At 47.2% G+C, this 443,535-nt stretch overlaps 10 protein-coding genes across 28 annotated transcripts; 6 read left to right on the top strand and 4 right to left on the bottom strand.

The window, feature by feature from the left end:
- Positions 1–6,001: 6,001 nt before the first annotated feature.
- MYO1F (myosin IF) lies at positions 6,002–54,440 on the top strand. The gene is made up of 29 exons (XM_030540097.1): positions 6,002–6,155; positions 6,278–6,423; positions 16,568–16,705; positions 25,848–25,937; positions 26,892–26,986; positions 30,507–30,594; positions 31,203–31,292; positions 32,357–32,488; positions 32,948–33,082; positions 35,339–35,471; positions 35,999–36,195; positions 37,039–37,119; positions 37,775–37,861; positions 38,354–38,440; positions 39,037–39,204; positions 40,106–40,191; positions 41,064–41,145; positions 41,234–41,340; positions 42,293–42,391; positions 42,574–42,718; positions 43,940–44,054; positions 45,304–45,473; positions 46,057–46,202; positions 46,706–46,852; positions 48,015–48,163; positions 48,983–49,066; positions 50,101–50,302; positions 50,943–51,109; positions 52,972–54,440. The coding sequence occupies exons 2-29, from the start codon at positions 6,421–6,423 to the stop codon at positions 53,046–53,048; spliced, it is 3,300 nt and encodes a 1,099-aa protein (XP_030395957.1). The 5' UTR covers positions 6,002–6,155; positions 6,278–6,420; the 3' UTR covers positions 53,049–54,440.
- Positions 54,441–65,870: 11,430 nt separating this feature from the next.
- ZNF414 (zinc finger protein 414) lies at positions 65,871–89,688 on the top strand. 4 transcript variants are annotated; one of them, XM_030540099.1, is made up of 9 exons: positions 65,875–66,048; positions 79,625–79,778; positions 81,300–81,410; positions 82,334–82,441; positions 84,375–84,480; positions 85,185–85,723; positions 86,768–86,818; positions 88,166–88,324; positions 89,202–89,688. In XM_030540099.1, exons 1-9 carry the CDS (start codon positions 66,046–66,048, stop codon positions 89,276–89,278), a joined length of 1,308 nt encoding a protein of 435 aa, XP_030395959.1. In that variant the 5' UTR covers positions 65,875–66,045; the 3' UTR covers positions 89,279–89,688. The 4 variants fall into 4 exon arrangements, 2 of the variants coding, with proteins under 2 accessions (XP_030395959.1, XP_030395960.1); XM_030540100.1 differs by lacking the exon at positions 86,768–86,818 and having other exon boundaries at positions 65,876–66,048; XR_003997472.1 differs by lacking the exon at positions 89,202–89,688 and having other exon boundaries at positions 65,871–66,048; positions 81,303–81,410; positions 85,185–86,818; positions 88,166–88,213.
- Positions 89,689–96,543: 6,855 nt separating this feature from the next.
- On the bottom strand, positions 96,544–110,603 carry LOC115638637 (acidic leucine-rich nuclear phosphoprotein 32 family member B). Of its 2 annotated transcripts, none has more exons than XM_030540485.1 (7): positions 110,491–110,603; positions 103,789–103,938; positions 101,829–101,951; positions 101,121–101,322; positions 100,615–100,736; positions 100,049–100,094; positions 96,544–98,505 (listed from the first exon to the last, which is right to left on the bottom strand). In XM_030540485.1, exons 1-7 carry the CDS (start codon positions 110,542–110,544, stop codon positions 98,417–98,419), a joined length of 786 nt encoding a protein of 261 aa, XP_030396345.1. In that variant the 5' UTR covers positions 110,545–110,603; the 3' UTR covers positions 96,544–98,416. The 2 variants fall into 2 exon arrangements, with proteins under 2 accessions (XP_030396345.1, XP_030396346.1); XM_030540486.1 differs by having other exon boundaries at positions 100,615–100,733.
- Positions 110,604–132,820: 22,217 nt separating this feature from the next.
- Positions 132,821–159,966, top strand: ACER1 (alkaline ceramidase 1). The gene is made up of 6 exons (XM_030540688.1): positions 132,821–132,928; positions 146,025–146,139; positions 146,923–147,061; positions 153,047–153,184; positions 157,304–157,441; positions 159,798–159,966. Exons 1-6 carry the CDS (start codon positions 132,836–132,838, stop codon positions 159,964–159,966), a joined length of 792 nt encoding a protein of 263 aa, XP_030396548.1. The 5' UTR covers positions 132,821–132,835.
- A 26,947-nt stretch (positions 159,967–186,913) lies between these two features.
- Positions 186,914–238,656, top strand: MLLT1 (MLLT1 super elongation complex subunit). 5 transcript variants are annotated; one of them, XM_030540460.1, is made up of 13 exons: positions 186,914–187,024; positions 193,073–193,253; positions 196,910–196,992; positions 210,902–211,045; positions 213,011–213,136; positions 215,395–215,940; positions 224,883–224,970; positions 226,546–226,657; positions 229,122–229,221; positions 231,871–231,942; positions 232,748–232,810; positions 234,586–234,657; positions 235,199–238,656. In XM_030540460.1, the coding sequence occupies exons 1-13, from the start codon at positions 187,013–187,015 to the stop codon at positions 235,325–235,327; spliced, it is 1,728 nt and encodes a 575-aa protein (XP_030396320.1). In that variant the 5' UTR covers positions 186,914–187,012; the 3' UTR covers positions 235,328–238,656. The 5 variants fall into 5 exon arrangements, with proteins under 5 accessions (XP_030396320.1, XP_030396319.1, XP_030396322.1 ...); XM_030540459.1 differs by having other exon boundaries at positions 224,874–224,970; XM_030540462.1 differs by lacking the exon at positions 232,748–232,810.
- Positions 238,657–244,810: 6,154 nt separating this feature from the next.
- On the bottom strand, positions 244,811–281,762 carry ACSBG2 (acyl-CoA synthetase bubblegum family member 2). Of its 3 annotated transcripts, none has more exons than XM_030540543.1 (15): positions 281,568–281,762; positions 269,294–269,411; positions 264,201–264,280; positions 263,409–263,647; positions 261,818–261,906; positions 260,807–260,927; positions 259,881–259,961; positions 258,910–259,059; positions 254,911–255,087; positions 253,833–254,014; positions 253,387–253,620; positions 251,394–251,611; positions 249,344–249,483; positions 248,004–248,250; positions 244,811–246,785 (listed from the first exon to the last, which is right to left on the bottom strand). In XM_030540543.1, exons 2-15 carry the CDS (start codon positions 269,404–269,406, stop codon positions 246,676–246,678), a joined length of 2,181 nt encoding a protein of 726 aa, XP_030396403.1. In that variant the 5' UTR covers positions 269,407–269,411; positions 281,568–281,762; the 3' UTR covers positions 244,811–246,675. The 3 variants fall into 3 exon arrangements, with proteins under 3 accessions (XP_030396403.1, XP_030396402.1, XP_030396404.1); XM_030540542.1 differs by lacking the exon at positions 281,568–281,762 and adding an exon at positions 269,763–269,816; XM_030540544.1 differs by lacking the exon at positions 281,568–281,762 and adding an exon at positions 269,669–269,757.
- Positions 281,763–307,237: 25,475 nt separating this feature from the next.
- Positions 307,238–406,959, top strand: RFX2 (regulatory factor X2). 8 transcript variants are annotated; one of them, XM_030540584.1, is made up of 18 exons: positions 307,238–307,353; positions 352,980–353,089; positions 356,953–357,042; positions 357,777–357,856; positions 359,319–359,583; positions 369,225–369,299; positions 375,074–375,255; positions 379,761–379,880; positions 382,606–382,721; positions 384,618–384,736; positions 385,026–385,138; positions 388,761–388,912; positions 391,381–391,478; positions 392,559–392,708; positions 393,912–394,120; positions 394,614–394,767; positions 402,498–402,540; positions 402,808–406,959. In XM_030540584.1, the coding sequence occupies exons 2-18, from the start codon at positions 352,985–352,987 to the stop codon at positions 402,915–402,917; spliced, it is 2,181 nt and encodes a 726-aa protein (XP_030396444.1). In that variant the 5' UTR covers positions 307,238–307,353; positions 352,980–352,984; the 3' UTR covers positions 402,918–406,959. The 8 variants fall into 8 exon arrangements, with proteins under 8 accessions (XP_030396444.1, XP_030396451.1, XP_030396448.1 ...); XM_030540591.1 differs by having other exon boundaries at positions 352,977–353,089; positions 359,319–359,409; XM_030540588.1 differs by having other exon boundaries at positions 352,977–353,089; positions 384,660–384,736.
- Positions 406,960–409,831: 2,872 nt separating this feature from the next.
- On the bottom strand, positions 409,832–415,209 carry LOC115638774 (CD209 antigen-like protein E). 2 transcript variants are annotated; one of them, XM_030540755.1, is made up of 6 exons: positions 415,117–415,209; positions 414,396–414,500; positions 413,369–413,533; positions 412,865–413,016; positions 411,535–411,644; positions 409,832–410,607 (listed from the first exon to the last, which is right to left on the bottom strand). In XM_030540755.1, the coding sequence occupies exons 1-6, from the start codon at positions 415,193–415,195 to the stop codon at positions 410,412–410,414; spliced, it is 807 nt and encodes a 268-aa protein (XP_030396615.1). In that variant the 5' UTR covers positions 415,196–415,209; the 3' UTR covers positions 409,832–410,411. The 2 variants fall into 2 exon arrangements, with proteins under 2 accessions (XP_030396615.1, XP_030396616.1); XM_030540756.1 differs by lacking the exon at positions 409,832–410,607 and adding an exon at positions 410,792–410,907.
- A 52-nt stretch (positions 415,210–415,261) lies between these two features.
- LOC115638773 (la-related protein 6-like) lies at positions 415,262–429,231 on the top strand. Its single transcript, XM_030540754.1, has 4 exons — positions 415,262–415,314; positions 422,351–422,527; positions 424,733–424,943; positions 428,170–429,231. Exons 2-4 carry the CDS (start codon positions 422,361–422,363, stop codon positions 429,229–429,231), a joined length of 1,440 nt encoding a protein of 479 aa, XP_030396614.1. The 5' UTR covers positions 415,262–415,314; positions 422,351–422,360.
- A 2,583-nt stretch (positions 429,232–431,814) lies between these two features.
- PRR22 (proline rich 22) lies at positions 431,815–438,746 on the bottom strand. The gene is made up of 3 exons (XM_030540423.1): positions 437,278–438,746; positions 436,980–437,042; positions 431,815–435,212 (listed from the first exon to the last, which is right to left on the bottom strand). Exons 1-3 carry the CDS (start codon positions 437,486–437,488, stop codon positions 434,062–434,064), a joined length of 1,425 nt encoding a protein of 474 aa, XP_030396283.1. The 5' UTR covers positions 437,489–438,746; the 3' UTR covers positions 431,815–434,061.
- Positions 438,747–443,535: the final 4,789 nt, after the last annotated feature.

Genomic DNA, 443,535 nt, shown 5'->3' with positions numbered 1-443,535 from the left:
TTTGGATTGACACAGGACTGCGCACCTTTGCCATCCCTGTCCTCCCTGACCCAACCAGCATTGGTGGGGTTCCCCCATAACTCCTAGGCAAGAGAGGATTTAAAAGCGTTTACTGTCATGGTGGGGAAGTAGACTGAAAAAATTCCTCCCCGTGGTCTATGGAGCAGCCTGGGACAAGGCGAGCTCTGGATCCCTAGAGATGCAGAGGAGGATGGATGATTGCTAAGCCTGCGGGGACTGTGGGCAGGACGTGTTGCATTTACGCCTGCTTTGCCTCCTTCATTCTGCCACGTGACTCGCCCACTCTTCCCTTCCCCTCCTGCCTTGTCATTGGACCCCAGCCGGCTGCTCCTCGCAGGATTGTCTCAAGGCCTCAGCCCATAGGAGCTTCTCACTCATCTCTGGAGCAGACGACTCCGATCCCTGCACCATACACACATGCCACGACCCTGAAGGATGGGCCAGGATACCACGGTGAGTGGCAGGTAGGGAGTATTTTACCTAGATTCTGCCTGGCTGGAATGAGAAGAAGGGCTGAATGCAGCCAGTCTTGCAATCAGGCAGGAGCACGCTGCCAAAGGAAAGACATTGAGTCTGTGAGAAAGTTGCCAGCTCAGCTCAGCATCCTGAGGCTCCCAAAGATGTTATATGGCCGACTCCATGCGCTCAAAAATCAGGAATCAGGCCCTCCAAAATCACAAGATTCTTTTAACTAGTAAAGGGGTGGGGCTTTTAATTTGCATTCCCATTTCTGAGCCTTTCAGGTGCACTCACCTCACGTTTCCCATCGCTGTTACCATGAGGGCTGGAACCTTTTCTTTTGAAACCAACGTAGGGATTCTGACAAACTAGCATGATTCCAGGAGCTGGGGCTTTAAACAAAACCCCAGATATCACCAGCGCTGGCAACACTACTTGCCTCTGCCTAGCAGCAAGGATCAAACCTGAGGTGCTTCAGGAACTGGCCTGGCTGATTCAATAACTCTCACTGTTGTCCTACTTTAGATGTAGCCAGATCATCTCAGGGAGACGTGCCTGTAGGAACCTGCAGTGCGGTGCAGTTATCTGCCACTAGATGTCCCTCCACATCAAAGCACAACACTCCTCCAAGCCTGAACCAGTTCAGAGGCAGGAAATTCTGCTTTCCTCTTGTTCCATATGAGAGAAACAAAAAATCAAACCATCCCTCGCTGTGGCCAGAAGGCTGGGTTTTTTAGTGCCATTTTATAATGTTTCCCATTCTTTCAAATGTAACAGCAAAATCTGAGAGTCTAAATGACCCTTAACTGCAGTGGTGGAGCTAAGGACTTCCGTTCGTTTGATCACCTCTAGTTCCAGCTTCCCCACTGGCCAGATTTATGGCTTCTTGGGTTTTATGGGTGTTACCCCAGGTCCCCTTGAAAAGCATCGAAATTCCCCATCCCACCACCTTCCAGTGTTTCAGTGACCCCCCTCACTGTGTTGTAGAAAAGGTCCCTGCACAGCATGATCACCCTGTGTGCAAAATGAGATCTTGAACCTCTAAGGGCCTGTCTGTACTGGGGATGTATGTACTGATGTAGGCACAGCTCTGCAACATCCTTCCTCCCACCCCCTAATGCAGACATCCTGCACTGATGCACTACGGGGCTGACCCCGTCTGGCTTACTCTGGTTTGCCGCTGCGGTGTTGAACTGCAGGGAAGCAAATATCCCCAGCATAGGCAGGCCCTGAAATCCTGGTTGCATGCTAAAGAATTGCAGGTGCGGTGGCTCCCCCAGTAGCGTTTAGGGGCTGGCGTTATAACCCTGTTCTTACCCACAGGCAGGGATTTGTCAGCGGGCAGGCGGAAGTTAGGAGACTTATTCCAAAATATGGTCCTGTGTGTGGAGCAAGCGACACTGATCTAATCAGTAGCAGGAGGGTGTCCTGTCCCAGTTCACCAGCATCACGCTGCAAAGACACAGAAGAACAACGCCCTTGTTCCGTGGGTCTTGCTGTAGTTTTCAGAGCTTGGTAGTTCAGTTAACCCCGGCTGCTTGTTTATTCTGGGTTCCTCCCTGCCCGGGGAGGGCGTGTCACAGAATCACCCCTTCGCTTGCAGAGATATAAGATGCTCCTGAGATAAGCTCTTTGCACCTGCTGAGCAAGGACGACAGCAGTGCATGTGCCTTTCCAAGCGATCACATGTACAATCCAGCTCCTTCCACGGGTGTTTCTTCTCTTCGCCAAATGCTGATAATTATCCCGAATGAGTGATGGCCCCCAGCTGTGAAAAGGGGCTAGTCAGGGCAAACGCAAGCCAAAATGTTCAACCCTGAGGGCCCACAGTTGGACCCCTAAATCCATAGGTGCCCTTCCCCCGCTGGCTTTCCACCGGGCCTTGTTTCCTTAAAGAGCTTTTCAAAGCCCAGTCTGAAATAAGCAGCCTGATTCCCACCCCCAGCTCCGGCTGGGTTGTGCACGTTCAGTGCCTTGCAAATCAGGCTGCCTCTCCATTCGGGTGGCTGCGTCCAGCTGGAGGGGGCTCGCCCCCAGCAGCCAAGTTTGGACGTTTTTGACGACAGCCCGTTTGAACGACAAGTTCCGCTGCAGGACTTGAGTCTGGTAAATGAGCAAAACTCCAGCGAACCAACAAAGCAACTGGGACATTTTTGCCTGCCTGTCTGTCTACTCGGAGGTCACTAATTCCATCTGGGTCAGATTTGACAATATCGGTTCCTGAGCATCCAGCTGCACAAGGCTATGACAATAGCTCAGTTACAGGAGCTCTCGTCTGGTTCGAGACGCTGCGGCCTGCACCCGAAGTGGTGATGGGCCACGTTTCAATCTGTGCTAACGCCCATGGGGGCTGAGCGGGTTTGTAGCTTCTGCTTGGTTATGCTGCAACGGGTGCCTCTGATCATCACAGAGGGATTTGAGACTAGACACAATAGGCGTTTCTAAAGGCCCATCTCTGTCTGGCTATTTATAGTGCTCCGCACATGGGTGCACCTCAATGCCGGCCATTTCCTGTGATTGTGAGTGGTTCTTGGTTGATCATTTCCCATTGTTTCTGCCCAGAAAAGGTTAGCTGGCATGCAGCTCTCCTGCTGCCTTAGGCGTGGTCAGTTGGCTGGGATTTGGTTTCACAATCTCCTGTTCATCATAGACACCCGCAGAACTGACCAGCATGATATAACCCTTTAATGTGCCACCATTGGTGCAATGAGGCACACATCAGCGCAAGGCACAGCTAACCCATGCCCCAAAAGCCAGCCCTGTCCAGCCCCCTCTCTCCTGCAGGTTGAGAAAAAGGAAGAGAAAGTTCAGGCCGGTCTTATTCACTGGGCCCATGAGCGAAACCGCTCAGGCGCTGCACAGAGGACAGCTCCAAAGGACAAGACAAGTCTCTCCCCAGCACAACCCAGCGTCAGTGTCCTCCTCCAGTGGAGACAGCAAAGCTGGTCGTTATCCGCCAGTCCTTTCCTTGTTGATTTTGCCAGCAAGATCAGGAGCAGCCTTTTGGGGTTTTACAAGAATGTGGAGCCAAAGAAAGGCTCGCAAGCCCCGAACTGCCTTGTTTCACCCCAGCCCCAGCCCTGCCTCATTTACATTTGACTCAGCTACTTTGCCTGCCTGCCCTGGGCATGAGTGTCTCTAGGTGGGAGAGGGGAGGCCCGACTCCACAGCCCAGTGCTGGACCTCTCTCGTGAGGCTGCCGACAAGGGGGACAAGTGTGGGTCTCCCCTAGAAACTGCAGCGAGTTCACCCACACTTTGCACAGGCCGCCCAGAGCTGCGCTACAGTAACAGCTTTTAAACACTACTGCTCGGGGGTCAGGTTGGCACTGGCTGGAAAATAGACACACACACACACACGTGTGTATGTGCACACATCACATACATGCCACATATATACACGTGGGCACACGTACACGCACACACTTTGCAGGTCACCTTTAAAGTGCAAGTTCGCAGACTCTTGTAGACTGCAACAAACAACATGGGACACTGGCCCAAGGCCCAGGAGACCTGCTGTGATTTGACGCTGATGCTTTTCCCTTGCTCCTCCCTGAGGCCAAGCATCATATTGCCCCACGAGCATGTGATGAGCTGAATGACCTGCATTGCTACCTGTGAACCTGAGTCTCACAAGGGTTACCGGGGTGTCCTCGCCACAGACAATGGACCAGCTTTTATGAGCATGGAATTCAAAGACTTTCTGAACAAAAATGGGCTTAAACCTATTCAAACTTCCCCATCTCATCCAGCCTGCAGGGGCCTCGCAGCGAGAGCTGAGAGGATCTTTAAAGAGGAGGTGAAGATGTGATTTGTGGCAGCTCGGGGATGAAGCTAGCTCGATTTCTTTGGAAATAAAGAACCAGTCCTCCAAGTGCGCTGGGTGTGAGCCCACCTAGCTATCAATGGGCAGGAAGATAAGAGCTCGTGTGGATCTAAATCCATCCCAGCCTGGGGAGGGAAATGCTAAGGCAACAAGATTTCCGAAAACAGCCCCGTGCTTTTTACGCTAAAGACAAAGAGCTGGGCCCAAAGGACGTGGGCTTTACCAACGTTTCAATGCAGCGTCAATTCCAGGTACCATCCTAGATCAAATTGGCCCCTTGTCTTTTCAAGTCCAGTGAAGTGACGGTTGGATTGTAAGACTCCCTCAGGAGCAGAATGACACGCAAGGACCACAGCCTCTGCCCTTGGCTGGCGACCACCTGGAGGAGCCGAGGCCAGGAACAGACGCAGTTTTTCTGGGGATGCCCGAGATGGGGGTATCTACAGAACTGGTGGACCAGGAGCCTGGGGCAATTGGACGACTACTCCCCACGGCCACAGAGAGGCGCTCGCTGTGCATGAGAAGAGCCCCTGGTTATTTGTATGGCTACATCCAGGCTGTAAATTAAGAGGGAAGGGATGCAGTAAAGTGGGCACCAGAGTATTATGGGCTGGAGCCAGGCTCCACCCCTCCCTGACTTGCTGGTTAGTTAGCAGGTGACTTCCCTCACTGTCTGTCTGCATTTGAATCGGGGAGGGGGGCGGCACTGGCCCAGCCAGCAGCGCAGACGGTAACATGTGCTGCCCATGCAGGGTGCAGCCCCTTTGCAAAGCGAGAGGAACCCCGGGGAGCTCCCTGGCTGGGCCCTTATGAAAACCTGCCCCATAGTCTCCGCAGCAGGCAACACCTCATGGGGCTGGGCGGGGACAGTAGGTTGTGATGTGACAAGTGGGCGGGGCTTCACTAGGGGCTGCTTTAACAAGTAAATTAGCAACTCCTGACTGAGCATGCTCAGAAGGGCTGTGGCTTTATCAGCGATGGCCCTGTGGCTCGCACCCAGGATCTGAGCAGCCCTAAACATCAGGGGGCTCAGCCTAAAGCCGGGATCCCTGCTTCGGTGCCCGTGGTGTATTACTGCAATGAACTGGCTAGTGTGTGTGCACATACATGGACCACTGTCCTTGAGCAGATGGATTAGAATGATTCAGCTGTGTGGCATAGGCCCCATACTGCTTAAAGGAGATTCACCTGTAGCAGATGAGGCCAGGCCTGTACTTTTGGAGCTGGGGCAGGTGAGTTCTGCCCCGGCTCGGCTGCAGCGTGACACACGGCAAGGCTTAGGAAGTGCTAGGCGACCATGGATTTGTTCCAGGTTTAGCCACGCTGTTTTATGAAGCGTGGTCCCAGCCACAAGCCGAGCTCCTGGCCTAGGGCTCTGTGCAGGCGAGTGTCAGAGCGCAGCCGGCTTGGAGTTATCTCTGCAGCACACAGGAAGGGGAGGGCAAGAGGTGGGGGCTCAGCCAGTCAAAAATGATCCGGGAGATTCTGCTTCAACTTTGCACAAGCCAGACAGTCGGTAACGAAGCCATAGTCTGCTTGGGTCAGAGACCCACCCACCCCCCCCCCCGAGGCTCATTTCAGCCCCGAATCCATGGGAGTGGGAAAACAGCTGCTTACAGAGGAAATTGTTTTGTAATCTCAACTTCCAGCCGGCACTGCCCAGAGCCCCTCCAAAGCCATATGCTCGCCCAGCAGCCCGCCGCCAGCTGCCTCCCGAATGCCAGGCTGTTTGAGGACGCTTATGGGGAACTATTCCTGCTCCACAGCCCAGCGATGGGTCCCTTCTGCCCCCCCACCCAGGCATGGGTGCCCAGTGGGTGCTTCCCCATCCCCAGTGTCAGTTCCCACAGGTAGACAGCACTTGCCCCCCCCCATCCCTTCACCACTCAGCTTCAAATGAGGAAGCGAGGGGAGGAGGGGTGACAAAGGAAATCAGTCCTAGTTTTAGTTGCACTTTTGTCTCTTGCTGCAGAAAAGCCCAGTGAGGAGAGTCAGTGTCAGGTCGTGACCATGTTCCCTGATCCCCAGTGACAGGAGCCCAGAGCACCACCCCCACCCCACCCACCTCTCGGGGCTGCAGCAGGAAGAGCAGGACCCCCAGGCTGCAGGGACACCATGGTAAGTAGAAAAGATTGGATCCATGCTGCAAAGGCCAGGGCACTGCCCCTTGCTTTGCCGCTGTGGGCATCACTGCACCCACTGGGGTCACTGCACCCTTCCCTGCCCCTGCATCCACCGGGGTCACTGCACCCTTCCCTGCCCCTGCACCCACTGGGGTCAGTGCACCCTTCCCTGCCCCTGCACCCACTGGGGTCACTGCACCTTGCCCTGCTCTGCACTCACTGGGATCACTGCATCTTTCCCTGCCCCTGCACCCACTGGGGTCAGTGCACCCTTCCCTGCCCCTGCACCCACTGGGGTCACTGCACCTTGCCCTGCTCTGCACCTACTGGAGTCATTGCTCCTGCCCCCCCCTGAAATCTACCAAGGTTTCACTGCCTGCTGCACCCCGCCCCCCACCACTGTATCTCTAGCCCCTGCTTAGCACCTGCCATGCATCCCTGCCCCCTTGCCCTGAACCCACCCACTCAAACGTCTCTGCCCTGAGTTCCAGGGAGCACCGGGTCCTCAAGGGCCTGAAGTAACCTGGGTTCACGGCTGTGTGGGGAAGAGGGAGTTGGAAAGACTCCCAGAGGCCAGGAAAGCTGCAACCTCCCCATCCCGCACACAGGAAGGTTGGGGCTGCACAAACCCTTCCCTCTCCCCAGTAACGCCCTGGGGCTGCCAGGTGAGCCTCTATGAGGCTGGGGCTGAATGAAAATTAACGTCCCTGCATTGTCCAGGGCGCAGGGGAGGGACAGGGAGCAGGGGGTGCTGGGGAGACCAGCGGGCTGGATGCTGACACCGGGGGTGGGGGGGGATGTGCTGCTTCCAGGCCTCACCCTGGCCGTTGTTCAGCTGGATTCTCACCCGCTGCTGCCCAGGGTGGGGCCCGGCTGTTGGGGGCTGTTTGCATTGGGGGTGAGGGTCGGCGCTGCACCTGGGGGCTGATGGCGATGGAGGGGTTCGGGCAATGTGGGGAGGTTATGGAAGGTGCTATGGATTTCCCTGCCCCTGCCCACCAGGGCCCATGAACTACCTAGGGGGCTGGAGGGCCCCTGACATGCTGCCCTGCTTCCTGCTGCTTCGGCTTTTCAGCAGCACAGACATCTCCACGCAGGTAGAGGCAAGGCAGAGACCACAGCCAGCCCAGCTCGTGCTCTTCCAGCCCCACAGATGTGAACTGTGGCAGTGCTGCAATGGGGGACTGGTGTCAGGAGGTGCCACCTCTGGGAGCTACTAGTTGCCCAGCTATTGGGCATCACAACACGCCCGAGAGGGAGTTCAGTGTCGCCCTCCGGTGATACAGATGGGAAGGCCAAGGCAGGGAACGCTGAACGTCCTGGCTCAGAAAAAGACGTGGAGGCGTAAGAGAGAGAATCAGCGAGACACAACATGGATGTGATCCTTGGATGCATAAACCAGGGAGTCCGGAGTGGTAGGCAGGAGGTTATTGTACCTCTGTATTTGGCACTGGTGCAACCGTTGCTGGAACAGGCCATCCAGTTCTGGTGCCCACAATTCAAGAAGGCTGTGGAGAAATTGGAGAGGGTCAGAGAAGAGCAGAGAGAATGGCTGAAGGATTAGACACATGCCTTATAGTGACAGATGCCAGGAGCTCAATCTATTCAGCTAGCAAAGAGAAAGTCCCCGTTTGATTGGTTTTGATTTCCTGGCTGGTAATGCACTAGCCCCTTCTCGGTCTTTTGAATAGGTCAGGGGATATTAGGGCTCCAGTTGCCCCTCTTTTGGCAGTGAAACTTTGCCCCGGTTGGCACTGTCTTTGTTTTTCCTTCTTGCTTTCCTGACTGAAACTACACTTTGAAGCAAGGCTGAGATCGTGTGTATGGGCCCTGGGGATGTGTCAGATCTTTATCTGTACAAAATATCCGAGCCCTTGCGAGGTGGGTAGGCAGTTAGCAAATATACATGCCGGTGACACCCAGTGATGAAGCCTCACTTGTCAGCCTAGGGCACAAACAAGAGGGGCTGGAATCCCCGCTGCCCTGCGTATCATGACGGCATTGATGCCATGGATTTAGCAGTATTTTACACCCTCTGTGTCCTGTTGTGAACGGCTGGCTGCACAAGCTGCAGCGTAATGGGGAATCAGGCCTCAGGTTTCGTTATTAGTGTTCACCCACCGCAGCTAACTGATGAGTAACAGCCACTAGACTCACACCTAAGGCCCACTCCTCTACGAGCCTCTTGGATAAATGGCTGGAGTTAAAGCCAGGCAAACTCACATGAGAAATAAGGCAGAGAAACAAGCGAGGGTGATTAGCCAGTGGGACGCGCTCCCAAGGGAAGTGGTGGATTCTCCGTCTCTTCAGATCCAGACTGGCTGCTTTGCTAAGAGTTGTGTGTTAGTCAAACCCGCGTGACTGGGCTCGGGGCAGGGGTAATCAGGTGAAATGGAACGGCCTACGTTATACAGATGCTTAGAGAAGATGATTTAATGATCCCTTCTGGCCTTACGAAATCGGTAAATCTGGTCTAGACTCATTGGGCTGGGTGAATGCAGGAAGGCACCTGCAGTCGGGCTGGGATGACACTAAACCTACAAACTGTATCGCAGTTAAATGAAGTGGTTTCAGAGAGAAATAGCAGCAGAAGAGAGAGAAATTAAGAAGCTAAATTCCATCGCCTGGCACCTCGTGTTGTCATTTGCACCAGTGCAAGGTGGGCTTGAAACACAACCTCTCCCAATCACTGGAACGTCAAATCACACCCGCTGGCTTCAAGCCAAGGGTCCTCGACTCAGGCCCTCAGAGGTACTTAGTTTGCTCACTTCCATTGCAATCAGCAGCAGATCGGGGCCCTAGTAATTACAGATACCAATGGGAGGCCAGGCCAGCCCCTGGGAGCCTTACAGGAAGTGGAACCTTTTCTAATTAGGGTGATGATCACAGTTATCAATACTTATGTATTTGTATTGCAGTCATGTCTTGGCACCCCAGGCATGGACCAGGTCCCTGTGGTGCCAGGTGCTGTACACCGAACTAAAAGACAGTCCCTGCCCCAAAGAGCTTGGTCTCTGAGTCACGTCCAGGGATCTGAAAGGCCCCCATTGTTGAGAATGTAGAGGAAAAGGACCCTGGTCGGGCATTTTCTGACCCCTGGCAGTGAGGGCTGAACCCCACTCCTCCTGGGGGTGGGGGCTGCATGTATGTGACCTTCTCACTGAAATCATCTGAAATGCTGCAGGCAACACGTTCAAGCCCTAGTCCTTGAGTTCTGGGATTTTACAAGAAGCTGGGCCTGAGGTTTGTGCCGAGACCACAGGGTGCTACTGAGGAAGGAAAAGGGGAACTGGGGGCTAACAGTTGTGAAAGCAAATTCACTTATTGCCCTCTTCTTGGCTGATAGTTACTTAAGTTTGCCAGTAAGGAGGCTGGGGCTAGAGCCTGGGTCTCCGGACACCTAGCCCTATGATTTAAGCCCTAGACCAGAACTTCCTTCTGGCCAGGCAGAGAGCGCGCTATCCTCCAGCCGTGCGCATGTGAGTTCCCTCAGCAGGCCTAGCTAGAGTGGAAGGGCCTCCCTTCACTCTGTGGCTTTATTGTGAAGAATGAGTCAGACACACAAACGTGCGTTCACAGTTTGCATTGGCAGGGGTCAGTGTGTGACAGGGTGGGCATGCAGCTAGTGGTCAGTGCTGCAGCCTGCGCATCACACGTTCTAGACTCTGCCACTGATGCACTGCGACACCTTGGGTGCGTGACTTTCAGTGTGACCTCTCTGTGCCTCGGTTCCCCCGCCTGTAAAAGGGGGGTACCCTGCCTCCCAGAGTACGGTGAGGCCTAATTCACACATATCTGTAGAGGACATTGAGCTCTTCTAATGGAAGGTGCTGGAGAAGTGCTGTCATGGGGACAATTTCTGCTCCCGCTGAAGTCAGTGACAAAACTCTTGTTGAACCTAACGGGACCAGGATTGTCCCATTGCGGCTGTATATTGAGGCACATTAACGCCATAAAGTTTGATCAAGAAACAGTAGGTTGTCTATATCTAAGGTGAGAACCAGCCATCTGTCTGGAGTCCCACAGTGCCAAGTGCATGGCTGAAATGGCTTATTAGAGCATCAGGGTGTATTATTGATCAAAAGCCTGTTCGTGATACAGGAAATTAAACTATTTGCCTTAACCCTTTAATGCAGCAAACTCAGGATGCCCACACCAGATAACACCATTGGCCTGACAAGTCTGACCAGTATCCTGGCTCTGGTAATGGCCAATCCCAGAGATCTGAGAGGAAGGCCATACAGGCCCATAATGCGTCTGGCCCTTTGCGAATTGCTGTGCATGGAAGAACAATCCCTTCCTGACCTTTGTCAGGACCAGCTGACCATGCCCTGAAGCATGAGGCTCGATTAGCCCCTTGCTTTGCTTGCACAGTTATAAATGCTACGAATAGTCATACAACAGTCTGGCTAATAATAGCATGCCAGGAAACCAGCATGATTAATCTGAACTATGATCCCATTTTCACTGGGTTTCTTTTATAACGTCTTACTAGGAAGAAAGAGAGTGGGTGATGGAGGAACTCAAACAAGGAACTAGAGAAAGAGGGAAGAAGAGGCTGAGTTCTCTAAGGGTCTCTCAAAATCCTGTGTACACAGAGTCCTGCCTGCTAAGGATCCCTGCTGCCTAGCAGCAATCCTGTGACAGTTCCGTCTAGAAAGAGTTTTGTGCCCCGGGTACCCGGAGGGAGGTGGAGTTGAGTTTCTATGGAATAACAGCATTTTTTGTCATCATACTTCCCATTGTATGACTCAGCTTCACGCCTGGTATTACAGCCCAACTTGGCCCATGAGCGACGAACCCCTGTGTTCCCTTGGGACCTTGCTCTCCTAGTCTATTCTGGCTAGGTTCTTACTCCGCGCTCACCCCTGTGTCCAAGCACCTTCCAGTCGTGTATTGAGCAATTAAACACGGTTCCAAAAAGAACTAGATGCATTCATGGAGGACAGGTCCATCAATGGCTATTAGCCAGGATGGTGTCTCTAGCCTCTGTTTGACAGAAGCCGGGAATGGGCAACAGGGGATGGATCACTTGATGATTCCCTGTTCATTCCCTGTGGGGCACTTGGCTTTGGCCACTGTCAGAAGAGAGGATACTGGGCTAGATGGACAATTGGTCTGACCCAGCCTGGCCATTCTTATGTTCTGATGACCAGCATCTGCCAGATGTTGGTTGGTCTCTCGTCCTCTCCCCAAAAGGTGCACGTGCAGTGGAGTGTCTTATTTTTTAGGTAGGGTTTAGTGGTGTTGTTGTTTATAACTCTACACGGGGCTATGTGGTTATGTTGAAGAAGGCAAGGGCAAAGAAAGACCCCCTTGCACTTGGAACGGGCGGTGGGGAGGTTTGCGATGGGCCTTGATTTCTGGGGAAATTCATTCCACAGTCTCAGGCCAGCCCCCGAGAAAGTTTTGTCTGCTGCACGAATCAGCTGTGTCCTTGTTGTAGAACGTCCGATTGGGCTGGAGGGGTGCATGGTACCACCATTGTCAACTCTAAGCCTTCATCCTGCAGCTTTAGGCACTTTCAGATTGCCTGGGCCCAAGCTGTGACGTGCTCTGAAGACAAGCGTTGAGACCTTCAATTTGATTTAAAATTCAGCGAGGAGCCAATGCAGAGAGCAGAGGACAGGTGTGATGAGTTGAGAGTAGCCTGTGTTGGTGCAGCCTTCTATACAAGCTGGAGCTTCCTACATACCGAAGGCTTCATGTCCATGGCTGCTGCAGCCGAGTAGCATCTGCTGGCCTACGCGGCAGATGACACAGTGGAGAAGGTGCAGGAATGACAGGGCCAGGAAATGGGCTGATCTGCACAAGTGGATGCGACCTCATCAGAGAATGCCTTCCACCTGCTGGTTGGCGAGGTCCAGCTGCACAGGAGCTGTACATGTGACAGAGGAGGGTACAAAGGGAGCAGGTGTTTTCCTGCGTGAATCCGGTGGGAGAGGCTGGATGCTTGGGCCAGAGTTATATTAGTACGTGGCACAATCTGAAACCATGAGTCCAAAATCAGCTCTGTGGATCCAGGAGAGAGAGGAAAACAAAGCAAAAGAGGAAGAGAAGAAAAAGGAGAAGCACAAGAAACAACTGGCTGACGGGAGAAGTGAAAGCTGGTGCTGCTGCACGTCAAGTGAAAAAAGGAAACGCTGGAGCAGCAGCAGCAGCAGCAAGATGCAGAAGATTCACTGAGCTAGGGACTGCCGGATGGAGTCTGTGAAACAGAGCGAGATTCACTAGAGCAATGAACTAGGCTGGAAAGGAAGAGACAGGCTAGGAGTGACCAAAGCAGGGTCAGCCTTGAGATAAATAAATGATTGTACTTTCTACAGCTCCGCCCACATACTAAACTCCTCCCACATGCCCAGCACCACCACCATGTGATACCAAAACAAGATGCTATTCACAGTGGGTTGAGCAGCCCATCACACCGTAATAACCTGGATTCTTTCTTGTCTGCTTTGACCAGGTTCTAAGCGATGAACAGAGTTGATATTTACATTGTTGTTATTAAGTTTCAGAGTTAACACTCTATTAAGATAACCTCTCAGAGCTGTTGTTTCAGGCTGCCTGCAGACACAAGCAGTCATCACTGCATTAGTTTACACCTGGGTCACCCTCTGGAAGGTTTTCTTTGCTGGCTTAAGTATTAGATACTTTTTTTAATGAAAGTTTAGCACAAAATGGCAGCCACCAAGGGAAACTAACTTGGCACAACCCAGCTCATTCTGATCCCCTTTGAAAGTCCTAAACGCCAGGCCACAGCTTCCCTCCCAACCAGCTGCCATGGGAGTACAAAGATAGACAACCTCAGAAGACTTCCTCCATGATGCACTGAAAAACAGAAACAAGAAATTCCTGCTCATCTCTCACAGAGAGGAAATGATGAATTATACATATTAATGTATCTGTACTGGAGGGGCACCTAGAAGCCAGGGCCTCAACGTACTGAGCACTGTACCAACAGCTAACACAAAACCCCAAAGCACTTCCAAGCTGAGACACAGATGCAGAACGGTGTTTAGGCTCCTAACTTCTAGTTCTGTGATTCTGTGACGTCGGTGGGAGTTACGAGGCTCAAAACCTTTGTGAAGCTGGGCCCAAGTGTCACGGGGAGACTGGTTCCTTTAAGAGGGAACAGGTCCGGTTCACCTGCGATTCATTGGCTGCCTCCCATTGGGGCCTGGTAGGGGGCACCTGGCCGCTATAATGAACCATGCGGCCGTTCAGGGAGAGTCACAGAACTATAGAGCAGTCGGGCTGGACAGAACCTCGGGAGATCATTTAGTCCAGCCCCTTGCACTGAGGCAGGGCCAAGCAAACCAAGACCATCCCCTCACAGGGGTTTATCCCACCTGTTCTTAAAGATCTCTGGTGATGGGGATTCCACAACCTCCCTTGGGAGCCTGTTCCAGAGCTTCACTCTCTAGAGTTAGATAGTTTCTCCTGTCGTCTAACCTAAGTCTCCCTTGCTGCAGATGGAGCCCATTGCTTCTTGTCCGGGCTTCCATGGCCATGGAGAACAATTGATCACTGTCCTCTTTCCCCCTTAGCATGTTTGAAAACTTATCAGGTCCCCTCTCGGTCTTCTTTTCTCAGGACTAAACACTCCCAGTTTTCTGTAACCTATCCTCATATGCCAGGTTTCCTGAAACAGGACAGAGGGTGGGCAAAACTGGGCATTTGTCCCATTTGCTCTTGCCATCTGATCACCAGTTGGCAAGAGCAAACTGAACAAATACACAGTTTTGCCACCTCACGGGCACGGGGGAGAGGGAGGTCTCAGAGCCTGGAAGGGGCAGTCGGCAGGTGGACTCGGGCCACCTTGTGCACAATGGGGAGAGGAGGGCCTCAGGGTGGCCCAGCAGGGACAGGAAGCAGGGAAGCCCAGGCTAGTCCTGCGTGCTGGGGTAGAGAAGGACCTCAGGTGAGCCCCAACCGGGCAGGAGGCCGGGAGGACTCAGGACAGCCTGCATGCGGGGGGCACTTCGGGCCAGCCCCATAGGGGTGTCCTGTTTTCCCTTTGGGAAAATATGGTCTCCCTAGTGGTGGGGTGGGTCCCTGAAGAGAGTGGCAGGGACCTGGGAGAGCAGGAGCTGGAAGCCGCTGGGAGGGAAGAGGAGCTGGTGTGACAGACCTGGGGAACCCCACTAGGTGGAAGAGTTCTGCAGGGGACCCTGGGTAAAGGGAAAGAACCGACTCGGCACGAGGGTGACCCCGCAGGGGGATCTGCCGGTGGAGGGGCCACGGGCGTGGAACTCTGTTGGAAGCCTGCTCAGAGGAGCCCTGAGGTGAGGGTTGAAGGGGAACAGTCATAAGCAGTGTGGTCAAAGACCAGTGGTGCGGAAGCCCCAGAACAGGAGCGTGAGAACTGTGAGGCAGGGTTTGTTCACTCTTGGGTGGAAGGCCGTGAGAATGGGACCAGGAAGAATGACGGAGGAACTGGGTGTGACGTAGCTGGACAAGGCTTTGGGGTTAGGGTGACCAGACAGCAAGTGTGAAAAATCAGGCTGGGGATGGGGAGAGGGTAACAGGCGCCTGTATCAGACAAAGCCCCGAATATCAGGACTGTCCCTATAAAACCCCTGTTTGGGACTGATGAACTATCTTGCTCTGAGAGAGCTGCTGAAGCTTGCAATTATAAACTATGCCTAAGAGTGGGCCTTTCATAGAATCATAGAATCTCAGGGTTGGAAGGGACCTCAGGAGGTATCTAGTCCAACCCCCTGCTCAAAGCAGGACCAACCCCAATTAAATCACTGGACTTGGAGGAGGACATATTTCCTTTCCCAACCAGGTGAGATGGCTGGTGATTGGGTCCATAGGGAGAGGTGGGCAACTCAGCCAGCCCCAGTGACAAGGAGAAACTGAGGCAGGGCTCATCCTTTGCACTGTGGCTGGCTGCCAGGGGTGCCCTGGTGCGGGGTGAGATCACCATGTTGGAGTCAAGAGATAACTGGTGGAGACAGACCGATATAGGATGTGGGGGAGCACAGGACACTGGTGCTGCACAGAGAAGCATTCTTGTTTGTGAGTGTTTGATAGCGTAGTGGGGTGAGGTTTGTGTGCAGCCCAGCAGGATGGAAGCGGGCTAACGCCAAGGTTGCCGCCTGGCCAGGGTTTCCCAGATTGTCCAGTTTTTGAGGTATTGTCCCAGGAAATCTGTCAGGGCGCTCAGAACGCGCTGCCTGCTGTCCAGTTTGATGGGCCCTGGCTCATCCCAATCTCATAGATTCATAGATTCTAGGACTGGAAGGGACCTCGAGGTCATCGAGTCCAGTCCCCTGCCCTCATGGCAGGACCAAATACTGTCCTGGTGTTTTGTACCTCAGAGGTGGTAACGCCAGCGAAAGCGTAAACTGCAGTTGCTTCCTCCTGACTTTGGACTGCTATGGCGGCCAAAACAAGGCGACTTTGTGAGGCTGGGCCTCCCCAGCTTGTGATTCGCAGGAGGGGAAGGAGGCTCTGGTACTGGAACGTCCTGGGAGTTCAGATTCTGCAGAACATGGCAAAGCCTGCACCCAAAACAGGCCTCTGCTTTTTCCTTCTCCCCCACACCTTCCCAGCCCTCATTCATTTCCCCAGAGGAGCCTTTTGAGCTTTTCTGACGATGTTTCGCAGCAGGCCCCAAAAGTGATGTGTCCAACAAGTGCTGCTTGCATAATACGGGCTAGTGCCAAAGGTCAGGCCAATCTTTGCAAGCCCATGCAGGTGGGAGTGGAGGAGTGTGTGTGAGGGAGATAACGGTACTTGATTTAAATTCAGGGGCAAAGTCTCTGCTCTTGCAAATTAGTATGGCTCCGTTGACTTTGCTGCAGCTGTGCTCTGTTCTACTAGCAGAGACTTTCACTTTTAATATCTTCGAAATGAGGTAGAGCCATAAACAATAGTGACACTTTGCTCTTATGTAATTCCTGGGATCTGAAAGCACCTTATAAAGGGACCAGAACATTATTATTCACAAGTTACAGATGGGGAAACTGAGGTACAGAGGTCACATGGTGAGTCAGTGGCTGAGCAAGGAGCAGACACACACACAGGTCCTGGCTCACAGACCCAAGTCCTAACCATTGGACCACGCTGCTTTCTCGAAAGCATTCCCTTTGCATCGCTGTATGCCGTAATTCTCTCCCGTCTCTCCACAGGGCAGCAAGGAGCGGTTTCACTGGCAAAGCCACAATGTCAAGCAGAGCGGAGTGGATGACATGGTCCTTCTCTCCAAAATCTCTGAGGATGCTATTGTGGAAAATCTTAAAAAGCGCTTCCTGGATGATTACATCTTTGTATCCTTTCCAGGGGCCGTGCTGGGCATGAGGCATCTCATAGAAACCAAAACAGGCTACTCCTGGGGCAGTAAGGCAGTGGAATAGTTCTGGGGTCTGTCCTGGCAATTCTAGGTTTGCCCTTTATGGGCAGGTCTGGCGGTGTCCCTGTAAAGGGGGTGAGCCCCGGCTCTTTCATCAGCAATGTCCTTCCAGGGTTGGAGATACAGGAGGAAAATAGTCCCCGGTTGTCTTGTTGTGGTCGAGGTGTAGGGACATCTCCTGTGAGTCTCTGAACAATACTCAGCAATGGATGCAGGCACTCTCAGACGCAGCCACAAAACCAGCTGCTGGTCTCAATCCGTGTATGGAAGCTCCTGCTTTTCGCATAGGAAGGCTCGAGAAGCAATGACACCTGAAAGGCTGAATGGACCAGTGCGCACTTTCTCTGGGCCACTGGGGCAAAATTTCCCGGCGCTCAAAATCAGGGCCAGAATTTCAAACGAAGCAGCTCCCATTTACGCACCAAAACAAGCGCCTGGATTTTCAAAAGAGCTTTGCCCACAGGGTGCTGAGCTCACTTGAAAATGTGCTGGGGAGTGTCTCAGTGGGTGTTGCTGGGTGCGAAGCGCTTCTGAAATTCCAGCCCTGAGGGCTTTTGATATTTTGGCCTTCAGGGTTAGCAATCGGGCCAGGTGCCCTTGGAAAGCTCACTTCCCCCAGATCTGCAGGACGGGTTCAGTCGGACCCATGGCCTCCATGCCATGATGATCTGGCCATTCATAACTCACCGCTTTCTCCTATGGGCCCCTTGGCTTGTGGGAAATACAGTGCTGAGAACGATCACTGGCAAGCAGAGCAGTAACAACAGTTCTTTTAAAATACACCACTGTCCCTCTTGCCCCATCCTTATTCCCCCGGGGGGCTCCTGTACATGGGGGAAGGAAAACCACATATGAAAAGTAGAACTGGTCAGAAAATGGGGGTTAGGGCAGGCAGTGCACTGAAAAAATATGAAACTTTGGTGAAATATTTTGGCCAAAAACCAAAATATTCCAGTTGAAATGGAGGCAGCAGTGCCTCATGGGAGTTATAGTTCTGGTTACTTATGCTCCCATTCTCCTCTTTGGATCAGTTGGGCTTTCGGGCCAGACTACATCTCCTATGATGCATCACAGCCAGGATCTCCTTCCCTTCACCAATAAGGTAGAAAGCACTGCATCATAGGAGATGTCATCCAGCCAAAAAGCCTGGCTGGCCATAAGAGGAATACAAGGAACCTCAATATATCTCCCATGGTGCACCACTTTCTACCCTGTTGGTGAAGGGAGATGGTGAATAGGAGTCTCTGGCTGTGATGCATCGTGGAAGATGTAGTCTAGCCAGAAAGCCTGGCCTATAGAAATGAATGGGAACATACGCCACTGAACTGCACCCTTCCCATGAGACGTTTTTAATTGAAATTTTTTGGTTTTTTATGAATTATCTAAATTTTCTGCAGAAGCTGAACGCTTTTCACACATAAAAATTCTTTGGTTGAAAACCCAATTTTCCATCAAAAAACAGTTCCGGCCAGTCCTAGCGAGAGCATGCGGAACAATCTCTTATATTTGTGACCAGCCCAGTGCAGCGTCTGTATGAATTCCCCAGTGCAGAGGGCTGGCTGGATGACACAAGGTACCAGGGTGTGGGATAACTAGGCTGACTGGAGCCAGTCTGCCAGAGGAAGCATTATAGAAGGATGTCTATTTACACAGCAGCACCAGGGCAATGGTCATGGAAAAACACACCGGCACCTCAGTTACGCCTCTGCAGTTTTGGAGCTGGCTGGAACAGCTGAGTTTGGCATGGACAGTACTGAAGCCTCCAAAGAACGCACGGCTGAGTGACAGGAGAATCCAGGACCTTCATCAAGCGGAAAGTTTGCACACAAAGATGCATCACCGTAAGAGTTGAATGTATCCCTGATGGGAGCCAGCAGCCAGTTCCGATGAGCTCCAGCCTTCAGACAGACAGCAGGAGCGCACCGGCTGCAACAGGGCACGGGAGAGAGGCATCCTCTGAAACATCTGGGCCTACACCATTCAGGTACCTGGCATGGCTCCCTGATATGAACGGACAGCCAGTGCGGAGTATGGAGCATAACGGAACATGCGCCCACTGCCCTGCCCCGCACAGAAATCTGTTCACCTATCGTTTACGCTGCTTATTGACTTGGTGCCTTTCAATCTGCTCAGATGCAGAAACCACACCAGTCTGTTTCACTTCCTGGCTCTCATCCCTCGGACAGCACTTTGGGGTTTTGGTTCCCAGCACTGCAGCAGGACAAGTTATCAAACAACACCGATCATGAAATAACGTTTCCATTTAGTATCTGTTTGGAGTCAGGCCAGTGTCTCTCTGCGGGCCTGGTTCTGTGCTGCCCTGTGACTTGTGCCACTGTGCTAAGGGGTGCGAAATGTTCCCTGAGTGGAAGGGTTGTGTTTTGCACTCCCATCACAATGAGTGCACAAGAGGCAGGATGATGGAGAATCGAGCCCTTGCTGTAGTTAGCGGGGAAGGCTTTATCTTTACAAAATCTAAATGTTGGGCCTCCGATGGAGTGACAGCTGCTGAAGGATTCATGTCAGTTCCTTGTCCTCTTATCTCCGGAGGACTGGCTCACGTGGCAAGATCCACACCCCCACTAGGTCTGGGCACTGGGGCACTATTCCTTGCCTCCATGCACCACCTGGCAAATTTTGCAGTCAGTCCCTACGTTCAGGAGACTGTTCTGTTCCTTCATCTGTGTTACAGGGAAGGTGCACGGAGCTGGGAGCCAGGAGACCCAGTCTCGTCTCTTTCGCCCACTGCTGGTTCTTCGCAAGCTTTACAATTGAGCAAGGCTTCGTAGCACTCTCTATGAGACAAGCAAGTGCTGGTCTCTTCATTTCACAGGCCAGGTAACCTCTGACTGAGCTGAGAACAGAACCCAGTTCTCTGGCACAGCACCCCCAAGGCTCAGCCACACTGTGTTTCAGAAAGAATCTGCCCCGTCTACGTGCTTGGCTATTCTCTGTGCCACCACCAAGGCCACGCTCTTCTCCCAGAGCCAAGAACAGAAGCCAGGAAGCGTGAGCCCTGCTGTTTTTCTTTCTGCTGTCTCGCAAATAGCTCTGCAACCCAGGATGGCTAATATTTTCCTCAAAAAAAAAAAAAGCAGCAATCTCAGCTAGCCACCCTGAGCTAAGCTGCACAATCCCTCTCAAATCCTGCCCCAAGGCCATTATGCACCACACCAGAGCTGCTGCCAGACAGGTCCTGGGATGGAACCCCCCATGAGGACTAAAAGGGAGGAAGCCGGGTTATTATTTCTTTCCATGTGGTGTCCTCCTACCTTGCACCCCAGCCGAAGGACTTAGGCTTTGGGGCCAGCACTGGAATCCTTCCCAGATCCCAGTGCCAACACCATTAGCCCCCAGCCCAAAGTTTCTTTGCAGATGGAGCTTGCCCTGGGCTCGGCCAGCCTCACCCATGTGCTCCGCATCACCAGCAGACAGCCCTCACTGGCCCAGTTCCAGGCCCTGGCCCGCTGACACAGCTGTGTTTCCTGTCAGCCCCTCACCTTGGTGGTGTGGCTGTGCTCCCCCATGGCACTGTGACCCAGCGGCTGACTTAGTGGGTTACGCTAAGGCCTCTCGAGCGGCCCATAGCTGCTTCTCTGGCATCGGCCATTCTAAAGCACGACGCTTTGCTCTGCTCCAGCCCGAGGATATTTCTAAAACGGGGACCTTTGCTGAATGCTGGGTCTGCCCCTGTGGACACAGCATGCTCGGCTGCTCTGGGAGTCTCACTGATTGCACGTGTCCCTGTCATTGGATGCCAGCAAAGAGAGCAGATCCAGCTGAGCAGACTCAAGAAGCGAACCCGGGCTTCTCCGGAGCGATGCTTTCGTGGACTGGGAGCACTCTATGGCAATGTTGGGTCGGGGAGGGGAAATTCCTGGATTTAAGGAATAGGCGAATGGACTCCGAAAGGAGCTGCAGCTGTGCCTCTCTTCATCTGGCATACAAGGGTGGCAGCTGGCTCAGCAGGGCTGAGGGGGTGGAGTGTGAAACAGGAGAAGATGGAGTGGAGGATTTTGCAAGGTTATGGGCAACCTGACTGCAGCTATGCTGGTGCATCTCAGTCTCTGCCCTTTAGCACCCCTGCTTTTCCAGTCCTAGCCTGCCACACAGCTCTGCCCATGCACTCCAGCCCTGCCTTCAGCACCTCTTACACTATAACAGGATCCAAAAAAGAACTAGATAAGTTCATGGAGGACAGGTCCATCAATGGCTATTAGCCAGTACGGGCAGGAATGGTGTCCCTAGCCTCTGTTTTCCAGAAACTGGGAATGGGTGACAGGGGATAGATCACTTGATGATTCCCTGTTCTGTTCATTCCCTCTGGGGCACCTGGCATTGGCCACTGTTGGAAGACAGGATACTGGGCTAGATGGACCTTTGGTCTGACCCAGTCTGGTCGTTCCTATGTTCTTACTCATAGAATCATAGAATCTCAGGGTTGGAAGGGACCTCAGAACGTCATCTAGTCCAACCCCTTGCTCAAAGCAGGACCAACCCCAACTAAAACATCCCAGCCAGGGCTTTGTCAAGCTGGGCCTTAAAAACCTCTAAGGATGGAGATTCCACCCCCTCCCTAGAAACCCATTCCAGTGCTTCACCACCCTCCTAGTGAAATAGTGTTTCCTAATATCCAACCTAAACCTCCCCCACTGCAACTTGAGAACATTGCTCCTTGTTCTGTCATCTGCCACCACTGAGAACAGTCTAGATCCATCCTCTTTGGAACCCCCTTTTAGGTAGTTGAAAGCAGCTATCAAATCCCCCCTCATTCTTCTCTTCTGCAGGCTAAATAACCCCCGTTCCCTAAGCCTCTCCTCATAAGTCATGTGCTCCAGCCCCTTAATCATTTTTGTTGTCCTCCGGTGGACTCTTTCCAATTTTTCCACATCCTTTGTAGTGTGGGGCCCAAAACTGGACACAGTACTCCAGATGAGGCCTCGTCAGTGCCGAATAGAGGGGAATGATCACGTCCCTCGATCTGCTGGCAATGCCCCTACTTATACAGCCCAAAATGCCATTAGCCTTCTTGGCAACAAGGGCACACTGTTGACTCATATCCAGCTTCTCGTCCACTGTAACCCCAAGTCCTTTTCTGCAGAACTGCTTCTTAGCCACTCAGTCTCCAGCCTGTAGCAGTGCATGGGATTCTTCCGTCCTGTGTGCAGGACTCTGCACTTGTCTTTGTTGAACCTCATCAGGTTTCTTTTGGCCCAATCCTCTAATTTGTCTAGGTCCCTCACAAAATGAGGGACCTAGACAATTCACACAATGCACAGTCAACCTGTGGAACTCTTTGCCAGAGGATGTTGGGAAGACCAAGACCCCCTGCTGTCTCAGCCCTGATGCCCCACTGCACCTCACGCTGACCTGCCTCACCTCCATCCCTAGCCTAGTCGGTCTTTGAGGACTGTACGCAGCCAGATGCCAATTTGTAGGGTCCTAGTTCTGTAACTTAGCCTCATGCATTGGGATCTCAGTCTCCCGCAGGTCCCTGGCGCTCATCCACATGGGGCACCGCACCAGGGAAGGGAGAAGGTTTCTGTGGAGCCCCCCACTCCTGCTCGAGTCTCTGACGGCTGCCGCCGTGGGTGTTGATCCTGCCTATATCAGGGCTGTGGCATTAACGAGCTCGCTGCGATGGCGATCGGAGGAGACAGTCTGCACAACCCTGCAGCGTCACTCTTTGCTTGGCTGGTTCCTTGCTCACCAGACTGAGGACATAGACTCCCCCTGACCTTATATTTGATTATCATCTGACCCATAGAGGCATGAGACTGAGCCTGGCCCTGTGCCCAGACAAGGGCCTTTGCCGTCCCAGTGGCCCTCCAGAGCGCTCCTTTTGCTCCCGCGTCCCATCCCTGCTAGGAGGCGGCCAGCTGGCAGCAGGGAAATCTTCCTAGGCCTGGCTGAGCACCGAATTCCCCAGCTAGAGGGCTGGGAACAATGTTCCCCCACAGGGGAGATGGGAGCAGTGAGCTACGGCAGGGCTCAGGGAAGAGCAGCGCACCAGAGACAGTGCGCACTCCGCTCGAGTGGGCTGCGGTTTCCACCGAAGGCAAGGCTGTGTCCTTACAAGGCCGTGCTCTGCGACAGCTCAGGGCGGGTTTTCCTGCCTGTGACAGCAGCCCGGAAGGGCTGGAGTGGGCTCATTTGTTTGGTTTTTTTTAAGAAAAGAAAAGAAAAAAAAAACCAGAAACCTCCCCCTTCCTTTTTTTCTGCTGCTGTGTAAGGGCCCAGTGTTCAGCCATGAGTCAGTCCAGAGCACTTCTGCATTCCACAGGAAACACCAGCCCCTGCACCTCCTCTTCCTCCCCCTTTCCCGTTCTGTAAGAGACACGCTATTCCCCATGGTCACTCCATCTCCTGGGGGACAAGCCACCCCTGGCCTCTTGAACCCCGTGGGCATGAGAGGGACACGTCCTGCTTAAACAACTGCCGCAGGGAGTGAGGCTTCTCCTAGCTCTGTTTGGACCCACACCCTTCCCACTGTAACACCCACCCTCCTCTCCCGGACCCCTCCATTGTAACGGTCCCCGCTGCTCTGCTGTCCCCATAGCCCCTCACTGCAGTACCCTCCTGCTCACCACCTCATATCTCTCTGTCTTTGGGGTGTCCTGTGCATGGGCCTCCATCTTTGATCCACCTGGGGCAGCTATCATGGGGCAGGTCTACAGGAGGGACAGGCAGAAGGTGCAGCTGTAGAAGTCAGGACACCAGGGGTCTATTCCCCAACCCTGCCCCGGCTCACTAAGCAAGCTGTGAGATGTCTCTCTGCCTCAGTTTCCCCACCTGTAGAAGGAAGGTAATTGTACACCCTTTATAAAGGGCTTTGAGACCTATGAAGTGCTGAGTGTTGATCATAACAACTGGGCAAAGTGCACACAGGATGTTGTAAATGTCACTCATTGGACCCAGATCTTCAGCCCGCATGAATCCGTGTAGCTCAACCGACTTCAGTGGGGCCCGGATGAGTTACACGAGCTGAGGATCTAGCCCATAAAATTCTCTCCATTGCAGGGATCCCGGGGTTTGCTTTTGGCACATGCGAAGATGTTTATAGGCCTTTTGTGCAGACAGGCTGGCTGTATGTGGGGCTCACTAGAAAGGAAGGAACTCGGGCGATCAGGCAGGCTGCAGAAGGCGGCTAGGGTGAGCATCGCCGAGGTGGCCGGAAATAGTGGTAACCTGTGATGAGCAGCAGAGTGCTCCATCCTGATTGTGCTCCACACGGATCCTCCCCTGAGGCCCCGGCGAAGCCACAGTGACTGGGGACGCTGGAGCGTGCTACCGGCAAGAGCAGTGTGGCCCGTAAACCTCCCGGCTGGAATGACGAGGCTCTGCTCCTTGTGCGAAACCGGGCCTCCTGCTCCCTTCATGTGGCACAGCTGTTTCACCACATCAAAGCCATGCTGGGGAATGCCCTTCCAAAACAGGCTGCAATTTTCACCACTTGTTTTGCTTGCTACATACGCTCTGGGGAGGCCACAACTCAGAGTTGGTGGGCACGTACAAACAGGGTCATCACCTGGACCTGATTTTGCAGGGCGGCCCCTGTTTTCATAGGCTGTCCTGGGCTCTCATCCAGTCTGAGACTGCAGAAAGATCCTGTTGAGCTGGGGTAGGAAGTGAAAACTCTGCAAATGCATCATTAGGCGAGGTCTTAAGAAGAGAAGAGCCACCTTACACTGGATCGGACCCTTGGCCCATCTTCATCCAGTGCCCAACCTCCTGCTGCAGAGGACATGACCACTGGTTCATCTAGTGCAGTGTCCATTTTCCAATACAGGATCACACCCACGAACTATCTCAGCTGGCATTCTGCATTCATGTGGTGGCAACACAGCCTCACCACGGGGTGATGTCATGTGAGCACAGCCCATTTCAAGATTGCAGCAATAACACTTTGTTGTTCTGCAGGTCAAGGCTTTGGAGGGAGACCACCCACCAGGTGCTGCCGGGCAAGGATGGGCTTCGTGAAACCTCTTGGCCACTAGGGGCAGGGTTTTCACTAATGCGCCGCATTGGCACCCACAACTGGGGCCCGGTTTTCAAAAGCGCGCAGCTCCCCCTTAGGCACCTGACATAAGTGGCCAGCTTTCCAAAAGAGCTCAGTATGACAGCTGAAAATCCAGGCCTTTCTCGAGGTGCCTAAATGGGAGCTGAACCCCTGAAATTTAGCCCTTGGGTGTCACTGGCTCTGATTTTCCTTCTGCCTTTTGAACTGGTCCCAAAGAACAAACTCCTCCAACATCCCCCCTGGTGAAATTCCAGTGCCTCCTTCCTGCAGCCCCATGTCAGGAAGCTGCCAGGAGGGAGAGAGTTGTGCCATTAGCTCTCTGCAGCCTGGCTCTTCCCTCACCATCAGGAGGGGAGGCACATCATGTGTTTTACTTGCTGCCAATGCTGCTAGAAATAGGGGTGCTGCCGCATTTCCTGGCTTGAAGTAGGAATAACAGAGACCAACTCCATGATTCCCCTCATCAGCACCCCTGCTGGCTACTGCCCCTTAATTCTCCTGCTGATCAAGATGCCACATCGTGGCCCCTTCCCCAGGATGGCAATCAGTGTGACAGGTCCATGGCCCCAGGGTTAGAAGGAGCCAGAGAAGCCCGGAACAGTCCATCTGCCATCACTCTCCTTGGGCCTTAACTGCGCCATGGGGAACTGTCTGCAACAAGCCACCCAATAAGCTGCCAAGTTCCAGGGGTGGGGGAACCATGTGTGTAGTGGGCGGGGGGTGCTGAGAGCCATTGAACCAAACTGTAAACCCTGGATGTGATGGAAACCACTTCAAGCCAGGGGGTGCGGCAGCACCCCTAGTTCCCGCACCTCTGCCAAGTTCTGTTCCAAATTCCAAATCTCCCCAGGTTCCAGAGTTGGGGGCGGAGGGGGTCTGGACCCATCTCTTGTATCAAAATCCTCACCATGCACCTGAATCTACCGTGGTCCTTTTGGGTCTTGTTGGCTTTGGGTACAGTGACATGTCTGGGGCTTGGGGCTGGGTGGGAAAAGGAGGAACAAGAGGGGAGCTGACAGACCCTTAACAAATAGCTCAGACCTACATTGGCTCGGTGCTCATCTCAGTCAATCCCTTCAAGCAGATGCCTTACTTTACGGACCGGGAGGTTGAGCTGTACCAAGGAGCGGTGAGGAGGCCGGCTGGTCTTGGGGGGTAGAACTGGGGCGGGGCTGTCTGACATAACTCCTTGTTCAGGCTACTCTGTCTTGTGCCTTTGGATGACGTGCAAGGTGCAGACACGTTTCTAACTGATTGTATAAACGGGCCCCAGGCTGGGGCCTCGAACTGGGAGTCAGGCGGCCTGGTTCTGGTCCCACTCACTCTATGATCTGCTGGATGACCATGAGCAGCTCCCTGGTTGTCTGTTTCCAGCTCTGGGACTTATCGGGGTTACTGCAGTATATATTTCCAAACACAACCTGTGTTAAAGTTGAAAGTACATATCAGCAACTGAGGATAAAAAAATAACGGCAGCTGCCATTATTCCAAAAAACAGCTTTATAAGCCCAGGAACTTCAGAGTTAAGGTTACACTAAAAAGAAACCTAAAGGTATTAAGATACGGAAATCCACAGAGAACGCAGCCAAAAAACCTTAATTCTGGCCTGAAGGGGGAAAAATATGAAAAAAATCAAATGTGTCTTTAAAAATCAGTTTAAAATAATCTGGAGTCACAAACGTTACCATGCAACTGGCATACTTAATGGTTCTCAACCTGCGACCCACGGGCTGCTTACGGCCCAATCCGCAAACAGCTGCAGCCCATGTGACATCCTCAGGGCCATAAAGGTTGTGTATGTATTGTATGGATGCAGCCCGCATAACACAGAGTGCTGCATACGCCGCCCACAATGGTAAATAGGTTGAGAACCACTGGTCATACTTGTATAGTTACCACATGGCAGTGCTATAGGGCAGAGTTAAGGTTGTTTGAGTGCCTACCTGGAGAAGGGAGGTGGTGGATGTTTGTCTCTTATCCTGCCAGGGAAAGCGCTGCTCCCCAAGAGGGTTCTGGTTTATGCATTAGATTCTGCGTTGTAGTTAGTAACCATTATTCTCACCGTCCGTTTGTTGCCCTCTAGGCTCAGTATGAAAATCCGCCCCACATCTACGCTCTGACTGACAATATGTATCGGAACATGCTGATCGACGGAGAGAACCAGTGCGTCATTATCAGGTAGCAAGGATGCCGACTCCCAGATAAGAGAGACTTGGGTGGAGGAAGTGGGGGTTGGTCTCAGCTGCTGAGCAGGGTCAGGTCTGTTTCCAAGGACCCCATATGTGCATCACAGGGAGGACATTGGCGATTCATAGAATTATAGAATCTCAGGGTGGGAAGGGACCTCAGGAGGTATCTAGTCCCACCCCCGGCTCAAAGCAGGATTCAGTCCGTGACGGGCTCAGAGCCAGCACTGATCCAATGCCCCATTGCAGCGCTGTGGGGTGTGGTGCCGTTTTTGGGAGAAGTAAACCAGAAGAGTGGGGCTAGCGTCCTGCCCCCTTGGGGTCATTAGAGATTCCACGACACTTTTCATATGACCAGGCTGGTGTGCTGGCTGAATTCCAGTCCCACCTCCCTACTTTCCTCTTCCAGTTTTGACTGGATCCAGCATTCTTCACTTCCTCTCCTCCGTCGCTACGCGCCGGTAAGCCGCAGGTAGGCTGCTTTGCAAAGGCAGCTGCCCAGCAGTGGCGGGGTGTGGCAAGCCCCGGGGATGTGTGTCATCTGCAAAGTGCTCGGGGATGGAAAGCCCCATCGAAATGTGAGGGGTTGTTATCAAAGGAACTTGCAGCCGTCCTGGACTCGGCACTCCTAGCAGGGAGCGCGTTGGTACGGCGTCCAGGGAAACGCTGGGCTAGGAGAGGGTTCCACAAACCCACCAAGCGCCCACCTGGCCCCTCTCTCAGGCATACTCAGAATCAGTCCTCCCTTTCCCTGGCCCGCACGGCATAGTGAGCAGTCTGGGCACCGCAGTCACCAGCCATCATCACTAGGCTTGTACTGGTTAAAGTTCCCATCCACTTCAAGGAGAACGAGCCTAAGGGGAAAGTCAGAGCAGTACAAGCTAAGGCAGGGAAGGGCAAACCTTTTGGCCTGAGGGCCACATCGGGGTTCCAAAACTGTACGGAGGGCCGGGCAGGGAAGGCTGGGCCTCCCCAAACAGCCTGCCCCCACCCTCATCCAACCCCTGACTGCCCAGAACTGACTGCCTATCCACCCCCGACTGCTCAGAACCCCCAACCCATCCAACCCCCCCTGTGCCTTGTCCCATAACCGCCCCTCCCTGACCCCCCTCCCCTAACTGCCCCCCAGGACCCTACCCCCTATCCAACCCCTCCTGTTCCCCGTCCCCTGACTGCCCTGACCCCTATCCACATCCCCGCCCCTAACTGCCCCCCGAGACCCTACCCCCTATCCAACCCCTCCTGTTCTCCGTCCCCTAACCACCCCCCAGGATCCAACCCCCTATCTAACCTCCCCTGTTCCCCATCCCCTAACCGCCCCTCCCGGACCCCCCACCCTTAATTGCCCCCCCCTGGGACCTTACCCCCATCCAACTCCTCCTGTTCTCCATCCCCTAACTGCCCCCCTGGGACCCCACGCCCATCCAACTTCCCGTGCTCCTTGTCCCCTGACTGCCCGACCCCTATCCACACCCTTGCCCTTAACTACCCCCCAGGACCCCACCCCCTATCCAACCTCCCCTGTTCCCCATCCCCTAACCACCTCTCCCCAGATCCCCCACCCCTAAATGCCCCCCCCAGGATCCTATGCCCCATCCAACCCCTCCTGTTCCCCATCCCCTAACCACTCCCCTGGGACTCTACCCCCTATCCAAACCCCCCTGCTCCCTGTCCCCTGACTGCCCTGACCCGTATCTGCACCCCAGCCCCTGACCGCCCCCCGGCATGCCACCCTCTATCCAACCTCCCTGTTCCCCGTCCCCTGACCACACATCCCCTGAACCTCCGCCCCATCCAACCCGCCCCGGCTACCTGTCCCCTGACTGCCCCTTGGAACCCTCTGCCCCTTATCCAACCCCCCCCCCGGCCACTTACCATGCCGCTCAGAGCAGCAGAACTGGCAGCCGTGCCGCCACGCTGCCCGGCAGAAGCTCACAGCCCCACCATCCAGAGTGCTGGCAGCACAGCGAGGTGAGGCTGCAGCTGAGGGGGAACAGCAGGGGAAGGACCGGGGGCTGGCTAGCCTCCCCGGCCAGGGGCTCAAGGGCCAGGCAGGACAATCCTGCTGGCTGGATATGGCCCATAGGCCATAGTTTGCTGACCTCTGAGCTAAGGTGTGAATTTAAACTGCTATAGTTATACCTGTGTATCTGGTCACTGGTATAGCTATCACAGTTTTAACTATACTATGTAGTGGTATAACCGGCTAAACTTTCCCATGTAGACAAGCCCTAACGTATTTCCTCTCTCACATGGACCAACTGCACTGCCACTTTTCATGCTTCATTATTAAGCAAGATCATGGCTCGCCTGCATTGCGCTAGGAGCTGTATGAACATCTAGTAAAAGACAGTTCCTGCCCCCAAAGGCTTTCAGTCTAAGCAGACAAGTCAGCCAAAGGTTGGGAGGGGAAACTGAGGCACAATGAAGAGCCATGACTTGCCCAAGATCCTCCCCATGGGTCTGCAGCAGAGCCGGGAATAGAGCCCAGGTTTACTGAATCTGAGTGGAGTGCTCAGTCCCCTGGACCACATTGCTAAACGCAAATACGCCCAGCTGGGATGCAGAGGACGGCAGCTCAGCACAGGAAATGAACTTTACGCAAGTGGTTTGAATATTGCGAAGAAGCTGCCCGGATGTGGGGCAAGTCCAGAGACTTCCCTTCTAGGCACAAGGCACCAAAACAAATAACCGTTTCAGGCATCTGCCTCAGCCAGGAGCCAGAGTGTGTGGTGCTTGGAATCTCATCACCCACCTTCCACAGGGATGTGCAACCATGATACCACATCGCTACACACCTCCACTCCCCCTTCACTGCAGCACCAGGCACAGGGACCAGGAAGAACTATTCATCTCAAAACTGGACCACCCTCCTGTACCCAGCAGGAGCTCCCCTTCTGCAGACACGGAGAGAATACAGAAGAGTCTCCGAGTTATAAAATTATGTATCATTCGTATTGCACTAGGCAGAGGCCCCAAGGGAGATCTGGCCCCCTGTTGTGCTGGGCACTGCACAGAAAGAGCAAGAGACGGTCCCTGTCCCATAGCGTTTACCTAAATAGACAAAGGATGGACAGGAAAACAGGCCCAAAGAGGGAAGTTGAGTCACTGGTGGACGGTTGTCATTGTCTGGACTCCATTCTAGGGAAGGAAGGAATAATCTGTCTTTGGGCAAGGAGGTACAACTGCGGATTAGCCACTGAGCCAACGAGGCCTGTGCCCAGAGGCCCCGTCCAACTGGGGGGTGGGGCCTGGAAAAATGGACTCCCCCGCACATGGACCCCCTCCCTGGCAGAAGCACCGGAGGGCAGGGGGCAATGCAGGTGGAAGGGGTGGGGAGGGCCCCCACCCTTGCTCTGGTCCAGAGCCCCACAAAAGCGTAATCTGCCTCTGAGACCCACAGCAGGCTAAGGGGTCAGTGAAACCTCCATCGGGGCAGTGATTCTCTCTGGAAACGTAGACACTGGGCAGGTTATTTCACTTCCCCCTGTTTTGTTTGAATGTTTCTGCAGTGGGGAAAGCGGGGCTGGAAAAACGGTGGCAGCCAAATACATTATGGGCTACATTTCCAAAGTGTCCGGAGGTGGAGAGAAAGTGCAGGTACGGCTCCTCTGCAGCCCGGGCTCTCTCTGAGCCTCTCTCTACTCATCTTCTCATCACTCTTGTTCTCCATTTCGCCCACCTCGCTCCAGCCCTTCCTTCCCTCCCACCCACTTTCCTAGGTTTGAAGCGTTTTTCTCTCTGCCAGAGGGCAGCTCCTCCTTCCCCGTCTCCTGCAGCTCCTCAGCTCTCCGCTGCTGAGATCACACTAGGTTAACCCGGGAAAGGTGATGACATACCAGGCACCAGACCACACTTCTTCTAACCCCGCCCTGCATGCTCAGAGCTGGCAATGCCTGCCCTGCTCTAATCCAGGACTTGGCACTTCCAAACCAACCGCTCCCAGCCAAGATCCAGCAGTGCCCACACGCACACCAAGAAAGAGCTGGCAGTGCCCGCCATATGCCAGCCTGACATGGAGCAATGCCCTTCCATCCTACCAAACCTGCCCCAAGCCAAGAGCTGGCAATAGTCCCCCGCCCCTAACCTGTGCAGTGCCACATTGCCAGCTTTCTGGTAGCCCTTTGCCACTGCATCTCAACAAGCTGCGACTAGTCCCCCGTGAGCCAACGGGCCCGCCCCGATCTCTGACTTGCTGTAATCCTCAGCACGTGAAAGACATCATCCTGCAGTCCAACCCTCTGCTGGAAGCCTTTGGGAACGCCAAAACTGTCCGGAACAACAACTCCAGCCGATTTGTAAGTCTCCGGGGCCAGATTTCACTGCTGGTCGGTCCCAGGGAGGGGTGTGCAGAATGGGAGATGTGATCATCCCATGGGAGCCACTGGTATCCGCAAAAAGAACAGGAGTCCTTGTGGCACCTTAGAGACTAACAGATTTATTTGAACATAAGGTTTCATGGGCTAGAACCTACTTCATCAGATGTAGCCCACAAATCATATGCTCAAATACATTTCTTAGTCTGTCAGGTGCCACAAGGACACTTGTTCTTTTTGCAGATACAGACTAACACAGCTGCTACTCTGAAACTGGTGTCTGTCTCGTTCCTGCTGCCCTCCCATCCCCTGGGGATTTTGCAAGTCTGACAGGGACAGAGCTGGCCTGAAGCACAAGCAAAGCAAGTGGCTTCTCGGGGCCCTTCTCCAGGCTGCATGTGCCATCTTGGAATCCCGCAGTCTGGCTTATATCCCTCTCCACCACTGGGACTCATCGTCAGAGCCCCATACTCCCACCAGCATGGCTCAGTTCCCCCATTCCAGCAGCACGGGCTCTTGCTCGGGTCACTGGCCGTTGGCAGGCTGGTTCTGGATAGGGGAAGGGTGTGGGCAGTGGAGCCTGGAACGGGACAGTGTTTGTAGGAAGACCTAACTAGGCACTGCCGTTGTGGAGGGTCAGCACCTATCAGAGCTGGGCCCCAGATGAGGGGAAGGAAAGATAACGCTTCAGGGGACAGGAAGAGAGTCAGAGATGAGAGGACCCAAAAAGAAAGACCTTCCCTTGCATCCTGTAAGTTGCTATTATTTGTTTTACGGGAGCACCTAGAAGCCCCAATCAGGAGTGAAAAGCTTGGCGTAATGGTGCTGTACCTACATGTAATTAAAGACAGACCCTGCCCCAGAAAGCTGCCAGGGACAGGAGACAGCAGGTGTGAGGAAGTGAAACATGCTGAGGCCTGGGAGGAGGTGGGAGAGACTCCCATAGACAGGGTGGGAGTCCCTGAAATGAGACCGCCCAGCCTCTGGCTGATTCCCAGGGAACCACAGCCCTGCAGCCTCACGGCTGAAATGTCTTCGCTCGGCAGGGGAAATACTTTGAAATCCAGTTCAGCCGGGGCGGCGAGCCGGATGGAGGGAAGATCTCCAACTTCCTGCTGGAGAAATCCAGGGTAGTGAACCAGAATGAGAACGAGAGGAACTTTCACATCTACTACCAGGTACCCTGACAAACCCGGGCACCCGGGGGATCTGGTGCTGCGTGGGGCCCACGGCGGTCAAGTGGATGTGTGTGTGTGAACAGGAGTGTGAACACGGCTGAGTGTGAATGTGTGTATTTAGCATGGGAGTGCATGACTGACTAAGAATATGTGTGTGGGGGCGAGTATGTGAACATGCACATGCGTTCATGTGGGCATCGTCATGTGTGCAAATGGACATGCCTGTGTATTGGCATCCGTGCCTGGAAAGGAGGGAGCGTGCCCCTATGCTTTCATGCTGGTGCGTATGTCGCAGAATTGCGCCCTAGAGCGGCTGATAGGCCTGGGTTTCTGGCTGAGCAGGAGACGGCACTCCAAGGGGGGACAGACAGCCCCAGGCTGCAGAGCAGGGGAACCCCAAGGAGCCGGTTCATTTCCAGGAGCTGCCCCCAGCCCTGCATTCTTCCCCTTTGCCGGCAGCTCATTGAAGGGGCCTCCCAGGAGCAGCAGCAGAACCTGGGGATCATGACCCCCGATTATTACTACTACCTGAACCAGTCTGAAACCTACAAGGTGGACGGCACTGATGACCGAAACGACTTTCACGAGACCATGGTGAGTGGCCCGTGTGCGGAGGGTGCTCATAGTGGGACATGTGGGCATGTTAGAATGTGGCTCTTACCTGAGCTGTACGTTTTGGGCTGATCTGACCTGGCCCAGCTTGTGGATGAAAACGGGATTGAGCTCCAAGAAGGCAGCTCTTTGTGCCCCATCTTCTGCCGCTCCTGAGGCCCTCCGGCCCCATATCCCAGAGGAACTGGCTGGAGCGGAAAGAGAGGGCTGGACATCCAGGTGGGAACCGTGGCAACCTGCCTGCAGCCACATGCCAGATAACGGCTCCTCAGCTGGACAGGCTAGCGGGGCTGGCCCTCCCGCACGGTGCAGGGCATGTGCGGAGAGCCCGCAGACAGGTTGGGCTCCCCGAGTGCCCTCTCAGAGATGGGTGGGGATCTGGCCAGCTACCCAGTCTCTGAACCAGTGGTGCCGCCATCCTGTATTATTTTCCCAGCATTCCCATAGCACCCAAAAGCCGCCCTTAGGGCAGGGGTGGGCAAACTTTTTGGCCTGAGGGCCACATCTGGGTATGGAAATTGTATGGTGGCCATGAATGCTCACGAAATTGGGGGATCGGGGTGTGCGAGGGGGTGAGGGTTCTGGGCTGGGGGTGTGGGCTCTGGGGTGGGGCCAGAAATGAGGAGTTCAGGGTGTGGGAGGGGACTCCGGGCTGGGGCGGGGGAGTGCCAGAAGGGGTGCAGGCTCTGGCTGGGGGTGCGGGCTCTGGGGTGGGGTTGGGGATGAGGGGTTCGGGGTGCAGGAGGGTGCTCCGGGCTGGGACCAAGGGGTTTGGAGGGCAGGAGGGGGATCAGGGCTGGGGCAGGGGGTTGGGGCACAGGAGCGGGTCAGAGGTACAGGCTCTGGGCAACGCTTACCTCAAGCAGCTCCCAGAAGCAGCGGCATGTCCCTTCTCCGGCTCCTAGGTGGAGGCACAGCCAGACAGCTCTGTGCGCTGCATCTTCCAAAGGCGCTGCCCCTGCAGCTCCCATTGGCCGCAGTTCCTGACCAATGGGAACTGCGGGGCTGTGCTTGGGATGGGGGCAGTATGCGGAGTCCCTTGGCTGCCCCTTCACATAGGAGCCAGAGTAGGGACATGCCTCTGCTTCCAGAAGCTGTGTGGAGCCACAGCACATGTGGAGCAGGGAAAGCCCCCAACACCACTCCCCGGCGAGAGCTCGAGGGCCAGATTAAAACGTCTGAAGGGCCGGATGCGGCCCCTGGGTCATAGTTTGTCCCCCCCTTGCCTTAGCGGCAAAGCTGCCAAGGGCCTCCAAGGTCGACACAGCCACATATGTTTAGGAACACAAGATCGGAAGGGACCTCCTGGGTCACTGGTCCTGTCCTCTGCTGTCGTGGGCCACCTCGTCCCATTCATAAATGTATCAAGATCCATCTTAACACCAGCTAGGGTTTCTGTGTGAGGCAGATTCCCTGGATCCAAGGCTGTTTTCTACACGTGCTTGGTCCTGTCTGCTCTGCGTGTGCAGGGATGAGCCCCTGGCACTTTTTGGATGAGGAGTGTTCTCTGCCAATGTTAACCAACCATTACTGCACAGGGTGCTACCTGCCACCTTGTTGCTGTCTTCCCACCCCAGAGGTGGCTGCTTTTCAGTAGCGCTGTCTGTTTGGTGGTAGATTGATACAGCAGGGTTGTTCGTGTCCAGGTTTCACTATGTCCTGGAAGCGGATGTGGCTTTCTTTTAGGGCAGGGGTCAGCAACCTTTCAGAAGTGGTGTGCCGAGTCTTCATTTATTCACTCTAATTTAAGGTTTCGCGTGCCACTAATACATTTTAACCTTTTTAGAAGATCTCTTTCTATAAGTCTATAATATATAACGAAACTATTGTTGTATGTAAAGTAAATAAGGGTTTTTTAAATGTTTAGGAACTTCATTTAAAATTAAATTAAAATGCAGAGCCCCCCTGACCTGTGGCCAGGACCCGGGCAGTGTGAGTGCCACTGAAAATCAGCTCGCATGCCGCCTTTGGTTGCCATAGGTTGCCTACCCCTGTTCTAGGGCAACAGTTCTGAAAGTGCAGACGTGTCTAAAACCCTTGGAAGTTCTGCAGGACATTCCAAATGTTTTTGTTGTCAACAAAAATTCATTCTTTTTTTTGGCTGAATATTCCATTTCAGAAATGTTCATGGTGGATTTATTTTTGCTGGTGCTTTTAATTTTCCAAATCTTCCCAAAATAAGTTTACAGCCATAATACCAGGGACTCAGGCTGATGGGATGCTTTCTCTGCTCCCTAGAATGCCATGCAGGTGATAGGCATCGCCAGAGAGGACCAGCAGCTGGTGTTACAGATCGTGGCTGGAATCCTGCACCTGGGCAACATTAACTTCCGAGAACAGGGCAACTATGCCCAGGTGGAGAATCCTGACCGTGAGTACCATTACCTGAATCCATCCCCCCCCGGGAAAGGGCCAGCAGAGAAGACTAGGAGATGGCTGAATGGGCAGATTTTCACCCAGTGTCAGGGCAGATAAGCAGCTTACAATATTCAGGCTGGATTTAAAGCTGGCCTGTTTAGTTCATGAGATCAAGCGGAGGTGCTTCTAACAATACTTTGGAATTATTTGCAAATTCCTTACACAATAGGTCTCAAAGCACAATACAGACATGGCTGAGCATCACTGTCCCCGTTTTAGAGATGGGGCAATTGAGGCACAGAGAGAGGAAGTGAATTGGCTAGTGGTACTCAGCAAGACATTGGTAGAGCCAGGAATAGGACTCAGGAGTCCTGGCACACAGGTCCCCTGCTCTAACCACTAGACCACAGCCACCCCTTGTCCATGGGGGCATGGCTGAGCTGGGGAACAACAGCCCCTGTTCACTAACAGCAGAGGGAGGGAGTTGTATGGGCTGATGGGGTGTCTAGAGACACCCTGACTTTCACTCCCTGTGTGCAGTGCTGGCCTTCCCTGCCTACCTGCTGGGGATTGATAAGGACAGGCTCAATGACAAGATCACCAGCAGGAAGATGGACAGCAAGTGGGGCGGCCGGTCAGAGTCTATCAACGTGACCCTGAACGTGGAGCAGGCGTCCTACACCCGCGATGCCCTGGCCAAAGGGCTCTACTCGCGGGTTTTTGACTTCCTCGTGGAGGTGAGGGTCGTGCCCCAAGCTACTCAGGTTAACCAGAGCCTGTGGGTCCCTGGCTCTGTGTGAAATCTCTTCTGTGGCTGTTCCCAAGTCCTGGCTAGGAATCTGGGGGAGATCGGCCTCCAGGATAGGATGCTGCTTGGAGACTGGGTCTCATCTACCCAGGGGTGGTTACAGGCTTCCCATCTCACCAGCCTTGGGTCCAGCAGCAGCTGCCTGAAGAGACCCATGGCCGGGGTTCCCCAAAGTCTCCCACCCGCAAACTGCTCCAGCACTTGAGGGGAAGGCAGAGGATGTGATGGTCCTTCCTGTCTGAGTATGGGGCAGGGCTTCTGGCTGGCATTCAGACACCAAGGATATAGATAGATAGACGGATGGGTATATGAGGGAGGGTGGTGGGTAGATAGATAGATAGATGGATGGGGATGGGGATGGATAGGTAGATAGATGTGTATGGGGGTGGACAGATAGATAGATCCACCCTCCAACACACTTGGGATTAGCAGCTGCGAACGGTGTGTTGAATTGTGACGAAGAGGACGTGTCTGACTTAGATTTGACATTCTCCACTGGGTCTGATGTCCCTGGGGCCAGAGCAGCCGCTGTGACTGCCTCTCATTTTAGGTGCGATGTGAGTAAGGGACAGGGTTTGGCTTTAGCCAAAGTCCCTCTCCCTTCCTCCAGGGCCAGAGCCAGGGTCAGCCCATGCACAAGAGACATGCGGCCAGAAAGACACAGTGCAACATGTCGGAGAACTAGACCTCCTGGTGCTGAAGCTTCTCCCTGTGCCTCTCCCCCTTCTCTCTCTCTCTCGCTCACTGCCTCTCTCCGTTTCTTCCCCTGCAGTCCATTAACAGGGCCATGCAGAAGTCCAATGAGGAGTACAGTATCGGGGTGCTGGATATCTACGGCTTTGAAATATTCCAGGTACTTGTTACACTTGAACGCAGGTGCCGGCTCCCCCCACCCGTTGGGCACAGTCACGCTGTGCAGAACAGCTGAGAGGGAAAGGGGGGATTCCCCTAGATTGCCCAGAGGGGTTCCCCGATGCAGAACCCAAAGGTACCTCCCTTCCAGAGTCACTCTTTCCCCACTAAGCCTTTTTCCTCTCCCTCCACCTTCCACCCCACTCCCCCGGCTCCATCTTGGCACCCCTCAAAATCCTGGGCTCCTCCTTGGGGGTCCGCTGTTTTGGGGACTGATCTGTGTTGGCCTGTGAGTCTGCCCCAAAGCTGTATAAAACCCAGTTCTGCACGGACCAGCCTGCCAGCTGCCTCTCCTGGTGCCCATCCTCCCCACTGACCAGCCCTGGAGCCAGTGGCCATCGCCGTAGATCCCCATGCCAGCGTCTCCCCTTGCAGGCCAACTGGGGTGCTAACTACCTGGCCTTGCAGTGCCACTGGGACCCACCAGCCTGGAGAGGGAGAGCCCCAAGCTGGGACTGGCTGTTCTCACGGGGAGCCCCCTGCAGAATACCCCATAAGACCCAACAGGAGCAACCCAGGAGCAGCAGGGTGTGAGTGAGGGGAGCTGACCTCCCAGCTAGAATCTCACTGTTTCTCTCTCCTTTATAACTCTATAGAAAAACGGCTTTGAACAATTCTGCATTAACTTTGTGAATGAGAAGCTGCAGCAGATCTTTATAGAGCTGACCCTTAAAGCGGAGCAGGTATGGTGCACACTGGGGCAAAGCACTGTGGGGCAGGGGAGAGCGGAGACAGGCCTGTTAAGGCTGGAGGTTCTGAAATCAGGCAATTTTATGCAAATGAGCTAGTGCTCTGTTTGCATAATCGTGCATATGCATTACCTCATTTGCATGTGGCCTTTTCTTTTCCCCCTGGCAGAGTGTAGGGAAACAGAGGGGAGGGGGCTGTTAGGTGCTTGGCCTTTTTGCAAAGCAGGTGCTTCAGCACGGCTGTAGGAACTTCACCTGAGGCCCCCACTCCTGAAAATCTTGGCCCAAAGGTTCTGAATGCGTCTGCAGCAAGCCCAAGGCCCAGAGACAATTTTGCTCCTGTGCATAAAAGAGAGGCAGGCATTTTGCTCCCCAGGAAGGAAACTGCCCCCCCTCCCACATCAGCCTGTGCCCCAGCTGTGGGTTCCAAAGCTCCATCCTTGCCTTGCACAGCTGGATCAGCTGGGCCTCGCTTGTCTGTTCTAGGAAGAGTATGTGCAGGAGGGGATCAAGTGGACCCCGATCCAGTATTTCAATAACAAAGTGGTGTGTGACCTGATAGAGAACAAGCTGGTAAGAGAGGGGAGTTCTGCAGTCCTTCCTGGTGGCGGGCAGTGCGGGCTATGGGCTCCGTCCCTGAAGAAGGTGCTTGACCCACTGGGTGCTGAAGGGGACTGAAACCCCTGGGCAGTGTTCAGCTGCAGAATGGCAGCACTGCGCAGGGAAAGAGCCAGCGCTGGGGAGCGACTTTGTTCCCCGCCTGCTCTGCATAAGGGGTTAATTCGTTTGACCTGAGTGGAGAGTAACCCCATATCAGCGGGTGGCTGGGCTGAATGGGCCAAAGCCTGGCACTGAGATTGGCCCAGCAGGGCTGCTCAGAGGATTCAGGGGGCCTGGGGCAAAGCAATTTGGGGGGCCCCTTCCATAAAAAAAAAGTTGCAACATTATAGAATACTATATTCTCATGGGGGCCCTGCAGGATCCGGGGCCTGGGGCAAATTGCCCCACTTGCCCCCCCCCCCGGGTGGCCCTGTGGCCCAGCATTCAGACAGTCCCTGACACTGCGATACCTGCATTCCCTGCACCGCTCCTGGCAGTCACCCAGGTTTGCAGGTCAGTGATGCAGCGAACACCAGCCCCCTCATCCGCGTTCCTACCCTTTCTCCCAGAATCCTCCTGGGATCATGAGTGTCCTCGATGACGTCTGTGCCACCATGCACGCGACGGGGGAAGGGGCGGACCAGACCCTCTTGCAGAAGCTCCAGGCAGCGGTGGGAACTCACGAGCACTTTAACAGCTGGAACTCGGGCTTTGTAATCCACCACTATGCAGGCAAGGTATATTGCATGGATGCGGGGCCTAGCGCCATGGCACACGGGCACCCACACGAGCACCCGGCATGGATCCCTGTCCGCTCATGCTGCACGTAATCCTATGGGAGTACACACACATCACATGGACACAGCCGCATACCCCAGGGATCCCTGGGTGTATGCACGGAATGGGTAGGAAGGGCGGTCTAGCAGAGGAGCTCTTAGGGGCTGACCTTCTGTTCTGTGTTTGTTCAGCACCTAGTGCAGTGGGGTCCCGGTCCACGAGTGGGCTCCGAGGTGCTACGATAATACAACTAATAATACATAGGGCACTGGGCTAGGGCTAAGGACACCTGGGTTCAGTTGTGCCTCTGTCACAGGCCCCATGGGTGAATCCCTGGAACTACCCTGTACCTCTGTTCTCCATCTGTAAAATGGGAATAGCACCCCCCTAGGTCACAGGGGTCAGGTGTGATGCAGGTATGATGGTGCTGAGGACCAGGAAAGTGCCTAGAGAGAGACAATGATGCACACGGGTTGCGTGGATAATGTACAACTATCCCATTGATTCCCGTGTGGATAGGCACCATATGGACACATGCAGTTATTACTGCTCCGGATTCATAGGCTGCATTTAGTCAGGCACCTTGGCAGACATCTGGCATCAGAGGCACTTGTACCAGATCGTCCTGTCAGAGAGCACTCCCCACAAACAGCCCACAAACAAGCTGCAGACCCAGAATGACCCGAGGGAAACACGGGAGGGATAACTCGGAACAAATGCAAGACATATGCGACCTGCTCATGGGACGTTTGACGGCAAACGTGTGTTTCTTCCAAAGCGCCGGTCGTTGCAGCTCATGCAACCAGTTGATCTGGTCTGTAGAGGACCCTCCCCGGGCTGATTTCTGACTTTTCCTTCCAGGTCTCCTATGACGTGAATGGCTTTTGCGAACGGAACCGGGACGTGCTTTTCACCGACCTGATTGAGCTCATGCAGAGCAGCGAATAGTGAGTGCCGCGCTGGCCATGTAGCCAGGCCCATCACAGGTGTCTTCTCAAAGTTCCTGCCCTGAGTTCTGTCTAAGTGCAGCCTCCGAAAATGCCTGAGCGTAGGGTGACCAGGCGTCCTGACCAATCTTTGTCCCGATATTTCGCTCCGCTGGCAGCACTCGTCTTTTTTTTTGCTCCACCGTCAAACCCCCACACCCATGTGTCCCGATATTTTCTTCCTCTCATCTGGTCACCCTACCTGAGTGCAAACTGCTGAGATGAGCCGGAGAAACAACCCCAACTCCACCCGGCGAGCCCTGTCCCGACAGGGAGAAGGACAGGACAGGGCTATGACACCTCCCAACCCACAGGGTGGAGCCCAGCCTTCCCAGTGGCTTTCTCTCCCCACTGTCTCCCACGCAGCCCTTTCCCAGAGCTTAATTGAGCTTAACCCTTTGCTGGCCTCGGACAAAGTGGTGCTCCAGCCCCCTGGGTTGTACACTGGCCTGTTGCACAGCAACTCTCAGGGATCAGGGAAGCACGTCCCCTTTACATGCAGCATCGTACCAGTCCATTAAGGGAGCAGGGTGTGAGGGGCTCATCTTCCTGGGGTGCATCAGCTATTAGCTAGTGTAGAAAGCAGGACGCTGGACTGGATGGACCAGTGGTTTGGTCTGGTAGCACAGCTCGTATCTTCCTGCTGCTGGTCAGCCCTGTTGGGAAAATTCGGGGTAAAATTCAGCCCTGGTGTAAACAGGTGCGGCTCCCATGAACTTCAGCATCATCTGAGCCTGCCTGAGCCAGAGCTGAAATGAGTTCCTTAGCGGGGAGCTCAGAGCCTCAGTGAGTGCGCGGCGGTTTCACACTGCTGACTGTTTTCTGCCTTTTAGTGCTTTCATCCGGATGCTTTTCCCGGAAAAACTAGATGCCGACAAGAAGGGTCGACCGACCACAGCCAGCTCCAAGATCAAGGTACGGGAGGAGGTTACAGGAGAGCTTCTCGCTTCCCTCGGGGAGCCGGTGAGACTGTTAACACTGTCGACGTCGGTCTTTCCAACAGAAACAGGCCAATGACCTGGTGAACACCCTCATGAAGTGCACGCCACACTACATCCGCTGCATCAAACCCAACGAGACCAAGAGACCCAAGGACTGGGAGGAAAGCAGGTGAGAGAGGCCTTTGCTGTTCATTGCGTACATTACAAGTAGCGCCTAGTGGGCCCGTTGCGCATGGAGCTGCACATACACATCGTGAGAGAAAGTCCCTGCCCCAAAGAGCTGATGGTCTAAACAGAGGGTGGGAGGGGAGACACCTTCCCCAAGATCTCAGAGGAGCTCAACAGGAATGGCAGCTGGGTCTCCTGCGTCACATACCAGTGCCTCTACTCACTAGGCAAGACTGCTCCTCACTTCAAGTATGTGAGGAAGAAGCCAAAGATTCATTACCAGGCAGCGCCAGGGGACTGCCCGCAGATCCAGGCCATGGTTCAAGGCAGAAAAAACGTTTGTCTGCAAACAAGGTCCTGACCACTTTGATGGGGGTCGGGCATTTCATCTGTTCAGGCACTTTGGACAATCCCGCTATCCTCCTCTTTAGGAGCCTAATTACCTTTATAATCCTGGCCCCTGTGAGCCGAAATGTAATTGAAAATGAGTCATTTCTGAAAAAAGGCCTTGCACTCCTAAGTCCCTGAAGCCCTTTTGAAAATGTCACATGAGGTTTTTTTCCATCTCTCGTTTCTGTGATTCCAAACAGGGTTAATTAATAATAGTGAGTAATCATTATTGAATACTTAACTTTTATTCAGCGCTTGTCATCAGCAGATCTCAAAGCTTTTACAGAGGGGGAAACTGAGGCACACAGCTGCGACGTGACTTGCCCGCAGTCACCCAGCAGGCCAGGTTAAGTGTAACTCTCATGCAAATACTCACATATACTCCTCCACACATGCACACGCTCCCACTCCCACACCTTCATGTACATGCCCACCCACCTCACACATACATTGCCAGCAAGATTCAGCAAAATCCAGGTGGCCCCCCTCCAGTCCGAGAGTCCGTCCATAGGGCGCGTCAGTCACCTGTGTTGAGCGTCTCTCTTCTCCTCATTACTTTGCAGGGTGAAGCACCAAGTGGAATATCTGGGGCTGAAAGAGAACATCCGCGTACGCAGGGCAGGATTTGCCTATCGACGGGTCTTTCACAAGTTTCTGCAAAGGTAAGGCCATCTCTGTGAGTGCTGGAGGGACCCCCGAGCAGTGCACTCTGCCATTGCGCCAGGAATCAGCGCAGCTAGATCTTCACCTGGCCTGGGAGCTCCAGAGAGGACCTCTTGTTTCTGAAGGCATCTGAGCTGCGGTCACCGAAAGTCTGTCAGCTAACATGCCCCTTTCCCGGCAGGTACGCCATCCTGACGGCAGAGACGTGGCCGTGCTGGCGCGGGGACGAGCGCCAGGGCGTACAGCACTTGCTGCGGTCGGTTAACATGGACACCGACCAGTATCAGATGGGCCGGAGCAAGGTCTTTGTCAAGAACCCAGAATCAGTAAGTGGCCCTGCTCCTGACCATCTCCCCTAAGACCGGAACTGCCTGCTGCAATGTGGGTTCACCCATTGCCCCCAAGGATTATCAAGGATTCCAGGCAGGGCAATGGATGTGCTTAGCAGCCCCATAAAATCAGCCGGCTCCATCCAGCACAGATGCCAGAAGGGATAGCAGGTCACCGGGCATCACCACGAAATTGGGGCAAAGTAGGGTGACCAGATGTCCTGATTTTATAGGGACAGTCCCAATATTCAGGGCTTTTTCTTATATAGGGACCTATTATCCCCCACCCCGTCCCAATTTTTCACACATGCTATCTGGTCGCTGTAGGCAAAGGGCCTCCTGCCGGTTGTCTGTGACTCTGTGTTGCTCTCTCACAGGGCTGCCCTGCAGCTAATGAGCTGAACTTCAGCGGAGGGGATCTAGGGCAGGGGTAGGCAACCTATGGCCCGTGTGCCGAAGGCGGCACGGGAGCTGATTTTCAGTGGCACTCACACTGCCCAGGTCCTGGCCACCAGTCTGGGGGGCTCTGCATTTTAATTTAATTTTAAATGAAGCTTCTTAAACATTTTTAAAACCTACTTTACTTTCCATACAACAATAGTTTAGTTATATATTATAAACTTATAGAAAGAGACCTTCTAAAAACGTTAAAATGTGTTACTGGTTCGCGAAACCTTAAATCAGAGTGAATAAATGAAGACTTGGCACAGCACTTCTGAAAGTTTGCTGACCCCTAATCTAGGGAATGACAGCATTTCCAAGAGAGGCATGTTCAGCAGAGAGCTCCTGGGCTCATTAATTTGGGGGTAAACACCCAGCCTTAGAGGGTGTAAAAAAATGTAAACCGAATCAGTGTCAAATGTTTTCACCAATTTCCCCAGCCTTCGGCTCACGGGGGCTTGGCTGGTGGCTAGAAGGGAGGAGGCTTTGGGGAGCCTGCCCTTCTGATTCCCCACCCCCGTGGGGAATGAAGAAAACTGGGTGCAGCCCCCGAAAGTCAACTTGGTGTCCTCTCTCATCCAGTGCAACCTAGAGGGAGTTATAGCTCAGACCGAGAGAGGTTTAGATGAGATCGAAACCTGTCTGTCCGTCTTTCTCCTCAAACCATTTCTGCAGCCCCTAAGGAGAGCACAGGTTGGCTCTGTCTTGTGACCCCACCTCTGCATAGGTCTTGCTGGGTCTCACGTTCCCTGCGTGTTTGTGTTTTGCTGCCACCAGCTCTTTCTGCTGGAGGAGATGCGGGAGCGGAAGTTTGATGGCTTTGCCCGAGTTATCCAGAAGGCCTGGCGGAAGCACATCGCCATCCGGAAGTATGAACAGATGCGAGAGGAAGGTAAGAGAGCTGAGAGCTGCGCCAGCAGACCCAGGGCGGGAGATTCTGTGGAGACACTGAGCAGGGAGCTGATACAACCTGGGGTAAAGTGCATGTACCCCGGCTGGCATGCCATCTTCTCACCTGCTGGATTGCACAGGGCAGAGCAGCTGGGGAGCCGTTCGAGGGGGGCGGGGAAGCAGGCAGGGCACAAAGGTAGCTCTTGCCAACGTTTACAATGGCTTTTTCATAAACTTTAGTTTAAAAAGCAACATATCTAGCATTTGGGGGACTGGGACGCAGAACTCCTGGGTTCTATTCCTGGCTGTGGGTCTGAAATGAGAGAAGTGGGAAGCAGGACTCCTGGGTTCTATTCCCAGCTCTGGGAGAATGTGTAGGCCAGGGGTTAGAATAGCGGGGACTGGGTGGTAGGACACTTGGGTTCTATTCCCAGCTCTGGGAGAATGTGTGGCCCAGGAGTTAGAATAGCGGGGCCTGGGTGGTAGGACTCCTGGGTTCTATTCTGCCTCAGAGAGGTAGGGGATTTAGAGCAGTGGAATGTGGGAGGCAGGAATCCTCAGCTCTTTTACAAGCTTTCCGTGATTTCCTCTGTGTTTTCGGGCAAGCCACTTATTTCTCCATGCCACTGTTTCCCCTGGGGTGTCATGAAGCTTGATTAATTAATAAATGTTTGCAACATAATATGGAAGTGCAGGGTATTCCTATTTGTACTACTAATACCACTGCAAATGTTTACTAATACTCTCAAATTGTGCATGCCAAAAGCGAAAGGAGATATACAAGCACCTAAAATAATGGTGCAAAGAAGGCCAGGCATGCAGTCCCATTCACCCCATTCCACAACACAAGCATTAGAGGGCAGTGAGTGTCATTAAAAGTTTACAAACTTCAAACAGCTAAAAGAAAACACTTTATGTGATGTATAATTAACCTGTGGAATTTGCTGCTGTAGGACATTATTGAGACAAGCAGCTCAGTAAGATGGGACATTTATATGACCAAGAATAGCATTTTCAGTTAGAATAGCTGGGACAAAAATCTCATGAGCTATAAATGCTCAGGCTTCAGGGCGTACACTGGGGGTCAGGAAGATATGTCCACCCTCCTGGTATAGGGTTGCACAGTGAAGTACTCTGTGGAGTTTTAACGCCGTCCTCTGAAAGCCTCCAACATGGGGACGACATACCTGCCTGGACGGGCCGCTGACCCGCTCTGCGACTGACTCTTGTTGCTGTGTGTCCCTGCCCAGCTTCCCACATCCTGTACAATTTCAAGGAAAGGAGGAAGAACAGCATCAACCGGAATTTTGTGGGCGATTATCTGGGCATGGAGGACAGGCCTGAGCTGCGTCAATTCATGGGGAAGAGGGAGAGGATAGACTTCGCTGACTCGATCACCAAGTATGACCGGAGATTCAAGGTAAACGGACTCGTCTGGGGTGGGCAGGGATGGGGCGGGGAACGGGATTCCTCCTCCTCACCCAGGGGCAGGTGCTGAGAGATTCCTCTGGGAAAGGGAGAGGCAAATCCCAGACTGCGCTGTAGGGACGGGAGATCTCCTTCTTTATAGTCCTCTCAAGGGCCCTGCTGTCGATGAGATCCCATACTCATTCCTCCGGCAGGGCTGCGGTCAGTCAGGTCCCAGATGTGTCCATTGCTCCCTGCCTGGGAGCTGGCAGCCACTCGGTTTTTAAAGGCATCGCATGAAAATGGGATCTGCTTACCCCTGCCCAGACAGAAACACAGAGAGATTTTGGAGGGGCCTGGGAGCGGGGTGGGAATTCTCTCCTTCTGAAGTCTGCAGACTGTGACTGGTTTAACCACCCCTACCCCAGCGATGACCCCAAAGTGCTGACCTCCTCTCCCTAGCTTCGCCCGCTGTTGCCCTGGGGTCACCGGTGCTGCTCCCTGTGAGATGTGGTGATTGACTCCCCGGGGTCGGTCTGGGCTCCTCCCGCTGGCGCTCGCCTCCCCTCACACTGCTGCCCCATCTCTCCCCCCAGCCCATCAAGCGTGACTTCATCCTGACCCCCAAGTACTTCTACCTGATTGGCCGCGAGAAGGTCAAGAAGGGTCCCGAGAAAGGCCAGATCAAGGAGGTGCTGAAGAAGAAGGTGGAGATCCAGGCCATCTGCAGAGTCTCCCTCAGGTGACCCCAGCAGTTGGCAGGGCCCCCAGTAGCCTGGACCTCGCCCACCCCCCAGTCATCTGCAAGATCTTGGGACCACAAATGTGGGTCTGGTTGCATGTGGGCATAGTGACTTCTCCCCCAGGAGTCCTCAGCTTTACCCCCCACAACCAGGGAATGAACCCACTGCTATCGCCTCAGCCCTCTAGGCACCCAGCTCAACTACTCCTACCAATGCCCCGGGCCCTCAGCATGGCGTGCATTGGTGGGCTGGCTCTCCTGCTGTCCCCCAGTCTCTCTTCTTCCTGGTGGAGGTGAAGACGTCACAGACCGGGCTGGGGGTGCAAGGAAGCGGTTGCATGGGGAGGCCCCAGGCAAAGCATCACATTCCGTGGAGGGCTTTAGAAATCAGCAGCTCCCTGGCCCTTGTGATCTCCAGATGGGTCCAGGTGGCCTCCAGCCAGCCCTAGGGTTCTTCCCAGCTGGGCTCTGACGCTCTCTTCTCTGGTTCTTTGTCTGGCCAGCACGAGGCAGGACGACTTCTTCATCCTCCACGAGGAGGAAGCCGACAGCTTCCTGGAGTCCATCTTTAAGACAGAGCTCATCAGCCTGCTGTGCAAACGCTACGAGGAGCTGACCCAGCGCAAGCTGCAGCTCAGCTTCGCTGACACGTGAGCGGCGGTGGGGCTCCTGGGGGAGGGAAGGTGGGGGCAGCCGGGGCCGATCTGCCGCTCGGCTCCACCTATTGGAGAGCCCTGTGTTCCCAGCGCTGAGAGGAGCATGGGGGGTACTGGTTAGAGTAGGGGGGGATTGGGAGACAGGACTCCTGGGTTCTATGCCCAGCCGGGGCGGCTCTAGGCATTTCACCACCCCAAGCATGGCACAGGCAGGCTGTGTTCGGCGGCTTACCTGCAGGAGGTCCACCGAAACAGCAGGACCAGCGGGCCCTCCGCAGGCAAGCCGCCGAAGGCAACCTGCCTGCCGCCCTTGCGGTGCCGGCAGAGCGCCCCCCATGGCTTGCCGCCCCAAGCACGCACTTGGCGTGCTGGGGCCTGGAGCCGCCCCTGTCCCCAGCCCTGAGAGGGGAGTGGGGTCTAGTGGCTAGAGTGGGGGTGAGCTGGGGAGGCAGGACTCCTGGGTTCTATTATGAGCCCTAAGATGGGAGTGGGGTCTAGTGGCTAGAGTCGTGGTGGGCTGGGGAGGTAGGACTCCTGGGTTCTATTATCAGCCCTAAGAGGGGAGTAGGGTCTAGTGGCTAGAGTGGGGGGGGGGGCTGATTGGGAGGCAGGACTCCTGGGATCTATTATCAGCCCTGAGAGGGGAGTGGGGGCTAGTGGTTAGAGTGGGGGGTGATTGGGAGGCTGAATTCCTGGGTTCTATCCCCAGCCCTGAGAGGGGAGTGGGGGCTAGTGGTTAGAGTGGGGGTGGGATTGGAAGACAGGACTCCTGGGTTCTATCCCCAGCCCTGAGAGGGGAGTGGGGGCTAGTGATTAGAGTGGGGGTGGGATAGGAAGGCAGGACTCCTGGGTTCTATCCCCAGCCCTGAGAGGGGAGTAGAGGCTAGTGGTTAGAGTGGGGGTGGGATTGGAAGACAGGACTCCTGGGTTCTATCTCCAGCCCTGAGAGGGGCATGGGATTGTAGGCTGGCTGGTGGGGGAGGTCATTAGTTTAGTCTGGGGGCTCTGTTGAGAGTAGCGGGTAGTTAGGAGAAGACTGTGACCCTGATTTGTCAAGTTCAGTGGCACTAGGGCTTTTAAAGCAAAGATCCCCCACAGGTGGGGGGGGCCCTGGTTGGACCCTGAGCCCTGACAACCTTTCTCCCCACTTGCTCAGACTACAATTCCGGGTGAAGAAGGCAGGGTGGGGTGGAGGCGGCACACGCAGCATAACGTTCCTGAGGGGCCAGGGCGACGTGGCCGTCTTCAAAGCAGGAGGCAAGACCCTGACGGTCAGCATCGGGGACGGGCTCCCCAAGAACTCCAGTGAGTGTCGGCGGTGGGTCCTTTGCCCTCGGGGGGTGGGGAAGGGGGCTGTTCTGTCGAGGTTCACCCAGTGGATGGTGGCTCTTCTGCGCCCTGGTCTTTGTCGTACCGAGTGCGTGTACAGAACCAGGCCTGTTGCGCCCGGGATAAACACTGACTGCAAAATGAACAGGCCGTTCCAGCTGGGTGATGGCACCCCCCACTAACAGCAGCGCAGACCCACGCGGAAACCCGCTGTGAGCTGCATTAGCAGGGGCTCCGCTCAGCGCCTGGTGTCCTGCAATCTCCAGTCGTGGGGTCAGGAAGCATGTCGCACAATTTGGGCTTCGGGACTCTGTCCCACGTGCTTAGAGTGGTTGGGGGGCAGGGCGCCTGGGTTCTATCCCCAGCTCTGGGAGGGGAGTGATGTCTAGTGGTTAGAGTGGGTGGGCTTGGGAAGCAGGACACCTGGATTCTGTCCTCAGCTCTGGGAAAGGAGTGATGTCTAGTGGTTAGAGTAGTGGGGACAGGGAGGCAGGACACCTGGGTTCTATCCCCAGCTCTGGAAGGGGAGTGGGGTTGTAAAATGGCTGGTGAGGGGGTCATTATTTTAGTCTGGGGGCTGTGTGAAGAGTGGAGTGGATTTTCCCCTCTGCTGACTGTGAAAGGGGGACGTGCCGCCCAGGGGCAGCAGTGCAGCTTACTTGGTGAGTTAGGAGGTGGAGGAATGGCAGGTTTTACTGGCCCACCATGGTTTGCAGTGAGCCAAATATGGACCAACGACGCCCTAATGAGCCTGGGTCCAGCCCCCATCCACCCTGCTCTCTTTTGTCCCAACAGAGCCCACTAAGAAAGGAATCCAGAAGAGCAGAGGCCACCACAAGCAACCGGCGCCTTCCAGAAATGCCCCACAAGCCCCAAGAGGTGAGGTGGATAGAGCCAAAGGGGGGCCCTGCCTCAGGGGCCATGTGAGAGCCAAGCCGCACTCTGGGAAGCCTGCTGAGTCGAAGGCGACCCCAGAACCCCCAAGGAGACGGGGGGTCCTGTAGCCCAGCTGGAAGTTACCGTCCAGGGCTGTGAAGCTGTGTCCATTCCAGCTGGGACATCAGGGCTTGTGGCTTTATGCAAGGTCCCCTGCACCCTGAGAACCTGACCCCTCGGGGCTACCAGCCACCTGGGGGTGCTCAGGGGCCATCCCCTGGCAAACCTTCAGTGGGGGGTGGGCGCAGGAATGAATGGCTCCAGGGACTGAGACAGGGATAGAGAAGTTTTGCTTCTTGGCACCCAAAGTTGCCGCCATCTGACGGCTCTTCAGTGGCACGTGTGAAATGAGTGGCTAGTTCTCAGACCAGCCCCTGTTGAGCAGGTATCCCTGTCACAAAAAAAAACTGTCTCAGCTGGTTCTGGCTGGCAGGCCTGGTGCCAGTCTCCGTGGAGGGGCCAGGCTGTGGTTACGGACGCTGAGCTCCCATCTCCGCCCTACGGAGCCCAGGTCAGAGGTGGCAGTTTGCCTGGAATTGTTCCTCTTTGGTGGAGAACAAGAGGGCTGCCTCCAGTGATGTGGATTCAGCCCCAAAGTTCACATTAAAGGGTCCAGATTGGGCAAAGGCACGTCAGCAGAGCCCCCCACCCCCATTTCAGAAGTGCACTGGGTGTCCACGGAGGGGTTAATCCAAGTTCCAAGTCAAAGAATGGAATCAGAGAAGATTAGGGTTGGAAGAGACCTCAGGAGGTCATCTAGTCCTGGCTTTACCTTTTCAGATGGAAAAGGCAGCGGGCCCAATGGCCAGGAGCCCCTGGATTGGGAATCAGGACAACCGGAATCTAGTCCTGGCTTGGCCACTGACTCAGATTCCCTGCCTGGGAAATGGGCTACATAAGGCTGCAGATGACACCGGCTGAATGGGTGGATGTGAAGTATTACAGGGTAATTGATCCCCGTCCGGTGGTTCTTTCAGGGACCTGCAGGAACGGCACTGCCCAGTTCCCCCGTAATGACAACCGGCAGCGGGAGCAGTTGTACACCAGGACCCAGAAACAGGCACAGGGGCCTCCTGCTGCCATGCTGCCTAAGCAGGGCGTGAGCCGCAGGACCAGGGCGAGACCCCCCTCAGAGCAAAACTTGGAGTTCCTGAATGTGCCCGACCAAGGGGTGGCAGGGTAGGTGTTGCGAAAGTCGGGCCTTTCTGCGCCAGCCGGTTAGAGAGACTGCGTGCTGCCAATGCCACTCCCAGGGTTCTCCCTCACCTTGGAGTTGGGACATTTGCTCTCCTTTTTCTAATCAGTTCCCTCCTGCTGCATCCAGCCGGGACACAGCGCAGCCTGCCCATTCATCACAGTGGGGGAGATCAGCAGCACCGCTCCAGCACCGGGCTGTGTGACATTGCAGAGAGGAGCCAAGAGGAAGAGGCTGTTTAGACAGAGAGTTTCTGTCACATCCTTCTCCCCTGCAGCTCTACCCCCCGGGCGGTGACCCTACCAGCGCCCATGCAGCCCGGGAATGGGAGACCTGGGGGGAAAGTCCAGACAGTGGCACTAGGGAATAAACAAAGAGCGCTCTAACCTGTGTGTCCCTCTGGAAAGCCTCTGTCCCTGTTGGAATGCTCGGGGTCAGGTTTGGGGGGCCGGGGGGTCTGGGAAATCCACCCACAGGAGCTTGTGACCCTCCTGCCCTTGGAAGGGAAAGGGAGCCTGCTCTCCGTGCTGGGTCCCCACTGCCCTGTTCCCGTCGCGTTCTGCTGCTGCACGACCCCTGCACGGCTCGCGCTGAACAGGGGCCTTTTGTTCTTTGCTCCTCCAGCATGCAGAGGAAAAGAAGCATCAACCAGCGGCCCCCTCCGGCGAGACGTCCCAAGCCCCAGCCCAAGGTCACCGGCCCGCGCTGCCAAGCGCTGTATCAGTACATTGGGCAGGACGTGGATGAGCTCAGCTTCAACATCGGTGACGTCATTGACATCCTGCTGGAAGGTATGTATGAGGTACCTGCTGCGTTCCCCCTCCCCCCGCCCGTCATACACCTGAGCAGGGGCTGGCAGTGCAGCCTAGCAGGCGGAGGGGTGTAAGGAAAGGAGAGGAGTCTATGGACACAGCAGCCCTGCCTTGCTGTAGCCTCCTTCCGCCTCTGCAAGCTGGGCTGCCAGGGGGTCAGAAGGTGTCTCTGGGGCTGATTGGCCTCGTCCTCGTTTCTTCAGAGGTCACTCCTGCCCTGGGTCTGGGCTACACACAAGCCATCAGCAGGGACGTCCAAAGAGCGCGGGATCCTGCTCGGTGCTGTTTGCTCAACGCAGGTGGTCTTGGCATGAGGGACGTGGCTCTGTCGGCTAGCTGGGACACCCGCTTCCCTGTCCCGTGTGGCCTTTTCTCAGGGCGATGGGACATGACACCCTTTTTGGCTACCCGCTCTAGTGGCTTTGTATGGTTCTCAGACTCTCTGGGAGCCTTTTCCATGGCTTAGTTGCTTAAGAACCTCTCAATAAGCCCCTTAGGAACATTTCATCTCGATTGTCCTCTGCCATCAGGACTTCAGTGCCAGCCACTTGTGCTCTCATGAGCAACACGTTATTCGTTGTACCGTCCGGCTGGTTTATCCTCAGTATATCTGTGTGTGCCTGGCAGGTTAATGCAGCACCGGCACTTCGCCTTTCGCTGCACAGTCATAAAGCAGAAGAGACACCCACCACATGGCGTGGGTTGGATCCTTATGTTGGGCACGTTCCAAAGGCTTCCTCTCCTCCCACCAAAGCATTGGCCTGAGAATTAGCTGCTTCACCTCACAATCACGTGAGAGACTGCTGTCTAGGTAAAGGAACGTGGACACAGCAGCCAACAAAATATCGTTAAACTGGGTTACGGTGGAGGATATGGGTCACCTGCAGATGAGTGCCTCAGACGGACAAAAAGACTAAAGAACCAAAATGAAGAATCAAGACCGAAGAACTTCGCAGAAGCACGGAACCTGTTTGCAGAAGCTGAAAAATTTAATGGAGCCATCGGGTGCAGCCATCAGGGAGGATTTCCGTCTCAGGGTCCCCGCTGCCCTTCATACCAGCCATATTGAATGCCTATTCACTTGTTCAGGAGTGGGACCCTCAGAGGACAAGCAGAGCAACCCTGGCTTCCTGCCTCTGACCGAGGAAAATCCACCTGCTGAATTGTCATGTACAATCATCTTTCCCGTGTTGTGGTCGTGGAATTAACACACGATGTTGGGGAAGTGTGAACTACCAAGGACAATCTGACTTCCCCGGGGAGTCTGCTCATAGCCTCAGAGGCCTTTCTTTGCTCCCTGCGAGCCGCTGGGAGGCGTTGTTGATGATGTGTGCAGTTGTATTTCTGTACCTGGCTGGCAAGCGATCTGTTTGGAGATCATTTCACTCATCGATTTCTAAGGCCAGAAGGGATTGATACTACCCTGTCTTCTGACTTCCTGCATAACCCAGGCCAGAGCACTTCAATACAAGCCATAGGATTTTGTCATATGGTTTTGCCGGGGTGGTAATCTTGGCACTTAAGGTTAAATTGGACAAATAGTTTCTAACCCCTTCCTAAAAAGGGATGAGTAACAATCCTTAAAAAGACTGCTCTCAGCCAGGCAGCAACTGAGCTATGCTCTGGGTTTGGGCTGGACCTATGTAGGCTTGCTATGGCAAACCTTGGGTACGTGTACAATTCTGCCATAAAGCCTACCAACGAAACACACACCTGTACCCAGCTCCCTCTCTCTCGCACACCCCATCCAATAAGCCTGAGGTTGCAGGGCACAAATACCACGCCAGTGGCATTGCTCATACCCTGCACTGAATACTAATGATCCCGTCACTTTTTTCCAGATCCGTCTGGATGGTGGAAAGGTCGGCTTCATGGCAAAGAAGGGCTCTTCCCTGGGAATTACGTGAAGAAGATCTGAGTGAGCCTCGGTCCGCAGGCTGCCCGGACGGGTGGAGCAGAGATAGGCGTGAATGAATTCATCCAACCTCATCTTCTGATAAACAGAAACCAGGCCCTGCCCGGTGAGCACTGGCTCCCCTTGCCAACTGGGAGGGACAGCTGCAGGCCAGATGTGGAGCAGATGGACAGCTCTTCAACAGCCAAGCATGATGCAGAAACTATGACACAAGCGTTGTTTGGATTCCCAGACCCAGGCGTTGTCAATTACGCTTGTATTTAAAGTTGGGTGGGTGGGGGCGGAGTTAATGCCAGATGGCTGCTGGGCGGCTACGTGTTGTGCCATTCTGCTGAAGCTGCCACTTTACCAAGTGCTTCGACTCCCTTCCGGTTTCCTTTCCCTCGCTGCGTGACTCTGCTGCTCTGCTGCTGTCTGTGACCTGGAGCAACGTCGCATTGTCCGCAGAAGTCACCTGCACTGATTTCTGTCGCAAGTTAAGATTGTAAGCTCTTTGGAGCAGGGACCAGCTCTTTGTTACACATTTGTACAGCTCCTAGCACAGCAGGACAGGAAGAGTACAAGTAGTAAGTAAGAATAATGTTGTCCTCACTTATAGCAGCGGTGACTTTGACCGTGTGACTCAGCACATAGCACTCATATGTTGTTGCTATTGCACACTGAATCCTGACCCTGGAGCTGTGGGGAAAGCAGAAATGAGGGAGCCGAAATCCCCAGGAATTTCAGCCACGGTTAATCTCAGCCATGGTTAACGACTGATTTCCGCAGGGCCCCCCGCAGTGATATAGGAACTCTTGCCTCCAAGATGGTGGTTCCCACCTTAGTACAAACCCTGGGACCAACACCATGGGGATGCTCGTCTGAGACTGCACAGTTACCTCAAAGAAGACGATTCTGTATCTAGATTTTGCTGGAGGGTGTGGAGCAAGGAATCCAGCCGTTCCCGCATGATAGCTCAGGTACAGTCTCCTTTCGATACGTCTGAGCGGCTAAGCATTATGCTGAACTGCTCGGCCAAACCATGTGGGCCCCACAGGGGATTTGGATGTGTATTCAGCAGAGAATTCTAACAACGCTACCTCCAGAATAACACGGGTCTAGGCGAGAAAGTGACACCCTTGGGAACCCGGTGCCACAGAACCGTCTGCGTGTATTGCTGTTATCTGACTGCCTGGGGGAAAAGTCACGGGGAGTATTTCACTGAAGTGCTGAGAGCCAATTTTCCTTTGGGGAGGGGAGTTTATTTTCAGGCAAGTCAGGTCATATAGCCCTGCTTGACTGGGATGCTCCAAAATCACTGGCTCAACAGATGTGGGGATTTGTCATGACTAATACAGAGCTTGGACTGCCCCAAATTAGCAGATCAATAAAGGGAGAATTTTGCTTTCTTTTGTATGCTGGGTTGACTGTGAATGGATGTTCATCCTATATCGTCAGATGATTTTTGATGGGCCACATGTTTTGATTTATCTTCATGAGTCTCACCCCTAGTAAAGTAGGAGACACAGACTGAAGCTGGGAAAATAATTACTCCGAATTTGCATTGTTCTTCCCGTGCAAATGTCGCCTCCAGGATCTGGAAAATGGGCTTTGTTATTTTTCTCCGAATGGTTTGAAAACGTCTCAGCGCAGACCCCTCAGCCCTTCCGTTGATGAGTCGTTTTTGTGGAGAAACAAGGTGGCAAAACTCTCCTAGTGAGTTGGCTAAAACTTTTGCCTCGTTCCTGTTTTTCTGACCTGACATCCATGAAAACTGGGAGCGGGAGTCTCTGCGGGTGGTCGGTAGGAGCTGAGCCCACACAGGTAGTGTGAGAGATTCTGCTGCAGGTCGCCCACAAGTGCTCCGATTAAGTTGTTCCACTCTAACTAAATAACTGAATAACCCACTATTAATTGGGCCGGAGAAGCAGCAAGAATTGCTCTAGCCCAGTGCTAAGGGGCCTCACCTGAGAGGTAGCAGATCCCTTCTCCTCATCAGGCAGAGAGGAGACTTGAATTGGGGGAGGAGGAGGTGTGTCCCAGGTGAGTGCCCTAACCACTGAGCTAAAGGTTGTAAGGGAGGGCAAGCTGCCTTTGCCTCCTGGTTGCTGTTTTGTGTGGTGTTAGGCAGCCTCCGAGCATGTCTACTGCATATATATTAGGGGGCGTAAGGGCCGACTTTCTAATGTGCCAGGGGGTGCTCCCCAGGCCCCGCCCCCACTCCACCTCTTCCCCAAGGCCCCACCCCTGCCCCACCTCTTCCCGACCCCTCCTCTGAGCACACCCCCTCCTCCTCACTGCTTCCCCCAGTGCCTCCTGCCCCCTCCCACCCCAGTCAGCAGGGTGGGCTGGAGGCGCTGGGGGGAGAGGGAAGCCTGATAGGAGGCTGATGCCTGTCGTCCCCAGTTTGTGGATTGCAAGCCGCGATAGAGGGGACGGGGCTTGGGACATATCCCTCTCCTTGGCATCTCCCATGGGCTAGCTTCGGCGGCTGGCTTTTTTGGCTCGCATTCGCAGGCACCCATCTATCACACGGGGCCCCAAGGTGCCCAGCTCAGGCTTTGCAGAGCCCAGGGGTGTTCCTGTGAGTTTCTAGACAGATGTTTGCAGGCTCAGTGTCACAATGCCCAAGTATCTTTGTGGAGCAGGGCCTCACTGGCTGGGCTACTCCATGTGCGCTAAAGACCGGACTCTTTTTCGGCACTGATAAATTATGCTCTTTCCTTTTCTCGGGGTCTTATGCTGTTTGCAACAAGGTGGAAATCTAATAATTAGCTCACCTTCTCCATAGATCTCAAAGCCCTTTCAAAGGAGGTTAGTAGTGTTAGCTCCCTTGTACTGCTGGGGAAACTGAGGCACAGAGAGAGGCAGTGACTTACCTAAGGTCCCCCAGCAGACCTGTGGCGGAGCCAGGAATAGACGCCAGGTCTCCTGAGTCCAAGCACAGCACTCTGTCCACCAGCCTTGACCAAGAGGAACTGTTTCTATTTTTGCAAGGCCTCTCGTGATGTTTGCAGAAGTCTGAGAGCTGGGCTTGAATGCAGGAAGGCCTGACCAGAGGGGAGTGTGAATCTGGAGGAACTCCAACATAGCGATCTCTCCCTGACCCCCCGCCCATGCATGCTCCCATCCCTTCTCCCAGGACTTGCCTGCTCCACCTACCCACACACACCCCATGGTATCGCCTGCCGCCCTGTATCCCAGAGGCCTCCCATACTGCTGTGACCACCTGGGGTAGTAGGAAGAGGAGCAGTGATGTTTGGGGGAGACTGAGATGGGTTAGTTCAAAGAGGGGGAGCTGTGCTTGGGGCAGGAATCAGCCCCTCCAGGCCTTAGTCCTGGTGCTTCATCTTTCCCTGCTACCAGCTGATGCCTCCGTGCCCAGGAGATGGGACAGTTGTGTGTGTGTGCTCCAAGCGGCCGGTCCCATCTGCCCCACACACACCCCGGCCCCACTTCGTATGAGCTTTGGGTCTGTCTTCACTGTAGCATTAGCCCAGCCTCGCGCCCAGGTGTTGCCCCAACCCCGTCCTGTCCACACACAAATCCTTCTCTCCTGAGTGCTTGGGGGAAGGGGGCTTATACCCAGGCTGGCTGACCCTGGCTTAGAGCCCAGGTGCTGCTTTCACTGGCTGGGAACCCTCCTACTTTGCAGTGAGGACAAAAGTTAAATCACTCAAGTACTGACAGTCCTCCAATGCCGTCCAACAATTCCCTCCCCCCCCCCCGCCCTACAGAAGGGTAGGGCGCTTGGAGCTACGGTTAGGGTGCCTATGGGTAGAGCTTCCCGCCCTAGGGTTCGGGTTGCTAAGGGTAGGGCACTTGGAGCTAGGGTGAGGGTTCCTATGGGTAGGGCTTCCTGCCCTAGGGTTCGGGTTGCTAAAGGTAGGGCACTTGGAGCTAGGGTGAGGGTTCCTATGGGTAGGGCTTCCTGCCCTAATGTTAGGGTACCTAAGGGTAGGGCACTTAGAGCTAAAGTTAGGGTTCCTGTCGGTAGGGCGCTTGGAGCTTAGCTCAGGGTTCCTATGGCTAAGGCATCCTGTCTCAGGGTTAGGGTTCCTAAAGGTAGGGCACTTGGAGCTAGGGTTAGGGGTTCTATGGGTAGGGCACTTGGAGCTAGGGTTAGGGGTTCTATGGGTAGGGCACTTGGAGCTAGGGTTAGTGTTCCTAAGGTTAGGACTTTTGTAGCTAGGTTAGGGTTTCTATGGGTAGGGCTTCCCATCCTAAGTTGAGGGTTCCTATGGGTAGGGCACTTAGAGCTACTTTTAGGGTTCCTATGGGTAGGGCTTTCAGCCCTAGGGTTAGGGTTCCTAAGGGTAGGAAACTTGGAACTAGAGTTAGGGTTCCTATGGGAAAGGCTGCCCGCCCTATCGTTAGGGATCCTATGGGTAGGGCACTGGGAGCTAGGGTTAGGGTTCCTAAGGGTAGGGAACCCCCCCTAGGGTTAGGGTTCCTATGGGTAGGACATTTGGAACTAGGGTTAGGGATCCTGTGGGTAGGGCTTCCCGCCCTAGGGTTAGGGTTCCTATGGGTAGGGCACTTGGAGCTAGGGTTAGGGTTCCTATGGGTAGGGCACTTGGAGCTAAGGTTAGGGTTCCTATAGGTCGGGCACTTGGAGCTAGGGTCAGAGTTCCTATTGGTATGGCTTTCCGCCCTAGGATTAGTGTTCCTATGGGTAGGGCACTTGGAGCTTGGGTTAGGGTTCCTATGGGTAGGGAACTTGGAGCTAGGGTTAGGGATCCTATGAGTAGGGCTCTAGGAGCTAGGGTTAGGGTTCCTATGGGTAGGGCATTCTGCCCTATGGTTAGAGTTCTTAAGCGTAGGGCACTTGGAGCTAGGGTTAAGGTTCCTAAGAGTAGGTCACCTGCAGCTAGGGTTAGGTTTCCTATGGGTAGGGCACCCTGCCCTAAGCTTAGGTTTCCTATGGGTAGGGCACTTGGATCTAGGGTTAGGGATCCTAACCTTAGGGCCCTTGGAGCTAGGATTAGAGTTTCTATGGGTAGGGCATTTGCAACTAGGTTTACGGTTTCTATGGGTCGGGTTTCCCGACCGAGGGTTAGGGTTCCTAAGGGTAGAACACTTGGATCTGGGTTAGGGTTCCTATGGGTAGGGAATTTGGATCTAGGGTTAGGGTTCCCATGGTTAGGTATCTTGGAGCTAGTGTTAGGGTTCCTATGGGTAGGGCCGTTGGATCTAGGGTTAGGGTTCCTATGGGTAGTGTACTTGCAGCTAGCTTTAGGGTTCCTATGGGTAGGGCTTCCCGCCCTAGGTTTCGGGTTCCTAAGGGTAGGGCACTTGGTGCTACTTTTAGGGTTCCAGTGGGTAGGGCTTCCCGCACTTGGGTTAGGATTCCTAAGTGTAGGGCACTTGGAGCTAGGGTTAGGGTTCCTAAGTGTAGGGCACTTGGAGCTAAGGTTAGGGTTCCTAAGTGTAGGGCACTTGGAGCTAGGGTTAGGGTTCCTATAGGCAGGGCACTTGGAGCCAGGGTTAGGGTTCCGATGTGAAGAGAACTTGGGGTAAGGGTTAAGGTTCCTATGGGTAAGGCTTCCCTCCCCAGATTTAGGGTTCCTAAAGGTAGGGCACTTGAAGCTAGGATTAGTGTTCCTATGGGTAGGGCACTTGGAGCTAGGGTTAGGGTTCCTATGGGTAGGGCACTTAGAGTTAGGTTTAGTGTTCCTAAGTGTAGGGCACTTGGGGTTAGAGTTAGGGTTCCTATGGGTAGGGCACTTGGAGTTAGGTTTATTGTTCCTAAGTGTAGGGCACTTGGAGCTAGGGTTAGGGTTCTGATGTGAAGGGAACTTGGGGTTAGGGTTAGGGTTCCTATGGGTAGGGCACTTTGAGCTAGGTTTTGGGTTCCTATGGGTAGGTCTTCCCGCCCCAGATTTAGGGTTCCTAAGAGTAGGGCACTTGGAGCTAGGTGTAGGGTTCCTATGGGTAGGGCACTTTGAGCTAGGGTTAGGGTTCCTATGGGTATGGCTTCCCTCCCTAGGATTAGGGTTCCGTCAGACACACACCCCACCGTGTGCCCAGAAGGACAGATACATTCTCCCACAGTTCAGTGGGACAGAATCAGCGAGCGGCTCATCTCCCTGTGGCACGAGGGCCCATAGGCTGTATGCCCGGAAGTCCTGGTGACACATGGATGGGGAGTGCCACCCCGGTGAGGAGCCAGGAACTCAGGTAGGGCTTTGCAGTGTGTGTTTCTAAAATGCGGCCACCATAGCCACATGGGGCCACCAGTGGCCTTTCGTGCCGGGTGATTGCGGGGGGGGGCAAGCAGTGTTGACAAGCATCACTTTTCACAGAAAGCGACTTACGAGCTAGCAAGTCCTTTTTTTAAAAAAAAGCAACCAAAAGATGCAAAAGAAACCACAGCAAAAAGACCAGAACGTGCAAAGCACATTATTTGTTTCTATTCTGTTTAGGTCCCGTAACGAACAGAGAAAACTGTACAGTATTTTTATTATTGAGGCTGCAATAAAACAAAATTACGGTCTGGACATGGCTACGTGAAGATTTATTTATTTTTCCTGAAGTTGATTAAGTGTGTTAGGAAACATTGTCCAAGCAGCCACAAGCGAGAGTTGGTGGCCGCATTGTGAGGCCACCGAAAAGTTTCTTGTGAGACTCCATTGCCCAAGTTAACTCTGTAGTGAAATATTCCTGGTGTTGTGAAGCACTTCAGCAAGTCGGTCAATGGCTATTAGCCAGGATGGGCAGAGACACAGCCCCATACTCTGAGGGCCCCTAAACCCCTGACTGCCAGATCCTGGGACTGGGCGATGGGATGGAGCACTCGATACTGTTCTGTTCATTCCCTCTGCAGCACCTGGCACCGGCCACTGTTGGAAGACTGGATACTGGGCTAGCTGGACCATTACTCTGACCAGTCTGGCCATTCTTATGTTCTTATGATCTTATAACGTGCCCTCTACTGGCAGGACCTCTCTTGTAATCCTCCAGCTGCTGCCTGCCCGTTTGGTGTTTACGGTTGCTTTATCTACCCTGCGCCAGTGACCGCCGCTGGAATTCTGCCCTCTATGGATGCCCGCCCGTCAGCACCCCATTGGCCAAAGTACCTCTTCCACACACAGCAGGCTGGCCTCAGACTCCCCCAGCATCCAGCCTCCCCTTCCCAATGCTCCGTGGGAGAGTGGAGCAGAGAGCCTGCTGGTGCTGCCCAAGGAGAGGAGGGTATGTTTGGGGAGCAGGGGGTTTCTAAGGGCTGAAATAGCTGAGGGGGGACAGAGTAAAGACCATAGGGGCTGTGGGGTTTCACTTCTCACTGCAGCCTTCTTTCTGCCTTCTCTGTATCGTTATGCAAATATGTGTAAATTTGCAATCTGCTGGTTGTGCTTTGAGGTCTGCAAGCAGAAGGTGATGAAAAGGTCAGTTCTAACAGGCGTGGCACTCCACTGCCTGTCTGGCCAGCACAGGTGCTGGAACTAGGGGCACTGCTGCACCCCCTGGCTTGAAGTGGTTTCCATCATATGCAGGGTTTACTGCAGGGGTGGGCAACCTTTCAGAAGTGCTGTGCCGAGTCTTCATTTATTCACTCTGATTTAAGGTTTCGTGTGCCAGTAATAATTTTAATGTTTTTAGAAGGTCTCTTTCTATAACTCTATAATATATAACCAAACTATTGTTGTATGTAATGTAAATAAGATTTTTAAAATGTTTAAGCAGCTTCATTTAAAATTAAATTAAAATGCAGAGCCCCCCGGACCAGTGGCCAGGACCCGGACAGTGTGAGTGCTACTGAAAATCAGCTTGTGTACCGCCTTTGGCATGTGTGCCATAGGCTGCCTACCCCTGGTTTACTGTTTGGCTCAATGGCTCTCAGCCCCCCCACTGCACAAGCCGGCCAGATGGTGGACTAGTAACCCCTCCAGTCCCGCTTTCTCTGCCCCGCACAGTTCTGCTCCCCATCCCTGGGAGCACCCCCCTCACATTCAGCCACAAGCCTGCCAAGCAGGTGCTCCACCCCAGAAGTGATGGGATCAATGGCATTTTCTCTAGGGTAGGGCAGCCTCTCTGAGGTCATGAGGGGAGATGCAGGCACAGGGGCTGTGGGAGCTAGTTAGGGTGACAGGCACTAGGGGTACTAGGTGCCTGTATAAGACAAAGCCCCGAATAGCAGGGCTGTCCCTATACGATTGGGACATCTGGTCACCCTAGTGCTAGTTCTTTCTAGGGCGGGGTAGATCCTCTCTCTGAAGGGGCAGGGAGTGACAGGACACAGGCACAGGGATTGCTGGGAGATTAAGTCCCCCCCCCCCAGGATGCTGCAAAATTGACTCTGGTGACTTTGGAGAAGGGGAGGAAGGAGATGAAAGAGGGGGCAGGGGACAAGGGATGGGGGGGAGACCAAAGGAGGGGGGCAGGGGACAAGGGGAGGTTGCTGAATACTTGGGGGAGGGTGGCAATTTATAAAGCCAGACGGGACCATCTCTGACCTCCTGTATCACACAGGCCAGAGAACTGCCCCAAATAATTCCTACAGCCGATCTTTTAGGAAAACATCCCAGCTGGAGATGAGAAGAGGGTGGCTGAGTAAATGGCCAGCAGGGACCTGCAGTGGGGAGGGCTGAGTGAATATGCCCGTGGGTGCAGGGACAGAATACGTGGAGGGGAGAGATTGGTCCCCCGCACTCAACAAATCCCCCCAGGCCTCCACTGTGCACCCACTGCCACACCCCTTTCAGGATCTCCACTGTCTTAGTTCAGTGGACGAGGTCTGTGCGGTCTCTGCATGTGATGGGGCTGGGTTCAAAGCCTGTTGATAACCCGCAACGTAATATCGTTTACCCTAAATTACTGATCTCCCGTCTCAGCCTGATCTCCACCTCAGTGGAGCTTTTGTCAGAGAATTTCCTTGATAAGTTTAATTAAAAAGCATCCATGAACACTAAACAAGAAGACCAGAGAGGATATTACCCTGGGATATTTCTAATGGTATAGTACAGCAGTAACCTTTAATTCACTACAGTTAACACTAGATGGCACCATTCGCCCAGCCTGGACCCTCACCAGGCAGGAGGTGAAGCAGAAGCAAATTTTTAATCCCTGCTGCTATATTCAGATCAAACCTCTTAGGTCCCCTTGGGAGCTGGGATAGTGCCCCCCAGTTATGGTGATCAGGGGAGGAGGTGTCCCAAATCCTGCACAGACAGGGGAGTCTGGTCTGGGTGCTTTGCTGCACACAACTCCTGCACGGCTTTTTCAAGCAGCAGCATCTCCGTGCTAAAGAGCTGCTCAGACGTCAGCAGGAGTCAGGGGTGGCCTGCTCTGCCCCACCAGGCTGCAAAAACCCCTGGCAGGGGTGATTCTGCAGGGAGGGGATATGAGGCCAAGCATGTGGCTCTCCCCCATGCCGCACTCCAGGACCCCCAGATCTGAGAACTCTTCACGCACGGGCATGGTGGAGATCATCTAGTATTAGCAGCATCCGTTCCATTTTACAGATGGGAAAACTGAGGTACAGTGTGGCGATGGCCCAGCTCCTCAAAGACATATAGGTGCCTAACTCCCATAAGAATTAGGTGCCTAGATACCTGTGAGGAGCTGGGCCCTAGTAACTTGCCCCAAGGTTTCACACAAAGCCAATCAATGACAGAGGCAGATAGCACCAGGTCTCTTGGGTCCCTATGCTGTCACCCGTCAACTATGGTTCCTCCTAGTGAGGTCACTAATGCATCACTGCAGTAAATGCTGCTTAAACATCTGCATAGCTGAGTCCCCCGTCTCAGTGCAGCTGTTGGAGTCACACAACCCCTTGGGAGGGTGCACAGTAGGCTGTTGCTTCCAGTGATTTTTCATGTCTTCATTATTTATAAACTGACTGGCCTTGGACAAATCAGATTGGGAGGGGAACGGCTCGGGATGCCATGCTGAACCTCAAGCCATTACCTGAGGCAGAAGGAAAAGGTTAGTTTGAGTTACTACAGAGAATTCTTTCCTGGGTGTCTGGCTGGTGGGTCTCGCCCACATGCTCAGGGTCTAACTGATCACTATGTTTGGGGTCAGGAAGGAATTTTCCCCTTGGTCAGATTGGGAGAGACCCTGGGGGGATTTCACCATCCTCTGCAACGTGGGGCCTGGGTAACTTGCAGGTTTAAACTAATGTCAGTGGTGGATTCTCTGTACTTTGAAGTCTTTATACCGTAGAATCATAGAACATCAGGGTTAGAACTGACCTCAGGAGATCATCTAGTCCAACCCCCTGCTCAAAGCAGGACCAATCCCCAGACAGATTTTTGCCCCAGATCCCTAAACAGCCCCCTCAAGAATTGAGCTCACAATGCTGGGTTTAGCTTACAATGCTCAAACCACTGAGTTATCCCTCCTCCCCAGATCTGAGCACTTCAGTAACTCAGCCAGATGTTATGGGTCTGTTACCAGGGCCGGCTCTAACATTTTTGCCATCCCAAGCAAAAAAAAAGAGAGAGTGCCGCCCTGCCCCCGCCAGCATTGCGCCGCCCGAGTCCCTGCCCCCGAGCATCACGTCGCCCAAGTCCCCGCCCCCCCGAGCGTCACGTCACGCCGCCCAAGTCCCTGCCCCCCGAGCATCGCATCTCATCACGCCGCCCAAGCCCCGTTCCCCCCGCTCCAGCGCCGCAGGGCCGAACCAAAAAAAAACAAAAACAAACCCCAAGCGCTGCCCCATCCCAAGGTGCCGCCCCAAGCACATGCTTGGTAGGCTGGTGTTTGGAGCCAGCCCTGTCTGTTACAGGAGTGGGCGGGTGTGGTTCTGTGGCCTGCAGCCTGCAGGAGGTCAGCCTAGATGACCATGGGGTTCTCTTCTGGCCTTAAAGTCTCTGAGTCTATCTTGTTGCTTGGTAGCAAGCGCTGCCCTTGCCACCTAGAACCACGTCTGGTGACAGCAAAAACTACCCCAGAGAACTTCCTCAGAGATAAACACGCCCTTGGTCTGGGAATAACTGGAGAAACTTCGGCCCAAAGGGCAACTCCGAAAATGTACAAATGCCTGAGAAGAAGGACTTACTGTGCATTCATCATAGGCCTCTCCAAGAGACTGATGGCTGTAATAGTTAAACATCTTCTGTACATTAATGACCAACGGCTCCTCGCGGGAGGGAAGGACGGAAGGGGTGTTATCTCCATTGAGAAGCAGTGGCCTGTCCAAAGTCACGCCGCAGGTAGAGCCAGAAACTGATCCCAGGAATCCTTTTAACAATACTAACCCCTAGCTCATCACTAGTCCATTGCCGCAGCGGCTCTCAAGGCACTTTACCAGAGAGGTCAATATCATTATCCCCATTTTACAGATGGGAAAACTGAGGCACGGAGCAGGGAAGTGACTTAGCCAGGGTCACCCAACAGGCCAATGGGAGAGTTGGGAATAGAAGAGCCACCAGGATCTCACTTAAAGAAGCACAGCTACTAATCATGGGGCCTATTTTCCCTTCAGAAAGGTTTGTACAGCTCCCACTAAGGATAGCACAAAGGTAGCCTAGGACAGGATCTGGCCCAGAGGTTTCTTCTGTATCTAATAAACACATAAACATCAGTCTCAGCCATTCATCTCATTCCGGTGAGACCCATTACTGGCAGATATTGAAAACTAGACTGGACAAAGCAGTGGATGACCCAGGTCAGCGGGTCGCAGACTGGTATGAAGCCCCATGTGAACATTTTCTAAGGCCCCAAGGTACCAGGATTTTACTGTACAATTACAGCATTTACACAGCATTATACTCAGCTGCAGTGCTTGGGGGACATGGAGGGACGGGCTGCTGGTCCTTTTAATTTTGAGAAAAGACATCTTTGGCTTTGGCAAGTGTGAGAACCTAATATTCTCCTTTTCTGTCACCCAGTATCTGTGAAAGCCTTTTGGGGCAGAGGCTGTCTCGTGGTTCTCTTTTTGCCCAGTATCTAGCACAAAGGGGCCCTGAACAGGATTGGGGCCCATGGGGACTTCTGCAGTACAAATAGCCATGCCTTAGTCAAGCCAGGCAAGTTATTAAAGAACCTAAAATGTAATCACAGAGTGGGCTTTTCAAAAGTGCCTAAGGCAGTGGCTCTCAAACTTTTTACTGGAGACCCCGTTCACATAGCAAGCCTCTGAGTTCGACCCCCACCCTTATAAATTAAAAACACTTTTTTATATATTTAACCCACTATAAATGCTGGAGGCAAAGCGGGATTTGGGGTGGAGGTTGACAGCTTATGACCCCCCCCCCATGTAATAACCTCGCAACCCCTTGTTTGAGAACCCCTGGCCTAAGGCAGTGGAGGTGCCCAGTTACTGCTGAATGCTGATAGGAATGGGGGGCCTACTTCCCATAAACTCTTTGGCAAATCTTGCTGCTAGGCCCTGAAGCGGTAGAAGGCCAATCTGCATGGACCTCGTTGCCCTCTCAGGGCTGTTGTGAGACGGGTTCAGAGCCCGTGGCTGCTCTTAACGAACAGGCGTGGGGGTGTCTCTGGCCTTGCACAGAGCAACGCCTGCAAGCTAGCCGCAACCCCCACGCCCGCGACAAACACCCGAAAGGTCAGGATGCTGCAGCCATTTTCTGCAGCTGGGTGTGATGGGTCGGTGCACAAATGCCACGCCGTGCATTGCCCTAAACAAAGCCCGGACGGCCATGGGCCTGTGCAGATCTTTTTTATTGGCACCATCAGCTCTGGCCTGTTAAAAACAAAAAAAACAACTAAGGGGAAAAAAGGAAGCAAAGGAGAAGCAGGAGAGAAGCACATGAGAGACACAATCATGTGATAGGAGCGTGGAATCACCGCCTCTTGGGTTTGTACTGGAGTCCTGTCAACTGCTGGAGACCCCCCCCCCCCTTTGCTAAAGGAATCTAATCCCTCACTTCCCTTCTATAACAAATCCCTCCCCTTCCCCCCCCCCATCACCCTCGGTCTCGCGACAGCTGCTTAACATAAAATGGCTACAATGTAACATCTTTGCCTTTTGATGTCTCTCGCTGCTGCTCCGGGAGAATTGGGGATCTAAAGGCAGAACAAAAGCCCCTCCCCTGCGGGACCTGCCAGAGAAATGGTAGGTGGGCTCGGCTAACCCAGGAGCAGCCTTTCCTCTGTGTGTGTGTGTGTGTGTGTGTGTGTGTGTGTGTGTGTGTGTGTGTGTGTGTGTGTGTGTGTGTGTGTGTGTGTGTGTGTTGGGGGGAGGGCCCCCCTTCTCCCTCCCTGGTCCCGGCCAGGAGAGACACGAAATAAACAAGCCCGGTGCAGCCGAGGAAGCCTGACACTGACCAGAGGCAGCTGGGCTCTGCCTGGGAAATGAGCTAGAAGGGGCTGAAAGTAAGAGAGGACCTTGGAGGAGCTGGTTTAAGGAGGGGGGGGTCTCCCCCGCCTCACCCCCACAAAGAGAGAAGCAGGTCATGCTAAACAGGGGGGAGGTAGCGTTATATATTCCCCCCACCCCCTTTAAAAAACACCGCATTTGTGTTTTGCAAAGGGAGAAAATGTTACCTCGTGTTAGGGTGGAGCGGGGGAGTCAAGCTCCCTTGGGCGGTGGGGGAGAAGGGGTGTGGGCCGAGGGGGAGGGGGCCGTATGTCCTTTGGTTACCATGCCTGGTTCTGGGGGTTCCTGGATTTGGATCCAGGACCCTCTAAACTAGCCCACTGGCCAGCAGCTTCTGCACTCAGGAAAACTGAAACTGGCTTTCAGCTGAGCCAGGCAGCTGGCTCCTTGGGGGTGGGGGACGGGTGGCACCATTGTACAGGGGGCCCAGCCATTCTGCCCCCCTCCACCCCCTGCCTTAAGGATGATTATGAGCGAACATGGTATAAGAATTCACCCTGCCCATTGTGCCTTGCCCATATCTGTCACATGGACCTGGAGTGGCCCCTTTTTTCTTAACAGGAAGCTGCATATTTCATGTTGATTTTTCTTTCCCCTTTTTATAACTCGTCTTTGTTTGTAAAGACACCCCCCACCACCACCTCAGTTTCTCTCCCCCACCCCTACTCCCACCCCTGATTGACTGCACATGTTAGCTGGCTCCTTGTCCCAGAGCTGCCTGCGCTGGCTCTGTTGTTGTCCTAGGGTTGCTTGCAGATGCTCTAGGATGCTACAGGTATTCAGAGGGCTCAGGGCGGCCTGAACTGGAGGTGGCTGTCAGGCATTTCTTGCGCGGGCTGTGACAATGGGTGAGCTGCTAGATGCTGCACCGGTTTGGGGTGGTGCGGCTGTTCGTAGGGAAAACGGGGGTTTGAGCCTTTGTTGTGTTTTTTTTGGGGGGGGGTGGGAATTGTCCCCCTATTGCTGTAATGTCAGATGTGTGTGGTGAAGTACGGACATATAGGAAGGTCCAACAAGCTGAAATATGGGCCCTGCATGGAAGGAGGCTTCCTCTTCAGATCAGTGTACAGGTTAGCACATGGGGCAGTGGCAACAGATCACTGTCAGATGGGGGGTGGGGGGAGAGGAGAGAGAGGCTCTTGGGAGAAGGTTTCAAAGCAGCAGCCGTGTTAGTCTGTATCAGCAAAAATGAGGAGTCCTTGTGGCACCTTAGAGAGTCACACACATATTTGGGCATACAGATTTTATTTATTTATATTTTATAATAAATATTTTATTTAATAACTCATTTAGGCCCAAATGAATGTGTTAGTCTCTAAGGTACCAGCAGGACACACACCCCCCCTTTTTTTTATTTTTTTCCTTGAGAGGAAGTGGTTTTACTGATGATGGTAGATCATATCATCTATTCTGTTTCCTAATGACTGATTATTTGATTTCCATGACCAGGTGTGTGAATAGGCAGAGATTAGTGATGAAAGATTCCAAACTAAGGCCTGGTCTGCGCTTAAAAATTATGCACTATAGGTAGGTGGATCTAAGCCTGGTGTAGATACAGCGAGGGCAATGGCAGAACTCTTCTGCCGATCTAGCTACTGCCTCTTGGAGACGTGGGTTAACTACATCGAAGGAAAAACCCCTTCCATCCATGTAGGAAGCATCTATGCCATGGCGCCATAAGCTGTGCCACTGTAGCATAGACCTGGCCTAGGGGAGCTATGAGGAAGGATTTGAAAGAAGCAGCATTTGCAGAAGGACTGTTAAAAAGGTTGCTTAGGAAAAGTCACTTGACTAGGGGCCATTAAAAGCTGGCACAGAAATGGGGACAGCATCATAAATTTAGGCTTCTAACATGCAGCCCTCTCTGAAAATAACTAAGTGCAGGGGAAACGCTGTAATCCACCATCACGGCTGCGTTTATTCCTGTGAATAGATCTCGAAATTAACACCCAGGTGTGATCATGGCTTGGTGCAGAGGGGATTCAAAGCAACTCTGTGTGCTCCTCTCACTAGCACAGGTTAGATGCTTCATAAAGAAGAGCGATCTCCACCGAGAATGTATTTAATCACAAATGCAAAGTTCTTGTCTTTTCTCTTCATCGTTTTTATTTAAAAAAAAAAAAAGGAAGGAAGAAATCTACGTTTAAGGCTGAAATATTAATATTGCAAATAAGGAAAAACAAGTGTCGTCATCTGGATCCATTACCAACTGTAGATTATGGCGTTGAAGTTCATGGTCAGCCCCATGCGATAATACAAAACACACGTGTGGGAGGGGGGATGAGCGTGAGTCAAGGAGGCTTTGGAAGAGAGATCTGAATTATCTCACTTTCACGCAATTTGAGCTCAGTCGTAGTGTTCTTTTAACGCAGTTAATTTTATTTAACGTGTACGTAATTAACCCCGTGATCCCTGGTCTGCTTGTTTCCATCAAGAAAGGAAAAGGCTTAACTGAGGCAAATTTATGCTTTCCAGATTGAGCAGGAAACACTGAGCAAGCAGCCGCCAGAGCTGGGGGTTGAAAGCTCAGCAGAACGATCAGTGAAAAAGCCATTCTGCTGTCATAGCATTTATTTCCTGTATCTCTAGTCTCCCTTCTCTTTTATTATGTTTGCAGTGAGTGATCAGGAGTCCCTGGCTCCAAACCCTTTGTCTCTTATCTCTGCGTGTGACAATGTGTGTTTCAGAAATCGTATTAAACCTCTAGCTGCAGAGCATGGTATAGATTCTCAAATAGGATTATTTGTTCCATTTATCCCACTGCTGTGGATTCGTGAATGTCTTCTGTGTCAGCTGGTGTGAATGAGCCCTCGTGTTTGCACTGGGGGGCCGAGCCATGGCCGTTAACAGACGTGGCAATGGGGACTTCTCTCCTAGTTAGGACTGCGTGGTTGCTCTGAACAGCCTCCCCCAAGGAACGTTGGTTTTATTTTGTAACGGACCGTGTTTTGGCTGTAACTGCTCTAGTGAGCTCTTTCACTAGTGAAAGTCTCTTGGGGGAAATGGTGAATACTTGTAGAAAGTGGCTTTTAAATTAGCGCTCAGGGCTAGAATCCTGACTCTAACGGTGTGTCCGCACGGCAAGCCGAGGCAGGATTGCAGCATGGGTCGACACACGTTAGCTGCACTAGTACTGCTAAAAGGAGCAGTGAAGACGCAGTGGCACGGGCTACGTGCAGGCGGGCTAGCAACGCAAGTGTGTACCCAGGCTCCCGGCATGCTGGTACAGCCCATGCTGAAGCCTGTGCCACCACATCTATGTCGCTGTTTTTAACAGTGCTAGCTCAGGTATGTCTGCCTGTGCTGCTGTCCGCCTCTGTGCTGCAGACGCACCATAAGAGTTAAGATTTGGAGGACAGAAATACACCAAGGAGTTATGGCCCTGATGCCCATGGCCCCGCGCCTCTGGTGCAGTCACACCAGGGCAAGGTCACGATCTGATCTGGTGGTGGGCCAAGGACAGGGCCTGTAAAACACACCCATTCTGATCTGATCACGTGCTGCATCTGCTTTGCTCTGAGGGTGAATGGGTGCAACAAGGAGCAGGGATCTGGAGAACTGGCCTTGGGGAGTTTGCTGTTCTGTACCAGATGCTGAAATTGGGGCTAAACCGCAAGGGAGATCAGGCCTAAAATTCTCTCTCGCCTTTCTCTGGCTCTCAAAACACAGTGGCCATTTGGGGATGAGCTGAAGCAGTGTCCAAAGTGAGGAACTAGGATCTGAAAAATCTCCCTATTTCAAACACCCTGCTGCCATTTCCCTTTCTTAACTCGGAACATTTTGTGCCGAAAACTGGATTCTCCTTTTCCACACACACACACACACACACACACCCGCCCTTCCCACTACGCAGGTGCAGGCTCGCTGCTTCCTGTAGGGCTTTGAAGATGCTCATTCCTTGCCTGAGATCGAACCCCTGAAGAAAGGAGGCTGAATAGTTGTTGCCATAGCAATGAGCGGTGCTGCTCCCAATGGAGAAGCCTGACCTGGGGTGCTATAAATCAGCAGGGGAATCTGAGAAAATCTATGCCAAGTTATCCTCCCCTCCCCCCCGCACCCCACCCCAAATCAGCAGGGTTTTCTCCATCCTCTTACTCCAAATCCACAGGGATTTTCGGTGTTTCACTGGGTTTTCTCCACTCCTCTGCCTTGTCGATGGCGCTCGGGGCCATAAGGCTCGTAGAGAGCCGTTGAGAAATACCTCTGGCTTTCAAATGGAAGAAAAGTTGAGGCTTGCTGGTCCTCCCCCTGCAAACAGGCCTCGAGCTCCAGAACGGAGATCTAAGAACCTCGATGGCCGGGGTTCTCAACCTTTTCCTTTCTGAGGCCCCCTACCACCACCACCACCATATGCTATAAAAACTCCACAGCCCACCTGTGCCACAGTAGCTGATTTTCTGCAGATAAAAGCCAGGGCTGGTGTTAGGGGATAGCACGCAGGGCAGTTGCCTGGGGCTCCATGCCACAGGGCCCCCATGAAGCTACATTGCTCGGGCTCAGCTTCCGCCCCATGCAGCGAGGCTTTGGCTTTCTGCCCTGGGCCCCAGTGAGTCTAATGCTGGCCCTGCTTGGAGGCCCCCCTGAAACCTGCTTGAGGCCCCCAAGGGGGCCCTGGACCTGTGGTCGAGAACTACTGCTCTGTGCAACTTGCTTCTGTCCCTTCATCTCCAGCTCCTCCTGGGGCTGTCACTGGCATTGGGGTTGCAGCTGGATGCATGCAAGACTTGCCTCCAGCACCTGTGCAAAAGGTAACCGTTTGGTCAGTGCGGGCTACGTCATGTGACTGTGCCGCTTGTGCTTGGCACCTGGAGGTTTACGCTAGATGGGAAACCTTTTATCAGAACAGTTTTCCTTTGAAATCCAGACGGTTTTGTGGGATCTTGTTAATGTCAGTGTAATGTTTTGGATGGGGAGGGCAGGGGAAGGCAAAACTTTTCATTTTGACAAAGTTGCTTCAGTTTGCTGCTTTAGACTTTTTTTTTATATTACACAGTGTTTAATTTTAGGTATATTTAGTATATGCAGATTTTTAATACCAGTAAAAATGAATCAAATGATGCTAAAGAAACTCTTTGATGCTATTAGGGTGACCAAATGTCCCGATTTTATACGGACAGTCCCGATTTTGGGGCCTTTTTCTTATATAGGCACCTATTACCCCCTACCCCCGTCCCAATTTTTCACACTTGCTGTCTGTTCGCCCTAGATGCTATCGAAATGAAATATTTTGAGGGTCCTGAATCAATTTTTTTTTTAACTTTTTGTTTTGTCGGAAATTTTGAAACTTTAGTTTTTCGTTCCCAGTTGGAATAACTTTTTTTTCTAAATGTCTGAATTTCCCATAGGCCAGGAATTCTGGGTCCCAGTCAGCTCCAGTTTTTTCACTGGTGCGAAGGGCACACTTCAGGCCTGATCCAAGCCCAATGAAACTGATACAAAGACTCTCATTTGCTAAAGCAAGCTTTGGAGCAGGGGTTCAATGAACGAGGAGCCCTTGTCTCATTGCATGTGCAACTTGCATGGAGGTTGGGAGCACAAATCCTATTGACGTACAGTGGGACTTGTGCTCCAAAGTCAAATGGGTGCTTTTTAACATCCCAGTTTAGCCACTCCACCTTAATATTGTGCTTACCTTGACATATAACTTTAACTCTGTCCCTTTGTGTATATGTGTCATGACGCAGTCTTGTATCAGTCACATGCTGTTCCTAAATTTAATATTATGCAACTTACATCTTACTAGCATATAGGGGATAAACCTAGAACACCAAAGACTTTCAGTGTGTCTGGTTCATGCTACCCCAAGACTAGACATAAGATGTTTCAAGGACCGTGCCAGTATGTTGTCCTGTCCCCTCCCTCCTCTGTCCTGCTCCTTGTTTGTTCCACCTATCTGTTGTCTTCTCTCTTAAATTGTAAACTCTTTGGGGGCAAGGACTGGGACTTGTGGTCCATCCAGTGCCTAGCATGGTTGACTTTCAATGGGATTTAGATCAGAAGTGCTCTTGGAAAACTTAACCACATGCGCAAGTGGGGGCAGGGGCAGAGCTAAGATTGTATGTGCAGACTTCACTCTGGCAGTCAGGTGACTCAGCGATGCAGCCTTCGTAATCTCTCGATGTAGATCTCTGTGGAATTGTCTACATGCTTTTAGGTTACTTTTCGCTGGAGGTGATTGTTGGTCTTTGTTTCTTGCATGTCTGTGGGACTGAGCCAAACCAGCCTTTGGGAGAGTCCAGTGTGGACTGATCGGGTTGGGCTGAATGATTGACTTTCTCTAAGACTTGTCTGATATGCAGCATTTTTATTCTTTCTACCTCCGGGAGGTCATTTGAATGTTGGCACATAGGGATTTTTTTGACCTGGTAGTTCTCACTTCTGTTGTTTTAAAAAATTACCCCTGCAGAGATTGTGTGTGGGGGAATTTCCAACAGAAACTGACGATAGCAAATACACAGACCCACAAGCTGACCCTATTGCTAATGGTACTTTGTGTCTCTTTCCTCTACATTTCCAAGGGAGGAGATACGCCTAAAAGCTCACGGTGTGAAAAGCGAACATCTGCTGGGGCCTCAGACCCCTACTGGGGGTTGGGGCGAAAATTCTTCTGCCACCTGGGGAAAACCCCAGCCTAAGAGTGTAGAGAGCATAGAATTTCCAGCCCCTGTATGGGGTTTGGGAGGGGCAGGCAGGGGGCGGGGGGAAGATTTCTGATCCCTCGGAGGGCAGGGGATGGCAGAGGCACCCTCTGAGCTGCCTAAGTCCCAATTGCCCCACTGAAAGATTCCCACCTTGGCTTGTGTGTGGTGGTTGTAGCCTGCTCGGTTCCACTCGGGGTCAGTGGTTTGGTCCAGGGACCAGGCATCCTTGATAAATGCATAGCCCTGTGAGGTGCCCCATGTCTCACCATATGCCCTGTTTGTTCCCCTCCTTGGGATTTATGGAAATGCTTGGAATGTGTCAGGGTCCCTTCTGAGTAGTCCTCAGGCCCCTGCCTCCCAGCTACTGCCAGCCAAACTAGCCAATAAGAGGCCTTCCTTTTATCACTAGGAAGGTACGGGCATCCTACGGCTGCCACCGGTGTAACTGGAGTGCTGTGATCACTCACCTTTGTCCTTGGTACCACTTCTCAGGCAAGTGTTATAGGCACCTGACCTACTGGGCCCAAAGGCCTCTGCACCTGATGGGTCCCAAATATCCATCTACCGACTGACTGACTGCACACGCCCCCCGGCCTACTGCACCACTGGCTCCCTGGCTCTGTCCTTACTCCTCCCTGACTGTCCTCCCAGAACCTTCCTTTCCTGGCCTCTAAGGAGGAGAAGAAAACGAGCAGGAGCAGCAGCCTCATTGTGCTGACCTGTGACTGCTCCGATGTACTGGAAGCAGAATCCTCTAGACAAGCCCAGGGAGTTTCTGGCTTTAAAGGCACAGATTGGGCAGGTAGCATAAAACTGTTGCTGATGGCTGCAAAGAGGCCCCCAAACCAGAAAGCGAACAAGCTGAGCACCCTAACTCTATACGATTGGCATCTGGCCTAGGAGGAAGGCAAGGCAGCCTAGTGGATAGGCCACTGGAAGGAGATCCCAGTTCAGTTTCTGGCTCTGCCACTGGTTTGTCTGGTGTTCTGGAGCAAGTCACTTTGCCGTTCTATGCCTCAGTTTCCCCAACTGTAAAAGGAGGATAGCGATTTCTGTAAAGCACTTTGAGTTCTCTTCATGAATAGAGCTAGATAATAGCCAGATACAGGGGGTGGGGTGTTGGTTTTTGTTTTAAATACAAACCCCAAAGTTAAGCATCCAGCCTCAGATCAGTACATTTTTCAGCCCCAATCCTGCCAATGCTTAACTGCTTGTGGTGAACAGAAGGTGAGACGTCACCGAGCCATAACCTGGAAGTATTTTCCTGCACTATACCTGCAAATGGGAAGTTGCTGGGCATCGCAAGGATGTTCTTAGCCCGGGTTCTTCCTCTTTGTTGCTTTTACTTTTCCACTGAAAAATTCATGAGGGGAATACGGCTGACCAAGACAGGGAGTCAGAGTGGTGCCTGGGCGGTGGCTGGCCCACAAAGTTTAATAAACCTGCTACAGTGGTGGTGGTGGTAACTCAGGCAGTGAGGTGTGTGCTTTCCCAACCAGAAGTTCCAGGTTCAATCCCCACTGCTGACAACTCCCGTGCAGTGCAGCTGGGTTTGAAGCTACGTGTTAATTTGTTGGGGGCAAGGTCCTCCCTTCCATCCCTCACTGGCACGGTCTGCGATGGTTGTCGCTGCACTGGGACTGCATTCACTTGGGGAATCCCCACCCCTGACAGACTCTACTGCAGTGTGGCCAGGAGGAGAAACAGGCTCCTCTGTGCACCACAGAGCACACTTTTAAACCGTGCTGTCTCTGCACAAACCAGGACCGGGTTTCTGCCCGCCATCAGCCTTGCTGGTCAGAGGCACCTTAGGGGGGTCTGGTTCTGTGAGATACCAGCTGCCTCAACACTGAGCTGAATGTGGCAGGTGCCACACTCACCGGTGGTTTGCAAGCAGCCTGGGTGTTCCTGGCAGTGTGGGATCCATCTGTGGCCCTTCTGAGAGGAGTGGTTAGGGTGCTAGCCTGCCATTTGGGAGACGCAAGTTTAATTCTTCGCTCTGCCACAGGCTTTCTGCATGCCCATGGGCATGTCATCTGTCAAATGTCAAACCTCACTGGGTGCTGGGAGGAGAAACACATGAGATACTAGGGGGCTGTGGCGGGTATCCAGGGGATTTGGGCGGTAGGGAGCCTTGCACCTCTAGGTCGTGGGTTCAGATCCTGTCCAGGGCAATAATGATCGAAAATCATTCATCTACCTACTGGTTTGCATAAAAATGAGTTTAATGGTCACAGGCCAGTTCCTACTGGGACAAGTGTCCACAACTGGCAGGCCAGGATCGAGGAGACCATGGAGCGACCTCTGTGACCACCCCCTCTCCAGTGGTCAGGGATGAGGGGTACTTGCAGGAGCGGCGCCAGGGTTTTTGGTGCCCTAGGCGGGGGTCCTTCCGCACTCCCGGTCGTTGGTGGCAATTCTGCAGTGGGGAGGTCCTTCCATGCTCCCGGTCTTCAGGGCACTTCGGCGGCGGGTCCCGGAGTGAGTGAAGGACCCGCCGCAGAATTTCTCCCACTGACCCAGAGCGTGGAAGGACCCCCCGCCGCCGAATTGCCGCCAAGGGCGGCAAAATGCCACCCTCCCAAATCCTGGCAGCCTACTAAATGGAAGCCCTGGCCCTGGGTACTTGGCTGCATTCAGGCCTGGTACAGAGTAAACACCAGGATCTCCTGGAAACAAGTTAGTGAGTTGCTCCATGGTGCTGCCCTGCTCTTGATGTGCCAGTGTGAACTAGTTACACGCCCATGCCAAGGGGGGAAACAGCCTTGCTGGCCCAAGGACATCTGCCCAGGCAAACTAGGAATCCAGCTCCAGCATCCTGCACTGTAATGGTGGGCGCTTTGCCCAGAGTGGACTGGCCCAAGGGTCTCCAGCTGGATCTGCCCTGTAGTTAGCAGTGTCGGCATTTGATTTTCATCCCAGCATGAGAGTCTGAGCAAAAGGGGAGCTCGGGCACCTCCTTGTCCCCAAGCAGCTGGGCTGCCCTGTGCCCTCCATGGGGTGAAGTGGGGCATTGAGCCTACTGATGGGATGGCATGGGGTCCCCTACACACCCCTGTTCTCTAACTCCCACTGCTGCCTCCCTGTGCAGGTGGGGGAACAGCCCAGTTCCTGACATGAGAGAGGTGTTCACAGCCTTGAGTTTCCAAGGCTAATGCAGCCACTGGGCCGAGGCCGGACCGTCTGAGGCCGATGTGGCTCTGCAGGCGTGGTTGATCTCAGCACCGTCCTGAAGAGAGCTGTTCTGCTCCGACAGCTTTAGGGAAATATCATTTTGCAGCTTGGCCTTGTTTAGATGGTGAGTTTCTCGGGGCAAGGACTAGCTCCTCAGCTCTGCAAAGCACCCAGAGGTGGGTGGGTGGGGGTGCGTGTGTGTGCGTGCACGCGTGCGTGAGTGTGCGTGTGTGCATGTGCGCGCGTGTGCGTGTGAGAGAGAGAGAGAGAGATATGTTCCCTTCCTCAGCTCCCATCTGCCTGTCAGCTGCCGCTCCCCAGCGCTTCATCCTTGTTGCAGCTAGCGGAACTTAAAATGGCTTTTTCAAGATGGTCTGTTTCTAATAGGCTTAGGCTGGGACCCATGGAGGGAAGGCCTATTTCCCTGGCGGTGTGGGGGAGAGAAAGATAACGCAGGCTCCCACAATGCACTGCCCGTCATCAGCTGTCCTGGCGGGCAGATGACCAATCAAGCCAGTGACTCCCACATCTGACCCACTTTCCTTGCCATGGGGAGGTGGAGGGGACTTTTGCAGCCGATCTATGTACTCCTGGCAGGAACTTAGCTGCAGACGCTGAGCTCGCTGATGTCTTCAATGCTGCACTTGGGGAAGACTTTGCAAAAACTGGCTGCTGGTGGGTGCACGCCTCTGAGGCCAATACAATCTGTTGGCGCTTGCACTGTGGGTTTGGGTGCATGCTCTGGCTGGGAGGAGCAGGCTATCCTACAAATGCAGGGTATCTTAAAAATGCCCTGTTGGGGTACTCTGCAAAAGATCTGGATCCTGAGAAAATGCGTAGAAGCTCAAAGAACTAGAACATCTCTGAGGGATGCCCTTTTGCTTCCAGGCATACCCCACCTCTAACTGCCAGAGGCTGGGGAAAACATCCTCATTGGCATATTATTCCTGAACTGTCCCTTAGGGAGGTTCTTGCAACTTTGCAATGCCAGAGATGGGGATATGGGCTAGATGCATAGACTATGGGTAGGTCTATGCGACAAGGAAAAACCCACAGCTGGCCCATGCCAGCTGACTCAGGCTCGCAGGGCTGTTTCGTTGCTGTGTAGAATTTCGGGCTGGACCCCTTGCCAAACACACGGCGTTTCAACCCCAAGACCTTTACAATGTGCTCTTGAGGTCCAGCCACAGAACAATGTCCAATTTGTTTGTTTGACAAGACCTGTGGCTCAGTTTTGTGAGAGTCTCCAGGTTTTCAGGACTATCCTGGGCTCTGGCTAAGGCTGGCCAAGATCCTGGGTTTAGCTCGGCCGCCAGCATGCCTGGCCACCTAGAAAAGCAGGACTGGAAGAGAGGACCTTGAGAAATCAAATCCAGCCCCTGCACTGAGGCAGGACTGAGTAAACCTAGACCATCCATGACAGGGATTTGTCCAACCTGTTGTTAAAAACCTCCAGTGACCGGGATTCCACAACTTCCCTTGGAAGCCTGGTCCAGAGCTTAACTACCCTGAAAGTTGAAAAGTTTTTTCCCTAATATCTAACCTAAATCTTCCTGGCTGCAGGTTAAGCCCATTGCTTCTTGTCCTGCCTTCAGTGGACGTGGGGAACAACTGATCAACAGCCTCTTTTGTAACAGCCCTTAACGTGTTTGAAGACTTATCACGTCCCCCCTTCGGTCTTCTTTTCTCAGACTAAACATCTGAGTTTTTTTAACCTTTCCTCAGAGGTCAGGTTTTTTAAACCTTTTATTATTTTTGTTGTTCTCTTCTGGACTCTCCGATTTGTCCACCTCTTTCCTAAAGTGGGGCACCCGGAACTGGACACCATCCTCCTGCTAAGGCCTCACCAGTGCCTGGTAGGGTGGGACAGTTACCTCCTGTGTCTTACATACAACATCCCAGAATATTGGCCTTCTTCAAACCTGCATCTTATAGTTTTACTCCTATTAAATTTGTGATCCACTGTAACCTCCAGATCCTTTTCAGCAGTATGACCACCTAGCCAGCTATTCCCTACTTTGTACATAGAGTACTTTGCACTTGTCTTTACTGAATTTCATCTTGTTGAATTCAGACCAATGCTCCAGTTTGTCACGGTCATTTTGAATTCTAATCCTGCCCCCCAAAGTGCTGGCGACCCCTCCCAGCTTGTGACCTCTTCAGTTTTAATAAGCATCCTCTCCACTCTGTGATCCAAGTCACTGATAAAAACATTGAATGGTACCAGACCCAGATCTGACCCCTGTGGGACCCCACTACAAACACCCTCCCAGTTTGGCATTGATCACTACTCCTTGAGAGTGGTCTTTCAACCCCCCTTTTTATAGTAACTCCTAGTGTGCTTATGAGAGCCTCATGTGGGACAGCCTTACTAAAATCAAGAGATCCCTCATCTTCTGCTTCCCCTCTATCTGCCGCGCCCGGAACGCTGTCAAAGAAGGACATTCGGTTGGTTTGATGTGATTTGTTCCTGACTGATGCTGCCATCCCACACGCTGGCCTGAGGGAGCAGTATAGGGTGACCAGATGTCCCAATTTCTGGGGTCTTTTTCTCATATAGGCTCCTGTTACCCTCCCCACCCCGTCCCGATTTTTCACATTTGCTGTCTGGTCACCCTAGAGCTGTACAGCCTCCACCTTCACAGGCCCTGCCACCTGACCCAGCTTCGTCGGGGCAGGTCTTTCACCAGACCCTGCAGGAGCGGCAATTCCCCCCTGCCCTCCACCAGCTGTCCCCTCCAGCAACTCCCCCTTCCTTTTCTTCCCCAGCACCGCTCTCTCCTGTCCACCCCAAGGGCCTTCTGCCCAGCCACTGGCCCGCTCCAGCTCTGTTCCAGCCATGCTGGCCTCTCCTCGGTGGTGAGGGACGAGGAGCAGGGAAGAGTGAGCAGAGAGAGAGCAGAATGCTGGTGGGCCAGGACCATTCCCTAACATGTCTTCCCCTCTCTCACATATCTTCCCTCTGAGCTCTGCCCCTCCCCTCCCTGTTTGAGGGCCTCCTGTTTTTTCGCTGTGGAATTCTGATGCTCCCATGGGTCCTGAGGCCACAGGTAGTGGTAAAGCTACCTCCTTAGCACCCAGACACCCCAGTAGCTGAGTAGCAGATAGGTGGAGGGCAGGGGCGGAATTGGTCACTGCTGTCCCAGCAGCTTTTCCTGCGGAGGGTCAGGGCAGGGGAAACGAAAATGTTTTAAGGAGCAGCTGGTTTTGGAGGGCAGAAAGACCCTGCTTTTTGGGGGCGGCTGGTCTAGCTCCCAGCTCCGACAGGCCACGCTGCCATGTGCAGCTCTGTATCCCTCACCAGACTAATCAGCCCTGGTCTTTTCAGACTCTCCTCATACAGAACCTTTTCCCTGCCCATCTCTGAGCCTGGCCCTGCCTGCTCTCCCCTGCTTGAGTCCATCACATCTGGCAGGTGGGGAGGGGCGGTGTTGGTCTTGCACGTTCACGAGACCTTTCTGTGCATGGCTGACCTTGTCCCCTTGTGTCTGATTTAGCATCACCAGGAGAAGAGCCCCTCGCCAGTGTCTGGCATTACCCGCTCCGCCACGGCACTCGCTTACCACGAGCACTACGCCTCGCCTGGCCCCGTCAAGAGCAAAGCCCTGAAGACTGAGAAAGACGCGGCGTTGCCCTCCTTCTCCTTGGGCGGTAAATACGTTTCCGAGGGAGTAGAAGTGTCGGTGGGAGACGGGGAGGGTGGATGCAGGTTGCAAGGCAGTTGGCATGGGAGAGAAGAGGCACGGGCAGTGTGCGTGTGTGGAAAGCCCCCGCTCACAGTAACGCAAAACCTGAACCTGTTGTGTGGGTTTGCCCCATGAGGCTCTGGTCAGGGAGGTGTCAAATGTGGGACTCGTGCAGAATTCTCCTGCTGAAGCAGCTGAGCACACCTCTAGCACCTCTAGGTCTCGGCCGTCACCTCCCACCTGTGTTAAGACAGCATGTCCCTCTTCAAGTTCCACAGAGGAGCGCCAAGCTGTCTCCCTTCCAACCCCCTGTCTTCCCATTCTGAAATCTTTCAGGTTTGGTTGGGGCCGGGGGTGGGGGAAAGGTGACTTAATGGATCAGACTAAGATGATGGAAAGATCCCACCAGCTTCTCTGTTGGAATTATGGGAGAACAGGGAAATAAATGCTTTTCCCACTTGAAAAAATTTCCAACCCTGTTCAGACTTGCTGAATGTGGACCTACACCACCACCCTGCCCCCATCCCAAGTCTGGACTGTAGCATAGCCCTGGTGGTGGTGAAGATCTAGTGTATCCATTTGGGTCGACAAAAATTCTGCCTTCCAAAGTGCATCCTACATGTGCTCTGTAGGAGTCGTCCCTAGGCTAGAGATGCCCAAGTGTAGAAATGTTCGGGGCATGCCCTTCTTGGATCCAGGGGCTAACAAGCTTATTGCAAAGGATCAGTCTTTGCTCCAGAGCAAACGGAGCTTCAGAACTTCATGCACGAGCTGGACATTGGCTTTTAAATGGCCTTGAGGCCTTGGTTCCTGCTGGCCTCCAAAGGTGGGAAGTGGAAAAGCTGGTTCTTTGCCCCCAGATGCCCTGTGGAGGGGCCTGGCTGTGGCTCCCTCCCCGTGCGGCTCACAACCCTTTTTGAGGCGTTCAGGCTGGGAGCCTGCGTCAGGAAGCTAGGGGCGAGAGCTATGCCGGAATGACGTGCTCAGGGAGGAGGTCTGCACTGCGGCTGGCCTGTGCCAGCTGACTTGGGCTAAGGGGCTGTTTGATTGTAGTGTAGACCTTGCAGGGTCCTAGATCCTGGTCTCCTGAGGCCAAACATCTCCAACGCACTGAAACAGCCTCATAGCCCGAGCACCCCCATGCCCAAGTCGGCTGGCACGGGCCAGCCGCCGATTTTGAATTGCAAGGTAGACAAACCTAGAGGTTCCCATAAAAACCCAATACCCAGGTTGGACCTGAAAAGGGATCCAAACACTGAGACTCATGGAAGTGGCCCCCAGCAATGGCTTTGCTTGAAATACAGAACTCGGAGACCAGCACAACAGCTGAAATATCCCACTGTGCCTAACGCGCTCCTGATGGCCTCTGCCTGGTATTGGCAGTCGCTTTGCTATGCACTGGGCAATGTCGCAGCTCAGCCTCGCCAGGCTGCTGGGAGTTCGTCTCAGGTGGCCACGCTCCCGTCGTAATTCTGGATCTCTCCAGCAGGTTACAATGACTCCACTGTGTCGGGCAACCAGACGCACCCAACAGGAAGTGGAGGCAGTGGGGCGCAAGCTCAGGACCTGCGGCTCTCGAAACGCAGACCCCTCCCAGGTGAGCTCATGGGAGTAGCAGTGCACGGGGGGGCTGGAAAGGGTAGAACTGTGATCCCAGCAGGTCCACTCTCTTCCAGCAGAGGGCACCGCTCCAGGTATATTCAAGGGCACGACTGTTCATCCGTTTTCTTTAGGGAGACTAACTTGAACTTGTCCCTTAAATGTTAACCTGGGATTCTTGCTAGAGACGGGGGAGGAGTTTGGGTTCAGGCCAGGTTCCTTCACTGTATTCCTGAGCTAATCAGCTAAACTCTTCCTGTTCGCCCTGAGAACTGTCCCAGCGAGAAGATCCAGAGGGGCAGTGCCAGAGGAGGTGGCAAGGGAAAGCAGAGGCTACCTGGAGCAGGGGAGAGAGACCAGGCAGTGGCAGGAGAGAGGCAGAGGTGGGAAGGGCTGGGCGGGGAAAGGGATGTGATGGAATATTTCTAAAGGCGAACTGAAGCTTTGGACCCTTCGTCTCTGGTCTGAGCAGAGCCCAGGCTGATAGGGACTGGAAACTGTTGCCATCTGACCGCTAAGCAGCCTGTATGACATGACTTCGGTGGGGCTCATCAGACAAAAATCACCATTGCGTTCAGTGTGAATTGGCCCTGTTGGTTGCTCATCTCAGCAGAGCACCCCAGCCTGAATGAGCCATTGGGGATCCCACCAGGTCAGGGGTGAGGTATGCTGTGGGGGGAGCAAACGGCCATTGCCACCGGTATGTTTCACATCTGCAGGATCTCTGGCCCAGATCTCTGCTCGAGAGGCAGCCTGCCATGTTCTCACGGGTGGGTGATGTGCATCGTGCCCAAGCCAGCTAATTCTGATGCCAGCAGTGGAGGACTGGGTGCCCTCATTCTGGGGAGGAGGGAGGACATGAAGGCAGGGAAGCTATTGGGGCTTGGGAGAGAAATGACTCCAGTGGCTCTCTCCTTTCAGGGAAGCACTACCAGTGCTCCAGCTACGGCTGCAAGCTGGCCTTCCACAGCATGCAGGAGCTGATGGATCACATGAGAGTCCACTACAGACCCACCCAGTCCCTGGAGGGTAAGGCCTGGCTTGCATATCATCCCAGCGGGGTGCTGGGAGAAAGGGGCCTTGCTGCCAAGAGTTGGGGTGTCAGGACACCACATGCTAGGGCAGGCTGGATGCCTGAGATGAGGAGGCCTCGTTATCCCTTACCAGTGCTTCCTCTGGGGCCTCAGCCCGCTGGGCTACTTGTAAAGTGTCGGTTTACTGTTGATGACTGAGCAGCTGGTGAGGAGACTCCAGCCTGTGGGTTGCATGTGAGTGTTTGTTGGAGCGGTGACTGTCCACGGAAGTGGCATGGTATTGCTACCCGCTGATTGGCTGGCAGGGAGAGTGCAAACTCGTAGGGTGACACAGGCTGGGTTTACAGGTGCTGGACTCTCCCAGGCGCTCAGATCTCAGTTGCCCCAACAGGGAACAACGGGAGACGCTGAGTACTCTGGCCGTAACTTTTTATAGGAATACGTGGGAATGGGAGGTTGTAGCTCTAAAACTGTGTTGTGTTTCAAACGCCCCCTACCCCAGACAGTGTGAACCGGCACTCGCCCAGCCAAGTGTTCGCAAACAGCAGCTCCCTGATCCCAAACGCTCACCAATGTGCACTGTAATCAGATCAGAGCTAAATCAGATCTGCCCCTTGGCTGTCCGAGGACAAGCTAATTCACTAACTTTCCCACCCCCAGTTCTCTTCCGAACTCCCTTCCCACACCCCCTCATCTTATTAGCCACTCGCTGCCAAGCTGCTGCACTGGCAAACTGTCCAGTTAATCTGGGGGGGCTTATTTTAGGGGTGTGTTTTGGGGGGGGAGTTGAAATTTCCCTTGCTGTGATAACAAGATCCCCTGCCCTCCTTGGCAAGTGCAGTAACTCCTCACTTAACGTTGTAGTTATGTTCCTGAAAAAAATGCAACTTTAAGTGAAACTATGTTAAGCGAATCCAATTTCCCCATAAGAATTAATGCAAATGGGGGGGATTAGGTTCCAGGGAAATTTTTTTTCACCGGACAAGACTGTGTGTGTGTGTGTGTGTGTGTGTGTGTACACACAGTATAAGTTTTTTTTAAAGAGTTTTAATACTGTACCCAGCAATGATGACTGTGAAGCTTGGCTGAGGTGATGGAGTCAGAGGGAGGGCTATTTCCCAGGGAATTCCTTACTGCTAAATGATGAACTAGCACTGGGCTGAGCCCTCAAGGGTTAACAGGATGTTAATGTAGCTTCATACTCTACAAGGCAGCACGAATGGAGGGAGGGGAGACAGCATGGCAGACAGGGGCAGAGACACACACCCTGTGCCCCTTTAAGTACACTGACCCCACTCTAAGTACATTGCCTTTTTAAGTACATCAGGAAGCTCCCTCCGTCCTGAGCCCTGTCATGTCCCCCCTGCTCTATGGAGATGGGGTAAGCGGGGGGGGCAGGAGCAGGGGGGGGGACACCCTGACATTAGCCCCCCCCCCTTTCTCCCTCTCCACACAGCAAGCAGGAGGCTCTTGGGAGCAGCTCCAGAGCAGAGGGCAGGAGCAGCACATGGCAGTAGGGAGAGGGACAGCTGAACTGCTGGCAATTGATAGCCTGCTTGGGGGGGGGGGGGCTGCTGGTCCACCCTGGTTCCAAGCCCCCACCAGCTAGCTCCACCGGGCTGCTCTTTCTGCAAGCAGTGGACAAAGCAGGTGGCTGCCAAATGATGTTATAAGGGAGCATCACACAACTTTAAACGAGCATGTTCTCTGATCAGCAATGTAACAGTGTTAACCGGGACGATTTTAAGTGAGGAATTCCTGTGGACGTTCTGAGTGTGTGTTTACAGAGCTGAGCAGTGTGCGTGTCAAAGGGGCTGGGCTCCCGAACCATTGCATAGCTGGTTCTAAAGAATCCCTCGCTATAAGCTGAGAACGTTGTGGACCTGACTGTGGGTGTCTCACTGACCCCTCTGCCCCTCTTCTGCCAGGTAAAATATTCCACTGCCCCACGCAGGGCTGCACGGAAACTTTCCCCAGCATGCAGGACCTGGTGGCTCACATGAAGGTGCACTACAAACCAAACCGCTACTTCAAGTAAGTTCCCCCTCTTTGGGTCACAGAAATAAGGCCCCTTCTTCCCCTCCCTCCCCGACCCCTCTCACTGGTCCCAGCTAGTCCAGAGCCCCCAGATCTCCTAGGCAGGGCACTGCACCCGCCAGACTGTTCTCCAGTGTGCCAAGCAATGGGGTTCTCTCATTTGGCTTGGAGGACCGCTCTGTGCTGTCCTTCTGCTTGTGGTGGGGCCCTTGTGGGATGCAATGGGCCAGTTCTTCTCCCTCCTCAGTGTTGGCTTTGTCCTCTGGGCTCTAGAGTCCTGCAGCCCAATGGGACCCACCTCGGAGGGTCGGGGTCTGTGCAGCCGCTGCCTGTTCTGCTCCTGCTGGCCGCAGCCACCGTGCTGGGCTGCACATGCTGCAGTGTGACTGCCAAGGTGGCGGCACCTCTGGCCGCACAGCAGGGGGTGGCAGCTGACAAGAGGGGCACGTGGCCGCTGGCACTGCTGTGCCAACCCCAGGGGCAAGAGGCAGCTGCAGCACTGACTCCAGTTTGGAGGGGAAGGGTCAGGTGAGTTTGGGCCCAGACCTATACGCTGGCCATGTGCCTGGGATGGCTCCTTTCTCCACGAGAGAGACTTCCTGGTTCGCTCGGCTCTTGGCTGCACGGCTGAGCCTGCAGTTTCCCCTCGGGTCGGGTCGGGCCGGGCCGTTGTGGACTCGCCCTCTCCCGTCGCTCCCCAGGTGCGAGAACTGCCTGCTGCGCTTCCGGACCCACCGCTCCCTCTTCAAGCACCTGCACGTCTGCTCCGACAGCGCCAGCAGCCCGGCTCCAGCGCAGAAAGCCGAGAGACCCCCTCCACCTGCTACCTCCGGACTGGAGAAGGACCCCCCGGCCAAGCCGCTGGAGGGGCTGCCCAAACTCCAGAGCGTCATCCGGCACCTGGGGAAAGAAGCCATCCTCCCCAGCATGGATGCTGTCTCCTCCGCCCTGCCAGCCTCACTCCCCACTAGTCTCCCTGGTCTCCACGGCTCCCTGGAGTCCATGCCCCTGGTCTCTCCGGCCTCCCACGCGTTCCCTCTGCTGGAGCCCTCTCTCTTCGGGCCGTCGTCCTTGACCCGGTTCTCGGGCCAGCCTCACTCCTCGGTGCCGGGGCCTTTCCTGTCCTACATGCACCCCTCTCCCTATGGCTTACCTCAGGCTTCGGTTCAGCATCGCCTCAGGCCGTATCTGCCCAGCCAAGGCCTCCCCGTCTCCAACGCTGTGTGGAAGAAAAGTCAAGGTGAGAACAGAGGGCCAGCAGGTAAATCTGTCGTCTTCAGCTGGGAATCCCCCAGGCTACAGCAAACCTCCTTCCAGGCTCGCCCCAGGCCGCTGCTGCAAGAACCCACAGGCGGGCGGGGAGGCACTTCCGGCCGAGGACGCTACCCACCAGCTGCCCTGTCCTCCCTTTGCCACCCTGAGAACCAGACAGATCCCACTTGCTCAAGCTCCCAGATTCCCTCTGTCCCAGGCTCCATGGGGTGGGTTCCAGTGGCCATTTCTCCACCCCTCATCCCAACATCTCGCCCCCAACAGACAAGCTGCTCCATAGGGAAACTTGAGAACAAGATCCATGTCTCTCCTGGAGGGCTCTCCAGATGTGGGGCATGAGGCACGATCCCATTTATCCTGCTCTGTTTGCCAAGGCCTGGGGGTGTATTGGGCTGAATCCTCCACTGGCTCCACCAACCTCCACGGAGATACTGCGCCTGTGGAGAACTCGCCTCTCGTTCTGTAACCGAGGCCGTGACACCTCCCTGGCCTGTTCCTCCCTTGCTCCCTCCCGCCAGCCTGTGGCCACTGTGCTGAGCTGGTGAGTCCCGCTCCCTTTCCCGTGTTGGCCGTCGTTGGCCTGTGCTGGGGACCCCTTTGGCACAGGATCCGGCCGGAGGAGGCACCCCAGCGACAGGCTATTACAACTGCTGCCCAGCTAATGCCCTGACAAACCTGCGGATGTTGTGAGCACCAGGATGTGTCCCTGGCTCTCGTTTGCTCCAGTGCAAAAGTCCTTCCCGGTGCTAAAAAAAAATCCCCCTTCAGCTCCCTCACGCACACCCCCAATCTCTGTCCCGCTTCCACCCCCTGGAACTGTCTGTCGAGTCCTGCGGGCGCAGCGCCTGGAGTGATGCCCCCTGGTCCTGTCAGCCTTGTTCTGAAAAGCCAGTGGCAGCTGCAGCTGGACACAGCTGGCATCCGAGCCAGGGCCTCTTGGTCGCTTCCCTCCCCCCCCAGCCAAGGGAGGGGAAGGCCTAATGCTTGTCTCGCCCCTCGATTCCCTTCGCAGGTGTGTGCGTCGGCCCACGCCTCCCATGCTTTGGCTCGGGTGTGACTTCAGGTTAGTCCGGCACCTCTCGGCTTTGGGCTGCTCTCTGGTCACTGGGTGGTGCTGCTGTGCGGTGAGGGGGTGACCTGCCCTGGCAACTGGGGAACCCAGGGAGAGTCGGGGGAGGGCTTGAATTAGCCACGTCACACAGGACAGCAAGGGACACTTAGTCTTTGGAGGGCCCAAGGGCACCACCCAGGGGGCGAAACAACCACGATACCTGTGGTTGAGTGGCTTAGTCCAATTACATTCAGTCCCTCTGAAGCACCTGGCATTGGCTACTCGGTGAAATGGCCCAGTGGTCTGACCCAGTCTGGCCGTTCTAACCTGCAGCCCTATGCCCTGACTGCCTGCAAGCTAAGCAGCATCAAAACTGCGTTGTCACTGGATGGGAGACCTCCGAGCTCCTCGATAAGGGACGTAATTCAGAGGCCTGGTATTAAACTGCTGATGTACCTCTAGCTGAGAAGGGAGGGTGCTGCCTGCCCTGGGGATGGGGGAATCTATCTGGCAGTGAGCAGTAGTTGTCTGGGACTGACAGCTGCTGTGGTGTCTTGATGGACAAGACTTCTTGTTTAAACCAAACCCTGGGCGGGGCTGGCTTTGTTACCCTCAGCCCAACTCTGTGGGGCGCTGGCCTTGATATCTGGGGAGGGATAGTGGCCCTGCAGTTTCTGGGGACTCCGACCATTTACCCCCCTCCACTCTGTACAGAGCAGGGCTTGTCTCGGAGGCCTGGCACCTCTTGGAAGCCGTGTCAGCCTGGCCTGTCCCTGTTGGACCCCATGCCAAACCTGGGAGGCGTGGGAAATCAGCTGTTCTTCTGTGATACCAGGGAGGCTTGGATTTCCCCAGCCGAGCCAAGTGTGTGAAAGCGAAGGCTTTGGGCAGGGGAATGACCTGCCCTTTGGGGCTTAAACTGGAACAGCCGCTGGCCCCAGCCCCCAGTTCCTTTTCTGTATTAGGGGCGTTACAGTAGCAGCGAGAGGCACCAGAGACCCAGGCCGCCCTGCTGGGTGCTGCCCAGAGAGAAACAGTCCCTGCCCCAAAGCACACACCATCTCAAGAGCCAAGACAGACCAAGGGCAGGAGGGGACCAGCTGGTCAGTGGCAGAACTGGGAATAGATCCCAGGCATCCTGAAGCCCAGTCCAATGTACCATGCTGTCTGCCTTGGCCTTTGGATCTCCCATTCCCACGGCCATCAGCTGCTGGGTGTGTTTCAGGGGGCGTGGCCCAGGTGCTGGTGTGGTGATGAACAGCTGCGCATGCCTCTGGGGGGGGAAGGGGACGGCCATGCGATTGCTATCCCAGGGCACTAGCAAGTCAATGCACACGCTTTCCACCCCCTGTGCTGCAGGCCACTCCTCCAACAGCCGCATCGTGTGGGAGCACACGCGAGGGCGCTACACCTGCATGCAGTGCCCATACTCCAGTGCCTCGCGGGAAGAGATGACGCTGCACATCGAGGATCAGCACAAGAATCCACCCCTGCCCAGCCGGCTGGATGGAGAGATGGGTGCGGTCCAGTGCGGGGAGCTGGGGAGTGGGAATCCGCCCTGCTTGCTGGTGGGAGGAGATGTTTGGAGCTGATCTTGGGACCCTGAGCCCCAGAATTCAGCCCAGATTCCTTCGCATGACAAGTGTTCCTGTGGTCTTAGTGGGAGGAGTGGGTCATATCCCAGCCTCCCAAAGCCACACCCTTCCCAGAGCCTGAGTCCTGTCCCCTGTCTTCCCCCTATCCCCACCACACACACACCCCCACCCCCGGCTGGAGAAGCAGGGAGCCTGGCTTGGTGAGGTTTAGGTGGGGAGGAAAACTTTGTCTCTGATCTAAGTAGGGGACTAAGCCCCAATGCACAGGGGCGGGAGAGATGTGGACACTGCTAAAGCTGCCTGAGAAATGGCCCCTGATGGTAACTGCTTCCCCATTTGTCTCTGAGCTGCACCAACTCCATCCTCCACCCTGGCTAAGAAACCTGCCCCTTGCCCAGCTGTCCTGGCCAAAGCGCTCCTATGGGGCCGGTTTGGAGGAAGGGGAACTACTCCAGCTCCACCCACAAGCCCAGAACAACTGGATGGTTCTACCAAACTGCAATGACCTTGGACTTATCTTTAGGCTTCAGAATCAGTCGAGGTGCCTGGAGCAGATAACGGCCTGGGCCTTTCTGCAGGCTCCCAAAGGCAGTTGTATTGGACCCGACCAGGTTTTCTTGGTCACCAGCTGGGCTCCGCTGAGATGCAGCAGCAGCGGGGCGTAAAGCCAGAGCGCTGGCCCCATGCAAGCTAGGAGGCCATGCACCCAGTGCCCCACTTGGCCCCAGCCTCTCGAGCAGCTGCCGGGGAGCTGGCGAATTTCTTAGCGCTGATGGTTCTCCCTTGTGCTTCTCTTACAGACTTCGGCGTTGGCCTCGCCTCCTTCCACTCAAAGCTCCCGCCGGAGATGGAGAACTCCCTGTACTCGCAGCTGTGATGCTCCTGCTGAACCGGGGTGGGGAGGGAGGGAGGGAGGTAGGTGTGCATGGGAATGCCATAGGAACAGGTGTATGGAAAAGCCAGTGCTGCAGCAGGAACCTACCCCCTCTCCCCTCTTCTTCCAGCGCTGTATTTGCACCCCTCCCCTCACCTGTAGCCATGCCACTGACTTCAAGCTGTGCACTGCAGAGAGTTTGGGCAGGGAGAGGCTTTTTCTTGGGGTTTTGGGGGTTTTTTTGGGGGGGGAGGGGACTTAAATTTAAGTCCTGGAAGTTTGTGTGTCCCCCCTGCTCCAGATCTTATTGCTTCAGGCACAAGGGTTCTCTGTAGAGCCTGGTAGAGTTGCTCAGGAGTTAGTGGACTTCTCGGGGATGAGGTCGCTAAGAAATAAATGGGAATTGGACAGAAGGGTCTGCGTCTGCTCTGCATCGTGCTGGCTTGAGCATGGCCTCTCCCTGGGCGTGGAACGGGGGCTGAGCGGCAGGGCTCTAAGCACAGGCTGCAGCTGGGTAAAGTTTGGTGTGAGTTTCCCTTGAGGGATGGAGCTGGAGGCGGGAACCCTGCATGGGGAGGGCTCGAGGAGAGGGAGGCTGGCTAGGCAGTAGGCTCAGGGCAGGATAATTGATTTTGAATAGAGTAATGGCAGGGCCTGGCCTGGCCGAGCCACCCCAGCTTCCCTCAGAGCCCTGTGCCAGGAAGATGGGGACAAGGCCAACCTGCAGGGTTTTGCTTTCTGGGGAGCAGGAAGCTGACAGCACCAGGCTCGACCTAGGGAGCTGGCCAGAGCAGGATCGGTGTGTTCCGCTGGCTGGGACCTGCTGTGCAGGCACCCAGCCCCTCTTTGCCCTTTAGTGCTTACGCAGAGGGAGGCAGAGGCAGAGCGGGGGTGGGTCTGGTTTTCAAAAGGGCTCCCCCCTCCCATCTCTGCCACATGCTCTGTGTGAAACTGGCCCTCAGTCTGCACCTTCCTGGGGTCTGAGCCTGGCTAGAAATCTGACCCTCAGGGACTTGCCTAAAGCGACGGCTGTAGCACCAGGGCATAGATGTTTCCAGCAGCAGCGGGTTTTCTTTTGCCAGCTGTTTAATCCAGCTCTCGGGGACTGGAGAGCAAGGGCCCCCGAAGCCTTCTGCTGAGCCAGCTGTATCTAGCCGAGGGGGGAGGTGGACCTGGCTACGGTGTGCAGGGACTGGGAGTGAGCGGGATCAGGCTGAAGAGACGGGGAACTTCCCTCCACTCGTGCTGCAACTGGTTCGTGGCCCAAAGGGTAGCGAAGCGCTGCCTTTGCCTTGCAAGCAAGGGTCACTGATGGTAGCGGGAGCCAAACCTGGCACGAGGTGAGAGGGAGTTTTTTTGTTCAGTAAAACCACTTCAGCCTGGCCAGGTTAAAATCCTCTCTCGTTGAGGGGCGGCTCGTGACCTCATGGCAGCCTGGTTTCAGAAAACCTAAGCTGCTACCTACTGACCTCTTCTAATGCCAGCCAGAGGCGCTGTCCGTCTCATACAGGGGTGGGGTAAATAAGCTAGAGAAGCTGCAGCTGTTTGGCCTCACTTGTTAATTAGTTGTAGTGACGGTGACCCCTCCTCCCCCCATGCCAGGTGTGCTACATGCACGCCGGGGAGGGAGGGGGCCTGGCCTACGGCTCTTACAATCATGACACTAAGGAGGCAGAAGACCAGCTTAATGCCCAGACAGGGTGTAGGGTACGTGGCCTTTTCCCCAACTGTTACTCTCTGCCAGCCTCTTGTTTACCACCCACAGTGCTCCAGGAGCAGCCTGGAAGCAGCCATGGTGCTAGGTTCACCATTCATAAGAACGGCCATACTGGGTCAGACAAATGGTTCATCTAGCCCAGTGTCCTGTCTTTGGGCAGTGGCCAGTGCCAGGTGTCCCAGAGGGACTGAACAGAACAGAGAATCACCAAGTGATCCATCCCCTGTTGCTCATTCCAGCTTCTGGCAAGCAGAGGCTAGGGACACCATTCCTGCCCCATAGCCATTGATGGACCTCTCCCCTCATCAACATAGTTAGGTCTTTTTTGACCCCTGGTAGTCTTGGCCTTCACAACATCCTCTGGCTGTTTGTATGAAAAAAACCCACTTCCTTTTGTTTGTTTTATACTCGCAGCCTATTAATGCCATTTGCTGACCCCTAGTTCTTGTGTTAGGAGCTGGAGTAAATACCACTTCCTTATGTACGTTCTCCACACCCAGCATGATTTTATAGGATCTGCCTCCCTCAATCACGGCCCTCCTCCCTTAGTCATTTGCTTCCCAAGCTAAAACATGCCAGATCTTAATACTCCTCATATGGAAGCAGTTCCATCCTCGTCATCATTTTTGTTGCCCTTTTCTGTACCTTTTCCAGTTCCAATGTATGGTTTTTGAGCTGGGGAGAGCCGCTCTGTGGGCTGTGTTCAAGATAGAGCCTACCTTGGCGTGAGAGAGGGGCAAGCTGATATTTTATCTGTCCCTTTCCTTATGCCTCCCAACATGCTGTTAACTTTTTTAGCTGCCCCCACACACGGAGGGGCTGTTTTCAGCAAACTCTCCCCAACACTTGCTTGCATGGTAACAGCTAATTTAGACCCCGTCATTTTATAGGGATAGTTGGGATTCCAGTTGCCATTGTGCATCACTTTGCATTTATCATTCAATTTCATCTCCCAGTTTGTTGCCCGGTCACCCAGTTTTGTGAGATCCTTTTGTAGCTCTTCCTAGTCTGCTTTAGACTGAACTATCCTGACTAATTTTGGATCATCTGCAAATTTTGCTACCTCACTGTTCACCCCTTTTTTCAGCTCATTGAGGAAGATAATCACCAGCACTGGGCCCAGTACAGACCCCTGGGAGACACCACTAGTTATCGCTTGCCACAGAGCAAAGCACGTCCCTTGAAGGGGCCCAGGCACCATTTCACTCCACAGACTGGGGCTGGGAAATGCAAACAGTGGCACCTCTGTCCCACGTCACTCTAGGCAAGCCACCTGCACCCCCGCTGCCCAGGGTGAATGCTCAGCGGAGGACTGTGCCAAGCTGCTGGAGTCACACACCACCCTCTGGGTAAGGGGCAGGCTAATGCAGGAGGGAGGCTGGTAGCCATAGGGTCTGCCCCAGCCCTGGGGGGACCTTGGAGAAGTTTCTCTTGCTGGGCCTCAGCTGTAACATGGATTTAATACTTGGCTACCTGCAGCATGGAAACTGGCCCGCCATTCTGCAACTCCACCTCCCGCCTGCCTTTCCCCCCAAGGCTCAGTTCTGACTCTGGTCATATTTGTTGTCTTCAGTAGGTGAAGCCGATCAGCTGCCAGGAACTCAACCAACACAGCTGGGCAGATAGTACCCAGCTCTACTTATCCTTCCCCCACAGCTCAGATGAGATCAGCAGGCTCAACCTGAGCACGGCAGAGGTGCTTCAGGCGGATGGGGGAAGGAGAGGAGGGGCACACCAGGAAAGCACTTTGAAGAGTTTGCAGCTGTAGCGTAGGCCCTGGTTGAAGCTTCACCCCCACCCTTGGTCAATTCAGGAGGCTCCTGGAGACGTCCACAACGCTGAGCTCTCACATAGCTGCATCTGCTAGTGACACTTGCTCTCATCACCCGGTGCTTGGGAGACTCAGTCCTAGCCTGGTGAATGATGCTCTGGCATCACCTATACCAGTCTTTGTCCCCACTCAGCTGGCCCATAGCAACCCCATAGTCCTGGGCAGGACGGAACCAGCCCTTAGGAAACCCTTAACTCAGAACACTATGCCCAGCTCCTCACCACCACAGCCTAACGTGAGCACATCAAACCTGGCTGCAGCTCTCTCCACTGGCTTCTAGGTCCTGTTCAGGCATGCTGGGGCCTGGGCCACGCACATTTCTCCAACCTGCTTTCTCCAACATAAACAGAGGTTGACCATTAAGATATTGCAAAACAAAACCCTATCAAAACAAACCACTGTACACCCCCCCAAGTCTCCCCCGGGAAAGAGGACAGGAGCAAACAAGCCAGAGAATGCAGGTCACATTGCTTGATGCACTAGTGCAGGGTTCTCAAACTTCCTTGCACTGTGACCCCCTTCTGACAACAAAAATCACTATGCCCCCAAGAGGAAGGACCACAGCCTGAGTCTGCCCAAGTCCCATCGCCCTGGGTGCCGGCAGGGCCAAGCCTGATCCGCACCACCCCAGGCGGGAAAGGAGTCAAAGCCCACGGTCTTCAGTCCCAGCTAGGGGGTCTGTAACCTGAGCCGCACCGCTCGTCTAAATCTAAGCCAGCCTGGGCGACCGCATTAAAATGGGGTTGTGACAAGGGAGGTAAAATATGAAACCGTTAAGCATTAGTCTTACCCACCCTAACCCCCAGCCCCGGAGCAGCCCCAGCACCTCTCCCTTTAATTGGTTAACTGATTAAATACTAACACTGTTTCAATGGTGCCTAGTCATGACCCACTTTGGGGTCCAGCCCCACAGTTTGAGAACCACTGCTGTAGTGGGAGGCATTCCCATACCAGTGATGAGTGCCATAGGGGAACTTGGACAGTAGGTTCTAGAGGATTGTGGTAAGGGGGAATGCTAGTCATCTTACACAGAGCTAGTCAGAGCAAAGGGGTAGGCAACCACTCCGCCTACCCCAGCACTAGTGGGGAGCAGTTCCTCCAAGACCATGAAGGGTTAATTCCCCTCCATCCAGCAGCTCTCTGTACAGACAACTTCAACTGCAAAGCCTTCCTCAGCTTTGCCTGTGGCAACTACACCCTGCATGAGTCAGCGCCCAGGGGTGGGGAGCAGCCTCAGCGCCCATGGAATTCACATAGGAGGGGAGGTCTGACACAATGCAAAGGCAGCAAGAAGCCAGCACAGCAGCCGGCTGCGTCAATGCAGAGCTGAGGGAGCACCAGGCACACTCCACCCAGAGAGAGTGCAGTTGTAACATGGCTGAGCCGAGGGGCTGGATTGCGGGAACAGCTTCAGCAAGTCAGCTGCGGAGGGGAGAGGACATGTCTGAGTCCCTGCGTCTTACAGAGCTGGGTACCACAGACAGCAAAGGTTATTTGGGGCAGATCCAGGAATAAATACACTGGAGATCAGGAGGAACTTCTTACCAGTCAGGCTGCGGGACCATCTCTCCAGGGAAGGAAAAGCAGCTCCCTGGAGGCAGCAGCAGCCTGGTGAACAGGCCCTGCCTGGGATCCAGGAGACCTGGCTGCATCACTGAACTTGGGCAAGTCCTTTTCATTCTTGCACCTCCATTTAACCTATCACCTTTATCTATTTAGACAGCAGGGTCCTCGGGACTGTCTCGTGTCTGTACAGCACCTAGGACACAGGGATCCTGATCTGGTTTGGGACCTCTGGGCAATACTGTAATTAAATATTTAAGAGCACTGGCCCTTCCCTTTGCATTGAAAAACCAAAGGCGGCATCCCAGGCATCTGACAGGCCACATACTCCCTTTCCCACCAGTTCCCCGAAACAGCCACATCCCTGCTGATGCAATGAAGGGAAGATCTACACAGCAATAGCGGCTTTGCCCCACACAGCAAACTGGACAGGGGCAAGCACCTCCAAGTGCTGGAGAGCAGCAGGAAACAAAGTTGAGAGCAGGGATTGTTCGTGGTCCCTCACCCTCCCACCCCTACCCTGGAGCCCAGGCTAGACCCTTCACCACAGATCTGCCCACCTTCCAGGCTAAGGGAAAGCCCAGCCCCCAAAGAGCACAAATTGCTGGAAAGCAGAGCATGACAGTTGCAGTGTCCTTGATCATGGTGTGACCCTAGCAAAAGGCCAGATTCTCCTGTTCACCACCGGAAGGGAAGAACGTGGGTGTCTGATCGCCAGGGGGGAAGCAGAGGCTGGTAAAACAGGGCTTTCCTCTGCCTCCCAGCATGGCTCTGGAGGGAGGGAGGGAGGGGGAGGGAGAAAGAGTGTGTGTGTGTTCCTCACTCCCCCACCCCAAGCCTGGATATTCCATGGGAACCACTCTAGGTTGTCTGCCCATCCTTCCTAGGGCCACCTGCTTCTCAACTTGCTGCTCTTGGGTAAGTGTGAGCACTTGATTTTGTCCTTGAGCACTCATGGTTGCCGGTGCTGCCTCCACTGCCACTCTGCTGTAGCAGCCAGGCCTTCTCCTGACACCGTAAGGTAGCTCGGCTGGCCAGAGCAGCATGCAAGATTTGGGGGCCCTCCAGATCCCAGACAAGGAGTCTGATCAGTCACTTCCCCTTGCAAACAGCATGATGGGGCATGGGGAACAGACTGTTTAAAGCCAGCAAAGCCCAATGCAGTATACTAGAACCACCCTGCCCCTGTAATGGGGGAGGGAGGAAGATGGAAATCCAGCTGGTAAGGCCTTTCCATCTGATTTTAGGATGCTAAACTTCCTTTGCACCCAGAGTGGCCCTGGCAGTAGGCTGCAGGGCTCGAGTACAATTCCTCAGACAGGGTTATTGGAAACCAAGGGTCCTTGCAAACCAAGACTACTAAGGCGTGTGAGTGGTCTAGGCACCATGCTTGGCCAGTGTGCCTTTAAGCACTTGGCCATGGCAAAATGCTTCTGCAGGAATTGTGCTGTGGGGCAAGCATGGATTCTACGGAAAAGCCAATCATGGAATCTCAGGGTTGGAAGGGACCTCAAGAGGTCATCTAATCCAACCCCCTGCTTAAAGCAGGACCAAACCCCAGACAGATTTTTGCCCCAAATCCCTAAGTGGTGGCTCCCTCAAGGATTGAATTCATAACTCCGGGTTTAGCAGGCCAATGTGCAAACCACTGAGCTATCCCTCCTCCTCCCCCCAAGTAGGATTGGAAAGAAATTTGGAATTGTGCTTACCCACCAAATCAACCTGATCCCCTTCTATAAACCTGAAAGTCAGCCTCTTCCTATGGAATTTAAGGGCATCTGCCCTATGGAGCTGATAATGTAGCACAAGCCCTCCAGATTTTAACCAGGTCTTCCGTTCCAGCAAAGAGATAAATGAAGGCTACATATTATTTCAAGTGTAAAAAGCATATTTCTAAGCCTGAGATGATCTTTATACATCATGAAGGAGCAATAGAGAGCTTACGCCTACATTATTAGCTATGAAAGGTAACCAGAGACAAAGTAGTCACTGACTTCCCTGGCACTCACAAGATAAACTGGACATAAGCTGTGCTTCTAGATTGAGGAGTCCTGGACTGAAAACCCTGCTCTGAGCAAGAGAGTGGACTATACACTCCCATGTGTCTCACACAGTGCCGATTTCCCCAAGGAGCAGTGAACACACCATCCATTACAATAGGTTTTTAAAAACTGAAGTCTTTATTAAAAGTTTTATCCAAATTTTGTAACAAAAAAAGATACAAAAGGGGTGAAGATCCTTATTTCTGGGACTAATCTGACCAATCGAAACCTGACAGATACTAGGCTAATATAAAATCCATACAATCTGCTGAAAAAATGCAGGGAAAAAATTAAAAATATCAACTGCTGCTCTGAATTTTTTTTAAAATTCCTTTAGCATTTATAAGTTACTCAGTTTGCATTTTACAGAAGTTTATCTTTGAATGGTTATAGCTACTGTACAATGCAAGAGACAAGGGCAGGGCTAGAAATCCAGATGTGCTGCAGTACCCAATGCACCTTTGCAAAAATTGCCTTTTATAGGAGGGGTGTGAGATTTTTCTTTTCTTGCTGCAAGAGGAATACATGTAACTGCTCAGGGATGACATATTTGTCTGCAGTGGCTGAGGGAGAACCCTGTTAAGTGCCAATGCATCTGCATTAGTATAAAGCCTCAGGGAACACCCCCATAAACCTGGTTAAAGGTAGTTGCTCTCCCTCGCTCTCACCAACCTATCTGAGCAGAGATCACTAGGCACTCAATACTGAAGGGTTTGGTTAATGCCCTTTGATTCCACGGAGCCAAAGCTCTCCTTAGAAACTAACATGTATCATGTGAATACAGGTCAGAAATCCCATGTTGCACTTGGCAGGATTCCACCTCCTTGTTCTAAAAAAATGCCTCAAACAGGTCAGAGAAGCAGTGGCTCCACTGCTACGGGCTGGGTTGCAAGGGAAGAGACAGCTGTCACAGCACATAGTGCATAAATGGGAACGAGCTGGACTTCTCATCACTCTGAAAGGAAAAGGGGAGGTGTGCATGCACCAGGCTAGTAACTGAGGCCACCGCTGAGAGCTGTTGCTGGCTAGCCAGAAGGACCCTGAGAATATTTAGGCTACCACGGTCTCCCGGTGAATGCCGAGTTAGGTGTATCACAGTAATAATGGTTAGAGTGTGTTCTGTACAGTGAAAAATGCAGTTTGGTAGCAGTGCAGTATCCCCATGCCTGATGTTTCCTATTCTTCCTTGAAAGCGTAGGTTGGCAGGGGGTGGAGAAAGCCTCCTTATGGCAAGTGAAGACATTCACAGCTGCCGACCATAATTACTTTGCAGACATCCAAGAACTGAAAGCTACAAAGAAGTGGCTAATGGGTAAAAAAAATTCCAGTTTATGAAAGAAATAGGAAAGCAAGAGACAAGGCGACTGCAAAGTTCCTCCTAACAGGTCTGAGATGCAGCAAAGAGCAGATTCTTTCAGGGACCCAAGCCCTTTTCCCCTACCCCCAATCGCTAGAGTATCTTCAGGCATCTCCAACTATCACACCACTGTTATTTCAGTTCACCTTAGGTGACTGTTTGCTTTCAGAGTCCACTTACACGAGCAGAGTTTGCATCCGCTGCTCTGAATGCTCAAAGCTTCTTCAAATGCTGGGCTGAGGACATGAATGCTGGGGCGGTGACTGTTCATTTGCCTCTTGTGGTCATGTGGGATGGCAAAGGGTTGTTGGAGCTCTCGGTCCCATGTGGTAAGGCTGATTTCAGACATGAGATGCTCTAGGAGAACTTTTTTTTGCAAAATGCTGCGCAAACCACAGAACGGAGAAAGCCTTTGGTCATAAAATACTTGTGAGAAAGTGAGGCTTGTATGGAAAGATTCCCCTGAACGCCTACTGTATTCTACGTCTTAAAAAAATATATTGTGGACACTGCAGCCATACAAAAGGGAGAGGGGCCAGGAGAGGGGGATTTACAGTCTCACATGGACACAATGGGGAGGTTAGGACAAGCACAGTCATAGTCCGTAAAACTGATTGGCTCGCTGGGATTATCAGTCATCCTCCTCATCCTCTTCATCTTCTGGATCTTCCTCTCCCTCATCCTCTAGATCTCGTTTTCTCTTCTCTCCCTGTGGAAGGTCTGCAGGGAGGGAGAAAGAATTAAATTCTATTCACAGTCTTGCAGAACAGCGTTTGATCTCACTCTTCACAGGCTATTTAAGCTACACATCTTGCAGGGGAACAAGTATGAACTAGAATCACAGCAGCTGTTGGATGGAGTCCCACCCACTGTTCCATTTTACGTGGCAACCAAGCAAAAGCCTTGGGAAAGATTTTCCAGTGACGAGTGCTTTTTGGAGCTCTTGAGATGCTTCAGAGGGCCCAAATGTTAGATACTATGGGCACCTGAACTCTAATGTCCCTTTTCTCAAGGTGTGAAATTGGGCACCCAAAAATGGAGGCACCTAAAATCACCACTTCTGAGACTCTCCGCCAAGCTTATTCTTGGAGATTTGTCATTCAAGAGTTGTGCCAACCTCCATTTTCCTATAAATACCCTTACAAATATTTTAATCGACTATACATAAGCCCATCCAGATCCAGTCTTCAACTATCTAGGGAATTTACTTCAAAGTTAGAAAGGAGATGCCCAGTGCTTTGTTGCCTAGAGTGATGTAAGACCCCAGCTAGAGTCTAAAAGAAACCACGGTTCCTAGAACAAGCACTTTATAAAAACGCTAACACAGCAGAGCTTCCATTAGAGCCTCTCCTCCTTCCAGAGTATTATACTGAATTACACAGAACTGGGATATTTTGCCAATCTACCCGATCAGCTTTTTAGCAATTGACAACCTATTAATACCGACTGACTGTTTTAAATGTCTTGGGATGGTCATATAATGTAGTTCTAGTGTTAACAGTTTCTCTTGGGCTGTAAATTCATGGCTGGTCTCAGTTCGAAGCAGTCTTATTTTGGTAAGTGTGCAAAATCAGGTCAGCCATTTCTCCGTAAGTCACAAAAGAAACAGGGACTGAAAGATCTGAGGCTGGAAGCTACAAAACATGGCTCATTGTATAGAGCTCATGGAGGAAGGAAAATGAATTCTACCTGAGAGGGATTTAGTCTGAGTTAGCTGCACTGAATATTCACTCAGCATGTTTACATTAGCACACTCAGATTTCACCACCCAATAGTGGTTTAAAACAACCAGCACCTGCAGTTAAAGACATACCAGGTCTTTTCCCTTAAATGTGCAAATCAAATGCAAAAATCAGTGCAGCATAATGGCTGGAAAAACTGTAAGGTAAGGAAACTCAAGTTAGTGTTCCTAATGCTACATTGAGCACTACACCACAGTATGTGCACTTTGGGACTGATGTTTAGTACATTCCATGGAACACAGAGGATGCACTGAGTAGCAGAGTGAAAGCCCTAACTCGGAATTTCCTGACTTGTGTGCTTTGTTTCCCAACCTCAATACTTAACATTTTATTTAGCTGTGGGACAGTGTCCTGGTTTAGCAGGGATGGGAACAGGATTTCCTTGCCACAAAAGATAAAAGTGCTTAGTTCTATTGCTCAGGCCCCAAAAGGAGACAGTGACTGTTCGCATCAGAGTAGTGGATGGTTAATGCTACCTTTGTGAGTGCTGCATCTTAGTAAGGAGAATTAGACCTACTCACCCTCCTCACCTTCGTCATCATCTTCATCCTCCTCATCCTCTTCCTCCTTGAGTTAAAAAAAATAAATAAGAATCTGTGTTTGTACAAGGACCGAGATCCTGTGACTAGAGATTAATTCCTTTTCCACTCCAATCATTCATGTCTCTTCAAGAGGACATTGCCCTCTGGCAGCACAGGAATGCAAAATGGCCAAGTAACAAAATTAGCCCCCTCCTTGCATCCTGATGCCTGCTCCCCTTCCTCATCCTTCATCCCACAGGAACAGGAACTTGTGGGCACAAAGAGAAATTGTAATGCCGCCTGGAAACACAGCAAGGTGTTTCCACCCTCATACCATCCCTACCTACAGCATTAGGACTCCAGGCATTGCTTCCCAGAGCAGCTGACTACCTAGGAAGCTCTTTTCTTGAATGAGACTAGCCTCAGGCAAGGATACAACATACTTGGCCAGATTACAAAGTTTCTCAGGAGGACTGATTTTCGTCAGCAAGGGTACAGATGAAGTATTTACTAAGAGGCAGCCCCAAAGGCTCACACTGATGTCAAGCCAACAAGAATAGCCTCACCTCATCATCGACTCCATCTTCTTCCTCTTCACCTTCCAGATCGTCCTCTTCGTCGTCCTCTTCGTCATCAATGACTTCCTCATCCAACTCATCTTCCTCATCGTCATCCTCTTCCTCACCTTCTACCACAACAAAGGGAGATGAGTGGGTTCCCCACCAATGTGCTCAAAGCAACACACCAGAGACAAGGAACCAGGAAATGCACCCAGACAGCTTTTGGCACAGATGTGCCAACTCATAAAAAGCAGCTAACCCAGAACAACCCCACTGGCATCAGGTAAAGCCCTGTGCCCACAGAACAGACCTACGCATGGGAGATATGTCAACTGACAAACCCAGCTGGTTTAAATCAAGTTTGGTTTTCCAGTTCATGCCTGGGGGAGATGGGATTACCAAAGTAAGATTAGACTTTGGCAAGGAGTTCACACAAGTGGGGTGGTCGGTGGGGGGTGGCTAGTGAAATAGGTGGGAGGCAATTACAGAGAGCCACTCCAAGCCCCCTTTACCTTCTCCGTTCTCATCATATTCATCATCCAGCCCATCACCATCTGCTTCAGGGTCTGAGTCAGGTGCCTCCTGGTCATCGGCATCAAACCCATCCAAGTAGGTAAGCTGGGGCAGAAGGGCAAACATGCTCTCCCGGTAGTTGATCAGCATTGTCACCTCGCAGTTGAAGAGGTCCAGGCTATGCAGATTTGGCAGTTTCTTCTGCAAAGATTAATTGTTAGGCCATTAGGAGACCGTTCTGGTAAACTTGCTATGAGCAAAGGGAAGAGGGAGACGTTAGGATGTGCCAGGAGCAGGAAGTTCACTACCTGACCTATAGTAAAGTAACTCTTTCATGCATACTATTTTTTGTAATATGTGCCCCTTAGAAAACCTAGGGCTGATGTCAGACACCCCCATGCGGGCCAAGCAAGTCATTGCCACGACACACCCAGGTGCCACCTACCCCAAACATCCAGGGGGACACTGAGCATATTACATCCACAATTTTGCTCATCCAGCCCAATTTCATGTTCCTTTAGCAACTGGCTGCTGGTTTTCCAGACAGAGGAGCCCAGCCACGTATCGGGCAATTCATCAGTTCACATTAGAACCATGAAGTGCTGTTGGAACCATTATCAAGACTGTTTGACTTCAGCTGCACCCACATGACGCCCAAGGGAAACAGCCTCTATCAGTTAGATCCATGCACAGGGCCTTTCACTCACCAGGGGCTCCAGGGTGTTGATGTCCTTGATCTTGTTGCCACTTAGATTCAAGTGGGTCAGGTTAGGGGTCCTCTCTGCTAGAACTTCAAGGCCACCGGAGATCCGGTTATCACTCAGCTCCAGCTGCCAGAAAATATTTAGATGCATTGCTATAGAGGTTCTCAACTCTTGACATAGGTGAATAACATTCCCATTTTGCAGATGGGTAAGTCAAGGACTCTAAGGCTACAGAGTGAGACAGAGCATGGACCAGAACACAGGAGTCTAGATTCCCAACCCCATTCTCTAACCACTAGAACTTGCTACCTATAAATTGCAGATTAAGAATCCATTTTAACTTCATTATGTTACCCACAGGAGGCAAACATGAGCCCCTCTCCTCCCCCTGAATATTTGCTTTTTGGAAAGGGAGGGGAATAAAGAAGCAGGACAGGGGATTTGGGCAGTTTTCCAAAACAGCTCTTGACACCCTCCCCCCACAACACAAACCGCAGAATGATCATGTCAGGAGAGAGCTCTACCGAGCCCACTCAAGGCCGTACATGGAACACTAGTAACAATCCCTCAAGTTAAGAAGCAGTGCCAAAAAATCCAAGTTAAAAGCAATAATGTGAGGTTTACTCCTCCACTCTCCTACATGCCTGACGTTGGGGGGGGGGGGGGGAGGAAATCACTAACACTTCAGCTACAACGGGCGTGTTTACACCAGTCAGAGCACAAGGTCAGTGATATGAAATGGCCAAGGATCTTTACAACCTTGGTTACACTGATCCTTTCTTCCAGAAGATTTCACACCGCTGTATCTCCACTGGTGGCAGGGCTACTGCAGACAAGACTCTAGGCAGCTGCCTGCATTTCAACCATTGTTTCACAGAAAACATGGTAATGCTTAAAATGCCAGCAGCCACCGTGGAACTCAGTTCACCCTACCACATGCAGCCACTCCAGAGGTGTCTGCAGTGGTGGAAATTTTCAGAAAGAGGCTAGCATAGCCAGCCATGCACAATGAGGTAAGCCCCAAAGGCAGTGTTGCTCTGGGATCAGAGTCACAAGCATCTGCTAAGAGCACAGCGCTTTCCAGCAAATTGGGGTCACATGCACACAGGGTGATCGCCATCAGATATAGCCTCTTCAACCTCTAAAGCGAGGACTGAAGATTATTAAATGGTTAAATGAGACTGTACAGTCATTCTGCTTGGTTATTGCTCCCACATCTATTTGATTAACCCCCATATAAACATTTTGTGCAGCAAAGCAGCGCCTGTGAGGCTCAGGCCCCTTCCCCCTACTGCTGAGTGATGTAAGGCAGCACCCACAACAGGTGTCAGCAACAAGTTCCCATGCTGCGTGAGCTGCAGGTGTAGAGAGGGACACACTGAGGACAGCAAGAGTTGAGAAATCATTGTGAAAGCCTGAGACGAAGATGACCCCTGGGCTTTTAAACTGGTGCCAAGTCAGCTATTAGCACCCAGGGACCAGCAACAGAATTTTTCTAGTGTGGTCCACGCATATGGGCTAGAGGGAGATTAATTTAGGCTTCAAGCCTTCCCTGCTTTTTAAGAAATATTTCTTTAACATACTTCAATTTGCAAAGGGATTTTTGCTCAGCACTTCAAAGTAGTAAGGTGACTGCAGCACCAAGCAGCATGATGCCCCTGTGAATGGGTGAGGCTGAGGGAAGAGGCCAAGATCCTCAGAAGTGGTCTCTAGTTTTGGGTGCTCAGAATGAGTCATGATGCAAGGGTCGTCCTATCACAAGAGGCTATGATAGCACCCATGTGAATGAAAGCAGGAGGCAGGCACTGATACCTCCGAGGAAGTAGGACAGCTATACAAGGGGATGGAGAAATCGTATAAGGAAAGCTCAGCTCTAACGCCAGCAGCTACTGCCCCATTTGCCAGAAGACTCATGGTAGGGCTTCACAGCCTCACGTCCAACTGGCATCACCCCTTACTTTACCTTGCGGAGCTTGTTGAGCTTGGGGAGATTGGAGACAGACAGCAGGTTGACGTTGATCATGCTGAGGAACTCCAGATTTTCAAAGTCTGAGGAAAGGCCGACAATCTTCCCATCGTCCGAGCGGCAGTTATCCAGCACCAGCTCCTTCACCTAGAGAAGGAAGGAGAAACACTCAGGAGCTGGCACAAGGAGCCATAATTGTCACTTAAAACTGCTGGAGTCTCTCAGCTCTAAAAATCAATTTGTATTAACCTACCGAATTAACCCATTAAGATCAAGCTCTTGAGTGGGACCAATGTAAGACTGAAGCATTATGCACCGGTCTAAGGCACCAATACCAAATAAACCCCTCTCACCCACCCTGCTAAAGGAATATGCAAGTAATCCACTATTTATAAACCAAGTTTACCTTAGCGTGGGCACAAGGTGCCAGACTGGCAGTCCCTAGATACCACACTCCTACCCCCAGTTCAAGTACAGGCCGTGATAAACTTCACTGTCACTATGCCATTTCACCAAGATACGGTGGGATCATCTCTAAAAAAGGTTCAGTCTCTGTGGCCCAGGTAATTTGTAGCATCCGAGCAGTGAATGTTAACAAGGGAATCAAAACTGAGCAGAACTGAAATCTCAACTCATTTCATATAAGGCACCAAAGAGCTTTCATATGGCAATTATTTTCACCCAGATTTGAAACTACAAGGTTTTATCCAGTTACTAATCCCCTTTGGGTCCCATCTTTCCATTCATCTGGATTTCCCCCTTATGCTGGAAAATCTTTTAAAGTAGCATTTCCATCCCAGCTCAAAGGCCATACTCTCCATTTACTTTATGCACTAGTCCCCAGCCAGCAGGGGAGCACAGCAGCACAGTAGGGTATATGATAATTCCTCTGCCCTGACTTTTTTTTTTTAAAACAAAGTTTGTAAGATGGCCAACTCACACCCAGACCTCATGTACACTCAGTATTTACCACAGTAAAACAATTCCACTCCTTTCAATTGATGCAAATGCATCCCACAGCCACACATACTGCTTCTGATGACTTGTCAGATAGACAAACATGCATGGCAAGAACCCCAGAAACAAGTAGGGTTCAGTCCCAGTACTCCAACAGCAGTTGTTACAGGCTCAATTTTCAAAATGGGCTCTTGTCCTACAGGTTCTTCAAAGCAGCCAAAAGTCACATCCTTGGCTAAAAAACTACACTCTCCAAACTCATCCTTTGAATCCCACCTCCTCTGTAGCAACTACAGCTTTTGGGTGGACCAACCAACAATCAGAAAGTTGCTTTGAAGGTGTTTTGCTTGGTTCACATTGACCAGAAAAACTGTTTAACCCATTTTAAAATGATCACATTAACCCCACATTTAAAGACAGTTTCTTAACAGGCACATTAACCACTTCTAAAGAAACTTTAAAATTGGTAGTGGGAAAAGTTTCTTAGAGTCAAGCAGCAAGCACAAGCCACCCTCTTTGCCACTTCACATACTTTAGTTTCACTTTTTTGCTTGCAACACTGAAGTAATGAGTGAATATGAATGACTAATGTGCTGCAAAATGTAAAAAAATACTCAGTCTGTAAGAGACTCAGGGTACCCTGCAGTTGGTTTTACGTTTTATACTCCAGTTCCTGCTATTACTGCCTCCCCTGCCATCCCACCATCTAGAAAGCATTTTGTCTAGCCCTGGTCAGGTCCTATTTAATGCCCACAATTGTCTTTATGTTCCTAGCCTTATTTAAAGTTGATCCACACCATTTCTCTGGCTTGCCAAAGAGCAAGACCCTACATAAATGTCACCTAGACTGCAAGGTTGTCCCTAGGTAAGAGGGAGGCCTTGTTATAAGCAAAGCCTGGTATTTATAGCAAGTCAAGCCAGCACCCATGAACCCAGGCATGAAGGACAAAGCACTTCTGAAGGATGCAGGAGTCCAATGCTCAAGATTCAGCTAGCCAGCTGTGTTGTCTAAGCACTCCAGCAACAATGCAGTTGAACTGGCCCCACCAGAAGGCGGGGGGGGGGGGGGGGGGGGGGGGAGGGAGAGAAGGAGAGGCAGCATTCCTTGCTTGGCTAAGGAGGTGCTAGCCACCAATAGCCCTGCAAGGCAAAAGATCAGCCAACCAGCTGGTTGGAAAGAACAGCCAAGGCAACTGACTAAGATTACAGAAAAGGGAGAAGTTACTCAAAGCAATACAGGTCAACTCCTCTCCCCAGAGATCAGGCATTACCAGAGATCCCCTATTCTTTATGCTGACACTCCCATATCCTGTTGCACCAGCCATCCCCAAGAGATTTAACTCCTCCCACTGCAGGAGGACTCAGTTTTGTAGGGCAATTTCATCTTGAGACCAACAGCAAGGATCTCTCCTACCCAGCCACAGCACTCAATGTCCACCTTATGCCTCCACATTTCCCTATATTAAGAAACACATAGGAACAGCTCCCTTCTCACCCCAAACATATTCAGTTCCATTTGGGGAAGACGAGGGAGGAAGGTTAGAGTTCTTTATTTCTTTCCCCATGAACTCATTTGCACTAGGTAGAGAACAGTAATAGCAGCAAACTCTGTTCTGCTAGCTTGACTTTTCCCCAGTTCACAAGGTGAATTTTTCAGCTGCTCCAATTCCAGACAGGGAAGAATCACATAACTTAGAAGTATCTCAAGCGGAGGTGGGGGAAGGTCAGCTCTTGATCCCTAGGGCTTGGATACTGGGCAGGACATCCCTTCTTCAACATGAGAAAGTTCATTTTCACAACCCTGAGGGTTCAGGTGGTAAGCTGAGCAGCAGGAACCCCTGTACTCCTTTCGGTAGCCTGGAAACTCAGCTCCACTCCTATTACTACTGCAAGGTGTAGCTGCAAGCCCAACACCTGGACAACAGCCACCTAGAATTGGGGTGGCTACAGCAGAGAGAGCATCATTACAAGATGGGGGAAGAGTGCAGGGGAAATTCAAGTTAAGTGCCCCCAATGAGCACTGGGGAAACAGTTTAGCAGCCTTCTGCTGCTCTCTAGAGAACTGGGTCTGAGACTAGCCGGAAGGGAGCCACAGTGCCAACAGGCTGGCCAAACACAGGGAAACCTAGTAGAGAATCAGACTAGATTTTAAAGAGGCCGTAAGTCCCTTCCCAATTGCAGGTTACACCACCTGGAATTCCTGCAGATCAACAGGAGGTCAGGTTGTTCCACTCTTTTTACTAGGGACCAACTAGGGAATTTCAAATGATTCCTCGCTGGCTGAACTCAGTCCCAGGAGTCCCACCATCAAGGCAGATTTGCCTAGCTCTCTACTGCACGCAGTCCCAGTGACTTCAATACCCTCCAGGGCTTTAAAGGCCATCAATGTTTTCATTCTTCTTTCTCCAGAAGCCTACAAACGCAGCTCTTCAGCTGCCAGAGTCTTGTTCGCTCTCCAGTTCCTTCCAAAATCTCCTGCACACTCACCTGCAATTCCCGGCCATGACAATACCACTGCTGAGACTGTACCAATAATGATTTTTGTACTACACCTAGCACAGTGGAATCCTGGTTCATGACTGGGGCTCCTGGGAGCTGCCACAACACAAATAACTGGACAGTCACTAATGTGTCCTATCTATGCTGCTGCTTTATTGTTTATATTTCACTCCTTTTGCTCAGTGAAAGGCTGAACAGTCACTTGTCCTTTCTTCTGCCCATACGTTAGCCCAATGCAGCAATCCTGACATTGCAATCACCGCAGTGCAGGGATAAACCCAGCAAAATACTGGCTCCACTTTATTTCATGAACATGTTTTTATCTGAAAAATTGCAAGAAGCCCCTGGTATTAACAAAACTAAATCTGGGGTCTCAGCCGTCACACTGGAGGACGGATCTACCCCATTCCTTCACCAGTTCTCTCTGAACCCCCACTCCATACTACTCCCAATGCTCACTGACAGCATTTTTACAAGGTGGTGAAACAGCTAAGAAACCCTACAAAAGCCAGGTTTGAGGAGCCAAACATCCACTTACCAGTGACAAGCCACCTTGGCCCTCATCTAGACTAGCACAAAGGGTGTCATACCCCCGCACCAGAAATGAGTTTGCTCAATAGTGCTAACTTAACTGTATTGAAAACCCCACTAAAAATGCAGCCAGTTCAACACCATTAGCTCCGTTTTAGCAGTTAAAAACCTAATCTAGTGTTAATTGAAAACCCCACTGAACACCAATGTAGACACAATCAAGTTGAGCTGACTCCTAGCCTGAAGAAAGGGGTTTTTATTCCTAACCTAGACAAAGTCATTGGTGACAATAGTCCCAACCTCCAGTAACTCAAAGAAGTGCCCACTTGAACCACATGCAAACAATTAGTGGAGGCAATGGAAGAAAGAAAAGGGGTGTATTAGCCTAGGCAAGCTTCAAAGCCAAATCCCTGAATCAGAGACCAGGAACTGCCCCTGCCAAGCATCAGTGGAATCCATTTTTGATATCACAAGACATCTGGTATATTATTTTCACAAGCAGTCCATGAAACCAGCCAACATTCACCACAAACTCTGAACAGGGCAAGAGGCCTGAAATAAAAGTTGTATTAAAGTAAATGTTTGAAATGAAATATACACAGGTTGAGAGAGAAGGTACTGTACATCTGGGGTCAGGCTTGGGTAATGGGGGGGTTACAGATATTGTTTGCGAGGATGAAAAGATACAGACATATCGCATAACCGGCACAGACCCAGATTGGGGCACAAGGGTTTTTAAAGTGTCAGTGACTGAGTGGGCTCGGGTTCGTCACCCATGCAATGAATAAGGAGTTCAAGTCAGTATCGGTGGAGCGGATAGGTACATGGGTGGGGTGCGTCCCTTGGTCCCTCAGGGAAGGAAGTGGGTTATTTCCCTGGTCGGCTCTCTCAATTACTCAGTGTGGTATTGGCAGTGTCTGGTGATGTGTTCGGTATAAATGTCTCTGGACCACCTGATGGTGTCGGACACCATGAGCTGTCTCATGAGCCGGGCGTGGCGTCGACCGACCCCACATGCTTTCAGAACTGGCTCGTTGTGGGGATCCCATGAGCCCAAGGCTCCCACGATCAGGGGGTGTACCTGAACTTTGTAGCCCTGGGCTCTGAGGGTCTCGGCTAGCGGGGCATACTTCGACTCCTTCCGTGCTCGGGCCTCGTGGAAGGCAGGTGACCGGTTTTCGAAAGGCACCGTGACGTCTACTACTACAGGAGGCATCAAAGCATCAGAGGAGCCAGGTGCCACACATGGTGCAGTTAGGAAAGGCCATGAAGGGTAACAGGGAGGAGGCAAAGCACTCATGACATGCTGAAGTGCGCCAGAGAGACTCAACAGGATTATTCATGTGGGTGATGTGGAGAAAAGAGGGGAGACAGTTTACTGAATAAAGCCCTCAAATAGGAGAAGAGCTCTGTGCACAGCTACACTGAGTGGGGAAAGGCCAGTCACTGCTCAAGGAATAAAGGCCAGTTAAAAAAAAAATTAGAAAAGCCCTGGGCCAATTTTTAACCCAGTAACACCAAATTCTGGGGCAAGAGACATATGGAACCTTCTCTGAGGATAGATCGAACATGTCTGAGTGCCACATGTGTGTTTCAGGTCCCCATCCTCAGTGGCGAGTAACCTGTTCAGGTAAATTGAAAAGGCACCCTGCTAACACAGTCCAGGAGAGAACATGGTTAAACATCATGTGTCTGGGCAGGGGCCAGCAGACCCAAGTTTTACAAATGATTTTAGAAAAACACGTTCTAGAGCAGGGATATATGGAGGTCTTCCAGACGGTACATCAAGACATCTAAATATTTACCTCGTTTTACAACAGGCTACATAAAAGGCACTAGTGAAGGGCAAACTAAAAGTTCATACAATGACTTGTTTATAACTACTCTATATACCATACCCTGAAATGTAAATACAGTATTTATATTCCAACTGATTTTATACCTATAGGATCAAAATTAGAAGAGCAATTTCTCAGTACTAGTGTGCTGGGGCACTCCGTGTTTCTAAGACCAAACCCGGGGGACACAAGCCCGAGCAGACGGCCGAAAGGCCCCGCGGATCTCCAGCGGGCTGCAGGCGAGTCACGCTTCGGCCATGTTCACAGGATCTGCCTTTCAATAGCCATGAACACGAGTCCCCCGCCACAGCGGACGGGCCCCCGCACACAGTCCGCTCATCTCCCTCCCCCACGCGGCCACTTCCCCCGCTGAGGAGGCGTCACCGTCCGGATCTGCTGGAGAAAAGCCCCGAGCCCCCCGGCAGGCCCGGCCCCTCCGCACACGTGCGCGGCTCGGCTCGGCTCCTTCCCCGCACAGGCCGCCCGCGGGAAACCCGCCGCCAGGCCCGCCGGATCTCAGCTCCGCCGCCCCCCGAGCGGGGCTCCCCCAGCAGCCGGGCCCGCCCCGAGCCAGCCACCCGCGGGGCCGCGAGCCCGGGAACGGCGACACCCGCCACGCACCGGCACCGGCACGAGCGTCCGCCCCACGCGGGACCGGGACAAGCCGCCCGCGGCCCTGACCGGGGCAGGAGCCTTTTCCTGCCCCCCCCGCCCCCAACTGCCCCCCGCCCGGCCGGGGGGGCCTCTCCTGCCCCTCCCCCGCCCCCAAACCGCCCTGAGGGGGCTCCCCGCCCACAGAAGCGGCTACACCCCCCCTCGCGCCCCACACGGCAGCCGCCGGCCGGGGACACGTGTCGGGGGCGGCCCCGCTCACCTCCGCCGGCTTCTTGTTCCGCAGCTCCAGCGTGAGCCGCTTCTCCATCTCCATCCTGCGCCGCCGGCCGCGCACCTCAGACCCGCCGCCGCCCGAGCCAGGAGAGCGCCGCCGCCGAGCCGCGGCTGTAGAGGAAGGCGCCAAAGGCAACAAAGGGGGAGCCTACGGGGCAGCGCCCCCTGCCGGCCGGGACCCGCCCTGCGCCGGCCTGGGCCACCCGCCCCGCGGCGCCCCCTGCCGGCCGGGACCCGCCCTGCGCCACCCGCCCCACGGCGCCCCCTGCCGGCCGGGACCTGCTCTGCTGCCACCTCGGCCCACCCGCCCCCGCGGCGCCCCCTGCCGGCCGGGACGCGCCCTGCGCCGCCCCGGGCCACCCGCCCCGCGGCGCCCCCTGCCGGCTGGGACCCGCTCTGCTGCCACCTCGGCCCACCCGCCTCGCGGCGCCCCCTGCCGGCCGGGACGCGCTCTGGGCCACCCGCCAGCGGGCCCCCTGCAGGCCGGAACCCGCCCCGCGGCGCCCCCTGCCGGCCGGGATCCGTCACTGCGCCACCGCCCCGGCCTACCCACCCCGCAGCGCCCCCTGCCGGCCGGGACCCGCTCTGCTGCCACCCCGGGCCACCCGTCCCGCGGCGCCCCCTGCTGGCCAGGACGTGCCCTGTGCCACACCGGACCACCCAACCCGCGGCACCCCTTGCCGGCCGGGATCTGCCACTGTGCCACCGCCCCGGCCCACCCACCCTGCAGCGCCCCCTGCCAGCCGGGACCCGTCTCTGTGCCACCCCGGGCCACCCGCCCCACGGCGCCCCCTGCTGGCCAGGAACCGCCACTGCACCACCGCCCTGGCCCACCCACCCCGCAGCGCCCCCTGTCAGTTGGGACCTGCCTCTGCGCCACCCTGGCCCACCGGCCCCGCGGTGCCCCCTGCCGGCCTGGATCCACCCTGCACCACCCCGGGCCACCCACCCTGTGGCGCCTCCTGCCCACCAAGACTCGCTGCTGCGCCACCCCTGCCGGCGGGGACTCACCCACTGTGCTGCGGTGCCTCCCGCTGGTGGGCGCCTGCCAATGCACTATGTACAGCTACCTCACGGCACCCCCCAGCCAGCCAGAACCCACCACTGCTCCATCATTCCACGGCCCCCCTCCCAGCTGCGGCACAGTGGCACATGCCCGCCAGCTGGGACTCAGCCACTGTGCTGCCACTCCAGCCCCCTGCGGCATCTCCTGCTGGTGGCCATCTGCCAGTGCACAACCTCCTGCTGCCCTGGTCCACCTGCCCCACAGTGCCCCCAATGGCTGGGACCCACCATTGCGCCGACATTCCATGGCACCCCTTCTGGTCACAACTCACCAGAGTGCTTCCCCCTGCTGGCGGGCACGTGCCACTGTGCCGCCTCTCTGGCCCATCCATCCCATGCACCTCCTGCCAGCAGGTACCTGCCACTGCACCGCCACCCCTGCACATCCACCCTGCGGCAGGCCCTTGCCAGCCGGGACCCCCACTGCACCGCTGCCACTGCCCATCAGCCTCGTGGCACCCCCCGCTGGCCAGGACCACTACTGCACCGCCTCCCTGGCCCACCCACCTGCAGTACCCCCTGCTGACTGTGACCTACTACAGCCCTGGCTCAACGAGGGCAGGGAACTGAGAGGCTGACATAGCCCCCTGCTCCTCTCCTCTGCCAAGAGTGCACAAGGATAGTGTTGTCTTAGGAGTGTTGTGCCCCATATCCAACCCACTGCCGCACAAGATCCAACCATCAGTCCCTATAATCCAACCACTAGTCACTATAATCCAATCCCCTGACATGGCAGATCAGACCATCAATCCCTATAGCCTTGTGTCTCTATAGCCCAGGGGTTCTCAAACTTGTACTGGTGACTCCTCTCACATAGCAAGCCCCCTTATCAATTAAAAACACTTGTTAATATATTTAACACCATTATAAATGCTGGAGGCAAAGGAGGGTTTGAGGTGAAGGCTGACAGCTCGCAACTCCCCCCCCCCATGTAATAACCTCACGACCCCCTGAGGGGTCCCAAACCCCAGTTTGAGAACGCCTGCTATAGCCACCTCCTATGCTGTATCAGATCATCAACCCCTATAGCTCCATATCTGACAGTCTGTCATGCCAGATCAGATCACCAGGCCCCGTAGCCAAGTCTTCTACCTCGCAGGGGCCAGAAACTTATGCTTCAGGGAGAGGCAAAACCCTCCCATACTCAGACTGATCTACAGGGAATTTTCCCAGGAGGCCCCGGGACTTGGCCCCTGTATCCCAGATGTCTCCAAGCAGGGGGAATCAGAGGAGACAAGTGGCTCCCACAAAAATTAATACTCAAGTTATTGTAGCCCAAGAATCCTGGGGAAGTGTGAATACCTTGTGGGGGAAAAGAAGCTTTTGTCCACTGGATAAACTCATGTCTTATGACCCCTTCCAGCCTCCTTCCCCCCGGCACAACATCCCTCTGGCCATGACAGCAATTGTTTGCAGGGCAATATTAGGAGTGTGTTTATGTGTTTAATGGGAGACAGGTTTCACCAGCTGACATCTTGAGCTGGTGTAGCCCCAGTCTCACCAGTTCAGGGTCTTGCCCCTTGGGCCTGCTTTTCTACTTGCCCCACTGCTTGGGTCAGACCCCTCCAGCCATGTCAGCAGGAGCCTTGTACACCCTCATTGCATAGGTGTGAGTGACTGATACATGGTCCCCGGCAGGCACCAACCAGGCCCGCTGCCGGTTTTCACTCTTCATTTCATCTCACGTTCCCAGCTGTTCGGTTCTTCTTTCCCCTGCTGCCCCACCACCTCATCCTCCTCTCCCCCTTCACGTGGTCCTCTCCCTATGCAGGGCATCTTCGCCAGCATCTCCTTCCTACCTTCATCACAGCATGGATGCCCTTTAGCAGATACACTACAGAGTTTTAGGTGCAGGGTGGGGGGATCAGGGCCTGAGAACGGGGTCAAATCAAGCAGCTCATCAGGCTGATGTGAATTAAGGTGCCTCAGTTTCCACAGCCAACAGTACATAAGGGAGTGGTGTGGCCAGCATCACATCTACCCACCTTTGAGGTCCTTACCTGTATGGGTCAGCTACCCATTTTGCAGTGGGGGGAATTCGAGGTGGCCTTTCAGTGAGATCAAGCAAGACATGAACCCACGACCACCACAACTGTAGTCTAGGCCATTAACACCCCACCCCCCATACCTCAAAGTTGAGAGGGGGTGGGGGAAGGGAATCAGTTGCAGTCCATGGCACTCTTCCCTGCAGCTCTGCCTGATTTCTGTGTAAATTAAAAAAATCAGGCCAGCAGACAAACAGCCTGAAACTGTATTAACTCCTTAATCGAGATCCCCTTGGTGGCTCCTCCTGCTGCAGAGGGATCCAGCCAGTGCTTTTGTAACTCATGCTTACCTAGCCTGGTTCTCTGTCTCCTTCTAGTGGCTAGTCTAAAAATAGAGATTTTTGAGTCTGCTACAGCCTTCGACTGTGGCACATGGGCTCTTGATCTGAGGGGCAGCAGATGCTCCTGCTTTTTGATCAAGTCTGAATTGCCACCCCCTGCAGATGATGAACAATCCAGGGGTGTCACCTGTAAAATGGGTATAATGACACCGTGTAAAGCACTTCTAGAGCTGTGGCTGAAAGGTACTTTATATAAGAGCTAGGTACTATTGTCTCAATCTAGACATAGAGCAAAGATCTAGGTTTCATAAAACAAGGTCTCATTAATAAAGAAATGCCTGGATCCCAGCTGGCTCATCCCCTTCCCCTGGGATCTTCACTTGCCAAAGCAGCCTTGTATGGTCCTGATCCATCCCCAATGGAGCTGCTGGAAGATATGCTCTATAGTTCTGCTCTGCTTCCTAATCTGCATTTGTTTTAAGGTCCTTTCAACAGTGCTTTTAAGAGTAGTCTCCTGTTCTTTTGTCGAGGACAATGCTCCTTTGTCTGCTTCCCCTTCTTCTTTCACCACCTGTCATCCCAGCCTGGCTTTAGTGCTCAGACATTTGAGATTCCTTAGAATATGTCTACACTATGAGCACTACAGAAGCACAGTAAATTCTGTCCTTGAGAGGCAGTAGTTAGGCTGGGGGAAGAATTCTTCCATTAATCTAGTGTGGTGTCTATACCAGGCTTATGTTGGCTTAACTATGTCTTTCATGAGTGTGAATTTTTCATAGGTAGAGGTCTACCTCAACATAGGTAGAGGTCAACCTAAGTTTTAGGTGTAGATCAGTCCTTACACTGGGTTTATTATAAAGTTGAATTTTCGCCTTGTCTATACTAGAAAAATTGCCCTGATGTAACTAAATTGATTTCGAATAAGTCTAGTTAAATGATACAAGCCCTTACTGGAGAGGCACTTAAAATTTTGCTTCCATGGATTATCAGACCAGCTCAAACCAGTGGTGCATATAGTCCTGTATCCTGTCTCTGACAATGGCCAGTACCAGATATTTTAGAAGAGGTGCTCTCAAACTTTTTAATTGGTGACCCCTTTCACATAGCAAGCCTCTGAGTGCGATCCCCTTCATAAATTAAAAACACTTTTTTATATATTGAACACCATTATAAATGTTGGAAGCAAAGCAGGATTTGGAGTGGAGGTTGACAGCTCGTGGCCCCCCATGTAATAACCTCATGACCCCCTGAGGGGTCCCAACCCCCAGTTTGAGAACTCCTGTTTTAGAAAAGGTGTAAGAAACCCTGAAGTAGGTAATTATAGAACGACCACAGGAAAATCTCTTCCTAATCCCCATTAATTAGAGGCTGGCTTATGTCCTGAAGCAGGAGAGTTAATAACCCTCTTACTTTCCCCCCCAGCATAACACTGTATGCTCCCGTTACCCACCTAAATATCATTTGTTAACTCTTCTAAGCTCTTGGCCTCAAGCACACTTGTGGCAGGGAGTTCCACGGGTTAATTTACTTTATCAGTTTAGATTTGCTGTCTTTTCATTTCATGGAATGCCCCCTTGTTTTTGTATTATGAGTCAGCATGAACAGAAGTTCCCAATCAATATTTTTCCATATTGGCCATTACTTTGCATAGCCTGTCCTCTTCATTTCTGAGCTATAGAAAACAGACTCAGTCTTTCCAATTTCTCTTTACTGGGAAGTAATCACCTCCTACCTCTGAACCCACTCGTCTTCTTCCATATCCTTTTTGAGATCTGGTGACCAGAATTGGATTACATTTCAAGGAAAAGAATGACAGCATTAAAAATCCAGAGCAAAGCTATTTTTAAGGGGAACCCTCCCAGCATGTTTCATTCCTGGGACAAAACTCTCATTTGTATCACAGTGTCTGATCCTTTCTTTATCTGATCAAATGTGTCTCGGTAGCTCCTTAGTGAGGAAAGGTGGCGAGACATCAAACAAGGGATGTCTCTTAAAATACAGGATGAAGGTTCACCTCCGAGCTCAGGGGTGGGCAAACTTTTTGGCCCAAGGGCCACATCTGGGTATGGAAATTGTATGGCGGGCCATGAATGCTCAGAAAATTGGGGATTGGGGTGTGGGAGGGGGTGAGGGCTCCGACTGTGGGTGCAGGCTCTGAGGTGGAGCCAGAAATGAGGAGCTCAGGGTCCAGGAGGGGGGTCCAGGCTGGGGGGTGTGAGGAGGGTGGGAGCTCTGGGGTGGGGCTGGGGATGAGGGGTTCAGAGGGCGGGAGTGGGATCAGGATTGGGGCACAGAAGGGGCTCAGGGGTGCAGGCTCTGGGCGGCACTCACCTCAAGCAGCTCCCGGAAGCAGCAGCATGTCCCCTCTCTGGCTCCTAAGCAGAGGCGTGGCCAGGTGGCTCTGCGTGCTGCCCTGTGCACAGGTGCTGCCCCTGCAACTCCCATTGGCTGTGGTTCCTGGCCAATGGGAGCTGCGTGGGTGGCACTTGGGGCGCGGGCAACGTGCAGAGCCCCCTGGCTGCCCCTATGCACAGAAGCTGGAGCGGGGACATGCCTCTGCTTCCGGGAGCCATGTGGAGCCACGGCACATGTGGAGCGGGCCAAGCCCCAGACCCTGCTCCCCAGTGGGAGCTTAAGGGCCAGATTAAAACATCTGAAGGGTGAGATGCGGCCCCCGGACCATAGTTTGCACACCTTGTCCTACCTGATCCCACAACCAAAACCTTTGTATAGGGATGCACTATTAATTATTATTATTTATTTATATTGTGGTAGATCCTATGAGCCCTAGTCTTAGACCAGGACACCATTATGCTGGAGGCTGCACAAACAACATGATGGTCCCTGCCCCAAAGAGCTGACAGTCTTGCTACCAGTGTTGCCAACTCTTGCCATCTAATTGCAAGTCTCACAATATTTGGCATTTTTCCAAAAGGCTTCTGGAGGCATGTGATTAGCTGAAAATCTCAGCTTCCACTAAAAAAAATAAAATAAATACATTATTGGGTTTTCTCTGATGGTTGCAAAGAAAAGCTTGAAAATATGACCTGGCTGCACCTTAATGACTCAAGAAAGCAAAAAGGACCCAAAATTGATTAGCTAAATTGAGTGGCCCCTAACTCATGCTATTATAATACCTGGGGTTGGCAATACATATGGCTACATAGACTTCAAGGCCTGGTTTGCTGGTCCTTCCAGATCAGCGTCCTCCCTTCTTTTATTATCAGAGACACTGAAGCCTAGATCTCAGCGGGTGTGAATGGGCCTAGCTCCGTTGAGTTAAGAGCCAGCTGAGATTCTAGCCCTGAGCTCTTCGCAATGAAAGTCTTTCCTAGGCTCCATTGTACCTGCAGAGATGTCCTGGGACCAGTAAGGGGAGCCATTTCCAAGCAATGTAAAGTGAGATTATCGTGCAGTGAAGTTCCGTTCAATCTTCTCCTAGACCAGCGGTGGGCAAACTTTTTGGCCCAAGGGCCACATGGGGGTTGCAAAACTATATGGAGGGCCAGGAAGGAAAGGCTGTGCCTCCCCAACCTGACCCCCGCCCCCTATCAACCCCCTCCCATTTCCCGCCCCCTGACTGCCCCCCTCAAAATCCCTGACCCATCCAACCTCTCCTGCTCCTTGTCCTCTGACCGCCCCATCCAGGGACCCTCACCCTTAACCATCCCCTGGGATCCCATCCCCTATCCAACCCCCCCTGCTCCCTGTCCTCTGACTGCCCCGATCCCTATCCACACCCCCGACCCCAAACACCCCCTCAGAACCTCCGCCCCATCCAACCTCCCCCTGCTCCATGTCCCCCAACTGCCCCGACCCTTATCCACACCCCCACCCCAACCACTCCCTGGCACCCCACCCCCTATCCAACAACCCCTGCTCCTTGTCCTCTGACTGCCCCGACCCCTATCCACACCCTCACTTCCTGACAGGCCTCCCAGGACTCCCATGCTTATCCAAGCACCCCTGCTCCCTGTCCCCTGACTGCCCTGACCCCTACACAAACCTCCACCCCTAACCACCTCCTGGGACCCTACCCCCATCCAACCCCCCTGCTCCTTGTCCCCAGACTGCCCTGACCCCTTATCCACACCTCCACCCCTTGACAGGCCCCCCAGGACTCCCACACTTATCCAATGCCCCCGTTCCCTGTCCCCTGACCACTCCACAGAACCTCCACCCCATCCAACCACCCCCTGCTATCTGTCCCTTTACTGCCCCCCGGAACACCCTGCCCCTTATCCAACCCCCCTGCTCACTCCCCACCCCCTTACCACGCTGATCAGGGCAGCAGGAGCTGGCAGTCCTGCCACCCGGCCAGAGCCAACCCCGCCACTCATGCTGCCCGGCAGGAGTGGCGGGCCAGAGCGCTGGCGGTGCGGCGAGGTGAGGCTGTGGAGGAGGGGGGACAGCAGGGGAGGGGCTGGGCTAGCCTCCCCGGCCGGGAGCTCAGGAGCAAGACAGGACGGTCCCGCGGGATGGATGTGGCCTGCGGGCTGTAGTTTGCCCATCTCTGTCCTAGATAGAATGACAGAGCCTGGGATCAAAGACATTGGTGTTCCTGGAGGCGATCCTGCAGAAAAGGCAGGAGAGATGTTGGAAGGGGTCAAGTATTACAAAGGCAGCTTGGTGCCTTGGGCTTCTTACAGAAGTTAATGCCCTTGTGAAAAGAGAAGTCATGTAATTTATTACAGTGATTTCTTAGGGTATGTGCACACTTCTACATTGATCGTAGGGGGGTTTCCAATAATGAAGTTAATCCATCTCTCAGGATTTAACCACACAAGGACACTCAGGAAAATTAATTCAAATTAACTAAAACTGAATTTACAGTGTGTTAGTTGAACACCATTAAATGCCTGTGTGGACACTCTCAGGCCAGGTCTATGCTACAGACTTATATCAGATCCACACCCCTGAGCGACATACTTAAACCAACCTCACCGCCAGTGTAGACAGTGCTAGTTTGGTGTAAATTCACTCCCAAAGTGAATTAATTTGGTTTAGTTTAATTCACTCTGGAAGTGAATTCACTTTGGAATTCAGCATAGGTTCTGGCTTAGGCTGCAACCCAAGCTCTGGGACCCTCCTATCTCACAGGATCTAGAGCCTGGGCTCCAGCTCAAGCCTGAATGCCGACACCGCAATGAAACAGCCCCTTAGCCCGAGCCCGAGTCAGCTGCCATGGGGCAGCCATGTGTTTTTAATTGCAGTGTAGACACACCCTTTGAGCTGGACTCTCCATGGATGGAAGCAGGCAAAACTCTCATGAAGTCAGTGTAGCTTCACACACCCTGGGATGATTTTAGCCCTTAAAATTCAGCCAGTGAAACCTGCAGAATGAAAACCACTGATCTCTAGTTGGTTTAATTATTGAATGGGTGTTTTAGTCCCATCCTTCGAGAAGATGGGGGAAGGGGAAATGCATTTGAGGAATGGAGAGGAGTTACACTAAAAATTAAAGTGAATTCAATGCTGGTGAAAAATGCCAGCTAGAGCGATAGAGCTTCAGTAAATTGGACACATTCAGGGCCACATTTTCAGAAGGATTCTCGGTACGTTGGGCAACAGGTCTCCTGGAAATCTGGCTGTTAGTGACAGAATGAGAGCTGCCCAGCACTTTGGAAAATAGGATCCGTAGATGGCAGGGGCGCTGGAACAAGGGGTGCTGGGGGTGTAGGCAGAACCCCCTGGCTTGAAGTGGTTTCTATCATAGGCAAAGTTTACAGTTTGGGGCAATGGCCCTTAGCACCCCCACAATACAAACTGTTCCAACACCACAGGATGTGAGGTTCTCTGTTCATGGAAAGTGGCAGGGCACAGTAAGTTTCCCACTGCCACTGTGCCTAAGCCCTGATCACGAGAGACCAGCTCTGCTGCAGAAAGAGGAGTTTGCTCTTCATGGACCGTACCTTCCTTCCTCTCTCTATTAAGGCTGCCAACCGTGGGACCAGCAGGTGCCAGCTGGGGTGAGGACAGGGGGGTAGTTTTGTCATGTGGACAGCTTGGGTAAGACCACTGACTTGACACACACACAGCCTTCAGATGGAGACAACCTTTGATGGCTACCAACCTGGACTGAATGCAAATTGGTGGCCTAGAAGTGAAAGGAACCTCAGCTGTCATCAGCCCCCCTCAGTCCTTTAGACCACGAGTGAAAATAAATTGGTGGCAATTGTTCAGTTGCCACCAGGGGACTCTGTGATGCTTCTCCACCACGACTAATGGTGAGGGCACAGCAGCAAGTGATAGAAACCTGGTACTAACCCTGGCTCTGCCACTGTACTCCTGTGTCAGTTTGGGAAGTCATTTTCCCATGCTTTGCCTGTTCAGACTGTAAGCTCTTCTCAGCAGATCCTAACACAAAAGAGCCCCAAATTTCATTATTACTGTGTAATAACAAATAACTATAACAACAATGGCTCTGAGGATGGACATTAGGTTGGACATTAGGAAAAACTTCCTAACTGTCAGAGTGGTTAAGCACTGGAATAAATTGCCTAGGGAGGTTGTGGAATCTCTGTCATTGGGGATTTTTAAGAGCAGATTGGACAAACACCTGGCAGGGATGGTCTAGATATTACTTAGTCCTGCCTTGAGTGCAGGGGACTGGACTAGATGACCTCTCAAGGTCCCTTCCAGTTCTGTGATTCTATGATGAATCCCATTGTGCCAACAGACCACTCTACTGACAGTCAGGGTGACATTATAACAACTTATTGTCTTTCACATGGTGGCTCCCAGACACCCTCTCTCTCACTTTTGTCCTCACAGGTCACCCAGTGACCGATGAAGCAGGAGGCAAGGCAGAGTGGTGGAAGTCTTGGGAGAGCGAATCTCTCCTGAGTGTGAATGTCTCTCCTTTCCTTCAAAACCTTAGGTGATGTTCACGCCCTGCCCACCACCTAGATTATTCACAGACAACGCCTGATGGCATGTTTGGGAGATCAGACGCCTGGTTCTTTTCTGGACTCTGCCACTCACTTGCTATGAGAATCTGGGCAAACCACTTCATCTCTCTGTGCTTTAATTTCCCCTCCAGACAGGGGCAGTCACACCTTTCCAGCTTTACAAAGAGCTTTGGGAGTGTCCGCTGAAAGGTGTTATGCAAGTGCAAAATGTTATAAAGTTTTTAAAATTAAGACCTAAAGATGCAGGCTCCGGCTACATGAAAATCCCCCAGGGGTTCTTATCCTTTGCCCATATGTTTACATGGAATATCTGCAGCTCAGAAGGGAAGACAAATCATTAGCCATTCACATCTACGTATAAACTTGGGACTTGATTTTATTTAAGGGTGTCTTTCCACTCTTTGGCTTGTCTATTTAGTTAGCTTTCCATGGCAGTAATTGTCTTTCGCTATGTGTACATACAGAACCTAGGACTGTGAGGTTTTGATCATGACTGGGATTTACAAGTGCTTCTGTAATATGATTTCTTCGTTCTGAACTAGATGGTTCATATTTTTAACTATAAATGGAAAGCTTCCATTCTTCTACAGAGAGAGACAGATGTTTCTTCTTGGCATCTCATATTCGCACCCAACAGAGCCTCATGGGATGCAGAAGTGGAAGTATCCATGATTAGATATTTTCCCACCAAAACGCTATTTTGGCCACACACAAAAAACCAACCGCAGGTTTGGCAACATCAAAACATTTTGCAAATTCATATGAACTTCGCCAAATTGTTTCTATTGGGGGGGATGGACATTGAAATAAAATCTGAAAGAAATGAAGCTTTTTGATTTTTTAAAATTCAAAATAGCTTTTCATTTTGCAATTTCCATTAATAATTTAAAAACATGAAAAAATAATTAAAATCAAATGCTTTGTCTGATCCAAAACTATTTTTAAACGTTTTGATTTGCCAAAAAGTTGGAAAAGTTGCATTTTTGGTTTGACTTCAAATTAATTTTTTTTCCAACTTTTTTTGGAATTGCCAGCTGACTGAACAATCCACTCTTCGCCCACATCGATCTGTGCTGCCTACTTTGTTGTGGGAGGTTTGTACCCAACTACAAATGTCCAATGCTACAGATGACATAGCAGTGTGAGACCCTGTCCAAAGTCATGTCTTTGGTGTGATCTCATTAAGTTGGTGCTTTAATTGGGGCTTTAATAAACTGGATATTTATTTACTTAATTCGAGCATCTGAATTGAAATCCCTCTTGGGTTGAATGCTCCATGGATTGAAGACACAGGATACATCAGACTGTATTAGGTTACTGGTTTAACTGGTATAGTACCTTGCCTACAAGGGTGGCTAATAAAGAAGCAGACCTATTATGCAATAATGCAGTATGTAGCTGGAATGGTGGGAAAATTCTCGGACACCCCTACAGCAATCAAGTGATGGTGTTGGCCTAGCTTGAGATCTGATAAGTTGTAATGTGGCTTCTTGCATCACCACCATGTTGTAAATGGCAGGAGTTCCAGGCATTTCAGGTTCTAAAAGCCACACCTTGCACCAAGTGTGATCTGTCATCTCCTTTGCCTCCACTTCTGTCTTTGCATGGTCTGCGGCACGGACCTTTCCCTGGGCAGCACCACAGATATTTAAAGTCCTATAAAAGGAAAATAATGGGCCAAGTTGTGTGAGACATGCTTGTAACATGGTGATACGGTTGCTTTCCCCAGCTTTTGAAAGGGCTTCAGGACCTGTTTAATTGTTATTATTATTTCCACTTGGGCCATAGTGTGCGGTGGCTTCCAGAGGAGAAGGCATGGTCCCTTCTCCATGGAGCTCATGAATAAAGAGCATTATATACTGTAAGTGCTAAGTATTATAAAATACGAGGTAACAACACTACAGGGTCGTACCACCCGCAGCAACTGAGGGGGACCTTCTGCTGCTGAAAGCAGAAGTCCTTTTGAAGCTGAAAGCAGAAGCTGTTTCTCGTTGAGCTGAAGTATTATGCCCAGAAGAGAGGAATAAGTAGCAAACCACTATATGGCACCTATCCATTTGGGATGTGGGGGGGACACAGAAAGAGAAACATTGTGATGCCATGCGTGACAATGACTCATCAGAGTTAACTCAGGATTTCATGGGCGGGAACTTTCCTTGCTAACAGTGTACATAGCTGGATACACTCCGTCTCTGTTATTTAAGGTTAGGTTGGAGGAAAATTGTTCTTTTGGCATGGACCGACCAATGATTCCTTTGGTTTGAATCCAGAGTGCCTCTTTCCCTTCAGAGGGAAAAGCTTGTTCAATCCACTGGCTCATGGAACCTACTGGGTTCCTTTCCTCCAGATCAATGCTATCAAAACAAAACAATAACGTCCTACACACACAGTCACACCCCTCTGCGTTGGAGGGGTGGAGAAAGAAAACAGACTTTGTTATTCCGGCTTTACACATATCTTGAATGTGTGCAATGCTTAGATACCTCAGTGAGAGCTGATACATAGAAACCTAAGAGAGGCAGTCAGCAAAGAGGCAGTGTGGTCTAGTGGCCAGAATACTGGAGTAGGGTCAGGAGACCTTGGGTCTGTTCTTAGCTCTGCTAGGGACCTGCTTTGAACTGACTTTCATCCTGCCTCCGTTTCCCTCTCCCACCCTGTCTAGTTAAAGAATACGTTTTTCTCAACAGGAATTGTTTGGACAATGCCAAACCCAATGGAACCCAAATCTCAGTTAAGGCTTCTGGTGCTACTTTATAAATAATCACAAGCAATGACTCAGAGGAAAATGCCACTGTGCAGAGAGAACATCTCCTGACAAGTAGGGTTGATATGACCACAATTTGTTGTTGTCGTTGACACGTTGGCTCCAGACACCTTCGTCTTCTCCAACTTTGCTCACCTCTGTACCAAGTTAGGCAGCAAGGCGTAGAATGGCGGAAGTCACGGGGAGAGAATCTCTTCTGAGCCCTGCTTGTGACGCACCCTCCCGTCATTCAAAATTGCAGGCGATTTCTTCATCAGGCCCATAGCTTTCATTCGAGCCATAGCATGTCATTTAGCAAGACATCCAGTCTTGACTTAAAGACCTCAAGTGATGGAGAGTCTACCACATCCCTCCAAAGTTGGTCCTGTGGTTAATTACCCTCACTATTACAAATTTTGCATCAGATTTCTCATCAGAATTTGTGGTGCAGCTTGTGCTGCGTGTAGATGCTGAAAGGGAACTATACGGTATGCACCAGATCTTCCAAAACCGCTTCACACCCATTAGGAACCAAAAACAGGCAAAGACACAATCCCCAACAAGTTGTTCTCTTCTATTCTAGGATTAAGTGCAGCAGAAGAACTTTCTGTTTCTCCTCCCCTTTCGAGTCGCTGACTTTTTCCTACCCTGCACTCCCCTACCTGCAGACAAGGGCACACACATGGCCTTGTGGGCTCTGCTGAAATCAGCTTTCAAATTAGTCTATCCCCCTCCAGCAAGAATTCTCTCTGTGTCCCAGCCCAGTGTGCCTTCTCCCAGACCAAAGTTATTTCGATGGGGGAGATGATGTTTGATGGCTGCTATCTTGGCTAATACAATTGTACCAGGGAGCTCCAGAGCTAAAAGCATGAGCTGCTGCAGCTTGAGCTAAAGAGTCCAGGCTTCGGAGCACATGGTCGTAGCAGACTTGCATCCTCTGCAAATCAGGCACAGAGGACCCATAATTAGGGTGACCAGACATCCTGTTTTTAAAGGGACAGTCCTATATTTAAGCTCTCCTGCGGGTGTCACGACTTTTTCTTAAAAATGGGCAAAATGTCCCTTATTTTCTGTCCCCCATCAGTACTGGCAGGTCCTGCTGCTGGCCAGATCCCTGCTCGCCAGCCACCTGCCCAGCAGAGGTGAGTGGGAGGGTCCAGTAGCCGACGATGGGGGTGGGTGTGCAAGGCTGGGGGTGGAGTGAAGATGCAGCGCGCTGGGCCTGCCAGTCCTCCTGCTGCCTCCATCAGTGCAGCCCCCGCGGCGTGCCGGCTTTCAGCTAGCAGGGCCCCAGCCCCTGTCCCTTTTCTGGCCGGCACTGGCTGCACATTTTGAGGGGCGGTGGCTGGTGAGCGCGGGCACCCATCGGCCCTGTACGTGCTCCTCTCCTTGCTGTCTTTTTAACAGAGGCTCAGTCAACTTGATGCTAATTTGAACATGTGTACTACATCGCTGATTGATTGCTGTCGAACTCGCTTGAATACAAGTAATTTTATCAGGTGTCCCGTATTCAGCATAGGGAAATATGGTCACCCTAACTAGATGGGGAGGACTCTGAGTTACTACAGTGAATTTTTTCCCAGCTGTCTGGCTGGTGAGTCTTGCCCACCTGCTCAGAGCCTAACTGACTGCCATATTTGGGATCGAGAAGGAATTTCCCCCCAGCTCAGACTGGCAGAGACTGTGGGGGGGGGGGTTGACTTTCCTCTGCAGCATGGGGCAGAGGTCACTTGCTGGAGTGGGTGGGTGAGGTTCTGTGGCTTGCAATGTGCAGGAGGTCAGATTAGATGACCATGATAGTCCCTTCCTGTATAAATGGCTCACAGACTTTAACTTATAAATGTCCAGTCCTTTTCTGACTCCTGCTAAACACTTGGCCTCAGCGAGATCTCATGGCAGGGAGCTCCACAAACCAACTGTGTGTGGTGTGAAAAAGTATTTCCTTTGATCAGTTACCAGTTTGCCACCTTCTGGATTCACTGGCTGTCCCCTTCTTCTTACAGTGGGAGAAAGGGGGAAGAGAAGTTCCTGCTCTACTCTCTCCACGCCATTCATTACAGTGCGTTCTTTTATCATGATGCCTGGAGCTGACTATGCTCCAGGTTCAAACCCCCTTATGATTGTTGGTTCACTTATTTTGCAGTGGTGCCCATTGCCCCAGGCGGGACTGGGGTTCCATTGTGCTGGGTGCTGTACAAATACAGATGAAGACACAGTCCTGGCCCCAATGGGCTACCTCTGCTCACCTACTTGTTTGCTTGTGTAACCCACTGGTGAGTGTATAGTGTCCCATCTCTGGCCATTCGAGGTATTTGCTACTAGCAGTCACAGATGGGCGGCATGGTATTGTAGGCAATCTCATCACACCATCTTCTCCAAGGCATCTGACTCTATTTAAGATCCATATTTACATTCATAGGGAGGCTCTCTGATGGAGGAGTTGCATGGAAAGTTGCACATGCCGCTGTGGCCAGGGATTAGATGGTTTGGGGAGGAAATTATTATAACGAGAGTTATCTTACGACAAAATGCCACCTTCCGAAAGATCCCCAACCTCTTTACTCAAGGCTCCAGCAAAGGATCTACACTGAAACAGAACGACAAACTAATTTCCCTTTTATTGTTAATGTGCAATACAAAAACTTGCTGCTATTAGAAACAAGTGACTTCTCCTCATGGGGAATTGTGGTATAAATATGGACTGTCCTTATAGAGGAAAAGCTTTCAAACCACGTCTGTACACAAGAGAAGCACCAAAAAGAGCACAGGTATTGAGAAATGTGGTTACTCTTTTTAGCATACTCAGAGGAGGAGGAAGGCTCCCCAGCCAGCAAACCATAATCCTTAGCCAGGTTCTTTGGATAAGTAATGTACAATGTGTAACTTTGCCTTAGCAGGAAGTTTGCAGGTTTTTATGTTTGGAGAGGGCTATGCTCCATTTTCAAACCCCACGATGATTGTTGATCACTTATTTTTGAAAAAAGAGGGAATAACAAGAACATTCAGTGATAACAGTAACTAGTAAATAAACCAACAGGAAGTTTATCAAGGGATCTAAACCCATCTGCTTCAAAGCATGAGCCAGATCCTAAGTAACGGGGTCAGGAGGAAACAGGCAGGTTATCCTATACTTGCCTACTGCATGAGGATTTTTAACCTTCCCTTGAAGTAGCTAGGGACAGGACACTACACTATATGGACCCGGCTCTCATCCAATCTGGTAATTTCTGTGCTGATAAACTGACAGTTCTACATGCTCCAATAAGTACAGCTGGTCAACAATGTTCTCACAAAAGAGTTTTCATCAGAAAATTTGTTGTTGTTTTTTAACTGAAACTTTTGTGAAAAATATTGACTTTTTGAGAAGTTTTCATTTATCACTTTTTTTTGGTGACATTTAAAATCAAAATTGCTTTTAGTTAAAAGCATTCTCAAAAATGTTCTGTTTACTCAAACCTGAGTTTTGGTTTGTTTTTTAGTAAGTGGGAAAAAAAGTAGTTTATCAAAAAATTACATTTTTTTGGCAAACAAAATATCTGGAAGTTACAAACAAATTTTGAAAAATTTGAAAAATGGATTCTATTTCAAACTGCAAAATGGAAACAACTTCAAAGCTTTGGTGAAATGTGTCATTTTTTAAAAAAGCAGCTGTACCAGTAAATCCGAATAGGACAGCCCCTCTCATATCAATAGCAAATAAAAGATTATAATGTTTGTGTGCACATGCATGCGGGCACAGAAGTTTTGAAAAGGTTTCTGATTACAGCTGCATCTACTTTTCCAGCTCAAGTTCTCCATCCCTCCCCACACCCTTCTGGCTTAGAGATTTAAACCCTCCAGCCAACAAGTTCTCTTTGGCAGGCACATTGGAAGGTCTGGACGGAGGGTGCTGCCTTCTCCTCTAGAGGCACTCCCCAGAGATGGAGCAATAGGGAGTTGGTGCTTCCTAGCTTCCTCAATGACCTCACATAGTGGGTGCTCCTTTAGAACAAGAGCGGCAGGGCAGGTTGTAAGAGACTCCAGCATTGCCAGAAGCACCTTGCAGCTCTTGATATCTGGCTGCTCAGTGTGTAACAGCAACTTTGGCTGGTGTGAGGGGAAATACAGGTAAGACCCAGCTAAGAAGCAGACAGCAGGTGAGCAAGCTACCTAGAGCTTCATTCAATAGTGTTGCTTAGATTTTCTTTTCCCTTTCACTTTATTTAAGGATTTCTTCACCTGGACTTTCTCTACATCCCTCATGCTAATAGATGACAGAGGCTTAAGTTGCTGGGAGATGAGTTATCTACACTGTGGGCCTGATTCTCTCTTACCCTGCATCTGGTGCAGTCATTTACACCAGTACAAAAGTGAGCACAAACTGCTGCCAGGTCAGGATGGAATTAGGTTACATCCACTTTGCTTTGGCAATGACCACACAAAAAGCAGGGCCATGGAGAATGAGACCCACTAATAACCTTCATCTGCTCCTCCAACGTTTGGTTTTATTTCCAGAGTCGCATTCCCACTCTCACCGAGGAACTGCATGAGTTTAATTAAGGTAGAGGTATCTTAAACATCATCAGCTAACCTGCAGCAAAATTAGAGACAGAAGTTTATTCAGAGCCCAGATTGTCTGTTATTATTGTACAGCAGATGATGTGAGAAGTTGTTGGTTTTAATATTACGTTCCTATTTTCTCTCCCTTTGAACATCCCCATGGGGATGCAAATAAATCAAATTCAGGTCTCACTTACACTAGTATAAACCTGAGAAACTGCATTTACTCAGTGGAGTTGCTCTGGATTTCACTGGTATAAGTGGCAGCAGAATTTGGGTCCCTAATTTCAAGGAACATGATCAAGCTACAAATTGTACTATTTTCCCGCCAAAAAAAGGTTCCCTTCAGTCTTAGATTATTAAAATTGAAAAGGCTAAAAAAAGACAAAGACAAAGAAATCAGATGTAATGTCTCTTGGGTGTTTAGAAGATTTAAAGCACTATGTCAATGCCAAGTTTTATTATTCTACATTTTAGACTTTGCAGAGCTAGGGAAGTGTAACTAGACAAGCTAGTTTCTGTTGTGTATCTGGTCATTTTCAGTCTGGGAGTCTTATGCCCTAATGTAAATCCATTGAATTTGCATTTCCAATGGTTACTGTAGGAGAAGGTTTAACTACTGAAAAACATGTACATAGCACATCTATGAGGGAATTCTGTTTGCAGTGGCTGGGGCTTTCAATGGCATCTAAGGTGCCCAACTCATTGGTTTTCTGCAGATATTGGGTGCCTGCCTCTCCGTCATTAGGTTCTGGGTGTCATTTTCACAGGTGCCTACGTGACTTAGGAGCAATGACTAAGGTTTTAAAAAGTGACTAGTCATTTTGGGTATCCCAGTTATTGGGTGCCCATCTTGAGATGCCTTAAACTGAGCCACCACGCTCTGGAAAATCAGGCCCCTTTATGGCATCTGTAGTTGCAGTCCCCAAAATCAGTCACCCATAGATGCTGGTATTAGCAGGTGTTGCTACAACTCCTGGCTTGAAGGAGTGATAATAACTCAAATACATGGCTTCCACCTTCAGCACCCTCAGTATAAAAATTGTTCCCGCACCACTGGCATCACTTTTGAGAGTCTTGACCACAAGTCTCACGTAAGGCAATGGACCATGTGCTCCTGACACTCAGACGCTTCTGAAAAGCCCATGCTTTGTAACTCATCTTTTACAAAACTCAAAATGCTGTGCTTAAACTGCCATTTAGGATGCTTTAAAACAAACAAACAAAAATCCCAAAACAAGTTAGATGGGTCCAGTTCCAAGGAAATCTAGGCAGCTGGAGGCACAGAATTTTTAACATGCCAATGTCTGAATGCGTCCCTGAATCTCAGCTTCTAAGATATGAGACAACCAAACAAAAAATGCAGAATTGCTTTTAAAAATGAGCAGAAGGGGAGAGGACTATGAAAGTGATAGTATCCATCTTGGGAGCAGGAGATCCCTTGGCTTTTGGGAAGAGCAGGATGAAAGGGGGTGAATTTTCCACCACCTCCTTTTTCGAAACGCAGCATCTGCAGTCATCAGGTTAGTTTGCGGATGCTCGACACATGAATGCTCAGGTGAAAATCCCTCCTAGACTGCTGAGAGCACAATGTCACTGCCAGGGAAGGTATTTTCCTCAAGATGTGCACTAAGGCAGAGATTCACCCCTGCGCAGTGGTGCAGCATGATGCCTCTGCTCCACATAAACTAGGACTTAAGTGATGCATCGATTTTCTGCTAGGGCCCTACGCAGGGGTGAATTTCACCCTGAGTGAGGACCATGATCTCCACTTCAAACTAACCTAGAGCAGTTTGTAGCTTTGCTTAGTCACTGACCGATTTACCCAATGAGCAGAACTCATCCAACCTGAAAGGTAGCTAACTTTGCACTTTTCTCCAAGCAAGATGCTCCTTTGTCTAACTGCAAAAATGATGTGAACTTGGAAGGGAGAATGCGCAGAAACAATTATGGGGTTGAAACAAGAACAAGTTAAAAATGACTTAGACAAGTTAGATATCTTCAAGTCACCAGGGCCTGGCGAAATACATCCTAGAATACTCAAGGAGCTGACTGAGGAGATATCTGAGCTATTAGCGATTATCTTCGAAAAGTTATGGAAGATGGGAGAGATTCCAGAGGGCTGGAAAAGGGCATATCTAGTGCCCATCTATAAAAAGGGGAATAAGGACAACCCGAGGAATTATAGATCAGTCAGCTTAACTTCTGTACCTGGAAAGATAATAGAGCAAAAAATCAATTTGCAAACACCTACCTAAAAGATAATAAGGTGATAAGTAACAGTCTGCATGGATTTGTCAAGAACAAATCATGTCAAACCAACCTAATAGCTTCCTTTGACAGGGTAACAAGCCTTGTGGATAGGTGGAGGAGTAGTAGATGTGGTACATCTTGACTTTAGTAAGGCTTTTGATACTGTCTTGCATGACTTTCTCATAAACAAACTGGGGAAATACAACCTAGATGGAGCTGCTACAAGATGGGTGCAAAACTGGTTGGAAAATCATTCTCAGAGAGCAGTTATCAGTGGTTTACAGTCAAGCTGGAAGGGCATAATGAGTGGAGTCCCACAGGTATCAGTTCTGGGTCCGGTTCTGTTCAATATCTTCATCAATGATTTAGATAATGGCATAGAGAGTACACTTACAAAGTTTGCGGATGATACCAAACTGAGAGGAATTGCAAGTGCTTTGGAGGATAGGATTAAAATGCAAAATGATTGGACAAACAGGAGAAATGGTCTGAAAGAAACATGATGAAATTCAAATAAGGACAAATGCAAAGTACTCTACTCAGGAAGGAACAATCAGTTGCATACATACAAAATGGGAAATGACTGCCTAAGAAGGAGTACTGTGGAAAAGGGTCTGGGGGATCATAGTGGATTACAAGCTAAATATCAGTGAACAGTGTAACACTGCTGCAAAAAAAGCAAACATCACTCTGGGATGTATTAGCAGGAGCGTTGCAAGCAAGACACGACAAGTAATTCTTCCACTCTACTGCCTGCTCAAATGGAGTATAGTGCCAAGTTCCAGGTGCCACATTCCAGGAAAGATGTGGACAAACTGGAGAAAAGCCAGAGAAAAGCCACAATGATTAAAGGTCTAGAAAACATGACCTCTGAGGGAAGATTGGGAAAAAAAGGGGGGTTGTTTAGTCTGGGAAAGAGAAGACTGAGAGGGGACATGATAACAGTTTTCACGTGCATGAAAGGTTGTTAGGAGGAGGAGGGAGAAAAATTGTTCTCATTAACCTCTGGGGATAGGACAAGAAGCATTGGGCTTAAATTGAAGCAAGGGCAGTTTAGGTTGGACATTAGGAAAAACTTCCTGTCAGGGGGTTAAGCACTGGAATAAATTGCCTAGGGAGGTTGTGGAATCTCCATCACTGGGGATTTTTAAGAGCAGGTTGGACAAACACCTGTCAGGGATGGTCTAGATAATACTTAGTCCTGCCCTGAGTGCAGGGGACCGGACTAGATGATCTCTCGAGGTCCTGTCCAGTCCTACGATTCTCTGTCTGGTGAGAGAGATGACCAGTGATGCTGGCAGCTGTTTTAGTATTTACATTTGGGGAGTTTCTAGAATGACATGCAGCTCCTGAGCTGCAGGGGACAAGGAAGACACATTCTGCAATTTGATGCATGACAGGAAGAGAAAGAGACTCAGGCCAAGTCTACATTAAGAAGTGAGGTTGACCCAGCTACATCTCTCAGGGATGGGGGAAAACCCCCCCATGTTTTGTGATGGAGTTAAGCTGACCTAATCCCTGGTGTAGACAATGCCAGGCTGACAGAAGGATTTTCCTGTTGACCTAGCTCCTGCCTCTCGGTGATGGGAGTCGAACCCTTTCTGTTGCTGCCACTGCAGCCTTTCTAGTGAAGCCACAGGCAGCCTCACTCTGCAAACCAAGAGTGTTCATTGCTCCACTAGTTCCTCTTATTTCCTCTGAGTCCCACCCCCTCCTCTTTTCTTTGAAATGGGCATTTCACATAACGTTAAAGCCAAACACAGACAGCATGCCAGGAGGAATGCCTGCTCAGCTCCATAGAAACCAGAGATTGAGGGTCGGGGAAGCAGTCACACCCCAGTTTCGCTGAACATAAATGACACATCTAAAGGGTTCCAATGACTGGAAAACACCAAGACAATTTCAAACCCTTTGTGAAGCAGGAGTAATCTGGCCTCTGGGACACTTAACCATGGGTTTTTTGCACTGGTTGCCAAATCTGGGGTCAGGAAGGAATTCCTCTACAGCCTGCAACTGGGGAGCAGGGGGCGGTAGTGAAGGGGGGAAGGGGCCTAGCCTTTTCTCTCCTCTCTGCTGTAATTAGGGAGGGGGCTCAAGCCAGAAAGTCTGGATCCAGATTTCAAACCCCATCCCCCAAGTTTGGGGGAGTTTGGATCCAGGACTTTGGTTTGCAGCATAAGGATCATGTCCATTTGCAGAATTTGCATCTGGCCCTACCCTGGGTTTGAATTAAAAACAAGGGGACGGGTGAATGGACCAGGGCTTATCTTTAGTTTAACCCAGTGGCACACCCTAGTTTTACAAGGAGTGCGGTTGCCAAGGGCTTGGATATTGGTATTTTGCTCATACTGGCTGGTGCAGTGTGTGCTCGTGAACAGAGATACAGGAGGGTAGGCAGAGCAGGTTTCACCTCTTCCCCAGTGGCGTGCTATGCGATTATCCTCTCCGGGAACAACCTCACCAGCTTCTCTCCCTTGACAGAGGGAGCCCAAAAATGCCGAGCGCATTCGCCTATCTCACCTCTGAAGTCGACTGGTGCGAAGGCAACTTCGAGCACTCTGAGGTCATCGCGGAGTATTATAACACGGTGAGTGCGAGCAGCCTGGGGGGAAAGAACTCACTGTGGCCTGCTGTGCATTGACTGTGAAACACACACACATCCCTGGGGCAGCTGAAAACAGCAACTGTGGGGCAAATGCTGTGTATAATCGAGGGAAGAGGTGAGTGGAAATGGGATAGGCTGGGCAGGTCTGAGAAGTGGGCTTGTGCTTTGGCTGTCTCCAGGCACCCCTCTGATTTGAATATCAGTGTTTTGGCAGAGTGGGTGTGGAAATCATGAGATATTTATTGCTTATGAAAGTGAGGTGCTGACAGCATCAGCTAGGGTGATCAGATTCCCGATTTTATAGGGACAGACCCGACTTTTGGGTCTTTTTCTTATATAGGTTCCTATTATCCCGTCACCCCCGTCCTGATTTTTCACACTTACTGTCTGGTCACTCTAGCATCAGCTGGAGTTGGGGATCCAGGAGGTGGACATGGTGCAGGGTTCCCACTCAGAGAGCTCTGCAAAAATCCTGCTTTTCAGTCCAGCAGGTCTTCTGCCAGTTGCTGCATATGCCACAGCGAGATTCATGTAATACAGAGAAAAATACATGAGTGGCTGAAACACACTGCAATCCAGCTTCTGAACCCAGGACCTCAGAAAGTGGAATGTTAATGCAGCAACAACCCATATCCCCACCACACTTAAGAACATTCCCAGGCTAGATCAGATGAGGGGGCTCATCTAATCCAGAGTTCTCTCTCTGATAGTGGCCAGGACCAGCTTTTTCAGGTGGAGGTGCTGCAGAAGGCAGTCATGGCATAACCTTCCATGGGAATGTTTTTGCCTACCCCTATCCCCAATAGTTCAGGGCTGGCTTAAACCCTGAAGCATGTGGATATGTATCCCTCTCCGGACTCCCGTTTAATAACTGTTCTCATTCTGGATGTTCCCATCATCCACAGAGATAGTTCTTCCTTTTGTGATGCTTCCCAGTTTTAACAATTCCCTTAACACAGTACTGCAGCTTCCCCCTACTAACCCACTGCCAGCGTCTCCCATTCAATTAGCACACAGTTCTGTATGGGTAAAGCTAGTACACTAAAAACAGCAGCACGGGCGTTGCAGCTCTGGTGGTAGCTCAAGCTAGCCAGCTGCATCTAAACCTGTCTGACCCCCTGAGTCCCAGCTCAGGTGGCTAGCCATTGCCTGTCCCACAACATTCACATTGCGTTTTAGCCCACTAACATGAGCCTGTCTATCCAGGCGGGGAGCAGCAGCGGCTCCAGGCACCAGCGCTCCAAGTGCGTGCCTGGGGCGGCAAGTTGCAGGGGGCGGCCTGCCGGTCCCTGCGAGGGCGGCAGTCAGGCAGCCTTTGGTGGCTTGTCTGTGGGAGGTCTGCCCGTCCCGCGGATTCAGCGGCAATTTGGCGATGGGTACGCCAAAGCCGAGGGACTGGTGAGCCTCCTGCAGGCATGCTGCTGAATCTGTGGGACCGGGGACCTCCTGCAGGCAAGCCGCCGAAGGCTTCCTGTCTGCCGTGCTTAGGGTGGCAAAACAGCTAGAGCCGCCCCTGGCTGAGAGGCACAGTGCCAGCTACAGAGTAGGCATTACCCTGAAGTCCCCAGGATAATTTTCACCTTAGTGCAAGCGAAAAATAAATCCTACAGATTTCAAAGCGGTATTGTACCTGCTTGCACCAGAGCTGAGTTTGGTTCAGACAGAACGCCCACTTGGTCTACATTACCCTGGTCTTACACAACACAGAAAATGCATCATCAGCGCAAGTACTGCCTGCGTTGCCACTGGCACCCACTGTCTGACTGACTATGGCCTGAGCACATAACTTGCGCGGCAAGCAGCGGTGCATGGCTGCTGGATGGGCCCATATCAGACTGCAGAATAGCAAGCAAGGGCTCTAACATTTTTTACACTTGGGTAACTCAAGTCAGACACGTAGGCCAGAATTTTCAAATGTGACTATGTGTTTCTCAGAGACCCAGCTTGAGCCACTCTCAAGGGGCCTGGTTTCGAAAGCGGTGAGCAATCTGCCCTCTGAAAACAAAGCTTCTTGGAAGCGTCTCAAACTTTAAAAACCATGAGTCTTGGCCCTGTTTTTCAGCACCTAAGTAAGTTCAAGGGTAGAAATGTCAAGAGACGTAGGAGCAGAGTCCCATTTCCAAAACGGTCTTGGGCTCTTCAGGCCAGATTGTTAAAGACACTAAAGCCCCTAAAGATGCTGATAAGCACCTAATGGGATTCTCAAAAGGACCTAAGGCCCTGACCCTCAAAGGCATTTAGGAGGGAATCAATGGGAGTTAGGTGCTGAAATACCTTTGAGAAGGTGGGCCCAAGTCACTTTTGAAAAGGAGACTTAGGCATTGGAATGCTAAGCCAAGCAACAACTTTAAAAAACTGGAACTGAGTCTCTTAAATCCCATAGGTGCTTCTGAAAACGTTACCTTAAGTGTCTAAATATGGGTTTAGTTCAGAGGTGGGCAAACGACGGCCCGTGGGACCGTCCTGCCCGGCCTTTGAGCTCCCGGCTTGGGAGGTCAGCCCCCGACCCCTCCCCTGCAGCCTCAGCTGACCACACCGCCGGCGCTCTGGGTGGTGGAGCGGTGAGCTCCTGCTGGGCAGCGCGGCTGAGAGAGCCGTCAGGTGTAGTGTATTAAATTGCTCCCTGCAGGAAGGTGCTACTTATGGAGCACCAGGCCAGGCAGCTGTAACTAGTACACGGTAAGTAGCACATTCTTATGGGGAGCAATTTAATACACTACACCAGCCCCCCATACACATTCAGAACCCCCACGTGGCCCTCAGGCCAAAACATTTGCCCACCCCTGGTTTAGGTGCTTAACTTTCAAACCTGGATGCCTGAAGTTCTGACCTAACCAGGTTTGTCTTATGTCACTTCCACTAGCCAGGTCTCCTCCACGACCTTGTCTCTCATAGGATGGAGAACGAGATAAAAGTATTTTTATACCCAGGTGCCCAACTGGTGAGACCAAGAGCGAATATAGATTATGCAGACAGCATAAACTTACAGGATTTGTTTGGTGATTAAGTGGCTAGTTGTGTCCCTTCAGTTTGAACACGGAGCAACTGCCCAGAGACAGAGAGAGATTTTTCTGCTCCTTGGGGGCACTTGACCTCACTTACTCCAATTATACACTTATTAGGCCCAGAACCACAAACGGATATAGGCTCTTAACTTCCAATGAAATCAATGGACATTAGGAGCCTAAATACCTTTGTGGATCTGGGCCTTACTTCTTTGACTGCAGTGGAGTCGCTCCCCATGAAAGTAATTTTGATCCACACTCAGGTTCAGCTCCCGATTCAAGAAAGCATCACGTAAGTGGGTGTTTTGCTTGAAGCGCGTACTTAAATCCCATGGGATGGAAGCAGGTCCCTGGGACTGAAGCATGTTCTGAAGTGCTGTCCTGACTGGGAGTGGACTTAAGAACATTCATAAGCGCTCTCCTGAATAGGGCTCTTGTATTCAGGTGTAAGAGTCCGATCCTGCAAGGTGCTGACCACCCTCAGCTATTCCATTAAAGTCAAGGGGAGTTGAGAGTACTCAGCACCCCTCAGAACAGGCCCTCAGCAAAAGGAAAATTAGGACCATCGTCTTCCTCTTTGCATCCACCATAACTGGCTGTATTTCCACCTTTAAATGCCATCCCTTCCCCCAAAGCACTGCTCCATTGAGCTTGGGGCCGTGATAATGCTTTCAGGTTGTGCACTGGCAAACAGACCCACACCTGCAAACACTCTCACGTGGCCTCCATGGAGAACGCGGCACAGCGTCCACTAACGAGATGCAACATTCAACAGAATATCATACGTTATGCAACTGGCAAACATGGGATTGAGTTTCTGGTGATGATAATGTGGCTGCTAGGCTACAGTTAGCAAACACTGCTTTGACCCATTGCTGCAGTGTGTGGCTGGGCCACTATAGGCCATGGTGGTTAAAAGATCATAAGCATCTCAGAAAAAATGAGGACTCTAGGGTGGGGCTGGGCATAAGATATGAAGCCTTTCACCTACAGATCCATAGTGAACAGAAGTCACTGCCACCTCAGGGTGGTTTAGAGGCCCCCTGGGAAGGAATTGGTGACCTCAGACCAGTTCAGTTTTCCTGTGGCAAGATTCTCTGCTCAATAAGGAGGCTGTTGGACCCTACAGTGTCTAGTTTGATTCCCCTGGTACAGCAGGCTATAGTAATCCAATCCTGAGCTAATACATGCCTGGATCACAGGAGCAGAGTCTGCATCCAAAAGAGACAATCGCATTCACCTGGCCAGGCAAACAGAATAAAAAGCCTTCCTAGAAACTCTGCTATGTGATCATCTTACAACAGCTGAGACATGCCCAGAAAGAGAACTCTAATAACAAAGGACAGGCACACCTGTTCACCTAAAGGGGCAGTATAAAAGGGTGCCTCATAGGGTTGCTAGGCATCTGGTTTTCGACTGGAACACCGGGTTGAAAAGTGACCCTGGTGGCTCTGGTCAGCACCGCTGAGTGGGCAGTTAAAAGTCCAGTCAGCAGTGCAGCAGGGCTAAGGCAGGCTCCCTGCCTGCCCTGGCTCTGTGCAGCTCCCTGGAAGTGGCCAACATGTCTGGTCCCTACATGCAGGGGTGATCAGAGAAGCTCTACATGCTGCCCCTATCCCCAGCGCTGGCTCTGCAGCCCATGGGGCGGCACCGCACAGAGCCCTCTGGCTCCTCTGCCGAGGGGCCGGCCATGCCGACCGCTTCCAGGAGCAGTACGGAAAAGCAAAACTCCTCATCTTCCCTAGAGCTAATTTGCTTTGTCCTTTGTTCAGCTTTGGGCCTGATTCTCCATTACGCTGCATCTGGTGCTGTCATTTTCACCAGTACAAAATGAATGTAAACTTGCTACCAGATCAGAGTGGCAGCACCTTATACCCACTTTGCAACAGTGGAAACAACTGCGCAAAGTGAAGGAAAAATCAGATTCTCTCTTTATTTCTCTCTCTTCCATTTCAGTTTGTTTCATGACGATCTCAGTCTGCTTTGTCTTTCCTATTAAGCTTTCCTCCTGCGTCTGGCTTTCTTCCATTGGGGTTTCTTGCTAGTCATTCATTTTCTTTAGAATTTTAGTGGTACTTGCTGCGGGCAGGCAATGGTTATTTCAGTGACACCAGCTGCCAATTATTCTTCTTTTTCAGAAATATTCTAGACTGAGGCTGGTGCAATGGTCACGTTTAGATAGCTACTGCTACTATCCTAAATCCATCTCTAGTCTCAGCTTTGCAAACACAGCTATGGAAATAATGTTCCTAACTAGTCTAATATTGGCCTCCTAGCCAGACACAAACCAAGCCCAGGCTCAGAAGGGCCTGCAATCACAATTAAAACTGAACCCAACAGTTACAGTTTCCTAGGGACCCTTTTTTGCTTCCTTATCTCATCTTCTACATTATTTCTGTGATTTGTGTGAAGTCACATAGTAAGTCTGTGGCAGAGCCAGGAATAGAAGAATCCAAGGTCCCTCTTCTCCCAAGTCTGGACTCAGTTCACATGATCACATATTATTAATAATTAATAATTATAATTAATAATAAATCATTAATTGCAGTACAAGTACATAGCAGTCAATCAATATTCCAAGACAGCAGGACAGCTGTAAATTCACATAGGCAAGTAACATAAGAATATAAGAACAGCCAGACTGGGTCAGACCAAAGGTCCATCTAGCCCAGGATCCTGTCTTCCAAAAGTGGCCAATGCCAGGTGCCCCAGAGGGAATGAACAGAACGGGTGATCATCAAGTGATCCATCCCGTCGCCCACTCTGTTTCTGGTAAATATAAATAAATGGGAATTAGATACAGATAAATGTATAAATGAAGAAAATCAATAAATCAATTAGAAGTTTGTCACCGATCAGTCATTCTGTATTTAGGGCCTAATCCTGCACCCACTGAAGCCATCGAAAGATTTGCAACTGATTTCAACGGGAGCAAGACTGGGCCCAAAGATTGTGCGAAATTCAGGGTCCGGAATTTGGGCCAGATCTTTAAAGAGATTCAGGCATTTAAATCTGAAAATAGGCACCTAGTGGGATTTTCAAAAGGCGCACCGCTCCCGCGGCTCCTTGTACAGCACTGTGCACATTGTTAATGTTTAGAGTCTGATTCTGCCAAGCACTTGGGCCAATTGTTCCATCAAGTGGGTTTACTCCCCTGCATCTCTAAAAGAATAGGGCATAGAAAGGTGTCACAGCCAGATGCATTACCAGCGGAATCTCCACCTGGCTGATGGTGGAGAAGAGAAACCTGTTTTGCTTTTCATGCTTGAAACTGAACTGATTTGGATCAAACTTTTGTGTTTGTTTGTTTTAAATTGCCTCTAGGCTCAGACCCAGCATGGAAAATTTCAGCACAAAAAAAGAACATGTTTGGGAAGTTATTAGCAGCTGGAAAGAGGGGTTAGAATTCAAGCTGGAATTCAGGCTTAACTAGATGGCATAATGCCTCTCATACTGCCTATTATACCCAGTGCTTTAACCAACTGGCCCGGCAGTTGTCTGCCAACAGAGTGCTCTGGCAGATAACCCAAGACCAAGATATATTGTGCTGAGGGCTATATTCTGCTCCCAGCCCCACTGGTGCTTCTCCATGCACCACCACCAGCAGCGACACTAGAGTGCTGGACAGTTGGTCAGGGCATTGCCAGGATCGCACAGGTAGAACCAACAACAGTGTAGTGTGTCCACGCTAGCCAGCTTCCTCTAGGTGAGCTTCTGCCCTGCACGCAGGATTCTAATCCCCCACTGCAGTTCCACTGCACTCTGCGCAGCTCTTTTACTGGCAGATAGCGTGGTCTAGTGGGTACAGCATTGGCCTAGAAATCAAGAAACATGGGATCTATCCCGGGCTCTGCACCTTCTACAAGCCACTTCCCCTTCTACCTCATGTCCATCTAGGTGGCAAACTGTTTGGGGCAGAGGCTGTCTCATGAGGTGTTTGCGCCATTCCCAGCATGACAGGGCCCTGATCTCAGCTGGAGCCTCTTGCTGCTATTGTGTTTTTATTAATAATGATCCCACAGTTCTATGAAGCAGCAGCCTGCGGGAAATTTCAAAAAGCCTTCTACGATTCCAAGTGGACCTTGAGTGTCAAACTTCCATCACTCCTTGGGAATGACCACCATTTCGGGGGCATTTTCTCAAAATATAGGCTTGGCTGAATGGCCCAGTCATCTTTGTCTCTCAGCTGAGGCATAATTTAATGAAGCCATCTGGTGACATCTGAATTAGCGTAAGGGTCTGCTCCGTACATGCTAAATCTGTTCGGCTTAGTTCTACGATTCTAAGGGCTTGTCTACATCAGAAAGTTGCAGCGCTGGTGAGGGAGTTACAGCGCTGCAACTTTGAAGGTGTACACATCTGCAGGGCACCACCAGCGCTGCAACTCCCTGTTTGCAGCGCTGGCCGTACTCCCGTTTTGTCTCGGGTGTAGAGGATCCAGCGCTGGTGATCCAGCGCTGGTAATCCAATGTAGACAGTTACCAGCGCTTTTCTTGACCTCCGTGGAAGGAGGAAGCCTCTGGTAATCAAGCTGGTTTCCTTTCCCGGTTTGCTCTCTCGGTCCCGGAGCCACCCAGCAAACCGCAGGGAAGGAGACCTGCTTGCTCGGGGTTCCGGGACCGAGAGAGCAAACCGGGAACGCCGCGGTTTGCTCTCTCGGTCCCGGAACCCCGAGCAAGCAGGTCTCCTTCCCTGCGGTTTGCTGGCTGGCTCCGGGACCGAGAGAGCAAACCGCGGCGTTCCCGGTTTGCTCTCTCGGTCCCGGAACCCCGAGCAAGCAGGTCTCCTTCCCTGCGGTTTGCTGGGTGGCTCCGGGACCGAGAGAGCAAACCGCGGCGTTCCCAGTTTGCTCTCTCGGTCCCGGAACCCCGAGCAAGCAGGTCTCCTTCCCTGCGGTTTGCTGGGTGGCTCCGGGACCGAGAGAGCAAACCGCGGCGTTCCCGGTTTGCTGTCTCGGTCCCGGAACCCCGAGCAAGCAGGTCTCCTTCCCTGCGGTTTGCTGGCTGGCTCCGGGACCGAGAGAGCAAACCGCGGCGTTCCCGGTTTGCTCTCTCGGTCCCGGAACCCCGAGCAAGCAGGTCTCCTTCCCTGCGGTTTGCTGGCTGGCTCCGGGACCGAGAGAGCAAACCGCGGGGAAGCTGGTTTCCTTTCCCGGTTTGCTCTCTCCTCCCGGAACCCTCCTTGAAGCCGCCCAACAGCGCTGCAGTGTGGCCACATCTAACACCACTTGCAGCGCTGGTTGCTGTAAGTGTGGCCACTCTGCAGCGCTGGCCCTATACAGCTGTACTAATACAGCTGTAACAACCAGCGCTGCAAAATTTTAGATGTAGACATGGCCTAAGTCTATGCTGCAGCTGGAGTTGTATTTTCCAGCTCAGGCAGACATACACATGCTAACTTTGACTGAGATAGCACGCTTAAAATAGCAGGGTAGCTGCCGCAGCACAGGCTAGCTGTCTAAGTACTTACTAGGGTCTTAGATGGGACTGTAGTCAGGGTGGCAAACTCATGCTACCACCCAGGTCGCTGCAGATACATTGCTATTTTTAGCATGCTAAGTCGATCAGAGCTAGTGCATGTACATCTACCTGGGCTGGGAATTAAACCTCCAGCTCCAGTGTAGACATGCCCTCTGATCGTGGCTTCTTGTTGCTAATGCATAGGATCCCATGGACAGGGAGTGGACGGGTGTCATGCAGAACCCTCAAGCTAGTCCCTCAGCCTACCCTTCATCAGCTTGCTTCATCGGTATTTGCTTCTACTGTTAGTAGCTTAAGCCCTGAGGGCCCTAGGATGTCTGGTAAATCTGGCTTGTGAGCAATAATCATTGATTATGCTACATAATCATTCTCAACCCACTCAGGTACAGCATGGTGAGAAAGTGTCTTTGCTTTCTGGACAAAACCTGTTCTCTACCAATCACAGATGTAGTGGTTTGCTCTCTGCCCCCACCTGGCCAAATCCTGCTCCCTGTTATAGGTCTGGGTGAAATATTTTCAGCAAATAGTAAATTTGCAGAAAAGTGCATGGCGGTGTGTGGGACTAATGTGGGTTGAATTTGGCAAATAGTTTCAGCTGAAAAAAAAATGAGAAAAAATTTGGGGAGAAATGTCAAAAAAATGTTTCACTTTGACATTTTCCAAATGAACAGTTCGGGCACTTTGTTTCCAATCCACATTTTAAACACTGCAGTCGACCAAAATGAAATTATTATTATTATTTTATTTTTTTTGTGACTCGAGGAAAACTGAAAAAAATCAGTTCGGTTCCAAATGAACTCGATCTCACCCCCGGTTCGGCCATTGAACCAGAAAATCAATTATTCACGCCACACTCTCAGTTCCACCCTTGTTAATTCAGAGACAAAATTAAGAGCAAGTGAAGATCAGGTTTTTCAGCAGCACCCAAGAGTTTCCACTGGCCTGCAGTGAGAGTCAGGCACCTCCCTCTCTATGGTGTTTTTGAAAATCCCATCCAGCTTGATTAACCTCTGCTGCATTGGGCAGCTAGAAACACATCAATGTCTTACGTTTCCATGTGGGCAGTTGCTCATTTAGCTTCAGTTATATAATCATGAATGGGGGAGGAGGTGTGCCCAGGAGACAGTTTCACTATTAAAAGGTGGCTCAAAAGTCTAAGAACACCTATGCCTGAAGGAAAATTCTTTGGGGCAACTGATCATGTCAGTTGAACCTGTTTCTTGAGCTTTTTTTCTTTTGCCAGAGAAACTGACTCGGCTCTTGCAATGCAGGACGGATTCAGAGTCGGATTATGATATGATACAGTGTCTGAAACTGGTCCAGGCTGATAGTACTGGATAGGTGTGCCTGGCAGTGGGACAAAGGTGTCATTTGTATGTACAGACCTGTTCCGTTGGTGACGGTTAGAGCATGATATGGATTCCAAAGGAGTGGCTTAGAGATATCACCTGCTGAACGACCGCTTTCAGTCTGACTGGAATCTAGGGAAATGAACAGCCTGATAGTTCTTGCTGCCTCTTCTGCTATTTTCCCTAGAGGAGATCCCTTGTCTGTGGAAATGAATTTAGTGCCAGTGAACAGCACTCACCTAAGCCATGTACAGTGCAGGCAGCTTCTTTGCAAAAATCTTCCATACCTGCACCTCTAGCCTGATCTGCAGCATGCCCTGTTACACCAGTCCAGGGCCACCTCGCACAGTTCTGCTAATGTTCAGTCCTCCCTGGAAGCAGCTCTGCTCTCCCAGTCCAGGTTTGCTCCTAAACTGAGACCGAGAATTTCCCCAAATGACGTGACCTGGACAAATGAGAGCCTACAACTCTGACTAACTCTCTTCGAGAGCCAAACCTGGATGTGAACCCAAGAGATGGAAAGCCAACGAGCTGACTCGTTCTTATAGATTAATTCCTGTTGCCATCCTCATCTTGCTTAGCAGTTTGGAGGAGGTCAGCTGCTACTTTCTAATTTTCTAAGGGTTCACTGCTGAGGGTTGTGGGCTGACATTATGGCCAACAATATTATTGTGCCTCAGCATCTAACTGCCACGTTTAACTGCCCTGATTTCAGCTCATTTGATATTTCTTGATTCTCATGTGCACAGTTCCCAGCCTAGCATCCTCCTGTATATTACACCTTTCCACCAATCTCGGCTCTTGTACTTCACATACTGTATTCTTTGGGAAATCATATTGAGATCAGATAGTTAAGGACACTGTTGCAATGCACAATAAAGCAGAGAAACATCTGCATGGGCAACCTTAAACATCTACGTTTCCGATCTGCTGAGTGTTTGATTGAGCAACCAGCACTAATTCCTACAGCTAACTCCTGTAATCTGCACTCTGCCATCCTTTCTGTGCACACTTTCTCTCCATTTGTCCTTGGCAATCCCTGTTTGTTCTCCAGGAGCCTCTTTTACCTGGTTTTCAGGAATTTTTTTACAGCCTGGTTGTGATTTTTACATCTTTGGTATGTTTTCTCGGCCTTTCTTGAATATTTTGTCACTGATCTCACCAGTGGGACTAGAATTTCCTCTTGAGTCACAATCTGAAGATATGAAGGGTAAGGTTGCTCCGATTCTAGGTTTGGTTAATTGCCCAGTCCAGGGTGGGAACTGGTGCTAAGTAACAACAGGCAGATCTCCTTGGCTTGAAAATTCCTGTAAATAAAAGCATCAACTTGTCTCATGAAAGACTTGATGCAATTCAAGATTAATCTGTAGAAGTTAAAGGAGAGAGTCAACATTTGCATCCCAAGTTTGCCAGCCTGTGCACCATATCTCTAACAACTTCATTGTAGCCTGCAGCCATGTTACCATGAGCTGAGATCCCTTTGGGTCTCACCAGATAAGCAAAGCCTGATCTTGCAATCGGATTCATGAAATGAATGAGAGTCCAGTTAGATATGAGGGTCCACCTCTGCAGACCTGACTCCAATATCAGGGCCCAAGTTTGTACCTAGATGGCAGACAAAAGAAGGAGCACCTAGGTGAGGCAAAAACAACAAGGAGTCTGGTGGCACCTTAAAGACTAAGAGATTTATTTGGGCATAAGCTTTCATGGATAAAAGCCTCACTTTTTCAGATCCTAGGTGAGGCAGGAAGTCATCTTGGTTGTTCCTCATCTGGCTTTCTTCACTCTGTCTCAGTACTTAACAGATGCATCCCAAAGGTGCTACCTTTCAGATGAGATGTGACACCAAGCTCCTGACCACTGTAGTCTGGAGAGATTTTGGGGCACTTTTCACAAGAATCAGGCTGTTAGCTCTGGTGTCCTTGCTACATTCCACCTCCTTCAATTTCTCTTGCAATTTCAACTGGATAGAAGATTCCTCTTGCCCAAAACCATTGTGGGACATTGCTGCACACTGTTAGGCAGCTAAAATGTCTCACTCCAGAATTGAGCCATACATGGGTTCTCTCCTTTTATTCCTCATTCAGGCTTGGCACTGGCTACAGGTATAGCGGGGCAGAGCTAGCTTGGCCCATAGGCTCTCTGCTGGTGCGAGGCCTCTTTGCCCCATCACACCAACACTGGAGGTTTTTAAGAACAGGTTAAACAACGCCTGTCAGGGACGGTGTGAGTACAGGTGATCCCACCTCAGCGCAGGGGGCTGGAATACATAACCTCGCAAAGTGCCTTCCAACCCTACAGAATTTCTGTGATACTAAACATATTAAAACATGCTAATTACTGTAATAACATGTCTTTGTTACAAAGTGCTTTGAAGACTGGGAAGAGTCATCTTGTTATGTTAATTTTAAAAAGTATGATTAACAGATGTTTATTTCTTCATGGGATCACTGCTGTACTGAATAGCTGCCACCTCTCTCCCTACCGTCCACCCTCTCTCCCCTCCCTCCCCACCCCATCCACATCCAAACCCATACCCCTTGCAAATGCTAGTTCTTCCCCATCATGCCTTACTGGCCTCTTTATGCAAAGCTCCTCAGCCCCAGCAAATACCACCCAGCTTCCCGTGTGTGTTCAGGGCTTGCTGGGCAGAGCTGGTGATAGGGTGCCCAGATAGCAAGTGTGAAAAAATGGGATGGGGGTGGGGGGTAATAGGAGCCTATATAAGACAAAGCCCCAAATATTGGCACTGTCTCTATAAAATTGGGACATCAGGTCACCCTAGCTGGTGGTACTAGAGGAGTTTGAGGAAGGAGTCACCGGAGGGGAGAGAGACAGAGTGGGTGGGTGAGCACTGGCATATCTGCGGATATGCTTGAGAAAAGAAGCCAGTTTAATCTCACTGGGCCAGACTCACTCCTGACATGTCTCCATTGGCTTGCATGGAATTACAACAGGAATCTGGCCCAAGGACGGCTCGCTGACTTCAGTCAGAAAGAATACAACATTAACCTCCTCCTCAGGAATCACTCTACACCCATGTTCACCCCTGTTTTCTGCCTGACATCTTCGCCTTGTGCATCTTTAACAACACCTCACTCTCATACAGTGCTTTTTGCTGGAGGTAGGTAGCCATTTTATAGAGGGGGAAACTGAGGTATGGAAAGGTGAAGTGACTTGCCCAAGCTGACAGAGGGCCCTTTGCCCTTTAAGCTGGATGTGTGTGTTGCTTGTTGTTTTTCAGATCAGCAATGTGAGTTTCTTCCTCCTTTTCCCCATCTTGCTGTACCTGAATCACCAATATGTCCAGCAGCGTCCCTTGTTCGCCTATAGCCTCTCCATCATGCTTCTGTTAATAGGTATGTTTCAGGGTTATTAAAAGGCCGAACATAACCCCCATTGCCTTCAGCTTTCAAAAGGACCAGACTGGAAGTGACAAGGAGTGAGATTCTGTTCTGGGCTACCCCTCCTGAGAGATGCTGCAAGAAGGACAGAGCCTGGGAGGAGCCAAAGATAGCTTCAGGCATCTCGGGCATGTCTACGCTGCCGCCATAAGTCTCAGAGCCTGGGTCAATTGACTCGACGGGTTTCAGAGCCCAGGCATCTCCTGCCCCATTCTCATTTATACTAAGGCCTGGTCAGAAGCACGGTAAAGGGGCCTTAGTGTAAACAGGAATCAGGCCCAAAGGGTTCAGATTTCCCATTCGCTGACTGCTGGCTCAGCAGAGGCTGTATGTCCTGTGCCAGTGATACACCCCCCCTCCCCCAACGGGGTGCCCAGAGTGACCTCCTCCGGTTAAGCCAGGAGTGCTCTTGACACCTCCCAAGGGAGTCCCACCCAGTTCTCCCCTACTGGACAGGTGGGGCTGGACCCTAGACTCCATTATAAACATCCAGCCCTGCTGTGTCCATTGGGATTGGACAGGAACAGCAGCTGGATGAGATTTGGCCTAGTGCAGGCACTGAAAGGCAGGGATGGGTCCTGCAACACAAACACCAATGGGCTGGTGGGATGGAATTGAACTGAGGGATCCTCTGAAGCAGAGACTCTCCCACCAGGAATTGAAGCGGATTGTCTCCTTGAGGGGGTGCTGAGCTGGGAAGAGGAAGGTTATTAACACAACCAGTCTCACTCTTTTCAGGTATTTTCTCTACCTACTATCACCTGACCCTGAGCTATGTGGGGCAGCTGCTGGATGAGCTCTCCATCCTCTGGACACTCGCCTTGACGTACACCTTTTGGATCCCGAAATGTTACTTCCCAGGCTTCATCAAGGACAGGTACGACCTGGGCAGGACGCATGGTGCAGATTCCAGCAGCTGCCTTTGGGAGGGCTGTGACGCTATATTGGACTTGTCTGATCCATAGAATCCCCCATTCATCAGCCAGCCTTGCTGAGAGGAGACAACTTGCAGGGTACCATCACTTGTACTGGGAACCAGAAACCTTATAGTTCACAGGCAGAAAGAAGCTCTGTCCATGGACCCATGAGTGGATCCTCTGTCAAAGGACCCAGGATGGAATCTCCATCCTTAGAGGTTTTTACAGCCACGCTTGACAAAGCCCTGGCTGGGATGATTTAGTTGGGATTGGTCTTGCTTTGAGCAGGGGGTTGGACTAGTTGACCTCCTGAGGTCTCTTCCAACCCTGAGATTCTATGATTCCATCCCAAGAGCTCATCTCAGCTGGAGCTGGCTCTCTTTGCAAAGCTTACCAGGAGGCTGAGTATGGAGAATTTCAAATACATAGACTTGGCAAGATTGTTCTGACAGTGCATGTGGCTGAGTGGAGAAGACTTGGGTTTGGCAAGTTAGAGGCCTAAGATCTAGCCCCTGTTTGTATAACCTCTCTAGTGGGTAGCAACCACTATACTGAGGTTGCCTAATGCTTCCCATTATACGTATTTTCCAAACCATTTTTATTTTAAGAGCCTAGTGTCTCCATGTTCTGGCAGGGATGCTGGCTTATTAATAAGGATGAAGAATTATCATCACCAATTGCTCCAAGGAGTGGGTTTAGGAAACATGGTCTCCCAGTTCTCAACCCACCAGGTCTCAGTCAAAGGGTATTTTGATGGAAGAAAGCATGATGATGAGGGTGACATTCCATCTTGGTCTGTGTCCTGGCCTGTATGGGGGGTTCAGTTCAGGATTTCTGCTTCTGCATGATGCAGGGAGATTCTGGGGAGCATGCTTAGTGTGGGTGGAATATTCAGACATTTTCAGCTACAAATAAGAAAGCACAGGCAAATGGGGATTTTCAGCCATTTATAACTCAGACAAATCTGGCTGGATTTTTGTGAGGACAGCAAAAGGCTGCCCCCAGGACCACTCTCTGCCAAACTGCAAGTTCCTGCTCCAGAACATGGCGATGCAGCGTTGGGCAACATCAATACACTGGTTGCTACCACTCCTTCTTTAGCACCTCGTGTGTTACCCTCTGATCACTAAAACCTCTTCCTTATTTCTTTATCCTGGTGAATTTCTGGAAGGCCTTGATCTCCCTGTAACTGTCCCTGCAGTACCATCCATGCCCAGAGGGTCACTCTGATCGGCTGAGGGACATGGATGGAGCTTGGTATGCAAGAGGATGCTCTGCCTATCCCTGGGCCCTGTCCCCAAGAGCAGAGACTAGGGCCAAATCTGCCCCCAATCTCAGGCTTTTTGTCTGAGCCTCAGGCTTTGGGGGGCTTTCTTGGGGCTGCCACCAAAATCTCAGGACTGTTGGTTGGAGCTGGGTCACTGCATATAGGTGCTCCTGTTGCAGCAAGTGAGAAAGGGTCTCCGAATACTACGGTTGCCACCTTTCCAATTCCTGGTAACCGGATCCCTGAGGCTCCATTCCTGCCACGCCTCTTCCTCCAAGGTCCACCTCTTCCCTCAGGCCCCACCCCTTCTCCGCCTCTTCTCCCAAGACCCTGCCCCCCATTGCTTGCTCCTCTCACCCCCCACTCCTGGTCGCTTGTTGATTGTCTCAAGGAGACTACCTGCAGATAGGAGGCGGTAATGACCCGTCACCTCCCACTGCCCTGCAGTAACTTTTGGTTCGGGTGTCATTTGAGGTTGCCAGATCCCTGAAAATCAGGCACCTGGCACCCTAAATGGCACCCAGAAGCCGAAAACCAGACTGTGCGGGTAAAAACCGTACAGGTGGCAAATAGAGCAGAGGAGGAGGGGTGCAGACCAGCCACAAAGGAGCCCTGCGATTCTCCTGGTTCACTCACAGGGAGCAAATATTTTTCTCATGGCTTATTTTAGTACTATTTATTCTGGTTTTGCAGAAGCCCCCCTGAGTCCCTAACCAGGACCGGTGGGCCCCATTGTGCGGGGCATTTCCTAGTCAGACTATCACTACTGCTGCTTGTCAGTAATAAACGAATGGCAAACAAGTGGCAATAAAATCCATGAGCAGGCCCAGAGGGGCAGCTTAGGGCAGCCTCACGGCGGCTGCTCGAGGTTTTTCATTGCGGGGTGAGGGCAGGGTTTAGGGTGACAGTCTGTCTTCCCCCTTCAGGCCTGTGCGATGGCCCTGATTGCGTTGCTGTGACTGCGCCTGGCGCTTTGCTCTCTTGACACTTGGAGTTTGTCATTTCCAGGCGCAAGACGAGGTCATCGGGAGTTCACCGCAGAGCCCTGGGCAGGAGGAGCTGGGGAGAGACCTTGCAAGGGATTTGCATGTGAATACCCCCATGCGAGAGCCCTATTGTTGTTCAGCAATAGGCAAAATCTGTCTGGGCTTGCAGAAGAAATCAAGGGCTGTCATTGGTGACAGAACTCCTGTCACTGGGCTCAGTCCTGCAGGCCTAATGCAAGCAAAACTCCCACTGACTTTGCATCCGTCCTGCCTCTCCGGCCCTGCAGTTCCCACAAAGCAGAAGCAGGCCGTGCTTGCAGCTTCTTGTGGTCGTTTCCACTTTCTTTTCCTTTGGGAATCCCCAACTCTTCCCTGCCCACCCCAGGAGCCAGACAACCCAGCCTTACTCTCAAGGAGCCTTTTGGAAAATCCCTTCTTTCTCCCTCAGCCATGGGCCTGCTTTCTGGGAAGCTTCCCTTGGAGAACAGACATTCTGGGGAGACTCTGTTCTTGGTCTTGCTCTCCTGGGCTCCGCTCTGTTGCTATCTCAGTCCAACGTTCGCTCAGGTGACTCCTGCCCTCTGCCAGGCACAGCTCTGGGCCTCTCCAGGTGGATAAAGCATGCATTGGTCTCTATGCTGGGAGACCTCAAGGCAGGAGCTGGGTGCAAAGTCCGACTGGTTTGGGCTCTGCAAAGGCATTCTGATAGCATGGGCCCGTAGGAGCATTTGGTTCTTTGGGACATTTCTCATGGGACCATCCTGGACATAAATCTGCCTCGAGTTTCTAAAAGTGAAAAGGCCTGGGGAAGGGGGAGGGCAACAGAGTGTGGGACTGTGCCACAGGGATCATTCACTCAAAGCCGGTTGCAGCAGGCCGGCCTCGTCCAGGGCAGTGAGCTGGCTATCCTATCCCAGCAGCCTGAAGGGAGGATCCCAGAGATTCAGGTGGAGCAGCTACCAGAGAACAAAATGTTGTTTGCCAACATTTAAACACAGGAGTTCCTTCCAAGAGTGATTTAGTTAATAAAACACACAAGGCTTCCTAGCCAAAGGGAAGCCTGTGCCATGTATAAAGGACAGAAAGACAGAACCACAACCAGACAAGCTGGCAAAAGCAGGTGTCCAATACAAGGGGATAGCTCTTGCCTGGTTGTAACTCTGCTTATGCCATTCTGGCGGTTCAAAGCTGCCTAAGCTGACAGCTGAGGATTCCCCCTGAAATATCAAACTTCCAGGAATCTGGTGCAGCCAGATCCATGCTGGTTCTCTTAGCCCTCCTCCACGGCATGATGGAGGCAAAGCCAGAGTGCACTGTGCTCCAGCAACCACAACTGGCACAATGGTCCCTTGGGGACCATTACAAGCTGCTGTCAGAACAGCTTTGAGGGACTGGATTCAACACTTCCTGACCCCGGCAGACTTGGGAACTGGGGCAGATGTACAGTTAACTTGCTCCCACCCACCCTCCCGTTTTGCCCTCCAGGGTGTCTACTTTGGAAGTGTCTGTAATCTCCGTGCAGTGCCAGTCACCTGCCCTCCCTGAGATGCCGTTGCTGTGTAGTCCTCGCCACCCCCCAACCTCCCCACCCCCAAGCTATGACTGCAGAAAGATCTAGGGAGAGACTACTATGGTGATGGTAGCCCAGGGCAGACTTGCTAACCTGCTGGGCCCTGTCACTGTGAATGTGCACTTGGGTCAGTTTGTGCCTTGGGTGACGGTTAACCAATTTCAGCTAAGCTCTGCCATGGAGTCCCTCTGAGGCCTTGGGCAAGTCACTTCCTCTCTCTGTACCTCAGTTTCCCCATCTGTACCATGGGAATAAAACACCAACACCAACCCCATGGGGAAGAGTGGGGCCAGACTTAGCTCATTCATGTGTGCAAAACACTGAAAGGTGCTAGAGAAGGGCAACGATTCATTAATATTAACTAGGGCTGTCGAGCGATTAAAAAAATTGATCACGATTAATCATGCTGTTAAACAATAATGGAATACTGTTTATTTAAATATTTTTGGATGTTTTCTACATTTTCAAATCTACTGCTTTCAATTACAACACAGAATACAAAGTGTACAGTGCTCACTTTGTATTTATTTTTATTACAAATATGTGCGCCGTAAAAAACAAAAGAAATAGTACTTTTTAATTCACCTAATACAAGTACTGTCATGCAATCTCTTTATCATGAAAGTTGAACTTACAAATGTAGAATTATGTACAAAAAAACCTGCATTCAAAAATTAAACAATGTAAAATTTTAGAGCCCACAAGTCCATTCAGTCCTACGTCTTGTTCAGCCAATCGCTCAGACCAACAAGTTTGGTTACATTTGCAGGAGATAATGCTGCCTGCTTTTTGTTTACAATGTTACCTGAAAGTGAAAACAGGCATTCGCATGGCACTGTTGTAGCTGGCGTCGCAAGTTATTTATGTGCTAGATGTGCTCGAGTTTCATATGTCTCTTTGTGCTTCAATCACCATTTCAGAGGACATTCCATGCTGATGACAGGTTCTGCACGAAAGCAGTGCAGTGCTGACTGACGCATGTTCATTTTCATTCTCTGAGTCGGATGCCACCAGCAGAGAGTTGATTTTCTTTTTGTTGATGGTTTGGGTTCTGTAGTTTCTGCATCGAAGTGTTGATCTTTTAAGACTTCTGAAAGCAAGCGCCACACCTCGTCCCTCTCAGATTTTGGAACTCACTTCAGATTCTTAGACCTTGGGTCAAGTGCTGTAGCTCTCTTTAGAAATCTCACATTGGTACCTTCTTTGTGTTTTGTCAAATCTGCAGTGAAAGTGTTCTTAAAATGACCATGTGCTGGGTCATCATGTGAGACTGCTATAACATGAAATATATGGCAGAATGCAGGTAAAACAGAGCAGGGGACATAAAATTCTCCCCCGAGAAGTTGAGTCACAAATTAATTCACACATTATTTTTTTAATGAGCATCATCAGCATGGAAACATGCCCTCTGGAATGGTGGCCAAAGCATGAAGAGGCATATGAATGTTTAGCATATCTGGCATGTGAATACCTTGCATCACTGGCTACAAAAGTGCCATGCAAACGCTTGATCTCATTTTCAGGTGACACTGTAAATAAGAAGCAGGCAGCATTATCTCCTGTAAATGTAAACAAACTTGTTTGTCTGAGCGATCGGCTGAACAAGAAGTAGGACTGAGTGGACTTCTAGGCTCTAAACTTTTACATTGTTTTGTTTTTGAGTGCAGTTATATACCAAAAATAAAATCTACATTTGTAAGTTGCACTTTCATGATAAAGAGATTGCACTGCAATGCTTCTATTAGGTGAATTGAAAAATACTATTTTGTTTGTTTGTCATTTTTACCGTGTAAATATTTGTAATAATAATAATAATATAAAGTAAGCACTATATACTTTGTATACTGTATTGTAATAGAAATCAATATATTTAAAATGTAAAAAAATATCCAGAAATATTTAATACATTTCAATTGGTATTTTATTATTGTTAACAGTGCGATTAATGGTGATTAATTTTTTAAGCACGATTAATTTTTTGAGTTAATTGTGTGAATTAATCAGCAGCCCTAATATTAACCCTTTCAGCAATTGATTGGGAATTTTCTTCTCCCTGCATTGCTGTGAAATGTACAACCCCATGATACTCATCCCCATCTGTCTGTCTCCCCTTTCTCATTAGGACTCAGTTTGTCTGTCTGGTTGGCATCGCCACCATTGTCTGCACCCTGATGTCATTCATCAAACCAGCCTTCAACGCTTATCTGCTCAACAGCATTTCCCTCCATCTCCTGTACTTAACATGTCAAGAGCTGAAAAAGTAAGATGTGGGTTTTCTTTGTAGGAAAGTTTGTTTGCACTTTTACTGCATGCTTCTGCAGGGAAGAGTGCAGGGGAAAGCCAACACACACAGACACAAAGAAGTACCCACACAGGTTTGCGTGCACACAAGCAAAGACGCACACACGTACACAAATGTGCCCACACAGGCACATATACACACACACAAGTGTATGCACACCCACATTCACACTAAAGCACACGCACACAAGCATGCCAGCACACACATGCAAAGGTACCTGTGCACGTACAAACATCCTCAGAGTGTGCACCAGCAAACAGGCATATACACTGCATCACCAGCTCTGCAATAAATCAAGATTTCCAAAGAAGCCACCATAAGAATACGCGAACACTTTGGATAGATGTACATCTGTCCATTCAGATTTCTTTTGCTTATTTGCCTTGTACCTCAGTCTGACTACTAATCAATAGTACCTGTGGATGACAGTGGTGAAATTAAACTGGAAATCAAATTGGGGCTTTCTCCTACTTTCTGTGAGGACCCTAAACCATGTATGAAATTAACAGAAGTCAAGCTGTACAAGTTTGTATAATGTCTGTGCAAAGGGCTTTGCAAGCCTGCAGTTTAGATCTGTTATTTCAACAGACATAAGCCAATATGTAAGAACCTGCCATGCAACAATTTGCTAGTTTAGAGCTGAGTCAGCAGAATTACCAACAACTCAGACATCAAGCCAAGCAAATGCCTTGAATCAATTACAGTATTTAGAAACTGGTACTAGTTTATTTACCAGGTGAGTGTTGTGGGAAGTCAGCCAAGCATCAAGTTACAGCATGATAGTGGGCGCTGAATAGCACTCATTGCTGATAAGGTTGCAAAAGATATTCTATTAACCCTTCTCTTTTCACCTACTCAGAACTGACCACAATATTCACCCATTAGTGTCTGCCCCATGGGGAATTTTTTTAAAGCTTACACTAAGCTCCTTCAGCCATTAGGGTGCCAAAAGGAAAACAAAAAAAAAGCGCACTTTTCTCATCTGACAATTCTAACCACAAAATGAAAGGAAACTAGATATCGAAACCTACTTTAAATACCGTTAGCGGGAAAACAGTAATGACTGAATCCCACTCGTAGGGAGACATTCGCACAGGTGCAGAGGAACCTAGGAGTAACTCAAAGACACAAATCTCATTTTGGTTTTGCCCATTAGGGGAAGGATGGCCCAGTGGTTAGAGTGCTAGCCTGGAACTTGGGAGGTCTGGGAACTCCCTGTTCTGCCACTGTTCCCCTTCTTTAGAAGGGAAATAAATAGCACTCCCTTACCTCACTGTGTGTTTGTGAGAATAAAGACATTAAAGACTGTAAGATGTTCAGACGGGGGAATGAGGATTGTATAAACAGCTAAAATGACACCTGAGTAAGTCTCTCTCTATTTTAAATGATTGTATCCTAATTCTATTCTCCATGAGCCTGATCTAAAACCTGCTGACGTCAATGGAAAGACTGACTCCAAGGGGCTTTGGAACAGGCCATCAGTTCCGATTCAGGTGTCCCTATAAAGATACAGGGCCAGTGCCTGCATTAAGGCCCCAGTTCAGCAAGGCATTCAGGTACCTGCTTAAGTACATCCCTATTCAGGGAAGTAATTGAGCATTTGCTTAACTGCTTTGGGGAATAGGAATGGAGTGCTGTGCTGAAGTGGGACTTAAATGACACAAAAACCTCAGACACAAGGGGGGTGAGATAATATCTTTTACTGAACCAGCTTCTGTTGGTGAGAGAGACAAGCTTTTGAGCTGACACAGAGCTCTTCTTCAGGTCTGGGAAACCTACTCAGGGTATGTCTACACAATAGAGTGACCAGATGTCCCGATTTTATAGGGACAGTCACGATTTTTGGGGCTTTTTCTTATATAGGCACCTATTACCCCCCACCCCGTCCTGATTTTTCACACTTGCTATCTGGTCATCCTACTACACTAGCGCTTTGGTCGGTATAACTTGGATGTTGCTCAGGGGTGTGAAAACAACACCCCCCTGAACGACGTAAGTTACACCGACAAAAGCACCGGTGTGGACAGCGTTATGTCGGCAGGAGATGCTCTCCCATCGACATAGCTGCTGCTGCTTGTAGGAGATGGTTTAATTATGTCAACAGGAGAGTTCTCTCCCACCAGCATAGAGCGACTACCGGTGAGAGCCTACAGTGGGGCAGCTGTATCAGTACGACCTTGCTGCCAAAAGCTTGCTAGACATGAACGTAGGGCTTGTCTACACTGGCAATTTACAGCGCTGCAACTTTCTCTCTCAGGGGTGTGAAAAAACACCCCTGAGTGCAGGTGTTTTTTTCTCTCCCAGCACTCTGCCACGACCACACAAGCCACGTTAAAGCGCTGCCAGTGTAGACAAGCCCATAAATGTTACAGCTCAATACCAGGTGGAACGGATTGTTTAGCATAAGGAGTTAACACATATTTCAAAGTGAAGTGGCCCAGTAACACCTCTCCAGTCATAGGGAGAAAGGAGAGAGAAAAAAGCTGGGGGGGAGTTAGTGGGGATTGTTGTAATAAGCCATACAGGCAGTGTCTCTATTTGGTCCGTAATTTTTAGTGTCTAGCAAAGTTGTGAATTAAGCTCCCAGGCTCGTTCAGCTCAAATGAGGGATGTAACTAACAATGCTTCAAGGTGACAAGGGGCCATCTAAACCAAACTGTCAAAACCCCAAGGAAATAAGAAATCGTACTGAAAATGGAGAGGGAACCCACAAAACTGTGAACAAAGACAACTTGCCTTTATTTTAAGGATCAGGCTGGACAGCTAGATCCCACTGACATTTGGGATTGACACTCAGCCTCTCAGAGTGAGCTCATACGGGCTTCGCTGCCCCAGAATCAGTAAATTCAGGCTCACCAACCTGAGAAAGAATGGACAAACTATTGTTTCTTTGCAGATGCTCAGAATCTAGTGAGCTGGGAAGGGAATCTCCTCTGTAGATCAGTGGCTCAAATCAAGCTTCTGTCAGTGTTCCCAATTTAAAGTTGTTTGATGGCTTCTGTAGTGTGGTCTCAGTTCCTAACGGGCAAATGCCCAAGAACATGAAACCACCTGCACAACTGGTATGAATGCACCCTCCTGTTGACAGCCTAAGGAGTATGTCTACATGGCAATCCGGTATTGCAACTGCAGCACGTGTATACGTACATGAGCTTTGTTCTACTTAGATCACAGCTAGCTTAAGTAACAACAGCAGTAAAGGCACAGCAGCACAGCACAGGTTAGCCTGGTCCACTTTCCTAAGGCTACCACCGCTTCACTGCTCCCTGAGCCACCTTTGAGCTAGACAGATCAAAGGGAGCTTGATATACCTCCACCTCCTCATGCTGCAATCACCCCTTCTGACTTCTGTGCAGAAGTTTTCTCTGCCACTCCCCCCGCTGTACTTGTTCTGGGGACAGAGGCTGGTATTTTCAAAGGAGCCTAAGGGAGTTAGGAGCTGATAATAGTCCAATTGGAGTTAGGTTTCAGTGGTAGCCGTATTAGTCTGCATCAGTAAAAAAAAAAAAACCACAAAAACAAGGAGTCCTTGTGGCACCTTACAGACTAACAAATTTATTTGGGCGTAAGCTTTCTCTAAGGTGCCACAGGGACTCCTAGCTTTTTTTTTTTTCAATTGGAGTTAGGTGTCTTACTCCGTTAGGCTCTTTTGAAAATCCCATCTGAAGGTTTCCAGGATTGTCAATACTGCACATTTCATCATCACCAAACCCGTGCTTAATTTGTAATGAAAAAGACGCTGGGGCTCAAGCAAGTTTTTTTACTTTCACAACTGACACAGCAAGCCCAGATGAGCTGGACTATGAACTGCCAAGCCTAGAGGCGCCCGGGCTCAGCCCTGGTGAAAATTAAGCACTGCGCACTGCCAGTTACATACATAAAATCGTGTCTGGAACAGCAGGAAAATGTGGTTTGTCCATTTCCAATGGGAAGCAACCAAGTCTTGCTCTGATCTGATATATCGAGGTTGGTAAATTAAATCTAAAACTCTTGCTTTTTAAAAATGTATTCTACACCGAAAGGACAATTTTCTCCTAACCTCAAGAAATCAATCTTTCTCTGACTCCTGTCTCCTAGATGCAGTAACCCCCGTGTTCACCGCATAGCTGCGTTCATGGTCATGTGGTGGATGCTAGCCATTAGCTGCTGGTTAAGTGACAAGTGGTTCTGTGCATTTTGGCAGAGGATCAACTTCTGTTACCTTCACAGTTTCTGGTAAGAGTGGCTGCTTCTTCTCCAGTGCTGCTTTGACTCAGTGGGGAAGTTGCTATGGGGTTACTCCACAAGGGGAAAATCCATCTTGCTGGTTTCAGAATGGAATGCCCAGAGACAGCCTGGGGGCTCAGGAGATCAGAAATCACTGGGTGGAGGGAGAAGGGAGCATGAGAAGCTCTATGGTGATGTGAAATCAATATTAGGGTTGACAAATGATCCCTTAAAGTTATATTCTTCATCTTTTAATTCTTTTAGGCTGGGATTTCCAAAGGAACCTAAGGAAGTCAGGTCCCTAAATCCCAGTGGATTTGTGTGCCTAACTCCCTTCGTCTGCTTTGAAAATCCCAGCCTTTATTTCTCGAATTGGTTGAAATTTTTCTGAAGGAGCAGTTGTCTGTCGGGAAAAACCTGATTCTGTTCAAACTTTCTATGGAAACTAGAGAGACAAGGTGGGTGAGGGAATATCTTTTATTGGACCAACTTCTGTTGGCGAAAAGAGATAAGCTTTTGAGCTACACAGATCTCACCTTCTGATCTGGGAAAGCCCTTGTCTACACTTAAAACACTGCATCGGCCATAGCACTTCAGTGAAGACACAATCTACACCAACAGGAAGTGTTCTCCCATTGGCGTAGGTATTCCACCTCCCCAAGAGGCAGTGTGGTAGCTAGGTCAATGGGAGAATTCTCCTGTCAGCCTAGCGCTGTCTAGGCTGGGTTGGTTTAAGTGTGTTGCTCAGAGGCGTGGGTTTTTCACACCCTTGAGCAAGAGGTATACCGACCTCATTTGCTCAAGCCTCAAAAGTGTCACAAGTAAATACAAGGTGGAACAGATTGTTTAGTATTTGTATTTAACATATATTGTAAAAGACCATTTAAATTGAAGTGCCTAGTTAACACTGCAGACAGCCTGCATGGCTTTCTGGTGGCTCACCCACATGCCAGTCTCCCTAGACAGCTGGGTCCCTGGGTCCCCGGTCTGCCATCTTCCTGGGAAGCTGGGTCACAGTTCTTCCAAAATGGACTTTCTCAGCCATTTCCGTTCTGCAGAAACACTCATACTTCTGACTTCAGTTTGTGTCTGAAGTGTGAAACTTCCTGCAGGATAGAAATCCCGGTTCCTGCACAGCTTTATTTACTTGACACTTTCTGCAATAAGAGCTGCATCCTGAGGTCCTGATTCAGTTTTTACTCAGGGTCTGTCTACACTATAGCCTATGTCGGCATAATTTGTGTCACTCAGGAGCGTGAATATTCCAACCCCCCGAGCGACATAAGTTACACTGACATAAGGAACTGTGTGCACTGTGCTATGCTGGTGGGAGAGCTTCTGCCACCGACATAGCTTCTGCCATTCACTGAGGTGTTTTTTATGCTGACAGGGACAGCTTTCTCCTGTTGGCATAGAGCTTTTTCACCAGACGCTGCAACAGTGCAGCTGCATCGGTACAACTGTGCTGCTGCTGCGCTGTGTGTACAGACATGGCCTCAGTCTTTACTTATGCAAGACTCAGTGAATGTTTTGCACCACTCAAGATTTGGCCCTAACAATTAATTAAACACCACTTAAGCCCTTGGCACTAGCCAAATGCATTCCTACCAAGCAGACCTTTACTTACACTGTTCTGATTAAATAGCCGTCTATGCCTTTTGCTTTCCATATATTGGATCTCTTCTCAGGGAGCTGTATCAATTGTAATGTTCTCTGGATTCTCTGACTAACCGACAGTGAAGGAGAAGGATAATAATTTGCTTTCGCAGGATTTATAGCTGCCTGAGTGGGTCAGCCAGTTTGTTCAAAAACTCTTATGCTCAGGGAGCATCTCCAAATCTCCCCCCTCCACCCACACACACACAAAGCTAAATATTATGAGACCTGAGATCCAAATGATCAGGCCCTGAAATCCAGCACATACAAGGCCAGACAGTATATGATTTCTTGATAATTTGGTTTTGATCTAACTGTGTAGCTGTAGCCACACTGTGGCTGGAATTGTTCTAGCATCCTCCACATTATCAGGGCTCTAGCATGATTTCCCTCAGTATGGACTGAGTTTTGGTTTGAGAATCGGGAGAGGGTATTGACTGGGCCAAGACCTCCGATGGTATTAATTGGCCACTGACTTCAATGGAGCCACATGGATTTACACCAGAATCTGGCCTGGTTTGTGTCCAGCAAGGTGGTCTAGTGTGTTCTTCATACAAACCCACACCACACTATCCTGGCAACTACCGTGTGGCTGGAATACTTTCCACCATCCTACGGACAGGGGCTGTGTCATTGCAGAGAGCAAGATTTACTGGCTTTGGTGTTGCCACTTGCTTCATCTCACCCCCATTCTTTGTTTCTTTGCCAGGCACGTACTGATATCCATCGCTCTCCTCTATTGTTGTCCCTTGTTTATCTACTTCGATTCTCGGTACGAGATACCTGCCTTTGAACCAGAGCTGGAGTACTGGCCTAGTGACTCCTGGCCAATTGCACTGCCCTATCTTGCTCTGAGGACACCTTACAAACGGTGTTAGGGCGAGGTGCTGCAGTTCAGATCCCTGGTGTATATTGGGACGGGGAGGAGGAGGAGTGCCAGAACACAGCCATTTCCTGCTAAAATACCAAAATCTCTCTGTGTGTTGCTTTGAATGGCTATTTGGGTGCCACCATGGTGATTGGGGTGCAGCGTCTGATGCTGGAGACTGACTGTGAACGTTTTCCTGAGGTCATACTGTGCACTGATCCCCAACGAGAGGGGGTGACCCCTGCTGGAGGAATCACACTAATAAAACAGAAGCCAAAGTGCTGGCAACTGGCTATGGGGCTGCTACGATTAACATTATCGTTATTTATTGATGTATATGCTACCTCTCAGGAGTGTTGTGTATTAAAGCTATAGACACTGATGACTGCCGGAACCCATCTCTGTACCTAACTTCACACCCCTTGTCTGCGAGTCCCTTGCCTCTGTCTGCCATCTGATTCTGAGAGGGCTAGATTTTCCAAGAACTAGATGATGACTGGATGCCCAAAGAGGGGCAAGGCACAAGAAGCCATTCCCTCTTACTGACCCTCGGTAAGAGCAGTCCTAGCAGCTGTCCGGAGCACAGGTGCTGCTCCCTTCTACTGTTACCTCTAGCTCTGCTAACCCTATAGGGGGCATCCTTGCCGAAACTGCTAACATGAAAAGCTTAACTGGACATGCAGTCATGCTGTGTTCTCTAAGTGCATTCTCCCAGCATGCCGCGTTTCTGCAGGAGGGATGGAGATGCAATCTCTTCTCGAGTCCCTCCTATGGAGGGTGCAGCTGAGCAGCACATCCATCACGGGCCCAGATCCTATCAGGCACAATGTGGCCCTAAACCAACAGTACAGCTAGCCATAAAGTGCTCTGTACAATTACAAACCACACACGCATAGGAAAAAGTCCTTTGACTCACTGCAGAAATGCAGCCATCTCTGTGGTGGCATGCCACAGCAACACTACACAGTGGCTGGGATCAGAAGGAAAAACACTGCAACTATGGGCACAATTCTGATCTTACTCAGACTAATATTACACTGATGTACTTCCATTGGGGTTACTCTGGCTTTACACTGGTGTAAATAAGATCAGAATTTGACCCAATATGTGGGTTGGGAAGGTGATTCTGTCTTCCTCTCTAAACCCTACAGTTCATTGTCCAGTACCAAGTCAGGAATCTGGGAGAGAATGGATCAAAAACACAGTTTCCACCACCCAGCTATACTTAGAGCTCTTTAGGTTTATCCTTCTGTAGATATGTTCACTTGATTTACCAGATGTATGTTCTCCAGCTCCATGCCCTCACCCCAGCTAAAAGACCTTCTCAGATTACACAGAGCTATTTTAAGACCCATTTCTCTGCTCTCCATGGGGAAGCCAATTCTAACCACACAAAATCTACCCTAAGCTATCACCCCAACTTCCAATCAACCCAACATCCAAGAAGATTCTGTCCTCTTTCACAAGGTGTTCCCAGAACAACGAGGAGCTGATCTAGCAGCAGGTATGAACCAACCCAAACCAGAGAATCACAGGTGAGCAAAAGCTTCACAGATTCCCAAACCAAAGACATTCTCATAAATGCTGAACTTTGGAATCTCTCCAGCTTCCCGCCCCTCACTCCCTCTGTGTTGCATGCACACCAAAGCTGATAGTTGGTTTTTGATAAGGCACATCAAAGTTATAGGTGACAAAGGGATCAGTCTCTCTGCCCAGCTGGGAGGTTGGATTAAGTACAGGACTTGGAGCCAGGAATTACTGAGAGACAGTGATTCCATCTATGGCTTTGGGTGAGTTACTTCACCTGTCTATATTCTGGGTAATGGGGGTAATACTGCTGACTCACCGCCAGGCAGTTGTTAAGATTAATTAATGTTTGCACAGGGCTTTGGCACAAAATTAATTACAGCACTGGGTAATTGCTCAGGATGGTAATCATGCCTCAGGTGTTTGGAAAGTCAGATACACAAACCAGGATTTGTTTTGATCTAATATGAAGCACTATGTAAGTGCTAGGTATTATTATTATTAAATGAAGTGAGTTGGCCCATGCCTGGGAAACTTGAGTGATGAGCATCACTTGAGCATCTTCCGTTCCATGGCCCTCCCTACCAGAGGGAAAGATTTAGCAACAGTCAAATTCCCTTGCATCCCTAAGGAGCGGGGGGAGTCTGAGCTCAACCATAAGCAGCTACATAATTTAAAAAGTGTTACATCCTGTCTACATTAGTGGTCAAGCACGTGTTGCCTGACATGTTTTGAAAAGTGAGCTATTTTCCTAGTCTAGACAGGGACTTAGCTAGCTAGTAGGTGTCAGAATTACTGTGCATGCACAGTCCACCTCGTGCACCTCAGCACCTGTTACCACTCATGAGACAGTTGCTCACTTTGACATAAGACCTACCCCTCCACCACACCCCTCTGACACAAGCCTTCTGTAGTCCCCTCCAACACAAGCCCCTCCAGACACACAATACAAGCCTCCAACCCACCTCTGGCAGAAACTTTACAAAATATGAACTGAGCCGCCTGATACACACCCCCGTGAGAGGAGTCACTGTCACTCTCTTTGTTTCACAGATGGTGAAACTGAGGCACAGAGCAGCCCTGCCCCAAGTTAAGCAGCATGTCTGTGACAGTTGGCTCTCCTGACACCAATCCACTCCTGGAACTCCTAGGCCACACTCCTCCTGCACTCCCCAGCATGCGCACACTCTCCCACCTGCTCTGCCAGCTCCTGCGCTCCAACCCCCTGTCTGCAGGGAAGGGCTGGCTCTCCTGGATTAGATTTCACAAAGGGACAGAGCCAGGTTTCTTGGAGGCGAGAAGCAGCCTGGCTTTGACTGGGCAGCAGGATCCTCTTCTCTAGCGGGATGCTGCCAGCGAGGAAGGAGAGGCAGAGCACCAACAGCCAGCCCCCCAGAGCCCTGCTCATCCTCCACTTACCCAGCACCACTGAGAGGACGAGGAAGAGCAGCATGAAGAAGAGGAGAGTGACGGCCCAGAACAGGCTGTGGCTGCTGACCAGCATGGCGGAGAAACGCAAGAAGAGAAAGCACAAGAGCCATGGAGTTGGCAGCCTGGGAAAGAGAAACCCACCTAGTGCTCGGAGAACACGTCACAGCCAAAACAGGGACTATGCTAGCCCTGGGGGCTATGTCGGGGGTCATGGCAGCCCCTGGAGCAGCCCAGAATCAGGGAGGGGCAAGGGTGGCTCAGAGACACCCGCTTTCTCTCCCCCCACTCCCAGTCTGCAGCTTGGTACCTGGATTTATACCTCTCCAGCTCTCTCGCTACACCTCCTCCTCTCCTTCCCTTTACTGCTCTCCCTTTCTGTCTCCTTCCATCCCCTTTCCCCACCCCACCCCGCCAATCTCCACATGGCCCTCCTGGGGACTATCCCTTACTGTGACACTCTCTGGCCATGACCCAGCAGAGGATAGGGCAGCCACATGCTAGCCGTTGCCATCTGGGAGGGACAAGGGATGAACATAAGAACCTACGAATGGCCCTACTTGGTCAGACCAAAGGTCCATCTAGCCCAATGTCCTGTCTTCCGACAGTGGCCAATGCCAGGTGCCCCAGAGGGAATGAACAGAACAGGGAATCATCAAGTGATCCATCCCCTGTCGCCCATTCCCAGCTTCTGGCAAACAGGCTAGGGATACCATCCCTGCCCATCCTGGCTAATCGCCATTGATGGACCTATCTTCCGTGAACTTATCTAGTTCTTTTTTGAACCCTGTTATGGTTTTGGCCTTCACAACATCCTCTGGCAAGGAGTCCCACTGGTTGACTGGGCGCTGTATGAAGAAATACTTCCTTTTATTTGTTTTAAACCTCCTGCCTATTAATTTCATTTGGTGACCCCTAGTTCTTGTGTTATGAGAAGTAGTAAACAACACTTCCTTATCTACTTTCTCTACACCAGTCATGATTTTATAGACCTCGATCATATCTCCCCTTAGCCATCTCTTTTCCAAGCTGAACTTAGGCACTGGTTTAAAGCACTTTGGGCCCCTTGGATGGTAGGAGCCAGAGCGGATTTAAAGCCACAGCAGAGGGAGCTGCATTGTGCCAGGCCACAACCACTCCGCAGCCTTTTCTGGCTGCCTACACAACCATGGTGTTGAAGATGGAGCTGGGCACGGCCGTGTCCCCGGGCCTTTCTGGATGATGACAGTGCTGGTGATGAGGTCAGGCAGAGATGTGCTGGCCGCCAGGATCATCAGCCCCATGACCTCACTGATGCCAAAGGTTTCACCAGACTACAGCGAAATAGACACACGCTGAGGACTCAGTGGAGTTGTTCAGGCTGAGAAGAGGACACAGTTATTGGCCTCATCTCTCCATGTCCTCTCTGTGGGCTGGGAACGGCCTTGCCTCGCAGGGGCCACACTGCCTGGGGAGTCTGTGTCCCTGCACAAGCAGCAGGAGAGGATCTCTGCAGACAGCTTAAAAGGTGGCTCTGAATGGGGACCAGCTGCTGCAGTGGCTCACTCCCCACAATGTTACGTGCACAATATTAAGTTTGCGGACGATACCAAACTGGGAGGGATTGCAACTGCTTTGGAGGACAGGGTCAAAATTCAAAATGATCTGGACAAATTGGAGAAATGGTCTGAGGTAAACAGGATGAAGTTCAATAAAGATAAATGCAAAGTGCTCCACCTAGGAAGGAACAATCAGTTTCACACATACAGAATGGGAAGAGACTGTCTAGGAAGGAGTATGGCAGAAAGAGATCTAGGGGTCATAGTAGACCACAGGCTTAATATGAGTCAACAGTGTGATACTGTTGCAAAAAAAGCAAACGTGATTCTGGGATGCATTAACAGGTGTGTTGTAAACAAGACACGAGAAGTCATTCTTCCGCTTTACTCTGTGCTGGTTAGGCCTCAACTGGAGTATTGTGTCCAGTTCTGGGCACCGCATTTCAAGAAAGATGTGGAGAAATTGGAGAGGGTCCAGAGAAGAGCAACAAGAATGATGAAAGATCTTGAGAACATGACCTATGAAGGAAGGCTGAAGGAATTGGGTTTGTTTAGTTTGGAAAAGAGAAGACTGAGAGGGGACCTGATAGCAGTTTTCAGGTATCTAAAAGGGTGTCATCAGGAGGAGGGAGAAAACTTGTTCACCTTAGCCTCCAATGATAGAACAAGAAGCAATGGGCTTAAACTGCAGCAAGGGAGATTTAGGTTGGACATTAGGAAAAAGTTCCTAACTGTCAGGGTGGTTAAGCACTGGAATAGATTGCCTAGGGAAGTTGTGGAATCTCCATCTCTGGAGGTATTTAAGAGTAGGTTAGATAAATGTCTATCAGGGATGGTCTAGACAGTATTTGGTCCTGCCATGAGGGCAGGGGACTGGACTCGATGACCTCTCGAGGTCCCTTCCAGTCCTAGAGCCTATGAGTCTATGAGTCTATGAGTGCCTCCCAGAGTCAGGTAACTGTGGGTGCACTTGCACTGAGAATGGTCAGGCCTTTCCCCACCTGTGGTCTCCCACAACTGAAGTAACAACAGAAACACAACATGGCAGACCGTGCTTCAGTGTGTTCACCACAGCACCGTGTCATCTCAATGTGCTTTGCATGGGGTTAGACAACAAAGAACACCAGTGCCCTGGTGACGCGAGCTCCAGGAGAGCTGCATCAGTGCCAGGGTCACTATGTGGAAGTGCCAGGAGAGCTCCCGTGAACACCACACCTTTCAGCTCAACCCTGCTGGTTCCCTTTACCACCTCCTCTGCTGCCACTAGATGTCAGCACTGCATGTGAAATTAGGGAAACATTTATGACTCCAGAGAGAGAGACAAAGGTGCGAGAAATGAAACAGTGGGCCGGATGCTCTGTTGCCCTGTGCAGACGTATACACCAATACAAAGAGGGACGCTGTGGTATTTTACACCCACTGTGCACTCACTTTACCCTAGTCAAATGAGTGCACAAGCTGGAAAACAGAGAATCAGATCCCCTGTCTTTGTCTGCCTGGCTCGCTGCCCTCTTTCTCTTCCAGTGTGTCTCTGTCTCTCCCTCTCTTTGTCTCTCATATTCCATCACTGTCTCTCCCTCTCCCTTTCACTTTTCCTCCCCATTTAACTCTCTCTCTCTTGCTCACCCGCTCGCTCTGTCGCTTGCCCCCTCCCCCTCCCATTGCATTCTTCTGCTGCCTATTAATAACTTCTGCTCAATTGCACAGGTTGCCTGCTGGGCGCCCTCCCCGCCAATGGAGCGATCCAGCCCCAGCCACTCAGCATTCTGGCACCAAGTTCAAAAGTGCAGTGGGGCTTTTATCCCCCGCCCCCCTGCTCAAAGAAATGACTCTGTTGCCAAGTAACTTGGCACACGAACAGCTGGTCACCTATGCTCCCCAACCCTCTTCCAGGGGCTGCCTGGAAGGGCTGTGGTGGTGGGCATTTCCCAAGGTCCCTAGAGACACACAGAGGCCATAGAGGGAAGCAACAATCCCCAGACTAAGCGAGTTGTTGTGCTGGCAGCTTCCACTGCAGACAAACCCAGAGGCACAAGCCCCTGCATCCACTGTAACAAGGGATGTGTTCTAAGCGCATTTACATTAAAAATGAGGTTACTGCGCTTGAGTGGGTGCCCCAGGCCTCAGTCACAACTAGGAGTGTGACCAAAACGTACAGTCAAGTGAGAGAGGCCTTTTGGCATCTGAAACCTTCATGGGTTTTTGGATGAAGCCGGACGCTATTGCCACAGCTGTGTGCTGACTCCCTGACCCTAGACACCTGTAAGAAAACACAAGGCTGCTTTAAAGGGGCTGCAGGGTGTTCCCCCACCGGCATCCTCTCGCAAGCTAGCTTGAGGACAGCAGTGAACGTGGGCTAAGCAGGGGAGTGGGTTCTGCAGGATGAATGTGACAGACACGGGGTGCAGATCAAACTGTCATGCTTACGAACACATTATTAGAAAATGGATGGGATCGCCAAAGGGACAGTTCAGGACATCTTTCTTTGAATCGGAATGGATTTGTGTTTTGGACCATGCACAGGGAGCAGTATGAATGGAGGGAGGATGTCGAGGTGCCACATCCTGCATGCTGTGTGCAAAGAATGACACACAGGGCTGTGAAGACACCTCTGTGGCCATAAGTGTTTTAAAGTGGGAACATTTAGGAGCAGCCAGGGTAGGGGCTGCAGACCCTGGTGAGGAGAGGGATTGCATAAAAATAAGAATCAATTCACAGAGGTTTGGCCAAATGTTTCTCTTTGGTTCTAATGCTCATAGTCCGTGTGTGTCCCGTCCCCCCTACCAAACACATTGCTTTGGGTTTCAGGTTCTAATGAACCTCAAAGACTCAAAGGGAAAGTGGACTTCAGCAACCAAGCTTCCCTGGTTTGCTGCTGACATTCAGTAGCCCAGCAGCTCCTCGTTACATGAGTGTCAAGTGGGTGAGGGAGGGTCATACCTGCTGAGCCCACCACACCGTGAGGGAACAGAGGCAGCCAATCCGCAGGGTGGAGCAGAAGAAAGGCACTGCAAAGAACGTATGTGAGAACTGCAGGGACACAAACAACAGCGCTGAAGCGTGAGGTTCCAGGGCACCAGACTCAGACACGCCCTGGTGCCAGGGCTAGGAATGCTGTTGCTCACATTTCCACCCTGAAACCATCTTCTCTCCCTTCCTAGCTCTCTCCTGCACCTCTGACCTTCCCTGGTGGCGGGATGAACTGGCATACAGAGCCACCAAAAATTCAAGCTGATCCTCCAAACCATCCTGCCCTACCCCTATCTGCGGAGAGTCTTCCTTCCACACTGGCTGCCTGGGATCCTTGATCTCCCCCTGTCCCCACGATTCCTCTACCACATAATTGGTTCCTCCCAGCCCTCACTATGGATATAAATTCATCACTGCCCTGCACCTGCTGTGCTGTCATTTACATCAGTTTCAAATGAGTGTAAACCACCAAATGCTCTGACACAGAAGCATTTTGCACCAGTGTAAATGACTGCACAAGGGGTGGAAATTTCAAAAGTGCTCCGCACCCACAATTAGGGACAGACTTTTAATAAAGAGCTCAGCTCCCTTAGGGCACCTAAAATGGACGGTTGTCAAAGCTAGAAGAATACACGGGGAACTGAGCTCTTGAAAATTTAGCCCATAATGCAGGGCAACAATTAATTGGACCTTTGGATTCTTCTCAAGCATCCTCCCATAGTCCGTACCAGCTGCCAACAGATTCACTTTAAGTAGCACCTGACGCTTCATGGAACTCTTTTTAATGTATTTTATTTACATTGAGAGGCTATGCCCATGCTGTCTGGGGGTCAGAGCAGGGGGATGGGGGTCATGACTCCAGGGTTCTATTAGCCGTTCGACCACTGACTGACTAAGTGATTTTAGGCAAGTCAATTGCACCCTTAGGAAAATGGGCAACCCTTAAACGTTAATAACCCTAAGGGCTAGTCACTTCCCTAACTGGGGAACTGAACAGAACCTGACTGGGGATCTCGAGGGGGCTCTGTGCCAAGCAACAGCCCCATTATGTGCCTCAGTTTCTCCATCTGTGAAATGAGGACAATAACACTCACCTTTTTCCCAAGGGTAAACCAATGGCCAGATGGCTTACTGGCTGGATCGCTGGTTAGGGAGGCTGTAAGGGGACCTGACCCCCTCCCACTCCACCAGGTCCTGGCCCAGGATCCTGTGACACTCAACCCCCAAATAGAGGAGATGGATCTTTCTTCCAGCCATCAGGGGAGGGGTCAGGGCTTGTTTTTCTGGGCTGCTTCCTATAAAAGTCCTTTTAGTTTGTGTGTGCACTGGGACAGTTACCCCACAGTTGGGTGCTGTGTTGGCTGCCGGTCCGGGCCTTCAGGCAGGCAAACAGAGAGCTCCTGCCTCTTTGCCAGCCAGCCCCTAACTGAGCCAGACTCCCTTCTTTTCTCCCCCCTCCAGGCCTGGCATTGGCTACAGGTATAATGGGGCGGGGCTAGCCAAATCCACAGGTTTTCTTTAATGCCTGCTGTGCCAGGCAGCAGTTTGTCCACTCCCTTCTATGGTGTTTGCCCAGGCCCTGAGATGAAAGGTGCTGGAGAAGAGCAAAAGATCGATGTTATCCATCTTCTGGGCCCACTCCCAAGGTCACCTAGCAGAGGCAGAGAATAGAAACCAGGTCACCAGACTCCAATGTCCCATCCCTGCTAAGCTCTAGGCTACTCTTCCCCTCATCAGCTCCTTAAGGCATGAAGCAAGCACTTCGCACCTGCCCTCCCTTAGGCTACCGAGATGGACGCATTGGTGTAAACGACAAACAATGTAATGCCCTGGTGTGGCTTCCATTGCAAAGTGTGGGCTGCGCTCCCCATGTTCCTTTCCACATAATTCATAGAAGACATTTTCACAGAGAGAGTCTCCATTAGAACCCCAGGAGGCCAGGTGACCTCAGAAACTAGTGCCGCCCCTACTTACTCCCAGAGCTGGGACCCCATGGGCTGCTCCTTCAGGGGACGGGGTACTGCCAGCAACCACCACTGACACCTTTCTTGCATCTTAAAAATGTAGGACTCAAAGGGATGTCACCTAGTCCAGTTCCCTGCACTGAGGCAGGACTAAGTATTATCTAGGCCAACACTGACAGATGTTTGTCTAACCTGTTCTTAAAAACTTCCAGAGACAGAGATTCCACAATCTCCCTAGGTAATTTGTTCCAGTGTTTAACTACTCTGGCAGTTAAAAAGTTTTTCCTAATGTCCAATCTAAACCTCCCTTGCTGCAATTTAAGCCCATTAGTTCTTGTCCTGTCCTCAGTTGATAAGGAGAACAATTATCACTCTCCTCTTTATAACAATCTTTTTTATTTACTTGAAGACTGCTAGCATTTCCCCCGTCAGCTTTCTCTTCTCCAGACTAAACTAACCCAATTTTTTCTATCTTTCCTCACAGATCATGGTTTCTAGACCTTTAATCATATTAGTTCCTCTCTTCTGGATTTTCTCTGATTTGCCAACATATTTCCTAAATCGTAGTGCCCAGAACTGGACATAGTACTCCAGCTGAGGTCTTATCAGTGTTGAGTAGAGAGGAAGAATTACTTCTCGAGTCTTGCTTACAACACTCCTGCTAATACATCTCTGAATTATACCTGCTTCCTTTGCAACAGCATTACACTGTTGACACACATTTAGTTTGTGATCCACTATAAACCCCACATCCTTTTCCCGTAGTACTCCTTCCTAGGCAGTCATTTCCCATTTTGTATTTGATTTTTCCTTCCTAAGTGCAGTACTTCGCGTTTGTCCTTATTGAATTTCATCCGGTTTATTTCAGACCATTTCTCCAGTACGTCAAAATCATTTTGATTTCGAATTCTGTCCTCCAAAGTGCTTGCAACCCCTTCCAGCCTATCGTCCTCAAATTTTATAAGTGTACTCTCCATGCCATTATCCAAACCATTTATGAAGATGTCGAATAGAACCTGACCCAGCACAGATGTCTTTGAGACACCACTAGATATGTCCTGCCAGTAGACTGTGAATCATTAATAACTACCCTCTGAATATGGTTTTCTAACCACTGGTGCACCCACCTTATAGTAGGTTTGTCTAAGCTACATTTCCCTAGTTTGTTTCTGAAAAATCTTGTGAGACAGCATCAAAAGCCTTACTAAAGTCAAGATATACCACATCTACTGCTTCCCCCCTGTTGACAAGGCTTGTTACCCTGTCAAATAAGGATATTAGGTTGGTTTGACATGATCTGTTTTTGACAAAGCCATATTGACTGTTACTTATCACCATATTATCTTCTAGGTGCTTACAAACTGATTATTTCCTCTATTATCTTTCTGGGTACTGAAGTTAGGCTGACTGGTCTATTATTCCCCTTTTTCCAGATCAGCACTATACTTGCCCTTTTCCAGTCCTCTGGGATATCTCTCATTCTCCAAAAGTCCTCAAAGATAATCGCTAATGGCTCAGAGATCTCTTCAGCCAGTTTCTTAAGTATTCTAGGATGTATTGCACCAGGCCCTGCCAACTTGAAGACATCTAACTTGTCAAAGTAATTCTTAACTTGTTCTTTCCCTATTTTAGCCTCAGCTCTTACCCCATTTTCACAGACGTTCACTACATTAGTCATCTGATCACTGCTATCTTTTTGGTGAAAACTGAAACAAAAATATGGGCCCCAGGGTCACTTGGGTACGTCTAACCCTGCCTCTATCTCAGTCCTTCACATGGGATTTCCTTCCCCTTACTTCCTGACTCCTCCTTCTAGGCCTGGGGTCACACTACAGGAAGATGACAGGCAGAAACATTTGATGGAATCTGGAAGATAATTTCAGACTCCGAACTCAGCTCCCTTGTGAGGGGCAGGACACAGGGAGAAAAATAATTTAGGAACAAGGGATGATGCAGAGGCAGACAGTTAATTAAAATTCCCCCCGTCCACCCTCCACCTGAGGCCCTTGAGAGCAGAAGGAAAGCTCTAGCATCAGATCTGCCCTGGTGAAATGGGGGGCAGGTTTGCACTCACTGACTCCCAATGTCAGGAAGAGTGGTGCAGTATCATTTCAACCGTATGCTGGTGTAAACAAGAGAAAAAACTGTCTCTTAAAATTCATTTTCATGGACTTTACACAACTAGGAATATGGGCCTCCTTTTTAGATTAGGTTCACTTCTTATGATCAATATTTTATATTGATCCAAAAGCAACATGCCATAAGAAGAATTCTCACCCCTGGCATTTCTGTTGCTCATTTTCAGTCAGCGATTTGTATGGACCCCAAGACCTGCAGCCTAATGAGGAACCAAAGTAAAAAAAGAGGATAGATCATAATCTGCAAACACTAAATAATCTAGCGGTTAGTTGCTAAAATCACTTTGTTCACTGCTGACCAACAGATGCAGTGGCTTTTTGTGGCCATGCACCTTGATGTCCCTATTATGGCATCATTATATTGCAGCATACACACAATTATATGCAAATACTCACCACTTCTGAGCTGTTGACAAGTGATCCAGTGGACTGCCCATACAGTACAGTAATATATTCTCCACATACGTCAGATGTTTCATGACACATTTCGCACATATATTTAAAGGATATGTGACTGCATATAAAAATAAAGGGGCACCAGAATGAATCTGGCCAGCATTTGTGATGTTTACAGAATGTATTTTAAAGGCATGAAATGTGGCCAAATTGATCGTATCCTCCATCTATATCAAATATTTGTGATGTATAAGAAATACATACACCCCACTGGTAAGTATGTTTTACACTTGGGTGTTATAGCTCTAAGTAGGGAGATCTGGCTCAATAGTTCAAACAACAGCAGCTCGTGTTTATATCTCTAGAGGCCTCTGGTTCAACCTCTGGTATGGCAGCCATCACATATGTCCTACACTTTATGGCCCACCATGGGCCACCAAAACCTAGAGAGATGTGGTTCTATGCTGCTGCACTGGATTCCAAGGCACCAGAGACAGCAGTCGCTGTTAGAAACACAAGCACTAAGATGCCGTTATTCGGGTCTGTAACATTGGAAGCAGCAGTTACAGTCAGAGCTACCAGCATCTAGCTGCCATACTGGGATTCAGGCACCCCAGAAATTCCAGTAATTCTGAAGTCTGTGGTCACTGCAATGCTGCACTGACACCTGGGAACCTCATAAGATCAGTCTTCTGTGAGGGCTGAGAGTATCCAATTGCCATGCTGGCTCTCCAAAGGTATCAGAAATGACAGTCGCCATGAGGACCCTTGATAAATCAGACCCCACCACCACCATCCCAGTCCATCTCCCTCCCACCAGCAACTCGGACACTAAGGCTTGGGGCATCAGAAACATCAGCCAGCGTGAAGACCACCAACACCAAGCTGTCTGAGACCTTCTGAAACACCAGCAAGCATGTCTGCCATGGTCAGCTATACTCCAGGATACAGGGAAACATCACTCACCATAAGTGCAATAGCCATGGAGATGCAGGGCCGCCCAGAGGATTCAGGGGGCCTGGGGTCTTTGGCGGCGGGGGACCCTCGCTGCTGAATTGCTGCTGAAGACCTGGCACTTTGGCGGCGGGCCTTGGGGCGGAAGGAACCCTGCCGTGGTGCTTCGGGGCATTTCAGCGGCGGGTCCCAGAGTGAAAGGACCCCCTGCAGCCGAATTGCCGCCGAAGACCCGGAGTGGAAGAAGCTCCAGGGGCCTGGGCCCCGTGAGAGTTTTCCGGGGCCCCTGGAGTGAGTGAAGGACCCCGCTCCAGGGGCCCCAAAAAACTCTCGTGGGGGCCCCTGCAGGGCCCGGGGCAAATTGCCCCACTTGCCCCCCCCTCTGGGTGGCCCTGTGGAGATGTTATACTCCAGGGCAGTATATTTTTGTATTGGCTTTTTTCAGGGGCTGATTCAAAAGGGGTGAAATAAACCTCCTCTTTTGGACACTGTACCTCTTTGATCCATGTGAGCAGTTCACCGTGGGCAGACTTCTCAGCACTAGTCTGATTCCCCTGCCCGAAACTGCTGGTCACTGTCTTTAGGAGGTAGGGTAGTACGCTCTCCATAAAAAGTAATATCCTACTTTCTGTGACCTTGTTTTTCTGTTAAAATGTTTGATTGGCTTATATGTTATCAGGGAAAGCCTTTTTTTAGGTGAATTGTCAGTAGCAAACATAGTGCTTAAAGGTTGCATCAGTCTGATATTGCAATTGAGCAGCTTCCAGTGAGACTGTCATCAGAGCTAGCCCATGGATCAGCCAGAAGGAGGCACCTGTAGAGCAGATGGTGGTTTCTTCCATACGCTCTCACCCTCCCATTGCATCAGAACTGCATAAGCTGCCAAGTGCAAGTCATGTGATTAGGCCTTTCCACGGCAGGATTTGCTGTCCATCATGCAATCCTGCCAAGATATCAGTTCAGTATTAGATGCGTACGTCCAGTGAAATGTTCGTTGTGGAGGATCTGGGTGGCTCAAGGGACTGATAATAGAAGGAGCCTTTCCATCACTAGTTCAAATCCAGCATAAATCTGTAGAGTGTGACCAAAAGTGATTACCATCGGAGCCTGTTCAACAGTCTGTGCAACAGGAGTTGGGTGGGTCTCGGTTTAGATCCCAATGGACAAATGGTCAGTTTATAAAACCAGCCTCACCTTCGGTCTTAATTGGACCTCTCACGAGCAGTCTCGAGCAGAGAGGTGAAGGACTGAACAGAAGTGGAAAACGGATGGTATGCCTTTCCTGGCCATAAAGCTGGTTCCTCTAATTCAAGCACGTTAGCAGGGCAGCCTGAGGACACTTGCACTGCCTGTGCTGCATCTGCTAGAGACATGTTGTATTCATGACTGTTCATCTGGTTCTTTTCATCAGCACTAAATATACTGAAAGAAGAAAATAAATTCCATTGTGTTCCTACTTACTAAGAAAAATTTCTCTCATCCTTCTGGCAAGGAGGGTGATTGCGCTTTTAACGCCTTTTGCATTTTTCAGTTGATATACACTATAATTTAGATTTTTCTCTACCACAAAAGAACTTAGTTAAGCTAACTATCTGACAGTGGGGTTTTTTCCTACTGAGTCCCTCACTAATCAAGGTTCTAGAAGAATTTTCAAGCTGTCAGTAATTTTTCCCAGATGCAGCTCATAGTTGCTAAGATATCTTTTTGGCAATCCAATTTCTTGGCTATTAACAATCTGGGCCTTCACTATCCTGTGTGCTGGAGTTAAATATGTGCTGTGAATAGTGGGGGTGAAGAAGAGGCATTGCACTTCATTTTAAACAGTAATTCCTGAGAGAAGAAAAAATATATTGCTGGGAATAAGCAGCTGATTAGTTTTTAAGAACTAACATGCTCATAAGATATCATGCATTGTCGGGAACACGATATAAATCAACATACCGGGAGTCCCTGAGTATTAGTACTATAATAGGGGGTATGGATCAGTGCTCACATCACACTCCCCGTCCGTACCTGGCCTGGGCCAGGGAAGTTAATGATCAAATCAGTGGACCAAATTCAGTGATGAATCCTGGTCACATGCCACCTGACGCACATTGCGCATACACTAAGAAGTACTAGAACATCAGAAGGATATATGGCTGCAGAACCAAAATTTCTTCATGCTGCCCGTTGTTTTCTTTCTCAGAACAAAGGGTAGTAACAATCTTTTCTCTGGCAACCAACATGGAAGTGTTCCTTGGAGATAGTGTCCTTCATTGAAGACTGTGGCATGAACCAAAGCAGCACACAAGCCCTCACTCTGCCCACAGTAACTGAATAATTTCTTGACCTGGGGTTCAAAATATTTGCTAAGTGTGTAAGAGGAGGATGTGATATCATTACTAGCAATACCACCCAGCAATCACATGCGCCAAGAGAAGAATGTTGAGTCCTTGTTAGTTACTGTGTTTGGAAAATCAATATCTATATCTATAAATATACAAACCAGAGACTCTCTGGTTCAAATGCAATTCTGCTATTTTTGAAGTTCTTCATCAATAATACCTAGCTCTTATATAGCACTTTACATCAGTAGATTTCAAAGTGCTGAAAAAGGAGGTAAGCATCATTATACCCATTTTATAGATGGGAAACTGAAGCACAGAGAGGTGAAGTGACTTGCCTAAGGTGACCCTTGGGGGGGAGGAATAGCTCAGTGGTTTGAGCACTGGCCGGCTAAACCCAGAGTTGTGAGCTCAATCCTTAAGGGGGCCATTTAGTGAACTGGGGTAAAAATCTGTTTGGGGATTGGTCCTGCTTTGAGCAGGGGGTTGGACTAGATGGCTCCTTAAGCCCCTTCCAACCCTGATAGTTTATGGTTCTATGACCCATCAGACCAATAGCAGAGCCAGGAACAAAATCCAGATCTTCTGAGCCCCAGATCAGTGTTCTATCCACTAGGCTGCATGAGAAACAAAATGGCTCCCCAGTGAATACCAAGTTAGATGCAAGGTCCGTGTCTTAATCTTCAAAGCTCTTGCAGGGAACTGGTGCAAGCTATTAAAGAGCATCCTCTTCAGGGTCACTACTTTCCACATCAGCCATGTTCTACAGAAACTGCAAATGTTATCTGACACTCGTGAGTACACGAGATAGTTTTTCTTGCAGGCCAGACCACGACAGAACTCTCACTCACCAAAGCACAGAATGACAATGAAGTCTGGCACCTTCAGCTCAGAGCATAAAACACACTCCTCTTAGCGTTTCATGCACATCCTCAAAGAATCAAATAAAGTAATAACACAACAGTAATACTGATAATGATCAGTGTAGCTCCATGGGTGTGACAAAGAGAACAGGGATTAGACGGATGGCTGGATTTTATATAGGTTTCAAAATCAGTCACTCCAAAGTTTGGAAATACCAGAATTAAGGTTTCCCATATTGGGGCCTGAAGGTATTATGGTAGGTGGGGGGCGGTGGGGCGGGTTGGAGGGTGGGGAGTGTGAAGAACCCTCCTGGATTCAGCTTTGGCATCTGCTCTCCTGTTTTCTCTTTCAAACAGATCCAGGCACATGCTCTCAAAGGGCTCAGGTAAAGAAGCCTTTGAGCTGAGTGAGGGGGTGACAGAAGTGAGGGGTTCAGTGCCTGATAGCCAGTTGGCTGCCCAGAAGAGTGGGGTAACTGAGCATAGCTTGCACTCTGCTAGCCTGATACTCCCAGACTCTCCACCAACGCATCTGGACTCACTTCCCCCTTCGACGCAGAAGTGTTTCCCCACCACTGGCATCAGACACAAGCCTGAAAGCTCCCAGGATAGCAAGACTTAGCTGATGCTATGGGGGTATATCTGGTCCAGGCTTGTGCATCTGTAGGGGTCAGAGAGGGTTTGTTTGATGTCCCTTTTGCACCCTCCCAGGAAGGGCTGGAGATTAGTCTGTCCTTGGTATCTCTCCACTTGCATCGAATAAAGTGATCCAGTTGCTCTTCTCCATCCGGTTACCTAGGGAGGTGGTGGAATCTCCTTCCTTAGGGGTTTTTAAGGTCAGGCTTGACAAAGCCTTGGCGGGGATGATTTAGTTGGGGATTGGTCCTGCTTTGAGCTGGGCGCTGGACTAGACCTCCTGAGGTCCCTTCCAACCCTGATATTCTATTATTCCCTTTTCCACTTACACATGAACATTGAGATGAGAGATTTTTTCAAAAAATATCCCTCCTGGACTAGTCCTAACACCAGTTTACCTGATGGTAGTACCAATGAGAACCATAGTGACCTGCTTGGCTACATAATCACCCACCAGTTTTAACCCTGGTGGTAGACCAGTAGGGATTATTTTGTAAAATTCTCTATTGTGAGCAAGGCCCAAGTCAAGGATTTCAGAAACAGAATCTCAGAAAGAAAAAACCTAAACAAGAATAAAGGAGATCTACCACACTGAATCTGCATATATCAATATGCAAATTAGGCCTATTTCTTATCCATGGGCACTGGATCTGCTGTAGATGACAGCAAAATAGCAACTCTCTGCCAGAATACAGCCCCTAAAAGAAAGAAGCTAATTGGATTTGCATCACCCACTGCAAAACCCAGAAGTTGCTGGAATGAATATAAAGAAACAGGAGCTCAGCCCACGGTTGTCTTGGAAGCTGAGACATTCAGCTGACAGCCCACTAATGTGGGACATCCCCATAAATTTAGAATCATTGAGAGGTCTGATTTGTCTACTAGCTATGCCTTCCCCAATGCTTTGTGCACATTAAATTCCTTATGCACTCCCATTTACTCATGCAAGCATTCCACCTTTGTGATCTTTTCAAATCTCAGAAAGCACGAAGGGATAAGCACATCAATGAAGACCTCCAAAGAGCAGGCAGGTATCAGAGGAACTAATGTTGGTAACGCTGTTTTCTCTGAGGCTATATCTACACTACAGATACTACCACGTCCCCTGAGCAATGTAGCTCGGTGGATCTAAGTTTTAGGTATAGACCCAGCCTGAGTCAGTGCTGATCTAATGCCTCAGGAACAGTGCTAAGGGATGTTAAATCGGGGCTGTCTTTCAGGTAACGTACTAAGTATGTTTTTAACAATACAGGTCTTGTCTATATTACAAAAATCATCTGGTTTAACCTCATGAGCAGAGAACAAACAACATTTGGCAGATGTTGGTTGTATTGCTTAATGCACTGCTGGCAGGCACTCAGGGTATGTCTTCACTGCAATAGCTAGCTCAAGTTAGGACAGGTCTACACTACAGACCTATATTTGTGTAACTACATCACTCAGGGGTGTGAGAAATCCACACCCCTGAGCGACATAGTTATACCAACCTTGTCCCCTTGTAGGCAGCCCTATGTCGACAGGAGACTTCCTCTCATCGACATACCTATCGCCTCTCGGGGAGGTGCCTTAATTATGTCAGTTATGCACTGTACATGAAGACAAGTCCTTAGTGTTCAAAACAACACTGGATTTACACAGTGATTTGATTGGCAGCACAGAGTGATCGAATTAGGCACTGATAAATTGTTGCATCCCCATAGCATTACTAGCTTCCTCATTTCAGCTTCGACCCCCTCCCTGACCCCTACCCTCAACAGGGTACCGAGCTCAAGCTTAACACGCCACTTAACTTGAGTGAGAATTTTGTGCGCGTAGGTTAGAGTTGAATTAGGGGTAACACTAGCGTTACAACTTGAGTTAACTATGCTGTGAAGAGACACTCTCAGATATGATGGTGACAAGTGTGTTATAAATCCTATACAGAATACTTAAAATCTTAAATTCCAGTTGAGTGTATTTACATTCTTAGTGATGCATCCACACTAGCACTGGGCTACCCTGATTGTGGTACGTTGCTCTCTGGGTCTGTATCCCAGAATTCTTAGCACTGTTCACTAGCATGGTACTATGCCTTCTAACTTCTGGGCAATTTGTGCTCAGTATTGTGAGATAGAACCAGGGCTACTCAAAGGAACTCTGCGGGGAGGAGGAGTTAAGGAATTTCCATAAATTCTTGTTGCAAAAAACAGCTCTGTATCCAGAAGTTGCTCACTATGATATGGCTCACAAATGAACTTCACACAGTGTCCAGCGCTACTGGTATGGTAGATGACTTACGGCCAAACTGATCCCTGGACAGTAGAGTGCAGAAAGGTGACCAAGCCATTTTTGCAGTCACTGGTGTACTGTGGGACAGCAGTGGGAGGACTATTTCCATTTTATTGTGTTAGCACAGTAGAGAGATGGATTCACACAAGCAAACAGTTGATTGAGCTAATTCCAGTTAAGGTTTACCCCTACAAGAAATCGGGATAACTTGAACAGACTTGGTAACAAGTGAAAAGTCAACTATAGCAAATTAGTATGTGTGACGGGCACATCCTGCTGGATGAAGAACAGTTCAATTGATCTCTCCAGTCTAGACAAGGCCTAAGCATTCACGTTGTTCTATATTATGAACATGTAATGAGTTCGCATATTATGTAGATTTGTTATGGGTTTCAGATGTCACGACATGTAAGTGGTAGAGCAAGTTTTGCAATAAGAACAACAATGAATAACAAACACATTTTGAAAGCTCAATTTAGTATAAACTTTGGGCTAAATTCTGTCCTCTTCCACCATGTAATTCTGTGATAAACCTGGAATTAGTCCAGTTTTACAACCTTTTAACAGAGGGTAGAATTTGTCCCTTTTCCATACACACCTACTTAGTTTGTGATACTAATTTATAAGTGAGCCAACAGACACATTCTGTAGTCCATTTGGTGTACCTGCCTCTATCTACAGTATGGCCACAGTGGAAACTTCCAGTATTAAGATATCAATTCAACTGAGGCCAGTTCAAGGCCTTGGTCCTAATATTCAACATGATTCCCGGATCAAGCACATTATAGATCCAATTTTGATCTTTGGACTACTGAGACAGTTACACTCTCCTGGGACAATGGGGATCACAGACCCAAGGACGAAGTACATGAGAGCAGGGGACAGTCAAGGGGATGAGGCCGTGGAACAAACTTCTAGAAATCAAGCGAATATGGAGGTTAACCACTGTTAGGAAATGCCATAAAACCTTCGTCTTGAAAAACACATTTCCACCACATCACTCACAATGCTGACGTCCCACAACGCCCCCTCCCCAGAAAAACCCTATAACAACCAAACAAAAAAACAAAACAAAATAAAACAAAAGCACCCATCACAAACCACTTCAAGCAGTGTTTTTACCTAAAAAAGGCAGGAGGAGCTACAGAGTCCATGAAGTCCACTAGGGACTTTTCTATTGCTATTGATTTTACATGGAAGATGCTCAGATACTATGGTGATAGGAGGCCATATAAAACTCTAAGATAGATAGATAGATATGTTGTCCGTTCATTTATGTGGCCATAACTGCAGCATATAATCATTTAGAATCCTGCTTTCTTTTTGTAACGAAATAATGAAGATGCATTCAAAGGAGAGCTTCCTTTGTGGTCACTTAACATCTTCAGATATTTTTCACAAGAGTAAGGGGGGTTAATCATATTGTCCTGGCCAAATTCTAATTTGGGTAACTGCTTTCAACCTCCTAAACTCCCCTACAGTTTCAACAAAATGGAGTATTCTCTTGCTCTTCATAAATGAAACTGCTGTATAGTGGTGTATCTCAAACTGACTGTGAAACCTCTGCAGAGACTACAGCTGATACAAATGGAGTTGCTCACCTCCTTTGGTGGCTTAGGCTGAACACAGTAAGCTTTTGCTCCAGCTCCATGAAGTCATTTAGCCTTTGCTCCAGTCCTACCACTGGCTCCTTCTGCTGCTGCCAGTTTAAATCCTAATCTCCAAAACAATTAATGGATCAGGTTCAAGCTTCATTAGAGACCATATTTCAATCTATGAATCATCAAGGCAGTTATGCTTCTCTGAGACAATGCAGAACAAAACACTGAGGACTTGAGCTGGTCAGGAATGTCCCGGTGAAATGGTTTTATATCAGAAAATGTTGACTTGTTGGAACCAGAAATGTTTAAGAGAAGGGGTCAGTTTTGACAAATCTCTCAAATTGAACAGTTTTTGAAGAAAAAGAAAAAAGTCAAGATTGTTGAAACATCACATTCTGACATTTAAGGGGGAGGGAAAATCATTTTTTTATTTCAAATGACTTTTTGTTTTGAAATCTTAATTTATATTTTAAAAGGTACAAATAATTTTTTTCAAAAATTTACCAAAAGAAATGTTTTGATTGATCAGTTCCAACATTTTTTCAGATTATTGGTTCACCGATATTTTTTAGATTTGGACATTTTGTCCTATTTTGAGACACGAAACATTTCAAAATCTTGAAAACTCTCACAGGATGGAAAATTGTTTCCCATTCTACTCTACAAAGTATTCTTGGCTGAGGGAATCCAGCTATTAAATGAACTTCCAGAGGAGATCAGATTAAACCAGAATCTGACCACCTGAAGGAAACGCCGGACAATTTTCCTTTTTGATAAAGTTTTTCTATCATAACCAGAATGGTATTTACAACATCAGCCTCCTCACTTCCCCTACCAGAAATCTCCACCCTTCCCTCCCCACGCAGAAAGATTTCTATAATCCATAATTGGTGTGCCAGAGACTCCAAGAAGGCCACACTGGATTTTGCTATTGCCAATCTATTTTATGTGGGAGGTGCTCATAAACTACAGTGGTAGGTAGATGTACAGAACCTAAAAACAGATAGACGGATAGATTCTCTACTAGTCCTAGCTACATGCTTTATCATTCGACTGCAACATAAGGGTGAATGTACCTCAGAAAGGCAAATAATTCCTCCTAATCAGGAGCAATGTCAGCAAAAACTGAGGAAAATCTCTGCAAAATCCCCATAATTTTCTTCATATTTTCCATTCTCTCCCACTTCTGCAATGTACTCCTGTCGCCTGTGACAAATCATTGTGCTGCTGTAACCATGGGTATATCTACATTGCAACTGAAGGTGTGATTGGCTTGAGTAGGCATACTCATGCTAGCTTTCATCAAGCTAGAACAGCTAAAAATAGCAGTGAAGGCATGGTTACACCCTTTGCAGCCTAGCAATGCAAATGAGTACCCAGGGTCCTGGATAGGCTTGTACAGCCCATGCAGAAGCCTGAGCTGTTGCATCTTCATGCTAGTTTCAGCAATGCTAGCTAGATTAAAGCTAGTACAGGTACAGCAAGTTGTAGTAGCACTTCTGACTGTAGTAATGTAAACTTACCCCACGTGTTGCAGGAGAAACATGGCGAACCTCACGCTCTGCAACTTCTGTTGAGGGAGAGGGGAGATTATGCACATTAGTTACACTGAAGGAGTAATGTTAGATTTTTGCAGGCATATTTTGGAACCTAAACATGTTGACAATGCTCCTTTAAATAAACAACTGCAGGGAAGATGTTGTGTTCCCACTGTCATACTGGGAATATTTTAGAGACTATAGGTAAATAATGAGGCTCGCTAGCTCCTTTTCTTTCATACTCAGCGACGATTTTTGTCTTTTCCTGTCCTCTGATCCATTTTGTCATTCTCATGTCACAAGCATTATGTGACCATTACTTGATGTCAGATCATTCTAGCTATCCTCAAATGACATGTATTTTCCTTCTTCAGCATGCAGTTTTTGGACTTGATCTCACATTAAGGATTGGTTGGTTTTGGCAAGGATCCTTTCCTCTCTTACGCTCCTCCAAAAGGGCCTGAGCTAAGTCCCCTGGAAGTTAAAGGAAAGACTGTCAAATTAATTTCAGTGGGAGTTGGATCAGGACCTAGGTGAGAAGGGTCTCTCATACCTTTCTTAGCACTATCTTATCAAAATACTCATGCATTTTCCAATCTACAAAGATTCTAGAAAGTGTAATTAATTTGAAATTGTATAGCAAATTGTTCTGCCCACTTCCCTTGTTCAATGATGTAGAATATAATTCTAAATGCACCACAAAATTTCCCCAAAGGGAATTTTTAAAGGTTTCCCTTGAAATGTAGTTCTACTCTGAAAAGTTATGCGGCCTCTGGCTTCATGGGGTTCTGTGACTCCAGATCACAAGAAAGTCAGTTCACAAGAAAGTAGCCATGCCTACATGAGGAAAAAAGGTGTATTTTAATGTGTCAACTAACACAAGTTAACCAACTGATTTTAAATGCCTAGTGTAGACAAGAAAGACAAGGTGGGTAAGGTAATATCTTTTATTGGACCAACTGCTGGTGGCAAGAGAGACAAGTTTTCAAGTTTACATGGAGCTCTTCTTCAGGCTAGGGAACTAACTTAGGGGAAGTCTACACAACAAAATTAAGTCGACCTAAAGTTACGTTGACATACAGCCACCACAGTAATTACATCGCTTTTGCATGTCCACACTATGCTCCTCATGTTGGCGGTGCATGTCCTCACCAGGGGCGCTTGTACCAATTTAATTGTCAGTGTGGGGCAGCTTCTGAAAGGCACCAACAGTTGATGCAAGCAATGCAGTGTCTACACTGACCCTGCATCGACCTAACTACATCAACCTAAGCACTATGCCTCTCGCAGAGGTGGAGTTATTAAGTTGGCGTAGTGGGCAGTGGGAACTACATTTTAGGGTAGACACAGTTAGGTCAACGTAAGCTGCCTTATGTTGACCTACCTCTGTAGTGTAGACCAGGCTTCAGAGTGTCACAGCTAAATACAAGGTAGAACAGATTGTTTAGCATAAGTAGTTTTATCATATATTTCAAAGGACCAGTCAAGGTCCAGTGGCCCATTAATACGCCTCCAGTCATAGGGAGGAAAGGAAGGAAGGGAAAAGCAGCTGGTGGGAGCAGGGTTTGGAGTGGGTTATAGATTGTTGTAAAAAGCCATAAATTCAGATTCTTTATTCAGTTCATAATTTTTAGTGTCTAGCAAAGTCATTCATTTTAGCTCACAGGTTCATCTTTTGAGAGTGTGGTGCAAGTTTCCTTTGAGGATGAGGACTGATTGAGTGATCACTTTGTGAAAAGTGTTCACCCACAGGTGATACGGTTTTTGTCTTTTATCATTATGCTATGCAAGTTCATTCTAGAGCGAAGTGATTGTCTGGTTTCACCCAGACAGTTGCTATCAGGGCTTTTAGTGCACTGGATGAGGTACACAACATGTTGTGACAGGCATGAGTAGGACCCTTGGATCTTCAAGAGTGCATTGTGGGGGTGCTGATCACTGTAGCAGTGGAGAGATGTCTGCAGGAACCTAGAGTTTACCTTGACCAGCTAAGACATATTAAAACTACAACTTGTTTTAAATACACAAGGATTTTAATTGGCAAGTTAATACACGTTAGGCACTCCATGTTAAAAGAATACAAGATCCTAGCTACTCTGATCGTATAGAGCTATCTGGAGTAAAAATCAATAAAACCTTATTTTAATCACTAAAGCCACAAATACAAATCGGAAGTACAGGCTCTATGGAGTAACACAGTGCCATTTTTACATAGATTAGAACTATACTTTAAGAAGAAATTTTCTCTCTCAAAAGTTGACTATTATAACCCAACCTGTGCATCTCTCTAACATTAGCTTTCATGTTCTGATATGAATTTATTCAAAACACCATCATTTTGCACACAAACTTTACCAGGGAGAAGACTGGATGCAATTTATTACCCCCAGACCTGGCTTTGAAGCATAGATTTCTGACTAGTATGGGAGCAAAGCATCAGAGTATGTCAAAAATCCAAAATTTATTGAGAACCACCCCACTCATTAATTTATCACCTCCTTAGACCTCACTTCAGATGTGGGAATGTTCATGTTGTACGTGCTACATACATTTTCTCTTCTGAAATCTTCCTCATTCTCCAGTAATTTCAGATGGCAATAGTTTTAACTGTGCTAGCTAGATTGGCTCTGTACTGAGTCCTTGATCTATGTTTTTTTTTAATTCAAAACGGCCTGGGGCAGAGTACAGAGAGGTCTTTAATAAAATGAGCCAGAAAGGTCCCGGGCAAAAGGTCAGAAGAGAAAATGGCTGAGTTGTAGTGAGCACTGAGTCCAGGAACAACTGAAAGCCAGAAGGGAAACTCGTATTCAAAGTTGATGCAGGTGATCAAAGACAGGAGAGATAGAATCCCTCTCACATTCTGAAGTGAGAGAATAGTCTGGCCATTGCATTGTGGACTCCCTGGAGTTTAGAGGGTGGTAATTTAGGAAAAGTGTTAAAGAAAGAATGGCAATATTTGAGATAAAGAAAGATTAAGGAATTAAAATATTTTTGACGGGAGCAGGCTCAAAGAAAAGAAGTATCCTGATAATATTCACATACAGATAAAACTGAGAAGTTGACAATTTACAGAGAAGGAAGATGTAGGATGAACAGTTCCAGAGAAAGAATGACACAAATGACTTGTTTGGGGAGCAAAGTTTAAGAAATCAATAGTGGAGCCTGAGACAAGGGAAAAAGAAGACTCTTTTCCAAAACGGACTTCAGTCTTTGCAGCATGTAGATACTAAGGCCCTTATGATGACACTAGGAACTAACAGTCAGGACAGGGGGCTAGAGGAAAAAGAGAAGTGTAGAGCTGGGAGTTATCTGCATGAAAGTGATGTTCACAATCAAAACTATCAATGAAAACCTCCCATAAAAAGCAGCTCTATGGAGAAGAACAGAGAGACAGTCTTCAGACCCAGTTCCTAGAAGAGGGATACATGGAAAACCAAGAGTGGCAGTTAGCAGTGAAATTCAAACCAGGGGACAGTGATGGAGTCATTACTGTTACTTTGACAACTGAAATTAAACACTTCTAGTCCATTTTGCTCTGCAAACATCTGACATCAGGCTAATGAAACTGTTTCTGTGTCTAGAATAATTTAGGATCTTGGTTAATTTTTTGCAGATGTTACTAACTTACCCTCATTTTCATCCCTGCCTCTTCCCTATGAGTTGACTACACATACTATGTTAATGGCTAACATGTATTTTTGTATGTTCCCCTACAGACTTCAACAAACTTTCAAAATGTGATGATAGTCAGGGGCTTATTTGGAGCCTTACATAACTGAGGAAAATAACTTGTCTTCAAGGCTTTAAAAAATTAAAAACTTTTGGTTTTTTTGGTTGTAAACATGACACTCAAACTCACCAGCTGCGCTGAGAACCACATCTGAGGAGCTTTTCTCAGTGAATTGCATGCCACAGACAACAGTTCCTTTCAGGAGCCTCAACCACAGCTGGGCTGGTGGCTAGTAACTGCTGCATCTAGCACAGCTGGGCCCGTGGCTAATCTGCAGGAGTCACTTCATATGATGTTGCATTGCATTCTTGATGTACAACTGAAAAGTGCAATCAACTTTTCTGCGCCATTTTCCCCATGCATGCTAATCAGCAGCACCTTGCCCTTTCCCATACTGGACTCATCCTCTCCATGGAAGAGGAAGGGCAGTTTAGCTCAAGATGACACCTCCATGCTGAGACCAGCGTGTGGGACATGTAGGGAGCTGCGCTGTTTCTGGGGCACTGTGTTCTGGAGAGCCTCTGCCTCCAGCTGGTTGAACTGGGGTGATTCATGTTGGGGGCTGTTGCTCTTGCCCTGGAGTGCTGGGAGCAGGGACCCTGCAGGGCTGGGGCAGGCGGGGGGGGACAATGGGTGCAGTGTGGGGGGCTGAGAGCCATTAAATCACTGTCCACCCTGCACAGGATGGAAACCACTTCAACCAAGGGGTGCGCCAGCCCCCCCGGCCAGCACCTGTGGTGCGATGGGAGCCGCGGGTGGGCGCACAGGGCCGCCCCGAGTGACTCCCTCTGCCCCAGGCCCCACGAGACCGGCCGCCCCGACAACCGACCCACCCCCTCAGCTCCACGCTGCCTCCAGTCCTCCTGCTGCCTGACCCCGGCAATGCGCCCGCTGGCCACGCCCCCACCCGCCTCCTATTGGCCGCAGCGCCGGCCAGTCAGCTGGCGGCAGAGGAGGGCTGGCGATTCCCGACGGAAGCCCCGCCTCCTGGGTGCGAGCTGAGCTCGCATTGGCGGCGGAGGCTGCCCGTCCTGGGCGCGTCTGTTTCCGGTTCCGTGGGGCGGGCTGGAGGGGGGAGAGGCAGGGACTCTGCCTGTGAGTGACACACAATGAGGCGAGGGGCCGCGGCGGGGCCGTGAGGGGCCGGGACCGAGCGGGGGGAAGCAGCGGGCCCAGCCATGGACAATCAGGTGAGGAGGAGGAAGTCCGGCTTCCCAGACATGGGGAGAGTGAAGGGGCGATGGGCCCCTCGCCCCCTCAGCCGCATGGGGGGAGGGGCAGCAGCCGGGCTGTCCCCCCCGAGTCATAATTGGGGGGAGGGGCAGCAGCCGGGCTGTTCCCCCCCGAGTCATAATTGGGGGGAGGGGCAGCAGCCGGGCTGTTCCCCCCCGAGTCATAATTGGGGGGAGGGGCAGCAGCCGGGCTGTTCCCCCCCCGAGTCATAATTGGGGGGAGGGGCAGCAGCCGGGCTGTTCCCCCCCCCATCTCAGAGTCATAATTGGGGGGAGGAGCAGGAGCCTGGCTGTTGGCCCCCCCACCCCCTCAGAGTCATAATTGGGGGGAGGGGAAGCAGCGGGGCTGTTGTCCCCCCATCCCCTCAGAGTCATAATGGGGGGGAGGGGCAGGAGCGGGGCAGCAGTGGCGTTGTTGCCCCTCCCGTTCAGAATCATAAAGGGGGGAGGGGCTGCAGTGGGTTGTTACCCCCCTCATCTAGTGCTTAATTTGTTCTCGGGCTTGCTAGGGCTAAGCCCTGGCACTTTTCGGCTTGGCAGTTCCGTGCCCCAGCACCTCTGGGCTTATGAATGTAAAAATATGGCTTGAGGCCTGGCACCTCTTTCATTACAAATTAAGCTCTGGTTGCCCCGTCAGAGGCATAAAGAGAGAGGCAGCAGCAGGGCTGTTCTCCCCCCGACCAGTCCCCTCAGAGCCATAATGGGAGGAAGGAGGAGTAATGGGATGAGCAGTAGCAGGGCTATTGCCAGCCCCGCTTCTACTACCCAGTGGCGTAATGGGGGGACAGGAGGGACAGCAGTGTTTTTGTGGCCCCCCCCATGGCATAATGGGAATGAGGAGGAGCCCTCCCATCCCCTCAGAGTTATAATGGGGGGGCAGCAGTGGGACTGTTTACCTCCTGTCTCCACAGAAGCATAAGGGGGAGCACACAGAGGGGCTGTTCCCTCCCCCTTCAAAGGCATAAGGGGACAAAAAAGGCCAGCGGGGTTATTGTCTCCTTCCATCCCCTCAGAGGCGTAATGGGTGGGGCAGGGGCAATAGTGGGGGGCTATTGCCTTCCCCTGCTCTCTCAGGCATAATTGGGGAAAGGGAAGCAGTGGGGCTGTTGCCCCTCTGCCCCTTCAGAGACATGGGGGGGATGATACAGCTGGCCTATAGCCAGCTCACAAGGTACCCACACACCCAGATGTGGGAAGGGGAGTATGATGGATAGCAGCAGACCTGTTGCTCCCTCACTCAGGGCTTGTCTACATCAGAAAGTTGCAGCGCTGGTGAGGGAGTTACAGCGCTGCAACTTTGAAGGTGTACACATCTGCAGGGCACCACCAGCGCTGCAACTCCCTGTTTGCAGCGCTGGCCGTACTCCCGTTTTGTCTCGGGTGTAGAGGATCCAGCGCTGGTGATCCAGCGCTGGTAATCCAATGTAGACAGTTACCAGCGCTTTTCTTGACCTCCGTGGAAGGAGGAAGCCTCTGGTAATCAAGCTGGTTTCCTTTCCCGGTTTGCTCTCTCGGTCCCGGAGCCAGCCAGCAAACCGCAGGGAAGGAGACCTGCTTGCTCGGGGTTCCGGGACCGAGAGAGCAAACCGGGAACGCCGCGGTTTGCTCTCTCGGTCCCGGAGCCAGCCAGCAAACCGCAGGGAAGGAGACCTGCTTGCTCGGGGTTCCGGGACCGAGAGAGCAAACCGGGAAAGGAAACCAGCTTCGCCGCGGTTTGCTCTCTCGGTCCCGGAACCCCGAGCAAGCAGGTCTCCTTCCCTGCGGTTTGCTGGCTGGCTCCAGGACCGAGAGAGCAAACCGCAGCGTTCCCGGTTTGCTCTCTCGGTCCCGGAACCCCGAGCAAGCAGGTCTCCTTCCCTGCGGTTTGCTGGCTGGCTCCGGGACCGAGAGAGCAAACCGCGGCGTTCCCGGTTTGCTCTCTCGGTCCCGGAACCCCGAGCAAGCAGGTCTCCTTCCCTGCGGTTTGCTGGCTGGCTCCGGGACCGAGAGAGCAAACCGCGGCGTTCCCGGTTTGCTCTCTCGGTCCCGGAACCCCGAGCAAGCAGGTCTCCTTCCCTGCGGTTTGCTGGCTGGCTCCGGGACCGAGAGAGCAAACCGCGGCGTTCCCGGTTTGCTCTCTCGGTCCCGGAACCCCGAGCAAGCAGGTCTCCTTCCCTGCGGTTTGCTGGCTGGCTCCGGGACCGAGAGAGCAAACCGCGGCGTTCCCGGTTTGCTCTCTCGGTCCCGGAACCCCGAGCAAGCAGGTCTCCTTCCCTGCGGTTTGCTGGCTGGCTCCGGGACCGAGAGAGCAAACCGCGGCGTTCCCGGTTTGCTCTCTCGGTCCCGGAACCCCGAGCAAGCAGGTCTCCTTCCCTGCGGTTTGCTGGCTGGCTCCGGGACCGAGAGAGCAAACCGCGGTGAAGCTGGTTTCCTTTCCCGGTTTGCTCTCTCGTCCCGGAACCCCCCTTGAAGCCGCCCAACAGCGCTGCAGTGTGGCCACATCAAACACCACTTGCAGCGCTGGTTGCTGTAAGTGTGGCCACTCTGCAGCGCTGGCCCTATACAGCTGTACTAATACAGCTGTAACAACCAGCGCTGCAAAATTTTAGATGTAGACATGGCCTCAGACATGAGGAAAGGACAATATCAGTAGCAGGGCTCTGTATATTGCCCCCTCCCACAATGAATGAGCAGAGCAACTGCATTGCCTTCTCTAGGCATTAGTTTCGGGGAGGACTGGTGTCAGCATTAAGGTTATTGTCCTGCAACTCTCCTTCACTCAGGCCTGCTTGAGGGGAAGTCATGTCAGCAATAGTGCTATTGCCCCTTCTCAGACATTGGGGGGAGAGGGAGAAGAGGTAATGTTATCAACAGGGCTATTGCTGGCCCTGGACATTGGGGGAAGCCCTGCATTCCTAGAACATATATTATCTTGCTTGGCCAAATAGGAGGTCAGGGCTAGAAGTTTTTCAGATCATCATTTTTCCCTAGTCTTTTTCTGTGTGTCCATGTATGTCTTTTGACTGGAGTGTGACATATCCGCACAAGTACAGGCTTATGAAATCATACGGGAGGCTCAGTTAGTGCTTGATTGATAATCCATAAGGAAGAGAGAATAGGTAGCGTTGATGACTTGAAAACGATTGGTACATCGAAAGAAAACTAGAGGGGAGGATTGAAGACTTTCAGTAAAATATTGTAGTGTATATTCATCCCCACCATCACCAGTTGAACAGGGTTTTTTGTTTCCTGGGGGCATGAGAGGAATCTCTTCCTCCATAATTTCAAATGGGGCAAATTCAAATATTTTAGATGGGGAGGTTTTATTTGGATTTCCTTTCAGCTATTAACTGGACCAGAAGAGAATGCTGAGAATAATTCCCACTTGAAGCAGTTCTTTTCTATATTTAATTTTCCCCTCATCCATATAGTTTTAGCTGACAACTGCATGGGACTTGTTCCTCACTGAAACTGAGGAACCTCCATAGAGTTGATAGCCATTTATACTTCCCTGAAAAGTAGAGCGTGTTGAATGAAGTAGCAAAATTTAAGGTATAGTTGAAGCTACAGAGTAAAATGAATCTGCTAAAAAGAATTCCTGTTTGAACATCCTGGGAAATAAACTTGCTTTCAAGAGATTTCCCCCATGGACGTCAGAATTTAGGTAGACTATCTACACAACGGTGCATCACCATGTACTAGGTTTCCATGTGTTGATTAAAACTCAGTTTGCCTTTTCCCTTGGACCTTCATGATTTTTAAGCCTAAAGAAAGGGAAGCATTTGTTAGGAAACATAAATATCTGACAACAGAGCACCTTCATCTTTAATACTGAGGTGCAGCCCATGGAAATGACAGGTCCCAACGTGCAGAAGAAGAAAATGACCGAGCAAGATAACTTTAAGAGGAAGGTGACTCAAGAGGCAGACATTGGTAGAATGGATTAAACAGTTAATTAGAAGAGCTGGTTCCTGGGTTTTATGGTGGTTGTGTGAACTGCTGATCTCTGAAAGTATTTGATGCAGATGATAGCTTGGAAGAAAAATGTAAAAATCTTTTTGCCTTAGAGAAACAATTTTGAAGGTTGGTTTTCTGGTTGAGCTACTAGACTGGGACTCAGGAGATCAGAATTAAATTCCTGGCTCTGGTATTGATTTCCTGTGATCTTCAGCAAGTAGCTTAGGCCAAGATTTCAGAAAACTCTCTGATTTTTGTCTGCTCTAATTAAGACTCCTTAAAGGGTCTAGCTCAGGGGTGGTGAAGCTTACTGACCCGCCAATCTGCATATGACAATCTTCAGAAGTTCGAGAGCTGGGGCTCAGAAGTTTTAGCCCCACCACTGCACTGCAAGGAAGAGGTCCCGAAGTGCCCCTCCCCACAAGTCTGGTAGGTGGAGAATGAGTGGGAGCATGAGGCGGGCTCTGCGAGCCTCACTTTAACGATGAAAGAGCTGCATGTGGCCCGTGAGCCACAGTTTGGCCACCCCTGATCTAGATTATCATCAATTTCTGATAAAACACCTTCTGAAAACCAAGCCCCTTCAAAATGTGTCAAGTTTGGACACTCTAAATCACTATTGTCATACTCTCAGATCACCATTTCACATATGGAGAAAATACCCTGATCTCATTTGGGGCCCTTGCATGCAGCTGTAATACAAATAATAACGTTCTCCTTAAAAATGCCCATCTGAGACTTGACTAGTAAGTTACACACACAATTTATAAGTGAAATCAAATCCCTTATTCCTCCTAAATCTTAGCTGAGTGGGGATCAGAACCAAGCACTGCCAACCTTCATGTGGGTTTGAACTTCTACTTGGTTAATCTTACACTAAATTTAATAAAATGATCAGATGGCCTTGGCAACTACATTAGTTTGTGTAGGGCGTGTATTCTCAGGTGAGTCTCTGGCTCTTCAAATCTCTCCTGAACCCTTTTGATGTGCTTTAGTTTTTGTGTAATTAAAACTTAACTCCCTCTCCTTCATCAACCTACCTCCTTCCACTGTTTCAGCTATAACTTGTCTGCAGTAATCTATGCGTCTTAATTTAATTTCAGCTGGTTTTTTTTTTTACTCTATGTAGTGGGCTTTTTTCCTGCTTGTATGGGGCACTATACCCATTTTTTTTCTAGTGTTATCTGTTTAAAATTATTTAGACTAGACTTCAGAAACTTTAATGAGGACTAGGCCCCATAGTGCTGGGTGTTTTACAAATACATACAAAAACACAGTTCCTGCCCTTAAAGAGTCTTCTGATCCTTTCTTTGAAAGAGGTTACATAAGTTATTTGGTAAATACACAGAACATTATAGTTACATTTTTTGGTAAATTACACGATTCTTCTGCTAGCAAACCCACAATAGTGTATTGTCTGCATAAGTCCATGTACGTGTAGGACATGTAAATCAACAAATATATGAAACTTATAATGCTACTAAATTCTAGTTCCTATGAAAATACATGATACTTGTGTCCTGGAACTTTACTGACCCAAGTGCTGTCAAAAAGCAGTACTGTAAAATTTTTTATGGGCTTTCATAGTATTCTAACCCAGTGAGCAAATGCCTAATATTCTTTTAAAGATTATTTTACTAACTGAAAATGCTGTAAACTGTTGGGATCTGAGAGTCCAGTTGTTCTGCCTCTGTCTTCCTGAATGACCAAGATTGTGGAGTCAGAATTTAGCTTACAGCTTAGTTGATATATCTGTCTTCTATAGCTGTATTGACTCTGTAGAGTTAGATGTGACTCAGGCACACACAATAGATTTATGATGTTAGAAACCATTTTCACGGTCACTTTTTTCACTGACCACAATTTAGTTTTAAAGAATCACCATGATCTTCTGTGGCAACTTAGTTTCATTGTGATACACTTAATTTTCCTCTTGTCCTTTTGATAATTAGCACCTTCTGTCTGTAGATCTCAAAGCTCTGTAATACAATGGCATGTGGCCTGTATTGACCAGTGTCCCACATCTCTCTCTCTCTCTCTCTCTCTCTCTCTCTCTCTCTCTCTTTCCAGTGCACGGTGCAAGTGAAGCTGGAGCTGGGGCACCGAGCCCAACTCCGGAAAAAGCCCACCACTGAAGGGTTTACTCATGACTGGATGGTATTTGTCCGTGGCCCAGAACAATGCGACATCCAGCACTTCGTGGAGAAGGTGGTCTTTCGGCTACATGAGAGCTTCCCTAAACCCAAACGTGGTGAGTGTGCATGTTAACAATCATGCAGTCTCCTTTCTTTGGGGAATAGTCATGCAGTCTGGATCTGGCATTGCACTGTTGTTTCTGTGGAACATTTTCTTAAGGAGAAACAAAACACATATTGCATACACTTGAGTCTTGAGCTTTGCCACTTTTGTTTGAGGAAGATTAGAGAGAATGTGACATTTCCTCTAATGAAAGGGTCAAAGGTGAAATGCTTCCTCCCTCTTTTTTTTGTTACTGAAGCATTAGTATATGAGTGTTTTCAGAGCACTTAATGCCAAGAGAATGGGGACAAATGACTGTCATGTTACATGGTGGGAAGTGCCACTGGTGGTTATGCAGCTGTCTTAAGGGTATATACTTGTCATGGTTATTTGTGAGACTCTCATCCTGTGAAAAACAGCTTGAAAAGTTATTGTTCTGTCTTAAACCTGTGCAGGTAATACATATTATGATGTCTGTCACAAGTTGGTGGCAGTAAAATTGATGTATGGTAGGAAACTGGACTGCTGAACTAGAAACAAATTTATAGAAAGACTTGAATAAAAGTTGCAGTTTGCTGTGCTGGGATCCTTGTTAGCCAGCATAATTACCTTATAACAAACATCTTTATGATGACTATACATCTTTCCTAACCAGATTACTGTGTCACCCAGCACAAAAAATGGTAGTTTGTTTGTTTTCCCTTTCTTGATTCACACTTACATTAAGGTTCGCCATCATGCCAACCTGCTTTTCATCAAAGAGGGGTTGGAATAGAGGGATATTGCAGTCCATCTATGCTATTTCTAGCAGGGCTCTGGAGCTGGGTCCCGCTCCAGCTCCAGGCAAAAACCTGCAGCTCCACTGCTCTGGAGCTGCTCTGCACTCCAGCTCTGGGCTCCGTTCCAAAGCCCTGATTCCCAAATTGGCTTGAAGGGTTGTTGCAAATTACTCTTTCTCTAACCTGGAGCACGAGATTGCTGGTCTGGACTGCACTGCTAACAGGTTATTTTAACAACTTTAAAATATTGTAGAAACAGTTTAGTAAAATAAAAAAGGCTGCCTGCCAAATAGTCTAAAAATCTGAAATCATTTCACGGTAGGATTTTAATGTGAAACCAGAGTTAAAATAAAATCTATTGACCCTTATTTCAAACTGGCTTTTTTATTGTTGGGAATGCAGGGAATTGTTGGGTTACATCTATTGGCATCCTTACTATAAAGTAAGAGTTTAGAAGTGGAAATGGTGTTAGGTTTGAGGAAATTACCATTTCCTAATCAAGCTAATAATTTTAAATTCTTTGAGTGATGGTCCCTATAGGTATTCCACATGTGGGTGCACATGTGTGGCATGCGCCTGAGTCTGGAAGTGTTTGGTAGCGGTGTCCTTTGACCCCCACGTGCATAGTGTTTCCCCTCCTGCTTGGCAGCTTAGGGTAGAATAGGTTGTCTGGGTTGACCTCTCTCCAGTTCCCTCTTACTGCTGCATGGCCTGAGTCAGAACCCCTGTTCCTTTGTGCCCTTAGTTTTCCCAAAAAGAGTTACTTCTGTCCATTTGTTGTAGATAATTGTATATAGTTGTAGATTGTAGTTTTAGAGTAGATAATTTAGTTAGTGACGTTTTTCCCCTATTTGGGGAGTGTCCTCCCCCTCCTAGGACTATGCCCTGGATTCTGAGTTTTAAAAACTGTCTCTCTTGCCCTCGCCCAATCTCTGTGAGTGGCAAGCACCAGAGATGCCTTTGTTGCCTTGGCGAGGCTCACATCATGGCTTGCTGCTCCATTTTTAAGTTCTTCCTGCCCCAAACCTGGGAAGCTCTTGAGCTCCGCCTCCATAAGTTCCTAATGGAGTAGGCTGTGCGACCACATGCACACTCAGATCTGGGACCATTGGACCCCCTGTACAGTGGCTGTCACCAGCGGTGAGTGCCCCTATGAGCACCTTGCAAGCCCTAGGTCCAGCGATATCGAAGACGAACAAGCTCCAACAGGAGACTCTCTCATGGGCACAGGAGCAGACCTTAGCTGCAGACTGTTCCCGCGCACAGTTTTTCCTACCTGAGCTGGGCAAGGTTGGACGAGATGTCACGCGCGAATCTGGCTGGACCAGCACAAAGGCTTCCCTGGATGGAGGGTAAAGCTCAGTGCAAACAGGATTCAGTGGTGAGCCTGGTACCCATGTATCCGGAGTGCTCACTGGCATATGCACCTCCTATCCTACCATTGTCCCTGTGGCTCCTGGAGAAGCTGGCCTCACTGGTTTCTGCCTCATGCCTTGTGCCAGAATCTTCTCTGCTCTCAGTTGTCTGCTGGACTTATTTAATGAACCCAATTTTCTTTAACTATTAAGGTTCATCTCACCGCAATATCAGGATTTTATTCCCCATTAGAAGGGTTTTCTATTTTTACTCACCCTATGTCATTGAGATTTATTAAGGGTCTGGGGAACCTTTACCCCAGGGTTAAGAATCCTACTCCAACATGAGATCTCAACCTTGTACACAGATATGGGGGCCGCTATGAAGATGGCCTTTCTAGTAGCTATATTTTTTTCAAGAACAAGATGTCCCTGGTACTGCACCCAAAGTTCTTTCCTAAGGTGCTGTCAGATGTCAATTTTAACCACTCTATCCACCAATATTTGTTCCTAAACCATATAAATCTCAGTGGGAAACTTCCCTTCCCATAGATGTATGACAGGCATTGATCTTTTATCTGGATAGGACCAAGCAGTTTTGGAAATCACTTAGACTCTTGTCTCTATCGCAAAAAGATCAGAGAGATCCATGATCTCTTCACAGAGACTGTCAAGCTGGATCTCTGGGTGTATTACTGCTTTCTGTGATGCAGCTGATATTTTGCCTCCCCAAAGAACTATGGCACACTTTATCAAATCACAGGCAATTTCCATGGTGTTACTCAAAAACATTCCAGTATCTGAGATATGCGGAGCTCCTACTTGGGGTTCGGTGCATACCTTTTCTAAATCTTATGCCTTAGTCCATGCTGCCAGATCTAGTGAGCCTATTCTGGTGTACTGTCTTCAGTCTTTTATATTTAATTCCGAAGCTCGCTTCTCCCTGTGAGGATACTGCTCGGGTGTCAACTGGATTGGAGAAGCCCTACAGACACTACTTGAAGAAGAGGAAGAAAAGGTTACTCACTTTGTGTACTAACTGTGGTTCTTTGAGATGTGTGTCCTTGTGGGTGGTCCACTACCTGCCCTGCTTCCTCTGTGCTTCTGACTTCTTATTGGACGCTCAGCTAGAGAAAGAAGAGAGTGTGGTTTCCCCCATGCAACCCTATATACCTTCGTAACTCCGCATGAGGTTGTATAGGGTGCATGCGCAGGCCGAACAGACACTACTAACAGAAAATCTCTGGTTTGAGGGCTCAAGAGACCCACTTGCACCTGAAGTGGAGCACCCATAGGGCGCACATCTTGAAGAACCACAGTGACTGCACAAGGTGAATAACCTTTTATTTTCCAGGGTAGCGGGCGAGCAGTTTTCCTACCCCTAATTTAAACATATGATCTTATTCTGTATTGTTATAAGGGTCAAAGGTTTGCCCTGTGTTGTCAGAGGCTCATTTCTCCTCCTTGTAATTGCTCTGATCTAGGATATTGTTACATTATGTCTGAAGCTAATGTTTGTTTTGCTTTTTTCTTAGTGTGCAAGGAGCCTCCTTACAAAGTGGAGGAGTCTGGCTATGCTGGTTTCATTATGCCCATTGAAGTATACTTCAAAAATAAGGTAGAGTCCTATTTGCCTCATTGTTTTGATTGCTTTGAACTGCACCAGACAGTTAAACTGCTTGACAAAAATGTGCTAAATTATGTGACCATTTTGTGTGGTTTTGATTGCTCTGATAGACAGAAATTGACTCTGATTGTTGGAAGTTACAGCAAGCTTTCTGCCAGACTTTGAAAGGAAACACTCCTGTCTGGTAGAGAGAATGTTATATAGAAAGGTAATATAAGGATAGTGTAGCAAGTTGTGCGCTTGTCTAAACACAAGTTGGTATAGTTGCACAGATTCCCAAGTGGGGGTGCAGTTATATTGATATAATGGTGTGTGTACCAGAATAATTTTTTTGTCTTGCTGTACAGGAGTAAACTATAAGCACCTTTTTATATTGGTATAATGTCTTCCATACTAAGGATTGTACTGCTGTTAATTATTTTTTTAAATCGCACCCTTAACCTAAATAGTTATACCAGTATTAATATGGTGTGTAGACACAAACCTAAGATTTGTGTGTCTTGAACATTGTAATTCACAATAAATACTATAGGTCTGCGTTTATGTTCATCCCAAAAGAAAATGCTAACGACTTTAAATCTTAAGATTCAACAATAACAATATGAAAGTTAAAATGTGGTACAGTATTAGCTGCATACCGTGAAGATAAAGTTTAGTCCTGTCTTAAAAGTCCTATGCCACATGACTTAAAGAAGGTTACAGAGAAGGGATTTGCCAACTTTGCACTCTCTGGTTGTATATTCAATTCAAATTAACTCTCTGTTGTGACTGAGTACTGAGCATTCCCTTCTTTTGGTTACTACACAAAAAATTTAGTGTGTATCAGTTGTTTATGTATAATATAGTTGACACACACGCAGAAAAGCTAGGAAATGAAACCATTAAGCCACCTAACAGTACATAACCTCTACTTCCTAACCATGGGCAGATACCTTACCATTACCACAACTACTGTATACCACACACTAATACCATAACTCTACCTATCTGCTTTCCAGCACCTCCTTTACTGAAAACATTAGGCTATCTCCATCCTTGCCTTCTGCACCTCTCTTCACCACACTATCTCCTCCGAACACTATTAGATGTGAATTGTTTGGTGTGTTTGTCTGCTTTCCATTTGTAGTGTGTGGAGCTCTGATCTTTATTACTGAAGCAGTAATGAGCTGGTGAGCAAGTCCAATAAATTTCCCATGTTTTGCCACAGAAGGTGCACCTCTGACATAGCATTGGAAGCTTTTTTTGCACAAGACTACTGCTGTTCAGAGGCTGGGATATGGGGAAGCCCAAGGCATGTAAAGAAAAGTGGGGATTGCAGTGCCTGGGGCACGAGGGTGGGTAATGGAAGCAGCTTTTTCCAGACCCACAAAAGTAATGAGATTTTAAATAGACAAAGTTTGTGACTTTTTTCCTTCTGAATTTTTTGAAAGCTTTTAGGTGAAAGCCACACCTCCCACTCCCTGCACTCACTTTAGGTTCAGAATTCACCTTTAAATACCCAAACAAAAAATGAGATCCTCTCCCCTTTGGCAGCTGGGAAGGGACTCTCCTAATCCCTGGTGTGGGTGAACAGTCATTCACTTGCTCTTCACTTCTCTCCCCTATCACTGTCTTTTCCTCTCTTCCATTTTCCTCCCATTCTTTTGCCCCTCTTGCATTCTCCCTCCATGTTACCTTATGATCACCTGTCTTTCACATGCCCTCAGTCTCCCATCTCCCCACATTCTCTCTCCTGCACCCACACTTGATTGTCCTTCCTGCCCTCCATATTCTCTTGCTTTCACTGTCTTCCTCCCCTATTCGCATGCCGTCAGTGTCCCCTCTTTGCCACCTAATGGCAGATAGGGCTGCCACCTTCCCTGAATATAGCTTGGTTTCACCCTTTTGGGGAACAGTGGGAGGTGGTGGTCATTATTGCAAAAGACTACTTAAATCTCTTCCTTCGCAGATATTAGGGACCCTGGTGTCCATCTTAACTGATAAAAAGCAGGGGTGCTCTCTTTCCCACTGAGAACAATGGGGGACAGTAGCCATTTTGAGAGTCTTTGCAGAGAAGGAAATGTGAAGAGGGGAAGAGGAGAAGAGAGGAAAATCCCAAAGATCTGGAAGTGGAGAAGAAACAGAAAAGAAGATTAGTAATCCTGCCCTCTCTTCCATGAGTCCTGCAAATCGGTGGATATCTGCTTTATATCCATGGACCATGTGTGCAGATTGGATGCAAATACAAATTTTGGCTTATAGAGAAGCATGCTTTCTCGCTGAGTGGTGAAAGTGATATTAAGGCACTGAACAAACAAATAACTAAATGTTTATTACTTAAAAGCTGTATCCTCCCCAAGATTTCTGTGCAAACTTACTGATATCAGCAGCAGGTCTGCTATATATTGTGGGCACATATAGCCCTGAATTTATATCACAGTTCATGGGTCATAATTAAATATGGAATTTGGCCCTCACTTTCAAATGAGTGTGATGCCCCTGCTTTAGCTTAATTAGAAGTTTTGGATTTGATACAACAGTCAGTTAGTGAAATGCTCTGTAGCCTGTATCTATGCAGGAGGTCAGACTAGATGATCACGCTGGTCCCTTCCGGTCTTAAAATCTCTGAATGTTGACAGTTCTGGCGAATGGTTGAAATGTGTCCACTTGGTGACTCAGAGGTGTTTGTCAGTTTTGACCCTTATATTGTGTTCCTGGTGAATTGAGAATTACGACGAGTTTAGGCCCTGTAACAATATCACTTTTAATAGCCTTTTGAAAGGTTGAGGGGTAGGAGGGTGGAAACAGACAAGAGAGGCAGTGGACTTCTAATCCACGAGGGTACATCTTTTTTCATGGGTTGCTTAAATTTATTTTTAATTCCAAGGTTTTGGTTTCTTCTCTAACTCTTCCACTTTCCCATTTGGTTAGTTTCTGAATCGTTGCTAAGATGGGAAGTAGTGGTTGTTGGAGCCAATGTACTTTTTACCTTTTGCGTAATGAAGCATGCTGCCATCTAGTGCTATTGGAGAATCTTACTTTGAAAGTATCTTCAATGAGCTTCATCGGATTCTTCTGGTCAGCCTGGTATAAAGCTGCCAGTCAACTCTGTCCTCTGCATTTTCTCGCTGGCCAGTTGGAGTTGGGAGAGTCAGCAGCCCCAGCACCACCATAGCGGGAGCATGTTTAATACTAGTATCTGTCTGAGAAGGCAGAGATAGCAGAGTACTGAAGGTGTTGTTGGGAGCTGTTCTTACCCCCAACCCCATGTGGCCCTGCCTTGACTGTGTGTATTCACCTTTCACTATACTGTAATTTGGTTCATCATGGGTGGGTGAATGATTAAATTCTTGTCCATTTGATTTGGAAAAAGATCCTAATGATCTGAAGGCAAATGATTTGAGTCCTCCACAATGTCAGAGCAGGCTCTGTGGGCAATAAGACTTTCATACGGTAAAGGTGGGCGGAGTGGCGGGGGGAATCCTTTCATGGCTAATCTAGTGCTGGTGGCCTGCTGGAGCTCCTGAAAATAAAATGGAAGGTTCTCAGCAGATCACCTGAAAAGCAGTTTTGTGAAAGTGAAATTGACTAATAGTAACTGCCAATTCATTTGAGACTGTTTAACTGAAAATGTTAGCTTCTATTTTTAAACCCTTTCTATTTCTTCCTGTAATTGGATCAGTATGAACTGGTTACAGTAAAGGCATTGCAGTCTTCCTCCTACTCCTTCCCCAGAAATCTGGTGGTATTGAAATTTCTCACAGCCTGCTGCTTGTTTCCAAATACATGTATCAGAACAGCACCCACTTAAATATACAACATAAAATATAGGTACGGTTTGTGGTTTTCAACCACTATTACAGTGTGGACACTGTCCAAATGATTATAAACTATCAAAGCTAAAGAACCAAATACAGTTTCATGTTCTACCAAGATCAGACAGAAGATATTAATGTGATAGGTATCAAAAACCATTGCATTAAGACCCAAATAAAGTTTTCCATCTTCAAACTGCAGTGTTAAAAAGAGAGATGATTTTCAATATTTATATAATGGAATACATAGTAAGAAGGGAGATGGGTGGGGAAGGAGAAATACCAATTTGGTTCTTATCCAACATTTTGGTTTTATTTAAGAGGTTTTTTTTTTTACTTTGTCTAATATTTGTTTTGGAAGAAAACTTCTTTTGCATTAGCAAGTCTCCTTCAGAGTTAATTGTTTATGGTGATCCAGAAGAGTGTAACTAGGAGAAAAGGGATGGAATGAGCAAAGGAAAATTTTAGGCTAAATAGCGGGAATCTTCCTTTCAATGAGATGTTTTAATTTTGTAGAATCATCTTCCAGGGAAACTGCGGAGAACCCATTTTACCTGAGACACTTAAAACTTTTTACTGAAGAAAGTACTTTTAAGGTGCCATAGGGGGAAATTCCTGCACAGATTGGGGGTGAGAAGGACTAGATTTGACCTCTTTCATCTCTTATTTAATTGTCGCATGCTGAAAAAAACGAGTTTAGTTTACTATTTTATTTTGTTTGTGCTTTAAATCAGAACATCACACTGTGTGATCTTGCATTTTTCAGTAGCATTCCTTATCTGTTTCTTAATCAGCCCTGCAACATTTTCTAGTGGGCTGCTGATGAATGGAGCAATATCTATATATTTCATCTTAAATTCATATTTGTTGCTTTGTTTTAGCCATTTTCTTTTTGGATGGACTGAAGTTTGTTCAGTATGGATATGTCTACATTATGAAATTTAGTTTGATTTAATAGAAGTCGATTTTTTAGAAATCGATTTGATACTGTCGTTTGTGTGTGTCCCCACTAAGCGCATTAAGTCGGTGATGTGCGTCCTCAGTACCGAGGCTAACGTCGACTTTTGGAGCGTTGCACTGTGGTAGCTTCCCCCCCCCATTTGGAATTGGAATTTCTCCACCCCCCATTGGAATTCTGGGTTGCGCTCCCAATACCTGATGGGGCAAAAACATTGTCGCGGGTGGTTCTGGGTACATGTCATCAAGGCCTCCCATCCCTCTGGTGAAAGCAACCGCAAAATATAGTTTCTCACCTTTTTTTCCCCTGGTTACCTGTTCAGGTGACATACCACAGCAAGCATGGAGCCCGCTCAGCTCACTATCACCGTACGTCTCCTGGGTGCTGCTGACAGACGCGGTCCTGCAGTGCTATGCAACAGCAGCTCTTTGCCTTTGCAAGTTGGCAAAGACAGTTACCAGTCATACTGTGCTGTCTGCTGCTGTCATGGGTGCTCCTGGCCGGCCTCGGTGAGGTCGGTCGGGGGCGCCTGTACAAAAATGGGAATGGCTCCTCAGGTCATTCTCTTCTTTAAGTTTTGTCTAATGGAGAGTCAGTCCTGCCTAGAATATCAGGCAAGCCTACTAAAGAACCAGAGAGGCAAACGGCTGCTCCGGGTCAGAGCCCCAAACATTCCGGAGAAATGATGAGCTGTATGCCGTTCTGGGGGGTGCCCCTACAACAACCCCACCCGTTGCTTCCCTCCTCCCCCACCCCTCCTAGCTACCTTGGCAGTTATCCCCCATTTGTGTGATGAAATAATAAAGAATGCATGAATTTGAAACAGCACTGACTTTATTGCCTCTGCAAGCAGAGATCAAAGTGGGGAGGGGAGGGCGGTTGGATTGCAGGGAAGTAGAGTGAACCACCATTCTGCATTTGCTCAGCCTATAGTTGGACTGCTCCTTACTACTGTCTAGGCCAGGGGTAGGCTACCTATGGCACTGGTGCCGAAGGCGGCGCGCGAGCTGATTTTCAGTGGCACTCGCACTGCCTGGGTCCTGGCCACTGGTCCGGGGGGCTCTGCATTTTATTTAATTTTAAAAGAAGCTTCTTAAACATTTTAAAAACTTACTTATTTTACATACAACAATAGTTTAGTTATATATTGTAGACTTATAGAAAGAGACCTTCTAAGAATCTTAAAATGTGTTACTGGCATGCGAAACCTTAAATCAAAATGAATAAATGAAGACTCGGCCCACCACTTCTGAAAGGTTGGCGACCCCTCATCTAGGTTTCATGAGCCATGGGCGCAAGGCGTAGGCTGGAATAGGTGGAACCGTGCAATGCTGCCGACTGGGAGAGCAGCCTGATGCAGAAGCCTCCAGCTGGGATGATATTCCAGGCAGAATTGAATCTCCATTACACAAAACTTAAAGAGAGAATGACCTGAAGTCATTCCCATTTTTGTCCAGGTGCCCTCGACCAACCTCACTGAGGCTGGGCAGGAGCACCCATGTCTGCCCAGGTGTCTCCGACCAACCTCGCTGAGGCCAGCCAGGAGCACCCATGGGACGATGATGACGGCTACCAGTCATACCGGACTGTCTGCTGTCCGCAAGGCAAGTGGATGCCGCTGTGTAGCGCTGCAGTACTGCGTCTGCCAGCAGCACCGAGGAGACATACGGTGACAGTGAAAAAGGCGAGAAATTATTTTTTCCTGTTGCTTTCACAGGGAGGGGTGGGAGATTGAGGCAAATCGCCTAGCTGCTGATTATGCGCAGCCAGACACGAGGGCTACTAGAAGAGCACAGTAGTGTGCATCAGAGAAGCTTTGAAAAGTTCTGTTTTGCTCCTTGATTAAAAACCTGCCCCCTTGATTCACTCCATTTCCCTGTAAATAAACTGCCCTCCCCTCTCCCCTTTGATTAACGCTTGCAGAGGCAATAAAGTCGTTCAAAATTCATACAATCTTTATTACTTAGTCACACAAATGGGAGGATAACTGCCAAGGTAGGCCGGGAGAGATGGGGAGGAGGGAAGCACTGGGTGGAGTGGTAGAGAAGGAAAGGACAAGGCCACACTGCACTTCCAAACTTATTGAATGCCAGCTTTCTGTTGCTTGGGCAGTCCTCAGCGGTGGAGTGGTTGGGTGGCCGGAGCCCGCCCCACCGCGTTCTTGGGCGTTTGGGCAAGAAGGCTATGGAACTTGGGGAGGAAGGCTGTTGGTCACACAGGCTGAAGCGGCACTCTGTGTTCCTCCTGCTGTCGGTCCTGCTCAACAATATGCCGGAGAGTCAGAGTTTGATCCTCGAGTAGCCTGAGCCTTGCTTCATGTCTTGCTTTTATCATGCTGATGCCACATCTCCTCTTGCGTCCCTCTCCTCCTGTCCTCTCGCGTTCATTTTGTGCTTTCCTGCACTCTGACATTGTCTGCCTCCACACATTGTGCTGGGCTCTTTCAGTGTGGGAGGACTGCATGAGCTCAGAGAACATATCATTGTGAGGGCATTTTTTTTGCCTTCTAATCTTCGCTAGCCTCTGGGATGGAGATGATAGGGGGAGCATTAAAACATTTGCAGCTGCAGGAGGCAAAAAAAAAGAATAGTATTTAAAGAGACACTTTAGAGAACAATGGGTACGCTCTTCCACGGTGAATCAAGCTGTTAACATTACATAGCACGTATGCTTTCTTTACAAGGTCGCATTTTAAACTCTTATATTGAGGGCCTGCCAGTTTGGTGTGAGAGATCATGTACCTTTGTAAATATTGTACACTCACCAGAGGTGCCTTCGCTGCCTTCAAGGTCCGTGAGCCTGCCTTGGGTGGGTTGGGAGGGTACTGGCTCCAGGGTAATAAACAGTTCCTGGCTGTTGGGGAAAACATTTTCTCTGCTTCCTTGTTGTGCGCTAACTTCAACCTCTTCCTCCTCGTTCCCTAAATCTGCATCCCTGTTGCATGAGAGTCCATTGATGGAGTCAAAGCACAGGGGTGGGGGAGTTGTAGGGGCACCCCCTAGAATGGCATGTAGCTCATCATAGAAGGGGCACGTCTGGGGCTCTGCCCCGGAGCGGCCGTTTGCCTCTCTGTTTTTTTGGTAGGCTTGCCTGAGCTCCTTAAGTTTCACACAGCACTGCTGTGGGTCCCTGTTATGGCCTCTGTCCTTTATGCCCTTTGAGATTTTTTCAAATATTCCGGCATTTCGTCTTTTGGAACAGAGTTCAGATAGCACGGATTTGTCTCCCCATACAGCGATCAGATCCAGTACCTCCCATTCGGTCCATGCTGGAGCTCTTTTGCCCTTCTGGGACTCCATGGGCACCTTTGCTGATGAGCTCTCCACTCTGGGCAAACGAAATGAAATTCAAAAGTTTGCGAGGCTTTTCTGTCTACCTGGCCAGTGCATTGGAGTTGAGAGTGCTGTCCAGAGCGGTCACAATGGAGCACTCTGGGATAGCTCCCGGAAGCCAATACCATCGAATTGCGTCCACACTACCCCAAATTTGACTCAGCAAGGTCGATTTCAGCACAAATTCCCTTGTTGGGTAGGAGTACAGAAATCGATTTTAAGAGCCCTTTATGTTGACACAAGTGGCTGCGTCGTGTGGACAGGTGCAGGGTGAAATTGATCTAACGCTGCTAAATTCGACCTAAATTTGTAGCGTAGACCAAGCCTATGTTCTTCAGCCTAAGTTTTCTTGTGCGTCTTGCTGCCTTTCATAGGTCTTCCAGTTTGATGCTCAAGGAGTTATGTGGTGCCTAGCCCAGTCCAGGGGAAGGGAAATTTTGACTGAGGACATATAAAACTGTCACAAGAACTTTAACCCTTTATTAAAATTTTAAAATGTCAGTAACTAATGAGGAGTAAGTGGCAGTAATTGACGGGGTGCAAATGAATGCTAGAATAGTGAGGAATCAAGCATAAGGCAATCCGATAGGTGACTGGTGCCGGGAGTAGAGATGTCCATTGAATTGGACTCAAAGTGGTTGCAAATTGGTTAGGACATGTCTTAAGCTTTGCAGTAGGCTGTTCCTGGTCTACTTCTTTAATGATGTGTCAGGATTAAGGAATTGTTGTCCACGTGGAGTGGACAGAACCTCAATTTCCAAGGCCTCTAATTGAAAAGATCCATACAAGATTAACAGCATGAAGGGCTGCGTTAACCCTTAGACTTGAACTTGAGTTCTAGCAAGTTTTAGCATTGCAGAGACACTGTCGAAACATCCCTGCTAACTGCCTTCTTGGAGAGGTAGATCTGTCACTTTAAGAAGGGACTGGGACTCTGCAAATGTTTTTCCATTCCCCTTATGCATCTGTTTGTCACTTCTTATAAATTAATCTTGCCACGTATCTGTTTGAATGTGCTTAGTTGGCTCTTCCTTTCTTGGCATACTTATCAGCATCAGAGGTTGGGCTCTATATAGTGAGATCATTTGAGCCTACAACAGTTACCAGCCCTTATCTCAACAACTCAGGTAAATAACTCTGCTGAGTCCTCATGCCACATGTAGATGAGGCCTGGGAGAAGAGCAACAGTGCATGCAACTGTGCACCTAAGGCAGTTTCAGACAGGAAGAATGGAAAGCGTAGTTTCTTACTGAGAATGGCTATGAAGTCTGGCCTTGTAGACATACTGGGACTTTCACTTTAGAATTGAAGGGTGAATATCCTTTAATAAATCATGTTGTGGAGGTGCTCTTGGGCTTTCCTAGGTATTTGGAGAGTCCTGAGGGAGAAACTGGATGATCTTAACGTTTTGGAATCCGCAGGGTTCTAAGCTCTAGTGGTCACTGAACACAGCACTGAAGAAACAAATACTTGCTAGCAACTCTCTGGTTTAAGGCTGCTTGCAGTCATTTCTCTGGTACGATACCTTTTTTATTTAAAAATGCTTGTTTTCTAGAGTTGAAAACCTGTGAGGTTCCAGAGTAGCAGCCGTGTTAGTCTGTATCTTCAAAAAGAATAGGAGCACTTGTGGCACCTTAGAGACTAACAAATTTATTTGAGCATAAGCTTTTGTGGGCTACAGCCCACTTCTTCAGATGCATAGAATGGAACATATAGTAAGGAGAGAGATATACATACAGAACATGAAGAGGTAGAAGTAGCCATATCAACTCTAAGAGGCTAATTAATTAAGATGTACCATTGGCTCTTTAACATAGCACTGAGAAACTAGATTTTCCAAAACTTACCTTAGGGGTTCCTTAAATAAAGATAGGGTCTTTAAAATCTATGTTATCTGTATGCAGTATGTTCACACTCTGTTTACCTGAGAACCCCAAAACCTTTGTGCTCTAGCACAATCACCTGCATGTTAGTCCTTTTCTGGCCTGGGAAGCTAGAGACTAAAAACTTGATTCCCAAGTGCTCTCATGGGTACTACTTCTGATGAAAGGCCAGCTGTGGTCACAGATGCTTGTTTTAAGGTTAACAGTGGCTTAGCTCTTAAGGGGAATGGCTTCCATATATTTCTCTCTCTCTCTCGTATCTCCATGGCAAACTTCCAGAATCTGTGTGGTTTGCGAATTGCCAGCACTTCATTAGATCTGCAGAAAATAGGTTGACTTGGGCTAGAAGCCCAGGGCTTCTGTTCTTGTATAACAGTAGCACTGTACTGGGAAATGAAATTGCAGGACATGATCTGTAGTAAAACAGACTGCTGTGAAGTTGCTGAATGTTATGGACTGAATGCGACATGCATGGAATGCATGCATGCAAGTATGGGATCTTCTGAAAGGCTTCACACAGCTTCAGAAGGGTCCCCTTTGCTATGCTCAGTAGCATTTCTTGAAGCATTGCTTTTCGGGATGATCCTAGGAAATGGAGTATCAATATACAGGGTGACGGACAAATGCGTACAATGGTGAAATGGATTGGTGCTGTCCTGATGTGGACAAGAATGCGTCTGAAGAAGCTTATGCCCAAATAAATCCGTTAGTCTTTAAAGGGTCACCGTACTCCTTGTTGTTTTTGATGAATGCTTGGGTAGCTGTAGGGCACTCTCTGTGACATACTCGCTAATGAAATCTGGCATAATGGAAATGCAGCTTCCAGCTATACCAAGCCTTATCTTGTGACCAAACAGTTCATTGTTACATAGGAGAAGATCAGGAAGTTTCTTACAGTCAGAAACATCAGAGGGTGTCTACTTGGCCTTCAAGAGTGTTGGGTGTGATGCTATTGCTGAGTCACTGGCAAATGTCATCCTGTGGCCATGTTCAGCAGCATTCATTTTGAAGGGATCTCTGAAAGGGATTTGGGTAGTAAGAACTTATCAGGGTGATGACTGTAGTACCTAAACAAAGGGGTAGGATAAAACAAAAGGACTAGGGAGAAGAGGACCTAAGCATGCCTCTTTCTAGGGCAGAGATGGGCAAACTGCAGCCCACATCCAACCCCCGAGCTCCTGACCTGGGAGGCTAGGCCCTGGCCCCTCTCCTGCTGTCCCCCTTTCCCTGCAGCCTCAGCTCACTCGCTCTGCTGCGGCGCAATGCTCTGGGTGGCAGGGCTGTGAGCTCCTGGGGCAGCCCAGCTGCAGAGCCCTGCCTGACCTAGTCTCTGTGCTGCGTGGTGGTGGCAGCGGCGTGGCCTGGCTCCCCACCAGCCACTGGTGCTCCAGGCAGTGCGGTAAGGGAGCAGGGGAATTCAGGGTGGTGCTCAGGGTTGTGGGGGGAACAGGGTTGAATGGGGGCAGGGGTCCCGGGTGGGCCATCAGGAAGGACAGGGGGTTGGATGGGGTGGCAGGGGGCAGTCAGGGGAAGAGGTTCAGGGGGCAATCAGGGGACAGGGAGGAGTGGTTGGATGGGGCAGGGATCCTGGGCGGGCCATCAGGAATCAGAGGAGGGGTAGGATGAGGTGGCGGAGGTCCGCGGGCGGTCAGGGAGCAGAGGTGTGTGGATGGGGCAGGAGTCTGGGTGGGTGCAGATAGGAGGTGGGGGCCAGGCCACGACTCTCTCCCCTAACCAGCCCTCCATACAATTTACAAAACTTGATGTGGCCCTCAGGCCAAAAAGTTTGTCTGCCCCTGGTCTAAGGAGCCAAAATCTCCCTTCCCTCCTTAAAGTAGGAACAGACTGTTGGTCTGAAGCAAGCTTCTCTGCTCCCTGTATCTGTAAGAAAGAAGGCTCACCCTGGTCCTTGAGGCTTTTCCCTGTTGTAATAAATAGGACATGTCTAATTTCAGTGGTGTCATGGGGACACGTGGGCAGCAAATCCCCAGAGAGGAGAAAAGCACTTGAGATTATAGTTTTAAAGGTGATACATAGCCTTAAATAGGCAAATAGAGGAAGGTTTCTCTTCCTAGAGGCCACTATCTATGCAATTTGCCAACTAAAACAGTTCTTTCACTTATTACTCCTGCCTGGGATGCAGATTGGGCCGGATGGGCATTCCATTCTATTTTTCTAGTGAAATCTGTTATCATTTTACACCTCCCTAGTAGCGCTATATGCTACTTTAAGGATCATCATCTGAGTTAGGAGAACTTCCTCGCTGCCTCACTCAGGGCTGTGAAACATTTCACGCCCTGTGTAATGTAGTTAGGCTGACCTAACCCACACTGTAGATGCAGCTCTGTTGACAGAAGAGGGAGAGGTGCATTAACTGCATTGACGAAGAACCCTTTCTGTTACCGTAGTGATGTCTATACTACAGCAGCATATGTGCAGCACTGCATCTCTTCCCAGCAGTGATTGTATTGTAGACATACTCTTACACTTATCTATGTGTGTAATGTGATACTCCTGCAGCAAGCTGAGTCCTTCCATTAGCAGTAGAACTAGACATTGCCCTGACATATGCTTAGAGACTGAGAAAGCATCACAATGGCTGAGAATTCCCCTTTCTCTAATGGCTGCACTTATGTTAGTAGCAGCCAAAAAACTAGCAGCCAGTGATACGTGAAAGGGATACAGTCAGCATAAAACTCGTATTCAAAACCCTTATTTCTGTTATTAGCCTCACCTTGGATTACTAACTCCGTTTTAAACACCTGGTTTGTTTTACACCACTTAGATTGTTTGTTTTCTCCAATTGCGTTAGGGTTGGATGACAAAAAGAAACTTTTGTGTACATCTTCATTTTCTGGTTCTCCTGACCTAGTACAAGGAATCAATTGCAGGAGACAGGTTTTTGTTGGTTTTCATAGCATTGAAGACAAACAGCATTCGTATTATCTTTTGTAAAACCTTTAACAATATAAACCTGGTTAATAAAACTAGTAAGTGTCTGTCCATTTGCTTACCTAGTATTATCGACTCTCCTAGTTCCTTGATATTACAAGGATGAGTGACTGAGGAGATGTCACTCCTGCTTTTTCTGAAGAAGATTAAGGAATTGTCTACCTGTGTGGAAAGAGTTCCAGCAGTGCTCTGCCCCATAGTCTGTCCATCCCACACAGCAAATGCATGAGAAGTCTCTTCACTGATGCAGCAGGTGGAACAGAATCAGTTGGCCACAAACAGGAAAACAGTCTGACTTGTATACACATCCCAGACTTCATCAGATAAAGATGGCTCATTTACAATACTTGGCAAGCTGAAAGGACTAGGGCATCTGCCCATTCATCAGCTTCCACCCAACTCATTCAGTTTTTATTTCAAAAGGAATTTTGCATATCTAGCACTCCTTCCCTCACAGTGGCTAATCTTTCTAGAACCTGCACTCCTTTGGAGTCCAGGAGTTGTCCTTTCCCTAAATAATAAAGCAAAATGTGTTTCTAATGGTGGTAACTATAGTTCCATTATTCTCCAAAGAGGCTGAATAGATAGACTGTGTGTTTGTACCAAAGAGTGGAATGGATAAAATTTGCACCTTCTTTCTTGGACCTTGGATGCCTCACAAAGACCAGCATCCCTGTAAACAATCGATTTTAGCAGGTGTCAGTCAATATTCTTATCTATAGATTGTCACTCTAGAGGAAATTCATGTCTGAGTGTTTTGGTGTGAGATATTGGCAACTGCAATCATTGCAGGCATTTTAGAAAATGAGGTATTTGTACCTAGGTTTTGAAAACTCTGCAATCCAAAGATGAAAAACTCTGTTATGAATGTGACATTCATTCAAGAGTTTATTCAGTATTCCTAGGACTGACCATTTGAAACCTCTTAACCTAGTACACTTGCCAAAACCCTTCATGAGTCTTCTGCTTTCTTGGTTTTAGGAGGAACCGAAGAAAGTTTGCTTCACATATGACCTTTTCCTGAATCTGGAGGGAAACCCACCCGTGAACCATCTTCGCTGCGAGAAACTGACATTCAACAACCCCACCAAGGAATTCAGACACAAACTTATTAAGGCTGGAGGGGTGAGTGCCAGAAGAACCAGGGATGCGAAAAGACTTTTAGTGAAAAGCTGTGAGATATTGGCAACTGCAATCATTGCAGGCATTTTAGAAAATGAGGCTCAAGAAAAAAGATATCTTGCAGTGTCACTATTCCACTTTCCCACAAGTAGGCTTAATAGTTGGCACTTCTGGCCAGTAAGTGTCCCCTATTCCTGGCATCAGCTGCCTATCACCACAGGAAGCAGAACCAGGGAGAAGTTCTGGGTGCCAGATTGTTTAAAGCAGGCTCAGAGGAGAACACACCTCTGCATGTGAGAAAACATTCTCTCTCTGCACGTGCTGGTGGGGGCCACCAGTTGCGGAGGAGAGAGGAACCATTTCATCATGTCTGCTTTTTTAAAGCTGGTATGTCTGCGGAGGGATTAGAAACATGAAGTTGGAGAAATAGAGACTGAATTAAAATGAAAGGAAAAGAGGAGGAAAGGGAGAGAGATACTAAATGCCAGGAGAAGCAGAAAATGAAGGAAACTGATTTAAAGGAGAACAGGAAATATGGAGGAAGGATCCAGATTGTGTGATGGAGAATGGAGGCAAATAGTGGTAAAAAGAAGTGAAAGCAGGTGGGAAAGGAAAAAGTGAAAGTAAATAGTAAAAGTAAAGTTATGGAGAAAAGGCTAGATAGATCCTTGAAAAGCTGCAATAATGAAGACATGGGCAGCCACAGTGGGTACATTACTGGTTCTGTGGAAATTGGTACCAAGGAATCATTCACTGGATATTGCCAAATAGTTGTATACGGTCTAAGCAAGTTACCGTGGTCCACATTCTCTGCGAGATCTGGTAAATTTGCAGTCAGGGTTCGAATATTTGACAGAGAGTCTTTTCCTTAGTCTTTTTCAGCTGAGGTTGTAATGTGACAGGGTTTTAGGCCACCCTGATACCTGACTCCAGTCCAGTCAAGCATCTTACTATTCCAAGTATTCCTAAATTAATTGCAAAAAGGTTGTCTGCCTAAAACCATCTTTCTGGCCTGGGGTGGTAGAAATAGTCTTGTTCCATGAGGAAGATTTATAAGCAGAAGATCCCAGAAGTGGAACTATTAATTTACTTAACTAAATTCTAAATCAGTCTACCCAGGAATTCCCCACAAGTCCCACATCCTCCCACAATGAGGATGAAGAGAAAGAGGCTTATTTCAGCCATAGGATGGTGCTATTTGCTTTTTGACACTTGTACTTTATAGGATTTTAGTCATGCATTTTTCTCGCACATCTCTAGGATCATCAGATATCGGAATAACATTGTATCGGGCCATTATTTAGAAACTGGGTGGATCAACTATGAGTCACGTCTGATATGACACATCAAAAATCGTATTGGTCCCATAGCTCATTGGCAAAAAATGTGGAAGAGATTTCTTTCAGCCCCAAATTCTCAGGGGAATTACTTGAGTCACACAGAGAGGAGCCTAGGGACATTCTGGCCTCTCGTGGCTGTTCATATGTTATGCTTCTGATCTTGCCAATAAATTGTTTTTCATGGATGTTTTTTAGCTGAAAGAATCCAACTATTTCATATTCTATGAAATCTTGCTCTCCTTTGGCCTCCAGTTTGCCTCTAAACTGTTTAGGGCATAAGAGAGGCTGGTGCATTTTACTCTCAGTGTCTCCAGACTCTCTTGGTCATAGCCACAGTTATGCATCCTACTTGTACACAGGATGCTGAAGTTCCCCTTGGTGGAACTGAAACTTGGCATTGCATCTTGCTCCCAGACTCATCCATTTGAACGTTCTCTATTTAGACATTGTCCTTGGAGCTGGGAATCTTAACTGGAATTATTCAGGAGATCTCTTACCTCTTTAAAGGGAAAAAAGACCTAAATAATAATAGCCAGAAATGATCAAAAGGCAGTTGCTGAAGAGTACTAATGTTAAAATAGTCAACATTTCTCCTTACTTGTATATCATTTCTCTTCTTTATTACTAGGTGATGGTAATGCCAGAAGGAGCAGAAACGGTTTCCAGGCCAAGTCCTGACTACCCTATGTTACCCACAATACCGCTCTCTGCCTTCTCTGATCCCAAGAAGACCAAACCATCCCATGGGTCAAAGGTCAGTGAGGCATGCTGCATTTATTTTTGAGCATTGGCGTACAGGAGTCTATTGCTGGAAATGCACCCAAAAGTGAAGTTTCCTCTGCAGTAACTAATTCTGATTACTTACTCTGAGCATTTGGGATTTCTTCTTCCTTAGACTCTAGTGTCCCAGGCAATTTGTGTTGTAATTGCTCTGTAGAATTCCCCTCCAAGCAACAGCATTGCGATTTCCTCAGCTTTTAATGGAGGAGGTACAGCTCTCTGTAACCACTGTTGTCATCCTCTGTGCCGACATGTTAAGAACCCTTTAAATGCCTCAGAGGAGCCTTGGTTTCCTTTCTAGTAGCTCACCTGCACAGGCTATTATTTAATCCCTACCTAGTATAGTGACAAGTGCTTTGGAAATTCATAGATGAACATGTCCCTAGTGGAGTCCCATTGAGTCCACTGCTCCTGTTTCTCTCTCTCGCGCGCGTCCAGAATGCCTTTAGAATTCTTGTGGCTTTTTGCCTCTCTGAAGAGATTTTGAAAAATTAAAGCTGTCAGGATTTGTGAATATTTGTAAGCTAAGCCTACATGTTCAACTGCTAGAGCTCATATCTTTAACTGAGGCTGGTAAAGCTTTCTTTTAAAGTCATTTCCAGTTGTTATAACTTGTTTCCATATCACTGGATATAGAGTAATTGAATTCAGCTTTTGCCCCCGTCTCATGCAATAGCTGTGGTCAGAGTCCCTGAGGAATTCAGCCTCCCAGCAGGAAGGAAAGGTTGACTAGAGAATCAAAACTTACTCTAGCGGTGTGAATGCTTGGGATGGCCATGTAAAGAGCACAAGATGTGCTGTACCTGATCAAGCCAGTGGTTTGAAGATTTTTATATGCTGCCTGCAGCAATAGCTAGTTCCCAGAGGCTCTAATAGAAGGTGAAATTCACCTTCAGCCTGAACCAGCCTAATGCAGCTGACCTTGCGTAGGTTTTTGTACATAGCAAGGGCAATTCTCTCATGATCCCCACAGGCAATGTGCCTTGAGGCAGATTACATGTATTCTGTCAGTCTGCATAGCTACAAAAATTAATGGCCAAACAGAATGCTCAAATGACCTGAAGAAGAGGTCTGTCTAAGCTCGAAAGCTTGTCTCTTTCATCAACAGAAGTTGGTCCAATAAAAGGTATTACCTCGTCCATCTTGTCTCTCTAGTGACCAAAGAGTTTATTCCATGCTGTAATCCAGTCCTACTATATTTTCTCCATTCTTCTAATGTTATTGTATTTTGGCTGTGTCCTTCTTCTTATAGGCTGCAGCAGGGGAAAATTACTTTGAATCATGTATTGCTTGTCTAATAGTGGCTGGTTTGATTTTTGGACTGGTATTAGGTAGAAAATGCTGAATCGGAAAGAATGACTATGGCCATGTCCACACTAACAAGCATAGAGTGGTGCAGATGTCCTAATACACTGTGCCACTGTAAGATTGCTCAGATAGCTGCTCTGTGCCGACAGGAGAGAGCTCTCCCTTCGACATAATAAAACCACCTAAACAAGCAGCGGTAGCTATGTCAGCAAGAGAGTGCCTTCCGCTGACGTAGTGCTGTGCACACAAGCACTTACGCTGGCGAAATGTATGTCGCTCAGATGGGTGGGTTTTTTACACTCCAGAGTGACATAAGTTTTGCCAACATAAAGGGTAATGTAGACATGGCCTAAATTAGAGATGCTTTCTCTACTGTCTCATTCCATGCAGTCATTCCATATGTTCCTCTCTCTCCTGCTTCCATGATGGCAGAGCAGCGTGTGTGCACTAATTGGGGCCTGTCATCCAAAAGTGGCAAAGGAAAATTATTCCTCATTATGTATTTCTATCCCCTGAGATAGGCAGGTCCCTACTGAGGTTTTTTTTGTACTGCTTGTTAAGCTAAAGATCTGCTGTGGCAGGAAGCCTTGGCTGTGATACAAGTGTCAGAGACCTCAGTCATTTTCCTAGGATCCAACATAGTATTAGTTTCATGCTTGACAGGTAAGGCATTTTTGGAGGGGGATGGGTGTGATCACAGCTTACTCTGGCAGGGTAGAAGATCTAATAAGTCTCTTCCATTGAGTTGTTTTGTTCCTAAAGTGTCTGTTTTAAAGGGACAGCTTGGTATAAAAGTTTACCTTATGTTTAACACTTACATGAAGTAATATAGTCTTCACCGTAGTCTGTGCCAATTTGGATTATAGTACTGTACTGAGTTTCAGGTTTTTACATAGCCTCTGTGTTTCTGTCCCTAAATTTTAGGATGCAAACAAGGACAGTAGTAAAGCATCTAAACCACACAAAGTAACCAAGGAGCATAGAGAGAGGCCAAGGAAAGACTCTGAAAGCAAAAACTCCTCCAAAGACATCGAACGAGAACAAAGCAAGCCTTTGAAAGATTCCTCTAGAAAACCAGCTGAGAACAAACTGCCTAAGGACGAGAAAGCACCTCCTAAAGCTGCTTTCAAGGAACCAAAACTGGCCCTGAAGGAGACCAAACTGGAGAACACTTCTCCAAAGGGTGGACCACAGCCGGAGCCAAAATCTTCCAGCAAGAGGCCCTCCAATGTGGAGTCACCAAAGCCTAGTGCCAAAAAGCAAAAAAAGAGCAGCTCCAAAGGGGTGAAGAACATCCCAGGAACTTCTCCCCGAACCGCATCTTCCTCTTATCCAGAGAAGAAACAAACCAAGGAGAAGATGAATGCCAAAGTGGAGAAAGTAAAATCTGAAAGTGAAGCCAAGGAGATCAAAAAACCCGTGGAGATGGAGGAGTCAAATTCAGAGGATGAAACTTCTTTTAAATCAGAGGTGAGAGAGGGGTTTTTCTCCTACCTGGCCTGGTGGGTATGTTGCTTGGGTTTCATTGTGAAAAAATGCAAACTAGATATAGTCTTTGATCTAGTCCTATTTCAAAGAGGACTAGATGAAAGTGAGATAATGAACTGTTAATGCGTGATAGTGGGGCCTCAGATGGAAGGGGTGAGCTGGGCCGGGGGCTAGCCTCCCCGAGCCCATGATTCACCCACTGCCCGTGTGTCTAAGTTATGGTCTGTCATTCAGATTTAGTTTCTTTGCAGTGACATTTATGGTACATGGTGTAGACCTGAATATACTTTCAACTTCTTCGGTGATAACATCATGATTTTGTGCCCTGGTCCCAGTTAAAGAATTGAGTAAATAATTTTTCTTTCGGAAAAGCATCATAAATGTAAAAATAGAATGTAGTGATTTGTCTGAGGCCGATGGCAAGAACAGAGAATATAGTACCATTAGACAGACTTCAGAAACACTAACTGATGCTTGCTAGCCTAGCCAGAGGACCAAACTTACTAAGCGAAGGGTTCTTCTACAGATAGGCACCTGCAGTGGCTTCAGGATCATCACAAGGTCTCGTAATAAAATTAATGTATGGTTTAGTTCTGTGGTGTAGATGTCTGGTGCTGGGATAAGCTCTACACCAGCGGTTCCAAAACTGTGGGGCACACTCCTTCTGGGGGGTGCAATGGAGGAACATAGGGGGGTGGCAGGGCCTGGGCCAGCCCCCGTGATGTGCGTGGAGGGGGGACCTCCCAGCCCCGCTCTGCGCCAGCTCCACTCTGGCCCTGCCTCTGTCCCCCACTCTCAGCTGCCGGCCAACAGCCCCTACTTCGGTCTGCGGCTCCACTCTCTAGCTGTGGCCCCTGCCTGGCCACAACTCCGCTACTGGCCAGGGCGGGCCCAGACATACTCGATTACTGGTAAGGCAGCGGGGGGACACGAGGAAAAGTTTGGGTGCAGCTGCTCTACTTCCTTCCCCCCCTCCCCCCCCCGAGCTAGGGTGCAAGTCCTTGCTCATGTAGACATACATATTCGTGCTAGGTCTCATCTGAGCTAGTGTGCTAAAAATAGCTGGGGAAGCATGGGTGGAGCAGCACAGGCTAGCAGTACTGAATACAAACCAGTCTGAATCGCATAGGTACATACTTGGCACACTTAGCTCAGGCTGCTGCTGCCTATGCCAACTCAGCTACATTACTATTTTTAGCACGCTAGCTCCGATGAGAGGTAGACTGAGTATATCTGTGTGAGCTGGGAATCACACCCCTAGCTCAGAGTGTAGATGTAGCCTTGGTAAACTGAGAGTTCCATTCATTCGTTATCTCCCTTCTGTCTTTGATGGCTGCTGGGAGAGGCGAAAAGCCGCTTTCACCTTCAAGGATGGTGGTTTACCTGTTCTGCATTGAATCACAGGAGCCCTTGGAGTGCTTCATTGGTGTATTCTGTTATTTACTTTTCTGCCTGTATGTTTCAGGCAGAGAGCCATAGAGGACTGGACCATGGATAGGACATCACGTATCCTCATGCCAATTTGGCTGGCTATGGCAGAGGGCATTTTTTCCAAACCCAGCCCTTTGCATGACTTTTCCTCAATATTTTGATTCAGCATTAAACTCAGGAAGGGCCTTGGATGCCTTGGTGAGAACTGCATGGCATTTGGAAAACTGAAACAAGTGTGCAGAGAGCAGCATTCTGATTGTCCACTCGGTTTCCTGGTAGAATGTCCATGCACCCTGCCGCTCAGGATGAAGCTGGTCCCGAAAGAACTCCCGCCTTCCTGTTTAGAATGGAGTATAAAATGGTTTAGCTTCCCTCACTGTGGCACGACGGTGGTCTTACCCACAGCAGTACATAATACAATGCTTAGATCTAAATAAGAGTTATGATTTTAAATTCCATTGTTTTTATAACAGCCTCAATGAGAGTGATACTTAAAAATAAACAGCTGGAGAGGCTTGTTGCTAAGTTAGCATTGGTGTTGACAATGGTCTGTAAAATAATCTGAGCCAAAATTTTGGTCAGCTTCTGGACCCTTGCCAGAAGACTAAGGGCTACACCAGGGGTGAGCAACCTTTCAGAAGTGGTGTGCCAAATCTTCATTTATTCACTCTGATTTAAAGTTGTATGTGCTAGTAATACATTTTAATGTTTTTAGAAGGTCTCTTTCTATAAGTCTATAATATATAAATAAACTATTGTTGTATGTAATGTAAATAAGATTTTTAAAATGTTTAAGAAGCTTCATTTAAAATTAAATTTAAAATGCAGAGCCCCCTGGACCGGTGGCCAGGACGCGGGCAGTGTGTGTGCCACTGAAAATCAGCTCGTGTGCCGCCTTTGGCCCACATGCCATAGGTTGCCTACCCCTGGGCTACAGTCCGTATGCACAAAATTTGAGACAGGTGTAGCTGTTGTTTTAAATATGGGGCTGCAGTTATGAAACGTATTTGAGCAGTGGAAATTGGCAAAAGTAATTCAGCCAGTTGCAGTTGACTTTATTCATTTGTAACTGTAATCACATTAGTTAAAATGCTGTAATTTTTTTCTCATTCTTTTATCATGGTTATGTCAGTCATAATATACAATATCCATCTGAGGAGGATATAGATAGAGAGGGACTTCAGGAGTGAAATGTTGACTTACCAGCCAAGTAGAGATTTTTGTTTAAAAAAAGCATTGTTACCCATCATCGCTTATTTGTGCTTCACAAGCTCAGAAGCTTGTCTCTCTCACCAACAGATGGTCCAATATAAGATATTAACCTCACTCAACCGTGTCTCTCTGGTATCCTGGGACCAACACTGGATGCTTCACATATAGACATAAGAAATAGGATATGGTTGTAAGATCATGTGTGATAGGATCATCTGATGTTCCTGGATAATCCCTGCCATCCCACGGAAAGGCAGAAAAGACTCCAGTTAATTTGTCTTGGAGGAAGTTATTTCCAGGCTATTCCATGTCCTCCCCACCCTCCCAATCAACTCAAGGGCCATGCCTGAAAAGGCTTACTGGTCCTGAAAGCTGTCCTGACAGGTAGTGTGCTGATGGGCCTTTAGCATGACTTTTATCAACCAAACCGGTGGAATTATCTTTTTTAATAGTCTAAAACCTTAATCTTTGAGATTCACAGCATTCAGAAGCTACAACACACTGGTTTCTGACATCAGCAGTTCTTGAAACAGTGGCCACCAAAAGTGAAGGTCGTGGCAAGAGAAAGCAAGACAGTAATCATGAGAACCTGACTAAGCCTAATAATCTCCAGCTCTGGCTGTCATGACTCACAATTAGAATACCTTGTTTTTCCAATGGAATGTGGCATTGTTTCTAGCCCAAATTGGAGTAGCTGTCCTCAAATTCTCACTAGCCACTTAGATCGGTGCCAAAAAAGTACTGTTCTTCCAAGCCTGACCCCTTGCCAAAGTAACTTTCAATTCCTGGCAAATTAGTATGAATATCAGAGAGACAAGGTGGGTGAGGTAATATCTTTTATTGGACCAACTTCTGTTGGTGAAAGAGACAAGTTTTGAGCTATGTGAATGTTGTTATAGCCATTGAAAACACTTTTAGGTGTAATTTTCTCATTTCTTGTGTTGACGTAACTTGTAGAAATATTAATGTGCATGGTGTGTATGAAGGGGAGGGCTTCCCCTTCCCTAGTGCCATCAGAACAGATCTGTGCAGAGTCCATTTCCCTTCCAGGGCACTGGGTCCAATCTAGGCAACTCCTTCCCTCAGCCATGTGGGCTCAGGGAAAGGAGACATGCCCAGGGTGGAGTCAGTCATGAAACCAAGCCATCAGAAGCAGCAACAGCAGCAGGTACCTATGGACTCTGGGACATCATCTGACCATGCTGTCTACAGTTTTCATTCTAGACACTGTCTTCTCTGCTGCTTAGCTCTGTGCTCCATTCTCCTCCCCCCCCCCTTCTCTGAGTCACTTTGCTGAACTCTCCGTGCTTTCCTCATTACTGCTCTCTGCTTAGTATCCCCTTGCCTTTGGCTATTAATCACTTGCCTTTCCTCCTAATGCCACCACTGCCCCTTACTACAGGATATATGAGCAAATCGAGTAAAATAAACCAAGTGCCCCATGGAAATTACAAACAAAAAAAACAAATCATGGCACTAATGATGTTTTCCCACCATAATGTCTTTTTATTCTGGTTTTATCCCTTCCTTCTATCCCTTGCCTGTTTAGATATTAAGCTCTTGAGGGCAAAGATTGCCTCTTACCGTGTGTTTGCATGTGGCACTGTGTGCCTGGCACACACTGGTGCACCAGTCCTGTTTGGAACCTCGAGCTATTATTGCAGAAGGAGCCCCAGTTGTGACTCTATAATTAAGGTTGTAAGATGGTTTCCATTATCAATCTCATATATTTATTACCATAAATGGTCTGACTTTTTCTGATGAGTTGGAGGAGATATTTAATATGTAGGAGTTTGGGAAAGCAATGTGTTTCTCAGTTTTCAAAACGTGCTCCAAAGTTTGTTTGTTTAAAATAACATCCTAAACATCTGAATCCAGAAGTTTCAGGTTAGCTTTATTCAGTCAACTTGAATGCAGCTAAATGCATCACATTATATTTACAAAGGCTAGGGGCAATGTTGAGTTTCCCATTACACAAAATTGAAGCTGAGAGCTGAGTCTGACCATGATCATTTATAAACTCTGATGGCTAAGCAAAAATATAAAAAATAAAATGGTAAGCTTGAAGTCAACGGCTCTTGTTCAATGAACCTATATATTCACTGCACATCTTTTAGATCTTGTAAACTCTGAAAGTCGAATTGCTAGTGGTCATTGTTCTGTTTTGGACTAAAGAAATTCCATGCTCCATTAATGGAATTTGTATATTCTGTGAGCCAAGAAGTCCCTGTTCAAGAAATCTACAAGCTTAATTGGAACAGGTATAGCTTGCAGATTCAGTAAACCTATTCAGGTGTCAGTGTGTATGTAGAACCACCTATGCAGTGTATATATAGGTTATGTACAATATGCATGTGTATAGCAGGGAATGACTATTCCATCAATGATTTTTGGAAATATAAACAATCAACATTTTAGATGGAATAATTTTCCTGGAATTCACTGTAGCCAGTCTTATTCATAATGCAAACTCTGAACTGTTTAAATTTTAAAGCTGCTAAAATGTGTACTAATGAACTGATATATATAAGAGCATGTATAAAAGTGAAGGAGAGATCACTCCCACAATCTGTAATGACATGAAGTGGAAATCTCAAAATAGACAAGTAAGAGTTGGGTCAGATTGTTCTAAAGGTAAAGATTCCTCTCCTTCCAGACTTAATATTACATTCTTCTCTATGGGTGAGGTGTTCCAGTGACTCTCTAGACCAGTAGCTCCCAAAATATGGGGCATGTGAATAGTACTTGGATAGGCCTCTCATTTGTTCTTGAGACTGAGCTTTTATATAAGGAAAAAAATTTTCTAGCGGTTATGGTTGAACAGAAAATCTTCAGAATCTGACGACAAGTGTAATATACAGTGGTGTCTGCCTGAATTTGCAAAGAGCCTGAAACAACAGTTTCGAGGTGTGAATTTCCCTATTTAAACTGGTGGGTACTAAATCAGATTACAATAATATTTCAGATGTTGACTCTAACTTTAATTTCACTGCTCCTCACGGTATGTAAGAGAGAAAAAGAAGTATATTATTAAGGTCAGGGCCAGCATTTTCTGAAGTTGTGGGAGAGCATGGCATGAAGGACTAGCTGGGAGGCAGGAAAATGGAAGATGTAGAAGATGTCTTTTAACAACATGTAGCAGAGTTGCAGGGGACGATGTGTGAGATTGGCTTCATTTTTCCTTAGTGAAAGTTCAGCTTTCACAAGTTTAGGAAACTTCAAAACCATGACCTTCCTATGAATTGGGGATGCTTTATTCCAGATACACAAACATAGATAGTTAGAAACACACACAATTCCACACTGGATGGGGTGAGGAAAGGCAGTTTTAGGTGGTAAGGGAGTAGATCTCAGATACTGAGGAACATTGCAGGAGGAAATTAGTCTAATCAGTTCTACAAAGACAAATATTTCACTCAGCTGTTAACTTCAGCCCAACTTTAGATTGGCCATGCTCACAATAATATGACAGGTAGAACCTCATCCAGTAGTCATAAATGCACTCCTAAAACAATCTACTTGTTTGAGAAGAGACCATGTAATTGGAAAATAGCTTTGCCGTAGTCACTCTTTAGTCAGTGGTTTGGTATTTTTGTGTGCCCAAAACTGTTGACTGAATAGGTATTGGCTGAAACTAGCTTATATGATCCCGTGTCATAAAACAGAGACCCCTTAACCTAGGGTAATTTGAAACTGTAAATGCAAGGCAAAAAGACCTTGTCATTCAGGACAAAAGCTTCCCACTGAGTGAAGCATTTTAAGCATATTCTTTGATATTCTGCAAGGAGTAGAGTAAACTGTAGCAGAGTGTGGCTGCCTGCCTTAGTAAAGTGGAATGGACCAGGGAGGGCATGTAACACCTGTGCTGTGCACTTTTCACTGGTTGCCAGTCGCCTGGGTACATTCAAGATGTTGGTTTTACAATTTATACATTTCTAAATTGCTTGTAGCCCATGGAGCTCAAACAGGTTTTCCCTGTGACTCAGCACAGCTAGGGTTGCTGGAAAGTCTGGTTGAAAGGGTCTTGTACAGTGTCTGGTCAGATGTACTGACTGGACACAAAAGTCAGGTTGCCTGGGTTGGGGAGGGATGTGAGGGGGCTCGAGTGACCGGGGAGAAGGAAGAGGAGTGAGTGGGGTGGGGCCTCAAGGGAAGAAGAGGAGCAGGGGGAGGTTCCAGTGCTCCTGCTATAGTGTCCAGTTTCCAGAAATTAGAAAGTTGGCAGCCCTAAGCACACCTCTTTGTTCACCTGGAATGCTTCAGTTAACTGTCCCAGGGAGGCTCAAGGAAGCGGGGGGCAGTGTGAGTAGTGTGGGATTTTTTGCTTTTTTTTTTTTTTTTTTGTTGTTGTTTCCTTATTCTTGGGGAAAATTTTGTAATCTAAGTTGAGCAAAGTGTGCCCAGCTACTGGAGTGCTGGGTGCCTCCCAAGTGTTTGAAATAAATGGATGCTAATGAAGGACCCTTCCCCTACGTAGTTAGTTGTTTATGAGCCAAGTAGGTGCAGTGCAGGGGAAGAACATCTGTTAGTTGGTCAGATACCAGAGTTATCAGGGTGGCTCCCAGTTCAAAAGCAGCACCTTGGGGAGAGTAGCAGCACCACCTGTTCCCAGCAATCCTGAAGGAGCTCTGCTGTAGTTCTTTGGTTTCTGCTTAATAGGTTTAATCCTCATTGGCAAATAAGTGTCTCATGAACTTTCTGACCCCTGCTGCTATATGCCAGTGTATCCAATATACCCAGTGTTAAAATGTTTACTTTGCCATGGAATAAGTTGTAACTGTAGAAAGATCATATTTAACACTTGTATTTCCCTGATTTTGGTATGAGATACATGCATCTCTGGTGTGCTAGATAGTAAACTTACAACAGAAAAATATAGAGAGAAAATACCTTCATTGCCTTCTTTTGCTAATGTTGAAAGCTGACATGCATGTTGCCGAGTCCACAGCACGTTCCTGTATAGATTAATGTTTCCTGGTATATACAATATATTAACCAATAGACAAGCCTGACTTTCAGACTCAGTATTCGGTTGCATGAAATAATAACCATAGGTTTTCTAGGAGTATGCACAAATTAAAATGCTGTTACTTGGGAGAACTACCAAGTAATAACACTGCATTCTGTTACCCAGAGGAACTTTAAGTAAATCTAGACCCCAAAGGACTCTCTCTTAAAATAATTAAAATGAGTTGTTGTAAGGATTATCTCTTTACTTTCTGCTGTTTTGGACTAGAATACTTGATTTAGCCTTGACTGCCACCTTGTGGTCTCTGGTACTAAAGAATGTGAGTGCTCTGCAAATATCTGATGCTACATGAAACACTGTAAAAAGATTTTAATACTTAATTTCCTTATGTTACTAATAGCACCTATTAAAACTCCTATTTACTTGTCACAATTTTATACTGTTTGCTTCTTGTATTTCTGCTTGGAAGAGTGTCAGTGAAGTTGACTTCATCTGTTTGGTCAGTTTCATTTTCAAGTTCTCAGTGTTGGCGTGGCAAACAATTCGAGGGAATATTTGCAAGGGAATATATAATTGTTTTCCTTGGCATTTTTTATTGATCTTGGCTTTTGTTACAATTTCTGTAAAAATCTAAACTAGAGCCAAATCACAGTTGTCTTGTAAAGCAGTCACTGCTAGGAATGCTTAGTTTAAAGATGTGCTGTCAGTTTAGAATATAGTTCTAAACAGAAATATTCTTAGTTTAAAGAGCAATTTAGAGTATGAAGATTAAACTAATTTTAAACATTTAATTTATTTTTCACAGTGAAAATAGACTTTGTATCCAATTTCACTTCCAGGTTGTCACACACTATTTCATGCCTTTTGAGATGGTTTGAGACTCATTAGCCCAGGTGCTGTGCATTGGAAGCTTGTGCTGCTGCTATTTCAGCTGTCCTGGGGCTACATAATCCCCAAAACAATCAGCCCAGAATAGAGTGACCAGAGAGCAAGTGTGAAAAATCGAAGACCCTTTTTTTAAGGAGTGTGGGGTATATGGTTGCCTATATAAAACAAAGCCCCTAATATTGGGACTTCTGGTCACCCTAGCTAGTCCAGAACCTTTCACTAATATTAATTAATTGAAATTACATCTTTTATGTTTTTTAAAAAATTAGTGAGCGGTGCTGTAGATAAAGCAATGTAGAATGGAATGATGTGACGTTCTTGATCACTGCTAGACCATGTTGCATTCTCTTCTGTGGATTGAAAGGTTAAGATTTTTTTTCTCTCTTTTTTTTTTCTTTCTTTTTACCTTCTATGGGGGGTGAAGTCTGTCCACTCCAGTCCTTCCAACTCCAGTTCCAGCTCAGACTCCAGTTCTGACTCGGATTTTGAACCATCTCAGAAACACAGTCAAGGTGTGTTGTAAGGAGTGATATTCTTCAAAAACCTTCTCATTTGATTTGTATAAAATGTTTTTTACCATATGTTACAGTCCAGGAATTCCCAAGGGGGATATAATAGAGGCTAAGGGGGGATATGGTAGAGGTTTATAAAATCATGAATGATGTGGAGAAAGTGAATAGGGAAGTGTTATTTACCCCTTCATGTAACGCACGAACCAGAGGTCACCCAATGAAATTAATAGGCGGCAGGTTTAAAACAGAAGGAAATACTACTTCACACAATGCACAGTCAACCTGTGGAACTTGTTGCCAGGGATGTTGTGAAGGCAAAAAGTATAACTGAATTAAAAAAGAATTAGATAAATTAATTAAATAAATTAGATAAGTTCATAGAGGATGAATCCATCAATGGCTGTTAGCCAAGATGGTCAGGGATGAAGCCCCATGCTCTGGAGTTCCTTAAGCCTTTAATTGCCAGATGCTGAGACTGGATGATGGGATGAATCACTTGATGATGATTGCCCTATTCTGTTATTCCCTTTGAAACATCTGGCATTGGCCACTGCTGGAAGACAGGATACAGGGCTGGATGGACCATTGGTTTGACCCAGCATGGACATTCTTATGTTATCCTTTTTACACCACCATTCAACAGGCAGAAGTTAAACCTGCTTCCTAAAGACTATATAAGGCCAAGGATGTAGCTTGGTTTTGCTGAATGGAATTGATGCATGTTGAATTTACTATGTGATTTTATGCAAGGGAAGAAGTACTGCCTTATGTAAACAAATATTTGTTGCTTCGGTAGTTAATCTGTGGGCACTGAATATCTCTTGAACTGGCTTTTTCCTGCACAATGTGTTGGTTTCTGCTTTTATTTAATCTTTTAAGATTTTTGTGATCTGTTCAGTTTAAGAGGTTTTAGTTTGTAAATTTGTTCAGCTGACTAAAATCTCATGGCATCACCAGGCATATGACTTTATCCCACAAACTCAATTTGTCCCAATTAATAGAAATTAGAGATGGTAAAGACCTATTAATTATATCAAGTTCATGCCCTTGCCAATGCAGGTGTGTTCCCCTTATTATATTTCCAGTGCTTTGTTCTGTCCAGCTTTAATTGCTCAATGAGATGGAGCATCCACCACTACTTTCCACAGTCATAATGAATGAGCACTGTGGTGCTGCAGCTGCCACTTCTTGGGTGACACTTAAAACTTGCCTGGTGTGCACACTCTGAAAAGTGTCTGTTTTTATTTTAACATGAGCAGGGGGAGTAGAGAAAACCCTTTAACTTTTACAAAACTTTTTATATTTTAATGTCCTTTTTCCAGTGAACTATGTTAGAAAACTGAACATCAAACACTTCTTCAGTCTTGAAACACAAGCTGACATATCCTTGGATAGAACTTAAACATCTGTGACACCTGTGTAATAAATGGTGACTCTTCTGGGTTACCATAGGGATAAACTAAGCCAAGTTTAGTTTGGAGCAGTCAAATAGATTCTGTAGCAATCATGCTGAAGACATTTTGCATCTGTGTTAAACTGCTTTTCTCCCTTTTCCTCCCTTTCCTCTAATCTCAGGCCCACTGCGCTCCATGGTAGAGGATCTGCAGTCGGAGGAATCGGACGATGATGACACCTCTTCTGAGGAAGAGGCAGCAGTCAAAGCTAACCCAGTCAGCCGGGATTCCAGGTGATAAGGGGATGAAACATGCCTAGTCACCTCTTCATTTTGCTTATGTTTATATGTCTATGTAACTTCTGTGACCATAATTTTGAAGAGAGAGGAAATGAGGGCACTGCCATGAGTGCTGGAGGGGGGCAGGCGGTTGAAAGGAACAAATTCATGGAGGTTTAAAGAAGGGGGCCTTGAGCAGTGTTATGTGCTGCTAGACTCAAGGTCAACAAATTGACTAAGGGGACTTGATATGGTAGAAAGCCCCTTAGACTTGAAAAGGAAGAAGTCATTAGAGTCTTGAGGAAGCTGTTTCACTGGAATACGGAGGACAGAAATTGAGCTGGAAGAATTAGAGGAGAGAGATGAAGGGGAGGAGGTCAGGGTGCTTGGGAATAAAGACATGGGCAACAAGGCAATGAGACACAGAGGTTGACTGAAGACTTCTGCAGAATCTAGGCTTTTTTAAGGGAAACCTTTAAATCTTCTGCCAGTGCACTGTTGTCCTACTGAGGCTGCAGGCAGCCTGTGTAGTTCTTATTTGCTTTGCATTGCAGTAGCACGTAGGAGCTCCAGTCATGGACAATGGCCCTTCAGTGTACTGTACAAACAACAAAATAAACTCCCCTCTCTCACCTTCCCCTTTAAGCTCACTGCAGTGTTGATACTAAGGCCTAATATTTGTGGTGGTGGTGTAGCCGTGTTGGTCCCAGGATATTAGAGAGACAAGGTTGATGAGGTTGTATCTTTTATGGGATCAACTTCTGTGGGTGAAAGACAGGATTTCGAGCCATACAGAGCTCTTCTTCAGGTTCCAAAGCCTAATGATATTTTAAATGTCAGCACTGACTATTTAATTGCTGATGGTTTTAGTGGAGGGGATGCTGTAGAGGTAGTGTGAAGCCTGTGGGCACTGGGAACTTGGAGATGCTGCAGAGAAGAAAATGCAGAAGGGATGGGGTGGGGGGATACAGAGAAAAGAAGAGATGGAGTAGAAATAGTTAGGATCCCAAAGGGAAGCGTAGCTTTCCATGGAGTGATGCTGGAAATGACTACGGTAATGAACATGATGATTACTAGTAGCAGTAGTAAATATTTATTTTATGGTAACACACAATCAGGATTGGGGTCCCATTGGGCTGGATGTTGTAGAAACACAGAAAAGAGACTGTCTGTGGCTGTGTGGGACTTACACCCTAAATATACCAGATGATAAACTATCATTAACAAAGGGGGAGCATAAAGGCTTTAGAAGCACAAGCCCAGCTGACTTACAATGGGATTTGTGCTCCTAACTTCCTTAGGTGGCTTTGAAAATCTTTTCCTAAACTTTATTATTTGACAGCATATTCTAGCCTGTGACCATGGCAGGGACTCTGCTGTGGACTGGAAGCAGTAATTCATCCTACACTCAAACCATGGCTCAGGAACCATAATTGAATATGAAATTCATCTCTTTCCACTGAATGAGTGTGATCTGGAAAGACTAGAGAAATGGCAAGGCTGGCTGTGTAATCTTCTCTTTACCTCAGGTTACCAATACACAGCCCAGAAGTGATTCTAATTCCTGCTGCTGATGCTCGCTGATTAGACTGTGCTCCTGCAGGACTTGACCAAAAGCAGTTTCCTGCTTTAGTCAATGGAAATAGTTGGGTTTTGTCTGTCTCCCCTCAGAGTATGCTGATGTAGCCAAGAGCTGGAATTTCATGTTGGACACATGAAATCAAGCATTTAGCCCAGTGGTTCTCAAACTTTTTTCTGGTGACCCCTTTCACACAGCAAGCCTCTGAATGTGACCCCTCACACTTGTAAATTAAACACTTTTAAATATATTTAGCACCATTATAAATGCTGGAGGCAAAGCGGGGTTTGGGGTGGAAGCTGACAGCTTGCAACCCCCCATGTAATAACCTATGTAATAACCTCATGAACCCCTGAAGGGTCCTGACCCCCAGTTTGAGACCCCCTGATTTAGCCCAAGCAGCAGCTGTAGGTTTTGAATGGGGCGCTCTATCCACCACAAAAAGATACTTCTTTGATTAGCTTCTGTCTATATCATAGTGACCAAAAAGGAGTGTGGAGATTTTTAAGGGTCTGTCATTTATGATCAACTTGTATTTAAATACAGTTGAAATTGTGGTGCTTTTGCATGTTTATACAGTGAGAAGGAGCTTTCAGTGGAAATTTCATGATTTTCCTCCTTATTCATTGTAAATATTTAGTGTGACTTGTGTACAGGACCAACAGCATTGCAAATGTTGAGCTTCTGTAGGGGAACAAGTGCAGTAGTATGTCATCATTTGGAATATATTATTCATTCTGAATTAGATTGAAATGTGCTGTATTGGAACCGCACGTTGACCAGAGCAGAACTGCAACCTAAACTACAAAAAGAAGGTTTTTGATCCATGTATTTCTCTTATAGCTAAATAGCAGTTTCCTACTAACTGGTGATGTTAATTCTATGCTACTTGCTTCTCAGATTGAGTCTTAGCGACAGTGACAGTGACAACAGCGCGGACTCCTGCCTGCCGAGTCGAGACCCCCCTCCCAGTCAGAAACTACCGCCAACTAATAATAAGGTACTTGCAACGTGGGTATCGACACGATGCTCCTTTTTTGGCTTTGGCTTGGATCTGCATCTCCTAAACAGGCAAGACTGAACATCCTGGGAGCCTTGCCTGTGGAAGGAACTGCAGGATTAGGCCCTTAAAGGGCTCGTGTTAATTGAGGGGGGGACACTATCAACTTGACATCTAGTCAGTTTCAGAGTTCAGAATTCCAGGTGCTACACCTGCTTGTGAGACTCCCTGCAAATATCCCTGGTTTGACATTCACATTTTCTGACTTCTTAATTTTGTGTTCTCCCCAAGGCAAACTGACTACATACAAAGTAAGCAAACTGGAAAATAGGAATAACTTTTACTCTAGTATCTTTCAATTACGGCAATCTGAAGTTAATTGTAACAGTAGTTGATGAAGTATTTTGAGCCGGAAGTGATTTGTTGTACAGTGTCTCTTTAACACAGTGAAATATGGCTCCGTGGAACTCGGTGATGCCAAGAGAACTGTGTGATGATGGAGGGTAAATTAGGTACAGCCATTAATGTGAGTTGCCAGCCAGAGATGTCAGAATTTTGGGTTGCATCTTGTCTCATTGCAGCAATGATAAGACCGTAGTATATTGCAGGCAGTTCTTAGCATCTTATCAGCAAAAGGGCAACAAATTGGATGGAATTCAGAAAATAAGATTAATTTTTATATTGTAAGCAAATCTCTTTGTCCCCTCATTAAATAATTGTTTAATATTCCCCTCAGGAAACAAAGGATAGGAATAAATGGTCAGTTTTCAGAATGGAGAGAGGTAAAAGCGGTGTCCCTCAGGGGTCTGTACTGAGCCCAGTTCTATTTAACATATTCCTAAATGGTCTGGAAAAAAGGGGTGAACAGCGAGGTGGCAAAATTTGCAAATGATACGTAACTACTCAGGATAGTTAAGTCCCAGGCAGACTGCAAAGAGCTACGAAAGGATCTCTCAAAACTGGCTGACTGGGAAACAAAATGGCAGATGAAATTCAATGTTGATAAATGCAAAGTTGGAATGATAAATTCAATGTTGATAAATGCAAAGATGCACATTGGAAAACATCATCCCAACTATATATATAAAATGATGGGGTCTAAATTAGCTGTTACCACTCAAGAAAAGATCTTGGAGTCACTGTGGATAGTTCTCTGAGAACATCCACTCAATATGCTGCGGCAGTCAAAAAAGCTAACACTGTTGGGAATCATTAAGAAAGAGATAGATAATAAGACCGAAAATATCATATTGTCTCTCTCTAAATCCTGTGAATACCGTGTGGAGATGTGATCGTCCCATCTCAAAAAAGATGTATTGGAATTGGAAATGGTTCAGAAAAGGGCAACAAAAATGATAGGAGTATGGAACAGCTTCTATATGAGGAGTGGGTAATAAAACTGGGACTTTTCAGCTTGGAAGAGATGATGAAGGAGGAATATGATAGAGGTCTATCAAATCATGACTAGTGTGGAGAAAGTAAATAAGGAAGTGTTATTTACTCCCCATAGCACAAGAAGTAGGGGCCACTAAATGAAATTAAAAGGCAACAGGTTTAAAACAACCAAAAAGGAAGTATTTCTTCATACAGTGTACAGACAATCTGTGGAACTCTTTGCCAGAGGATGTTGTGAAGGCCAAGACTATAACAGGGTTCAGAAAAGAACTAGATAAGTTCATGGAGGACAGGTCCATCAATGGCGATTAGCCAGGTTGGGCAGGGATGGTGTCCCTAGCCTCTGTTTGCCGGAGCTGGGAATGGGCAACAGGGGATGGATCACTTGATGATTCCCTGTTCTGTTCATTCCCTCTAGGGCACCTGGCATTGGCCACTGTCGGAAGACAGGACACTGGGCTAGATGGGCCTTTGGTCTGACACAGTATAGCCGTTCCTATGTTCTTAAACACAGCTTAGAAGATGAGTAAAGAGTGCTTACAATTAGCTGCAGGGCAAAAACACCAAGATGGAAAAGAATTTTTTGGGAGGTCCATTAGAAATAATGTTGTTAAACTAATAAGTGGAAAGTGCATTCTAAACATCAGAAACAGTTTTCTAAGCGAGATCTTTTTGAATTGTGGATTGTTAAGGGATGGAAGCCCAACTGCAAGCCAGTGAAAAATGGGCAAAATGCTAGACATACCCTGTAGGGAACAATTCAGTGCTACTCCTAGGGAATGGCCTAATGACCTACTAGGCTATGACTGCCATGGTTTCCTGACAGGTTCCTCTGTAGCTTGCTGGCAGTGTGAATCAGTTTGCCTCTGCTTGCAGTTGCCTGGGGTGCCATTCATAAAGGAATTTTTAATTGTAAACTTTTTTTCGTATTATACAGTTCACGTCTTTACCCAGCACTGTGAAAATAAGAGTTGTCACTCTAAGTTGCAGAGCTTCCGAGTTTGTGATCATTCCCTTTGCCCGAGTTGATCAAGGCAGCAAGTGTTCCAAGTCTTTTATCAATATTTAGTGATGGAGAAACTTTCCCCCTTTCTGCCCTCAATCCTTGGTGCTGTGGATTCCACAGCTCATCTACTTCACTGCCCAGGTCAGCCAGAGGATTTCCTTCCATTGGATGCTATGCAGCCAAACCATTACAGTTCTGCTCTGCCTGAATTATTTTTGGTCACAGCCCACTATTTGTTTTCCCTTCAGGCCTCTGGAAGAAAGAGTCCAGAATCTTGCAACAAGCCAGAAAAGATCCTGAAGAAGGGAACATATGACAAGGTACTTTTGCTTAGGGTAGGCATAGCATAGTATTGTGGGATACAGGACATTTCTCCATGAAAACGAGCTCAGGAGGAGTACTTGCCCCCCACACTGAAACAATTTTGGCCCATTAAAGGCTTGCACCCTGAAATACTGATGCTGGAAGTACCGGCTCAAAATGAGGTGATAGAAATGAACCCCACATCCTTTCCATGTGTTGCGTCTTACAATAGTTCTCTCTTACTTTGGTCTTTGTTGTTCCCTTTGGCCACGGTGACAAGGCAGTTTATAGCTGTGTTTGACCTATGTTAGAATGGCAGTTCAATTATTGTTTCATGCTCTGCTTGCTTAGAGCCTTGCACTCCTGAGAACTTTATTTATCTCAGTGGATGTCCCTTCTTTCTCCTCCCTGGGGCAACTTAAGCAAGTTTTTTGAACCACACACACTATTTAGCTTACTGAGATGCTAAACAGTCAACAGTGATTGCCTCATTTCTTCACTGTTCTGAAAGGTCTCAGTGGGAGAACTCTTCCTATGTAGAAATCCTTCTAACGGCCATTTAATACCTTCATTTCTGAGCCACACATCATATTACTAAAAATCAAGCCGGTTTCTCTTCTGCTTTAATATTATTCAGCCAGAAGAAAGGCAATGTTTAAAGATTAAAGACAATGTGTGCTTGTGATCTTGCTAGCAGAAGGGTCAGAATACACACTTTCAGTGGTCAGCGTAGGGTGTTCTGGGTGAGACGCTTGTCCCCAGGTGAAACTTCAGGGTGCTGTGCTAAGGTGTATCTCATGACTCATTTCTTTGCCTTGGTAGGATTGCTTAAATGAGCTCAGTTTTGCTGGTTCATGCATGAATAACTCTGGGACAGCTTTACAGGTAAAAAATCTGTCCCCTGATTGAAAGCACTAGAACAGTGGTTCTCAACCTGTTTACCATTGTGGGCCGCCTATGCAGCTCTCTATATGTTATGTGGGCCACATCTGCACAATATACTTACTACCTCTGCTACCCCCCACCCCCCCCCAAAAAAAAAGTTGAGTATTTGTCATATGACAGCAATACAATTCAAATTGATATAGTGCCTTTCATTTCAATACTGGCAAATGTCTACCAAGAGCATTTTAAATTAGCAAAATAAAACATTAACTGTTAAAATTAAATAATTTACTGTAAGGGTGGCCTTGCGTGGTATATTGCCACCCTCACTCCCATGCTGCTGCTGATAGCGAGACTGCGGAGCCTGCCTGCAAAGATGGGGAGCCCTGGTTGGTGCGGCATGCCCCCCAGCCAGGGACTGTCCCTGTGCACCCAGCCTCCTCACCCAGGGACTGTCCCCCCAGCCAGGGAATGCCCCCACTCATCACCCAACCAGTCTGGGACTGCCCTCCCTGCCCTGCAGAGAGAGAGTGCCCTGTCCAAGGCAGAATGGCGCCCCCAGGGACTGTCTCCTTCTGCATCCAATCCACCACCCAGGTACTGCCCCCGAGCAGCTGCACCCAGCGCCCTCTCCCCCCGCCCCAAGGACTGCCCCCCAGCAATCAATCTCCCCATCCAGGGACTATACCTCAGTATCTAACCCCCTGCCCAGGGACTGCCCCCAGCCACGAGTTTCCCCCACCTAGAATCTGTACCCCATGTACTGGCTGTACCCTTGCCCTGTGGCCCTAGCTCCCTGTACCCTCACCCTGCAGCCCCAGCGCCCGCTGGTTTACTATCTTGGCAGCACACAGCTCAGCATGCTCTGCCTGCTTGCCTCTGTGGCCCTAATGCTGGGGAGCCTGCTCCAGCAAGGGTCACTGGACCTGCGGTCCTGTGGAATGGCAGCGGGACACTGAGCACCCTGGCCTCCTGATGATGATGCTGGGCCTGATCCTGCACCTCCCCATTTTTTGCTTGCACGCGCCCTCCTACTGGCTCTGCAGGTGCCCCTCCCACCCTACGGATATCATGTGTGCCGCAGCTGTGCGCCGATTGGGCTGCAGGTTGAGAACCACTGCACTAGAGTGTGCTTACAGAGATTTGCCCTCTTGGCTGGCTTCCCTGAAAGTCTGGTCTGATTCTTAAACAACTGAAGTGGGTGAGGGTATAAATGTCCCTGTTTCCCGGATGTCGTATCAGTGAAACTTCCTGGGGAACAAGGATTTTAAAATGTTTCTTCCTCAGTTTTGGTTGGAAGCTTAATATGAACACAAACTAGTGTCCTATCATAGGTGACACACCTCCTTGGTATTGTATTTTGGGGGCACAGGTGAGCATTTAGCACCCACTGCTCATAGGGCACTACCATGGAAATTCACCAAGAGACATTCAGCCTGATGCTGGGGTGCTCTGAGTTCAGAGGTTCAGATCACTTCTCACAAGCCCTTTGTTTGGAGGGAGACACTTAGTGCCGCACTATGAAACATACCTGGCTGGACCCAACGCAGCTGGATTTCAGTCAGTTTAATTTCCAAGCAGATGATAGTTGATGATTTAGACTTCAGAGGAGGGGCTGGGAGGTTTTGGGGGGAAATGGGAACAAAAAAGTGACAACAGGCCCTCAAGCAGCTGCCCAAAATTTTCATTGGGGAAATAACTGCTTTGCTTCCCCGGCAGTGCTGGAAACAGGCCAGATGCATTGTTTTATTCCTTTTTACCTGTCTCTTTCACAGGCCTACACGGATGAATTGGTGGAGCTTCACAGACGGCTAATGGCGCTGCGGGAACGCAATGTACTACAGCAGGTAGAGAGTGTGTCGGGTTTGTGTTAAATTACAGCCTAGATCCGTGTAGCGTAGGTGATCGTCTCACATCACTGCTCTAACTCAGACCCTTTGTGTTTTAAGTGGCACTTGTAATTTTCCATTGCAGTGGGTGGTTCGCCACAAGTAACTGATCCCTCTTTATTAAAGCAAAAACAATGTAGAAAGAAGCCAGATATGCATCGTGAGCTTGTATTAAAAAAGAGTTGAAATGTAGGTGTGGGAAGGGGCCTGTGTACTATCTTGTTCGAGCCATACCCAACTTGGGCTCCTGGGAGCATCCAGAAAATTAAAATGCCTCAGAGAGATTTAAAAGAAAATGGCCACCCAGTGCCTTTTTTCAGCTTGAGCCAGCAAGATGGCAAGAGAATGATGTTGGCTTTATTTTGTGGCTGGGCATCCATCCCTGCCAGGAGATAAGTTCTCTTGTGAGTGTGAGGGCAAGGGAGGGGGTTTGATTGGGCCCTTCCTTCCAGTGCACTAGGGATGGCTGAATCTGTGCTCCTTGTTCCTTTCTCTTCAGATTGTCAATCTCATTGAGGAAACTGGGCATTTTAACGTTACCAACACAACCTTTGACTTTGACCTTTTCTCCTTGGATGAAACGACCGTCCGTAAGCTGCAGAGTTATTTGGAAGCAGTGGCAACATGACGCTTAGCCTTGGAAGCGGGCTGCTTTTGAAACCAGAAATCCCATCTCTTGGTACCAGGAAACAAACCCGTGGAACTAGGCCTTTTTACTCTCTCAATTCACCCGAAGCACTGCCTTAGAGAACAGCCATGCTCTGTGAATGCACAGCCTGCTGCACTTTTTTCAACCAAGCACCCATATTGCTGAGTCTGTCCTCCCTCGCTTCGTAAATACACGTGGGCACAGGTACTGATAGAGCAAAAGATGTGCTGCTCCCAATCACACAAGAGTGTGACCTTTTTTGGTTTTACTTCAAGAAATTGTGTCTTTAAGAATACGTTTTCAGGTGTCTCTGAGAGCTGAAGAAATTTGGATAGTGCTTTCTTCGCTAAATCCAGGGACCAACTTGCCCGCAGAGAGACTCAACTGAGTTAGATTTCTCCCAGCTCGGGGAAGAATTGTTTGTGCTGTGGAAGCAAGATTGGCTTTTACAAAGCTAGCCACGTGACTTGCCACAGAGAATGCTTCCGAACGGGTCCCGTTGGGCTGTTGCAGAGGAAGTGGATAGTTGTCGCTTTTGATCATCTGCAAGTTCTAGAGCGGTTTGGTACAACCTATTGTCTGTAATCTGATCCCTGGAAGGCATTGTTTCATATGCAGAGTGCAGGGCCTTATTCTGTGTTTCAGCTTCTCAGAGAGACTGAGTTTGTGCTTTTTGAAGAGGCGTCCAGAATCTGCTGTCTCCCACTGGGGTTTTGAGACTTCTTGTTGATCCATGCCCCTAAACAAAGTCTCACTCCTTTCAGTCTGCTTTAACTGTAATAGGACTACAAAACTGTAAGCTGTATATTTTATATATATATATATATTATATATATGTATGTACTGTATGTATAAGAAGGGCCTAGTTGGGTCTTAAGATTTTAAAGGTGTGTTTTTTCTGTTATGTTTTTTTTAACGATAATGGCAGGGGGGTGGTTACTAAGATTTGACTTGTTTGTTTGTTAAAATGCCTCTTGTGAACAATTTTTAGTGTATGAAAGCTGAACAGCGATCTTCAAAGCGTTTTGTGCTCTGGAAGGGGTTTACCTGTCTCACTTTCATTCTTCAGTGTTTGAATAACTTTGCCAAAAGATGTCATTGGTTCTTGTTCTATGTTCTCAAGGATGAATTTTTCCTGTAGTGGCTATACTCTGGGAAAACCTAAACAAGGGAGTATTTTATCTTGGGACACCTTTAGAAAACTAAAAGATCTTGGACCAAGTGAAGTCAGGTTTTTCTCTCACCTGTTCAAAAGATGGCAGGAAATGGCGAACACTAATCCTAGTTAAACTATCATTGACTTCCAAATGAAGGTGGGGGAAATAGCTGTCATGTCTTCAGAAATATATTAAACTCTTATTTCCTAAAGTCAGTATTTTTAAAGAAATAATTTTCATTTTTCCAATCAAGTTTTAAGCTTTTGCCAGCTGTAAATGGGCTGCTGGCAGAGAGCTTTGGGGAAAGCAACAGTTCAGAATAACTCGACACAGACAAACAAACCTCTTTAAAAGATCCATGTGGGAGCTAGATGAGATATAAAAGATCGTTCTAAGGCTTTCCCCATGTGCTGTCTCACTTTTCAATATGAAATTGTAGTCCCTTGTTTTGGATGTTCCCTTTCTTTATCATGGAAATGTTGCAACTAATAGATTTAAGTGGCAATATAATGATAAGCTTGTTTGAGTTGGGTCATGTTGACCCGATTCCTGTTAATTTTGTCTGTCTGAACCATCTGTCACATGTCTTTATAGAAACGTCAAGCTCATGCTAGGTCTAGCCTGTCACGCTGACGGTGATCTTATCTGTTTTATTTGTTTTTTCCTGATGGACGTTTCCACGCCTGGATAGAAACCGTGTACAAGAATGTGCTATGGCAAGGTTAAGAGGATTACCAGGAAAGGATGAGACTACAGTACTATCTCACGCTCTGCAACTGGATATGGCTAAGTGAAGGAGGTCGCACCAGAGACTTAGCTTTTTAATGTTCTGCAGATCCCTTGGGCTGTTCAGGGCGTAGTGAGTACATTTAAACTATAAGAGTAGTCAGTGCTTTTTGAGACTATTTTTGATGGAGGGAGTGAATTCTGTAGTGTTGCATTATGTCCAAGCCCACTCCCAAAACTTTTTGGGTGTATGGAGAATGACTCCAGGTATTCAAAGCCCCAAAATAACCTTGCGCCAGAGACTCTAGCCAAGGGATGTGTGATGAGTGAGGCCTTCCCCTCTATGAAACAGTAACAGCAACAGTGTTAACTGAACTGTTTGTGTGGAAAGTCCCTGAGACTTTCACCTCCTCTCTTCTCCCTAGATCAACTTCCTTCCCTGCTCCCAAATCCCATTTCTAAATCAACTTCACCTCTAGCACTCATACTTACTGTATTGGTCTTGGGACTACGTAGCTTCCAGATCTATAGCACAAAGGACTAGAGAGAGGCATGCAAACACTTCCCGTCTTATTAAAAACAGAATCTTCATCGTGATGCTCCCCAGCTGGGCCAAGGAGCCAGAGCCTTGAGGCTGTCCCTGAACATAGCTGTGCCATGTGGTAGTGCCTAGGGCTCTACCTGTGGCCACTGTGCCGTCTGTCCTGGATTTTTACTTGTGAAATTTAACAAGTATTACTATTTCATGGGAATCTTTTTTTTATAAAAGGTATTTTACATATGAATTTTTTAGACTGTTTATAATAATCTGGGAAACCTGAAATGGAAATGTTCCCCCAACGATAGTGTTCTCCTTTGTGTGTGCCTGCTGGTTGGTTACTAACAGTACTTTGTTTCTCACAAGGACTTTGCCGGTATTTTACCAAATCATTAGTTTTTTTGGGGTGGTGGTGGTAGGATTGGGGACCACATGAGGAATTACTCTGCAAACAAGGAAAAATTGCTTAAATCGTGGACCTCCCAACCTTTGTGTCCCCTCTTAGTTACATGTAAGAAAAGTTCCACTTGTAGATTCTCTAGTAGGCTGACTGGTATTCTGAACATGCCATGTACAAGTATTTGTGGATAAAGTGTTTGTTCTTGTGTCACTCTTGAGAGCATGGATGGATCATTGTAAAATAGAAAGGAGATTTTGATACTGCTACCGATATACCACTACAGATCTGTACGACGATGCATAGTAACGTGCATTGTTTAAAAAAAATGCAATTGTCTGACTGTTTTAGCCATAAATGATTTTTCCAAGGAAAATGGACAAAACTCTCGTTTACTCTAACTGTCCTTCAGCTTGGTATTAAGGGTGTGTACAAGTAATGATTAACCTGAAGGCTTTCAGAGTAATGTGGATGTGAGATCAGGGCATAGCTTTTTTCTTTGCCCTTGGTCTATATATAAATGGGCAAAAAAGGGGTCAAGAACACTGTCCAGTTGTCTTGGTCTGATCTGTATTAAGCCTTGAGGCTTTCATTACTGGCATTTACTGTAGAAACGGACAAAAGGTTGTGACCAGATCACAGAATGCTAGTTAGGAAGAATATTGGACACAATAGTAGTGTAAAACGGGCTTCGATGTAGTCAGCCTGAATATATGGAAGTGCAATGATTTAACCACAAGTTCTTATACTGCTCTCCATGGTGGGAGCATCAGAACTAGTAAGGAGCTATGATGCAACAATCTAGGACCAGTTCTTGTCAGAGATCTTTAACTTATTTTGATGGTAAAACATTTAAACTTCCCCTTATGGAGCTTGCCCCATCATATTCTCTGCATGCAGAGACCTGTGTCATTATTGGTTCAGTAAATTTCAAATGTAACGTTGTCCAGTGGCCACTAATGGCTTTACATGCACTATAGCACAGTTGATATGCTCAAAAGAAGCTTCCTTTATCATTTCAGGTGCCTGGCACTTGCTAGTTGACATTTTGAAGTGTTAAAACTAGACACCACCATTGTGCACCTTGTAATGGTTATTACCTTTAAAGATAAATTGAAATCAGATGGGTATTGCTTTCATGAGGCATGAAATAGCCATCAAGAACTAAAGAGATGAGTTTGCACTCCGAAAAGTGTGTAAGGACTTCAGCTTCTAGATTTTTAATTGTATTCTCCCTGAAACCCAAGGTATTAAATACCTTGTCATTTGAAGATACGAAAGGTTGTGCTGGGAAATGCGTTCTTCACTCAGCTAAAGAAATCCATCTGGCCCCCAGGATTAAAAGAGAGAAGAAGAATGTTTGTAATAAGTTACAGGATTGTTTCTGTCCTGAATTTTAAACTTTTTGTTAAATTTGTGGAATTATGGAGGAGTTTTCTAGAAAAACGTGAAATAAAGTAAGATGGAAAAGTAAAAATTAAGGAGTATTTTGTTTCTCTGAATTTCATTCCTCCAACTTGGAAAGGAGATGCTCTGTTAGAGAACGACCTCTACTTTGTAAATCTGCTTCGGAAAATATTTCCCCCTAGAGAAAATAATATGGAAACAGTGGCCTTAGCTTAAACTTGAAATAATCAACTTAATGGGACTCCTGCAACTCTGCTCTCCCAGCAGTATCAATAATACTTGGAACACGAATTCACTATCATGGAGCAAATGACAAGTCTCTAGAAAACACAGAACGGTAACTGCTTGACAAATGCAAAAGGGCACAAGTGCTAAATGTTATCACACTTCTGAATTACTGTTCACCATTCTCCTATAACTAATCTTCACCAGTGTGGTTTGTGTGTGTAGTGCATTCTGATCGGACCTGTATTGGCCATAAAGGAGCAACTTGTTGTATAGCAATAATTGTCAGTGAGCACTCTACTGTCCAGGCAGCTTCTGCTTTTTAAAAATGCTTTCTGCTTATTTTTATGAGAAATGCAGGTCTTATCTGCTCTGGAAGAGGCTGTGGGACACAGGAACTTGTGATTATGATACTAGGTACCAAGGAAGGGAAATGTGAGTGAGAGGGAAGAGAGTTTAAAAGAATTCAAGTTTTAACATTCAAAAATTTCACCCCTGCGAAAGAAAAGCTATCTAGGAACCAACAGATCCCCCCCCCCCCAACCACTGCAGTAAGATTACCCTCAGACTTAAGAATTTATGCTCACGTGACCCCTAAAGAGGGAAGAATTATCTGTGTTTTACAGTTGGGAAACTGACTTGCCCAAGGTCAGAGTCTGTCAAAGCTTGTAATCAAACCAGGCCTCCTGAGTTCCCAGGTCAGCAGCTTAACCTCTTTGTTAGAGGCTCCATCTTCCCCCCGCCGCCCCCCCTCCTCGCACCTCCCAGGGCCTTTCAGCAAAACCAGTGAAGTCCAAACTTGATATTTAAGTTGACAAAACAAGCAGGAAAACTCCCCCAGCCTTTGGCTGCCTTTATACAACACAAAATGAGATAGAATAAAACCCAATTGTCTTTCCTTCCCAGGTCACCATTTAAAGATCTCACTACACTTTTATCGTGGAAGTTAAAGTATTTGCATGGATTTGAAACTGTATGTTGGCAGGTACAGTAGTAGAATTTTATGGTGAACATTCAGTGCTGTTTATTCTACTGTAAAATCTCTCGTAATCAGTCACACTAGGACCATTATTTGCTATGGGGTTAGAATGTTTTCTAATGTGTAAGGACACTGTTTCTTGCTGGAATTAAGAGTAGTGTTACTAAAATTCCCCTAACAGGTGTGTTCAGTATTATATTAAGGTTTATAAATCTTAGAATGCACTGCTGGATTAAGCACTGCGCACCAGTGTTTATCCCTGCTTTTGCCATATGATACTAACTTTGTCCATGGGCAGTGAACACACCCTAATAGCAATGCGTAAGCAAAGGAATAATTGCAGGAGGCAACCTGCTCTGTGACTTGTCCATCAGATTTAACAGCACTGGTAGCAGGTTGGTTACAGGGTGGCTGGCTCATGCTCTTAACCACCATTCTCCATGATGGCAGGACACTGCCTGTCTCTATTCCAGTGGTTCTCAACTTGCAGCCCAATCAGTGCACAGATGTGGCCCATGTGACATCCTCAGGGCCATGCAGGTAGCATATATACTGTGTGGCTGCAGCCTACAGTGGTAAATGGGTTGGAACCACTTATCCAGTCTAACACTCCCTGTCTGCAGGTTACAGTCTGCCATAGACAATACAATGCTAGATTAAGACCCAATTTTCTACATGGATTTAAAAACCATTGACTTGAGTGTTACTTTAACTAGTGTGGCTCTCATTAGGCTGGGCAGTACATGTCGAAAAGTTTCCCTCTCTTCTGTAGATTCAAGTCCTCTGGGCTTTGAGTGTCTCACCAGGAAGCCTGCTCTATGATTGTGTAAGTAAGCTGAATTTTTCCAATAGTTGCTTATTGTCATGGAAGTATTACCATGTGCTACCTGACCCCTTTGACAGATGTTTAGCTAAAAAAAAAAAAATAGTTCAAGTGTACAGAATTCTCCCTGTTGCCTCATCAGCATTGAGCACCACACTTTAGGAACAGCACTGGGAGCCTGGCTCTGAGTTAAAGAGCATTCTGCATTTTATGTTCAGACAACCCCAGGAGAAGATTTTTAGTGCCCCTGGCTCTATTTCCTCATCTAGTAAGAGGGGGATTGGCAGTAGTAGTGTCACCAGAAGAAAGGAGGGGCTGATGGGGAAAGCCCCCCTGTCCCCCCATTCCATGTAAAAAGGTAAGAAGTGTGAAAGGTAGATCAAGCCTTTCTAGAGTCAGGTGATGTTTTGTAAATGTGACAGCACTCCCCACTCCAGGACAAGGCCGTAAGCATGTGTTTCAAAGAGGTTTTAGATAAGTATCTATCCAGAGCTAAGGCTTATGGCTCAGAAGAGAAACCTAGCCTCTTTCCTTGTGGGCAAGTTCTCTACCTTCCTCAAAGAACTGGTACTGGCCCCTGTATTTGACTGAGTGGAATTTAATTTCTTTAGAGGGATCTAGGTAATTCTTCAACAACCAAGCCTGTCATTGTTCTTTCCTGGAGTTCATAATGATTTTAATCACTTTCTAAAGCTAGTATTTCAAGGTAGCTGAGTTGCAGTTCTGCAGCTCCTAGCTCTCATGCTGCACTTCGAGAGAAAGGCATGTAAAGTAAGGGGCACAGGCTCTTTAGGATGGTTTTTACAACATGAATACATCCTATTCAACCCCAAACTTTAGGGCAACTAGTGTATTCAGAGTGGTAGCTGTGTTATCTGTATCACCAAAAAAGAGACCTTGCATCTGATGAAGTGGGTTTTAACCCCCAAAAGCTTATGCCCAAATAAATGTTAGTCTAAGGTGCCACAAATACTCATTTTTACTGTATTGGTCATAGCACCCTTGTGTATAAGGTAGAAATTTCTTTGATGCTATTGGAACTAAAGTCACCTCCCCTACAATGTTCTCTAGAGAGACTTGATTGAGTCTTTTCCTATTAAGATGGCAATTTAGGACTCAACAGCTGATTTGTAGGAGGAGTTTCTCTTATCCTTTTAGGCTAGGTAGCTAACAACCCACCCCTACCACCTCACTTTAGGCTGGAACCTGCTGCTATAGACCATATAATGTGCATCTCTGCTAGGGCTGTCAAGCAATTTTAAAAAGTGATTTAAATGGTATTAGTGCAATTACATTTTCAAATTGTATTGTAATTGAAATCAAAGTGTACAGTGCTCACTTTAAATATTTGCACTGAGATTGTATTAGGTGGAAGTAGTATACTATTGTAGTGCAATCTCTATCATGAGTTAAACTTTTGTAACTGCATTCAAAAATAAAATAGAACGTACCAGTCCCCTCAGTCCTACTTCTTGGTCAGCCAATCACTCAAACAAGGTTGGTTGCAATTGGCAGGAGATAATGCTACCCACATCTCATTTACAATGTCATCTGAAAGTGAGAACAGGTTTTACATAGCCCTGTTGTAGCCAGTAATGCAAAGTATTTGTGACATGTGCTAGTAATTCATATCCCTTTGTACTTCAACCACCCTTCCAGAAGATGTGTATCCAAGCAGAGCAGACAGATGCCACCACCAGAAGGTTGGTTTGGGTTTTGTAGTTTCTGCATTGGAGTGGTGTTCTTTTAAGACCATCTGAAATCATACTCCACACCTTGTGCCTTCCAAAATCTGCAAGGGACTTCAGATTCTTAAGCCTTGTGTCAAGTGCTGTATCTATCCTTAAATCTCACATTTGAGAAATGTAAAAAAGGTACCAACATGCTGTGAAAAGTGTTAAAACAAACCTGAGCTAGGTCATTATCCAGAGTACTGTTACATGAAATGTGTGAACACAGGAGACAATTCTTCCATGTATTCAGTCAAACTTAATGCTTTTTTAAAAAAAGCACCACCTCCCCACCCCCACCCCCCCCCCCCGGAATGGTGGCTGAAGCACAAAGGGGCATACAAATGTTTAGCATATCTGGCATGTAAATGTCATGCCAACACTAGTTTTCATTTTCAGGTGAGATTGTAAATAGTCAGCAGTATCGCCTATAAATGTAGACAAGCCTTTGTCTTAGCAATTGTCTCAACACAGGAGGACGAGTGGACATGCAGGCTCAAGTTGTACATTGTGTGCAGTTATGTAACTAATGGAAAAACACCCACATTTGAAAGTTGCAGTCTCCATGTGACGTACTACAGTACTTGAGGTGAATTGAGTTTTCAATGCAAGTATTTTTAATAGAAGTATATACAGTGCTCAATCTTAGAAAAATTTACATTTTCAAATTAACCACTGTAATCATAACTCAAATTAATTGCAATGAAGTGTGTACACTGAGTGGATTAACAGCCCTATTCTGTACACTGCAATTAGAGACCCCCAGCTGACCTTGCCAGCTGACGTGGACTTTAGTTAAGGAACTGTTTAACTGCACTGTAGAGCTAGATCTAGGAGTCTCAGGTAGGAGGGTCTCAGAGCTCAAGCTGCAGCCAGAGCCTGAACATCTACACCACAATTACAACAGCCTCTTAACCTGAGTCCAAGTCACCTGGCACAGGTGGCCAAATGTGGTATTAGCTGCAGAGCTCATGGGGCTAGATGAAAATGGGTATGTTTAATATGTTCATTAAACAATACTCAATTCTCCCGTGCTTTGAGTTTCTCTGCTTCTACTAGTTAGTCAGCTAGAGCCCCATTACTTTGGGCTAGTCATTGTCCACTGCTTGCTTTTAGGCTTCCTCCTCCCTAAAGCAGGGATTAGCTATGCAGGAGGGGCACTGGTCCTTGCATTTAAGTTCTAAAACTTGACAAATGAAGATTCTCCTGGTACTTTAGAGGCAGTGAAGGTTATGTGAGTTACTCTGGAAAAAAAATCATGGGAGAATGTCAGCACTATAACCAAACAGGCTGTATAGTACAGGTAGTTAGGGGGTGAGTCACCTCACTTCTCAGATTTTATGAAAGCTTGCTCTCTGTATATCATTTACTATCCTATGAACCAAGATACTCAACTTCCCCTTCACCACTAGTTTGCTGGTTCAAGATTGTTTAAACACTGTGTGTGGTAAGTTACTGAAATGCTATTTAAAAAGACACATGAAGTTCAGATGTTTATTAAGCATTCCTTAAAGTTCAGACATTTCACACTTGTCCCACAAAGAACATAGTTACAGAAGACCAATGAGACTAGTGCATAGCACTTGTCCCAAATTACAAACATATGTACAGATATGGAATCTTCACTGCTAATTCCAATTTGTGAATTCTTGTATAAGTGCTTTAAATTCCTTTCCTAGCCCCCCCAGCCATCTTGCAGATAAGGCTTAGCACAACAAACCCTGATGTGACTCAAGGGATGGCAAAGTTATGTTTGCTATACAAATCAGAATAGCCATTTAATCCTTGTTTGCTGAAGATGCCTTACAGTAATTTATACATACACATTCCTCTGCCTGACAAACCACTCCAGGCACTTGACAAAAGGTAATGAACTAAGAGACATCAGTAAGAGTAAGAGTAAATAAAATGATTGCACTTTTGTCCAATCTTTTGGACTCATACATGGTTCATATAGTGGTGTTCATGGTCAGATAAATACAAGTGCCTCAAAAAAATTAGACCTTTAAACATTTAAACTCCCTGAAACTTAGTTGGAGTTAAGCCTTCATACAATGAAATTCCTGCAGGACTACTGTATCATAACTGGTTTACAGGAGGGGGTAATCATTTATCTTCTCTATTCCTCCAGGCAGAGTGTAAACTGATATGCCTTTCTGCTCAGGGGCACCTTGCCCTATATGAATAGGTTCTGCAGTAGTTTACTATAAGCATCCATGCATTCAGTAACAGTTGCTTGCTTCTGTAGGCCCCTCTACAGCGCAAAACAGCTTGAAGTTCTAGAAATGCAACACACCATGTAGATACTTAAATTCCCTCCACACACACACCGCCCCAGCAGTTGAACCTCCCCCTAATTAACTAATCCTTTTGCCAGAAAAGGCAATAGTCACTGGAGCATTTCCTAGTTCTCTAATACATGCGTTAACTTTTCTTTTCAAAGGAGAAGAAACCTTTAAAAACAGTTCAATCCATTACAGTCCTAAAAGTGTATTTGCAAGAAGTCATTAAGACCTTTTCCTCAACCCCCTCAAACACTATACCATAAAAACCTAGGCAGCGTTCAAGACATTCTATGATTGTAGGACAACTGAAGAACAAGTCAGAAGGGACAGGATTGATAGCTCTATCAGACTCCCTTTGCTGGAATGCTTCTTACAACACATGCAGAGTATGTAGTTTCAATGTGTTTATGGCTTTGTGAGATCCCAACCGGAAAAGTCTAAGCCTGTATTACACCAACAGTGAACCAAGTATACCTGTAATTTCTATGCAATTTCTATGCAGTACGCATACAAACCTTTATATGCTGTGTATAATTTACTTACAAATTTCATTGCTATTAAAAAAGTACCTGAGCCCTCAAGTGCAACACTATAAAGAAACCAAAGGTTCCTGCTTGTCTTTTACATTCATTTTTAGACAAAATGACTTTGGTTGAAAAATAAGTTACAGCATGGTTTTTACAATACTAAAAAAAAAAAACAAAAAACACAACACCACACCACACACAACCACAAACAGCCATGGTACTATTTAAGTATTTTAACTAACTTTTGCTGAGATTCTACTTGCCCATATACAGTGGGCAACTGATTTTGAGATGACCATGGACATTAGGAAAAAGTCCAAAGAGAAAGACGACATTAGTGCAGTATCACCAATAACTGGAGTCAGGAATGTATACATATATTCAGTGATTGCAGGGCTACAATATTAAACCTGGTTTATTTCAGAGACCCATTTATTCCTTCATTTGGGAGTTGAAGCAACAGCCAGCACGCACACTTACATAGCAGAGGACGAGTTAGAGAACTGGATGTTGAGACCCGCAGTGTTCCAAGGTTACTTTGAAAGCGGATTTGCTGATGTGGTTGCCACATCAGTGTACAAGTGGTCTATTTGGTCTTTATACATCTTTGCGACAACAGGTCTCTTCAGTTTCATAGTTGGACCTGTAAGAAGAGGGTGGTAGTAGTAATAGTATTTTAACTTTTATTTATCCTAACAAGGCCAATTCCAAAGCTTACTCTTGAAGCAAGGCTGTCTGCTGATTCTAGAGAATGCACAAAGGGCAGTTGGGCATCCAACTTGGAAAGTCTCCCTTAGTTACTATGGTTTCCCCATCTTGGAAAGGGCAATCACTTGACATCAACTTCGTATGCAGGGTGGAAGGCACAACAAACTGGTGCCTGGGGCAGTCTGTACAGGTGGAAGGAAGCAGCAAGGCTGCCAGTTTCAGAGCCAGGAAGAGAAGGCTTAAGCCCTGTCTTCCCACACCATCTATACTGTCCAGGGGCTGAAGCGAACAAATTCCTCATCTTGGGCCCCAGCCTACCAGCCACTACAGTCATTTGTCAGGACAAGAATTGAATGATTCTTGGTGAGTGGGCACCACAAAGGGGGAGGTGCATGACAGCCTGAAGCAGCTTACTGCAATTCTCAAGGAAGGAGTTGAGGCTCTGGCACATTCGTTAGAAGAGGGTTACAGTATTCAATTTACATTAAACTAGGTCCCTTCACATGGTGGAATTAAGGAGCCACCTACTTGTGCCCCTCAGATCCAAAAGGGTCAACTATTAAGTGGGAGCATGTACCAGAAATAAGTTAACTCCAAGAAGTGCAAATTATTTCTATGCCGGGGGAGGAAGGGGCGGGGGGGTAGGAGGAGGAGGAGGAGGTTCACTCTGAGGCTTGGACATTAGTATCCAAAATCTTGTTGCTACATCTGCAGCAGCTGAACAAACAAGTTGTTACAACAGGATGATACCAGGGTGCAGGTGGTTACCAGCAAGGCTTGCTGGGTGTTGGGAATGAAACATTCAACCCATCTCACTCTCCAAGATTAAAGTCACATCCAGTTCCACCCACAAGACAGCCAGCATCTCCTCCCCTCACTCCTCACCTCTGATTACTACATGTCAGACTTAGAGTGCCAAAAGTGGCAATTGTCCAACCTACCCAGCTGACAGGCTCCTGCAGTGAGTGTCCAGCACAGTGGAGCGCACAAACACACTGTACACTCACAGGGCAGTTCAAGGCTGCCTTCAGTATCATCATACATGCAAGAGATCACAGCACACAGGACTTCAGGGCAATGAGATGTGCCACCACCTAGTTTGAAATCATGAGTCCTGCATTTGTTTCAATATGCAGTAGGCCAGGTCACTTACCTAGCTCTCCACCAGCTATTGAGAAGTCCTTCTCTAGAAGGACCCACTTCTGTACTTTCTGTGCATTTGAGATTGCTTTCTCATTGACTAACGCAATTCCCTTCTGGATAGCAGCATCAACAGCTTTGTCTTTGCCACCTACAATGTCTGAGACTTTTGTAGCTTTGCTGCCTAATTTGAGACAGTATGCTATGGCTTCTGGAGTAAGATCATCCTGTGGTTCGCCTGTTTCTTCGTTTACATTGCACTGTAAGAGGAAGGACAGAACATTTCACTAGTTCAACAGTTGTACATTAACTACACCATAGAAAAGAACTACTCTTTTCTATAGTCACATTGTTATTTAACCCAGAACAGGTTATTTTCTATTACCTTGGCTGATCCTAAGCAGACAGCCAGAAGCACCAAGGTGATGTGAAACAGTTTACCAATTCACAGAAGCCTAGTAGTTGAAGGAGATTATGTTCAAGTGAAACCCCTCAGATCTCAGAATGCTGAGAACAAAAAATTGTTCAGCACCTAGGCTGCACTAGAAGTAGGCAGAGAATTTCTATGACTAAATTATTATAGTCACAGTTGTGGTTCGTGCTCTTCCCCACTGTTAATTATTGGGGGGCATTTCTAGCCTTAGAAAAAATCATTGAATCTGGGAGAGGCAAGCAGCACTGAAGTACTGACACACAAGAATGCAGCACAGGCTTCCCATACTGCTTTGTCATGGTCTCTTAACAGCTCTGTGCCCAACAGCTCTTATGGAGAGTGGGAACTGGCCTCCAGAAATCTAGGGCTCAATCTTCCTTGGTAAAAAACGATTGAAATGGGCATTTTGCAGGATGTTGAGCTTGCCATTACCAACCTGGAAAACTTTTAAAGCAAATCAGATTTAAAACAAAGAAGCTACAGCTTGTTACTGCTGTGGTGGGAGAAGTTCTGAGAGGAAATCTAGGAGACCACCACATTTTCCCTCTTGCATCTTACTGCTTCCATGTCCTCAACTTCAACTCCCTTTTATTTTGCTGAATATGTATATTAGAGAAATTGCACCTCTTCATAACCAAACTATAGCCACAGAATCTAAACATGAAGTCAGTTGCTCCCACGTACTACTCAAGTCAGGTCCTTGTAATGTAAGGTTACAGCAGGACATGCTGTTTGGTGTTGCTTAGATTAGGTTTGTGAAATGCTTATTTGCAGGTATTGGATAGGATTTCAGAACCTCTCATTTGACCATGACAAGCCTTCTTAACCCTACTTCCAGAATGCAGCCAACCATTCTGGCTAAGGTGATCGCTCATCTTATTTTCTGGCTACTTATCAGGAGATAAAAGAACGAACCATACCTTCAGAGTTAAAAGCATAGCAAGGAATTTTGCTTTGTCGCCAACTACCATAGCATTACTAATTATAGGAACAGCCTCCTTTACAGCATCTTCAATAGGAACGGGAGGGATATTCTCCCCTCCAGCAGTAATGATGAGCTCTAGAAGACAGTTAAGCATATCTATGAAAAATGTGATCTTTCACTGCGGTTCCAGTTGTGCTTTGTGACGTGTCGGTTTCAGAGACAAATGGACATGTGCAAGTGCTGTAATCTTTGCACCTTAGCCAATTTCTGTCTTGTAGCCACAAATGATAGAATGTCCCTAAAAGGGAATTTAATAAAGACATACATGGTCTCCTGTGCTATTAAAATATAGCAGTGAATAACAGATTTGAAGTTACAGTAGAGGGGAGTTTCACCATGCACTGGAGAACCAAGGACTCTGCAGAATTGTAGGTACAGTTTAGTATGTAGTACATGAGGCTTTGAACCTTTCAACAGCTTGGTACTGCAAGATTCCCTGGGACGACTGTCATCTTGACTTGGGAAGATTCTCCCCATCCTAGTTGGATCTGCACATTAGGAAATCCCAGAGAGGAACCAGGCTCCCCCCAAGCAAAGAGACTAGCTGTTTGTCTGCATGCAGAGAAGAAAAAAGTTCAGTCTTATCTACCATTAATTGTTCTCTTCCCCATCCCCTCCCTTGGGCTTACTTGTCCTGGGGAGAATCCACCATCTGAGATTATTGAGTTTGATCTCTTGCTATAGGGGTCATTTGGAGCCATGAATCTGTTGGTACTGACTGTTCACCACTCTTTCCCTTGAAGGAAGGGTCTTGGGCCATACTTCTATATCCCAGGCAAGGGGGGACCCTATTTAACCCAATCCTTACCAGAACTCTAATGCTGGTAGCCAGGCATCAGAACTGGAGGGGGACCCAGAGGCAGATTCTTCCCCTGTCTGTGCCAATGCAGAGGAGTGCCTGTTCAGTACTCAAGACCATCCATGTGTATTGGGGGAAGTAGATATCAGTCTAAAATGCCCTGGAGCTGTGAGACATGAGGGGGGACATAGCTACAGTGGCTCTGAACTAGGCAGTTTCTGACCCTTTGGGAAAAGGATAAGGGGCCTGCAAGGGATGAAAGTTAATTCTTCCCTTACAGTAGCATGTAGGGAGTACAGACAGCACATTATACCCATGCTAGCATGGGTATTAACAGCTGTACAGATGAGGCAAGAGACTTAGATGGGTGGAGTATATACACACCCAAACCCTAGGGGGAAGATACCCTATACAACTGCAATATGGCCAAGCAGTGCCTTCCAGAGCTACACTAGTTTTAGCAGTATAATGTTCTACTGCCATGCCAGCATTTCCCTCCCATCCCCATAAGGAAAATGCAAGATTCCCCCCACCCTGTGGACAAACCCAAAGTACATTTGTGCTACTGACAGCACAAAAAGCTGGAAGGATCAACTATTTGTCTCTCTGAAGAGGGCACACTAGATAAATAGATCACTGATCTGCTTTTGCATGTGTCCTATAGTAACTTGATCTAATCAGGTGTCCTTCATAGCAAGGAGTTATATATACAGGCTACTCCCAGGAACTGCTTCACTTAATAAAATTTTATATCCAAATAGCTGGCTCATCTGACTGTGAAGGTGGATGATATGGTAAGAGCTAATGCTACCATAGCTTGTTGAAATAAAAAAAGTTATTTGCCAGCCTAGATTCCCTCAAGTCAGATTACAGCTAGCAAGAGTCAGCTTTAGACAACAAATATGTTGCAGAGCAGGCCACTGGCTCTTTAACCCGCACCTTTTGAAGTCTTGACTTCTACAATTTGTTCTCTAGTTTTGCAGCATTTTTTTAACCACATTTAGAATACTCTACCACTGTTTGCATCAAGGTGATAAGCTATGCTAGCTCATAAGTACCTCAGGAGGAGTTTGCGCCACTTAGTAGATACCAAGCCATGATAAAGGCCTGCTTAGCTTGCAAGATTTAACAGTTCATAGCACAGGATGGTGCAGCCAGACAGTTCAAACCAAGGATGAGATATTACCTTTAATTCTTCCAGTGATGTAAAGGAATCCATTCCTGTCATGCTTGCCAAGATCCCCGGAATGTAGCCAGCCTTCTTCATGAATTGCCTCTTTGGTTTTATCTTCCATGTTCAAATAGCCCATAAAGACATGTCTTCCTGAGAAACAGATCTCTCCACTGCCATCGCTGTCAGGCTTGTAAATCATTGTCCGGCAGCCTGTAATCTCTTTTCCACAGCTAAAAGAGGGACACATTCTCCTTAAGATTCAGTATGCTAAAAAGTTAGGAATCTAACAATTCATGTCAGTACCACTTAAATGTAAGCATTTGCACACAGATCATGAGATGTATACTCTGGTTGTGGTGTCATCTTTCAGCAAGGAATTAGTTTATAAGCTGCCTGTCAGCGTAGTGTAATGAGACCTACAATGGATCAGATATTAACCAGATTTGTACCTACTAGACCATGGGTGGCCAAACTTGTGACGCTTTGAGCTGCATACAATAATCTTCAGAAGTCTGAGACCTGTGTGCATCTGCCAAGGCTTGATGCTTCACCCCCCACAGGAGGTGCCTGCCAGGGCTCCAGCAAGTTTGGCCACCCCTGTACTAGACATTTAGGCCAGGTCTACACTAGGAAATTAAGTCACTCTAACTATGGCTATAAACTGGCCATCAGGAAGTTTATACTTGAAATTAGATAACCATCAGAGGAGTGAAGTTCTGGAACAGCCTTTCGAGAGGAGTAGTGGGGGCAAAAGACATATCTCGCTTCAAGACTAAGCTTGATAAGTTTATGGAGAGGATGGTATAATGGGATACCCTAATTTTGGCAATTAGTCTTTGACTACTAGTGGTAAATATGCCCAGTTGCTTGTGATGGGGTAGTATCTGAATTACTACAGAGAATTCTTTCCTGGGTGTCTGGCTGGTGAGTCTTGCCCATGTGCTCAGAGTTTAACTGGATTGCGATATTTGGGGTCAGGAAGGAATATTCCTCCAGGGCAGAATGGCAGAAGCCCTGGGGTTTTTTTGCCTTCCTCTGCAGCGTGGGACATGGGTCACTTGCTGGAGGATTCTCTGCACCTTGAGGACTTTAAACCATGATTTGAGGGCTTCATTAACTCAGACATAGGTCAGGGGGTTGATACAGGAGTGGGTGGGTGAGATTCTGTGGCCTGCATTGTGCAGGAGGTCAGACTAGATGATCATAATGGTCCCTTCGACTTTAAACGGTGTCAGCTCAGGGATATGAAAAAATCCAGACCCCTGAGTGACTCAGTTAAACAGACCTAGCCCCCAGCATAGACAGCACTAGGTTGACAGGAGAATTCTCCTGTTGACCTAGCTACCACCTCTCAGGGAGGTGGTCTACCTACACTGATGGAAGACTACCTCCTATTGGCAGAGGTAGTGTCTTCAGTGAAGTGCCACAGCAATCAGGCTGCAGTGTTTTAAGCACAGATCTGCCCTTGGTTTTCAAAATATTGTTCTAGAATCCCTGAGGTTTAGAAAACTGGAATACAATTAACGTATTTATTCCAACACACTAAATACTCTGGCTTGTGATTTTAAAGACTAATATATTCACAATGATCTTTCTTAAAATTACTGGATGTATTAAACTGTATCACGAAGAATGACTGTGTGCCAAAAAGTTATGAAAAACAAAGTGACAATTCCTCTTTTACAAGTTTCTCTCTATCCCTCCATTTCTCTGTTGTACCATCTAGAGAGCCTAGATGATTTAGGCTTTAAAGACAGAGCTCCTGTTCTACAGGCCACTGGCAAGTTCCATCTTTCCTGTACCTCAGCCTCACAGTTAAGAGCTTGCTCCCAATCCCCTCTTACTGGTGGCTAGCTAATGCTGGTAACAGGCTGAAGGAGGGGAGTTGCTTGTCTCAGCAGAGGGCAGCAATGATCCAAGTTGTAGACAATTAATTAGTTTCTCATACCAGAAACTCAAGTTCTTCTTTATGCAAGAGTTCCTCTCCACAATGAGGAATACATACCTAGTGATTCTGAATGCATCTGGAAGAGAGATGGTGTGAGGTCCACAGCTCTCACTCATGCCATACAATTCATACACTGGAATGTCAAGACTCAAGAAAAACTCCAGAGTCTCTCTAGTAATTGGGGCAGCCCCAGTGTAGCACTTTGTGCATCGATCCAGTCCAAGACCCTTCCGAACTTTTTTATACACCAACTGCCTGGCTAGACGGAAGTTCACTGGGAGTTCAGAAGCCCTTTAAGAGAAGAATTGAAAGAGGTTCAGGTTAGTCTATCTTGTCATCCTAGACAGTCAAGCTTTAGTTTCAGAAGATGCTCTTAACTTTTTACTACAGACCATAGATTATCTTTAATCTGCATATTACATTTGCTAGCATGCCATCAGATTAGAGCATAATATGCTGTTAAAATCTACAGACTGCATTTAAATGGCTTTTAAAAAGTTTACCCATTCATCCGTTTCAGGTTAGTTTGTAATCCTACTTCCTTAGCCCATGCTGCTACTTTTCTTCTGAGAGTGGATGATTTTGCACCCACAGATTTCATTTTTTCTTGTATTTTCTCCCAGACGCGAGGAACTCCCATAAAAGCTGTTGGTCTCACCTCCCGTAAGGTGTCTATCAAGCTGCCCTAAGTGAAGTAGAATTTTAAATGTTTAAAACCACTTTCGTTCAGAAGATGGTTTCCTCGTTGACACCTAGATTTCCTTCTAAAAGCCACTGATTACTAATGAGTAGAGTACTCCATTCCTACAGTACACTCCCATCTTCAAAGGGCACAAACCCATAATCAGCACCCATTTCAACTTTCAGGAATCCAACTCACAATATGCTATAACGCCACTACACTGTGGACTCCAGATTAGTGTCAAAAGGTAGGTGCTCCCAGAAACCAGCCTCTTGTGCTCAGCAATTAGTCTAGCCGTGAAACATTCATACAAGCCACCTTGCCTTTTTGTATTGCTAGCAGTGTGGAGAGGAGTTTGCTTTCTGAGTGCTAGTCACAAACTCTGGTTTTCAACAGCCAGGGCATGTTAATGACCCTTGCTTTGAGTTCAGATGCACATGTGCCAACTGTTCATCAAGGGCAAAAACCTGGCCCTTCACATGACAGGGTAAAGATTTTCCTCCTGGGGAGATTGGAATATGGCAAGTAAACCCACTGCACTACTCTTATTAGAAAGGGAAGTTGCAGGATAGAGTGCCTGGAATGACATTCAAGGACCTAATATATTCATATAGATTCAGAGTGCATGGTCACCTTGTCCAGCTTTGTACCATAAAGCAGACAGGTGAACAGATGTCAGAGTTATTTGCTAGTGTGTCAAGTTTAAGGGTCTGTTTTAAGTAAAAAACACTGTTTTTGTAAACATTACTTGGGTAAGCATAATCTGAGTTTCTCAGGATTTTGTCAGCTTGTTGTTCATAGACAACCTAGGTTTCCTTTTGTGACAACTGCAAAAAAAAAACTGAGCTACAGCCCTGTTACTGTCTATAAGCATCTAAATTAAGTAGCATGGTCTTTACCTTCAGTGCATCTGGTTGAGCAAAGAAAACTTGTGCACCAAATGTTATCGGCAACCAAATATCAATCATTTGAGCGGCAATATGACTGAGGGGAAGGTAGCTGATCACCAGCTCCTGTTGTTTGGTAGCTTCTGTCAGTCGTACGTAGCGCCCTGCTGATAGCGAAGTCCAAGTTATCTGAAAACAGAAGCACCTCATGGTTACCATTCACACTAGTGGGTCTGAACAAGTTTGCAAGGCACAACACTGATATCATTTAATGTTGTGAATTGCAGAGTATCTAAACCAGTATGCTGTGTGTGTTTTAAATCCACTAACCACTTCACGGAGTCTCTCCCTTTTCCTGGCCTCTCTGGCTAGTTTGAAACTTGTTTAATTTAATCAATTAGGGCTCATTCTGATTTCCCCTCAATCAGTTAAGGTTAAGTGGGTAACAATTAGATTACTAGATTCCAAGGCCAGAAATGACCACTGATCATCTAATCTACCTCCTGTGTAACACAAGCCATAGAACTCCCAAAATAATTCTTTTTGAACTACAGATGTTGTTCTAAAAGATCTGCTGATCTTTATTTACTAGTTGCTATCTACTAGGACTCTCGGTAAATTGTTTCAGAGGTTAATTGCCTTCTTAAAAAAAAGAAGTCTCTAGCTTCAGTTTCCAGACACTGGATCTTATACTTTTGTCTGCTAGACTGAAGAGACAATCAAGTATGTGTTCCCCATAGGTACTTGTAGGCTGACCAAGTCACCCCCTAACCTTCTGTGAGGCTAACTAGCTAGTGCTCCTTGTGGGGGATTCATGAAGGGAGTCGGGTGTTGCAATGCCTAAAAGTTAGGCACCATGATGCTCAGCATCTAGAAACTCACAGGATAACAGATATCCACAATGCCAAGTTAGGCACCTAAGCTTCCTTTATAACAAATGGGGAGAGAGAGGCACTAAGAATGCAATTCACAAAAGCCATGTTAGGTGGGAAACCTGCTAAGACAGCCAATGGGAGATGCTTATCAGAGGGTGTGTCCTAACCCCTGCCCCTCTGCAATAGGCACCTATCTCTGCTTAGCAATCCATGAATGGGAGCCATCCATCTGGAGTTAGGCAGCTTAGGCACCAAAGTCACGTCTCATGAGAATGAGTTAGACTCTGCCCCACTCTAACAATGTGGCTGGAGGGGGTGATGCTCACCTTACAAACAGCTTCTAGCTCAGAGGTTGGAGCATGCACCTGGGAAACAGGAGCTCCAGGTTCAATTGCCCCTTTGGCAGAGGGGGGAGAAGGGAGCATGTGAACAGGGGTCTCATAAGTGTGCTCTAGTCACTGAGGTCTGGGATATTTTGATGTGGTGCTCCCTCTGTTTCTCCTGAGGAAGCTGTTCCACTGTGTAAATGAGTGACTGGACCCAGGAGTGGAGTGTCCTAACCACTGGGCTACACAGTCATTCCCACTCTCTTGTCCAGTGACTGCCCCACATCAGAATGTCTTATAGCTCAGTGGTGGGAATTGCACCTGCATCTCCCATAATCCAGGTGAGTGCTCTAGCTCCTGGGGCTAAAAGCTAAATTGGGCACCACCACTACCCCTTCCTCCAAGGAGATTTTGAATGAGAGCTGCTCCAGTGGGCTTGCTTGGAGGCCACCTATGAGGAGATCGGCTTTCAGCCACTATAGCCGCATGCAGAGCCTGGTCTTTCCTTGATTTGAGAGTCACTATCTAGACTGGGCTTAGGCAGGAGATAGGCATTCAGATGCCTAGATGGAGGCAGCAATGCACATGTCAGAGCATGAAACATAGATGCTTCGGGAACTTCTACCCTGAACAAGCTTAGGCACCAAGTGAGTTTCAGCACCTACAGAATTCAGCAGGAGGAGTTGTATGGATCACACTGGAGCCAAAACTGGGACTTAGGCACTTGAGTAGTTTTGTGGATCCCATACATTGAGTCTATCCCTTCCCTATTTTTGAATTGTGGATACAGTAGTCCAGCCATGGTCACAGCAGTGACCAATTTAAAAAAAATAAATTAAACCCCTCTAGTCTTACTCAAGATTCTCCCATTTATGCATCCAAGGATCGCATTAGCCCTTTAGATCAGTGTCTCACTGAGAGTTCATGTTCAGCTGATTATCCCAGGAAGCAATGACTCAGAGATTTGGGGTCATGGTGACTAGAGCCCCCACATCTGGTGTTATGGTCTACTTCAAGTAGCTGTTCAGCCCCCTGCTACTGGAAGGGCAGTAGTAGGCCTCCCCCCTTATACTGCCTTCAGTCACCCTGAGAAGAGGTATGTGCCATTTATACTCTGAGGAAGCAGAGAAGGAGTGCCACTTATGGGCAGTTATTTCCATCATTGCTCACAGCAGGGCAGCTTGCACTTTGACAGACTATGACTAGATGGACCACTAGTCTGGAAATTCTCATGTTCACTGTTGGGTCTGCTCAGGCACTAAGAAAGCATCCTGGACCCAGTACTGAATTGGTTTTGATCAAGAGAATTGGGCAAAGACACTGTGTATGCAGGAACAGCTTTCAAAGAGAAAGCAGAGAGATTAGACCTGCCATGGCATCTGTCACTTTGTCCTCAAATTGCCTTCGTCTCTGTGGCCAATACTATTCTGCTTTCACTCTACAGCCACTGTCTTAGATTGCTCCAGTCCCAGCTTTTGTATGCTTAGAGCTTAAGGAGGGTTTCAAAAAGCAAACTGTATGAATTTGCACTCACAGAAGACAGTCATGAACACAAAGCAAGCCTGTCCAATGCTTTTGAAGTTAGGCGAAAGCCTCAGTTTTGGTCTGACCCATACTTATCCTTCCTCACACACATTAGGTGTGGCCCTTTTGTTCAAGCACTGCACTTTTCAGAGGCTCTCTTGGTATCTTAAGAGATTCACCAGCTGAACAAAATATAGTCTCAAAACAGATGTTAGGGGGCTTATTCCTTTACCCTCTCACTTTCCTGGTCCAGAGAGCAGCAATACCCGAAGTCCAAAGGTGCAAACAATTTGATGTTTATTGGGGTGAACTTCCAGCAAGTAGGATTCCAGTTCCCTTCCTTAGTGTCCCCCTTCCCAGCTCTGACACCAGAGCCTTGCCTGTGTCCCTGTTCCCATCCTGTTCCTATTCCCCCTTTAGCAAAACATGATTCCAGTTCCCCCACCTCCAGTCCCTGCTTCCATTCCCCCCACCTTACTTCCTGATTGACTGCAGAATATGCATCTCCTAACAGATTCACGAGATGCTCCTAATTTGACTTTTATGCTGGTTGACTAGTCTCAAACTACACAAGGTGTGTAAAACAGCACTAGTTATACTAGGGAAACAAGTTATCCCAAATTATTTCTGTCACCTCTATGCAGAGGCCACCATTGAGAGGGGTGTCTCTGTTAGTGGCTCTGCCACCCCATTGATGGAAGGTGAGGGTTTTAGTCTTATTTCATTAAAATAGCACCACCCATGAATGTTGGCCAAAGTTAAGCTCTGTAAAATGGGTACACTGATCATTAGATGTCACAGCTCTTATGTCTCTTCTTTGTAATTTGCTAGCTATTGGGCCCTACTTTTCATTAGTGCTACTAAAATGTACAAGAAACCCAGCAATAGTTTCAGTGTCCTGATCTGGGTTATGGAAGAGTTAGTCTGTCACTAATGTGACAAATGGTTCTCTGTATTTGGAGGACAAAATATGCCTAATTTTTCTTTTTCCAGAGATCTATTCTGCCCAAGCCATGTGTGCTTTAGACACATACTTGTGGGACACAACAACATAGGCAAGATTTCCCTCACTCTGACCAGAAGTAAATGAATTTTGACAAATCTTGCCTAAAAAAAGTGGTCTTGAAAAGAGAAACTGTTTCCAAGTCAATTTGTGTTTCAATTATGTCCTAGTGTTAAAATATTTTGGCCATTCTTCCAGCCTCAACACTATTTAAAATAGTACATCCCAGAAAAATCTGAAAGCCAATAGCAGTTCTCTTCTACTTGTAGGCAAGAATACTTACATTATCATGACTGAGCATAACTCCCTTTGGCTGTCCAGTTGTTCCTGAGGTATATATCAGTGTACAGCATTGGTTAGGCTTCTGGGATTCAATGATCTTATCAAGCTGGGAATCTGGAACATCACTGCCAAGGCTCATAAATTCACTCCACTGTATTCAAAAGTAAAGAGCTTGGTCAGGCTTTATACCCTCTTTCATATATGCAACTAAGCTGTCTGGAAGGGGTGGGGTGGGTGGAGGGATTTAAATTGGTGAAGTCCACAACTGTTTTTCCAGTGAGATTTCATAGGTTTACACATCTAATTATATCTTCACTTAGTCCATGGAGGTGTTTCCATCAAGAATTCACTTCAATTATAATAGTGTATACAACTGTGGATACTGGGTGTGCGTGAGAGGAATATGGGGGTGGCCCCAGCACTGATTTTGTTCTTCTGACACATGGAGACATGTTTTGCAGGAGTAGTTTTAAGGGAGCTTCCTGGGCTGGAGTGATGTTTTCATTGAGTCTTGAATGTGTTTTGTCTAAGGGCTTATTTTAAAATAGGACTGGGAACACTTGCAGGAAAGCTATTTTGTGCTTTATTGGAAATGGTGACCCTCCAGGAGAATTGAGATAATGACCTACTTCTCCATGGCTTCTGTGTAGTCATTACATCCATGCTACACCAGCTGTGAAGTTACCACTTGTGATAGTATTCCGCCCACCTCCATCCACTGAATACAAGTGTAAGCAATTTATGAAAACATAATAGAAGATCAAGAATTTTCCCCACCCCAAACTGTTCCCTAATGAACAGGGTAGGGCCCCTCCATGGGTGAGCCATGAGAGATGGTAGTGGGACAGTCAATATTACTCACTACAGTTGAGTGTTGAGAGGTGTACTTGCATACTAAATGCCTCTGAATAACTAGCTACCCTTTGACACTGCAAGCAACACCTCAAATGTTACTTAAGTAACATTACTTACAGTGTAGAGATTTGGTCTTTTCTCCTTAAGCTCTCCATTGTACTGGATGATTGCTTTCAGAAGAGGGAGCTTGTCCTGAACCTGCAGTAAAGAGCAAGCAAGGTATCAGAGTAATCTAGTGTTTCTTGCACCTTCCTTTCAGCTTGAAATATGCAACAGAATTTTCTGATGAAGCTATTGTCTTCAGACTACAGTGTCATCCACAATTGAAAATGCAGCCACCTTTGGAGTGGAGAATGTTAATGCTACTTAATGATTGAGAATCCAACAGGATTCTCAGACTATTTGAACTGGAGGAACTTCAGTCTGGATAATTACTTCCTAACTACCTGAAGTCTTACAGGAACACCTTGATTTCCAGAAAGCATCGTGCTATTTTTAGTGATGCTTAATTTTTGCTTGTGGTATTCTGTGAATGTTTCAGAGCCTTGACTAGGAATGTAAACCATGTGTTTAACTTTAACTACCCTTCAGAGTTGCTTTGGCTACCGGCCTCCACCCATCCACCTCTGGTAAGTAACAGACCAGGTTGGATTGTTAGATTTCAGTCTTCATATTGACCATTACAATCACCTTTTCACTCTAGTCCCAATTTGGTTTCCCTGCCCACTCACAGGAAGGCTTGCAAGCATTAGTGAGTGTGTACACTCCACCGTATCCCTTTAGAGTGCTACGCACACACCAGGTGCAGCTGAAATCGCAGGGGGAAAGTGGGAGTTCTGCCATCTGCTGTACTGTCAAGTCCCCTTCCATCCCCAGCCCAGAAACAGGCATTTCTTGGTTTGCTAGAATAAAATGAATAGAAGAGGCCACACACCCTAGAGTAGAGCTAGGGATGTAATTTAAATACTTGCTTGACTATCTAACCCAGACAAATGCTTTCCATATGCCACTGCCACCCCTTAACTCTATAAAAAGATACTTACTTCTAGGATTTTCTCCAGCTGTTTATGATTCTCCACAACCAGGATATTAGCACCACAGTTCTCCGCTACATAGTGGCAGGCTTCAGGAGAGTTTGTGGTGTAGATGCCTACAGCAAAACCACTATAAATAAGAGTTAGAGGGTAACTAGTCAAGGATTTCAGCCTCAGAAGTTGGCCTCTCTACAGAAGAGCCTTCCCACCTGGAAAAAAAAGTGCTCCAGGATGTAGAGACAGATTAATCTAAACTCCTTTTGTAAGGAGGATACCTCCTATGTGTTAAATTCTAGAAATTGAGATTCCATTAAGGAAGATTTATAATTTGTGTTTTTCCAGGAGCCACAATATACTAGATTGTTTTTGCAGAACCTCAGCTCAGTTACAGGTCTAGTAGTCCCCTCCCTCCCCAACATGAAGTGCAATGAAACAATCTTTCAGGCTAGCATATTATTGCTTCAGCTCAGCATTATGGAAGCACAACATCCTCTAATCTAGTGGCTCTCAACCAGGGGCCACGAGCAGGTTTCAGGGAGTCCGCCAAGCATCAGACTTGCTGGGGTCCAGAGCACAAAACTGAATCCCAACTGCATAGGGCTAAAGCCTGAGGCCCTGAGCCCCACCATCCAGGGTGGAAGCGAAAGCCCGAGCAACTTAGCTTTGCTGAGCCCCCTGTGGTGTGGGGCCCCAGGCAGTTGCCCTACTTGCTACCCCCTAACACTGGCCCTGGTTTTTATATGCAGAACAAAAGTTGTGGGGAAGGGGGGCTCAGAAAGAGCTTGAGAACCCCTGCTCTAATCAAGCTATATATGTATCCCTCTAGTCTGGCTTGTTCGTTTGTTATTAGAGGTACTAATGATCGTTAGAGAGGTATAATCTAGAGTCTAAACATATTTAGCCACAAATAGAGTGGAGGCTTTGACATCAACAATTGTTTCATCATGTTTTTAACATCTATTGGCATCTGAAAGTGTAAGAGTCTTTATAGTGCCAGTGCAAGCTAAATTGGTTTCTTACCCAGCAAGAATAGCTCCAATGTCAGCAATAAACCACTCTGCAGAATTAAATCCCAGAATGCCCACTCCATGGAAACGCTCCAATCCCAACTGTAAACAAAGATCAGATAGGATAGGACTTATTTCTCTTGGAAAATTAAATGCCTTAAAATGAGTTAAGCCATACACTAGCAAGTGTACAGTGGCACAGCTGTACTGGTGCATTGTAAGAGGACTTGTGTAGCTGCTCTATGCTGACAGGAGAAAGCAGTCGACATAAAACCACCTCAACAAGTGGTGGTAGCTATGTTGGTGGGAGAAGCTTCTCCCACTGACAATCCTATGCACACCATTTTTGCCAATGACATGTAGGTTGCTTGAGTGTGTTTTTCCAGTCGTCACGAGCAACATGGTTTTTCCAATGTAAAGTGGTAGTATAGACATGGCCTTAGGACTCACATTAAAGAAATTCCCTGAAGGATTGGCACAGAACCAACACACAAGTTGTTTAAATTTAATCTCAAGATATTGTTGTGTTTTGTTCAATGCTGACACAAAGTGCAAATGCAGACTCCCAGCAAATGCAATAAGACCACTTCATTGGCACGAAGTAATACATTATAGTTTAAAGACCAGATCAGGAATCAGAACTCCTGAATTTAATCTAGACAGATATCAGCTCCCTCTGTGGACTTAAGCAAATTTTAAAAAATGGCAGAAACAAAATTAGTAGGGGACACTTGCATTTAGTATCTTACATAGTTACTTTGAAGGTTAGTCACATTTTAATTTAAAAAAGTGTCAAGTATCAGTAACATCAAGGGCAGCCCTCTTGACTCCATAGCAAACCAGCCCTGGGCTTCAATTGGACCAGGATTTCACATCAGAGCCTCCTGGTTTTGCTGCAGGAACTATTACACACTTAAAAGGGCAGGAGTCTGGGATTTCAGAGCTTCCTTAAGTTAGCCTATAGCTCTAACAGAAAGCTCATGTGATTTTTAGTTTGAAAAATCCTCTAGTCATGAGTGAAACCTGGACAAGAGGTCCAATATATTCAGCCACAGAGTTCCTCCAAGAGGGTGGCGCACAAGATGTTCTATGCTAGTGAAAAGCCAAGCAGAAAGTTTTGAAGCAACTTTTCACTCTTATACAAAGGTCACTTTTTCCAGTTTGGTTATTTCCTTAGTTTTGAGATTTTTATAAATGAACAAAACACATTTCATGGACAGTAGGAGACACTCACATATAGTGATAGCACTGTCAAGCAGAAGCCCCTGCCAGTTGCTGAGAAGTCTAAGAATAGCCTGACCTCTTGGAGAGAGACTTGAAAGATTACACTCTCCAGAACAATCACATCCTTAGTTATTGCAGCAGAGTACACAAATAGAATGAGGCTTGGCTGGTAAGTTTGAGAGTTTTGTAAGGTTGTCTTGAATTTTTGAATATGGGTGGGGAGGGAAGTTAAATGTTTAACTAATAAGTGTTTCCAGAAATAACCCACATTTTTAGAGCTAAAAAAAAGTTACATAACAGAATAAGCCAGGTTTGGAGTTTAAATTTAAAGTTCCTTTGAGGAATGTTATGCATATCCATAAGAGTTCTACAAGACATACCTTAATAAAGCTTTTTGCTGCCTTCCGACATTCCTCATAGTATTGCTTATAAGTTTGCTTTATCCACTTGTCACCCTTCTTTGATGAGAGGGCAAAATAGTCACCATATTTTTTAACAGCTTCCTGGAATAGTTCATGAACAGTCTTTGGTGTCTCACTACCAATACCCTTTTGTTCTAGCCTTAGTTTAACTTCTCCATCCCGTCGTGTTGTCCATAGGCCTGAGGCAGGGGATGAAGCTAGTATTTAATAAAATAAAAATAAAGGTGTTAATTCACATTGGCAAAGGAAATCTAAATGCAAGGCATTACACTGTCACTTATTTTGTACTTTGGGCAAGTTGGCAGGTAGGTCAGATTCTATTTTGAGACTGGAGTTTTGCTGAAACCTAACTATATTCAAACTGTGTGCAAAAGAACAAAATGGGGAACCTGAAACTTCTCCCTCCCACTACTACTACCACCACCACCTTCTAACAAGGAGGGTGCTAGTCTGTGAAAAGCTGCTTGTACAGGACCAGCTGGCACCCTCCTGTGGAGGCCAAACTCATTCAGTGCCTCTGCCCCAAGGGGCTTATCCACTGGCACACAGTGTAGTGTAACATTTAGCCTCCCTGAGGACCACCACCACTGCAACCCAAGCTAAATTCAGCATGGTTTCTCAGGAGACAATCCTGCAGATTAAGTTTCTTTGGTTTTATAGCATGCAATTTTGGAAGGCAACAATTTAAAAGAGTTTAGAGCAACTTATTTGATTGTTATAATCGTTATAAACTGATTCCTATTTGCTTACCTTTGGATCTAAACATATCTAGCTGAGATTCTTCAGTGTTAGTCTCTTCAGTTATTTCAGCGCTATGGTCCTCAACAGTTCTGCAAGCAATAGCATGTACTAAGTATTGGATGTTATTTTAGTACGCTGACCTAAGTGTACAGCATATTCTCACAGTTCTCAGATATTTGAGAGTTTCATAATTTAGTTATGCTAATCCCTTGATACCAGGAGGGGGATTTTCCTACTATATTGTTGGTCCCCAATATTCTGGATTTGAGTTTGTTGTTCCTTTTACTGATAGTCTATATGGGGCTAACATAGCAAGACAGTCCCAGCCTCAAAAAGTTTACAATCTAAATCTGAAGTGTTTGTTAACAAATTTGAACACAACTGGTTTTGATGCTAACATGAACTGATTACTTGCATTTCCAGGCAAGCTGTGGCTGAACTCATAAGCTTGGCATCCACTGGCAGCTAGGAAGACTGGCACAATTGAAAAAACAAAAAAAAAAAAAAAAAAAAAGGACTTCCCAAGTTGTGGACTTAAAGCAGATGCCAGAAGTGGAGGAGCTCTTTTCTGCTCCTTCTAGGGAACAGGTCTTCCCTACTCACTAATACAGAGAGCCAATCCAGGACACTTGGCCCCAGCAGCTTTCCCTCCTTACCACTCAGATTAGTGGTCACTCAGCACTCTCTCAGGAAAGTCCCTAACAGGCCCCCCAACTTCCCTAAGAAGGATTCAGCAGACTGAAAGTAGGTAAATTTTCACAACCTCAAACACAGCTTTTTCCCCTCAAACTAGTATGCTTCAGGCCATCAATAGTCAACAGAAACCACCACATGATGCCAGATGTGTCAAAGGAAGGTGAAAAACTCCTTTGGTCTGATTAGTCCATTAAGGGAAAGTTTCCTAACACTTAGTTAATGGGTGGCTTTTCTCTTGAAGCATGAATGTTTATATCCCACAGGTCCATAAGATGGAATGCAGTAGATCCTCTGAGTCACAAAAAAGTTAATTTTGACTCCTACTTAAGTTGTTTGCCTCAATAGTGTCTTGAGGTCTCTTAGCCCACCATGCATCTCTAGATGCTTTAGCACATTACACACACAAGTCCCCACCTCTTCTAAAAAGCCATGGAAGTAGCTCACCAGAATGAGATCCCTTGAGCTACAAGTATAACTGTCCTGCTCTCCTAGTAGTCATATGGATGGTGCTTGCTCCCCTGCACTCTACAAACACGCCATTCATACAGTCACCTTAACTCCTATTAGTCAGCCATGACTGCCAGATTATCTAAAGGTCATTCCCTCCCCCCCAAGGACTGAATATTCCCTTCCATCTTGCATTCTCAAGTTGCCTTCTTGCTTCTCTAAAGTCCGTCACTCTTTGATATCACGGTAGGTTCGTAGGCAGGTGAGCACTTCATGTCAGTACTGAACCATCACTCTTCATGAGAATTCAGATAAGAGGAGAGTCCCACCTTTTGTTCTGTTAAGTACTGATCCACAGTTTTCAAGTGAGGGTATCCCTCGATGTCCACTCCCAGAGGATTTTCTGAGCAAATGCCAGACTTCTAGAATTCACTAGGTTCTTATGACATCATTGATGTCTGAATTCTAGGCTGTCCCTAGCCCTAGGTATCAACTTTGATCCTACATGCAGGCAGGGTCACTAGGACACTAACTGTTGCTATAGAAATAGCAAATCATAGCCAGATCATTGTGACATACAAGAGTCCTGGCACATGATTGCCTGTAGACAGGTCTGTAGTTTTAGCTATTAGCTTTGGTATGAAAGAATGTTGGTCCCAGGCATGTTTGTTCCTGATTCAGTCAGAGTTCTGCCCCCCACCCCAAAATTCTAGTTTCCCCCTTTTGGAAAAGAAACTGAACAGTTCTTCTTAAAATGTAGTTTTCTGGAGAAAACCCATAGCACCTCAAATGCCAGTATGTGTATCACACTGTAAAAGTGAGCAAGCTTGTTTGCTACAGTATAGAAGTGACTTTTAATTGCTAGTCAAGCAGATGGAGGGGATAGGGCAGTTAAAAACAAGCGTTGACATTTTACAGTTAGTACATTCAAAACCAGTGACAATCAGTAAGGTTCAGTTCTTGTCCCCATCCCTAAAGTTCCATGGGTGGGTGCACAATTGCTGTATTTGGAGGCTATTCTCCCAAGATCCAAACTAGAAGGATTTAAACAGATTCTAATCTTTCAAACCACAGCAATTAGGTCTAAGGTAGCTATTTTGACAGTGCACAATAAAACAAAGCTTGCTTCTAACACTATGTTTGCATCCAGAACCAGGAAAGGAGGAAGTAATCAAGTCTGTCCCTTTAGCTTGCTCTGCAAGCTATGGAGTCTTAGCTGTGGGGCCAGCATAAAGTACACTTCATATCAATTTGCACTTCTATTGACAGATTGGCATGGGTAACTGTCATGAAGAATTCATTTTGCTGAAGTGGTTGTGCATTTGAGAGTAGTTCAGGAGGTCAAAGCAAGGGGGAGGGGGAAGAAAGGCTAAGGACTGCTTTAAATCAGGCAGATAGGTACATAAAACTGAAGGCCAACGAGAAGTTGCAGAAGCTTCACTACTTGCTAGGGCATTTGGTAGATGTAAGCTAGCAGAGGATATATTAATACTGCTAAATGGATGCAGAACCACTGAAAAGCCAGACTGGTCATACTTACTGACTCTTATGGATCAAGCAGTAAGGCCACATCATTAAGAAAATAGGGACAGTGTTGCAGTATTTGCAACTAGTAAAATTTACTCTATTAGCAGTACAATGAGGTTGCTTATTAATGGAAGGAAGTTTGGGAAACTATCACAGGGCTAAGTACCACCAGCTTTTAAACATGCTTTGATATTCACTAGCAAGATGTGGGTGGTTTTTCTAGCAGGTTGTGGCACTAGAGTACACAAATACACACTATTACAGCACAAGGCTTCCTTTTGATTTAGCCTGAAAGCCTCAGGCTCTCTCCATGTGCTTCAAATAAAGCAACAAGATTTTAGGCAGAGTCTCTGGAGAGTTTGGCACCTAAATCCCACTAATTTCATTGTATTTGGGAGCTTAATTCTAAGGCTCCTTTGGGAAAAAAGATCCCAAATTCTCCAGCAGCAGTTGGTTTGACAAGGGCCTTATGCTACAATTATGCAGGAGCAAGTGTGAATGAAATATAATCTGCTTAAATCAGCCTTAACTGAAGATTAAAGTATCTTTTGCAAGGCACTTCCCCATTGGCTAGGGTTCAAAGCTATACACAAATCTTTGTTCCAAGCCATCTAAATTAGGGAGGGTTTTATGGGCTAGAGAGTCCTAGCAGACCATAGGTTCACCTGACCAGCTATAGAGTTCTCACCTCAACCACCACAGAAAAATGACAAGGAAGAAGAGAGAAGCCATAAGAGTGGTCATGTGACCCTCCCCTAGGGTTACTAGACATCCCGATTTTATTCGGGACTGTCCCGATATTTACTTGTTTGTCCCATGTTCTGACCGATGTTTGGTTGGGACATGAACTGTCCCAATATTTTGCACTCCGGCACCCAGGCAGAGGGGGCTCATGCCTTCCCTCCCAAACTGAGCCCTGACCCTTCCCCATTGGATCCCTCCCCAAATCCCCACCCTGGCCCCACTTCTTCCCCAAGCATGCCACATTCTTCCCAGGCTTGCATGAATCAGCTGTATGGCAGCACAAGCATTGGAAGGGAGGGGGAAGAAATAAGATGCGGCAGCCTGCTCAGGGGAGGTGGAGGTGAGCTGGTGCCATGAGCTGCTAGTGGGTGCTCAGGCCCCACCAATTTTTCCTATGCTCTGGTGGTTCTCCCCTCCCCACACACACTCCACCATTGGTGGACTGCTCCCCCCTCCTCCCCATCCCAATATTTCATGTCTCAGCTGGTCACCCTCCCTTCCCCAGCAGTATGTTTCAGGGCAGCTGTCAGAGATATAAATCACTGTGGGCAGGGGAAGACCCGGCTGGTGGCTCCTACCCTGTGCCTGGCTGAGCTGCTAGTCCTGGCTGGGCTGGGGAGGACAGGACTTCCTCTTCCCCTGCATGGCATTCAGGGCTGGGTCACATCCACCAAGACTTCTCATCCAGCTGCAGGAAGCTCTGCAAACTGCCCCTGCTTCCTGCACCCATCATTCCTCAGCTGCAAGGGGAGGGATCCCTGTACAGGGAAATGCTTCTCCATCTGCCCAACCCCCATGCATCCAGACCCTTCTGCTGAACCTCACCCCCCCCCATAAGCTCCATTCCCCCTACACCTGGACCATCCAGTTGAGCTACCTGCACCCAGATCCCAACCCCACTGATCCCCACCCACCTTCATCTGGATCCCCTGTAGAGTCCCATCACCAATGAACCCAGACCCCTGCCCCAACAAGCCCATGCACCCAAATTCCCCCCCCCCCCGGCACACCAGATCCCCCACTGAGCCACCCACACAGAACCCTCTCAACCGACACCTGGATCTTCCCCCTCCTCCTGCATTAAGCCCCTTCACTCTTGAATCCTGCCTTGCTGAGCCTGCCTGCCCACATCTAGCCTGGGGGGGCAGGGGCGGGGGTGTTTCTGGGCTCCTTGAGCATGCCAGGGTTTGGTTCAGCCTCACCCGAGTCCATGTCCTCAGTGGGAAGTCACTGTGCAGCTCCCACCTCTGTGCAGCAAAGATCCCCCTGACTTCCCTCATATGAGGGACAAACAAGATGTCCTTTCCTACATCCTGGAGATTTCCCTGCAAACAGCCAATATTTGTTTACAGTATAGCAACATTCTGTAATACAGAAGTGCTAAGTATTAGACACAAATGGCCAATGCCTTTCTACAAATATAAATTCTGCTGGAGTTAACATTAAATGTATACTCTTTTATAAGAGAAGTTTAGTCTGCCTGTACAGAATGCTTTTTGAACATACACTATGCATTTTAGAAGCTAGTCACTGCACTATGTAAAGCAAGTTCTATTCTGCTTTTACTTCCTCACAGCATTAGATTTTATAGTACAAGCCCATGTTAATGTAGATCATGGAAACTATCATAGTTGTCAATCAAATGGGAATTAATCCAAGTAGAACTTAAAAAAAGAACCTGGACAAACCTGGATGCAGAGTTCACCATGACATCACTAGGAGACACCTCACACAACACTGGAACATCTAAGTTAGAGGCTGCATCTGGCAATACAGTACCCATTTCTGATTCAGACAGCATTGTTCCTGCAAAAGATTAAAGTGACAAAGTGAGAGTTTAAAACAGCTTTAAGGAAACCAGTTCATCAATATTTTGTTATCTGAATAAGCCAATTCAAACAACTGTCACTGAAGGCAGCAGTACTTCTATTTGCAAAAATAAAATAAGATTATTTATCTGGTCCAGTAGTAGGATGGCACTATAGAATATATTCTATGAGATTTAAGAGTTGTTAGATTTTCCCCCAATTCATTTTTAAAAGAACAGTATTTGAACTGCTTACAATTTTGAACACTTCATTAAAAGGTTCCCATTTATATCCTACACTGTTTAGCCAGAAACACTGAATTTAGATCTTAACCCCAAAAAAACCTAACCAGAGTTATGGTTTAGAGTCACACAGTGCATTGTCAGTGCAGAGAAGGACTGGACAAAAGCACAGTCAGTATAAGCACAGATGTGTAACATCCTTTATTTTTAAATTAGCGCCCACCAGGAAGAGTGATAGCATCTTATGTCATGTGTTCTCTGCATTGCAATTGGAAGTAGCCCATCACCCCACTTTTCTCCTTATATGGAAATGCTGATCATGTGTTTGTTCCTCCTCCTCCCCCCCGCAACACCAGCACATGCAAATACTTTCTTAGAGGATGCTGGCTAGTTTCCTTTTTCCTGCCTGGAACATGTCCACAGCAGTTGTGATGTGGTCACAGCAACAGGGTTACTGTACCTTAGGTAGTCAAGAGAGCCCTTGCATGCAAAGCATCCATTACATTTGAACACGAAGTATGCACAATTCATTTTTGTAATATGACAGTTTAGTAGCTGCCTTCTTCCTGAGTGGGTTTCATAGGCCATGTCTACATCTAAAATTTTGCAGCGCTGGTTGTTACAGCTGTATTAGTACAGCTGTATAGGGCCAGCACTGCAGAGTGGCCACACTTACAGCAACCAGCGCTGCAAGTGGTGTTAGATGTGGCCACACTGCAGCGCTGTTGGGCGGCTTCAAGGGGGGTTCGGGGAACGCGAGAGCAAACCGGGGAAGGAGACCAGCTTTGCCGTGGTTTGCTCTCGCGTTCCCCGAACCACCCTGCAAACCGCAGGGAAGGAGACCTGCTTGTTCGGGGAACGTGAGAGCAAACCGCGGCGAAGCTGGTCTCCTTTCCCAGTTTGCTCTCGCGTTCCCCGAACCTCCCTGCAAACCGCAGGGAAGGAGACCTGCTTGTTCGGGGAACGCGATAGCAAACCGGGGAAGGAGACCAGCTTGATTACCAGAGGCTTCCTCAGGTATGCTGGGATACCTGCTTATTCCACGGAGGTCAAGAAAAGCACTGGTAAGTGTCTATACTTGATTACCAGCGCTGGATCACCAGCGCTGGATCCTCTACACCCGAGACAAAACGGGAGTACGGCCAGCGCTGCAAACAGGGAGTTGCAGCGCTGGTGGTGCCCTGCAGATGTGTACACCTCCTAAGTTGCAGCGCTGTAACTCCCTCACCAGCGCTGCAACTTTCTGATGTAGACAAGCCCATAGTCAGCATTAAGTGACTGTATCACTATTTTGTCTTAAAGGTTGAGTTTGTGCATCTAATTAACCTAATGCTAGAAGGGTCCGTTTTACCTGAGCTTTGCATTAGTCAGTACATAGGCCTCAAACTCAGGATATCTGGGTTGGGCTTTATTTGCTCAGAAGAAAGTCATCCTCTAAAAAGGGAGGAAAACACAATCCTGTTAACTCCTTTAAGAGTCATAGTTCACTATGCTATCTATATTTTTTTATCATGCAAGACATTGCAACAACTTTAAAGTTGTCAATATAAAGCACCACTGATACATAAAAACCCATTTATCTGAATTTTAGGTTAAGGGCTGGTTGCTTTCTTCTAGCTAGTCTGAAGCAGAGTCTGCTGAACTGTGGGGCTGAGGGAAGAGGGTAGTAGCAGTTCTGAATCACTCTGCTGCATCAGAACAACTCTTCAAAATATATGGCCATGGTGCAGTAGCCATACAAATCTACAGTATGCTAGACTCTTATCCCAGCAGAAAATTCTTACAGGAGTTAAGAGGTAGGAGGACAGTCAAGCCACAAGCATGGGAGATAAGGTGTGACAATAGGAGAATTCTCTGAAATATCTGTTATGAAGCCTTTGTGTCTCGGTTTCCTTCTGCACTTTGCATCCTAAAAACATTTAAGTCTCCTGCTCAAACAGCATAGGAAGAATGAACGTGTGTCACCTGGTGGTCTGAGTGGAAGAGCTAGGTCATTAAAGACTGGCTCAAACCGACCCCAAAATCAAATCAGAACATCCAGCAAGACCGAGACACCTCAATGACTGAGTACAAACATCTAAACAGCAGGAAGCCCCAGTAAGTTGGACTTGTGACTTAAACTGGAGAACAAAGTATCAGGTGACTTGAAGAAAGGAACTTTTTGGAAAGACTCAGGAGCCCAAACCTGGGGAACAAAAGAGGGAATGGGGTCAAAGGATGAAAAGAGAGTGCATGCATGCGAGAGATGGAGTCCATCACAGCTTGGCTAGGTCCTCATGGCACTGGTTTGACCAGGGAGGAATATAGCTTAACTTCTTCCTCTCTGTGCTAACCTAAGGATTACAAGATTGTCAGGTGACTTAAACAGTTGGGAAAGGCAGCCTATAACAATGTGTTATTGTAAACAAAAAAGAAAACCACACCACCCTCCCACCCCCACAGCATTGTGCTCCAAAGTGGCACAATACAAGTCTCCTGCAGTAGTTTGGCTTGGCTAGATTTGCTGAAGGCCCAGTCTTGAGTACTTAGTTCCACAGGGGCAGGTCCATGTGAGTGCTTAGGGTCTGGCACACTAGAAGGGGTCACTCTTGGAGACTGGTTACTGGCTGGGCCTAGACCAGACCTTGCGACTCCATAACATACAAGGAAGAGCATGGACCAGTGAGCATTATACATTTTGCTCCCTGTATGTTTTCACAGGGATGAATCTACTTTACCAGCAATTGTAAGTGTCTGGTTTCTAAGCCACACCTCACCTGAGCACATGAAGAGTAAGTGAAATAAAGTTGGGCAAGGAGTTTTCATGGAAGAAACTGGCTTAATATTTTAGTTATACATATAGACTAGGATCTCCAAGGGAGTCTGAGGGCGTTAGGTCCTCAGGCCATTGAAATTCAGTGGGTTTTGAGCACTTAACTCCCTTAGGAAATCAAAGCCATAGTTACAGTTTTACTGAGTTACACATTTCCTTACATGGTTCCATTTAGAACATCTAGTAACTTGTTCACCACACCAGTAACAAATATTTACTCGGGTATTAAGTTACCTATAAATCTGAAATGTATAGCTTACCTAGCTTAGTGAAAATAGTGTTTTAAAAGGTTACCATAGTTGTGCTAGTTGTAGCACAACTGTTGGTAAATAAATAAATCATATTAAGAATTATACAAGGGCAGCCACGATAAGAAAGACTGATATTTCTCTGCCTTCATTTCATTTAGTGTAAGTAGTTTAAACAAACAGTTTGTCAGCATTTAGCCATTAGATTGGGTAACTGAACAGAGGCTGTGTCTACACTACCACTTGTCAGTAAAAGTTTCGTCAGTCACGGGTATGAAAAACCACCCCCCAGATTGACATAAGTTTAGCTGGTAAAAGTGCTGGTGTGCACATTATGTCAGCAGGAGAGGCATTACCAACCTCTGTTTCCACATGGACTCAGATGTCAAGTCCACTAAGGAGACTACAAGTCATATCCAAAATATCTAGAGATGAGAGTTCGCCTGCTCTCTCCTACATCCTTGTGAATTCTGTTATAAGGCTGTTCTGCTCTGGAGGAAAGCCAGTAACCAGATCTTCCTCACTACCTGAGTCACAGGCTGCTTAGTTAAAGAATCAACATGGAGACATTCATGTTCCAACAACATTGCACCTCCCCCCCCAAACTGGTTAAGTTTATAGGGCTGTTTAAACTCCTTAATTTTTATTTCATTTGAAATCTTTTCAAATCTATCCACACTGTCTTTCTGAAAGAAGGCCAGTGGATTTATAGACATTTGAAAGATTTTGGCCGTTAGGTACCAACACTTCCCTCAGAAGAAAACTTACTATCAACAATGGCCCATTAAGAGTCAGTGGAAACAATTCCTTTTCAAAGACTTCAATCAGAAATTCGTTTCCTTCTGCAATATCATGCACTGCAACAGGCTGAGCTTTATTTATGTCCACAACTGAAAAAACCTGCTAGACTTCATAGTTACAAGATTTAAAAACATTCTTTCCTGCTACAAGTAACAGTCCAGTTACTGTCATGTTTTTCTTGTGCCCTAGCTATATCACATCACCCTGATCAGACAATGTTTTCACATCTTTACCCAGCAACACACTAGCAGATGGCAAAATAGAAGCACTAGAGACCAAGCAATTCTGGGAGCTATTTATGACATCAACTGGCTACAACCTAGTTGCAATATCATCCCTAGCAGACACAATCTTAGGACCACTTCCTTCCTGGGCTTTAACTGTATCCTTCACTGTCATAATTCTCCACACTGGTAACAGGTAAGGTATAGGGGTACTTGAGTTCCACTAACCTTGCCAACAATCTATCACTTACTGAGACTGTACCCTTTCCTTCCTCAGTTACAGCTTTAACATGATCAACTGTAATCTGCTTTAGAGAAACATTTCCCTGAACCTTATCTAATGCCAGAATCACTTCCAAGATACTAGACAGACACAGGAATTCCCCCCCCCCCCCCCCCACATATACGCTGCTTCTTAGTGCAGAAGAACAGCCATCTTCCTCGGACAAACATTTGGAGAAACTCTCCATAGGCAAATCCTTGCCCTTAACACCGGTTCAGTTTTCTTTCTTTCCTGTAACTGGTTTATGTCATCAACTTGACTGAACAAAGTTTTAATATCATCCCCTATCAAAAGATGCTTAAGTTTAAGCTGGTGTAAGGAACCTATTGCCTAATCTTTAACACCATTCCATTCAATATGGATTCTGGTTAAAGGCACACTTACAGTAAATCCAGAGGATTACAATATTCACACTGATTTGGTAAATCTTTCTCTGACAAAATCTGTTTTAACAAGAGTGCTGTTAGTTGTATTTTGCCCTAAACAGCTTTTACCATTGACTTACATTTTTTGCACAAGTTATGGTGTTATCTTCACCTGAGCTCACAGTAGAAGTATTTACATAAAAGGGGGAGTGTTGGAGGTAACTTCAGTCTCACACCCCCCACACCCACCCCATAGCATCAAACACACTAATATTGTCACAAACTGGATAGATTCTATCCCCATATTGGTTGAGAGGAACTGGTTTCATTATGATAGTTCCTGTTCCTTTGTTTTCTTGAACTGGAGCTTAAGTCTGTCCACTTTTGCCTTAGCTTCTAGTTCCTGCAATCAAATGCACCATTTATTGTTCGTGTTCAAAATACAAGTGTTCTTTCAGCAGCCACTCTTTCTATATCAGCCTGTTTTTTTGATTGCTGCTTTTGTTCAAGTTCTAGCTGCTGGTTTCTGACCACAAGCATTTTCACTGGCAATTAGATTTTTCAGTTCCTGCTCTGGGGCCTTTTGCTTAAATACAACCCTCCCTGTAAGCACAGTTCCAGGCTTTTTCCTGTCAGGATCTTGATCACGGATCCCTTACTTAACTGATTTTTAACCATTAAACTCTCCAATATTAAAGTTAGATTTTGACAAGTGTGGGGTTCTGATCCAAAAGCCCAGTTAACCTGTGGTAGTCTGCATCCAAGCACAACCATACCACTGTTACCGGGGTCCTAGTGGGGAGCCAGCTGTGGTTACTCAATTATGGTGAACTGCAAGGAATGGGGCAGACAATCCCCAAAAAGCTGGTTGATATTCCAATACTTAGATTCACCAAACCAGCATAAACAGCTTATTACGTTACTGGTTACTCCGAAGTCCAAACAGTTCCCTTACAGTGATCCAGCCTCAGGCCCCCATGACATATGATGGAAAATTTCTGTAATTTTGTGTTAACTAAACTAAAAATGTATTAAACAAGAGCATGGTTAAAAGATCAATATAATACAGACATGAGTTCAATTCATTGAGTTTCAGATTCACAGCAGAGAAGTGTGCTTTGTAGTTCTAAAGGAACTCTTTGCAATTCAGTTTATAGTCCAATGTCCAAATCTCACATTCAGAGCTTACCAGCATAACTAGGACATCAGTCTTGCAACTCAAACTTCCCATGAGAAGTCTAAGCAGATCCGAGATGATAGAATCAGGACCCAAGAATCTTTTATACATTTTCATGTCTTAACAAGTTGCAATTCCTCAGGGAACAAAGGTAATTAGGATGATTTTGAAGGAGGTCCATCACCAGTATTTAGCTATACAAATTAACATAAGGCCATTCACAGTGCATTTCAAAGAGATGAATACTGAAATATCCATGTTTATAATCCATTTACAGGATAGGATTTTTTTTTACCTCTGAATTATCAGAACACAGACAGGGACTGTTGATCTCATTGTCCACCCTACTCATACATATGTAAATACACAAACATCATCTCCCCACGTCTTCTGTGGGTTATTCATTTTGCAGGACATTTAACCCTTTCTGGCTATGGGTCACAATTGTCAAGGCTGGATTTATGGTTCAATAGTCTACACCCACACTTTGCTGCCCCCCCCTTCCTCCCTCTGACTGGAAGTGTGTTAACAGGTCACTTCACCTTAACACATTTCAAGAGACTAGTCAACTACTTATGCTTTGTTCCACCTTCTATTTAGCTGTGGATTAAGTTTCCCAGCTCTAGGCTGTCTACGCAGACATGGCTATGTAGTCACAGCTCCAGCACTGGGAGAGCACTCTGCTGGCACTGTAATGAAACCACCTCCACAAGGGGAATGGCTCCCAGCACTGTAGCACTGTCTACACTGCCACTTTACAGCACTGAAACTTGCAGCACCTGTAGTGTAGACACCACCCTGAGTGATGCATCAGTGCAGATGTGCTGCTATAGTGCATCTGGTGAAGATGCTCTATGCCTGGGGTGGCCAAACTGACTCATAGCCACATGTGTCTTTTACAGTTGAAGTGCAGCTTGCAGACCCCCACCCCACCTAAGAGATTGGAGGAGCAGCTTGGGACCTCTGCTTTTCAGTGAGATGAGGTAGGGGCTTCTGCCCAGCAGGGAGTTGGAGTCTCAGGGCTTCTGCCCCCTAGGGTACACCTACTGGGGCTCAGGGCTTCAGCAGGAGAAAGACTGAAGACACATCAGGTGTCTCCCACGGGGCTGAAGCCCTAAGCCCTGGCTCTCAAAACTTTTGAAGATGGTTGTATGCGGCTCAGAGGGTCAGTAAGTCTAGTCACCCCTGCTCTATGCAGATGAGAGCTCTCCCATTGGCATAATAAATCCACCTCTGTGAGAGGCAGTAGCTATGTTGGCAGAAGCAGCTTTCCTGCTGATATAGCATGGGCCACACCAATGCTTAGGTCAGTGTAAATCAGGGGTTCTCAAATTGTGGGTCAGGACCCCAATGTGGGTCATGACTCAACCCCATTTTCACGGGGTCATCAAGGCTGGTATTAAACTTGCTGGGGCCTAGGGTCAAGGCCAAAGGCTAAGGCAGAGCCCCACTGCCTGGCACCAAAGCTTGAAGGCTTCAGCTCTGGGAAGAGAGGGGCGGCTAAGGTTACATGCCCCCTGCCCAAGGCAGAAGCCCTTAAGCTTCAGCCCCCTCCCCCAGGCAGCAGGGCTCAGGCTTCATGGGATCATGTAGTAATTTTTGGTGTGTGTGTGGGGTGGGAGGGGTCAGTGCAATGAAGTTTGAGAACAGCTGGTGTAACTTATGTCACTTGGTGGGTGGCTATTCACACCCTACTTTGAGCAACATAAGTTATAAGTAAGTGGTAGTGTAGATCTGGTCCCAGACCTGGAGAATAGCTCTGTGTAAACTGCTGTCTCACCAACAGAAGTCGGTCCAATTAAGAGATACTATCTCACCCACCTAGTCTCTCTAATATCCTGGGATTGACACAACTACAACACTGGATGCTGGAGCAGTCTAACTTTAAGTACCCTGGAAATATTTCTGAAACAATTGAAAACACTGAAAATAGCTACACCAGACAGGATAATTTCAGCAAGTTGGTTCAGTTTTGGCCAAGAGAAGCTAACTGATGTCTTAGTCCAAGTACTGGAATTTTAGTACAGTTAATATTTCAGTAACATCACTTCAGAGACTGTACTATTTGAGCAAGAAAGGGACTATTCAGTGATTGTATTAAAATTAAATTTGGTCTTAATATTTAGAGCAGGGTGTACCTTTACAAAAGGCAGAGAGTAAAGGTTTCAGATTACATTGTTACTAGTGCAGAAGTACTTTATATTTATGATTTTAACTCTTGATCTCTCGTGCAAAAGGCACTGAATTAGAGGAAGTTAAGTAAGCCTTTATTTTCTTCAATGTGAGCCTAATGGGTGGAGGAAGGGAAGCATGGATTTCAGATGATTTTTCCTGCAATTTCCGGTCATTTACTGGAGAGTGGGTTACATATGGGAAATGCGTGACAGTTGCTACAGCTTCCTCACTCTCTCTCAAAGGTTCTTTGATGATTTACAGCAGGGGTGTCAAAAAATATTGTTCTGTGACCATAATTATAGTTAACATTTCAACATAATGTTGAAATGGTAAGCTATATGGGAAACTTTGCTAAAATTCCCCACCAGCACAGCTTTACTAGTAGGCTATTTTCAGTTTGTGCGTTTGACAGCACATTAGACAGAGGAACCTAAATTTGACTATACAGTCAGTTTCCCTTTTTGTTTGAATGGGGTTTCCCCCCAACCTCAGAAGCAACTTTTTGAAGCATGAAGCTGCAATTTTAAAACCACAAAAATTGAGGACCACCAGTGTGTTGGTGTAGTATTCAAGACTATCCCTTTAACCTGAATTTTTAACCTAACTGAATTTCAAGTCAATGGTACCCCTACTGGAGTCTTTAAAAAGGTAATTTTAAGCTATTTCAGTTTCTACTAAAATGTTATTACAGATTATGAGATAGGGAAATAGTTGTTGCTTAGGGAAGAGTAATAGATGTAGACCTCTCCTCCCCCCTCTAAAAATTTAAACTATTTTATTCCTGCCCAAAATGGGAACTGGAAATTTATCCCCTCTGAGTGCCAGAATTCCCAATTGACTCCTGACCAGATGCTAAAACCTCCATTCACTCTGCCTACCCTTCCAAAGACTCTGTATTGAAAAATGCATACATTTATTGTACAAGAGAACTATAGGTTGAAAAGGACAGTATTTACTGCAGATATTCAGAACACAAGGGGAACTGGCTAGATATGCAGCCTGAAATCCCTACCAGTGAAATTTGGTGAGCCATCACAGCAAGTGTAGTAATTTTTGTTCACTAGTTAAGGCTACACTGCAGTTATAAATTAATTAGTAGGAGCTGGTTAAGAATAAGATTCCTTTTTCTAATTTAAAATTTATGAGAGATTAGACTTATAAACTAATCTAGATCAACAGTTGTGGTCCATGGACCACTAGTGATCTGTTGAGACTGCATAGTTATAGGTTTCCAACTTCCCTTGTAATCATCTGCTAAGCCACCTTGCTTACACAGAATGTTAGAATAGCAGTTTCTATATTTGCCACAAGGGTGTTTTATGATAGTTATGACAGATGGCAGTCCATGTTACCACAAAACAGAAGGGGTGGTGTTCCCTACAGCACAATTATGAGGTGAGCCACATCATGAAAAATTCAGAAACCTTGAGTTAGATACTACTGTGACCATTCTATATTGCAATCCTACTTAACATCTGGATTTAGCTGCCAAATAAATGTGGAGTTTGTTACTGAATGCACAGGGGACATGTTAAAAAAATCCTGGTATGAACTATTAATTTTTGGTGATTGCAGAATGTTCTGAAGTCTTATTCCAATGTTAGGAAAACAGCTGAAATGACTAACACTGCAGGCTCCTTCTGCAGCATCATGCAAGTGTAACCTGATTTCAGCCAATAGACACGTTACAAGTCATTTTGTCACATGATAGTTTCCAGCTAGTGAATGAATATGCTTAAAGGTTACCAGAGAACATTAACATGTTGTAGATGAGGCAGACAGCAGAAGTGCCCTTGTGACATCAGGAAGAAGTACCACGAGTTACAAACACTGATAACAGTTTAACACAAGGAGCACTGTTTACAGTTTATAGCCATCAGCTTTTTCCACAGGAAGTTATGTATGTGATAGGAAGTCTACTAGTGATTCTTTGACACAAAGCTAAATTGATAGTGTTTCAATATAGGCAGATGATGAGATCTCTCCTCTAGGGACTAAAAGCTCAAAACATTTTCATCCAGAATGGAAATAGGCAGTTAACTTTAAAAAAAATTGCACCTGTTTCAGAAGTATAGTGGCAACAGTTTTTACAAGACAACTACAGAAGAAAGGGTATAATATATACAAAGCACAACCTACATCATTTTTGCAGCAGGAACTTCCTCAGCATTGGTTAGTTACCATTGCTAACCCTCCGTTTTAAAAAATGGACTATGAATTTCCCAAATCTGATCAGATATTAGATTTGATGATGTATCCCATATTCTTAATTGGTACTGACATTAAGATTTTAGAGTTTAGTTCAGCAATTAGAGAAATACATGAAGTCCTTTTAAACAACTGTGTCACACTGTTAGAGAGCCACCTGAGCCACACAAGTTATTAGACCTCACCCAGGCATAGCTCTGTTTTAGTATTGACATAACAGACTGTCAACAAAACAAAGGTCTGGAAACCAGGTAGAGAAGCTAATACAGGTGACAACCACAAACATCCTGGCAGATTCCAAATGTAAGGTTATAGGCTGTTTTTGTAGCTAGGAGGACTTTAACCTTCGAGGGGCCTTTTGAACAAGCGTATCGCACGCATCAGAAACGCGCTAATAAGCTGCCAAAGGCTCATTGTTTGCGCCATTGGGGGAAGAAGGGAAACAAAAGAGAAAATAGAATTTCCAGTTATTAGACACACACAGGCTCAAGAGCCCCAGATGAGGTCAGCCACCCCCACCCCCACCCCCCTCGGAGGGGAAGCCGCACACGAGGCACGGTTACAGCGCTTTTCCGTTCGTATGAGCTGGCCGAGGAAGTTTCTGTCCACCCACGCCCTGACTCCGCTGTGGGAGGTGAGGCACCTGCCTCGCCAGCCCCACCCCGAGCGAAGCCTTTGCAGAGCCGGTGCTACCAGGCAGGGCTGTGGGGGTAGCGGGCAGCGCTCGCCGCAGCGGAGCTTCCAGCAACGCGGCTTCCCGCCCGCGGCACGTCTCAGACACCGGAGCTACCGAGCCAGCGGCCACCCGCGGGCGGGGCGGGGCGCGGCGCCTGCAGGGGCGGCGCTGGCAGAGGCGCAGGGCGTGCGGTTCCCAGAGCCCCCGCTAGGCTCCTCACTCCGCCGTGTGGACGGAGCTGCAGCGCCCCAGCTCCTGCCCACGAGAGCAGAGAAAGGGAGTAGGGACCCCCCCCCGTTTCCCCTCCCGGGGGAGCCCCATCACCAAGCCCTACCTGGGGGGAAGGGGCAGCCCCTTCCTCCAGCACCGCCCCACCTGCTGGGCGGTCACATCCCGCCCCCGCACCTGAAGGGGTCTGGGGCAGCCCCGCCATGGGCGCCCGTCCCGCCCCATCCCTGGGGAACCAGCCCCTTCATCCATCGCCCCCCGGCCCCTGAGGGGGCAGCTCCGTCCCTCCCCGGGGAACCAGCCCCGGCCCCTGAGGGGGCAGCTCCGTCCCTCCCCGCCCCCCGGGGATCCAGCCCCGGCCCCTGAGGGGGCAGCTCCGTCCCTCCCCGCCCCCCGGGGATCCAGCCCCGGCCCCTGAGGGGGCAGCTCCGTCCCTCCCCGCCCCCCGGGGATCCAGCCCCACCATCGGCCCCCCGCACCTGAAGGGGTCTAGGGCAGCCCCGCCATGGGCGCCCGTCCCGCCCCATCCCTGGGGAACCAGCCCCTTCATCCATCGCCCCCCGGCACCTGAGGGGGCAGCTCCATCCCTCCCCGCCCCCCGGGGATCCAGCCCCTTCATCCATCGCCCCTGAGGGGGCAGCTCCGTCCCTCCCGGGGAACCAGCCCCACCACCGCCCCCCGTCCCGCCTGACGGGAGAAGGGGCAGTCCCGGTACCTGTGGTAGGTGGGTGGGTGGGCAGATGCCGAGCCTCCTCTCCGCGCGGCAGCGCTGACTGGCCGCCTGTAGGAGGCACCAGGTGCCTTAAGTTTAGAGCGCTCGCGGCAGGGGGCGGGGCGAATCCCCTTCCCCCGCGCGTCACCCCCGGTCTCGTGCCGCTTGAACGGCCCGCGCGCGCGCCCCCGCCTCCCGGAGTGCGAGCCCGATTGGCTGAAGCGCCTCTCGTGAGTGGGCGGGGCCGGGGCCGGGACGCCCTTTCGGAGAGCACGCCTTTTTCCTCCGGCAGCCGCCAGTGACGTAAGCGCCGCGCGGCCTTAGCCCCGCCCCCTTCTGTAACCCTCGGTCGTTGACCTCGGTTAGACCACGTGGCGTCTGCAGCCGCCCTCCCTGCTCAGGGGAGAAGTGCCCATGGGAGGGGACCCGAGGAGCTGTTACAGCAGCGGGGGATTGGCTCAGTTAGCATCGATTGCTTATGAATATGATGGTTATAATCGGCCAGGGGTAGCAAACATAGGGTGGCACTGTGCATTATTAATTGCAGTAATTCATCACAGGCAGGGGATGGCAGGTACCGGGACAATAGGCACTGGGGAACAAACAAAGCAGAACAGCAACAAAGCCTGTAGTAATTTATTGCAGGCCAGTCGCAGGTGCAGTAACAACTCTTGGAGAAGCTGGTGAGTCCCGTGATAGGGAGTGATAAGTGAGGGAAGGTCATGGGGTTGTGCAAAATGGGCCATATGCCTGACTCCTGGTGCCTTGTGGTTAATGTTTTCCCTGGCTTCTGAGGTATAGAAAGTATGGGCCCCCATCAACCTCTCACGAGAAACTCAAGCTGTTTATAGGGTGCTGTGCAATGAAAAAGCCTCAGATTATGATACCATGAAAGCAGCCATTTTAGATCAGATGGGTCTGTCAGCAGAAGGATACAGCCAGAAGTTTTAGGCAGCAAGGTGGTCACAGGGCAAGACTTAGGGGTTTTGCACAAATTACTGGATTGGACCACTGGGTGGCTGAGGCCGGGTGAGTGAGGAATTGGGGAGATTATGGATTTCACTATTTTGGAACAGCTTTTGCAGTGCTTCCCCAAAATCACTAGGTCTTGGGCATAGAGGCATTAACCCACTATTTTGGAAGCCACTGTTAAATTCACTGGGTTCATGGAAGCTGGTATCCCTAGTAAAACAATATGTTCATTTAAAGAACATGACCTGGGGAGGAAAGATGGGGTACTACTGGCTACAGCAGCAAAGATGGGGTACTACTGGCTACAAAGTGCTGAAGAAGAAAAGAGGAAGGAGACCCCCACTCACAAATTGCCAAATTTTTTATTAATGTGGGGGCTCAGGACAGCTGCAAAGGGATTGCCCCTATGTGGACTACAGTAACTCCTCACTTAACGTCACCCTGCTTAAAGTTATTATGTCGCTGATCAGTCAGGGAACATGCTCGTTTAAAGTTGTGCAGTGCCCCCTTATAACACTGTTTGGCAGCTACCTGCTTTGTCCATTGCTTGCAGGAAGAGCAGCCCATTGGAGCCTGATGGGGGCTTGGAATCAGGGTGGGCTGGCAGCCCCCCCTGCCCCCAAGTTCCCTGTGCAGCTGCTGCCCAGCAGGCTGTCAATTGCCAGGCAGTTCAAGTGCCACCCCCCCCCCATCCCCGCTGTGTGCTGCTCCTGCCCTCTGCCTTGGAGCTGTTCCTGGGAGCCTCCAGCTTGTTGTGCATGGGGTGGGGGGGAAGAGGGGTGCTGATGTCAGGGTTTGCTGCTGCTGCTCTCCCCCTGCTCCTATAACACATCTCCACAGAGGAGGGGGGGACATGACAGGGCTCAGAACAGAAGGAGCTTGCAGGCAGCAGCAGCTGCCTTCTCAGCTTCTTGATCTACTTAAAAAGGCAGTGTACTTAGAGTGGGATCAGTGTACTTAAAGGGGTAATGCATCTCTCTCTCTCTCTCTCACACACACACAAACACACACTGCATGTCCCTGAATCTCTCTCTCATGCACACACATGGTGTCTCTCTCACACACACAGAGCACTTTGGAAAGTGGAGGGAGCGGTGTGCTCCAGTGGGATAGGGTGGGCTCATCATCACATTCAGTTTCCACAGGGAATGATGGCACACACTGCCATGCGTCTGTTGTGTCTCCTCCCTTCATTCATGCTGCCTTGTAGAGTGTGAGGCTACATTAACAATGTGTTAACCCTTGAGGGCTCAACTGAGTACTAATTCATCATTTAGCAGCAAGGCATTCCCACCCTCTGCTATTGACAAAGGTCCCGCCTCTCATTGGGGGTGGAATATTTTTGTCGGTGCAGAGCTCTCTCCTACCAACATAAAAGGTGCGTAGTGTAGGTAGCTTTGGTGTGTGTCTCACTCTGTAACAGCAATGTTGAACTACTGATACAAGTTACAGTGTTTACTTTCTTCTTAAAGGTGCAATAGTTATCCCTGTATACGGCACAGTACTCTCTTCCAAGTTTCTACCAAAAATATAGTGTCTCTAAACATAAAAATTATTCAAATCCTAATATGCATATCAAATGTTGCAACAGAGAACAGAGTAGATGTTTCCGCTATACAATTAGAAACTAATTAGCAACATACTGTTGCTTTCAGTGCAGTGCAAAACAAAGCTCAGTCTACATCTACACTAGAAAACATTGTAGCTGCAAACATTAGCCCGCCCTGGCAGTAAGAGCAACAGTGGAAATATTGAGCAGCAAAAAGGTAGCGTGGCCTACTAGATAGGACACTGGACTCAGTTAACTCTCTTCCCATGTATGACTCCAGAGATGCTAAGTAGGGCTAGATGATAAGATAGCAAAAATGGCTGAGTCTCATCTACACTATAACTTCCATCATTCCTGCTACCGGTGGAGCAGCATGAAGCTAAAAAGTTTGCTATGATAGACAAGGCTATGTGCAGCATAAAAGATCTTACTATCTCCAGTGAAAGAAAGTGTGTCCCCACCTGTCTTTTGTTATGATTCTACAGTCTCCAGAAAGTGGAAAGGTATGCAGCCAATCTCTGTCTCACTCCTGCTGTCCTGCCATCTACAGAGGAGACTCTAACCGACACCAACTTCCTCGTTTTGAATGTGATGACAAAGAGTCCTGTGGCACCTTATAGACTAACAGACGCATTGGAGCTTTCGTGGGTGAATACTGAGTCTGACGAAGTGGGTATTCACCCACGAAAGCTTAAGCTCCAATATGTCTGTTAGTCTATAAGGTGCCACAGGACTCTCTGTCGCTTTCTACAGATCCAGACTAACACGGCTACCCCTCTGATACTGTAAATGTGGTAACTTTGTAGTAAGGAAGCCAGCCACCCAGCAGCCTCCTCACACAGATATTAGCTGCCAAAGAACCTAATGACATTTGCCTACTCATCTTAATTTTGAACAGAACATCAGGATACTGCACTCTTTTTCATGACTACAGTTTGCTTGAGTCATTGTGCTGGAGGCTGACTCCAGTGGGCTGTTAAGTTAGACTTTACTGCCAATGATCTAAAATGCTCCCGATTACTGATACAGCAGAGCATATAAGCAGCATTTAAGAAATTGGGAACATAAAGCCTATGGTCCATTTGCTCCTGCATCTGCCGTTGTCCTTGGCCAATACCTACTGTTTAGGGGAGGAATATGGAATGCTTGAGAATGGAAGATGATCTGGTGGCACACTCCTGCAGAGTGCCAGAACCTCCCTGGCCCCACCTCTTCCCCTCCTGTGTCCTGCCCCCATCCACTCCTCTTCCCCACCTGTCTCTCACTGCCTTTCCCCTCTTACCCCTGCCCTGGATTTTAAAAGGGCTGGGTCATTTTATGACCAATTGGTAATAACTTTTGTCCATGTGCCAATTAAAGCTAATCTCTTTCATTGCAGAGTGTAAATTCATCCCCTACAGCTGTTGGGAATAAATCCTTCTCTCCTGGGCACAGTTGCCCCAGTAGTCAGTTGCATTGCAGTGGAGTGTGCTTTGCTCTAGTCTGAAGAATTGCCAATAATACAAACATCTTCCATCCAAGGATCATGGGGAGTTTAACAAATGTGAATTTATCCTCACGGTCCCCGAGTGCAACATAGACCAGTTTTACGGTCTCCATCTGACATATATGGAAGGTGAGACACAGGCCTGGTCTACACTATGCGTTTATACCGATTTTAGCAGAGTTAAACCGATTTAACGCTGCACCTGTCCACACAACGAGGCCCTTTATATCGATATAAAGGGCTCTTTAAACCGGTTTCTGTACTCCTCCCCGACGAGAGGAATAGAGCTGAAATCAGTATTACCATATCGGATTAGGGTTAATGTGGCCGCAAATCGACGGTATTGGCCTCCGGGAGGTATCCCACAGTGCACCACTGTGATCGCTCTCGACAGCAATCTGAACTCGGATGCACTGGCCAGGTAGACAGGAAAAGCCTTGCAAAGTTTTGAATTTCATTTCCTGTTTGGCCAGCCTGGAGAGCTCACCAGCATAGGTGACCACACAGAGCTCATCAGCACAGGTAACAATGCAGTCTCCTGAGAATCGAAAAAGAGCTCCAGCATGGCCCGCACGGGAGCTACTGGATCTGATCGCTATATGGGGAGAGGATTCTGTGCTAACAGAACTCTGTTCCAAAAGATGAAATGAAAAAACATTTGAAAAAATTTCCAAGGCTATGATGGAGAAAGACCACACCAGGGACTCAGTGCAGTGCAGCGTGAAAGTTAAGGAGCTCAGAGAAGCCTACCAGAAAACCAAAGAAGCAAACGGAAGGTCCGGGACAGGGCCGAAAACATGCCGCTTCTACGCTGAGCTGCATGCAATTCTAGGGGGGTCCGCCACCACTACCCCACCCCTGTCCATGGATTCCAAGGTGGGGGTGGTAATCGCAGCCATGGCTGAGGATTCTGCGGATGGGGAAGATGAGGAGGAGGAAGAGGAGGACGAGCTTGCAGAGAGCACACAGCACTCCGTTCTCCCCAACAGCCAGGAGCTTTTTCTCACCCAGACGGAATTACCCTCCCAGCCCTCCCAAGCCACTAGCCCAGACAGTGAAGCCATGGAAGCGACCTCTGGTGAGTGTACCTTTGTAAATATAAAAGATGGTTTAAAAGCAAGCGTTTTTTAATGATTGATTTGCCCTGAGGACTTGGGATGCATTTGCCTCCAGTACAGTTATTGGAAAAGTTTGTTAACATGTCTGGGGATGGAGCAGAAATCCTCCAGGGACATCTCCATGAAGCTCTCCTGGAGGTACTCCAAAAGCCTTTGCAGAAGGTTTCTGGGCAAGGCAGCCTTATTCCGGTCACCATGGTAGGACACTTGACCGCACCATGCATGTAGCAAGTAATCTGGTATCATTGCATGATAAAGCCTAGCTGCGTATGGTCCCGGTGATTGCTGGCATTCAAACAACATCCGTTCTTTATCTCGCTGTGTTATCCTCAGGAGAGTGATAATGTTCATGGTAACCTGTTTGAAATTCAGGAATTTAATTAAGGGGACAGAGATGGCCATTCCTACTGGGCTATTTGCCTGTTGCTTAAAAGAAATCCTTCCTTGCAGGTAGCCAAGCGGGAGGAGGGGAGGGAGGGGAATGGCGCTGAGCTTTTTCGCGTTTGGCTAGCAGGGATCTTCCCTGCTACCAGCCACGCGGAGGGGGGGAAGGCAGGTGATTAGCAGTGATCTTCCATGATACCAGCCACGCGGTGGGGGGAGGGGTAAAGCGATCATCCGAGATAATTGGATGGGGGGGTAGTTTCTGCTGCTGCATGTTAACAGAAAAGAAACAGCACTGAACGGGCTTAGCTTGGTATTTGGGAAAGGAGGGCACTGTGTATATGAAGGCTGCAGAAGCCGAAAGACAATGGCTTACCATGGCCGCATGCAAGCTGAATTCTGATGCCCGGACCTGCATCTGTGAGATCTCTAACACCAGAGCCGCAGGCACTCAATATTAAGATGCAAAATGCGACCTTGTACTGAAATCACATGTGCTATGTAAGGTGAATAGTGTTGTTCACTGTGAAAGAGTATAACCATTGTTCTGTAAAATGTATCTTTTAAAATACTTCTCTCCCTTTTTTACCTCCCTCATGCAGCTGCAAATTATTCAAGCCTCCCTACTCCATCCCGAAGGCTATCTCAGATAAGGCGGAGGAAAAAGAAGACGTGAGACGAAATGTTCTTGGAAATGATGGAAGTAATCCGCAATAAAAGAGCTTATCTGAATGAGTGGAAGGACGTGGTATCAAATTACAGGAAAGATGCCAGTGAACGTGAGGACAGGAAGGATCAACGTGAGGATAGGAGGGACGAACGTGAGGAGAGGAGAGACGCTCAAGATGCGAGGTGGCAGCAGGAAGATCAGAGGTGTAGGCAGGAAGATATGCGGTGGCAGGATGCAACACTGGGGCTGCTGTGTGATCAAACTGACATCCTCCGACGTCTGGTGGAGCTTCAGGAACAGCAGCAGGGTCAGAGTGCTGCTGCAGCCCCTGTGTAACCACCCTCACCATGTTCCATATCTTCCTCACCCAGACATGTAAGAACGCATGGGGGAAGGCTTCGTGCACCCGCCCACTCCACCCCCGTGGACAGCCCAACCAAAAGGCTGTCATTACTTTGAAATGTTTTTAGTGACCTTTTCCTTCCCTCCTATCCTCCTCCCAAACCACACCCAGGATACCTTGTCAGTTCTCTCCCTCTTTTTATAATGACTTTTTAATAAAGAATACATGCTTTTTAAACGATAGTGACTTTATTTCCTTAAGCAAGCTGTAATCGAAGGGGGAGGGTGGGTTGCTTACAGGGAATGAGTCAATCGGGGGGGGGGTTCATCAACAGGAAACAAACACAACAGTCACACCGTACCCTGGCCCGTGATGAAACTCGTTTTCAAAGCTTCTCTGATGCGCACCGCTTCGTGGTGTGCTCTTCTAATCGCCCTGGTGTCTGGCTGCGCGTAATCAGCGGCCAGGTGATTTGCCTCAGCCTCCCACCCCACCATAAAGGTCTCCCCCTTACTCTCACAGAGTTTGTGGAGCACACAGCAAGCAGCAATAACAATGGGGACACTGATTTAGCCGAGGTCAGAGCGAGTCAGTAATGTGCGCCAGCGTGCCTTTAAACGGCCAAATGCATATTCTACCAGCATTCTGCACTTGCTCAGCCTGTAGTTGAACTGCTCCTGACCACTGTCCAGGCTGCCTGTGTATGGCTTCATGAGCCATGGCATCAAGGGGTAGGCTGGGTCACCCAGGATAACTACAGGCATTTCAACATCCCCAACTGTTATTTTCTGGTCTGGGAAGTAATTCCCTTGCTGCAGCCGTTTAAACAGAGTAGTGTTCCTGAAGACTCGAGCATCATGAACCCTGCCTGGCCATCCCACGTGGATGTTGGTGAAACGTCCCTTGTGATCCACCAGTGCTTGCAGCACCATTGAAAAGTACCCCTTGCGGTTTACGTACTGGGTGCCCTGGTGCTCCGGTGGCAAGATAGGGATATGGGTTCCATCTATGGCCCCCCCACAGTTAGGGAATCCCATTGCAGCAAAGCCATCCACTATGACCTGCACGTTTCCCAGAGTCACAACCTTTCATAGCAGCAGCTTAATGATTGCTTTGGCTACTTGCATCACAGCAGCCCCCACAGTAGATTTTCCCACTCCAAATTGATTCCCGACTGACCGGTAGCTGTCTGGTGTTGCAAGCTGCCAGAGAGCTATCGCCACTTGCTTCTCAACTGTGAGGGCTGCTCTCGTCTTGGTATTATGGTGTTTCAGGGCAGGGGAAAGCAAGTCACAAAGTTCCATGAAAGTGCCCTTACGCATGCGAAAGTTTCGCAGCCACTGCAAATCGTCCCAAACCTGCAAAACTATGCGGTCCCACCAGTCTGTGCTTGTTTCCTGGGCCCCAAATCGGCGTTCAATGGCTAGAACCTGCCCCATTACCAGCAGGATCTCCAAAGCACAGGGGCCCGCGGTTTGAGAGAATTGTGTGTCCATGTCCTCATCACTCTCGTCGCCGCTCTGCCGTAACCGCCTCCTTCTCGCCTGGCTTTGCAGGTCCTGGTTCAGCATAGACTGCACGAGAATGCGCAAGGTGTTTACAATGTCCACGATTGCGCTATTGATCTGAGCAGGGTCCATGCTTGCTGTGCTATGGCGTTTGCACAGGTCACCCAGGAAAAAAGGCGCGAAACAGTTGTCTGCTGCTTTCACAGAGGGAGGGTGAGGCTGTACCCAGAACCCCCCGCAACAATGTTTTTTGCCCCGTCAGGCACTGGGATCTCAACCCAGAATTCCAAGGGGCGAGGGAGACTGCGGGAACTATGGGATAGCTATGGGATAGCTACCACAGTGCAACGCTCCGGAAATCAACGCTAGCCTCGGTACATGGACGCACACTGCCGAATTAATGTGCTTTGTGTGGCTGTGTGCACTCGACTTTATACAATCTGTTTTACAAAACGGGTTTATGTAAAATCGGAATAATCCTGTAGTGTAAACGTACCCACAGAGACGCAATTTGCACAGCATCACACATTGTCATGCCTCGTGGCTGGAGCATGAATCGGTAGCCAAGAATGGGAGCTGAAGGTCAGAGCTGACCCACCCCTTTTAAATCAAGCCCCAGTAATTAGCTCTGACCCCTTGGAGCAGTGAATGCCACAGGATGGCTATAGCCTTCATGAAGTATTTCCCTCTATTGCAGTGTTTCCCAAACTTGGGACATCGCTTGTATAAGTAAAGCCCCTGGTGGGCTGGGCTGGTTTGTTTACCTGTCCTGTCCACAGGTTCGGCCGATTGTGGCTCCCACTGGCTGCGGTTCACTGCTTCAGGCCAATGGAGGCTGCAGGAAGCAGCGCAGGCCAGGGGATGTGCTGGTATCCCAGCATAAAGCAGTGTAGGGTTTTTGGGTGGTTGATTGTTTTTTTTAACCTCAATGTAGCTTTGAACCACCACCTCAGCTGTACTCCTCCAAGACAATACAGCTCACAAAGTCCAGGCCTAAGCACTTGAAAGCTGGAGAAAGCATTCTCAGTGAAGGGGATCTGGCTGTGGAACAAACTTCTGAAGCTCTCAGATGAATACAGTCTGACCATAGTGAGGGAATGCTGTAAAACTTTCCTCTTTGCAGAATCTTTTCCACTATAAGACAGACATTCACAATACCGACACTCCCATCTGTTCCTGACCCCTACCCCAACCAGCCAAAAACCAAAACCTGACCCCAAAGATGAAGAAAAGCCAGAGACTCCAGGAAGTCAGCTCGAGGATTAGCTTTCGCTATTGATTTGAGGTGGAAGGTGATGGTTGGCAAGGTAAAACCCTAAGATAGATGTGGCCGGTTGAGGGACACCCCCCAACCTACCATCCACATCAAGGTAAAATGACAACTTGCCTTGTCTACACCAGGATTTTGCAGTATGTTAGCTAGCTCACCGTAAAACACCCACTTTTTCCTGGTGTAAGCACAAGATATAGGGCCTGGTTTCCCATGCCCTGCAGCTAGTGCAGTAATTTACTGCATTGCAAAATGGGGTGAAATGCTACCAAATCAGGATAGAAGCACTTAATGCCCACCTTGTGCCAGTATAAATGTCTGGACAAGGTGCAGGGTAAGAGAGAATCAGGGCCCAGTTGACTATGTTTTACAGATAACACAAGCACCGTAGATGTGAAGCTGTTTATCAGAGAGGGGCTGTGGTTCTCTGGATGCAGGGGGGGGCCTGTTGCCTCAGAGAGCAGTGCTCTGGCACAGACTTCCTGTGTGATCTGGCACAAGTCACTTAGCCTCCCTGTGAATGGGGGAAGTACTGTTTGCCCTATGTCACCTTCCTCCCCCCACTTAGAATCTTCAATAAATACATGTTGGACTGTGCAGAGAAAAATGAAAGTAAAAATAGCACCTTCTTCTTTAGCCAGACTGTTCCCCATGTGGAGTGAGTCACGTCTGCTGACTTAAGAAGCGGAGCCTGATCTAGGTCACTTTTTTCTCATGTTTGTCTTGCAGAGCCAATGCAGAGTGAACTGGAGCCTGTTCTAACTCACACACCATCCACGGAGTTGTTAACTAATGTTCCTGCTGCAGAATCATTATCACTGGTTGCCAGCGCCCCAACTGCACTCCCGGCCAATGACATGCAAGATAACTGGAAAAATGTAAACCTGGAAGCTGACAGACCTAGAGTTAAGTGCAGCACAAGAGAATACACAAACTCAGGAAACAAGATGGTAAACAGCTTGGGAGTCAGGAAGAGGTGATGGGAATAGGATCATCCAATGGTCACAAGATAGTTTCTAAACATAAGCAGGCCTGACTGGCTGTCATTCTCAATAAGGACTCTACACCAGTGCTTCTCAAAGCCGGTCCGCCGCTTGTTCAGGGAAAGCCCCTGGCGGTCCGAGCCGGTTTGTTTATCTTCTGCGTCCGCAGATTCGGCTGATCGCGGCTCCCACTGGCTGCGGTTCACCGTCCCAGGCCAGTGGTGGCTGCAGGAAGTGACGCAGGATGAGGAATGTGCTGTAGGGTGATCAGATGTCCCGATTTTATAGGGACAATCCCAATTTCTGGGTCTTTTTCTTATATAGGCTCCTATTACCCCCCACCCCCATCCCGATTTTTCACATTTGCTGTCTGGTCACCCTAATGTGCTGGCCGCCCTTCCCGCAGCTTAAATTAAGTCACTGGAGCAACCCCTATATACACCAGTTGAGAATCTGACCCTACTGAGTCAAGTTCAGGTCACTTTGAAATAATGGCCCTTTTGCAGTCTGATTCTCACTGCAGTAGAAAGAGAGAGCCTGGAGCATGGTGCCTGGTGCGGGGCCCAAGGCCTGAACCAAAGTCAGCAAAAGATATATAAAAAAAGCAGATGCTTGCCTGCAATTTCACTGTCTGGTACATGAACTTGGCACAGGTAATGTTAGCATTGCTAAAAACAAACCGAATATGTAAACACATTCCAGACTAGCACAACTACACCCCAACCAAGCACAAGATCCATGGTTGGCAGAAGTGATGAATAGTGCGTGATGTTTTGTCTGAAACATCAGGAGTAAAGTACAAATTCAGGTGGTGAAGGGGCGGGGGTCTATCTCGCCTTAACCCCTTTTTCAGCCTAGGGGTCAGCAAAAAGTTCCATTGTTGACTGAGCTGAGTCCTTGCCACTGGGTACTCGTGTGTTAGAACACCTGCAGTGTGTTAGTATACCTGCAGATATTGATCCAGGGAACTAATCCTGTATCTTGAGGGCAATAGCTGGCTGAGCACCTTCACCACTGAACCGAGTCTGTGGTCTTTCTGGGTCTGCTGGGCTAGCTATCTGCGTAGAGCTGAGACAGCACACGGAGAAAACACACACACGCACGTCAACAGAGAACAGTCACAAGCACTGTATAACACGAAAGCCAACCATGACCAGCTTATTTTTTTAACTCCGCTTCCACTATCTTTACTATGCCCCAAATCCTGTTTGTTAGTTAAAACATGTTATGAACACATTCTAACACAACTTGTTTTCCTAGTCTGGATGCAGCCTTTGCATTGTCATTTACACTGTACAAAGTGAGTGCCAAGTGGGTATATGATTTGCAAATGATTTACACCCTTGTTGCAAAGGGGTAAAAGTCTACAAAACATGGATGTCAGTGGAGAATTGGGCCCAGAATTTCTAGCCTATGTTAGTCACAAGCATATATGCTCTTGAACAAGAATTTTGATGGAAAATTAATTTGATGCAAAATTTGATACAAGCAATTCACAAGGCTGGTCTGTTTTCGGAACTCCAGCAAAAAAAGCCGGTCCAAGCAGCTTCAGCTGTAGTTAAATCGATCTAACCCCTGGTGTAGATGCAGCTAGATAGATGCTTCTGTCCTTCTAGATACTGTTGCTTGGGGAGGTGGTGTTCCTAAAGAGACAGATAAACCCCTTTTGTCACTCTAGGTTGCATTTACATTGAAGTTATGGCAGGATAGTCCCCGTAGTAGACATGGCCTGAGTCAGGGGACCCAGTTATCCCGCAGTTGGTCCCTGACTCAGCTGCAACAGGATTAAAATGTTGCAAGGACTGGCCAAGCGTTTAGCCCAGTTAAAAGGACAAGGTTAAATCCTGTCTGTGCTCAACCTTCGAACTGTGTTGTAACTGGGTCAGAGGACAACCGTGTTGTATTGAGATAGGGAACAACAGTGTTTGTAAGCAGGTCTCATTAGGTTAAAGCTGAAGTGTAGATGAGCCCTTTTTGTCTAGGACAATTTGGACAGAGAGCTGATCACTGTTACAGGTGTATTGTAGACAAGGGTTAGGCCCAATGGCCTGTGATGGGATGTTAGATGGGGTGGGATCTGAGGGCTTGTCTACATCAGAAAGTTGCAGCGCTGGTGAGGGAGTTACAGCGCTGCAACTTAGGAGGTGTCCACATCTGCAGGGCACCACCAGCGCTGCAACTCCCTGTTTGCAGCGCTGGCCGTACTCCCGTTTTGTCTCGGGTGTAGAGGATCCAGCGCTGGTGATCCAGCGCTGGTAATCAAGTATAGACACTTACCAGCGCTTTTCTTGACCTCCGTGGAATAAGCAGGTATCCCAGCATACCTGAGGAAGCCTCTGGTAATCAAGCTGGTCTCCTTCCCCGGCTTGCTCTCGCGTTCCCCGAACCCCGAGCAAGCAGGTCTCCTTCCCTGAGGTTTGCTGGGTGGTTCCGGGAACGCGAGAGCAAACCGCGGCGAAGCTGGTCTCCTTTCCCGGTTTGCTCTCTCGTTCCCCGAACCCCCGAGCAAGCAGGTCTCCTTCCCTGCGGTTTGCAGGGTGGTTCGGGGAACGCGAGAGCAAACCGCGGCGAAGCTGGTCTCCTTTCCCGGTTTGCTCTCTCGTTCCCCGAACCCCCGAGCAAGCAGGTCTCCTTCCCTGCGGTTTGCAGGGTGGTTCAGGGAACGCGAGAGCAAACCGCAGCGAAGCTTGTCTCCTTTCCCGGTTTGCTCTCTCGTTCCCCGAACCCCCGAGCAAGCAGGTCTCCTTCCCTGCGGTTTGCAGGGGGGTTCGGGGAACGCGAGAGCAAACCGCAGCGAAGCTGGTCTCCTTTCCCGGTTTGCTCTCGCGTTCCCCGAACCCCCCTTGAAGCCGCCCAACAGCGCTGCAGTGTGGCCACATCTAACACCACTTGCAGCGCTGGTTGCTGTAAGTGTGGCCACTCTGCAGCGCTGGCCCTATACAGCTGTACTAATACAGCTGTAACAACCAGCGCTGCAAAATTTTAGATGTAGACATGGCCTGAGTTACTACACAGAATTCTTTCCTGGGTGTCTAGCTGGTGAGTTTTGCCCACATGCTCAGGGTTTAGCTGATCGTCATATTTGGGGTTGGGAAGGAAATTTTCCTCCAGGGCAGATTGGCAGAGGCCCTGGAGGTTTTTCGCCTTCCTCTGCAGCATGGGGCATGGGTCACTTGCTGAAAGGCTCTCTGCACCTTGAAGTCTTTAAACCATGATTTGAGGACTTCAATGGCTCAGACACAGGTTTGATACAGGAGTGGGTGGGCGAGATTCAGGGGCCTGCATTGTGCAGGAGGTCAGACTAGATGATCATAATGGTCCCTTCTGACCTTAAAGTCTATGATTCTATGAGTTTAACTCAGCCCCAAACACATTAACAGTCATTAGAGCTGGTTGAGAATATTTTGCCACGATATTTATTTGTTGGAAAACATCAATCTGTCTAAACAGACTCTTTCCACAGGAAAGAGTCAGTTTTGATGAATTTTTAAACTTGAAAAATTAAATAAAAGTTTTGAAATTGTCAAGCTGGTTCCTTTTGACACTTCCAAAATGAAGAATTCCAGCTTTCCACTTCAAAGCAACTTTGAAATTTAAGCTAATTTTAGATTTTAAAAAAGTCACAATTGAAAGAAGACTGTTGAAATTACAGAAATAAAATGTTTCAATTTACCTGAATTGATTGTTATTTTTTGGTTAATCACATTATTTTGAGATTTCAATTCTTTTTCCTGATTTGGCATGCAAAATTTTTTCAAAATATTTTTGTTTTTTTTTGGTGGGACAGGAAAATTGTTTCCAGTCCAGCTACAAGCCAGTCTTGTCACGAAGCCAGCTTTATTACAAGAATTACTACTTGGCTTTCCACCCAGAAACAGCTACCTTCCCATGGCTTCAGTCTTTCATTCTGGGCATTGAGCAAGTAGCTGGCCCAGTTATTTAGCCATTGCCAGTATGTTTGTGGTTAAACTGCAAACAAAGAGGAAGTCTGTTCAAGCTATTACATTAGAAAGGACTTCTTGTCTCTTACAGAATGGTGTTGAAATGCTCCATTGAAATCTTAAACAGTGGTGATCAGCCCAGTGCCACTCTAGTGCTGCCTACACACAAAAGTTACAGTATATTGGCTTAGTTAAATCAACAAACCTATTTCAGCCGAGTGCATTCACACTGTTAAGCTTGCACTGCACAAGTGACATTGCATTTCAAGGCTTGTGTTCACAGGATATCCTGCAGCAGTAGTTTAACACTCTGAATGGGTAACACAAAGTCCGTTGTACTGCCTCCATGCCCACTGCATTCTGGGAAACTTGATGTGAACTGTGGGATAACCATGGTATCTGAGGGAGTTATGGGAGCAGAGGTCAAATGTCCATTCTCACTTTCACAGGATTCCAGAATTCACTGGTGCCTGCACTATTTCCAAATTGATCTCTGCCCCCAAGGATGAGGGCCAAATGAATGTAGTGCTTGCTAGAGGAATCTGCAGGCTGAGCAACCTAGTAGAAGAGAACCTGTGCTTTGATGTTGCTCAGGTACTCCTATAAGATCTAGCTTTGGAGTAGTTATACTTGGTGGACCAATACTTTTGGGCTGGCCAACACTGAATGGTGGCACTTGATCACTTTGGGGGCCAACAGTGGCTGCAGAAGGCCACGTTCCTGGAATTGTGGGCTGAGGGCTTGGCTACACTTGAAGCTCCAAAGTGCTGCTGCGGGAGTGCTCCCGGGGCAGCGCTTTGAAGTGCGAGTGTGGTCGCGGTGCCAGCGCTGGGAGAGAGCTCTGCCAGCGCTGCAGGTACTCCACCTCCCTGAGAGGATTAGCTTACAGAGCTGGGAGCACAGCTCCCAGGGCTGGGGCACTGTTTACACCAGTGCTTTACAGCGCTGTAACTTGCTGCCCTCAGGGGGGTGTTTTTTCATACCCCTGAGTGAGAAAGTTGCAGCGCCTGTAAAGCATCAGTGTAGCCAAGGCCTGAGTTTGTCCCAGCCGTGAAGCACAAGAACACCAGAATGAGAATATCCCTCTGCTTGGAGAAGCAAATGGCAATCCCACTATGAAAACATGTCACCCCAGATTACTGTCAGTACTCGGGAACCAGTTTCAGTGACGCAGTTGCAGAGGAGGTCTACAAAACTATTCAGCTCCTCTGGGGTTCATTTTGACCAGCTAACACATTTTCAGATACAACTTGCCCTGTCTACATTAGAGTTTTACAGCTTGTTTGTTAAAACATTTTGACATGTTTAAAAAATACACTTGCTATCCTAGTCTAGACATGCTCTGTCTTGCACTGGCTGTTATTTCCCTCTGTGCAAAGTGGATGTCAAATGCTACCAGATCAGACCCTGTGACATTTTACACCCCATCTGCATACACTTTGCACAATTATAAAGGTGGCACATGTGAAAGAGCAAGGAAGAATCAGGAACAGAAAGTTCTTAGGTAGTACAGTGCATTCAGTATGACTCTGTTAGGGCTGATCTACACTGGGAACTTACATCGGCATAGCTACGTCTCAGGTCTAGTCTACACTACAGACTGAGGTTGACATGAGGCATCTTACATTGACTTAACTCTGTAAGTGTCTACACTACAATGGGGCTCCCACCGATGCAAGTTGCCCACTACATCGACTTAATAACTCTATTTCCGCAAGAGGCATAGTGCTTAGGTCGATAGTTAGGGTGACACAGTGTCTGTGTAGATACTGTGTTAGTTACATCATCTGACAGCTCAGTGCCCCACTGCCGGGGCTGAAAGCTCAGAGTGCTGCTACTGCCTTTCGCTGAAGGAATGGAAGGAGAACCTGAGCGCTTCCCCTGCCCCAATCCCGCACAGGGAGGCAGCTGGGCTCGGGCTCTCATTCCCTCCCACCAATCCCTCACTGGGAGGTAGCAGCGGGGCTTTGGGCTGGCAGCTGGTGGGGCTCCAGTTGTCAGTTACATTGGTGGAAGAGCTCCTGGTGAGGACACGCACTGCCGACGGAAGGAGCTAGTGTGGACATGAAAAACTGCAGTAATTACTGCAGTGGCTGTATGTCAGCCTCAAGTATGTCCACTTAATTTTGTTACGTATACAAGACCTCAGGTGTGTGAAAAATCCACACCCCCAAGAAATGTAGCTATGCTGACCTAACTCTCAGTATAGACCAGGGGTCTCAAACATGTGGCCCGCAGAGTTATTTCCTGTGACCCACTAAGCTTCCCTCCCCCCAGTGCACCACATCCCTGCTCCTCTGCCTACCTTTAGGAGCTTCCTCCCACCAAACAGCTGTTTGGCAGCGCTTAGTGTTTTCTGGGGGGAGGAGGGGAGGCAGGGAGCCGCACGATCAGGGGAGGAGGTGGAGAAGAGGCGGAGCAGGGGTGCGGGCTTTGGGGAAGGGGTTGGAATGGGGGCAGGGGCAGGGCCTTGTGGAAGGGATGGAGTGGGGACAGGGCCAGGGGCAGAGTGGGGGGCTTTTGTATCTTTGTATTAAAAGGTGTTAGCAATGTGGCCCTTGGGCCAATGTACTAGCCCTCATGCGGCCTTCATGGTGATTTGACTTTGAGATCCCAAGTATAGATAGTGCCATCAACCTAGCTACCATCTACCTGCAGTGAGGGGGGGACCCCTCCTGTCGGCATAGGTGTGTGTGTATACTGAAGCCCTATAGCGGTGCAGGAGCAATGGTGCAGCTGAACCATTGTGGTGTTTTCAGTGTAGATCTACGCTTAGCATGGTTGTTGAGGCCTTCAGCATTGGAGCTAGTTGAAGAAAGGTTTTATGTTGAGAAAAAAATTGAAAGTGATGAAATTTTGTTTCATTTGAAACTTTTAATTTTATTAAACAAAAAATTCAAACGTTTTCAAAAAGTTTCACTTTAGCCATTTGTCACTTCTGTTATTTTTTCTCACCTTGGGGAAAAAAAGGTGAAGAGTAAAAAGGTGAATGAAAGTGGGGTGCTTTTTCCCTCCACTGACATAAAAACATTTTTTTAATGTTAGTGAGACAAGGTGAGTGAGGTAATATCGTTTATTGAGCCAATGTCTGTTGTTGAAAGACAAGCTTTTGAGATACACAGAGCTTTTACTCAGGTCTTTTAATATTGAATTTTTTCACAGAAAAACTTGGAATTTCAAAGGACCCAGCATGATGCCACAAAACATTTTCATTTCTTCAAAACACCTTTTTTTTGCCAAAATTTGTTTTAAGTTGAAACATTTCAACCAGTTATATTGAACATACATTAACCAAGGGATTAGATTTTAGTCACTTTTAGAGAGAAGTGTGCCCTCTCGTGTCTGACTGGTACAACTGCAGTTAACTATCAAGATACAGAGTATGGTCTGTTTTATCTATTCCCATAGCAGGAAGATCACTGTGTTGTTATTAACAATTTTCTAGAAGTAGAAGACTTTCACTAAATAGATGTTGGTCCTGAAGGACCTGGAATGGAAGTGATAAGATCTGGATTATGCAACAGGTTCAAGACACAGAAGAATTTATTACAGTGACCAGCTTGACACACAATGACAAGCTTCTAATTAAAAATGATTAACAAACCTATGATTACTACCCAGTTCCCAGCAAGAATTGGCTATTATCCCAGGCTTTTCTGTAGGGATTTACTAAGGGATTGTGTACTGGCTATAGGGGAGCATTTCTGGCTACTGCAAAGCAGGATGCAACAGGGCAGGGGGCCTGATCCTCCTCTACCTTCCATCTCATGCAGGGGGTACAGAATGCTACCATATCAGGATGACAGTACATGTATATATGTCTACACAAGGTACAAAGCATGCCCTGGGACTAAAGTACCATATACCTCTATTTTACTAGGACAGTCCCAATTTTTCATAGTTTTTCACTTAGGTGCCTGTTCCATTATAAAAATGACAAAGGCACTTAATTCACTTAGGCATTTTACCCATAACAGCCCAGTGTCCCAGGAACATTTGGAACACCTGAAATGTCCTCCCTCCTGTTCATTTCATCAATCACAACATTTGAGGTTCTTACGAACCCAAAATACTTATTTAAGATGTGCAGCAATAAATATGTAGAACATGTTCTGTGTTTGCCTGGAACAAACATGTTTGGGATAAAGAGAAAACCTGAACAAGTACATACACTATCAGAGCTATTTTGTTTTCCAGAGTGAATGTTAATGATACCTATTCAGTGTTTCATGATAAAGACTGCATGTCTGTAATGGAGGTCATGGAAGTCACAGATTACGTGACTTTCCGTGACCTCTGTGACTTCTGCAGCAGTTGGTGTGGCTGGCCCTGCGCCGCTTCCCACAGCCACATCGGCCCGGAGCAGCGAACTGTGGCCAGTGACAGCCGTGATCTGTCAAACCTGCAGATGGAGCAGGCAAACAAACCGGCCCGGCCCACCAGGGGGCTTATCCTGGTGAGCCGTGGGCCAAAGGTTGCTGATCCCTGAACTAAAGTATGTTTACACTATGAAGCCTATGTCAGCATAGCAGTACTGGCATAGCCCCCTTTTTTTCTCTCCCCCCTTCGCACATGCAGTATTCGCTAACAGGAGTTCCAAACATCGTTAACAGATGCCCTCTTCTGTCAACACAGCTGCATCTATACTGGGACTTTTGTCAGTATGCCTGCATAGGTCAGGTGTGTGTTTTTTTTCACACCTTTAACATAGCTATGCTGACATAACTTTTAAGTGTACACCAAGCTTGACACAGCCCAAAAATGTGGAGTGTGCAAATGTGGCTTAAAGCTCTGGTCACAGTTCAAGGCAACAGCACCCGCATCCCCCTTCCATGACCCAGCAAGGGCACCCACTTCTAGGCTCCTCAGCTGTTTCTTGGGCAGAGACTGGGGTGACCAGATGTTCCGATTTTACAGGGATAGTCTCGATTTTTGGGTCCTTTTCTTATATAGGCTCCTATTACCACCTACCCAGTCCCGATTTTTCACGCTTGCTGTCTGGTCATCCTAGCGGAGACCCACGTCTCGTTCTCTCCTGATCAGGGCTTTTTCCAGGCTGCACGGTTCCCTGCCTATGCTGTGAGATCCTCAGAAAGCCAGACTGCATAAACCAACATGCAATTGCCATTTGCTTTCTCCTCAGAGACTATAAACAGCATAATTGTCCACAGTTGTGTTCCCACGCAGCTTTTTCTAGGGAAGCACATTTATTCTTAAGGAGAAAGTAGTACTGAGAAAACAACAACAGGGAGGGATGTAAAATATTAAATGGTTAACCAGTAAGCATTAGTCTTACCAGTTAACCCACCTTAACCATTAACCCAGCCCCGGGCCAGCCGGCCAGAGCAACCCCAGCCCCTTTCCTTTTAATTGGTTAACTGATTGAACAATATAATTTTAAACATTTACATGGTTAACTTTTAAAACAATATTTAGATCCCTAATTAAAAAACCTACATACATGCTAGAAAGCTTACCAGATGCCTCCTCAACTTCAGTCCTTACAACCCTTCTCAGAAAGGATACTCTGTGCAGGAGGGCCTCAATCCTATCTGTTTGCTGGATCAGAAAGGAGGCCTGCCTCTGAGTCAGTTTAAATTCAGGCTATTTATCCAAAAGCCATTTCTTTGTCCGTTGGTCTCTGGAGAATCCAGTCTGAACCAGCATATGGGCTTCCCTAGCAGTGGTACTTCTCTGGAGGTGTTACAGCCTAAGAAAATGTGCCTAATCACCCCTCAATGTTTTCAGTTCCTGGAAGGCTGTGGTCCACCTCCCCCATGGTATTACATACAATCCCTAGCCCATGATACATAAACTTAATACAAACAAAATCTCCCAAAGATATTGCAGGAAATTGCCATATCTATCACAGCAATGGAGCACCTTAGAAGGTTCACCGACCTTGTTCGCTGTGTGTGTGCGCGCACGTGGTGGCGGGGATGTCTTTCAGATAAGACTTCAAAAATTAAGGGCCCCTGTCTATACTGCATGGACATTAAAGACCCCAGGTCCTGACTCTCCATCATTCTGTACCTTGTGCAGTCATTTACACTGGTACAATGCAAATGTAAAATGCTACACCCATTTTACATTTGCTCTGCCTGTTAGAAATATCTTCATAAGGTGCATGGCAACAGAGAATCAACCTCCACTTCCTCCCCCACTTTTTTTAAAGCTAAAACTCAATTTTCCTGACTCTGAAGGATGAAACTCTGAGTCAGCCCTGCTGGAATTACAGCTTGCAATTCCCTGGCATTTAAGGATGTCAATCCTGATGTCTAGTGTAAGCCACCAGCCTTGCTGCACATCATTGTGTGTATGTTTTATAACAGATGGAATGAAGAATGGGCTATCTGCCATCATTTAAAACTATGTAACAGTGACTGTACAGATCTGATTTAAGATAACAAATTAAGATAATATTGCCCCCAGGATGCTAAATATGGGACAATTATGCATTTGGGCAGTTCTGAAGCAGTTATGTTCGATTCGTCCCCATGCTGAGGCAGTACATGTTCCAACTTATTTTTAAACCAACCTACATTTATAATCTCTGCTTTAAGAGCAAAACCCAATTTAGCCTTAACCATGAAACCATGACTAGTGCCTCCATAGTAAGACGACTATAAAGACCCCTTCATTATAGAGAGAAACTTTTCAGAGTCTAAACCAGGAGTGGGCAAATTTTTTTGCCCGAGGGCCACATCTGGGTATGGAAATTGTATGGTGGACCATGAATGCTCATGAAACTCAGGGTTGAGGGAGTGAGGGCTCCAGCTGTGGGTGCGGGCTCTGGAGTGGGGCCAGAAATGAGGAGTTCAGGGTGCAGGAGGGGGCTCTGGGCTGGGGTGTATGGGGAGGGTGGGGGCTCCAGGCTGGGACCAAGGGGTTCAGAGAATGGGAGCGGGATCAGGGCTGGGGGTCGGGGCACAGGAAGGGGTCAGGGTTGCAGCCCCAGGTGGCCCTTACTTCAAGCAGCTCGCGGAAGCAGCGACAAGTCCCCCCTCTGGCTCCTACGCGAAGGTGCTGCCAGGCGGTTCTGGATGCTGCCCCGTGCACAGGCACTGCCCCTGCAGCTCCCATTGGCAGCAATTCCAGCCAATTGGCGCTGCAGGGGTGACACTTGGGGAAGGGGAAACAGGCGGAGCAGGGCAATCCCGGACCGTGTTCCCCAGCAGGAGCTCCAGGGCCGGATTAAAATGTTTGAAGGGCCGGATCTGGCCCCTGGGCCATAGTTTGCCCACCCCTGGTCTAAACAGTGGAACCATTTTAACCTTTCCAAGGGTATAAACCTGCCACGCATCATGAAAAATAAAGGAGAATGACAAAAAGCAATGTCAGTGTTTCCATCAAAGACCTCATTTCTCAGGGAACAGATACAATACTGCAGCTCAGGTGAAATAACAGAAAATAAGGAAATTTGACCATTCGTTGTAGAAACCAAAAGCATGTTCCCAGAACATTGTTAAGGTCCCTTCCTATGCTGTGCAGTGATGGTCTATAAATGGGTTACAGGCTGTTCTTTGCCACTAACCTATGTGACTGCAGAATCTAAAGAAATCTGCAAAATGGTCCAGAGGTCCATGCTACATTAACAGTGGGGGTGGGTCTCAGTTCCAGTCCTTTTCTCTCCAAGGCCAGCCTGAGTTGGGAATGCTGCAGCTGATCAATATTAATAGCAATACAAGTCACTCTTGCTACCTGGAGAGGTCTATGCCTGCTGATTTGTTTTTATAGTGAACAGAATGCTAATTTCTGTTCCGCTTAGAGGATGCTGCCAGGGTGGGCATGTTCCAAGAAGGAACTGGACTTGTGTCCTGCCTTATTGGAACAATATTTTTTCCCCCAGGAAGAGTCCTCATTATGGGCCCAAATCTTCTAGTCTCCATGCACTTAAAACTCCCACTGGTGTCAATGGAATTTTGGAGGTGCACTGATTGGAGGACTGGGCCCTAAGGTGTTAGAAGATTAAGGCTTCAAACAACCCTCTTCCCATTTCACACAACGAAAACCTGCCCATTCTCCTTGGAGGATACAGGAGCCCAGAAGATCCTCAGCAAGTAGGAGGAGTGCAGTGTCAGCAGCAGACTCTCCTTTCCTCTGTGGCAGTCACATCATGGGCACTTCACGGGCATGGGCACCTGTTCAGTTTGGGGGGTGGAGCAAGGGCAGTCTTCGCCATTCTATCCTCCCTTGGAAGGGGATATCTGCACCTAGGTTGTTATTGTTTGAAGCAATGGTATCTCAGGCTGTGTTCACCTTTGAAGGGAGATTTGCACAGGTGAAGGCAGCCTGCCTAGAGAGAGAAGGATCCAGAGGAGCAGGAAGGGGGGATTCCTGGGATCGAAAGAGTGAGCTCTTCTGTGTCCCCATTTGAAGATGGGGTTTCAGGGGAATTCCACGTGATGACGACTTCTGAATTTCCAACCTCTTCAAGGAGAACACAGGTTAGCCTCTTGTTGGGTAACTTCTACATTTATACTCAGTGCAGAGGAATTTGTGCATTAAAAATAAACAAGAATAAGAACCCAGATGACTCCAGCTATTGAGAATCTCTTTCTCCAAAGGTTAGAGATTTAGCTCCTGCCTGTACAGGTTGGTGTTTGTGGGTCTGTTTTTCAGTCCCATGGTGCTAGGCACTGCATAAACATATAAATAGTCCCAGTGTGCAAGCCTCATTTTGCAATGGTACAGTATGTCTACCTTAGGTGTTTTCATCAGCATCATTATACTGCTGCAAATCTTCCTAACTCTAGACAAGCCCTTCTGAAATATGCCTTAGAAGTCATTGTGCAATCTCAGCCAGCAGATGTCTCCTTAATACACACTCTAGCTCAATTCACACACACAGCTTAACAGGGAAATGGACTTTCCATTAAAGTCATTCAAATTATATAGTCAGACATTCTGTAGAGTATTTCCTGGCTGGCTCATGAAAACCTGTAATGCATATTCCACTTTGAAACAATTCTGCCAACAGATCATTTGTATCAAATGATAGTTTACACATTTCATCCAGAAAGAACCCCAAACCAAATTATAAACACCATGTGCTGGATGTGCCACAACTAGTCCTGAGATGCAGCCTTGTCTGGGGTGAGAATGGCAGCTCTTTAACAGCATACAGCAACACTACACAACAGTATTTGCTCAAGTGTTATTTCTAAGGACATTTGCATTAATACAGGATCTCTGCTTTCTTTCTACTTTGGCTGCTTGGCTTCAACTCAAACTGTAATCCTCTGCTTGTTGTTTGTGACTTCACAATTGATTGCTATGGAAACAATTTTGATGTCATGGAGAATTATTAGTTCAGGTAGGGAGAAATAAGCAGCAAGAGCAAATAAATTCTTAAGAAACAAAGAGCCTGTTTACATGCAAATGCCTGTGTGTGGTAAGGGAACAAAAATGCAGCTAATCTATAAGCAGTCCATTTCCAGAGAGATTTGGCAGTTTCCAATAATGCAACAGCAGCTCTTTAATATTTAACTGGCAAGAATTTCACTTGTAAAAAATGCAAACAAACTGAAAGGTGAAGATTCAAATATCTAGTCAAATCTATCTATCCAACAAACTTACCCATTAATAGCCACTGACCTGCTGGGTGACTTTGGGCAAGTAAGTCCCTTCCACTCTCTGCGCCTTTACTTTCCCTCAACCTGTTACCTGTCTTATCTATTTAGACGGTAAATTCTTCAATACAGAGACCATCTTTCACTATGTTCACATACTGCACCTAGCACAAGATCTTGGCTGAAGCCTCTAGATGTTACAATTTGTAACAAAACAGATGAATTTGTAGGGAGAAAAGTGAAAAATCATAGTCAATAAGGGGAAATTCTAAATATGACTCATGGCTGTAGGCTGGGAACTTTGCATATCTGACAAAGTAAGTAGGGGTCAGTCCTAGTTAGTGTGTGGATAAAGGAACACCTAGGTGGTGCTGGTTACTTAGAAGGTGATGTTCATCCCGGAGTCAGCACTGAAGCTAATGCCACAGCATGGTGATGGAAGGGTGTGGAATGGGCTGCCTTTTGGATGAGAAGGGAAATTGAAGTCCTCACCACTTATCTTCATTAAACATCTCGCCGTTCTCTTCACAAGAAATGGGGCACGAACCTGTGTCCTAGAGCAAAAAGGGGTTCTGTCTCTATTCCCCAGCCTACCATCCACTTCCGTGCCTGCCCCATTTTCTCTTTCAGCCCCCCACAGCATCCTCTCTCCCAATTAGCCTGTACCCCATTTTGCCCCCACTGCCCCAGACCTGCCTCCCCATGTCCTCTATTAGTCCTCACCATTAATTAGCCCCCATCAGCTCCAACTCCCATTACCCCCTCATCCTGTCCCCACCAGCTCCAACCCCCATTACCGCCAGCCCCACCAGCTCCAACCTCCATTACTTCCAGCCCCATCCCATTACCCCAGCCGTGCCCCATTACTCCCCCACCCTATCCCCTTACCCTCTCACCCCCACCAGTCCCTGCCCCATTACCCTCTCATCCCCACCAGCCCCAACCTCCATGACTACCCCATCCCATTAGTTCCCCACCCCACCCCTCACCCCCTCCAGTCCCTGCCCCATTACCCCCTCACCCTCACCAGTCCCTGCCCCATTACCCCCTCACCCCCACCCACTCCAACCCCCATGACCACCCCATCTCATTAGTCCTCCACTCTGCCCCCCTCACTCCCACCAGTCCCTGCCCCATTACTCCCTCACTCCCACCAGTTCCTGCCCCATTACCCCCTCACTCTGCCCCATTACCCTCTCATCCCCACCAGCCCCAACCTCCATGACTACCCCATCCCATTAGTTCCCCACGCCGCCCCCTCACCCTCTCACCCCCACCAGTCCCTGCCCCATTACCCCCTCACCTTGCCCCATTACCTTCTCATCCCCACCTGCTCCGACCCCCATTAGCCCGCTGCCTGGCCCCCTTATCCTTTCTCCCACAGCAGCCCCACGCATTACCCCCTCAATCCCGCCAGCCCCTGACCTCACACCCGCCCCGCTACTCCCTCCCTCCCCAGGCTCCTGGGCGCTGAGGCAGTTCCCGCGGGGCGTGGGGAGGGGGCTCCGCCGCAGACTGGCTGAGGTGGCTCCCCAGTTCCCGGGGCTCCGCGCTCACTGCGCGCCACAGCCCCGCTCCTGGATGCGGGGGGAGGGTCATGCCCCAGAGTGACGGCTGAGGTGACCCCGCCCCCTCCTGGCCCCTCCCGCCCCTGAACGTTCTCTCCTCCCTCCAATTGAAGCGCCAAAGCGCGCGCCAACTCCCGGCCCCACCCCTACTCCCATCTGATTGGCCGAATCGCGCCCCGCCCCTATGTGAGCGACAACGCTAGGGCCAACCAGCCGCGGCGGAACCAAGGCCTCCGCCCTTCCTCGGGAAGAGGGCGAGGCCTGCATGTGACGTAAGACGAGAGGGTAGCAACAGTTGCCTCGAGACCCCGCGCGAGGCGCCATAGTGACCGTAGTCCTGGAGACTGTTACTTGCCAACGGTAGCAACACGCAGCCCCGGCAGCCGGAGCCCAGCGCAGCCCGGGGAGCCCGGCGGGGAGGGCAGGTGAGAGGGCAGGGATGGGATGGGGTCCCTGAGAGGAGGCTCCCCCACCCCTTGGGGGTGCGACAAGACGGGCCCAGGGGCTGGAGTGACCCGGTGTGCGGGCTGGGGTGAAACTGGTTTGGGGGCAAAGGGCAGGAACGGCTTTGGGTTTGTGCGGGGGGCAGGAGTGACTCCGATTTGGGCGAGGGAGGAGGGGGCAGCAGTGGCTGTGGTTTGTGCTGCGGGGCTGGAGTGACTTCGGTTTGGAGGCATGGAGGGGGGCTGGAGTGAGGTAGACTAGTGTGAATTCGTGGCAGGGGGCAGGAGTGGCTCCAGTTGCGGGGGTGGAGGGGGCGGGAGTTGCTGGATTGGTGGGGACTTAGTGTGACTCTAGTTCGTGGGAGGGGGCTGGAGTGACTGGTTATAGGAGAGGGAGGCTGAAGAGTCTGTGGAGGGACAAGGAGGCTGGAGAGATTCTAGCTTATATGGGTGGGGGCTGGACTGACTGATCCGGAGGAGTGGGGCTGGAGTGAATCTTGTTTGTGTGGCAGTGTGAGGGGACCTGGAGTTTATCTGATTTTAGAGGAGGTGGGAGTGGAGTTAATCTAGTTTGTGCCATGGCTTCTCCCCTGGCTTTTGGCTGCATCCTATTTATTATTAATGTAACTTATTTTCCTGCTGCCTCTTTGCAAACTTTTTCTTGTGGGTGTTGGGAGCTGTTGCTCAGAGGTTTCTCTGCCCAGCCCCTGCCTGAGGTATTTTTGGTGGGGGAGGCTGATCATCAGATGATGTACACACCACACTGGCCTCTTCTCTGTATTGGAGAGAGCCTGCCACAACACCATTCTCCTCCCAACACTTTCTCCTGCCTTTTCCTTTTAGTGAAATGTTGCCTTTCACCAACTGCATAGTGAAGGTGAATTAATTGTTCTTACCCTTTCTCATAATACAAGATCAAGGGGACATTCAGTGAAATGGAAAGGTAACAAATATAACATTGATTAAATGCTTTTTTTCTTTTTTACCCAATGCATATGTAACCTGTGGAACTCACTACCACAAGAGTTTAGCAATATTTTACAGGGGATTTGACATATGTAGATATTGGGAACATCTGCTGTTTTCATTAGCTAGGATAAGATCATATAAAGTATCTAAACCCTTGTGTTTCTGGGCATAAACAAACCTCCACTGATCGAGGTTAAGAAGAAACTTCCCCTGTGGGTAGATTATTCCTTAATTGTCCACTACAGAGTTTCTTGCGCTTTCCTCTGAAGCATCCATTTCTGGCCACTGTGAAAGACAAGGATACTAGATAAAGTGGAACCATGTTCCTCTGAAATATTTTTTCCCATTTTTTTTAAGGGTGTGGGTTGTACATTTTCTCTCATTTATTTTCTTTCTTTCTTTTCCTTTAATTTTAATCTCTTTACTTCCCTTGCTTTTCTATCACTCTTATTCTGTAACTTTTCCAGTAACCACCATCATGCAAAATGATTTAATAGGTATCTTTTAAACTTAGTTACCTTCTCTTTTTAAAAAAAAAACAACAACCCAACAAATAAAAATCAGCTTTGGGACTCAAGTGTGGCAGTGAGTTGTGTATCTTTACCCTCTGGTTATCTTGAAGGTGGGAAAATTGATACAAATGTTAGGGAGTTCAGTACCTCTAATGATGATAAATTATTTCTTCCTATTTTTGTGCCCTGAATTCCACATTTTGATGTTTTGTTTTGAACAAAAGTATTCCCTGAAAGAACAATTAGTTGGGACATAGCACTGGCCAAAGTAACCCATTACTACTTCTCCTTTTCACATTGTAAGTTTCTGGATGCATGGCATGAATGTAAATTAAAAAGAAGGAAAAATGGTAGCTGACTCAAGTAGCTTCTTTTTAAAGGAACTTGCATAAGCTTTGCTCCCTTTTTCCTCCTCCCCTTTTTCTCCTGGGCTTTTATATTAACTTCACATCTAGCAAAACGAGTTTGGTTTCTACCTGTCATTTATTTGATTCAATTCTCTGGAACTAGCAAGTCTCACTCTCTGTTTTCCCTGCAGTTTGAGTAATATGTGAAAATCTAAATAGGAACTTTGTGAAGCAGGTGCAGGCTATTCTTCACTTGATTTCTCCTGTTTGTTTTGAATAACACATGTTGTGATACACCAAATATCAGTGTAAGAGAAAATCCACCTCAAATGTATCTGTTTCAGACTGAGTTCCTATAGATTGACTACATCATTCCATTCTTTAACTTAGATACTTATCATCCTACCTTTTTAATCTTTTTTGTTGAAAGATGGAAAATCTTGTTTGTTTATAGTATTTGAGGTAGAGTTGAGTGAATACCTCGCAACAAATGATATAATTTATTTTTCTGCACTTGGAATATGCACAAACAGATTATCCACTTCTTCAATTACATTGTTCAATTAACATGTTTTTGTTCAGTTTGTTTGGACTAAGAATAGTTTCCTGTAAATGTACAATAATCGCTACTCAAAATAACTTGATTAATGGTGATTGGTCAGAAGGAAAGATAATCTTGTGCTTACAGCTTTGGACTTGGACTCCAAAGACCGTGCTCTAGTCCCTTAGGGCCAGGTTTTCAGTCTTCACAATTGGAACCAGACTTTTAAAAGTACCTAGCACTCAGTAGCTCCCCCTGTGATACTTATGGCTACATTTTGAAAACCTGCTGCTGAGGTCTTTTTGAAAATCTTGGTGTTGCCAGCACTGTTCAAAAGTCATGAGATTAATTTAAAAAGAGACCAGCATTTATTGTTTAAAATGTGCCTTCTGTTTTTAGAGCCTCTAGACCATGTTTTCAAGCTCCTCTCCGAAACCATGAGGGCTAGAAATGGACTCTTTTTAAAGGAAAGATAAGAGTCTCCCGTAATTATCTGACTGCAGGAGCTGTCAAGAAAAACAACAAATAGAGTGAGAGTTGGCAACACTGACTTATTTCTCTGTGCCTTGGTTCCCAGTCTGTAAAATGGGAATGATACTGGTGCTGAAAGGATAATGAGAGGATGAATGTTTGTGAGATCTTCCAGTACTACAGAGGACTGAAGGAGAGGCATAGAAGGTTGCATGATATTGTTTCTGTTCTCTGAAAGTCTGCACAAGCACTTCTGGCTTGGCTATGCACAAATTAGAAATTTATTTTCTATACAATCTTGGGTCTGTGACTTGGAAACTTGTTTTCTGTGAAGTTTTGTGCCTGTTCCGTATATCTCTTAAATCTCTGCTTTATCACAATAATATGGGACCAGACGCGGGGAAGTTCTGAGTACCCACAACTTCCACTGAAATCAAAGGACATTGTGAGTATTTGGTATCTCTCAGGATCAGACCCTTGAATTGCAAATTTATAACATCAATGCTAAAGGGAAATAAATCACAGTTACATATATTTAACCCAAATTATTTCTTTTTATCCTCCATTCATATGCTTTCTAAGCCAAATTTGTTCAGGACTGATATGAGACTGTCTAATCTCAGTGGTTAACAACTGTTTCTTTTCTTGCTGGTTCAAAATTAATAATTGCATAGAAAAACAAATTACTTTAGTAGTTTTTAAATAGCTTGATGTTTGTTAAACTTCAGAAGACTGACAAATCTTAACTTTAATAGAGACCTGGTTTCTTTTTTTTAAGTACAGTCTGAAAACATAGATGACTGAATTTATATTTTGTCCAATTGTCTAGAATTAGTACTGAAAATGTTCTCTGACTCCAAAAGTATCTTATGGAGCACAAAAACATATAATGATGAGGGCCTTGCTGATTTAATAGCATATCTTAATGCTACACTCTTCAGCAAAAGTTTCTGCTGAAGACTGCTGAGATATATTTAAACCAGTTTCCCCCTCTCCGCTTTTCTAGAAACAAATGCCAGCACAGTTAAAGTCTGGAAGCATGCCAGCTGGAGCAAAGTGTTGTCCTGACCAGCATGCCAGGACTTGAAGTGGGGCGCTGAGTAGACAGTCTAACTTACTTGAGCATTGGTAACTGCAATCCTGTGATTTGAGATTATATTTCTGATATGTGAAACATATGGATTTTTCTTTTGTTCTATCTGTGCTTTGAGACTAGGTATTTTGTCTTATTCCTTTATTCAATTCTTTTTCTGTGTTCAAACACTCGCAAATCCATCTTATTGTCTGAAAACTACTGGCTTTCTTCAGTTAAACTGTCCTAGTGTCGGTGTAGCATGTGAACTAATTATGTTGCGAATCTGTTAATGGGCAACATAATATGTCTTTTCAGGCTGAACCATGTACACCTTAATACATTAGGTAACAGGGAACCCACTTACAGAGAATTTGTGTTCATAATGAACAATTCAAGACATGAATTATTCCAGTGCATTGCACTGTGCGAATCATATTTCCAGCTACAGGGAATCCTCAGCTTTGAATGAAGTTGTTCCATGAAAACCTGCTGTACTTTTGTCTCAACTAGGTAATAAAGAACAAATAGAAAATACCAAAATTCTGCAGACACCATTCAGCTGTTTGGTTTTTTTAAGCATGTTGAGTTGTGTTTAGACATATGTTTTCATCTCTTCGATCAGTGAAGGAATTCTGTTACTTCCTCTTGTTTAAAGAATATTCCTATTTACTTATGACAGGGAGGTAGTCCTTTTTATTCTGTATGAAGTTGAGGCTTTAAGACTAAGCTTGATAAGTTTATGGAAGGGATGGTATGATGGGATAGCTTAATTTTGGCAATTGATCTTTGATTATCGGCAGATAAGTATGCCCAGTGGTCTATGATGGGATGTTAAATGGGATGGGATCTGAGTTACTGCAGAGAATTCTTCTTTCCTGAATGCTGGCTGTAGAGTCTTGCCCACATGCTCAGGGTTTAGCTGATCGCCATATTTGGGGTCAGGAAGGAATTTTCCTCCGGGGCAGATTGGCAGAGGCCCTGGAGGTTTTTCGCCTTCCTCTGCAGCGTGGGGCATGGGTCACTTGCTGGTGGATTCTCTGCAGCTTGAGGTCTTCAAACCACAATTTGAATACTTCAATAATTCAGACATAGGTTAGGGGTTTGTTATAGAAGTGAATGGGTAGGGTTCTGTGGCCTGCTTTGTGCAGGAGGTCAGACTAGACCATATTGGTCCCTTCTGACCCTAAAGTCTATGAGTAGCGTAGGACACTTTTGAGGTGTGGTGATGAGACTAGAAGGAAACACTTCAGGAGATTTCTGTGTAATGTAAAAGTGGTAGGACTTCTGCCAACCATGACCTTCAAAATTTTTTTATTTGTGTTCTGTTGATTTGGTGCTAGATAGGGTTTGAAGATTTGTACCAATGCCAAATAAGGGCATTTGTAAAGTAATTTACATATCACAATGGGTCTAGATTCTTTTGTTATTGTTTAGAAGAGAGTTTATTCTCCTGAGCATAACGTTGTCTAATGCAGGAAGACTTCCCAGCCTAGTTGACTTCTTCTATACTTGTGTTAATCTCTGCTAGAAATTTAGCCTTCTTAATAACTGGGTATTGCAGTTACACTTTCAAAGGGACCAGTATCACAAAACATTATGGTGAAGATGAGTGTGTGGAAGACATGTGCAAGCGTAACGAATCATCTATGGATACATAATGCAATCATATGTGGATACATACCTATATGAGTATTTACAAAGTAACAGCAGACAGAAAACTGATGTTCGCACATTCGTCTTGTTCTCTTTGGGACATTTGTTAGAAGAATTATTTAAACGAGGAATAGCTTTTGGGACTGGAGATAGACTGTATAGATGTGATAGCACACGTGTCCTCACCATCACCATGTACTATCACTCATGAGGAAGATGGACCAACTCGGCCAGATTCATCCATGGTGTAACTCAGTGATGTCCTTGAACTTACTCCATGGGTGAATTGGGCTCACTCTTATTAACAAATACCTGGGAGCTGACTTCCAAAATCTTGCCCTATGTGTGGGGAAATGCCTACAGATGTGTCCTAGGCCAAAATTGAAGGTAGTCATGATCTTTGTGTCAGAGTCGGTATGTTATCCATTCAGCTTCAAAGAGTACAACTGATAAGACTGGTTTTTATTACCATCATAGCTATTTGCATGTTACAACTAAATCTTCTGATGGGCTTATTAGGTCTTCTGATATCAAAAACAAAAACCTGGGATGCTCTGATTTTTTTTAAGGGATTGCTGGTTCCTTTGAAAGGAATGTATTTATTTTAGTATCTTTTGAAAATGGCTTATTATGCTGAAATGGGCATTTTAGAGGAGATGATCATATACAGGTATTAGTGAATTTAGGCTGTAGCAACTGCACACCTCTTAGCCACCCACCTGTATACAGAATGGCTAATAAATATAGACTCTTGAACACTAAAGTGAGGATTAGTTACAGGAAAAGATATGGGCAGGATGCAATATTGACCTTTTAAGTCTGCTTACTGGAAACAATCTCCAGTGTAGTAAAGCATGTATATACCTACTGAATATATATGAATATGCTCTCTGTTGCTTCTGCTTTTGTGGAAATATTATTTTTCATTATCTGATTCTTTGTCTGTATTCGTGTGGTTTATTTTGATACCCATTTAGTGTGAATCATGTAGCTTTGGCTGCATCTGGCTCCCCATTCCAGAACTAGATTTTAAAGTGTGCCCAGCTCGTATGTAAGTCACAGGATGGAATTAAGATGTGTCCTGCATTAATGTACGAGTTGCTGATGGAACTTTATTTCTGCAGAGGTACTGGAGTTGCTAAAAGAAAGTGTCCTGGGAGACTTCATTATCTGTGTGTCTGACAATTCTTAATTATTTGTATTATGGTAATGCCCACAGGCCTCAATAAAAGATCAGGTGCCTCATTGTGCATGGCACTGGTACAGGGACATAACTAAAGCCATGACATAACTAAGGCCATGTCTTCTACGTTATGGACAGTATGGGGCTGTAGCTATGCTGTTGTAACCCTGTAGCGTAGACACAGATTACAGCAATGGAAGGAGTTTTTCCATACCTCCCCGAGTAATGGTAGCTAGGTTGACAGAAGCATTCTTCCATCAACGTAGCTGCATTTACAGCAAGGGTCAAGTCTGCAATTTTTACACCACTGAGCACTGTACCTATGTTGACCTAACTTTTAAGAGTAGACCAGGCTTAAGAAAGTTCCTTCCTCAGAGACCTGACAGTCTAGGAGTGTGACAAGATACAGCAGATAGAGAAAAGGACAGGGGACAAAGTGAGGTAATGGTAAAATGAACATGTTAAGCATACTAAGTAGTAGCCTCAGCTCACCACCTGCCTAGGCATTGTCAGACTGCTCTTCAGAGTTAGCTTAAGATCCTGTGGCCACCATGACAACCATGGGACTGTCCCAGACAGTTTCTGGCTCAACATTTAGCTGGCCAACACTGGAATTTGGGTTTTGGGATGGAATTAGAGGTAACAGGGTAACTAATCTGTGGAATTTGCTGTTGGATGATATTGTTGAGGTCAAGACTTTTAGTAGGATTCAAAAAAGGATTGGCCGTTAGTTTGGTTAAGAAGATCCACATTTTATGTTAGATGGGTTGCAAAAAGGGATAGATATATATAACCTTCTTGCTTCAGGGCATAAGCCAATTGTTGACTGATGGGGTTTGGGAAAATAAGGATTCCCTTGCGGCAAATTATTCCATAGTGTTGAACTTTGGGTGGGGAGGAGGTGGTTGTTTGGTTCTTTTCTCTGGAGCACTTTGTACTGACCAGTGTCAGAGGCAGGTACCAAATTAGATGGGTTACTGGTCTGACCCAGTATAGCAATACTTAGAGGTCACAGACTGACCACTATCTCTTCAGTTCCGGGACAGGTGTAAAGGTCTTCTTTTGATAGCCCATCCTCAGTGACCAATGGGAGTGTGCTAGGTTTCAGAAGTCTCTGAAAGAGAGCATTACGTTATCCACAGGCCACTCAGCCGGTGGATGGTGAGGCATTTTATAATGAACTGTTATCCTAAACTGTTGATGGAGTGGCTGTTGAAGTCAGGGAAGTAGCCTTTTAAATTTGCTGGTCACAGTGGTATTTTGATTGTCTGCCGCTGATGAAACAGGTGGAGACAATGATGTGGCATTGGTGGCAGAAGTCTTTCTCACTGTGACCAATGGTATCCAGAAAGGTTTTGAAAAGATTATTCCATGGCTTTGAAGAAGAGTAACTTCAACTTCACCATAGCATAGCATTTGTTGGGCAAAACTGTACAGGGTAGTTAATCTCGCTAACTCACGTCTGGTGATGGAGTATCTCTCTCTGAGGAATTTTCATGTTACCTTGCAGGTTAGGTTTCATAGAGTCTGCTTGAGCTATCTACCACTAACATAGTAGAGCCCTGGGTAGCTGGCATAAAAGCTTTTTGCTTGAATATCAGCAATGCCTCTTACTGAGGTTCTGGAGATGATGGAGGATGTGTGGGCTGAGAGTTAAGAGGGACAGGGATTTGGCTGGGGTAAGCCAACGTGGAGGTTCCACGGCTTTACTGGAGTTGATTTTCAATTATTCCTCAAGGTGGGGAAAGATATAGCATCTGCTAATGGAACAATTTTAGATCTTTGTTCAGTTAATTGCTTGAGATCAGCAACCTCTCCAGTTGTTATCTTGTCTCAAATATACCTTATCTGGTTGAAAAGGTGAGTGTGAAGAAAGTCTAGCGTCCTTGGATATCCTTGGCCCTATTTAATGTGACCTTCATCCTGAGTATGGTACAGAGGCAAAACCTGTTTTCTTTTTTATTATTATTATGTATTTATTAATTTATATACTTTAGCACCTAACAGCACTAGTCATGGACCAGGACCCCATTGTGCTTGGCTCTGTACATACACAGAATCTCTTCCTGGTAATAAGTAAAGATCAGATATTTGTGCTGATTCTTTTAGGTCTGTCAGATGCCTCTAATACCATTAAGAAGAACAGGAGTACTTGTGGCATCTTAGAGATTAACAAATTTATTTGAGCATAAGTATTCGTGGGCTACAGAATGTACAGAATGGAACATATCTCTAAGGTGCCACAAGTACTGTTCTTTTTGCAAATACAGACTAACACGGCTGCTACTCTGAAACCTGTCGTCCAGTACCATTGACCATGAAGTATAGATGATGAGTTTGTAGAACCAGCAAGAGAAAATGGAATTGCTTGAGTGCTTTCTCTTCTTTGTGGGAGATCTGAGTAGTATTGGGCAACTTTTCTGCCTCTTCTGTTGAATGTGTATGGGATTTAAGAAGGTTAGCAAGAAAGTGTGGGCTGCAGTATTTTCAATATGCAGATGAGACTCAGCTCTATGTTCTCTGATCTGTCATTTGGGGTAGAGGGAGTAGAGAGACTTACCTGCTATCTATTAGAGATTAAAACCTAGCTGACTGAGGCTCAACCCAGATAATGCTGGGTAATGCTGATAAGGTGAAGAAAGCACCAGAAGGAATGGGAGAGATTATATCAGTCCCTCTGACTTCTGGAGTTTGTCTTTTGTTATTCTCCAGAGGGTCTTAGTTATGGACAGTCTGGGCCACAACTCAGTGAGGGAAGCAGGAAGAAAGATTTAGCAAAATGTGGCAAGTGGGTAAATCATTCCCCCTCTCCCCCCGCTCTACGCTCTGCAGTGGCATTCAAAAGGAAACTAAGGCAGGCAGCCAGATTTAATTTTTCTGTTAGGCCAGATGTAACAGTCAATGAATCTATCCAGGTTCAGACAGGAAGTAAATTAATAAATTTCATTTATCTAGATTATGTTTTTGCTTGGCTAGAAAATAGAATTCTACACTAGCCTCTGATAAGGTGAAGATCCCGAAAAACGCAAAGCAAGGAAATTCTGAGATAAGACAGCACTCCTTATCTCAACTACATTGTGCTCGGGCATTGCAGTTCTGAAGGTTCTGTGTGAGAATGCCCTTCTCTTTTCAACTCCTTCCTCCTGAATTGTTTTGGTATGTACTAGCAATAAATTGACAGAACTTGAAATCCTTTCTGTGGCCTAAAGACTGTATGTGCGCGCGTGCACACACTCTCTCTCTCTCTCTCTCTCTACTCATCTCTTCTTCAATTTCTGAATGTAAACATATTTCCTATTTTGTTTGAAATCAAAATCCACCCAGCACACGAAATCTGAATCTTATCAAATATGCATGACATTCAGGATGAACAACCATGGTGGGAGGTATTTCTTTAACAAGTGCAGATAATAAGAGGCAATAATGGCTTTTGGTCACCAAGTTAATTCTACAGAGTTGCCTTCTGCCTGACAAAGATTTATTCTTTTTAATATGATAGACACATTACATTGTTCTCAAGGTTTGCACCAGTGAGGAAAATGAAACTTCCTTGCTTTCACCCAGGTCTTGAAACCTTTACAGAAGTAGCAGCCTGCCTGCTGACTACATAGTTTCCACAAAGGATAGGAATAAATGGTCAGTTTTCACAATGGAGAGAGATGAACAGCAGAGTCTGCCAAGGATCTGTACTGGGACCTGTGCTGTTCAACATATTAATTAATGATCTGGAAAAGGGGATGAAGAGTGAGGTGACTAAGTTTGCAGGTGAGATGAAATTATTCCAAACAGTTAAGTCAAAAGCTGACTGCGAGGCGTTACAGAGGGCTCCCACAAAACTGGGTGACTGGACAACAAAATGGCAGATGAAATTCAGTATTGATAAATGCTACATAATGCATATTGGAAATAATAATCCCACCTATATATATACAATGATAGGTTCTAAAATAGTTGTTAGCACCCAAGAAAGATCTTGGAAACCATGGATATTTCACTGAAAACTTCTGCCCAATGCACAGCAACGGTCAAAAAACATTAACAGTATGTTAGGAACTGTTAGGAAAGGAATAGAAAATAAGAGAAAATATCATAATGCCGTTATATAAGTCCAGGGTGCATCCACACTTTGAATACTGTGTCCAGTTCTGGTTGCCCCATCTCAAAAAGGACCTAGTGGAAATGGAAAAGGTGCAGAGAAGGCTACCAAAGATGATCAGGGGTATGGAATGGCTTCCATATGAACAAAGACTAAAAAGATTAGGGCTCTTCAGCTTAGAAAAGACATGACTAAGTGGGGGTATGATAGAGGTCTATAAAATCAGGAATGGTGTGTATGGGGGGGGGATCACCCAGTGAAATTAATAGAGAGAGGTCACCCAGTGAAATTAATAGGCAGCAGGTTTAATACAAACAAGAGGAAGTACTTTTTCATATAACACACATCTAGCCTGTGGAACTCATTGCCAAGGGATCTTGTGATGGCCAAAAGTATAACTGGGTTCAGAAAATACCTGGTTATGTTCATGGAGGTTATGTCCATCAATGTGTAACCAAGATGATCAGGGTTACAACCCCATGCTCGGGCAACTTTAAGCCTCTGATTCAGAAGTCATGACTAGACAACAGGGATGGATCACTCCATAATTGCCCTGTTCTGTACACTGACCCTGAAGCTGTGGTATGGGCCACTGCCAGAGACAGGATAAAAGGCAAGATGGAGCATGGTCTGACCAACTGTGGCAGCTCTTGTATTCTTATGTATTTAAAGTAGAGGTTTTCCTAGGTTTACTTCTTTTCACAAACAAATACAAGTAAAGTTAATCCCTCTTCATGGTCCAGGCACCATCTGTGCCATTTGTTGCCTCCTGAAATTGATGATGCACAATCATTATTTATTAAGCACTGAGAATATGCTGGGCATTGTGAAAGTAAAGACAGCCCTGGCTTTGCAGAACTTATAGCCCAGGGTATTCAAACATTGGCTACCAGGCACAGAGTTTACTGTTGCAATTTTATTGTCTTTCTATAAGATTCCTTCCAACAATAGACTCAGCAGTGTTTATGGATAGGGCCCTAAAAGACAAAACACTCTGGGAGATCCAGAGCAGAGAGAGAACTTGATATTATAACCGACTCACTTTTTGCTTGAATCACAGAATTATTTGCTTGTACATGACAGCTATTAGATGTTTATATAAGTTACTGGGCTTTTAGGTGTATTAAAAGTTCATTATTATAATAGAATTGTTATAGCTTTACAAAAAAGAACTTCAGATATTTGCATTTCCATTCTTTTTAGTCTCTTCTAGATGCTGTTCATATTGGTATGATGCCTGTAACTTTAAGAGAAACCATTTCTACTGGACAAACAAGTAGTCTTCAAAATTCCTATGGAATCTTCTTGACTCATTAAATACAAGGGCATTTTTTTTTTGGTTCAGTATTGACTTGGTTTACTTATTCATAGTACAATTTTAATAAAGTGGAGTAAGTTGTTTAAACAATTAAACAACTGTCCTTGGGATACTTTCCTTAAAATGATGAAAGCCAAGTTATCTATTAACACCTTCTCTAGTGAAGGGGGTGAGATTTCAGTGCAGCCAGTGCTGGGTGTTATTATTAGTTAGTGCGTTAGGTTTGCCTGGATTCTGGAATTTTGAAAGCAAGTCCAATGCCTAAGCATCATATATTAGAGGGATGTAACAAGCCGGAATAACTTTCTACAGATTCATTCTTTAGTGCTAATTATTAACTCAAATAAATAGCGTTATCATTTTGTTATCATAGTGCTGAGAGGTCCCAAAGGGGGATTGAGGCCATGTTATACTAAGCGCTGTACAGAAATATAAGACGACACTGTTCCTGCTTCGAAGAGCTTGCAATTTAAATGGACAAGATAGAGAAAATAAATTCTCTTTGTCAGAGATGGTGGCAAATTCCCTTGTTCTAGCAGTAGTGTTTTGTTGGTCAGAGAAGCATCCTTATGGGATTGCAAGTCTCCATCCAATGTTCTGCCTCTTCAACTGCCTGTGTTTAATCTTCCCTATTAATGGGGGTAACAGCTATAGACACAAACTTTTAGTTATAAAGAAATCAGTGCTCCTCTACCTCCTGGGAGTGGGAGGTGGAAAGAGGAGATGGGTTGGTTTGTGAAGGGTTAATTAAAGTTTCTAAAGTACTATTGAGATCCTTGGGTGACCGATGCTTTATACATGCAAAGTGTCTATAATAGCTAATGCCTTGTAGCACCTAATGACAAAGCCTCAAACGGTATGAATGACCAAATTCTCTTTTCACACATTTGTAGATTTCTGAAATATTTACATTTTGGTCTGAAACTTTCCAGCTATATAATAGAAATATGTGTGTATAAGTGAGTATAAATATTATAAATGTTTGAGAAAAGTTTATAGCAAAGTTTACAGAACATAATATTGTATGGACAAGCTTTTTCAAAAGATGAAAACAAAACACTGGTACAAGAAACCATTCCAAAAGCAATCTAAACAGAGATAATTATTTCCAATCTAGAAATATTTTAGATTCCTACCCTAAAACAGCAGTATTTCTTTTTCTAAATACCGTCAAATAACTGTATTCAGATATCATTCATACTGTAATTATTCATATTCCCTGAAGACTTTTATCTAATGCTTTGACTTGTGATAAGTCTCCTATTAGTCTATTGTTATGGAATTTGTTATCATAGCTTTCATTTTGGCAGCTGTTTAGTTGAACTTATGTTCTGATCTCAGCCACGCAGAACACTGTTCATGTTATACATTCTGTGAATCCCTCTTCAAATTCTCCTCCACCTATATAAGACTACAGAATGTCATATGTAATCAATTTCATTCTATAATTTACTTTATATAGCTCCTTTGATTTTTATATCTCAGCTGTTATGGAATATAGACCCATTTTCCACTAAGTCTCTGGTTCAAATCAGTCCTACACTGACAGTGACTAAAAGTCATTATTACTGACTAATAACTGGTCTGTGTGAAATGAGTTGATGATTTTCTACCAGGTTCCTAAGTGCCACCTATTCACATTACAAAACCATGTTTATAGCACCATTGTTTATGCCCTCAGCAACTCATGAATGCATACGGAGTTTGAGCAACCCTCTTGCCTTTGGAGATGGTGCTTCCAGGTCAGCACTGAGACATGCTAATGGGTTACAGAGCCCATGACTCACTACGAGAGGTATGTAAAAACTAATAGGATCAACTAATGTGATAAATATTGTATGTACATTGGAAGTTCTTTTTCCAGAAACCTTAGTCTAGTAGAGTACAATGGATTTAGTGTATTTAAAGCCAACAGTGAGTTGAAAACAAATTTTGGAAGGTAAAGAATTCTCTGTATTAATCCTGTTTTATGAGTTTATAAGAACTTTTTTATTTTTCTCCTGTAGAAACACAGTGTACACACACAAAGAAGGATTTACAGAACAGGAGATCAAGGCTGTGGGCCAGACTTGTCTGTTCTTCACAAATTGCTTCAAGCATCATTGCTATAATTTTCTTTAAGGAAGAGAGCCAACAAAGACTCTTATAATAAATCACTTAAAATGTTTCCATGCATCTCTTTCTTGAGTAACACCTTTGAGAAATCTCTCCATAGCTTTCTGAAAACATGTCAGAGGTTGAGACTAGCTGACTTTGTGGCATATATGTACATGAAAAATACATCTTGTATTAATACTTTCCCCCAACAATGTGTCTATTTCCACTGGAGTATCCGTCATATGAGCAATTTAATAGAGAGTACAAGCTAAAGAAGACTGGTGGTTTTGTCTCTATTTCTGGTTGAATATATATAGGTGCTTCTAAAGTTCACATCAACACTATGTGTGTGATGAATGATTGATTGATATTCCCTAACCCCCATTTCTGTTACCATGCTGCAGTTTATATTTAGCTGTGTGGATCTGTGTCTTGGGTGATTTGGGATGTGAGAAAAGGTCTGAAGGAAAGAATTCTGGTGACTAAATCCATCCTTGAAATACACTTACGTCCTTTCGATCTTCAGCATCCTAGATTAGAATGACTAATATCTATGCTTCTGTGCTGAGGTCATGATGTCTTTAATTACAGATCAGATCTTTGAGTTCACATGGTTTTATTTTGTCTTTTGCTAGCTAGCAGCTTATACCAAATGTACGTGCAGTCTAAAGTCATCTTACATATTACCTGAGTTATGATTTTTAAAAAAAACCTCTCCTCATTAATAATAAACAAATAATATAATTTGAGAGTGAACCTTTAGTCTGATTTAATGATCTTGTCAATTAAAAATATACACTTGATGAAAATTGTCACAGAAGTAAAGAAAGAACATAGTTTTTCCCACAGGCATGTATAGAGCAGTTTGTCACATTATTACCATTTCTTTAAGGTACTAGCTTGGGACTACTTCACAAGCCATATAAACTTTAAGGTTTGACTACTATGCATGTAGTTAGGTAGGCAGGCAGTGTGTGTGCCTAAACTGTACCAGCTTTCATTATTTTATTGTGAAACTCATTATATTTGTTGATTTTCATAATTCCTTAGCTTCTCATACCATGTGATTATATAAAAATGCAGGATTCTAACTCATGTGGTTGTAAAGAAAAGCTTGAAAACATGTCCTGGGTATCCTAAAACACTCATAAACCAGAAGGCAAATTTAAAAGAACCCAAAATGTTATAACTTTTTTTAATCATTTTTTGTTGTTGTTTTGGATTCTCACTCATGATTTTTGAATGTGTTAGGTTTGGCAATAGTAGGTTCTGATCCTGACGGTGACTCTGACTTGCTATTTGAATTTTAGGATACTATTTATTGTGTCTGCATTTAGCTTCCCCAAATAATGGGGATACCTACCTCACAGGATATTGTGAGGTTGAATTAATGTTTGTATAGATTGTTCCTCACATGAAAAGTGCTAGACTTAGTCTTAGACAAATTAGCATTATGACATTATTGGTGAATCTGTCTAAAATCTCATACTAAGACATTCATATAATGCTACTTCTCATATCACAATACTCTATATATGACCTCCTAAGGCCATGGCTACACTGGCACTTTACAGCGCTGCAACTTTCGTGCTCAGGGGTGTGAAAAAACACCCCCTGAGCGCTGCAAGATACAGTGCTGTAAAGCCTCAGTGTAATCAGCGCTGCAAGCTACACCTGTAAGGGATGTGGTTTACGTGCAGTGCTGGAAGAGCTCTCTCCCAGCGCTGGCGTTCGAACTACACTTACACTTCAAAGCACTGCCGTGGCAGCGCTCCCGCAGCGCTGCTGTGGCAGCGCTTTGAAATGTCAAGTGTAGCCATACCCTAAATCACTTCTGTATATTGTGCACTTCAACCTAACACAAAAGATACTCTGGCCTTTGATCCTGCCTAGTGCAGGTGCAAGGTGCTGCACATACAAGTACAACGTAAAAATGCTAAGCAAGACATGGAACACAGGGGGCTCCAGTCCTGCATGAATAGATTGAGAGCAACTGTGTGATGATTGAGAAGTTACTTCTGCTTAGTAGCAAGTAGGGTGACCAGATAGCAAGTGTGAAAAATCAGGACGGGTGTGGAGTGTAATAGGAGCTCATAAAAAAAAAAAAAAAAAAAAAAGCCCCAAATATTGGGATTGTCCCTATAAAATCAGGACATCTGATCACCCTAGTAGCAGGACAGAAGTCCAACAGGAATTAAGTCTCCCCATCCCCCATGGCTGCATCATGTAGATGCACAAGAGTCCAGGATGGGCTTGTGTGATCTACTCTCCTTTGTTGTGCTGTTGTTTTAAATGCAGGATAATAGAGAACAATTAACAATTAGATGGATGCCACCATTCTGAAAGGTTGCAGAAGAAGGTTGAAAGATTTGACTTCTTCTTTCATGAGCACTGGAAATCAAAACTGTCATGAGTGTTATATGTACTGTCATTTGGAGTTGTGGAGTTAGTTTAACAGTATTTTTCTTTTTTCTTTTCTTTTCTTTTTTTTTTTTTTTTTAAAAGACAACCTACCTTACAGGCCATGTGGCCTAGTGGATAGACCACTAGTTTGGGAATCAGGAGACTTTGGATTTATTCTAATCTCTGCCACTGGTTTGCTGTGTGACCTTGGGAAAGTCACTTCCCCATCCCATGCCTAGGGTGACCAGATGTCCTGATTTTATAGAGACAGTCCTGATTTTTGACTCTCTTTCTTATATAAGCTCCTATTACCCCCCCACCCCCTGTCCCAATTTTTCACATTTGCTGGCTGGTCACCCTACCCATGCCTGAGTTTCCTCATTACCCCCATCTCTAAAATGGGGGTAATCCTAATAGGGAGCCCTCCTTTACAAAGCATTTTAAAATACATTGATAAAAAGTACTACAGGAGAGCTAGGTAATTATTATTTATTATTACAATGGTGAAAGATGTTAATTTTCAGTGCCTTTAAATGGTAAAGCCAGTTCTTTGTGTTCCATTTGTATTCTTATTTTAATTACAACGGAGTAAATAATTTGACTTGAATGAATTTACACTTGATTTTACATCATGTTAAAAAGATCAGATTCTGGCTCTTCTGTTTTGGAAAATTGAGCTGAAAAAGGATTAGAAAAATCTACTCATTTGCCTCCAAGAAATGGGAAAGGCAGGTGGCATCATCTGACATATCTCTTACTAAAGTTTATTTTGACTGAAGTCTGATATCAAGTAGCATTCCAAACAAATATTTAAAGAAGAAATTACCATATTGTTGATTTATAACTCTGTTGCGATACTTAGCTTAAATTAACTATGGTTGTCAACTTGTTCTTATTGGCATCTATTTTATATGTATGTTGTTAACAGCAATTATTTGTGTGTAGTAGTGGTGAACCCAAGCCCACTTATTCACTGACACTTGAAAAACCCTTGCACCCCAGTCTGGGTCTATGCTGGTTATGCAATATGTATGTATCTTTTCATCCTTGCAAACGATATCTGTGACCCTCCATAACCCAAGCCTGACCCCAGATGTACAGTACCTTCCCTCTCAACCTGTGTATATTTCATTTCAAACATTTACTTTAATAACATTTTAAGCCAGTTATTTCCTGCTATCACATTAATGTGAAGTCTGTTTTCACTTTTCCTCCAGCTCAATGACTAACTCATCTCTGATTTGGAATTGTTTGTAAGTGGCTGCAGTGCAGTAAACATCTTTCTTCCCTTTCCCCCTCGACTGTTTTTCAATGTGGAATGCCTTGAATCTTTATCTCATAATCCATAATGGCAGGGGGAATTAACATATAAAAGCAAACTAATAATTTTATTTTAAAACAGATAATGAAGTTGACTTAACCTGCTAGTTGCAAAGACAGATAGCTTGGCTGAAGGTCTCCAGAGAGATGCGATACTCTTAACATAGTTTAAATATCCTACAATTCTTGAAGCACACTTAGTACTTAGATTCACTTGTATTAGATCAGAGTTTCTCAGCCTGTGGGTTGCGACCCAAAACTAAGTCATTAGAATTTGTCAAAGGATTGCAGGGCTGTCTAGGCTCAGTTCCCTTCTGTAGGTGTTGTGACCTGGTGCACAGAATCACAGCACTTCTTAGATTTGGCCCAGCCGTCCCTCTATCATGACAAGGGCCAGCTGGACCAAATGTGAGTGCAGCAACCACATGTGCCAGCTCATGACTCTACTCTCACAAATTTGGCCCAATCAGCACTCCATCAAGGGGACTGGACCAAACCTGAGCAGCGCTTCAATCCCAGATGTTACAATGCCTGGAGTGGGGAGTTGAGCCCAGCCAGCTCCATGGGATAGGGGCCAGGAAAGAGCAGTTTGTGTTGCATTCTCCAGTAAGTTTCCAGCCCCTTGATGTACCTCCCACCCTGCAACTGGGTGACGTCCCATCTTCCATACCCCCTATCTTGTCCTCCCAACCCCGCCCCCCAGTGTGCTTCTTCCCCACAGGTAGGCAACTTCCCCTCTGTCATCCCATGCATCATAGCACCCAGCCCCTCAGATCTTCCCCCACTGCACCCCCAGCCCCTTCTGTTCTCCAACTCCTTCCCCCAGCACACCATCTTTACCCCTAGGACCCAAATTCTCCCCATCTCTTTACCTTCTGTCTCCCATGGACCATGTATGGGAGCAGTGTGGTTTTTTTAAGGGTGTTTTAGCTTGCTACCCTTCCCCCTCAGTTGCAAGTTGGGGGATTCTCCAGCTGTTCACATCTGGCTGGAGCATCTGGAATCCTAGCTCTGAGCACCTTTCCCTGCCGAAGGATTCTGCAGGAGAGGGATCCAGGTATGGGACCATCTTAGGGGGTCGTGACAGGTCATCAAGATTTACAAATGGGTCCTGAGCCCAAAATGATTGGAAAAACCACTGTATTAGATTACAGCCCATTAGTGACCTGTGCGTCAATGAAAATAGAAAAGGGATACATATGAAGTTGATAGGAACTGAAGTCTAATATTTTCATAAATTGATTGAATTAATGTTTCCAATGAGTGTCCCAAAAAAGATACTCTTAATTCAACACTCCTTTTCTTCCCCTCCTCTTTGCCTTTCTGGTGCAGAACACAAAGGTCCATGGTTTGACTCCCACTGATCACCTAGGTTGATTGGTGGAGAGTTAATGCTTTCATGTCATAGAATTCCTTTTCTTTTAAATGGTTTCTTTAATGCACCCAATGAGGAAAATGTCCTTTAAAATGAAGTTTTGAATGTAGAGAGGTATAATAAAAGCTTTCCTCCTAAGGTGTTGTACCAACTGCACAGCACAGAGGGAGCAGAGAAACAACAGCTAGTTCATGTGGGGTGGAAAGGGGAATTAAGTGACTGGAGTAAACTCTTTTGTAGCAAAAAATGCATTGAGAGTTTTAAGTTCCACACCAAAAGAGACAGAACCTTGTTTTTTTCAAATCTCCTCTGAAAGGACCTCCCTTCTCACACAACCACCAAACTTCATGGCACTCAGTTTATCAACAGCAGAAGAATAGCTGTTCAAGGGAGTCCGGGTATTTCTAGCCCAGGGGTAGGCAACCTATGGCACACGTGCCGAAGGTGGCACACAAGCTGATTTTCAGTGGCACTCACGCTGCCCAGGTCCTGGCCATCAGTCCAGGGGGCTCTGCATTTTAATTTAATTTTAAATGAAGCTTCATAAACATTTTTAAAAAACCTTATTTACTTTATATACAACACTAGTTGAGTTATATATTATAGACTTATAGAAAGAGACCTTCTAAAAACGTTAAAATGTATCACTGGCATGCGAAACCATAAATTAGAGTGAATAAATGAAGACTCGGCACACCACACCTGTTCTAGCCCAATGCTTGCACAACAGAAGGAACTGCATCGGGTGGTGCTGAATACAGTTATGGATGCCTTCAAATCCTGCATCTGATGCTACCAGTCTCCAGTTGCCACAGCTCAGATGAACATCCTCCTACCTCGTTTCCTCTTCCCAGAATGAATGTACCATTCACAGATTCATCCAGCTTTGATGTAGATTTTGTGACTCCCTTTTAAGCCAATGCTGATGTCATTTCTTTGAGTAACACTGAACTTCCTTCTGCAAGGAATACAATAATAATCAGTTTGACTGACCCTTGAACAGTGGAATATGTTTAAGTTGTAAACTTGCAATCCCTTGACAGGGCTTTCAGGAGAGTTCCCCTTCCCTTCCAGCACCTAATTTGTGGGTGCTCCATTTAGCTGCCCAAAAAGGGGAGCTGAGCTCTTGAAAGAGCTGGATCCTTGTTCCTGTTTGCTATGTGTATGCAGATGTCACAGTTACACACAGAAGGCTACCGTGTAAAGTTGAGTCTCTTGACTACTGGGGTGATCTGAATTTGCCAAGCTGTTATGTTTAGATGGGTGAGATGGGTTCTAGCATAGCACGGGAAAGCCAGCCCAGCCCATGGTGTTCAAAATGTGAGAGACAGTGCCGGAAACTAACAGCTATTGTGACAGGCTGTTGCTATCTGAAATATGTATTAAAAAAAGAAACAAGACGCTGTCCCAACAGTCATGTTTAGAATTATTCAGTGCAATTTTCTTTAGACATGTTAATTTATTGTGATCACCAGGTTGACATACCTGTGTAAGAACTCGCTTCTTTCTGAGCCGCCTTCTCCTTCTGTTTCGCTGATTAAAATGCACTATCAGTCTTTTTGTTGTTAGTCTCTGTCATTGAAGGAGTCTTTTTTTGTTGTGCTCTCCCATTGTTATCAGCTCTGCTGATTAGTTGTTGCTGCAAGTACAGTAACTTTGCCTTCAGCAGTGTAAGGCTATTCTTGCTGGGGAAGATTAGTTTGCCTTTTCATCCTTGCAAAATTTAGTTACTGTACTGCTTATAGTCGTCAAAAATGTATTCTGCAAGATAATTATAAGTACTTGTGACAGACTGCACATGAATATCCTCTTACAATGCCATCTCCACATGCAGTTCACAGAAGTAATTTACTAATTACCTAGTATAGAACTATATATTAGATTTTAGTTAACACTGAGACAATTCATTTTATGAGTGGGGGTTAATACATCAATCTAGAGGATTGTCGACAGCGCCATTTCATAATTAAACAAACAAATAAAAATGATAGACTGTTCTGGTTCCAAATGTGTCACTATGGTGTGTTTCATTAATGATTGCCTCTCTTTTCCCATCTATAAAATGGGTGTAGCACCACCTAATGCCCATCACTTGTCATGAAGCTTGTTTAATTGGTACTTTGTAATCTTCTGCTGTAAATTGCTATACAGGTGCAAGATACTGTAATTGCTTATTAATTCAGATGCATAATCCAGGAACTGTCTCTCTTTTTTTCTTTTTTGTAAAAGAGACTTTTTTTTGGTTTGCCTTTTAAAGGAATAGTATAGACTGCAAACTTGCATTAAGATTGTGATACCAATAGAACCTAGGATACTTGAAAGAGAAGACAAATATTCCATCTTTATCTTTTGTGCCAAGGAAATATGACATGTATGGTGCTTTGTAATGGCACCAGTGGGTCCCTGGTGTTTGGGGCACAATACGGGGAGTTAACAGAATGTTAGGAACCATTAGGAAAGGGATAGATAATAAGACAGAAAATATCATAATGCCACTGTATAAACCCATGGTACATCTACACTTTGAATACTGTGTGCAGATGTTTTCACCCCATTTCAAAAAAGATATATTAGAATTGGAGAAAGTACAGAGAAGGGCAACAAAATTGATTAGGGGTATAGAACGGCTTCCATATCAGGAGAAATTAAAAAAACTGGCACTGTTCAGCTTAGAATAGAGATGACTAAATGTGTATGTGGGGCGAAGGGGGAGAGGGAGAGGGAGGCACAATATGATAGAGGTCTATAAAATTATGAATTGTGCAGAGCAAGTGAAAAGGGAAGTCTTATTTATTCTTTCACATAACACAAGAACCAGGGGTCACCCAATTAAATTAATAGGTAGCAGGTTTAAAACAAACATAACTAAGTACTTCTTTGCACAACACACAGGCATCCTGTGGAACTCCTTGCTGGGGAAGTTGTGAGGGCCAAAAGTATAACTGGGTTCAAAAAAGAAGTAGATAAGTTCATGCAGAATAGGTCCATCAGTGGCTATTAGCCTAGATGATCAGGGTGGTGACCCCATGCTCTGGGTGTCCCTAAACCTCGGAGTGCTAGAAGCTGGGCATGGGCGATAGATGGATCACTTGATAATTGCCCTGTTTTGTTTATTGCCTCTGAAGGATCTGGCACTGGCCACTGTCATAAGATAGAATACAGAGCTAGATGGACTTTTGGTCTGATCCATTATGGTCATTCTTATGAATTAAAGACAGAATTTGAGGATTGCCTTTGGATTGCTTTTTCTTATTGGTTTGTATTTTGAACTGTGTGTGTGTGTGTGTGTGTGTGTGTGTGTGTGTGTGTGTGTGTGTGTGTGTGTGTGTGTGTGTGTGTGTTGAGGTAGGGGTTGGGGGATATGTGCCTACTAGTAACATCTTCAATCTGATTCCTTTTAAATCTCCTTAGAGGTGCATGTGTGCACATTCTTTTACAACTCCCAGAACACATGCTTCAGCTTGTGGTCTCTTAATGTTGTTCCTCTATTTGTAAGCAAGGACATTCTTAGCATTCTTTCCAATTTGTATCGTGGCTACACAACATCTAATTATATTTCTTGACAACAACTAGCCAGGGAAGCTAAGAATTAACATTATAATGGGCCTTAAGGTTTTGCAATTACTCAGAAATGATCTGTGTGGGGCCTGTGGAACACTTGGCTAAGTCCTGTCAACATCCTTTCTTGTTGGAGAGAAAAGTATTCATTGTTTCTGCCTTGGAAAATTGACTTGCAAATTCTCCATGTGAATTTATTGCAGTTACTATTGAACTAATAGTATATAGTTGTGTGGTGACTGGGTCTGATCCTTTAATGACTTCATACATGCGAATAGTCCCACTGAAATTTAGGGTTACACTCACCAGTGAAGTATCAGAGGGGTAGCCGTGTTAGTCTGGGTCTATAAAAGCAGCAAAAGCGGCAAAGAATCCTGTGGCACCTTATAGACTAACAGACGTTTTGGAGCATGAGCTTTCGTGGGTGAATACCCACTTCCTCAGATGCATGTAGTGGAAATTTCCAGGGGCAGGTATATATATGCTAGCAAGCAAGCTAGAGATAATGAGGTCAGTTCAGTCAGGGAGGATGAGGCCCTGTTCTAGCAGTTGAGGTGTGAAAACCTCATGCTCCAAAACGTCTGTTAGTCTATAAGGTGTCACAGGATTCTTTGCTGCTTTTACAGATCCAGACTAACATGGCTACCCCTCTGATACTTGACACCATGCAAAAGCAGCAAAGAGTCCAATACTAACAGACATATTGGAGCATGAGCTTTCGTGGGTGAATAACCACTTCGTCGGATGCATGTCACCAGTGAAGTTATTCACATGTGTAAATCTCGGGGTGTTTACTACAAAAGGGCCCAATCCTGCAAAGTGTTTGTTAATAGAATTCCTTGTTGTCGCGTAGCATTTGTAAGACCAAACTTCATTCAAATGACAGACTGCTAGACTGTACAAGGCTCTCTGACTCCACGGTTGTTTCAGCAGACTCCCGGTTAAGAAAATATTTAGCACAGAGCCTGTTGCTTAACAGCCGGAAAAATCCATTTCCTTTTTGCTTCGGAGATAGCAGCTGTTTCACTTCCCAAAAATCTGTTTGATTTTGTTGTTAGCTAAAGAGTTGGGGTTTGTTTGGTTTTTTTTTTTATTCTCCTCTGTGGGGAGAAAAGGAGCAAGGGTAGATCTGTTGGACTTGATGTGCGATCAACCAAAGTGTGATCTCCCAGAAATGCAGCCGTGTAAATATATTATCGTGCATAAAGAGCTGGGAAGATACTAGAGAGGGATGAAGGACAGGTAAACAATGAAGACAAAAACATTTATACTAGTATTGTTTTATTTTATAGTTCATATAGTATGACATAAGATCTTCTACCATAAATGCTATGCAGCAACACTTATTATTCATTTGTTTCTGGTAGGACACCATTTAATATTTCTGTCTATAATTTGTATTTGAAGCTGCCAAATAATTTTAAGATTGATTACCATGTAAGCCTACTATTCCTAGATGGTACAATACCTAGATGTTTCTGTCTTCTTAACTCAGTTTAATTCCATAATTACATGATAATGCTGGACTGTGAAATTGCATAGTGAGTATCTAGGAATTTATCTTCGCTCTGTATAAAATGGCACTAGTATTTCCAAACAGAGGCAACCCTAAAACTAGAAGAAGCTTTAGCTCCCAATCCTTTGATCCTTACTCAAGCAAAACTTCCACTGAAGTCAATTGGAGTCTAGCCTGAGCAGGGTAGTTTATTGTAGCTTATTCTTTATAATGCTTATATCCATATTGTTAGATGTACAGTTGTTCTATCTATCCCCCGTGCTCAGTTTGCAGGCTTGAAGGTGTCTCTAAAAACCATATGCTGACTAGACATGAATGGGCAAATTTAAACTTCCGGAGCCTTGCCCAAGTATCTGGGTTGCATGCTGAGGCACAATTAATGGGGAGAAGATGGGGAAGGAGACCTCCGCCCAAATCTGCAGACTGGCATCAGATCTGTTTCACTGAAAGAAGGAAGCATCTGACTCACCAACCCTCCCCCACCTTCACTCTTTATGCAACTCCCCAAATTCTTCCCTTACAAGTCTTTGGGTAGAGGAACTGCACTGATGTGGCCTGGGCCTCCTCTGCATACCAGAAATGAGGTAGTACAAACATTGGAATTTAGGAACAAAAACAAAACAAAGGTAAACATCTTTAATGGATGCTTCCATCCAACAGCTGCTGTATTGTGGCCCTTGGAGGCAAGCCACATGGGCAGCACCCACTGGCATCAGTGTGCCCACACCATGGGCAACACATGGGCTTGAATGATAAAGATAACTTACCAGATGCATCTAGGGGAATCTCAGCAAACTTTGAGTGGCCTTTAGTTTTGGTCTTTCCAAATTAGCCTAGAAATCTGCTCACTTTTAGGAGAGAGCACATTCTGCTGTAAATCGATGTTGTCATCCTTTTAAAAAAAAGTTGGAATGAAATAATAGTTACTACTCAATGCATATGAGCAACAATGCTGTTCTGGTTGCCTAGCAGCCAGCTAGACACACTGGAGAATAAAAAAGCCTGTCTGACTAAGCAATGTGGTTGGAGCTGGTTTTTAGGTTTGCGGGTGGAACCTGACCCAGGGAGCTCATATTTTAAGGATGGGGAGGAGGTGGGTGGAATTTACCATTAATGGATATTTTAGTTCTAGCAGGATCATCAGTCTTCCCCTCCCCTCTGTTTTTCCTCTTCAGTTTTTAATGCTTTAGAAAAGGAATGAGAAAAATCTCCAAATTCAGTGCAGGAAAAAGCCAAGGACTCTCTTCCTTGTGCAGCCTGGAGATTATTAGTATTTCATATTTTTTCAAGATACAAGTCCGCATTTGCTGCAAGCTCCATGTGTGCTAGGAAGTGGCTACTGTAGTCACTTTGGCCTAAACCATCCACCTGCTTGCAGAAAAAAAGAAAGATGAAAGAGTCTGTTTTCTTTGTCTTTAGAGCATCTTTGTCTAAGAGCATTTTTTCCTCTTGATTTAATATATACAAAAAGTTGGACTGACATGATACATGCATAGACTTATTTCAGCATTGCCAACTCCAAGCCCTCAAAAATCATGAGTCGGATCCCAGCAAATCATGCGACTGGTTTAGAAATCATGAAATTTTAAAAACAATAAATTTTGGGTTTTGTTTATTTGCCCTCTGGTGTTGGAGCCACTAAAGGTCATATTTTCAAGCCTTTTTTTACACAATCCTGAGGGCTAGAAATGGTTGGTTTTGTTTTGTTTTGTTTTTAATAGAAGCTGAGATTCTCTAGTAATAATATGACTCCGGCAACTGGGGCTTTAAGAAAAATGCCAAATATCCCCATACTTACAATAAAATTGCAAGAGCTGACAACACTGCTATTTTAATGTCCGTGGTTTGGCCTTGTGACCTTTTTAATGTTTTTAAGGCTGGAATGGGGCTGGCTGACTTGAAGGACTGATCATATAGTCTTTGATCCAGCCCAGGTCAGTAGTGACTACTAGCAGGTACCATTTCACACTGGCATTTGGAAAAAGAGTTGCTTGGTCTCAGTTTAGTTTCTACCAGAGAGTTGTCCATCTATTGGCACCCATTACCCTGCTCATTGGCAGCCTTGGTCAAGAGGCTAAGAATTAGCTGGACATAGAGAGCAAACTCCCCTTCTCTCTCTATGAGCTGGCTCTTCCTGGTCAGGGCTAAGGTACGTTGGTGAGGGCAGCATGATGGAAGGACATGCACTTTTGCCTTCTCTCCTTCAGGGTTAAATAGAGGCCTCTGTTCTTCAGTTTTCAGTCTAGCACCTTTCATAGAGTTCTCAGCGGTTCCCTGTTCTACGTTACCTTTTGGATCCCTCATTTTGACGTTATGACCTACACCTCCATTCCTCTTTGTTCAGCGTTTGACTCCCATACTTAGGTAAGTCATGTTAAATCACCTGACAGAAAGGGCTTTCCTTGCTTTGGAGTGGGCTCTAACCATTGATCAAAGTCATCAAACAGGCTGGCACCTTTCACCAAAGTTCAGTTCCCACCTCCTCCCCAACAAAAAATCAGCTATGAAGGCTGGAGGCTCTAGCAATGAAGATGCCCATTGCCCACTCAGAATACTTTTTAAAATAATGTTTTCTAGGGCTTGGCATTTGATAACCAGTCAAATATTAGTCAGATAATGTGTTTTTTTTTTAAAAAAAAGTCAGATATTTTAAACTGTTAATGTATTTGTAACAAAAAAGAGTAAGACTTCGTGATCTCCATCAGGCCTAGCCTTAAATACATATGAATCTAGAATTACAACATGTAACTCAGAAAAATGTGAAACACAATGAAATGACGTTCTAAAAAATGAAAGAATGGCACCATGATGCAATCAGAAAAGTAGGCTGCTGCCTACATCAGGGTATTTTTGCTGGAATACTTGATAATATTTGACTGTTGCCAAAGAATTGGGGGTCAGTTGACATTATTTGACCAGTCAATTGAATGGCTTGCCAACCTTAGCATTTTCTTCTTCACACTCCAAGTCAATCTGCTGAAATAACCTGAGCAACATCAGGCCTGGTTACAGCTTATTTATACATGGCTGAATATTATAATGCTAAAGGATCTTATTCATAGATGACCCTATGTTTTTAACATCTCTGTGCTATCCTGTATTGCTGGATATTCTATTTCAGTACAAAATTTACCATTAAGGTGAGTGTTAGAGATTAGTTCATGATGATATATCAGGCCTGATTCTCCATTACCCTTCACCTTGTGTATTCATTTACACCTTTGCAAAGTGAGTGTAAAAAGCATATTGATAACCGGTCCCAATATGCATTTTGTCCCATTGCTGGTTTTATGCCTTTGGTGTATGTCCGCCAGTTTTGTCACCTCTTACTTCTCTCTTGCCGGTTCAGTGGCCCTGAGCTCTGCTGACCTCCTGTCTGATTTACAGAGATAGGGTGAAAGTAACACCAGTTTCTGTTAACGCCACTCGGAACATCAGCCAGAAAGTGGTCACATGCTTCCTCTACAATGCCACTAGGCCAAGTCATCTGTGGGAGCAAAGGACTGAACTCTGATTTTCCCCTCACATGGGATTGAACACAACTAGATGGCAGAAGATTGCTGAGCGTGTTGATTTGTCTCAGTAATAGTCAGTGATAGTATTAAAAAAAAGCCTATACAGTTCAAGCACAAAATCTTAGTTCAAAGCATTAAAGCACAGGTTGTTCTAGGGAGTTTAATGCAATGATTTACGATCCTGTGGATTTCATTTCTGCTACTTATGGTTTCCTGTTGCAGAAGAGAGAATGCCTTACTGTAATTCTGGCATGTTACATTGGAAGGCTGCGCTATCATTGGATAAGAGTCTGAAAAAAATCAGTTCCATTTTCATGACACATTATTTAAAAACTCCTAAAAATCTCAAATATTTAGAATTAGCAATTTTTCCTATAAACTTAGCCTTTAACAAGTGTGAAGATGAGCCAATGTCATGGTGACCTTAAAAGTGAATGAACTTTGGTTTCAAAGTCTAAGCTATGGGACAAATGCTGCACAGACACAGCTCCCACTGACTTTGGAGCATCAAAGAGCAGCCTGTGGCTTTAATAATAATTAGCAAATGCATCAGAACTTTTATGTTTCAGTTCATGCCATCGTACCTATGATCGTGTTCTTATCTAGCAAAATAAAAATTAAAAAATATCCTGTATTTTTATACGAGCCATCTTAGCTCTTGCCTAAAACCCTCTGTAAGACTTTACTTATTATGAGCAATGAATTCCAGCTTCAAATCTCACTACAATAATGCAGAATGTGGAGTTCAAATTAGTTTCACGTGTTCACAGAATTCTGAAAAAAAATATTTTCAGTGCATTTCTTCTCCGAAGCGTTACAGTTACAGGATACAAAAAAAGGCAAAAACTTTCTCCTCTAGGGCTTGTTTGTTTGCATGGTCGTTTTGTTTTTGCACAACACTTGCTGTGTTGTAGCCTATACTGTGTACTTCCTGTAGAAGCTAGAAGAGGAGACAACTGCTTTCATAATGACTAGTTATTATCACCTCAAAGAGAGGTTAATTTGTTGATATTTTTAAAATAAAAGAGGGATTTAAAAGTACTCCTTTCCTCGACATTTTGCTTCTAAGAACACTGTCTGCCTGGACTGTTTTTTATTATTTCAGAATAAATAGAATAATCCTCCTCCCTCCCCCCACCTCCTTAGTTACTATAGAAAAGAAATTATTTATCAGTTCTCCCCAGGGCTTCTGAAAATAATCACTGACATATTAAGTGTGTTTTCGATCTGGTTAATGTGTGATGCAGGGGGGATAGGCTGGGGGATAGCATTGTTTGGTTTGGGAAGTATTCTCTCTGTCGCTGAGCAACCAGCCCTTGGAAACGGGAGTGGACTGTGTCACCCATAGCAACCGTTGTTACTCGACAAACAATGTGGGCCAGTGCAAACAGAGCCAAGACTGTAGGCTCCAGTTTTTAATTGAACATCTGCATGTGTTTTTCTCTGATTAAATGGTGTTTCAGTTTGATTTGTCTGTGACAGATATGATTGGGCCAGTTTTGTGTGGTTCTTTACAAGGTGCATGATTATCTTGTCCAAATTAATGCCTTTTGTTTATTCTTATGTGAAGTTGAGAGGGTATTTCCCCCTCCCATCTCCTGTAATCCATAAAAATAGTCTCAAAATAAGAACCTTTATCTATTTCTACCAAGAAATGTCTCAAGTTTCCTCCTGGCTGGGTATGTATTGCATAATTACTTAAGGTCTCTTAATCAGCTTGATAAATTATAAGCACAATCTTGATATATCAACATTGTGATGTGAAAATTTTATTTCTTTTTTAATCCCAATTTTCTGTTGCCCTTTATTGGATATATAAAATGGAAGGGGTTTTGGTTATCTGAATCCCTCTTCCCCTCCACAAATTTGGAACCAGAGAGGTGAATGGGTCAAGACTCCTCTTGCAACTCACAAAACATTAGCTAGAAGAATTTTTTGCCTGGGTAAATGATACAACATAGTATTTGACTAAATACTAAATGATACAACATGTATAAATGTGGTCTCCTCACCTCAAAAAAGATATTCTAGCATTAGAAAAGGTTCAAAAAAGGGCAACTAAAATGATTAGGGGTTTGGAGAGGGTCCCATATGAGGAAAGATTAAAGAGGCTAGGCCTCTTCAGCTGGAAAAGAGGAGACTACGGGAGGATATGATAGAGGTCTATAAAATCATGAGTGATGTGGAGAAAGTGGATAAGGAAAAGTTATTTACTTATTCCCATAATACAAGAACTAGGGTTCACCAAATGAAATTAATAGGTAGCAGCTTTAAAACAAATAAAAGGAAGTTCTTCACACAGTGCACAGTCAACTTGTGGAACTCCTTGCCTGAGGAGGTTTTGAAGGCTGGGACGATAACAATGTTTAAAAGGGAACTGGATAAATTCATGGTGGCTGAGTCCATAAATGGCTATTAGCCAGAAAGGTTAAAGAATGGTGTCCTAGCCTCTGTTCATCAGAGGATGGAGATGGATGGCAGGAGAGAGATCACTTGATCATTGCCTGTTAGCTTCACTCCTTCTGGGGCACCTGGCATTGGCCACTGTCGGTAGACAGATACTGAACTAGATGGACCTTTTGGTCTGACCCGGTACGGCCGTTCTTATGTTCTTATGTTAATTCAGACTCGGTGATGCAGTTCATCCTTTTTTCTGTAGATGACACAGTTGTTAAGGGAGGACTGTTAGACCAGTGCATAGTCTCACAGGCCTTTATCTTTTCTTGTTCATCTGGAATGTAGTTGGTCTTATTACCATCCTAACCCAAAAGGCTACAATGGCTTCTTCTAACTGAAGAGCATTAGAATGTGCCCTACAGAACTGCATCTCTAGTGTAGCTAAAGCAACCCTTCCATTCTGTCTTCCTTCCATGAAAGATCACATCTCAGTTTATGGCTAATTCAATAAATAGCCTTGTATTTTCCTTTTTACTTGGGTGGGTTTTGTTTAGCCCTGAGTGTTACAGCACATGCCTAGTTACCAAAAGCCTAATGAACAGCTCCAAGGATCTGAACAGGCTTTAACTTTCCCCCTGCTTGTAACGGAGCAACAGTCTGGAAAGTGATTTCTCTTGTTGCATTATTCGCATTTGGTCCTGCAATGAAACAGATGAAGTAATTAGCAACAGGGCTGCCCAGGGGGTGGGCAAGTGGGGCAATTTGCCCCGAGCCCCACAGGGGCCCTGCGAGCCCTGGCCCAGTGGCGGTCCGGGTCTTCGGCCAGCATTTTAGCGGTGGAGGGCCCTTCAGTCACTCCGGGTCTTCGGTGGCATTTCAGCACCGGGCGGCCCTTCATTGCTGCTGAAGACTCAGAGTGACTGAAGGGTCCGCCGCCACCGAAATGCTGCCAAAGACCCGGACTGCCGCCGGGTGAGTACAAGCGCTGCAGCTCCCTCGCTTTGCCCCAGCTCCCCTGAATCCTCTGGGCGGCCCTGGGACCGGACCACACCACACAGCCTGGGACTCTGAGATGAATGCACTTTTAAAAGTGATAAATTCAGCTGGAGAAAGTACATATTATCACAGAATTATTATTAATTTATACATTTAAAAAAAAAAAACAACTCTTCTTCATCTCATTGGTCTGGTCTGATACCAGCCGCAGTTCCCTGGGTGAACTTTACCATGCACTCTGAAATTCTTTTAGTTGGCTGGATGTGTTTCTTTGAACTGGCCCAACCCTTCCCAGTTCCACTCCATAATGGAACTGTCTCTGCTTTGTTTGGGCTACACCTGACAAATGGGTTTTGAGCTTAGTTTAGGCCTCAGGCAATTTAAATGGACCAAGGAAAGAAACTTGCTCCCAGTGTCAGAAAGTAAACAAGACTGCTTACCCTGCCTGGAAAAGGGGCTTTAGGAACTTTTCTCTTAAATAAAGCAGTTCCTTAATTGATTCTATCCTTCGTTAGTCTGCCCTGACTGACTTTTGAAGCTGTCCATCACAGGACCAGAGTTTATGTAATAATAATACCGCTGCCATTTGCTCATCCTAGATACCATATTTTTCAAACCTTTGCTGCCCCTGTGGTAGAATCTCTCCCCCGAGAGCTCCAGTTTGCTGGGCCAGTTGCTATTTTAAAATCTAATTTGAAGATTTCTTTTTATGAATGACCACAATTTATGTTGTTCGCCTGGACTCTCTGAGCACTCATGAATGGTGCTATATAAATATAAATAACAATAATGTGTTGGCAGGAGATACTTCTGTGTTTGCTGTTCACCAGATAGGCATGACAGGGACAGCTGCTGCTGCCCACTTCTAAATTGAAATACAGAACTGAGCCTTCTGCTTCACACTTAACTTGACTAGGGGCTGGCCAGCTTTCCTGCTCACTTAAAAAAAGACTGTCTGACCTAAACAAGCATAAACCAAGTACTAATGACCAGATAGGTTTAGATCAAGCTGGTCTGTTGGAGTCAAAATAATAGAGCAGGAGTTCTCAAACTTTTGGACTGGTGACGCCTTTCACATAGGAAGCCTCTGAGTGCGACCCCCCCTCTTTATAATTTAACCTCCCTCTTTTTTTAATATATTTAACACCATTATAAATGCTGGAGGTAAAGTGGAGCTTGGGGTGGAGACCGACAGCTTGCGACCCCCCCTCCATGAAATACGCTCGTGACCCCCTGAGGTGTCCCGACTTCCAGTTTGAGAACCCCTGAAACAGAGTGAAATACTGTTTCTCACAACGTTTAATCATCCTATAGAATTCTCTGCCATAGGAGAACCTAGAACAGCAGGGTTGGAAAAGGGGCTCAGTTTTATAGCCAATATCTGTAGTTATACATCCTAAAATGAGGGTAATCAAATTTCATGTTTAAGAGGATAAGTTGATCACCACATGGCTCAGGAAAGAGCTTTCCTCGCCTTGTGTAGTGCATTGCTCAATTAGCCAGGGCCATTTTCCCCTTCCCACTTCCTTTTGAAATATCAAGTACTCTTCACTCCTAAAGCAGGATACTAGACTTGAAGGACCAGTGGCCCAATCCTGTGTTCCTGTCCTGTCAGTATCAACTTGTTACATGTACAGTGCTATTTTCCTTTCCCCGCTTGTCTCATTGTGATGTGATAACAGTTCCTGTGTAGTTTGTATTGAAGTTAAATATGATTACCAGTATGAGGATCTGAAACCTACTAATTGGCACCTATGTATCCCATGCCCCCTTCCAGAAATACTGTATATCCAAAAATAAGGTTTCCCTCCAGGATTTTAGTAAAAGAAGGAAGGCAAGTCACAACACAGTCTAATTGTCCTTTCCAAAGTGGGAGATATTTAGAAACGTGAGGCAAGCCTGTTCAACTTGCTTCATGTTGGTACTGTGATTCGGGAATGAGGAGGGGCAAATAAAGGTATGCTAATTTCTTTGGGCAAAACCTTGGAGGCTTGGAAAAGGGAAAGAACAACCCAATTACCTAAGCCTTCATTGTTTCTGTAAACTTTCATCCCAATCTATTTACTTTCAATGCAGTATGCGTGGTTATGGTATGGGAGACTGCTGGGTAGCTAGGTCCAAAGTTCTACAGAAGCTAATCATTATTAGATATGTTTGCAAGTGTATAATCAATAAATACCATTTGTCTGTATTTAGACATTCCTCTGCAGTATTTGCAACCTAAAATTGTGCTAGTAGAGAAAAAGGTAGAAATTGAGACTGACTAGCTTATTTTTCTTTGTCCAAGAGAAAAGAGGCTTAAAGAAAGAGAGCATGAATGGTGAAAAGTGAATTAGATCTTTAAAAATCTTCCAATATGAATACTTTTCAAATGTTTCTTGTAACCCAGGTGAGTAATTTTTAACCTGACAATGTGTCTTAAAGATATATTTGTATTTGAAGAGTCATATGTTGATTTTATAAACTGCCCTTGATTAGTAGCTGTGTCATTATCATAGATACAGGATAAAGAAACTATACTGAAAGCAAGCTATGTCTTAAATATAAATGTATGGAAACAAAACAAAACCCAAAACATAGTTTGAGACTGCAGCACTTTATCCATCTGCTAACTTTCTCATTACCAGTAACTACAATTTAAAGGTGAACTGAAAGGCCTTGGCATACTGTAAATCTGAGTGCGTGGTTCTGGTTTCCCCAGCTGCAGCTGATAACCCCACTGACACCCAATACAGCACAAGAAGTTGCATTTCTCTTGCTACATTAGTTGCCTTCAGTTGTAGCAAAAGGCAACTAAATCAGGTCTTGGCAGGCCTATAGAAAAGGAACGGACTTATTCATGTATTCGTTTATCAAGCATGCTCAAGTCTGCCTAAATATTGTATTAACAATTTGGGAACTGCTTCTGTGTCTATCTTTACAAAAAATTCAATTTTCCTTTAAAATTAGAACCCTTAATTTTCTGTTACTTAAAATATCACTAACTTTCTTTTAAGGGCACTTTGTTTTAGTCAGTGGAGTACTGTGGTTGGATGAATGGTTGGACAGCACAGTGGTGAGACAGACAATGAGAGTTTGGCACCTGATATCTCTTGCAGTTAGGGTGACCAGATGTCCTGATTTTACAGGGACAGTCCCGATTTTTGGGTCTTTTTCTTATATAGGCTCCTATTACTCTCCACCCCCATCCCGATTTTTCACACTTGCTGTCTGGTCACCCTGCTTGCAGTATCCTTTTTGAGTCTTCTGAGCCCTGGAGTTCAGATAGTTTAGGGCATTGATAGCCTAAGGTTGAAACTCAGCATGGTAGCAAACTGGGTGCGTGCTCATTGGCTTCTGTACTTCTAAGAGCCACTGAAGTGGTGTGTTCTGGATATGGCTACTAGAATTCAGGTCTGAAGGAGTTAAATTCTCTTCCTCAAAAACAAAAAGCATGTACAATGGATCACTTTGTGTATGGGAACTTCCTTGTGGTTTGACTGCAGCTCATAGTTACTCTCCTTGCATTTAGGTTTGAGATACCACACGTGGGGACTCATCAACATCCTCCTGGCAGCATATGCTGTTGCTGCTTCTGCCACATATTCAACTGACTCTTAAGGAAACTTCTTTTAAATTATCAACACAAAAAAGTTCCTAGCACTCTTCCACATCAGTGAAAGGGAAACTGAAAGAAACAATGAAGACCATTAAATTTCCCTGGCTCCGTGATAATATAATATCTATATTACATGATTCAGTTCCATGAAATCCAATTCAAGACTGAGGGTGTATATGTAATATTAACTATTGCTATAAAAAGTCCCTTCCATGTTTGTATTTTCCATGAAGACCATGTTCCTGAAATACATATATACCTCTTAGTGTCCTGGAGAGCCTTGAAACCTGTGTTTTGGGTTCATCTGTGTTTCCAGGTAACTAGAGCCCTTACAGAAGCAGTGTTTTGTCTCTTTTAATTTAATTTAACTTAATCAGTGGAAGCTTCTGGTGCCTTCTGTCTTTATAACATTCTGAAGTAATTTAATCAATTAAAAAGCCAGAATCAGCTCATTATCAGGTTCCTTGCCATTTTCACCCTTCACTTACCTCAGGCTGTTGAAAGAGTAAACGGCATAACCCATAATTCACAAGAGCCCTTGTTTGAGTCTGTTTTGCATGCCCAGCTAATTCCACCTAATTTCCGAGTTTGAGGAACAGAGAGGGAAAGATCAGCCACAAATGAGTGAACTATTTCAAACAACATAACAGTGTGCTTGGCAGGGGTGAAAGTAACTTACACTTACTGCCAGAGTCCTGAGGGGGGCGTGGCCTCATCTGGAAAAGGCATGGCCTCACCCAGAAGAGGTGGGACCTCTCAAGATTTAAAGGCCCTGGGGCACTGGCTGTGGCTGGGAGCCCCAGGGCCTTTAAATCCTCACCGGAGCTCCAGCTGGGAATTAAAGGGCTTGGGACTCCCGCGGCTGCGGGGAGCACCAAGCCTTGCTGGGCTGGGGCCAGGATTTAAAGGGCCCAGAGCTCCCGTGACTGCTGGGAGCTCTGAGCCCTTTAAATCCTGGCCCCAACCTAGTCGCCTAAGCAGGAGCTCTGAGCCCAGAGCCCTTTAAATCCCGGCCCCAGCCCAGCTGCCGAAGCCGTGGGTGGGATTTAAAGGTCTCTGGGCTGCCCGCAGCAGCGGAGAGCTCCGAGTCCTTTTAATCCTGCCCGCGGAAGCCGGTGCGGTCCGGCACGGCATACTGGCTCTTGCCGGTATGCTGTACCAGCTTACTTTAACCTCTGGTGCTTGGATACCATAGTGAAGGGCACTTTAAAACCACACAGATATTTATAACTGGCTCCAACCTTCACCCAACTCTTACAGTGAATCAAGAGAAGGATTAAGGAAGAATTGTTGGGACCTGGACCCAGTGGTCAGGGCACCTGATGCAGCAAGAGGTCTGTGAATAGCTGGTGGCACATGAGTGCTTACTGCTGCTACTGTAGGACTTGCAGACAAAGATCTTAGGTGCCCTCCCACAATACCTCAAGTTGTGTGATCTGATGAAAGTAGAGAAGCACTGGCCCATGACTGTTCACTGCAGACACTATTGAGTGGGCTGGGGTTTGGGTGGCAGATCTTGGCATGAAGGCCAGGATTCTGATGGGCCTAGATTTAGTATGTTCTTAACGTACTGCTGCATTTCCTGGTTTTATCTGAAAGCAATAATAGGAGACGCTATTCTTTCCTGATTTTTTTTTCTCAGATCTGTCCATAAATCAGGAAATACTGTAGCTCTTGTGAGTGTACCTGATTTTAGGATTTTCAGGCACATTGCATTTTTCAGAAGCATTAAACCTCAGATGCTTAGTTGCCAAACTTTCAAATATGTTGAGGTGTGCTTATTACTAACAACCATGCTGGCAGCCTTGTCTCTTTATAGGCACCCTCCATGTTGTCTTAAACTGGAAAGTAACCGTACTGATTAGCTTTTATTGATTGGACCCATAGGAACAGAGGTTTGGCTTACTTCAGCTGTCAGAAAGTAATAAGGCTTTTGTTTCAGGTCAATAAGCTTTTAGAAATTGGTAAACTGGAGCCAAACTTTGCCAAAGTTTTTGGGGGGATTTGGCCCTGGATTCTAGTTCAGAGTCATTTGCTGGCAGTTTGAAAGTGTTTGCTAATGTGCTCCTCCTGCTTTTAAGTTCTGTGGACTGTGGAAAAACTTTCTTCCTTTGATCTGAATTTTAGGGAAACTTCTTGTATTTTTGTGATGGTGTGCCCTGGAGAAGAAAACAGATCAATGTGTTGGGTTGAGGGTGCAGGCAGGGAATAATCTATTTCTGATGCAGATATCTTGCATAGTTCTGCCTTAAACTGGCTTAATTAATTACTTGAGCTGATCTTGGTTTCATCCACTGCAGAATCGTTGAAGAAGGTTTATCTCCTACACTTTATATGCTTCAGTCAAAATGCGATTAATTCCATTTCTGGGCAGTTTTTTAAATAGAGCGCAGGCCAAAAGTGGCAAGTGAAGTGGAAAATATTTGTCCACATGATACCTTCTTAAATAAGTGTGGCATAGTTGCTGTTGGAGATGCATAGTAAGTATTTATTGGTGAAGGAATGGCAAAACAGCAACCCTCTGCTTCCTTCTTACTACATATTTTTGATTACTGTGGAGGGTATTGAGAACTACTATCTTCCAAGTAGCGTATATATTGAAACTGTTCTAATACTTTTCATTTTTATAGATGTACATGGCTACATGGAGGAAATACCCTCTTAATGCCTGTTGAGAGCATGATGGCCTGCTACTTGAAGTTATTTCTTCTCATCTCAGCTGCTGCTGTTTCCTTCTTTACAGAAATAAATAAAAATGCTCTATGCAAACTAAACCTGGATTAAAAATCCCAGAAGCTGATTATCTTAGGCTTTTTTTGTTTTGTTTTTTGTTTTTTGTTCTTTTTAAAATTTACTCTTCCTTAAAAGTTCCATGCAAAGCAAACCCTGGTGTTAGTTTAGATTCTAGCAGCCAGTGTTAACGGTGAGACATCATTCAGGTTAAGTAATTCTAGAAGTTAAGGCTGTACTTTACATCCGTCTACATATACTTTTAAAATATGACCTTTGAACATAATTTTATGGTATTTGTCAAATGATATGGATAATACAGACTTCAAGCATTCAAAATCCATGAGCCAAACTCCCTGAAAATCATGATATTGGCTTAAAAATATTGAGGTTTTTTTTTTTTTTTAAATTTACCTTCTGGCTTTTTAGCATGCACTTGGATCACATTTTCAAGCTTTTCTTTGCAACCATAAGGGCTAGAAATCTTTAATGTTTTTTTAAACAAAAGCTGAGATTCTCACATAACCACTTGCTTCCAAGAACTGGGGCTTTAAGTAAAATGCCAAATATTGTGAGACTCAGGATACAACTGGAAATTCCTTATACAAGTTTGCATGCAGTGAGCATACTGGACTAGAAGTTTAACTAGACTACTTTAAAGTACGCTGGGACCATTTTGGTCTCTGGATGGCTCAGAATCAATGAAACAGCACAAGCTCTGCACAGCTGAAAATCTGGTGTGTACCTTGCAGTTAGGAAATATTACTTTTAATTAATGAACGTTAATGATAAATACAAAGGTTATGTGCAGCATTGTTTTAAAGAGAAATTGAATATGAAGAGGTGTTCGGAAATGCTGATCTTGACCTTGCATTATTGAATATGGATGCTGCTGAACTGTTGTATCTTTTTGTTGCTCTGTCATGTCAACCTGTCCCATTTTCCTTCCTGTTAATTTTTATGTAACATGGCTTATGTTTTTCCTTGGACTCTATTGTGAACTGAAATTAAAAATAGGCAAAGGTCTGTGTCTGAGAGCCTCCGCTGTTAGCTACGGGTGGAGAACAGCACTTCATGTGAATAATTGTAACTGGGCTGTTTTCCACTGTTCTATCTTAATTTGAAATCCTCAGATGAAAGGCATGAAGTGAAGACTTAGTATTTTTTAATATTCTGCAGTTCTAAATATTTAGCTTTGCTACTGACTGACTGTGTTTCATTGGGCAAGTTGCTTAACCAACTAACTGCTTTTTATGCCTGAGTTTACCATCTGGTTGTGATAACTTGTCCTCAAGGAGATATTGTGAAGCTTAATTAATAGTTGTGAAGTGCTTTAAAATCCTTAGGGGGAAAGCATGAAATATAAAGGAGTAGCATTCTTTAGTATTCTATAAAAGTCTCAACCCAAATCCGCCCTCGCACTACTGAATTGTCCTTTATGTGATGTTCCACTTTACAAAATTTTCTTTAAACATTTTCCAAAATGATAATAAAAGGATTAAAAGTATCCTAGAAGTTTAAAGAAAATCTGATGGCCAAATAAACTTTAACATAAAAGTGAACTGAATTTTTTTTCCCCACAAAATAGTTAAACATAAATTTTGTCTCCCAGAATGCTCAAATAACTTTCTGAAAAACAATATTAATTCTTGTACTTTATAATGTGATATTTACATTGATTGTTTTGGATTGGGGAAGGGAGACATTCTCTGTACTGGTTGATTATTTTTTCCTTATGTATTTCAGGTTAAAAAATAATAGAGAATAAATTTAATATCGTTGCTATGATGTACGTCAGACCTGCTATTGGTACTCTGGTTTCCATGGGCATCAGTGTTAATGCCTCCCTACAATATATAATCCTTGATCTTTTTTGATATTTATATGTTCAGTACAAATAGCAACATCACAACTTTTTGCATATACTTCTTTGTATAAAAATAGTATGTAAATAGGCACACACGATTAAAGGAGTACCACAACGATTCACTTATGCCCTCGTTGCGAAAGGAGCTTAAGCACATGGGACTACTCTCCTGCTTAAAGTTTAGTCATGTGGTTGCATACGTTGCTGAATCAGGACCAGAACACTGGAGTTACGTTAATGAAATATTTTCTCATAGGCAGACTCCCTGCCTTGACTCTGATCAGCAGCGATATTATATGTTGGAGGCCTCAGCATGTAGCTTAGAAACTTTAGTTTGGGTATTCGGGAGCTGATGCTCTGTTAAAACATTCTGTAAACAGATACTTGCAGTTCTTTTTTAAGGCCCCAATTTTGCAGTTGGGTATCCCCACACAGAGCCCCATTGACTTCAGTGGAGCACTGTGTGGGTGCTGGGGTGCACCCATACATAGACAGTCAAGGGCAGGATCAGGGCTAAATTTACCTTTTTGTTTGTTTGTTTGTTTGTTTGTTTTTAAGCCTGGGAATTGGTAGTGAGTGGGGTTTCCCTTGTTACACAGTTAAAATAGACATGCATGAGGAAAGCTATGTAGTATTTACTCCTGAGCAGTCTATTTTTACTTTTATTTTTTCCTCACTGCAACACTCACTGTGGAAAGTATTTTGAAATACTCATCTTTGTTTTCCCAGTGGTTTAAGGCACGCCTAGACGAGGTGGATTAAAATCGACAAGAACAATCAAACTAAGGCAGTGTGCTTTATGAATTAAACAGTAAAAATTGGAATGTATGAAATTGCCCTGTCAGAAATTTTCAAAGTTTTTAATATTACTAGTCTTTCTCTAATGCCTTTGAGTGTTAACATTCTGAGGTGGATACCTTTAGAAACACCTTAGATAGGAAACTAATTATCATTTTTTTCTTTACAAATGGGAAAATTGAGACATAGGAGAGGGAAATGACTTGCTCAAGGTCAAAAGCAAGTTGGTGCTAGAACCAGAAATAGAACCCAGAAGTTATTAGCTTTTTCTGTATTTCCTTTCCTGTCACTGCTGTTTGCTTGGATACCAAGATAGCTGTGTGTAAACAGAAGGTTTCCAGAGTACAGCAGTCTCGTGCATCTGCCTTATTCATTTAATGATGTTGCGGGGAGGGATAGCTCAGTGGTTTGAACATTGGCCTGCTAAAGCCAGGGTTGTGAGCTCAATCCTTGAGGAGCCATTTGGGGCAAAAATCTGTCTGGGGATTGGTCCTGCTTTGAGTAGGAGGTTGGACTAGATGGTCTCCTGATGAGGTCTCTTCCTGCTCTGATATTTTATGATTCTATTCCAGAATTTAGACCTTTCCAATCACTTCCATAGTGGTGAACTGTGATGTCACAAGCCCTGTATTGTTGCATTACCAGGTGAATTGGACAGAGTTTTAAAGCTTGCCTTAATCTGAAAATGAATATTTTTAAAAAGGCCCTTTCTTACTTACAGAGCTGTGCCCCATGAGAGTGCTCAGAATCCGGTTTGCTGACTTTACTGACAAAAATAATTGACTTTTAGCCATGCAAGAGCCAACACAGCTGAAAGAGTCAGTTTTGGATTCTCTTCTTTCTTATGTATCATCAACTAATTGGAATTACAGTTGTTAACAAATCATTTTCACCTATACAAATCTATTGAGACAAATGGGATTGCACAGGTGTCACTTCATTAATTGGCTACCTGGGTCCACTGACCACTTTAAATAGTTCTGTTACTCTTTTCTGCTGATAGCCAACTTCATTGTCGTCCTGATATCAAGATCATATGGCTAATGTGGCTTGTCTGTCTGCATCTTTCTATTCTTTATGCCAAAACTAATAAGGATAGTAGCAAAATTTGCATCAGTGAAATATAGCAGAATTTGCATTTGAGCAACTGTGTCTGCATTAGGAGCAATTGATCTAGAATGCCATGGAATTGGTGCGCCAAGGACAGATCAGAAACCAGATAGAGGGATAAAGAGAGTCCCTTTACAACTTGTATCAAGCTTCAGTTTCATAGAGGTGAGCAGAATTTCCAAAGTGCTATGTGACAAGTAAGCAGCTGTACTCCTCTTGACATAAATCAGGGTAGTGCATCTGGACAAGGCTCTTCACTTTAACGCTCAGGCTTTGTCTACACTGGGAGATGGTGTTCCAACACTGGCAGAAAAATTCCTTCCGTTGGTACAGGCTGCGTCTACACTAGCAGGCTGGGCCAGCAAAGTTATGCCAACAAACCTATGCCAGTAGAGGCTCTGTAGTGTAGATATAACTTTAGCTCTAAATGACGAGGGGGGAGGGAGGGCTTTCAATGGCATAAATTGGAGTTACGCATCCAGCCTCTATTGACTTTCAATGGAAATTGGGTGCTTGACTCCTATTTGTGCCTCTGAAAATTTCTTCTTTGGTGCTTGATGCTGTGCTTCTTACCACTGCCCTGGAACATTCAGCTCCTATGAGTGCAAGATACAGGGCAACATTGTGTACAGCTCTTCAGAGAGTAGGAGTCATCACTACCTGTAGAAGTTCTGTTATGTTCTAGCCTTGTCAGCAGCACAAGTGAATCTTAGCAGCAGGCATAAACGTATTTGCCTCTTCCGTTCCCAAGAAGCATGGAACAGCTTTGAAGGAAGGTGGAAATTATCCAAGGAGGTTTTCACTCTGTTTTATAAAAACAAACCGCTATGTAAAATGTCAGTCTAGGGCTCCAATCACATTTGCTCAGTTTATGTATCAATTACATATCAATGGCTTTTCTAATGGCCAGTGCTGCAAACTTCACTTGGGATCTGAAAATCAGCTGGGTTCTCTGTATTTATGACATCATCCTCAGTAGTAAGGAGTCTGCAGTTGTAACAAATCTGACAATGTTGATGATGCAAGTGTGAAAAAATACGATCCACCTCCCTCCCTCCTTCCTATCCCTTTTGGATGTTCAGGGTCACTGGGAGAGAGAAACTTTTCAGTAAAGTTGAGTACATGTGACTTGACGGCACAGGGAGTAGCAGATATTTGAGATGGTGCCACTTTCGCGTGGTTCCTCTTACAACTGTAGCTACACTTTACAAAGATCTGTTCTAGACCAGGTGCTTCAGGATATGACCCTGCCAAGGTCCCGAGCATCCCCTGCAAGCATCAGGCTCATAGAGGGCAATTTGATATTGGAGCAATATACTACTACTACACTTGAGATGTAGGCTCAGACAACACTGGGAAAAGTCCTTAGGAAAAATGGAAATGAGAAAAGGTGCATTTCTGATCCTATTGCATTATAAAGGAGCTCACAAATGAGATTGTTTCTTCTCCTTGAGACAATTTATTCTGCTGTTTATAGTAATGTATAAATTTCTCGTGTTAGCCAGCTGTTTACCTGCAAATAACGTGAGCCCCAGGACTAGTACAAAGGTAATGCTATTCCGTAACTTAGGGGAGCAAATTGTTCTTATATATATAAATTTGTCACATTGTACTGATGCAGCTGGAATCTTTTTATAAATAAAATTTTTTAGATATCTTTCAAAAATACATTCAGCCAGTGAGGCAAAGCTGCAGAGACTTGATATAATGGATTTGTATGTAGGGTTGTCAACTTTCTATTGGCACAAAACCGAACACCCTAGCCCAACCCCTTCCCCCGAGGCTCGCTCTCCCCCACCCTCACTCACTTTTACTGAGCTGGGGCAGGGGGTTGGGTTGCGGGAGAGGGCTCTAAATGGGGGTGTGGGCTCCGGGATGAGGCCAGAAATGAGGAGTTCAGGGTGTGGGAGAGGGCTCTGGGCTGGGGTAGGGAGTTGGGATGTGTGGGGGGGTGAGGGCTCCGGTTGGAGGTGTGGGCTCTGGGGTGCAGGAGGGGGATCTGGGTTGAGGGGGCTCAGGGCTGGGAGTTGGGGTGTAGGAGGAGGTACAGGCTCTGGGCTGGGGTTGCAGGCTCTGGGATGAGGCCGTAGATGAAGGGCTTGGGGTGCACAAAGAGGCTCCGTGTTTGAAGGTGCTCAGGGCTGGGGCAGCTGGCTGCTTCTGGGGCACAGCGTGAGGCCCCAGGACAGATAGGTACTAGCCTGCTTTGGCTCTGCAGTACTGCTAACCAGACTTTTAACGGCTCGGTCGGTAGTGCTGACCAGAGCTGCCAGGGTCCCTTTTCAACCAGGTAGTCTGCTCGAAAACTGGACATCTGGTCACCCTAGTTGTATGCAAACCTATTCTGCACACAGTTCCCAAAGAGAATGGAGTGTATATATGACTTGGTGCCTTGGAAGAGGATATGAACTATGATGAAGAATATGACTTGGCTTTCTCTTGTTTCTGCAGTATTTGGTTCTTGGTCTTTTAGCTGTGTTTTGAGCAGTGAGCTGAGAATATATTATTTCTGTAGCAATTGTCTTGTCCTGTCCCTGTCCAGGAGAAACATAAAAGAGAAAATGACTCACAAGCTGTTTGGGGCTGTGTGGAGTTGAGAGAGAAAAAACATGATTGTGCAGGGTCAGAGCTGGTTAGAAAAATGGAAAAATAACTCTGAAAAATATTGAAGTTGTTTGTTCTGTTTTGACCACACAAAATGGAATCTCTTGTTCAGTACTCCAGCTTCCCCAACTTCTGTGTCATTTTTTAATGTTTTTTTTTCATATTGGGTATTTTAAAATTTCAGTGTTCCCTCCTCCCCCTTGCTTTCCTTTTTTCCTCTTTGTCATGGAGTGCAATAAAATGAATACTATCCAGAGTTTGGGTTTTTTCCTCCATTTTCCTTTTTTTCCTTTTGCCTCAAACTGTTTTTTCCAAAATTGAGGAAGTTTTGAGAAGTTAGTGTCCAACAGAAAGATCTAAATAAAGGGAAAGAATGAAAAAGAGTGTTTGTGTGTGAAGAGACTCTAGAAGTCTTCATCCTTTTGCATTCAGTGGCAAAAGAGGAAGAAGAGAGAAAAAAACAAAACCTCAAGATTTGGAATTTTTAAATCTTTGGTTTTGATAAGAAACCAGAAAGGGAGTGAGAGTGTGGCTTTTTATTTATTTATTTATTTATTTTAAGCTTTCAGTTTAGAGATAAAAGATTTTTTTTTTTTAAACAAAATCTGCTCCAGTCAGGGTATCAACACCATTTCAGGAGCATATTACTGTCAAAGGGGACATGGCTCTAGTACATGTACCCCAGAGGGTACACTGAGATCTTCCAGGAGGTCCATCGACTCATCTAGATATTTGCCTAGTTTTACAAGAGGCTATATAAAAAGCACTAGTGAAGTCAGTACAAACTAAAATTTCATACAGACAATGACTTGTTTATACTGCTCTGTATACAATACACTGAAATGTAAGTACAATATTTATATTCTTATCAATTTATTTTATAATATGGTAAAAATGAGAAAGTGAGCCATTTTTCAGTAATAGTGTGCGGTGACACCTTTGTGTGTTTGTCTGATTTTGTAAGCAAGTAGTTTTTAAGTGAAGTGAAACTTGGGGTATGCAAGACATTAGACTCCTGAGAGGGTACAGTTGTCTGGAGAGGTTGAGATCCAATGCTCTAACACACTGTGTCATTGTTACATTGCTGGGTATATAATCAAATTGTTTGGCACTTGGCTTTGTTTAAACACTTAGAGGTAGCTAAATGTGCTAAAACTGGGTAGGAAAGAAATTGTAGTTCTTGATCTTCGAGTATACTTCTGTCCCAGTGAGGAATAGCTGCACTTCTGCTATGACACAACAATTTCCCAATGCTATTTGTTGTTGTTGTTTGTTATATTTATATTCAGGAACACATTTTCTACTCCTTCCCTTTCCTTCTCTTTCTGTGGAACAATTGTGTACATTTATCTTAATATAATACAGCAGAAATATAAGAACCCAAACTAAAAAGAGTCCTCCAAGTAGGATGGTAGTTGGCTTTCTCTGACAGGTCATAAACCGTCTACTGGGATTTTATTCTTTTAGACTCTGATTACATGAGCTCCTTTTCTTTGAGAACTGTAAATTACTGAAGTTGGTTCTTCTCTATCTGATCTCCTCTGTGCTCTCTCTAGCAGTGAGCATGCAGAATTCAGAGGGCGGATCAGATTCAGCGACTTCTGTGGCACTGCGTCCTTCAGCGTCTGCTCAAGCTCCAGTAGTGCAGCCAGTGCCAGCCTCCCAGCAGGTAACGTTGCTACAGCAGTTAATGCTGTCTCCATGGAAAATAAAGCATATTCAGCATTAAAATTAGGTTTAACTCTTGGCTCAAAGGATTTTGTTAAAAAATCAACCTAGAGAGAGAGAGAGAGAGAGAGTGTGTGTGTGTGTGTGTGTGTGTGTGTGTGTGTGTGTGTGTGTGTGTAAAAGCCTACCTAGATATTGCATTAATAAATGCCATAGAAATGTTTATAATAAAAACATAAACTTCGATTCAAGGCATAAGATTTGGATTTTAATTTAGCCATTTTGCCAAGAAAACTCTTTCCTGGCAATTTGGGTTTTTGATCTATTGCAGTGTCCTGATGTCATTATTTGATGTGTCAATAAAAGCAATAAAGATGCAGATTGTACCACGTTGTTTTAAAAAAGCATCTCCTGGAGCTGAGAGATATCAAAATCAGCAGAATGGAGGGGGGGATCAGAAATAAAAAACATTGTTGGGTTTTTTGGCAGAGAGGGGGTGATTTTGGAGGTATTTTCTTCACTTTTTGAGTGTGTATTGCTTTGACACATTTACATACATATAACGTTTGAAAGTTTTTGTGATACTAGAAATATTGGGTTCTAATTTCAATCTGTGAATGAAAATTTTATTTGAAAATATTAAAGGGAAGTGATGAGAAAATTGAGGGTCCACTTATGTCTCTTAGGGTCCCATGAGAGAGTTTTTATATAACTGTTCAGAAAGGATGGGAAACAGGTGGAAGGATGGAGTGATTGACTGGAGAGAGCAGTGTAGCTAGGAGGTAAAATTAACTATCATTGGATGTTGAAGAGGGGAGTGGATGGAGTCGGGAACTGCTTGGACACTTGGTTGACAAGAATCTTGCGCTGCCCACCTAGCAGAGTATAATGTTGTCCTGTTATAAAGTTGGCTCGCTCATCCTATTTTTTGATCTTCAGTGTTGATTTCATCAGAAGGTTGTTTCTCCATTCTAATGATTAAAGGATAGAATATAATTAATGCTATCGACATGATTTAATGGAAAATAACTCTTGTCAAGCAAACGTGACTTCACTCTTTGAGATTACAGGTTTGGTTGATAAAGGTAACTGCGTAGATACAATAAACGTTTGTATGGCATTTGACATAATGTCTCACAAAATTCTGATTAAAAAAATTAGCACGGTAGAATATCAATCAAGCACACATTAAAATGATTAAGAACTGGCTAACTGACAGATATCAAAAGTAGTTGCCGATAGGGAATCATCATCAAAAAGTGGGGTTGTTTTGTAGAGGGGTTCCACGAGAATTGGTACTAGACTCAACACTCTTACACATTTTTATCAATTGTGGAAATAAATATAAAATCGATGCTGATAAAATTTGTGGATGACACAAAGACTGGGGGAGTAGTAAATCATGATGAGGACAGGGCAGTGATACAGAGCCATCTGGCTCATTTACGGGACTGTTTGAACAAAAAACGTTTTAATATAGCCAAGGCAAAGGAACAAGGAATACAGGCCATACCTACAGAATGAGGAACTGTATCCTAGAAAGCACTGACTCTGAATAGAATTTAGGGGTCAAAGTGGACAAGCAACTGAACATGAGCTCCCGGTGTGATGTTGAGGTGAAAAGAGCTAATGTGGTCCTTCAGTGAATTAAGAGGGGAATAGTAAGTAGCAGAGAGATGATTTTACCTCTATATATGGTATTGGTGAGACCAATACTGTTTATGCTTTTGCTGTCCATATTTTAAAAATGATTTGAAAAAATGGGAGTGGATGGGGATAAAAGAGCTGCAAAAATTATTTGAGGGCTAAAGAAAAGGTCCTAGAGTGAGAAACAGCAAAGTTCAGTCTCTTTTAGTTTATCAAAAAGAATGAAGTGACAAGATTAGTGTATAAATGCCTTCACCAGGAGAAAATACTGGGGACTAAAGGGCTCTCTAGTCTAGCAGAGAAAGGCAGAACAAGAACCAATAGCTGAAAGATGAAACCAGACAAATTCAAATGATAAATAAAATAGAAATTGATGAGGGTGATAACCATTGGAACAAGCTACCAAGGGAAGTGGTGGATTCTCCATTTCTTAATGTCTTCAGATTAAGACTGGATGCCTTTCTGGAAGGTATACTTTAGCCATATGTATGTTATGCTTTAGCCAAACACAAGTTATTGGGCTTAATACAGGGGTAACCGGGTGAAATTTAATGGCCTGTGATATGCAGCAGGTCAGACTAGATGATCTACTGATCCTTTCTGGCCGTAAACTCTATGAATCTATGAAACAACTGTTTGTGTGGAGTGAAGTAATGAAAACAGATAACTCTTCTTAAGTAAAATAAACTTTATCAAGAGTACAGCAGCAAGATGGAAAAGAATCATGCTTCTCTTGAAAAATCTAGTAAATCAGTTTATTCAGATTCATTTAGTGGCCCATTTGACCCTGAAGAAACATTGCTTATTAAAGGAATAGCAGAATATTGTTCTGAAGGAGCAGAATATTGAGTTTGATCCTGGAACATTGATTTTGGATGCCACAGATGTCATCGAAAGATACCTACACTAAAAATTTAATTTGCTCTTCCAGGCCTTCCAGTAGCTCTTCAACATTCGTTTCTTTCTAAAGCAATCTCTGTTCATCGTCAACAGTTGAAATATGTCACAGGTCAATCTGTGATTATAAGGCAAAGACTTAAAGGTTTCAACTTCTTATCAAGTTTTTATGCTAACATCACTTTTAACGTAGCACAAAAAGAGCAATTTGAAGAAGTGATTGTCCAGGTCAAATTGCTTCAGTCTCCTCCAGACAGACTTAAACTTGCAGACCTGCTACTAGATTCTGCAAGTGAATAATGAGAGGAAAAAAACATTAAAGGAAGCAGTAGGAAAATCAGCTTTGACATTAGTGTACAATGGTTGTTCAGACATGGCAAATTATGCTTCAAGGATCCAGAATTAAAAATGCAATTCAATTTAATGTTGTTGGCTCTACATCTGAAAAGAGAGAACTCAGAAGGGGTTAGTGCTTATCATGGCACTGAATGGAGATCAATAAATGTATTTGCTTTGTTCTTTGTAGGAGACAAAGGGATTATGGCAGAAGTGAACTTTGAAAAAGGGTAGTGGTCTGGAGTAGCAGCTTTTGAAGAGTTTTCCCTGCATAGGAGAAATACAGGCATGGGGAAAGACACAGAGATTTTCCAGGATAGTTGTGGTTGATCTTTTTGTTTTAAGACTTGCTTTTATTAAGCAACCAGTTTCTGGTATTCTCTGGGGTGGCTGCTTAAATCAAGTTTCACTTAAAGATGGGCCCAGCCAAACCATTTGGATCCACATTTGAGCTCCCCCCAAGTTTAGTGTATTGGGTTTGGGCCCATGTCCAGTTTAACTGTAGTTTAACTAAATGGAAAATGTGTGGAGGCTTTAGGAGAGGGAGTGTGTGGGGGTAGCCATATAGTATGGTGGGCAGGGGTGGCTCCAGGCACCAGCATGCCAAGCGCGTCCCTGGGGTGGCAAGCCATGGGGATGCTCTGCTGGTCGTCACGAGGGCGGCAGGCAGGTTGCCTTTGGCAGCATGCCTGCGGAGGGTCCGCCGGTCCTGCGGCTTCGGTGGACCTCCCGCAGGTGTGCCACCGAATCCACGGGACCGGGGACCTCCTACAGGCAAGCCGCCGAAGGCAGCCTGCCTGCTGTGCTTGGGGCAGCAAAATACCTAGAGCTGCCCCTGATGGTGGGGCTGCTGCCTTTATTTGGGGATTTGGAACAAATCCTCTAGTAAGTGGATTGCAGGAAATGGCCTAGCCAGAGTGGGGTGTTCTGGGTCTAACTGTAACACTGTGTCTAAATGCATATGTCTCTTGTTGTTTTTTTCAGAGGGTTTTGGTTCAGACAACAAGCTCTTCTCCCAAAGGAGCACAGATGCAGCAGATCTCCATTCCCAGAGTTCAGCAGGTCTCGCAGCAGGTAATATCAATGAAGTGGGGGAGCAAATGCTATTGCCACGCAGTCATTTGAAAGCAAAAACAACCTACAGCCCCTCCCTTACCCACATGTCCAGCATGGCCTGCTTGAAACTATATAGTCTATCCCTTTAATCAGTTAAAATATGGTGGGTTTTCTTGTAGAGCAGTGTCTGACCGGAGAACTTGAGATGGCAGGGAGAGCCATTACCTCTGGCCTTTCATGTGATTATTACTTATTTTAGACTGATGATAAAGGAGGTTCTCTCAAGGTTATTTAAAGTTTAAAATCAGATTCTCCTTGGCACCTGTCTTTATTTTTATAAATATTAAAAAATAATTATTTCACTCTTCTGTAAAGATGACTGTCTAGAGCCAGTGGTTTTTAAAAACATCCTGACTTGCATACACACAGTAGGCCCAAACAAGTAGTTGTGCTGGTGAAGTGTGTGTTTGCATGTACAGAACAGATGGGTGTGAGAACAGTGTTGTTTGTGCAAAGAATTGTCCATGTGTATTTTAGTTGTATGAACTTGGATGTGAAATTTTAAAAAAGGAGGCCTTTAAAAAAATAAATACATTCCAAAAATAGGACATATGTAAAGTTAAAAGTTAATATTCATTCTTAAACAGCTTTGAGTGCCATTTTAAATGATAATTGCTTGTGTGTATTGTCTTCCATAACTGTTTGTCAATAATAATTCATCCCAAAACCCAGGACTGTCACATTTGTTTCAGGTGCAAACTGTTCAGCATGTGTACCCAAGCCAGGTCCAGTATGTGGAAGGAGGAGAGGCTGTCTACACCAATGGAACCATGTAAGAGTCTCTATCATTCACATTACTAGGGCCAATAAATGCCACCCTGACAGATGTAAAAGTTCATTTTTTTTTCTTTGAGAGATGGAGCACAATTGTGTCTGCCCTGAATGGTGGAGAGAGAGTACACAAAAAGCCATATTCTCCACTTCATACACCCACCTTGCAGCTGAGTACAGTGTCGGTCCTTACGCTCGCCCCTGTAACAAGGTTTGCTCCATTCTAGAGCTGTTGTGGGCACTAGCTCCCATAAAGGGGACAATGAGCAAGAGGAGAACCAGCACGCACTACCCTGTGTAACGGGTGTGGCAGTGGCCATACTGCTGCTTTGATGCTGGAGAGTGTGTGTGTGTGTGTGTGTGTGTGTGTGTGTGTGTGTGTGTGTGTGTGTGTGTGTGTGTGTGTGTGTGTGTGTGAGAGAGAGACACAATTCCTCAAGGAGATCCCACCCTAAACCACATGGAGCTCACTCTATGGGCTGGTCTACACTACCACGGTAAATCGATCTAACTTACTCAACTTCAGTTACGTGAATAACGTAACTGAAGTCAACCTAATTAGATCCACTTACCGCGGCGGCTACACTGTGCTGTGTCGATGGGAGAGCATCTCCTGTCACCTTCCCTTACGCTTCTCTGGGAGATGGAGTACACAAATCGATGGGAAAGTGCTCTTTCATTGATTTAGCGTGTCTTCACCAGATCCGCTAAATTAACACTCACTGCAATCTACTGGTAAGTGTAGACGTGCCCTATGTAAATAGATCCTATATTCCTTTTCAAAACCCTTTTGTATCTGTTAGGGAGCTGGGGTAAATAGAGCACCTAAAGGACTTTAAAACTTCAGACTCATTTTCAAAAGAGACATAGGAGCTTCAGGCCAGTTCTACAATAGAAATTTTTGCCAGGACAGTAATGTTAGTTAGGGTTGTGAAGTTTTGTTTGTGTTTTTAAAACAACATTTCTATACCAGAAAAAGACCTGGCATAGATGCAGTTTTTGCCAGTTTAGCATATTTCATTTGGGGAATTGATACCGGAAAAAGCCCTCTTTTGACTTTATATAAACTGTGTCTGCACAGAGGGTTGTTTGGTAGCAAACATTTTTCAGTGTTGAGTAGGCCTCAGTCTCATTTAGGCATTTTTGGAACTTTCCCCCTAATTTCTGAAGAGCCAGGCTGTCAGAAGGCTCCTTCATGAGCTCTGTGCTCTATCATGCTGTGCCCAACATTCCACCTCTGACAAAGCAAATGTTCCAAAGGGCTCTGGCTTAATGCCTGCTTCAGGGCTGTCATTGGAGAGATTAATGTTGTCAACTGACTTCTATATCTGAATCCCGTCAGCAATGGAGTCGAGGCTTTTTAAAAACTTACTGAAGATCACAGTGTGAGAATGAAATTAGATATTGAAGCTCCTCTCCATTCACATGTGCTTCACATCCTAACTGTATTGTTCCTTTGACAGTCGAGCCGCCTACTCCTACAACACCGAAGCTCAGATTTATGCCCCCAGCAGCGCAGCTTCCTATTTCGAACCACAGGGAGGTGGAGCACAGGTGACTACAGCGGCATCCTCTCCTACAGCCATTCCCTCTCACAGCATGGTGGGCATCACTATGGACATTGGGGGAAGTCAGATCCTCTCCAGCTCGGGAGCCTATCTCATTCATGGGGGGATGGAAAACACTAGACACTCTCTGTCATTAACTTCACGCTCCTCTCCAGCAACGGTATGTAGCCCTGAAGGTATTGTCATTACAGGGCCAGGAATTGTTCATGGGAAACTGAAAGGACTTCAGAAAATAAATAAGGGGTGTGTGTGTGTGTATGTGTGTATGTGTGTAATATATATCATATAACATGAGTGAGAGGGAGAGAACACATGCTGGTGCAGGGCCGCCCAGAGGATTCAGGGGGCCTGGGGTCTTCGGTGGCAGGGGGCCCCCGCTTCGGCGGTAATTCAGTGGTGGGGAGGTTCTTCTGCCCTGGGGCGGAAGGACCCCCTGCCGCCGAAGACCCAGAGCGGAAGAAGTTCCAGGGGCCCGGGCCCCTGGAGCGAGTGAAGGACCCCGCTCCAAGGGCCCTGAAAAACTCTCGTGGGGGCCCCTGTGGGGCCAGGGGCCTGGGGCAAATTGCCCCAGTTGCCCCCTCCTGGGCGGCCCTGTGCTGGTGTGGTGCAAGATATCTCCTTACTCATGAGGTGAATGGGTAAGTTGATTACAGCCTCTGAATATAGACTTGGGGAAGAAATATTTAATAATGGGCCCTTTATTCTGGCAGAGAAGTATATCACGATCCAATGGTTGGAAGTTGAGGTTAGACAAATTCAGACTGGAAATAAGGTGTAAATTTTTAACAGTGAGGGTAACTAACTATTGGAACAATTCACCAAAGGTCATGGTGGATTCCCCATCACTGATAATTTTTAAATCAAGATTGGATGTTTTTCTAAGAGATCTGCTCTAGGAATTATTTTGGGATGTTTGATGGCCTGTATTATACAGGGGATCAGACTAGATGACCACAATGATCTTTCTGGCCTTGGAATTTGAGTCTATTCATTTGTTAAGTAGATCATCTCAAACACATGTTGATAATATCTTTATGCTGCCCTGTGCTATCATGTAGTCTGTATATGCCACATAGCAAATACAATTTCAGATATTTTAGAGTTTTAAAACATTTTTTATTGGGACTATATTTTTTTGTGTTCCTCCACCTGTGAAGTCTTGTTCCAAGTTCCCATGAGCCCAGCTGTATTGGACTCAATGGGATAAAAAAGCTTTTTTCTTTAATATTTAAAAATATCAGGGGTGTTATGTCAGAACTTTCCAGTCTTAAATGCAAGTGCTAATTGGGAGCTAATGTCCTATTAGAACACCGGTCATCTCCTTTTCCAAAACGGCTGATGTGTGTGGGTGTGTATATAAAAATATGTAGCTCTTATTCCAAATGTATGTGGCTAGCACCCGCTACATTGAGGAAAATTGAGAACTGCTAATTGGAGAACACTCTTGAAAACATGGCCAATAAAGTTCTCATTTCTAGCCCTGCATGGTTTTGAAATAAGACTTTAAATTTTTTGCATTTTCATGCCTAGAAGAGCTGTTGCTGATCCACAGCTGATTTTTGCCTGGTCTGGACCTTCAGCAGGGGTAATTTGTTTTTGTTTTTTTTGGTGGGAATTTCCACATTTCTGGAGAAAGAAAGAGGAAACATTTCTCCAGCAGGTTGTTTTTGAGATGAGGAGGGGAAGCCGTTGTTGGAAGCTGTTAGAATAAATGCCAGGTGGAGCAGGAATGGTAGGAATTCATTTAGCACATGCATATCACCTCCACCTCTGTGGCTTGTAGGTGTGTGTAAATACATAGATTTAATTTCAGATGCATTTGAAAAACAAAATACAGGGCCTTCCACTTATTTTGATCATGTCTGTTCTTGTCATTTTGAGTCAAATAAGTGCTGATCTTGTCACTTGAGTGGGGATGTATTTTAGTGTGCAGAGCAACATGGGATTACTCATGTGTCAGGTGCGCTGATACTATGGTGATGGGTACAGTACAAGAACCTTAATAGAATTAAATGTCAATAACATCATCTCAATGACAGGTCTAATTGCTGTAGCTGTCTTATCTTATGGGATTCTTCTTGGCTTTCTCTCTTCTTTGGCTTCATTCAGGATTTAGGCCCCTTACTGTTGAGACAGACCAGCAGGAACAATTCCTGCTCTAAATAGCTCACTGTCTAAGGACAGATAGACAAGAAGACAGGTTAGGAGGAAGAAGAAACAAAAAATAATTTAAAAAAAGTGAATATCTGTCTGAACTAGATTCACTGTAGGTAGCACAGCAGAGGTGGGTCTTCAAAAGGGATGCAAGTATGGCCAGGATAGGAGCCTTGCAGAGGGGCTCAAGAAGGGAGCACTGCATATGGAGCAGCATGGGAGAAAGTGCAGAAATGTTCATGTGGATGGTTGAAGGTAGGAAAATGAGTGTAGTAGATAGATGTGAACAACACAAAGTGAGACAAGTGAAAATAAGTGAACAGGACAGAGTTCCCTAGAAGTTTGAAAGCAATGACAAGAAGCTTGGATTTCCTGCAATAGAAGGTGAGGAGCCAGCAGAAGGATTCAAAGAAGGGAGTAACCTGATCAAATTGATTATCATGGAAAACGACTTTAGTTGCGCCATTTTGTATAGACTGAAAAGAAGGCAGCGTGGATGTTAAGAAGGAAGATATTATATCTTAATCAAGATAGGATATAATGAAGCCCGGCATAAGAGATTCAGCTGTGGGGATAGAAAGAAAAAGGCAGGTCATGGTGATATTTAAGAGGAGGAAGCAGCAGAATTTGGGTGGCCTGGGTGAATGGAAGAAGACGAGGAGAGTAGTGATGCTGTCAACAGTGACAGAACGGGGGGAAGGTGAGTGTTTGTTTGGGAGGGGAGATGAGTGAAGCTGACAGCAAGACATTCAAGAGGAAAAGGCGAATTATCTTCATATGTGAGATCTGTGGTCAAGAGCCAGCAATCCCAAACTGGTAATAGCATAAGGAATGTTTCTGGTCTTAATTTGATCTTTGCTGGTAAAGCCTACTGAAATCCTGGCAAAGGGTTTACTTGTAAAGATTTGTGTGAATTTAAAAAACAAATAAGCATGTAAACACCCCCCCCACACACACCCCAAACCTTATAGGACCATAAGAACGGCCATACTGGGTCAGACTAATGGTCCATATAGCCCAGTATCCTGTCTTCCAGCAGTGGCCAATGCCAGATGCTTCAGAGGGAATGAATAGAACAGGTAATCATCAAGTGATCCATCCTGTCGCCCATTCCCAGCTTCTAGCAAACAGAGACTAGGGACACCATCCCTGCCCATCCTTGCAAATAGCCATTGATGGACCTATCCTCCATGAACTTGTCTAGTTCTTTTTTGAACCCTGTTATAGTCTTGGCCTTCACAGCATCTTCTGGCAAAGAGTTCCACAGGTTGACTGTACATTGTGTGAAGAAATACTTCCTTTTGTTTGTTTTAAACCTGCTGCCTGTTAATATCATTTATTGACCCCTAGTTCTTGTGTTATGAGGAGTAAATAACACTTTCTTATTTGCTTTCTCCATACTAGTCATGATTCTATAGACCTCTATCATATCCCCCCTTATTCCTCTCTTTTCTAAGTTGAAAAGTCCCAGTTTTATTAATCTCTCCTCATATGGAAGCTGTTCCATACCCCTAATCATTTTTGTTGCCCTTTTCTGTATCTTTTTTCCAATTCCAATATATCTATTTTGAGATGGGGCGACCACATCCGCACACAGTATTCAAGATGTGGGTGTACCATGGATTATATAGAGGTAATCTGATATTTTCTGTCTTATTATCTATCCTTTTCCTAATGATTCCCAACATTCTGTTAGCTTTTTTTGACTGCCGCTGCACATTGAGCTGATGTTTTCAGAGAACTATCCACAGTGACTCCAAGATCTTTCTTGAATGGTAACAGCTAATTTTCATTTATCAGCCTCTCTGCATGACTGTGATTTTATGGCTGGAATAGTGATATTCTCCATCGTCTATAGCTAGAAGTTCTACCAGATGGGCTGAAAAGTAGGAATCATGAAGTCATATGATGATGCCTATTCTAGGACAGGGGTGTGTGTGATGTCTGTGCTAGGAGAGGGGGTGTGTATAATCAAATATCCAGAGGCAGGACAGCCTGATACTTTCATATCCATAGCTCCCCAGAACCCTTCTCTTCCTCTGGTCCTTTCTGAGCCCTAATAATGCAGATGATTTTAGCTCTTTGCTCAGGAAATGGGTTTGTACCCATTTTCACTCTCCACCAATTAGTGAGTAGCAGTTAATAGAGAACTGTCGTCACCTTGTACACCAGGGTTCATGAAGTGAACCAGCAAAATCTTAAATAATGCATGTCTCTGGCTTGCCGGTTGACCTTTCTCATTAGAGAACAAAGATCTAGTTCCTCTCTGTCCTGGGCTAAAGCTGGGATGGAGGGAGGGAAAGATACAGCCGCCGATTTTCTTAAAGCACTGTGCTGAACCACATTACCTTACACAACATATCTGCGGCACCAACTCTTGCTGGTGGCCACTCTGAGAATTTTTCATAAAATACTTAATTAACTTTAGGAAAAACAAATAAATACGCACATATATATGTCCAGATCATTGTAATTTATTTATGTAGGTTTTTTTGCAGACTCAATAATAGTCTCTGCTCTTTACTGGACCTAAAGAGAATAGAAATGAAAATAAAGTGCTTTGCATGTTTTGATTACTAGATAATAATTCTGCTACTGTGAAAAGTGATATTTGTTAATATCACTTTTCACAGCAGACTTACTCAGCCCTGGCATGCTGGGGGACAAATTAAGCCTTGGAGGAGGAGGTAGGTAAGGAGGCAGGGGGGGAGAGGGGCAATGGGGGTCTAGAGGAGGCAACGGGGGTTGAGGTGATGGGGAGGGGAGTGAGTCTAGGGATGGAGCCCAAAACCCTGCGGGTGGAGGACAGAGCCACGCTGCCTGGCCAGAGTCTGCCGCCCACCACCCCAGGGCTGAAGCCTGAATCACACCACCCCTGGGAAGGTGGGGAACTCTCACTGATTGCCTGTTCCTACAGTGTTTGTGGCTCGGGAAGGGTGTAGGGATCAACCCCTGCAGGCAGCCCCAGGGGAGGAGCTGCTACTTTGCTACCTCTCCCTCCCCCATCACAGCCCAGGAGGCAGTGGCTGCAAGAAAAGCCCCTGGTGGCCGCATGCAGTCACAGTGACATTTGAGAAACGCTGCTTTAGGCCACAAAAGCCCTGTGTCCGCCCAAAGCAACTGATATTTCGAGTTGCCCAAACTTCAGTGTCTCTTCCACTAAAGTAGCAAATCATGGCAGGGGCCGTTGTTGCCTTTCTGATTAAAAGCACACAGCTTAATGCTGGGCTGTAAATATATCTAGGCATTTCCTACCAGCCTCTTCTTTTATTTATTTTTTTGGAAATGTAAAACGTAGCATGCACCCTTCTTTAGGGCTGCGTTTATCACTGTACATCTTTGAGAGAGACTTGCTGCTTGTCTCTGCATTATGTGGGTGCATATATAATACAGATGCTCCGCTGTCTCCCTGTCTTGAACAGGGGAAGGAAACAGTTTCTCCCTATGACATTTTGACTCATTTCCTCCAGGCTACATCAGCAATCTGCCTGTGCTGATAAGTTTTGGTTCTTCCCAGTTATCACAGGACGCTGGAGATGTGTCTTAGAAACCACTGAAGCCTACTGAGTCCTTGAAACTGGCCCTTTTTTGAGCTATAAGGAGCACCGTAGTCTGTATACTTTGTACTGTATGTCACTGACTATTTTCTGAGTGGAAACAAAGGAATTTATTCTGCAGGGTAGCGTACAGAAGGGAGGGGAGAACACCTAGGCACAGACATTGTGGAAACCAGCCCTTTGGCTACTGAAGTAACCAGATCCATTCCACTCATTTAGGACTCTGGCAGATTTTGGCTTTGAAAATGGGTATTGTTCTACTTTACCGTATGGCCCCCTTCTAGCATACAGTGGGTCACGCTATAAACTGCAGCATAGTGAGTAAGTTAACATATATAAAGGAGACCGTAAGCTGGGTGATCTCCGTTCGGACAACAAATGCAAGGCAAGAAATGGAGCAAGTGGGCTGTCGGCAACGTGGTAACCCTTATACCTGCCGCTTCAAACCAGCGATGTTCTGCATGTGTGATCCTGTAGAATTCTCTGTACCGTACGACTGCTAAATGGTGGCAGATACAGTATGGGAGCCATCTTGGCCAAGTCACCTTTGGGAAAGAGAATTTGGTAGTGATGCTTCTTCCCTGGATATGTGGTGCTAGTTATTATGACAACGTGTGCCTTCTTATCCCATCGCCACTAATTGGACAGGAATAGGGCCCTACGAAATTCATGCCATGAGTAACGCAACACAGACCATGAAATCTGGTGTTTTTTGTGTGCTTTTACCCTATACTATACAGATTTCACGGGGGAGAGATGAGTGTTTCTCTAATTGGGGATCCTGACCCTCAAGGGAGTTGCAGGGGGTTTGCAAGGTTATTTTAGGAGATTGTGGTATTGCCACCCTTACTTTGATGCTGAATTCAGAGCTGGGCGGCCAGAGAGCAGCAACTGTTGGCCAGGCTCCCAGTTCTGCGCCCTGCAGGCAGCAGCGCAGAAGTAAGGGTGGCAATACCATACCAGGCCATCCTTACTTCTGCGCTGCTGCTGGCAGCAGCTCTGCCTTCAGAGCTGGGATCCCGGCCAGCAGCTGCCGTTCACCGGATGCCCAGCTCTGAAGGCAGCGCTACCACCAGCCACAGCGCAGAAGTAAGGGTAGCGGTACCGCAACCCCTCCTACAATAACCTTGCGGACCCCCCCCCCACACACACTCCTTTTTGAGTCAGGACTCCTACAGTTACACCACTGTGAAATTTCAGATTTAAATAGCTGAAATAATGAAATTTATGATTTTTTTTAACCCTATGACTGTGATATTGACCAAAGTGGACCGTGAATTTGGTAGGGCCCTAGCCATGAATAAAAAGTTGCTTGGGCCTTCTCTACTACTGCGCATCTAGCGGGGGAACTGGAGGGTGTGTACCTGCCAAGACCTAAGCTTGGGTCTTATTTGCTTCACTTGTAAACAACCAGTGCCCTCTGTCACTGGCAGCTTGTACAGCTCAGGGAGCTGCATCCCTCTGTTACCAAGGTCACCAGTTGTTGCAGAAGATCTGAGAGCCCTCTGTCCAGGTCTTGGCCGGTGCATAAAGGAAGGATGGTTTTTGACTATTTTGTTTTAAAATGTATTTATTTCTAATGTTTGGCTACAGTTTTTATATAGGGGCTTTAGGAGGTCCCCATGTGGCAGAAACTCCACAGTTCAGTGCTAGTCGGCATGCCAGGGCCACACATGTGATGGAGCCGGGCACTTACGCCATCTCTGTGTAGTCTGGGTGCATGGGTAGGTGGGGACATGGCCATAAGGCCCATGATTACATCGATCCGGTGGTTCCAAATCCTCCTGGGCATTCTGGGAACTGGAATAGCAGCTATGGAACTATGCTGGGATCCCCTGGCAGGCTTGGAGCGGTGGACTCTGCTCCCTGCCCTAAATATCTGTGCTATTCCCCCCTCCCGTGCCCCCAGCCTGCTTCTTTGGGCTTGGAAGGAGGGGTGAATCTCACCCACCCTGAACTGGGCTCTTGAGCAATTGTCTCCATTATTTATTTATTTAAACGCCTTTTCTGTTCCCTTTAAGAAAAGGCCCTTAAAGCAGCTCCAGCCCCACCCCATGAGGAAAAATCCAAAAGGGAGATAAAAAACAAGCTGAAAAATATTGTCATCTGACACACAATGAGAGCAGTGAGCCCTCTGATGAGGATGTAAACAGGAGCAGCGGCATCGGCCTGACCCATTCCTGTAAGATTGTCTCACAAGGCACTCTAACCATTTGGGATAGGCTGGGCAGATACCCTTAACCCAGGCTGCATTTCAATTCCTGCTTACACAGTGTTCACGGCTAATGGCATCTCTCGCTGTTAGGGAGAGCATGGCTACCGACATGGATAGTTATTGAAAACGTGGGTCCCAGTTCTCCACTGTGTAGTCATTGACCCCAGCACAGAGGTGCTGTGAGATAGCAAATCAGAACAGCAGCATTGTATGCCCACTCTGCACTGATGTAAATGACTGCCCAAGGTGCAAGGAAATGGAGACTCAGACCCGAGATGCTCAAGATCACCTGGTTCTCAAACTTTTCAGGTTGTGATTTCCCCTCACCCCCCTCTTCCCATTGCCTGTGAAAGTGAGAGTAAAAAAATGTATCCGTGAAATAAGCTCATATCATTTGTATGCATTTTGAGAGACTGACAGATAGTACTTGGTCTTGAAGTGCAGGGGAGAGGAGGGAACAAGATTTTATTTGCTTTAGATTGTAAAAAAAATTTTCAGTGCCTCATGACTCCTCCTTCCCACATGTGCCTTTTGTAACCCCTCTGGGTGTTGCAACCCACCAGTCGGGAAATACTGATCAAAGTGGCTGTTTTCCTTCTCCAAATCCTGAAGAATTTTGTCACCTGGTTGGGGTCTCCCCTTGCAGGAATACTCAGAAAAACGTTCTAGGAGATTTGGGTTCCTCTGCTGCCTGTGGCGGGAAAAGCACAATACACCTTTAAGTAACAAAATGAAAATTGCAGAGCCGCTGTACAGGCAGTGAATCTGAGTATTCCGGTCTATTGCTGGATAGATTGCCATCCCCAAAAGGAGCAGCTCTGACAATGAAAGGTGAATTGGCCTCTGTGTCAACTACTGGGGGTCTGCCTGTTCTTGGGCTTAATTGTCCCCTATAATTACACAGCAGCTTTCATGCTGAATGCTTTACTACAGACTGTCTAAAGGGATTCCCCCGCCATTGATTTGAAAGACAGCAACACTACACAGCAGGGTATTAAATGAGGAAATGCAGGATACCTTCTTTAGTTGAATGTGCATGGACATCAAGGTAGGCGGAATGTAAATACTCAAGGTGGAATATGGTCAGGGTACCAGTGCTAATGTGCCTTCTGTTGGGTAGAGTGCCATGAGATTGTGACCATGGATGGCTGAGACACTGGTTTAAACTCTCACCCAAGGGCTGACACCATTCTGCAGCTCTGATTCAAAGGGGAGAGTGCCCCGTAGTGAAAGACGTTCAGCACACAGGTCTTGCATCTAGCCACTAACAAGGCCCACTTCTGGTTAGCCAGTAAGATACAATATGGCATACCACCAGGCTCTATGATTTTAGAGTGATCCTTTATGCCCATTAGTGCATTATCTGTAGTAGTTCTGCTGGATTCAGTATTTTGTTCAACTACTATTAGTTTGTTTGTTGTTTTTATTAGTAATTTAGGAAATGCTAATAACCAAAACTATTACTTTGGGTTTCACAGAGATGGGTCTGATGATAAAATGCACCATCTTTGTGGTTCTCTATTTAGACATGCAATAGCTCATTGCTACCAATGAGAATTTTTGGAGGAGTGATTCACTATAGTTGAGAAAGGGAAAGGGGAATTTAAAATGCCAGTTCTGAAATGATCCTAGCTCCGTTCTTTCATCCTTAATATGTGTCCTGGCTGCACAGTTAGTTTGCATGTGTTACAGTAACATTTCTCTGCTGCACCTTCAGCCCATAAGGGCTGTAGCTCATTTACCTTGCATCTTTGTCGTGAGCCTGTTTATAGAAAGCATTAATCATTATTCAGATTATTAATAACGACAAATCTTGGCTGTTGCTAACTATCTGATTTCCTTCCTTTTCTTTTTTCTCGTGCACATTTTCTTTAGCTTGAAATGGCGATTGAAAATCTACAAAAAAATGAAGGGATTACATCACACAAAAGCAGTTTGCTCAACAGCCATGTAAGTTACTATTGGACTTTACAACCTTTTTCCTGCTTTGTTAGGAGCATTACTTATAGACGTAGCTAATCTGGGCAAATCAAAGCAGCCTAAGGATTGGTTGTCTGCACTCCCCGCGGCAGCCCTGACCATAGAAACGATAGTGTGCAAAAGCCTGCAATGATTTTTATGTATGTTTTGTCAAGATGCTCTGGATTCTGTTATCTGTCTCTGCCCTATGTTTGTTTATTTAATCTGCCTTGAAATGGAAAGTGCAGGCACTTAGGTAAATGCATTGAGAGGTTTGTCTCCCTTCACAGGAAGTTTGCTGGAAAACAGTTTTGTAAAACTCAGCAGCAACACTCTGTATTGAATCATAACAGACGGTCCCTACACCTTCGTAACAAAAACATAGTGTGTGGGTCTGTATCTTGGAGTGCGTGAGCCTGTATTTCTTCTTTCTATAGCCAGGAAAGGCCTTGACTGTTGCAAAGCTATGCTAAATCCACTTGCTGGACCTTTCTGTTTCATGCTGATAGCAATCCTTTCTTTGCTTTGGGTGAAATTCACTCAAGTCTTCTGGGCCTTTGCAAGGCCTTCTGTGTTATGTCTTCAAGCCTTGACCCAGCAAAGCTTAATTTTTAAGCACATAATTATATGGGGCTAAAAAGGCTCTAATTCAAACTATGCTGAAGTCAATAGGAAGGTTCCCATTGAATTCAGTGGGCTCTGGGATCAGGCCCCAAGTGTGGTTCTACACTGAAAAGTCATGGTATAAAAATGGCACCTTTTCCCACAGTCCTGGTCTCTCTGTGCATTTAAAGTCAGATCTGTTGACCCTGTTGGGGAACAAAAGGATAACTACCCCCACCAGCCTTGGAGCAGTGGTGTAGCCAAGATGGGTCATTTGGGTGGGTCCCGACTTCGGGTGGGCGGGCAGTGATGGGGGGAAGGAGGATCGGGCCTATCTCCCACCACCACCTCCAGCCAGCCTTGGGGGTTGGGGGTGGTGGATGCTCTGGCCAGGGGACCTCTGAGGCCCCAGGCACACACCCAGCTCTAGGAGGAGATGCCGCTCTGCTCCCCTGATCTCGGGCCTGGCTCCCCAAGTGGCAGGATTCCTCCATTGCCATGGGGTTGCCTGAAGCCACTGGGCCAAAGGAGCATACCCAGGGGCCTCAGCCAATTGGAGGGCCCCAGAAAGATGGATGCCTCCACCGAGAGCTCCTGCTGGAGAGCAGGGTTGGGGTGCAGGGCTTGCCCTGCTCCCCAGCTGGAGTGTCGGTCTGGCAGAGCGGGACAAGCCCCCGACCCCGCTCTCCAGCTGGAGTGCCAGGAGGAGTGGACAAGATCCCATGATCCGATCCCACAGGAGTGCTAGGCGGGCAGAGTGGGCCAAGTGCCCAACCCTGCTCCCCAGCTGGAGCACCGGGCAGGTGGAGTGGGGCAAGCTGGGGCTGGATCAGAGCTGGGGCTGGAGGGTGGGCCTGGATGCTAAGAGGGTGGGCTGTGGCCCACCTGTGGCTATACCCCTGTCATGCAGAACCAGCACCACTCTGCTGTAGTGAACTGGACTTCTTTTTGGTTCACTCGTCAATGAAACTGTTAATTTAACGGTCCAGTCTGTCAAGGTGCTGAACTCTACCCTTTCAGCCGTGAGCACCCTCAACTCTCATTTAACTCAGTTGGAACTGAGATCATTTAGCACCTTGCAGGATCAGGCCTTCAAATTCCTGTGTCATGAGATTATATTCATGCTCACACTCGTGCAATTCCCCTGAAGAGCAGCACAGATGAGACTATGGGAACGTTTGCTGTACAGAGTCAGCCTTACTGTTGATGGTGCATAAACTGGAAATAACCCAGCTGTTAGAGTGCAGGGTGGTTTAGAGGACCTGGCAGTTGGAAAAATACACACTTGTCAACTTGAGAACATTTTGATGTGGAAAAATATTGCAATAAATGTGGAATCCGACTCTGACCAATTTTTAAAATAGTCATGTCTCTGAGTAGAACAGCATTCATTCTGCAGCCTGGGGCCAGGTGTGGCTATTCTGTACTACAGTGAATTTAACCAAAAAATAACAAAAAGAAAATAACTCTACCATTTTTTTTCAAGTATATCAACTTTATTTCTGAGTTATTGTAGTTAGTGTTCTGTTTGATCAGATTTTAGAAGAAATCTTCAGTATTGCCTTCCCTAAGCAATTGCTTTAAACAATCATTAGGTTTGGTTTTTTTAAATTGATTCTTTTTGTTGGATTTTTTGGTTTGAACCTTTAGGAGTCACATTTTTTAAGCTTATTTCTGCAACCACAGGGTTAGAAACTTACTTTTATAAAAATGAAAGCTGAGATTCTCCTGTAATCACATAATTCCAGGAACTGGGGCTTTAAGATAAACACCAAAAATTGTGAGACCCGCAATAAAATCAGGGGAGTTGGCAACACTGAATATCTTCTAGTATTTCTGGGAATTTCAAGAGCACGGCTGATAACATAATTTTGACTCTGTGAAGAGTGGTAGGAGGACAGAAGGCTGAAGGGTCAGAAACTCAGGCTACCCAGCTGTGTCTGGTGAAGATTTAAACGTCCATTACCACAGGCATGTTCCTCTGTTTTTCTGTGTGGAGGCAAAAATGCTTCTGACTTCCAATATTAAAAACAAAATAGATCTTTTGAATCAAGAATCCTTTGATAGCTTCCGTGCAAGCATGTTCTTTTTTGAAATCCCTGGTAAAGTAGATTGCTTGGTTTGAGTTTCCAGTATCATGAACAAGGATTGGATTTTTCTCTTGGCAGTTTGCCTTGAGCCATCTATTTTAGAGAGTCCCCAAACCAAATGGTATTAAAGGGGGGAAGGATAGCTCAGTGGTTTGAGCATTGGCCTGCTAAACCCAGAGGTGTGAGTTTAATCCTTGAGGGGGCCACTTAGGGATTGGGGGCAAAATCAGTACTTGGTCCTGCTAGTGAAGGCAGGGGGCTGGACTCCATGACCTTTCACGGTCCCTTCCAGCTCTATGAGATAGGTATATCTCCATATATTTATATTTATTTAGACCTGGTGCATGGAGTCACAGCACCACTCACATTTGGCCTGGCCACCCCTCCATCGTGATGGGGGGTGGGCAGCAGAGCCAAACCTGAGCACTGTGGCAACCCCCTGCAGTAGGTTGCAATGCCTCGAGCAGGGAGTTGGACCCAGACCTATAGAACAGGAGCTGTCAGTGAGCTCTCCACCCTGTCCTGCCTGGGGAGCCTCCCTTTAGTGGTAATTTTTTCTGAAGGGCGAGCAGGGGGGGCTCAGTTTCAGATTTTGCCCCGGGCCCCTAAAAGGTTAACTTATGGCCAGTGAATCTTCTAAATACATGTGATGGGCTAAAATGAACATGGATACAGACTCATTTAAAACAGCTCTACTTATCTGTATGCTAGGAGCGCTTGGGTTCGTCATTTGTTCTCGGTTCATAGATTCATAAACTTAAGGTCAGGAGGGAACATTATGGTCATCTAGTCTGACCTCCTGCACAATGCAGGCCACAAACTCTCACCCACCCACTCCTGTATCAAACCCCTATCCGATGTCTGAGTTATTGAAGTCCTGAAATCGTGGTTTAAAGTAACTTAATGGCTACAGAATGGTTCATTGTAAGAACTTAGTGTGCCATTCTTGTTTCAGGGATCCCTGGAGATAGGACTCCCTCTGCAAACAAAGGTGTGAAGTGATGTGGGTCACCATACTCTCAATATCTTTTTAAAACAGAGCTTGAGACTGAAGGTTTAGATTTTTGAAAAGTCTTTATCTGTGGGAAGAACAGGAGTAATTGGTGCACCTTAGAGACTAACAAATTTATTTCAGCATGAGCTTTCGTGAGCTACAACTCACTTCTTCGGATGCACAGAATGGAACACACAAACAGGAGATATTTATACATACAGAGAACATGAAAAGGTGGAAGTATGCAATGTGTTAGTCTCTAAGATGCCACAAGTACTCCTGTTCTTTTTGCGGATACAGACTAACATGGCTGCTACTCTGAAATTTATCTGTGGGATGTGTATAAAAGAGCAGATAAGATGTTAGTGGGAATGATGATCCAACCAGCCCTCCAAAATACAGAGTTTAAAGCAAATGACCCAAGTAGTCTCTTCTGGCCCTGGTATCTAGTGATCTGATCCAATGCTCACTGAAATCAGCGGAAACAGTTCGCTGAATTTCAATTGCATTTGGGTCAGGCCGTAGGATTTCCTGTTTAATATAAAGAAATAAAGCCTAAAATATAGCTTTAACATTTTTCTTGTATGCAGTAGCTCATAATAGGCTGAAGTTTCAAATGTTAGGCACTCAACTTGCAACTACAAAACATATGCATAGATGCAATTAGCAAATTCTGTGCATTAATGGAGTATGGTGCATACTTCAGGTCTGATTCTACTCTGACAGAAGCAAACATTGAAAATACCTCAGTTGAAATAAATGGGCCCAATTCACACTGCACACCTGAGTTCTGATTTCAGTGGAGATACTGCTGTAAAACTTGAGTGTCAAGTAGTGAATTAGGGTTCTAGAGATGCACTGCTATAAACGTGCTGTCAGGAAGATACAAGCCTTTGTGTGTGAGTAGGTATGTGTTTGCTGAACAGACACCTGCATGCACAAGTGTACAAAGCACATGGCATGTGCTTTAATACCATTTACTTCAGGGACAAAGCATCTGCTTAAGGTTAAGCACATACTTGAATGCTTTGTTCTATCAGGGTCATATTTTGCAGCTATGATTCTGGCTCTCCTGTTAGCTTTACATCTGCTTCAATGGAGTTACTCCTGATTTACACTAGTGTAAAGGAAGATCAGAATCAGGCCCTAGTTTTGAAAACGTTGGCCCAACATATCATCAGGATTCTCCTTATTTTTATTAAAGGAAGTACCTTATCAATATTTACTCCTGGTTGTACATCAAGCTTTTTCTCTTGCTTTTTTAAATTTTATGAGTCAATATTTGCTTTAAATTTGTACTCTTTTTTTTTTATTTTTCTGAATCTGGCATTTAGCCAATTAGAGAGGCTTTACATTCTAATTCATGAACTGCAGTTGTGTGACTGACCTGCCCTTTCAAACGGGCTGAACATAAATAATTTATATCTAATTGCAAACTCTGATCAAGATAAATGTCAAGAGAAGTGAAGTTCAGACAATACATTTGGAAAAATAGCTGGTAATGTGTCAGATTTTAAGGTAGGGTTTGGCAGCCATTTAGTTTGTTGTTTAAGGGGACAGTTGTAAACATTTCAAGCTTGAAATTAAGATGCATTAACTCAAACAAGCTTTGCTGGCTGTATTAGCAGTTGACAACTGCTAACAGACAGGGTAGCAATGTATTCAGATTCTTCTGAGATCTTTTCCCTAGTAAATAGCATCAGGTATCACAGCCCTTGTTCTCCTTAACAGTGAGCTCATAAGACTTTTTTTTGGCTTTCCATGATTCGTATTCCCCTTGCCTTCATGTAATTGAGTAAAGGGAAGACACCAGCATAAGTGGCAATGTATACTTGGGTGCTGTATGTAACAGCCTTTTTTGATTTCACACTGTTCCTATATCATGGAGGACACAAATATCTGATTGAAATGCACAAGAGTTAGCTGCAGTTATGTACTAACTACCAACCGCTTAAGTCCTCTTGAACTCTGATCACATCAGGAAGGTTCTCCTCCCTTTTAAATGTTGTCATCTTGTTTAAACATCTTTAGACTTTCACGTGTGTGGGTTTATAAAAAATTACATTTTGTACATAAAGCTCCAGTGGCTGTTGGACAATTATGAGACTGCTGAGGGTGTGAGTCTTCCCAGGAGCTCGCTGTATAACCATTACCTGCGGCACTGCCAAGAGCACAAACTGGATCCAGTGAATGCTGCTTCCTTTGGAAAACTGATTCGTTCTGTGTTCATGGGGCTGAAAACTCGGCGCTTGGGAACAAGGTTGGTATAAAGGGGTTTGAGATTAGGGTTCAGTGGTAGCAGAAGCACATTCCCACCTTTCTTTGGCCCCTACCTGTTTCACTTTACCACTGTTTCTGAAAGGTCATGGAAAAGCCAATGAGCTGAAATGCCACTTCATTCAATTAAATGTTAAATACCATTGCACCGGACACGCGCTGCATTCAGTGACGTTGCAATGAGTAATGGATGAACAGGCAACAACTTGCCATCTTTTTTATGGTTATCACCATTTTAATAATGTGGTGTGAATTCCCTGAGAGGCTTTGTTGTTCAGTGATCTGAGTATTAGGAGTCATGGATAATTCCCAGCTCTGCCATAGACTCGCTATTGGGTATTTAGGCAAACTCCTTCACGTGCCTATATATATTTTATCCATCTGTAAAATTGGTTTGATACCTCCTTCAGAGGAGTGCATGAGGCTTAACTGAAGTTTGTAAAACCTCTGAGAGCCTCACAAAAGATGTTACAATAATTCAAATATTAGTCGTCATCATAGTGGTAACTGTTTTCAGTGGTTGCAGATTGTCCTTAAGAACGGCGGCTCTTGACTTTACGTTTTGCAGGAGGGAGAACTGCTGCCCTGTTCTGCCGCAATCTCTACCACAAAATGCTCCTCCCCTCCTGTCACTGGTGCTGCAGACCCACCCAACATTATTCACCGGTAACAGCCGTTTATTCCTAGGTCTATATAGTAACAACCAAACAATATCTCAAATGGAAAATAGTTATTTTAAGCAATATAAGTAATCTTAACAGGTCATAAGGTAAGAGTCTTCTTACTGCAGGAATCAACTGTGTCATGTATTTGAGGACAAAGTTTAATTACCGTGGTGTTCCTGAATCTGCTCCGGGGTGGAGAGGCAGCCATTTTGCTGAAGAGATCTCATTTGGGATGCCTGATCATGTGGGGAGTGAACAGAGCCCATAGGCCAGTTTCTTAAGCAGTCTTGATTCTGTTTTGAATTTTGGCTTAACAATAATAAACCCCATTGGTTTAGTAGCTAAACAGTCAAGTTCAGTTTTGGCTTCATGGTTCAGTGTTACAGCAGATGGGGAAACTGGTTTCCAATCTCACACCCTGTTCCACTCGTCCCAATCAGTGTCACAAATGAGGTCCCTTTACATCAAGATTCCTACCAGGAGCTGGAAACTTAGAGAATCGTATTGCAATTAAACGATTAGATTCTGATCTCACCAAAAGAATTCCGTTGATTTCAGTAGCGTTACTTGAAGTTTTTTACTCCAGTGTAACTGACATCAGAATCTGACCCCAAACCTTTAGATACAGACATGCTGCTCAGAGTTTTCTAATGGAGAAGTAGGCTTCTTACCTATAAAACTTCCAGGGTGCTGGGCTGAGTCCCATGAGCGGAGTGTTCTTTTTAAAAAGTGGGAGGACCCTAACTAAAAACAAATATTCAAGTTAACCTATTCTGTGTTTAGAAGATTAGTTAAAACCCCAAATATGCATAGAGTGAATACGGGACGCCTGGTAAAATTACTCATATTCAAGCAAGTTTAATGGCAATTAATCATACAAACGTTCAAATTAGCATCAAGTTGACTGAGCCCCTGTTAAAAGGAAATACTATATAGTTGGATTATTTTTATTTACCTTATCTTTAAGGCTTTAGAGTTCATACGGGAAGGCGTGACATATATACACACACACCCTTACCCCCCCACACACTCCCATACGCCTCTCTCTCACAGTGGAGGTGACCGACTGACCATCCCTGCCCAGCGCTCTCTGCCCTCCATGCCTGGCTGTGCCTTTGGGATAGACCCGCCTCTCCTGGTATCTGACACCGCATCTTCCCAAGGCAACATATGGGCAGGGGGCATGCAGGGTCACATGCCCACCCTCCCCAGATTTCTGCCAGGGTTCACACCAGAATGTGGCCAGCAGCAGCCTTTTGGCATTGTGTGGGAGGGAAGGGACGGGAGCTGCTTCCAGGTGCAGGGGAGGAGGAGGAAGAGAAGGGATGACCTGACCCGTGTCTTTGCAGAGCTCATCTCTTCCCCCTCTCCCTCAGCTTGTCCCTTCCTGCCTGCACAGTGTTGAAAGGCAGCTAACATCTCCAGGCTGGCCACTGACATAACCCAGCCACCTCCTGTGCCCTGGCTACAGCGCAGACAGGAAGGGGTTAAGCCCTAAGGATTCATTGTGCACCAGGGCCCAGAGAACCTGACTTCAGGGGCTTCAGCGAACCCGACCAGAGAGGTGGCTCAGCAGAGGAGGGTGCCTAGGAGATGGAGCAACCCCACGGTCCCTGGGGGCAGGACCTAGGGTGGGGGGTGGGTGAAGAGGGTGCTAAGCCCCTGCCCCAGGGGCTGCTGTGGAGCCTACAGGTTTGGGGCATTAACAGGCTGGAAATCGCTCCCCCTCTCCTGCCACTCTAGAGCTTAGTTGAGGAGCGGAAAGGCGCTGTGCAGAGCTTTGGCGTATGCCAGGCTTGGCTCCTCCTGGCCACCGTAGTTATTTAACTTCAAGTCACAATTTTAGGTCCACTGAAATGACTCAAATCCCTTTTTAATGGGTTAAGATAATAGCTACATAAAATATATTACAATAGCTAGGCAGATAACACAAGGCTTGCAAAATCCTTCATGTCAGCAACAGAGAGGGCTAAGCATTCCCAAAATCTTTCCTTTATAAACCCGAAGAGAATAATTCCTACCCCAAGGAGGGTTCCATGTAGAAAAACAGTTGTCAGACAACAGTTCCTTTCTCTAAATTCTCTGTCTGTGGTTGCGCTGTGAAAGCGGCATTAAATTCAAGGTATGTTCAGACTCTTCAGGACAGTGCAAATCATCACAGTTCTGAAGAGCACCATCGTGGGTGTCTCTGAGGCTGTAATGAGTGCTTTCCCAGCCGTTTGTCCTGTCCCAGTGAGGACCTGCTTGGCCGTCATTAGTTACCAATTGACAACTCTTGCTGCAGTCTGACTGAGCAGAACTACTATCTTTAGACATCCAGGCTGTGTAATTATCTTCCTCATTCCTATAGCCAAGCACTGGGTAGAGCTAAAAAGAACTCCTAGCTTAATGGGGATACTTTAATTGAGTCCTCCATGTGCAATGCTGAAAGCTTAGGAGGCCCTACAGAGCTGCACTGATCAGCCAGAGAAGAACTCCCAGCCATTCTTGCTCTTTCAAAATCTTGTGTAGGCTTAATTCAGCTTCGCAAAACTACCATGAAAATTAACTAGCCCAGGTATAAAATCCACCTTCTGCCACGGTGACTGAAGATAATTTGAGGGCATGGGGTAAAAGCTGGGGGAACCAGATTTTTCTCACCCTCTGATGAAGGGTCAATTAGGATGATTTTATCCAATTTTATGTGTAGAAATCTAACCCCTACAGTGAAGTTCTGTTGCTGTATAAAGCCAATTCAGATGGACGGGTAGAATGACTCCAAGATCTCTTTGGCACTCTATATAAATAACAGTTTGTATTCTGACACTTGCCTCTTACTCTCCAGTTGCCACTGATCACTTAAAGGATAGGTCTCACCAGAAACCACCCTGTAATTAAAATGAAAGAGTCTGTGACCTGAAATGTCAATTGCAATTTTAAAAAAGTAGTTAAATTGATATCAGCTGTGACACTTTGAGTTCCCGGTTGAGACAGGAGCTGAGAAGATCAGAACAGCTCCTTTTTGAGTGAAGAGGTACACTTCAGCAGCTCTGTGGCTCCAGAATGTAGACTGAAAGCCACAGGTGAGGGACCATGGAGGACCACCAGCCAAGAGCATTTCTCACTACAGCATTCAACTTCTGGAATGATCTCTTGGACCCACTGAAGTCAATTGGAGTTTTGCCATTGACTTCAGTGGGGCTGGGATTTCCTCCTTGGTGCTTTAAAACACAGTGATGAGCATGTTATAAATTCTGATACAGAAAGAAACCTTCACTTCATCATTACAAAGAGTCATGTTTGGCAACCACTGAAGTCAATGGTAATATTTCCATTGGTTTCCATTATTAAATGGAGATTTGGCTCAAAGTATTTTGACTTGGATAATCCGTTAGCTGCCTGTGAATAAGGTTTTATGACTAGATTGAAAGCAAGGCTGAAATGGGCCTCAGTTGCAAGATTTTAAATGTAGATGTCACTGAACTGTGTTTTGAGACGTGTGGTACCATATTTTCCCAGAGATAAGTGCCGTGTTCAAACAAATCTTGTAAAAGGGATCCTGGACTCTTGATTGCTTTCAAAGTTTGGGGTATAAACCCTCATCTCCAGGATCTTAGTTTCAGCAAGATTTGAAAATAACACGTACACCTCTGAATGTGAAATTCTTAATATGTTTATTCAGCAAAGTAAATCCATGCTAAATTGGTATCTGGGATTAGACAGAAGTTATAACGCACATTAGCACTGTCAAATGTTTCAGTGAAGCCTAAAACTAAATTGCAATGCTTGTGTGCCATCTCCATTAAATATCTGACTGCTATAGATTTTAATGTTCTGCTTGCAGGGGAAACTCCAAGTATCATTATTATGGGATCCGTCTAAAGCCAGAATCTCCACTGAATCACTTACAGGAAGACACCCAGTATATGGCGATGAGGCAACAGCCCATTCACCAGAAACAAAGGTATGTGCCCATGGCTTCTCAGCCCTGCTCGTTGTGGCAAAGGAAGCTGCGAGGAGCAAAACACTGGGGCCCACCTCAAACAGCAGGAGGAGCTTGAGACTTTTAGCGCTGATTATTTGCAAAGGGACCATACACTGAGGGATAGCGCCTGGCATAAATTAAGAACCTTGTGTAACTTAGTGATAAGGTAAAGTACATGCTATAGGGCAAGAGGAAGGCACTGTACTTAACAGAGCTTGAAGTGGCTGATACTGAACAAGGGTCAAGGAGAAATTCTGATTCCACAAACTATTCCTTTTTGCCTTTTTTTGTGCAGCAAAGGCTTGGACTTGGGCTGCCTGTTGCTATGGTGAACACTAGAATATCCTTTTCACTGTATCCCAGTGACTCAACATTTTTAAGACCTCAGCTGTACAGTTATTTGTGTTTAGCCAGTGGAAGGGGTCTTTTGTTTTTCTTTTCATAGACCAGCTAGTGCAAGAGGTTCAGATGGGGCCCAATCAGACTCACATCTGGTAATTCTGGGTACAATTAAATGAAGGTCATGATGCAAAGCAACTCTTGAATTGTCTCTTGGCAGCATCAGCACTCTTGCTTCTGGTTGGAGTGAAGGCATGGAAAAATCTCAACTTTGGGAACTAAAAAAATGGCAAAAAAAACAAAACAAAAAACCTCTGCTGCTTATTCGCTGTCTAAACTTGAGCAAATCACGTAACCTTTCTCTCAGCCCCAGTTTCCCTGTCTATACAATGGGAAGAATGACACTTATCTCAGATGGATGATGTGAGGTTTCATGAATATATGTATATAAAGCATTTGGAGAAGATGCTACAGAGACACGAAATATTTTTATTGTTGTTTCCATCCTATTTTTGCCTGACGCTTCCATAGTATTTGTGAGTATTGGTATCAGGCCTCATCTGCAGTGAAACCTTGCTGCTGTTAAAGAGCTGTGTTTTTTCTTGGTTTAAAAAAAAAAACCTGTGTGTAGAACAGTGTTATTTATCTAGAACACTTTAACCTACCAATGTTTGGCTCTGTGTTAGAAACAGGCTTGTGAAACCACACTTAAACATTGTTTAAAACGCAATTATAAATAAATGATAAAGCTCTAATGCAGGCAGCCATTAGACTTTTACTGGTACTGCCTCACTTCTTTAATGGCTCATCCTAACATTTATTGCATGCCTGATATGTTAGGAGTGGTGAGCAGGACCAGCTCTCAGTTTACACAGCCCATTCGTAATATGAAGGAGAAGTTAATGTGCTTCATATTTGGTCTTGTAAATGGCATCCCAGGCACGTAAGACACGTTCTTGATTGTTGACCCTGAGAGGTAGAGTAAAAGCAACTAGTGCAATTAAAATAACAATACATATTCGAGCCCCGGTCCCTTCACTGAAGCCAAATGGTTGTATTCATTTTAGCATTCCCCCCGGACCCTCTAAGTAAATGTAGGCAAACCATGAATGCACCAGACGCAAACCGGGACATCCGTTTCACGTCCACAAAGTGTAGCAATAAGACGTTAGGCCATCAAACAAGGTTGGCTTCCCCATGCCAATGTGAAACTGTTTGGTCGTAGGCCATTCCTAGTGGGATCTGTCATCGTCACCAAGCTCCACTTGCTTTGATTGCCCCCTTCCCTCACTAGCAATATCAGCAGACAAGCCAAGAATCAAATAGAGCATAGGAACTGAATTACCCACAAGCCCTAGTGGCTGTTTCTCTGGGTCAGGGTTGAGGGGAGAGCATCTACTCTTCTGCTTGTACTCCGTGGATAAGAAGACTCCAGGCCCCAGGGCAGTCAAACTAGAGACATCCACCTGCTCTACGTTCTCTTCAACCTCTAACAATTAAAACAAGCAGATACAACGCTTCTCTGCAGTTAGTCAGGAAATGGCCACTACTATTATTTATTATTTGTGTTGAAGTAGTACTTAGGGGCCCCACTCGGCTAGTCACCATACAATTGTTTGTCATTTTGTTTTAAATGTAGTGCAATATAAATGACACTGCTGCCTTCCTGTTATTAACTCTGTGTAGAAACAAGCTGCATTTGATGCCACTTACACAATCTATTTACCTCTTTGGGATTATTTGAGATGGATAATTTGGCCACATTTTATATTAAGAATACGTTTATAAAGGCTTAATAAATGCTGGATAGAGGTCATAAGCATATCACAGATATGAATACAGGTCTGTCGCTTCTTACGTGCATTTAACTTGCGATTTCAGCTTTACACGGTCAACAAAAGCAAAAAAAAAGAAAACAAAACAAAAAAAGAGAAAAATAACAATTTCAATACTGTACCTGTAGTGCGGGCGATTCCACCCGCCATTAACTCAATGTAATTTTAACTATAAATGATTTTTGCTTTATATGCTGACTACGGAACGTAACCCCAGTGTAAGATGCGACAGACCTGTAATATGTGTTATAGTTACAAGCACATCAGCAGAAGGTTGGCAAACCCCATGGTTATAAACCACCTGTTGATCTAACAATTGCTTAAGCATTTATTAAAACAATTATTTATTATTTATTAACTCTTTGTAAGCTATTTATAAATGTACACTGACCTATTAAGTGGCTTGTTTAATGCAGAAATGTTATACTGGTATACGACTTTGCCAGATACCTCTTTCACTTTGTGTGTGTTTGCACATTTTAAATGTGCATACTACCAAGCTGTAGTTTGAGGGTTTTTTATATTCTTAGGTATAGACCTGCACAGAAGATGGATGGTATAAGGGAGAGTGGATCCAACAGTAGCCTGCACACTACTCCAGAACAGTCAGTTGCAGCTCAAAGTCAACACCATCAGCAGTTTATAGGTGAGGAAATGCAAATCAATTTCCATGCTTCCTTTCAGTTTTCTCATTTTTAGGAAATGCTACTGATTTCTAACTTGAAAAGGCTTCACAGCCCTGCTTAGCAGGCCCAATCTATTGCCGTTCCAGGTATCTATTTATTTTCAACATTTGCCAAAGATATCCTAATAAGTATTTAATATACCGTATCTTTTTTATTTTTACATTTGCAACTTCCCTCACTAACCCTATTACACACACAATCTGCACAGCTTTCCTCAGTCATGCTGCAAAGATGTCATGTGTTGCATGCTTCTGTTCTTAAAAATATATTGGAAACAGCCCGCTTTCTTTGAAAATTCTCCCTGCAATCTTAAGATTCTACCTCTGCTGACTTGTGTGGGACTTCCCAGGGTGGGAAGCACTACAAGCAGAAGAATGGAGCCCTTAACTAGTAATTTTTTAAATTATGTTTGCTTGCAGCTAGGTTTCCCATTCATTGAACTTTTCGGAACCTCAGAAAGGCTCCGGTTTAAGATGAGTTGGGGGCAAAGGTTAAGATTAATTTTATTGGAAGTCTTTATCCTGTCCTTAGTGTTGATGTTATGTCATTCAAATCAATAACCTCCACCTTCTCTTTTGGATTGGGGGATAGCTCAGTGGTTTGAGCATTGGCCTTCTAAACCCAGGGTTGTGAGTTCAATCCTTGAGGGGGGCGTATAGGGATCTGGGGCAAAAATCTGTCTGAGGATTGGTCCTGCTTTGAGCAGGGGGTTGGACTTAAATGACCTCCTGAGGTCCCTTCCAACCCTGAGATTCTGTGCTTCCATTCCTCTTGATAATGGAAAAACTTGCAGCCCTGCAGAAAAAGGGTAACAAAAGTTTAGTTCTAGCTCTTTCTGTGAGGATGACTATAATGAGAGAGGCGAGCCTCCAAGATGGTAGATTTATTATGATTGCAATGCATACACACCTGATAGAAGCATGCACCTTGCAAAGTTTGCATTCAATTCTTGGGGAAGCTCATACTTCCTATGACAAAGACATACCATTCAAGTCCAACTACTCTGGGTGAGGTTCATGCACGCATCTATTACAGCAAAACATTAAGTAACCATTCAAGAGATCAACAAATATTTACTGCTTAATGGAGGTGGCCTTCTAATCATGGTGAATCCCAACTGTACGCTATATACTTTGGGCAATCTTTTAAGAGGGGAGATTGCCTAATAAGGCTGGCCTCCAATATATAGATTTCCGCATGTGTGGGAGGAGAACTGGATGCAAGACACACTGCCTACTAGTTGCCACAGTTCACCACATTTTTTCTATTTAAGGAAGACTGTGTTAAGAACTTGCTGGATACCAGCTCCTCCTTCAAAGGAACCTAAGAGGAATGAAAGTGGGTACAAACAAGTGGGACCAACAGTTTACCCAATTACTTCCCAGTCCAACCTGTAGGTGTGGGGTTGAAGTTTTTTCCTCCAGTGTTTCTGAGTAATGACACACAAGAACATGGACATTTCTGAGCAGTCTCTAAAATACAGTTGTACCTGTTATGTCTGCCATCCAATTAAATTTTCCATTGTACTCTCAAAATACCGAAAGGATATAATTCAGACTTCAGAGAAAATCTAATGGGAACGCACATTATAGTGGTACAAAGCATTCATGTTTCTTTCCTCCTAGTTGTAATAAAAACATTTTGTTTTCTACAATGAATAATTGGACAGTGGTGGTCTTTTTTGGAAGTGACATGTTGAAGTATTGGACAATCGGTCTCAATTCACTAATCTCATTGTTAGTTATCTGAAATATGAAATGTAGAAACCGGCTGCTGCAAAATTGCACTTAATTCATAGTCTTATAAAACTATGAATGCCTGTTAAAGTTTGCCATCTTTCCCAACTTTTCTCCTAGATGTAACCCATGTCTTTCCTGATTTCCCGGCACCTGATCTAGGAAATGTCCTCTTACAAGAGGGGGTCACCATGAATGATGTCAAGACGCTGCAGCTTCTTTACAGACGACACTGTGAGGTAACTATATACACTCTGTTTGCTTGACCTAGGATCTGATTCTATAGTGTGCACCTTCTACCCCAGAGTGGGTTCTGAACAGAAATGTTTCTGATTGGCTTGATAGCATAGTTCAAGTTATTTCCTCCCTGTGTGCTCTGCTTATATTCTGTGTGTTAAAACAACACATTGTAGATTGTTCTACTTTGCATCTAATCTAATCCAAATGGTAGGGTATTCCACTTAACGGAGAAGCTGTGTGACTGAATGTTATCAGAGCATCTTATGAGCTGTCATCTTTAATTCTTAGGCAACTTTGGATGTTGTAATGAACCTTCAGTTTCATTACATTGAGAAGCTGTGGCAGTCCTTCTGGAGTTCTAAAACACCATCTAGTGATGGCTCTACCACCATGCCTTCCAGGTAAATGGTTACACACTTACCCTTGCTTACCTTTGGATCACCTAAGTTTAACTCCTGTTTTACCATAGAGATCATGAGTGATACTGTTTTCAGCTTCACGATTGTATTGATCTGTGAGAGTTCAGGATGTTAACTACCTACCAGGAGAGAACCCTATTTTAGGAATAGAGTTAGAAGTATACTATTGTAATTATATACCAGATGTAGAGGATTTTAGTACCTGTTTATTTGATGTGCTGTCACCTTTGATTACAGATACTAATCTAAAACATGTGTTATTTTGATTAACAGGAATGGGTCACTGCTTTTGTAGAAGCCCGGTATGAGCAGACATTTAGAACTGCATGCCACTGAATGTTGTTACAGAATGACATCAGAGAAAGCCAATAAGAACGTAATGACATTCAGATAAACCGGGACTCGTTCTTAATCAAGTTGCCATAAAAATTAAAGCCTTGTGTTTTGGGCAGATAATGACAAAATGTGCTGTTTTGGTCTTATAATTGTATTCTTGCCTGGTTCTCTGTTATTTCCTATTCTTCCCTGTTTGTGTTACTAACCTGCCGCCAAGGGATGGGGAAACGGACAGTTAGTGAAAATAGAGGAAACTGAAATAGTTGGAATGGTAATGAAAGTCTAAATAGTATCCACTTTCCACTGACTGTATATAAGGATTTCAGGTTCTAATGTTTAATACTCAGAGAAAGGACTAAAAATTTGGGAAATATGGAGAAAATCTCATATATATATATTTTTTAATTTCAATGACATCCTTGTGATTGTCATAGAATATTAGGGTTGGAAGGGACCTCAGGAGGTATCTAGTCCAACCCCCTGCTCAAAGCAGGGCCAATCCCCAGACAGGGCCAATCCCCAGACAGATTTTTGCCCCAGATCCCTAAATGGCCCCCTCAAGGACTGAATTTACAACACAGGGTTTAACAGGCCAATGCTCAAATCACTGAGCTATCCCAAATCCCCTCATTCTCCTAATAATCTTAAAATTCTAACCCGATTATCTTCATCAGATAGTGCCCGACGGATGGATTGCTGCAAAGAAACATTGTAACTGCAGGTTTCTTTTCAGATGTTTGGTTTAGGGAGTTAGAGATAGGGAAGGAGGTTGGGGTACAAGAGGGGGTGCACAGTGCAGGTGGGGGCCCAGGGCAGTGGTGCAGGGAGGGGTGCGGAGTGTGGGAGGGGGCTCAGGGCAGGGATTTGGGGTACAGGAGAGGTGCACGGTACAGCAGGGAGCTCAGGGCAGGAGGGGTGTGGGGTGTGGCAGGGGACTGGAGTGCAAGCAGGAGGCTCAGGGCAGGGAGTTGGGGTGCAGAGTGCAGGAATGGTTCAAGGTGTAGGCTCTGGCCCGGCACTGCTTACGTGGAGTGGCTCTGGGGTGGCAGCGGCACGCACTGGGCCAGGGCAGGTTCCCTCAGCCTCTCCTCATAAGTCATGTGCCGCAGCCCCCTAGTCATTTTTATTGCCCTCTGCTGGACTCTCTCCAATTTGTCTACATATCTTCTGTAGTGGGGGGCCCAAAACTGGATGCAATACTCCAGATGTGGCCTCACCAGTGCCGAATAAAGGGGAATAATCACTTCCCTCGATCTGCTGGCAGTGCTCCTACTAATGCAGCCCAATATGCCGTTAGCCTTCTTGGCAACAAAGGGACACTTTCAACTCCTGTCCAGCTTCTTGTCCAGTGCAATCCCCAGGTCCTTTTCTGCAGAACTGCTGCTTAGCCAGTCTGTCCTCAGCCTGTAGCAGTGGATGGGATTCTTCTGTCCTAGGTGCAGGACTCTGCATTTCCGCTTGTTGAACCTCATCAGATTTCTTCTGGCTCAAGTCTCTAATTTGTCTAGATCACTCTGGACCCTATCCCTACTCACTACCTCTCCCCCCAGCTTAGTGTCATCTGCTTAATAAATGATCCATCACTCACCATAGCTCCTCTCCCACTAGCAAGCAAGCAGTCTTGAACATATGCCCAGCCCAAGCCCCTGATCCAAGTGTGGGGCAGGCAGGCTCAGCCTGACAGGATCCAAGTATGAAGGGCTTAGTGTGGGGGGATCCAGATGTGGAGTGAGAGAGTTCTGTGTGGGGCAATCTGGGTGTGGACAGCTGGGGGCAGATCTGGATGCACAGGGGCTCATTGGTGGCTCTGGGTGCAGAGGAAATGAGACTCTGTGAGGGGTCCAGGTGAAGATGATTGGGTCTCAGCAGGGGGGGCCTCATGTGGGTGGCTCTTGCAGATGGTCGGTGCTGGGGGAATGGGGCCTAATGGGGTAGGAGTTGGGTTCGGGGGACTCGTCAGGGTGGTCCAGATGCCAGGGGCGGGGCTCGCAGAGGAAGAGGAAGTCCTGTCCTCCCCTGCCCAGCTCCAGCTGGGGTTAGCAGCTGAGCATGGCGCAGAGTAGGAGACAGTAGGCAGGGCATCCTTAGCCCCCCAGTGCAGGGATTTCCTCCTCACCTGCTGTTCCAGGTGCCTGAAATGATGTGTCTGCGCCACTGGGGAGGAGCATGTGACCACTCTTGCAGCTTCCCTTTGCTTCCCACCAGAAAGTCATTTTTCTAACTCTATTCCTGAGATAGGGTCTTGTAATTATGAGCAAGATAATGTACGGTTTCCAGGGTGCCATCTCAGGAGGAATAAATTTATTTGAAAATACTAAAAAGAAGTGTAAAGACCCTTCTGCCCATGTATAAAGAGATACTGAAGCAGGTTAAATTGACCTCTTTCACTTGAAAACAATGCTGTGTCTTTGTCAAAGCATGGGACTGGCTTTTCCTCCATGAAACTGTTTTCAGTATTTAGTATCAGAGGGGTAACCATGTTAGTCTGGATCTGTAAAAAGCGACAAAAGAGTCCTGTGGCACTTTATAAACTAACAGAAGTATTGGAGCATAAGCTTTCGTGGGTGAATACTCTGCATCTGGCAAAGTGGGTATTCACCCACGAAAGCTTATGCTCCAATACTTCTATTAGTCTATAAGATGCCACAGGACTCTGTCGCTTTTTTCACTATGTTTCCTGGGCAAATTTGGCACTGCTCATATACAATATTGGGCAATACAACATGTCACAGCAGTCTGCTCAGTGGCAATGTGATAGTCAAAAGGAGTAGATTGGACAGCAGAAAGGAGAGGTGTGGATGTCTGGGAATGGCCAGCCTCACTGTGAGGAACCAAATGAGCCCTTGCTTGTTGAAAGGAGTGAAAAAAAATTGGGTTTTGAGCTGCATTTGTTTTAGAAAGAGGGGAATGGGGAATCACTGAGCCGGAAGGTGGCAGGCAACTGTTGTGGGTGATTGAGTTGATGGCAATGAAGGACCAGCCTCTGAGAGAGGACTGGAGGAATGAGAGGAGGTCCAGATGAGCCAAATGGGGTATGTGGATAGGAGGTGAGATGGTGGTCAGAACTAGCAGAGATATGATACAGAGAGCAGAGCTTCCAGAGCTGATGAAGTCCCTACAGATGATCAAGCACCACTTCCTCAGAGGGACTCCAGGGGTTCTCTTTCACTAAAACCCAAAATGTGTTACTCTAATGAGAAATATGGAACAACTGTACGTGCATAAAGTGAAATGTGCCGTTAACACTGCGTTACTCTTTGCCATGTAGTGAAGAAGAACACGAAGGGGTCATCCCAAAGGACAAGCTCATCACTCTGTGTAAATACGATCCTATCCTGAAATGGATGAGAAGCTGTGATCACATTCTGTATCAGGCCCTGGTGGAGATCCTCATCCCTGACGTGCTGAGGCCGGTGCCTGGTAAGTATGTTGTGAAGTCATCAGAACGGCATGGGGAGCCCTGACTCTTGCCCAACTTTCTTCTTTCTTTCTTTCTTTCTTTTTTTTTAACTGTTTCACTCCATATTGTGCAGTAGAAATAGATGGTTCACTGAGGTTGGCTACCACTTGCCATAAAGGCTAGTGTGAACGGGTTTTATTTTGTATTCAAGCTTGTATGTTATGGCAACAGTCATCTCCTCTATATGGAATGATTCCCATTTGAGCATTGTATCTTGGCTCCTGGATGCCTAGATGTGTTTTTCCATCTTTTAAAAATTCAGTTAATCACATTATCACAGCCTCAGGCTTTGGCCAGGAACCAAGTTGGAAAATGTAGGCTTAATACACAGAATGTATTTAAGCATAATTAATTTGTGCTGATTGCTTCCTTAGAGATGTGTGTCTTTCTGTTGTCACATCATTCTGGCCCATACTGCACATTATGGATTTTTTTCTCTCTCTGTGTATATTGACACTGGTTTGGGAGATTAGCACAGGATGCAGAGGCTTTTACCCCCAAGGCCCCGATTCAACTATCGCTGAAAGCAATGAGAGTGAAGCACATGCTTTTGTGCTTCGCTGGATCAATCCCTCATTCACTAGCTCAGACTCTGTCCAGGCGAATAGTGACCGAAAGGTACTGCCAGCCTGTGTCTCCTTGGTGAGCTAATGGCATCAGTGCAGTCCCTAGTGGCAGAAAACCACCACTGTGTGCCCTTCTGTTGGCAGGAGAGGAAGGATGGTCTGGAGGCTTGTGTCCTAAGCTGAGACTCGGGAAACATGAGTTCAGCTCCCAGCTTTGCCACAGGCTTCCTGTGTGACCTTGGGAAAGTCACTTGAAGCCAGCTTTTTAAAGGTATTTAGGTGACTAATTCCCATTGAAATGAGCATGAGTTAAATACCTTTTGGGCCTTTTGTCTCTCTGTGCCTCAGTCCCCCTTCTGTAAAATGGGGATAATAGGACTTCCCTACCTCTGAGTGCGGTGAGGATAAATACACAAATCATTGTGAGATGCTCAAATACTACCATAGTGGGGGCCAGGTAAGTACTTCGTGTTCAGTTTTAATGGAAGAGGCAAGGACCGAGTGGGTGATAAATGGCCCCTGTATATGTCAGGATTGTTATCTAGGTGGCATGGAGAAAACTCTTGCTGTCACTGCCTGGCCTTGTCCGGGAATGAACAAGAAGGTTTGCTTCTTTAGAACTGCCAGGCCTTCCTCTTTCACAACATTACATTTATTGAAAATGAAAACTTGTTTTTTAAATGCCTCTTCCCTGTTTGTGATTTCTGTTGTTCACCACAAACCCAGCAAAAATATATTAAAAAAAGTTTTTTTGCTATTGTGACCTAGTAAATAAAAAGGAACAAGTTAAACTTATTTTGATGCATAAACAACCAAAAAGCCACTTTAAAAATGTAGCTTTTTACATTGGAGACAAGGCTCAATGTTTGCAAACCTGGGTACACAAAGTTGGACTCTGATCTCCATATTTAGGCAACTAAATAAACGTGACTTAGCTTTAAGGTGACCAGATGTCCCGATTTTATAGGGACAGTCCTGATTTTTGGGTCTTTTTCTTATATAGGCTCTTATTACCCCCCACCCCGTCCCGATTTTTTACGTTTGCTGTCTGGTCATCCTACCTAGTTTTCGGAGATGCTGAGAATCTGCAGCTTCCATTCACTTCACATCTCTGAACACTGGGCTGCTTTTGTTTAGTTGCCTCAATATGGATTTAACAGCCTGCCTTCAGGCACCCAGCTTTGAAAGTGTTAGCCAAGTAAAAGCTTGACTCCACAAGTACCTATAGCACAGATTAATTGTCCTTATTGGTCTATTCTGGACAGAGAATGGACTCTGATGCTGGGCCTTATTGCTAATTACTATACTATACATGTGCATATCAAACAAAAAAAGATTCACAGAATCCAAGGCCAGAAGGCATCCTCCTTGTCTGACCTCCTGTATAAGACAGGCCATGGAACTTACCCAAAATAATTCATGGTTGAACTAGAGCATATCTTTTTTAAAAAAATTATCCCATCTTGTTTTAAAAAGGCAAATGATAGCTTCAGTGCTGCGAACTTCTGGTTGTCTGTGATTTTCATATCCTGGCCCACACATGCACGTGAACATTATTATTATAGATGCCAGTAGTCTTAGAAAAGTTTCGTATATGCCTCAAATAATAAGAGAGAACTATTTAATTTGTTGGATAAAAATCACAGCCCGATGAATATATTTCAGTCTCCGGTTTTTTTGCAAGACCCCAATGGACTGCATTCATCTGATTAATCTGTAACTGCACTAGGCTCCCATGGTACAATTTCTGATCCAATAGCTATTATCTTGATTTAGTATCTCCCAGAGTAGTTCTAGGCTGACAGGTTTCATTAAAGAAATTTGGAAAAGCCTCTCTAACTATCCTGATTTCTCTCTTGCAGGCACCTTGACGCAAGCCATCCGCAATTTTGCAAAGAGTTTGGAAGGATGGCTGATGAATGCAATGAGCGATTTCCCCCCGCAGGTGGTCCAGACAAAGGTAAATAGCGGGAGTTTGTTACACACAGGGGGAAGTGTTTTGTTACAGTTTTGTGCAGTGGTTCCAAGCCACTGGTATTTCAGGCTTTGGTGACTGGCCTTCTGGGCCCACCTTAACGACATGGCTCTGCTGGGCCTTGTTACACCATCACTGCTCAGTTGGCCAGTTGGGCATACTCCATGCTCAACTCAGCAGAATAAACAGGCAGTGTTGAGCCGGAATAGCAAGATGTGGGACGAGGTCCATGTCATGTTATCATGGACACCCAGATGGGGCGATATCTCCTCATGGGATGTATGGTCACAGCCACTTCATCTCATGAGGCATGTATGCTGGGGCCTGGATTTGCTATATCTAACTCCAGGCTTCAAATATAGTACTCAACAGCGATGATTAATTGTTCAGACCCTGAGTTCGTCAAGCCCTTACTGCACCCTGTAGTTGCAGGTAAATCAGTGTGCAATTAGGCATCTGCAGTGGATTGATGCTCTTCTGGAGAGAGAACTGGAATGCCGGTAGTGATTGAGGAGCATTGGCAGGCCTTGTTTAACTGCATTGTCTCCTCTATTGGTCAGTTCTGCCAGCCTTTGATTTACATAAACACTAAATTGTCCAAGCTGATAAACATGGTCAAAGCTGCTAATTTTCCCCTCCAGTCATATGTTTCTATAACACTCCGCGGCTGCTTACGAGGAGCCAAGGGTTCCACTCTGGCAACTCATTTAGACAAATGAAGTGACAGGATTTCCTTGGAGGATCACAGAAATGTAGGGATGGAAGGGACCTCGAGAGGTCATAAAGTCCAGCTCCTGTGCTGAGACGGCATCGACTATATCATGTCTACTCCTTCTCCTCTATCCATTAGGCCAGTACCCTTTCAAAGACGAAAATTAGGTTGATAGGAGGTGGCAGTGAGCTAATAACAGTGAAGCATGCTAGCAAAGATTTATAAGTAGCAGCATCAAGAGAAGAGTGTTGTGCCTTTATGCAGTAGCCAAGAGTGGCTTTGTGCGTATGTCCTAAGCGTTTTGAAAGGTGTGTGTGTGTAATCTGGCCCTGTGGTGGGTGTACCTTTTACAGGTTGGAGTAGTGAGTGCCTTTGCACAGACGTTACGGAGATACACTTCCCTGAACCATCTGGCTCAGGCAGCTCGCGCTGTGCTCCAGAACACCTCCCAGATAAACCAGATGCTCAGCGACCTCAATCGAGTGGACTTCGCCAATGTGCAGGTGACTTTTTGATGTTTCGGTTGAGGCCATGGGTTGTGGTGCAGGGATTCTTAAACTACAATGGCCTGCAGAAATCTGGCTGGCTAGTGCTAGCTCCGCCTTATTTCCAGCTACCAGATTGCACCGCAAGACGTTGAAGCCTACATTAAATGCTTTCCCAGGATTGCTTTTTTAGGAAAGCAGTTGCGATAGGTGCCAAAGGGATGTCAGACAGTGGTGAGTAGGAAAGGAGGTGTCCCCAAGACAATCACTTTATAAAATGGGGCTCATGCTATGGACACGTTTGAGAAGCCTGGATTTTAGTGCTTTGGGCAGGGGACTGGGAGTCTCCTGAGTCTCAATCCTCAAGCCTCAACCTTTCTGTGCTTCCATTTCCCACCCAATGAAAGGGGGATGCTAGTACTGACCTGCACCATATGGTGGGCTCAGAGGCTTATTAATGTTGAAAAACCACTTTGATATCAGTTGGGGAAAGGGTTAATGAGTGGAATTTTCAGAAGTGCCTGTGTGATTTAGGAGTATAGGTCCCTTTGAAAACCTACAGGACTTGTGCTCCTAAATCTCATAAATGCTTTTGAAAATCTCACCCAGGACTAAAGAGTTAGGTGCCCAAATCCCATTTAACTCAGTGGCAGTTTAGAACATAAGAACGGCCATACTGAGTCAGACAAAAGGTCCATCTAGCCCAGTGTCCTGTCTTCTGACAGTGGCCAATGCCAGGTGCTTCAAAGGGAATGAACAGAACAGGTGATCATCAAGTGATCCATCCCCTGTTGCCCATTCCCAGCTTCTGGCAAACAGAGGCTAGAGACACCATCCCTGTCCATCCTGGCTAATAGCCATTGATAGACCTATCCTCCATGAATTTATCTAGCTCTTTTTTAATCCTGTTATAGCTTTGTCCTTCACATCTGGCGGAGTTCCACAGATTGACTGTGCATTGTGTGAAGAAATACTTCCTTTTCTTTGTTATAAACGAGCTGCCTATTAGCACCTAACGAAGCATCTTTTGAAAATCTCAGATGTTGCTAGTACATACAGAAGTTCTAGTCATGGAGTACCATGAGCCAGAATGTTATTCTGCGACTTGGAGCTTTTCCTTTGCCAGATATAAGAGTCAGGATGCCATGAGGTGGAATGACCAGCAGTTTTGCTCAGGCATGTAAATATTGATTTCTTATTTTCCTCTTGTGCTCTTGGTAGGAGCAAGCCTCCTGGGTGTGCCAGTGTGAAGAAGGCATGGTGCAGAAGCTGGAGCAGGATTTCAAACTCACATTACAGCAGCAGAGCTCCCTCGATCAGTGGGCCAGTTGGCTGGATAATGTTGTCACCCAGGTTCTAAAGCACCATGAGGACAGCCCCAGCTTCCCCAAGGCAGCTAGGCAGTTCCTGCTGAAGTGGTCCTTCTATAGGTATAGCTCTTTTTTTTTTTTATCCTGGAAGTGTATATATACCTGCTTGGGACATCTAAATACCTTGCTGCTAATTTGTATTTTGTCCATCTGCAGGCCAGACTTCAAAAAGAAAAGCCGTCCAAGGTCATTATCCCAAAACCTGGCTGCTGAAAGTTAGGGTCCTAAATCACTCTACCCTGGCATGAATGACTACACGAGTGTTTAGGGCAATGGAAAATCAGGCCCTGATTCTCTGTCTTAGTTCCCCATCTGTGAATTGGGGATAATAATCCAAATCTCTTTTTGCTAGGGAGTTTGTGAGGCTAAATTAACTAATGTTCCTAAAATGCTTTGAGATTTTGGGTGAAAGGAAGAATTTAACGATCGCGTATTAGGTACTGCATAGTATGACTCAGCATTTCCCATGATTCTTCCCACTCTAGAATTCACACCAGCCAATCTGTGGTTCTAAAATGTGTCCAAAATGTTTTGTTTTCTGACCGTTCTCTAGCTCTATGGTGATCCGTGACCTCACCTTGCGCAGTGCTGCCAGCTTTGGTTCCTTTCACCTGATTCGCCTGCTCTACGATGAATACATGTTTTATCTGGTAGAGCATCGTGTTGCCCAGGCAACAGGGGAGACACCAATTGCTGTCATGGGAGAGGTGAGCACTATTTATGCCCTAGTAACAGAACCCAAACTGAGCAGTCATTAAAGGGACACCACCCACACAAGCTACACTATGCTCTGAACATGTTGTGTCAGCCACTTTTTCTGAAGGATTCACTAGTTTTTGGCACCTGACGTGAGACACCCTGACCTTTCAGTTTCTTCCTATTGCATTACTAGGAGTTGTGAATGCTCAGCACCTCTGAACATCACACACAAATTGGCTCAAGTTGGGTGCCAGAATATGGAAGCACCCATTGAGGGAGTGTGTCTAAGACATCCCTGCAAGTTACATACCCAAATTCCATTGACTTTTAATGGACTGGAGCGCCTAGCTCCTCTAGCCCCTCAAAAACCTCAACCTCTGTGCACAGTCAACCACTTCCTCTCTTTGGGTTTTTGAGGGAAAAGCATTTTTACAAGTCACAACACTTAGTCATAAACCTCCAAAGATTTGGCAGTGGGCCCCAGACACAGGTGCTACACCTAAAGCCACTTCCAAATCACTTTTTAAACCGACTTGATCTCAGATTGATCGTGTCCCCTTAAGGCTTGCTGTCCACATAGAAAATATTCAATAAGAAAGTTTCCTTGCTAGCATTAACATACTAGATTAAAACAAATACATTTAAAAATCTAATTTGCTCTTGGCGTTTATACCATTTGTTATTCTTTCCTTTTCCTGCAACTGACACAGTGAAACTAGACAAATCAAGTTTCACCATCTGTTAAGTTAGTTTTACTTTTTGATTCTGACCCATTAGCCCAGTGCTTAATTTTGTTAGGTCCTCAGCACTGCAGCAGATTGTTTAAATACACAAAAACTTGTTTTAATTAAAAAAGAATTTTAAAACAGTATGGAATTATTTCTATTTATACTTTTAACAAGCCCTAATTGTGGGCTTAACTGTTTGACAGTTTGATTTTTCTTCTTTAGACTCTTGTAAATCTTTGTATGCGCCATAAACTTTAGAAAAGGAGAAGGATTCTTCATAGCATAAGAGAACTAATCCCATATTTTCATGTACATCTCAGTATTTTATTGCTGTTGCTAATTTATGTTCCTACTACAGCTTTGGTTTTCATGGTCTTACCCAGCAGCTCAGCTGGTGCCTCTATTATTATAAAGTTCTAAGGCACTGCAAGGAGTCAGAGAGAAGTATTTATCATTCCGGGTGACTTACTAAAATAATAGAGGCGAGCAAAGTAACTAATGCAGCTGACTTAAAGTTGCTCTTTAAAGGCTGTCTAAGCCCTGGCCTACACTAGGGGGGGATTGATCTAAGTTATGCAACTTCAGCTACATGAATAACGTAGCTGAAGTCAACGTACTTAGATCAACTTACTGTGGTGTCTTCACCGTGGCGAGTCGACTGCTGCCACTCCCCTGTCAACTCTGCCTGCGCCTCTCACCGAGCTGAAGTATGGGAGTCGACGGGAGAGCGCTCAGGAGTCAATTTATCGCATCTAGACTAGACACAATAAATCTATCCTCACTGGCTCGTTTGCTGCCTGCTGATCCCGTGGGTAGTGAAAACATACCCTAAGTTTAAGGTCCTGTAAGATAGAAGTTTGGGCCTCACAGCTAGATACGTTCTTTAAAAAGGGATGCTGTCTTTGGCAAGGACCAAGCGGTTATCCAATCTAGGATACCCTATCCTGCTGGAGCAAATTCACTGGAGATAAAAACTAGTCATGTCCGGTGTCTCAGTGACCTAGAGGAGTGGCAATAGGAGATGGAGCCTTTCACCTCTGACACCAGTGCTTTGAATCTCACTTAGGTACGTTCGTCCCTGCCCTCTCCCAGCTGTGCAGTGTTGACAATGTTCCTAGCAGACAGTTGTCCACATTGCCAGCACCTCAGCTGGCACTAATCGGCCCGCTTAATAGATACATCCGAAGAGACGACAAGCATTGAATGGGCCATGGAGGCTGAACCGTCCTTTCTGCCCTAGTCAGCTGCTGTAGCTCAGCGGGCGTGGTGCCCTTGACCAACACTGACTCTCAGCAGCTCTCTTTGTCCAGTAGGTGGCACTGTGGCCATTCCAGCAGAAGAGCATCTTTTAAACGAAAGAAATTGCATTGCCCACAGCTGTCCGATCCACAGATGTAGAGTAACAATAAAAACTCGAAAGAGGCAAATCTGTTTTGCTTGTTTGTGATAGAGCAGTTTTACTGACTGAGATCTACAGATGAAGAGCGCCATAAGAGGTCTAGCTATTATTAGCTATTACTGGTGCTCATGGGAACTACAATAATACAAATAATAATATTATAATGCTCTGGGTATTACATTTTAAAAAAAACAACAAAATTTAGGTCCAAGTCTGTGATAGTGATGTCTGCTCATGATTTCAGAAATGGATATGCAAGTTTCTCCTCTTACTTTAAAAGAGTCAATTTCTGCCTCTTGAGCTGTGTATGGGGCTTTGTGAATGCTGGATACAAGTTTGCTCATTGACTTAAATGGGAGCTGTGATGGGTTCCCCCCGGGTTGCCACCTGGAACTGGGGTACCACTGAGCCCCCTGACCCACCACCCTGTGAGGCTGTGACAAGCTGCACACATGTTCCCAGACTCACACTTTCCGCAGTGCACAGGTAGGGACACACCTAGCTGCGGTAACATGCAGTCAAGCTTGCAGAACAGCCCCTGCATGGGAAGGGTATACAGCTAGGGCCCTTCCCAGCTTCTCAGGCGCACACCCGCTCTGAAGGGTAAAGCCAAAATTATACCATCTTGCACTGCACCGAGAACTGTACAGCATCAGCACATAAAATTCTCCCTCTCCCTCAATGTGGAGTAGGGTGGCCAGTCAGTAGAGGTGAAAAACTAGGACGGGGGTTGGAGGTAATAGGAGCCTATATAAGAAAAAGACCAAAAAATCGGGACATCTGGTCACCCTAATGTGGAGGGAGATATGTAACAACTTTTTGCCCCACATTATGATTTCCACATGCGGGTTTTAGACCAAACAGAAACAAGGTGATTAACTACACAAGATAGATTTGATGTGACTCTTAAGGGGTAGCAAACAGGTCACAGCAGGTTATCTCGCATATAAACAAAAATGCAGTCTAAGCGTAATATACTAGAGATTGGAGATGAGTAGCAAATTCTCACCCTAAGGGATGAGTTAAACCGGTTGCAGGGATTCTTAAAGGGCACGCTGCACTTGCTTGCAGCTTCAAACCTCAGCTATTTCTTTCACAGGCTAGAAATCCCTGTAGCCTGGGTCCAGCCCTTCCCCCTAGTTCAGTCTCTGTTCCTCAGGTGTTTACAGGAGTCTCTTTGGGTGGGAAGTCAGTGAAGAACCATGATGATGTCATTGCCCTGTCTTAAATAGCTTTTGCATATGGTGGGAACCCTTTCTCTCCAAGCTTGGTTCCCATGCCTTTCAGTGGCAGAACACTGGTATTCTAAGATAGAGTGCAGTACCAGGTGATCTGGTCGCATGCCCCTGTACTGGCATAGCTACATGACTAGCCCCTGTACATGACTAGAAGGCTGTTTGTAGCATCCTCAGGAAGGCTCCCTGGTGGGAGATTAGCTTCTTCTAAGACCTATTGTTCTCCCTAATGGCCCTTCCCAGCCAGCCATCCAGACTGATTGCATTCTGCCTAGTGGGCATACCCCAGGTATAAACACATTTGTAATAGATGCATAAACAGTATTCCTAACTTCAGATACTAAAATGATACATGCATACAAATAGAATAACCATATTCAGTGAATGATAATATTTTCCATGATTTCTCACATGACCTATCTTGCATTAAATACATTGTAGTTAGGCCGTAACCATATCACAGTGATATTACTGTGAAGAACACCAGGCATAATGCCACAGGAGCTATACACACTCATTCATACGAGGCAACCAGGGCCAGATTAAGATTGAGGGGCCTAAATATGAATGACATATTGCAAAAAAAATTGAAGTCATCAAACATTTCTCTACATAAACATTTAACATATTTATTTATGTAAAATGAACAAGTTTATTCTACTCTCATGACACTCAGTTCTTCAAACAGATACTTCTGAGTAAGAGATAGCATGAGGGATGCTATGCTGGGCCTCCTTCCTCCTAGAGAGTGGAGTGCTTATCTGTCTGAGGATGAACACTGCAACATTCCCCATCCCGCTCATCTCTTTCCACCTTGTACTTATACTCTCAGCTCTCCGCTGGCACAGTGCAAAGCCAAGCCCTGCAGGTGTTTCCCCCAAGCTATGGCCTCTACCCCCCACACCCCATCTCACTCTCACTGCAGTCGGGGAGGCAGCCAGCTTTGGTCATGTAAAAGAAAACCACTCCGGTTTAAAATCCAGTGAAGCAGAGGAAGTAGTAGTGGGAAAATGACATTGGGTGGCATTGTATTTTAGGCTGTCTTGCTCTGAAAGCTGCCTCCCAGTGTTGCACTGGCTGAGGACAATGAATTACTGTTTTCACATTGAACCCAAATATTATTTGTGGGATGAAACCCAGTTTGTGTTGTTAATCTCTAGTGATTGACCACATCAGGCCATTCTGTCACCAAGCTCTGCCACACAGGGCTTCCCAGGGGGTGGGGTGGGGGCAAGTGGGGCAGTTTGCCCCAGGCCCTGGAGGGGCCCCCACAAGAATATAGTATTCTATGGTATTGCAACTTTTTTTTAATGGAAGGGGCCCCCAAAATTGCTTTGCCCCAGGCCTCCTGAATCCTCTGGGCCGCCCTGCTGAATAGAATCAGAGAACTGGAAGGGATCTCGAGAGATCATCTAGTCCAGTCCCCTGCACTCGTGGCAGGATGAACTATTATCTATTCTAGAATGTAAGAGCAGCAGCTGTGATGTGAGTTTTGTTGTTTTGTTTTTTTTAACATGAGTTCTGTGTGCACCAATCCCCTATGGTTTGCATTTGTTTGTTTTTAAAAGTTCTGTAAGAAAAACGTAACAGCTGGAAATGACGCAGATCTTTAGATGGCTGCCCAGTCATGATATTTCGCACTTGTGTACTATGTTAGCTCTTCGGAATCACTGTACAAACATTAAACAAACGATGTAAAGCTGTGCAGCTTTTGAATGACTTGGAGTTGACAAAACAGAGCTATTCCCTGTTGTGTTCTCAGCCCCTCTGAACAAAAAGACTTCATTGAAAATCAGCATCTTAAAAGAACCGTTAAAGATCTTTCAAAAAAATAGTCCAACCAAGGCTGCTGTAATGACACCCTTGTTACATCAGGTCTGGTGTTTAAGGCTGGTGTAGAATGAAGGGAGAGCTTCCTTTTTCCACAGCATGTGTAAATCAAGCAGTCCTTGCTTATTTTTTTTCCCTTCAAGTGCTCAGAGTTTAGGGGAGGAAAGTGAATGAGATTCTGCTTATACCAGGTGTGAGAGAGCAGAAGGGACCAAAATCTATTCTTGTGCGAGAATCTGTTCTCCTTGAAGTCAGTGAGGCCACGTCCACACTACAGAGTAAAATCGAAATTAATAAAATCGAAATTATTAAAACCGGTTTTATAAAATTGATTTTATGCATCCACACTAGGGCACATTAATTCGGTGGTGTGCGTCCATGGTCCTAGGCTACCATCGATTTCCGGAGTGGTGCACTCTGGGTAGCTCAGTAAAAGAATGGGACCAATAACTTCGATTTCTGTCCACACTAACCCTAAATCGATATAGTAATATCGATTTTAGGGTTACTCCTCTCGTTGAGCAGGAGTACAGAAATCGATTTTAAGACCCCTTAAAATCGATTTTAAGTGCCTTGTAGTGTGGACGGGTACAGCGTTAAATCGATTTAACGCTGTAGTGTGGACCAGGCCTAAGACTACACGGGTGTGGCAATCAGCAGGTCTGTGTTCTCATTCCCTTCTCAACTCACACGCATTCCATCTTTACCCAACATTTCCCAGTTGGGAAAGAAGCTAGGTTGAGCTGAGGCAGAAAAATGAAGACTGACTTCAGGTTTATTTAGCTTAAAGTGTTTGGAATGAAACTCAGAAGAAATCAAATGTGAGGTACTTTTCTGGTGGATTGAACTGCTAGAGAACCAGCAAATGGACAGAACCTGCCTTTAGCCTATTCAGCCAGTCTTTCTATCATAGCCTGCTGAGAAGTGGATTCAGTGCCGTAACAAGGGCGTGGCGAGTGAGCACGCAAAGTGGAGGGGTGCAGCTCTACCGCAGTCGGCGCCGCTTCAGCAGCAGCTCTACCGATGCCACTTTTTCGGTGGCAATTCGGCAGCAGGTCCCTGAGTCCCTCTTGGAGGGAAAGACCTGCCGCTGAATTGCCGCTGCCACTTCATTCATTCTTCGGTGACAATTCGGCTGTGGGTCCTTCTCTCCAACAGGGACTCAAGGACCCGCTGCCGAAGAGCCTGGAGCTGGCCCTTGCCTCGGGCACAAAAATTCCTTGTTATGGCTCTGAGTGGATTTAAAATCCTTGAGAGAGAGAGAGGGGAGGGAGAAACCTACAATTCTGTGTGTTAAGCATCATCCAGTGCTTTTGCAACCCCTTAAAAGCACAAAGATACGTTGGCCTGTGGAACTAGGCTGAGCAGAAAGAACGTGGTTACCCTGTGCATCTCAGTACAGAATAATACATCAAAGAAAAAAATTGAAAGTCTTTGATTTTTAGTACAGTTCAATACGGTATTGAACACAGGGCATCATAACTCTGAAGTCCCTCGATGGGAGGTGCTGGTATCCAAATGGGATGTTGTGTTTTTCCTGAAAAGGGGGTGGAAATTCATTCCTTATATGTGGGAGGGGCAGTAGTTCTGACTGGTACTGGATAGAGTGTGTGCAGGTTCTGTGCAAGCTTCCCACCCTACCGCTCTGGTACTGTCTCTTCCCCCCGCCACCCCCATGCCCTGCCGCACCACAGGGACTCACGAGTTGTCCAGAAATGGGACCCAGCACGCATAGAAATGGACGATGATGGACACTAGGACCCAGGAGGCAGCATTCTGGAGCTGTCTGCCAGCCTCAGCCCAGGAGTGGGACAGAGGGAGCCTCTTCCCTCTAGGGTGACCAGATGTCCCAATTTTATAGGGACAGTCCTGATTTTTGGGTCTTCTCTTATATAGGCTCCTAATACTCCTCACCCCTGTCCTGATTTTTCACACTTGCTGTCTGGTCACCCGGCTTCCTCCCTGACAGCTAAGCAGAGCTCTGGAGGGATCAGGGGGCAATGCCCACTCAAACTACACCCATGGCTGGCACAGGTTCCTGTGGTAACTGGATTTTTAGTGTCCAGTCACCAGTGTTAACAGGATCCCTGACAACGTGTTCCTGCAGCGCAGGGAGATGCAGCAGGCTGGCTGCTGGCTGAGCGCCTTCCAAGCCGCAGGTGGCTGCTTTGCCTTTCCTGCTGGCAGGAGCACTCCAGCAGGGCTGTGTGAATAAGATCTCCCACCCCTCACCCGGCCGCACCCCCTATCTGACCAGTAGGACCTAAAAATAGGAGAGCCTAAGGCTATAGCCATATTAGTCTAATGGTTAATCTGGCCCTGGAGGCAATATCTGCCCTGAAAGGTCTTGGGCAGCTCAAGTCCCTGACTGCTCAGCACCACCTTCTGTGCTGCTTGGGAATTAGCTGCCAAGATTTGGAACTTCTGTTAAGTTCTTGAAATCAGCTATTAATTAAAATTGTTTTGAAACAGCTGACAGATGAGCACTGTCTGTGCATCCAGGGGACTCTTTAAACCTCACTCATCCAAATTGTTTTCTCTTTCAGTTCAGTGACCTTGCATCCATGTCCTCAACACTGCTGGATAAAGGTATCTGCCAGCTCTATTCTTCTCTTTCTCCTCTAGAGGTAGCTCCTTTAAGTCAATATTGAGATTCATTTGTTGTGGGGCGGGGAAGCTTGTGATCTGGAGACACGGTCAGTTTCCAGGGTGCCATCTCAGGAGAAATAAAGTTACTTGAAAATACTAAAAAAGAGTAAATGAAAACTTGGCGCAAGCCACCTCTGTCCTCTGGTTTAACTGAATTGCACCTGTCTATCCCCCAAAAATGCTGATGCTGGGAATTGTCATCCACAGATGACATTAGCGACCTTGGAGGCGAGGCAGACGCAGATTCCCGAAGTGTCGGCGAGCCACTAGTGAAGCGTGAACGTAGCGACCCTGGCTACTCACTGCAAGAAATCTAGGACGGGGACTTGGGTTTCTCCAGCCAGATTAAATGTCTGAAGACTTTTGGGACCCAGGTTTGAAAGTCAAGCCTGAATTGCCTAGTATTCGGCAATATTAGTGCCTCTTAGTTTATCTTAATGTTTACTTCTGTTCGAGGAAGGGTTTAAGGCTGTGTGAGCATGTGTAAAGGATGCAGCGGTTTGCGAAGAGGGTAGCAATTTGCCCGTACAGGAAGAGCCGATTGGAAGCCTGCTTTCTCCATCTTTCTACATGTAAAAGGAGCACAATTGGTAGGTGAAGGTTCAAGAAAAATCCATGAAGGACAATGCCTTTGTGGTTGACAATGAATTGAACTCCTTGGCCTTGGGATGCTCCCAGGACTGGTTGCTTGAGCCCTGTTCACTTGATCAAGTTGCTTTGGAGTAGAGGGGGTCAGATTAGGGGTTAAGGGGACTTCTGTTTCAGGGGGCAGGGTTTGGGTTTCTTCTCTGCTTTTTCAGACTTCACTGTGATATGGAAATTGCACCAGTCAATGCCCGAGAAGAACTCTCCTATGCCCTTTTGGGATGGGGCGTCCAGCCTGGCCGCTCACACTGTGGGATTACAGCACAACCTTCTCTTGTACCTACCTGGAGAGAAGGGCCCTGTGCTGTGTCTGTCTGACCCGTGCAGGGTGGTGTGTAGTGTGTAGTTTGGGCTTTGCATGACACAGCTTTCCTACCCGATCCTCTGTTACTTGCTGTGTATTGCTGCTTTTAGTCCATGGCTGATTCTGTGACCGCTCTGTAAATGGTTCAGAACTCGGACTCTCACGGGAGCGTCTGGGACCCTTTCTGTCTGATTTGAGATACCAAAGGACTTGGAGGAAACAGCAGCTGGTCACACCATTTGGTCTTTGCCCTCCATGCTCTAATGCGAACAGTGACTGGAGGGAGAGAACAAAAGGAATAAGGTAGGCACATCCTCACCGGGACATTTCAGCGCAAGGCAGATTTAGGCCCAGAGCTTCAGCACCTGTTAAAATGTTTGAGTCAGATCTGCCATGCTGCCAAAATGTTGAATGTAGGGTTTGGGGGTGGGAGGGCAGCTAACCCAGGGCACAGGCCTGGGGCATGAGCATGGGTGCTGGGGTTACATTGCAGTGCCTTAGGGAGGACTGGCACACCTGCTTTCCTCTGCCGTTCCAGTTTAAACTGGTACAGTAGTGCCTGTCGCTCGGAATACGAGGTCTGAAAACAGTAAATTAACCAGTTTCCATGTAGCATTCGTGAGCAAATTGTGGGGCACTTGGGCCAGGTTCATGCTCCACCCTCACAGTGGCAACTCCTAGCCGTATATCATTTACCACTGCAGATCATGCTCATTGCTGTGACCGAACACTGAACATGTGTGGCTTAGAGACCTCTGTCCCAATGTGTTTATGTACACTGCTATGTCCTGTAGGGTTCATATTATGTCATTACTTACGCGGTGTGAAAAGGGACAAAATTCCAGCATCAAACCAAACTAAAGAAAAAAAAAAAGTGCAAATCTTTGTGAATAAATGCGGTGTCATAACTAGCTTTTATTATTTCTGATTTATGAGTATTTACTGTGAGCTTTCCCCAAACTCTTGTGTGTATTTGCATATCAAAGTATAATCTATCCACCATATAATACTCATTAATTCCAAAAGGTACTAACAGTGTAGTAGCAATTTTTTTTAAAGGGTGAGAGCTAAGGGAAAGGAGGCTAGTGGCAGATCTTCCTACACTGGGCTATAGTACAGTTGCCCATGTGAGGGTGCTGTGTCTATATAAATGTCACAAACTCAGGGAGAGATAGGGGAAAGTATGACTTATTTGCCATTCTTTACAAATTTAGTTCTGCAGTGTCTAGTGTCCTAGCCCCCTCAGATGCAACCCGCACAGTCTTACGTTCCCTTGCTCCTGAAGAATTTGATGTTAATTGCAGCTGTTGTTCTTTGCAGCTTGTAGCCACTGACTGCATCAGATGTCTGCTTGCCACATAAGTGCAAACGGGAATACAGATGAGGCAGGCCAGCTATTTTGATAGCTGCCCAAACTGGCCATGCACAAAAATCCCAGTTTAAAAAAAAAAGAACAGTAATAACAACGCATTGAGCACTCAGACCTATACAAGAACAAATTCTTATGGCCCCAGTTCCTTCTTTATCTGCCCAAACCCTACTGCCGTTGGCTGCTGCCGTAGCCGCTCAAGAGGGCAAGCGTGGGATCCACCGAGGCTGTCAGCTTAAAGCAAACCTTTTCAGGCTTAGCCTTTGGCATGTGATTTTTTTTTTTTTTTTGGCATGACCCAGCTGCTGATTTGCTGTTGGAGTTATCTGCTTGGGCTATGGCGTTCTGTGCTGGGGTGTCTGCCATGAGAGAAGAGGATAGGACCACACAGGGAGTTGGCACCTCAGAGCCTTAATTACAGCAAATGCCTTATGACACCCTCCCCCCCCAGACTTTAATCATTGTCACGGGATGGATGGGAAGGGCGGGTGAAGAGACACTGAAGACATGACAGTCCACTGCCTGGAACATATTCTCCTCCAACTACCATATAAACATGGTTCACAGAGGCAGGTGGTGGAGGGAAGAGAGGGGCCTTTGTACCTATATCAAACTCTTTTTCTATAGCCTCCCATGTGGCATTGATACAGCAGCAGGGCTTTGGCCCTGTCCAGGGAAACTTTCCCTCCACATGACTCTGAAAAACAATAGAGAACACATGCTAAAAAGTTAGTGATTCTGTACTGGCCACATGACCAGGGTGCACTGAATGCTCAGGTCCATTTCACGCCTGCTGTCCAACAAACGTACTCCCAAGTTGCTACTGTGCTGGCCAAATAATGAACACTCTCAGTGAAATGTCCTGTGCCCGAGGCTTCTGCATCATCTCAGATGCTGAGGGAATAAACATCTACCCACCTAAGTCCTGCTGCTGTCATCATGGGAACTCCCATTGAGCTTAACCCCTACTCATCCATAGCCGATGGAGACAGAGCAGAGGGGAGCAGCTGGCTGGGCCTCAGCAGCCCTTTCACATCGCCATCAACCTGCCCTTTGGTGGCGACACAGCCCCTAGCATGCAGCTGCGGGATGGGAAGGCTGAGAAGTTTCCTGGACCATGTGTTGTGGGCCCTGTTTCTAAACCCTTTGTGTAACACCCTAGACCACAGATGCTGATTTGCTCACTTCCAGTAGTTTCTACAGAATACAGACGTGCTGGCTGTGACTTAATTCTCTTTTATTTGGCAGCTGCTGAAATATGTAGATGAGCTGTTATTAACGATTAAAGTCTCAGAAAAGGCCAAATTTGGGTGTGTGTAATTTTTTCCCTTCCACAAGGAAAAAGGTGAAAGTTCAAAACAAAAAGGCTTACACTTTGAATTCCTGAGAAACAAATGAAGCAGCTAGTCTGACAATGTGCACAAGTAACTTGATGAGGGAAGGCCCAGGGAGCAGGGGCAGGTTAGCCAGAAGGAGTCACAGCGTCTATTCCTTGCTCTTATTACTCACCAGCTCAGTGACCAGCATCAAGTTACGTCTTTCTCTCTGCTTCTGTTTCTCTTCGTCTATTTGCAGTACAAGCTTTTGTAGTATGGAGGGGCTGTAGCCCCAAATGTGCACGCTGCTCCGCACCACGCTTGGTTAGAGCTTCCAGCTGCAACTGTCATAATTAGGGCCCTGCCAAACTCCCAGTCATGAAAAACACAGCACGGACTGTGAAATCTGGTCTCCCCCCGTGAAATCTGGTCTTTTGGGTGCTTTTACCCTATACTATGTAGATTTCATGGGGGAGACCAGCATTTCTCAAATTATGGGTCCTGACCCAAAAGGGAGTTGCAGGGGAGTCAAGTTATTTTAGGGGTGGGGGGTCGCAGTATTTCCACCCTTACTTCTGCACTGCTGGCTTCAGAGCTGGGCAGCCGGAGAGCGGCGGCTACTGACTGAGGGCCCATCTCTGCAGGGAGCAGCGCAGCAGTGAGGGTGGCAATACCATACCAGGCCATTCTTACTTCTGCACTGCTGCTGGCAGCAGCTCTGCCTTCAGAGCTGGGCTCCCAGCCAGAAGCAGTTGCTGCTCTCCAGCTGCCCAGCTCTGAAAGCAGCGCCACCACCAGCAGCAGCGCAGAAGTCAGGGTAGCAGTACCGCAGCCCCCGCCGCTACAATAACCTTACGGCCCCACCCCACTCAACTCCTTTTTGGGTTGGGACCCCTACAATTACAACACTGTGAAATTTCAGATTTAAATACTGAAATCATGAAATTTATGATTTTTTAAATCCTATGACTGAAATTGACCAAAATGGACCCTGAATTTGTTAAGGCCCTAGTCCTAATGAATGGTATTTTCAGAGCACTGCTCACCAGCCCCCTCTTCAGGCCACTCAAATTCCATCACTCTAATGAAGTCAGACTCTGACTTTAAAAAGCACCAAAAGTCAGAAGCCGGGTCTGCCTTCCAGCTTGAGGTCCAAGGCTTGACCTAGAGAGGAGAAGAGCATCCTCTTCTCAGACCAAACTGCCTTAGACGTGCAGCAGCTGGGCCCATGAAACACTTAGGGGTTGGAAAAGCTGGAGCTGTGCAACGCTGGGATTGCGTACCGAGTTAGCGAAGGACAAACAGCTAGAATTTCAAAATGCCACTTCCTTCCTTTGAGGCCTTCCTGCTGGTTCCCCATCAGGTTGTTCTCATTCTCATGCTTCAGGGAAGCCTCACGGCATTTCACCCTCCCCACCGCGAGAATTTAAATCTTATTTTACAGAGAAAGGCGCCATGGTGGCTTTTTTCGATCAGCCAAATGCCTCTTTGAGGGCTGGAGCCTGTAGCTGTCCCTTGTAACCGGCGCTTCTCAAGTGGTTGATTAGGAAGTTGCTCCTAAGTTACCCTGGTTTTAACGATTGCATGAATGTTCCTTGTTCACCCTGCCCAGCCACAAGCAGCGTAGGTTGCAGCAGCGCCAAAGGTCATTTTCAGCTGGAGCCCACGGCTGTGAAATGCATCCCCAGGAAAGACCGTGGCCCTTACGCTTCATGCTCGGCGCTAAGGCTTGAACTGCAAGGCCTTCCACATGTTGTGGCCGAATCTCAGCGTCTCAAGAAGAGCTGAGTCGCGGGAGAGGGAGAAGAGAATGTACTGGCCTTGTACTGAAGTCGGTGTCACGTGGCCCCATTGCTGTTACAATTTACAGCAGTGAGGAACCTGTGACCTTCAGGAACCTCAGCTTGCTGCGGGGTGTGACCAGTTGCTGCAGATGCTTCCTACCGCAGAAGAGCTAAATCAGAGTATTGGGAAAGTCCTACTTACAAGCATGCAACGTGCTATGCAAATCTCCCAGAAGTGTGGCTGCGGACTAGGCCAGGGAATTGGTTTGTATCACTGAAAATCCATTCAGCGTTGTCCAGGGTAGCAGCTCTCAAATCCCATCTCTCTCTGGCACTTCTCACTTGTTCCTGGTTTCCTGCTGCAGGCCATCAGGTCTCCACTCACACTGCACAACAAGCAGCTTCCAGTCTGGCATTTCCGTGCTTGGTTCTGAAATCTTCATATTCTTTGAAAATAGTTTGCGTGTGCAAACGGTACTAAATCTGTGCTGCCATTCTCAAAGCATTCGGCACACAAACTGCTGTGGCCTCACAGCCTCATTACCCCCTTCTTATACAGATGGGGAAACTGAGTCACAGAGAGAGGGAACTTGCTCAAGTACGCGGCAGAGCTGAGAATAGATCTCAGGTCTCTGCGTTCTATTCCCAGCGCTGCCACTGGCCTGGTAGGTGACCTTGGGCAAGTCACTTTGCCTCAGTTTCCCCCTCTGTAAAATTGAGATACTGATTTCTTGTGTAAGCCACTTTATCACTATGAGCCAGGGATCACCACCACCGTAAAACACACATGCAAACTGGGGACTCTGATTCTGACAGGACGTAGGGGCAAAGCTGAAGAGATCTGGCTCGGCACTTTCCCTCATTTCCTCCTCCAACTCTCTCTCTCTCTTTTTTTTTAATTAGACTCCCTTTGTCTCTTATTTGGAAAAGAAAAACCAAACTAAAGTGCAGCTGTAAAAAACCAGAGGTGAGGAAGGAAAACCAGGCATACATAGAGGCCTGGATATACTAAGGGACCTTGGTGGTGCAACACCTAATTTTCAAGCACCTAGCCATGCAGAGGAATCCACAAATCCTGGGTTAGGCGCCTGGGCTGCCCATTCAATACATGGGGAGAGAGGGCTTACCCCAGGCTCAGAGTTATCAGGGGGGACTCCTCCTGCACTGGTTCTTTGGTGCAGAATCAGGAGTGCTCAGAAACCAGCACCTGTTCATATTCTCCTCTGGCACTAGTTTACTCCTGACACCATATCACATGCACCTTGTACACACTTGGTTTCAGGGCTGCCTCTAGCAGGTCAGATTTCTGCATCACATATGGACTTCCAGCAGATCGAGGGACGTGATCATTCCCCTCTATTCGGCATGGGTGAGGCCTCAGCTGGAGTACTGAGTCCAGTTTTGGGCCCCACACTACAAGGAGGACATGGAAAAATTGGAAAGAGTCCAGTGGAGGGCAACAAAAATGATTAGGGGGCTGTAGCACATGACTTATGAGAAGAGGCTGAGGGACCTGAGACTGTTTAGTCTGCAGAAGAGAAGAATGAGGGGGGATTTGATAGCTGCTTTCAACTATCTGATGGGGGGTTCCAAAGAGGATGGAGCTCGTCTGTTCTCCGTGGTGGCAGGTGACAGAACAAGGAGTAATGGTCTCAAGTTGCAGTGGGGGAGGTCTAGGTTGGATATTAGGAAACACTTTTTCACTAGGAGGGTGGTGAACTACTGAAATGGGTTCCCTAGGGAGGTGGTGGAATCTCTTTCCTTAGAGGTTTTTAAGGTCAGGCTTGACAAAGCCCTGGCTGGGATGATTTCATTGGGGATTGGCCCTGCTTTGAGCACGGGGTTGGACTAGACACCTCCTGAGGTCCCTTCCAACCCTGAGATTCTATCACTGGCTTTAGAGCTGCCTTCACAGAGAGATCACACCAGCCGTGTTCACTACAAGATCGTTGATGAACTGCCAAGTAGGGCTGAGATTAGCTTCAATAAGCGTTACACACACGGTATCACTGAGTGACTGAACCCTATAATACAGTTTAGCCTTCCATTACACCTACCTACACCTGCTCTGTGCCCAAAGGTAGAAAACGTAGGATTCTAGAGGGATTTTTAGAGCAAAAGTTTAGATGCCAAGTTAATTTAGGTGCCTTCAAGGTTAGGCCACAGCTAAGCAGGGGTTTTGTGGATCTCAGCGGTGCCTAGACTTAGGAGCTAAGCACCTAAGTTCTTGTGTGGATCTGGGCAAAAATACCCTTTGGAAAATGGGACTGGACAACCTGTGGCTTCTGCCAAGCCACCTGCAAAGGTGAGTCCTCAGCACCCTCTACTGGGTGTTTGGCCAGCAGGAGATTAACAGGCTCAGGAGGAGCCCAGTGGCATTCTGGGACTCTGCGTCATTGGCCACAATGAACAAGATTTTCCCAGTCAGAGGAAGCTTGGATGGTGAGAGTGTCCGCTGGCTTTTCACAGATGTAGTGGAAAGGTTTGTTGCACTTGTCATCATTCCAGTTACGCGGCAAGGGGGTATCATTTGTCAGAGATGCACAGTCCTCATTCTGATGGTCATCTGGCTGGGGATAGTACCAAAATCTGGAGAGAAAAAAACCCCCAAAACATGGAAGTGTCAGCACCAGCATTTTAGAAACCAACAATGCAGATTTCTCTGCATTTCAGCTCTCCTTCCTGTGATGGGCCTTCCCCCCATGCAGCACCCACTCAGTTTGCTGTTTAAAAAAAAAAAAAAAAGCTAATCAAATAGTTTTGGTTGAAATTTTTAATGGAAGTAACTTTGGATTTTGCAGCTAGCCCTGGTGTCAGCCCAGCTGGCGTTTGGCTCAGGAGCAGCTGTGTCCTGGCTGGTGCCCACAGCACAGGAAGGATGTGGATTAACTGGAGAAGGATCAGAGAATGATGAAAGAATTAGAAAACCTGCCCTATCCTGATAAGCTATAGACCGAGCTCCTAGAGTCTAACAAAGAAAAGTTTGCAGGGTGACTTGATCAGTTGATAAATACCTAGGTGGCCAATATTTGATAATGGGCTCTTCAAAGTAGCCAGCAGAGGTAGAACACAATCAAACAGCAGGAGGCTGAAGCTAAGCAAATGCAGATTGGAAATAAGGCATATGTTTTATCAGTGAGGGTAATTAACCACTGGAACAATTTACCATGGGTCATGGTGGGTTCTCCATCACTGACCATTTTTAAAATCAAGATTGGAGGTCTTTCTAAAAGATCTGCTCTTCTTCAAACAGGAATTGTCCTGGGGCAGTTCTCTGGCTGGCCTGTGTTAAACAGGAGGTCAGACTAGATGATCTGGTGGGGAGAGGGCAGGAGGAAGAGTGGGGAGCACGTTATCCTGTTTGTCCCCTCTCAGTGCAGCTGTTGAATCAATGCACGCTCTCACCTGTTCCCGTCCAGCGTTTCTTACAGAGCTGCTGCACAGCTGAGTGGGGAGATGTTTAGCGAGTGTCCTCCAGCCAGAGCACACTGTGGAGGACCCTGCTGTATTACTTACTTCGCTTGGTTTAAGTCAGTGCCATCCACCCACTTCCACAAGCCTTCTTCGGCCACATCTGTCAGGCCAATCCAATAACACAACTGCCTTTGCCACTGGCTGAGAAAGACCTGGAGAAGGTTACAGACAGCGCCTCATCAGAGATGCTTCAATGTTTCTACTAAGAAGCTCCACTCTGCTCTCAACCACAAATCGCACCAGGCCGCTGAACTGATAAAAAAAGAGCCCTTTCCCAAAAGCATCCCCTGCAGCAGGGGAAGGGATCCCAGCTGTCCCTGTTAATCTAGGAAAGAAGGGGTCCTTCACTGTGGTACGTCTGCCCTCTGCTTTTCATTCCCAGAGATTTTAGTCCTGTTTTAGTTAATTAGTTGTTCTGTGATCCCTGGCATCCCATAAATCAGAACTGGCTCCTCTGTTGCAGTGGGTCTTAAACTGGGGGTCAAGAACAGGTGTCAGGGGGTCATGACCACCCTGCCCTTCCCATGTCTGTCAACCAGGGAAAGGGCATGATCTTGGGTGTCCCTAGTATGGACAAGTTCAAGACTTTCACCAGCAAAGTCGTCCAGAGGCCTCAGTTCTGGTGAGAGTGTCTGCTGCCTGGCCTGGTGCTCAAATGTGGCATTCCCCCACCTACCCCGTGGGGCCTGAACTGGTAGCCATTGTTAGAGGCCACCCCAGAGTGCTCTGACCAGAGGGGGCCCACAGAACAGAGCTGGAGGAGTCCAGCTTAGCCCTTCCTTCAGCACTAGAGCCATGTGAAAAATTCAGCTAGAATTTGGGACCCGCAGGAAAAGCTCCTCCCCCGGCACATCAGTCTGGGTCAACAGACCGATGGGGCTCTAGGCTGCTATTCCTCAGGCATGCCCTCAACCCCTTGGGGCCATTCAGTGCCTTCAGGAGGTGGGTCTGCAGTGCCTTGACCACTACCCACTCACAAGGCAGAATGGCCAGGTAGCAACCCATGCATTCACCCCCTAGCCTGGAAGGAGATTGAGACAGGAAGTGGTTTAAGCCCTTGCCCCTCAGAGGCACGGGGGAGGGAACAATCTTGCCCCAGGTGAAGCAGCTCCTGCACAGAAGTGGCTGCGGCATGTGCTCTTAAGCCCTGCTTCAGTAGCTAAGGAACCCGCAAATCCTGTGCTAAGGGTCATGGGACAGCCCAGGTGGAAATGCCTTGGGCCAGGGCCATTGACTTGGGGTTCCTCAGCACTTCCTCAAATGTCAGGCCCACGGTGGGCTTGCAAAAGGAGGCATTAAAAAAAAACAACAAAACAAAAAAAACCCCACAATTGCCCTAGGAGGGTCCATGCTAATAAGTGGCTCGTGTTACCTGTTCCTCCACATCATTAATGATCACTAGATCAGCCTGTTCCCTCTGGCAGCCGCTCCTGCTGTCATTCCATGATAACTTATTTGGAGAAAAGTAGTAGCATTGTCCTTTGTTTGAAACCCATTGGCCGGGGCACAAGGAACAGCTGATGTCTGAGGAGGGAGGAGAGGGAAATTGAGCACAGTTTGGATCAGAACCAGGGGCTGCGTAAGAACAACCAGCACCTAAACTAGGCTGTTTTGCCCCTCCCACTGGCTGGGTAGCTGCCATCTCGGCTCCAGACCTTTGCCCAAGACAGCAGGAGAGAGGGACCTTTGCAGCTCAAGGGGGCAGCACTGCACCTGCCCTTTCCTTAAGGCCCATCCAGACAGGCGGGCGTTCGGAGCTGCGATAGGAACTTGGACTCCTGGGTTCTCTGCCAGCCCCGCCACCGTAAGAGCCACTTCCCGGCTCAGGGCTTTAGTTTCACTCTCTGTGAACTGGGGACAATGGCACCGTACTCACTGAGGGCCTCTGAGGTGTTGGAGGACGGGGACTCCAAGGCGCAGATGTGTGTGTGTAACGTCCACTGCAGTAACTGGGAGTATCTCCCTTCCACTTGCTCCATTTTGCCCTTGGCTTGCTTGGATTCCTCTAGAAGCTGTGTGTTGCCAGCCAGGAGCCGGGAATCTAGCAGAGGGAGAAGACACCACGTTTGAGTGGGGCGGCCCCTTCCCAAAGGCAGTCTACTTCGGCATCGGTCTCAGCACTGATATGAAAGCTAGGCCAATTGTGGCCTCGCTCAACAGCCTCTCCTGGCCTTTAAGCAGGAGGCTGAAAGGTCTGTGTGAACAGCGTGGAGAGTCAGGCTGCCAGAATGGACCTGCTTCTGAGCCCTAGCCTTGACACCGGCCATCTGATTTTTCTGTGGCATTAAACTATTCTCTTTAGGTTGATCTAACTGACCCCTCCAGCCTTTGGGATTTGAGGTGCTCATCACGCCAGGCACAGATTGGTAGCCCACAGTAGAAGCCAGTTACACTTGAGGAGAGTCATTCAGGATGAAACTGGGGAGGTGAAGGAGATGCTAAGGGAAAAGGATGCATAGCAATCCTATGAAGGTTAAGATCTCTGATCTAGGGCTTGGGGGCAGAGATCTTCCTAGGGAAGGAGGTTCACCTAGACTAGAGGGACCATACTTTGCAAGTCAAAAAGTATTGTCGAACTATTTCACCACCGAAAAGTTGTTACCACATGACACACGTTGAGTCACCCCTGCCAACTTTGGACACAATAGCTTCCTGGGTACACTGCTCAGAGGCAAGGATGTCCTGCTATCCACTAGCTGACTGTTGGGAACAAATTTATTTCATAAAATAGTGAACCAGAGGAGTGTTTCAAGGGGGGCGGGAAGGCTCAGCAGGCTCAGGATGTCTGAACACACTTCAGTGGGGGAAAGCATTGTTCTTTCCATTTAACAGGACAGGGGGAAAAAAACAAAACCCACACACAAAAACCCACAACCGTCATCCTTTACATCAAAAATACTTACATAGGATACTCAGGGAAATTAGCGCCACCAGGAACAGCACACAGAGAATCACCATTATTGCTAGCTGAACCCACAGAGATGTCTTCTGGGCAGGGGGCTTTGATTCTGGGCGTACAGAGAGAAAGGAAAGCAAAAAAACCCCCCACATCGGTGCGTGTCTGGTACAGATCCTACGCGGTATCCGCAGCAGAAGAAAGTCATAGGCCAGATCCTCAGCTAGCACAACTCCTCCAGCGGCATACGTTAATTTACACCAGCTGGTCCTTAGCATTCATAAATAGCTACAGCATCCAGTGTCCTGATGTGACAGGTCAGGCTTGGGAGGCCCGAAGAGAATGTCTTATCTGAGCTTATTATTAAGTGTTAGGTAGCATCTAGAGACACCCTCTCCCCCGAGCCCTGGCCCCCAGTGTGCTAGGTGCTGCACATACACATTGTGAGAGGCAGTCTCTGGCCTGAAGAGCTTCCAATCTAAATAGCCAAAGAGAGGCAAGGGAAACTGAAGCAAGAGCAGCAAAGGCACTTGACTAAGATCATCCAGCAGGACAGTGGCAGACCCGGGAATAGAGCCCTGTCTCTTGGGTCCCAAACCAACGATTCATCCACTGGGCCATGCTGTCTCTATGTAACATAACACATGGGGATGCTGATATTCCAAGCCCCTCCCCGGGGCTCCTACCTGAGAAGCACCTGTCAGAGTCTCCCTGTGGCTGAATGTTACCTGCTTTCTTCACATCTGTTTGCTGCAATCTGGGAGGAAATTTCAGATCCGCATAGGTGACCTCATCTTCCTGACTCATCTTTCCTTTTCCCCACAGATCTGGGTTTCAGCTTCCTCCTCCTGTCAGACACCAGGCCGTGGCTAACGGAGACCAAGCACCATGTATCCCTCCAGAGCAAAGAGAGAACTGGGATCAATGTAAGAGATGCAGTTAAAGGACTGGGGTTGGTCACTGAATAATAAAATTAGCCATGTAAGCAATGATGACCTCCAGGCAAAGGGGTGCTGCTTGGGCCAGGAAGGGTTTTCTGAGTCTGGGAGGGATTGGAACAGGTCAGCTGGTGGACTCGGGTGACAGGCCCCCAGGAAACATGCGTGTGGGAGACAATAGGAGAAGCAAAGTTAGCTGAACCCCCTAACTGCTCATTTCAGCACCTATACTCTGATACCTCAATTCAAGCAGCTGAGGCCAAAGCCTTACCTCGTGTATCCAGATGGGTTAGTAAAAACCCAGCAAACATCAGAGAACTTGATTTAACAACACCACCTCTTACCTAGCGCTTTTCCTCAGTCGATCTCAAAACACTTCACAAAGGAGGCCAGAGACATATCCCTCATTTTACAGATGGGGAAACTGAGGCATAAAGAGGGGAAGTGACTTGCCCCAGATCACCCAGCAGGCCAGTGGAAGAGCAAGGAATGGGACTCAGAAAACCTGGGTTCTAATCTAGTGATCTGTCCTCAAGGCCGTCCTGCCTTCCCTAAGACTAATGGGAGGCCATGTGATCCGGAGCATAGAGCACTAGACAAGGACTTGGGAGACCCGAGTTCTGTCCTGGCTCTGGCCCTGACCTGCTGTGGAACCTCAGCTAAGTCACTTTGCTGTTCTGTGCCTCAGTTTCCCCATCTAAAAACCAGGCAGAATAATATTTGCCTCCTTTGTAAAATGCTTTGAGATCTCTGGATAAAGAACGCCAGACAAGAACTAGGTAGACCAGAGAAGAAATATTACAGCAAAAATCCCAAAGAGCTGCTCCCATCACAGAGCAGGAAAAAAACAAACAAACCCACGAACACCCTGCACAGAAGAGACACATGTTTAATTCTGCACTCTCCCACCTTCCTCAGATCTACGGGGAAGTGAAAAGGGTCAGTCCCGAAGGAGGAACAGAAGACCTCTAAATAAAACCAAGGAGGACAATGGCTCCCTCTTTCTTGAGGGACCCTAACAGGTGGCTGTCAGCACAGCTCCCACCCAGTCACTGACAATAGAAATCTTGCATGTGGCAGCTCCGCCTTGGCAGCTGAACAGGGCTGGAGAAGGAACCCTTCTGAAACCAGGAAGCGGCTGCAGAGTCACCACCATGGTGGCACCAAGATGGACGTAGTGACTGGCTGACATTATTGTCTGGAATCATTTTATTCCCATTTTTTCCCTCTTTTTAAGATGGTATTTCTGGAGTCGGTTGATCTCCAATCCTGTCACGTGACAGGGACATTTAGTCACATGGAGCCAGAAAGTAAAGGATTGGCTTCTTGCCAGCACACCCCAGTCTTAGGTCCTTATTCCACATGGCAAATCCTGCCATCAGATGGTCAGTGCTAACTTCGGCTGGACAGGAAGCAGTGAGTTAGCCAGAGGGAGGCGTGCCCCATCTACCCAGACACTCTGTTAATACAAGACACAGGAGGTAGTCATTCTGCACCAGCAAAGCCTGAGCTGTGTCCGGCTTCGGGCACCGGACTTCAAGAAAGATGTGACCAAATTGGACACGGTGTCCGGAGGAGAGCAACAAGAAAAGATGTAGTAAACCTGGACTCTGAGGAAGGGTTGAAAGAAATGGACACGTTTAGTCTAGAGCAGAGTTTCTCAAACTTTTTGATATCAGGGACCTGCTTTGTGCCTTCCTAAACTGTGTCAGGGAGATCTCAGGGACCGGTGCCAGTCCACGGACTGGTCACTGAGAAACACTGGTCTAGAGAAGAGAAGGCTGGGGTGGAGGGACCACACGATAACAGCCTTCGAATATATAAAAGGTTGATATCAAAGAGGACAGTGATCGGTTCTTCTCAGTGGACATGGAAAACAAGGAATCAACTTAATTAGCAGGAAGGGAGATTTAGGTTGATAATAGGAAAAAACCATCTAGAAGGAAAGCCAAGCCCTGGAACAAGTCATCTAAGGAGGTAGTGGAATCCCCATCCCTGGAAGTTTCAAAGAACAGCTAGACAAATGCCTGTCAAGGAGAGTTTATGTTGACTTGGTCCTGCCTCAGAACAGGGGGTTGGACTAGATGACCTTGCAAGGTCCCTTCCAGTCCGGCATTTCTAGGATCACAAAATAGCCTGCGTCTGCCAGGGTTAGAGGTAGTTCAGTGCCTGAGTTATTGAAGGCAGCGACGGAAGGAGAACTTTAACTGTTAGTTTCCCTCAGCACCGGAAACCCCATGCCACCCAGGCTCAGCCAAGTGTGGAAGTTGCACTGACAACCGGTCACGTTACAAGTTCCCCATGCACGGCCTCCACAGATGCAGTGGGGCGAATTCCTCTTTCAAGAGAGACCCGTCGGGCTGCTTTGCACAGGCCCTGACCGAAGGAAAGCAGTCGCATTTCCAACTCTTGGAAGAGTGAAATCTTCCTTTGCCCAAATCCCATCTCGGAGCTGGCTTGGTTGGAAGGTTTCACCTCAGATTTGTACATTTTCTTCATTGGGAACTAAAACGTGGTGCTTTCCCACCCCCACGTGCCCACTGCAGTCCGGTGGCATGGGAGCATCTCAGAAAAACCTGCCCCAATGCCCCTCAATCCTGTTCTGCAGCGCCCCACTCTGCTCTTCCAGCCCTGGCCTCCGCATGTAGGTACAGCTCAGTCCAGGCCCCTCAGACCTGCTCTGTAACAGCCCCTGCATCCAGCGCCCCCCATAAAACTCTGCGAATGCACTGCATACCTGACTTGCAGCCCTCTGCTATCCCAGCTTGACCCCTCTCCAGCAGGGCCTAAGTCCTGACCCACAATGCCCCCAGCTATCATCCCCTCGACTCACAGAGCTTACATGAAATACAGCCCCAGGCTTGATCAGTTTTGCTCATGGGAAGCTGTAGAAGTCCCCCTCCTAACATGGTTTGAATGGAGAGCTGTTACCAGGGAGAGGTTGGGATACCAGGGGCCAGAGCTGCTGAGAGGGTACATGGCTTGTGTGCACATGGCCACGGCATGACACTGATCCTGGGACCTCCCCCAGGGGTGGGTGCACACACCCAGGTCGAGGGGTACAGCTCTGTTCATGGCATACTTACAGAGAAAATCAATACATAACTACTCTTGCTGGACAGTTGCAACATAACACATCATCATTACAGACAAGAACCCCAAAACAGGGAGAGACAAAGCAGACTGCTCCCTTAAACAGAGAGGCATAACTCACCCAACCTTACTAGCCTGGCTGTCAGCAGACTGCCTGCTGCTAGCTCAGAACACATGCTTCCCTACAGAGCTTCCTAAGCTGCAAGCAGGACCAGGAAAACCCTCTGAAATTTAAAGTGATGGCCTACAATGTTAAAACCATTTGCAGTGCCCTGCTGGGACAAATCCTTGTGACAGTTTAAGGAGAAGGAATCTGTGTCCTCACAAGTCATCCTCTGTCATTGGTTTTTAACACAGGATGGGAGGGATCTGGGATTTTTATCTCAAGCCTCAGTGGCAATGCTGGAGATCATCACCCCGAGTCCTCGCCTGAACAGCATGGCCAATCCTTTCCATTATGTTGCCAGGGTGAGCATTAGGTAGGTAGTAAACGGTGCAGGCTGGGCTTTACCTCCACCCTCCTCAGATGTAGGGGGAAGTGAAGAGTGCAGAATTAAACACGCATCTCTTCTTTGCAGGGTGGTTGTGGGTTTATTTTTTTCCTGCCCTGAAGCAAAACCCAGCTGGGGTCCCACCACCCTGTCTCCACCAAGCAATCTGTAGGACACTACATCTGTAACTGCAGTCCCCCATAGACACAGCACTTCCTGACAAACGTTACAATGGGAGGAAGCATCTATTCACTCAGCACTAGGAGAACGGTATAATAATGTGGACCATTGAAAGCCAGGGCATTAGCATTTAGGTCCCATCAACAAGCTGAACTCAGACCCCATATCTGCCCCTCCCACTCACAATCCAGCCTAACCCTCAAGCTGGGTAAATGTCGCATCCATTGCCCAGCCTAACTCAGACCCGTTACCGCTATGGTCCAATCCCCATGCTCACTGTGGCCCATAGACCACCCTACATGGGTATCTTTCTTACCTGCCAGAAGCTACCACTGAATCATCTCAGCTTTAAACCTCCCCAGCTGAGCCCACTAAAGCTACAAAAGAGTTTAAAAGAGGGAACAATGGGGGAGGTAAGGGGGTGGATGGTTTGGTAGAGGCAGTGTTGTCTAATAGTTAGAACAGAGGACTAGGAAGCAGGACTCCTGGGTTCTATCCCAGCCATAGGTTAAAGCTCATTATTGTGGCTGGATCTGCAACCCTGTGTGACCCAGCCCACTTCCAGGCTTAGATGTGCTCTGCCCCCAAATCCCCAGCATGAATCATAGAAGATTAGGGTTGGAAGGGACCTCAGGATATCATCTTGTCCAACCCTCTGCTCAAAGCAGGACTAATCCCCAGACAGATTTTTACCCCAGTTCCCTAAATGGCCCCCTCAAGGATTGAACTCACAACTCTGGATTTAGCAGGCCAATGCTCAAACCACTGAGCTATCCCTCCCTCCCTTTGTAGAGCTCGGACCAGGACCTGCCTGGCTTGGACTCCGCTCTACTTTTTAACTGTAGCTAAAATGCAGACAATGGTCAGCGCCTCCTTGTCCTTATGCCCAGCAAACCCCAGCACTTACTTGGCAACAGCGTTCTCCTGTCGGTATGAGCCACGCAGAGTGAGTACTCAGCCGGGCTCTCTTCTCTCCTGGTCAGAGGAGCATCCTGGAGCTGCAGCTGGCCCCAGCACGTGTCCTCCTGCTCACTGAACCGCTTCCAAAGCACAGCGGGGAAGACATTGAAGACAGGAGTTCTTGTTTCTTCAGCTGCACAGTTCCTCTTTTAGAAGGCAGAAGGTGAATTGCTGATGTGGAAAAGCCCTTGAGTAACCAGCTCCGTGGGACATCCCAAACGAACGCTGAGTCCCCAGAGGCCGAGATGAGAGAGCCGTCCATCCACCATCCATCTGGTTCCCTGTGGTCCATTTCCCCGCTCCCTTGTTCCACAGCCCAGCAGAGCTCAGCGCATGGAACGTTTAAAACTCCTGCAGCGCCACCTCCGGGTTCCCGGTCCGAATTTCAATGCCTCACCCTTAGTTCTAGCCCCTTCTACTGCTCCAGCTCTGATTTGTCCTGGTCCTTGCATCCAGCGGACAGTTCACAGGCCCAGCCCCAGCATATGGCTACAGCTACTTAGTGTATTAATAGAAAAATAACAAAATGTGCTATCAAAAGTGAGCTGGAATGCAGGCAGACAAATGCACTTGTGTGGCACTTGGGGACAGAGCTGCTGGGAATTCCCCTGGCATAGGGGTGGGGAAGGCCAGTCTGGCATCCAGGCGATAGGGTGCTCCTGGCATGGAGGTATTACCAAGGAAAGAGGGCCTGGTGGAATTTAGAGCAGCCTGGGCACTGCTCCGATCTGCTGGGAGATCAGCTGGGGCCAAGGCTCCAGGGAGCACATTTGTGCTATGTGATTAGCACAGGTCAGAGTGGGTCCACAATCAGGATTGGGGTGGGGGGTTGTGTTTTTCTTTCTTCTCCACCCCCTTTCTGTATTGATTCCATCCCAGGGTTTCCCTCCAGCCATCACCCCTTCCCCCCAGGACAGGAAAAGGCACCTGGTTCCCATATCTTCACTCCCTGCCCCTTAGTGAACACCTTCCCCAGCTGAATGCCAGCCCCACCAGGCAGCTGCTACAGAGCGTCTCCTTCTGGTCAAAGCAGGGAACTTCCTGTGACAACAGCATCATCTCTGTTCTAGGAGCTGACTGCTGGCCTGGTCTTTGTAGGTTTGAGCAGAAACCAGCTGCACCCAGGTTTCATTTGGGTGGGAGGAGATGCTGCTGGAGCTATCAGAGCAGGGCCAGCTCCACCCCCCTGCTCGAGCACATTCCCTGCTGTTTAATAGCTTGCTTTTCACTGACGGGAGTGGATGCTGCCTGCCTGCCTCTTTACAGATAGTTCACATGCAAGAACCATGCTGCCATCAGCATCACCCACCAGCTCAGGGGTGCGAAAAGGAAGTAGCCTTGGAACTTGGGGTCCTGCTTCTGTCACCCTTGCTAGCCTTCACAAAGGGCAAGAGGCAGCATTTCAGCAGCTGATCTAAATTAATCATTTAAATTAGAGCTGGGGATGCAAAAGCCCCCCCGAAAGTTCCCTGTCCCAGCAGTCACAGACAGGGCTCACCAACTTCTGCCAGTCTTGAGCGTAACATGCCTACAAAGGCAGGGTTAGCTTTGCAATTCCCCCTCCCCTATAATATATCTGGTGAAAGCCATTAAAAGCCCAGAGCAGAGCTCCCAGGGCACACCTGCTAGGAAACCAAGAGTCTCTCCTCAGCCTGAGGCTCTGCCCTATTTCCTGTAGGAGTCTCATGCAGAGCAGGTGAAGCTATTTAACCTGAGAACACATTTCACCTGGATGCTCGTTTGCCTCCTCTTAGCAGCCAGGGCAGCCCCCAAGCTCTGCTGCATGGTTTCCTGGGTGGGCCTGGCTTTCATTATAAGCCAGTGGCCTAGGGGATCTAGGGGATTCTCTCTCTGTATTGTTAGTAGGGCCAGTTTGTGGGTGGGGGAGGGAAAGGAAAAAAACTTAGGGGTCTCCACAATGTAGTAGAAGGAGCTGGTGGGTTCTTAGTGCATCTTCACCTGGTGAAACAGGTAAGAAGCTGGTGTTTGCACCTGCTTTCTCCTGCCCTTAGGCCTGAACCTTTCCTAGAGCCCATCATATATTTCTTGGGGTGCAGTGTTAATCCCTGCTGGGGAGGGGTGTGTGATATGTGCCCTGGGCTCCCAGTCACACTCTCATTACTGAATTTGTAATGAAAGAGGTGCTGGCGTTTGAGCAATTTTTATATTCATAAGGGCTACAAACTCCCAAGCCCAGAGGTGCTGGGGCTTAGCCCGATCACTAATTAACCACTGTCTCATTCAATACGAGGCATTTAAGCTGCTTGTGATTGTCCTCTGTATTCTTTATACCTTGCTAGATGAAGCACCATGTCATCCCGTGGTTCCTTGGTGGCCCTGGGGCTTGGTTCCCAACCCAGGTGCAGCACCCCCATGCAAGTGCAAACAACTCCCTTTTCTACTCTGCACTTCCTTCCGCACAAGAGCCAGCCTCTCCCCCCACCCAGCCAGGAAGACTTCTTTGAGAACTTTGATGGGTATGTGTCTACTATCTATTTATCCTCGGGCTGCCCCTCCCTGACAGCCCCGGAGATAAGGCCCTAGGTATCTACGGATTCCTGGCAGTACCCTGCCATATGCTGCATCTCCTAGAGGAACCAGCTCTGGGAGAGAGAAGGGAGTTGAGGGCTCCCTTCAATTCTCTGCCTCTGCTGAGACTGCAGCTGGTGCCCAATGTTAGCTGCTGGGAGTTAGACCAAGACCCCAACACCCTTTACATGATTCTCCAAAAAGACCTTTGATATTATCCGCCTCTGTTGGCTACTGATCTGGACTTGAGCTAGTTTCCCTCTAACCTAGCGCCAATAGGCTGGAGTCAGCTAGTTCCCAGCAGGCTTGGCTCTGCAGCGTCTTGCCACTTGGGTAGCCCTTTACTCCAGGGCACAGCGGGTGTGGAATGCTCCTGTGCTGAGTTATTACTGGTTTGCGTAGCACTAGCGGCTTGAGACTATTGGGGGGGGCCCATTGGTGCTGGGTACTGTCTGAATGCACGGTGAGATGGCCTCTGGCCTGACGTGCCAACTGTCTACATGGATGAGACCGAGGTGCAGAGAAGGTCCTTGCCTGCGATCTCACAGCTGATCAGTGACCGAGCTGGGCAATGGGGAAATGACCCCATTATGGCTTTTAACCTATGGCTAAAATCAATACTCTTCTCACCCGGCTTTCTCACACCAGCATGGAGCTACCTGCTCAGTGCCAGCTGGGTATCCATGGGACCCCTTCCCTGCACTACGCCCGGGAGAGGCAACTGTGTTTGTAACTTGGAAGCTCTCAGTGGAAATGATTCTCTGTGGGCTTCTGGTCCCCTTTTATTGTATGTATGCTGGCCAGATGCATGGACATGGGGGAGAATCCTGGGGGTGGGGAAGGGAGTTGGTAACAAATAGGAGGAACTTCTTCCTAGCCCCTCCCTTAAAGAGCCTTGCCCTACCTTCACCCAGGGTGTCTCTGCCAGGGAGTTAGATGCAAGCAAAGAAACGTGAGACTGGAAGAGACATCCATAGGTCATCTATTCCAGTCCCCTGCACTTAAGGCAGGACTGAACTCTCCCATTGATAATTAAGGGGCTCTCCTGTTCCCCGGGGCTCTATGCCGACTACTACAGCAGAGATTCCCCCCTAGTATTACAGGCTGAGAACTGTAACATGGGAATGAAACCCTTATCTCACTCCCCACTCCTTCAAAGTGACCCAGTTTCAGGAGATGGCAGGGGCTGAGGGACATGGAGGGGGAATTAATCAAGAAACCAGCTCTTGTAGAGATTGTGGGAGGGAGCCTGACTGACCCAACAGCTCGTCCCTCCCAAATGTACCATACCCTGGGCTTCCCTCCTTAGTCACATGGTGCCAAAGCATTACAATGATGATCTTGCTTGCAGGGTATAACTAGTGGGCAGCAACAGAGTCAGGGTGAGAACAGGTCTTATGGGTAATACACAGAGTATTTGCACAACAGCTAGCAATCAGCATTTCTTTCAAGAGCTAAATGCTCGAATGTCTGGTTAAACAAAGCTTAACGCTATTTGCAGTAGCACCAGCCGCTTGCATCCTAATGTTGCAGTCATTCCAGAGACTATTCCGTCCTCTCTTGAAACAAATCCTTGGGTATCTCTTGAGCTCCTATCTAAGGTGTTTGAACGGTTTTCCCCCAGGTGAGCACCTCGACAGCCCATCTGCACAAGCAATAATAATAACTAGAACAGAGCCCTGGTCTCTGGTGTCCCAGTTCTGTTCCTTTAGCTGTGCACCACACTCACTTCCCTGACCTTGTGGCCCAAATAGGTAGGGACACGTGGGTATCTTTCTATGCTCACCCAGTAGTAGCATTTCCAATCCAGAGCTGCGCTCCTGGTCTCTAACCCAGTCACCCTGCCCCACGTCTCTGTGGCTGAGTGATGCTGACCCAGTCTGCAATGCAGATCACTCCAGGAACAGCAGGGGGGAAGTGCTGTTTACCTGCACTGAGGGCTGGAAACCCCTCTGGGATTTCCTTGTATTAATGAATCCAAAAGGTGTTGCCTCAGTTGCAGCCACACCAGGGTACCTGGGTGTTTGTCTGTAACTGGGTAACCCAGCTAGTGACAGGCGCCCACTGTAAGCGATCCAGGCCCGTGTGCAGACCCAGCTCAAGGCCTGGGTGCTTGTTAACCTTGGGCGGAATCCCGGCTGTCTTGCTTGTAGGAGCTTCTATGACCTGAATGACATTTTTGGGGCCGACTCGTTCGAGTGCGACTCCTCGGTGCCCGACGCGCAGCTGATCCAGAGGATTGTGTCTCAAGTGGAGTTCTACTTGTCTGATGAGAACTTGGCCAAGGACGCCTTCCTCCTCAAGCACGTTCAGAAGAACAAACTGGGCTTCGTCAGCATCAAACTGCTGACCTCTTTCAAGAAGGTGGGTGGTTCCCTCTTGCCGCTCACAGCCTGGTGCATGTGATTAGAGCCGTGTTTTTCAAATGTGGCTGCATGCGGCCACCCGGGGCTTTTCTTGTGGCCACAGACTCCTGGGCTGTGATTGTCCTCCCCACCCCTTCCAAAGCAGGGCCTCCTCCCCCTTCCCTCCTCCCTATTGCTCCTGGATGCCCCTGTTGCTTCTTGGTGTTGGTTGCTGGGGCCACCATCAGGGGTTGGCCCCCCTCTGGAATCACGGGAGGCACAATGTTGTAGGAGTAAGCAGCCAGTGAGTCCCCTGGGAAGATAGGGGTGGTGGGGCTCAGGTTTTAGGCTTCAGCTCAGGGATGCCAGGGCAGCAGGCTTTGGCTGTGGGGCTTTAGGGTCCAGCCCATTGGCTTCGGGCTCCATCCTCTGCCTGTCCTCCACCTGCGGGACTTTGGGCTCTAGTTGCAGGGCTCCAGCCCTTGCTGCCTCCCCCAGCGCCCCCGCCCCTGTCCCATCTCCCCTGGCCCTCCCACAGGGCTTAACTTGTCCCCAGGCTTGGCGGGGCTGAGTAAGGCTGCTGTGAAAAGTAATACTTGTATGTTAATATCACTTTTCACAACAGACTTACTAGCTAGCAATAAATAAATTACCATGATTTGGATGTGTCTCTGCGCATATTTATTTGGTTTGCCTAAAGCTAATTAGGGAAAAGTGAGAGAGTGGCCATGAGCCAGAGTTGGTGGCCGCACTCTGAGGCCACTAAAACATTTGTCCGGAGAACCCCTGGACTAGAAGGAAGCTAGGACTGGGTATAAGTGCTGTAGCCTTTAAGAGGAAGGACCAAGCCAATATCCTGATCACATGCTGAAGCGTAGCTTGACCTCCTCTGCCCTTACAGGGCTCAACTTTGACCTGAGTCATGGCCTGCCCCCTGGCCATTTCAAATGGATACAGCATTCCTCGCCCCTCCTCATCCTAAACTGCTGTGCAGCCTTGCTCTGTTATCAGTTGTGCTTCACCCCAGAGGTGGCTGCATTTCAGAGGTAGATGGAAGTGGGCGGCTTGTAAAGTCTTTTAGGATCTTTTGGGATGAAAATTGCTTGATGTAGATGTTAAGATTTAACTGTTTGGCACAGATTTTCAAAAATGAGGGAGCCTCAAGTTAGGTTCTTAAATTGCATGATTGGCTCTGGGAAGGAAAAGCCATCTAATTTTCAGAAGTGCTGGGAAAGAAGCAACATTCATTGCCTGCTCGAGGAGGTAGTGGTTGTCCAGCACTGGTAGAAATGGGGTCCTTTACTTGTGAGACTAACCTCAGGTTCCTATTTTGAGAACTTGGCCTAAACAGACATGTCAGTGGCCTTTTATGGAATTCTACATATTCAAGCTCTGACTCACGTTAGCTTGTGGGTGAATGTTGTGTGTGTGTGTACTGTGACTGTACGTGATCAGTCTGCTTGAATACACAAAGGCCTATCCAAACTGCTTCAAATTTCATCAAACCATCCTCTGCTGGCTACAGATTGGACACACTTCACTTGAAGCAGGAAGGACCTTGCTTTTTAAGGGTGGAGTGGTACAAGGGTGGTTAAACATTGGAATAAATTGCCTAGGGAGGTTGTGGAATCTCCATCTCTGGAGATATTTAAGAGTAGGTTAGATAAATGTCTATCAGGGATGGTCCAGACAGTATTTGGTCCTGCCATGAGGGCAGGAGACTGGACTCGATGACCTCTCGAGGTCCCTTCCAGTCCTAGAGTCTATGAATCCTGCTGGAAAGATAGTCTTCACCTTAGCCGTACCCAGTCAGCTATCTGTCCATATTCAAACCAAGCAAAGGCACCTAACCGAGAGTGATTACCCACTGGTGGAGGTAAGGGAGAATCTACCAAGGGAAGTGTTGGGTTCTTCATAATCTTCAAATCAAAAAAAATTTCTGGAAGAGGAGGTTTAGCCAAACATGTGACTGGGATCAGTACAGGTGTAGCTGGATGGAAGTTTCTGAGCTGTGTTATGCAGGAGGTCGGACTCAATGACCTAATGGTCCCTTCCAGCCATACCATCTATGAAACCTCTGTTCTCTTCCTCCCCTTGAAAATAAGTTAGAACCAAACTCTGTGCTGCAGACAGCTGAGCTCTTCCCATTTCTGGCTACTGGTCTGGGGGGAACCCAAGTGCTAGCTAGACTTCTGTGAAAGCAGCTGAGGGCAAAGAGGAGAAGCTTTGTTCCTAGAGGTCACCCTGCCATAGTAGGGAAAGGAGAGGTGAACAGATGGGCTTTAGAACCTGAGGACAGCAGTAGGAGAAGGGAACAAGAAAAGCAAAGGAACGGAGCGGGCGGGAAGAGGAGGACATGATTGTATTAAGAGACCAGTTAAAGCACATCAACACTCAGCATGTGCTGATGGTTCCCCAGAGATGCCACCTGATAAGCAGTGGGCAGTTAGGGCAAGCCTCTCTGGATGATGCATGCTATGGAAAAGCTATGAGAGCACCCAAGATGAATAGTTTGTCGCTGGGAAGTGTTCTTCCTCCCTGCTCCCTGCACACCCTGTTTCCGTAACTGGTGTCGTTTTAAGATGGAGCTTGTTAAACCTTTGCGATTCAATGCCTGGATTGCCTGCAATGGCAGGGAACTGGCCTCAGTGACCCAAGAGGCCTCTTCTGGTAACCCTCTGGGATCTCCAGCCCTGTTCCATTGAGCAGCGTGCACTTCTGGGGCTCTGTCTGAATAGCCAAGGGCCAAGCACATGCTGGACAGCGTCAGGGCACATTCCTCTCAGGCAACATGCTTCAGCTCGGAGCGGGAGGCTTCCCTCCAGCAGGAAGAGGTAGGGAGTCACTCTCCACAGAGCGTTTGGAGCAGGGCAATTTCTGGAAGCTCCCACCAGAGTGACATTTTTATTTGTCTCTTTGCCCTGGTGCTTCCCTCCTGGATCTGATCCATACGCAACTTTCCCACTGCCTGTCTTCTAGCACAGAGGCACTGGGGGTGAAATGCTGCCCAGGGCTGGGATGGGGATAAAGGAGGCGGGAACACCATTCTGACTGGCTGCTTGGGGGGTGTGCGCGAAAGGAACTGAGGGCATGTGGGGAGCCGTTCCCCCTTTCCCTAGCTGCACATGGACAGTAGCAGAGCTTCTGGTGCAGAGGGTTCTGTGCAGGTGCATACCAAGAGTAGGGGGAGTCTTTGAATATCCTCGTGGCAGGAGAACATTGTTTCCCTTTTCTCTTGCTGACAGGTGAAATACCTAACTCGAGACTGGAGGCTCACTCTCTACGCCCTGCAGTTCTCAGAGCTGCTGGAGGTGAACGAAGAAGGGACTAAGGTGAGAAGGAAAATTCCCATCCCGGAGTCTCTCCTGAGCATCCCACCAAGCAAGCTGCTCCTGGCCTGGGACCTCCTACCCCAGGAACAGAGATTGTCGCCACCGCTCCAGAAGAGCTTCATTGAGACCATCACTAAAATGTTCAGCCCCTTTGGCGCCATTGCCTCCATCCGCATCCTGAGGCCGGGCAAGAAGCTGCCTTCTGACGTGAAGAAGTATTCCTCCCGCTACCCTGAGCTCCTGACCAAGTGCTGTGCTTTGGTGGAGTATGAAAACCTGGAGAGTGCCAGGAAGGCTTATGAGGAGCTGAACCGTGGCCAGGGCTCCCCCAGCAGGGAGAGCATCAAGGTGGTTCGTCTCTCCGGGAAGGGCTCCAAAAAGAAGAGTGGGGATGACGTGGAAGAGGTGGAGCTGGTGGACCAGCTGGGCAGGAAGCAGCAGGCATCGGAGACGCTGGCCTATGCTGCAGGAGACTCTTTCTTCTGCAGCTCTTCGGAGTCCGACAGCATGCTGGCTTCCCCTCCCATCCCAATGCAGAAGTATCTCTCTACTCCGGTGTGGTCTGCCTGCAGCCTGGGCGTGAGCTTCAAACCCGGCTTCTTCAGCAGCCCTCAGGTCAGCCCTCTTCTCTCCAATAAAAGTCTGGCTCACCCACACTGCCCTTCACCCCTGGCTGCCGAGCTGGGCAATGGTGGCTCCTCCAGCCCAGACACCAGTCCCGAGTTCCGACGATTGTCCGATTCCTGCTGGGACAGCGGGATTGGCTCTGGCAGCTCATGGGTCCAGCGGCGACGGGTGGCTGCCCATAGCCAGTCTCTGGAAACGAGAGTTCTACCCTGCAGCTCTCTGGCATTAAGAAAGATGCCAGATTCCTTTGGCCTTCGATCTGGAGTGATGCGCCTGCCTCATGGGCCAGATGGCACCAAAGGCTTCTACAACAGCATTGGGAGAGGAAAGCTGGTCCTAAGACACTAGTGTGTCATTGTGGTTCTTTTGGTTTTTTTTTTTGTTCTTCTCTCAAGTAAATTAACCTCTTTCCAGGGTCACTGGGATATCTGCTAACCACATAAGCACAGCCCTGCAGGAAGCTGGAGTCTGAAGTATTAGAAACTTAGGGGTTAAGAGGGATGGTCAATGAACAGTCGGCTTGGGAGGTGAGATGCTGAGGAAGAGGATGTACCAAACAACCACCATTTCTCTCTCGCTGTAGTGGCTGCTTCTGTCCATGTGCTGTCTAGTATCTAGACTTTCTAAGCTGAGCCATGCTGCTGAGATTTTATTGTAGCTAAGGGTTTTATTCCACTAACTCCCAAGCTATCCACTACCAAATAGTTGCATGTATATCTCAGCCTGCACCTATCACTAGCAAGACTCGGAGACTTTGTTCCTCTTTCTGATCCAGTAATATAGCCTTCAGTTCTCAGAGCAGTGTCACCTAGGAGGGAGTTTATACCCTTTCAGAACCAGTCTTTCAGGATGTGGTACTCTGTAATGGCACAGCGTGGCAGCAGATGATGTAAATAGGTTGTTTCTAAATGGAGTATTATCTGTGTTGACATGAGAGGTTATGCAGATGGAATGTGAAAATGATCAATAAAGAGAGTTGAAGTATTCCAGGCACCTGCTGTACCATTCGAGCTGTTGCTTTCTCCTTGCATGTCTTTCCTGGGTTCCTTGCAGGCTGCAAAAATATCTCCCTTTTTGAACACTTTCTGCTTTCAAAATGAGTTTCCTAGCAAAGGGCTGCTCATTTCATCCTGTACCTAGGCTGTTTCACTGCCTCCTGCCAGGGATAAAATTCAAGTCCTCCTACCCCAAAGGAATAGACACTTATCCCACAGACTCAGAGAATCTTCACTATTGGTATGGGTTCTATGACACAATTAGCAGATCTGCCCTCTACAGGATGGAATCAGGGCACTGTTTCATTACTGATCAGCCACTGGCAAGGTAGTTTTGGGGTAAGAGAGTCCCTTCCCCACCCACGTAGACTTTGTCTCCAAAGCAGCTTGTTTTGTTCGTTCAATGAAAAGGTGCCATGTTCTCTTCCCTAGAACCTACATGGTTGTAGACACTACTTCTGTGTCTGCTCTGAATACTGATCTTGGTAACACTTTTAATAGGAGATTTGCAAAGAGGGGAAAAAATGGGGGAGCTATGGGGGGTTAGCATCCTTGCGTGAGATGGGTAAGTACTTAATTATCTACCTTCCAGGACTATAGTAAGGTTGAAATTACTAGTTTGCAGCTGAGGATTCTGCATTGTTTTACAAAGTGCTTTCTACAGCCTGGTTAACGCTTCAAAATTAACTTGCCTGAGCTACATTGCTCAGTGGTCTGACAAATTCACACCCCAGAATACTGTACCCCTGGTGTAGGTGTGGCCAGGCCTACAGAAGAATTCTGTCAGTCTAGCTCCTGCCACTCAAGGAGGTGGATTACCTACCTCAATAGGAGAACCTCTTCCATGGCAGGAGGAAGTGTCTAGATAGAACCTATTTGCACAATAGTGCTTTGTGCACAATAATGTGGTTTCTCCAGGGAATTCTAATGCAGCTGCTTAATGTAATGGCATCCCTAGCTGGGATCACCAGCAGGGATCAAACCAGGTTGTCTGTATTGTGAACCTCCACTACTTAAGTGATGAGGAAAAGTCCATCAACGCAGCGGTTCTCAACCTTTCCAGACTGTCCCCCTTTCAGGAGCCTGGTTTGTCTTGTGTACCCCAAGCTTTACCTCCCTTAAAAACAGGGTGACCAGACAGCACATGTGAAAAATCAGGACAGGGGGTGGGGGTAATAGGAGCCTATATAAGAAAAAGACCCCCAAATCAGGACATCTGGTCACCCTACTTAAAAATAACAGGGCCACTGAAACAATTTGTAGTGCAGGGTGCTGAGAGCCATTGAACCAGACTATAAACCCTCTATATAATGGAAACCACTTCAAGCCAGGGGTGCAGCTGCCACCCCTAGTTCTATGAATGATAGTGTCATCTCCTGCCTCAGTGAGGCCCCAGGGTGCTGGGGGCTGCTCATAGTGAGAGACAGTCCCTGCCCTATGGAGTTTACAGTCCAAACAAGACTAATAGTAGTAAAATGGAGCCTCTACTAGAACAGATACAACTGCACTGAATGAGGGTGTTTACAAATCCACCCTAGGAGTGCAGAAGCCAGGGTGCATGATGGGTGCATGACACATACAACTGCTATTAAACAAAAAAAAAATTCAATAATTATTTAATCAAAAACTTGGTAAATAATAAAAAGGTACCTTTTGGAGGGAAAAAATAGAACTGCATTTGTTTCACAGCCTGCAACTTGGAAAGAACTTCCCACTTTCAAAATGGTTTGTGGATTAATGTTGTGAGCCCCCCACCTACTATGGACATGACAGTAATTGGATTTGATGCATATCATACAAAGGTACCTATTTACGGGGCAGCTGTAGCAGAGCTGGAGAGGGGTAAAGAAGCAGAGGCCATCTGAAATGTAATTTTGGGAACAGGTTTGAAAACAAGTGATTTTATTGTAGTATACAGTTTTATCTGGCATTATAAAGCACCTCTCCAGGGTCCTAGGTGCTTGTAAAGCAAAGGTGTATAACGTACATATGGCTATATAAATAATCTTCACATAAACACTTGCCCACTGACCCCATCTTTTGAAATATAAATCACCCAATTCACTGAACTTCCACAACTTAATTGGCTCCTCCATCCAACCAACCCTTATCGCTGAACTTGCCCCTTTGAGGAAAAGCTGGGGCACTAGATGAGTCTTGTGTTTGCTTTGGAGCTCATCCATTCTGGGCTGTTTTGGAACAAAGGAGGAGTAGTGAGTAGCTGTATCTAGGCTCCCTAGACAGAAGATGCCCCCTGCCACCGGCTTAAGCTGGGGGGCTGCTGGCTTTTGGGCCCCTGCAAATTGCAACTGTGATGGCGTAGCATGGAGACATTAGGAGCAGGAACGTCCCAAGCTGTTCAGGGCTTTATGGATCAAAACTCCCGCTATCAATCCCACCTAGAAACCAATCAGGAGTCTGCACTGGCTTCTGAGCAGCGATGTAACAAGGTTTCTGCGTGAAGCAGTACTCCATGAAGGAAGGAATGTCAGACCTGTGGTCCATCTAGTCCACTATCCTGTCTCCCAACAGGGGCTAGTTCCAGATGCTTCAGAGGAAGGTGCTAGTGAACCCCTTGGAAGTGGACTGGTTCCTTTAATCTCAGAGGATGGCCCATTGAAACAGGCTCTCACCAAGAGAAGGAACAGTCTGCCCGTGATGAGGATGTAACCTCCACTTGCCCTATAAGGATCAGCTTGTGGCCTGCTCTAGGTGAGAGCCAGAAAATGGCTGGGTCTGTCCCCAGGTTGTCATGGTGGCCCTGAGAAACGGAACTAACCCCCATGAGTCATCATTTGCATAGACAGCGAAGTCACGAAGGACAATGATCCTCATTGGCTCCACCGCCACAGCAGAGAGAAGCTGAATCACCCCTGCCAGGCTCTGCAGTGGTGTGATCTATGCATCAGGCCATCATAGCATTCACACATTAAATGCACGATCGGTTGCACCCCAGACCCAGCTAGCAAGAAACAGGAAGCAAGCTTAGGCAGAGGCACCTGCTGCTACCTGCAGACTCTCCCACAGCCTCCAGGCAGTAGTAGGGTGACCAGATAGCAAGTGTGAAAAATCGGGACAAGGCCTTCATCTTCTCAACTACCTCTGCTGGGCCAAGAGGGGAAGAAGGGATATCCCCTCCCCACTGCACACACCAGGCGCAGCCGCCTGATCCAGCACCAAGGACCTGGCGCCTTGTTGTGTGCCCAGGGCCTATGATGTGACCAGTTACATCCCGACTGTGGGGCACATGGGTGAAGGGGAGCCACAGAAGAGGAGATCCCAGAGGTGGGCATAGAGGAGCTGCTGGGAACTAATTCACACCCTGAGCCGTCCCTCCCCGGCTCCTCTAAACGTCATTTGAAGGGAGCCCTATAATAGTTACAGAGTCCAATCATCATGCACTCTGAGACCATTCAACCTGGTGCCCCATTGCCATGAACCTACGGTCCACTTGCTGGATCCACACTCCCACTCCAGCTCGGGTTAGAACCCCACAGCTGGCAACCCACTGCCATGCACCCCGGGCTGGGCAGGACTGCGGGGTTCCGTGCTTTCACTGCAGGCCTCCTTTCCCACTGCCCAGCACCTTGGATGGTCCAAGGGAGGGTGTCCAATGGGGGTGTCTACTCTGACCATCCTGAGCCGTATTTGACACACCCACTTTGCAGGCTCTTAAGGCACCCACAGCTGGAATAAATCCCCCCATTTGCACTGACTAATGCCGCTTTTTGTTGAAACTGGCTTTCTTTGAAGAAGGAAAACCAATTAATTTCCCCAGGGACTTTCTGCACCTCTGGGAATCAGCCCCCAACGCACCCCTGAAAGGCAGTTATGGTGACAGTCTGAATTAGTCGTGCACAGATAGATCTATATTCTAAGAGACCGGCAACTCATTGACCAACTGTAATATCTGGGAATGATGAGTGACTGACGTTGGACTCAATCTGGAGGATTTAATCACCCTGGCAGAAACATGGCCCGTTTTTGTCTCCTTCCCCTCTATTGCAGCATGTGGGACGCACTTAGAACATTCTCTTAAATGCGGGCACAGATTGGGTTTCTGGCTAGATCGCTTTTAATAGAATAATAGTAGGATGGTTCATTAGGCTCAGTCATTAACTGCAACCCCGCAGCCCTGCTCCAGCCCAGTTTTGCTTCCGTACAGCTGCTCCAAAAGTGCTAGTCAGATGCCTGTCACTGGGCATTCCTGCCTGTCCGATGTGCTGCTCTCCTGTGCAGAGGTAGGTTTATTTTTGCTGTCTGTCTGCTTTCGTTTCTTTATTGATGCGCTGCTGAGCTTCTCTTTTCCTTGGAGCTCTTGCCTGGGGTCCTGGAGCGACCCACTGTTTTGGGGAGGCTGCAGCACCCGCTCCAAATCCCACTTAGGGTCCTCATTGAAAGTTTTGAGGTCATAAAAATAATCCATGCTGGTCACTGTATTTAGGATCTCGGGCACGCTGTAGTCAAAAGACAGCAGCTCATCAGGCAGATTGAGGGACCGTATGTCACTGGACGAGTCGTCACATGGGAAGCTGCAATCTTTGCTTTCGCTCTCGCTGGACGTGAGGGTGTGGCTTAGGTTGTCTCTGGAAACCTCCGAGTCCGAGTTAGCTGGAGAGCAATCAAACAGCTTCATGGCATCTTCCAACAAAACGTTCTCAGGCAGATCGAAGGGCTCCTCTGTGTCCAGCGCTTCGCTGTCTTCAGCTACGAGACTGTCCTGCAGAGGACATGACACTGCCTCCGCCATCACCTGTGCGTTTGCAACACTGGGACTGGAAAGAAGGTTTTGATCTTCGATGCAAATGTCTGGGATCTGTGTATTCACTAGGAGGTTCTGACTCATGTCATTTTCTTTGAGTTCTTCCCCTTCCACCTGGAAACTATCAAACCCTTGAAACTCTGGGTTGTGGGGACTTGGCCTACCCTTAGGGTGGCAGTAGGTGCTTATCTGGAGGCTCTGCTCATTCTGGCTGAGTCCAGGCAGCGATACAAGGAGCTGGGACAGTTTGTTGTCATTGTTCTGACCATCTTCCTGCGGCTGAGGCACCTCAAGAAACTGAGAGTCGTGGAGTGCGTTAGGGACCAAATTACCTTGTCCTGTCCCACTGGCGGGGCCCTCCTGATTGAAATAAGGTATGATGTATTGGGGGTTGCTTGGGATTTGGTGGTAAGGTGGGTAGGGGACCGTCTGGACAGGACTCTTGAGGTATCCGTGGGTGTCCAGAAGGTAAGCGCTTGGTGAACTTGACGGTTGCACGAAATTGGTCATTGCCCATTCTATGCGATATATCCGGGGATCGAAAAAGCACCCACAAGGTGCCATCTGGAAACCTGGGCAACGGAGATAAAAACATCATTCGTGGGGACCCCAGAGCTGATGAGTAAATAAATCCTCTGGGAGTGCATGACTCATCCCCAGCCAAGACCCGCCAAAGGCCAGATCCTCAGCTGGTGTAAATTGGTGGTGTAGTTCCGTTGACTTCAATGGGGCTGAGCCAGTGTACACCAGATAAGGGTCCAGCACAAAGGATCAAAGTTCTGCTGTGGCGCAGGTAGGAGCAGCAAGTTACACATCTGGGTACACATCTGGTCCAAAACCGGTGCAAGTGGAAAAATAGTGTCACTTGCACCGAACTGGGATTTGGGGCAAACACAGTCTGGAGTCAGAGGGTGCAGGTCCCATGGAATATGAAGGTCCAAGTGAACAGTGTAAGTTACATGTTTGGCGTAAACAGATCACAATGCAGGTGCTGTTGACATCACAGGGTGTGTCTAGGCTACCGGCCCAACCCTGTAGTGTAGACACAGCCTACACTGCTAGATTGGGATTTTCCATGGGGGTAGGAACACCCCCACCCTGAATGATGGTAGCGTTCCTCCATCAAAGTAGCTGCATCTTCACTGTGGGTTAGGTCGGCACTGCAATGTTTGTTAGGGATATATTTTTTCACACCTCTGACTGATACAGAATCATAGAATCTCAGGGTTGGAAGGGACCTCAGGAGGCATCTAGTCCAACCCCCTGCTCAAAGCAGGACCAATCCCCAGACAAAATTTTACCCCAGTTCCCTAAACAGCCCCTGGGAGGATTGAACTCACAACTCTGGGTTTAGCAGGCCAATGCTAAACCACTGAGCTATCCCTCTCTCAAAGCTACTGTGACTTAACTTTTCCATGTTGACTAAGCTGCACTGTAGCTTGCACTGATTTACCATTCAGATGGTTTGTGTGTGAAACGAGGGACGCTTACACGCCAGGGAGGGAGTATAAGGAAGAGCATCCAACAGGAGAGTGGAAGGGAAAGCAGACCTTCTCCCCAGATGCCAGGCAGCTGATTGCCTAGCACCCTTTACAGATAAGCATCTTATCTTTTACAGATGAGATTTGCAAAGGGCCTGTCATGGAATATCCACACCAGCCCCTGAAGGGGTTAAGATGGCTAAATGGGCCAATTAACTGCCCAGGCAGTGCCTGGAGGAGGAGTCAGGGAGAATTGAAAGCTGAAGCTCACCTGAGCAGAACAGCCAGGGTGTGTATAAAGTCAGACAGCTGGAGGCCGAATGGGGCTACAGGGAGGAGGTTTGCACTCATTCCCCCTGAGCCTAGGGAGAGAAGGGAGCTAGGCTTGTAGGGAAGGACATGCCTGGAGGAAGGTGGAGAAAGAGATGGAGAGGCAACATAGGAAGCAGTCCAGGGAAACCGCAGCAAGGTGTGGGACTGTACAGACCTTAGCGGCTGGGTGTAGGGTCCCCAGGCTGGAACCCAGAGAAGAGGGCAGGCCTGAGTTCCCCTACCAGCCAGTGGGGAAGTGGCAACATTGAGGCAGTGAACTGGAAGACTGCCTGGGACAGAGAGACATTGGCATGCACCTGCAGAAGGGAGAACCAAGCCACCAAGAGGGAGCAGTCGAGTCCTGAGAGAGAGTCAGAGTGAGCATCTGCAGGAAGAGGCATCAGATGGGCAAAGCTAATCCTCCTCTATGGCCAGAAGGAGGTGGTCCAGTGGTGAGTAGCGCACCCCTGAACAGTGCCCAGGTCTTATGAAAATTCCACTCTTCTTAATTCTTATGTCTTTAAATCTTGTGTGTCCTAAACATACCTGCAGGGGGTCCAGTGAAAACGTCTTTCTCTTGACTTGGGGGATGGTACAGGTTGGATGGTCCTGAAATAGCAACACCGAAAAGTCACAAGGCCCCATTATGAAACAATGCTTTATTTGATGAACATTTTGAAAGGGTGTAAAATTATTAACTTCAAAGGATTAAAGAAAATTGGAAGAAAGTGAAAAGGAGAGAACCCAGCAGCATATTCCTGAAGAGAATACGCAGGACTCATGAATCTGAGGGGGAGCATTTAAAAGAGGAATAGGCAGCAGAATAGAGCATTAGTTCTCTTACCTACTGATGCAGGGTTGTCTGGAAGGACAAAGGTTTGAAGTGGCCGGTTTGACTGGCCCTCCGATTGATCTAAGGGTCTGGGACCATAGGCATCATGTTGCTGGTAGAACGGTTTTGGTTGCTGCATAATTGCTGTGTCAGTCTGAAGGACAGTCAGGTTACACGACTGCTCTTTGGGTGTATCTAGGAGAATTGGCTCCAGTGTTGCCATGACTGAGAAGTTCTGTTTTGATGGTTACTCAGGAAAGAATTCCAGGTAACAACTGAGGTTCTAAGTCCCCTAAAAGTGCTGAGATAGGTTACTCCAAAGGTAATGACTATCTGCGTTTTATGGTAGGAATTTAAAAAAAAAATCAAGCCGTAAAAGTTTGATCCTGGGATTGCCTTGTCTGGGGAGAATGGGTGGTGTTGCCATGAGAAGTTTCAACAAGGGTTGGTTAAAGTGTGACCTACAGGACATGGAGTTCTTGCAAGATGAGAACTGGTGCCTCATCTTTAATGTGGCCCATGCAAAGCACCATCTCTTGCAGCTCAGCATAAAATGAATGTGTTGCTTCTTCATTTAATCCTTCAACACCTCAGCTAGTTCATCAGGTAAATCTCTGCTCCATTTCCTCTTCCAGGCTCATCTGCATGTGCACTCCCCCATGCACTCTCTAGCTTCTCTCTCAGCTGTATCTGGCACAAACTTGCATTTTCCCCTGGAACTTTCCCCAAGTGCACATGTTCTCAGGAAGTGCAGGACACCAAAGGGGTTGGTGGGTGCTAACGATCCTCCATGCTCGCCGAGAGCTCATCTCCAGGGGTGGGATAGTAACCAATGTAGATCGCCCCTGCCCTGGGAGGGAGCAGAGGCCAAAATGGGCTTAAGCTGCCTCTGAACGAATGCTCCATAGCTGCCATCTTACCTCCTTTGCTTTGCCCAAGGCAGCAGGCAAGAGCTTCCTTCCTGGTTGAGGCCACTCAGCGAAGTGGGCAGTGATATCAGTGGCCCTGACACTGAATACCAGGGGTGTGGTTCTCTGTTCACTTACTCTGAGGCACTCACTGCAGTCCATGGCGTTGTCCTCATGTGAGTAGATGGAGAACTCCCTCACCCCGAGTGCTTAGTGTGGCTCTGTCTGAGGTCCAGCAGGCAGGTGGCTCTGCTGTGTTGAGCTGGGAGCTTCCCCACATCCCAGGCCCTTTGGGAAACCGGGCTCACGCCAATATCCCATAGGTCTGTGACATCACAAGGGCTCTGCGTATTCTACGGATGGAACTGAAAGACTGCGGGGAGGATCCTTGTAAGGCTGGGAGATGGTGGCTTGACTGGCCAGGGTGCGAGGAGATGTTGGCATAGGAGGAGGATGTAATATTATTACTTTTGTCTTCAGGGAGTTTTTATGGTGATGTCTCACACACCACACAACAAGACTTTCTAGCAGCAGTTCCAACTTCCTGTGTATTTTCCACAGATAATCACTCTTATGAACTCTAAGGAGTCCGGTGGCACCTTAAAGACTAACAGATTTATTTGGGCATAAGCTTTCGTGGGTAAAACACCTCACTTCAGATGCATCTGAAGAAGGGAGGTGTTTTACCCACGAAAGCTTATGCCCAAATAAATCTGTTAGTCTTTAAGTTGCCACAGGATTCCTTGTTGGTTTTGTGGATACAGACTAAAACGGCTACCCCCTGATCATATGAACTCTGCTGCAAATATTCTTAAATGTGTACTCCTACTTTATCCAGCTAGTCTTAGATAGATCAGATGGCCTGCCACCACATAGCATATAGGTTTGTCCTCTTCGCGGGGGCAACTTGGCTTCACTCCCAGTGACTGTAATGGGAGAGAGAGTGATCACCTTAACTTAAGGCAGCTTCTGGTCCCCCTCCACCGAGAGCAAGGTGAGCTCTCTAAAGGAGCTGTTACGCGCCAGGCTCTGCTTAAGGAGAAACTTTGGTTGCTGAAGAATAAGAGCAGAAAAACCAACCGTTCATCCTAAAGAATTAAAAATAAACCACCCAACTACACAATTGCACCAGCTCTACTCAAGTCACCTCTCTGCTAACTTTTGTGCAGATAGAAAATGCCCAGGGAAATGACCAGGGACAAAAAAGCTCTGACAAAGTGCAACTTAAAAAAAATTAATATTAAAATTACCTGACTAATTAATTAATGGATGAACTCAGAAAATCCACTTGGTACTTCCAAAGTAAGTGGTGTAATTTTGGGGAACATACACTGTACTCTTCAGACTCCGCAAAGAAAACAAATCCCTACTCTAAGTGGAAAGTGGTTTTAGATACATTGGACAAGTCTGATACAGTTGGTTGGCTGGGAGGAGGAATGAGAGCCCGATGAGTGAGGATGATGTGTACAGTTCAGAGTGCTTTGATAAAGGGGCCAGTGCATGGCACCGCTATAGTCAGAGAATAATGGTTGGAGTTTCATTTCTCTGGCATCCAATGGGGGCAAGTCCAAGGAAATCTCCGACTGTGATAAGAGGTTTGGAAAATCAAAGCCTCTACCTGGAGAGTGACATTAGCTAAAAACAAAGGCGTGAAATGAGGGAGGCGAGCGTCCGTCAGATCTGCCCATCCTTCCCTAGCAAGAAGGCTGGCTTCTAGCAAAATCAGGGATTCAAAATTTAAGGGGGAGAAATTAAAAAGCACATTCTCACAAGTTGTACTTTTCCCCAAGGTTTATAGGCCACATAAGCCTATTCATCAGTTACACCTGGTCACCTCACAAATTCATCTAGCTAACCGACTTAAACACTGCAAGGGATTTTGCAAATTCGGGTGTTAAGGATAGATTTACAGCTACCATTTGCCCTCTTTACAATTGTTTTTAAATATGCAAGAGGAATATTAAAATAATTCATTGAATGCACATTGGCTTTGTAGTTTAGGCAGCTGGTATTAATTGTTGTTAATACATGGCTCTTATCATGCTTTTTTATCAAGATCTCAAAGCGTTTTATAAATGAGGGTCCGAATCATTATCCCATTTTACAGATGAAGAAATTGAGGCCCAGAGATGGGGAAGTGCTGCAAATGGATCTCTTTTGCATTTCATTATTAATTCTAAATTTGTGGGTTTTCATGACTTTTTTGGGATGAAATTTCCAAACAAAAATTAAACCTTTGAGTGACCTCAATTTCACTGCAAAAAAAGAAATGAACAAAAAGAGAAATTAGGGATTTCACCTGTTTTGTTTCCAAATCAACTATTTCTGCACATTTCCCGCCCCTCAAAACAAAAGATCTGGGGATTTGGAATCAGGTGAAATGAGACTGTGGACAATTTTGCAAAATAAGTAGTTAAAATCATATCTGCAGTTTCACCCCACTCTGAAAATAACACTATATTTACAACACATTGGACTACCAAGATTATTCTCTCCTATTTGGGAGATGCCAGCCCTGGCTCTGTAGTTAAAGCTGAGTTGAATTTTGCATTTAAAGCAGAGATTTGTGTTCTTTATATGAAAAACATCCTGTATCCTCAAAGTTGCAACACTTACTCTGAGTAGTACCAAATGCATTTACAAATAATCCCCTTCATTAGTTTGAGTTAAAAATAACTTTTAAATTTGGTACCTTTTTTTTTTTTTGTCCCAAACGACCTCAGCTCTGTTATTGTCTATTCATTCAAAAACTGGCAGAGAAGTGATTCTTGTGGAATGGGTAGATTTTGAAAATATTTTTTAGGATTAATGGTAATTTGTTCCTGTTCTTCATAATTGAAAGTTTCTCCTTTAGCAGAGGCTGAATACAAAAAAGGTCTATTGTGGAGAATTCCATGAAGAATTGCCCTATTTCAAAATAGCCACCATCCCCCATTGTCAATAGTTACAGATAGCCACTTTGTGCATGAGTCTGGGCATCTGTTAAATAGGTGGAATTAGATGTACCTTCCTCACAAGGGTGGTGAGGAGGTTTCATTAACTATCTGCCAAGTGCTTTGATGGCCTTGAATAGCCATGCCCCCTACTGGATGGGATGAGAACTACTCAGCTGTGTGTCATAGGCCCCCTGCTGCTAATGTGGATTCTCCTTTAGCCGGTGCAGCAGGGTCTTTACTTTTGGAGCAGGAGGGCCTGAGTTCTGTCCCTGACTGGCCCACTGCCTGCAGTGCAGGGTAACCCCCAGAGAACTGCTAAGTGGCCTGCATCTTGCATGGCACTCTCACGTTTGGCAACGCCACCTGCAGCCCAGATGGGAGAGAGAGAGAGACACCCCCATAGCAAAAGTCTCTGCTACTGGCCTCTAGGGGAAGGTGCCCTTGCTCCCCCACAGTCTCCCCCACTCTGGTCTCCCCACTTCTCTCTGCCCTGCACCTCCCACATGGGCTGGGCTCTTTGCTCAACGCAGCTGTGCTTCCTGCTGAGATGAGTGCTTTTCCTTCTTGCTCCTTCCTGTGCTGGCCACCCTGTGACTTTGCCGTGGGCTCTCCCCCAGCCCCCTCTGGGTCCGTCGCTGGAGGAGAGGGCTGAGGGCATACTGGGCACTGACCAGCTGACCTGGAAGATGGCCAGGGCTGGGTGCCAGGCCTAACTGTGGTCCGGCTGGGTTAAGTACCTGGGTCTGGGGCCCCAGGCCACTGCTGCAGCTCATGAGGGGTGGTTCCTGGCTGCTGTAGCCTCTGGGCTCTGGCTCCATAGACAAACTGGACCAGGAGGCCTCTTACAGTGGGAGGAGGGGAGGTGCAGCCAGACTCTCCTGGAGCAGAGGGCCCTGTGTGGCCCCTGGATCTCCCTGCCCTGGGGGTAGTGGGTGCTGCTTGTATGTGGGGAGAAGCCCCTATGGCCTGACCTCTCTGTTGGGAGCCCCCTGATGGGGGAGACACATTCCTACCACTTGTGCAGGGCCCTGAGGTCTCCCCAGTCCTATAAGGACCCATACAGGAGTGTGGGTCACTGAGACCGCCCCTGCCCCATAGGGAACCCTGCCTGTGTGAAGTAAGAGAGCGGCAGGGCGGGCAGGAGGAAGGTCCCCAGCACACCGAAAGGAGAGCGGCAGCAGCAAGCTGGGGTGTCCCTCAGTCCGGGAGGAGTGAGCACTCCCGACCAGCTGGAGGCTGGTGGTTGGCCACCCATTATTCCACTAGAGGGCTCTTGTGTGGGTAACCCTCGCAATCAACACACCAAGCACGGGGTACGTCTCTACTGGGTGGGCAAGGCTCCGTACCAAGTGCCTCATTCCAGCTGCGCCTGCAGGGGGATGTAATAACTGTGCTGTACTGTAGCCCACCAGGCAGTTGTTGGTACTCAATACTGTAGTTCAGAATTGCCACTCAGGTCCATGTTCTCCAGCCAGTGACACTGAGAACAATGAATGGATGGGTCAGAAGAGTAGGTGAGAGGAAAATATGGCCCTACGAGGGTACCTATTACTAACCTGTTTCTCAAAGTGTGGGGTGTGCTTCCTTCCGAGGCATCAAGGACTAGCCAGGGGCATTTGGACAGGCCTCTAAATTGTTCTTCAAAGTCTTTGCTTTCATTTTCTTTTCAAAAAAGGTAGTTTCTAGCTGTTATGGTTGCAAAGAAAACCTTTTAAAACATGATCTGAGTTTAACCAAGTAAAATTATCTGGTAAAGAGCCGTGATTATCCAGACATATGGATCAAATTCTTTCATATACTAGTTTTCCAAATGTATCAAGTAGATTGGTAATTAGAACAAATTTACTTGGATAAAACTGGATTACTGTTGTGTCCGAAAAGTTCAGAACACTGGATAACTATTTTTAGAGCTTTTACTTTCTGATCAGAGGCCTACGTCTTCCTGAATTTGCAGAGAGCCTGAAACAAGCAATCTGATGTGGGACTTGCCCCAGTCATTTCAGTGGATGCCATCTTAGATGTCAATGATAATACTTTCAATGACAATCCTGACTATTTCACTACTCATTGACGCATGAAAGAAAAGATAGGAAGGATCATGTTAGGAGGAGCTAAACCCTGGGCTGGCCTTCAACACTGCATGGTGGGGGCACTATTTGTTTTGTTTTCCTGCCAGGAGAGCCCATATTTTTTGGGAAACATATTAAACTACAGTAAATCCACAAGCAGCCACTGTGGAAAAGCACCACTGTACGTCTCCCTTCTGTAAGGGACAGGTTGTGCCTAGGCATTTTGTGTTGCTCTTGCAGCTGTGGTGTGTCCTTCTGAGTAATTTCTTCTCTTCCTGCTGATGTGTGAACTCCGAGCAACCCTGGGGGTCTGGGTAGAGAGGGGGGAGACCTTTTGACATGTTCTGCTGGGGGACC

The sequence above is a fragment of the Gopherus evgoodei genome, chromosome 22, assembly GCF_007399415.2.
Source record: "Gopherus evgoodei ecotype Sinaloan lineage chromosome 22, rGopEvg1_v1.p, whole genome shotgun sequence".
Taxonomy (NCBI): Eukaryota; Metazoa; Chordata; order Testudines; family Testudinidae; genus Gopherus; species Gopherus evgoodei.
This window is presented reverse-complemented; position numbering and strand designations above follow the sequence as displayed.

What these genes read in the sequence shown, in the direction of transcription:
- MYO1F (XM_030540097.1), top strand. An exon ending in AAGGACTGGGAGGAAAGCAG is followed by an intron (nt 41,341 to 42,292) that starts GTGAGAGAGGCC and finishes ATTACTTTGCAG; the next exon opens with GGTGAAGCACCAAGTGGAAT. An exon ending in TGCCCCACAAGCCCCAAGAG is followed by an intron (nt 49,067 to 50,100) that starts GTGAGGTGGATA and finishes TGGTTCTTTCAG; the next exon opens with GGACCTGCAGGAACGGCACT.
- ZNF414 (XM_030540099.1), top strand. An exon ending in GAAACGCAGACCCCTCCCAG is followed by an intron (nt 81,411 to 82,333) that starts GTGAGCTCATGG and finishes CTCTCCTTTCAG; the next exon opens with GGAAGCACTACCAGTGCTCC. An exon ending in AAACCAAACCGCTACTTCAA is followed by an intron (nt 84,481 to 85,184) that starts GTAAGTTCCCCC and finishes GTCGCTCCCCAG; the next exon opens with GTGCGAGAACTGCCTGCTGC.
- LOC115638637 (XM_030540485.1), bottom strand. Translation starts at nt 110,544, where the DNA reads ATGGAGATGGAGAAGCGGCTCACGCTGGAGCTGCGGAACAAGAAGCCG. An exon ending in GGAACAAGAAGCCGGCGGAG is followed by an intron (nt 103,939 to 110,490) that starts GTGAGCGGGGCC and finishes TTCCTTCTCTAG; the next exon opens with GTGAAGGAGCTGGTGCTGGA. An exon ending in TGATGACGAAGGTGAGGAGG is followed by an intron (nt 98,506 to 100,048) that starts GTGAGTAGGTCT and finishes CCCTCCCTGCAG; the next exon opens with ACCTTCCACAGGGAGAGAAG.
- ACER1 (XM_030540688.1), top strand. Translation starts at nt 132,836, where the DNA reads ATGCCGAGCGCATTCGCCTATCTCACCTCTGAAGTCGACTGGTGCGAA. An exon ending in TCGCGGAGTATTATAACACG is followed by an intron (nt 132,929 to 146,024) that starts GTGAGTGCGAGC and finishes GTTGTTTTTCAG; the next exon opens with ATCAGCAATGTGAGTTTCTT. An exon ending in CATCATGCTTCTGTTAATAG is followed by an intron (nt 146,140 to 146,922) that starts GTATGTTTCAGG and finishes CACTCTTTTCAG; the next exon opens with GTATTTTCTCTACCTACTAT.
- MLLT1 (XM_030540459.1), top strand. An exon ending in AACTTATTAAGGCTGGAGGG is followed by an intron (nt 211,046 to 213,010) that starts GTGAGTGCCAGA and finishes CTTTATTACTAG; the next exon opens with GTGATGGTAATGCCAGAAGG. An exon ending in AACCATCCCATGGGTCAAAG is followed by an intron (nt 213,137 to 215,394) that starts GTCAGTGAGGCA and finishes CCTAAATTTTAG; the next exon opens with GATGCAAACAAGGACAGTAG.
- ACSBG2 (XM_030540542.1), bottom strand. Translation starts at nt 269,793, where the DNA reads ATGCACTGTGTGACTCTAAACCATAACTCTG. An exon ending in ATGGTGAACTCTGCATCCAG is followed by an intron (nt 264,281 to 269,293) that starts GTTTGTCCAGGT and finishes TATTGCTTGCAG; the next exon opens with AACTGTTGAGGACCATAGCG. An exon ending in TTATGCTCAGTCATGATAAT is followed by an intron (nt 255,088 to 258,909) that starts GTAAGTATTCTT and finishes TTCTGTTTTCAG; the next exon opens with ATAACTTGGACTTCGCTATC.
- RFX2 (XM_030540584.1), top strand. Translation starts at nt 352,985, where the DNA reads ATGCAGAATTCAGAGGGCGGATCAGATTCAGCGACTTCTGTGGCACTG. An exon ending in ACTCGGCGCTTGGGAACAAG is followed by an intron (nt 375,256 to 379,760) that starts GTTGGTATAAAG and finishes TTCTGCTTGCAG; the next exon opens with GGGAAACTCCAAGTATCATT. An exon ending in TCTACCACCATGCCTTCCAG is followed by an intron (nt 385,139 to 388,760) that starts GTAAATGGTTAC and finishes TTTGCCATGTAG; the next exon opens with TGAAGAAGAACACGAAGGGG.
- LOC115638774 (XM_030540755.1), bottom strand. Translation starts at nt 415,195, where the DNA reads ATGAGTCAGGAAGATGAGGTCACCTATGCGGATCTGAAATTTCCTCCC. An exon ending in CAACACCTCAGAGGCCCTCA is followed by an intron (nt 413,017 to 413,368) that starts GTGAGTACGGTG and finishes CTCCCTCCTCAG; the next exon opens with ACATCAGCTGTTCCTTGTGC. An exon ending in TTAATGATGTGGAGGAACAG is followed by an intron (nt 411,645 to 412,864) that starts GTAACACGAGCC and finishes AACCTTCTCCAG; the next exon opens with GTCTTTCTCAGCCAGTGGCA.
- LOC115638773 (XM_030540754.1), top strand. Translation starts at nt 422,361, where the DNA reads ATGTCATCCCGTGGTTCCTTGGTGGCCCTGGGGCTTGGTTCCCAACCC. An exon ending in TTCTTTGAGAACTTTGATGG is followed by an intron (nt 422,528 to 424,732) that starts GTATGTGTCTAC and finishes TCTTGCTTGTAG; the next exon opens with GAGCTTCTATGACCTGAATG. An exon ending in TGCTGACCTCTTTCAAGAAG is followed by an intron (nt 424,944 to 428,169) that starts GTGGGTGGTTCC and finishes TCTTGCTGACAG; the next exon opens with GTGAAATACCTAACTCGAGA.
- PRR22 (XM_030540423.1), bottom strand. Translation starts at nt 437,488, where the DNA reads ATGGCAACACTGGAGCCAATTCTCCTAGATACACCCAAAGAGCAGTCG. An exon ending in AGACAACCCTGCATCAGTAG is followed by an intron (nt 437,043 to 437,277) that starts GTAAGAGAACTA and finishes TTGCTATTTCAG; the next exon opens with GACCATCCAACCTGTACCAT. An exon ending in TTTCACTGGACCCCCTGCAG is followed by an intron (nt 435,213 to 436,979) that starts GTATGTTTAGGA and finishes TCCGTTGCCCAG; the next exon opens with GTTTCCAGATGGCACCTTGT.